This window comes from Triturus cristatus, chromosome 7 (assembly GCF_964204655.1).
Source record: "Triturus cristatus chromosome 7, aTriCri1.1, whole genome shotgun sequence".
Taxonomy (NCBI): Eukaryota; Metazoa; Chordata; class Amphibia; order Caudata; family Salamandridae; genus Triturus; species Triturus cristatus.
This window is the reverse complement of record NC_140590.1, coordinates 1275147293-1275724008: the sequence shown is the minus strand read 5'-3', so window position 1 is coordinate 1275724008 and position 576716 is coordinate 1275147293. Positions and strand designations below refer to the sequence as shown.

Here is a 576716-nt window from a genome sequence, read left to right as displayed (position 1 = left end):
AAGCGCACGTTCACTCAGAAATCTTGGCACTGAATAACAGATGTTTATTGTTACCAAACCCGATGGTACTCATTTTATCGATTACAGTTGGATGAAAGACTGAGTGGACCTGCCAGGATTTTAACCTGTGACCATGAGGTCGAACAAGGGCCCCTATAGAGGATGCATTAGTCCACTAAGACTCCAGACCCAGCTAAGGGTATTGGCACCCACAGAGCATGATGACCTTGATCTCTCCCAGTGATTGTGGTAACAGATCTAAAACCCTTTTGCTCAGTCACTCGTGCTCTCTTTCTCTCAGAGAAGTATACAAATAATACACAGTGGGGCATTTTCAATATTTGCTGAACCAAAGTGATTCTTGTATAAAATATATGTGCTGCAATGATCAATAGACGGATTCAGATGAAAGTGATTAGCAATATCAGGACAGTAAACAGAATGAAAAGATCCACCATCTTGCCAAACAATGTTTATATGCGAGCCTATAAAACAATCTCTAGATAGCATACTCCTACTATGTGCTGCTCCCTAACCTAAGTGTCTAGGGTGTGTGTCTTCTGCCAAGAATCCCCCATCGGATTATCCTACCCCGTTACCTGAAGGGAACGTATGTAGGTCTCCGCCGTGGTCACAAAGTGGGCATCCCTCTTTGCAAAGAGATAAGCAAGCAGCTGAGCTGAGGTTTCAACATGTAGTGACCTCCCAAATGAGGGAAAGTACTCCTCTCCTGAATTCCTTAAATGCTTGTTTATTTATAACAAAAGACATTCTTGTCCTGAGCCGAGATTCTAGTCAGACTGTCATTGTTTATATTCTATAGATAGCATTGTCGCCACATGGACGAACAACAAACAACCACATTTGTACAGTGTATATTCAGACCTTGTACAGAATGTTCAAGGTGTCATTATATTGTTATTGCGAAGATGAATCTGTAAGTAAGTAAAGTTTCATGGGGATTAATCCTCACTGTCACGCAAGCAAATGTGTTTCAAGAGTCATTGCGTGGAAGAGAAGGCAACTTAGGAAAACGCGGGCATGTAAAATGGCAGTGTTTCCCACTAGGTCTAACCTGGACACATGACAGCATGTATTGGGAACAGTTAAATATTTGAACTTTTAATATTTACCTTTTCTTTCTTGTCTATTTAGTTTCTTTATAGCTTTAGCTTATCTTTTCAGACATCACCAAGAAACTGCATACATATGGTAAACAAATACAATTTACATGTTGTGACATTACATGGGTTTTCTTCTTCCAGGTTTGGAAATCGCTTTTCATGGTATCTTTTTCTAGATCTCTGTCCCATCAGCACCTTCCTCAATATCCCTTCTTTTCACTTGGCCAGGCCGCACCTCTGTGCTTATTCTCAAGACAAAGTCAGTGCTGTCCCTGAGGAATTCAACCCCTCACACTATGATATGTGACTATGACCCAGCTTCCCCTTGCTGCCACCTGCTCTGCTTTAGTAGTGCCATTTCTCCTCTCTCTTGCCTGACTCTGCTCTCCTTTGCCTTTTTCAGCTTTTATTGTACAGTTTCTGCCTCATTTTTCTGTTCCCCCTTCTCTTTCCTGCACGCTCTGCCAGTGTCTCTGCTTCTGCTTCCCGCCTCCCTCCAGGCCCACTCACTGCCACCCAGGGTCCCTCATGTCTTCCAGGTACCTACTTAATGGAGGCCGTAGCACAGCCACTCTGCTGGCGTGCTAAATGCAAGCCTGTCTGCGCCCGTCGATGCTTTGCACCAGGAACCCTTGTTCTTTCACTCCCCCCAGATACCCTGCAGCCAAACTCCAATCCCTGAACACTGGACACCCCTACACCAACTGCTGTCACACATCTTCCCGATCCATGTTAGGACCTTTTTCCTGCCTGCACTTCCAATTCTCCTGCAACACCGGGGCACCCACCCTCACGACAACCTCCACCACGTCAAACATACAACGCGCCTGCTTTGGAGCAACTCAACTGCCTCCTCCTCAACAGACGCTCACTCAGCAAGCATGCCACTGAAATCTGGGACATCATCCCCACCCTCACCCCGATGTCATCTTTCCTACAGAGACTTGGCTCACCCATGCATCCGCTCCCAACATCGCTTCAGATACACCCACTGGTTACAAGATAGCACACCGGGGCGGCATCAACAAACCCCAAGGCAGGATCGCCATCATCCACAAAGAAAACATCCACTGCATCACCACCACCACTACAGATGACGCCACTCCAGTCATGGAACACCTCAAATTCAAACTCCAAACTGATGGCAAATCCACCATCAGTGAAACACTTGTTTACAGATCACCAGGACCGCGCCCCAGCTTCTGCAACATCATCCCCGAACTCCTCGCCCCACTCGCCATAGACTCCAAGGACTACATCTCTCTTAGAGACCTTAACATCCACCTTAAAGACACCAACACTGCCATCTTCCTCAAAAGCATGAACAACAACAGCCTCACCCAACTTGTCACCAGCCCTACACACAATGCAGGGCACACATTTGACCCTATCTTCACTTCTAGCACAGAGTCAAGTACAGCCACATTACCGAGTTCACCAGGACACACAGACCAAACCATAGTTCACTTCATCATCCCGCTACCCCCCGAAGCCACCCAGCGCTAAGCCACCACAGCTGGAGCTCAGTGTCAGAGAGCCAGTGGACCGACGCCCTCAGCACTTCCTACCCTGATGCTGCAACCATCATAAACTAGGCTGTCAAAAACTTCAACACCTGGATCACCAACTGCACTGACACCATCGCTCCATCAAGTCCAGGAGACAAAAGAGGTCCAGATGGCATACCAAGGACATAAGAACCAAGAAACGCATCTGCAACCAACGGTAAAAGAAGCGGTCACCAGCAAGGAAACCACAGACAGGACCACTTTCAAGACAGTCCTCAACCACTACCACCAGCTGCTGAAGGAAACGAAAATGAATGCCATTGCGGACCGTGTCGAAGCCAGCTCCATCCACACCAAAAAACTCTTCAACATAGTCAGAGAGGAGGAGCCTAGCGCGCAACCAAGATGGCCGCGTAGACTTACGGCTCTCGAGGGCCTCCGCAACCTCCCACGTCTATCCTGACTAAATCCTGGTAAATTTGACGGGCTTTTGCTGATGCATTCGCGCTGAGGTGCCACCCGTTTTCCAAATTCAGATCGGACGCCGGGAACCCGAATGGTTGCCCTCCGAAATTTGCGGCCTGCTACTGCCTTGGTCCCGATCTCGAGTTGGTGAGGTGCCCGGGTACGAAGTGAACAACAGCGGCACGCTGGGCTTGGCTTGCCACGTACCCCGCACTTTCACTTTCGCTTTCAAGTCTGTTTTTTTTAAATCGGCTGCGGGACCTTGGGGTTTCAGAGGTGCGCGGATGGCGGAGTGTCTGGCCTGGTCTTCGGACGATACACGGGCTTCCTGTCTGCGACTGCTGTGTTCGATTGAAGTAGCCACCTGATCCCTGTCCCTTTCGCCGGCGGGTGCCAACCTTGGTGGCCTCCGGACGATGGCGGCGAGACTAGACGGGGACAAATCGAAACCCAAGTTTACCCGGAGAGGATCCTATACTCAGGCCAACAACATGGATCGTTATGCGCAGCCAAAGGGATCCCCCAGTGGCTTGCATAAATCGCCTGAGAGGTCTAAAGAGGTATCGGGCCCATCGTCAGAACTGACCCTGCAGGACGTCATGGGCGCCATTGAGGAGATGAAGGCTGCTGTGGGTCAGCGGTTTGATACCCTGGCTCATAAATTGGACGCGGTCCTGATCGATGTGAATTTGGTCAGGGCAGACCTGTCCAAAACCAACGAGCGGGTCGACTCTTTGGCTCAAGCGGCGTCGAGCCTAACTGTGGACGTGGCCGCCCTGCAGACGGAGGTCCGTAGGTTGCGGCTTGCCAGTGACCAGACGGATCGTCGACTTGAGGACTCCGAAAGCAGGGCTAGACGGAACAATGTTCACATCCTCGGAGTGCCGGAAAGATCGGAGGAATCTGCGGCTGATCTTTTTGTGGAAGATCTGGTGATGAATCGTCTCGCGCCCAAGGGATTGAGCAAGTTCTTTGCGGTGGAGCGGGCCCACAGGATCCCGGGTGGTGCGCCCAAGGTGGGTGCTCCCCCGCGGCCTATAATTGCCCGTCTTTTTAACTTTCGGGATAGAGATGCTATCCTTCAGGCGTCGAGGGTGGCCGGGCCGCTGAAGTTTGAGAACTCCAATGTCAGCTTTTATCCGGACTTCACGCAAGCGGTCCAGAAACAACGGCTGGGATTTTTGAGTGTCAAACGGCGCTTGAGGGACATGGAGCTGAAATATGCGATGTTATTCCCGGCGAGGTTGCGGGTTGAGTTCCAGGGTCGGTCCCACTTTTTTGACCGGCCGGAGGCAGTTGGAGACTGGTTGGACGCCCTGCCTCGGGGACAGGATCGAGACAGTCGGACGGCGGAGAGCGGACGGGATGTGGTGGAGCAGGACTAGAACTTGGTTCCTGGCGATGGACTGGACTAGCGATGTTTTGTACCTTGGCTCAATTGCACTCTAATTTTGCACAATATGCCCTTCAAATGCTTGGGGGTTGCGGGGAGCTTATTGGGGCCTTTTCCTCCTTCTGGGGTTCTTTTTGTGGTATATGTTAGGGCGACAGGCACACTGCAAGTTGGGGGGGCTGTATGGGCTCAAGCAGGGGTGCAGGGAGGGGGGAGTTGTGGTTTCGGGACTGTGGGGGAGGGGGGTTGTTGGGGATTTTTTTTTGTTTTGCAAGGCAATGTGAAGTTTTCTGCTGACGTATCCGGGTTGTGCTCTCCGGGATGTGGGTATCATGTGCGGAAGTGGGATGGGGGGTAGGGAATTGAGAATCCTTTTGTGGAATGTGAATGGACTGAGGGACAGGATCAAGCGCGGGGTGGTGTTGCAGTTCTTGAAGCGGATTTCGCCTGACATTGTTTTCCTGCAGGAGACACATTTGATTGGGAACTCCTTCCAGGCCCTAAATAGGAGGGGCTATCGCCTTGCCGCTCACTCTGGTTTCACTTCTGGCTCTAGGGGAGTGGGCATTCTGGTTAGGGCCTCTCTCCCATTGGAAGTGGACGAGGTGCTTCACGATGATAGGGGGCGATATGTGGCACTGGTGGGGAGATGGGAGGGCAGGACTATTTCGCTCGTGGCTGTGTACGTGCCTCCGGGCTTACAAACGGCCACATTTGCTGATTTGGGGCGTTTGGTCCTGGGACTCCCTGGGGGGGTTCTGGTGTTGGGTGGTGACTTTAATGCAGTTGTCTCCGGGTTGGAGGACCGTCACCCCCCCAGGGATCTCCCTAGGGCTCAGGACTGGTTGGGGTTTTTTTTGGACACTTTGGGACTTGTAGACTGCTGGAGATTGACGCACCCGGGACAGGCGCAGTATACCTTTCACTCGGGGGCCCATGGGAGTCTCTCGAGACTTGATTACATGCTTATGCCGGCGATCCAAGCTGGGATGATTGGGGAGGTGCGTCATTTAGCCCGAGGTATCTCTGACCATTGCCCTATATGGTTGCAACTGAGGGTTGTCCCTGGGGCAGAGGGGAGAGTGGCACCCATTAGCCCCTGGTATCTTCGTAACCCCAAGATCCGCGCGGAGCTGGTCAAGTCCACTGATCACTACTTCACTGATAATGTGGGGTCGGTGTCGTTGGCTATCTCCCTATGGGAGGCTTATTAAGTGGTGATCAGGGGGCAGGCCTTGTCCCTTATCTCCCATGCTAAGAGGTGCGAGAGGGCAGAGGTGGTTCACCTGGAAGCTGAGATAGCTGAAATGGAGGAGGACTTGGAGCGTGGAGTTACTGATGAGAAATTGCATGTTCTCAGCCTCAAACAATCAGATTATAGAGCGCTAGTCACGGAATCTGCTAAAGAGATGAGTAGAGAGCAGCAAGGGCGACTGTATGATGTGGGGGATAAGGCCGGAAAGCTGATTGCTTGGTTGGATAAGAAGGAGAGAGCGAGCAGGGTGGTGCCCGTTGTGGAGAGGACGGATGGAGTGAGTGTGACTGACCCGGTTGAGATCGTTGACTGCTTCGCGGCTCATTTCCGCGGAGTATATTCTCCGGTCTCTGTGCGTTCGGAGGAGGACTCTCATCTGTTGCTTAGAGACATTGCATTGCCGACCCTATCGGAGGCTGATGCAGTATTGATGGAGGCGAAGTTGTCGTCAGATGAGATCGCTCTGGCCACTCGCTCGATCGCATCGGGTAAAGCCGTGGGTCCTAACGGTCTTCCCATTGAACTATACAAGTTGCGTCCCGATAAGATAGCGCCGTATCTTCGGGACATGTTTCTTGCGGCACGTGCGGCGGGCTTCCTCCCCCCTGACCAACGCCTCGCCACCATAGTTGTGATACACAAAGAGGGGAAGCCGCGAGATCGCTGCGCCTCCTACAGGCCCATTTCGCTGTTGAATGCAGAACCCAAAATTCTGGCTAAGGTGTTGGCTAACCGACTGGTTCGGGTCGTGGGCGACTTGATTCATCAGGATCAGTCTGGTTTTATACCCCATCGGAATACCGCGCTAAATTTGAGGCGGTTGCACGGCGTGCTTGCTAGAGCGGAATTCATACGTGAGCCGGCCATCTTGGCATCCTTAGATGCTACTATGGCGTTCGACACTTTGGAGTGGCCATATATTTGGGCCGTGTTGGTAAAATTTGGGTTCGGCCCGGAGTTTATTGGTTGGGTAAAATTACTATATGCTGACCCACTGGCTCAGGTGGTGGTGAATGGTAGGGTGTCGGCTCCCTTCGCACTGGGGAGAGGTACGCGGCAGGGATGTCCGTTATCACCCCTTCTCTTTGCACTTTCTTTGGAGCCTCTCGCCGCCTGGTTGCGTTGGGAGCCGTCGTTGCGTGGCATTAGATGGACGCCGGAGTTTGAAGACCGTGTCTCCCTTTACGCGAATGACATCCTTCTGTATCTCACTTCCCCCCGACAGTCGCTAATTGTATTGGTGGATGTACTGAATTCCTTTGGTTGCAACTCCGGCCTGGTCATCAACTGGGCCAAGTCGTGCGTCTACGTCCTCTCAGGGGATGCCCCCCTCCTGCCACGGGATTGCCCTATTCAGATTGCTACCCGGGGGTTCAAATATTTGGGAATCTTCATCTCACTGGATCCCGCGGTCCGCTATGAGCGAAATCTTCTCCCTCCCCTCCAGCGATTGAAGGCCGACGTCGCGAGGTGGCGACGACTTCCGCTCTCGCCGCTCGGACGGGCGGCATTGTTTAAAATGATGTCACTACCTCGCTTTTTGTACGCTTTGCAGAATACTCTAGATGTCGTGCCAGCCCGCTATTTCCGGGAGGTGGAGGGACTTCAGCGCCAACTGTTTTGGGACGGGCGGCCGCGGATTGCTCTCGCCAAGTTGACGCTCCCTTGGTACGATGGGGGGGTCGCCCTCCCTGATATTAAACGATACTACTGGGCGTCTCAGTTGGCGGCGGTGAACCACGGAATATACGGTCCTGCCCTGAACCCGGCTTTCGAGATGGATACATTTCTGCTCCCGGGTGGGGACTATAATCGGGCGCTGTACTCGGTAACCCCGGACACGCGGTTGACGGGACCCACGCAGGTGGCGGTACGTGTGTGGCACGCGGCGAATGCTGCGATGGGGTGGAGGGATCGCTTGACTCGGGCGACGCCGTTGTATGCCTCTGGGCGGTTGGGCTGTTTGTGGAGATCGAAAGGCTTTGAGAAATGGGATATGATTGGTATATGTAAGGTGGGTGATCTTTGGGTGAAGGGAGCTTTCAAAACGTTTGAAATGCTTAAAATGGAATATAAATTAAATGATAGGGAGTACTTCCGGTATGCTCAAGTCCACCATGCGCTGTGTTCGGTCTTTCCGGACGCTGCTGCTATCCCCGAGTATTCCCCACTGGAGGATAGAGTATTGGATGGCTACGTGCCCGACAGCACTATTTCTCTGATTTATAAGAAGCTCATTAATGATCGCGCGGACTTGCTTCTCCATCTGCGGGAGGCATAGACGGGCGATGGCTTGGAATTGGACGATGAGGACTGGGTATCGGCGGTGGCCTCCCCGAAAGAGGTGGCGATCCCGGCCCGCTTACGGTTTGTACAGCTGAAGATCCTTCATAGAGTGTATATCACGGGGCCCGGTTTGCTGCGTATGGGTTATTCGATGGATGGACTGTGTAAGCGTGGATGTGGCCTGCCAGGCACCTTTCTTCATATCTTGTGGGAATGTTCGGAGATTGTGCGATTCTGGAACGGTATCCACACTGTAATGGAGGAGGTCACGCACATTGCCCTGTTGCCAGAGGCTAGAAGGTGTTTGTTGAATGTCTGGGAACCGAATGATTGTAATGCGGCACAGACACAGTGGGTGACCTTGGGGTGCATGGTGGCTAAGCGTAACATTGCACAGTTGTGGGGCTCCTCGAGGCCGCCCACGATCGAGGTATGGAAGGAGAATATGGATTGGTGTATGTTTAGGGAAAAGACAGTGTATGTGGCGATAGGCAAGCCAGGGAAATGGACTAGGGTATGGGGTCCTTGGAATTTATATCGTGGAAGTATCTGCACCCCGCCTCTGCCATTAGAGGTCGATATCGCTTTGACCCCCTAGCCGCTCATTCTGCGGAAGGGTATGCGGTGTGTTCCATGCTCTGTTTTCCCGTTGCCCCCCTCTGCCGCTTCCGGACAGGAACTGCTTTGGACACTGTATGTTGTTTCCTATCCTTGGAAGAGCACGCTGCTATTTCGGACTCTCATTGCCTTGAGTGTGTTTTATATGTAATAGAAAACAAAACTGTTGTTTCTGATTGCTCTTGGCCTATGGCCACGGCCTGTCATATGTGTTCACGAACTGCCGGGCGCTTTGCCTCTGGTTCATTTGAATGTGTGGCGTTGCACTGCGGGCCTTCGGGCTCTATAGCGGCCGGCCCTGGTGGTTGTAGGCCCTTGTCTGTATTTTACTGTGTGCTAACGGTTTCTAATAAAAAAATGTTTTAAAAAAAAAACATAGTCAGAGAGTTCTTCAACTCTGCAGCTGCTGAAAACAACATCACCCCTTCCCAGGAAATTTGCGACACACTAACAGATTTCTTCCATGACAATATCTCCACCATCTAGGCACCTGGACACCTAACTTGCCACTTGCCTGGGGCCTCCAGTTTCTGCTTGTTCCAGACTGATCCACTGACACCGCAGCTGCCAGGGTTTTCCTAACTGGGTTCTCCCACTCACCATTATTCCAGACATCAGAAGCTCCACCCACCCCAGAACGTACTTACTGCAGGCCGCAGCATGTCCGCGCAATGGGTGCGCCGATGATGCGCTGAAGGCATGCCAAAGGCAAGCCCATCTGCGCTTGTCCATGCCTGGACCATGCCCAGTGCCACACCCCCTGGCCCTCCCGTGCCCCCGAAGGTACACCATTGCCGAGCCCTACATCCTCGACACCGGATGCCGCAACAAACACTGCCACTGCACCGATCCACACTCTACAGTAGGACCTTTCACCTGCACCCACTGCCACTTCACCTGCCACTGCACATACACCAGCCCACCGACCAGCCCCACCCCAAACACAGTCTCAGACACCACCTGAACAAAAAACACCAATTTGCATGCGCCCTTCTGAACACATGCTCACTATGCAAGCATTCCACTGAATTATGGGATCTCATTGCCACCCTTGCACCCAACATCATCTTCCTCACTGACACCTGGTTCAACCCCACATCTGCCTCAGACATTGCCACAGCGATCCCTAACAGTTGCAAAATCACTTACCAGGACCACACCAACAAGCTAGGAGGAGTAACAGCCATCATCCACAAAGAGACCATACAGCGTAGCACCGACAAAACCACCATCACCCCATGGAACATCTCAACTTCAAGCTCCACACGGACAAGACAACCATCAGAGACTCCCTCACATAATGATCTCCAGGCCAGGGCTCCAGGTTCTGCAACACCATCGAAGGCTTCATTGTACCCCTAGCCTTAGACTCCAAGGACTACCTCTTCCTTTGCGACCTGAAATTTCCACATCGACTACCCCAAAAACACCGCACAACTCCTTGACAGTATGAGCAGCCTCGGATTGACCCAGTTCATCCACGACCTTACACGCACCGCGGGACACACTCTGGACCCAATTTTCACCTCCAGCAATCTGCTCAAATACAGCCATGTCACAGAACTCACATGGAGGGATCACTCCATTGTCTACATCAGCATCTCCCGCCACCACACCACCACCCCCAAGATGATCAACTCTCACCCACCGGAGGTGGAACAAAATCTCAGAGACCAACTGGGCAAAAGCCCTCAACGATTCCAACTCTGCTACAGCCACCAACTTCAAACAGGGAGTGAAAAATGTCAAGGCCTGGATCACCAATTGTGCAGACCGTATCGCCCCCATCATGAGCAACATCTAGAGAAAATCCTCCTAAAGGGCTATCTGGTACACCCAAGAACTCAGAACAGCTAAATGGGACAGTAGACCATTGGGAGAGGAGATGGCGCATCAGTAAGGAAACCTCCAACAGGGCAGCCTTCAAGACCTCCCTCAACTTCTACCAGCACCTGTTGAGGGTAACAAAGAAGACAGCCCTTGCTGTATGGATCGAAACCAGCGCCAGCAACACCAAGGAACTTTTCAACATCGTAAGGAATTCTCCAACCGTGCGGCTGTTCAAAACAACATCATACACTGACAGGAGCTGTGCAACAAACTCACCCACTTCTTCCACAACAAGGTCCTGACCATATACAGAAACCTCGAACCTCAACCCACACCTTCGGAATTCCTCGACTGATACACCACCACGGTAACTAACACGAACCGCACACTGACCACCCCGAACATCCTCTTCACCCAGGACGCCACCTCCACCATGAAATCCATCTACTCTGGAGCTCCCATAGACCCATGCCTGCACCACACCTTAAACTTCATCAACCAAAGGATCGGCCAGGAACTCACCACCCTATTCAACACCTCTATCACCACCCTAACATTTCCCGATGCCTGGAGACACGTCGAAGTTAGACCACTTCCCAAAAAAACCTCTGCAGACCCCCGCAAACTCAAAAACTGCTGGCCAATTTCCCTGGTGCCAATCCCAGGGAAGGTGCTGGAAAAGATCATCAACAATCTACTCGTATCACACTTGGAGCAGAACCAGCTACTCGACGCCTCCAAATCCGTCTTCCGCAGCAATCACAGCACCAAAACCACCCTGGTCTCAACCACAGACGACATCCAAACCCTCCACGACTGAGGAGAAACAGCATCTTTGATCCTCCTTGACCTCTTTGCAGCCATCCACACTGTATCCCACCACAGGTTGATCAAAATACTCTACCATATCGCATCCAGATGGATCCCCTGCTTCCTCACTGGAAGAACCCAGAGGATCCACCTCCCACCTTTCACCTCTGAACGCAAGGAGATCTCCTGCATTATCCCCCAGGGCTCATCCCTCATCCCCATGCTCTTCAACACATATATGACTCCGCTGGCCAATGTCATCAGATACCACTGTCTCAACATAATTTTCTACGCAGGCGACACTTAACTTATCCTTTCACTCACCGGGAACCCAACCACCACCAGAACCAACTTCCACAGATGCTTGACAAACATCGCCAACTGGATGGAGAACAACTGCCTGCAGCTTAACACAGACAAGACGGAAATACTAATCTTTGTCAACAGCAGCAACACATGGAACGACTCCTGGTGGCCATCAGACCTAGGACCTGCACCCACTCCCTCCGACCATGCCAGAAGCATTGGAATCCTCATTGACAACAAGCTCACCATGAAATCACAGATGAACGCTGTCTCCTCCGCCTGCTTCCTTACTTTGTTCATCCTATGTAAGATCTTTATGTGGCTACTCCTACACATGAGACGCACCGTAACACAGGCCATTATCACCAGCTGACTGGACTATGGCAGCGCCCTCTACGTAGGAATCACTGCACACCTCCTACAGAGACTTCAGACCATACAGAAACCCACAGCCAGACTCATCCTAAGCCTTCCCTGACGAGCCCACATCACACCTCACCTCGGGCATGTCTAATGGCTATCCATACAGAAGTGATGCCAATTCAAGCTACTGACCCACGAACACAAGGCACTACACAACTAAGGACCCACATACATTAACCGCCATCTGAACTTCCACTAACCGTCAAGATCACTCTCTGGCTCCCTTTTACTTCTCCATACTCCCTGCATCTACTGAAGTAGGAATGGAGGATGCTCCTTCTCCCACATTGCAGCAAAGAACTGGAAAAGCCTCCCCACACACCTCTCGACCATCATCTCACAGAATTCCAAATGTCTCTCAAGACCTGGCTGTTCGAATAAGACTCCAGGACCTGCAAGTCCTGGATACCCTATTGGGTGATTATCTGCACTTCATAAATCCTGATTGATTGATTGACCTCCAAGAACTCTGAACACCAGCCCACTCTTCTGACTTCGCTGGGCACCACGCTCTCACAGATACCTGCCATGATCACCAACTCACCACCTGGAACCAGCTCACACTCATCCTGGACACCAAAGCCATCATGAGCTCTATCGACTCAGTAGCCCCTATGTACCACCACCATCACCACATTTTCAATCTCGGAAAATTAGCAGTGAACTCGCCACCCTCTTCAGGGCCTCTATCACCACGGCACCTTCCCCGAGGAATGAAAACATGTAGAAGTCAAACCTCTATGCAAGAAACCATTGGCAGACCCAAGCAAACTCTAAAACTACTGTCTCATCTCCCTGCTCCCCTTCCCAGCCAAAGTCTTCGAGAAAGCCATAAACTGCCAACTCACGGAACACATGGAGAATAACCTTCTTCTCGACACCTACCAATCTGCATTCTGCACCAACCACAGCACCGAAACCGCCTTGATTGTTGCTGCAGACAACGTCGGAACCCTCCTCGACCGGGGTGAAACTGCATTGCTGATCCTCCTTGACCTCTCGGGAGCATTCCTCATCACATCCTAACAGACCTTGATCAAAAGGCAACCTCTCATCGTAAACCAAGGAATCGCCCTCAAGTGGATTGCCCCTTTCTTCATCGGAAGAACTCAGAGTCCGCCTACCACCATTCACCTCATCTGTAGCATCCCTCCAGGTTCATCCCTCAGCCCCACTCTGTTAAACACCTACATGACCACCTTGGCCAGTATCGTTAGAGGCCACAAATTGGATATCAGATAAAACGCAGACAACACCCAGATCATCTTCTCGCTCTCAGAAGACCCTACCACCACGAGAGCCATCTTCCGCAAATGTATGATGAGCGTTGCCGACTGGATGAAGAACAACTGCCTTAAACTCAACACAAGAAGTGGTGATTTTTGGCAGCAACACTTCCCCATGAAACAGCTCCTGGTGGCCCTCGGAATTAGGACCCACACTAACCGACCAAGCTAAATACCTTGGCATAATCCTAGACCGCAAACTAGCCATGAAAACGCAGATCAACACAGTCTCCTCCACCAGTTTTCTCACAGTTTGCATGCTTTGGAAAATGTTCAAGCAGCTCCCCTTCAAAACCAGACACACCATCACTCAAGCCCTAGTCACCAGCTGCCTGGACTACGGCAACGCACTCTATGCAGGAATCACCGCCCACTTCCTGAAGAGACTGCAAACCATACAGAACTCTGATGCCAGACTTATCCTCGACTTCCCCAGAAGGACCCACATCTCCTCTCACCTCAGGTCACTCCACTGGCTCCCCATGTAGAAGAGATGCCAATTCAAGTTGCTGATCCACACCTAGAAGGCCCTGCACAACCAAGGACCAGCCTACATCTACCACCGTCTGAACTTTCACCAACCCTTCAGACACCTTCCCTCTGCTTCCCACTCCCTTGCTCACACCCCCGGATTCACAGAAGCAACAGTGGCGGATGCTTCCTCTACTGCCTTGTGGCAAAATCCTGGAACAACCTCCTGCCGCACCTCCGGATCTCCACATCTCTTCTATAATTCCGGAAGGCACCCACCTGAAGCAGCAAGACCGTCTGCGCCTGGATACCCTCCTGGTTGATTAGCCGCGCTTTATAAATCTTCGTTGATTGATTGATTGATAAGCTTGTACTTAATAGAATTGAGGAATGGGGATCATCTAACTGTGAGAAGTTGGCCTGATATGTAGTGCTCACTATTCTAGTGATCACTGTGTATCATTCCAAACGACCCTTATTGATGATTGGTTGTAAGTCAACCTTATAGACCAGCTATCCTAGTAGCGTGGACAAGAGCAGTCTTCAGGCTAAACTCTAGAGGACGTGTTAAGCCAGCTGTTTACCATCACATATACCCCTTGAACGCCAAGTGAAAGGACACCACACAAGTTGTTATGAAAATAAAGGATATTTATTTATAACAAGACTACCCTGGCTCTTTATGAGTCAGGGAGCTAAGCACAATACAAAACTCTTAGGAGAATACTTCTAGTCGCACAATTTACACAAATGCCCGGAGGGCACGAAACCATTTACACTGCAAGTGGAATGGGAGAGGTTAAAGAGTCTAAAGTTACTGATTCCGGAGGGATCCGATCAGTTGGACTAAACGGGAAAGGAGCTGGACACTTGTAGAGTGAACCTACGATGGAGCACCGAGATGCTCGAGTTACCTAGCCAGAGGCTGCGACTGCGTGGGGTTCAGCAAGATGTCGGGAGTCCTTGTTGTAGTCTCGGGAGCCTGAAAGAAGAAGTTGCTGGCAGGCGACCAGTGTCGATGTTCAGCGAGATCCAAGCCTGGATCGGTGATGAAGGAAACCTGAAAGCAGAGGGGACTCAGTTCTCAACCGCTAGCCAGCGATCAGGGGGGTACCAGGAAGGTACCGGCTGAAGTCACCTCGACCAGGCGAGTGGATGACGTCGGACTCGGCTGTCCCTCGGACCGGGAGGCGCGGCGGCGACCAGGATGGAGGGCGAGCTGTCCCACGAAGGTGTCTGCTGTCGATGATGCTGGGCCCAGGAATGGGGCAGCGGATCTTGGCAGTGGCAAGCCCACATGTTGGAGTCAAGATGGCGTCTGGAGTGGACCAGGAGGGTCCGAGGTACTCCTCTGTTGAAGGGGAGCAAGAGCCAGTCTGGAGCAACCAGACCAGTGATGAAAACTGTCGTGGTGCGTCGTGAAGAGGGCCACAAGCCGGTCGGCGAGTGGTCAGACAACGCGGTGAGCAGCAAGGAGCAGAAGGGCCCCCCACGTAGATCTCGTGGATGCTGGGGAGGCAGACTTCGGTGCTGGAGCCGCTCAGGGTTAGGGCTTCTCAAACCCTAGGTGCACTCACTCGAGGGTCCCTCGGTGGGCGCGCTAGATAAGCGTCGTGCAGGTTCTGAAGATGGCCGGTCCCGCAGGTCTCGTCACACCTACGAATCTCAGCTGGGCTGACGATGTAGGTAGAGGTCAGAGATGGCAGGGAACCCGGGTCTCGTCGAGCTGGGCAGTCTTGTTCCGTAGGAGAGACGTACAGCAAACCGCAAGCGCTTAGGTGGTGCCTGCTGGTGCAGGGTGGCTACTCCTTAGCCACAAGGGAGAGTCTTCAGAAAAAGTCAAGAGTTCCTTTCGTGGAAAGTAGTTCAAGATTCAGAATTATCCAATTTGGGAAGGGGACCCGCTCCCACCTTTATTCTAGGAAAAGGGGCTGGCCCGTGACTAGGTCCTACCTATGGGTGGGGCCAGGAGGGGGGTGGTTACACCCCTATCCTTTGTCCGGCTTCGCCCCAGCTCAGGGGCTGGTGTGCCCCCGAAACTGGTTTGAGCCGGGCTATGCACAGTGAGCACCGGGGTGCCACTTGCAATCACCTTCCTTTCAGCCCTGCCTACCTGGGATACACAAACCCTGTCTGGGATGGTGCTAACACCGCCCTCGACAGGAAACCCTTTGTCCAAGCTCCCCTCGCTGGAAGGTCTCCCAGCAGCAGGAGGTCAGACTTGTGTCTGGTGGCAGCATCCATTTTGTGATGCTGAGGCTTGAGTCAACTTTAACCGGGGTTCAAGGTTACTTCCATGTCGTGTCCCGCTAGAAGGGTGGAATGCTAACCCCGTCGCCAGAATTGGCGAGGGGTTCGTATTCCAATTCGTATGACACCTTACTCGACATGTGTGGGTGATGCGATGCCAAAGTTAGCAAATAACCGCGAGGATTATAATGCATTTTAAGGTAGTTGGCCCGCGTCACCATGGAACGGCTATTAGGACTTGGTTCCGCAAGCCGTCGACGGGTTCAGCTCGCGCCAGAGCACCATCCCACATGATTCCCCGCACTCTGCCTTCAGGATTGATAAGGCCTGCCATAGGAGTGACTGATAGGAATCCATGTGTCCATTTTAGGGTTAGGTATAGGAATACTACACCTACAGCAACGGGTGATTACACCACCTTGCCCCAGCTGTCGTGCAGCCAGTTGTGTCAGATTTGGGTGGCCATCCAGGGGTGGCATAATACATGCTGCAGCCCCTGGTAGGCCCTGGGTACACCGACGCCCTGGATACCTGTGGTATGCTGATACAGGGACTGATAAGGCGGCCCAGTTCCAATTGGTGGATGCACCTAATGTACATGTGTGTTAATTTTGAGAGAGAACAGCTAGGCTGTGGGTCTGATTGGCAGGCCCACAGCCGGGGAAAGTCGTAAACCAATGAAGCAAAAGCAAAAAATCTGGGTGATCATAGGATTGCAGACCCTACTCTCCTACATGACCCCCCCCCCCCAAACTTTGGGACAATAAGCTAACCTTGACCAGGTGAGTCTTCTTGCTCTAAGTGGAAATACCTGGAGAGCCCATCTGCATTGCCATGATCAGTGCCAGGTCTATGCTCCACTGTGAAGTCCATCCCCTGTAGGGAAATGGACCACCTAAGTAGTTTGGGGTTTTCACCCTTCATTTGATTTAGCCACAAGAGGGGCTTATGGTCGGTCTGAATCTTGAAGTGAGTGCCAAACAAGTATGGCCTCAACTTCTTCAGGGCCCAAACCACAGCAAAGGCCTCCCTCTCAATAGCTGACCAATTCTTCTCTCTGGGGGTCAGCCTCCTGCTAATAAAAGCTATGGGCTGGTCATGACCATCAAAATTCAGCTGAGATAGAACAGCTCCCACACCCAACTGCGAAGCGTCTGTTTGGACAATGAATGTTTTGGAGTAGTCTGGACTCTTTAGGATAGGTGCTGTGCACATGGCCTGCTTTAGGTCATCGAATGCCTTTTGACAGCTCGCTGTCCACTGAACTTTTTTTGGCATCTTTTTACTTGTCAGATCGTTTAGCGGGGTCACAATGGATCCATAATTTCTGACAAATTTCCGGTAATAACCAGTCAGGCCCAAGAAAGCTCGAACCTGAGTCTGGGTGGTTGGAGGAGCCCAGTCCTGGATGGCCTGTATTTTGCTCTCCAATGGCTGAACCTGGCCTCCACCTACAAGGTGGCCCAGGTATACAACCTGTGTCTGCCCTATCTGGCACTTGGTGGCCTTGATAGTGAGGCCTGCCTTCTGCAGAGCCTCTAACACTTTCCTCAGGTGGACCAGGTGATCCTCCCAGGTGGAGCTAAAGACAGCGATATCGTCCAGATACGCCGCACAGAAGTCGTCCAACCCAGTGAGAACTCGATTCACCAGCCTTTGGAAGGTGGCAGGTGCATTTTTCAAACCAAAGGGCATTACCACGAACTGATAATGCCCACCCGGGGTAGAAAATGCTGTTTTGGGTTTGGCCTCCTCAGCTAACCTGATTTGCCAATACCCAGCTGTCAGGTCAAATGTACTTAAGTAGTTGGCCGAAGCCAACCGGTCTATAAGTTCATCTGCTCTTGGTATCGGGTGGGCGTCAGTCTTAGTGACTGCATTGAGGCCTCTGTAGTCCACGCAAAACCTCATCTCTTTCTTAATGCCCTGGGTGTGAGGTTTCGGCACGAGAACTACTGGACTAGCCCAGGGGCTGTCCGAGGGCTCAATGACTCCCAGCTCCAACATTTTCTGCACCTCTGTCTTGATGCAGTCTCTGACATGATCAGGCTGTCGATAGATTTTACTCTTTACGGGCAGACTGTCCCCAGTGTCGACCTCATGGGTACACCAATTGGTCTGACTGGGTGTCAGAGAGAACATATGTCGGAAGGATTGAAGAACCTGTTTACAATCCTGTTGTTGATGTCCAGAGAGGCTGCCACAAAAGACAACACCATCTACTGACCCATCGTCAGGGTTCTGAGAGAGCAGGTCCGGGAGAGGGTCACTCTCCTCCTCCTGTCCCTCATCTGTGGCCATGAGCAAGCCCATGCCCTCCCTGTCGACATATGCCTTGAGCCTGTTTACATGGAGCACCCGGTGGGGGCTCCGGGGAGTTCCCAGGTCTACCAAGTAGGTGACCTCTCCCTTTTGCTCAATGATTGTGTGGGGCCCAGACCATTTGTCTTTGAGTGCTGCTGGGGCCACTGGCTCCAGCACCCACACCTTCTGTCCAGGCTGATACACAGTCAGGACAGCCTTTTGGTCGTGCCAAGCTTTCTGTAATTCTTGGCTCGCCTCAAGGTTTTTAGATGCCTTTTCCATGTACTCAGCCATCCGCGAGCGGAGACCGAGCACATAGTCCACAATGTTTGATGCCGGCTTTTGGAGAGGTCTCTCCCATACTTCCTTTACCAAACAAAGGGGTCCCCTTACAGGATGTCCGAACAGAAGTTCAAAAGGGCTGTAGCCAACCCCCTTCTGCAGGACCTCTCTGTAGGCGAACAAGAGGCAGGGTATCAGGACATCCCATCTCCGCCGAAGCTTTTCAGGTAGTCCACGAATCATCCCTTTTAGGGTCCTGTTGAATCTCTCAACAAGCCCATTGCATTGTGGGTGATAGGGTGTGGTGAATTTGTAGTTGACACCACACTCCTTCCACATAGCAGTCAGATATCCCGACATGAAGTTTGCACCTCTGTCAGAGACAACCTCCTTAGGGAAGCCCACTCTGGAGAACACTCCAACTAGGGCTCGTGCCACAACAGGTGCTGTAGTGGTCCTAAGGGGAATAGCTTCAGGATACCTGGTGGCATGGTCCACCACCACCAGTATAAACTTGTGCCCTGATGCTGTCTGGGGTTCCATTGGTCCGACAATGTCGATCCCCACTCGTTCAAAGGGTACCCCCACCACCGGCAGTGGTATGAGGGGGCCTTTGTCGTGCCACCTGACTTACCGCTGGCTTGGCAAGTGACACAGGAGCGGCAAAACTCCTTCGTACCTTCGGACATGTGGGGCCAGTGAAAGTGTGGAACAATTCTGTCCCAAGTCTTATTCTGGCCTAAGTGACCTGCAAGGGGAATCTCGTGGGCCAAGGTAAGAAGGAAACCTCTCAGAGACAAGGGGACGACCAGCCTCCTGGTCGCGCCAGGCTTGGGGTCTCTTGCCTCGGAGTACAGGAGTCCATCGTCCCAGTACACTTTGTGGGTACCTGTGGCATTCCCTGCAGCCTCAGCAGCAGCCTGCTGTCTGAGGGGTTCAAGTGAGGGGCAGTCTAACTGTGCCTTCCCCAGGTCTTCCCTAGAGGGTCCCCCTGAGCCCAGAAACTCAACCTGACCAGGTTCAAGCTCTTTTGGCTCAGTTTCCCTCAGTTTCTTAAGGTCAGCCTCCTCAGAGACTTGATCCACGACCTGGGGCAAGGGGGAAGGCGAGGCCTTACCCTTACTGCTCCTTTTCTTGGATGGTGTCTGGTCCGTTCTTCCAGGATCCAGCACCTGTTCAGTGGGGCATCTTTTGGCCTGTGACCTGGTCACAGCAAGGACATGTGCTGGCAAGCCTAACATTTCCATGTGAGTCCTCTGCTCCACTTCTGACCATTGTGACGTTTCCAAATCATTGCCCAACAGACATTCTACGGGGAGGTCTGAACTAACCACAACTTTCTTTGGGCCACTTACCCCTCCCCAGGAGAAATCAACAACCGCCATACTGTGATTGGTAGTGACATTGCTGGCATTGGTCACTAGGTAATCGGTACCTAGCATGATCTGTCCAGGGTCCACAAAGTTAGGCGTCACCATGGTGACACTGGCACAAGTGTCCCTGTAGGCCTGAGCCACTTTTCCATTGATCAAAGGCGTCTGCCTGTATTTGCCCAAAGTATTGGGACTGGCATCAGGGGACATATCCATATCCCCTGTACAGACAAGGACGGCCTGAGTGAGTGTGCCAACTAATTCGTCACACCCCTCAGTTCCCAAGGTTAACCCAACTAATGCCTTGGGAGGCGCACTACCACTGCTGACTGTACTAGGGGGTGCAGGTGCCTTAGGGGCTGCAGTGGCAGGAGTTTGCCCTCCTTTCTTGGTGCACTCACTAAACCAGTGAGTCTTACTTTTACAGTATTGGCACCACCTTTTTGACTGGCCTTCTGGAGTCTTCTTTTTCTGCTGTGAAGCCTGACCCCCACCCTCTTTGGTTTGTTGGGGGCCTGTCGAAGACTTCTGGTCATTTTGTTCGTTCTTGTTACTACCCTTTTGGTCTGCTTTCTTCTGACCACCCTGGTTCTGAGTCTGGTTCTGCTTGACCCTTGTTCGGACCCATCTGTCTGCCTTCTTTCCCAATTCTTGGGGAGAGGTCAGCTCCGAGTCGACAAGGTGCTGATGCAACAATTGGTTCTGACAGTTGTTTAAAATCTGTTCTCTCATGATAAGATTGTACAATCCTGTGTAATCAGTAACCTTGCTACCCAGTAACCAGCCTTCTAAAGCCTTAGTGGCACAATCGACAAAGTCAGTCCAATCCTGAGACTGAATTTTCTGGGTGTCTCGGAACAGCACCCGGTACTGCTCCGTGGTTAAGCCGAACCCATCAATCAGTGTATTCTTCAGGACTTGGTAGTTGTTAGCATCCTCAGCTCTCGTAGTGAGGAGCTTGTCTCGTCCTTTACCTTCAAAGGAGAGCCACAGTATAGCTGCCCACTGACTTGGGGGGACGCACTGGACAGTGCAGGCCCTCTCCAAAGCAGTGATCCACTTGTGGATGTCGTCCCCTTGTTTAAAGGGGGGCACTATTTTACTCAGGTGTCTAGTGTCTATACCCCTGTCTTTCTCTCTAATGAGAATGCTGCCACCAGTGGGATCATCATCTAACCCACTCAATTTCTGTTCTCGGGCCAAGGCAAGTCTTTCTTTGGCGAGGGCAAGTTCTTCCCGCTCGATCCTCAGATTGACTTCCCTCATCTTCGATTCATGCTCCCTTCTCTGAGGGGACGTCATTCCTCTCTGAGAAGATGCCTGAGAAACATGTGTTCGAACAGATCTGTTAGAGCCTCTCGAGAGAGACCTAACTCGTCCGTTCCCAAGGTTAAGCCTGCTTAAGCGTGGGACCGGGGCTCCCCCAGTTCCATTCTCATGCCTGCTTAAGTTGGTCCTTGTGAGGCTGCTGACTACTACTGGACCTCCGTCTGCCTCGTCCCCTGCTAACTCTTCTTCTTCCTCTTCCTCCTCACCATGGAGGTCAAGGTCAGGGTCACCAAGGGTTCCCTCTAAGGGAGGCATGTCCCCATCAGGATAAGGGGGGCCTGTGTTAGAAGCCCTCCTAGCATCATAAGTCCCTAAGAGACCTATCAAAAACGTGATGGTAGGGTTAGAACCCTGGTTTAGCTTCCTGGAGGCACACAATTGTCTCATCTCCGTGAAGCTAAGAGCTGCATATCGTGACACGACCTGTGGAGGGTCGATGACCACTAAGGGAGTCTCTGCAGACTCTCCGTGGCCCGACATGCTTTCTAGTGAGGTGTAAGAGATGCACCTACCTACACTATGTGTTTCCCTACTGATCCCTTGCTAAGAGTTATAGTCAGGGTGTGCTAGTCCCTGTTTCACTATAACAGCTGGTTCAGTAGAACTCAGAGTATTCTAAGTTAAGTTATATGTACCTGGGTACTTATGTGATCTTTCAACTTGATATTCTTAGGATACGTGTGTGGTAAAACAACAGCAAGCTCAAATCCCACCGCTGCCACCAATGTGAGAAGTTGGCCTGATATGTATTGCTCACTATTCTAGTGATCACTGTGTATCATTCCAAACGACCCTTATTGATGATTGGTTGTAAGTCAACCTTATAGACCAGCTATCCTAGTAGCGTGGACAAGAGCAGTCTTCAGGCTAAACTCTAGAGGGCGTGTTAAGCCAGCTGTTTACCATCACATATACCCCTTGAACGCCAAGTGAAAGGACACCACACAAGTTGTTATGAAAATAAAGGATATTTATTTATAACAAGACTACCCTGGCTCTTTATGAGTCAGGGAGCTAAGCACAATACAAAACTCTTAGGAGAATACTTCTAGTCGCACAATTTACACAAATGCCCGGAGGGCACGAAACCATTTACACTGCAAGTGGAATGGGAGAGGTTAAAGAGTCTAAAGTTACTGATTCCGGAGGGATCCGATCAGTTGGACTAAACGGGAAAGGAGCTGGACACTTGTAGAGTGAACCTACGATGGAGCACCGAGATGCTCGAGTTACCTAGCCAGAGGCTGCGGCTGCGTGGGGTTCAGCAAGATGTCGGGAGTCCTTGTTGTAGTCTCGGGAGCCTGAAAGAAGAAGTTGCTGGCAGGCGACCAGTGTCGATGTTCAGCGAGATCCAAGCCTGGATCGGTGATGAAGGAAACCTGAAAGCAGAGGGGACTCAGTTCTCAACCGCTAGCCAGCGATCGGGGGGGGTACCAGGAAGGTACCGGCTGAAGTCACCTCGACCAGGCGAGTGGATGACTTCGGACTCGGCTGTCCCTCGGACCGGGAGGCGCGGCAGCGACCAGGATGGAGGGCGAGCTGTCCCACGAAGGTGTCTGCTGTCGATGATGCTGGGCCCAGGAATGGGGCAGCGGATCTTGGCAGTGGCAAGCCCACGCGGTGGAGTCAAGATGGCGTCTGGAGTGGACCAGGAGGGTCCGAGGTACTCCTCTGTTGAAGGGGAGCAAGAGCCAGTCTGGAGCAACCAGACCAGTGATGAAAACTGTCGTGGTGCGTCGTGAAGAGGGCCACAAGCCGGTCGGCGAGTGGTCGGACAACGCGGTGAGCAGCAAGGAGCAGAAGGGCCCCCCACGTAGATCTCGTGGATGCTGGGGAGGCAGACTTCGGTGCTGGAGCCGCTCAGGGTTAGGGCTTCTCAAACCCTAGGTGCACTCACTCGAGGGTCCCTCGGTGGGCGCGCTAGATAAGCGTCGTGCAGGTTCTGAAGATGGCCGGTCCCGCAGGTCTCGTCACACCTACGAATCTCAGCTGGGCTGACGATGTAGGTAGAGGTCAGAGATGGCAGGGAACCCGGGTCTCGTCGAGCTGGGCAGTCTTGTTCCGTAGGAGAGACGTACAGCAAACCGCAAGCGCTTAGGTGGTGCCTGCTGGTGCAGGGTGGCTACTCCTTAGCCACAAGGGAGAGTCTTCAGAAAAAGTCAAGAGTTCCTTTCGTGGAAAGTAGTTCAAGATTCAGAATTATTCAATTTGGGAAGGGGACCCGCTCCCACCTTTATTCTAGGAAAAGGGGCTGGCCCGTGACTAGGTCCTACCTATGGGTGGGGCCAGGAGGGGGGTGGTTACACCCCTATCCTTTGTCCGGCTTCGCCCCAGCTCAGGGGCTGGTGTGCCCCCGAAACTGGTTTGAGCCGGGCTATGCACAGTGAGCACCGGGGTGCCACTTGCAATCACCTTCCTTTCAGCCCTGCCTACCTGGGATACACAAACCCTGTCTGGGATGGTGCTAACACCGCCCTCGACAGGAAACCCTTTGTCCAAGCTCCCCTCGCTGGAAGGTCTCCCAGCAGCAGGAGGTCAGACTTGTGTCTGGTGGCAGCATCCATTTTGTGATGCTGAGGCTTGAGTCAACTTTAACCGGGGTTCAAGGTTACTTCCATGTCGTGTCCCTCTAGAAGGGTGGAATGCTAACCCCGTCGCCAGAATTGGCGAGGGGTTCGTATTCCAATTCGTATGACACCTTACTCGACATGTGTGGGTGATGCGATGCCAAAGTTAGCAAATAACCGCGAGGATTATAATGCATTTTAAGGTAGTTGGCCCGCGTCACCATGGAACGGCTATTAGGACTTGGTTCCGCAAGCCGTCGACGGGCTCAGCTCGTGCCAGAGCACCATCCCACATGATTCCCCGCACTCTGCCTTCAGGATTGATAAGGCCTGCCATAGGAGTGACTGATAGGAATCCATGTGTCCATTTTAGGGTTAGGTATAGGAATACTACACCTACAGCAACGGGTGATTACACCACCTTGCCCCAGCTGTCTTGCAGCCAGTTGTGTCAGATTTGGGTGGCCATCCAGGGGTGGCATAATACATGCTGCAGCCCCTGGTAGGCCCTGGGTACACCAACGCCCTGGATACCTGTGGTATGCTAATACAGGGACTGATAAGGCGGCCCAGTTCCAATTGGTGGATGCACCTAATGTACATGTGTGTTAATTTCGAGAGAGAACAGCTAGGCTGTGGGTCTGATTGGCAGGCCCACAGCCGGGGAAAGTCGTAAACCAATGAAGCAAAAGCAAAAAATCTGGGTGATCATAGGATTGCAGACCCTACTCTCCTACACTAACCTCACCTAACCTTTTCAAGGAAAGATCCATTGATTCACCAAGTGCTCCGAATTGTCATTGACAAAGCATTTAGTGTGTGTTTGAATCCTTTATTGTGAAACCATGCATGGTACACGCACCAGTTGTTTTTATTTAAGATAGTTAGATACAGTGACACTGATAAAAATTATAATTTTTAAAGATGCTGTTTTAGAATGTTAAATTACATTGTGCATCTAAATGCATTAACTGTAAGAATTTAGTTGGAAAAATATGAGCGATTATAAAACATTATGTAATGGTTTTAATCCTGAGAAATTTGCTTGAAAATCTATTTCCACCCGTGACTAGAAGATATTTAGGAGCTGTTAATTTAAACTGTGTGGCATATGTTTACTATTGGTTCATTCTACATTTGTCACTTAACATTGTAACATAGATTTCAAACCTGATAGAGCAGAGATGCGAAGATTGGAGTCAGGCTTCTTCACTCTGCACTTAAGGGTGAACAAAAGCAAATTAGCTGCTGTTACCCACCTGTGAACCTATGCTGCAGTGTTGTTACAGGTGACAGGTATGACTTACAAACACTTGGAGGAGCTGAAAGCAAGGAATCCATTAGCATGTGTAGTTGAGAAAGCTGTGCTGAAACGACAGGCCAGATGTATATCCGGGGTCGGATGGCCTATAGGGCAATCATGCAGTCCTCGAAGGGCTGGTCTGACAGGTCAGTGTGTGGGCAGTTTTTATGGCTGTTTGTGGGCGTGTTTTAAGGTCTGCTGGGCTGGTTTTTACTGTTCATTTCCCTGACAACTCATTGCCTGCAGCAAGCTCAAATTCATGTAGTCTCTCATAACTTGCACAACACCTATATAGCATGTCTTTACAAGTTCAAACTTACCCCACCTTTTTAGCTATCCAATTCACTAATGGAGGTGAATTCCATTTTGGTGCCCAGCCTAATTCTCTCCCACTCCGATCCTGTGTATATCATCTGAGTCCTCAGTGGAGGGTCTGGAAAACAAATACTTATCTAAAATTATTCAAAGCTCACTTAAATTGTGAAACTTGGGTGGGCCTGGCCAAGACGGCGGAGTGAGCAGACGTGCTTTCCCTGAGCTCCGCTCCCGCCGGGTCTACATCATTAACAACGGCACTCCCAGCTTCCAGATCCCCCGTCAGAGGCTCCGTTTCTGGGGAGCGGATGAAGCGGAGGGCAGTGGGTCGTCTTGATCGCCTGTGGCTGCCCGTTTGAATGACTCCTGATCGCCCCGCAGCTCCGGCGCTGAGGGAAGGGAGAGGCCGGACTTGTTGCACAGTTCGCTGGGGAGCCTCTACTCTACGGAGACACTGCATCGCTCCTGTTGTCGGGCCCCCGGGGGGCTCCTCGCAGCAAGCGCTACCTGAGATCCCTGGACAATTCCTTACATCTGCATCATGCCCCCCTACGCCATCGGTGGGCGGGCGCTGGGGCTCAGCTCCGGACCTGCAGCACGGCCGCGATGGCCTGGCATTCACGGGAGCCCGCGGGCCTGCTGGGGATGATCGATTTGACCTTCAGTGGCGAGAGGGGCCCAGCTCGGACCACCATGGTGCAAGGCAAGTGCCCGGAGAGAGCCGACGACCCCCGATTCTGCATGCGCCCGGGAGCTGTCAGAGCCTCCTGTCACCGATTGGTCCCCTTTGCACGGTTTGCTGGCCGGCCCGGGGTGGGCCCTTGTTGCATGTTGGACATTATTGGGAGCAGGGGCCACCCTAGTGGAATTATTCACTTGCAGTACTGTTGAGTGGCAGGGTGACTGATGGAGCCGTAGCGCCGGTGCCCCACAGAGCTTATTCTCCGCCATCACTAGTGGGTGGGCCACCCCGGAGAATCCGTGCAGAGTCTACTAGTTTCCACCGCCATCTGCAGTGAGAGCTGTGGAGCGGATCCTCCCGGCAGCGAGGGCGAGGCGTGGCCAGCGCAGCACTAAGGCACAAAAGCAACCTTTCTGGGGGCCAGTGCGCTCACCCACTTCACCAACGACCACCTAGCGCTGGCGTCTCCCCTCTCTGAAGACCCTACACGTCGCCTGGTTGCACCTGCCTGCTCGCCCCATGATGGCTACGGCCAAAAGCAAAAAGGACCGATCCGTGCGGGACCTCCTGCTGAAGGCGATGGGCGACGCCTCTGGTTCTGGCGCGGCATCCGCAGAGGAGGGCCCGGAAAGCGCAGTCACTCAGGAGTTCTTGGAGTCCCTGTTTGCCTCACAAAGGGAGGATATTTTGGCCATCAAGACAGGCTTGCCGGCGGATCTCCGAGAGGTCGGAGAGATGTGGATGTGGTGGGAGAGCGAGTTGCCGCCCTGGAGGACTCTGCGACTACGAGGGATGAAGAGATCGCAGTGCTCCAGCAAGAAGTCCTGCGGCTACGAGATCAGTAGGTGGATCTCCAAACTCACTATGAAGACCTAGAGAATAGGTCACGGAGGAACAATATTCGCATTCGGCAGAAGGGGAAGAACTTGTAGGTTATGTGCAGGACCTCTTCCGCACGGTCTTGGGCACCCCAGCGGAGTCCTCAGTTAAGATAGACCGCTGCCCCCGAGTTGGTGCGCCTCGTCAGCCAAACCGCCCTCCTGCCGACATCCTGATATGTGTCCACAACTATACAGTGAAGGAGGAGATCCTCAAGGTGGCCCCTCTTCACTTCAGGGACCATACCCGGCAGCTCTTCCAGGACCTGGTGGCTAGCACTCTCCAGAAGAGAAGGGACTTCCGCCCTATTACTAACCATCTTCGCTCGCTAAATGTCTCTTATGCTTGGGGCCACCCCTTTCGCCTTAACTTCCATCTCGACGGGAAGTTGCACCAGGTACCCTCCCTGTCCGAAGCCTGCAAGGTGTTGCAGTTGTCCCTCGACGACCTACCTTCTCACCCAGATGCTGCAGAGCAGGGCACACTGAGGCCTCCTGGGCGTGGGCCACGGGGTGACCGAAATCTAGATCGCGTGCGCCCTGACACGGCCACCATTATCAAAGAACGGTCTGCTGTTCTCCGGACTTTGACAGGCGCAGAAGGGGGATCTTTGGACGCTAATGATTGAGGGTAACGTGCCTTTGGGGTTATGGCGTCTTCTGTGGGTCCGGTGGGAGCGTTGGGGTTGCTTTGTTTCCTTCTGGAGATGTCCCTCAGTCCTCTGGCAGTCCCCTTTGATAACTGCCCAGCTTCCAAGTTGGACTTTGTGTTGTTTTGTTGTTATGGGGGTTTGTCTTTTTTGTTTTAGGGTGGTGTGGGTCCTCTCTCCGGTGAGCTTTTTATCCATGGTCCCTCTCTCACGGCTCGTCCGCCTGCATGTCCACACTCAGTCCTCTATGGGTTTCAGCCCCCATTGCTGGCCACACCGCCTTAGCCATAACGTCCGGTGGCCTTTCTTCCACTGATGGCAGTCCATGTAGTTAGTTTTAATTTCAGGGGCCTTAACAACCTCACTAAAAGGAAAGATGTGCTTTCCTTGCTTGAACATATACAAGGAGACCTGTGCCTACTCCAAGAAACTCACCTCCTCCACAGCGATACACATCGCATGCAGCATAGAGGGTTTCCCGTGCAGTTTTGGTCTTCGGGGAAAAATAAGAAAGGGGGGTGGCCATTCTGTTTTCCAAACTTTTCAGGGGCTCCGTGGTGGGTACAGTGGCGGAGATTAAGGGGCGCCTCCTTGCGCTGCGATTACGCATAGGATCTACCAATATTACAATAGCTTCACTCTACTCCCCCAATGAACACCAAGAAATTCCTGCTGAATGCCTTGGCCGAGGTGCTGCACATGCCGGACTCCCTGGTGGTGGTGGTGGTGGGGGTGGGGGAGAGTTTGAATTTGGTAATGGACGCAGGGGAAGATCGCTCTTGCTCAAAAACGGGCAGCGCAGGAGCCAAATCGGGGAATGGGAGAGCGTGGCTTGATGATTGTGGAATTCGCGATGCATGCCGCTGCTTACACCCTGCAGAAAGGGCTTACTCATTCTATTCTGCTGCCCATAAGACATACGCCCGCCTGGACCTCTTCCTTGCCTCCCAGGCAGCGTGGGCCTGTACCCAGACCTCTACCATGGAGGCCCGCTCCCTATTGGATCAGGCTCATATCACTCTAACACTGCTCCTCTTGCCTGCACAATTATCCCCACCACATTGGTGCTTAAGAGACTCACTCTTGCGGTTCCCGCAAGTGGTGGAGGATCTCTGACGCGCACTGACTGACTATTTAGCACTCAACGATGATAGCACCACGCCCTTGGCCTCCGTTTGGGAGGTGCTTAATTTAGTTGTGGGGGGGGGGGGCTCTCATCGCTAATGCGGCCTTTGATGATAAAATCAGGCGGGACAAACGTCAAGAACCCTAGGACCGGGTTAAGGAACTCAAGGCCATTCACAAATGCACTGGTGCTCCCCGCATATGGCGTCAGCAGAGAAGGAGCAGCTCCAGCTGAAACATTTGAACCTTGACAGAGCCGAATACGCGGTGCTACGGCTGAAACATAAATATTACGTAGGCTCCAACAGGGGCAGTCGCATGCTAGAGCATTGCCTCCGTAGTCAGCAGCAGGCCCAGGCGGTGAAAGCGGTTTGGGAGTCCCAAGGGTCGGAGGTAACCAGGGCTGGACTGGGAACCAAAAACAGCCCTGGAAAAGTGCTCGGCTGCCCCCACCCCCGGAGATTGGGGGGTGTGGCCGATCTGTTTAACAGGACCGCCTTCGGCCGATTTTGTTACAGGGGCCGATTTTGCAATTATGCTGCAAAAACGGCGTGTCACAAAAACGGCCTCCCAGGGGCCCAAAACCGGCCCCCACCCTTGCGGCCCACCGGGGGAATGCCCGGTGCCCGCTACAGCCAGTCCAGGCCTGGAGGTAACAGATGATTCTGATATTGCTGCAGCTTTTTGGGCCTTTTATGTGAACCCTTTGCTCAGCGGCTTCGAAACAATTCGCAGGCGCAGGATGTCCCATTTGGGGCTGATCGCCATTTAATTAGCCTCTACGCTGACAATGTCATTTTCTCTCTGGCACATCCCTTAACTTCTATGCGAGCCATCATGGTAGATCTGCAAGCCTTCAGTCTTTTCTCTGGGTTTAAAATAAATTTGCAGAAATTGCAAGTGCTGAATCTCACTGCGAAGCACACTACCGTGGATGCTTTGCAGGCCCAATTCGACTTTGACTGGGTGACAGGCAGCATTACATATTTGGGGTTGGTCCTGCACAATTATCTGGATAAGACTGCAGAAGTGAACTATTCTATTCTACTTTCATGCGTCCGGAAAGATCTCGCCCAGTGGCGGCATCTGCCCCTGTCATGGATGGGTAGACTGGCCGCAATAAAAATGAATGTCTTACCTCGGGCCCTGTATCTTTTCGAGACCCTTCCCCTACTGCCCCCGCCGAACGCACTCTCACACATCCAAATGGAGATTGAACGCTTCATTTGGGGCCCGATCTCGCCCATACTGCAGAAATCTTTACTAAAGTACCCTAAGAAAGAAGGCGGTTTGGCTTTGCCCAACCTCACTCGCTATTTCCATGCCTCGCTGCTGCGTTATCTTGTAGAATGGAATAGTCCCATGAGGGAGAAGCACTGGGTATTTAGGGATCAGACAGTGGCTGGTCGACATATCTGGAGGGAGGTCTGGCTGCCTAGGTAGGCGCGCTCCTGGGGTATCTATTCCTCGCCAGAGGCGTGGGAGGGGGAAATAGGTCCCAACCTTTCAGACAAAGAGTGGGAGAATATTTTTTATAGATCAAACCATTTTGCACACTCCATGGGTCACACAGAGACCCCATTTAAAATTGTTCCATCCTTGGAATCGTTCTATCTGGGTCAGGAGTAAAGATTATACGGTCATCTGCAAATAGGGCTATTTTACTGCAGTGACATAACGAGTGAATAGGGATTATCTTCTCATCCTTCTGCAGAAGCTGGGCTAGGGGTTCGATATAAAAATCAAAGAGGAGGGGAGACAGTGGACAGCCCTGCCTCGTACCTCTAGTGATCTTAAATAGCTCAGTCAAGACTCCATTTACCAGAATCTTAGCTGTAGGTCCTTGACATATTTTTTATAGCCTTAATATAGCCCACACTAATGCCCATTGATTCCAAAACTGCCCACAAAAACACCCAACACACGCTATCAAATGACTTGGCGGCATCTATAGTGATTACCGCCAAGGGAAACAATCGTGCGGCTGCTAAATCAATAATCCCAATCAAGGGTAGAGTCAGTTCCTGGATCTGTCTCTTGGGGATAAATCCCTTTTGGTCTGCCAATCTCCCTGCCAAAATGCCAGCATAGATTTTATAGTCTACATTTAGCAGGGAGATGGGCCGGTATGAGTCCGCACTCTTCGGGTCCTTTGTAGGCTTAAGAATCAACGTAATTATGGCTTTTTTCCATGAAGCTGGGATTTCTTCCTCCCCCTTATAAATCAAATTGAACAGTACTACCATATCTGGAGTTATTTCATATATAGCTCTCCTGGCAATGAGTTCGGGCCTGCTGCCTTTCTACTTTTTAAATGTTTAATTTGCGCTCTAATTTCGCCCTCGGTGATTTCAACTTTTATTATCTCCCTACCATCACTTGAAAGGACTGGGATGTCCAATTTATCCAGCCAATGTTTTAGCGTCCCCTCCTCTGGCCTAATTTCTTTGGTGTATAATTCAGAGAAAAGGGAGACCAAGCAAGCCTTTATCTCATCCTCCTTATTTGAAGTGTCCCCCTGGGCATTGACAATTAGTTCTCGAATGTGATTCCGGGACCTGTCAGCCCTAGACTTCCAGGCTAACATGCACTGGCCTTCTCCCCATAATCAAATAAATCCATATTACCAGCCGCCCACTTCTCTCGGCAATTGGTCTTGATGGTCATCCTGTAGTTTAGTCTTGCCTCTTCCAGTTATTTAATTAGAGACTCTGCATTTTGGGAGGGATCCATAGATTGCACCTTTAATTCCAACTCCCCAATGCTCCCTTCCCGACATTTCAATTCTGCTTTATCTAGTTTGTTTAAGTATGATTCTTGATTTTGCAGTAACCCTCGCATAAATGCCTTAAAGGCATCCCATATTATATTTAAAGGGGCGGACCGGGCGTTCTCCAAAAAGAACTCCTTTGCCCTTTCCCTCACCGTGGTGGACACCTCTGCCTTTAATAAAATAGATCTTTTTAAGGTCCATCTCGTACTACAGCCTACTCTCACCCTGATTAGTGTACCACTTACCAGGGCATGATCTGAGATATGGACTGATAAAATATTTATCTCTTTTAGTTTCCCTGCCCATAATCGGTCTACTAATAAATAGTCTAATCTAGAGAAGTGGGATTATTTTTTACTATGAAAGGTGTGCCCTCGTTCTTGCCCTTTTAGCTGCCTCCATGTGTCCACCAGGCCAATTTCATAAATCATATTCTTCAGGGCCTGCCTTGTCCTAGGTGCCTGAGCCTGTCCAATAGTCCTGTAGGTAGATCTATCAAGTAATGGATCTAATAGGGTATTGAAATCTCCTCTAATAACTATGGTAGTGGAGAGTCCAGCTAATAGCAGGTGTAGGTTGATTATGTATTGGGGATCATCTACATTGGGCCCATAATAGGCCACACATGTAAACATTATTCCAGCACATCTTAGAGTCATTAAGACCCACCTTCCTGAACTGTCGGTTTTAGAAGTGATTAAATCTATTTCGGAGCCCCCACTAATCAGTATCGCCACCCCCTTACAAAACTTTATTTGGTCTGAAACTGCATAGCTCTCTATCCACTTTGTTTTTGCATACACTTCCCTACTTTCCCTTATAGTTAAGTGGGCTTCTTGTAACATAATAACTTGTGCTTTTGAGTCCTCCAAATATTTCAGCACTAACCTCCGCTTTGCCTTGGATCTAAGACCATTTATATTCCAGGTTAACACCTGGAGAGTGCTCTCGTGCCCGCTCATCTCTACGTGGGTTTTAGGGTATGGCCTTGTTTAAAGTTAAAAAAAACTGACATGAGGATCTATTTTTTTTATTTTTTCCCTCTGCTCCCCCCACAGCCCTCCTCCCCCCTTCCCCTACCCTTGGGAACCCTCCCTTGCTCTTCAGGCATACAAATGCCTATTTGAACCCCCGGGTGAGGAATTTTTCCAATAGCAGAGTATGTCATAAAATAGAGGAAGAGAAAAAATAAAGAACCGAAGGAAAAATTTGACTCCCTCCTCCCTTGACCCAACCCTGTCCTTTTTGCCCACCCGAGCTGTTTAAAGTATTCCTCAACTTATACAATCCTATATTCAATTCATATAGTTAGTATAAAATGTAGTAGTTATGTGGGATATGTGGATATCCTGCCTTACTTCCATAGATTTTTACAAGGTACCCCGCTTCTTTATAGTAGCTATTAGGTCGTCCGCTTCTTCCACTGACCTAAAGTTCCGCATTTGGTTGTCCCACATTACTTGAAGCATTGTCGGAAACTTTAATTGAGCTTTAGCCCCGAGTTTATTTAATTAGTCCATTGTTTTACCAAGTTCCCATTGTTTCAAATCTGTGGCTCGACAAACATCAGACCTAATACTAAAAGAAAAATTCTGAAATTAGTATGTGCCGCTTCTGAGGGCTGCCGACAGTATTAGTTCTTTCACAGAGTACGAGAGAAAATTTATAAGAATTTTCCTTGGTTTCTGCCTCTGGGGATTCCGTCTAAAGGGGTCGCGATGTACTCGCTGCACTTCGCAATCCAGGTCAATATCTGGCCTATCTTTTAAGGCCGTTTCGCGGAGCATTTTAATTACAAAAGCCTTAATAGCCAACCCTTCTTCCGCCTCGGGGATGTCCTTGCCTGTACCCCCCCCCCCCCCCGATCTCCCCAGAATCTTGGCTGCCGGTGCCTCCTTACCCATCTCCATTGAGGCAGATTGCGAGGTAGAATGGGATATGACTTTGTAGAAGGTTCTAAGTGAAGGGGTTACTCTAACCTGAGGGGGCGAGATTCTTTTCCCTCTTCCCCGAGGGCCCTTTCCTTGCTGTTTTGACGGCCTGCCCGATTTTGAGATGCACCACCCTTTTCATAACTGACTCAGTCAGGACCTCTATAGTCGCTGGTGAAAACAAGTCAGAACTTGCCACGGGTTTTCCTACTGCACGGGTGCGCAGAGTGTACCTAGAGATTTTTTCTGGCAGGGCACCTGTTTTGTCCAAAGGCACTATAGATTTCTCCATGCGAACTCTCCTCTGCCCACTAAAGTACCCTGGTTCCCTTAAATCTCTGGCCTGCTGCTTCTGTCTCCCATACGCAGGGGTATAGCCACGTTCTCTCCCATCTAAAACTGCCTCCAATCTTTGTATCTCCAGTCTCCTTCCATCCGGGTGGTCTGGATCGAAACTTTCACTGCTTTCCGACCAGCATGTACTGCCTCTGCCTCTACGTGCAAGGACGCGAGTGGCCCATGCACGTCCCAGCTCTAACGCCGCTCTGCTCCACGTCGAGGCAGTGTCTCCGGGCAGCGACATGTTCCTTCTCCCCAAACTTCCAACAGGAAACTGATGTCTCAACAAGCAAAATCCTCTTACAATCACACACACAAAGACATGAAAACTTTGCTTGTGATCCCATACCACCTCCTGGCGCCAAAAATCATTCCAATGCCGTAGAATCTCTCTGCATGTAAATCATCAACTCCTCCTTAAACCAGGGTTCACTCCCACATGCCCTTAAGATGGGGAATGTTCGGCCCTTGGTTAAAAAGTTGAATGGTGATTCAGACATGTTTAAAAACTAAAGCCCCATCACAGGCTTCCCCTCCCTTCTAGTATCCTTGAAAGATGTATAGTTAGCCACAGAGAAGAATACACAACAATCATCTCGTAGACTGTTTCCAAATTGTGGTTCCTTGAGGGTCACAATACCAAGGCCTCCATCCTCAAAATTGTGAACGAATTTCTTCAATTCTTTGAAGAAGGAAATTGGTACCACCTTGTTCTGCTAGACCCGTCATCAGCCTTTGATACTATTGATCATGATGACTTATTCAAAATCCGAAAAAACAGATTAGGCATGACAGTGCTAAAATATGACAAATCTTATGTTTTTGACAGAATGCAACTTATGGAAATAGGAAGGCATTTCTCTTCCTCATCAATGTCGGAGTACTTCAGGACTCCATACTCACCCTCTGCTGCTCATTCTGTATGAGGAACCACAAGTAAATGTTCTAAAATCAAGGTATCTCTTCTTACAAGATGCATACTGTACGAAATTGGGTTACTGGTCGAGTGGGGTAAAAACCTGCTCAAACAGAAACCACAATCCTTTTCAGGATGAAGTCACAAGCAATCCCCAAATGAATCTGTTCTCAACCCTCTGATAGCTTGGCTCAGAGCAGTCAGTCTTAACGTAGAGGCAATGTGTTAAGCATTTGTTCAACTTTTCAAACAGTAATAAAATAAAAACACTACAGAAAAAGAATCCCATTCCAGATTAGAAAAACAGAATAGCTTTTAATAAATAAAACCAGACGAAAAGAACAAAATCTCATCAGTATAACTGGAGAAATGCAATTTTAAAGATTTCAGTAAAAATATTGTCAAGAAGCACAAAGTGCCAACTGTGGATATCTAGTCACGCTGGACCGGGACAGTCACAAGTTCAGGCCGACCATGATGGAGTGCGGGTCGAGTACAGGGACCTATTTAGGCTGCTGAACAAGAGTATCTTAAATCCTGTTTGCGGAGCATTGTGAGGTCCCGCTCAGAGAATGCGTCACGCAGGAGATGCATCTGTTCCAAGGAGCTGCAGAGTTGCATTGTGAGGTCCTGAGTCGTCATTGAGGATCCTGTTGATGAGAGTTTGCGATTCGAAGTCTGGCATTACGAATGCGTCACACAGTTGAGGCAATACATCAGTTCTGATGAGGTGTGAGGCTGTGATGCGAGAGTCTGCATGTTGGTCGAGGCTGCTGTCGATGAGAAACTCGTGATGCATGAGCCTGCATCAGGAAAGGTTCACACAGGTGGAGGTGTCAATGCAGTCTGCGAGGTGGATACCCAGTGCTTGTGTCGGGAGAACCCTCGCAGCAGAGGCAATGAGTCGTTTCTTCTTGGGATTGTGCAGCAGAGTAGATGCGTCGGTCCTGCTGGGTCCTTGATGGACTGGTAGAGCATTATTAGGCCTACTTCCAAGGGCCCAGGACTGGGGTGGCACCACTTGACATGGTAGGACTCACAGATGGCAGAGTCCTGTTACTTGGTTCAAAGTTGTTTGAGCCTTCTGTCCCTGAGGCACTAGTCAGGGGGACAGCCAACTAGTCACTTGGGGTTCCTGGGTTCAACAGAGGCAGGCCCAGTCCTTCACACCCAGGCAAAAGGGTAGCAGGCAGCAGGTCAGCACAATAGGGCAGCAGTCCTTCAGAGCAGCAGTTTAGTTTCAGTCCTTTCAGTAGCACAGCATTCCTTCTTCCTGGCAGAGTAGCCACAGGTCCAGAAGTGGGCTGAAGAGTTGGTGTCTGTGCTCCAATATTTATACCTGGGCCTTCCTTTAAAGTGGGAGAAGCTTCTAGATGTTTCACCTTGAAGTGTGCAGGCTTCCTGCCTCCCCTGCCCTGACACCAGCCTAACTACAGGGGGTATGCAGCCCTTTGTGTTGAGGCAGGACACAGCCTATGCAAGTGTAAGTGGGGCTGTGTGCAGCTCCGCCCTCCCCTCCCATCAGTGATGGCCTATCCAGGCACACCTAAGCACTGTATTGTGTGTGGCTGTCTAGGAGGAATACACAAAGCCCAACTCTCAGCTACACCCAGTCATGTGACCCAAAGTCAGGCTACAGGCTCTAAATAGCTAAGGCTGGAAAATACCAACTTTCTAAAAGTAAAAGACACGCAGATGATGATGGACAGATGCAGAGCAATTCAAACATTCACCCCCAGTCAAGACATCTGATTTAAATCCCTCATAGTTTTTCCCACCATGCCACGCCAGTTTAGACCCAGCCATATGCAAATCATCATCATCATCATCAATCTTTATTTCGACATGTAGTCATAAAAGTAACCATACAATTATCAATACAAATACAATACAATAGATAAAAATATACGGCACAGTGTCAGAATGTAGAATAAGTAAAAATCGATAATAAAATGCATATACCAGTTGATACAACAGGTAGTAGACATCGCCCATGGAACATGCCAATATTAATCGTTGATGCAAGGTGCCTCCATACAATCTAAAATATTAAAGACCATTCTCAAAGCATCTAGCGTACTAGTGTGGGGGTATGGTTACGGGCAGGATTTTCACAAGTCCTTCTTTTCCTCCACATAGCTGAGAGAAAGGATGAGACAGCAAAGACTATTATAATAGTTAAGTCCGTTTTAAAAACTCGATAGGCGTGCATACAATGCGTGAATCCCAGATTTTTACAAACGGGCACAATCCAACACTTTCTAATCTTATTATATGCAGGACAAAAAAATAATATATGCAACTCAGTTTCCTGGTCTGCATCGCAACCAGGACAATTTTTTGGAGCGAACGGAGACCATTTACTCGTAAAGGCTCTTATAGGTAAGGAGCCGTATCTCCACTGCAAATACAATTTCCTTGCAAAGTGAGGTCTGATATCATTCAGAACACCCTCAAAATGGTAAAAGTCTTTAAACATTAAAAAAGTTTGTGTTAAAATGGAAGATTGAGATTTTTGAATTAAAACAGTGAATTTAGATTCATAATACAGATTAGCCAGATGCTTTCGTGAGACAGTGGTACATGCTGTCACCGGGTCGGTCCACAACTGTGGAAGGCCTATTGTCACCAATTCCTCCTTAACATACCTCAGCCAGGGATGTTTCCCTGCATTGGGTAAACACAGGACTTCCGTAACTTCTTTCCTATAGTCCTGGAGCTCTGGAGTAATCCAGATCCTCCGCCAGAATGTTAAAGGTTTGAGACCCAGTTCTTCATCTATGGATCTGAGACCCAAATCGAGTCTCAAAGGCAATAGAGGAGTACTGGGAGGGAGGGCCAAGAGATGCCTTAGAAATTTACTTTCTGTAACTGTAATCTCTGAGCGGCAATTACAACCCCAAAGTTCTCCTCTATAGACAGCTCTGCCCCTTGCCTGTGATTTGTATATTTCAAGGGGTGGGCCAGTTGGTTTGACACATGATTTATTTAGGAGTTTTATGATCCCCCCTGCTGCTTGAGCTAATTTCAGTTGGGCTTTAATTTCATGAGGCGCCCATGTCATTGTTTCATTTAAAATGAGCCCCAGATACTCAAAGGTCTGGACCCTTTCCAGGCTAATTCTCCCTATACTTGGGTTAGAACGTGTCATTGTTGGTGAATTAAAAATCATATATTTAGTTTTGAGGGTGTTTATTTCTAAACCCCGATCAAGACAAAACGTCTCAAAACCATCCAACACTCGTTGTAGACCCATAGGGGACTTCGAAAGTAATAAAGTGTCGTCTGCGAACATAATCGCAGGGACCCGGGAGCCAGCAAGTTTAGGGGCATCGCTGTTAATAACCTTGTTCAGATGTGTAAAGACTCCGTTGACGTAGAGGCAGAATAGGGTGGGAGCCAAGACACACCCCTGTCTGACTCCCCTGTCAACGGGGAATCTAGATGTTAATACTCTGTTTTTCCCACACCTGGCTTGTGCGAAGTTTCCCTTATGCAATCGAATTATCATATTCAATAAGGGTTCAGGAATGCCTAGTTGTTGTAAGACAGACCACAATTTGGCCCTGGGAACCAGGTCGAACGCCGCACGTAAATCCACAAAAACAGTATACAACAAGCCACCCTCGACTTTAACAGTTTTCCAAAATAGCATAGTCAAGCGGAAAATCTGGTCGATAGTAGACACGTTCTTCCTAAACCCTGCCTGATAAGGGCTCAGGATGGAGAATTCTTCTGCCCAGTCCCTAAGGCGATCTAAAATTAGCCTTGCAAAAATGTTTTGGGGTACGTCAATAAGGCTGATAGGCCTGTTGTTGGTCGGGAGTAGAGGCGAGCCTTTCTTGAAAATTGGGACTATCTCGGCTCCCAGCCACGTACTAGGTATTGCCATACCCTTCTGGAGTGCATTAAATAAAGCCGTTAGATAGGGAGCCCAAATCTTAGGTTCATGTTTAAAGAGGTCACCAGGGAGTTTGTCCAGCTCAGGTGCTTTACCGGCTGGAAGTTTAGATAATATAACAAGGACCTCTTGCTCCCTAAACTCATCCCCATATTGATCAATGGCAGATTTAAACAGTGGTACCCCCTGGTCCTTCTCATTGGTAGAATGATCGGCACCATAAAGGGAGGAAAAGTGGTCTTCCCAGACAATGGCAGCAATATTAGGTGCAATCGCCAATGAAGGATCAGACGACCCCGTGTTAACAATTTGCCAGAACTTCCGTGAGTCTTTTGTTTTTAGTGCTAGAATCAAATTATCCCAGTTGTCGTTATCCCACTCCATCTTGGCATGATGAATTAATTGCTTATATTCTGATCGTTTTTGTCTTATTAGCGCCTTATTGTTGTTAGACTTCACAGCCTTGAGGAGTTCTGTTTTTGACTTCCTACAGGCAGTATTATACCAAGTAGGTCTTATGCCACTCCTTCTCACTTCAGGCGCTATAGGATTAAAAACATCAGCCAAAATGGTAGTTAATTCCTGATTTAGGACCTCGAATTTTTGAAATATTTCAGGGGTGGGGCAATGGAGTTGTAAAGAACCGACATCTTTCAATACCGGGATTACCTGCTCATAAAGTTCTGCCAATGACGCTGGATGGATAGCCAATTTTTCCCACCTAACCCTACGCCCATTGGTAGATAGGTGGTACCTATCATCTGGGTCTTCGTTTAAGTTGGATGAGGCATCGGAATTGCCTGGGGCTAGAAATTCTAGGATTAATGGGTTATGGTCACTATCACCCCTAGTCTCTATCCTAAAATCAATGACCTTATCCCATGCACAACTCTCTACAAGTATATAGTCAAGACGAGACTCTTGGGCAGGCTTGTTGAAAGTGCACTTAACAGGGACATCTGTTTTAAAACGGCCATTACATGCCCTGATTGAATGCTTCAATGTTAGGGCCATAATTTGAACAGCCAGAGGCGTCCATGACCTAGGTGAAGGGCCCACTGCTTGAGGGATTGACCAATAGTGGTCCTCCTCTGCAATATCAGTATCCGTCAAACCCACAAGCGGCTCAAAATGACAATTAAAATCACCCCCTATCAAAAGGGTAGTACCCTGGGCAATCGTATTTAAAAATATAGAGAGCTCTTCAATAGTACCGGATTCAGATGTAATACTCACAGGTCTTGAGTACACATTGATCAAGGCAAGTCTAAAGTCATTTGGCCATTCTAGGATCACACACTGTAGATCCTCTGAAGTCGTATTCAAGACCCTTGCTCGACAACCCAAATGGGTGCGAACCCAGATTATTAAGCCCCCAGACAGTCTGCCCTTGCCCCCCCACCTGGCCGGAACTGAAACTGAAGCAAATCCGCTCCGATGATATTCCTCCCTGGCCCAAGTTTCCTGGAAAAGGCAAATGTCGTTCTTATCTATGAACAAACCCCACTCGGGACACATTATTTTATTTCCTATTCCAGCTAGATTCCATGAAAGAATTGTCAGTGGGGCCGAAGTAGGTCCAGATTCGACAATTAGTTCCCCATTAGCCTCTATTATCGTTTTATTCTCCACCACCCGTCCAACTTCTGTAACCCCACTTCGATCATCAGGAAGGTTAGTATCAAACGAGACTTCTGACTGAATACTCTGAGCGGTAGGTATTCCACCTAATCCACCCTTGGTCATGCTTGTGAGTGGTCGGTCAATCTGAGTGATTTTGTTAGTACTAATAAGACTCGCCCTCTGGTGACTCGATGAGTTAGGGTTACTGGGTAGTCAATCCACCTCATTTAGGCAACTGAATCGATTGTAATCCAAATAATTCAATGTCCTAGTGGGATAGTATAAATTATTCCTATTCCCTCTAGTATGACTTCTGCAACCCACCCTTGTCCAACCTTCTTCCCATCCCTTATCAGAAAGACTAGCTTGGGGTGGATAGAAAAAAGGTACTGGAAGAGTCCGGATTAAAGACTCCTCATGGGAAGGGGCGCTAAGAATATAGGAAACTATCCCTGGGTCCCTGAAATTAACCAAAATACAGTCGCCACTAATATTTTTCTTAGTTGGTCCCAACCATGAGACCCTTCTAACCATCAAAATTTCACTATGTGTGTAAGGGGAGGGGTCTATGCTTGTTTAGCCAACTAGCAACTTTATTTTTTAGAGAAGCAAGTGACTCAGCTCTTGAATTGGTGAGTTCAGGGACTCCAGCTAGGACAACTACCAGAGGGGCGGCTTCCGGAGGTAGATTTACTATCTGATCCTTCCTCAATCTATTCACCTCCGGGTTTTCTCTCTCAGTATTGGGAGTAGGCTTTTTCGCCTTTAGCCGGGGACGGGAGAAGGGGGAAAGGTTAATATTCCTTTCTGGGATGGCCTGAGCTTGGGAGGAGGCGTTATCCAAGACTGAAGAAGATGTTAAAGAAGGAGAGTTAGGCAAATGTGTGCCTCTTGAATTAACGTCTCTCCTCCTATCTATACCACCCTCAATTTGTAGAGGATCTGTCCTGTGCTCAGAGGCCCTTTCTATATTTGACAGTCTAAGATCTATTTGATCAAGTCTGTCAATCAAGGGCTTCAAAAGAGATTTCAAGATACTTTCAAGGTGTAGGGTTTGAGGATCAGTCCTTGCCTGCGTGTTATCACTATTTAAGGTGATGGAGGGCTGTACTGCAGAGGGACTCTGGGCAAGAGAGTTAATAGGATCGTTAGATACAGAAGAAATCAGCTTAACTTTTGGCCGCCCTTTAGTATTGGTATCAGTTACAGAATTAGATAGCCTTGCCTTCTTTGCACCCCCAGCCTGTAAGCCCCGCTTTCTTTTTGGAAGAGCCCCCTCCCTATCGCCTCGTAATTGAAGAGAATTAGCCAATACTCCATTAACGGGCGCTGCAATAACAGTAGGGGGAGGGACAATAATGGTGTCAATAGAGGGCAGTGGGGGATCTATGATTTGGCCGGAACGGCGGCCAAAATCAGGTAGCGTATTTAGTTGTAAAGAATCACGATTAGGTACAGAGTTAGGTACAGTAGTGGACCTATCAGGTGTTCTTACATTTGCTATATGTCCAAGAGACGATCTTTTGGCATTATCAATGCCCTGCGACAGACGGCGTTCCAAGATAGTAATCTCGTTCGATATTAGAGAATTAGCTCTAAGCAAAAAACAGTCCAGAGTGCCCGCCATCATTGTGCTGGACGAGTGAGCTTTGCTTCTAGTCTCCCTGGCCGTCATTTTCGACATGTATAGCAATAGAGAAGGACTTTAATTGGCCGACAAAATAACAATACAGACAAGTAACTCACAAGGAATAAATCCAAGAGGAATGGCCCGGTCCGGTCTTGCACGGTCTGTAACGGGCTAGAACGGGCCCGCCCTTGGCCCGGGCTTAGCCCACACGCGTACCGCGCTGCGTCAATGCGGAAAGAATATATACGTCCAGGCAGGGGGCGGGGTCTCGGAGGAAGAGGCTGCAGCTGCGATGTAGTGGGCTGCTGGTCCTCGCAGTCCTTCGTGTTCAGATGGCCCCAAAAACAACACCAGCAACAAGGCTCCCACGAGCGGCACCTGCGAGCCGTAAATAGTGTCCAGGCAGGGGGCGGGGTCTCGGAGGAAGAGGCTGCAGCTGCGATGTAGTGGGCTGCTGGTCCTCGCAGTCCTTCGTGTTCAGATGGCCCCAAAAGCAACACCAGCAACAAGGCTCCCACGAGCAAATCAGTCTTGACCCTGTTCCTCATGGGAACAGTTCAGCCTGAATTGCCAAGCCAGGTCCTCCCTGGAATGGAAACAAGCATTCTGGGACCAGTTTCAGGGCAACACCCCTCATCAGCAAGGCTAGCTTGAATCCAGTGACACAGTGAGCCCAAGACCCACATCTGGACCAGAAACAAGCATTCTGGGACTGGTTTCGGGCCATCACCCCTCTTCAGCAAGGATAGCTTGAATCCAGTGACACAGTGAGCCCGGGACCCTCGTCTGGACATACCCGGCACACTTAGGACGAGAAAGCAAAAGACACACAGATGAATGTATGACATTGTTCTGCATTCTGTCCATCAATTGTTCTTTTTGAACTTTCTAAAATTGGCATTTTCAAAATTGTAATTTAAAATCCGACTTTACCATAAGAGAGGACTTTCATTACAGTTTCAAAGCCACCGAACATTAACTGGTTACCTGTTCCCATTTGGAAATTACAGCTTATTAAAATAATAAGGTAACTCCAATGGTATCATATGGGAAAGGTAGGTCTTGTAGTATTGAAAAACGAATTTTAAAGTTTTTCACTACCAGGACATGTATAACTTAATAGTACATATCCTACTTTTTGAATACACTGCACCTTCCCTCTAGGCTGTCTAGGGCCCACCCTAGGAGTGACTAATATGTATTAAAAAGGAAGGTTTTAATCTGACAAAAAGCTTATTTAGCCAGGTCCAAATGGCAGGTTAAAACTGCACACACACAGGCTGCAATTGCTGGCGTAAGACATGTTTAATTGGGTGCACAATAAGTGCTGCAGGCCCACCTGTAGCAATTAATTTACATGCTATGGGTACATGTCATACCACTTTGCTAGGGACTTATAAGTAAATATGCCAATTGGGGCTAGGCCAATGTTCTCAGGAGTGAGCACATGCACATTAGCACTGGTAATACACAAAGTCCTAAGGCCAGTGAAAACAAGGTCAGCAAAAATGGAGGAGGATGAAGGTAAAAGGTTTGGGGGAAGGCTGCCCTAAGGCCCCCCCAGCTGAAAGCGGAATAACTACCCTCTCCCCTTGGGTGTTCTCATCACTAAGGTGGAAGAACCTGGATAGACCATCAGCATTGGTGTGGTCTGACCCAGGGCGGTGTTCCATTGTAAAGTCCTTTCCCTGTAGGGAGATGGAACTTCTCTAAAGTTGGGATTTTCACCCTTCATTTGCATGAGCCATCCGAGTAGCATGTGGTCGGTCTGAACTCGGCAGTGAGCCCCAAACATGTATAGTCTCCGCTTGTTCAATGCACAGATCACAGCAAAGGCCTCCCTTTTAGTCGCCCTCCACCTCTGTTCCCGGGGACGTAACCTCCTGCTAATGAAGGCTACTGGTTGGTCAAGCACTCCTCATTTAGCTGTGCCAAGACATCCCCTAATCCATGCTCTGAAGCGTCTGTCTGCACAGTCACAAGCCTTGAGTACAGGTGCTGTTCACATGGCCTTCTTGAGGGTGTCAAAGGCTTTCTGGCAGACCTCAGTCCACATCACCTTTCTGAGCTGCTTCTTTGAAGTCAACTCTGTTGAGGGCAACAATGGGACCAAATTCATTAATAAACCTCCTATAGTATGCTGGGAGGCCCATGGAAGGCCCTCACCTCAGTCTGTGTTTTATAAGGTTGCTAGCCAGGATAGTCATTGTGGCCTGGAGGGGCTGCCCCTTACCCCCCCCCCCCCGCACAACTTACAGTAGCCCAAGTGGCCAACAGGAGAGATCCGCACCTTGGAGTAGTAAGTCTGGTACAGGGGAATGCGGTGATGAGCGAGGATGAGCATGTGACAATGATACAAGATCCAAGGTGAGGTGGTCGAATGCGACTTTGAATGTGATGGATAATGCGAGGGCGGCTGAGTGTTAAATACGGAACAGACGTTTCAAAAACCCGTGATTAACCTTCTCTGACTTACCGAAAGGCCAGGCTGTCTGCCAATGTTCCGAATACCCAGGCTCCTCCTCCTCTGAACCACAAAAGGCCAGGCTGTCTGTTAATAATCAGAGTGTCCATCAGATAGCATTGTAACTACAGTCCGACACTAGGACTTATGTGAACATATAACTTCTAAAAAATTATGCTTCTGTGTTTGAGTTTGTATTTTCTAAGTACTGTATTTTGTATTACAAGAGTGGTTAGGGAGTACCACAGAATGGGTCTCCCTCACATACACGTTTCACAAACTATTCACTATTAACTAGTATAATAAAACGTTTGGTACTTTCATTAAGAGCAGGAGGTTATAACAGCAGTACCTACTCTGTGAGACAAAAGACTGTGACCACAAACATTTTATGGCCACACAGAATTTCTTACCCTTTAAGTGTCGGTCATTGGCTTTCAATCTTTTAATTTTAGAGTGTGACTATAGGACAGTGTCCTCACTCTGTCCCCGAGTTAGGATCGTCATTGATAAAACTTGGGTAAGTAGGTTATCATAGAAGTTACTGGGCACGTTTAAAAATATTAGATCACTTGTAAGGTGTCTTCCTTTCTTTGACTGGGTATATTCTTTTAATTTTGTAATGAGTAAGTGGATCACACATTTGGTGTAATTAGTATCCTAATCCACTAAAAGGATTGCCTAACCCTAGGTGGGGGCTAGAGAAGATGTAGCTATACGAGTTAACACAACCACACCTAGCATTGGTGTTTATTCCCGTAGGTACCCTGATGGTGAGTGTCTACAGAAAGGGCAAGTATAGCCATTTATGAGTCCCCTACCAGATAGTGACAAGACTAGGAGGGAACATTACTAGTATATTCTTTAGGGATCTGTATCCTGATAAATGCCATCGACCCTACTGGGCGGCAATCTAGGGCAGAAAAATGTTGATACAACAGACAGGGTAATGGTGTTCTCACTTTCCCATACACTCGTTCTAATATTTTCTTTTAATCCTGTCAAGTGGGATTCACAATAAAGGTTTTGGATACCCACTTAGACAGTTTTAGAATGTTTCTCTGCATTAGGGATCCCTTTCTGTCGAATTCTTTCTTTTCTATATTCTATTTCTCCTGCTTGGATTTTGGTCTGTGTCAGGGAGTCGCAGCGGCCCTATGATAAAGCTTGCCACTCATTGAGTGGGTGAGGGCAGTATGTAAAACCCTTTGGGATTCCCAAATTGGTTCTTCACCTCTGAAGGTCACTCCACCTCTATAATTGTTTGTCTCCTTCTTAGGGTATGGTGATGTCTTGTGCTTTCCTCTTACCTGTTACTTTTTAACCAGTATGGGACCATGTGGCCCACTTCCTAGTGGGTAATATAATCTTGAATTCATTACCCCTGAGTACATGTCCTTCTCGTAGATTGAGCAGTAGAAGGCTTATTTTACCAGGTCAAAATCACAGTTTAAAGCTGCACACACAGGCTGCAGTGGCAGGCCTGATGCATGTTTAAGGGGCTACTTAAGTGTGTGGCACAAAAAGTGCTGGAGGCCCATCTGTAGCATTCAATTTACAGACCCTGGGTACATGTAATACCACTTTACAAGGGACATATATGTAAATTACGATGCACTTTAGGACTGGTTAGCAGTGGTATAGTGTGCAGAGTCCTAAGCTCAGCGAAAACAAGATCTGCAAAAATGGAGGAGGAAGGCAAATTTTTGGGGGGAAGACCACTCTAAGGCTGACAGGTCTAACGCTGACCATGCCTAGCTATACATTAGAATTGAAAGCTGCGGCTGGGAACGGGAACTGGGACGAGAACTTTCCCTTCAGGAATGGCGGCATATTTATTATTGGATTAAACACACGGTGACCAACGCATCCAGCATAGAAACGGCGATATAAATTGCTGTGTATTTGTATTTCACACCGGAACACCTTAATAAAGGGACCCCGGCACAAAGTGAAAAGTGTTGGAGATGTGGTGAGGCCACCGGGACACTCCCACATATTTTATGGGAGTGCTTTAAGTTAACTCACTTCTGGAACGAACCCCTGAAGGACATTGATCTTCACTTTAACACTCAAATCCCCCGATTCCCAGCATATGTAGGGCTAGGCCTAGCCAATCCATTGACATACCCACTCAAATCGAGGAGAGGCAGATATATCGCACTGGCACTAGGGGCAGCCCACCAAACAATATTGGCTCTATGGGGCACAGTTAGAACCATGACTAGACTATGGTGGCTTCATCGAATTTGGCACTTGCTTCGACACTGGAAGGACAGGGGGACTCCTTTAGGGAGGTCTGGCCCCATTTATTACCCTTCTGTCCCAGGAACTTACAGAGCTTACCTGCCTGAACTGCGACACAACAGTATTCTTAACTGTAGGGCTTTGTAAAATGAAATGTTCCCCATGTTTTTTCACTATTTTCATTGCATGGGTGAACACTTAAATGCTTTAAACAGCCAGAGTTTTTTTATCTTGTGCCCATACAGAATTATTTTCTTAAAGGGTAAGTTAACGTAACTTAGAGGCTTGGCAGTTACCCGTCACTGTGTCACTGAAGGACAGATCGCCATCCCTCATGACAAGTACTGCTTCTATCTGGCTTGGACATACATGCTCCAGCTAATACTGCAAGATTACCCAGTTTCGAGTTACCTCCTGTTTAGCTTTGATTTACGGGTACCAGGACTAAACAGTCATGGCATACTCTTGGAATGTGATGTGGGGACCATGTATGACTCAGAACAGCAACTGATGCGATTGCACGTTTAAACCGTTACCAAATGTCTTCTTTTGGTGGGTCTTAATTTCAGCATTTTATTTACTTATTTGAATCATTTTATATAGCGCAAACAAGACCCACAGGGGTATCAGAGCGCTGTACAAAGTTGGCGCGATCAAGGGTACAAATATAATGAAAGTAGGTGAAGTTATAACATGTGGGTAAACATTCAAGTTAAAGAGTATGGGGTATCAACGGTGCCTTAGAACATGCAGAGTAAAACATCATAAAATAGAACGCACCATAGAAATGCAATACGAATCAAGGAATTTTAACAAAAACAAGAGCGAGATCATCAGTTAATGCAGTTAAGGAGCCATTGAGGACTAGATCAAAATAAGGTAAAACATAAAATAAGGCATCACTGTAATACCACAAGAATTAGGTTATTTCACAAACATAAGAGCATGATCACAAGAAGAGGGAGTTAATGTTCGTTCAGTAGTAGTCGTTTGACCAGTTTTTTAAAGGAAGTAGTGGAAGGATTAGATCTGATCTCGGATCGCAAGGAGTTCCATATTCTCGGAGCAAGACCGGTGAAGGCACGATTGTAAGATCTCTTCTTTTTGAATCTTGTAGGTTTCAGTAGAAGGGTGGACGTACTTCTTAGGTTCCGGCTGGAGCCTGATAGCTCAAGCGCTGGGTAGTACGGGGTGCTGTAGTGTATGGCTTTATGAGTCAGGAAAGCTATCTTGAGTCGGATTCTGGCTTCAATAGATAACCAATTTAGTTGCAGAAGGTCGGGGGAAATGTGATCATATTTTCTTGAGCCCGTTGTAAGTCTAGCCGATGCGTTCAGGGTAGCTCTGAATGGGGCCAAACTAACTTTGGGAAGTCCAGCAAGAGTCACCAGCCCATATTCCAATCTAGGGATAATCAAGGATTGAACCGCCGGTCTGAGATCTTCGGGGGGAGGAAAGGTTTGATTTTCTTCATTGTGTTAAGTTGGAAATTGGCTCCCATAGTAGTAACACTGATATGCGCTTGCATGTTTAAGTGTTTATCCAAGGTGCTACCTAAAGATTTGGCACAGTCTACAACATGAGGTGTGCAGTTCAGAGCAATTAGGTGTTTAATCCAGTCAAGGGTAGGAGCCGAGTGATTGGGTGGGGCGATCAAAAGAAATTCCATTTTGAGAGTGTTTAGTAGGAGATGGTTCAGAGCTAACCATTGCTGAGTTGGTGCAAGTGAAGTATTTAATGTTTTTATGTCCTCTTGAGAGGAGATCTTCAGCTAGAGTTGCGTGTCATCCGCATACATGTGGTATTGAATGTTCGCTCGGTCAGAATGACAGCAAGTGGTTCCATAAATAGGCTAAAGAGAGTGGGCGAGAGCGCAGAACCTTGGGGGACTCCAGTCATGACAGGGGTACTGAAAGCGAGGGCATGAATAACTTTTATCCTTAGCGTGCGGTTGTGCAGGAAGGAGGCAAACCAATTTAGGACCGGGCCCGAGAAACCCATCCTGTGTTGAAGAAAGTCAATCAGGTTTACATGTTTGATGGTATTGAAGGCTGAACACAGGTCCAGAAGGATCAGGAGACAAGGAACATTTTGGTCAAGGGCTCTCACAGAGTCATCAACAATGTGCGTTAGTGCCGTTTCAGTACTGTGCCCAGATCTGAATCCTGACTTATGAGGGTCGAGGAGTTGATATTTCTCAATGTGGTTGCAGAGCTGCGAATGGACGCATTTTTCAAGCAATTTAGCTAGAGTCATACTGTTGGTAATAGGTCAAAAGTTGTTTGGAACTGATAGGTCCGCGTTGGGCTTCTTAGGAATGGGAGTAACTTGCCCAACTTTTAGAGAGTCCAGAATCTTTCCCTGTAAGAGGGGTTCATGAATGATCCTGGCCCAAAGAGGGAGAATGGCTGAGTTTAAATCTTTTATAAAGCTTGGCGGGTAAAGGATCACCAAAATGGTTGGAGGGTTTGAGGGATGTTATGATGTGAAGGAGCTCAGTGCAATCTGTTAGGAGAAAACAGCTCCAAGAGGCGTTGTTTTTGAGAGAGCAGCCCAAAGGCGAGTATATTGTTGAGGACTCTGCCAGCTCCTCTGATCCTGCTGGAGGTTTCTTGGGTAACAAAGTTAGGGTGGCAGGTAATAGCGCCAACTCTATTTTACTTGTTTTTTCAGAGAAGTGAGCTGTAAAGTCCTCACTATTAGGGAGCAGGGATAAATGTAAATTTGATTAATGTAAATTTGATACTTGTATAGCGCACTACTCGCCTGCAAGGCGCTTGTATGAATACCGCTGTGGAACCCATCCTGGCTTTCCCTGTGAGGCGTCCACTCCTGGGCACCCCCAAGGTGGAGGCCAGGCATCCTTGGTGTTGTGGGGGCCGTTGTGGAGATTAAGCAAGCTATTGCCCAGAGTTGCAGAGTGGGACTCCATGATTGGAATAGGCACCGAGGCGAGAAATATCAGGTCCGTGGAATTTTTTGAGCCCAAGACCCACCGAGGCGGGGAATTGAACCCTGGTCCCGGGCTAGATCTCTGCATCAGGGTCTGCCGCTCTAATCATTGAGCCACACTTCTCCAGGGATATGGGAGTAGCATTCTGGTTAGACTGGTTAGATTGTTCCTTAATGATGTCAATGAGTTTTTGGGGTCTATTTTTGAATCCGTCCAATTGATTTCTGAAATGGTCAGTTTTCGCTAAGTGGATGTGTTTGTTGTAGGTGCTTCTCATTTTTCTCAGTTGAGTGAGAGTTGTGGTGGAAGGTGTATTTCTCCAGAGTCTCTCAGAGAGTCTAAGATTGTGCCGTTCATCATTTAAGGAACCATTAAACCATGGTTTAGAAAGTTTGACTGGTATCCTTTTGAGGTGTTTCGGAGCAATAGAGTCCAGAATGTTGGACAACGTGTTAATGTAATGCTCAGAAAGATCATCAAGTTTGGTCATATTAGGGGGGGGGGCTGTAGTCTATTTTTGTTGATTGAGCTTAGCATGTTGATGTTAATGTCTCTCATATTGCGAGTCAGATGTTTCGCTTTCAGGGGTTGATCCTGCCTACCCAAGCCCTTATCTAAGATGAGGAAGGGAATTTGAAAATGACATTCTTGTGTCCGTCATGCACAACACTTCTTCGTAAAGCGGATGTGCTGCAGTGTTGTTGCCTCAGTCAGGTAGCAGTCATTCAGTCTGTTATCCATTGACTGATTGAGGGGAAGAAGTAGAAATCACAGGTTTGTGAACTTGAAATTCAGAGGCAGTGAGCAAGGCACCCGAGCTGCCACCCAAATACCCAAGATGTAGACACAGCACTTCTTGAGTGTAGGCCTAGTGTTGACATCAGTGTCGCCGAAGATAGGGGGTTACACATGGCAATGCTGCAGTGCAGACGCAATGGCTTGACGCAGGAATCCACACTGCTGCAGAAAGGGTGGTTTACAGTGATGCAGGAGTGCATGATCATGGGCCCTACAAAGTCACTGGAGTTGCACCTGACGATAGAGGACTGAAAGCACACAGGGCCTTACAGTGAAGATGAGCTGTGCAAGAGAAGCAGTATGATCTTTCGTGGACCCTGGGTCGGTCACAATGGATGTGAACAGGTCTGGCTGGGCAGTGATTTCCGGCTTCTAATCTTGGCAGGTGAGTCCTCACTGCAGTGCGGTGGGATGCTGAATGTGGGTGCCGGCTGAATAAGGGAGGTTCTGTACTCACAGGGATGTCTACCACCTCTTTCAGTCGCAGCAGCAGCCTAACCTTTTCCTAAGTCTTTGGGGTATAGTCCTTGCCTCTCAGACGGAGACAGCCAAAGACTGTTCTTCTTTGCCCCGTCGTCTTCTACACAGGTATGCAAAGCACACTGAGGTAAAAGGGGAACAGTGGTTGAGTGGAAGTGGCTAGCTAACGTCCAGCACAGAGGGGCTGCACCTTACTGTCCACTCACATTCAAACTTAGCATTTTCCATGGCAAATACCCAGGTGGGATTTGTCACTCCTAGAACTGTATTGATGTCAGACAACTTATCGCTGTACAGCCTCCTTGGAGTCTTTTCCCCTATAAAACAAGAGACTGGGTGTGGAGGACGGGCAGGCAACTTCTCTTTTTGTACAAAGTGTGCAGTCTTTCTCATGCATTTGGCCATGTCTCTACATCTTGTTGCTCTGGTTAGGCCACGGGCGTGCCTACTGGATCTGTCTTGGTTGAGGCCTGTTGAGGCGGGAATGTTCCTTGCGTGGTGTACTGTCATGGTCCACTGCCCTGAATGATCAACTGCGGATATCTACTAGCCTGGTTTTTGATATTGATGCCAGACTCACGCTAATCTAGTGTGTGCTCGAATGGTAAGGCCCATTCCTTGATATGGGTGAGGTCTTCAGTGTGTCCTTGACCTGGAGGGGTGCACAAAGCATGCCTTCATTTGTTTGACAGTGGACTACTGTCCCTGCCATGTGTATGGCATGCAGATCGTTGGTGGCAACATCCCATATTTTGGAAATCAGTCACTCCAATAAAAATCCATGGCTGCAGCGCCAACCTAGGTCCTAGTGCTAACATCCAGTGCATGTTTGTGTGTATGTATGTGTGTTTTCAGCGTAATGAATACATTGAGGGTATGAATGAACCCGAGTAATCGAGGCCTGTGGGTTCTATTTTGGAAGCCCCTGGCTTTCTCAGGTGCCCAAAATGAAGGTACTGATGATTTCCTAGTATGTTGCTGAAATTCCTGAAGCTGAAGGAAGGAGATCTCAGACACTGAAGTGGGGTAAGAGGAGATAGTGCTCCCTTTAGAAACTCGATCAGGCCCCTTTGCTGTTAGGAGCTGCTGATTAGTCTGTCTGAGCACTGCTATTTGCTAGATGATGGAGGGGGAAGGATGGGGCTGCAGGCTCTGTTGTTCAGAGTGTGACAGGTCCTTTAGGGGAAGCCAGCCTTTTCTCTCTTTTCCTTATCACTGTTCAGAGAGGCTGTTGATGGCCTGTTTCAGAAAGCTCACACCTATTTGTGTCTCCGTTGAGGGTGCGCCAACCTGGAGATGCCCTGCTGTGAGGATCACTCTAAACCAAGGCTGCATTTGGAAGACAGCCAGGGCTGGACTGGGAGCCCGTAGCAGCCCTGGCAAATATAGTCAGACCAGCCCCTGTACAGTGCATAGCGAGCTAGACTGACCACTACGAGGGGAATTTGGAGATTTTCCCCATTAAGAAAATTTGGTTAAAAATAGTGAATTCTACAACACATTTTTCATTATATATTCAATTGTATTAGCTCTGCAGCCGGTGCGTCTTCCCTCAAAAGGTGAAGGAGGAACCAGTCACATGCTAGAGGCCTTGACCACAGTTTTCGGTAGAAAAGAACCCACATTTGTGAGATTTGTTAAGACTGTAAGCCTGAGAACGTGAACTTAGAACGAAAGGGGTTGGACTGCACCTGTGCCTGAAACCTATCCACCATATCTTACACCTGGTTAGAGGAAGGTGGGAGGAAAGGGACCTTGAACTTGGGAAAAGTAGCCCCTTCGTAGTGGATATTCGTGCATGCATATCATAGTGTGTAGCATTTCGTTTCTGAGTGTATTTGTTGCTTTCTTTTTTATAAAAGACAAACACTGGATTGGACAATCCGATTAATGTGCCAAGGGGTGATTGTTGAATTCTGAGCTTGATGCAACCCCACACAACCTCCCTCAGAAGCCTGTGATGGCTCGCCATAGCTACCACTGAAAAATTGTACATTAGTATTTAAAAATATATATATTTTTCATACTTTTCCCAAGTTGAAAAACTTTTCCTTATACTTTATTTCTCTGCCACTGGAGTGGAGATCTTCCTATTGTATAGTATGGGGAACTTTTCACTAATACTTTGCCATGTGGAAATCTCAGGCCAGACTGTGGACTTTGCCTATGGTAATGTACAAGAAAATTTAAAACGTTTATTAAACTTGAAAATAAATATAACAAATATTTATATACATTTTAATGTAAATTAAATATTTTAATGTCAATTATTTTCATATATTTGTTTTAAGTACAGAAATAAAGCCACAAATTCAACAGCACACATAAATAAAGTTTCAATTAAAAATTTAATATTTAAAATATATGGCATTAAAATGATTTTTCTCAAGATTATGTTTTGTTCTTCGCAGCCAGAATGCTCTTGTCCTCTAAGAAGTTTGACCACATCTCTCCGATTGTCATTGACATTCATTGGCTTCCTACTGAGGCTAGAATAAAATTTACACTGCAATACCTAGCCTACAAAGCAGTCCATTTAAACGCATTACAATTTGTATAATATAGTAGATTGTTAAACTAGGCAGATACATTAGAAAGCTCTTATGATGCAATGTTGACGCCATTCTGTAACTAAATTTATAAAATAGTGTCCAGTAGCCAGTGTATACTGATCCAGTGATGACGGTTGTGTGCAACTTTCTATGTAGGTTTCTAAAACTTTTTGTAGAGTTAGCTGAGCAAATATGTTTTACTAACAGAATCATCTATTCCCAATGCAGGCATCTTCTTAAAAGTATGTAAAACGTGTATTATAATTTGTAGTAATAAGAGTATATAAAATTTGTAAGAGACTGCGGTATGGATTATTGTGCAATAAAAAGAAAGTAAAAGTCAAACACAGTAAAGATGGTGGCAGGTGGCCACAGAGGCTGATGGATGTGCTGGGACAGTGGTCCCATGGGAGACCTGGCGGTTCCCAAACAAAGGGAGCGAAATGCAGCGATACTGGGACCAAAGCAGTAGAAGGCCTAAGGACAGAGAAAGCATGCAATTACAAAACTATGGTGTAACCAGACCCACAAGCATTTGCAATGCAATAGGTCTCGCATTTACGAGAGTTTAAGCTATTGGCATTGTAAATGACAATGCCTTTTATTTATACGTTTTGATAATTTTTGTAAAATTCTTTTTATTGGTAGTAAGCAAATCAGGATCAATGTACAGACATTATTGCAGCAACATCGATAAATATACTTGAACTCTGCCAAGGGACCCCTTGGTACAATTCGCATAACACAGAGCGGTGTCTTGAAGGCATCTTACAGGAGCTGATCTCTCAATTTAAACCCAGCCCGCATGTCAGGTGCAACATTTCAGGGCCACTTCTCTACTACCCCAGGGGTAATCCATCTGTATTTGCTATCCTCCTGTCACATTAGTACTTTTTATTTTACTTATATATTTTTTTAAACAAACACAACATTTAAACTTATTGTTGCTATTGACAGCATCTGGCGGTAAAAGCATCCACCCACACATTGTGCTTATGTGACTATATTTGATGTTCAAGAGTGGTTTTCGCGTGGTGCGGTATCCCTCATCTCCTGTCCCTGACCCCACTGGGGTGCAGCTGGGTGGGGTGAGAATGATGTGAAGGGGCATACGTGTGGGGTAGACTAGCAGGAAGGGCACAGTTCATCTGCAAGGTCTCCGTGGCATTAGAATGTAAGCCAGCCGGCAGTCGACTCCTTGGTGCATGTTGTGGGCCTGGGAGTACTGCCTCAATGAGGGGGGAACCTGGTATTGTAGTCATTGAGTAGCTATGGGGGGGGAGCCCACCAGGGAACCAAGCTGTGTGGGTGTCCTGGTCTCGTCCCTAGGGCTCTCAGAGTTACTCCCTCCGGAGTGAGCTCTCCCCTGAGCGCTATCCAGCATAATGCCCCAGGTCTTGGGCCGCATTCTCATCTGTGTGACCGCGCGTAGCTGTGAGCATGGTGAATTTATGCTGCATGCGGGTTGTGGCCCTGGGGATTGGCAGCAGCGCCAACAGACCGTGTTTGACTGAGGACTCAATTGGGAGTTTCGTTGCCCTCCGCAAAGTGTCCAGCACTGTGCTCCAGTAGGAGCAAATCATGGGACAATCCCAGGTCACATGAGCAAAATGGGCCGGGGTTGCGCTGCATCTCGGGCACTAGGGTGAGTGCGATGGGTCGAACTTAGACCAGCACTGGGGAGTCAGGTCGGTGCAGTGAAGGTAGTTGAACTGCATGAGCTTGAATCGGGCATTACTCAAGACGTCTTGGACCTTCGTGAATGTGCGTTTTCCGTTTCCCCTCCGATTGCCATGATTCTGCCACTCTGCCTTCCTATGATGTGTCTTTTAAAATTTCCTATTTGTTTATGCCAGGGCTGGTTTATTGTTTTTACCAGTGCTTGTTGTTTGCACTATCCCTTTGTTTGTGCCCATGCTTGTTGCCAAGGATGCTGCCCAGAGTTTATTGTCCCTTCTCAGTTCCAGTAGTTTATCTGAGAACTGACTTGTAGAAACTTCTGGAGAAGCCCTTTAAATAGGGGCCACACCCTGTTCTCTTTGCTGGTTATTGAGAACTCTGATCGTGAGCAGCAGCAGATCTCTGGTTGCAGTGAAGAGTTTCTTGACGACGTAAGGCAGGTTGCTGATGTAGGTTGCTGATCTTCCTGATCCTTTGCTAACTACAATCAGGTAGGATCTTTCTATTTTACACGACAGCAACTTGAAAGGAGCAACATGCGGCTTTTGGCTATTTAAGTGACTTTCACGCGCAAGTTAATTTGAGCGCTCGTTTTTGGGAGCATTTGAATATTTGAACATGGGCACATCGCGCCGAAGCGCTTTTTGAGTATTTGAATATTGGAACATTGGCACATAACACTGAAGCGCTTTTTTGAGCATTTGAATATTTGAACAGTGGCACATAGCGCTAAAGCGATTTCTTGAGCATTTGAATATTTGAGCATTGACACATCGTGCTGAAGCGCTTTCTTGAGCATTTGAATATTTGAGCATTGACACATCGTGCTGAAGCGCTTTCTTAAGCTTTTGAATATTTGAACATTGAGTTATCGCGCTGAAGCACATTCTTGAGATTTTGAATATCGAACATTGGCACATAGCGCTGTAGCGCTTTTTTGAGTATGTGCATAGTTGACTTTCGCATTATAGGTTGGAATGCTCTTTTGTGGTATTTGCATAAGAAACGTATTGTGCTTTATAAAACGTGTGTTGGAATTAACACTGTGATTCTTTTTTTTTTATAATCAATTTTTATTAGCATTTGTAGAAACAAAACATATAAGGACAGCAGAGGAATGCACGATACATCAATGTCCATCATCAGCAGACAGCAGGAGGACTGAGTTAAATATAAGGTCTTTGAATCAGCCGTTCCATATGAACAAAAGGAGCAGTAATACAAGCAAAAAATTGAAAACAGCATGTTTAACCATTTGAAATTGGAAGGATGGTGCACCAGGAGGAAGTCAGATCATTCCAGATGTATTCCAAAATATATTCTTTATTTTTGACTTTAAAATTTGGACATCAGCCAACGAGTTTTGTTCCGAAAGGAACTTCGTCAGGGCTGAAAAAGTATACAAATAAAAACACACTGAGTATGAAATGCATAAAACAACGCATAAACAAATATAGACAATATACATACAAATATAACCACATGTACAACATATACATTAATAACATTAGAAGAACGGCTAACTGAAATAGCAAAAAGATTTTATAACAGAAGGCCTCATTAAGAAACATTTTGTGATCAATATCAATATCCATTTCAGAAAGTGCTGCAAGCAACTAGAAAAGGGAAGAAAGTAGGAGCAGAATGAAAAAATAGGTCCGTCATCCTGAGCCAGAAATAGAGACCGTGGAGAGGTAGAAAAAGCCACAGTACAAATAATTATATAAAGGAGATAATCAGGAAATAGTCCAGAAGTATCAAATCAAAGAACAGTCTTCAATGATACATCCAGTATACAAGCAAAGTGAGAATTCCATAATATACCCATAAAATCAGAGAAAGTACGAAGGAAGAATGAGCAAAGAGGAGTAGATTATTCCTCCTTTTGGTACGAAAGGTGTGTACACAACATAATATACATCGAAAGACCAACTAATAATCTCACCAGAAGTCTCTATGTCTGGTATCACTCAAATGGTATCCAACAATAAGTGGGTTCCAAGTAAGGCAAATGAGGACAAAAATTAAAAAAAAACAAAAAAAATAAGTGGGTTCCACAAGGATTATTATGTAATATATATCGAATTTCTTTGAAGGACTGGGTTCTAGATAAAAGAAATACACAAGGGTCTAATGGACAAGCAACCAGTACACTGTCAGAGGTTAACATAATTGTCAAACCCACCAGCTTGAAGCAAAACCCCAAGTGGTAAATCAACCACTATGCCAAAATTTTCCCCGAACCTAGTATAAGTCACACATTAATGTGAAACTTACCACAAATCATATTCAACATTCCACTAACTTCCAATTACATCAAATTCATATGGAGGATAAAAAGCCAGGTCCTAACCGCAAAGAAAAAGTCCAATATTATACCATGCCATCAATATCTTATACATATCAACTAGCGCCATTATTAGAAATGCATATAATACATCAAAAATTACCTCTATTGCCGGTAGCTTTGGTCCTAACCAAAAAGCCAAATTTAATTTCAGGGATGGGCAAAAGCATATAAAACCGTCGTCTTACCTTCATGTACCTCAACAAAAATCTCACCAGGATTTAAGAAAATACGAGTGTCACTATGGTTACCAAGGGTCCTGGGAAGAAAAAGTACATGTTTGTATAAGCCCCCCATTGCTTCCAAATTGGCGGCAATTATGTATATGATTTTTATAAAATGGCCAAGTCTGAACTGTAATACGACACATGTGTTCTATATTTTGGGGTGTAGGTGTGGTACCATTTATGTTGGTAGCACCACCCGCTGCCTCAAGTTGAGGATACAGGAGCACCGACGGGCCATTAAATCTAAGGACGATAGGTGCCCAATCAAAAATCATTACTCTAGAGAACATCCGGATGATTTGTCCTTTTGGTTCCATGCAATAGACCATGTACCGGTACAAATGAGAGGAGGTAACAAGGATCTGTTACTAAGACAGATGGAATCAAGATGGATTTGCCGGCTAAGGGCGACCCATCTGGGGCATAACACCGATGGGGAAATGCACTATTTTTTATAGATATGTCTGAAATACACCTCTTGTTCTGAGATGTTTGGCAACATCTTGTATCTATGTATTGGGTGCAATCATGAAAATGTTCAAATTATTGTACTATGTGTTGCGCAAACGTAGTCCCATTGAGAGTAATATTGTGAAATATGTGTCAAATGGGAAAGATGTTCCTTTTGTATTGCTGGATTTTATGAATCCATATTCACTTCTTTTAACTCATGGGGTGTTGCTTTAACCTTTGTTCTTGTCTATCTTTTGTTATTTTCTTTTGTAAATAGTATTTCAGAGGATTGATTATATTTCATTTATTTTTCGGTTGGGGACCTTGCCTATCTGATTGGAAATGTTGTATTGTTCTAACATTGTTGTGTAATTGTGGACTTTTGAGTGGAAGAAATTAGGTCCATTTCTCTACTACTTTGCAGGTCTTGGATTCCATTAGGAATTACCATGTAAATATGGCGCTTGTCCGGTGGAATTCTTGGTTCACCATGTTTGGGGTGATGAATGCTAGATTGCCGTCTTAAAGGGTGGTCGCTATGTTATTAATTTTGACGATTTGCTGATGGTTGAGCAGGATTTCCTTATTGAGAAATTCTGGTTGGATATGGTGCCCATGGGTTCGAGCGGCCACTTGTGACCGATGTGGCTTGAGTGGTTTTAACAGCGGGGCGGGGCTGTTTTATTCGGAACAGCCTGATTGTGTCGTTTACAGAACTGACAAACGAGTATAAATAATCTTTTGAGGGAAATAACTGATATTATTAAGTACGATGGTTTCTTTCTTCTTCTTTAATATGGCAATCGACATGATTCGGTTGTGGTTTTTCGGAGGACTCACTAGTCCAGTATGGGGCCTGTGCACGCCAGTAAACAAACGTGACGAAGGTGGCGGTCACGTGAGGCATCACATGGTCGGATGTTGTTACTTAACCTTGTTGCAACATGGCGTGTCTTACCGATAGTTGGATTACGGGACGAATGGTACGAACGTCGACATTGACGAGGTAAGGAGTCGTGATGAGTGGGGGGTTGTCAAGCTTTCCTCCGCATACAGCCCCAAATACACGATTTAATAACGGGTCCCCGCGTTGCGTGCAGCACCTAATACGAGGTTTTGATAAAGGGCCCTCGTGTTGCTTTTCGAAGCTACCGACTAGAGTGAGCGTGAGTGTTGATAGTGACACGGTAACTGCGGTAACTGTCCGGGATGGGTGAGGGTTTACAAAAACTTTTCCGTGGTGTGCAGCCCCAAATATATGATTTTAATAATGGGTCCCTGTGCTTCTGATTAAGGGTATTCATTGGTGCGAACGTGTATGTGGATACTGACGCGGTGACATGTTCGGGATGTTTGTGAGTTTATTAAACCTACCCGTGACGTGCAATTTTTGACATATGATCCTATATTATGGCCCTGTGTTGTGTGTGGTGATGTATATACACACTTATCGATGAATCCTTCTTTTTCTATGGATATGTCTTGAGATGTGATTTGGTATTTTTCATACTTATTGGGAGTGATATGTGGCCCATAGGAAATACGATTATATGGTCTTTGAGGATTTGCTTTCACCTTTACTGTCTCCAAGCTGTGGATTATATACTGATGTGAACCATTATATACTATCTGGGTCTTTTGACTTGTTTACTATTCTGCTGGCCTGAGAGGGGGTTTGCATTTTTAACCCTGTGAGACTTGGCCATTTTATAAAAATCATATACATAATTGCCGCCAATTTGGAAGCAATGGGGGGCTTATACAAACATGTACTTTTTCTTCCCAGGACCCTTGGTAACCATATTGACACTCGGATTTTCTTATATCCTGATGAGATTTTTGTTGATGTACATGAAGGTAAGACAACGGTTTTATATGCTTTTGCCCATCCCTGAAATGAAATTTGGCTTTTTGGTTAGGACCAAAGTTACCGGCAATAGAGGTTGTTTTTGATGTATTATATGCATTTCTAATAATGGAGCTAGTTAATATGTATAAGATATTGTTGGCATGGTATAGTATTGGACTTTTTCTTTGCGGTCAGGACCTGGTTTTTTATCCTCCATATGAATTTGATGTCATTGGAAGTTAGTGGGATGTTGAAACTGGCATACGATTTGTGGTAAGTTTCACATTAATGTGTGACATACTAGGTTCGGGGGAAATTTTGGCATAGTGGTTGATTTACCACTTGAGGTTTTGCTTCAAGCCGGTGGGTTTGATGATTATGTTAACCTCTGACAGTGTGCTGGTTGCTTGTCCATTAGACCCTTGTGTATTTCTTTTATCTAGAACTCAGTCCTTCAAAGAAATTCGATATATATTAAATAATAATCCTTGTAGAACCCATTTACTGTTGGATACCGTTTGAGTGATACCAGACATAGACACTTCTGGTGAGATTATTAGTTGGTCTTTCGATGTATATTATGTTGTGTACACACCTTTCGTACCAAACGGAGGAATTATTTACTCCTCTTTGCTCATTCTTCCTTCGTACTTTCTCTGATTTTATGGGTATATTATGGAATTCTCACTTTCTTGTATACTGGATGTATCATTGAAGACGGTTCTTTGATTTGATACTTCTGGACTATTTCCTGATTATCTCCTTTATATAATTATTTTTACTGTGGCTTTTTCCGCTTTTTCTACCTCTCCACGGTCTCTATTTCTGGTTCACGATGACGTACCGATTTTTTCATTCTGCTCCTACTTTCTTCCCTTTTCTAGTTGCTTGCAGCACTTTCTGAAATGGATATTGATCACAAAATGTTTCTTAATTAGACCTTCTGTTATAAAATCTTTTTGCTATTTCAGTTAGCCGTTCTTCTAATGTTATTAATTTATATGTTGTACATGTGGTTATATTTGTATGTATATTGTCTATATTTGTTTATGCATTGTTTTATGCATTTCGTACTCAGTGTGTTTTTATTTGTATACTTTTTCAGCCCTGACGAAGTTCCTTTCGGAACGAAACGCGTTGGCTGATGTCCAAATTTTAAAGTAAAAAATAAAGAATATATTTTGGAATACATCTGGAATTATCTGACTTCATTCTGGTGCACCATCCTTCCAATTTTGAATCTTCTTATCTGGTTTCCAGTGGAGAATAAGTGTGGCATACTCCGGATGAGATTGCACAGACAATATATTTAATCGTTTACTTGAGAAGCTGAGGTGCAGATCTTTGTTCAGCCGCATATTGGTTTTTCCATTATGTTTAACCATTTGCCCCACACTTTCTCAAACTTTTCAGGACACCCTTGGGCCTCGAAGAGGGGTTCCTCTTGAGCTGCTCACCAGTCCACCCCTCAATGCCATTTACGTACAGTGGGAGGCTTGGTCTGTTACCAGGCCTCTGCGATATCTCGCTTGGCCACTGCCGGCGCCGTGCTCAAGAAACGCTTGGCTCGAGAGCTGTCCAGGCCATCTAATACCCCTAGGAGGAGGCGTAAGGGATCGTGAGGGACCTGCCACCCCAGAGTTTGTGCGAGTTCAGATTCTGCCCCCGCACAGAAGGAGGCGAGACCAGGGCATTGCCAGACCATGTGGTAGAAATCAGCCGGGGCTTGGCCACAACACATGCAGTTTGGTGAGGGGCGCAGACCCGCCCTGTGCAGGCGTGCGGGGTGAGGTATGCCATGTGGAGGTAGTAAACTTGAATGAGGCATAGTTTAGAGGAGGACGTCCGGGTTTTGGGAGCCATTAAGGCGTCCCGCCAGCCAGCCCTCCCAATGGGTTCGCAGCGCATATAAGGTGACAGGGCCATTATTCACTAGGGAGTGGTATATCCGTGACACTCCCCCTCTACCCAGGTTGCCCATCATGACCTGGGCTTCCAATGAACTAAATTCAGGTAGTGAGGTGCCTGGCGAAACATGTGCAGTAAGGGCGTGGCGGAGTTGCAGATATTTATAAAATGAGTAGTGAGGAGGGAGTAGCGCTATAGCAGATCTGAGAAGGCTGCATGTGATCCCCCACCCAAACATCCCCAAGGAGAGTAATCCCGATCTGATCCCAATGTTGAAACCCTCCGAGAGTCGATGTTTCGCGTAGCCACGTGCCGTGCCACAGAGGCGTGTGTTGAGTGAGTTTTTTTATCCCAGTGCGTGTAGGGCAGGGCAGAGCGCCATGCCGCTAGGACCGCTCTGGTGATAGTCGGGATGGTCTGCGGAATGGGGGTCCCGTACAGGTAGGCTAGAACCTGTGGGAAATCCATTTTTCTGAGCTTGGTCCGATAGGCCGGATCAGACCAGCCTCCAGCGAACCATTCGTGGACCACAATGAGTCAGGTGGCCAGATTGTAGAGGTGAAGGCTGGTCACTCCCATACCCCCATCAAAGGGGGGTATCTGACAGTGGGCCAAGGCCATACGTGGTCTCCCATTTCCCCACAGAAACTTAGTAATTATCCCGTCAAACTCGCGAAACCAGCTACCCGGGAGGTGAAAGGTGATGTTTTGAAGCATATATAAAAAGCGGGGAAGAATCATCATTTTAAAAAGTGCCCCTCTCCCAAGGGGGTTAAGTGGAAGGGACTGCCAGCGTTTAAGATCGGATTTGGCTTTCGTGACCAGGGGTGTGAGGTTGAGGGCCCACTCCAGTTCAGGAAGCAAAGTTATCCAGATCCCCAGATATTTAAACGATTGCCTCCGCAAGGGGATGGTAGACTGCCAATCAAAGCAGGCTCTTGAGGGGTGAAGGGGGACCAAGGTGGACTTCGCCGGGTTGAGCCGTAGACCTGAGACACTCTCAAAGGTCCGAAGCACCTCCAGACAGCATGGGCCGGAGTTCTCTGGGTCAGCCAGGAAAAGCAGAACGTCATCCGCAGAGAGGGCAATTTTGTTAATCTGATGGGGGTCCCAGGACCACCCTTGGATTCGGGGATCACTGCGTATGAGACACGCCAGCGGCTCCATCACCTGCACGAATAAGAGCAGCGAAAGGGGGCATCCCTGATGGATGCCTCTTCGGATGGGGAACGCTGCTGAGAAGGCGCCGTTGGACAGGACCCTTCCTTAGGGCTCGAGTACAAGACTCGGATGAAACGCCGAAAGTGGGGGCCAAAGCCCATCATGGCCAGAACATAGGACCAGTCCATCGTATCGAAGGCCTTTTCGAAGTCGATTAGCAACTGGGCCAAATATGAGGTGAGCAGGTGGCGGTGGGCCAGGGCAAGATGGAGGAGTCGTATACAATGGCGGGTGCCGCGAGCAGGCATGAAGCCGCACTGATCCGGATGGATCAGTTTATGCAGCAAGGGGCGAAGACGTTGCGCCAAAGCTGTGGCAAAATTTTTAATTTCGGTGTTAATAAGAGAAATCAGGCGGTAGTCCGTGCAGGAAAAGGAAGGCGGTTCGGTTTTCGGAATGGCCACAATAGTGGCTACGTCAGTCTCCGGAGGGAAAGAGCCCGTCGCTACCACGTGGTGGAAGAGGTCGACCAGGTGAGGGACTAACAGGTCTCGTGACGTCGCGTAGTATTCCTGTGGAAACCCATTGGGCCCTGGCGTCTTCCCAGGGTTCAATAGGGGGATAGTGCCTTGGATCTCCTCTGGGGTAAAGGGGAGATCAAGGTCCGCTGAGTCGGTCTGGGCAGAACAAGGGAGATGAACCCCCACTCGATCCAAGAGGTCGGTCAGAGAGGCATCAGGGGGCCGGGCTGAATAAAGCTGAGCATAGTAACCCGCGAAAGCCTGGGCGATAGCTGACGAAGTACAATGATGGGTACCAGCGGCATCTTGGATTTCAGGAATAATTCTATTGGCCCTGGGATAGGAGACCAAATTATGAAGCAGTTTACCGTTTTTGTCACCCCAACCGTAGACACGGGCCACAGAGGAGCAGCAGAGCATCTTGGCGGACTCGAGGGAGATCTGGCGGATCTCTTTGCGAAGCATCGCGAGTTGTGTAGCCGAGTGAGCGTCCACCGTGTCACACGAGGTCACCTCCAGCCGCACGGCCTGTGCCTCGAGCTGAGTCAAGTGGGCAGTTTGTTCCGCCCATTTCGAGTGGACCAGACCTCTGGCCACCCCACGGAGAGTGGCCTTACCGGCATCCCACAGTGTGCCTGCAGAGGGAACCGAGCCTTTATTGGACCGAAAATAGTTTTTCAGCTCCTCCGCAACCGCGTCCTTAAGCTCCACGTCTTGCAAAAACCACACGATGAACCGCCAGACCGAACGTTTTCCCCCGGTGGTGTTTCCCAGGTAGAGAGAGATAGCGGAATGGTCGGAGATACCCCGCGGAAGAATAGACACCCTGGAGACCAACTGGAAGTCGGTGGCAGGGAGGAGGTGCAGGTCAATACGGGCGTGGGTATGGTGGGCCGCTGAGGTGTGAGTGTATTGTTGCAAGCAGGGGTGCCAAATCCTCCAGGCGTCACACAGACCGAGGGCAGTTGACCAATCTGATAGTCGTTTCGAACAGGTGAGGCGTGATGAGGAGGGATCCCCGTGGCGTCAAGGGTCGGCTGCATTACCGCGTTGAAATCCCCTCTGATTATGGTGTGGCCTTGAGGCAGGGCGGAGATTACCTCCGTAAGGTGTCGGAGAGTGGAGGGGAGCGTGGCTGGAGGAACATATACTGAGAGGAGGTTGAAGACCTGCCCATTGAGCCTACCAGAGAGGGCCACGTAACGGCCCTGTGTGTCGACTGTCGCATGTAGGGAGGTGAAGGGGAGTCTTCGCCGAATCAGTATGGCCACCCCCCGGGAGCCCTGTATGAATCCTGAGTGCCAGACCCTGTCAAATCCATATCGGGCAATCAAAGAGCATTGGGTTCTCAGGAGGTGTGTCTCTTGGAGGAAGAGCACGTCAGGAGACTGGCATTGTGCGCTCCTGAGGACGGCAGTGCGTTTGATGCGGTCTAGCAACCCATATACATTCCACGACAAGATGTGGAGGGACCTACCGTGCATGGGCATCTGGAAAGCAGTTGGCGTGGGGAAAGAGGAGCTGGAGGAGGCCTAGGCTCCGGGCGAGATGATATATCACAGTCATGATAGAAAGATGGGGCTGGTGTATGGTGGTGAGTACCATATCAGTGAAGATGGCATGTATGTGCAGTGGGCTGTCAGAAAGAACAGAAAACTTCAGTGCAAACAAAGCTGTGAACAGTGACTCAAACAGAGTCCAACCGAACAGAAGACAGAGGGCAGCAACCCCCTATCCCCAAACCCCCCCAAACTCCCCACCCTATACTTTTAAACCCGAAGCATCTGTCGCCCAGCCCAGGAACAAGAAGCTAAACTAAAACGGTTAGCCGGGAAAGTCATGGCGATGGACCCCTCCATATAGACGGATAACTCAGTATCAACAGGTGAATCTTACTGCCACGATCCCCCAGAGTTTTGGCTTATGTCTAAGTCCATGGGGTCCCACGGTCAGAGTCCGTCATCTTCCCCAGACTCCCGGAACGCGGGACTACGAGATAGGTCCGAGTCAGAGAGGGCCGGGTGCAGTGTCGAAGCAGGGTCCTGGTCACGATTCAAGTTTATCATGGAACTGGCTCGGCTGTGATCATCCAAAAGCGGAGGGACCTCGGAAGAGATCAGCAATTGAGAATCTGCCCCGGGTGATCCCGAGCTGTCTCCCCGCCACTCCCCCTTCTTACGTGACCGGTTGCGCCTCCGTTGTTGGTGGGGAGGAGATGGACGCAACTGGGAAGGGCCGGACAAGGGAAAGGGGACGTGGGTTGGGGCCGCAGAGGCCGTTCCTCCGTGAGCCAGGTCCATGCCACCTGTGGCATGTCAAAGAAGAGTGCCTTGTCCTGGAAGATAACTCTGAGGTGGGCCGGGAAGAGGAGTCCGTAGCGCAAGCCCAGATTACGGAGTTTTTGTTTGACCTCAGTGTACATGCGTCACTGGGCCTGAACCTCCCTTGTGTAGTCCAGGAAAACCATTATAGTATTGTTCTGATACTTTAGGGGACCATGGATTCGGGCTTCTCTCAGGATGGCGTCTCTGTCCTGGAAGTTGAGGATCCGGATGATAAAAGGACGTGGTGAGGCCCCGGGGGGAGACTTTCCTGCCACAGAGCGGTGTGCGTGTTCGACGACGAACCATGGTGAGAGAGTATCTTTGGGTATCCATGACTTGACCCAGGTCTCCACGAAGGTGTCTGTGTGTCTCCGTTTGGCATTTTCAGGAAAACCTATGAGGCGCAGGTTATTCCACCGCGAGCGGTTCTCAGCATCTTCAGCTCAGCGGTGCAATTCTGATGTTTGAGTCAGTAGGCGGGCCACCTGAGTCTTCAATTGGCCCAGATCGTCTTCAGCGATGGAGAGGCGTGACTCTGCCTCCGACAGCCTCGCCATGGCCACGTCGACCCGTACCTCGCCGATCTTACTTTCCACCGAGGTCTGAGAGGTGCCAATTGCCTGCAGGATAGTCCAAAGGTCTCCCCCAGCAAGGGAGGGGCCGCCAGATGCCCCCCTCGGTGGGCTCCGGTCAGCAGTGGTGAACTGGTCCATTTTGGTTTGGGTCTCTGGTGCAGGTGTTTTCGGGACTCGATCCCTGCCCACCTTGGCTGCCAGCGCAGGACCCGGATGTCCCTCCAGACGTAGATGGTAGGCTGACAGGCAGTCGGCTCGACCGCGGGGGTGGGGTGCGAGAGCCCAAGCCGTCAATACTCAGGCCCAGGCGCTGGACCCACCCCGGCAGGAGCGTCTGTGTCACAGAGGGCGAAGACACACCAGGGACGTGGAGCTCGCCCTTCGCTGCCCGAAGCGACGGCCGAACCAGTGGGGAGTCCCTCGCTGGGCGGAGCACCTCCAGATCGAAGGGAGGCGGTGGATGGAGGGCCCAGTCTGCGGACCCCTCACTGCTCGATGAGTGCGGCCGAACCCGCCCCACCCCCGCGGGGTGCTGGAAAGATGAAGACAGCCATGGCACCACAGGCAGAAGCAAGGACGGAGGCTATGGTGCCGAGGAGTGGACCAGGGCGCCCCCGGCCTAAGCACCAGGCGGCAAGGGGGCGGAAGGGTCACCAAAGGGAGCGTCCTGCCCCCTGATACATGCGGCCGAAGGAGGATGGCGACAGCAGCCCCCCCGGGCCACCCCACGCCGCTCGATGTGTGCGGCCGAATGCAGGTGACGGGTGGCAGCTCCGGGTGCCGTCCCAGGCCGAGGTGCAGAACAGGGGGTCCTTGACGCTCAGGGTCAATTCTGGTGGGTAGGAGGCAGCATCCCAACAGGCCCCAGACTGCAGGGGAGCCGGTGTTACAATCCCAGGTGCAGAAACGGCGCAGGCAAGTAGCGGCCAGGCCAGGGCCAAGCGTTGATGTGCCAGCCGGAGGAAGGCAGGACAGACCAGGCCCGGACAGGAGGCCAATTTATTTATTTATTTGCAGGTTTTTATAGCGCTAGAATCGACTCCAACTGGAGTATCTCTGCGCTTCTGGCGGGAGAGTCCTTTATCAAGAGTGGAACATGCGGAAGGCATTAGATCGCATTTGTGAACAACAGAGTTTTTAGTTGTTTCCTAAACACCCAGTGTTCGGAGCAGGAACGAATAGCTACAGGAAGACAGTTCCACAATTTAGGTCCCAACACTGAAAGTGCCTTACTTCCGTGCCTGGCCTTCTTGGCACGCGGTACTACCAGTAAGTGCCCATTGCTGGATCTGAGCGTTCTAGATGGAATGTATGGGATAAATTTCTTTTCCAAATAAAGTGGACCTTGTCTGTTTAGGCTCTTGTATATTAAGCAGCAAGTTTTAAATTTTATCCTTTGACGGATAGGAAGCCAATGGAGTTCTTCTAACAGAGGCTTTGATGCTGTTCTTAGGGGGGCATTGAGAACAAGGCGAGCCGCAGTGTTTTGTATTACCTGAAGTCTATTCAGTACTCCCTCATTTGCAGAGAGCAGGAGACCATTACAGTAGTCAATCCGACTCATGACGAGGGCCTGCACCAGCGTCTTCCTGAATTGGTCAGGCAATGGGGACACTCAGGGGCAAGACGGGGTGGCACCACTCGGGAGTAGCTTGTGGGGGAGGGCACCCGGGCCAGGGAACCCCCACCAATCCTGGCGCCGATGACCGGCACTCACCCACCGCTTCACTGCCGACAGCGGCCGCCGGGCCTGGAGCAGGAAGTCAGTAGATAGTGTAGGCTGCCGCCACAGCCTCACCTCGGGCCTGGGAGTCCCAGGAGCGCCAGGGTCCAAAGCACGGGACACGGGACAGGCAATGCAGCAGCCGCTAAATGAACCACGCACTCCCCAGGTCGCAGACCCCCCGCCGCTCGACTCAGCAGCCGACACAGCTGCGGCAGGAGGCGGGACCCAGGACAGGCACCGCAGCAGCAATCGGGTGGATCCTGCACACCCCAGGAACAGCAGGCGACAAGGCGGGGAGGACCCGCTCTGCAAAGCCCAGGCGCGAATGGCAGCCGTAGCCCCACAAGGGTCACCAGGCCTCTCCCTCGCAGCGAACAGGGGACTGGGGCAGGATCAGGCCCAAGCCCGGGCAGAGCAGCAGATAGCAGGCTCCACAGCCCTCCGCCACCCGATTCAGCGGCCGACACTGTAGCGGCAGGAGGCGGGACCCAGCGCCATTCACCTCACCTCGCGGGTCAGATCGTAGATGGCGGAGCACGACCAGGTGGGGGGAGGTGTGGGCACTTACCCAGCTAGCATGGCATGCAGTGGGGCGAAGGGCACAGTTTTGGCGTTCAGATTTGTGCTGGTGGCGTGACGCTCTGGAAGGCCACCAGTCCCACTACAGGGAGGCCGATGCAGGGTTCCGGGGTCCGGGACGTTAGGGCCAGGAGCCGGATGCCGCCATCTTAGGGTCTCTGAGGCCAGCGTCCCTGCAGATTCACCCCACAGCTGGCAGCTCCGCTAAGAGATCAGCATGCAGGGAACTCCTGTCCCCTGTAGAGGTAATTATAAAGCAACGGAGGGTTACGGGGGCACGGATGCCAGTGGATTGCAGCGCGGATGACGGAGGGGTCCGGAGCACTATCAAAGTGCGTCCGCCATCTTGACGTGTTGGCCATGCCCCCCCAACACTGTGAATCTTAACAGTGTCAAATGCAAATCATACTCATATACTTGGTATTATTATATTTTTTTAGGTTTATTACGAACAGCAATTCCATTCCTTTGTGGAGATGTTTATGATAGTGACTACTGTTCCATATGTAACCTGCTTTCCTTTACAGGTATGCTTTTGTTATGTAACCCATGTTGGTAGAGTTCCAGAGTTCACATGGTATATCGGGAAAAGACTAATTGAAGACAACGTCTCGTGTCAGGTCTCCTTCCCCGCAGTACCTTTCCCAAATCCCTTCCCCCCCGTCTAGCCACTTTGATACTCAGTGCAATTAAGCTTGAGTCAAGGCTGCTGGAAGGTGGGCTTCTTGAAGGTACTGCTCCTGAGGAACCCGATATTTTACCAGTTTTGACACCGTTAATGACACCGGTAGGTCTTCCTCCCACCTGTTACGAGTCTCAGTTAAGTCCATTCTACATTCTTTTTTAAGGGCCTTGTATAGCCAACATATTAATCCTCAAAAAGAGCCTGGGTCTAGGATTATGCACAGCGTGCTTGATTCCTCTGGCTCATTTGGAAACGTGGTCCACATTTCACGGAACGTGCGAGTTATCTTTGCATACTGGAGGAAGTGGCCTTCTGGGACCCCGTAATGTTCCTTTGCAGCCTCAAAGGACAGGAAGGAATTGTTAAGGTATAAATCCCCTGCTGAGGTGCAGCTGCCCTCACACCAACGAGCCACATCCATGACTGATTCCATCTGGCAGAAACCTGAGACCCACTCCAGAGGGAGTGCGAATGCATAAGAGGCTCTCCCCAGCATGAGAGTGACCGCTCACTCCCATGCCCAGGTGACCTGTTTAATCACGAATGGGCAGTCCGGAGGGGTTCTAGCCCCCATCATCAGGTATCTAGGGAGGTCTGCTTCAGGGCACCATCCAGCGATTTTTCTATGTTCTAACCGTCTAGGCACCATTGCGCCGCAAATTGAAGAAGACCTGCGATGTAATAAAGGCGTAGATGCGGGAGCCCCAGGCTGCCCTGTTCCATGCCCAGCTTTAGGAGATCAAGTTTGACTTTGCTGCGTTTGCCTGCTCAGACCAGCAAGACCAGGAGGCTATTCAGAGTGGTGAAGGTGTTGTTCGAAATACGGCAGAATTAATTTTGCTGTGTATATAGGCAGCGGGGGAGTAGGACCATCTTTGCCAGCACCACCTGCCCCATGACTGACAGCAGTAACCGGTTCCAGAAAAGTATTGATTCTTTCAGGCCTTCAAGAGCTTTCCCCATATTCAGGGCATATTGGACTTCAGGTGAGTGTGCGATCCACATCCCCAGATAGCGGAATTGATCACTCTTCTAGGTGAGCGCTAGCGGTGGGAGTTCAGTCACAACCCGTCCCACCAGGAGAAACGCAACTGTTTTTTGGGGGTTAATTATCAGCCCAGACACCTTTCCCAAGTCGTCCAACACAACCAGGAGGTCCGAGGCGGCCTCTGCAGGATGACGCACATATATTAGCGCATCATCCGCATAAAGGTACACAACATGCATTCGCCCCCCTATACCAGGCCCCAGCGCTCTATGTCTCTCTGGAGACGGATTGCGAGTGGCTCCATCGCGAGAGCAAATAGGAGCGGGTACATCGGGCAGCCCTGCCTAGTGCCCCATTCAATGGTGATCAAGGCAGAGACCACCCCGCCAGTGCGCACTCTAGCCGTGGGATTCTGGTACATGAGGCGCTCCTATGCCACAAAATCCGGGCCCAGTCCCATTCTAAGCAGTACTTGCCATAAGTAGTCCCACTGTAAGGTTTTGAAGGCTTTTTCAATATCTGATCACCGCAGCTGGTTCCTCCAATCCTGCAACAGAGTGCATTACAGATTCATGTGCATGCCCCGGCCCAGCATAAATCGGAACCGGTCCTCATGTACCAGTTGGGTCACCACCCTGTTCAGCCTTGATGCCAGAACCTTAGCTAGGACTTCGGTGTCCACTCCCAGCATGGAGAGGGGGGGGGATAAGTGCTCGGCAACGTATGGTCCCTACCCGGTTTGAGTAGCATTACTATTTGAGCTTCTCATGGTATTCGGAAGTATCCCGGTCTGCCTAGCCTCTCGCAGGGTTTACAGCAACTGGTCCGCGAATGCCCTGTAATATTCTACTGGGAGGCCATCTGGCCCAGGGACTTTACCACCTGCCATGTCTCGCTCTGCCTACTGGAGGTCATCTAGACAGATGTCATACGTTTTGATAATTAACACATAAATAAAAGGCATTGTCATGTACAATGCCAATAGCTCAAACTCTTGTAAATGCGAGACCTATGCAAAGAAGCGGCTGCTATGTTCCGGGGCTGCTTAGAATGTGAAAATACGCATGGCGCGATGAATGTTGCAGGAAATGATGTTGTGCCTGCAGTAGGAGAAACTACTTAAAGAAAATAGTGCTTACAGACTAAACAAGCATTTGCAATGCAATAGGTCTCGCAGTTACGCAAGTTTAAGCTATTGGCATTGTAAATGAAAATACTTTTTATTTATGTTTTTAAAACGAAAACAAAAATAAATGGCATTGTTATTTGCAATATCAATTGCTCAAACTCGCGTAACTGCGAGACCTATTGCATTGCAAATGCTTGTTTCTCCTGTGGTTATCCCCGATACTTCTTGCTCCCTTCACATGCTCAGTGGCATCTGAAGACACAGACACCGTTTTACTTGGACCCGCTCCACGTGCAACAATAAATAATTTATTTTGCAAGTGCGTTACTTTCTTCTGAGGCCTGGGGTTTCAAGCACAGTGCTAGGGGCAAGCCAGTGGTCGCATCACATGTAAGGTGAACTGACACAATCTACCAGCATCTATAGCCCTAAACAAGTTGTACTGAAACAGTGTTTCAGCACTGGCGCTAGCTGTGCAAGATGTACTGCAACACTGTTACAACATTTTCAAGGTGTACTGAAACGGTGTAACTGCCTATAAAAGTTACTTTGAAATAGTTTGAAACCGTGTAACAGCATCTCTACCCACGTTATAAACGACACACCAACAACTGCAAACACCTGGGCAAGGTAATTATGTAACAAGCTCTGCACCACCTGAATAAAGTAACAACGTCGAACAAGTGCGACCATCGACAGCTTCACAAAACACAAGCCCTGAATGTCAGCACAGCCTGCACTTGGAGTACAGAAACTGAAAACACCAGTACTACTTCTCGCAAGTGTACAGAAAAAAAAAGTCAGACTGGAAATGCAAGCATAGTGACAGTACTACCCACACAGGTGCACAGAATGTGTGGCTGCATTTGCCCCACCCGTACAGATGAACGTAAACAGTGTGGGTACTGAAACCTCTCCTAACCTATTTGTACAGACAGTAGAAGAAATGCGTGCACAGGGGGTACCAAGGTGAGATAGGAGCAGTGCGGCCTGCGGGAGCTCGTGACAGCAATGTTGCGACATGCATCTGCCATACAGAAGCAGTGCCACAGCGGAAGTTCTGGGTAGGGAGGTCAATGGTAAAAAAAAACAAAAACAAAAAAAAAAAAAACAGAGCAACAGCGGCAATACTTTCTCGAAATACGGTGACAGTAGTATTCTACACAAGATATTAGGACAATGTATGACAAGAATAATCCCTGTCAAATGGTCCCTTAAAGTAGTAAAAGTAGCTCCTGCACCTGACGCGCATTAACATGATGTTGGTGTAGCAAGGGTGCCAGAGACTCTAATGCAATTAACCAAATGGGGTTCCCTACCCCTTGCTTGGTTTTAAAATACAGTCATACTTGGGGTATAATGCCCCTAGGCCCTGGTGGCACTGCACCTGCTGCACAATTGATCGCTATACCTTGCATTGTGATAGCATTACTCCTTCCTGTTTCAGGTGTACAGGAGTATTGTTTGTGATCACATCCTCTATTAGACGACGGAGCTGCTTAGCAGTTTATTACAGCACAGACAGCTTCATTCAGGGCGCGCTCCATAGAAAGTAGTTAGGCGGACTAGTCTATGTGAGAGAAATTTAATGGGTATGCTATTCCTTTAAGTGCCTTTGATGTATGAGTTACGCATACGCTACTGATCTGGGTGTGATTTTCAAGTCACTGTCAGGTCCTGGTAGTGTCAACTCGACCTCTCATCCTTCAGAGGTCGAAGGAGCACTTTTTATACAGTGGTAGGAACGGCAAAAACAAGCAGTATATAAATAGAGGTTGGTGTTTGTAAACAGAATAAAGTGACTGAAGGTGAGGATGTGCTTTCTACTGAGTTCCACGATAGCCCATCTGTGGTTTTTGCGTCTTGTTTACCGCTCTCATTTACGGGATACAGTCAATGTTGAACGAAGTAGAAACAAAAAGTGAAAGCGCGCGATGCGCGCGCTGTGTAATGCCAGCCTCCGGGGACAGGAGATGTGCATGCGTACGGAGTGCACATCTCCTGTCTGTATGCGTGCACATCTCCTGTCCGCGCGTGCCATCTCCTGTCTCCCTTCGGGACAGAAAGCGGCAACAATAGATCTCGCCAAGGCGAGCTGTGCGCATGCGCTGCGTCGCTAGGGGAGACCTAAAAATACTAACCGTGTAACAACCAAAGTAAAAGGGCCAGTCCTCATTGGAGGTTACAAATGGACACACGGCGGTACTAAGGAAGGACTAACAATCCTATTAACGAATCAGAAGCCAGAATTTACGAAGGACAATGACACAAGCCAATGACAAATGTGAGCATGGGCGGGACTTCTATTCCATACTCCAATACAGTATGGCTCGCAGAACCACACATGCGCTGCTCAGGCTCGACCTAAAAAAAGGTGTCAGGAACGAAAGTGAAGAACAGTTTATTGCAATAGAAGGTTCTGTTTAAATGCCACTGGGCCATCAGTTTCTCTCACTTTGTTTGAATAGCATTACATTCAAGAGTCTAACTGCATTCCGAAAGAGACTAACTACCCAGTTTCACATATTTGAACTTCGAAATGGTGAATGCGAGATGACCTGAATATATGGTATATATTGAGACTGTGTTTTAAAAACTCTGCGCTTTCTTACTGCATGAGGTTTTGAGCCATACACAGAGATTTTTCCTTTATATGTTTTCTGACAAGAACCTTGTGGCATGTTTATGAGCCGGTTTGGGTCGCTCTTGCACCTTGCAACTTGGTGCAAGAGTGACGCAAACCTCACATGTGATTTATGAAGCCAATTAAGGCCACTTTGCATGGCTCGGAGTGGCTCCATAAATCTGGAGTAAGGCAGCGCAGCGCAATTCGTTGCATTGCCTTACTCGGCTCTGGGATGACGCTGGGTGGGTGTTTTTTCACGCAACTCCCATGGATTTTTACGCATTCCCAGATTTACCATTACTGGTAGACCTGAGAATACGCCAGAAAGATACACCTTCTCAGGTGAGGCGTAACGAGGAGAAATATCTTTATTTATCCTGGTTACTTTCACTTTCTATGTGGGCTGCATTCTGCAGCTCACGTAGAAAGAGGAAAATGACTCACTCTCAGGATTGTTTTTGTGCAGGAAGGTGTTCCTTCCTGCACAAAAATAGTCCTGAATGCAATGCAGGGACCCTTTCACCATAGAGCAAGGGTGCCTGCGTTAGCGCTAGACTGCCAAAAGGGCACCAGCGCAGGGGAAAAGGCAGCGATGCGCCGCATTGCCTTAAATACAGCACATTCCGGCACATACCCGCCCTTTCCCTGTCACACAGTACAGAGCAACAAGGGGACTTACTGCACTGTACTGCACGCCAAGTTCGTAAATAGGCCCGCTAGTGTAGCGAATGTTGTGCTGGTATATTACCTGTAGTCAGTCTCTCAAGTCAAGGTGCCGCAAGGTGCATGCCACATTCTGCAAGCACTATAGGTTAATAGATTTTGGCACCCGCACAGGCAGTGTATGTGAAATCTAAATCAAACATGACTATTGCCAGGAAGTCTTTAACTCTTTGTCTGAGGTTGAGATAGTGTAGGCTTTTTGACTTCAGGAAATGCAATTAATGGAAATCTGCATTCGATGATTTTTTATAATTTGTTAAGCCACTGTGAGCTCGGAGTCTATACAGATTACTTTATTTTTTACTTATTGCGCAGGAATCGGGCACAAATCCAGAATCTCTGACTAAAGATTACCTTCGACCATTAGGAGGGAGCAACCTCCCTAGCCGAACTTTGGTCTTGTTGGGGCTGAGCTTCAGTGCATAAGTACACATCAAGTGTTAGATTTTCAGCTGGCCACAAAACACAAGCCGATCCTTATCAGTAGCAGACATACTTTAAAAAATCAGTTGTGAATCAAGAAAATGATTCTAATTCTGGACAGTTTCATCAGAGGGACACGTATATATTTATACAGAAGGCACAACGCTGCTCCCTAAAGGACCCCACAGTTCACTGGAGTCAAACTCTGGTAGTTACAAAAGTGTTTATTTCAAAGTAAGATTGAAATGAAATTGTCTATTTACTGCCTATTTGCTTATGTAGTGAAGGTTTAAAATGGGGCTTTAATGTAATAAATATTCTGGCTGTGCTAGAGGAATCTTTAATAAAGGTTTAAATATTCCCTCTTAGGGCAATCACTGGAAGCCATATGAATGTAAAGACTGTTACTGGATAGAGGTCCAGTGGGAGCCTCTCGAATTAGATTATTCCTTTAGGCTCAAATTGCCTTTAGTAGCTGGCACAAAAAGATGGAATCTCAGTGATATTTTAAAACGCTCGTCAAGTGCCAGGGTATGTTTACTTTTCATTCTTTCTAATCAAGCCACGAGATACTATTCACATTGTTGTTCCCTCTTGGATGTCCTGGCACTCTCCTGCTTCATGTTCCAAAGAGAAAACAAGAAACAAGAACCATATTATTATTGATAACCAGAATATATACCTCCGTGAATTATCTCAGGCTCTCTTGATTTTTTGATTATGGCTTCTTTTTGTTTTGTTGTTTTTTTACCCCGATGATTTGGCTGATATATAGACCGCATGATATAAGCATATGGAGTAATCTGTTGTTCTTTGATATGCCATTAATCTGTTGTTCTTTTATATGCTCTTCAGCCATGCCATAGTGCCTGCATTTGAGGACATTATTATACGCTTGAGGTATGTTGTGCAGCCATACATAGGGTAGGTCTGAATACGCCAAATTTCATTTCTTAAACATATAAAGATGTCTCTCCATTTCTTTCTGATTATTCAGATAGGTGATGTTGCCTGTTGGCCTCAGTGTCTGCTACGCTTCAGGGAAGAGGCGATGCACCCAGGTATAAGGACAGTACTTCATATAAGGATCCGATGGGTGTAAACTGTGATAACCTGAGCAGGGGGTCCCTCTGATACACCTTTTGTTTATTCACACAGGGTGAGCCTAGACGGGTCCGATAGACACGACACCTCAGGAAAGTCGTAAGAGGAAGTCTTCTGTTTTTCTCTTCCCTTCCCCTCTTACCCTTCGGTTGGGATTGACTTTGACCGCTGTTGGATCGTCTCAAATGGATAGGGAGGTTGGGATCCAGCATCACGACCTCCTCTCGCGCCTGCGGAAAAAATCCAAGTGAGATTTCTGACAGCAAGGTACTGTGTCCATTGAGTTGTGTATAACTCAACTTCAAGTGTGAAATGTTTGTATTCACTCAGGGAGGTCCAGTGTTGGTGTGAGCCTGATATTTCATAGACTGTATTAGCTCCTCCCATGTTTGTGCTACAGGACATTTTCTAAGGACTCTGCCCTATCATGTGTATAGTGCAGCACTGTCTTCTTCAGAGCAACAAAGATTTGAGACCATCGAGGACTATTTGATATAGCTGGAGGGACAGTAGCCTTTCCATTTCATGGTGATAGTTTGCTTTGCTAGACCCAGAACCAGCTCTAAGATCTTGGTGTCAGTCCTGCATACGCAGCTCTCCGTGACAACCATAGTCCAGTCCAGGGCATGGCTTCAAACTGTCATTTCGCGCGTGTGCCTTACACTGACGAAAGGAAATACATATATATTGAGCCGATTCGACTTTCTCTAGAAAATACCACCCCTCGAGTACTTTTCCTGCTTGGTTACCTGTTCATTAGCCTTCTCTCTCAGAACTATAAAGCCACAGTTCTATCAACATTTTAATTATGTCCTAAGTAAACTTCGCCTCTGATACCTTCTTATTGACAGTTCTGTTTCTCCATGGCTGCTTCAGAGTTTCTAATTCGCCTTGTAATTATCCTATTAACTATCTTTTCACACCTGGGACAGGGCACCCGGGGGGTACCCTATGCTATGAATATACTGGAGGAGTTCACTAACCTGACGGGGCCCCGAGTCAACATACTCAAGTCACCTATTTTCCCGGTGACTCCCTCATTGCCTAGACCTATGACCCTCCAGATTGGTATTACCTGGGCTCCTAGCGCCTTCAAATACCTGGGCATACAGGTGTTCCACGAGCAGGCGGACCTCCTGGTGGGTAACCTGAGTTGAGCGCTCCACTCCCTGAAAACATACATATCCTTTTGGCTCTCCCTCAATTAAAGGTTATCGCCAGAGTGGCGCTCTATAAAATGGTCATCCTCACGGGACTATTGTACTATTTTGTCAACCTCCCAGTGGTAATCCTGCATAGATGGTTATGAGACCTGGATTCGATGTTGAGAGATCTGATTTGGGACGGGGGGCGAAATAGAGTCTCATTGGCAGTGCTGAGGAGGTCTCCGGAGATGATGGTTGAGGTGCACCAGATTTTGAAGCGTATTATTTGACAGCACAGCTTCAGTGGCATGCCCAGTGGCTAGACAGGAAGGGATTAGATACACTGGGTACTCCGATGTTGCCAAACCCCTGTAGGTGGTTACTTGCAAAAATCCTAAATCCCAAGATTCAGGTACAGGCCCCTGGGGTTCTGCAGCAGGTGGTGTTGAAATGCTGAAATAGATGCACCCGACGCACGGCTCGGATTTCCCTTTATGCGCCGACCTTCGCCTGGTGGATTTACCATGGGTTGATGTCTCCTCCCTTTTCATGGAGGGTCAACTGAGAGATTGGACAGCAGCGGGCATATCGATGGTCTGCGACTGTTATCGGGAATGAGAGTTGATCCCCTTAGACGAATTCCTTACGCAATACGATTTACCCCCGGGTCAGTTCTTAAACTATCATGCTATGATGGGGGAGCGGTAGACATGAACCCGACACACATACATACTATAGGCGGTGGTGACACTTGGATCGGCGAGGCATTTAGTAAAATGGCTCTATAGAGCGATCATGGAGATGATGGTGCAGCCCTTGAACCATTTACAGGAGAAATGGGGAGTCCTGGTGGGAAGGGACCGGACAGATGCAGAGTGGAGTAGAGTCCTAAGTAGCCCAAAAAAAATATCTAAGAATTCTAATTTTAAGTTCACACAATTCAATATTCTGCACATGACCTATCTCACCCCCCCAGACTCAACATCATGTACAGGGACACGGACAGCAGTGCCCGAGGTGCGTGGCCCGAACTTACAACTTGCACACATGGTGTGGGCTTGCCCAGGTTTACAAGATTATTGGTGCCGGATTGTAGAAGTACTAAATGTGTTGGCCAGCTCATTGGCCGGCGGGGCAGAGGTCTGCCTACTGAGTCTGTTTCCGTGACCTAAAGTGAAGAAGGTGGGTACTAAATTTGTTGACGTTGCACTGGTTCTAGCAAGAAGGCGTATAGCCTTTCGATGGCGGGCAGTAATAGGGCCTAAAGTGATAGACTGGGAAAAAGATGTATCTTCCTGGGCCAGGACGGAAGAGAGAGCTCTAATAAAAGAAGATAACCAAAGCATGAGGCGTCAACCAATTGCAGAACCATGGTTCGAAGTGGTGAGGGCATGGGACAGTAGGGGGGAAGCAGTAGGGAGAGCTCTCCAGGGAATACCCTGAAGGTGGACTGAGATGGGGAACTTCAGCCTTCTTCTCACAAACCCAGAGTGAGGATGCATAAAAGCTTTGTCGAACTCTAAATGCCCCCCTCCCCCAACATGGCATTGATGCTAGAGATCCCAAAATGTCAGAGAGCAATGCTGGACGTATAATTACGGTTCTTACACTACCTACTTAAACACTGAAACCAGGATCCATTATTTGTTGATTAGTTTACTATGTTATACATTATAATAGGTCTTATTGTGATGCAATAAGATATTTATTATGTGGCAATTGTCCTTGGCTCCCTCCGAGGAATAATGACCGGAAAAGACAATATGAAACACTCCGAAGGTATAACCAGTAGGAGCTGTTTAACCGACACCAGGTTCCTATTCTTGAACTGTGTAATTTTCTCCTGTACTATGTACTCAAATGTTAACACTTTTTTCCTCCTTATTGATTTCTACTACACATTGCCTTGCTATATATAAACTGGTTCCAAAATGAAAATGCCAATAAAAAGATATTTCAAATAAAAAAAATATCCTTTCACGCACACACAGCAACTGTAGAAAGTTTCTTCTTCTTGACTAATAAAGGGCTTTCTGTATAAAGGAAGGCAATGCCTTTCTTTCTCTGCTCAACTGCCTTATCGTTTTACTGCTAAAAAGAGCAGCCTTTAATATCTATCTTATTTAATTCTCTGCAGAATGGTAAAATCTGGTGGAATGCTTCTACAATAAGCAAACGCCAAAAGCGTGTAATATTTACTCTAAGTGCCGGCACCTTACCCGGCAGTTTTGTTATATTCCTTCTGTATCCTACAAATCCTGTCTTCATCTCCTTTTTCCTTTGTAGGTTGGGAGACTTCACTTAGATCTGCTGGGAGCTGTGAGGAGAGAAACAGGTAAGCTGAAGCAAATTAAGATGTCTGATGCACAAGGAGCTCCCTCTCCTCCAAGCGTCTGGTTTGCATGCAAGGAGCTGTAGCATTGGCTCAGGAACTCCACCAACGCTCAAGATGGCCCCCGGGACCGTGAGGTCTTGAACTGCTTGCTGCCTTTGAATATTAAAATGCACTGTGTGCCCAAAAACCTCTTGACTCTGACTGCACTCCTAAATGGCCCCTAGTCACACAACTGAACAATGCCCCAGTGCGGCTTTGCTTGACACTGGTTTCCACTGACTGGTCAATCAGCAATTGTTAAGTGCAGCACTGTCACCCCTACGGGTATCTGACCACTGAAGGAGCCATGTCCCTGTCGAAAAGCCAGGTCTTGAGTTTCTTTCTGAAGTCCACCAGGGAGGGGGCTGTTTGGAGGTGAAGGGGCAGGACGTTCCTGGTCTTGCCAGCGATGTGGGAGAAGGAGGGCCCCCTGCTGCAGCTGCAACAGATGTGGGGGTGAGGACGATGGCAAGTGAGGCAGAGCGCAGGTGTCTTGCTAGTAGGAGGAAGTTCAGTCGATGGTTGATGTAGGAGGTTCCTTGATCGTGTAGAGCTTTGTATGCATGCATGAGGATATAAACTGGCATCTCTTCTGGATGGGGCCCCGAGGATGTTTCTGAGGTGGGAGGTGATGTGTGTCCACTTGGGGAGGTCCAGGGCGAGTCTGGCTGCTGTATTCTGTATGAAGGGGGATCCAACAGTACACCCCTCCCAGCATATGCCCCATAGTTTGGGTTTGTCACAATGACACAGATGCAATTGCTGTAATAAACGAGCAATATGTATGTTACCAACTGATTCCCAAATTCTATATCCAGCTTATGTCCTTTCCAATCCATTAAATAGTGCAATTTGCCTCTCACCCTTTTTGAATACAGAATGACTCAGACCTCAAATTCAGTGTCATTTTCTACTTGAACTGGGATTGGAGATACAAAACTTCTTCTACTTTTTTTTACTGGGTTTAGTAGTGAGACGTGAATCACAGGATGTACTGGAAGTGTAGTCGGTACATTTAATTTCACTGCTACTGGATTTACTACTTATTGATTTTGAAAGGACCAATTATTTTAGGCTCATATGTATTTCTCCGCTTAAGATAAAAATGTTTAATGGACACTGAATCGCTAGAGTGGTAATCTGAGACTTTACAACATTGTTTGTCTGTATGAATCTGAGACTTCACAACCTTGCTTGTCTGTATGAATCTGAGACTTCACAACCTTGTATGTCTGTATGAATCTGAGACTTCATAACCTTGTTTGTCTGTATGAATCTGAGACTTCACAACATTGTTTGTCTGTATGAATCTGAGACTTCACAACCTTGTTTGCCTGTATGAATCTGAGACTTCACAACATTGTTTGTCTGTATGAATCTGAGACTTCACAACCTTGTTTGCCTGTATGAATCTGAGACTTCACAACATTGTTTGTCTGTATGAATCTGAGACTTCACAACATTGTTTGTCTGTATGAATCTGAGACTTCACAACCTTGTTTGCCTGTATGAATCTGAGACTTCACAACATTGTCTGTATGAATCTGAGACTTCACAACCTTGTTTGCCTGTATGAATCTGAGACTTCACAACATTGTTTGCCTGTATGAATCTGAGACTTCACAGCATTGTTTGCCTGTATGAATCTGAGACTTCACAGCATTGTTTGCCTGTGTGAATCTGAGACTTCACAACCTTGTTTGCCTGTATGAATCTGAGACTTCACAACCTTGTTTGCCTGTATGAATCTGAAACTTCACAACCTTGTTTGCCGGTATGAATCTGAGACTTCACAACATTGTTTGCCTGTATGAATCTGAGACTTTACAACCTTGTTTGTATGAATCTGAGTCTTCACAACATTGTTTGCCTGTATGAGCTTTATATGATTATTTGGACTGTTCTAGATATGACTGAGCTAACTTGTGTATTTGGTTTAAGTGTTCAAACAAATGTTCTGCTGCTGGAAATTTCAGTGTAAGGAAGGAATTTCTTGGGCAATACTTTAAAGGTGAAAGCCATAAGTACTAAAGAAGAGTGAAAACCCTGAGGAAGTATGTGTTGCATTATTATACATGGGATCAGCTAAACATAATGATTCCAACTAATTTGGAGCAGCTGACCTTGTAAATACTTCTCTTAAGTTTGGTTCACCTTTTCAGTATAACTGTTCGTTTGCCGGTGATAACTGGATGGCACCCGAGCATCTATTTTCATTGTCACCTAAGCTTTGCCAAAAGCGTGATATAAATTGTGAGCCCCAGATTAGCATGCATCTTACTACACATTGTAGAACTTTTGTGGCTAATTTCTGGGATGATATATTAATGGAATAAGATGTGCCACCTTTGAAAGGTGGACCCCAACCACTAAGATGGTATTGACTCCCGAATTATTCTTGGATCGTTCTGTGATATTTTTGTTCACATTTGTTTTATTACATTTTGTATTTTTTCCACAACACTTCATACATCCGCAACACAGTGCAATTTATACATTAAAGCTGTTGGAGTACCGTTGTTGCGTAATTCATCTCAGCTGCTTGTGTCAGATTCAAGTCCAGTGCGCTAACAGCAGGTGTGATGTCTTGGTGGTCAAATCTTAAATATTTTACAGCAAAACTTTGATGTAACAGGGGAGAGAAAAAACCGAAAACATAACAATTACCCTTCCCTCAGATCTAGAGCATTATGTTAGTGTGCCACCTCGTCCATCATGCCTATTGTCGCTGTGTATCGTCGTACTGCCCCGACCACCCACTTCACTTTGTTGTGTGTGAACTTAAATGCGTATGTCTGCCAGTGCCCATATTTGGGTCGTTCTGGGATAACATCTTGTTACACCGTGTGTCAGGATTTGGGTGGTACTGGAATGGGCTGTAATAACGTTAATGGTGCTAGGTTTTCAATTGAGCACTTATCTCACAAGTGGCTGCAAATTCCTTTGAATTTTTGGCCATACATGGCTACGAAAATAGCACTGCAAAAGTTGTATTATTTTCCTCCTAGAAGTCCGGCTAAAGGTGAAGAGTGACACTAGTTAGAAGGCCCCCCTTTTATAGATATACAATGGACAGGAATATAGCATTATATAGTGAATATAAATCTTTGTGAATCTACCCAACTTGTTTTAGTGTTTTCTTGACATACAATTAGATCAGCATGTTTCTCAACCATTTTTGACAAACTGCTAATGAAAGTGCTCCCACTATGTTTTCATGTTTTTTTATGCAGGGTGGTTCTAAAAGGAATTCTGTTAATGTTAATCCATGCCTGGACAGCATGTCAGCCTTTCTGTTTTTATGGCTGGATGAAATTGTATGACAAAACCGAATTCGCTAAAATATTGAGACCAATCTGGTTGTCATCTCTCTCACAGATTTCAAAAGCTGCAAATTACGATGATCCCTTAAAATGAGCACCCAACAAATAATACTTCCATTCTTTAAAGGCCATTTTGATTGCAAGTAATTCTTGATCGGCCGCTGAATAATTTATTTCAGACGGTTGTAGTTTGTATGAGAAATATGCTACCCTGTACAAGTAATCAGTAGAAGTGTTACACTGAGGTAAAGCCCCACGCACAGCTGCTTGTGAAGCATCAGCCTCAACCTAAGATAGTTACTAAGGGTCTAGTTAAGGAAGTTTAGGTGCTGGAAAAAAATGTTTTGTAAGCTTTAGAAGGGTTGTTCAGCCTCTGGTGTCCAGACAAACTGAGTTCCTTTCCTTAACAAATGCATGATTGGGGTCATAACTTCTGAAAAATGTTCAATGAATCTTCTGTAAAAGTTTGTGAAGAAACTTTGAACATCCTTAACTGCCTAAGGAGATTCCCATCAATCAATTGATTCTATCTTTCTAGGGTCCATCTCAATTCCAGACGGGGAAATAATAAACCCCCAAAATTCCACAGATTGGGTAGGGAACATCGTTTTTCAAGTTTAGCGTAAATACGTTATGCATTGCAAAATACAACACACATGCTGGGCATGTTCTCTTAGGTTCTTTGAAAACTTCAAAATGGAGTGTATGCATATGACTACACAGACATCCTCAGGAATTCATTAATGAAACTCCAAAAAGCAGCAGGGATGTTGCAAATGCCAAAAAGTCTGATGCTGTACTCTTAGGTGCCATACTTAGTTTGGAGTGCTAATTTTCACTCATCACCCTTTTGTACCATTTCCAAGCTCCATACAGATCCAATTAAAAAAAATTGTCTGGTTTTTCATTCAGTCTAGTAATGTTGAAATAAGTGGTAAAGGGTGACTTTATTTAGTGTATTATAATCAATGCTTGCCCTCCATTGCCCTCCTTCCTTTGGTACAAAGAATAGAGGTGAGGAGGCTGGAGAGTTAGGTGTACATGTAGTCTTTCAGCAAAGGCTAGATCCCCCAAAAATGTGAAAGCTCCAGAATTTAACAACATCAATACTGGAAGGGTTGTTCCCATAGGCAAGGTTAAAATGGTAGGTATACAACAATGAATTTTCTTACTAGGCTGGGTCATTGGCTAAATTATGATAAACTTCTTGCGATCACCTACTTAATGTGAGGTCATTAGATGTTGTAACATATTCAACATGTAATTGTGTATACAAGAACAGCACAGTTAACACCCAAATGATAATTCTTCACATTTAGCCTTACCACCATCCACTGTTCCAGTCCTTGAGTGAGGGTGAGGTCTCTGAAGACATCCCATCAATTCCTGAATGCTGCAGAGTATTTAGACAGCCTGTATCTAACCTCAATTTTCATGTAGGTTACAAAAGGGTTCCATATTTTCTCAAATCCAGACAGGTAATCTTGAATCAGTACAGTTAACTTTTCATTTGCATAGATCGTCCAGATTTTGGACCCCCAAACATAGATAGGAGGTGCCGTTTCTTGTTTCCCATATTGTGTTAATGATAACTTAGCTGCTAACAATAAATGTGTGAGGAAGTGATGGGGTATACAGAGTTTTCTTCAGGAGCAGCTAATCAGTATTATTGGGTCTGAAGGAAGGCCAATCAAAGTCATTTCATCAATGTGTATGGTGATCATTTGTCAATATTCTTGGATTATTTGGTATGTCTGCCACATGTGGATCATGTCTACACGCTCCTCACAAGCCCTCCAGCATAACTCTGAGCCTCTTTGTATAGTCTTTAGGCTAGCTGGGGTAAAGTACCAGTGTGGTAAAATTTGATATGCATTTTTTAACGTTTGAACACAAATAGAAGCCTTTGATGCTCGTGCCAAATTTTCTCCCAGGTCTCTTTTGGAATGGAAATCCCAAGATCCTCATTCTATTTAACTAGGTAGGATGGGAGCTTATCTGTGTATAAGGTGGTTTACAGTTGTGTACAGTATTGAGGTCTCCTCTTTCATGTATGGGGTGAGTTTTCTATTGGCTATAGGTTGTGTTTGGCCTTGTCCTGTCCAATGCAGTAGCTAAGTCAACCTAAAACCATAATTTTCTTGGAGATTAAATTGTTCAATACATGCTTGTCTATCTAGTGCAGTACCTTTGTTGGATCGATCTCCTAAGCGCAATGGGTCCCCATTGTTCTAGTGTTAGAATCCTGGAGCCCAAATTCCCAGAGGGAAATCTGGCTTATATGTAATTGGGTTAATTGGAAATGGGAATGTGGTAGTATGTTTTTTCTGGGGAAAAAATATCCCAATATTCTAAAAGAATATTGCCTGAATTAAGTAGGTTGAGTCCTGAGGTCTGTGGTCAGTGGATAACCATAATAGGTGTGATAATGGAACCTGTGAGTAAGATTGAACTTCTACCCATAGTGGTTTAGGGGTGTTACATTGCCGGTCCAGTGCTGGATGCAGTTGTGATGCCATGATGTAGCCATCCATGTTTGGAAGACTGACCCCCTCATTAGTCGGTTTCCTATATAGAGTTAGCCTAAGCACTATGGGGGATTTATGCTTCCAAATAAAATGTAGGAGTTTGTTCTGAATCTGGAAGATGGTGCTGTTAGAGATTTTGAGTGGTAAGGCTTGTGGAATATAGAGAATCCAGGGAAGGAAATTTATGTTGACACTTGCTCCTCAGCCTAACCATGAGATCTCCAGTTTCCTCTATCTATAGAGGTCATTGTACAATATGTCGAGCAGCAGGGGAAGATTGTAAGAGTATGTATATTTTACCAACCAATTCAATCGGTTTCCTAAATATACGATGGATGATTTATCCCATTGAAAACCCAGCCTATCTATTACAGCTTTAGTTGCCCCTTGCGGTCCGACTCTCAAGCCTCGATGGACTAGAGACGCTTGCTTGGCCACAGGCCAATCTGCTTTAGCCACAAGTCGAGTAACATACATTAAGTATGTGATTGAGGCCCATCTTTTGAGTTTGACGTACAAGATACTCTTTCACAAACATGGCAGATATCCCATTCACCACATTACAAGTGGTTTATAGCCTATGGTAGTTGTAACAGTGTGCAGGATATCCATCACATTTTGACTGAGTACCCAGTTTGGAATGCAAATGCAATGGAGTACCTTGTTCACAAAACCTTTGGTCTGCCTGCCTCATTTAGAGAAAGGCAGACCCTAAGTTTTCCATCGACAGAGTCCCTGTTGACTCCAACGATGGAAGGCTTACTCCAACGGAGTAAGAGCCGTTGGATGATGACATAGCACCACCTTCCCGCTCTACTTAAAGGGGACAGTGTAATATATTTTTTATGTCTCTTACTAGCAAGTAAAATCTGGTGTTGAGAGGCAGGGAAAAAATAATGAATCCCACACCTTGGAAAAATACTCCCAGGGTGTGAGGGGGTCATTAGATTTTTGTTTTTCAGAAAAAAGCTCCTGCTTCAGGAGTTAGTTTCTGATGAACAAAAACTCTGGAAAGGTTTAGTGAACAGCTGTCAAAACTGACACCACCTGTCTACCAAACTTTCTGTACCTTGAAAGGAACCACTGAGAGTGTGTCTCCTTCGAATGTACAGAGATGACTGCTGGGTCGGCTTTCATCTCTAAATTTGGCAGATGTAGTCCATCAGAGTGGTGGAGGTAATGTCCTCTGCCATGCTGACGGTTATACTCTGTCTGCCAAACCCTAAATCAGACCCTAAGTCTTTACTTCCTTGCAACAGGTTTCACTTTCCCTAGGAAATAAACCCCCTCAAGTCAGCAGTAGCTGGTGTACTGGGGCTTTTTGGGCAGTGGCTCACCACCTTCTGTGAGCCCCACTGACACACATGCTTCGTATATACTCACTGCACTGAATGCTGCTCTGTTTGCCTGAGCCAGTTTGTATGAAAACACGATCTTCTCTGATCGTGCTTTCATGCAAGCAGAATGGGAGTTTTAGGGGGTGAGCATAATGGTCTACCCTCCTGGAATTTTCGGACGGGTGGTAGGGCCCAGGAGGCAGGGGTGGCCCGATTGGTCTGGGGCCAGAAGGGTCTCTTAGGTTCATGTCAGTTAGGTTCGGTGCTATTTTATATTTTGGGTACATCCCGGCGGGTAAGGATAGATTGAAGTTTTTCACGGCCTAGTGGCTTACTTTCCTTACTTTATTGAGTTTGTGAAGAAAGCAAAATGTCCTTAATTGAGAGCGTACGCTAGGCTTTGAGGATGCTGAAGTAGGAAGGCAGGTCAGATCTATTGTCCTGGGAGGCCTGCAACAAGCATGGGCCCCCGTGAAGCTGCTGAAGCGGAGATCGGCGGGGGCGCGGCGGCATCTGTTATGGCCTGTTTGTCCCCATCCCATAAGCATAAACGGGGAGGGGTGATTGTCATGAGGGGAACGAGCATCGCAGTGGGCTGGCCGTCTTGGGCTACGATGTCCCACCACAACAGGCGGGAGGGGGCAAAAACCTGATTACGCCGATTCTGGCGCATATTGCGTCTCAGGGGGCGTCGTGCGGGCTGCTGGGAGCATGAGCCGTCAGATTGGCTGGAGGCCCCACCACATGGAGGTGTGTGCCTGAGCCAGTTTAACATGCCTGTTCTGGCCCAGGCCCTGCCTGTGTTGGGGTTGGTGGTGTCCAGGACTGTGGCTCCGCAGGCGCCGATGCGTGTGTTGCAGGCATCAGGGAGAGTGCAGTCTGAGAGTGTAGTGATGCCACGTGATGGAGACGGGGGGGCGGACGGGGCTTGTGAATTTCAGGGCCTGCTGCTGGATTTATTGAGTTTTTGCAGGCAGGCCTTGTCTACGAATGTGGAGAGATGTTGAGAGGGGTGGAAGCGCTGCATGTGGGAGAGCCCACTGTGCCGTCTGCAGTTTGCTGACAAAGAGGGATGAGGAAGAGGTGCAGGGTCAGGGATGTCTGTAGTGGGGGTGACAGGACAGGGTTTTCAACAGGGAGGAATAAGAGGTTTTGTAAGGAGTGGATTGAGTGACATAGCAGACCACCACAATGCTCAAGGAGACGGTAGCATGCAGGGGTTTCTTGTGCAAATGGGAGTGATGTATTCACAGGCCATTAGTGGGATATTTTGGTCAATGGTTTGGATAGTGAGGAAGGTGTTTCAGAAGTGGGGGCCTGGGAGGTTGCTGGGGTGCTATGACAGTCCCTTTAGCATTACAGGGCAGACAGGCCAGGGTCATTTTAGTGCCAGCCAAGGAGTTGAGGTTGGTTTGAAGCCAGCAGCAATATCCGGCCAGCCGGAAGGGTCTGGTGTGACCCGGCAACCCTGGTGTGAAGACAGAGTTCGCGCCTGTGCTGCCGGCTCTGGGATGCCATTGGACAATTCTGTGGAGAGGAAAGGATTGGACCTGCGTCCACTTTGCAGGTCTTCAACCCTACACAAGATCTTTATGATGAGCAATCTGTGATGGTGGTGTGGTGGATGGCGAGGTGCTGAGTACGAATGTGGATTGTGGTGGTGTTTTTGGGGAGGCAGAGTTGGTGCTGGATTATGATGATGAAGAGTTGGAGGAAGGAGAGATTGTAGAAGATGAGGTGCGTGAGAGTGCATTGCGGGAAATGCCTCTAGATGGGCATGGGGACATGGTGAGAATAACCGTAGAAGAAGTGTTGGTGTTTTACAGCCTGTCACCCTTTCAGCATCGGCGAGGACAGTGTCCAGTCAAACAGAGGCATGATCGGCATCAAGATGGACGGCTATGGTGCGAGCCCCAACCTTGAGACCAGGTAAGTAATCTTGCAGGGTAGGCACGGCTTCTGGGGGAGTGGAAGTGAGGTGCAGGTTGTGGGTATAAATACACAGGTGCAGGGGGAGTCTACCTTCCTTTGCTGTCGGGTAATTATGTGCAGGATCAGGGGACAGGTACGGAAGGAGAGGGGAGGTGTGTAAAAGTGAAAGAGGGTGTGAGTGGAAAACCACATGAGTCAGGGGAGATTCTGGGACAACAGGTGAGAACAAGAGCACAGTGGAGAAGGAGAGCGAAGAAGTGAACCTCAAAAAACTGCCATACATGGGGATCAAAAAGTCATTGGGGGCCCATTTAATGATGACCACTAAGGAACACATCGGGAAAGGGGAGTATGTGGAAATGTTTAAAACTCCTATAAATGGAGGTGCGGGCGAAGGAGGGCTCCAAGGAGCAGGAGTACGATCTGTCCCGCAGGCCCAAGATGCCAGTTAACAATGAGAACTGGACAATGGCTTTTTCTTATTTCTGCCAGCATGTACTGCAAGAAATATCCAGAGAGGTATTTAGCACTGTTCAAGTACCTTGATGTAGTATGGAAATCGCAAGTTACGTTCGGGGGGTGGGCCTAGTTGCTGTATGATGAGGAATTTTGCACCTGCCTCATGGACGAGGAGAATGGTATTTGGTGCAGCTGGACAATGAGCTGTTATTTCAAACGATGATGCCAGAACGGCCATCCCCATCGACTTTCAGAGCGAGTGGTTGGATGGTTATCTACAAGGCCTTTCAAGGGTGTCCCACCCAGGTGGGGGTGGGTGGGGCAGGGAGGAGACAGGCAAGGGACTAGGGAGCATGCTTGTCCTACAACAGGGGACAAAGCTTGCAGGAGTACTGTAAGTATAGACAAATGCTCCATGTGTGGCGGGAAGCTTATGCTTACTCAGTGTGGACTGCATGGGGGCAGTTTTGGACAGGAGGGTAGCACTGGGTGTCAGTGGACAGGTTCCAACAAGCACGTTAGGGGCAGGGGGAGGCAGAACCCAATGGGAAAGAGCCAGTTAGGTTGGAGCATTTTCCGGCATTGTGTAGGTTTGTTTGGGACGGAAGGGGAAAAGGATTGTTGTTGCCAGGTTTTCAGTTTGGGTTTTATTTGTGCTGAGGGTCCCCGGGTGCGGCAATGGGTGGATTAAAGGGCAGGAGGAATTGGTTTGGGCAGATTGTTGAAGGAGGTGTGAGAAGAGAGGATGGAAGGGCCATTCCAGGACTGACATCTGGGGAACTTAAGGATTTCCTGGATTGGGGTGGACCATAGGAAGGAGCCTGGGGAGTTCTGTCTGATTTATCACCCGTCATGGCCAGAGGGCCTGTCAGTCAACGATTTAATTCCTGAGGTGTTTAGCAGGGTGTGTTATCCATCTGTGAACACGGCTGTTCAGCTAGGAAATAAACTCGGCCGGGGTGCGTTGATGGCGAAATGTGATGTGAAGTCGGTGTTTTGCTTGCTGCCTGTTCACACTGGTGACTATGAGTTGTTGGGCATGCAATTTTTGGGACTGTTTTTTATGGACAAGGCGTTGTCATTGGGTTGTTCATTGTTTGAGACGTTCACTACCTTTTTGAAGGAACTTTTAACACATGTGGCAATAAAGGAGGTCATAACACACTATTTGGAGGATTTTTTTGTGGTCGGTGTATTGCAGTCTTGGGAAGGTAAAGAACGTTTATTGTTGTTTTAGGATTTGATGCAGGATGTGGGTGTTCCCTTGGCGCCGGAACAGACAGTGGGACCACTGCAGTTTCTTATTTCTTTGAGCATTGCGTTGGATTCTCACAAGATGGAGATCAGATTGCCACAAGATAAGAAGCAACATTGTCTGAAACAGCTGGACAGGATGTTGTTCAGGACCACGGTACAGGTGAAGAACATACAGGCCCTGCTCGGTCATTTGAATTTTGTGTGCAGTGCTGCAGGGGCAGGCTGGACATTCAGTAGGAGGTTGGGCTGGGCTCTGGCAGGCACGTCACTCCCACATCAAAGGGTGCACCTCAAGGGGGGAGTGAAGGAGGAATTACAGTCTGACAAGTGTTTCTGAGTTAATGCATTGGTATTCCCATGGTAGGAGTGGGAGAGCAAGTTGAGTGGTCAGTTGAGATGTTTCCAGACACAGCGGGTGGCCACAGGTTCGGACTCTTTTGGTAGGCGTGGTGGTGTGCAGAAGAGTGGCCGGAGGCATGGAAGCATTGTGGCAGAGCATTGCCTTCCTGGAGTTATTTCCATTGGTGGTTGCAGTCTGCCTGTGGGCACGGCAATTTTCCAACAGAACGGTCATGTTCAACATCGACAACATGTCAGTGGTGAGCATTGTCAATCGGCATGGGACCTGAAGGTTTGTCAATTGCTATGGATTTTTATTTTGGAATGTTTGCAGGCGAATGTAACTTACAAAGCAGGAGGAAACAATGAAATTACCAATGCTCTGTCTCGTTTTCAGTGGGCAAGTTTCTGTGGGCTTGCACCATGGGCCAACGAGACAAAGACTGCGATGCCAGCTTAGTTGTGGCCCGTATGCCAGAGCACGTGATGCAGCTTGTCCTCAGTTCATTGTCAGAGTCTACCCGCCAGGCATATATGGACTTGCGTGGGCGAGTTTGTGCAGTCGGGGGCAGTACAATGTAGCAGCACGTATAGAGGTCAAGCTTGGTGGAATGATTTGGTACATTTCATTATGTCTCTGATTGACAAGGGTTTGTCAGCCATCACTATTGCTGGTTAATTTGGCAGGAGTGGCTTTCTACAGGTAAACTGTTGTGGGAGTATGAGCCATCAGCGGGTGAAATGGGGAAGCGTATTTTGGAGGGCTGGTCAAGAGAGAGGGGCACTGGGGTGAGAGTGCGGTGCCCGGTCACACTGGACATATTCGAAATAGATGATTGGTATGTTGCAGCGTGTTTGTAGGGATGATTGGAAGGACTTTGGTTCTCTGTGATTATGGTTTGGTTGTTCTTTGGCGCCTTTCGGGTAACAGAGGTGGCCGACTCTAAGATCCATGTGGGGCTTCATTGGCAGGATGTCAGGACACTTCTTGGAGCAGTTCAAGTTTGGATTCCAAAATCAAAAACCGACCAGTCAGGCAGAGGCAGCTATGGGAAGAGAACATACACGGATGCGCAAGTTTGACCTCGAGAATGGTGGGTGGCATTGTGCCAGCAAGAGGGAGGTTTCGTTGAGGTGTTTCACCATGTAAATGGGACGTGTTTCTCGGCGTCGCAAGTTTTGGGGATTTTGCGGAAGGTGCTGGATGTGCTGGAGTATGGCGCCCAGGATTTTGGAACACACTCATGCCGGATAGGGATGCGACAGAGCACAGGGGCTGGGGTGTTGGCGTCCATATTTATATCAGCGCTATTTGCGATTGGGCTGGATTTTTCACGAATTGCATGAACATGATTCTTTTTCTCCTAGGTTGCATCGTGGGCCCAGGGAGAGGGCATATTGAGATTTGGATGTGTGGGCACTCCTTCATGAATGGGGCAGCAAGGCATTCTGACACTAGGAGAGGAGGGCGACAATTGGGGCTGCCTGATACAGTGATGCTGCTTAAGTGGTTTGGGAAGGGTGGCATGCAGTGGCACGAACTGTTACCCAATTAAATTAGCTGGTGAGGGGCAGTCCTTGCCCGAACGTAATGCTTTTGCACCTATGTGAAAATGATTTAGTGCAGTTAAAAGGACTGGCGCTGGTAAAGAGCACAAGACACGATTTGTTAGAAATCGAAGCATCATGATCTGATACCACTATTGTTTTGAGTGAGTTAATGCCGAGAAGAGTCTGGCGGGAGCAATGAAGCCTGGGGCTATCGACAGAGCACATAGGAAGGAGAACAGAGAGCTTCTGAAGCTTTGCAAGGTGGGGGGGGGGTTGGTTTTTCTTGATCCTAGTGATATCAAATATGAGATGGTGGAGGTTTTTTAAAGATGGGATACATCTGTCCATTTATGGAGTGGAACTGTATTTGATGCAAGCGAGGAACGTGCTGGCGAAAATGTTGCTTTTGCGAATGTAAAATTTTTATGCGGGGGGGCAGAAAACCCCAGGGGGGAGGGGATTGTTGGTGGCAGTTGGTACACAAGTTTCTTTTATTTATTTGAAGAGTTTTATATAGCGCTGGCTAGACCTGGAGGTATCAGAGTGCTTTACAAGAGGATCAATGGGATTGCAAGTTACAAAAAAAATTAAAATAAGTTACACAGTGTTACAAAGTAAAAACACGAGTTACTAGAGAATGGCAAAATAAAGACACATAATGAAACAACGTTACACAGTAGTATGACATTATTAGCGCATGGCGAACAGAGACAAAACATCCTAAGGGGCAAAGAAGGTAAGGGGGAATAGTAAGAAGAGGAAAGGAAAGCAGATCAGGGCAGGAAAGTGAGAGATAAACAAACCTGTGTTGGGACCTGAACCTTCAGCAACAATAATAGGAATTGGAGACAGTAGTAGGTGAGAGGAGTGTAAGAGACCTGAGGGGGGGGGGGGGGGGGTTAGAGGTAAAGGTCAGTCAGACGAAAACGTGGAGTTAACAAGTTTAAAAGTTATTGCAAGAAACATTGGTAATGTTGAGACATAGTCGAAGTTTCGAGGGGTAGAGGTGGGGGGTTTATGAATGGAATGAAATGGCAACAGTGGTGTGCGCACGACAGTTGGATGTGGGGAGTTTGAGTGAGGAGAGCTGTGATTGGATTTTGGTTGGTTTGGTTTGTGAAGGGTTGTTTAGGGGAGGAGGATTTGGATAGTTATTAGGAGGTATAGTGAGGCCTGATTGATGTTTAGTATGTAAGGAGTAGTGCCACAGTTGGTATAAAGCTTGTGCAGCTGTTTCATTAAAGAGACCTTTTGCACCCTCTCACATAGTCAGTCATTCTTGGATACGCCATGCCGCCCGATAGGAGGTATACACAAGCCATGCTTTGCCAAGTGATCTGACAGGAGGAAGGGGGTCTAAATGCTCCACTTGGCGTGATGTATGGATTGCGCATGTGTGAGAGGCAAAATTCAGCTATGTCCCTTCATGCAGGCACAATCCACGTAATTTAGGAGAGGTACTATGCATGCCTTTAGCAACGTAGGACTTGCTAAAGCGATTCTGCCAGGGCCCTCATCAGTGAGTCCCTGTGACTATCTAAAATCCAACGATGATCATAGGGGCGTGATCCTAAATCCTTCCTGTCCCTGCTTGTGATAGGATTACGCATCCAGCCCTATCAGAATCTAGGAGAGGCCTTGAGGTGGGCCTTCCTTTTCGCAATCCCACCCCTGCTTTTCTATCTGGCTACCCTAAAGGTGCTGCCGGCACAGGTAACAGCGGTGGGGCAGGGCAGGGGGGAGAAGGCGAGAGATGACAGGATAGACAAAGTAACATTTTAAAAAACAGAATCACTTACCCGTGCTCGCCAGATCGCCATGGTAAGTGATTTGATTTGTTTTTATATTTTACTTTCTCTATCTCTTCGTCCGTTGCCTTCTCCCCCTGCCCGCCCCACTGCTGTTACCAGGGCCACCCGCGCCTGCTACCCTGTACTCTACATTCACTGTGCACAATGTTCCTGGAATTGCACATTATGGAGAGTGAGTGGTAGATGGCGCTTCCGCGGGCCTTTAGAGTAATAGAACCAATGTAAGATAAAACGTGTTTCTGATGTTACTTTGTGTGTGCAGGTGTGAGAGCAGGAGTTTGTGTGTCTGCATGTGTGCACCTGCATGCAAGAGAGTGTGTGTATACCCAGTGCTTTAAATGGATATATAGAAGTGCAGATACTCATTAATTAGAGCACCTGCTTGCTCCTGAGAAGTGCTGGTACTCTCTGGTGGAATGTATTGCAGCAATACTGAGAAGGGCCGGTATTCTCCCTTTCAAAATAAATAAATGCAGGTACACAGCACCGGACAGTACCTGCACATTTAAAGCACTGTTACCTGCGTGATAATGAGAGAGGGAAAACCACAAAATTATTGCGCAATGCACACTGCAGAATGAATTTCTTCTGTCCACTTGCATGTATTTATTACACTTGGAAGGTGTTATATCTGTATCATGATCTGCGCTGTCCTGCATTTATCATTGGCCCAGGTGGCTTCCTAATGGACCGTAAAGTCTGCTACAACGCTGTGAGGTTTCGTAGGCTGCCCATCAGCTGCGGCCAAGGTGGGCCATCTGTGTCTTCTAAGAGGGCCAACAAGTTTACTTGTGTACTACCCATGCCCTGTCCCCCAGCTCATTGGGAGCTAGGCAGAGCAACTCGTTAACATAACACATTGAAAAAAACGCACAACTATACTAGAATTTACTATCTATATATTTTGGATGAGGGGGAAACGTGTTGCAGTTATTAATACCACTATAACTGTATTTTTGAGGTTTTATCTCTTGCTTCTTGTGACATATCTGCTCAAACTGGGCCTAAAGAAGAGACAGTCGGACCAATGAGAGATAAAACGTGTGCTTTAGTGTGATGACTACGGCATATTGGTGATAGCTCATGGGACTGCGCTTGTCAATGTAGCTCCGCTCTCTAAAATTTTAGGAAATGTCTGGGAATGTGTTATACAGTAAGAGGCTCCCTCCAGCTCAGAGAAGTTTGCTCTGTGTGACAATAACTTCCTTCTTGATTTACAGCTAAAGACCTAGGGCAAGAAGAAATTGATTGGGTCCAAACACAATTTTATGTTGACAATTAATGACCCAGCTGAACTACAAAAGCCCTGCCTGTGCATGTGCAGATATATTGATATTGATTCATATTGAAAGGAGGGCTGTCTGCATTAATGCTGCTCTGTGTAAGAATTTCTACATGAGGGTATTAACCACATGAGTAAGTGATTGTCTGTCTGGGTTAATGAATGTATATTCTAACATTTTGCAGCAAATAGAATAAACACATTATTCATAGGTCTAGGGATTTCCCTGTTGAGCACTTTTATTCATTGCTAATCATGATGTTTATAGTCATAAATATTAATGTTGTATTTTTTAGACTTGTTAATGAACATGTGCTGAAAAACGCACAATTTTGTCATTTTCACAAACATTTCTTAATGAAAGTTACCCTGCCTCACTTCTGGCAATGGTCAGATTTAGCTAGCAGATTTTGGAACTACAGAAATATTTTCTTAGTCTTTTTTCACATTTATGGTTTGAAAAATGTGTTGTAACTGCAGTATTTTACCTTTTTGTTTACATTTCTTGGCAGAGGGTTGGGGGACCCCTGAAGTCAATTGAGATCGCTTTGCATGTTCACTTATTGCTATTTTTAGCAGCTTTTATGCCTCACCATTTTCAAAGATCACCAGCCGCCACTGCCCCAAGTACTTTTCCTCCTTGGTTACCAGCTTATTAGCCTTCTCTTGTAGAACTACAAATTCACAGTTCTATGAAGAGTTGAATTAGGAATTTTACCTTCTATACCTGCTTGACAGCTCTGTTAGTCCAAGGTTGCTTAGACGTTTGTATTTTGCCTTCTAATTACACTATTAATTATCCTTACCATGCACACATAATAACATTTCTTGTCCTTGACCAACAAAAACAGAAAGTATTATGATTCTCATTAGTTAGAGAAAGGCTTATTATTTTTATTAGGCTGCTGATAGAGAGCCCTGGAGGGAAAACGCGGCAGTGGATGAAGAGAATTATTGGTTGAAGGAGTCCTTCAGTTTATCATGTATCAGGGTGGCAAGATGTTCAAGGTTGAGAACTGCTTCCCCAGTTCGATTCGTTGGGAAACTGTAGCGATGTTGCCAATGCACTTGAGTATTGATTGGTTCCTGGTGGTGTGAAAGGAGATAAGGACGTTTCTGAATCTCCTGTTACTTTTAAATTGGTGTTCACCCAGTTAGTCAGCATAGATTTCCTTTAGACTTTGAGAGGTACAGACCTCTCTGCTTGGCCTATTCTTGCAAGTGTGAAGCTTTATTCTAACACGTATTTCCTTTTTCCAAGACTTCTACTGAACCCTGATCATGCTAACACTTTCTAAGATCTCAAACTAGAGACCCTGGGTAGATGTCCTATATATGACTCATGTTTAAAAGAGAGGAGGCAAGTTTCTTTATGGATCACATGTTTGCTTTAATCTGCACTTTTATTGTTGTAGTTATCACAGTTTTGTATCTCATTCTATTGAGCCTCAACCTATATAGGCATTTGTCAGGGCTGTGGATTCCTAGACTAGCAAATAGTCACTAGTAAAAAGTAAAAAAACATGCACTGGAAGAACTGTACTGAATCCTGCTGGATAATCTTCTCTAAGGAGATACCCGCCATCTAGTCTGGGGAGGTTCCTGCGGCTGGGTGAAGACGGATGATAGGTATCTAGGCACTATGTACCTCTCGATGACTGTGTGACTACAGAGGACATCGTCCCTTGCGAGACTGGATGGCGGGTATCACTTTAGTTAGGGTTATCTATCACTGAGACCAGGTAGGATTCACTTCCAGTGCATCTGATCCGAGCCATTGTGCTCTATTTCTATTGCATTGTTTGTTTTAGATGCACCAGCGATTACCACTAATAAGTATGTTTAACTTTATCTGGATCCCCCTGTTTTATCCAGGAAAATATCTTATCTTAGAACTCCCTCCATTGGATCCACTAGGAGGCTGAGTCCATCCTGTTGGTATTGTCCTATCAAGGTGGGGAGAGGTTGCCTATGATGAAGCATGTCAGTTTATGTGAGTGAGGCTACCCCTTCCAATAAGATTGGTCTTTTTCTCTCTCTCCTGTGAGCACCCCCATCCACGCTGGAATTTTGGTAATTTACGTACTAGTGATTTGTACTTATAAGATTGATGTAACAAAAGCACCATATAGCCACCACACCTTTTTGTGTTTTGGGCCTTATTGCGGAGTCACATTGGTTTCAAAAGTTAGAAATATAATGTTAATGTCCTCTCCCCTTCAATGCTTTATGTCAACCAACAAAGGTCCATACGATCAATGGGGAAAAATGTTTAACGACTTGACTAAGAGATTACATTGTAAGGCCCAGCTCTCTTTCAATGACAGAGTGTGAGGATTGTTGTGAATTTTATGGTGTGCTTGTGAGTCCTCACTGTGGAATACACGTACAAAACCATCTTGGGTCCAGTCAGGCTCGTTTGTAAAATCTCTTGCTCAACCCTGGGTAGCTGTGGCTTCGAGTAGCAAAGCTTAAACAAAGGAACTAGTGTAAAGCATTTTAGAGCACCAAACAATGGCATAAGAAAGCCACATAAAAAAAACATCCATCACCAATTTATAAAAATAGATTATATTTCTGTGTATTTTTAGGAGGCCGTTCAGATCGACATTGAGTTGGGGGGGGGGGGGGGGGGGGTGGGTTGGGAAACCCTCCCTCCATGCTGGAAGCAACCAACATGGATTTATCTTGTACTGGGCATATCGGGAGAACTAACTGGGCTAACTTTGAATCTGAGGTGAGATGTAGAGCTGTTGATATTGGAGGTCAGCCAAGAGGACTGTCTATATGACGGCCTAGGGGTGCACATGCCCGAGGAGCAGTGATTAGGGTTGCAACGGTGTGTCGCTGCCACAGAAAGAGATTACAGCCCCTTCAGAGGCAGCCCTGAGAACATCCGGACTGGAGCACTGTGGAAGGGCCTGACCAAAAGATCCTCTAGAGCTACTCCCAGATGCACCTCTAGATCTGATGGAGGCAGATAATTCACATCCAGTGCTTAAGATACAGGAGGAAAGCATGGTGCAAAACCAGCCCAAGCAACCACCGAAGGGAGAGGAACTGCTGGGAGCAACGGGGGTACGTAGCCAGCAACTTCCACTAGCAATAGATAGATGGCTGGAACCCACCCGGCGACTATACTGGCAGCCATTAAGGTCAATTAAGAGGCGATAGAAGGGAAAACTGAAACAATTACCCCATGACACAAATTTATTTATAGAGGACCACAGGAAATTGTTCAACAGATTGATGGAAACTTAATCGATTGTGGCAAAAACTCACCAGACGGTGTTGGAACATGGCACCTGCATTGCACAGTTGGAAAAGGAACTGTCATTGTTCCTGGGGAAAGTCAAGTGGTGCAGAAGGTTGCCTAGGAAGGAACAATGTGAGGGTGGTGGAACTCCCAGAGAGAGCGGAAGGCCCATTGATGGAACTGTTTATAGAGGATTGGCTAGCTACGGTAGTACTGGCGGGGAATCCCTCTAAATGGTTCACAGTGGATTGGGCTCACAGGGTGCTGGGCAAACTGCCAGTTCCTTGGGCCCCACCCAGGGCCATGGTGGCAAAACTATAGAGACAGGGAAGGGATATTGCAAAGAGCCCTAGGCGCATGGGCCCTGGAAGGTGGAGGGGGCCACAGTTAATATTTATTCAGACTACACCACATTGGTGCACAAAGGGAGATGGCCATGTCTTTCAAGAGGCAACTCAAAAACTTGGACATACAATATGCATTATTCTTTCCCGCCAGGCTTCGCATTACCTTTGATGGTGCAATGTACTTTTTCTCCATGCCAGCCAAGACGTGAGAGTGGCTGGAATAGTAGGGGTATTCAGCCCTCAAGGGGGAGCAGGGAGACCCATCAATGTTGGAATGGCGGAAGGTTAAGTGACACCGCATATCAAGCCGGAGATCATTCTTGGGGCTGACCAGGGATCAGGGGGAATCTGAGCATGCAAAAGTGGTGGAGGAATTTCACTGGCAACAGATCAGAACCATGGACACCAGGTGGGACGCTTTGTGGGGCAGCAAGGAGGACTGTGGTAAGGAGACGACAGGGGTGGGGGCTTCGGAGGGGGGACACCACCTCCACCGGTGGTAACACCAATGACTTCGGAGCAAATCATCTGAGAGAAGCCAGGGATCTTGGTGGCTTTGGATACTGGAGTGGAGGTTGACTCTTTCCCCTGCCTAGGCAGTATGCAGGTGAAGAATTGAGCTGTTGAAGCCGGGAAGTATTATTACCATACCTCACAGACCCCACCTCGTTGGCACAGAGTCCAGGATATTGGTAGTTGATGAGGATTAAAATGGGTTTTGTGTTACTGGGGCGAATGACGTACTGTGATTTGGGGGGGCAGCCAGTTATACGACTGCCGCATGGTAAGGTAGGGTGGGGTGGAAGTTGGGACAATGTTCAACAGTTCATGTTGTTTTGTGTTATTGGGGTACAAATGGTGCGGTCACCAAGCTTGATATGGGGCAGCACAGGGGGCTGTATGGTCAATGTCAGCGGGAATGGATGATAGAATAAAGTGTGGCTTGGTGGCAAAGACGCTCACATGGTACTCAACTGATAAGGTATTCTTGCAGGAGACAAACTGAGAGGGGATCATGCACCAGCTTTAGGGCAAGGGAAATATAAGGTGATGGGACATGCTGAATTTACTACGGGTTCTAGAGGGGTGGTAACTTTTGTAAAGGAATGCCTACCGCTTGCGGTGATGAAAGTGTGTATGGAAGTCATTGGCCAGTATGTAGTGGTCCTAGGGGATTCAGAGGGTGAGATGTTGGTGTTTATTAATGTGTACGTCCCCCCTGGGCTCCAGATGGAAATGTTTCGGCTACTGGGCTGTGTTAGAGCGGAGTACCCGCAGGCGACAACTTCTCGAGGGGAGACTTTAATATGATCATGGACCCCCAATTGGACCGGACATTTGTTCGACATATACAGCAAATCCATGGGGGGAAATTGGAGGGATTTATCAGGGTGCCGGGTTTAAAGGATGTCTAGAGATCATTAAATGGGCAGAGCAGGTGGTATTCCAATTCATCTGGAGCTTACTCATTCCTGAATCGATTACTTTTTCACTTCTACATCGATTCTTTCCAGACTGACGGGGGTGGCCTTTAAGGCGAGAGGAATTTCGGATCATTCCACACTTGAAATTGCCTTGACTACCCCATGCTCAAGAGGGATGAGCGAGTAGAAGATGGTGGCATGGCGGCTGACTTTCCCTACGGAGGTGCCAAGGCTGACCAGAGTCACAGACGTGTATTTTGTAGAAAACACAGTCAGCAAACCACACAGCCTCCCTGTGGGAGGCCTATACGGTTGCAGTAAGGGGAGAGATAATTTCAGGAGAAGTAGGGGACAAGCAAAAGAGGGAGCAAGACTGCTTAGAGGCGGAGAGATCTCTGACTCCTGAGAGAGCTCAGACCCCAACACAAGAGCTCAGTCAGAAGCTGGTGCAGAAACTGGAGGAGTATCGAGTTTGGCGACCAAGGAGGTGAAACAGGTGCTCTAGGCGTGGTAGGGAAGGATATATGAAGTAGGTGACAAGACAAGTAAACTCTTGGCATGGCTGGCAGCGAGGGAAGTGGAGAGGCCTGACTGTGGTCAGGGTGAGGCGTAGTGACTGCATAGTGGGGGTCAAGGCAGACTACCTATGGAAATTGTTCTCGGTGAGTCCGCCTATTCAGAGTTCGGAACGGAGGGAATTCGCCTGGGACAGCCCCTGTAGGAAACTGGAGTGAGGGAGAGTGCTGGCCCTCGAAGAGGACTTGTCAGAGGGTGAGATTTGAACAGCACTCTCACAGTTGCAGACTGAGAGAGCCCCAAGCACTAACGGACTTCCGGTGGAGTTCCTGAGGAGGTTTTCCACTAAAATCGCAGCGCTAGGACTGTGGACATTGCAGATTGCTTGCAGCTGAAACTACCGGGCCCAGAAACACCGCGGGCAGCATCATCACCTGTTGGCCCTCCTATTTCCCGGCGGCGAGCTAAAAGCGCCTCGCGCCTCCCGCTTTGCGGGACGCGCAGCGCTAGGACTGTGGACATTGCAGATTGCTTGCAGCTGAAACTACCGGGCCCAGAAACACCGCGGGCAGCATCATCACCTGTTGGCCCTCCTATTTCCCGGCGGCGGAGCTAAAAGCGCCTCGCGCCTCCCGCTTCGCGGGACGCGCAGCGCTAGGACTGTGGACATTGCAGATTGCTTGCAGCTGAAACTACCGGGCCCAGAAACACCGCGGGCAGCATCATCACCTGTTGGCCCTCCCATTTCCCGGCGGCGGAGCTAAAAGCGCCTCGCGCCTCCCGCTTCGCGGGACGCGCAGCGGGACTCGCCGGGCTAAGCCCGGGCAAAGGGCGGGCCGTCTACGGCCGTCCAAGGCCGACCAAGGCAGGGCTGGGCCACCCCTCTTTCGTTGGCTACCCAAACTTAACAACTCGTTTAAGAACCAGGTGACTGTCTTTTGTTCAATTCCACGCTTGGGCATAAGACACCTGTTCCCTGTAGCCGTTGACTGTTTTCTGTTTCTTGTGTTTTACCATTTCTTCTGCAAGTTAACTTTGGGTCTAATTGTTCATTAGTGTTTTAAGTTTGTGAAATAGAACAAATAGTAACTCACTATGGCTACACAATTCACAAAAACAAGGCCTTCCCTGTTAGGTGGCTCAGTGAGGGGGACTCTAGACCATTTTATTACTAGGGCGGCATCCGTGTTAGAAAAAGAGATTGCTATAACGGAACGCCGTCTTTCATTAGACCCTGTGTTCCAGAAGCGTTCTTCCTTGGGTCAAATTCAACAGGTTTCTTCTCCGCCAATCAGGATTCTGGATCCTGAACGACCTGCCGACTGTGGTCTTCCCGCGCAATTGTGTGATACATTGAATGTAATACCTATTTCGAATGAAATTGGGATATCATCTTCTATTTTGCAACCTTTAACGGGTACTTCTCCTGTGGACTCTTCCCCTACTTATATCACCTCGACTTCTAAAGGGAAACCCGTTAAAAGTAGGCTTTCTAGTTCAAAGCCTGTGGCAAAAAAAACATATACCGCCCCAACAAAAAAAAGGAGAAAAGTTCGCCACTTGGATGTGCCTAAAGCCATGCCCCAACCTATATTAACTCCCCCACGAACTAAGCAAGCAACTCCACCGACACAGCTTCCCATGTTTCCTTTTTCTAATTCAATGTCAGATGTAGAGCACATGGTGAGAGCTCTACTTTTACCTCTAGTAGAGAGAGTTAAGAACATTGAAACACAATTAACATCTTTGGAAGCATCTCATGCCTCCCTTATCTCACTAAATACTGATCTGAATTCCTACCTGCGTAAAAATTCTACTGAGGTTATTACACACTCTCCCCTAACTCAAATAACTACTCAGTCTAACACATTGAACCATGTACAGAACACACAAGTCCCCCAGCCCATACGAGAGAATCAACCCACCGCCAAGAGGGATTTGAGAGAAGACCAAATTATTAACCCCGTAGCTCCCCCGGGCAATAATAGAAACAGGCAGCCCCCCCCCCAGATTATAAACTGGATAAAAGTTCCCATATTGACTTGCCCCCCGAAGCGGCTCCATATGTAGTGACCTTAATGGGGGTTCCTGTTCTCGCCCAGGGTAAAACTGAGAGCCACCAGCAACTTAAAAACAAAGTAGTGCACTGGTTGACTCAAAATAGACCACTCCCCCCTGAAATTAACGGTGAAATATTACATGTTAGGAGACTGAATTGGTTGGGCCTTAGACCTAAGGACAAACAGGGCGATGTCATTATAGTCAATTTTCGAGACCGTAGGGTGTCACCATACATAGCGGACTGGTATACTCCGGGTAGGAGTCTGGGAATTACAACGGCCGATCTCAGCTACTTCTACCCCCGCTCCCTCTTGTCAAATTTTTCACTTTCATATCCACCACCGAGGGTTACCACTGAGATATCTTATTCTACCATTCCAACTTCAAATAGATATGCTATCCTATCAGGACTGGACGAACAGGATTGACTCCCCAACCATGAAATCATGACTGATAATTCCCCTATTATGACTGATACTTCTAACTTACTTCCTGTAGAATTAAATTCTTCCGTTACGGAAAACCCAGGAGTTATACATATTGACCGACCAGATTACTCACCTGAATCTTCTTCTATTGATGTTTACCCTGGTTATGAGTTATACGATGCTTATAATGTGTCCTTAGTTTCCTGGAACGTAGCAGGACTGGCCGATAAAATAAGTGATCCTGCTTGGTTGGCATATGTTAAAAAATGCACCATCATCTGTCTTCAAGAGACATGGATGGAAGACAATAGCGCTTGTATTGAAGGATATCAAAGCTTTATTAGCCCAGCAGTTCCCTCAGTTAGAGGTAGGGCAAAGGGGGGTCTGGCTATTTTTGTTAATTTGGCTCTTTCCTGTGTTATACGTAACCAATATCACGCAAACAGAAATGTCCAAATACTTGATTTAAAGAGAGGCAAACGTGATTTGACTTTGATTAACTTTTATAATGCTACATCCAGTGAAGGGGATTGTAATATAATGTCTTTGAAAGATATGTTGGCAGAAGGCGCAGGTGTGATGTCATGCAATTTATTAGTAGTAGGAGATTTTAATGTGCACCCCTGCGGTAACCCTCGAGATACTCCTATGGGGTCTCTAGGATGTAACAACGTGAACGGCTTTCATTTCAACCACGCTAGATGTGGAATCCTCTTAAATGATTTGCTAAATGAAAATAACTTGTATGTAGCTATGTCTTTGGTACCGGAGGACAAGGTATATGACGTGCCAACTTTTAAAGGCTGTGCTCACGGGTCTTTTATAGACCATATGATTTTATCCGCAGACCTTACCACCCAGGCCTTTAGTTTCACTATTCAATCGAATATTTTTAGTGATCATAACCCCATAACTATTAAATTGGGTGGTGGAATTTTTGAACTGCGTAGGTACCGTGAAGATCGGGGAACCTTAAAATGTATTAATGGAAAACGTCGTTTGAAGTGGAATTTAGTTAACCATGATAACTTTTATAATGAAATCAATAAGTTATGTGGCCAGGAACTTGTGGCTTGTGTATCAACATCTATCTCTCCTGAACAAACCATAGCCTCATTTGAGGTTGTGGTGTCTACTGTAGGTTCCATGCTGCTAGTTCCAGTGAAGGGACAAACCAGAAATTACCCTAAATGGTTTGACCACACCTGCTCCAAGGCAAGCAAAGACCTAAGAAAAGCATTGAAAATCATACCTAGGGACTCAGGCCTAATTAAAAATCTACGTGCGATATATAAAAAAGCACTTGCCGGTCGTAAAAAGGAAATCAAGGCCCTTACCTGGGATTCTTTGCTTGACCCCTCAACTCTGGGCAACAGCAGTAAATTCTGGGAAATTATTAACAAACCCCTATTTGACAACCCCAGTGATTCAGATCTAGGAACTAATATCCCAGAGGAGGACTGGGTTAATCACTTTAGTGTAATCTTTAAGAGTAATAAGCAACAAGCAGAATATGATTTTTTAACTATAAGGGCGAATCCTCTGTGTTTTCTGGATAACGAGGTAGAAAAGGCCATTCAAGGGCTAACTGGAAATAAGGCACCTGGCCCGGATGGCTTACCTCCGGATCTTTTTAAATCTTGTACTTCACTTTGGGCCCCCGTACTTACTAAAGTAATAAATGCTGCCACGGTTTCGGGATGCCCGAAGACATGGGGGCACTCGACAATTGTCCCCGTGTTTAAAAAGGGTGACCGCAGCAACCCATCATGCTACAGACCAATCTCATTGATAAATTCAGTAGCAAAGGTAGTGGGGGGTGTAATCCTGACTAGATTAACAACATGGGCCCAAGAGAATAAAATTCTGTCTCCAATACAATATGGATTCAGACCTGGTCACTCAACTGTGACCCAATGCCTGAATCTATACTTGATTACAGGTAAATATACTTTGGCCCGGAAGGGAACTATTCATATGGCTTTCATGGACCTATCGTCCGCTTTTGATTGCGTGGATAGGGGTAAACTATGGGATATCATGTTAAAGATGGGTGTCGAGCAAAACCTAATCCATCTATTGGCTGATTTGCATTCTGACACAAGAGCGAACGTTCGTTACACCCAAGATTTGAAAGTGACTAGGGACATAAGAATTAATCGGGGTGTTAGACAAGGGTGTATCTTGGCCCCATTCCTCTTTAACCTGTATATCAACGAGTTAGAGGACTACTTGTTGAGATCAGGTGCGGATTATCCTCATGTAGGTCTAAGAGGAGTTCCGGTTCTGCTTTATGCAGATGACGCCGTCCTGATTTCAAGGACAGCGAATGGTCTCCAGACACTTCTAAATTCATTTTATCTTTTTATGGAGTCTCGAGGCCTCAGTATTAATAACTCTAAGTCGTTTGTCATGAAAATTGGCCATGGTTCGCGAAAACCAAATTCCTTTACTATAAATGGGGAAAAAATTCCAACATCTAAAACTTTCTCATATCTTGGAATTCTTCTCGATGACCAATTATCTTGGGGCCCAGCAGTCCATAAAAAAAAGGACGAAATGACTCGGGTCAACGCAGCCATATTAGGATTTGCGAGAAAAATGGGCAATAGCCCGGTGGCGGCCTTGCTTAAATTATACCAAGCAAAGAGCATCGCAGTTGCCTGTTATGGCAGTGAACTCTGGGGCTATAGCCAGACGCGAGACCTAGAGGTCACAGAAAATAATTTTTTAAAGAAGATCCTAAGGCTGCCTAGGGGCACCGGAAACTTCTCGGTTCATGAGGAGCTAGGTGTGCCCTTTCTAAGCGATAGACTAGCCGCAAATCCCATACTTTGTTGGTTGAATTCTTGGTTGAATAATGACATACCCCTTACCAACGATATATTAAGAGAAGCCTTAACCTGGGATGGTAGATTCAAGGTCCCATGGCTGAAATATATAAAAGATTGCCTTACTGAACTTGGACGGCCAGCCCTGTTTTTAACTCCATCCACTATAACAAAAGCTGATGTCACATTTGTGAAAAAAGCATTTTTTACAACCAGGTACTTTGCCCGGGAGGAGGCCGAGTTTGTGAAATGCAGTGTCAGGAAACACGCTCTACTTAAAACATGCTTACATTTGGAACCATATCTCTCATGGCCTATATCTGGCTATGACCGATTTTTGCTGACCAGGTTCCGATTTTCCCTGTTCCACCTCCTACTGGCAGTACCAAGAGGGTCCCATCGTGGACAAGTGCTACCTGCTTGCGGCTGCGACGGAAAGTCTCCGCAAGATTTGGAGCACTTTTTATTCTTTTGTCCTTATTATTCAGTACCTCGAAGGCTATATCTAAAGCCTTGTTTAAAGAAACTAAAATTCACACAGATTAAACCAGCACTTTATTTCCTTCAACTTTTGAACTGCGATTGTACTTTATATGTAAGCAGTTTTTTAAAACTAGCTATTACTTTCAGGAAAAGTATGGAGGGATAATTATGTTGTCTTTATTGTCCTATTCCCTAATGATTTTTAACTTTGTACAAATTATTTATATTCTTAACCTGATTATCCTGCTTGATGCCTTTACTCATATTGTTTACATAGTTCGCCCATCACACATAAGTATTGGACAGTTTTTTTAAACAATTTATTTGTGAAATGTTTATTCATGTATTGTGCTTTTATGATTGTTAAATTTTACAATCGAATAAAGTTATTTGAACTGAACACTAAAATCGCAGCCCACTAAATAGGATGTACGTAGAGGCCCATGAGAAAGGCAAGCTCCCATAAGATCTGAGGATGGCAACAGTGAACCCTATCCTTAAAACCCGGGAAGCATTGGATAGAGGGGATTCCTATAGACCCACTTCCCTCTTCATTGTTGATACAAAGATTTTAGCCAACGCTTAGCTAGTAGACTGAATGGTGTGATTCTGGATTTGCTCCAATCGGACCAGAATGTGTTTATGCCTCAGAGATCCCAGACTCAAACCTTGTAGGATCCAGAACAACCATGCGGCTGCAAAAGGCGTGGGGGTGCCACGGGTCTCCATTGATACCCGTAAGGCCTTCGACTCGGTGGATTGGCCCACTTGTTTGCAGTCCTGGAGAAGATGAGATTCGGGTCAAAATTTCTAGCCTGGGTCCGATTCCTCTACACGAATCTGAGAGCACGGCTTAAGGTGAATGGAGTCCTCTCCCCGGATGTTTTGGGTGGGTGAGAGCTGATGCTCAGATTGAGGGGTGGAGGTGGGAACCCCTTGGGAGGATCTCATCTCGCTCTGTTTCAATGATGTGCTACAATAACTGGACGACCCTGATCAGACTCTGGGAAGGATGGGCAAAATATTTGTGATCTATGAGAAGTAATCCAAGCTGCAAATTAATTGGGCAAAACCTTGATCTTTCCAGTGGGTGCATGGGGGGCGCAGCCTCCCCATGTCGCTCAGGATTTAACAGGGGCATTTAAATATTTGGGACTATGGATCTCCAGAGGCAATGATTTCCACTATGTGGATAATCTCGTGCCACGACTTCAGAGATTGGAGTCAGACGGGGGGCTCGGGGGGCACTTCCATTCTCCTTGATGGCTAGAGCTACGCTGTTTAAAATGGTGGCACTGCCTCGCTTTATATATATGCTACAAAACAGCCCCTTTGGCTTGATTGTGGCTGGGAATGCATTTGAGAGTGGCGTCGGGTCTTTGCGGCTTCCGGAAGTGGGACGAGATAGGGATCAGTACACTGGCTGATGTGTGGGATGCGAATGGGGTGGTTCCTTTTGACCATCTTAGGGTGGAATATGAGATGGCACCCTCCAAAGTGTTTAAATTCCTCCAATTGTGGCATGCATTACGGCATGTATTACAGGTGACAGACCCACTGGAGGAAGATATTATGGAGACCACACCCCTGGAGTATAGATTGTTGGATGCCAGTGCTCACCAAAGCGATCCCTGTGACCTACCAAACTCTGCTGAGTAACCCGCAGGGGGACTTCGAGCCCCTGAGAATCAGATGGCAGGGGGATGTGGGAGAGTTGGAGGATGGAGATTGAGGGGATGCACTGCAATTCCTCAGAGTATTAGCGATTAAGGCCTACTATAGTTAGATACAGCTTAAGATTTTACTTGATGCATACTATACCAGGGTCCTCTTGCATAAAATAGGTCGAGCTATAGATGATAAGTGTCTGTGAGGCTGTAAGTGGAGAGTTACATCCTTTCATACACTGTGGGATTGTTCAAGTCTCCGCAAGTATTGGGAAGTGGTGACCCGCAGGTTAGAGGGCCATACTAACATTCAGGTAGATCCAGGAGAGCAACTAGTATTGTTGGGAATATGGAGTGAGTCAGATGCCTCTTCCTACCAGCGGCTTTTATTTAAGCTGGGATTCCTTCCAGCGAAGAGAGAAGTGGCGTGACAATGGGGCTCCTCGTTGGTTAGAGATTGGGAAAGTGAAATGGATATTTGATTAGTGCAGGAAAGGGTGATAAACAAAGAGCGAGGATGCCCCAAAAAATTCAACAAAATCTGGAAGGGCTGAGCAAGAGAGGATTAGTGTAGTCAGATGTGACCCACAATATAGGGAGAACTGGGTGGACAGACACATGGTTGCTCCAGAATGAGAAGATGGTAATGCGCACCGTGGCTGACATTGAGAGAGGGGTGGATTCGGGAACGCAGATTATAAGACATGAACTCAATGAGGTGGGGGGGTAGAGGGGTATTGTTAAGGGAGAAGTGTAATCTTATCCCATCTGAGATACCGTAGGAGTGCATCATTATCATGAGTAGTCTGCACTCTAATACATTCTGTGTGATTAATGTTACCTTTTTTTTTTTCTGAGGCTGTGCTCTGATTCCTGAAGTCTGTGCCACACTCTCTTTTAGAGTCCTTCTCTCACCTCTCTCTCTAGCCTTTCACTTTCACCTAGTTTCATAGAGGCTGTGCTCTGATTCCTGAAGTCTGCGCCACACTCTCTTTTAGAGTCCTTCCCTCACCTCTCTCTTGATTAATGTTACTAAGGAGAATGGAGTATTGCATATTTAAAGTACTCCACCTGAAGAATTTGTGTATAGAACGTGATATACGCCGGGACACCTCTGTTTGCGGTAGCTGTTGCGCTTTACAAATGTCTGCATTATTATTATTAATAAAGGTCTGTAAGAAAGTGGCTCTGTATATACTGCACCAAAGTAAGGTTCAGTGTGCACAGAGTCCACAGTCCCCAGAGGTTTGGCAGAGGCTAAAGTTAGATATAACCTTACTCTCTAAAGTGGTAGCTTGGTCGAGCAGTAAGGCAGTATCAGAGGATAGTGTAAAGCATTTGTTGTACACACCCAGTCAGCAAATGGTCTCACACACTCAAGAACTGAACTCTAGGCCAATGGTTTGTATAACAAATATATAGTTGTTTTATTTTAGAACCACAAGTAGGTATCAAAATATACTTTCTCAGAATGAGATGCTTTAGTTAAATACTTTTCAATGGGCAATAGACTTTTGAATGCAATAGTTACAGTTGTTGCAATGGGCAACACAATTCCAACACAATTATAACATTGAGCTCAATGGGAATTTCTAAGTAAATGCAATTGATTACTTTTAGGATTACTTTTCTAACCTCAGGACTGGATCCTAGATTCAGTCCTGGGACAGTTCCTGGGAACAGGTAAGTAAATACGTTTTGGTTACAGGTATGATTTTTAAGCAATATTATTGTATTTTAAAAGTTGACACTTAAGAAACTTTTTCACATAGAATCACCAATGTTATCCTATGGGAGGAAATTCACTTAGCAGGTAAGTAGGGTTATTGTTACTTTTTCTTACTCCGTGTTGGATCCTGGATCCAGCACTGGCGCATCTCCTGTAAACAGTTGAAAGAAATCGTTTTTGTTATACAGGAGATTTTTAAGGAATATTTGTACGTTTCAAAAATCGACACAAAAGAATTTCTGGCAAAAACCAGGCAAAGTTATCCTATGGAGGAAAATCAAGATAGCGGTAAGTACAGTTGTAATTGCTTTTCAGGGTCAGTGCTGGGCACCAAGATCCAGCACTGGCATCTCTCCTGATAGCAGGTGAGTAATTTTGTTTTCGCTGATCGGCTGATTTTTAGTGAATATTTTAAAGTTTCAAAACTCGACACTTAAAAGAATTTCCAAGTGAAACTAGTCAATGTTACCCTATGGAGGAAAAGTGAGTTATCGGCTTTTGGGTAAGTACTCGACTGGCAGAGTTAAGGTTCTGGGTATAGACTCAGGGGTCTTCCAGGGTCAGGTAGGTACAGTTGTTACACCCTCAGCGGCACAGGGGCAGCCGGGTGCAGAGTGAGTTAGGCCCAATATTATCCTGTGGCAGGCAGGGGGCCTTTGGTTGGTGGCTGCTTGCAGGACACGCAGCTGTGGGAGCTGGGCTCCTGGTCACTTACTCAGGGCAAGTGGGGAAGTAGATTAGGATAGATGTTGCACTTCCAGGGGCACTCGGGCGGCTGGGTGCTTTCGAGCCATCGGGCGCTCAATGGTTTTCTATGGAGAAGCTACAAAACGAACAAAGGCTGCAAGCTCGGGGACGGAGATTCTTCAGGTGCGACCACCACTTCGAGAGGTAAGTTGGGAAGCTGTAGGTTAGGTAGGCACCCAGGAGCTGGGCACAGGGGGCCGCAGGGCGCCGGGTGCAGGGGTGTCTTTTCGCGTCGGGAAATCTTACCCTCTGCTGGTCGCAGTTGGAGGGGTCCCTGGTTCTGAGGCTGCAGGCGTCCTCAGGAGCGTCGAAGAGGGTCCTTGGGTGCTGGATTCTGGGTCACAGTCACCGGGGGGGAAGTCCTCGTGGAATTTGTCCACTCAGGCACAGGCCGGGCTCGGCGGGTGCAGAGTGTGCAGGGTTCGCGGTTCCTGGCTGGTGCCAGGGGTTGTTGCTTGTTGTTGAGCAGGACCACTGCTCGTGGGAGTCCCAGTCTTTAAGAGTCACAAGGCAGTCAGGTCCTCTGGGGTTTTTGAGGTTGCTGACCAATGGAGACGCCGGGTTTTAGCAGGAGCAGGTTCGAGGGTCGACAGGCCTATAGGGCTGGGGTCAAGTCAGTTGGTGTCGTCCTCTTGTTAGCAGCTGCATGGCAGGTCGTCTTTCTTCTTGTTCTTCTTGCTTGTTTTAGAATCGGGATCTGAGGAAGGAAGGTTCAGGGTGCCCCTAAATACTAAATTTAGGGGCGTTACAGATATGTAGAGGTCAGGGACCAATGGGTCCCTTTCCTGGGGTGGGTACACCCCCTACCTGCCACTCTCCTGTGGGAGGGGGCAGGAGCCTAGTCCTGATTGGGCAGGGCTCCCCATCTTCAAGATAGGGAGAGCCTGGGGTTGTGCTTCACCTCGCCTCCCCCACCTGAGGGGTGGGGTTGGCAGAGGCTGGCACACCCCCTTTCCTCACTTAGCTTTTCACGCCGATCTTCCCGCCAGAGAGGGGGTCAGAACCGGTGGGGGCCAGTTGCCGAGTACAGCAAGTGGCCTGGAGAAGCTCACAAAGGCGGGAGGAAACCTAGCACCTCACCCAGGATGTGCATTGTTGCAGGCCCAGGAGAGCAGATGGCTCTCTACCAAGGGGTCCTGCAACATGTCTGCTGGGTGGCAGACTAGGCAGCCTCTGAGACAGGAAGTGGATTGTGGGTTAGGTTCAGGGGGCATCTCTAATATGCACTCTGTCGTGCATCTTACAGTAAATCCCACACTGGCATCAGTGTGGATTTACTGTGCTGAGAGGTTTGGGGTAGAGGGTTCATGCACCTGTACCCACACCACTGGCATAGGGCACCCAGCTAGAGAGGTGACTGAGGTATGCCAGGGCAGTGTGTGTTGTGGGCATGGCACACAGGGATGTGCGCCATGTCGACTCTCTGTTTTGTTCTGCACCAAGACACTCAACCTGCAAAGGCAGTGTGTGTGTGTCAGGGTACAGGGCCTCTAAGAGTGGCACATTAAGTGCTGCTGCCCTTAGGGGCCTTCTCTGGTCACAAGGCCTAGGGTACCTAGGGTACCATTTACCAGGGGCTGACATGTGGCCAGAGATGCCAATTGGGTTTAGGCTTCATGCAGTGGTCTGAATACTTCTGATAGACACCTGTAAAAAGTTCCAGATGCCAAAGCCTTAAAAGAGCGGCCCCTGGCTCTTGCTCTTAAAACTCGAGGTGGGGGGGGTACAAGCTAAATACTGATCGGTTGAGCGCAACGTACGTTGCGGTCAATATGGCACCAGCAGATCAGATAAGACAGGGGGCGCTTGTCGGGTCAGAATTTTGTGAGCAAAGCACAATGTCTTAAACTAGATTCTTTTCTCAACAGGCAGCCAATGCAGCCTAGGCATAAGCTTAGACGCTGAGCAGAATTTTGGGAGAGCAAAAAGAGTGCATGCTGCCGCATTTTGTACCCTCCATAGGCGCTGAATCCCAGATTTATTAGCGCCCAAGTAAAGAGAGTTGCACTAATCCAGCCTAGATAAAATCATAGCTTGGATAATGGTCTGGTGGGTTTGCGGGTCAAAGAATCCTAAGAGAGGCTTGAGCCAGGCAGAAGCCCAAAACAAACCCCGCGACCGCTTTTGTTTGGGCTTCGAAGGACAGCTCACTGTCTACCCATACTCCCAGATTTTTCACTGCCGCCTTAGGCAGGGGTGTAGACCTCAATGCATCTGGCCACCATTGCTCTGACCACAAATTACTGTCTCTCCCCAGCAGCAGAATTTCAGATTTACTGGCTTTTAGCTGCAGACAGTTTGCTGTCATCCAGTCTGCAATAGCCAGCATGTCTTCCTGAAATTTAAAGAGGTTATTTTTGCATTTTTTGGAGAAGGAAATAACCAATTGGGTGTGTTAGAAATGGGGGTCTCTAGTTGGCAATGGTTTGCACCTTTGTCCAAGTAGGCACCCTTCTTTCTGGTCAGGATAAGGGAGTTACACTCCTAAAATAACCCCTGCTCACCCCCTTGGTAGCTTGGCACGAGCAGTCAGGCTTATCTTAGAGGCAGTGTGTAAAGCATTTGCACATAACCAACAGTAAGACAGTGAAAGCACTACAAAAGGACACCACACCAGTTTAGAAAAATATCCAATATTTTTATATACTTAAGACAAGACCAAAAACGATAAAAATCCACAATACAGTACTTAGAAATCTTCAGTTATCAAAATAACCTTGAAATACAGTTCTTGAAGTCGATAGCTCCGTCTGGGGCTATCAGGGCTTTGTGAACAAACAAATCCAAACAGTTCTGGCTCCCTGCGGTGTTGCGGGCAAGCTACGGTGTCGGGAAGACCCGCAAAACAGAACCTTTAGAAATGCAGGGTGTCGGCGACTTCTCGTTGAGCTTCCGAAAGCACGGCATCTGCAGGCATCAGTTCCGGAGGTCGTGCAGGAGTCGTCTGGCCCTTGAAGTCACACGCATTGCAGATCGAACTCCTCGCGGTTGGAGTCAAGAGCGCTGGCGTCAGCAGGCGTCGGGTGCTGGGAGCAAAGTGCAGCTGTGCGGCATACGATGCCCTCAGGTCACGGTGCGAGCAGCGGCTCGGTGGCGGCGTCAGATGCCGTTGTCAGTGAGACCAGGGTCGCGGTGCGAAGTGATGCGGTGCTTGTCACGCTGCTGGCAGGTCACGGTGCAAGCAGTGGTGTTGTCATTGCTGAAGCGCTGTCGTTGGCTGACGAACTGGGGTCCATGGCGCCGGCCTCAGTAGGCCAAGGCTGCGGTGCGGGATGAGGGCGGTGCGTCGTGTATCTTTATGAGCGGGCCCTCGAACCACGGTGCAGGCAGCAGTGTCGATTTCGGCGTGGAGCGGCGGCGGCGGAGATACCAAGGTGGTGTCGTGAAGCGAGGCGGGGCGGAGTGCGTTGCCCACAGGTCGCGGTGCAAGCAGTGGCTCGTTGGCGGCGTTAGCAGGCGTCGTCAGTGATACCATGGTTACGTTGCGGCGGTGCCCTCTGCGATGCAGGACATGGAGTCGGCAGCAGCATCGTAGACGGCGTTGGGTTGCTTTTTCTTCTGTTGCAGCACAAAACACACAGTCCCCAGTGCTGAGGGCAGAAGAACTTGAAGTATTTGCTGTTCCTGAGCCTTCTTGAACAGGGGGCAAGCTCTACCTCAAGCCTTTGGAGAAATTCACAAAAATAGCTTGCAGAAAGTGCAGTCCAGTCCATTCACTTCCCAAGACAGAAGCAGCCACTGCAGGCCAACACAGCAAAGCACACAGCAAAGTGGTAGTTCCTCCTCACAGCTTCTCCAGCTCTTCCTCTTGGCAGTCTTCTTGGTCCAAAAGAGTTCTAAAGTTCAGGGGTTTGGGCCCCACTTTTTAAAGCCCAAAATCCTTTGTCCTCTCAGGCAGAGAGTGTCTGTGCCCAGCCAATACCAGTTCTGCCTTCTCTGGTGTGGCTTCCTGGCAGGAGGTGGAGACGGCATTGTCAGAGGCAGACCAGGCCCATTCAGGTGAAAGGAAATCTCCTCCCCCTACTCTAAATGCAGCCCAGGTCTATTCAGCCCTTTCCTGACCCACCTAGACTATCTGGACCCACCGCTCCTCCCCATCCCCTGTCATCCAAAACCCAGACAGTCAATCCACAACCCCAGCAAAGGCCTACTGGATGGCTGAGCAAGAAAATACCTACTTTCTAAAAGTGGTATTTTCAAGCACAGAATGTAAAAATCACCTTCACTAAAAGATGCATCTTTAGATTCTGAGTTCGGGCGTACTAAACTTAATTTTTCTACCTAGTTACCAGTGCCAGTTATGTATATAAGATATTATAAACAAACTTTTCAACAAAGTGGAAATATGCTGTTCCTCTAGAGTCAGGAAATACAGAGTCAGGAAAGATAGGAACCAACAGTGCGCCCTTCACGGGTCAGCGTTGGAAATTCATATGTTGGATTTTAATGCCCTCACACACCCTTTCAGGTGTCATGCTTCATCATTTGGGCTGCTCCTCGTTGGGTCGGCGGTGCAATACCAACGGGCACCCTGAAATAGGGGCACTTTATCGGATATCTTCTATCCAACAGCCGTACGGTGAAGTGCGGGTGTGGGGCCAGAACTGTGTAGACGTGGTGAGGTGATTTAAAATAGGGTTGGGAGTACCTTTAGGAAAAAGCTTTATTCTGGGGGTCTCCTACCCTACATAAAAGCAATAAACAAGGCACTCGCCTGAGTATAATATCTCGCGCAGTGGTGTCCTTGTTAGAAAGTGTGGGTCAACATGTTTCTCGCTTTTAGTTATCTGCACTAGCGATTCTTCAGGACCGAAACAATTAAACTAACTACAACTATCATCTGTGGTATTCAATGATACTCACGATAAAAGTGTCAGTTGCTTAATGTACCTGTTAAATCCCGGATCTACCTGTTGAGGGAAACAAAGACAGGCATCATTCAGGCTGAGGTAGTACATAATAAACATTGATATGATCTTAGCAGTGACTCTGACTCCTGTTTGTTAACACATGTGAAGTGAACGCTCTTGCGTTATGAGGACGTCTAAAAACAAACAAGTTAAAAACACGTGGTGATTCTCCGCAGTGAACTATTGTGACCTAAAGTCCCCTGTGGAAAAACACTGATGTAGCAGAAATACATTGGACTGGACTCACCCAATTAGTAAAATCCCCAGGCTTCAACAGTGACCGGTGAAACACGCATAAGGCTTTGCTCCTATGTATGTTGGACTGGATGGGAGACAACATAGAAACATATAATAAACATATTCATCTTTAAAGCAGATCTACATGTCTCCATCATGGTTGAGTTATTCACTAAGAGGTTTCCCTTGACTATGGTAGTGGTTGTTAGCCTGGTTGCAGTCAGTAGTCAAGGGTCTCTTACACACATATACTAGCTATTGCTGTCCTTGAAGTAAATACTAGGCAACTCTCATTCATGTTGGTTATCTAGAAATCCTTGCATATTTATTCGTTCTCACCCAATCAGTTGTAAAAAGTGATCACAAAATTGTGATAATGGTTCCAAAACAGAGTCAATACCGGATGCGATCGGTCTTCCCGGTACTTGAGTGACCCCCTTATGAATCTTGGGTAGTATGTAGAAATAGGGGGTCTTTGGATCTTTCTTGATGAGGAAGGAAGCCTCCTTCTTACTCAACCATCCTTGACTCTCTGCTGAGTCAACCAGTCCCGTGATGGTCCTGGTTAATCTTTCAGTTGGGTTCCTGGCAATGGGAGTGTAATATTGACTGTTGCTCAATGTCTCAGAAACTCTGTGTCGTAGTCAATTGTTGACATAACAGCTAAATTTACTATATTCCTTAATTGACTCTGTCCCACTCTGCTACGGAGTAACCGCACTTACGCCTTCGACCAAACATTGCAGATGCGTGCAAACTTTAGAAAGGCGCAACAACAAATATGGAACTGGCATTGATATAAGGGTGATAAGACATCCACCAGGAATTAGCGAGTATAAACAACCAGGCATCATTATTTGCATGCTGCACTAATACCAGCGCTGCACCCACAGAAATGTACCTTGTTAATTACACGCGGCATTAGTATAGGAGAGATAACGCCTCCACAGTGTAATGGGTGTACATACACAATCAGGTACATTTTGAATAAGCATTCATAACCGCCAACGCTACACCCAGAGAGGGCTATGTCACACACCGCTCCAGTACGAACACAACAGCAACTTCCTTTCTGAGGCATGTAACTTAGATCCCACGATTGGGTGAGAACGATTAAATATGCAAGGATTTCTAGATAACCAACATGAATGAGAGTTGCCTAGTATTTACTTCAAGGACAGCAATAGCTAGTATATGTGTGTAAGAGACCACTGACTGCAACCAGGCTAACAACCACTACCATAGTCAAGGGAAACCTCTTAGTAAATAACTCAACCATGATGGAGACATGTAGATCTGCTTTAAAGATGAATATGTTTATTATATGTTTCTATATTGTATCCCATCCAGTCCAACATACATAGGAGCAAAGCCTTATGCGTGTTTCACCGGGCACTGTTGAAGCCTGGGGATTTTACTAATTGGGTGAGTCCAGTCCAATGTATTTCTGCTACATCAGTGTTTTTCCACAGGGACTTTAAGTCACAATAGTTCACTGCGGAGAATCACCACGTGTTTTTAACTTGTTGTTTTTAGACGTCCTCATAACGCAAGAGCGTTCACTTCACATGTGTTAACAAACAGGAGTCAGAGTCACTGCTAAGATCGTATCAATGTTTGTTTTGTACTACCTCAGCCTGAATGATGCCTGTCTTTGTTTCCCTCAACAGGTAGATCCAGGTTTTAACAGGTACATTAAGCAATTGACACTTTTATCGTGAGTATCATTGAATACCACAGATGCTAGTTGTAGATAGTTTAATTGTTTTGGTCCTGAAGAATCGCTAGTGCAGATAACTAAAAGCGAGAAACATGTTGACCCACACTTTCTAACAAGGACACCACTGCGCGAGATATTATACTCAGGCGAGTGCCTTGTTTATTGCTTTTATGTAGGGTAGGAGACCCCCAGAATAAAGTTTTTTCCTAAAGGTACTCCCAACCCTATTTTAAATCACCTCACCACGTCTACACAGTTCTGGCCCCACACCCGCACTTCACCCTACGGCTGTTGGATAGAAGCTCTCCGATAAAGTTCACCTTTTTCAGGGGGATGTATGACATTACAACGCGTGTCATTACAACGCGTGCAGTTACATCGCATGCGTTACAACGCATGCGATGTTACAACGCTATGCCATTACAACGCAAGTCCTTACATCGACTTGCACTAGATGGCGTGCTAACATTAGAAAAGTGTAATTTACTATTCCAACTCCAGTCCACGTAACAGTAGGGAAGGTGTTGGGATAGTAAACTACACTATTTGTAATGTTAGCATGCCATCTAGCGCAAGTCGATGTAAAGACTTGCGTTGTAATGGCCTTGCGTTGTAACATCGCATGCGTTGTAACGCATGCGATGTAAAAGCTGCGCGTGGTAAAACCCGCGTTGTAATGGCTGTTCCCCTTTTCAGGGTGCCCGTTGGTATTGCACCGCCGACCCAACGAGGAGCAGCCCAAATGATAAAGCATGACACCTGAAAGGGTGTGTGAGGGCATTAAAATCCAACATATGAATTACCAACGCTGACCCGTGAAGGGCGCACTATTGGTTCCTATCTTTCCTGACTCTGTATATCCTGACTCTAGAGGAACAGCATATTTCCACTTTGTTGAATACTTCAATTGGGGCCACCCTTATATGCTGGACCTCCCACTCTTGCTTGAGTGGAAAAAGCACCCCCCCACATCCCTCTTATTTGTATACAACATTATAAACAAACTCCCAATTCTGTCCTATGTGAACAGGTAGCCTTGCAATAGTGAAAAACGAAATTGGCAGTAATTCACTATCAGGACATGCCAAACACTTGCCAAGTCGACATAGCAGTCCCAGACTGCACACAGGCTCTGCAATGGCAGGCCAGAGTTACATTTACAGGCCGCTTGCGTGGGTGGCACAATCCAGTGCTGCAGCCCACTAACAGCATTTGATTTACAAGCCCTGGCATGCTCAGTGCACTTTACTAGAGACTGACAGGTAAATCAAATATGTCAATCATGGAAACACCAATCCATAACACAATGTACAACAGGAGCACTTCCACTTTAACACTGAACAGCAGTGAGAAAGTGCGCAAAGACACTAAGTCAGCAAAAACAGAGTCAAAACCAAGAGGTCCGAAAGAAAAAAACTCAAGGGAAACATGCCAAAAGATGCCAAGTCTAACAGGGTGTCATCAGCGTAGGACACTAATGACAGTCCTTTGTTTTTGCTACCACTACAAGGGGTTGCTGATAGCTATCTAAGAGCGTAGGGATCATATCGATCCCTGCGGGACTCCGTGGTGAACGGCATACTCCTGTGAACAATGGGTTGGTACAGTGACCTGGAAAGTTGTACCATCCAGGAAGGATCTAAACCAGGCCAAGGCTGCACCCCCGATACCTATCTCCTGTCAGCAGTGTAGTAGGATCTTATGAGATACCGTATCAAAGGTGGCGCTGCGATCAAGGAGAATTAGAGACTCGGAGTTACCTTCATCCAAAGTACTTCGAAGTTGCTCCGTCACTGCCAACAGGACAGATTCGGTGCTGTGTCGAGCTCTGAAATAGTTTTGTGAGGAGTCCAGTATCTCATTGGACTCTACAAACTTTGTAGGACAGAGTTCACATGGGATTCAGTGGCTTTGGCCAAGAATGGGAGTCGGGATATGGGGCGATAGTTTTCAGGCTTAGATGAGTCCAAAGAAAGTTTTTTTAATAGCGGTGTTATTTTGGCGTGCTTCCATGCAAGTGGTACTGACGCCGAGGTCAGGGATAGGTTAATCAGCTCACTGCAAACTGGTAGTAGATGTTTTTGAAATTTACGGAGTTGGTCCGGTTTCATAGGGTCTGCTGGGGAGCCTGATTTGATTTTATTGCAGAGGGACTCAACTTCTAGAAGGGATAGGGAAGGGAAGGAGAGCAATGTTCTTCCATCCCTGTTCACATTGTCCCTTATCCCTCGCATACCATCCATGTAGTCTTGCACAATTGGAAAATTATTATAGATCTTCTCCACCTTGCTCATGAAGAAGCTAGCCAACTCATCACCTTGATTAGCAGAGGTGATGGGGGATTCGGTTACCGAGTTCGAACTCTTCATAACCTTAAGCAGGGAAAAGATTGTTTTTGAGGGATTATTGCTCTCTTTAATTTTAAAGGCAATGTACTCGGTCCTGGCCTTCCGAATCAGCTTGTGGTAAGACTTGATGGATGAGCGATACTAATTTTTAGCTTCTAGGTCATATGAGCGTCTCCAAGCATGCTCGAGTAGCTTGCAGTATTTTTTCGCAAGAGTCAAAGACTTGGTTAAACCACATATTAGACTGAGCTCTTTTCCTATAACTCAGTTTGGCCGGAATACAGCTATCCAGGGCATGAATAAGCAAGGCCTGAAAAAAGGACATTTGTTGCATCTATGTTGGGGGGCAGCTGTTTTTTTTTAATTTGCAGTAGATCACAGAAAAGATTGTCATCTAATTTGTGCCAAGGTTTCTTTAATGCTGGCTGCGGACAGTTCTGTAGCGGTTGTCCTTGCCATCCCAGGGAGATAGAGACAAGGAAATGGTCAGCCCAAGCCATGGGAAGAGGAGGAAGAACCTTTATGGAGGGCAGATTAGAGAATACAGGAGCCAGCAGGTGCCCTGCTAAGTGCGTAGAGCTGGAAACGCATTGCAGCAGCTGGCAAGCCTCTAGATCTGCTAAAAAACTAACAATCTCCTTCTTGTGGTCATCTTCCAGATGGAGATTGAGGTCTCCAAGTATAATCAAATTTGCTGATTTACTGGCCAATATGGCGACCTTGTTAACCAACTCTTCTCTAAAAGCTTTAGATGGCCCTGGCGGTCGATAGATAAGCAGGCCGGAAAATGTAAGATTGTGGTTGAGGGTAATTTTAAACAGGGAACTTTCACAATCTGAGGTATCCTCCCGAATGAAACTGCAGAGATAGGACTCTTTAAAAATGATCGCGATGTCCCCCGTCTGTTACTGACTATATTTAATTGCTTCATAGTGTAACCCTGAGGTATTGCTAACCAAGGGTAGGCAACAGAGGCCTGTGTCAGCCAGATTTCTGTTAAGAACAACGCGTCCGGGGATTCCCCTAGTAATAGGTCAAACACCTCTGCATGATGTTTGGCCAAGGACCGACAATTCAAGCTGAGAAACCTAAACTCAGAGACACTTTATAAGTGTAACAAGAATTATTTCCACGTAGCTGCATTTAGAATGATATCTTCGTAATTGTTTACAATTTTTACGTGTCTTAAGAAGCTTTATTTATTGTGTATGTAGAAATGTGCACGTATTCTGTAACCCTGTGCTCTCTTAAAGTTGACTAGAGTGGGCCTCAAGAAAATAGTTCAGTTAATGCTCACATTCAAAATCTAACATGTAATTCATATTTAACCTTCAAGGCAGAATGCACTTTCTTGTATTTTTTTTCCACTGTAGGTATGGACAAAACCTCATTAGTTAGCATAGAAGGGTTTTGTTTTCATTAGATAGCAAGGTATGAGAAGATAAAGTTGGCGAGGAACAGCGCGGTAATGAGCAAGGAGGCGAGTACTCATGGGAGAGGAGAGGAATGACCAAGGACAAACAAAGTTGCAACTTCTGGATGTGGGAAAGGTGATGCAAATATCCAGTCGTGCCAGAGCCATGGAAATTCACTAGCAAGGATCCTGTGGGATTATCTGCCCTGAATGCAATTGATGTTTTATGCTGAAACAAGGGACTTTTTAGGATTTCACGGTGAGCAGATCTATGCTTCTGCGACTTTATGCTACCAGACCCACGGTTGGAGTGTCTTCTACTGAAGACTCTGACAGCTGACACCTTTCTGATTTCACATTTACTAAATACTTCTTAGTTTAAGGTTGCCTTTTTTAAGGTAGTGTAAGGAGAGATAGCTTGCTCATGCTTACTTTGGAAAATCATCTGATGCAATTTAATGTACAATTCTTTTTCCTGATCATCTGTATCGTCGTCATCGAAGTTAGTCGTTTGCTTTGTGTTGTATATGGTAAATATCTTCAGGAGAATTGAACTTTTCTTGTTTTTTCTGTATTTCAATATGATCATGTTGTAATCCAGCTATATGGATTTGTTTCTAAATTTATAATTAAACCAGTGCTTAATTTGTAAAATATTAAGTGCCAGGGCTCTGACCAGGAGGCCACTGCATCTTGCACCACCAGGGCCGGACAGGGAACAGAAACCGGCCCTGGCAAACTGCTTAGACGGCCCCCCTGGAGTGAGGGGGAGTGCAGCTGAGGAGTTTGCGAGGGACGGTTTCGGCTGATTTTGTTACAGGGGGCCAATATTGCCAATCCCCGGTAACAAAACCGGCCCCCACCCTAGCGGCCGACCGGGGAAATGCCCGGTGTCCGCTATGGCCAGTCCGGCCCTGTGCACCACCCATCGCCCTTGTCATTGCTGCCAAAACAACTATAAACCATCTCTCTTGCATGTAAATGCGACAGTTTAGATTATTGCTGGTCCTCAAAGCTAAAGGAATGGCTGGGGAGGCAGATATTAGCAATTTTGTAATGTATATTGTTTTCCTAAACAACGGTTTTACTGCTCATCTCTAAATTACATGAGCAGCGCCACCTTCTGTCAGACTGCCCTATGTGTGGTGTTGACAATTAGGTGGCGGTGCCGAGCACCGGAAACCAATTAAGTGCCGGAGCTCAGCACTGGAAAGCACCGGCTAAAATTAAGCACTGAATTAAACCCTACTAAACTCAGATTAAGTTGTTGAGTGGGTTACTGAGTTACCATTAGATGTTAACAAGTGATAGTTTTCTCCCTTTACCTCTTATGCAGCTACAATGATCATCGATCTAGAGATAAATGTTTGAGTGGGCCCTAGCTGCAACAGCATTTATTGCATAAGAATTTTGTAAGTTAGAAAAGCAATAAATTACTTTATTAAAAAAATAACACTCTCACTTAAGGCAAACATATCACATATGAGGCTAATTCAAAAGCCTCTGCGTCCTCGGTTTGGATGAATAGTATACTGCTGAAGACTTAACTATGTCCCTTATTCTCAATGTTCAGGACCCAGGACCCTGGGGCTTTAATAAAAATATACAGGATGACCTCAAATCGTCCCCCCCCCCCCCCCCCCCCCCCATCCACCTGGGTGTCATGCTTCATCAGTGGTCATCCCGTCCTCGCCAAAGAATCTCGCTCACCTACTCTAGGGATTTTTCCTCTTTGATAGTTGGGTGGTAATGAGAGAGTTAAAAGCATATGGAATATGCAGGATAGTTTATTGCTCCTCTCCAGTGTCTCTGCTTGATGATGCTGGAGCGTAAGCACCAAAAGCTAAAATTAAAATGTCAGGAGATGGAAAATGGATTGAGAAGAGACGAAGTATGTGTAAGAAAGTTGAGGAAGGATGCAAAATGTGAGGCCTTCATGCCATTTCTAAACCTTGTTTGTTGTAGTAAGTACTTCTTTTTTTTTTAATGATCTTTATTAGTTTTATAAAGGTAACATCATTGATATTTGCATGACGATTCAATCTAACATTGACAGTATAAAATAGCAATAAATCGAAATAGCGTAGGCAGGATACAGGGAAACACCCATTTGGGAAGTATTATAGTCCATTCTAGTGGCTAGTGTGCCAGCTTCACTCTGCGGCGCAGCATAACTTTACACAGTCAAATGAAATGAGGACAATCACAGTGGAATCAGCCATTGTTCATCAATACCATTTCTTCATTGAGTCACATACATTTTGCAAATACATTTTGAACTTGAACAAGAAAAAACAACGAAGAAGAAAAAACAAAAGAGAGAAGGAACAAACGATCTCTTAATGGAGACACCAGCACGAGTGCGTCTGGTAGTCTGGTGTATCAATGGGCAACAGGTGTGCGGCTGTAAGGGTGCGGTAGGCCATGTCAGGAGTTGTGGCAGAGCGGGGGAAAGGGAAAAAGGAGGAGACACTGAGTGATGGGACAGCAAAGGGGTGAAAAGCGAGGCGGGCAGGATTTGGAGGAAGAAGGGCGCATGTTAGAGAACTATGTCACCCAGTACCCGCGGGCTGTTGTGCTCGTCTTTCAGTGTAAATCTCAGGGGCTCCAGGATGTTAAGTGTTCTGGGCCTGTGAGCGGAACTAAGAGGGAAGGGGTGCTGTGGCCAGTTTAATCTCAATCACGGATAAATATTCTTGCCAGTGTGTGAGGGTCTGCCGCATGGGTGCTGCGGCCGCCAACTGATTTGTGTGTTCCGACACCAGTGCCCTGTGGAAATCAAGCATCCATGCATGTAGATTGGGGCCTAATGGTGCCTTCCACGCCATGGCAATCTTACGCTTGGCCAGGCCAAGGTCCAGGTACTTGTTTAATCCCTTATGAGATGCACTGCGTTTCGTAACCCCCAGTAGAAAATGAAGGGGTTCCGCCTCTACCCACGTGTCTGTCGCCTCCGCGAGTGTGATGCCCACTGCACTCCAGAATATTTGTATCTCGGCGCAGTTCCACACCATATGTGTAAATGTGGCTCCCTGGTCTCGGCATCTAGGGCATATGTCCGCAGTGGCGACGTACATGTGGGCCAACCTGTGGGGGGTGAGGTACGTGTGAAGGAAATAGTAAAACTGAGTATACTTCATCCTAGCGTTTGTCGAGATGATCTTGGGGTGATTAAGGCATTGCAGCCACTGCTTATCAGTAAGAGTGACGGACAGTTCGGTGTCCCAATATCCTCGTAGTGCTGTCAGTGCAGGTGGGTCGTCCAGTCTAAATGAGGTGTAGATAGCAGTTTGGTATGTACTTCTGTTAAGCTCAAAGCTTGCCACCAAGATGCCTCTTTGCCTCAAGGGTGAAGAGATGCACCACTTTATAAGGTAAAGAGCATTCAAGTCTCTGAGAAAAGATGTTTTTATTGTGTGTCTAACACAAAAGTAGTGAATGTGCTTTTTAAGAGCTGCAGGTGTACAGCTTGCAGATTGGGTGCCTGCACAGATCGTGCAAATCTTTTCAAATTTAATGATCTCACTTTGTTCATGGCGCGCTTACTTGTAGAGCTCCTGTTGGTTCTCACGATCTGACGCTTTATATATGATGAGTGGCCTCCATGGTCGATGCATTGATGTGCCTCTCAAGGAGACTTAAATCTGATGCTGTCCTAGACAGACAGAGATGAAAGATCTGATGGCCTCAGATATACTGGAGAGCAGGATCTAGATATCCACCAAGGCTACCCTTCCTTTGGCAGGCACGGAGCGACGTCTCTGACAACAATAGGACCAGGAAGCTGACTGACCACTGGGGAGGCCTTTCATCACCCGGCGCCCTCTGCCATCTACCAGAGGCTTGCCTGGGTCCGGCGTAGACCGTGGTGTCTTGTGCCGTCGTCCCGCCTGGGTCCATCTTACTGAGGTCATTTTGCAGGGCTCCGCTGGCTGGGGCTGCCGCAGTTTCCTGGAGGCGACAAGCCTCAAGAGCCCCCTCGCGCTTAGGGGGCCCATAGTTTCTATAGCTTGGGATTACGGCCTCCCTAGACTGCAAGCCCAAAGAGAATGGATCAGGCCACGGATCGATGCCTTACACGACTGTAATCCGTGGGGAGTGGATCGGGCCCAGGCATGTCCTCCCCCATCAGAAGGCCCAAAGAAAGTGATTCGGGCCCCGGAGATGCCTTCTTTCCTGTTTGGGGGCAGTCGCAGTCTCTTGGTGGCGACACGCCTCGAGGAGTCCTCCTAGCTGCGGGGGCCCATTGTTTCTTTGCGTGCCGGATTGCTGCCTCCCACAACTACAGGCCGCTGGGATTAAATCGGGCCCCGGAATGACCCTCCTTGATGGGCGCACTTCGGAAGCGGTCTGTGGCTCTTTCTGCTGCTTCACTGAGGTGGCAAACCATGCTCGTGACGGGCCCGGAACCTCTTTTCCTCTTCCCTCAGAGGGGGAAGGCCTCTTCACCACGCCAGCAGCATCCTGAGGCGGCAAACCATCACATGAATTTGTCACGGAACCTCTTCCCTCTACCCCTCCCGATCGGTCTCTGACTCCGGCTCTGAGGGGGGAGGCCTCCAGCAGCAACCGGACCGGCCCGCTCCTAGCTCCTGAAGTCCCAGGTCCAACGGAGCTCCCTCTACACTTCTCGGAGGGGCCTGACTGCAGGCTACAGACTGGCCTTGGAAAATAAATAGGTAAGGGTTGTGCCCTCGCCCCTACTGACCCATCCTGACTATAATAGACTCCCCGTGGGCCCAACTCCTCAAATCTGCCACGCCACCCCAAAGACAAAATCTGACTTCACTCCCCCACAGACTATTGATCTTGGCTGTAATCATTTTTGCTATCTGAGGGTTAACAGCACTGAAACCCCATTTTGGGCTCCATAGGGGTCCATTCTCTGACCCCCTCTTCAAAATGGCAGGTCAAAACCACATACACGGAAATAGATGAAGGACCAACACACCTGACACAGATACATGGAAAGAGACAGAGGACTACGCATTTACTTCAGGAATGATTAGGTCCTAGCACCCCACTCTTCTGCAGGAAAGGGACATAGGACTACCTCCCAAAGAGTAAAAATATAGGGAAAGAGTTATAGGATCAACCTCTGACCTGAGTCTTCATCTCTGAATAATCATCATATTTATCGTGTTTGTTTACCTATTTAATTTGCTCCATATTAGCGATGTAATCTGTTTTCCTATCTAATCTGCTCCTGATTTTAATTCCTCGCTTGTTTACCCTACTTCCTTATCTTGCCCCTATTTTAATCATCATATTTATCGTGTTTGTTTACCTATTTAATTTGCTCCATATTAGCGATGTAGTCTGTTTTGCTATCTAATCTGCTCCTGACTTTAATTACTCACTTGTTTACCCTACTTCCTTATCTTGACCCTCTGCCTATGGAAAGGGACATAGGACTACCTCCCAAAGAGTAAAAATACAGGGAAAGAGTTATAAGATCAACCTCTGACCTGTATCTTCATCTCTGAGTAATCAACATATTTATCGTGTTTGTTACCTATTTAATTTGCTCCATATTAGCGATGTAATCTGTTTTCCTATCTAATCTGCTCCTGATTTTAATTCCTCGCTTGTTTACCCTACTTCCTTATCTTGCCCCTATTTTAATCATCATGTTTATCGTGTTTGTTTACCTATTTAATTTGCTCCATATTAGCGATGTAATCTGTTTTGCTTTCTAATCTGCTCCTGATTTTAATTCCTTGATTGTTTACCCTACTTCCTTATCTTGCCCCTATTTTTCTACCCCCCACTCTCCCAGCCCCCCCCCCTTTTTGGTTCCCTATCCTCCTCTCCTACTCTACCCCCCATCTCCTTAACTTCCCTCTCTTCACTCTGTCTTCCTCCCTCATCCACCCAACATGCCTCCTCACAGCACTGACCATCACCCCCCCAGGACCCTACTCTCTCCAAACACGGCCCCAACTCATGGACCATTCTCTACCCCCCAAACCTCTCCAAACATGCAAGGAAAAACTTCAAACATAAACTCCTTATCCGTAACCGTGAAACACTCATTGTTGATAACTACCTCAGCCTCACCTTCCCCATTATTACCAACTACATCTTTTACTCCAAACGCCCTTCCAAATGGAAGAGCATCTTCCTTCAACACCTCCCTATTTCTAAATCAACCAAAATACCATATGGATTCAAAATATCCGCCGCCCCCTCCCCAGACTTCCATGGTGATATTGATATCTCCATCTTCGAACACCACTTCAGCACTATGTCTCTCCTCCTTGACCACTTGGCGCCTAACACTTCACCTCTCAAAACGAATAGAGCCCCTTTAACCGCCTCCTCCCCCTTCCCCCGCTCCACCTCCACTCTCAACCAACCAGCTAACACCATCCTCCAACAATGGAACTCACCATCTCCCTCCCTGGACCTCTCTACTGCTAACGACATCCCCCGATCCCCAATTACCTACTTCTCATCCCCCTCTAATCTCCCGCTCTCCCCCTGACCCCCTGAACTCTCACTCCTCGGACCCCTCCTTGAATAACAATAGCCCCCAATCCCTGTCACCCACTTATCATTCCCCTCCCATGACCCCCCTCCCTTTGACCCCCCAACCTCCCTCCCCCCGACCCAACCACTCACGTACTCCACTGTCTTTCCCTTCAATCACCTAACACAACCCCTCACCCCTCTACTTCTACCCATCCCGTATACCATCTTATCCTCCCCATTCTTTCTATCCTCCCCCCTCAGGCCATACCTAGTCCACCTCACAATCCCTCACCCCAACCCCCGTTAAACACACATCCCCCTCACACCAATATATCTGTTGCTCACTCACTTTATGCCCTTTTATCCTCTCAGGCCACATCACCTGAAGGTCTGTGCCCCCTGTATAACCTAACCCCACCACTCACACTTAACAGCTCCGTCACCCCTCACTCCACACCAACCACCCTATCTTCCCCCTCACACAGCAGGCCACCATCCGCAACTAATCAAGACCACTCCCTATCCCCAGATCATACTCCTCCCTCCTCCTCCGCCCCTTCAGTCACCTCTATGTACCCGGATTGCCCCGAGCCTACACAACATCGAACTCGACCTATCTAATTTGACTACCGAACCCCTCACTCCTCCTAGCCCCGTCACCCATCATCCCACACCATCTACTCCATCTCCCCCCTCAGACATTAGTCCACCCTCCGCTAATAACACAGACCGCCCCCTCTCGGTACCTCCCCTCACCTTAATTGCCCAGATCCTACACAACATTGAACGTGACCTATCCAATTTAACTACTGAATTTGCCCAACTCAGGAAAGATTTTTTCTTCTTCAGCTCCAGAACCCTCCCTCACATAAAATCCCCACCCACCCTCCCTCAAAAATCCCTAACCCCAAACACAACCTTTGGAGATCACTCCATCTCCGCTGCCGTACTCATAGACCTCGCCGCACCTCGAACCATCTCTCCCCGTCCGACCTCGCCGACCTTTGCAACTCCTACCTTCCTAATGTACCAACCACCAACCCTCCACTCCCCTACGCCCTCATCCCTGTTATCATAGGGACAAATAGACCCCTCCTCCCCCACTTCACCCAGACCACCGCCCCAACTCACGTCGTTCCACTCTTACCCACCCTCCATATACAACCCCACACCACTGAAATGCATGCTCGTCAACTTTCGCTCCACTGTCCTACACGCCACTGTAATTTCGGAAACTATCCTGAGTGAATCCAGTGACATTGCATTCCCCACAGAAACCTTGCTCAATGACCACTCAACGAGCATACTTGACCTACTCTCCCCCCCCCCCCCCCGGGATACTCTATTCTTAGAAAAGATAGACCTGACAGAGTTGGGGGTGGGCTAGCCAATATCTTTAGAAATGAACTTCAGATATCCCTTGTCCCTAACCCAGGCTACTCCTCCTGCGAATACCTGGAAGCTGAACTGTTAACTCAAAACTCCCTCCCACTTCGTCTACACAACACTCACCCCCCCCCCCCCCCCCACCCCCGGGACCACCACAGCCCTTCATTGAGGACTTATCTGAGCTCCTGACGAAATCCGCATTATCCAACTCAAAAAATCTCTTTTTTGGGGATCTCAACCTCTATTGGAACGATACCAATGACCCCACTATCTCCCTCCTCACTACTCTTCTTGAGATCAATGAACTCCAACAACTATGCCTATCCCCAACACACACTAAAGGAGCCATACTTGACGTCATTCTGTCCAACGAAGATCTGACCTCCGTGACCAATATCATCCCCATTGACTGGTCTGACCCTCACCTTATACTGTTCACCATTGCTACGTCAGCAAACCTCCCCGCCTCTAAAATTAACAGACCTAAGAAATTGACCAGAAACCTAAAATGTATCCCCCAGGTGTTCTCAATCTAAACTCCAAGCTCAACTTCTTCTCATTCCCCCCTCACAAAATGCGAATGAGCTCACTGAACTCTTTAACAATACTGTCACCGGTATTCTTGACCAACTGGCCCCGCCTAAACTCAAAAACCAAAGAAACACCCCCTTAAACTCTTGGTTTAATACCGATATAAATAATGAAAGACGGGCACTCAGACTGTCGGAAAGAACCTGGAGACACCATCCCTCACCCTCCCATCTTGCACTTCTCAGACGTGCTAGATCCACGTAAAAAAAAAACACATCCTCAAGGAAAAGGCACCCTTCTTCCGCACTCAACTTGATCGTGCCAAAAACAGACCCAGGGAACTCTTCAAAATCATTTGAAACCAAACTTCCCCCACACCCCCAAATATGACAGCCTCCTCAGCCAGATGTGAAGAAATTGGCCACTTCTTCTCGGAAAAAATTGCCAAAATTGATCAATCCTTCCTCCCCACACAACTACCCACCAACTCCCAATGCAAACTTGTCCTCCCCTCTAACGCCTACTCCACATCCCCCCTTCCAGCTGACCCTTTCTCTCCTCTGCCCACTATCCTACCGCTCCCTAGCGACCCTCCTCACCCACCCATTTCCCTACCCCCCACCACTTCACTGGCCTCTCACCTACCACATCTCCGGTAACCAACTCCCCTAACTCACAACTAAAGAACAATGCCTCCTTGCACAACTTCCTCCCTGTCACTGAGCTAGAAGTCCTTAAAATAATTGGCAATCTCAAACCGTACTCCCACACAAAAGACCCCGTACCCTCTAACCTTGTCCCTGCCCTTAAGCACATCACCACCCCATTCTGGAACACAATCATCAACACCTCTCTCTCCACGGACTGTGTCCCCACCTCCCTTCAACTTGGACAAATCTCACCCATAATCAAAAACCCCAGTGCTGACCCCAATGACCTAAATATTCTCCGCCCCATCACTAACCTCCCCCTTCTCTCAAAGGTCCTTGAAAAATGTGTCCTACTACAACTAGACAAAGACATCGAAAACTTCAACCTACTCGACCCCTTCCAATCTGGCTTCAGGAAAGGCTGCAGCACTGAAACGGCAATGCTCAATGTCATAGATGACATCCATCAATCACTTGATAATGGCGAGACCTGCCTTCTTATCCTTCTTGATCTCTCCACAGCGTTCGATACAGTCAACCATTCAGCCCTACTTAATGTGCTTAGGACCCGCTTCGGCCTTAATGGTACCGCCTACAAATGTTTCATCTCTTACCTACAACACCAAACTCAGCAAATCAAAATTCAAAAATGTCTCTCTAACCCCACTCCTGTCTCCCTTGGAGTCCCCCAAGGATCTATTCTCTCTCCCTCCCTCTTTAACCTCTTTATGGAACCTCTCACCCTCATTCTTAAACAAGCAGGCATCAATTACCACCTCTACCCTGATGACACACAAATCTATTACAAGATTAAAACTCATGCTGACATCTTACACCTGAACAACACCCTTACCAAGATACAAACCTGGTTCCATTCCAATCATCTCAAACTTAACCCTAATAAAACCGAAATCATTCTCTTCTCCCCTAAAAATAACCCTACCCCCGCTCAATTATGGACTTCTGACCTTAATGCACTCAACGGCTCACTCACCCTGTCCAACTCCGTCAAATATCTTGGCATCTCTATCGACAACACCCTAACCCTTAACGCTCACATCAAAAACTCTGCCAAAGGAGCCCTCTTCACTCTCCGTCACCTCAAGAAAATCAAACCATTCATACCCACCGATGATTTTAAACTTGTAGTTCAGTCACTTGTTCTTTGACGTATTGATTATGGTAATGCCATCCTCAACGGAATCCCCAAGGTCCCCCTTGCTCCAATCAAAGCTGTGCTCATCCTTGCTGCCAGGCTCATCACGGACTGCAAACGCTTTGATCATATATCCCCGGTTCTCAAATCTCTTAAATGGCCCCCTATCGAAGGCAGATCTGCCTACAAAACCACCTGCATTACTCATAAAGTCCTCCACCAAAACACTCCGCAGTACCTCTCAAAGAAACTCCTCATTGCGGGCACCACTCGAGCTCTGAGAAGCACCAACACCCCCCTCCTGATCCCACCTCTGCATAAAAAGAAAGCCACACAATCTCGCTCCTTCTCTGGCAATGCCCCTACTACCTGGAGTGCCCTCCCAAAAAACCTGCACTGTAATCCCTCCTAATCCAGTTTCAAAAAAGACCTCAAAACCCACCTCCTCAATTATTATTGGGGATCCTAACCTGTGTTCTACACCTGATCTCTTATCACCATGCTATATTTGCTCAGTAATATATGTTCTTTTTCCTGTACACCATCTACCTAATTGCTTGAAATGTATAGCTCCAGCCCCTGTTTATCTATCTTGATTTGTATAATGTTCTTTTTGTTTTTACTTTGTATATTACACATTTTTGTTTCATCACCTTTTATATGCTTTTATACCATGTTTGCCTTATACTATCCTAATCATGTAAAGCGCTCTGATACCTCTGGGTCCAGCCAGCGCTATATACAACTTTTAAAATAAAAAAAATTACAAAAAATATTGCTGGAGTATCTATATATAATTTATATAGCATCTATATTTAAGAGGAGCACCACAAGATCATAGAAAGGGCATATATGATGGAAGGCAGCACCAAGATATAAGGAAAGGGGCCCATTCACATTTGACTATGCAGCCACCAAGATGTTAAGAAGATTTTACATATGATGGAGACATACCAAGATTGAAGAGAGGTGCCCATATAATCAAGGGGACACCATGATATCACGAAAAGGGCACATGCAATCAAGATGGTGTCAGGTTATCATGCAAGGAGAATACTTGTTCGAGGGGCACCAAGATATCATGAAGGGGCGCAGATCATTGAGAGGGTTGCACCATATAATGAAAGGGGTACAAAGGAATGAAAGGGTAACGAAATATCATGAGATGTGGAATGTACGATTGTGGAGGATGCCAAGGTATCATTTAACCGGTTATATTATATATACATTTATTATATAGCACGGATTATATATACTAGAGGGGTACCAAAACATAATGATATGGATATATCTGAGGGTGTGAGGTAGCAAGATATCATAAAAGGGTCACATGCTATGGAAAGGGCTTCTAAAAGATCATGAAAATTGTATATATAATTGAGGGGGTAGCAGGATATCATTAAAAAAACTCATCTATTGCTAAGGGGCAACCAAGAGATCAAGAAAGGGGTATATTTGATTGACGGTGATAGCACAGACTGACTCCGAAAAGGGTCACCTATGATTGAGGGGTGCCAAGGGGTCATGAAAGGGGTCTGTGTGATGGAGGGAGATAGCACAGACTCCTAAAAGGGTCACCTATAATTGAGGGGGTGACAAGGGGTCATGAAAGGGGTCTGTATGATTAAGGGAGATAGCACAGACTCCTAAAAGGGTCACCTATGATTGAGGGGTGCCAAGGCGTCATGAAAGGGGTTGGTATGGTGGAGGGAGATATTGCAGACTCCTAAAAGGGTCACCTATGATTGAGGGGTGCCAAGGGGTCATGAAGGGGGTTGGTATGATGGAGGGAGATAGCGCAGACTCCTAAAAGGGTCACCTATGATTGAGGGGTGCCAAGGCGTCATGAAAGGGATCTGTATGATTTAGGGAGATCGCGCAGACTCCTAAAAAAGGGTCACCTATGATTGAGGGGTGCCAAGGGGTCATGAAGGGGGTTGGTATGATGGAGGGAGATAGCGCAGACTCCTAAAAGGGTCACCTATAATTGAGGGGGTGACAAGGGGTCATGAAAGGGGTCTGTATGATTAAGGGAGATAGCACAGACTCCTAAAAGGGTCACCTATGATTGAGGGGTGCCAAGGCGTCATGAAAGGGATCTGTATGATTTAGGGAGATCGCGCAGACTCCTAAAAAAGGGTCACCTATAATTGAGGGGGTGACAAGGGGTCATGAAAGGGGTCTGTATGATTAAGGGAGATAGAACAGACTCCTAAAAGGGTCACCTATAATTGAGGGGGTGCCAAGGGGTCATGAAAGGGGTCTGTGTGATGGAGGGAGATAGCACAGACTCCTAAAAGGGTCACCTATGATTGAGGGGTGCCAAGGCGTCATGAAAGGGGTTGGTATGAAGGAGGGAGATATTGCAGATTCCTAAAAGGGTCACCTATGATTGAGGGGTGCCAAGGGGTCATGAAAGGGGTTGGTATGTTGGAGGGAGATATTGCAGACTCCTAAAAGGGTCACCTATGATTGAGGGGTGCCAAGGCGTCATGAAAGGGGTTGGTATGGTGGAGGGAGATATTGCAGACTCCTAAAAGGGTCACCTATGATTGAGGGGTGCCAAGGGGTCATGAAGGGGGTTGGTATGATGGAGGGAGATAGCGCAGACTCCTAAAAGGGTCACCTATAATTGAGGGGGTGACAAGGGGTCATGAAAGGGGTCTGTATGATTAAGGGAGATAGCACAGACTCCTAAAAGGGTCACCTATGATTGAGGGGTGCCAAGGCGTCATGAAAGGGATCTGTATGATTTAGGGAGATCGCGCAGACTCCTAAAAAAGGGTCACCTATGATTGAGGGGTGCCAAGGGGTCATGAAGGGGGTTGGTATGATGGAGGGAGATAGCGCAGACTCCTAAAAGGGTCACCTATAATTGAGGAGGTGACAAGGGGTCATGAAAGGGGTCTGTATGATTGAGGGAGATAGCGCAGACTCCTAAAAGGGTCACCTATGATTGAGGGGTGCCAAGGCGTCATGAAAGGGGTTGGTATGTTGGAGGGAGATATTGCAGACTCCTAAAAGGGTCACCTATGATTGAGGGGTGCCAAGGGGTCATGAAAGGGGTTGGTATGTTGGAGGGAGATATTGCAGACTCCTAAAAGGGTCACCTATGATTGAGGGGTGCCAAGGCGTCATGAAAGGGGTTGGTATGATGGAGGGAGATATTGCAGATTCCTAAAAGGGTCACCTATGATTGAGGGGTGCCAAGGGGTCATGAAAGGGGTTGGTATGTTGGAGGGAGATATTGCAGACTCCTAAAAGGGTCACCTATGATTGAGGGGTGCCAAGGCGTCATGAAAGGGGTTGGTATGGTGGAGGGAGATATTGCAGACTCCTAAAAGGGTCACCTATGATTGAGGGGTGCCAAGGGGTCATGAAGGGGGTTGGTATGATGGAGGGAGATAGCGCAGACTCCTAAAAGGGTCACCTATAATTGAGGGGGTGACAAGGGGTCATGAAAGGGGTCTGTATGATTAAGGGAGATAGCACATACTCCTAAAAGGGTCACCTATAATTGAGGGGGTGACAAGGGGTCATGAAAGGGGTCTGTATGATTGAGGGAGATAGCGCAGACTCCTAAAAGGGTCACCTATAATTGAGGGGTGCCAAGGGGTCATGAAGGGGGTTGGTATGATGGAGGGAGATATTGCAGACTCCTAAAAGGGTCACCTATGATTGAGGGGTGCCAAGGCGTCATGAAAGGGGTTGGTATGTTGGAGGGAGATATTGCAGACTCCTAAAAGGGTCACCTATGCTTGAGGCGTGCCAAGGGGTCATGAAGGGGGTTGGTATGATGGAGGGAGATAGCGCAGACTCCTAAAAGGGTCACCTATGATTGAGGGGTGCCAAGGGGTCATGAAGGGGGTTGGTATGATGGAGGGAGATAGCACAGACTCCTAAAAGGGTCACCTATAATTGAGGGGGTGACAAGGGGTCATGAAAGGGGTCTGTGTGATGGAGGGAGATAGCACAGACTCCTAAAAGGGTCACCTATAATTGAGGGGGTGACAAGGGGTCATGAAAGGGGTCTGTATGATTGAGGGAGATAGCGCAGACTCCTAAAAGGGTCACCTATAATTGAGGGGTGCCAAGGGGTCATGAAGGGGGTTGGTATGATGGAGGGAGATATTGCAGACTCCTAAAAGGGTCACCTATGATTGAGGGGTGCCAAGGCGTCATGAAAGGGGTTGGTATGTTGGAGGGAGATATTGCAGACTCCTAAAAGGGTCACCTATAATTGAGGGGGTGACAAGGGGTCATGAAAGGGGTCTGTATGATTGAGGGAGATAGCGCAGACTCCTAAAAGGGTCACCTATAATTGAGGGGTGCCAAGGGGTCATGAAGGGGGTTGGTATGATGGAGGGAGATATTGCAGACTCCTAAAAGGGTCACCTATGATTGAGGGGTGCCAAGGGGTCATGAAGGGGGTTGGTATGATGGAGGGAGATAGCGCAGACTCCTAAAAGGGTCACCTATAATTGAGGGGGTGACAAGGGGTCATGAAAGGGGTCTGTATGATTAAGGGAGATAGCACAGACTCCTAAAAGGGTCACCTATGATTGAGGGGTGCCAAGGCGTCATGAAAGGGATCTGTATGATTTAGGGAGATCGCGCAGACTCCTAAAAAAGGGTCACCTATGATTGAGGGGTGCCAAGGGGTCATGAAGGGGGTTGGTATGATGGAGGGAGATAGCGCAGACTCCTAAAAGGGTCACCTATAATTGAGGAGGTGACAAGGGGTCATGAAAGGGGTCTGTATGATTGAGGGAGATAGCGCAGACTCCTAAAAGGGTCACCTATGATTGAGGGGTGCCAAGGCGTCATGAAAGGGGTTGGTATGTTGGAGGGAGATATTGCAGACTCCTAAAAGGGTCACCTATGATTGAGGGGTGCCAAGGGGTCATGAAAGGGGTTGGTATGTTGGAGGGAGATATTGCAGACTCCTAAAAGGGTCACCTATGATTGAGGGGTGCCAAGGCGTCATGAAAGGGGTTGGTATGATGGAGGGAGATATTGCAGATTCCTAAAAGGGTCACCTATGATTGAGGGGTGCCAAGGGGTCATGAAAGGGGTTGGTATGTTGGAGGGAGATATTGCAGACTCCTAAAAGGGTCACCTATGATTGAGGGGTGCCAAGGCGTCATGAAAGGGGTTGGTATGGTGGAGGGAGATATTGCAGACTCCTAAAAGGGTCACCTATGATTGAGGGGTGCCAAGGGGTCATGAAGGGGGTTGGTATGATGGAGGGAGATAGCGCAGACTCCTAAAAGGGTCACCTATAATTGAGGGGGTGACAAGGGGTCATGAAAGGGGTCTGTATGATTAAGGGAGATAGCACATACTCCTAAAAGGGTCACCTATAATTGAGGGGGTGACAAGGGGTCATGAAAGGGGTCTGTATGATTGAGGGAGATAGCGCAGACTCCTAAAAGGGTCACCTATAATTGAGGGGTGCCAAGGGGTCATGAAGGGGGTTGGTATGATGGAGGGAGATATTGCAGACTCCTAAAAGGGTCACCTATGATTGAGGGGTGCCAAGGCGTCATGAAAGGGGTTGGTATGTTGGAGGGAGATATTGCAGACTCCTAAAAGGGTCACCTATGCTTGAGGCGTGCCAAGGGGTCATGAAGGGGGTTGGTATGATGGAGGGAGATAGCGCAGACTCCTAAAAGGGTCACCTATGATTGAGGGGTGCCAAGGGGTCATGAAGGGGGTTGGTATGATGGAGGGAGATAGCACAGACTCCTAAAAGGGTCACCTATAATTGAGGGGGTGACAAGCGGTCATGAAAGGGGTCTGTGTGATGGAGGGAGATAGCACAGACTCCTAAAAGGGTCACCTATAATTGAGGGGGTGACAAGGGGTCATGAAAGGGGTCTGTATGATTGAGGGAGATAGCGCAGACTCCTAAAAGGGTCACCTATAATTGAGGGGTGCCAAGGGGTCATGAAGGGGGTTGGTATGATGGAGGGAGATATTGCAGACTCCTAAAAGGGTCACCTATGATTGAGGGGTGCCAAGGCGTCATGAAAGGGGTTGGTATGTTGGAGGGAGATATTGCAGACTCCTAAAAGGGTCACCTATGCTTGAGGGGGTGGCAAGGCGTCATGAAAGAGATCTGTATGATTGAGGGGTGTAGAAAGATATCGTCAAAGGGTCAAAAAAATGTCATTGGGGGTGTCCTAAAACACCACGGGAGGGGTCTGTATGACTGAGTTGGGGAACGTGAGATCATAGAAAATGTATAAATGTGACTCGGGGAACGATATTACCAGAGGAGAATACATGGTTGCAGGGGTAGTATGCTATCATAAATAAGTCATATCTGATTAAGACGGTGTGAAAATATTATGAAAGGAGCTTATACTATTGAGTGGGTAATAGCAGCATCCAAAAGTGTCATGCGATTGAGGCGTGCCAGTACATCCTGAAAAGGCCATATGTGATGGGGGCGTAAAAAACAGGTATCATAAAAAGATGATCGATAATTATAGGAATAGCAGGATGAAAGGAAATATTCATATATAACCGAAGTGGCATTAAGATGTTCTGGAGCAATCTTGTGGGGAAATCGCATATATTAAGGCTGAATATTAATAAATATATTATATATATTAATACATGTCTCATTTAACTGATGGGCTATTGGGCGGGTCCAATTAACGGTGAATGGATGGAGAGGGCCGCAAGATATTCTGGGGGCTCGAGAACATTGAAAACGGGGTCCCGTGTTTTAGAGAAGGGTCCCGACTCCCAGATATTTCGGAGCGCCTGCAGCTGAAGACGACTTTCCAGCCCTCTCCCTCTCTTTCACATGCAGCGCAAATGAACGCAGCCTCGCATGCCCCGCCCTCCTCGTCTGTGGAGGGGACGGAATTCCATTCGGCGTAGGTGTCCGGGGGCTCAGGGGTTAATGGTGCAGACCCAACCCCTCCACACTGGTGCCGGATAAATAATGCATGATTGGGAGCTCTGCAGAGATGGAATCTGCTGAGAGCGAGGGGAGGGGCGTCTCCCTGCACCCTCTTTTATAGGGAAGGGGGGGGGGGAATGTGCTGCAGACCAGGTCTGAGGTGCACTGGCGGAACGAAGTGCGATGAGGTGGAATGTGGCCTGTCGGTGATGCCTTGCTCTGGTACACTGGAGCAGTGTTCCAGTTCCAGTTAAGGAAGAGATGCGAGTGGGTCCCAGTAACGACGAGGCAAGGGTTGCTGCGGGTCAGGGCTGAGCATCCAGCAGCAGAGCAATGTGCGGGTCGTTTGCTTGGAAAGCAGTGTGAGCCCAGGCGCGCAACACCCATTGGGCTCACCGGGCTTCAGCCCCCCCCCGTCGTGTGTGTCAGCCCGGCTGAGACAGCCTCGCGGGCTGGCGTCCGTCTAATTGCAGCCGCACCAGAGTACTTCACGGGTCTTTAAAAGACCATTTACTCGTTAATGAGGCTTTTGTTGCGTTTTCGCCCCTTCTTACAGCCATTCTGCCTATGGCTGGAAGACTTAGCCCCCCCCCGAAATCTTTTTCAGCCCCCCCCGAAATTTGGCTCTAGTTGCCTGCCTGTGTGAGCCTCACGTGTTCTTGCAAACTCTGGCCCATGTTTATCAAGTTTTCACGCAACGCAGCAAGCCACCTTGCTGCGCGAAAGAGAAAGGGCAGAAATGCGCTGTATGTGCCGTTATAGGGCCTCATCTATAAGAAAATGACGCAGCGCCGCAAGCCACCTTGCTGCGCTGCGCGAAAGAGAAAGGGCAGAAATGCGCTGTATGTGCCGTTATAGGGCCTCATCTGCAAGAAAATGACGCAGCGCCGCAAGCCACCTTGCTGCGCTGCGCGAAAGAGAAAGGGCAGAAATGCGCTGTATGTGCCGTTATAGGGCCTCATCTACAAGAAAATGACGCAGCGCCGCAAGCCACCTTGCTGCGCTGCGCGAAAGAGAAAGGGCAGAAATGCGCTGTATGTGCCGTTATAGGGCCTCATCTGCAAGAAAATGACGCAGCGCCGCAAGCCACCTTGCTGCGCTGCGCAAAAGAGAAAGGGCAGAAATGCGCTGTATGTGCCGTTATAGGGCCTCATCTACAAGAAAATGACGCAGCGCCGCAAGCCACCTTGCTGCGCTGCGCGAAAGAGAAAGGGCAGAAATGCGCTGTATGTACCGTTATAGGGCCTCATCTACAAGAAAATGACGCAATGTGGCGCCTCACGCCATTTAGCTGTGTTGTGCTGCATCATTTTCAAAGCACAGGAATGCGTTGTATTAATAACAATTCTGCGCCTCTGTGCGCTTTCCCCTGCACTGGCACAGAGTTGGCAGCCATGTGCCAGCGCAGGCACCCTTGCGTCATTTTACAGGAGTGGCTGCACTGCAGGGATGATTGTTTTTGTGCAGGAAGGGACACCTTCCTGCAAAAAACAATCAACAATGGCATTTTCTTTTTTCTATGCGTGCTGGACAATGCAGCACGCATAGAAAGAGGAAAAAATGAGGAGAAATAAAAGTCTTTTCTCCTCGTTGCGCCATTAGGCTCAGGATTCTGACACGTTACCTGTTTTACAAAATGTTGTAAATCTGGGAAAGCGTCAAGTTCCAAGGTTGTTGTATGGGAACACCCACAGCGACACCCATGGAACTCCCCTTTCACGCAGACTAATGCATGAAAGGTGCCCATTTTACAAGGCCATGAAAAGTCACATAGTGTGACTTTATGTTCGAATAGTGTGACTTTATGTGGCGTTGTAAATATCGGCAAGCCCATTGTGCAGCGGGTGCATCTAAAAAAGTGATGCACCAGCAGTCCAATGGGCTTGTAAATAAGCCCCATAGGGTCTGTCCTTTCCTAGCGAAGGCACTTTTGGCTGCCTAGCGCCAACACAAGCACTCTTGCACCATGGTGCAAAGGTGCTGCGTTTTAAACTGCATTGTTTTTGTGCAGGAAGGGACATCTTCCTGCACAAAAACAATCCTGAGAGTCATTTTCCTTTTTAGGTCGAGGAACCATCCGGTCTGCCGAAGGCAGAACCGGAAGTCCGGAGATCTTATGTTTCTGAGAGTGGCTCTTTAGCCCGCCTCTCTTTTTGGCTCTCCTGCATTGGCTGGCTTCCTAAACGGAGGCCAGCCATTGGAGGAGAGAGCCGTCCCTCCAAATAGGCTCTGTCTTTTTCAGATCCGGGGGCATGTTCCGTGCTCTTCTTTACACTTTTTAGCCACGCCCTTTTTTAGGTGTGTTTTTCTCTCCTCCAGCCAATGGCAAGAGGAGAGAAAAAGAAACACGCCCCCAAATCTGAAACCGCCGCTGCGTTTCTCCGAGGCATTCCTGCTTTGCCTCGTAGAAAGGTGGCGGTGTTCATGGCGTCCTCTCCCCCTGCTCTTGGCTCCCGTGTTGGCTGCTGCTCTGGTGCGTGCAAGGCCTTATTACTATGAAAATGAGTGCGCGACAAGGCCTGCCCTCGTGCCAGATAAGAGCATACAAAAAGTAGGTTTCATTGCCCGATCGTGTCACACATGAAAAATGCCCACTGTGAAGCCATGCACATAGTCTTCCTTTACACATTTGCCGACGTCACAACACATGTGTAACCGACATCACCCCACCACCTTGCTTATTCATGGTCATCATCAGTCATTTTAAACTCGCTGCCACACAGTCACTCCCTCAAAAGACGAAACTGCCCTATGGCAAACTATCCGTCCTGCTGTCACGTGTATAACGCCCAACTTTATTTAGAGAAACAAATTCAAATTTTCAAGCCAAAAGCTTTAATGTTGTTTTTCATTTCTTGCCACCTTTTCTTCTTAAAACAGAGGTACGGTAATAGTGAAAGGGCATATTAAGTTTTCATGTATCTATCTCAAATTGTCTTTTAGGCTTATAGTGACCGCAAAGTCAGGTGTCAATTAGCCTCATCAGTCAGAACCCTTGCCATCAATCCTCGTCTCCCTACTCCAGCTTCCCCCTTCATTTTCTCCTCACCCCGTACTTCACTCCCTGCCGTTTTCCGCACCTCATACCGCGGCGCCCCCTGGGGGGACCCACAGGCATGTCCTGGCAGTTGTCCCTTCCTTATCCGGGGCATTCTTTCATTCCACAGCGTCCCGCCGCACCGACTCACCGCCTGACACGCGTGGTTCGGCTGCACTCTGATGTCGGTTCTCCACACAGCTAACATGCCAGTCCCTAGAACCTGTGCCCGGCCTGTACTGCCTGCACAAGCCTCCCTCCTCGGCTGGGTCACTCCTTTGTTCCCTAGTAACGGGTCGGCAGTGACAACAGGCGGCCAACAAGGCTAGAACCAGCGGCCAGAGCGCTTCCCAGAGGTGACAGTAAAGAGCAGCGCCCCCGGCGGAGGGGGAGAAACACTGCCACTGTTCCGTACGTGAAACACTTTTACGCTTCACTTGCGCTTCCGGGAAACATGGAAAACCGGGGAGACTCCGAAGGCTACAACAATCCGTCCGCACTACCTCACTCTTTCACTACCTCACTCTCTCTATCTCACTACCTCACTCTCTATCTACCTCACTCTCTATCTACCTCACTCTCTATCTCACTACCTCACTCTCTATCTACCTCACTCTCTCTCACTACCTCACTCTCTATTTCAATACCTCACTCTCTCTCTCTATCTCACTATCTCACTCTCTCTCTGCTAATGCAATAGGTATCACATATGCAAAACAAAAGCTAATGCCAATAGAAATGACAATGCCATTTATTTAGGGATACAAAAATGATAAAAAAATAATGAGCAATACCAATAGCTCTACCTATAATATTGCCGAGACCATTGCATTGTAAATGCTTGTTCTATGTGTGCTGCAGAATACAGAACACATAAAAAGAGGAAAAAACTAGGTAAAATAAAAATATTTCTCCTAGTTACGCCTCATATGGTGATGCATAGCATTTTGCACATTCTGAAGTCTACCACTAATGGTAAATCTGGGAATGCTCCACAATCCAAGGGTGAATGCATGGAAACATCCATGTTCTACCCATGGAACGCCTCCCTGCCGCAGAGTAACGCTAGGCAGTGGTTTGCACTCCTTTCCGTTACTCTAGATTAATTGAGCCATGCAGGGCCACGCGAGGTGGCCTTGTTTGGCTTGATACATCTCACTTAGAAGTTATGTCGCCCTTGCGGCACCAGGCATGGTGCAAGGCGACACAAAGCCTTAATAAATGTGGGCCTCAGTGTGGGTCTGTGTGCTCTTATGGCTCAGGGTGCTGTGTCTGCTTTAATTACTGGTGGATAGAAGTAGAGCATGGAGTCATGTTGATAGACCTTTATGTCTGTTTCAGGAATGGAAAGGCAAGGGGTTCTACCCGTCTGTAGTGTGCTGGGCAGTAAGACCCAGGGGAGATTTCAGTGCTATTACAGTAGGGAGTATCCAGCATTGAGGTGCTTTGACAGAGCTGTATGTTGTCTCAGTAGTAGAATGGCTGTTGTTGGTGAAGGTCAGGATTGAGGTTCACAGTTAGGCATGTATCCGTGTGGGGGGTAAGGGGAGTGTCTCCTTACTGTAATAGCCAGAGTGCTGCTAGTATCCATAATGGAGGAAAGTTGACAGAGCTGTATAGTATAGGACAGAGGTGCAATGTAAGAGATGCTATGGGGGTCTTAGTGCTGTACTAGAAGCAGGTGACTGACCCTGATGGAGGGGCACTGACAGCTGCACGGAATAGCAGGGGACACTGCAGGTTACAGTTGTGGTGCACAGTAAGACGTGATTGGTCTCAGGGCTGTAATACCAGGGGTGCTATTCTGTGGGTACCCGAAATAGAGGTGCATTGACAGACATTTGTGTCGCAGGGATGGATGGTCAGAGTGTGCTGCGGGTCAGGAGTGGGGTGCATTGCTAGAACTGTGTGCACCTCTCAGTGCTGTATCAGCAGGAGTGCTGCAGGTGTACACGACGGAGGTGCAAGCTTCAGGAGAGGGCTTAGGGTCTCAGTGATGTACTAGAAGAGGTTGTTGCAAGCTTCAGGGGAAGGCTTAGTGCATCAGTGATCTACTAGAAGAGGTTGGTGCAAGCTTCGGAGAGGGCTTAGTGCATCAGTGATGTACTAGAAGAGGTTGCTACAAGCTCCAGGAAAGGGCATAGGGTCTCAGTGATGTACTAGAAGAGGTTGCTACAAGCTTCAGGGGAGGGCTTAGTGCATCGGTGATGTACTAGAAGAAGTTGGTGCAAGCTTCAGGGGGGGCTTAGTGCATCAGTGATGTACTAGAAGAGGTTGGTGCAAGCTTCAGGGGAGGGCTTGGGGTATCAGTGATGTACTAGAAGAGGTTGGTGCAAGCTTCAGGGGAGGGTTCAGGGTCTCAGTGATGTACTAGAAGAGGTTGGTGCAAGCTTCAGCAGAGGGCTTAGGGTATCAGTGATGTACTAGAAGAGGTTAGTGCAAGCTTCAGGGGAGGGCTTAAGGTATCAGTGATGTACTAGAAGAGGTTGCTGCAAGCTTCTGCAGAGGGCTTAGGGCAGTGATTCCCAAACTTTTGACTTCTGAGGACCACCATTGAGTCACCACTGGAAGCCAGGGACCCCCAATCAATTTGTATGATTTAAATTTAAAACATTAAAATGGTAATTCCCCCAAAAATAAACACACGTGCACACTTTTTGCGACGTTACCGTGTTGATAGAGGCTTTGCCTTATTTACAAGGCAGCGTTAAGCCACATAACATGGCTTAATGCTGCCTTTTAAATAAGCCCCCCTGGCACGCAATGCTTAGCGTGAAAGGGGTTGGCAGTGGATGTTGCAGTGGACGGCTCACCGCACCCTGTGATTTTGACACTACCCCCTATTTATGGAGGCAGCGCCAAAATTAAGACCAGGGAAAACCAGGTCTTAACTTGGCAAAACGAGGAGAAATCCTTTATTTCTCCTCGTTTTTGCTTTTTCCATGTGGCTTGCCTCGTACAGAACACATGGCAAAAGCAGAAGTGACAAAACGGCATTTGAAGATTGTTTATGTGCAGGAAGGGGGACCTTCCTGTACATAAAGAATCTTCCCCTGCATGCACACACCCTTGCACTATGGTGCAAGGGTGCCTGTGTTGGCGCTACTCTGCTAAGTGTAGTGCCCGCACTGGGGGAAACGCAGGGCTGCACCGCATTCTTGTAAATATGGTGCAGCCCTGCGTTTCTGAAGTGGCGGAGCCTATCGTTAAGCCAAGGAGGCTAACGACAAGCTACGCCACTTCTGTTGTAAATATCCCCCTTAGTATTTAATATTCAAAGAATTTGCAAAAAACAAAACAATTTATTGGGAAGGTTGGTGCTGCAACTCCGTGACTAACTTTAAATTGGTTGCTTTTATTTCGCAGTACGAGACTCCTGCTCCTGCCAGGGCCAGACTGGGAACCCAAAGCAGCCCTGGCAAATGCTTTCAAACCAGTCGCCATACGGTGCACACCAAGTGCAGTGAGTTTGCCTGACCACTACAAAAGGGGCTTTGGGAGGCTCTCCCCCAAAGAAATTTAGGAAACAGTGGTGCATTCAAAAACACATTTATCATTATATATTAAATTGTATTAGCTTTTAACGAATAGTAAATGAAGACCTTACTATGCACTAGGATACGACAATCTTTGTTGGGGTTCTTCAATGATTCCCTTATTATCACCCTTCAACAGTGCCTCTCATCTCTCCAGTGTCTCTCCGTCACTTGTATTTCATTTGTTTTATAGCATCTCTCATACCATTGTGGGATGTCAGAGCACTTTACATCACAGACATATAGAGACAATGAATCATACGTGTAAATCAGTGTATAGAAAATGGTACATAAGGCAAAGGGTACTACAAGGTATAGGATTTACATGTTATTCATACTGGTAGGCATTTGAAAAGAGTGCTTGGTCTGCAGAAGCACAAACTTGGGATTCAGAACATCACCCAGTGGTTTGCATTGACTTTAACAATAAAAATGTATTTCCGGCCAAATAAACCTTTTTAGCAGCATCAGGATAATGAAAGACTGGGAAAAAACATAAGTTACTAGGTTAAGAGGTTGCTGCAAGCTTCAGCCAAAACAGGCTCTACGTTTGGGAAACCTTACGGTGCTGCACCACATTGAGGCTCTCCATTGGAGGAATATCACTCTCTAAAATTGTTAGCCTATATTGGACTACACTAAAGACTTTTCTTGGCACATACAGTGGGCGGTTCGTCCCCCTTCACTTCTTGTGCTGAAACTGAATTTGTATTTCCAGAGGAGCTTCTCTCCTTCTTGGATGCCCTGAAGAAGCCCGCCACGGGTGAAACGTGTTGGCTGAATTGGCTTTTTATCTCAAACATCTGAAAAAAAGGATCAAAAATCGAAAGATTTCCTCTCGTCTCATGTGCATCTGTATAGCATTTTTGCCTCTAATATTTGAAAGTTTGTTTATGTTGCCTCTCAGAGCTTTTGTTTGATTTATTAAATATTTGTGGTTGATTGGTGGCAAACCATATTTTGAGGTGGGCAATTACAAACTAGTTCTTGTGATCTTCTGAATATTTATGGCTACACGAGTCTGTGCGATAGTTTGTTCCCCTGGCCATCATTGTTTGTTTGATGTATCAGTGATGTACTAGAAGAGATCGGTGCAAGCTCAAGGGGATGGCTTAGGGTATCAGTGATGTGCTACAAGAGGGTGGGGCAAGCTTCGGGGGAGGGCTTAGGGTCTCAGTGAGATACTAGAGGAGGTTGGTGCAAGCTTCGGGGGAGGGTTTAAGGTATCAGTGATGTACTAGAAGAGGTTGGTGCAAGCTCTGAGAGGGCTTAGGGTATCAGTGATGTGCTACAAGAGGTTGGTGTAAGTTTCAGGGGAGGGCTTAGGGCATCAGTGATGTACTAGAAGAGGTTGGTGCAAGTTTCAGGGGAGGGCTTAGGGTATCAGTGATGTACTAGAAGAGGTTGGTGCAAGCTTTGAGAGGGCTTAGGGTATCAGTGATGTGCTACAAGAGGTTGGTGCAAGTTTCAGGGGAGGGCTTAGGGCATCAATGCTGTACTAGAAGAGGTTGGTACAAGTTTCAGGGGAGGGCTTAGGGTATCAGTGATGTACTAGAAAAGGTTGGTGCAAGCTTCGGGGGAGGGTTTAAGGTATCAGTGATGTACTAGAAGAGGTTGGTGCAAGCTCTGAGTGGGCTTAGGGTATCAGTGATGTACTAGAAGAGGTTGGTGCAAGTTTCAGGGGAGGGCTTTGGGTATCAGTGATGTACTAGAAGATGATGGTGCAAGCTTCAGGGGAGGGTTTAAGGTATCAGTGATGTACTAGAAGAGGTTGGTGCAAGTTTCAGGGGAGGGCTTAGGGTATCAGTGATGAACTAGAAGAGGTTGGTGCAAGCTCTGAGAGGGCTTAGGGTATCTGTGATGTGCTTGAAGAGGTTGGTGCAAGCTTCATGGGAGGGCTTTGGGTATCAGTGATGTACTAGAAGAGGTTGGTGCAAGCTCTGAGAGGGCTTAGGGTATCAGTGATGTGCTACAAGAGGTTGGTGCAAGTTTCAGGGGAGGGCTTAGGGCATCAGTGATGTACTAGAAGAGGTTGGTACAAGTTTCAGGGGAGGGCTTAGGGCATCAGTGATGCACTAGAAGAGGTTGGTGCAAGCTTTGAGAGGGCTTAGGGCATCAGTGATGTACTAGAAGAGGTTGGTACAAGTTTCAGGGGAGGGCTTAGGGTATCAGTGATTTACTAGAAGAGGTTGGTACAAGTTTCAGGGGAGGGCTTAGGGTATCAGTGATGAACTAGAAGAGGTTGGTGCAAGCTCTGAGAGGGCTTATGGGTATCTGTGATGTGCTTGAAGAGGTGGGTGCAAGCTTCAGGGGAGGGCTTTGGGTATCAGTGATGTACTAGAAGAGGTTGGTGCAAGTTTCAGGGGAGGGCTTGGGGTATCAGTGATGAACTAGAAGAGGTTGGTGCAAGCTCTGAGAGGGCTTAGGGTATCAGTGATGTGCTTGAAGAGGTTGGTGCAAGCTTCAGGGGAGGGCTTTGGGTATCAGTGATGTACTAGAAGAGGTTGGTGCAAGTTTCAGGGGAGGGCTTAGGGTATCAGTGATGAACTAGAAGAGGTTGGTGCAAGCTCTGAGAGGGCTTAGGGTATCTGTGATGTGCTTGAAGAGGTTGGTGCAAGCTTCAGGGGAGGGCTTTGGGTATCAGTGATGTACTAGAAGAGGTTGGTGCAAGCTTCAGGGGAGGGCTTAGGGTATCAGTGATGAACTAGAAGAGGTTGGTGCAAGCTCTGAGAGGGCTTAGGGTATCTGTGATGTGCTTGAAGAGGTTGGTGCAAGTTTCAGGGAAGGGCTTAGGGTATCGGTGATGTACTAGAGGAGGTTGGTGCAAGCTCTGAGAGGGTTTAGGCCTAGGGTATCAGTGATGTGCTAGAAGATGTTGATGCAAGCTTCAGGGGAGGAGGTGCACTGATAGAGCTGTGTATTTTCCTGTACTGTATTAGCCACTGGTTCTTCAGGTCAGGATTGGGGTTCACCTAAGAGTACGGACTGGTCTCACCACTCACTACAGGGGTGCTCTTCGGTAGGTGTCCAGGCTGGAAATTGACAGTTAGTGTGTCACGGTAATGGAATGTTGGGGTGCTGCAGGCAAGGACTGGGGTGCACAGTTCAGCCTGTGTGGGCTCCCAGTGCTGGAACAGTACGGCCCCTGCAGCATCCCAGGATGGAGGTCCGGGGCTGCTGATCCACGGCGAGCTGCCTCACTCCATCCTCAGCCGCTCGGAGCAGGTTCCTCCCCCTCTCAGCCTCGAGATGTCTTTCTCTGAATCTTACTGTATATTGATCGCCTTCTCTCCTTAGCCGAGGTGGGGACGGAGTGGAGGGGGTCGTGGGGGGTTGGAGTCCACATTCCGCTGCGCCTCTGTTGCCATGTGACACCCAGGGCATCTTTCAGATGGCAGGGATAGGGGGTGGGCTACGAATGGGTGGGGAGGCCAGAGACGGAGTGAGTGAACAGGGAGGGAGGGAGGGAGGGAAGGAGCGAGGGAGATCCACAGTGACTCCCAGCCAGCCTTTCAGAGATAAGGAAAGGGTCTCCCCGTGTAATCATCTTGCACTTTTGTCGTGATTGCTGACATCGTTCTTTTCAGTGTCCTGGTCCTGTACATCCCTCGCCCCTGCAGTCTTCTCGCTACAGTCGAGCCACGGGTAGAGGAAGGGGGACACCTGTGCTGTTTTAGGGGGGTGGGAGGGGTCCAGACATACCCTGCGTTCGAAGGGTCTGGCGCCTTGCAGAAGACGTGGCATATAGACATTTGGCGACGAGGAAACGAGGTAAGCGGTCCGAACGGAAAAATAAGTCAGTGGTTATACCTTCGCTGATCCAATAAGTACCCCGTGCCCTGCCCCCCCTGCCCCAAAAATATAATCCAACGTCCCTAATATGTGTTGATTTACTTGGGTGCTACCAAGTGAGGTTAACCAACTAGTGTCGCTGCGTGCAACGTGGGTAAAGCTACTTCTGCCGTCGTATCAGTGGGTGCATATGGGGACGTAATGGGTAGGACGGGGTCTGTGGCGCTGGTATATTGAGGTGCAGCGAGCCGTGGCGGCACATGGGGGCGGCATGCAGAGGTTTCCACCTCATCTGAGTATTGGGTACCGGGGATACCGCCGCCAAAGGTGCGTTCAAAACATGACACTTTGTAACTAATAAACACACGGCAGTGCAGTGGGACCTCAGACGCGCCGTTGCCGCCTTTTCCATCGACACACGCAAACACACGATAGTTCTGTAATTTTCGCCGCCACCGACGCGTGAGTAATTCGTCCTCCCCGCTTCCTTCGCGTCTGGGCGTCTCCGGAGAGGAGGATTGGAGTAGGGGCCGCGGGAGGTCTACCTTTCTGGCGGAGTAAGGGATTTACTCTGGCACGGGGTGGACGTGAAGACGTGATTGTGTTTAGAAGCGGATCGCGCGTCACTGGGGGAATTCTCTGCTTCGAGTGGAATAGTGATATGTGTTGTTTTTTATTTCCAACTGCGACTGAAATGAGGATTACAGTTTCACTCACTGTGCACCTGTCGTATTGCACACCTGAATGTGCGCACTTCCTGCGGTGGCTCGCTGTGTGGTTATTACTATGTCTGCGTGTGGCGATGTGTGGTTGCAGTTTGAGTGCAATACAAGGGGCGCGTGTGTGCGCAGCCTCATACACACGTGTGCCTTCCAGTGCCTGCCTCCTTCCCTGCCTGCTTATCCACTCAAGCGTGTCAGCACGTGTAGTCATGTTTTCTTCTGCCATGACATGTTTTATTGTGAGTTTATGTTACGGCGGACGTAGGTTGCTGCCCGTGTGTGTCTCTATTTGAGGTGCTTGGGTGTTAGTGTGTTTGTGTTACTGTCAATGATGCTGTGTAGGTGTTGGTATGTACATATGCATGTAAGTGTGGCTAGTAACGTTAATGGTTCTGTACTGATTCGTGTTAACTGCCATTGCTACTGTATGTGGGTTTTTGAATTGTGCCCGGGTTCCTAGCGCCCCGACAGTGAAGTATTTGGCTTGTTGCTGTCTATGTGTGAGTCTGTGTCTTCGCAGCAATCTGCGCACGCTAGTATGTCTGCTACTGTGCGTGCGTGTTAATGATAGGGAATGCTGTGTGTGTTTTGTTACTGTTGCAGTCTGTGATACTTTGGTGTGTCTGTTGCTGTCAGTGAATACGTATGAATGGTGACTGCGTTACCGTAATAAGTGACGCTGCTGGTGTTTTGTGCCTTGTGTCACTTGAGGTTTGTGACATGTTTTCCTCGGTTCTGCTCCGTGTGCTGTTTGTGTCAGTGTCAGTGATATAGTGAGTGTGCAGGTGTGTTTGTATCAAAGAGGCTGTTCTGTTGTGTCCTGTTCTGTAACTGTTTGGTTGTTTGTAATGTACTGTGTTGCGTGTCTTTGTCGGTGATGCTGTGCCTGTGTTATTGCTCGGTGTAATGCCATGCGAGTTCTGTTACTGTGTGTTACGATCAGTTATGCTGTAAGCATATTGTTGTATCGGTTTCAGTAGCACTGTGTTGTGTAGCTGTGTGTCAATGACGTGTGTTGGTGAATGAGATGCTGTGTGTAGGTGTGTCTGTGACACTTGTGTATTGCAGGGTCTATGTACTAGTGATGAGAACGTGTACGCGTTTCTTTGTCAGAGCTGTATCTGGGTGTGTCTGTGTCAGTGAAGGTTTTTGTGTTCTCTCTCTCTCTCATTGGATATGCAAATGAAGCAGTGTGTGTGGCTCTGTCTGAGCGATGTTGCGAGTATATCGGCGTTCTGTAACAGTGGCGTATGTCTTTGTCAGTGGCACTTTTAGTGTTGTGTATCTCTCCGTCTTCTCTGTCAGTGAATCTGTGTGTTGGTTGTTCTATGTGTGTGTGCGTGACGCCACAGGTATATTTCTTTGCGTTTTGTGTATGTCTATGTAGGGCACACGTTTAGGAATGTTGTACAGCTCTGTGCGCACGTGTCAGCGACGCTGTGTTTGTAATGTGACTGTGTGTGTGTGTACCAGTGTCTCTGTGAGTGTGTTGGCGTAACAGTGACGCTGTGTGTGCTCAGTAGCGTGAGTCAATAGTGCTGTGTAGCTACACGTGTGTGTACCGTTGGCACTGTGATTGTATTGTTGTGTCTGAGACACTGAGCACTAGGGTGTGACTCTGCATGTCAGTGATGTGCTGAGTGCATTGCGGCTTTAGTATCAGCCATATCGTGCTCTGGGGGCTCTGTGTCAGGGCTACTTTTGGCCGTGTGCAGCCGTGTGTGCCTGCATGTGTACGTGATGCATTTTATGCGGAGTGTGTGTGTCTGTACGTGGTGAGACTATGATGCTTTGCACGTTGTGTAGTTCAGTCGGGCAGTACAGCTGTTTGTGGGTCAGTGTTCATCAATAACGCTGTAAACGTATACACAGTGCCTTTGGAGGTAATCTTGTAATATGTTGTCAAGCCAAGCGATGTTATAGTCATTATTGCATTCTATTGTTTTTTGCCTGTATGTTGTTATGCTTTTTATTAACTAAACAATAAACGAAACTAAACTCAATAATGCGGTGCATGCTTTGTGCAACTGTCAATTATGTTTGTGTACGAGTGTCAGTGTCTTTAAAGTTGTTTGAGTGACTCTCTGTACTAGTGATGGCGTGGGTGTGCTGGAGCGTGTGTGACGCTGTGTGTGTTGTAGCTGTGTGTGCATGTATCAGAGGGCTGTGTTTGTTGTAATGCTCTCAATGTGCACCCATGAGGTTATGAAGCTCCGTATGGCAGTACTGATGTGTTAGTGTGTTCGTGTTGCTCAGTAACGCTGTCTGTGTGTGTGTGTATTGTGTCAGTCAGTTATGTTGTGTGCTGATGCACCTGTGTCAGTGTTGTGTGAATGTCTCTTTGTACTAATGATGATTTCTAAGTTTTGTTTTGAGAGACACGGTGTCGATCATGTGTAGCTCTGGAGCACGTGTTTCAGTCATGGCGTGTTTGTTGCGTGTCTCTATGTGCACCAAAGAGTTTGTTGGTGTGTTGGCGTGTCTGTCATCCTTTGTGTGTTGTGTAGCGTCGCATGGCAGTTCTGCTGTGTGTTAGGGTGTCTACATTGCTGAGTAATGCTGTGTGTGGATGCGTTTTGCCACTTACAGTTATGTTGTGTGTTGGTGCGCCTGTCACAGTGTTGTGTCTCTCTCTTTGTACCAGTGAGGCTGCTGGTGTGTTGCTGTGTGCTGCGTAGTTCTTTACGCACGTGAAGCTGTTTTTTTGTGGCGTGTCTCTCTTGTGGACGTGCGAGGCTTTGGGTGTGATACCGTGTCTGGGACGCGTTGCGCGTGTAGCATGGCTGTGTGTCGGTATTACTGCGCGTGGGTGTGTTGCTGTGTCTGGGACGCGTTGCGCGTGTCACATGGCTGTGTGGCGGTATTGCTGTGCGTGGGTGTGTTAGTGCCTCTCTGTCAGTCGGCGGTGCCGTCTCCCTGCCAGCGGCGCTCTGTTGTTATTTATTGTTCATTTATGAGGCGCTTCTGCAGCTGGGGCAACCGCCCGAGCCCGCCTTGTGCGTCGGCATCTGCTGCTGCTGCACGCGGCCTCATTCCTCTTGCCTTTTATCCTTCTCACATTTCCGTTTTCTTCGGCGGATGCCGTTTATCTTTGATGCATCTTTTCCCCTCGGGAGTCTCTGTGTGCTGCAGAGCTTCGCCCCACCCCACCTTCCTCTCATTTTCCATTTCCACTCAGTCCTTATCTTTCAGCCTCTGGGTCCACAACAGAATCCTTCCATCCACCCACCATTTCACTCATCCATCCATCCAGCCACCCACCCATCCACCACCCATCCACCACCCATCCATCCATCCACCCATCCATCCATCCATCCATCCATACCCCAGTTTCTCTCTCTCCCTTTCCACCATCCCTCTCTCATCCTTCATTTCTCTCTCTATCCCACATCTTTCTGCTCCACTCTCTCTCTTCCTGACTCCCTCTCCACACCTTCTTTTGTCTTATTTTTTCCCTCTCCCCGCCGTCTTTTGCACCATCCTCAGCCTGTCGCTCCTGGGCCCGCCTCTTTATCTCGCCCACACCTCCATCACCATTTCTCTATCCTTGGCCATGCTGTTCTCGCTACTGTCTCTGCCTTGGAGCTGCCGCCTTCTCCCGCCTCTTTCTCTCTCCCCAACAATCACACTCTCTTTAACAGCATCCCCACTCTCCCTCTCTTTCTACCAATCTTGTTAAATCATTTCCCCCCTACTTCTCTCCCCTACCCCGCGTCTGTATCTCATTTTCCCTTTTTACCACTTCCTCTCTCTTAATCCCTCTTTTTCTTCCCCTTTTTGCGCTTTTCTCTCTACCTCTCTCTTTTTTTCTCTGTTTCCAGTCTCTTCACCCTCTTTTGTTTCTTTCTTTCTGTTATTTTCTTCCTCTCTTTGTCTCTCCCTTTCTTTCTCTCAGTGTCTCCCCCTCCTCCCACCAACTTCTCCTTAGCTCCCTTCTTTCTTTCTCGTGTCCCTTCTGATCAAATCCATTCAGTCCACTGCACTGCACTTCATTGCAATGCACTCCACTCTACTCCACTCCACTTCACTCCACTCTTGCTCTTTCTTCTCCTCAAATTGTTTTGTGCCATCGCAGATTAACAGGGAAAGTATTCAACCCAGCCCCTACTCCAGCTAGTGAAGGATGTAACTAAGCCTTTACCCTGTACTGGTTGTGGAAACCATTGCCAAACTACTAAAACATTTTAAACCCACCAATTGTCAGACCAATGGCCAACTGGGCACTAACATTCCATCCTGATAGCTTTGCGTCAAATATCCAGATCTGTGTCCACAATGGTGGGTTAGGGTATATCACCGACCGTGTCTGTACGAAGCCCCAGCGACACAACCTCTTAAGCCCACCTTGGACCTTCTCACTCTTGCCAACTTGCACCCATCGCAAGGTTTCAGGGATATCTAACAGATGGAGAAGATTGTTGCTAGTCAGTTGTCGGCCATCTTGTTTCTGACTAATACCCGAATCGAATTCAATCCGAAACTGAGTGAACAGTGCACTCGGTTACACCCTACGTGGGTTGAGGGTTTCCGTTTTGTAGCCTGAAGCTTGGATCCAGCTCCTCTTTTACTGTGGGACTTGTCTGTGTAGGTCCACCAAGGTCTTTGTTGTCTCAAGGAATTTGTGTCAACTTTCAGCATTTTATAGTAAAGGTGCCACCATTTGCCAATAGCACTCAGCTCTCTGTTGAGCTGCTGCCTGGCCCAGGCTGGTTCAAGGGAAAGTCACCTGACACTGGAAGACCACTAGTTGACTCAAGCACAACACCGGCAAGAACAGGAGTAACCCCGTCTGGTCAGAAAACCAGGAAAGGGTTACTAAAACTTCTTTGCTAACCATTACTGCTCAAGCCACCGAAACTCCATAAAAAGAAAACTTATAATGGAGCATTTTCGGGTATTGCACTAAGAATTTGGAACGCCTGGCCACCTGAAATAACACTTAATAATTCCACGGCTTCCTTCAAGAATGAAGTCAAAGAGTTACTGATGAAGACATTTTTGGGCTAGCTCCCAGTCACCTTAAGATGCGTTTGCTTTCATTTGTTCCTTTTAGATCTGTTATGTTTATCATGATCTGTTATGTTTGTTTTCTTGTTCTGGTTGTGTTATAATTAGCACGGGGTGTTCCCGCTGAACTGCCAAGATGTAAAGCGCTCTGTTACCCATATGAAGTCCTGTTTGCGCTATACAAAACTCTTCAAATAAATAAATAAATAAATAAATAAATCCCAAGTTGGAAAAATAAGGAGTTTGTCCTAGATTCAGGATGGAATTCAGAAGTACATCCCAGAATCATGAGTGTGGCCTTGTATTCAAGTCTGGGCCACTGAAATGTTGTTAGACTCTCTGCTAAAAGCATTCTCAAGTTACAGAGGGCTCAAAACGCAGGGAATCAGGCTGAGCTGTGAACTGGAGACATGGGACCAGGTCTCCCCAGGGAGACCAGCAGGTCTTTGGTTACTGTCAAAGGGAAGGATCCTTAAAGTGCGTGATCTTTTTATCAAATGGGGACAGATGGTGGTTTAAAATCCTTTACGAATGAAACCCTCCTGTCTCCCTCACTCTCTCAGTTATTTTTAAATTCCTGAGTTTCTTTTGGTTCCCTAGGAAGGCAGGGTCCAAGACACTTATTATGAGATCCGTGCAAATATGAAGGGGCTTATTTACAAGCTCCTTGCGCCACCGGTGCAGCACTTTTTCCCATATTAAAAGTGATGCACCGACAGCACAAGGGGCTTGTAAATAAGCTCTTAAGTCTGCAAATCTCAATTCAGGCCCTACTCCTGTTTGCACAGGAATCAAGATTCTTGCTCTGTGTTAAGTGTGCACCGCGCTGGTGTTCACACTGGTAGTATGCGCCGGTGCAAAGTGTGTAGGCAAACTGTTAGAAACCCTGCTTTGTGCAAACTGGGGAAAATGGTCAATTAGCTTAATGTCCTCTTTCAAGGGCCAAGATTCGGGGTGATGCACAGTTTGTGCACCCGGTAGATACACCACCTATTGCAGTGTCAGTATTTACAGGGTGCACAATTTGTGCATAAAATCACAGGAAACTCAGACTGATGGCCCTAGATTCCGGTCTCTGGAATCCTCCTTTAGTGACCAGGGTGTTTGCCATTTTGTTCTCAGGCGTGTGCTGTGCTTGAAACTAGAAAGAGTTGTTGCTTTTCCAAAGATTCTGCCAGAATGTTGTGACTGGTTTCTCTAACTCCTGTCCTGCAAGGATAGGTGTCACCTTAGCCATGCTGTGTTGGAGCTATTTCGGCGGACTTGCGCACTGCACTGTACTGGCATAGATTAATATTTCACGAGAAGAAAATCCAAACTCTTTCACGAAATCCCCAAATCATGGAAAAGTAAAAATGGCAACCAAGCCTTTTACAGCTTGGTGCCCAGATCTTTAAGCTCCACACCTGATGTCCTCAGTTTTAAGTTACCAAAGTAGAGACGGAGATAGAGGTAGAAGCTAGGTTTATCCTCCTGACAGTTACATAGTTAGACAAAAATCGAGTATATAGAAGCAAACCTGCCCTTAGGGAATTAGATAGGATACAGCAAGAATTCGTTGTAAACCCTTGTCTAGAAAAAAAACCTTTTTTTTCTAGAGGCCACTCACCCACCAGGGTTGCCCCTAGGTGGCATGCTTCATCATTGGGGCTCCTCTCAATCCTCTACGGATCGAGGCATGCTGCAACTTGCAAATTATGTAGGAGCACTTTTTTTTATTGTAGACTATCTGTGGTGCAGTGATGTGGAGTGGAAAGGGAAAGAACATTTAAAAATGTAAAAATACCTAACTAGTTGGCCTCTCTTTTATTCCCACCCCTAGTTGGTATGGTTAAAAATCAGGGGTCGTTTACTGAGAAGAAACCTGACCTTAATGAGTCTGGTTGTCTCAGTAATGTGTTTTTGTCAATATGTTTCGAGCTGTTCCCCTAATAGCTCTTCATCAGGACTCCAAGGGGTCCAGCCCAGTGTGTACCACTCCTAGTGAATCCTGTAATAAGGACACAAACCATGCACACCTAATGCACACTGTATACATACGGTTCTAGTAATTAATCCGTGTTTCTGTAGATGCTATATTATTACATCATGGTCAAAGCCAGTGGTATAGGTGCTTGTAGTCACACTTTCGTCAAAGCTGCCTCTGGTACAGTAACCTACGTCTCTCCAGGGAATATGAAAAAAAAAATATATATATATATCCATGCCTTGCTGTTTCATCTTCATAGCAAATATTGCTCTCATGTCGTTTTTGTGAAGGCATGTCGGGCCAGATTTACAAAGAGACGGAATAGCGATTTCCAAATAGCGATTCTATCTGAAAGCTATTCCTTATGCATGAAACTTTCTGTTTCATACTTGCGGATCTTGGTGGGTCGCAAATCGACCTACCTCATGAATATTAATGAGGTAGCTCGAAGTTTGCGACCCATTAGAAATACCTGCAATCACAGTGACAGTGGCCTACTGAGGTCAGAAGACCACCATGTCTGTGATTGCCATTTAATAAAGGTTAAAATAAAATGTTTGGGTGTTTGTAATTTAGAAAAAGCATTTTTGCCATTGCAAATGGCCTGATTTTGCGATTTGGGCTCTTTGCGATGGCAAAAATGCTTCGTACATATGGCCCATAAAAGCCTGGATGTTTTTTTGCCTGGACCCTTGAATATAATTCCCAAATTCCTAATAATAGGCGAGTGTTTACTAATTTTTGTATGCATCTTGACCTGGTATTGATTGCTTCTTCCTTTCTGGTAGGCCATAATTTGGTCTCAGTTTAGGTCACCTATGCCAGCATGATTCACAATCATTCTCCTGTTTCTGTGGTCCTTGCTTGACTGGGGACAAGAGGGACATGTATTTTGCAAAGAGCAGGGGATACATAACGTTGGTCTTAGTTCACGGAATACCTAGCGGTTTAATTTACAGACGTTTTCAGTTTCTGAAGGCATTGACGAGAGGATTAGGTTGTATGCACAGAGCAGGCATCTGACCTTTCTACCTCAAAGCATCATTCCAGGGGGCTGTCCCTCCTGTAAGAGGGATACATGTCTACATGTGTTCTGGGAACTCAACAGGTTGCTGAGCTGGTGTTATATGAGATCTCTGATAAAATCAAAATCATAGAATACCACGTGAGAGACACCCTTTCACCTAAATTGTTTAAGCAACGTTTTCAAGCTAAATATAATTCATCATTTGTTAAATCTACTCCATAGAATGTTTTTTTATTACCTTTCAAGTGTGTTTTTTAACTGTTCACAGAATTCCTGAGAATCTCCTTTGTTTCTGTCCCTCTCTTTGGCCACTGCACCATGGTTCGCGGTTTCCTCTCCTTTCCCTCCTCAGGATGGGGGATGGGGGTTGAAGATAGCCCTAACCCTCTCACCTAAGTGTTTCTCCCATTTCTTCTTACTGCTTCTCTCTTCTTTCCTTGCCCTTCTACTCCCACTGCCTTATTTTCTTTCTAGAACATGTTTTTGGGGGGCAGGTGGATCACCTCAAGCCTCTTCTTATGCTAACAAACTCTTCTTAATCTTTTCCCCCTCTGATGTCTTCTGTCTCTTCCTCCCAATATTATTCTCCAGTTGAAAGTGTTTTTTTTCTGTCCTTGCTGATTTTTCTCTGTTTCACCCTCTCCCTCTTCTTCACTGTTTGTCTCTCCTTCCTGCTCCATTGCCGTATATTTTTAGGGCGAGCCTACCAGACTGCTCAAGCTGTTTGTTTGCAAAAGACCTACTTAGGGCTTATCAAGAGCCTACAAGGGCTCACAGCCCACACACTGCTTACAGTGGTTTGCTTTTTTGTCACTCTCATTTGCTTGCTTCTTATTCAATAACTTTCCTTGTCCTAGCGTGTCCATTTTGTATTTGTCCCTCACCTGGAGCAAAGCCTCTTAAACATCTCTCTGATTGGCTGGGTTCCATCTTTTCATTGTTCACTTTTAAGGAACTTTTTTTTCTTTTTTATTAAGCACCCAATGAGAGTGCATGTGTTTTTCGGCTCTTCCCTTCTCTTCTCCGAGAACTCGTTCAGAAGGCTACCCCGGTGCTCTGTTTCTCTCTCGTGCAATTCTACCCGTTGCAATGTGTTGTTCTCAATCTAATGTGCTTCTCCCACACTCAGCATGTTGTTATCAATTTTGTCTGCTTCTCGTTCTCTTTTGTGCTAATCCCCCTACCCTGCTTTACGTTTTTTCACCTGCACCTTTGCTCTTCTCTCCGTGTGTGCTTCTCCCCCCCCACCCCATGTGTTGCTCTCTATATTGTTTGGTGCCTTTCCTGTCCTCGCCCCCTCCCTCCCCTCCATTTGCCTCTTGGTCCCCCTCCCCCATTTTCTTTTATTTACGCTTTCACACAAAAAACTGTATTTTTTTAATTTACTGAACCAAGTGGCATCTTCTGTCTTGGATCTGTAAATAAAACATTAAAGCAAATAGCAACCGCAGCATTCTGCTGATGCGCACATATGCCATCTTGCATGTGCACGCTAGTGGAATGATGCAACCACCAGGAACAACAGCTAATTGCATCTTTTATTATTTATTTATTTATTTATTTTGACAGTGCTGAGCAGCGTCAGGAAAAAGCACGACGCTGTAGAGCACCTCCAACGCTCTCTCTTTTTAGGTTGAACTTATAAGACAACACAAGTTGTCTGATTGCTGGTGCCTTTATTAGGGGGCTTACCACCAGTTTATAGCCTGGCCACTGCTTACCGTCAGTTGGCTTTGCCGTCATTCTCATTTGTTTGCTTCTTATTCAATGGCTTTCCTTGTTCCAGCTCGTCCATCTCGTGTTTGTCTCTCTGGCTTAGCACTGCATGGGTGTGCAAGTGATTTTTAGCTCTTTGCAGGAGTGGTCCGTGTAAGGAAGAGCGGTGGAGCGGGGTCGACAGACAACAACAAGGGAAAATAAAATAAATAAAAACCACTCACGTTGCGCTCGCAAAGCGGCGAGCACAAGATAAGTGATTATCTTTTTAAAGAAAAATTATTTTCCCCTGTCGTCGTCTGTCGACTCCCCCACCACTCTCTTACCTGCATGGGCCCCTCCTGGGTCTCTCCCTCCTATGTTTCGGCCCCCCCAATACCCACCCCTCGATGCTGTTTGTGTGTTGAAAACATTGTGTGCTTTTTAGGTCTCTCCTGACCCAGCGCATGCGCTGGTCTGATGAGGCTTTTTGTGAGGGCTCAAAAAAGTGCTACCATGGCCAGCATAGAGCTACACTGCATGTGCGTGGGCGCGCGCCACGCTTGATCGCGATCACTTTCGCGGCCGATTTGATGTTTGATCGCGATCACTTTCGTGGCCGCACGGCCACTTTGATGTTCTCCGTGAGCCAATTCTTTTTTTTTCTTCTGTTTATTACTTCTATGTAGTAATGGTGGCACCCGTGCTTTAGCTTAAACATCTTAGGCTAAAGTCAGGTGCTGAGATTGCTTCAAAAGTAAAGAAATAGATAATTCTTTACTTTTGAAGCAATCTCGGCACCCGACTTTAGCTTAAGATGTTTAAGCTAAAGCACGGGTGCGCCATAAGTACAGAGCAGTAATAAAGAGAAACAAGCATTGGCATAGCCAATAGGTCTCGCTTTTGGGACCTTATATGTATTTAGTTATGCAACTGTTGCATGAATAAACACTTATAAGGTCCCAAAAGCGAGACCTATCGGCTATGCCAATGCTTGTTCTCCTTGCCATACTTTCACGTGCTCTATCTTTCTTTCTCCTCATGTGCTTCTCACCCTACCCTCCATGTTGCTACTCCTCATCTGCTGTTTTCCCCCTCACCCACTCCACATTTCTTCCCACCCAGCCAGATCCCAGTTGCTTCCCCCTTACGCCCACTCAGTCCTTTTTTTAAAAAAGTATCTAATATTTTTTACAGGCCCTGGCAACAAACTGCTGCAGGCCTTTCCAACTTAAAAAGTGCATTTGTGCTGCTTCAATTTCATACGTTATTTTTATTTATAGATCCATCTTGGATTGGTAAATAGAAAAGAACGGTGCCTGTGTAATTTCTAAGGAGAGTATGTAGTGTGACGCATGCATGCGCTTACAAAATGAAACAACATGGCAGGCCACATCCCCACTCCTTTTTAATTTTAATTAATTTATTTTTTACTTTTGGTCATGCTGTACAGCATCTTGCTGATACTGTACAGATTTGCCAAAGGCATTGGCAAAGTCAATAGGTACCAAAGGTGTTTTAGGTCTGGCATTAGCCAAGACCTTTTGTTTTTTGGATTGTGGTTGAACTTGGATTAAGTGCTACCGCATCTCTAAAATTAGTATCACCTTCTGAAATGGATATGTGTTTCTAATTTTTCCAATATATCTGGGTTTCGTCATAAATATTTTTTCTCATAAAAGTTTTTTGATAATTTGGATTCTCGGCTTTAGTTTATATTTTTTGAATTCTCATAACTAGTTTCTCTATTAAATTACCTGCTACAGCTGATCCAGACCTCACTCACAGAATTCAAAAGTGAAGTAGGATAAGTAGACACAGCAATCAAGGGTTTCGAGAGCGCCTCTGAACTTCCAACAGAATTTCAATTTTTATCAAGCATTTGCTCCATGTGTATGCGCGAGGAAAAATTTGAGTTTTCCAGAAATATATACATACATAAATCAGATAATCTTTGCACTGAGTTTAGTGGATGGCACTCTATGCAGGGAGGTGGGGAATATAAAATCGACAGTGCTACATGACTCTTCTGCCTTGGCTCTTTGATCAAATCTGTGGCTGGCGCTGACTGTGGTAGTTTGTCAATGTGGATGAATGCTGTTGTAAGCGGTAGGCAGCCACCCAGTGAGTATGTGTAGTTTGTTAATGTAGATGAATGCTGTTGTAAGGAGTAGGCATCCACCCAGTGAGTATGTGCTGGAAAGTTAGAGTCACTATCGCTCAGAAGGGGCTTGCTGTGAATGACATCTCTTTGACTGTTTGGGGCAGGTGAGTGCATTACCCGAGGGTAACTATTGTGACTGAAGAGATGACTACGAGGAGGTTGGGGAGCCATCAGCATTCACAATAATCTTTACAAACATTGAGGAGCGGTGAAAAAGACACAAATGGGGGTAGTGCAGTTTGATGTGGTTCAATTTATTGGAAGTAGCATTACTTTGAGAAACTGCCATTTTACCTTTGTTTCTGCAGATTTTCAGGATTTACATGTGAATTTGACCTTCTTTTCTACAAAATTTAGAAAAATATATTTTCCAATTTTCTCATTTTTCTGCCTGCAAATACTTTGCAATCAATTTGCTAAAGATGCCATACAGTTAATTCAAAACTAATTCATAGGGACTTTTGTTTTGATCTAAGGTCCTCATTGGGCAACTAATAATAGCTAATTCGCTGGTCACAGGTTCTAATCACAGAATAATTGATACATTTTTAACCAATTAACTGCTGAGGATTGAAGAATTTCATTGTCCAGGACTTTGAGGGCATATCCTCTGCAGGGAGATGTATTTAACATGCAGGGTTTCAATTACAATTCAAGTAAAATAGCTCATTCAGATGTGCAACTTGCAGGTGGTACCAGGTACAGTGACCAAGATGAGCCTCGATGATGAAGTATGCTTCCAATAGAGTGGGCAAAGATTTGAAAAAAAAAGCCATAAGGGTTTCACGTGGGTCAAACGTTTGTTTTTTGAACTTGACATGCATGGCGTGTCTAGGAAATATACGTTGTAGGATAGCATGTGTGTATAAGGTCCCAGGTTCTAGTCAGATAGTTCAGGTGGGAACTGTGGCTGCCTCAGAGATGTGCGTAACTTCTAGGGCGCTGGTTCTAATCCATGAAGATAGTTTAAGGAGTTAATGTGCCTGCTTCAGAGAGCGAAGGGGATGTGCCAGTGGCGTAACATATATATAAAGGGAAACAACGGTTCCTGTGGACTCATAAAAAATTAGTCAAGCAATATAATTTGCACAATCGCAATAAAAAGAGGGTAGAATAATGTCAGAGGGCAAGGAACCACCAACACATTTGTACAATTATGACTTGTTTTATAAACACAACAGACTTATTATATACATTGTTTAAATTTTACAATAGAACAGATATTTGTGCACTGTGTCCCAAAGTGAAAAATGGAACCTAATCGTGACAGGGTGTATATTTATATACAAGGTTTCCATAAATCTTAAAAGGCGACCATTCTTGTATAATTTCTTTGTAAACAGCAACTGTATATAATAATACGCGCTGGGCAATGGTTCGCTCTTTCAGCTTGTCAACGGCGTTTCGACCCTCTATCAGTACGGGGTCTCCTCAGGACTAGTGATGCAGGGACATCTGGATTGCTTAATGCGCAGCCTTGTGAACTAGTGATGTGCCACAAGTGAGAAGTGAAAGGGTATTACGCACAAGAGGACCAGTCCGGGTACTTGGTGTGACAAAAGGCTGGCAGTCAGGGATACGGTTTGGCCGACCGGCTCTTTACATCAACTCGCTATAGCCATAGCAGTATGGTTAATCCCTGGTAAATTCTGGAAAGAGTGACAATGCACTGTGTCAGTCTGGATGATATTCTGTGCGCAATGAATCACAGCATCTGTATTCCCAAGCTGCGTGAGTCAGCTTCAAGAACGGTACAATGACGCTGGTTACAGGTTCTAATCACAGAATAATTGATACATTGTTAACCAATTAACTGCTGAGGATTGAAGAATTTCATTGTCCAGGACTTTGAGGGCACATCCTCTGCAGAGAGATGTATTTAACATGCAGGTTTTCAATTACAATTCAAGTAAAATAGCTCATTCAGATGTGCAACTTGCAGGTGGTCCCAGGTACAGTGACCAAGATGAGCCTCGATGATGAAGTATGCTTCTAATAGAGTGGGCAAAGATTTGAAAACAAAGCCATAAGGGTTTCACGTGTGTCAATCGTTTGTTTTTGAACTTGACATGCATGGCGTGTCTAGGAAATATACGTTGTAGGCTAGCATGTGTGTATAAGGTCCCAGGTTCTAGTCAGATAGTTCAGGTGGGAACTGTGGCTGCCTCAGAGATGTGCGTAACTTCTAGGGTGCTGGTTCTAATCCATGAAGATAGTTTAAGGAGTTAATGTGCCTGTTTCAGAGAGTGAAGGGGATGTGCCAGTGGCGTAACAAAGGCCCCCGCAGCGCGGGGTGGGGGCCCGAGCTTCAGCGTGTCCCACCAGCACAGTACTCTGGCCTGAGAGCTCCTAAGAGAGTAAAGAGGGGGACCCCTCCATGTACTTTGCAGGCAGGCCTCCTCAAAGTTCGTTACGCCAGTGGGATGTAGTGGCGGTGGCAGTGGTAGTAGTAGTGGTCTTCTATTTTATCTCAGGGCACATAGTTCAGTACATACAAGGCTGACTCAGACCATCACACTCCTGAAGTCTTGTGTTTTTTCACAGTCATACTCTTGACATACACTGGTCGGTCATTGTGAACAGCCTACATGGTCGCCTTTTGTCCCCAAAAAACCCTGACATTTCCAGGAAAGAGGGGCGAGTAAAGTGCAGCTCTCTTTGGAAAGGTCACACCCTTCGGTGATGTTAACAGACATTCGTATCAGTGTGTACCATTCTAGTAAGCTCCTGCAGCACTCTTGGGATCCAGTCTCCAAATGGGTCATGCAAATGTATTTTCCCTGCGGTATGTGGAACCGAATTGAGATGAAATTCTCTCTATCATATAAGAACAAGCATTGGCATAGCCAATAGGTCTTGCCTTTTGGACCTTATAACTGTGTAGCCATGCAGAACATTTTCCTGAGTGCTGTGCAAAAACAACTTCTGCCTTACTTGAGAAAAGCGTACACAGGATACATTAATTCAGACTTGGTTGGTGTTAGGCTGCAGAAATAGTACTGCAAAATTGGTCATCCGGTCTCCGGTTTAAATAGATAAACTAAAAAAAAACAACAATAAACTACAGAATGCCTAAACTACTGGTGCAAACTTCAGTGGTTAGTAGCCAAGCACTCAAACAACTGTTAATAAATGAGGCAAATAAAACATTACTCTCAACAGTGGTCATCTGCCATCTCAAAACTGGTATGCTTGAAAGGAGTTAGCCAATACTTTGCAACACGTTTAGCAAGAAATTGTAGAGGGAAAGTTGACGAGCTTTTTCCAGTCGGCCGAGAGGGCCACATATGTAATAAACATAGATCATACTCATCCTATAAGCACATTTAATGCATAGTACTGCAAAATACATTGTTGGCGGCTAAGACTTCAATATACAGTCTCTCTGCCAAGGGTGTAAAGGCTAAGAGCGTCATTTTATGGTTTGAGAAACACTTTCAAATAGTCAGCTGGTCATAATACATCAGTCCTCTGCTGAACAGACATGAGATAAAAAAAAAATACTCAGCAGTATAGCCCCAGTTGCTTATTAAAGTAAAAAAGAAAAATGCCTTTTCAGCATTAAACCTGTCAGCTATACATGAAGGAAGGATAAAAACAAGCCTATGACAAACATTTCAAAAAGAGGTGCCACATGAATGTGAAACAAATCTCAAACAATCTGTACATCACCTAGGACTGCCAGTGAAGCATTTTGTTTGTAAAAATACAAAACAAACACAGACATGGGCACTCACAAAACATTGCAAGAATGCCGCAAAGTGAAATAAGAACACTTCTGTGAGCCACATGTTTTTCCGTGTAACACATGCCCCTCACTGACATCGCTGATTCAGCGCTATTGTCTGGCTACAACTGAATGGCTCAGACCGAGGGTGAAAGAAAAAGGAAAATCATCAACATTATGGGATTTACCACCAGTACAGGGCCACTACCCATGTGGCTCGTGTTCAGCTTGCCCACAGACACAGCCAACCAAATCTGTTGATTTAGGTCTAGCAAAACCTTGGATCTTACGGCGACATACCAATTGCAATTCAGAAAAGGTAATTTACCAGATCACATGCCCCTGTTCACTTAGATGTATAGGGATGACTACACGTAAGATCAAGGTCCGTATCAGTGAACATAAAAGCACCATCAGGTGTAAAAAACAAGCCACAAGACTAACCAGTCATTTTCTTTCTCTTAACCATAGACCTGAAGATCTGAGTTGGGTCGTTTTAGAACAACCCTTTATTCCATCCCATATCACAGACATCCATAAATTCCTTTTTATAAAGGAACAAAAATGGGTTTTCAAATTGCACAGTGACTGTGTAGGTCTGAATGACCAGATACCATGGACTTCGCTCTAAATGACCAGTCGTACATGGCATCCTGCTTCAGCACCTTGCATGTGAACTTTTGATTTTCCTTCGACTCTCCATAACTATTACATACACTTGGAGCGTCGTTACTGAAATTACACGGTATAATCAACTTTCGACAATGCCACAAACCCTATGCAACAAGACTGATTTGGGTTACTGCCCGCGATCATTCTACACCGTAGGCATCAAGTTCAGGAGTTTAAGATTATAAAAACTACAACTCCCGATGCAAAATGCATGCCACACTAATACGCCGTGGCGTCATCAGCCAGTGCCGAGTTGTAGCGTAGATCACGCACATGACGGCCGTGACGCGCTGCGAATCCTCAAATAGCATTCACTATCACCGATGCACACCTCCCCTTCTCGCTCAGATACCGCGAGAGGTACCGACGGAGAGGTAAGGTGTACACGCTGATATTATTATTTTTCAGATTATTTTTCTAATTACCCTTAATGCTACACTATCGCATTTGCTCAAGGGGTCACGACGTCTCTAGGCTTACATGGGTTATTTGTTCCGACTAGAGGGATTCTTTGTGTGATAACGAACAACGAACCGGCAACCTTTTATCAATAGGATGCCGGATTACTATAACACAACCCTCTTCATGCGGCATTTTAACCACGGCAAACAAAATTACACTAGTCACTTGCACTTAACCACATAATTCAGAAGTAGTAAATGTGCATTTCATAGACTTGGGTGACTAGTACAAAATACTGCCATAGCAATCTGTACATGCTGTTATGGTATTCCTTCGTAAAAGAATGAGACACGATTGTAAACAATCTTTTTCGATGTTCAGTCGACGGTGACTTTTCCGCCATGTTTTTAAGGTTGCGCTTATGCTTAAGTGTTTAACATTTCGAAAACTATGGTGTAGTAATGTTTTACGCTTACATTTTTCCCCAGAGCGGTGCCTCCAATACCTGAGCAGTTGCCAGGTGGGGTGAGGCACATACCCAGAATTATTCGGGTGAGTCACAATTCAAACATTTCTCCACTTGAGATGATGGATCTAGAGTTGTTTAGTACACTAAATGGTAACTTCGAGAAAAACCGACATACCCAATGTTGTTGCGGTTTTTGTTTATACTGTAACACCTTACCACTCTGTTTAATCGTTTATATTGATTATTGCTGTTGTTTCCACAGGTATTCACCTGTACCGAGAACAAGGTCCAGGTTGTATGTTTTTTGAGTTTTTGTATTCACGACACCGTTATTTTGCAGTAGCTTTCTGGTCCTGACGAAAGCTGGGATATAATTTATCCAAGAGCTGAAACATGTAGACCAGTCCTTTCCAACACAGTTATTTGTTTAAACTGTTATAGCACTGTTTTGTTTTAATTTGGTATCAAGGTAGCACCATAATAAACACATATTTGTACCTTGGCAACCAATTTTAATCACCACTTATCTACCACGTGCACTGCATACATCACTCCTTATCATTACCATTGTGGCTCCCTCGATTCAGAAATATACCAACTGATACATTTGGGACACCCACTGAACCAATATCTACATCCATCTGGTAGAAGATGGTTCTTTGGTCAAGTTCCCAGGTTCCCAAATGATGAAGCGAGCCACTTGTTGTGGGTGATGGGAATCTTGCTCACGCATACACACATTTATGGACACATTGTGTACCTTGTTCACAGCAGTAACATCTTGATCAATATTTGCTGAGTGGTTTTGTTACAGTTACTAAACTTTTCTTTTGACTCACAGTTCTCTTTTTGTATACATGTGTTGAATTGGGGATTGTGAACTGTTTGAGTCCTTAAACTACATCCCTTGGACCCCCACTCTTTCTGAGATAATTTACTATAGTTGTTTGAGCAGCTTTGGCTGCGGGTCTCTTTTCTCTCCTTAGGGTTTTGTCCAAGCAGACGCTTGTACCCTTCAACACTCTTAAGGGAAAATGCGCACCTTTCTTAAGCCATGGCGGAATTCACGGGGCTGTCTTTCGATGAAGACATGCTGCAATCGATCCTGAGCACTAACCCTAGCATTTTAGAGAGTTTGCCAACAGTCACCAGTAACACACAAGATGACTGGCAAGTTCTACTCAACTTGAAAAAGACTCATTCCCGTACTTTTATACACGGAGCTATAATGACAGAATATCTGAGAAACAACAGTGCTCCAATGGGCTTGATAGTAACTAACGCCCCTCGCCTTTTTCTCACAGACAAAACGTTCCTTAAAGATTGGTCAATGATTGCGTGGCGGTGCACCCGCGATTGGCTAATCCTAATCATTAGCACTGCCAAAAAAGCAGCGGATGTGATACTTGTAGAGATACAGACTTTAGAAGGCCAAATCAAGGCATCCATCACGAGTGCCTTATACAAGAGGAATTTGGAAGAAACTAACAAGTCCAATAAGGAACATAAAGATACTATCCTCTTGACCAAAATTGAGAAATTCAAGAAAGACCTTGCACGTTTCTCGTTTGAAAAAGTATATCCCTACACAAGCGAGAGGTATATACCTCCAGAATTCAATAAGAAAGGAAAAAGGTATGGCTCTAATTATTCTACGTCAGGATCAGACAGTAACTCCACTGACTCAGACGGTTCCAACACATCAATACCATCCAACAGAACTTATAATCCTCGCTCTCGCCCTTATCGCAGACGAGGAACACAAAATTACTATGCACAACAGGGCTCTTGGTGGCCTCCATCTCCATGGGGTTATCAGCCTTCACCCTTTGCACAACCTATGCCTCCTTTCCCGTATCAACCATCTTTACCCTTTACCCAGCAACCTTTTTTAGGACAGGGCCGGGGACGCAACAGAGGCAGAAGAAGAGGAATGACAACACCACAGGTACACTGGCAGTCAGACCAAACCGCACAGAACAACCGCAACAAGAGGGGGGTCCCACCGGTAGTACAGAACACGACACGACGACTTAGTAGTTAATCTGAGTCAGAGAACATTAACCACAATAGAACTGAAGGTCCTGAACAAAGGATTAGGGTTTGTACCAACAAATAGTGGTGACCATTTTCCGTTGAGACACGAACTTGAAAAGTTCTTTAGGAAAATACGTTTACACTTTTTCTTTAAAGACAAGGATCTTGTGGCCACCAATGCATCTGATGACATGCATTGTTCCAATACTGGCTTGAAGCCTCCCTCGACCTTCAACCCGCCTGCTCACCTTACACCAGACCAGGTGAAAGTGTTTGAAAAAGCTGTCATACATGACATTGATTCGCTTGACTCAGAGCGACAGAGCATACCAAAACCTTTCGGGTATCGAAAAACGGGCTCTGAAAGAACTCCAGAATGACGACCAGATTACCATTAAGCCCGCCGATAAAGGCGGAGCCATAGTCATTATGGATACCTCCACTTACCGGCAAGAATGCCTCAGACAACTGAGTGACACTAAGTCATATCGACCTCTCTCTGCAGATCCCACTCCAAGATTATCCATTGAAATTCACGATCTTGTCAATGAAGCAAGGGAATCAGGATGGATCAGTACGCAGGAATCAGAATTCCTTATTACCAAATTCCCAGTCATGCCGTATTTTTACATTTTTCCAAAAATACATAAACCAAAAAGACCTCCTCCTGGCCGCCCTATTATATCAGGGATCGGGTCTCTTTTAGAACCATTGTCTACTTTTGTTGACTTTTTCCTACGGCCAATGGTCAGAGAAATGCCTACTTTTCTCCAAGACACCAAGGATGTCTTGCGTCTTTTGCCAGAGATTGCTTTCAACACTGAGACTGACCTCCTGGTCAGCTTTGATGTGGAATCCCTTTATACTTGCATTCCACAAGAGGAGACACTTGAAGCGATTAGGGTCCTTTTAGACAATAGAGACCGGGACACTACAACACCAACACACTTCATTATGGAATGTGCCAGACTGGCGATGATGGAGAACTTTTTTCAATTTGAAGAGACTCTGTTCCTTCAAATCTCCGGAACATCTATGGGGAGTATTTTCGCTCCCAGTCTGGCTAATCTTTACGTCCATCTGTTCGAACAGAATTGAGTGTTAACCAATCAGAACCCCTTTCGTGCACAGATTGCGTGCTGGAAGAGATATATAGATGATATCCTAGTGGTATGGCACGGCTCAGTAGCCACCTTGCTGGATTTTCATTCTTGGCTTAATGTTCAAAATAACTTCTTGAAATTTACAGTGACACACGACAAAGCCAGACTCCCCTTTTTGGATATTATGATTTATCCGACAGTAGGAGTGTTGGGAAGTGAACTGTATAAAAAACCACAGACAAAGAAGTCTCTTCTTAGCTTTCAAAGTCATCACCCTAAGTCTCTTCGACACAATCTTCCAGTAGGTCAGTTCCTACGTATCCGTAGGAACTGTTCGAACTTGGATAACTTTCAACTCCATGCTGAGGCACTCTCAAAGCAACTGCAAGTCAGGAAATATCCTACATATTTAGTGAGACAGGCCTGGAAACGGGCGTCTAACAACAACAGGGACGCTCTCTTAGAACCCCCGGTGGTCAAGGCACCACTAACAAGAATGACTTTTGTTACCACCTTTAGTACACTATCTAACAGTGTCCAGAAGTCAGTGCGGAAACACTGGCGCATTCTCAATGTGGGGAATGAAAACATCCCACTACCTTTGTTCTCCTTCAAGAGAGGAACAAGCTTGCGCGACAATCTTGTGCATACCAGACCGAGGGTGAAAGAAAAAGGAAAATCATCAACATTATGGGATTTACCACCAGTACAGGGCCACTACCCATGTGGCTCGTGTTCAGCTTGCCCACAGACACAGCCAACCAAATCTGTTGATTTAGGTCTAGCAAAACCTTGGATCTTACGGCGACATACCAATTGCAATTCAGAAAAGGTAATTTACCAGATCACATGCCCCTGTTCACTTAGATATATAGGGATGACTACACGTAAGATCAAGGTCCGTATCAGTGAACATAAAAGCACCATCAGGTGTAAAAAACAAGCCACAAGACTAACCAGTCATTTTCTTTCTCTTAACCATAGACCTGAAGATCTGAGTTGGGTCGTTTTAGAACAACCCTTTATTCCATCCCATATCACAGACATCCATAAATTCCTTTTTATAAAGGAACAAAAATGGGTTTTCAAATTGCACAGTGACTGTGTAGGTCTGAATGACCAGATACCATGGACTTCGCTCTAAATGACCAGTCGTAAATGGCATCCTGCTTCAGCACCTTGCATGTGAACTTTTGATTTTCCTTCGACTCTCCATAACTATTACATACACTTGGAGCGTCGTTACTGAAATTACACGGTATAATCAACTTTCGACAATGCCACAAACCCTATGCAACAAGACTGATTTGGGTTACTGCCCGCGATCATTCTACACCGTAGGCATCAAGTTCAGGAGTTTAAGATTATAAAAACTACAACTCCCGATGCAAAATGCACGCCACGCTAATACGCCGTGGCGTCATCAGCCAGTGCCGAGTTGTAGCGTAGATCACGCACATGACGGCCGTGACGCGCTGCGAATCCTCAAATAGCATTCACTATCACCGATGCACACCTCCCCTTCTCGCTCAGATACCGCGAGAGGTACCGACGGAGAGGTAAGGTGTACACGCTGATATTATTATTTTTCAGATTATTTTTCTAATTACCCTTAATGCTACACTATCGCATTTGCTCAAGGGGTCACGACGTCTCTAGGCTTACATGGGTTATTTGTTCCGACTAGAGGGATTCTTTGTGTGATAACGAACAACGAACCGGCAACCTTTTATCAATAGGATGCCGGATTACTATAACACAACCCTCTTCATGCGGCATTTTAACCACGGCAAACAAAATTACACTAGTCACTTGCACTTAACCACATAATTCAGAAGTAGTAAATGTGCATTTCATAGACTTGGGTGACTAGTACAAAATACTGCCATAGCAATCTGTACATGCTGTTATGGTATTCCTTCGTAAAAGAATGAGACACGATTGTAAACAATCTTTTTCGATGTTCAGTCGACGGTGACTTTTCCGCCATGTTTTTAAGGTTGCGCTTATGCTTAAGTGTTTAACATTTCGAAAACTATGGTGTAGTAATGTTTTACGCTTACATTTTTCCCCAGAGCGGTGCCTCCAATACCTGAGCAGTTGCCAGGTGGGGTGAGGCACATACCCAGAATTATTCGGGTGAGTCACAATTCAAACATTTCTCCACTTGAGATGATGGATCTAGAGTTGTTTAGTACACTAAATGGTAACTTCGAGAAAAACCGACATACCCAATGTTGTTGCGGTTTTTGTTTATACTGTAACACCTTACCACTCTGTTTAATCGTTTATATTGATTATTGCTGTTGTTTCCACAGGTATTCACCTGTACCGAGAACAAGGTCCAGGTTGTATGTTTTTTGAGTTTTTGTATTCACGACACCGTTATTTTGCAGTAGCTTTCTGGTCCTGACGAAAGCTGGGATATAATTTATCCAAGAGCTGAAACATGTAGACCAGTCCTTTCCAACACAGTTATTTGTTTAAACTGTTATAGCACTGTTTTGTTTTAATTTGGTATCAAGGTAGCACCATAATAAACACATATTTGTACCTTGGCAACCAATTTTAATCACCACTTATCTACCACGTGCACTGCATACATCACTCCTTATCATTACCATTGTGGCTCCCTCGATTCAGAAATATACCAACTGATACATTTGGGACACCCACTGAACCAATATCTACATCCATCTGGTAGAAGATGGTTCTTTGGTCAAGTTCCCAGGTTCCCAAATGATGAAGCGAGCCACTTGTTGTGGGTGATGGGAATCTTGCTCACGCATACACACATTTATGGACACATTGTGTACCTTGTTCACAGCAGTAACATCTTGATCAATATTTGCTGAGTGGTTTTGTTACAGTTACTAAACTTTTCTTTTGACTCACAGTTCTCTTTTTGTATACATGTGTTGAATTGGGGATTGTGAACTGTTTGAGTCCTTAAACTACATCCCTTGGACCCCCACTCTTTCTGAGATAATTTACTATAGTCAGTGGAAACATCACCATGTTGTATTTCCACTTCCGTTGAACTCCACACATAAGATGGCCTCTGCCTATAACAAGAAGAACGCGAGAAAGACAAGATTATGTGTCCAGTTGGCTAAATTGAAGTATTGACTACAAGTCCCAGAATACAGAGAGGTTTCAAATGAAAGCACACAACTGGATACATTGTGTTTCTTCTGCATATGGCACTTTTGCTGGTTTAGTACTAAACAAAACAAAAGAACCTTATTACCCAACTGAAAGGCACTTTGTCGACCATAGATGGAAAGGTGGCAGCGTGGACCCACCTGGTTTAGAAAATGTAACCATGTGATCAGACACGGCTCTTGCAGAGGCTGTATTAGTCTACGGAGCTGTCAGGCCCATGTGGGCACTATATAAATCTTCAAAGCACTCAACCTCCATCTTCCACTGCTGTCTAGTGAATATCAAGCTCGGTACTTTAGGTTTCTTTGTGGCCAGTTATTGTTAATCTTGCATACGGGTTGACAAAGAAAAGGCAACAATTACTAATACTATAGAACAAAGAAAAATAAATCGGACTGGAAGAGCTGTTCGTCTGACGCGGAATCGCACTAGATTCTGCCACTAAACTAAAATTCAAAGCGACTTACCATCTGCCCCCGCCCCAAGTCGGATATATTGCAATCCCTACGCGCTCCACCTCACCACAAACTCTTACATCCTTTGTGCGTCTCCTACACCCCTCTCAGAGGGATACGCACTACAAAATCTACCGAAAAAATCTGGCACATTTTAAAAGAATATCTCCCAAAAGCCCTCAAGCTCGCTGTGGGCTCAGTGCGTCTGGGGAGGCGGCTGGCAGGGCGCGCGTATAGCTATGTATTTCTGTACTGCGCTCTTAACTGCTGGCAGCGGATAGGAACAATTAACAAGCAGCTCAAGAGGAGTGGTGGGGGCGGGCACAGGAATGCATCTGCCGCCCTGCGCGCCCCTGCTTCCGCAGGAAAGACAAGAAGTCCGCGAGTGGTGCGCGCACACTGCAAGGAATGTAAGGAATGCAGATACCACCCTGCGCGCCGCTGCTCGCTCCCGCAAGCAAAACGCTGTGGGAGTGACCAGTAAATAAAGAGGTGGGACTTGCGCCCGCCTTTGGCCATTTGCGTGCTTTCATTATTGAAAACCACAAGCAAAGGCCAATCAAATGTGTGGGAGTTGCCAGACCCACACGGGAAGTTTTGGAGTGCTCACAAGACGTCTCCAATAGGGCAGCGGGCTCGACCTAAAAAGGCAAATGCTGTATCCTGACCATGAACCACAAACTGTCCGGTCTGTGCAGCTCGTGTGGTTCTTCCTAGTGAAACATGGTCAAGGGACAGTCAGGCGGCTGTCCTGGGCAGTCTTCGCGGACAGTTCTAATAGTTTGTTTTAATCTCCATGGACCACGCTTGGCCAGGACTGCAACTCAAAGTGCGCGGACTGCAAGAGACTCCAAAAATCCAAAGTCATCTGTCGAGAGTATTTGGGCAGATTTTTAGGACAGTTTAACTCAGCTGGCAAACTAAAAAACAGTGGATTACACCTATTTCGCAGTTTGTGAAATAGTTCTTCACACCCCTAGCCTGAAGATGAAGTCTAGAACGGAGCGAGTGTTCTGTTACAGTAGGATCATCAGTAGTGAGTGTGAGGTTAGCATTTCGTGTATGTTACCAGCTTTTTATAGTGTACCTCAGCCATTTGTGTGGCCTTGTAGCACTGGGCTCTCTTTTCTAATGGATCTGGGATTTTTTATGCCCTATAGTCATGGTGGACCCTTGTAATTAAATTTGGTAAATGAAGATTGGTCTTCGGAAATTAGTGTTCGGTGGTGTTCTGTACTGGGACAGAGGGATGAATATGTTGTGTATTATTCTATGATAGGTCCTTGAGGTGTAATTTGTGTATCAATGCTGCTTGTGTCGATGGACTTTCCTCGTGGGCCGTTTGCGACTGCAAAAAAGCATTTTGAAAGGAACAAAGCCAAATTGCAATTCGATAACTTGTTACCGAATCACAGTTTGGTTTTACGATTCGGTATTTGGAAGGGGCGTGTTCAGGGCATCCCTTCCAAATACTGAATCGTAGTGGTATGGTTGAATTTTTGGCGGCCAAATTATGGTCGTAAAACATAATTTTTTTTCTACCACCTCGAAAAAGCTGGTAACCATTGGCAACTCGTTTTTTGGTTTAGGATGTGAAACCTTTTTTTTAGAGCGTGAGGTAGGTTGATTTGCGACACACTAGAAATTGCTAATTAAAAGTAGGGAATATTTTATACATCAGGAATTGCGATTTCCTAAGTATGAGTTGCAGAAAATCGCAATTTGGAAATCACTATCAACCAGCCGCGGTCGGTAGTAGGAGTACCTGCAGGGCGGTGACGTGGAGTGGGGGAGGGGCAGGGTGGGGGGTAGTAAACTATGGATTACGGAGGTTTACAGGTAAGTAAACATATAAATTAATAAAACGAATTTCGTTGCGTGCACTGCATCGCATTTGGGGATGCAGTGCACGCAACGAAATTCGTTTTATTAATTTATATGTTTACTTACCTGTAAACCTCCGTAATCCATAGTTTACTACCCCCCACCCTACCCCTCCCCCTCCCCACGTCACCGCCCTGCAGGTACTCCTACTACCGACCGCGGCTGCTATCAACACAGTTTGTATATTTGGCCTTTGGTTCCCTGAGAGTCCGGTGTTAGCGTGTCCGAAAACACTGACATGTGAACTAAGTATTTTATACCATCTAGGCTTTACATGTGCTTGCATGCACGTATAAGTGTGCATATTAATTTGTCTCTCACCACCCAAACAAATAGGGCCTCCCCTGTTAAAGAATCCTAGGTGCTCCACCAGAGTCCTGGTGACTCAAGTGTTAAATCACTGCTGTCCATTGGAGGCCACAGTTCACAAAATACAAACTCAAAGGAGCCCAAAAACCAGTTCATGGACCAACGAGTCGTATTGGGTTTTAAAAAGAGCAGACAGACTGTTGAGCCAGTGTTTACTAGGATGGGTCTTTTTTTGCTGTAATGGTTTGTATCTTGAAAACCACACGTTGCGGAAAGCTATTCCAGTGGAGAGGATTCCACAGGATTCACTGGTCCAACCAGAACTAACCATGACCCGGTGTTTTATGGTTAGGTCTTGACTTGGAATATTAAATTAGGCTTATGCGAAATTCACATAATTTACTTTTGTGTGATTAAGCAAAATTCCACAAAAGTTACGCAAAATGCAAAACCAGCATTTAAGCACAGTATTTATGTGACAAAAATGCACCCTTCCATCCAGTTTGTATGTTAGAGCAGATTTTACATAAAAAATATAATGTAAATACCACAAGTGTCGCAAACAATAGCTGCTCACGGTCTGAACTTTCGCGTTGTCCCCATGCTCTCGCACTAAAATGTTGCTGCTCTACGTGTCATAATGGCGTGATTTCAGGAATTTCAATGTAATAAACGTAAAGAGAAATTCGAGAATTAACGCAAGATTATGCTGGCATAACAGAATTCCCCCCCCCCCCCCCTCCCCGCCTAACATAAATGTTGATACTTTTGTAGCTGTAAGAGCTTTGATGATAGATCCAAGAGTTCTGAAATCAGGCCGCCCTCCTACAGTCTGCTGAACCTGACCCAATTCCAGGGGTGTTGGTCGAGATCATAGTTACGGGGATGGGACAGGCCACAGGGGTACAGGTAAAAAGTCATGTGCACTGCACTAAAACCCTGCTGCCACCACCACTAGTCACGCTATAGTCTAACTAGAGAGGACAGTAGGTACAATCACTCAAAAATGCTGGACATTTTGGTGGTCATGACATTACACTGCCTAAAACAAAGAATGACAACAGTGGTCCTCAAAAGAGGGCGCGCATGACTGTCGAGGTCACTGGAGGAAACACCCTGGGTACCACAGAAAACATGTAACCGGAAGGACGGTCCCGCTTAACCAAGATAGGCCCAACACATGAACACATGAAATCACAAGGCGGCCATTTTTACAGGTGGTTGTGGCAGGGACTCTATGATCCCACCACACACGGGTGCCCTTTAAATAAAATGCTCTGATTTGTGAATAACACAAGCGCACATGATTACTGGACAATATAAGGCACCTCTAGCAGTAGCTCATCAGATGGTGCCAGTTACTGTGGATTGCGTCACAGCACACAGACTCCTCCTCCTCGACGTTAGGCTCCTCCAGCTGTCTTGGTACCCTGAGATTGTACAGTCATAGTTAGTTTCTCCTACATCTATTATTTACACCGGAGGATACAATTCAATTATCCGCCGTATAAATGGTTAATGTTATTGATGTAGCTGCCAAGAGCTCTTCCAAAGAGGGAGATCGCGTCTGAGACTTGCTTTAATTCTCCTAAAATTGCAGTTCTGACGGGGGAGCAGTCATACTGGAGGCGGAGGGAACTGAAGTGTGTGATGTTTGTGGATCAAGGGGAGCTGGCAGGAGTATGTGGGGGGGGCAGTTCCGTTTGAGGAGGAGCTACTGGGGCGCCCTCTTCTTCCACTACAGGGCACATCAGCAAGGCTTCTCCTACACCCTCGGCCTGCCCCAGGCCTTGAAGTAAACTTGTGGGCTTGTTATTGGAAAACAAATCTCTGTGCTGGAGCACAGTCTCTTTGAGGTACAAAGAAGTGCAAGTATTGGCTGGAAAGGGCCTGCATTGAGCCAACCAGACCACAAGCTTGGTTCAAACTTTGAACCTTCGCCAAATCAGGCCAGGGTGTGCAACTGGACAGACTTCCCAGGGGACGGGGGAGATTGGTATAATCCGGCCATGCCGATGTGTGGGTCCTTTGGCTGAGATATTGTGGTTCCTAGACGATGTAGAGCGCGACACACCAGGGGACAGGGGGCTAAATCACGCTGATTGGCCGAACATATCTAGCAGGGAAGATGATGTATATTTCCCAGTCTACTGGGCACCTACAGGCAGGGCTTTAAGTGGGATGAAAAGACTGGGGGGGGGGGGTGAGCGGTGGGGGGGGCTCGTTGGGGTCTCAAAGGGGCGTGTCCGATGTAATTAAGGGCGTGGCTTGAAAACACACAATACAAATCTGTGCTTAGCATAGTACACTGCCTGACTGGTGTTTTGCTGCTTTTGTCATTGCAACCAGATATATAACACAACAAGTAGCACTGCATCTACAAAAACCCAGGACTGTTGTCTTTGTCAATGGTTGTTAGTTGCATATGATAAATAAACTTCGTTGTATATAACATTGAAAATGCTTCAGTTCTGAAGTGATGAGACGGAGAAAGAACTATACAGAGTCTCTTTGAAGTCACATTGAAGGCAGCGAAGGGTGGCACTGCTGCAGAGTTCAGATTTTGTTTCACCCTGAGGGTGAGGGCACAAATGGAGAGCCAGATAGGGACCCGTCTCAGCGCCTGCTTTTTAGAACTGCTGGTGCAGGACCCGGCCCACTTAAAGCCCTACCTACAGGGTTTCATGGCCCACGCACAGTGTACGTGCAGGAGGCCATGCCCACAGGCAAGGATTACAGCAGCCTGGTGGGTAATCACCGTTTCTTGCAGGCGCTCAGTGAGTCCTCATTGGAACACCATTCACCCTCTGCGCTGCTTCCCTGTCAGCCATCAGTCGCCACATAGGCTCGCAGGAAGGACAGTAGCCGCCCTTTGACTGTGGGCAGGGTGCATAGCGCTAGCAGGAGGCAACACTCCCCACCCCCCCACAGTAGCATGCATGTTCTACGCATAAATAAAACACACCACACAAATTTTGTTTGGGTAAGAAACTGCTGCAGGTTTATTACATACACCGTTATGTAATATGGTGGGTTATCTTACGGGCGATCTAAGGGCAGGCAACCATCTGGGCCGCCTGCCCGCCTGATGAGCCAAGCAGCACTGGGGCGAACCCCATCTGTGCTGCCCCTTCGGTGATCCCCTTCCGGGATCACGGTCCCTTATTACTCATGCCCTTTCAGGGCGGAGCGTAGCAAGGCAAGCCCCCGGTTGTTCAGGCCCACAACCGCCCGAAGGACTAATGGGACGCCGACACTGTTTTCCAGGAACCTCCCATGAGGCTCCTGGGCTCTGGCACCCCCTATGGTGCCACGCAGAGGTACCCTTCAGTACCCATTTGCTTCCAGATCGCCCTGTAACTCCGTCCACAGCTCTGGAGGCGGCCACCGTCGCCGCCAGAGCCCCCCACCAAAATAGCTATAGTCTTGCCCGCTAACTCTCCTGTCTAGAGCCTCCTGCAAATCTAGATGAAAGGGAACATCCCTACTGGTTATCGATGCCCCATCTATATCCCAATAGCCCTAGATGTTAGCTTGGATCAGCTAGGTCTGAAGAAACAAAAACGCCCTTTATGCCTGTGAAGTTGTGCCAAGCACTATACACCTCATGCCGCAAAGTTCCACCGCGTCACAAGACTCAGCCCCGTCCCACTCAGGGCGGGACAGTTTCAGACACCCTGGCTCACAATGCCCCACCTATTTGCTGATCACACTGGATGCCGCCCTTCTGGAACCGTGTGTGACTGGACACATGTGTCTCCGATCTCTGGGGCAGCAGCTCACTTGTTAGGAGACCGTTACTACCCCCGCTACCCAACTAGGCTATTAGGGCGGGAAGGATTATACTTAACCTTGGCACCGTCCCTTTCCTTGCTAAACCAATGCGCACATGAATGTCCATAACGGCGTATGAACATTGAGCACGTCTGCACCCCAGCACTTGCCCTGCATCCCATATTCTTTATAGGAATTTCGACCGCTCAGCTCCCTCTGGGAAGCACCCTAGGCATGCCCGCTTAGAGAATCTGCTGATTTGATACAGCGCGAACTGTCTGTAATCTAGTGCCTAACCTTTGATGTGGGAGATGCCACACACCGCCTAGGTCAAGGGGATGTAAAGGAGCACACCATTATCCCCCGGGCATACCTCTAAGTGGGACTGGCTCCACCCATCTTTAACGCCAGAGACACACCTCTTAAACATCTTTACTGGTTAAGCCCCTTGGCACCCTTCTGGTTGCAGCTTTGTGTATTTATAAAGCGCGCATGCCCCCAGGGTACGATGTCACTGACTAGCCAGTGTATGGTACCCACTCGCTGATAGTTATCTAACTGCCCTTACTTGGCTTGAAGGGTTTCTGGATGCTACCCCAGGACTGAAGACTTAATGCTCCCACCCAGTTTGACCCCAGAACTTGGGGACAACCCCAGTTGTGACCATGCCTTACATGGTACATCTACCCCAGCACTTGACTATCAATGTGTTAGGGACCCCAGTCTCCAAAGGTGCCCCTTCTAGTGTCTGGATCTAGCCCGCATAAGGATAACCCGGGGGGGGGCAGACAAGTCTGGGAACCAGAGGGGAAAGTTGTGTGCAAATACCTGCCCTTTCCTGAATTTTGGGAAGCCAAAAGGTCAAATATACCCTGTCGCCATTGGCACTAACGCTGTGTTTACCAAACGTTTCCGCGCCATAGCACACTTGTCAGCTGACAACTACCACCACCTGCCTGCTGCCCTGTTTAAAGCGCGGATGAATATGTCTTAACTGAAGCTACATGATACCGGCCCTTGGCTGCAGGGGAATGCCCACCCAGTCTACATGGTACCTGATTCTATACGGTGCCCGCAGGTGTTCCCCATGCAGGCCCTCGTAGCTAATTGCACAATGCAGTCCCAGTATTTCTCAGTGCCTCTCTTTGCGTTGAGATTTCCTGAGCAAGTGTAAAATTATACTTTCCCACCACTGGGCTGTTAACCGGTGGCAAAGGCAGACTGTTATTTTGCGGATTCTGACATTGCCTCCGGATATGTAGTACAAAACCCAGTACCTACTACACGCCAGTACCCTTGGCTTTAGCAATGCTTGTTAGGTGTATAAGATAAGTGAAGCCACAATTCTGGCTTCCCTGTGTAGCATATTGACAATGCTTCCATTCTGAACTGGTGGGACTGTCACCTTAACGTGTCGAACATTAATTAAATGTCTCCCATCGATGAATAGCAAGCTCTACCGCAAATGGGACCATTCCACTAATCAACTTCCGCAACAGCTAGAAAGGTCCTGCACGTAAGCCAGGTACCGAAAGAGGACCCCTTTGGAAACGGAATAGCGGCGCACAATCCCCGCGTGAAGTATACTTGGGTTCTAGGCTGATAATGCACAAGTGTTAGGTGAGGAAGATGAAACCATACTTGCCGAGCCCCGACCAGAACCGACAACCATTTTATCATTTGTCATCCGGCACATTCATCAATAGGACATTTGAGAAGGGCCACATGCATAACTTCTGGTGGCAAAAGGACCTTGCTGGCCAAGCGGCGAAATCGTCGCTCAATGCAATAATACGACACAGACTTCTCACGGTGCACGCCACCCAGGCGCCAAACAGGACACCGAGGTTTACACCTAACATCCCAACTCCAAAGAAAAGGCACCACAAACCCAAACCCCTGCGCAAGTCACTCACCGAGGCACCGCTTGTTAGTTGCCTAAGATAACTGAAGCCACAATTCTGGCTTTGCTGCGTAGCATCATGAAAACGCATACATTCTGAACTGGTGGGACTGTCACCTTAACGTGTTGAAGTAACCCAAGGTGTCTCCCTTCATTGTATAGCAAGCTCAACCGCAATTGGGACCATTACACTAATCAACACCACCAATCAGCTGATATCAACCCTACCCCCAGTGAAACAGGTAAAATGTGTGTAAGTCCTAGTGAACTCGCAACGCGTGACTGTGCTGGGACATGCTTTCCACTTAATACAAATGTGTCCAAAATTAATACTTATAGTGCTGGTGCCAAGCCAGAGAGATAGCTTTGCAGCAAATTGCCTTCAGTAAGGATGCAGAAATCTCGTACTTGGCGAGTGATGCATAGGGTGAGCAATTACGAACTTCAGCTGGCATCAACCTACCCCCCCAGTGAAACAGGTAAAATGTGTGTAAATCCCAGCCAGTCCAGACGAAACCATAGGAGCAGTTTATCTGGGGCCATAAGGGATGTATCCGATATTAGACAACCTGTCCCTACTATCTGAAACCCGAGGACTATTGACTTTAGGCACGCGGTGTCGCCAAACCGGGGACAAAATGCACTCGCCATATCAAGTATGGGCTCCTGGGATTTTAAAGCCACGCAAATGAGAACCTACATTCAAATTGCACACACAGCTGAAAGACCGGGCCTCGTGGATAGCGCCTCTCCCCCAAGTTTACCAACTGTAATGGCGGAGCCTAAGAACGGATGTAGGGGCCCCGTCTAACTGAATACCCCCACGGGACAACATTCGCCAGGAAATGCGCTACCCCGCGGGCTGGCAATTTGCCCGCCTCCAAGCCCCGTGGAATGGCGCAACGTAACACAACCCGGGCCGCATCAGCCGGCAGAAGTTTCGGCCCGACAAGGCTACACAACTCAATGCACTGGTCACCCTCTGCCTGAACACCACTCTGCCGCGTAGGAGGCACCCTCCAAGCGCCACACTACGAGCCGGGCCGCGTCTCCAGCACCACACCTTCACGACCATGGGCCGGAACATCAGCCCATGCGTCCTCACCACCATAAGTCGCTGCTCAAAGTATCAGGCAAGCCCTGCTGCGCCGCCCACGGGCCAAGCTACCAAACTGATCTGTGCTCTGAAGTGGTCAAAGCCCCTCCCTTCTAGTCAGTGAAAGCCAATAACCCTTTCCTAAATGACATCCTTACTTGCCTGAGGTTTACAGTTAGGCAGCATTATCTCACAATATTCCAGCATTTAACTCTGGGGTGGAAGAGTCAAAGTCTATCAAAGCTGCGCAACCTGCAACCTATTGGTATTAAAGGGGTGCCAGGGGATGCATAGGATATCTAAAGGAGCAAAACCCATACTAACTACACCTTTCCTTCCATTTCTTAACTGCAAAAGCTTTGTTTGACATACACTAAATGGAAATTGGGAAGGATTGAAACAAGACCCTTTATGCCGTTATTTAAGATTCCTCTGTGCACGGAACGTGGAAACACCAAGGAAGAGCCACTAAAAGCCAAGTAGAGCAAGGCGCTGCTCTCCCACCGGAGCCCCAAACCACCCACAGGTCCCACAGCTTGCACGTGGGGGCCCAGCCCTCAACAGGGAGGGGCAGCAGCAAAAAAGGCGAGAGCAATACCCAGCAATCGGTATTAGCGAATAAAATTAGCAATCAATCGACCATGCTCAGCCATGTGAGTGACACTGCCACCGAGAGGCCTTAACACCTAAGGGCACCACAATTTGGTTTCACATGCTAAAATATTCGTCCCCATACTGTTACGCCCCACCCCGACCGATACCCCACAAGCTGAAAGGCAACGTGCAACCTTGACCACATATGAGATGCGGCTCCATTCCCTTTCCTGGACACTCCTCCACATTGGTATGCTGCATTACTTTCAGTTCCAGAACTCCTGAATGGGGTCACTGCCGGCTCGAGTACATGTGGGGCGATGCAAGTACCGAGGATTAGCAACGTGCCCATGCCTCCCGCATGACCAAATGATGCTGTTGTCCACTGCCTGTGTGTTGCACAGTTGTTTCATAGTTGTGCTGCGACGTGGAAGGCCCGCGTTTAGGCCAAGCACGGAGCACATCACAGACTGTCTGTCGCGTAGGAACCAAACACACTATTTGCCTACCTTGCTGTTTTGGCATATGCACTTTAATACAAGTTTCCAGGCGGCTTACGTGTTGTACATTTTTTATTTTATTTATTTATTTATTTGCCTTATTTTCAACGATGTCAACTATCGCTGACGGGCACCATGAAAATGTCACTTGCAATAATCAATGCCGTCTCAAGGCGCTTCCCTTGTGTAATTAGGTGTATTGTTCATTCAAGCGGTCCTTGCAGATGAAGGTTTCCAGCTGAAGTTTCACTGGATACCTAAGGAACAGCACTGCTTGCAGGTGTTGACCTTGTCTACTATGCATCAAGGGAGGCTGGAGGGGCATCTAGTAGGACCCCTGCAATGGGATTGCTCCCTTCTGCCCACACACTTCACCTAGGTGAAGTCTAGAATTGACGCCTGAGCTGTGTGCACCACAACCCGCGTCGTCCTGTCCTCTGAGAATGGCACGCGTTTATCTACAAAACTTGCATACGTTTAAAAGCTCATGTTGTAGACTCGCGCTTCCCTCCATTGGTAATCCTGGTGCAATCCAGCCACATCTACATCACGATGCCCAGTGACTGCCACCGCTCGCGCACCACGGGGACCACCGTTCTGCATGGGGTGCAGGCAGGAACATTATCTACAGAGGTATAAATATCATCATTGGTGGCAGGCTCCCTGTAGCTCCCGTTCAGTTCGTAGGAGTGAAGGATGCACAATCATGCCCAGGAGGGAGCCGCGAGCCCCCGGCTCCCCTGTGGAGGGGGAGGGACACGCTGTATGACCTCGGGTGAGACTCGGAGGTATATGACGATGCCCGGTCGGGATCGAACCCACAGCCTTATCCTTGATAACGCTTCACTCGCCTTCTGGTGCAATCGCACTTCAGGAAGAAAACAGCAGAAAATAATAAATGGGTGGCCAGAAAGTAATGACTGACTGGCTTCGGTCAAGACACCATTCTAGAGGTACGAAAGAACACACACCCCTGGCCGCGCCTCCGAAGAGACTAGGGACTTAATCCAGCACCTTGGACCGCTCGGCGACGGTGGTACCCTGGCGACTTTAGAATCTAAACGATTACAAATGTATACGAATGCTCTGCCAGGCAGCGAGGACCTCCTCTCCCAGGGCATAGCGCCAATATCGGCAACAGTTGTCACAAAACACATAAGTACATAAATAAACCACACGACACTGTATTGTAAGTGGAGAAATATTGCTGCAGGTTTATTAGCATAACCAATATGCAAACATGGTGGGTTATCTTACGGGCGATCCCAGGGCAGGCCAGCCCCTATGCCGCCTGCCCGTCTGATAAGCCTAAAGTCACCATGGCAACGCCAAATGGTGTATACCAAATATTGGGAGGGGCCACCCCTCCCATCCGTGGACCCCCAGTCCACTTGCTTCACATGCCCCCCCCCCGTGAGGGGTGGGCGGAGCATACATGGCAGCCCCCGGTTGCTCAGACCCACAACCGCCTGTCGGCTAACGGGGCGCCGTCGTTTTTCCAGGGGACAACGTTAAAACATCCCTGGGTATCCTGGCTTAGCACCCCGCGGTGCTGCTGCATGATGTACCCCATGGTATGTGCAGACCCTGGATCGCCCTGTAACTCCTCCTGCAACACAAAGTAACATGTTAGAAAACCTAAACCCCCCCCCTTTGTACCTCCGGACGTTGGGTAAGCGGAGGGGCGGGCAAGGCGAACGAGAGGGACAAGAGGGCTGCATGATGTACCCCTTGGTATGTGCAGACCCTGGATCGCCCTGTAACTCCTCCACAGCCTAGGGAGTGGCCACCGTCACTACCAGGGCCCCCCACCAAGGTAGGCCTTTTTACTTACAACCTGCTGATTGCCGGGCTTCTCCCAGGTCCAGCCAAAACAGGTCTTAACCATTACAGGGCCGGAGGCCAGCATGCCCCATTAGGACAGGGGCCCCCATCCTTTCTAAATTCCCCGTGGATTTTTGACTGAATTGACCTGAAACCTAAAAGTTAGGCGATGGTCCAATGTTCCCTTTGCCTGGCTGAAGAACAATACCTATGACAGGCCACTCCTGCCAGGAAGTGCCAGTACGGGTGGAGTTAAGAGTTGACAAGCCCACTCTACTTCCTCTTTCCTCAGTTATCTGAGTCCCGCACTAGTCGGAGTATGACCATCACCTTCCGACAGTCACCACCCTATGTGAAGCCTTGCCCTCCCAAACCTCTGCCAGCATACCAGGGAGCAGACAGGACAGCGTGACCCAGGGGGGGAGACCAAGGCATAAATACCTCTCTATGTTGAATACTGGGAAAGCCAATAGTTCTCCTGCTACTTTGTAGCCCAGATCTGTTTCCCAGGAGTTTCCCCCCCAATTATATGGACCAAATCGCCCCCGTTGGAAGGCCACTTCCACAACCTGCGTAGCTGCCAGCCAGTGCTGGAGGGCTGGAGACATTACCCGGTACAGGTACTCACACCAATGGTACCTGTTTCGTCGAACTCACCACCCCCCCCATGCAACAACTGGCCGGCGAGGGCCGGGACCCCAGGGTCGGATGGAAGGCTTGGTAAACAAAGCCTACGACCACACTTAGCCCCTCCGGAGTGGGGAGGTCGCAGTGTGCATTGACCCTGTACCAACCCCCCCCTGCGCACTCATGTATGCCGGGGCCTGGTTTGTGCCTGCGGTCCCGCACTAACAGCTAACTGGGGGGGAGGGAGAAAGGTCACGCGAAACCCAACGCGGCGCGACTGGGTAAATGTACCTTCTACATCTTGAAGGGTGGTGCACATCCTGCCGGCGGCTAAGTCGGAACCCAGGTGCGGCTTCCGATGAAGCTCTCCGCCCTCAAGAACTACCACACCCCCGTCAACTGAAGGGGGGGGGGGCGCAGCTCTGGGTATCACGAGGGCACGGGACGCGACAAGGGGTACCAAAGACGACCTGCTTGACGAAATGGGGGGGGGGGGGGTTAGGGGGGCATGCATGAGCCCTTTGTGGGCCTGTTCCTTCCCCCAGTGCCGTACACACAAGTGCAGCTTCGCGAGCGGACCTCGCACCCATCAACCTATGCCCGGGAAGGAGGTGTGCCGCTGTGGCCTGGGGACAGTCAGCGATAAGGATCGCCGAGGCATACCCCGGTTCCAATCACCGGCACATGGAGCCCCCCCAAGGATGGAGCTGCTCGGCCATGATGACTTCCCCCCACCCCCACGGATGGAGCCGCTTGATGATGGCTTCCCCCGCCACGGCCCCTGAGCGACCGGGCCGCTCCGGCCGGGGACCCCATTCACTGCGTGGGCAGTGGGCCACTAAAACGGTTGGGATGCTCTACTCTGCAGCCACCTGCTGGTTGTTCCCCGTGCTGGAGGTAAGGGGAGAGGACCGCCCAATCAAGGGAGGCCAGGAAATGTTCTGCCCCTCAGTTCTGCCGCCCTGGACTGCAAGCCCGGGGCAGGGGTCTCCAGCGGCCATAACCCTGCTGGGGGGGGGACGGGGCACTCACCACGAGCGCTTCAACGGAAATCCAGGGGGACAAACACAAAACGGCGGCAAGGGTAGACGGCGTATCTGACCCAGTCCCAGTTTGTGCATGAGGGGGGGCGCACACCCCCCTCCCCCGGCACTAAAACCTGCATCGCCCACAAACCAGCGGTCAAAACCGAGTGCTACCACCACCTCGCATTGTGCGGGGGGGCATCGCAGTCCCCGGATTACCCCCCACCAGGCCATCAAACACCAGGGGCAGTCCCGGAGGACACCTCACCTGGCCCAGCACCACACTCGCCTAGCACAGAGAAAGTGCCCGCATCCCCGACACACATGCCTGCAATGAGCTCGCACCCCTCCCCTCCATGGCAGCCCATGCCATGGCCCCTGTACAACCTGGGACAGGCCCAGGGACGGGGCAGGGGGGAGGAGGGGGGGTGGCGCTGCACATACCGTGGTCGATGTCGTGCAAGAGCACGCGAGGCACTACCAGGCTTGAGGGCGAGGTCGATGACAGACGGGACAACACAAGACGGCGTGTCCAGGGTGCAAAAGAGGAAGGACAGAGGGTGGGGGAGGCCTATATACCCCCCCGTTCCTCGCACCCCAGAAATTACGCGCCCTGTGTGCCGCAGCCCCTGGCTGCCTGAGTAGGCGGACTCCTCCTCGAGGGGTCCCCATAATCAGAGGAAGGGGGGTGGGCTGGTGCCTTGCTGGCACTAGAGGCCCGCCCTTCTAGGGCACCCTGCGGGCGCCAGGGCAGCCGCACTTTTAGTACCAGGGAGACTAATAGTGAATGTCACAGAAGCATAGAACACCTTCTGTGAATTTACAGATTGTTGAGTCGACAGGGCAAACACTGCTAGGGAGATAAATAAATGCAGCAGTCAGGGTGGCACAGCCTTCACGGGCACGCAAAGATGGCTGCCACCTGATCAGTGCAGTGAGACGGCTGTGTTCATCTGGGCACAGGTGGTGATCCAGGACGATGCTGCCATACTCCCAACAGGTTAGGTCGACCCCCTTTACTGCCATCAATGTCTGGGTCAGGATGGCACGCTCCAGGTGTTTTGGGATACACACGTGTCCTGGGGCTCTTTTGATTCATTGGTGATGGCTGCTTCACGGTTAGGACTGCCAATCTTTGGGCCTCCTTGCCTAGGCTCCTGCGCTTGTTGGAAACGCAACATGAGTCCAGAAAGGTCCTAAAAAACTGCGTCGTTGGGCAGGGGGAGTAGTATCATGAGCTGCTCAGTCTCTTTAGTCTGTTTTGCTAGCGCCGGTACACCTCGGTCGAGGTAGCTGTGCGCTTTATAAATGGCCATTGATTGATTGATTGATTGATTGATTGATTGGAGAATCTTATCCGGACAGGAGTCCTGCAGCAGACAGCTTCTCCATGGCTTCTGGCAGTCTGAAACGGCTGCATGTTGTCCTTATGTTCCTGTCTAGACACCCCAGGTGCTGCGACGGAATTTCTATTCTTAAACTGCTCACTTAAATCTGTGATTGTCACGTCTGCCTACAGGGCTCTGGTAGTCGGTAATTGCGCTTTCTGATGTGTGCAGCCATGCTGACAGAGAACACGTGGTCTGGTGGGAACCTCCATAGCTTTGTTGGCACGCGGGGGATGGGGACGCTCAGCTCCCCAACCCTCCACTACTAATTCATGTGTTTTGGGAATGCTTGGAAAAGAGCACTTTGTCTAATTTCTATTGATGTTTTTTAATGTGAATATTCCTTTATGCCAGCTCTTTGAATCTTTTTAATGTTTCTTGGCATGTTCGACGTGTTTTTGCCCTGGTACGTGGGGTTTCACTATTAAAATATAGAATACAGAACCCGAAATGTTGGTTTAAAAGAGATTGTACATGACCAAGGAGTTCGGTTGTAGAGAAGACATGAGGCTTCCGGCCAAGTACATACAAGCACAGGATTTTGGAAGTTTGTGTGTCACAATTTCAAGTTCAACATCATTGACTCCTATATACATACTTATTCCACAACTTGGACCACCAGCATAGTCCAAGGTGAGCATAAATATGGAATTATAGATGCACTGTTCTTAACTTCCCATCTACTTACCTTGACAATACACTGGTAGTGGATATTTTTGAGTCAACATAAGTGCGCGTTGATATTGTGGGAGAACATTATTCTGATGTAACTTATGTTAGCCTTAACATTTAATTGATGCGGGACACATTATTTTATATAATACAAAAATGTGGTCAGTTGTTTCCTTTTGAAGAAATCTGAAGTTGCTTTTACATCATTTTTTATTTTGCTTTTGATACAAAAAAAAATCTCACAATAGCAAGGCCATGAGCATCATACAATTTCCAAGTGCAACATATCAAGATACATTTGCATGACTCTTTGAGGGTCAGTCAGACTCAGATTAAGCGCACTGTTCATGTTCATAAAGGGCTACACATCTGTTGTCAAGCCACAACATATATATTAGTTCCGGCTCTCACATATTTCAACAATGATCTGGTGAATTATACACAGTATCTACTCAAGCAATCATCATGATCTTACAACGGGTGCCAAGTTTACACTGCACATAGTACAATATTCTCAGAATGGTTTCCAAAGGTCTTTGGGTCTACTTTTGTCTGGTAGTAGTGTGGTGTAGATTTCAACGTTGGAACCACAGGGCATCTTGTATCCACCTCCATCACCCAAGTGCCACCTGTCTTCTTGTCATCTACAGTAACAGAGCAGAAAGGCGTCTAATCGGTTTAGGGGCATCAGCCTCATACTCAAACAGCATGACAAAGGGAGTGACTAGTTTTACATATGTTAGCAACTTACCACCCCCCACCTCTATAATTGACCAGAAATCCTAGATTCCTAGGCACAACCCTGCCAGATGCATTAATCCAGTGTGTGGTGTCCCACCCCTCTGACATGTATGATCATTTTCTAGGTAAATTCTACACCATCTCTCTGGAGTCATGTATATCCTATGGAGGAACTTGAAATGTATCAGTTTGTCTATAGTTAGTTGGCACAAGTGCAGTTTGAGATCAGCAATTTGCCCATTTATCTTCTGATCACTGCTATGTGACATTTCTCCGCCACCAGTAGCACCACATCTGTTCTATGGTCAGCAAACACTCATATAGCTTAGTAACTCTTCTCCTTGTACCCTGCAGCGTGATTATGCTAGTGAGCAGGTCCAGCACTTTGGGTTCCTCAGGGAAGGAACAATAATGAGCTTTCACTGCGTTTGTCAGCCTGAAATAAACAAATATGTCCAGTGGGCTGCTATTGGCGGGACCCTTGTAATGCTTCAACATTATAAGCAGTTTAGGCCAGATTTACTAATTTCTCACGCAGTGCAGTGCAGCGCAGCAACCGCAAATGCTGCGCTGTGCTGCCTGTGAAGGAGAGAGCAGGAGCACGCCAAATTTAGTGAGATATGGCACTCTCCTCCCCTCTCCCTAGCGCCGGCACTGATATTAGCTGCTGTGTGCCACGGAGACACCATTGCACCATAGCGCAAGGGTTTCTGCGTGAGTTTAGCTTAGGTTTTGTACTGGAAGGATACACTTCCAATACAAAATACTATGCTTAGACTAACTTTAAACATTTTACCACTTTGTAGGTGCGCTGTTCAGTGCAGCACACATGCGAAGTCAGAAAATAAAGGTGAAAAATAGCATTTCTCCTTCATAGCGCCTGGTTGAAGGGTGCACTATTTTCTGATGCTAAACCCTGTCTTCTTTATTCAGTAAATTTAGCATCAGAAACCTTGGGTGGTTACATGGGAACGCCCATGCACCACCCATGGTACACCCCCTTGGCACTAAGTAATGCAAAGCAGCACTGTGCGAGCTCGGCGTTACTTTTATGTTATTTCCAGCACTAAACAAGTTGTGGGCATCACCTTGAAGCCCTCTCTTAGAGTGGTCCATGTAGAAACAAGTCCTGTATTGTTATCAAAATATTCAGTTACACAGTGGCTATCTCGTGTTTTAATACTGCATTACTGAGTGCATCGGACTGGAACTGTCTCGGCACGGTAGATGTAGCTGGGATAGCCACTTGTGCATTCAGGAGAGTGATCAGATAATGTGTGCGACAGATGCTTTTTTTCCTGAATCCAGTCCGATAGATGTATTCAATATATCCAGAAATCAATTTGTGAGAATGAGTGATGGACTGCTGAGTAGCGTGTGTAAGCATTGTCCCTCATGTGCCTAACACTACACACGTCTACCAATCTAAGCTCATTGATTCAGAATTTCAGATATCTGCAAATGTACGGGCGTGATTAGTAATTGAATGGGATCTTCCTTTTGCAGTATCCAACGCTAAATATAAAACACCACCAATATGTTTCATGCCACTAGGCATAATCATGCGTTGTATATTCCATCAAGAGTTGGAGGCGTGTCCGTGTTCAGACCATACCCATTGATTAGAGTGACTAGATGGTCCATCAAGTGACGTTGTACTATAATATAACGCCCACTGGGGTCTGAGACAAAATAAAATTAGCAGTGCGTTGTACCAGGATGGTTACTACGCATTAATAAATGCTTTAGGATGCTAAATACCTATTAGTGCCCCATCTACAGGCAAACATGGATGGCCTGTCAAGTGAAAGTGCGTCTCTTGGAGCATGGCAATATCAATGTGATACATGTCCAAAAAGGCCATTACTCTCATTCAGCCCTCTGACATTCCATATAATGATGTTACAATTAAGATGATGCTGTCTTTCTGCCATTCCACCCACAAGTATGTGTCCACTCTATGTCAGTCCTCAGGTCAGTGTGTATCATAGAGATGGCACGTGTGAGGGAATACATCATAGCAATCCAGGCCAGTATAACCATCCCCATAGCCCATCCACACACCCACCAGCACCAAACACAGCTAGTGCATATCCGCACCCCTGCATATTAACAATCATAACAGTTACAATGGCTATATATACGACTTGAGGCAGTAGATGGCAGCCATCCACCCTGCAGCGGCCAGGAACTCAACTCTTGTTTCCACCAGTAAGTTCCTGGCTGTTCATGCATTAATTTGTCATACTATGTAGTATCTGCTTGTATTTGTAAGGATCACCCTCACTCTGTAGTGTTAAACGGTGGAAAGAATAGGGGGAACCTCACAGACAGACCTCTGCATCACACTCTACTAAATACCATTCCAGCCATGTCAACTTAAGCTTGGTGTCTAGTTAAACATTCAGGAGCTTATTTATAAGCCCTTTGCACCGCCGGTGCGTCACTTTTTGTGATGGTCCGATGGCGCAGGAGCCTGCTCCATATTTATCAGGGCGCACTAAGCCTCTTCTTTTGGCTTAATATTGCCTTAATATTGTAAAAGAAATCCTCAGCACACGTCTACAGTGTAACAACACTTATAATTGCAAAATGTATGCATAAATATCAACACAGTGTTATTAGTGCTTTGTTTCTTTTCTTTATTCTTTAGTCTTGCGTCACTTCACAATGTCCTTTGTAAGCCTCTTGTCTCAGTGTTTGACCACCCTGCGCTAACGAAGTAGTAGTATTATTATCAGACAAATTATTGAAAAGATCCTCTGCGTCTCTCTCCCTGTTCATCCTCTCAGTAATAAACGTCATTGTGCCTCCTGGGCTGCCACTTATCAGACTATGAAAACTTTAAAGATCAGTGGTATAATACTAGGGGAACTGTCGCCACTCAGGAAAGGTAACACATATATTGGTTCAAGAAACAATAATATCGGAGGACGGTGCTGTAAGGTGAGGAGAACCACCAACCTCCCCCATAATGCGGTCAAGGCCAACGCAAAAAGCAAAAGAAATCTTCAGCACACGTCTATGGTGTAACAAAACTAATAACTGCAAAATGTATGCACAAATATCAACACAGTGTTATTAGTGCTTTGTTTCCTTTCTTTATCCTTCAGTCTTGCGTCACTTCACAATGTCCTTTGTCAGCCTCTTGTCTAAGTGGTTGACCACCCTGTGCTAAAGAAGTTGTAGTATTATTACCAGACAAATTATTAAAAAGATCCTCTGCCTCTCTGTCCCTGTTCATCCTCTCCTTACAGCACCGTCCTCCGATATGTTTGTTTCTTGAACCAATATATGTGTTACCTCTCCTGTGTGGCGCCAGTTCCCCTAGTATTATACCACTGATCTTTAATGTTCTAATATTGCCTGGTAAATATTGTTCCCTTTAACGCAGTTTTCTGTGTTAAGGGGACGTGCATTGAGTGTTGCTGGGGGCATTCTTAGCAATATGTTAATGATAATGTTATTGGCACTTGTAGCGCGCGACTGCTACCCGAAGGTGTCCTGGCGCTATTGTATGATGTTCATCATTAGTCTGAGCTGGGTAGATACAACTGGTCTTTAAAGCGTAAATAGCCATGTTTTCAGAGCCTTCCTAAAATCCAGGTGTTTAGTTGTGCTTCTAAGGTGTAGTGGGAGAGTGTTCCAAGCCTTAGCTGCTCCCACTAAAAAGCTTCGTCCCCCTCAATTAACTTTTTTAGCGATAGGGGCTGAAACTAGTTTTGCCTCTAATGACCGCAACATTCTTCTGGGTATTTACCATCGAATGTGCTTTATCGAATGAGAGGGTCCAATTCCATGAAGGGACCTATGCACCATGCACATGGCCTTAAACAGAATTTGTTTTTTTACTGGTAACCAATGTAGCCTTTTAATCTCAGCCGAGATTGCGGCGTATTTTGGAATGCCAGAGATCAGTCTGGCAGCTGCATTCTGCAGTAGTTGGAGTTTTTTCAGTAGCCATCCTGGATGTTTAGGTATAGGCTATTACAATAGTCCAATCTCGATATGGCCAGGGCAGAAACGACTATTTTTTGGCTTTCTTTAGCTTGTAGAGGCAGAATCTTTTTACATGACTTCAGTGTATACGATTTAGCAGAGACTACAGCTTTAACTTGATCTTTAAAGGACAGCTTATTGTCGATAATGATTCCTAAATTTTTTACTTTCCCACTAGGAGTTGGGAGGGGTCCCAGGGTGTCTGGCCACCATGCTGGGGTCCAGAAGTTTAAATCATTTCCAAAAAGAACCACCTCCATTTTGCTGGAATTTAATTTGAGGCAGTTTTGGGCCATCCAGCTGCCCACCGCAGTCATGCAGTCCTTGAACCCAGATGCTGTATTCTGAAGTCCCCCTGGGAGTAGGGAGACCACAATCTGGGTATCATCAGCATATGAGGTGAGGTAGAACCCAAAGGATTCTACCAAAGGGGCCAGTTGTTTTACAAAAAAATTAAAAAGTGTTGGGCTAATGGATGACCCCTGAGGGACACCACAAGGAAGGGAGAAAGATTTGGCAGTAAAATCTCCCAGAGTAACGGTTTGTACTCTATCAGCTAGGAATTACTTAATACGTTTCCAAGCTGTCCTGTTAACTCCAATCTCTTGCAGCCGGTCCATCAATAACACATGATGGACCGTATCAAAAGCCGCGGAGAGGTCCAACATGATCATTGCCGCTTTTCCTCCTTGGTCCAATATAGATCTAATTTCTTCGGTAGACTTGAGAAGCGCAGACTCGGTACTATGTCCCCACCCCGGAAGCCATACTGTGTAGGGTCCAGCACGTAACCTTCTTCCAGAAATCGACTAAGTTGAGTATTCATTATTTTTTCAGCAATTTTAGCAGGTAGGGGGAGCCTAGATATGGGTCTAAAATTATTTGAATCGTTGGTATCCAAATTTGGTTTTTTCAAAAGAGGAAGGACTGATGCTGATTTCCATGCTTTGGGAAAATAACCTTTTCTGGACATGGTGTTTATGATAGTTGTTAGAATTGCTGATTCAGGAGCTAGTTTCAATACTGATGGAGGACATGGATCCATTGGTGAACCTGATCTGGCTTTCTACAAAAGTTTTTCAACCTCAAAGACTGCAATTGGTGTGAAATTGTGAAACTGAACCACTGTGCTATTTAAACTTTTCAGGTCTGCCAACTCAGCTGAGGATGTCAGGTTTAGGGGGTGTGAAAATTTGGAAAAGATAGCTAAATCCCTTTTTAATAAGGTTGAAGCTATCTTGTCACAAAGATCTTGACATGCTTTTATGGGGGAGGGGGCTGGGTGAGCTAAGGCTGTAACTGTTTAAACAGTTCTTTGGTGGAGTTTTTTGCAGCGTTAATTTTAATTGCAAAAAACTCTTGTTTTGTTTTATGGAGCAATTGTTTATATTGCTTCAGACTGTCTTTATGTAGTTTTTTATCAGTTTCATCATACTTCCTTCGCCAAGTTCTTTCAAGATGTTTACAGAGAAGTTTTTTCTCTCTAAGTTCTTGAGAGTACCAGGGTTAGGTCGGTCGATCTCTAGTATTGCGGAGGATTTTTCTTGGAGCCAACTTCTTGCTTGCTGCTTCTAACCAATTAGAATATTTCAGAGAGGCTTCATCTAAATCAAGTGGAAGATTAGGGGAAGTGGCCAATAACAAGTTGTTTAATTCGTCAGCCTTCGCCTTTTTCCAGGGTCGACTAACCATCTGTTTCATCCCGTTTTTTTTGTTACCCTGAGTGGGAGGTGTCACCATGAATATCACTGCCTTATGATCCGACCAGACCACCGAGAAAATGTCAATAAAAGTAACCTGTTCATTATTTGAAAATATTCCATCAAGGGTATGGTCTACCTTATGTGTGGCACCAATGACCAGTTGCTTTAAATCAATGGTGTTCATTAGGTCTACTAGCTTTCGGGTATCTGGATCATTTTCAGCTTGTAGGTGGAAGTTGAAATCCCCTAGTATTGTGTAGGAACTTGCACTTAATTCATTTTCCACCCAGCTGACGGCTTGTGTTATGAACCGGCTTTTAGGACCAGAAGGCCTATACACAAGAGTGCCTTCAAACTTATATTGGTGCGAAAGATAAAACAAAAGTCTAATGCTTCACACTCCAGATTGGATGAACTATTAAAGGTCACGCTTAAGGAATCGTGATACATTATTGCTAATCCACCTCCTTTCTTGATTTTTCTAATTAACGTATGGCAAAGATAACCCGGAGGTGTAGCTTTCACCAGATCTGGACCGGAGGCTTCGTCTGTCCATGTCTCCGTAATAAAAGCGATCTTAATCGCTTCATTCTCAATTAGGGATGCACATTCAACACTATGTTTGACTAATGACCTTGCATTCATTAATAGGCATTTGAAATCATTCTTTTCTCCACACCCTCTATTTCCTTTGGACAGTATCTGTGTAGTTTTAGCCTACTGTGGGATATGCATCGGTATTTTTGTTCTACAGCCAGGACAGATCATCGTATCATTAGCAAGCTTTTTGTCAGGTAAAATACATATACACCGGGAATTGTACTCGATAGTATTTAGGCTATACAGTGTGGTGCTGGAATAAATCCAACGTCTGGATTCTCTTATAGTTACAGGGGCAGGGGGGCTGGGGCTGGCATCCGGTTAAGTAGGCAGGAAGTAAAAACCACTAGCCCATCAACCTGCCTTTCCTCTCAAAATGGCGATCTCGCACTAATGCAAGCGGACCCCAGAGGGAAGCTACAGTAAGTATGTGCAAAATGAAGCAAGTAAAAGCGGCGATTTTAGATTAAAGCACCAACCATACAGTGCACAGTTACAGCGTTTCTTAAAAAGATAAAAGATTCTTAAAAATACTCCTGTTTAAAGTTCCTTGTAAGTCCACCCGGCTCAAGCCTCAGGGGACATCTAATATCCATGGCTTTTTTACACTGCCCCAGATTTATGAGAAATCCTAACTATGAGGCAGCGACAAAAACTTACGCCTGCCCTGGGGAGGCATATGGAAGCGACAACGAGGAGAAATATCTTTATTTCTCAGCGTTTTTCCTTTTTCTTTGTGTGCTGCAAAAGCCTCTTGTGATTCCTTCCTGCACAAAGACAATCATCCCTTCAATGCAGGCACCCTTGCACCATGGTGTAAAGATGCCGGCATTGGCGCACGGCAGCCCGTTGTGCGCCAGCACAGGGGAAAAGGACAGGAATGCGCCGTATCTGATAGACACGGCACATTCCTCCCCATTTCTGTTGCCGTAGGGCAGCGCAGCAGGAAGGCCTGCGGTGCTGCCCTATGGCAAAATCTCATAAATGAGGCCCTCAACTATTACCGCTGTTGTCTGATGGTCTCCTGTCACCAACCTATTCTCAGATGTTTCTTTTTTCTGCGCAGTGTGTTTGAACAGGCTTTTCGCAATATGGAGCTTGCACAAATTTTCCAGCAACCTCTGGTGTACCAAATATGTGTCTTTTCCTTTCACCTGACTCTCAGTTTCGCCTGGAGGCATTATGGAATATTAAAAATTATGACCTCTCAGTTTACTCTTAATGTTCGCCTAGGCATTCTTGGCCAACTGGACAGCCTGCGTAGTCTGGATAGAAAAAAACAGAAGCCCCTCAATACTGTATCTCATCTTTTTTCTCTGGCCAGATGCAATATGGTATTGCGATCCCTGTAATTTAGAAGTTTCATGATGATTGTATGGGGAGGTGCCCTGGAAAGGGGGGGAGGTTCAGGGGCCTAGAGACCTACATACCATTTGAATCGTAAAGATAAGAGAAAAGTCGGTGCATCCAAATATTTTAAGGATTAATTTCCCAATAAACTTTTCCATATTAGTTTCCACCTGGCCCACCAACCTAATGTTGGATCAATGAGATCAGGCCTCTAAATCTTCATTTCTATTTTATACCAACAGTAGTGTTTTTTCTAGCGCTTTCACTTATCCTTCCACGGATGAGCATCCTTCCTTGGCATCGTTAAGTTCTGCGCTTTCCATGTCAGTGTTCTGTCTATCCAGTCTACTTTGCATTTGATCTAGAAAGGAAATGAAGTGTTCCAATATCTCAAACAGTATGTTTTTCATCTCAGCCTAATCCACCCTCTTGATTCCTACAATGGGTCTCCTGAGTCCCCAACTTGGGCTTTTTTTTCTGGGCATATTGTTTTGGGTCTAAGGGCTCTTTGTCCTGCCTTGGTTCACTCTTTCTCATACTGGCTACTTCTGTTAATCTCTCCATGTGTATGTGACTTCTGACCTCTGCATGTCATTTCCTGCAACTGCCACGTTGTAGATCAACTCCATCTTCCTGCACAACTCCTTTACCCAGAATGCCCCCAACTTTGCACAAGACCCTCCATTTCCTTACATATAGCTTATTCCTTTCAGATAGCGTCTCATTGTGATATAGATGTGGGCTTCCACAAAGAGAAGGAGGGTGGTTAGATGCCAGCCAGATGGGCAGTTCTTTGTAACGGCCAAATAGTATAGTATTTTCTTGGGCCTCATCTTCTCCTATCTGCATTTTCCGCCCTCTCCAACCTTCCGTCGAGGAGAGGGCCCGCGCGCTCTCTTATTTCCCCCGGCCTCTGACCAAAGCATGCAGCTGATATTTGGGCTCTGTTTCCACCAGGTACTTCTTGGTCGCTCAGTCTTTGACAATGCTCAGCAGCATTAGGGTCACCCCCATCAGTGCAGGATGGTCTGGGCGCCGCTGGTGAGACCGGGCTACCTGGCATTCCAGGCATGTGCACGGGCCCCGGCTCACCAACAGCTCCTGTTGCTTCTGGTTCTCCTGGGCCATGCAGCATCCTGTGTTAATGGTGTCCCTTAGCAGCACCACTCTCGGTACCTTCCATCCCTGGGTGCATGATCATGTTATGCAGAACTGTTAGACCGCCTCCTGGTGTCTAAAATGTTGCTGTGCGGCCATCTTGGATCGGCTCATTGCTCCGCTCACTGTTCCCTCCACGTTTAAAAAAATTTCAAGACTTGGGAAAGGCATTTTTTTGTAACAGTTCTGTTCAAGCTAAAAGCTAACGTCAATCCTTGTTATTTTTCATTAGAATAGAATATGGTTTGTGGTTTATTGGATTTTTTTATTACTATCGCCTTAAAAGGTTATAAAAGTCCTGTGGATTCTGGTGGATGGGAAACTCTTAGGCCAATTTTAAAATGCACTGGTGGAGAATAGTGTTGAAAAAGGGAATGTTTGTTGAGTATATTTTTAGGTCTCGCCTGGCGAATGCAGCGCATGCGCTGCTTCGCCTTGGCGAGACTCTATTGTCGTCGGTTTGTTGCCGAAGGGAGACAATCCATGTGCGCGCACGGACAGGAGATGTGCACGCGTACAGACAGGAGATGTGCACTCTGTATGCGTGCACATCTCCTGTCCGTGCGCGCACAGGGATTGTCTCCAGCTGTCCTTTCTCACTTGTTTAACTCCGGCTGCTCTCACTCAGTGAACACTGCAGTGCTTCCAAGACGATTCCGCGAGGCACCCTGGGCCAGCCCTCGTACCTTACCCAGCCGCACTGGTCGTTGTTCTATTTATCGTTTTAAAAATGGTTCTGGGCTCCCAGCGAACAAAATGCTCTTGGCTAAAAGAGGTGAGCGTGTGGTTCCTTTTGTACCCGCTTCCATTAGGGCAGTGGCACCAAGGTCTAGTGGCTTGAGGGGCCCACCAAATCCTGATTACTGCAGCATTTAAACGCACGCACACATAACTAATTTCAGCCTTGCAGTCTCATTGGTGGAGGATAACTCTAGACAGATGAATAGTATAGGCGTGGTTAGTAGGGTAACACGCATTGGGGGGAACGCTATCGGTTGCTATTGATTTTGATGCCCGGTGTCCAGGATATCACATTTATTGTTGGGTTGCTCGTGACAGTACTTGTTAATTGTGGGAGTCTGTCAGTGACAGCAGCCTCTCTGTCAGCCTCACTTTGTTTAGGTATTGGGGTTCAGGATCATTTTAAGCATTTAATTGAAAGTGAGGTCGTTTTACTGCCTCCTTGTGTCTCATGGCAAACATTTCAGTCTGTAGCCCTTCGAGCATGTTTCATAGACACCTTTCTCCAGCCCTTGGGCTTTACACTTGCATAATAGAGCTATTGGGTGTTATTTTAATTACTGCAATTGAAGCAAACCAAGGCTACAACACCCAGAACTCATTAGGCTGTCACAAGAAATCCCACACCTAGAAACTTAGGCTCGCGGTGACGGAGTGCGGCGATGGGCACACACAATCCTACCGTTCTATGATTTATGTTTCAGCCTTTTGAACTTAAGCTGGCACGTCCACTGCATTGGCTGATTAAAGGTCCCAGAGCTCTAATGTTTCCTAGCTCCATGTTTGAATAGTTCTTCCAGTCCAGGTTCTTTCTCTCCATTCTGGAGTTTTAGTCTTGAATTCAAAATTCGACCAGAAGGACTACAAATCACAAAATGCAAAGGGAAAAACCTGGACTGGATGAGCTACTCACACATGAGACTGGGAAACTTTAGAGTTCTTTTACTTTTTGGGTCAACTAAATAAAAGCAAATAATAGCTGAACTGATGACTTCAACTCTATATTATTAGGGACACAATATTCCGGTCAGCTTTTACTCCTAGCAACCTAGACATTTAGATCAGTTGAGATGAAATAAAACACAATTCTCAGAATGCACTGAGTTGGTAAATCAAGGTCCCAGACTGACACATTTGGTCCCTGATGCTAGTGAGTCATTTGGTAACTTTTACAATCGATCAATCTAAGTGACTTAAATTAACTAGACAACAGTGTTTAAATTAAAACACCACTATCCAGTGCCGACCCAGGAGGGCCAGAGCGATGAAAGATATTTTGGATAACCACAAACCATGTAAGTAATTTCTATTTAGATTAATTTTATGTAACTATATCGTATGTGAGTATCTTGTAAATTTGAAATGCGCCTACTCTGCGCAGAAAACAGCTCTGTGTAGCAGGCTCACCAGAGTAGTACTCAGTAAGCTCACACCTGCCTCGAAGCTTGGGCATTCAGCTTGCAATTTCTTCCAGGAATAAAAGCATCTGTTTGTTGCTCGTAGAGGGGGCAAAGAACAAAGACAAAGCTTTGAGTGCACTAGAGCCCCCCCATCCCATCTCACTGTGCATACTCTGGCTATAAGCTGCATCCCCTACTGAGCAGCGCCAGACTGTCCAAAGCCTGGAGTCTACCTCACAGTATCAGTTCAGTACTACAAGTAGCAAAGTGGAAAGATAAAGCCTGCACTGGCTTTGTGAATCGTGAGAGCTCCAGTAACCTCATCTGCCGGGGCCTTCCAGAAGGCAGTGCTGCCAAAGTACCCCTACTTCATGTGTAACTCCTTCATCCAGTCCTGGCTTTTGTAGCCATCGTACTTCGCGTACTTGGACATCGTGGACTTGTACTTTTCTTATTCTAAGCGCAGCCACCATGCAAAGTGATGGTCACAAAGCAACGCGCACTTACCTTACATCGAAAAACCACCTGGAGTTATAAGCAGCAAGAATTCTGCCTTTGCACCTTTCTAGTTCTAAGGAGAGTGTAGGAGGTGGTGTTGTGGCATGGATCTGAGTAAGGTGTAACAGAGAGTTACTTCAGTAAGAAAGTGTGCCATAGGTGTTGCCAGCCCTTAAGAGAGAGGAAGAAAGGTGTGCCTGAGGAGTCAGACCATCCTTATTCCACAAACTACACCCCACACTATGCCAGCTGATACATATACAGAGAATATGCCCAGCCACCCTTTCAGACTTTCTTCAAATTTAAAACCCTTCAGCTCTTTAAATCAGCGTCTTTGCCTTCAGTCAATTTCACAATTTAAGGCCATTCCAATGTCAGTGATTGTTTTCCTTTATATTATGGTAACTACATGGAGCATCGTATTTCTATTCTGGTTGCACTAAAATATGTAGTTATTTATGTCCCAACTCCTTACTGCCAGTTTTGCTTCTCATAAGCAAGGACTATAGGTACAAAGTGCGTGTTTATGCACCGCTTGCAGGTTTTCAAAACACAAATAAAAGGCATTGTCATTTACAACGCCAAGAGCTCAAGCTCTGGTAAATGCGAGACCTATTGCGTTGCAAATGCTTGTTATTTCTAGGAACGGTGCCTTGAAGTGAAATAGTAACTGCAGGAGCTGCAGTGGTACATGCGGCTCCACAAGAGGAAGACTGGATTATACTTTAAGAGTTGTGAGGTCCTAGAGTATTTGTTTATTCACCAAATTTACCTCCTTCAATTATATTAATGAAAACATGATTTTTATTGCACATAAGCTTTGGGCAGCGGAATAATTTTCACAGCTCATTTTACAACTCATTTAATTGACTTCAGAAGGTTGAAAGGGTGAATCAACTAAACTGAGATTCAACTATGTGACCTACAGATTACACACGGATCTCTCCATTAATTCCTTGAACAACTACTGGACTTCTGCTAGGCCAGTATCAAGTGATTTGCAGCTACATTAGGGGTTTCTTGTGCATGCTATGTGCTTTACTCTGTAAACCTGCTCTCCATCACCGGGCCCGCAGCAACCCTGAGCTGGTTCATAAACGGTGTGACTCTTTCAGAAAGGTCTGCTAAGTGGCCCCTTTTGTTTTCAAACTTGGAAAGTTTTTTTTTTAATCACCTCCCCCTCATCCACTGTCACTAACATTGCAGCCTCCCAGCAACTCTGCGACTACCTATCCAACTTCTTCCACAGCAAAATCCCAAATATCTACAGCAACTTTGCACACCTACACAACCCCAGAGAACTCATAGCTAACCTACCTACCATCAACCATGATGGCCACATGACAGAATGGACAACCTCACTAGAAACGACACAGCAGCAATCATGCAGACCATCCACTCAGGGGCCCCAATGGACCACGCCCCCACCACATCTACAACCTGGGAACATCACCAATCAGCACCACCCTGACCCAGTTCATCACGTCCCCCACTTTCCCAGATGAATGGAAACTTGCAGAAATCAATGCCCGCCTCAAGAAGCCCACAGCTGACTCGAATCAACTGAGCAACTTCCGACCCACCTTCATGTTTCCCTATCCATCCAAAGTGATTGAGAAGGCTGCCAACAAACAACTCACAACCCACCTCGAACTTCACCATCTTCTAGACAACACTCAATCAGGATTCAGAAAGAAACACAGCACCGAAACAGCACTCATCGCTGACATCGATGACATTCAAATCATCCTGGACCGAGGAGAAACAGCAGTCCTCATCCTGCTCGACCTTTCTGCGGCCTTTGACACTGTCTCCCATAACACCCTCTTCAGAAGACTCAACGAGATTGGCATACAAGGCTCCGCTTTCAAATGGATCTGTTCCTTCCTCACGGGAACAACCCAAAGGGTCTTGCTGCCACCATTCACATCAAAGACAAAGAAAATGATATGCGGAGTCCCATAGGGATCGTCCCTCAGCCACACTCTTTTCAGCATATACATGACACCGCTCGCCAACATCATCCGATCACAAGACATCCCCGTCATCTTCTATGCTGATGAAACCCAACTCATCCTCTCCCTGACAAAACAACCACCGTCAGAACCAGCTTCACCAACTGCATGATCATGGTGGCAGACTGGATGTGAACCAACCGCCTGCAGCTAAACTCCGACAAGACTGATATACTAGTCTTCGACAACAAGACCTCCCCATGGGACTCCACCTGGTGTTTGTCAGAACTAGGACTAACACCCACACCCTCAGACCACACAAGAAATCTAGGGATCATCCTCTACGACAAGCTCAATATGACTCAAGTCAACACAGTGTGCACTACCTGCTTCCACATCCTACGCATGCTGCAAAAAATCTTCAGATGGTTGCCTCAGAACACCTAACGGACTTTCATGCAATCACTCATCACCAGCAGGCTGGACTACAGTAACGCTCTCTATGCCAGGACTTCCAAACAACTCCTATACAGACTCCAGACCATCCAGAACACGGCTGCAAGACTCATACTCGGCCTCCCACAACGTACCCACAACACACCACCCCACAGGAAGCTTCACTGGCTCCCCATCCACAAGCTTAGCCAATTCAAACTTCTCGCACATACATACAAAGCCCTACACAACACAGGACCAGAATTCCTGAACAGCCTCATACACTTTCACCAACCCACCAGACACCTACGCTCTACCTCACTCACATACATTCCCCACATCAGCAAAGGTAAAACTGGAGGCCACTCATTATCCTACCCCGCAGCCAAGACATGGAACGACCTCCCTCAACACATCAGAGTCTCCTCCTCACTTCTTGAGTTTTGCAAGAAGCTGGAGACCTAGGACCACTAACCTACAGACCTGCCCAAGTACCTGGATACCCTCTTTGGTGATTAGTGTGCCATAGAAGTCAACATAACATAGGAGCCATTTTACAATCCACAATAAGGTATATCTGTGCTACCTTGGCAATATGTGAAATTCTGTATAATGTGTTCCTCAGCGTTACTTTAGAGAGAATGTGAGTATACTCTTCTGCATTTCTAAGCAAGTCATTTTGGTTGCCAGTACTGTTGTGAGTGCCACAAGTATGTGCTAGTTGAGTATGAGATGTTCTGTCTAAAGTGTTCTTTAAGATGTCGGTGTGTGGTATATCCCTGTAGCAATTGCGACTAGAAGCAGTGTAATAGTTGACTATGGAGCTGATTACAAGTCTCACTGTACGCAGAACATAATAAAATCACATGCAATTTTACTGTTACAGTGCGGTAAATCTGCCCCAGTGCCATAGGATTAAAAGTTAAAAACCCTGGAATTGGGAATTTCCTTGTGGAACTGATTTTCCAGTTGTAAATCCACATGGAAGTCTCAATTCCAGGTTTAATGCATACATTTACCACCTGCTCTGAGCTGGTAAATGTATGCAAGTATTTCTGGGTGGGGTGGAGTGGGGTGGTGTGGGGTGAAATGGGGTAGGTTGGGGAACAGGAAGGTGCTGCTGCAGCCAAAGTCTCATGTGATTTTTCTGTCTGGAATCACCATTTGGAATAATTGAGTCTGATTCTCCCACACCTGGAAAAACTGATCCACTTGTAATCAAGCAGAGTAAAATTTCATGAGCAAATTCTGTACCTTCCCCTGACTCGTAATCAGCCCCCTTGTACCCTATCTGTGCTGCATTAGATGTATCTGTTTAAAGGTGCAAATTCCACAAATATGGGAAATGGTTTACCTCTTTTGGGTTTTCTACAAGGTTTGTATAAATACTTTCACTACGCTTAACTTTGTGCATATTCTCACGAGGTGACGTTTTACTTTTTAGTAAACCACTGTCCAAGAGGACCCCTTACCAGTCGCGGCTGCTACCTAGAAGCCGCAGTGGGGCGGGTGGGGGTGAAAGGGTGGGGGAGTAATTTTTTTTTAAAATCACTTACCTCCCAGCAGGCCGGCTGGATGGCAGGGCTGCCACCCTCCCCGCAGCCAATCACAATGCTGCAATGCAGCATTGTGATTGGTCTCAGCGCTGGGACACTGCGCTCAGCCACGGGCTGGAGGGGTGGGCATGTTTCCATGCAGGTCGCATGGAGAACAGGGAAAGTGCGCATGACTGTTTTGGGTGGCCCGCGAAGGCAGACCAAACCGTCATTGCGTACATAGGAAGGTTATACCAATCCTCCACTGCTCTGCAGCCCCGCCCCCTCACGCTAGATGCCGCAGCAGGAGGACAAAATAAAATGATAACACTAGTAATTATGATTTTATTTTTTCCTTTTGCTGCTTGAAGGCAGTGGGGCAATGCTCCTCCTCCTTAGTGGAGGAGCTGTCACTGCCCTTACCCTCTTTCCACAGCGTTTCCCCTTCCACATTAGTTTTCTCTCCCTCTTCCTGTTTTCTGAGTGCCATTTTTAGGTCTCGGCTGCGAAGGCTGCGCTTGCGCAGTCTCGCTCCGAGATTTAATGACTTTGAGAAGAGGGGCTTGCACCCGCCCCTCTTCTCTCCTGTTCTCCATTGGCTGGCCTCTTAAATGCTGGCCAGCCACTGGAGAAGAGGTCCAGTCACTCCGTTGAAGCCCCGTCCTTTTCGGATCGGGGGGCGTGTTTTTTGCGAGAAGTCTCAGGGAGGAGACAACAGCAAAACACGCCCCCAAATCCGAAAAGGACGTGGCGTTTCTCCGAGGCATTTTCTGCTGTGCCTCGGAGAAAGGCGGTGGTGTGCATTTTGCTCTGCCTTGTTCCTCATATCGATTTACTGTAAAGCGCTCCAGTAATGACAGGTTTTCTCCTACTTACGCTAACAAAGTAGGGATTTCCAACTTTACAGGCGAGAGACTCCCCTTCCCACAACCCCACCGCTGACAGGGAATTCAAACAGCATAGAGCAGGTATTCGTGGTTTAGAGCTGTAAAATGTGAATTATCCTAAAACAAGGCAGTCAGCCTGCGCTCACCCCAGGTGGAATATTGAGAATTAAGTGCATCAAAAGTCCACTCGGAGGAGTAAACTTCTATGGGCCGGAATATTTATGTTTATACATCTGCATACATTACAACATCACAAATGATTAGGCTCTTAGGCCGGACTCACCTCCTCCCAGCTCCGAGGTAGGCCTCAGGCCTCGGCCTTTCCTTGATGTTCTTGCCGCCCCAAGCGAGGGGGTTCCCGGGTAACGCTCTAAGCGTGGCCCGGGGAAAGATGAGTTTTTGGAACAAATGGGGGGGTTAAAGAGAAGACCGACCGAGAAGTATGTGGGGTCACACACTCGCCCCCACCGGGAAAGGGTGGCGGGGGGTGAAACCAAACTTAGCGCTCCGATCCCGGCTTCCCGGTTGCTAGGTAGATTCTCTGGCCATTGACACCCCGCTTCCGGGTCCGAGCGGCCCTAACAGACAGCTCTGTGTAACCAATGGGCGTAATGGAGGCAGAGATGGGCGGGACAAACACGTTTGTGCACTTCTGGGGGATGTGGGGGGGCATGCGTGCTGTACCTCTGTACTGCTGGCGGTGTGCCTGCTTGCCTTCTGTACCCCTGTGCACTGCTGCGGGTGCCTGCCTTCTGTACCCCTGTGCACTGCTGGGAGCGTGCGCCTGCGTGCTTTACCTCTGTGCACTACTGCTGGGGTATGCCTGCCTGTTCTACCTCTGTGCACTATTGCTGTGGGGGAGGGGTACCTGCGTGCTGTACCCCTGTGTACTGCTGGGAGTGTGCGCCTGCGTGCTGTACCCCTGTGCACTGCTGGGAGTGTGCCTGCCTCTTCTACCTCTGTGCACTGCTAGAAGTGTGCGCCTCACTGTTTAAGTTCTGTGCACTGCTGGGGGCGTGCCTTCCTGCATTCTCTACCTCTGTGCACTGCTGGGGGTGTGCATCTGCGCGCTGTGCCCCTGTGCACTGATGGAGGTGTGCGCCTGACTGCACTACCTCTGTGAACTGTTTAAGTACTTATGTGCGCTGCTGGGGTGTGTGCTTGCCTGTCTGCCCTGCCGCTGTGAACTGCTGGGGTGTGTGTCTGCCTGAACTGCTGGGAATCTGTGCCTAGCTGTCTTGGTTCTGTGACCTGCTGGGAGCGTGCCTGTCTGTTCTATCTCTGTGAAATGATGGGTGCGAACCTGCCTGCTCCACCTGCCTGCTGTATCTCCGTGGTAAATAACGGAAATGAGTGACTATCTGTTCTACCTGGGCGACCCGCTGGGAGGTGTGTTTGCCTGTTCTATCTCTGAACTGCTAAGAGGTCTGCCTAACTGCTTTATCGCTGAAATGCTGGGAAATGTGCCTGCCTGCTCTGAGAAGTACTTACCTGCTTCCCTGTCTGTTCATTTCTGCTACCTACTGGGATGCGTGTCTGCCTGTTCTGTCTCTGAAATGCTTGGTTATCTGTCTGCCTGTTCTGTCTCTGAACTGCTGGGTTACGTGTCTGCCTGCTCTGTTTCTTAACTGCTAGACTCGGTGACTGGCTGCTTTGTCACTACAAACTGCTATGATGCGTGCCACTCTGCCCTGTCTCTGTGAACTGTTAGGACGTGTGCCTGCCTGCGCTATCACTACAAATGTCTGGGATGTGTGCCACCCTCCACTCTCTCTGTGAACTGCTGGGCTGTTTGGCTGCCTGCTCTCATGGCATGTGCCCCTCTGGTTACCTTCTCAGGTACCGGCAGCTTTTTTGTGCACGCATTAATCACTTTTAACTTGATATTTTGTGTAGCGCTTTATTCTGCATGTGAAGCACGTCAGAGCATACAGCGCTCTAGTTTTAGGAAACAGACTTCGCTCTTTTTTGTTCTAATAGTGTTCTTAAACTGCGTCTTGTTTGCTATTTGAATTTTTTCTTAGCCATTATAAATCTGGGACTGTAAGCACTCGAATGAGATTATTTAAAAAAAAAAAAAAATCTGGGACTGTAAACACTCGAACGAGATTATTTAAAAAAAAAAAACTGGGACTGTAAACACTCGAATGAGATTATTAAAAAAAAAAAACAGCGTTCGTTGATCTGCAGACATTTGTCAAAAATGTTTATGTTTCTAGACTTTGCAAGTATATGGAGTAAGTGGACCCCCGCTCACCCCGCCCCCTTAGCCTCGCCTTGAGCGCTTCCAAATGTTGGCATGTGTCGCTTGCATGGCTCTCAGTTAATTCTGTTCTAAACGTTTGCGTCCAGTGTACAACTAGTGTTTGTAAAGCTTATTAATCAATGGGTTAATGAACAGGCTCGCACAGAGCAGCTGTGTGAACCAGACCGACCCACTGTGCACATGCAAATGAGGCTGGATTGTAATGTTAGAGCTATTGCCATTGCTCATGACAATGCCGTTTCTTTAAATGTTTTAAAAACAAAAACATAAACAAAAATAATGTCATGAGCAATGCCAATAGCTCTAACTTTACCAATGCCGAGACCATTGCATTGTAAATGCTTGTTATTTTCTTGGGGTGACCTTCACCCCTATAGCATCTTTTTTTTAATGCGCTTATTGCCCCCTCCCACATGCACATTCTTCGTAGCACATATATGTTTGAGAGGGGAGATTACTTTTGTATGCTTGCTATTCCTCTAAACTCTTTTCACACCCTGCCTCCCGGGACCTTTGTCTCCTCCTCTCTTTTTGTACTTTAATATTAATACTGTGGGCCTGATGTACTGTTCCCATTTACAAACGCGGATGTGCTGTTTGCACACTGACTAGTTTGTGAATGGGAATTCAATTTCGATGAGACCTATGGACTAATAGGTCACAACGCAAATTGTTATATTCTGAGGGGATCAGAAACGACCTGCCTTATGAATATTAATGAGGCAGGTCTCAGTTTCCGACTCCTGTGATTGGCTGCTAATCAGTGGCGTAGCAAAGTCAGGTGGTACCCGGTGCGGAAAATTTCTTGTCACCCCTGGCTTGACAAAATGGCAAAAATATGTGTTTAAAAACACATATTTTTGCCATTTTGTCGCCCCCCTCAGTGATGACACTTGCCACCCCGGCTTGACAAAATGGCAAAACATATTTTTGCCATTTTGTCACCCCCCCTTCCTACGCCAATGCTACTAATGCAGGGATGGAGGCCTGCAAGGGACAACAGGCCTTTTGATTCCTAACTGGGAAACCCCTTTCTTGATGAGCAGCCATTGTCCATTGAATGGACTAGCAGTGTTTTAAAATAAATCCTGTATGGGAAGACATCGTTGGCCACTCCCTGCGAAACCTGAGGATGTCCTCACGATTTCCGAAGGGAAGGATGTCCCACAGAGATGCGGTGTTGGTGTCTGATCGATGGCGTGTCTGCAACTGCAATTTCAGTCACAAGCCATCGATTCAGTCCTCTCGGAAAAGCAGCCGGGAGGAGATGCCCCTTTGCTGCACCCTCCTATTTGTGATTTGCACAGTCAGAAAACCCCTTATACGAGTCGCAAACGCTTTTAAACTCATAAAAGCGCTTTTGTAAATAGTGAAAAGATATTTTGGGTTCGTGAACCCTGTGATTTTGTGAATTACAGGTTTTGTGACCGTAAAATACTTTTGCACATCAGGCCCTATGTTTCCTAATTGCAAATCTCTTATGGGTTTCACATTGTTTTGTTTCTTTTATGGACATCTTTTTTTTGTGAGTAAATAAATATTTTTTTAACTTTTATGTTTTTTCTTTCATCACCCACAAAACGGTATTAACAATGAATTTGTTGTTACATTATTGTGTTTACAATTATTTGGGTTCTTCAAAACATGTTTTATTATTTAGTTATTTTTTCTACGAATTTACATACCTAGAACCCCATCGCTTCAGGGACAGCCAGGAGTAGCTGCAGATCCTATATCCATTCTCTCTGTTGAATACTGAGGGACATTTACAGGAGGGACAGGAAGTGACATCGAGGGAGTACTCCTGCAACAGACCAATGTGACGGAAAGCACGAGGGCGTGCGGGGATTTGAGTTATTAATGATGTTGCAGGTGACGAATGTAGCACACAGACAACCCTCACGCGATAACCCAGCATCAGGGGCTATACAGATGCCGACATTTGCTTTGCAAGAGCACTTACTACAAATGTGAAGTAGATAGCACTGCGTAACATTCTAGCAGCAATAAACACGGCCAGATCTCACGGATTACCCCAAGCCGGCAAAACGGCGCGAGACTCAGGACCAAACATAGGCACAGTTTATAACAAGCATTGGCATAGCCAATAGGTCTCGCCTTTGGGACCTTATAAGTGTTTAGCTATGCAACAGTTGCATAACTAAATACTTATAAGGTCCCAAAAGCGAGACCTATTGGCTATGCCAATGCTTGTTTCTGTTTATTACTGTTCTGTAGTAATGGTGGCACCCGTGCTTTAGCTTAAACATCTTAAGCTAAAGTCGGGTGCCGAGATTGCTTCAAAAGTAAAGAATTGTCTATTTCTTTACTTTTGAAGCAATTTAAGCACCCGACTTTAGCCTAAGATGTTTAAGCTAAAGCACGGGTGCCGCCATTACTACATAGAAGTAATAAACAGAAGGAAAAAAAAGCAAGGGCCCGCTTCGAAAAATGACTGCTGTGGCGGGGGGAAAATGCTACCGCCGGCCACAGCTTGCAGTGCATGTACGCGAGTGGTGCGCTCGCAGCAGTAATCACGCCATATGGCGCCTCTGCTCAAGCGCGCGCCCGCGCATATGCACTGCAAGCTGTGGCCGGCGATAGCATTTTTTGAAGCCCTTACTTTAAGTCTCGCCAGACCAGCGTAAGCGCTGGGTCAGGCGAGACCTAAAAAATAAGATGCACCAACCCACATCCTCACAAAACCAACACTGCACCAAGGGCCTCACCAGTGGCGATGCATTGCTCTTAAACTGTAACAAATACAAACCTAACACCTTAATTTCTACAACACACATTGAAAGCATAAGAACAAGGATGAACCTCAGTGCAATGGGAATATACAGATGTGGGACCCATGCACAATGTACCATAGAATTCAAGCTACACCCACTGATGAGCCCCAAGTAGGAGGAAACCAGTCTGGGTTTGCTTGTGCTCTCTTCTGGAGGGGGCCTTAGTAGGCAGTTTGGGATAGACTGTTCCCATGAAGGGCAGGGTGGGTACACATTTGCATAAGGCGAGTCTTTGTCTACAGTGGCATGGTAGGCAAAGATTGATGTCCATCAATCCCCTTGTTTTGTTGCAGCTGACATGCCAAGAGCAGTGGTTAATTTGTAAAAAAAAAATAAGTGCCAGGAGGAAGCTTGCACCAGCCCATTTCTCCTGTTAGCGCCGCCTAAAACAGAACCAACTACAAACCATGAACATTGAGAGAGGATATGGCGTAATGGCCAGAGCTGCTGATTTTGGAGCTAGGGAACCAGGTTCGAGTCTCGGTGTCGACTCAACATCCTGTGATCCTTGACAAATTCCTTTATCTTCCCGTAAATTAATGTGTCCTTAACTGGTGCTCATGAAAACACTGGTGTTGATTAAGTGCCGGTGCTGAGCACCGGAAACCACCCGCTCAAATTAAGGACGCCCCAAGGAAACAAAGCTACTTTTAGCCCAATATTGGGGTACATTTAATAATGTTTGTATGGGGGCTTACGCAAAGTGATGCAACTGGACGCTGCACCTGCGGACTTTCTAATTTATAGTAAATAGACAGCAGTATGTTTTGAGTTGTGTTCAGCCATGCAAGCACCCTCACAAAACTTTACTAAACCGACTTCTATGTGTCGCCCTGCAAAACACTCTCCAGTACTTCACCGCACCTGGAGCCAGTAGGCATGGATCTCCCCCCCCCCCCCCCCCCCCCCCCCCAAGGGAATGAAACACTCCAGGCTAGCCAAGACAGAACACAGCCACCTGTTAGTAGTGGATCGTCTGTAAGGCAGGGGACTTTTCCCTACCACAGAAGCACCGCAGTGAACGGATGCAACACGCACCCTCAGGCTTTACCGTCCTGCACACCCGCCAGCACTAGAATCACACCAGTCCCAAACCTCCCCTGGGACCCTGACACTGGTCGGCGTGAAACTGAAGAACTGAGCTGACATCTAGACAGCCCACAGTGCTAGTGCATCAACCCTGTACACTGCAGAAATGCCAGCTCTAGAACACGCCGTAACATACCTTGCTCAGTCCACACAAAAACATGACATATCATACTATAGTATAACACAGCACATGCTTATGGAAGCAAACATGCAAACTCTTAAGCGCTTGTTTACAGGCCCCTTCCGCCGCTGGTACGTTAACTTGTAATATGGGAAAGAGTGACGCGCCGTGGCGCAAGGGGCTTGTAAATAAGCCCCATCGTGTCACTATGCGTGGCACCGTCACAATATCCGCTCTCTTCACTCGATTTCCCAGTGGGGCAACAAAAGCTGAGCTGGAAACCTTTGCACAGAGTGGCTTTCGAGGTGGTTCGAGGAGGCCCTGTTCAGCCGATGTCCATCGGGGGGTTTCACACTCCTGGGACCTCAGAAGCTTTTGTCTGTGCTCTGGGGAAAGTTTGAAGAGGGTCTCAGTCAATGATCGTCAAAAGCCCCGCCCTCCCTCGGCCCATCCCATCCTCCTCTTTCAAACACTGCAAGCTGCTAGATCTGTGATTATGACGAGTTGTTGAATGTTCAAACACTCTGACAAGAACTCTTGAATTTCGACTTCAGACACATGCCACACTCTTGCACTGACGTAGAGAAGAGCAAAGGAAGATGGGGGCAAACACAATGGGCAATGACTCTGTGTGATCTCCTCCTATCAGACCAGGCGCCCATTCAAGATATCGCAGCTACATATGAGCTCTGGCGCCAGGCCCTTCAAAGGACTCGGGGTTAGAGAAATGAAAGGCGCGAAAATAGATTGCAATTTATTAAAGGCGCGATGCCGACTCCTCCGCGAGCAACCAATGGGGCTCACCCTCCAGTCCCGGATAAGGATCTTTAGAAATTAGCACTATACGAAGGTCTGGCACGTCAGTGGCAAAGAACCTCTTTTCTTCAGACAGGCTGTAAATTACATTTAAATTAAAGTTCGATTAATAGCCGTAACTTCAAAGGTGTCTTAAATGGGCTTCTGCGGAAGCCAGAGTCTTTTGTCTGAGAAGGTAATGGCAGCTCCAGCAGCTGAGGCTGGCGGCCATGATGTCAATTATTAAAGCCAGGATCGCCCTCTGGAAGCATTTCACAAAGTTCTCGAAACATCGAAAATGGCGGCGTGGCAACTCCAACCGACCTGGACCACCCTTTGGTTTGCCTTCATCATGTGGAGGTTCAGCATGCTGGTCTCTCGGTTGCCCTTGAATTTTGACTGCCGTTGTCAAGCAGCTTGTTACTCCAGAGCCCCTCGTATCGTGCCACATTGCTCCCCGCGTCTCTCTTCCTCGCTCACACCACAAACTGTCCTTCTCAGAGCCTCCCTCATCCGTTGAGCACTAATAGTGACCACACCGTCATCCGCTTCAATCAACACGCATGCACAGACGTCACCCAATGATTACACTGACACTTTCTTTGTGGGTGAAGAACTGCTGCAGGTTTATTTCATACAACATAAGTATGACAATAAATGGGTTATCTTACGGGCGATCCAGGGCAAGCAGCCCCTAGCTGCTCCGCCCGCCTGGTGAGCCAGCACACACGGTGGGTCGATGCCCGGCAGTGTGGCACGTATTTATTTTCAGATCATCCACTGGGTCACGTGATCTGTCTCCTACTCCCGCCCCTTCTGACAGGGGCGGAGCGTGTTGTGGCACACCCCCGGTTGGTTAGGCCCCCCAACCGCCCGAAGGACTAACGGGGCGCCGTCGCGGTCTTCCCAGAACCCCCTTCGGCTCTGCGACGGGCGGCCACTAGAGAGCTGCCCTGCTGATGTCCCACTGCGTGGGACGCGGGCAGCGGCATTCTTTCAGGAAGTACTTTTCTCGATCAACGAACATTGCTATGTTGTTCCTCCTTCCCTCTTGTGCACTACTGAGGCTTTGTTTATAAAGGTGTTGGTTTCAGCCCTGCACCATTTTGGATGTATTTTTCTGGGTTATCTCCATCCTTTCTAAATCCTGAATTCAGACAACCTTTTCTTTAAGAAGAGGGGCTCCTTTACTCAAGTCCAATTTTACAGTATCTTACTACAGCCAGCCATACACCGTAGTTTCATTCTGTTGGCTGTCTAAAGTAACTCTAAGCAACCGCATTGATGCACACTCAAGTTTTTCTTGAAAAAGTTTCTGTCAAATTAGTTGAAATTGCCGTTGCTTGTTCGTTGTGGAGTAAAAAGTGTTGATTTACTATACCTTGTAAATTCTCTATCGTCAGAACACTCTAGGGGATCTTTTTCATTTTGGTGTGTAAAATTACATAAAAATATAATCTATTTCTATAAATTGGTGTTTGCTTTCTTTAGTGTCTGGTGCATTTCTTCCTCAATTGTTTTGGTGCTGTTTAAATGCTTTACACTTGTTTCTTTGTTTAAGCCTAACTGCTCAGTGCCACAGCTACCCACGGTTGATCTAAGGTTTAACAAACTAAACCTACTGGTCCTAAAGGGGTTGGTAAGTCTATCACACGATGAGGTGGCACAACCACACTATATAATACACCCTATTTCCTCACGGGGGATAACTCTCACCCTGATGGTCTCATTTAAAACTTCTGAAGTCTACATACTTTTAAGACTCCTGCAGTCCAGGCACAGAACCAGTAGGCCAAGTTTACTTAGCTACTGAGGGGGCACAGGAACCATTCTTCTATCTCTGCGGTTTGAGCGCCGCAGCGCACTGGGCAGAGCCGCTCTCTAGCTCTCATGCTGCCTTGCGGCTGTGTTGTGGCCACTCCTTAGAGCTGCCCCGTCGCTACCAGGCATCTCTACTACATGAATCTCAGCATCTTCCTGATGTTTGCATTCAGTGAGTGTCGTGCCACATGGAGAGATTACTCATGCACATTGTACGCACAGAACCGACTGCCTTGCTGAGTAGCTTAAAAGAGCGGCAGAGTTATTTCTTACCTTGCGTCTCCACCTTGAAGGGCCAATATTGAAAACCTATTCAGGTTTTCAACTTCCTTTACAGGAGATTCATAATTTGAGATGGAGGAACTCTGTCTGCTTGTTCCTGGGGACTATAAAAGTCATGCACTACCTGGTCTAGGTGCATTGCAAACGCATTCGGGTGCTTTTCTCATTCGTTGGGTTCTTGGATTTAATGTGCTTTTTTCCTTCCCATTGGGCATTCTAGGCTCCTCCTTCTGAGCTGTTTTGGTGTTCCTGTAACTTTGTGAGCTGTCACTTGTTCAAGCCTGAAGACTGCCACCAACCTCACCACAGAGTTTTCTTATGCCTAGCGCTTTTTCCTGCTTGACGGCGATTTATTTTTGGCGGACACACTTATTGCTGGTGTCAGTATTATCACCTGGGGTTGTGACTACTGAAAGAGATCACACTTACCTCATAGTCAAGACTTCCCGAATCAAGGAACAGGCTCGGTGTTTCACATCTGACAAACCTGACATACACAGGCATTACTCCCCTGACTTTTTTTTAACCATTTTATTTTTCATCCCAGGGGCATTTTGGGCGATGCTCCACCGCCCTAATGGAGGAGCCACTTCTGGATGCGTCATATCGCTGTAAATACGACGCATCCCTGCACTTTCCTAATGACGCAGCTCGGCGCAGCAAGATGGCTTGGTGCGCCGCACCATTTTCTAGTAAATATGCTCCAAAGTGTCTTGCCGACGCCAGAGCAAGCGCTGTCTCAGGGCCTAAACCCCCAAGCAAGCTACTGAAAAATCAAATTTTAGTACAGAATTAAAACTCTGGCAAGTTTGATAAATAGTCAAGTTTTCAACATTTTCACAATTTGTAGTGATTCACCTCTCTTCTAATTTCAAGAGGGAATGGTTGCCACTGTTGGCTGTCTGATGGGAAAGTGTGGACCTCTTGCTCCTAAATTTCTCAGCGTTCTCGATAGAGGCCCTGAAGTTGGTCGCATCTGGATAGGGTGTACATTTGAAAAGTGCACGTAGCAGGGCCCATCAGATGGGTCACAAATTCAATCCATCTTTGTTAATAGAATGTTTATCCAACAAAGTAGATACTTCAGTTAAAAAAACATTATTTCAAAGACTTAGCCAATAACACATACAACCATTTTCCTAAATGCATGCCTCACAAGTCCAAATATAATTTCAGTACAAGTTTGCATAAAGTCTATTCTTATAAAATGACTTCTGAAATAAGCGGAAAAAATGTACAGGTAAAAAAGTGCAATAAACTACAAAAAATGCCTATCTGATGTTGCAGTCATTACTCATGCAGTCTGCAATGTATGTGGCATTCTTACACAAAAAGGGCCTCATTTATGAAAAGTGGCGCATCGCTGGTTGAAAACAGCGATGCAACAGTTTTCATTGCGACCTCCTAGCGACACCATTGCTGCGATGTATTAAACTATGGCACTCCATGTTGCAAGGATTGAACAGATTTGTCTGGAATCCTGATGTGTCTATTGGCGCAGCAATGACGCATTGCTGCAGCGTGTCGGCAAACAAATGCCACTCCAGCAATGTGTCATTACAAATGGGCGAGTCCCATGTCAAAGGCCCAGTGTCAGTCCTTACGCCTGCTTGAAGCAGGCGTAAGGATTTGACGCAGTGAAGCCGTAGAAGTGGTGCAGTGAAATCTCATAGATTTCACTGCGCCACTTCTACGAGCCTTTTTTACGTGAGAACGCCCACCCTGCATACATTTTATCTGATGCAGGTATAATGTAGAGCAGGCATTTACAAAGTTACGCATTTGCCTAGATGCATCAACGGCATAAATAAAGGCCATAGTATGCCAATAGTTTGGCATTGTAGCATTCTTGTCTGTGGGTACCTCAGCAATTGGTTCTGAGTTGTTTTTATCACATACCTTGGTATGTCATCCTGTGATGACGTGCCGTGGGTACTGTATTCTGGACTGATTCCACTTGGGTGGCAGTGTCATGTTCAGTAAGCTAGGAGTGTGTGATTTTGATGTCAGCGACATACCACAGGGCATTTACCAGTTGGTTATACATCATTCAGGCAGATGACGTACTTTGCCCAGCAACAGGGATGGCCTACGCCTACGGAGCCAGCTGTGTGGATGTTTGTGTGATGTGTTTTGGCAAGTGGTGTTGGTATAAACAACATGATAGCCAACTAGGACATGCTGGTGCTGTATTGTGTGTGCGTGTGTGTCTGTGTGTGTTTATTTCTCTCGCGAGGGTTTGGATTTATCCTATTGTGTTTACCTACATAGGGCAAATCAAGGCAGAAATGCAACGAAGGCCAGGCCCCCGAATCCACATGGTGACATGAACTGAAAACTATGGAAACTATTAGAGGTGCAGAATGTGTCCACTGCTCCTGCACTAACAGTGCCCTGATTGGAGCAGCGGCTCTTGCCCACAAACCTTCTTGCTTCTGAAGTGAACCAAAGGGGTACAGTCTCAAGCCGGACAACTCATAAAGGGTCATGACTAAAATCCTAGCGGGTTCGCACCCTTTAACATCCCTGAGTGACACAAAAAACAACAGTTTGCAGGCTACAGCCTTGGCAGAACAATACTTATATATGAGTACAAATATTAAGTATGAGTGAAAATTTGTTTTTCATGAATACAAGGCCGGCTTTAGCGCTGATGGCGCCCTTTTCGACAATGTTTGTTGGCGCCCCCCACTGGTGCTCCCCTCAGACTCCCACACTACTACCCTTTAACAGTACCCCCTGAAGTCTCCATAACCACTCTCTCTCAGATGTATTTAATAGCGCCACCTGTACCAGCGTGGGCTGTCAGAGCACTTTACATCACAAACACTACACAGAGGCAATCAATCATAGGTGTTTAAATCAGTGTATAGGAAATGTTACATAATACAGAGGACTACAAGGTATAGGTGTTGCATGTCAGCAATACTGGTAGACAGTATAGTTTAAGAGTGCTAGGTCTGGGGAATCACAGACTCAGAAATTAAATCATAACCCTATGGTTGAGGGGTTACATTTAATAATAATGATTTTTTTTAACCGAAAGGAACCCTTTTTGAAACATTAGAATTATGAAAGACGGAGGAAAACACCATAATGCCCTAATCTATACCTAGCAGTTTGCATTCAGCTCTTTGATGGCAGTTATAAGTTCACTGTTCCATGTTAGGATTTTCACATCTACAACGCTATTAACAAAAGGATCTCTCTGACAAAAGCACTGACCTATTTAAACTATATGCATTTTGTGAACTGCATGGTACACATTCGTTGCAGCAGGCACATTAACCCTCTGTGCTACCATAAAATGAGTTAAAACTTCCACTTGTCAAAACTTCTTTTCTCTCCAGGAGGAACATTAATCACCGAGTTTTTTTTTTGTTGAAAATATCTTTATTGAGCATCAGACAAAAGCAATCACATTTACATCCGGTATCCATGTGTCATCTGTGCATTTTACGGTAAACAAAAACCAAAAGGTCTACAATCTGATATCCAAGTGACAAAGATCCACCACCTCAGCAATACGCCACTGCATTTCCAACATTGTCAATGAGTGTAAGCAAACGAGACAAGTAGCCTGCACCCTGAGTGGTTTGTCCTGCACCTACAGAGAGCAGAACAGTACAATACTCAATATAGCCCTACCCCCCAACCACCCCCCTCCCCCCAACCCAAAACTAACTAAAAACATTGGTGCCGTTTCACGGGTGAAGCACCCCCTCCGATGTAGTAGCGGCAGGACATTAATCACCGAGTTATCTTGACATTTTTATTTTTGATTGAAAATTGCGAGGCCAGCAATGCAGCAGCAGGTGCTTTTAAAACCATAAAATACTTCCAAACAGGCGCCCTCTCGAAGAGTCAGCGCCACCCGGTGCGGTGGTACCAGTCGCACCGCCCTAGAGCCGGCCCTGCATGAATATGTGAGATTTTAATTGATCACATGACAAACTGTTGTTGCATCAGGAGCTGCTAAAGAAGAGAATTTATGTTTTAATCTAATTTTAAAGGCTTAAAATATGCAAATGTATTTAGCCTCCCTGGGTTTTACAGCCTTAAAAGCATTCATTTCGATTCTGCTCACGTCTTTACCCTACCAGCACAGCAGACGGCTATATATATTGCATCTTCAATCTTATTCTAACCACTCGGGCATACTAGCTTGGATTTTACACCATATGTTTGAGCTTCCTTGTTCCATTGGTTTGGACGCCTACAATAATCAGAACTTTACCGAAAGAATTGCTCATCCATTCAAGGTATTACTTCCCTGTGTCTGTGACATAAATATATCTTTGTGTATGGACTGCCAGTAATCTTCTTTGTGAACTGCCTGCACCATTCCAGGCAGATTAAAACAGTCCACAAACCATAATAACAGTCCAATTTTTTTATTAACGCGTATTTCAGGCAGTTACGCATAGACGTTTTCTTCTAATGTTCTCAGATTGAAAATATACCCTGCACATTTCTCAGCCAGAAGCTAGTCATTTCTTACCAACATTCAAATCTTTTAGACTGGAGGTCTAATTTCCATTATCCCCCTCAGTGGGGCCATCCCTACTAGCTGTTGCACCTTCCTCCTGTCAGCCTCTGGTATTACACCTAGAAGTGTCTTTGTGCTGGCACAGTAGTTGATACCACATCTTGTATTCATTAAGTGACTTCAATTTCTGTCATTTCCTTCGAATTGACTATTTGATGGTTGGGCTGGGGGTGAAGTGGCAGAAACTGTGGCAGAGTCTGGTTTATTTGAAATTTGGTGAAGGTAATTTCCAAAATGTACAGATTCCTGCCACCAGCCTCTTCAATGGCTATACAATTGTCGTATATATATATATTCATGGTGTAAAGTGTGCTGCAAGGAGAGGATGTGGCAACAGCCAACCTCGGTCCCTCTGGCATTTTGCACCACTATCCAGTCATTGGTTTCCTAAGTGCTCCTCAAAGGTCCCAGGCCCTGGTGTCAGATGTTAAAGGGCAGGTTCATCACAACAATGCCTAACTTGGGTCTTTGGTATGAGTTAACTTTTCACGCCGCATCTTTACACCACGTTTACTTGTTTGGACAGATAGTTTTCTGATAGCTGACCAGGCTTCTTCTGAGATCTGCTGCTGGTGCTGGACTCCCCTACGGAGGGTCATTCCAACTCCAATATGGATCATGTTTGGGACAGCTCAGGTGATGCTTCTAGCCACATAGGTTTTAGGATGGGTCTTGTTGCCTCTCCTCTTTCACTTGCATGTCCTGGCTGTTGTATGCATCCCATCTAGGAGCTGCAGTAGTTCATATGGCTGGATGGCCATTGACGCACAGAGCGGTGGGCACAGTTCGTTGCCTTGACATTTCACTGTTCAACCAACTACATTGGCGGCTGTGTTTGTTTCTGAGTGGATAGTCCAGGTTCAACCAGAAAAAGCTTTCCTGGGTCAGGCAGCCTCTCATTGAACTGTTCCCCCGTCAATCATCGTCCCTTCTTCGTGTTACTTTGAGTGCTAGTCTAGGCTTTTTCCAATATCACGTACGCAAGAGTGGAGAAAGTGATTGCTGCAGTTACACTATTATTGCCTGTCTCTTGGCATTAGGGGGTCCAGGTTGAAGCCCAACATTCTATGTTTTGTCGGGAAGGAAGGAGGGATGAGGTAATCAGGTTAACCATGGGGAGCGTCTAGTAAGTAGAAGTGCCGCAGTTAGATGATTGATACGTTTCGGCATGGGAATTATAGACCTCACATTCATGACGCTTAGGTGTGAGGTTAACGGGGGCCTGTAATCTCTGATTCTAGCGTCCGCCACCCAAGTCCAGTCCGTTGTCCTATGAATGCAGAATAACAATTCAGACAGGCATTACTGGGTCCTTTCCACATGATTTCTCCTACAGCAAGGACAAATTCACTGGCATTTAACAGCCACTCTGAGAAGGTACAAATCAAGACAAGAAACAACTTACAGTAATTGCCAATATTGAACAGTAGTACAATAGATCAAAATATTTGTCCACAGTTAAAAATCAAGATAAAAGCACAAGGTTGGTAATTCTTAAGATGTTATTTGGTGTCCGAAAACAAGACATTTTAAAAAGATAAGTTGTCGCAGGGAATGTGCTTCTCCTTGGAACAGTCCTCTTGTTATTCATGTGTGAGCCTAAAGTGGGGTTTCACATCTGTAGTTCTTTCCATCAGTTATGATTAGATGAGTGGAATTGTCGAGTCAAATTGTGAAACGTTCCATGAGATGACAATTTAGAAAACTGAATCTTCAAACGATAACTTTACAGCCACCCATCACGTGTTTGTTGGAATATTTTCCCACTTACCAGGGTGAGTAGAAGTATTGATACATCCTGAAGCGGTAATAAAGATAACTTTATTCAAAAAGGTGCATCCAAATGTTAACTGTTATCTTAAATAATACTAAAGAGGTTTAAAGACGAAAGGAGACAATGTTTTAAATGGTCCAGTTGAGAGTGCATCAGATCATGATTGAACACACTCCACTTCACCTGACAGTGATCTGATAAATACATTTGTATCGAATATTGTCATAATTCTGAGAGTAACTTTTAATTTTGCTTACCTCCGAATCCTGCACATCTCATACATTGTGTATGGTTAGTAATGTACTGACAACAAAGGTTATTGTCAGTAGGGTATGAGCTATGAAGGGTCTTTGACAGGCTCTTCTCCAGTCCTGCCCATATATACTTGCTCATTAGGATTACTCTGAGAAGGTGGTAAATACCAGTGACGGCACAGGTGTAGGTGGTGGCATCTGGCTTGGGGGTGGAAGGTTTCTGAGGCGAGGGGAGGCACTGGTCTATCTGGGTAAGTGTTTTCTGCTCTTCTCCTGGTGCAGATGGGGGCGGGAAGAAGTGAGGAGGTGCTTTAATGCATAGGTCTTGACACTATTCAGTAGGCCTGGGCGGAGATCACGGAGTTCTGCTACTCTGTGAAGTGACCCAAAAACGCTGCTGCGCTACATGGAGTTCCCCAAGCGGCAGAGTGCATTAGGTCACGTCGTTCAAACTGATTTTTAGCGCTGGGTGTTTGTCCCACGCTGGAAAATCAGCACGAACTGCACCATTCACAGTGCAAGAGGGCGCTGCTTCTTTCTGTTGCTCGAGTAGATGTTCTACTCAAGCAGCAGCTTCCTCAACGAGAACGGAAGGTTTCTCAGCGCGAGCGATCACGGCCATCCACGACCGCCGTGGTGACAAATCTCACCAGGAGGTGGTCTGGAGTAAGATTTTTCTCACTTGCACTCACCAACTTGACGTTGTCGAGCGAGGTAAAAACTCCGCTTCGCTATGTGGAGTGGAGTTTTTCAGAACTCCGCACTTTAGACGGAGTAGGAAAAATTCCACAAACTCCGTGGGCGGAGTGGAATTTCATGCCCAGGCCTACTATTCAGCCGTGGTTCAGTGCCGTACAGATCTGAGAAAACTGGATCTGCTCGTCCTTCACCAATCCCTGGTTCTGGAACACTGGGCCACTCGAAATTGGCGAGAGCAGTATCCCCCTCAGAAATACTGCACCGGCTAACTCACATCGAAGGACTAGTGTCATAATCATAAGGACTATGATTAGGATCAGCTTAGGTTTACGTTAAGGGTCCCTTCATTATTTCAATTTACTTAAACTTAATTTAATCACTGAAATATTTTTATTGTTAAGAGATTATCTTGCAAACAAGAAAATGAATCGGAAATGTAATAAATTAAAATGGAATTACATTCAGTTCTTCAAGTTTAATAGGCAACAGGTTAGATTTAGATGTAGGGTTCGCTATAGATAAGGGCAAAGTACATTATATTTTTTTGTATTTAAATTAAGTAAAGAATGTAATTATGTTGAGATTAATAAAAACTGAATATCTTATTGCTAAGGCGGGTGTTGTAATAATGGTAATATTAATGGTAAATATCTGCTTAGACAAGACAAATATTACAAAGATAGTGATAGTTGAGGTAATGGCAGTGGAGATAATAGTCTGTATCCGGGATCAGGGTAATGGGGATCCTGAACTAAGGAATGGGGAATTACCAGGGGGGTCAGTAATGCCCAGTCGTTTCTTTAGTAATTCCTCATTTTCTCCCGGATTTTCACCTAGAGATTTGGCTGCTTTCAGCAATCGAAATCTTTATGTAGAAATAAACAGATCCCTGGAAAAACCGCATGTCTCATTACGCGGAGGGGGACGTTAACAGCTGCCAGAAATATGATCTACGACGAATGGTGGACAACTCGAAATTAGGTTCTCAGCCTCGTTCTGAGGCTTTGAACGAAGGGTAGATTCCAAGACATCTTATGGAGGAGAACTCTGCCACAGCTTCCACCACAGAAGCAAATGAGCAGTGACAAAGCCAGTGTGTCTGGATAGTTTACAGTGAAGAGTTTTGTGCATTGCTTTAGAAGATGAGTTCTTTTTAATGTTTTGTACATTGTGTGTATGTGAGAGATTAATCTTGACACTGGTTGGTAGTCTCAGGAGACAAGCAGGAACAGCATGGGCCGGAAGGGTAAATTCTGAATACATACCCATGAGTGGGTATAGTACACCTCAGAGGTACACCCATGAGCGGGTATAGTACACCTCAGGGGTACACCCACGAGCAGGTATAGTACACCTCAGAGGTACACCCGTGAGCGGGTATAGTACACCTCAGGGGTACACCCAGGAGCAGGTATAGTACACCTCAGAGGTACACCCAGGAGCAGGTATAGTACACCTCAGAGGTACACCCACGAGCAGGTATAGCACACCTCAGGTACACCCACGAGCAGGTATAGTACATCTCAGAGGTACACCCACGAGCAGGTATGGTACACCTCAGAGGTACACCCATGAGCAGGTATAGTACACCTCAGAGCGTGGCCCACGAGCAGGTATAGTGCACCTCAGAGGTACACCCACGAGCAGGTATAGTGCACCTCAGAGGTACACCCACGAGCAGGTATAGTACACCTCAGAGGTACACCCACGAACAGGTACAGTACACCTCAGGTACACCCATGAGCAGGTATAGTGCACCTCAGAGGTACACCCACGAGCAGGTATAGCACACCTCAGAGGTACACCCATGAGCAGGTATAGTACGCGTCAGAGGTACACCCACGAGCAGGTAGAGTACACCTCAGAGGTACACCCATGAGCAGGTACAGTGCACCTCAGGGGTGCACCCACGAGCAGGTATAGTACACCTCAGGGGTACACCCACGAGCTGGTATAGTACACCTCAGGTACACCCACGAGCAGGTATAGTGCACCTCAGAGGTACACCCACGAGCAGGTATAGTACACCTCAGAGGTATACCCATGAGCAGGTACAGTGCACCTCAGGGGTACACCCACGAGCAGGTATATTACACCTCAGAGCGTGGCCCACGAGCAGGTATAGTGCACCTCAGAGGTACACCCACGAGCAGGTATAGTGCACCTCAGAGGTACACCCACGAGCAGGTATAGTACACCTCAGAGGTACACCCACGAACAGGTACAGTACACCTCAGGTACACCCATGAGCAGGTATAGTGCACCTCAGAGGTACACCCACGAGCAGGTATAGCACACCTCAGAGGTACACCCATGAGCAGGTATAGTACGCGTCAGAGGTACACCCACGAGCAGGTAGAGTACACCTCAGAGGTACACCCATGAGCAGGTACAGTGCACCTCAGGGGTGCACCCACGAGCAGGTATAGTACACCTCAGGGGTACACCCACGAGCTGGTATAGTACACCTCAGGTACACCCACGAGCAGGTATAGTGCACCTCAGAGGTACACCCACGAGCAGGTATAGTACACCTCAGAGGTATACCCATGAGCAGGTACAGTGCACCTCAGGGGTACACCCACGAGCAGGTATATTACACCTCAGAGGCACAGCCATGAGCAGGTATAGTGCACCTCAGATGGATACCCATGAGCGGGTATAGTACACCTCAGAGGTACACCCACGAGCAGGAATAGTGCACCTCAGAGGCAAACCCATGAGTGGGTATAGTACACCTCAGAGGGACACCTATGAACAAGTACAGTGCACCTCAGGGTTGCACCCACGAGCAGGAATAGTGCACCTCGGGGGTACACCCATGAGCAGGAATAGTGCACCACAGAGGCACACCCATAAGAAGGTATATTACACCTCAGAGGCACACCCATGAGTGGGTATAGTACACCTCAGAGGTACACCCACGAGCAGGAATAGTGCACCTCAGAGGTACACCCATGAACAGGTATAGTACATCTCAGAGGTACACCCAGGAGCAGGTATAGTGCACCTCAGGGGTACACCCACGAGCAGGTATAGTGCACCTCAGAGGTACACCCATGAGCAAGTATAGCGCACCTCAGGTACACCCACGAGCAGGTATAGCACACCTCAGGTACACCCACGAGCAGGTATAGTGCACCTCAGGTACACCCACGAGCAGGTATAGTACACCTCAGAGGTACACCCATCAGCAGGTATAGTACACCTCAGAGGTACACCCATCAGCAGGTATAGTACACCTCAGAGGCACACCCATGAGCAGGTATAGTACGCGTAAAAGGTACACCCACGAGCAGGTATAGTACGCGTCAGAGGTACACCCACGAGCAGGTATAGTACACCTCAGAGGTACACCCATGATCAGGTATAGTGCACCTCAGGTACACCCATGAGCAGGTAAAGTACCCTCTGAAGCACACCCATGAGCAGGTACAGGGAACCTCAGAGGTACACCCACGAGCAGGTATAGTACACCTCAGGTACACCCATATGCAGGTATAGTGCACCTCAGAGGTAAGTCTGTTAACCTACCAGAACTTTGGAGCAGGAAACGCACTTATCATCACAGTACAAACACCTGAAGAGTAAGCGTCATTTACTTCACAAATAACAAGACAGCATGGCGAGCAGGACCCAAGCTTACTTCACTCAAGCAACATATCTGACTAAAAAAAAAGTTGCAGCCAATGCAACAGCAGTGCAAGCTTCACTCAAGGTGGCAGCAGAATAGCTAGCTTCACACAAACACACTTGTAGCCACACACACAATGAAAATAAAGCACAAACATTATTAAGCCACACACACAGCCAACCCTCTAGCTGGGATATGGGCGGAGAGAGCTAGATGAGGTAGTCGAGGAGCTATAGCAGTGATACTCAAAGTATGGCCTGGGGCCGCTTGCGGCCCCCCCTGGTGAACAGCAGCACAAGCTGCTGTTTAGTTGCTGAGCACTAATATTCAGAATTTTTAAAAAATAATCAAGCACGCATGTATTAACCTGCAAATAATTGCTTGCCCATTCATTATCATTTGTGTAGACGGTAGACCTCTTACACATTCCCTGACCCACCCAGACCCCCTACCACCCCCATGCTGGCATCAGTGCGTCCCTCGGTCACATCACAGACTGTACTTTGCGGCCCCTGGGTAAATGTTTGTGAGTACCCTGAGCTATGGCAGGAAACCTGGGTCTGAGCGCTGAGTCAGTTGCTTGGGTGGGCTTTTGGTCGGAAGCTCGTTGCATGCACTGGGGCCACAAGCTTTCCAGCTCCCACTGCTGGGCTCTTGTACTTTTGAACCTCGGCCATACAAGGCAGGCGCAGAGTGACGCGTGTTCCAGGATGAGAGAGCTTATTGTGAGGTAGCATGAGGGGCTAAGAAAGGGCTGGGAGGGTGGTAAGGGAGATGGGGATGGCTCTTTCAATTCTCCTATCGATCTCTTGCTAAGGAGTGCTGAGCCTTGGTGACCAGGGGGCATGTGAAGGGGGCACGTGTCGTGGGATAGAAATGGGTATGGCTATGTGGGAGTTGGAATTTGGGGATATTGTAGGTAGAAATAAATAGCGTCACAGGCCACGGCGTTACCCTGCTTGGGTACCAGTTGGCAGCGGGGCTGCCATAGATGGAAGGAATCTGAACGCCGCACAGGATCATGTCGTGGGGTGTGGAGGGGAGAACTTTGGGCACATTGTTGATGATTTGGGTTTGATTCCAGGGGTCCAGATGAAGTTGAAGGCTTCCGGTTCTGTGCTCTCTGAGCATTAGGCTGGGCATTACAGAGGTCGGCTGATGCCTGATTTAGGCTGGAATGTGATAGGAAGGCGCTGAAAGGACTCTGGAGTGCTGAGCTGTGACGTCATCTGTGTCTGGGTCCTAGTACAGCACAAGACAAAACGGCTCCTTCTGCTCTCGCGACCTGAGGTTGACTCCCGGCTGTACATGCTTTACAGGGCGCCCCCACTCAAGGCCCCCGCCCAGAGGGTGGGCAGCTCTATCTGTGGGTCCGTCTGTGAGTGATGTCCAGACTGGCGGGATCTGACAGCGCTGGCGGGCGCAAGAGAGATGCAATCTTCTGTGTGCACTCAGCTAAACGAACTGATAGCACTGTGTTAGGAAAGGCTTTTCTGTTTTGATGCATTACCCTGCACGAACCTCATAAAATGAATTCGTTGGCGGTCTAACTGGTCATTTGTTATTTGTCTCTACTCTCTAGACAAATACGCAAAACACAAAGCGCTTTGCTCCTCCTTTCAGGCGCTTCCGAGTACTGATATGTAGAACGGGTTTTTATTTCTAAAACTCATTTGTGCAATGTGGTGACAGTAAAATGAAAAAAAATCTGCTGGTTTTCATGAACTAAAGATTGTCATACGATTGTATATGAACCAGTTTGTAGTTTCCTTTAATTTCGAAATGCATTTCTTAGAGAAATATCAGATGTCTGAGGCCATCCAGGCCGAAGGTCTGTACACTTCACTTCTATCAATAGTTCCAGTGGCAGACACACTCCCTGCGTCTACGGCCTCTAATTTTGTGTACGAGGGTAACGGATCCTTCTTATTTCTAGATAAATCCATAATATGGATGTCGTGTTCCTGAGTTTTTTAAAATCTTTCTTTTTAATCAATGCGACTACCAACACATCTCAGGTCAATCAAACCAGTGCTTAATTTGAGCCGGTGGTTTCCGGTGCTCTGCACCGGCACTTAATTGATGAAATCAATGAGGGAGGTGAAGCGATATGTATCTAGTGAGCGCATGGCATGACTGAAGGCATGCCTTGCATAACCAATTAAGCCATATATATTCAGATATGCCCTGTGATTAGTGTGCAGAATGAACAATGTATGTAGCATGCGTCAGCTATGGCCAAAGACAGCCAAACACAGGAGGTTGGATGTCCCTATGTGTTGTGGGCACAAGGCATGTTTGAAAGCCATTTACTTATTTATTATATGGATTTCTGTTTCATTGACACTAGTCATCAGCGTTTGTGCATTGCAGGAAGGATAAATATAGGGGCAGATTTACAAGAAACTGACGCAGCTGTAGAGATGCGCCAGTTTTCCTGCGCCAACCTGCGAAACCCTTGCGCCACCATGGAAGCGCCGTATTTACAATACAGCGCCCCATAGCACAAGGATTGACAGATGCTTCAGAAATTCTGATGCATCTGTTGGCCCAAAAGTCATGCATTGCTGGAGTCGTGTCGCAAGCATAACGCAACTCCAGCAATGCATGTTGAGGCCAATACTTGTTGTACTGCATCACTCCTTATGCCAGCTTCAAGCTGACGTAGGGTTTTGATGCAATGGTGTCCTAGAAGTGGCGCAGTGAAATCTTGTAGATTTCACTGCGTTACTTTTACGATGCTTTTCTACGTGACTTTTAATGTGGGAACGCCAACTCTGCATACATTATACCTCACACAGGTATAATGTGACACAGGGCTTTACAACATGACGCATCTGCCTAGATGCGTCACGTTGTAAATTGGCCGCATTGTTTACACCGCCGCTGCATCACAAAAGTGACGCAATGGCGGCGCAAAAGTGTTGCAAGGGGCTTGCAAATGTGCTCGATAGTTTAACAAAAAGAAAGTTTACGGAAAAACAACTTTCAGAGATTCTAAAGGGATGCTTCTTTAAGGCATCACTAATATGGACATTAATTTAGGACTAGATCCTGCCACCACAGACTTGCCCTTTGGTGCCCCAGGTGCTTCCATTGCTACCGCTGGTCTTAGTGGTCAGAAGGCAGCAACATAAACAAAAAACAAGCAGTGTTCTAGACAACCCGTTAATTTTCTGCAGTTTTCACGGGGCATATTATCAAGGAGAGGATGTGGTCCGTCGGCTTAAACTGCCGACTTTGGTGCTGGAAACCAGAGTTCGAGCCTCGAGGTCGCGTCCACATCCTGTGATTCTGGGCAAATCACTTAATCTCCCCGTGCCTGAATGTGTAATGTAAATACGATGCTCATGTAAAGCGCTCCAATACCTTCAGGTCGAGTTCGCGCTATATAAATATGCAAAAAAAAAAAAAAAAAAAGGACTGCGTTAAAATTATCGCCGGTTTAGCGGCAGAAAACTGCCGCTAAAGTGGCGATAATGGGCTTGATAATATGCCCAGGAGAATTCCAATAGAAGCCCATGTCCACACCAGAACATGGACTTCTATTGGAATTCTCAAGGGCATATTACCAAGCCCATTATCTCCACTTTAGCGGGAGTTTTCTGCCGCTAAACCGGCGATAATTTTTAACGCCATCCTTGATAATATGCCCCCACAACTTGCCCTTCCCCATGGATGTCAGCCAAATAGGAAGCTGATGTCGGGCTAAAGGTCAGACAAGGTGTTAACACAGTGTTGTACTTGCAGGGTAAAAGACTGTGGGGCATATTTACTAGGAAACTGTAGGAGTGTGGTGTTAAGCCAAGAAGGCTAACCTTGCCCTCGGACAGTTTCCAAATGCAGGGATGCGCCGTATTCACAAGAATACGGTGCACCCCTGCCTTTCCCTTACTGCTGGTGCCAAATCTAGCTGCCTAGCACCAACGCAGGCACTCTTGTACCATTGTTCAAGGGTGCCTGTGTTGCAGGGAAATATGGTTTATGTACAGGAAGTGGCTTAACGCTGCCCTGTGAATAAGGCAAAGCCCCTATCGCCGCCAGATCGCTTGAAAAAGTGACATTACTGTGGCTATAGCGGCTTGTAAATATGCCCCTCTGTATGGTGTCACTACTGCTACCCCAGACCTTTTGGTGTACTGACATTTATCCTCACTGAGTTGTCTCTGTTCTCACTTCCTTTTTAGGTCTCGCCTGACCCAGCGCATGCGCTGGTCTGGCGAGACTTATTGAGAGGGCTCCAAAAAGTGCCACCAGGCCAGCCTAGAGCTACAGTGCATGTGCGCGGGCGCGCGCGCCGCGCTTTACCACGATTACTTTCACTTTCGCGGCCGCAGGGCCGCTTTGATGTTTGATCGTGATCGCGATCTCGATCACTTGAACGTTCACGGCCGCTTGGCATAGCCAATATGTCTCGCTTTTGGGACCTTATAAGTATTTAGTTATGCAACTGTTGCATGGCTAAACACTTATAAGGTCCCAAAGGCGAGACCTATTGGCTATGCCAATGCTTGTTTCTTTTATTTGAGTGCAACAGTACCGAGTGAAGAAGTTTGGGGTGTCCTTCTTAAAGCTGACAATGTTGTGGTTCAGTCTTACAATCTGTGTTAGTGCATTCCCTATTAGAGGATGTATGGCCACCTGCATAAGAATTTCTGCACTTCCATTTCCAAAATATCCATAAGGGAGCAAGATTTACTTCTTGTGTGTGTTGCACTAGACAGGTCATTTGCTGCAGTGCGGTGCTGGAGATGCAGGGCTTTGTTGTTTCTGCTGCAGGTCTTTAAAGGGATTTTTGTTTTGGCCGGGCACTTGTGGAGCTCTTTCAATATGAGTGTGATGCCACTGCCCTTCTTGCTCCTATAATCTTGCTGCTGCCTTTAAGATTGCCATTCATCAGGCAGTGGGTCATTTAGCGTGGGCTGTGAAAATGGTATTTCCAGTGCCATTTTAGAAAAAACACACGTCCATTTCTTGTAAAAGATGTTTGAAGCCTCTGGGGAGTCATTATTTAATTTATTTTTACATTTAATTATTTATGTACTACAGTACTTATGCAGAGAAGACCTACCCATGTGGGAAGTGACATACTTCACATGTAACAACATAATACATGCAACTACTGTAACATAAAGACGAGAAGAGGTGCATAATTTTCTTTGTTTCAGGTGGAGTGTGAAGTGGCGTGTGTGTGGAGTCTCAGGTCGTTGAGAAAACCGCGGTGAAGCACATTGTGTGTGAAAGGTAACACAAGCAAAGCACTGTGGCTGGTAAGAACCTGGGTTCAAGCTTCCACTCGGCAGTGTACTGTGATGCTCACACTACCGCTCATTCACGGCTCTGATTGTTCAATAGAGTAACTGGCTTTAGGTCGATGTGACTGGTGCGACCGCACTGGGCGCTGACCTGGAGAGGGGGGCGCTGACCTCAGGGGGGGTGCTGTGTTTAGCAATAACTTACGGTAAACAAGTATTTGCAATTCAATGGGTCTCGCATTTACGCAAGTTTAAGCTATTGACATTGCAATTTTATTTTGTTTTGGTTTTTAAAACATAACTAAAAGGCATTGTCATTTACAATGCCAATAGCTTAAACTTGCATAAATGCGAGACCTATTGCATTGCAAATGCTTGTTTAGTACAAAAAGTGCTATGTGTCACTCTGCGTCAATGTGTAGCTACTGAGCTTTTACAGTGTAAACACGTATACTCTTGACACAAAGCCATATCTATTAAGGAGGCAAACAGGGCTTTGGATTTAAAAAAACTCCTTGAAACGGATGCTAACAAGGAGAAATGGTTTTGTTTTTCAAAAACACCCATGCTTTCCATGTGTTCCAAAGTGCCCAGCACATAAAATATTCTGCGCTGTATTTCTCTTTGCGCTACACACATAACAAATTTGGTTGCTGAGCCGTTAGTACATCTGCCCTGTGGTGTGGTACAATGAGAGAGCGTGTTATTTTCTGTCTAAGGGACACACTGCACATGGTTTAGGAAAGAGCGGAGACCAGCCGTGGCTTCTAGGTGCTTAGGCGCAGCGTACGCTGGTGATTTGAATTCACAGACGCACCTTCATGCCCCGCCGGAGGTCCATGTGAGCCGCCACTGTCAGGATACAGCCCAGGGCGAGCAGCAGCCCCAGGCTCCTGGCCGGCTCCAGACTGCTGCCACAGTCCCTGGTGCGGTGGTCCATCCTGGCTCAGCTGGTGCAAGACCTCCAGCCCAGCGAGTGATGAAAGGTACCCAGGGAAGGTGGGCAGTGACGGACCCGTGCACTAGGGGTACTCTTGAACTGTGTGCCCCCGGACCCGTGAAGTGGGGGTACTCCTGGACTGTGTGTCCCTGTGTAGTGGGGGCACGCTCTTCATGCGTGCTCGCAGCCTGTGATCCGGGGTTTCCTCCAAGTCAGAGATCTGGTGCCAGGCGCATGCGTTCACAAGTGCATGTACACGAGACGCTGCCAGCCCAGCTTCGCTCACATTTCCTCCAGGAGTCTGGTAAAAACTCCACAAACAAGCATTTGAAATGCAATAGGTCTTATTGCATTGCAAATGGTTACGTTTAAAACTGAGCGCGGCGCCGCTTCAAGGACATGGTGCTCGTTCTTTTTTTTTTTATCTTTAACACTGAGCGCGGTGTCCTTTAGGCTGGTGCTGCGCTCAGTGTTAAAGTTAAAACATATAAACAAACAAAGTGCGGTGTCCCTGAAGTGGACGTCGTGCTCAACATAAATGTAAAATATAAATAAAGTGAGCGCGGTGTCTCTAGCGGACGCCGCGCTTGTTAAAGTAATAAAAAACGTACAATTTAGAGCGCATAGCGCTGCAGCCGGCATTGTCCCCATCAGTGTCCATTTTCAAAATAGTGTGTGCTTACCAACTAATTAAAGAAGACATGTTGTACAAGGATGTATGACGTTACAACGCATGCTTTTACACCGCATGCCGTTACAACGCATTTTTTACACCGCAAGATCTGTTACAACGCCAGCCTTTACAACGCATGCTTTTACAACGACGTACACTAGATGGAGTGCTGACATTAGAAATGTATAATTTACTATTCTAACTCCAGTCCACGTTGCAGTAGGGAAGGTGTTTGGATAGTAAAACTACACTATTTCTAATGTTAGCACGCCATCTAGTGCATTTCGTTGTAATGGCATGCGTTGTAATGGCATGCGTTGTAACAGATTTCACGTTGTAATAGTTTCGTTGTAATGGTAGTGCGGTGTAAAAGTTGCGTTGTAAAGGTTGTTCACCGTTGTATAAGACAGTATAACGCCGCAAGTAAACAATCCAGTCCTGATGGGCCGTCCCAAAAGGAGACATGGCGGTAAAAAGGAGGGACTAAGAAACCTAATTTTCAATCGGAAGCCAGCATTTACCATAAACAATTACGCCAGCCAATGAAAAAGATGGGCGGGGATTCCACTCCACTTCTAAAACATACCCTACTACAATATACCTCGCAGAGTGAGCAACGCATGCGCGCAGCAATGCTAGACAAGACCTAAAAACCACTGGCAGCAGAGTTCTTTGTGCGTCCAGTTTTCAGGCAGCGTTAAAAATGTCAAGATAACTCTTGTGATTAATGTTTCTTCTAGAGAGAGGGAGAGAGAGGGAGTTTTGTCTAGTTCTGGTTTTGACTCGCCATAAAGTAGCGCAGAGGGTTAATATGCCTGCTGCAGAGAACGCGTGCCGTGCAGATCACTGATCTGTATTTTATGTGGATAGTCAAGTGGGTTACTGCTTTTGTCACAGAGAACCTTTGTTTGTCGCAGTTCATAAGCTATAACCCTAATACAGAACAGTGACTGTTCGAACTGCTTTCAAAGAGCTGCATGCAAACTGCGTAAAATAGGTTAGAGCGGTCTGTTGCCCACCCCCTCCCCCCAGTCTTTCATTATCAATTCCTACTGAAGGGTTTGTTTTGTTAAATATACCTTCTTATTAGCAAAGCCAGCCTTTACTAGTGCTTTAAAACAAATGAAATGTGTGTGATAGAGGGCATATGGAGAGATAAGTTGCACATTTGCCCGGTGGTCTTGAGGGAATCCGAGGAGGTGGTCATGGGGTGGGCGCCAAAAATGATTGTTGCACCGGGTGCCAGCAGCTCTAAAGCCAGTCCCGACTGGTTCTGTGGGTGACTTTTTCACCCTATAGAGTCCTAACTCAACTCTGATTATTGATGTCAGCACTCATCGTTATAGTGTCTAGGTGCCCTAAATTATACTTCACCCCGATGATGACCTCCTAAATCATCTAGGAGGGTGAAACTTGACATTGCATCAATCAGGCTGAGTTTTGTACTGCATTGCCAAAAGATGAATCTCTGTAGATCTATTAAGGAGCTCAGATATGTTGCTGTGATCCTAGTGGATTGCTTTTGTATATAGTTCTTATGGGGTAGTTAAATCAGGAGTGTTTGAATCTGAGGAAGGAACTGAGTGCAATGCATCACTCATTAAATAAAAGCAAGAACATTGCTGACTAAGGCAATCTGACTGCTCTGGAAAATAAATACAATTGATTCCTTTTACAAAAGAAACAACATTTTGCAATTATAATTAATCCAAAATGTAAGAGTCAAAAGTGCAAGGTAATGCAAAAATATCTGTTTCTTGTAAATAGTAAGCCAAAGCTATTTTCTGATAGTACACAAGCATAAGTACCTGAGAATGAGTTGATTCAATATATATCCGGACTATATAAATCTTCTTTAGATAAAAAAGAAAATATCCTTGGAACATCTTATAATTTCCGAACCCTGCCTTAATGAGACTTCAGGAAGCAGATATTATGCTTAGATAGTTAAAACTGTCAAACTCTCACAGACAGGTGGCCTGGATAGTTTCCAGCTATAATATTTAATGCTGGCCCTCTTTGGGAGGTTGCTAGATTAAGCGTTGTTTCCCAATGGATTACATCTAATTGGGTGATCCTTGATTCATAGCAAGATACTATTATCAAGCCAACCAACAGAAAAGGTACTACAAGAAGTCAGCAATTATACACTTATTTCTGTGCTGAATACTTCCTCGAAGGTATATTTATTTTTCAGAGTTTTATTTAGCGCGAACTAGACCCGAGACATCAGGTATCAGAGCACTTTACAGTTTCGTTAGAGATGTACACATTCATTTTTGTTAAGTGATTTGCCCAGAATCACAGGATGTTGAGTTTCGTTGCCGAGACTCGAACCCGTTTCCTAGCTTCGAGGTTGACCACTCTAGCCGTAAGGTTATATCCTCTCCCCTGGAAAAACCATGCCTTAGCGATTACCACCAAGCTAATAGATTAATTATCAATGTTGAGAAGACCAAGACGTTGATCTTCGCAAAGTGGAAAATGAAGTTTGCTTGTTTTTTAAAGATATTTTGCTAGAGTTGGTTAGTGTTCACAAATATCTAGGACACTTCACTGAAAGCCGGCAATGGGACAAACACCTAGCCAAAAACATTCTTTCTTTCAACTTAGAACGAGCTCAAATGGTTTGTTGTTTGATATGGTGTTTTTTTTTTGGTAGAACCATTAAAAAATGTCTCATCTTGGGAAATTAATTCCCCAAGCTTTTTTTCTGGTGCTGTACTATCGACCCTCGATGCGAGAGTAAATTGGGAAAACTTAGCAACCTTTGTCCTTACTTACAAGAAACTGATGCATCTGTAGAGATGCGTCCGTTTCTCTGCGCCTGCATGTGAAACCCTTGCGCCACCATGAAGCGCTGTAATTACAATATAGTCCAACATGGTGCAAGGACTGATAGATGCATCAGAAATGTTGATGCAGCTGTCGGAGCTAAAGTCACTCATTGCTGGAGTCGTGTTGCCAGCACAACGCAACTCCAGCAATGCATGGGAAGGCCTATTCCTAATGCACTGTTTCACTCCTTACACCTGCTCCAAGTAGGCATAGGGTTTTGATGCAGTGGCATCTTAGAAGTGGTGCAGTGAATTCTTGTAGATTTCACTGCGTCACTTCTACGAGACTTTCTCACGTGGGAACGCCCACCCTGCATGCATTTTATCTGACGCAGGTATAATGTGGTGCAGGGCTTTACAAGGTGACACATCTCCCTAGATGTGTCACGTTGTAAATTTGCCGCTACATGGCACATTGTTTACACCATTGCTGCGTCACAAAAAGTGACGCAGAGGTGGCGCAAAACAGTCGCAAGGGGCTTGTAAATCTGCCCCTTTGTGTTTAAAAAGACTCTTGGTGACTCTGGCTAGTTCTATGATTCAGGCTATAAAGGTAGAGGTGGGCCTTCTCTCATGGTACCTACTGGTTCAAAGACAGAAAAAAACTTCCAGTTGTACCCTGGGGGCATGTACTAAACTGACCAGATATCTCATTGTGAGAAATACTAAATATTGCTTCAAATTTGGCCCTAGGGGATCAATATTTTACAAACAGAAAGCTCACTTTCTTTGGTTAAAGTTACATGATTGCTCAAAAAAGGGTCATAGAAAGTAGCAAAAATAAAGATGCAAACTAGGAAGTAAGTGACTCATTCCTTACTAGGGATTGGAGACAAAGGCATTCCTAACTTTACCGAAATTCTTCATAAATATATTCGGTACTAAATATGAAGAACCAGAATTGAGAATGACCTAATATGGAAATAGGAGTCCTCAAGAAAAATATGTTTTAAACAAGGGCCAATGTATTTGTTATCTGAGGACCAAAAATAATATTACACATCTCCTTTTATATTGTTTCTTATTTTTAAAAGTGAGGAAAACATTTTACTTCCTATTTTATGAAAGTATGGATCCATAAATCAGTTAGTAGCAGTAGTCACTTTTTTTAAATTGAAATATTTAGATATTTGATTTGCATTAGCTAATTATATTAAGTCAGTTCAGACAAGATTGTTTATTGATGTTTGCGGTTGTAACATAAATGATTGATTTTTCTTGTAACTATGTATTTTATAATAAAGAAACAATGTACAAATGGATTCTTTAATGAATATATGAAGTTAGTGGCGAGAAGTGCGGGGTCCAGCGTAATGGTTTTTGCTTTGAAGTCTCAATGTTTCTCAAATATTGAAAAAATGTTTTATCTTTTGTATAATATTTTATTCTTTTATACTTCTATAAAATAATGTCTTTGAAATAAAATAAAGAAATACATAGTATTGTACCTTGTATATAAACTAACCTGCACAAGCCATCACTTCTCACTACGTGTACACCTCTAGGCATTGAAAAGTCTTCTTAATTTACCCTACTTTAAGACTTACAATAAATGTGTTTTGGCAAAGGACCTGATGTAGAGGTTAGTGGACAGGTTACTCCTTCACAAATGTGACACAGACATCCATCCCATCCACCCTATTACAAGTGCCATAGGATATAATGCACTTGTAATGAGGCTTACGTGATAGCCGTCATGTTTGTGACTGAGTAACCTGCGCCCCAAACTGTAAATCGGGCCCAGCGCTTTGTTGTAAGTTACATTGAATGGTCTGGTAATTGTACTACCAAAGACTTTATAGAACAGATTCAGCCCATGAGTCCCTGGTGAACCACTGTTCATTATTAGGTCTCGCCTAGCGAACGCAGCGCATGCGCTGCTTCGCCTTGGCAAGCCTCTATTGTTGTGGGTTTGGTGCGCGAAGGGAGACAAAACATGTGCGCGCCCGGACAGGCAATGTCCACGTGCATGGCGTCTCCTCTCTGGGTCCCACGTTCCCACCGCGCGCTTGACATGTGCACGCCTGGACAGGCGACCAATGTGCATGCTCGCAGGATCACGGCGTCTCTTTTAGCTTGTTTCTTTTGTACGGAATCCTTGGCACATTTAAATGAATGTATTACGGGCACAAAGCAGTAATTTTATGTTTGAATAAAATGCATAACAGCGTAATTCATTTATGTAGAGAGTTTTGCAGGGTTGTGCGCAGCTCGTAGCAGGCTTCAAAGGCAAGTGATTTTAGTTGATTCCACACTTGGACGGTCTTTGTATTGTGATTTTATCTGTCTACATGGGTTTCGCTCCTCGTATTCTGGTTGTGCGTGTATGTTGGCCTACTTTAATGGTCCTCCGAGCTGTGGGAGGTGGTAATGGTGCTTGTTGGATTTGAGTTCTGCTGCAGTGCATGGTTCAGCAGATCACGCATGTTGGGAACCAGTGCTGCAGCCGTGCATCTTACGACTAACTTTGGGATGTGTACTTTTATCTTAAATGCAGTAACACTTGGGTTCATGTGAATGCCCAGGACACACAAGTTCTTCTCAGCAGTGTACAGATTGACACAACTGCTGCAAATGTAAGCCGTTGTACAGCCCTAACAATGTGTTTACATTCCACATATATCCCTAGTCCTTTCTTTAACATCATATTCTGAAATTTTGCAGTAATAGCTTGAGGGGCGGCCTTTGCACAAAGCTCGTTCTGTTTGCCATTCAGACCAGTAGCTCCGCACTGCATGGATTCTGCAACTTCTAGTGAGCCTGCACTCTCGGGAATAAATGAAGATGTAACATTTGCACGTCTAACTCCGTATGTAGCAAATCCCATTAAACACGTTGAGGATGTAGTATTTTATCCATCTATATAGTCGCTCCAGAGGATGAACCATTGATAATTGTGAATATTTGCACACAACGCAGTCCATTCCTATGAGACGTTAATTTTTTAGGTAACGAATGCCACTCTGCATTCGCTTTTAGCCAATCAGTAAGAATTGCTGATGTGGAATTGTGCATCGTATTGTACTTGCCAGTAGGGTGGCTCATTGAGCTAAAAGCTTGCCATTAACATCCGCTGCGATCTGTATTCACACGATCGATTTCTAGCAGGGTCAATTGAACCTTCCATTTTTCTGTTGTCCTTAAACTGTGTAATAGGAACAACTGTAATTTTAAAGCGCCTAGAAGTTGTATTATTGCAGTATAAAGTACAATTAATAAGCACATTAGTGTTGTAAACTGTTAGGCATAATTGCCACACAATCTATGGGTTTCTGCTGTGCTGTCTTATTCCTGCAGAAACAGTTTTAAATTAGTTCCTGTATATGGTGGTCTCTTCAGGCAGACATCTCAGCTGATAGTGATTTTCATATAAAACATGGGCACTCGGGAGATGGAGTCAGAGTACGTTTCCATGCACTTCAGCACTGGAGAGCAAGAGTGGGGGGCAATGGGTGGACGTGAAAATGTAGACTGTGGGAGAATACAGCGGGAGGGCACGGAAAAGATGGAAAGGGTACTGTTTTAGTGCATTGATGGAGAAAGGAGAACAGGGAAATGTTGTAAATAAAGATGGAGAGCATCCTAGGGATAGGACTGGTAATCATTGTAATCTACTCACTTATTTTACTGTCCATGTTATCCAATCAGAGGTTTTCACCCCGGAGTTGACACAAACAGGAGGTGAAAATACGCACATTCACTGGGGCAAGTCCATGTTTTTCATCCAACAAGTTGTAGGCGAAAACTCCGAAGATCATTGTATTCTAGCAAAGTGGCCACTTTAATCCTGGCATTGTACAGCCCGTGCCTTGACTCTGATGAGTCTGCACAGCTAGGATGGACAGTTATAGAAAGGGTTCTGTTTAGGTCAAGCCTAACAGACAGCGCAAGCAGTCTAGTTATGAAAGAATTATTGTGCACTTGCGAAGAACATTGAGGCTTGCAGTCCAATCATTCCTTACCATTGACTGGCATTACTGTCGCTATCATTTGCCCGATTCTTATTCAGTGGCTTGCCTTCTCTATTTTGGGTCTGTCTTTCGCCTGGAGTGTTCCCAATTTACTTGTGTTAGTTCCCAAGAAATGAGCATTGAACAACTTTTTTCTTCTGTCGTAAGCACTCTATGAGAGGGCATGTGTTTTTCAGTGTTCTCCATAGTGTGCTCCCTTTCCACGCTCTGAACTGCTGTCTGAACTTTATAGTTCTTCCACACCCACCTACGTGTTTCGTTCGCTCGCTACTTCTCCCCACAATCTCCACGTTGCTCTCGCTCTCTTTCTCTCTCTAGCTTGTTGACTTTCCACCACCCGTGCTGCATGTTGCACTCTCACCGGTTCGCATTTCTTCACTCCCTCCATGTTGTTTCTCCCCGCCCCAACCCCTGTGTTGTTACCCCCACCCGGTCCCAAAGTGTTGATTTCGCTCCCTTGTGTTGCTTCCTTCAGACATACTTAAAAAAAACCCAAAAAAACTTGCTTTAAAAAAATATCTTTTTACTTACCGAACCAAAGAGCCCACAAAATGTTGTTGCCACACAGGTGCATGGTGTGCAAACCTACAAAATGTCAGGGCAACCGTGTCATAGCGTTTAAAAATATATTATTCTTTAGCCATGCTGCACAGTATCAGAAATACTGTATTACATCTCTTAAAAGCATTAAAAATGCAATAGGTCTCGCCTTTCATTAACTTGAAATCATTTACTTTGCTATACAATACCATTAGCAAAGCAAATGGCTTTAATTTAATCAAAGGCGAGACCTATTGCATTTTCAATGCTTGTATACCACTTTATGTGGGAAGTCGGCAGGGATGCCTGGAGATTGCCCAAGCCGTGTGTGTGCCGGAGGAACAACTTAGAGTAGAGGACAGCACATCAAGATGATTCATGTCAGTGTCTACTTGCACCTTAGGGACTACAACAAGCATTTGTTCTGATAGAATTCCCAATTGTTCCTTCACTTCTGGCAAACATTGAATTCATGGAGGGGGGGTTTGTCTCTGGGAAAGACTGCTGAAAAGCAGTAGGACCTCAGTGTATCTGTCCACATATATGTGGGGACTGTCTCTGTATGTAGTGTACACTAGGCATAGTTAAATGCTGTGGTCTGGGTGTGGTACATATTGGTATTGGATGCACGGCACTGTATACCCCACGCACCTTTATGGGGCAGGTGCAGGGCACCACCAAACACCATGTCACAAACTGACTACTTACAGCGCCTGATCACAGGCCATGCCCTGTATATCCTATGCCCAGCATATAGATTTGTGTTTTTGGAACTGTGTTTCTAATATGTAAAAATGAAAAGAAGTGCATATTTGTGCTGTATTCACTAGTAATTGTTACAAAGTCAGAGATTGAAATTCTGCAGTTATGTTAATTCTCATTTCCACTGCAGTGTTATTTATTAGCTTGGAATTTAGGCCCCTTTTTAACCAATGCAATGTACAAAAATAGCTTCTACAAAAATATTTGGCCACACTAGTTTGGTCGTTGCGGGGTGTTTTCCATTTAAACTCATGCACGGCTATTTGTTGATTCCCCAACAATATATATATACATTGTTGGTTCTTTGAAGACCTGTGCAATCTTTTGATCTTCTGATTAATTAATTCATTTAATCTTTATTTCGACATTATTTCAGCCATAAAAGATTACAAATAAAAACAGGCATTTCAGCACATAGTATAAAATTGTCAATTCATATTATACAATTTTTTTTTCATTCATTTAATCTGATTAATTGAAGCCAGCTGAAAATTAGAATTTCTGCTGCTATGTTGGCCTGTAGGCATAAACGCGGATTAGCAAACATCTTTTTGAAATTTGGGAAGGACTGCGCATGTTGCACGGCAGGCAGGCATATACTGGAAGCAGAAGGCACAAGGCATGTGCTAGAAGCAATTTCAAAAATACAATTCTGGTGCTGACTTTCACTGACGTTGAGGACTGGGAGGGGCAGGGTTATGAAAATGCCTCTTTTCATCCCACACAGGTTTGACACACATGACAGGATCGGACACAAACATGCTTGCCCCACTTCCTTGTATTCCCAATTGTGTGAAATGACAGCACATCTGATTTTTCCCCAATACACAGTCTCCCAAGTAATAATACCTCTTACATTTGTATGGGGGAACGGAGGATGCGAAGAGGGAACATGTGCAGTAATCCAGCGGCTCCCAAACTCCACCCATGGCAATCCCTCATTCAGGCCAGTGGAATCCTGATATGTTTGCCCTGGGTGGGAAAGCATGTTGTGTTATCAATTTACCCCGGGAAAACCTGCTGTCTGGTAATGCCTCAGAGATCATAATGAATGAATAAATACCATCTCCAAAACAGCCCTTTCAAGTGTGGAACACAGCTTTGGGTCCTCAAGCCATGCACATGTGGGTAATGGAGTAGGATATGCTGGCTAAGCATGGTGTACATATAGCACTGTGCCTAGCATACAATGCATGGGAGGCCATGCTATGTGAGCAGTGCATCTCGTGCAAGGCCTCAGGCCGTGCTCTATGCACACACAACATTTCAAAAGGCCATGTCCTACAGAAGATACAGCTCAGGCTCTAAGGGCATGTTATCTGTAGACTACAAATCCATAAGGCCTATTGCCTTTCCCTGCACAAACTAACAAGCATTGAAAATGCAATAATAGCTCTCGCTCTCGTTTAAGTTAAAGCAATCCTGTTTGTAATTAGGCGGCTTTTTAGCTTCGCTTTTATTAGTGTTTTTCAAACTTTCATGTACATAACATGCATATGTATGCATATATGTATATGTATGCATGCATATATTTATGAGAGGTAGAGAGTAGTGTAGAGAGGTAGAGAGTAGAGAGTGAGTAGTATAGAGTGAGCAGTAGAGTGTGAGTAGTAGAGAGGGAGTAGTAGAGTGAGTAGTAAGGAGTAGTAGAGTGGTTAGTAGAGAGTAAGTAGTAGAGAGTGAGTAGCAGAGAGTGAGTAGTAGAGAGTGAGTGGTAGATTGTAGTAGAGTGAGTAGTAGAGAGTAGTAGAGAGTGAGTAGTAGATTGTAGTAGAGAGTGAGTAGTAGAGAGTGAGTAGTAGAGAGTTAGTAATAGAGAGTAGTAGAGAGTGAGTAGGAGAAAGTAGTGGAGAGAGAGTAGAAGAGAGTGAGTAGCAGAGAGTGAGTAGTAGAGAGTGAATAGTATAGAGTAATAGAGAGTGAGTAGTAAAGAGTAGTAGAGTGAGTAGTAGAGAGTGAGTAGTAGAGGAGAGTAGTAAAAAGTGAGTAGTAGAGAGTGAGTAGAGAGTGAGTAGTAGAGTGACTACTAGAAAGTAGTAGATAGTAAGTAGTAGAGAGTGAGTAGAGAGTAGTAGAGAGTGAGTAGAGAGTAGCAGAGAGTGAGTAGCAGAGAGTGAGTAGTAGAGAGTGAGTAGTAGAGTGAGTAGTAGATTGTAGTAGAGCGAGTAGTAGAGAGTAGTAGAGAGTGAGTAGTAGAGAGTAAGTCATAGAGAGTAGTAGAGAGTAGTATAAAGTGAGTAGGAGAGAGTGAGTAGAGAGTATAGAGTAGTAGAGAGTGAGTAGCAGAGAGTGAGTAGCAAAGAGTGAGTAATAGAGAGTGAGTAGTATAGCGTAATAGAGAGTGAGTAGTAGAGAGTAGTAGAAAGTGAGTGGTAGAGTAGTAGAGAGTGAGTAGCAGAGAGTGAGTAGCAGAGAGTGAGTAGTAGAGAGTGGGTAGTATAGAGTAATAGAGAGTGAGTAGTAGAGTGAGTAGTAGAGTGAGTAGTAGAGAGTAGTAGAGAGTGAGTAGTAGAGGAGAGTTGTAGAGAGTGAGTTGTAGAGAGTGATTAGAGAGTGAGGAGTAGAGAGTGAGTAGTTGAGAGTAGGAGAGAGTGAGTAGAGAGTAGCAGATAGTGAGTAGCAGAGAGAGAGTAGTAGAGAGTGAGTAGTAGATAGTGAGTAGTAGAGTAGAGAGTAGTATAAAGTGAGTAGTAGAGAGTAGTAGAGAGTGAGTAGAGAGTAGCAGAGAGTGAGTAGTAGAGTGAGTAGTAGAGAGTGAGTAGTATAGAGTAATAGAGAGTGAGTAGTAGAGTGAGTAGTAGAGAGTGAGTAGTAGAGGAAAGTTGTAAAGAGTGAGTAGTAGAGAGTGAGTAGTAGAGAGTGAATAGAGAGTGAGTAGTAGAGAGTGAGTAGTTGAGAGTATTAGAGAGTGAGTAGAGAGTAGCAGAGAGTGAGTAGCAGAGAGAGAGAGTAGTAGAGAGTGAGTAGTAGATTGCGAGTAGCAGATTGTAGTAGAGTGAGTAGTAGAGAGTAGTAGAGAGTGAGCAGTAGATCGTGAGTAGTAGAGTACAGAGTAGTAGAGAGTAGTATAAAGTGAGTAGTAGAGAGTAGTAGAGAGTGAGTAGAGAGTAGCAGAGAGTGAGTAGCAGAGAGTGAGTAGCAGAGAGTGAGTAGTAGAGAGTGAGTAGTATAGAGTAATAGAGAGTGAGTAGTAGCGAGTGAGTAGTAGAGGAGAGTAGTAAAGAGTGAGTGGTAGAGAGTGAGTAGTAGAGAGTGAGTAGTAGAGAGTGAGTAGAGAGTGAGTAGTAGAGAGTGAGTAGAGAGTGAATAGTAGAGAGTAGTAGAGAGTGAGTAGAGAGTAGTAGAGAGTGAGTAGCAGAGAGAGAGTAGTAGAGAGTGAGTAGCAGATTGTAGTAGAGTGAGTAGTAGATAGTAGTAGAGAGTGAGTAGTAGGTAGTAGAGAGTAGAGAGTAGTATAAAGTGAGTAGTAGAGAGTAGTGGTGAGTGAGTAGAGAGTAGCAGAGAGTGAGTAGCAGAAAGTGAGTAGTAGAGTGAGTAGTAGAGAGAGTAGTAGAGAGTAGTAGTGAGTGAGTAGTAGAGGGGAGTAGTAAAGAGTGAGTTGTAGAGAGTGAGTAGTAGAGAGTGAGTAGAGAGTGAGTAGTAGAGAGTGAGTAATAGAGAGTGAGTAGAGAGCAGCAGAGAGTGAGTAGCAGAGAGTGAGTAGTAGAGAGTAGTAGAGAGTGAGCAGTAGAGAGTATTAGAGTGAGTAGTAGAGAGTAGTAGAGTGAGTAGTAGAGAGTGAGTAGTAGAGAGTAGAGAGTGAGTAGTGAGTAGAGAGCAGTAGAGAGTAGTAGAGAGCTGCTACCGGGCAAAATGTCTTGTATGAGGCTAATATGTAGGGTCGCCTCAGCACCAGCATTGTTAATTTAGCATTATCTGATTCAAAATAAATATACAGGGTCTCCTCAGCGCTCTCTGCTGTCGAACAAATGACCTTGTATGACCCAAATATGCAAGGTCACCCCGGTGTCTTCTGCTACCGCAAAAAACGGCTTCTATGAGGCAAATATACAGGGTCACCTCAGCACTCTGTACTCCCGAGCAAACAGCACTGTGACTTCAACATTGTCTGATCTAAAATAAATGTACAGCGTCGCCTCGACGCTTTCTGCTACCAGAAAATACAATGTAAATCTTCTGAATATATCGCTCCAACTGCACCTCAGGCCAGCGCAATCACGGACGGGTGCTTCGTACGCGGAGGTGCATCCGCGTTAACAATGCTCGCTCACTCCTTTATCCTTGTTGGTATAAGGAAAGCACTCACATAAAAAGGGAATGAACGTGGGGGAAGAACTGGCAGTGCATTTGGGTGAATAATCTCTGTATTGATGAATTTTATGATTGATGGATATCTTCATAGCTGTATAGTTCGATTTATGTACTCTTGATGATTTGATTTACGGGATGGTATACAATGCAACATGGGAATGTAGTGTTTAAGCCGATACACGGCAGTATATGAGCGAACTGAACTCTGAATTTGGTCGATACACGGCGTGATTGATTTGTTTTGGACAAACAGGATTCAATTGTATGTTAGATATACTCTCCTACAATAATGTGATTTCACATTCTCTGTTTTACGCTGTAAATAATTCAGTAATGTTTGTCCTACACATTGGTTTTAATGGGGGATTATACTCTCCAACATGGCGCCTGCTTATGTGAGTTCAGTGGTCTCTTTTTGATTTCCATGTAAATACATCATGTGACCATTGCCGTAATCTTAAATGTGAGCCGTTTTCTGGCGCGAAACCTTAAAACATTAGACTAAGGCGGTAGCCGAAACGCGTCATGTTTCAGAGCGGATGAATTAAAAGGAATTTGAAAGAAAACCCCCTGTGAGTGCTTTCCTTATACCAACAAGGATAAAGGAGTGAGCGAGCATATATATATATATATATATATATATATATATATATACTACACTCTCTGCTATTGATCAAAATATAATGCAACATCAACAGTTTCTGATACCAAATAGATATACACGGCCACTTCGACATCCTCGGCTATCGAGTAAAATAGATTATAACATTATCTGAAATAGAGCAGAATGCATTCTAATGCCGGTCTCTCAATCAAGCAAAATACATTGTAACTTCAGAAGTATGTTTTCCAGATCTAAATAGTGTCACTTCAACGAGCTCTACTACCGAACTGAAAATATGGGCTGTCCTCAACACTCTCTGCCACGGTGCGTTATTTATTAAAAAAAATTATGTTAGCTTGCGTGCATTTGTAGGGTGCGCTTACTTTAACTAATAAGGTACACGTTGTAATTTCGACTTTGTACGATACAAAATAAAAATAGGGCTTTCCTTCAGCCACTACCACGCAAAAACACAGGTGACCTCAATGTTCTTTGAAGAAACTACACTGCCATTTCATCGTTGTGCCATAGAACAAAATGCACTGTCACTTGACCATTAACAACACGCACTTCACTGCTAGTTAACAACAGGCAGTGTGACGTCATCGCTGTGTCACACGGAGAGGACGCAGCGTCGCTTCACTGCTACTTAACAACACTCAGTGTGAGGTCACAGTTATCTCACCCCGAGAGAACGCGGTGTCGCTTCACTGCTACTGCTTACACATAGTGTGACGTCACATCGCTGGTGTGGCAGAACATAGTGCAGTTTACGTTCTGTGCTGTCCTAAGGAACAAAATGCAACGTCGATTCAGCACCCACTTCCAAAGAACAGAACAGAGGGTCCATTCAGCATTCAGCTGTAGTTCGAAGTACAAACTCACATCAGCACTTTTTGAATCAACATAATAGAGATAACCGTCCAGGCTATGGTACAGAACAACAGTGGTAAGCAGCTGTGTCTCAGAGACAGACGGAAGGGGAAACAAATAGTGCTTCCACAGTAAATAAAGGCCCTAGTGTAACGCCGCGGGTAAAAGATCCAATCCCGCAGTGCGTAGATAAAAGGAGACAGTGTGGCAACAATAAGGGAGTGACATGCCTTCAGTGCAATCATTGCACTGCCTTTGGCATTATTCGTGACGCAAAACAACGCGCACAAACCAAAAGTTAAGGCGGAGCTGGGACAAGGCTTCTGGAATCGTATCGATTCCAAGAAGCCTCGTATGACGAGGCAGCGCATGCGCTGACTACGTCAGGCCGAGACCTAAAAAGCAGGGCATGGATAAAGGCACAGTCAAAGTTTACCATCAAAGAATCCAATAATCTACTCAAACAACATTCATTTAGGGACCTTAATGTTCTCTTCTTCACATAGATATTAACTAGTGTAAGAAATATTAATTCACACTTTCCGTGAAAGTTCAACAGATGATAAGGATGCAGCACAACCCTACATATCTTATCACTTATTACTTCATTGTTCACATCACTGGTAAGCAAATATATTAGAGCCTCAGTATCGCTATCATATCACCGAGTCTCTCCTTCACACACAACCACTCACACATATGTGGTCACTTACTCTGTAATTTATTTTCACAATAATTTTCTCATCTTTTCACTCACTTACCATTCTTGTGCTAACCAGTTCACTAACCCACCCAGCCAATCACCTACTGCTTCCCTTGTTCCTTCCTTCAAATTTCACCCACTACATCCACCCATTGTTAACATCTTGCACTCCTGTTTCTCACTCAGATATATTTCCTTGGACACATGATTGCCTCCTGACTCTATGGGATTGGGAGTGCTGTGGGTCGCAACAGGGCCAGCAGGAGTATTTACAGCTGTTGTGTACAAAAGTGCTGCAGAAATTGAATAGAAAAGCAGGCTTTGTGGGAGAGTTGTATGTCACTAGGGATGTCACTGTTCGTGCTATTGGTGATTCTATATGCAGTATCATCATCAATTAGTAAATTATCAGTTCATGATCAATGTAATTTGTGATGTAATCTATGAGATAACGTGTAAAATCATGAGTAATGAATTTGATGGGAAATTAAATATAACTAACCTTAATAGACGAATATGGGATGTTTAAGGAACATGAGAGCCCCTTTAACTAAATGTTAATTGAATTTCAGACATATTTTTCTAATATTGGTATAGGTAATACTTGTTGCAATTTTTACAACATGAAAGTAGAGCAAACAGCAAGGGTCACACGACCAAATAATGCCAGCACAGCACTGCACTCTTTTACCACCACTGATTTTATTGACTCATCTTATTTACTCAGCAATCTCACTCAAACCCATGGAGCCAGTCAAAACATGGCTCCAGGCAATATACTTGATAGACCACTATTATCAATTTATAGTGGTGTAAAATTATGGTATGTGTAGATGCCCATTGATGTCCTCCAGATCTACGCTGGACCCAGGATTCACGCATAATGTATCTACATGTCAAGGACGTCGGTTAGGAGTAGGAAACAACATCAATTGCTATCACTGCCTTGTCCTTTGGTACCACTGGCACGTCCCTTTCTACCCATATTTACAGGGCTGAGAACTGCAGTTTGTAGGTGTGCTATACTCTAGTCCCTGAACAGCAAATATGTGAGGGGCAAAAGGAAGGCTGGGGAGTCTAAGAGGCATTATTTTATTGCCACTACCCCTAGGTATGTTGGTGAATTGCAGTCCATGACAGTCCCACCCAAAGTCCAGCAAATGCAGCACCAGCTGACTCAAGGCTTTGGATATAGATGATCCAATCCATGAGCTTTGAATGCTTCCAGGTGCTCCAGACACCTGTGTAACGAAACTTGAGGGGGCCCCCCTGCAGGGTACGTGGAGAGCCCCCCTCCGGACTCAATCAGGAGCTCTCCGGACAGAGTACTGTGCTGAGGTGGCCCCCTGGAACTTAGAGGTCCCCCGCACTGCAGGAACTGTGGGGGCCTGTGTTACGCCACTGGCTCCAAATATAATGATAAAACCACTAGTCTTTCAAAAATCATCCATCTTATTTAAATAAATAGGACGTGTCCTTGATACAGGACAATGAAGCAACTCCTCTGGAGAAGAAGACTCATGATTCAAGCTCAGCAGATCTGGAAATACACACAACCGTGCCACTGCATTTTGCGCAGGCTAGGTGCCGCACTGTGGGTGATTCAGACCACTCCGGTGATAGCTTACCTCAACTGCTGGGGATGCTTTAAAGGTTAATGTCAGGATTGTACAACACACTGATAACACATCTGTCCCCCCCAAACGCAAGTACAGAGGTTACACGCCAAACTAGAGGAACGACTCCAAGTGGAATATACGGAAGGGGACCAGGCTGAGATACTCGAAAACCTAGACTGTGGAGCGAGAAAGGGGAGAATGAAATTCTGCCTCTTCATAAAGCTCCTAGGCTGGCACTGGACACCTGCGAAACTAAGGAAGGCAGGCCTTCTACATCACTCTAACTGCTGTTGCTGCGGGCACACACAGTATGACATAGTGCATGTGCTAAATCAATGTCCTAAAGTGCGTAGCCTTTCGGACGAGGTGGGAGCCACATTAAGGAGATCAGTGGCCCCAATGCCATGCCATTCGATAACACTTCACGACACAACAGACTTCTCACCATTGTCCAACCTGAAAAACGTTGACTCATCTACACAGCCCTCACAGAGGCCAAACTCTGCATCCTACACCATTTTCGCTCCCCACATATGCCTACTCATGATGAATGGCTTCTAGAGATACATACATAGACACCATTCTTGCAAGACAACCACTAAGCGGGGCTCTTTTATTTCATTTCACATTACATGCTGGGTCAATGAAAATATAAAGAGGGAAACCGCAGGAAAGGATTAATGTGAGAAGTTGGCCTGGCATATGCTGTCTCCTAGTTATAGGGGACACCATGCACCAGTCCAATTCGACTCTGATTGATGATAGGTTTAAGACAACCTTTAAAGAAAGCTATCCTAGAGGTAGCTGTGGAGAGCAGCCTTCAGGCTAAGTCTTGAAGGAGTGTTAAGCTTATTGTTTTACCATAGATAACCTCTTGAATAACCAAATGAAAGAGTAGTCCACACAGGTATATATATAAAATATATGTATTTATTCTAAGAATAATCCCACTAGTCTCTTTATGGAACTGGAGGTAAAGATACAATTCAAACAAGCATTGATAGTTACAATAAATAGCACTGGAATCATAGGGCCCCAGGGGGGGACCAAACCATATATTGAAAAAGTGGTATAAGAACCACGACAACTCTACAGACAGTGCCTAGGGCACTTAGGGTCACTGGCCCCTTAAGAACCCACCCAAGTGAGGAAGGGGACCCACGGGAGACGCGTGCAGTGGTATAAACTACTGTCGGGATCTCTATTAAACCCTATGGAGAATGTCACGGTTGGAAATTGCAAGAATTAAAATACTTCTAGCAGGAGTTCAAGTTCAGCAGCTTAGAGTTAAGCTCTTGGAGGGCCCACACACACGACAGTACCGAGGTACCACTATTACCTGCCCCAGGGAAGCCGGGTGCATAGGTCGTTTTCGATGTCGGGTCGCGATCTTGTTTTCAACGGAAAAAGGTGAAGAACTGCTGCTGGCGTGAAGCGTCGTTGATGTCGTGCAGATTGAAGATGTAGATCTTGAAGGTAAGGACCTGAAAGCAGAGGGGACAGAGTCTGGGTCACGGCACAGTGACCAGGGGGCTCAGGAGAAAGAGCCCTTCAATGTTGGGTGCTTCCAGGTGGAAGATGGGTAGCTTGGATCGGCAGCCACGGGGTCCAGGAGGCTTCAAGGAAGGCCAGCTTCTGGAGGGCAACTGTCCCACAAAGGATGAAGGCTGCTGCGGTGTTAGTGTCTGGATTGGATCCACTAAGCCTTGGTAACTGCAACCCACGCAAGGATCACAAAACAGCTACGGTGCAGACCCACGAGGTCTGAGCAAGGTCTCCAGCAAGGAGACTGTAGAGCAGGCCTGGAGCAACCAGGGGAGCCCTTGAAAGTGAAGATTGACCTCCTCTAGGGCCCACCAGTTGAGAGACAAGGGACCGCGGGAGACACCAATTTGGTGTGCGTAAAGATGCACCTACGGGTCGCCGGAGCGGGCTAGGGTGTCAATCTTTGGCACAGATGATGCTGAGAGGTTGGCTCAATATTGGGCCAAAGCACAACTTCCCCACTGGTCGGGGTCGTGTGCTGTGCAAGAGGTGGCTGGTGTCCTGGGGTATTGGGGATCTCGGCACCCACGTGGTCCACGGTGCTGAGCTTTGCTGTGCACACTCACTGGCCTCTGGGAGGCTTGGAACCCCACCTCAAGGTAGGCAGAAGTCTTCGTTGTCCGTAGGAGCAGCGGAGTTCCAACTGGGTCACTTGCAGTGTTTCAGGTGCCTGCCAAGCAGGGCGGTAACTCCTTTACCCCAAGGGAGATTTCTTCATTCAGCTGTGCGGCAGCAAGTCGAAGGTTCAAGTCTGTGAAGTCCAAGATTAATCTGAGGCTCTGGGGACCCTGCACCCACCTTTATCCAAGGATTAGGGGAGTGTCTAAATCAGAGCCCACCAATGAGAGTTCAGGCGGGAAAGGGTGGCTACACCCTCTCCCCTTTGTGTGTTTTCCCGCCTGGGCAGGGGACAGGATGCCCCTGAACCGGTTTGAGGCAGTGTATGCAGAAGTAGGCACTGGAGAAGCCTACGTGCAAGTCTGAAAGACATCCTATGGTGCACCCACCCAGTTCCAATCCACATAGTCTGTCTGGGGAGTTGGGAGCACCTCCCTGCAACAAGATCCCTATTGTCCAGCTGCCGTGGCTGGAGTTCTGCCCAGCAACAGGCAGCCAGAGTCATGTGGGTGGCGGGTAGCATCCATTTTGTACTACATGTGCACTTTTAAATTGGTGTCTAAAATCTGCCGCTTTTACCATATCACCCTCTAGCAGGGGAGAATCATGGCCTCACTCCCATGGTTGGATTGGGGGTATGATTCCTACATGTTTGACACCAAACACGACATGGTTCTGTGCAGCCACTCTCAAGTTATAACGCTATCGCGATTACTTATAATGCGGTTAAGAGTATATGGTATGTCTGCACTACAAACAACCCAGCAATAGTTTTACGAAGGTTGCAGAGGGGCCCTACTCAGGTAGGGGTTCCCACTCACACATATCTCAGAACCCTGCCTTGTAGGATTAGCAAGGCCTGCCTTAGGGGTGACCTATGAGGATATATGTGTTGTATTAAGTGGGATACAGGATACCTATATCCCTGTAAGGGGTGCAAGCACCACCTTACCCAGACTACAGTAGTGGTCTGGTGGTGTCAGTTTGTATGGCTGTCCCAGGGGTGGCACAATAAGTGCTGCAGCCCCTGGTAGGGCTCTGAGGGACCCATGCCCTGGGTACCTAGGGTACCATCTACAAGGGGCTGATAGGGTGTCCTCAGTATCCAATTGGTATGTACCGAGGATACTCACATGAGTTTAGAGAGGAAACAGATAGGCTGGGGTCCTGGATAGCAGGGCCACAGCCTGGCTAGAGTCAGAAAACAGTCAAGACATCAGCAAAAAGTTGGGGGCAACTATGCAGTCGATGCCACTCTCCTACATAACCCCCCCCCCAAACGCAGGGACATTAAAGTAACCTTGACCAGTTGAGTCTTCATGTTCTAAGTGGAAATATCTGGAGAGGCCATCTGCATTGGCATGGTTGCTCCCAGGTCTATGTTCCACTGTATAGTCCATCCCCTGTAGGGAAATGGACCACCTGAGTAGTTTGGGGCTTTCACCCTTCATCTGTTTTAGCCATAGGAGGGGCTTATGGTCGGTTTGAACAATGAAGTGAGTGCCAAACAAGTATGGCCTCAGCTTCTTCAAGGCCCAGACCACAGCAAAGGCCTCCCTCTCTATGGCTGACCAACGTTTCTCTCTGGGGGTCAACCTTCTGCTAATAAAAGCTACTGGTTGATCCTGGCCCTCTTCATTCAGTTGTGATAATACAGCACCTACCCCTACCTCAGATGCATCAGTTTGAACTATGAATTCTTTGGAGTAGTTGGGGCTTTGGAGCACTGGAGCAGAGCACATTGCCTTTTTAGGTCATCAAAAGCTTTCTGACAGCTGACAGTCCACTGAACTTTCTTGGGCATCCTCTTAGAGGTTAAGTCATTTAAGGGGGTCACAATGGATCCATATCCCTTCACAAATCTTCTGTAATAACCAGTCAGGCCTAAGAAAGCTCGGACCTGAGTCTGGGTGGTTGGAGCAACCCAGTCCATGATGGTCTGGATTTTGCTCTGTAGTGGTTGAATCTGGCCTCCACCTACAAGGTGACCCAGGTACACAACCTGACTCTGCCCTATCTGGCACTTAGTAGCCTTGATAGTGAGTCCTTCCTTTTGCAGGGCTTCCAAAACTTTCCTCAGGTGGATCAGGTGATCTTCCCAGGTGGAGCTGAAGACAGCAATATCATCTAGATATGCTGCACTAAAGTCATCCAGGCCTGAGAGGACTTGGTTCACCAACCTTTGAAAAGTGGCAGGTGCATTTTTCAAACCAAAGGGCATTAAAATAAATTGATAGTGCCCACCAGGGGTAGAAAATGCAGTTTGGGCTTTTGCAGATTCAGCTAACCTTATCTGCCAGTAGCCAGCTGTCAGATCAAATGTGCTCAGATATTTGGCTGAGGCCAATTTATCTATGAGCTCATCTGCTCTGGGAATGGGATGTGCATCAGTCCTAGTGACTGCATTGAGTCCTCTGTAGTCTACACAGAACCTCATCTCTCTCTTGCCGTCTTGGGTGTGAGGTTTGGGTACCAGGACTACTGGGCTAGCCCAAGGGCTGTATGAGGGCTCAATAACTCCCAATTCCAACATCTTTTGGACTTCTGTCCTTATGCAGTCCCTGACATGGTCAGGTTGCCTGTAGATCTTATTCTTCACAGGCAGACTGTCCCCAGTGTCCACTTCATGAGTGCACCAGGTGGTCTGACTTGGAGTCAGTGAAAACATATGCCTGAATGACTGGAGAACTTGTCTGCAGTCAGACTGTTGCTGGGCAGTGAGGCTGCCTGCCAAGGCTACACCATCTACTGACCCATCATCAGGGTTGTGAGAGAGTAGGTCTGGGAGAGGGTCACTCTCCTCCTCCTGTCCCTCATCCGTTGCCATGAGCAAGCCCATGTCAGCCCTGTCCACATATGGTTTCAGTCTGTTTACATGAAGTGCCTTGTGGGGACTTCTGGAAGTGCCAAGGTCCACCAAGTAGGTGACCTCTCCCTTCTGTTCCAATATGGTATGGGGTCCACTCCATTTGTCTTGGAGGGCTGCTGGGGCCACTGGCTCCAACACCCATACCTTCTGTCCTGGCTGGTACACCACCAGTACAGCCTTTTGGTCATGCCAGGCTTTTTGCAATTCCTGACTTGCCTCAAGGTTTTTTGTCACCTTCTTCATGTACTCAGCCATCCGGGAGCGGAGACCAAGTACATAGTCCACAATATCCTGTTTAGGGGGTTTGAGAGGTAACTCCCATCCCTCCTTCACTAGACAGTGTGGCCCTCTGACAGGGTGACCAAACAAAAGTTCAAAAGGGCTGTAACCAACCCCCGTCTGTGGCACCTCCCTGTATGCAAAGAGAAGGCAGGGCAGAAGAACATCCCATTTTCGCCTAAGCTTTTCTGGGAGCCCTTTGATCATACCCTTTAGGGTCTTGTTAAATCTCTCAACAAGCCCATTGCATTGAGGATGATAAGGGGTGGTGAACTTGTAGTTAACACCACACTCCTTCCACATTGCCTTGAGGTAACTACTCATAACGTTTGTACCTTGGTCAGACAAAACCTCCTTAGGGAAACCCACCCTGGAAAAGATTCCCAGGAGGGCTCTTGCCACCACAGGTTCTGTGATGGTCCTAAGGGGAATAGCTTCTGGGTATCTGGTGGCATGATCCACTACCACCAGAATAAACCTGTGCCCAGATGCTGTTGGTGGGTCAAGGGGACCAACAATGTCAATCCCTACCCGTTCAAAGGGAACCCCCACCACAGGTAGTGGTATCAGGGGGGCCTTTGTGGACTTACCTGCCTTGCCACTGGCCTGGCAGGTAATGCAAGAGCTACAAAAGCTCTTACAGTCCTCACTCATCTGAGGCCAATGAAAATGAGGGACAAGTCTGTCCCAAGTCTTATTTTGGCCTAGGTGTCCTGCTAAGGGAATATCATGGGCTAGTGTGAGCAGGAAACCCCTAAACGTCTGAGGTATGACCAACCTCTTGGCTGCACCAGGCTTGGGGTCTCGACCCTCAGAGTAAAGGAGTCCATCATCCCATTATATTTTATGGGTTCCACCAGCATTCCCAGCAGCCTCAGCAGCAACCTGCTGTCTGAGGGGTTCAAGAGTGGGGCAGCTCTGCTGCTCCAGGCTCAAGTCTGCCCTAGAAGATCCCCCTGTCCCCAAGAACTCAACCTGATCAGTTTCAAGTTCATCTGAGACAGTTCCTTCTTCAGGGGTCAGATCCTCTTCTGCCACAAGAGTCTCTTCAGACTGATCCTGGGGGGAAGGCACTGCCTTACCCCTGCTACTCCTCCTCTTGGAAGGTCCTTGGTCCATTTTTTCCAGGATCCAAGGCCTGTTCAGTTTCTGTCAGCGTAGCTTTTGACCTTGTCAGGGCAAACACTTCTGCAGGGATACCCAGCATTGCTGCATGAGTAGTCAGCTCCACCTCAGCCCATGCTGAGGTCTCCAAATCATTCCCTAGCAAACATTCTACTGGTAGGTCTGCACTCACCACAACCTTCTTTAGGCCAGTTACCCCTCCCCAAGAGAACTTAACAACTGCCAGAGCATGGTTAGTACTGACATTGCTCGCATTGGTCACCTGGTAAGTTTCTCCAAGTATGATTTGACTAGGATCCACAAGGTCCTTAGTCACCATGGTGACACTAGCCCCTGTGTCCCTGTATGCTAGAGACTCCCTTCCATTTATCCTAGGCTGTTGTTTGTATTTGCCCAGACCACTGGGACTCACAAATAGGGACAGGTCCCCATCACAAACCAACACAGCCTGAGTAGGCATTCTGACTAGGCCAGAGTCCTCTCCAGATCCCAGGGTCAATCCTACTATACCCTTGTTCTGTGTACCACCACCTATAGCTGTACTAGGGGGAACAGGTGCCTTAGGGGCAGGTGTAGTGGTACTTGTGGAGTCTTTGGCCTTATTACAGTCTGAAGTCTAATGGGTTTTCTGCTTACAGTTTTTACACCATGGCTTCCTTGGCTGTTTAGTTTTGTTGGATTGGGAATTATCAGATGCTGCTTTTTGGAGGCCTGTTGAAGACTGCTGGTCTTTTCCCGTTTCCCCACCCTTCTCAGAGTTTTTGGCATCTTCCTTTTTAGTTGCACCCCCCAAGGGCTGGACCTTTTGCTTGATCCTGGTTCTGACCCATTTGTCTGCCTTCTTTCCCAATTCTCGGGGAGAGGTCAGATCTGAGTCCACCAGGTGCTGATGCAATAGTTGATTCTGACAGTTATTAAGAATCTGCTCCCTCATGATGAGATTGTACAATCCTTGATAATCATTTACTTTACTGCCATTTAGCCAACCTTCCAGAGCCTTGGTAGCACAATCTACAAAGTCTACCCAATCTTGATTTTGTGCTTTCTGGGTATCTCTGAACTTTAACCTGTATTGATCAGTGGTTAGACCAAACCCATCTATCAAAGCATATTTCAAGATATAATAATAATCTGCATCCTCTTCCCTAACAGAGAGGAGCTTGTCTCTTCCTTTGTCAGCAAAGGAGAGCCATAAGATTGCTGCCCACTGATCTACTGGGACCCTCTGAACTTTACAGGCCCTTTCAAGTGCAGTGATCCATTTATGGATGTCATCCCCTGACTGATAGGGGGGCACAATCTTATGCAGGTTACTATGGTCAGGAGCTTTCTCTCTAACTCTAGGGGTATTATTACTGCCACCAGGGGTCTCTAGACCCCACTTTCTTGAAGCTTTCTGAAGCTCCAGGGACTCCCTGTCTAAGGCTAACTGTTCTCTCCTGAGCTGAAGCTCAGCTTGCTCAAACTGGATCAGTCTGCTTTTCCTCTCTTGGGAGGACTCTCTTCTCTGAGAAGAGGCAGAGGTCCTTGTGGATCTTTTAGAATGGTTAGATTCCTCTGAGGGGGATCTGTCCCTTCTGTTTGGATCCACCACTCTCCCATTAAGGATGGAGGGAGTGCCCCTTGTGCCATCACCTACATGTTGTGAGTGGTCTGGTTCATCCAGGTCAAGTTCATTTTCCTCTGCCTGGTCCTCATCAGAGTCCACCACCTGGGTGTCCTCTTCTGTGGGATGCCCACCCAACCTGTCTACCCCATCAGACACTAAAGTCTGCCTGAAGTCTGCAATGAGCAGAATTTCTCTGAGACGTTGAGTGTTGGCACCTTTGGTTGTCTTCAGATGTCTAGCAGTGCACATCTCCCTAAGCTCAGCAAAAGTGAGATTGTCATACCTGTCGACTGGGACCTTTGAAGGTCCTTCCAGGACCGTATGGGCTCCTGATCCTGAAGACATTTCTAGTGTAGTGGATTGTTGCATCTACCTACACTAGGTGTGACCTACTGAACCCTTTCTTGAGTTATAGTCAAGGTGTGCTAAGCCCTCTACACACTACTTCAAGTTCAGTAGAACTTATTGTATTCTAAGCTAAATTTATATGTACCTTTAGTACCCAAGTGGCTTTCACTTTAGAAATTCAGTTTGTTATCTGGTAAAAAAAATGGCAAGCTTGAATCCAACCGCTGCACACCAATGTGAGAAGTTGGCCTGGCATATGCTGTCCACTAGTTATAGGGGACACCTTGCACCAGTCCAATTCGACTCTTAAGGTGATAGGTTAAAAGACAACCTTTAAAGAAAGCTATCCTAGTGGTAGCTGTGGAGAGCAGCCTTCAGGCTAAGTCTTGAAGAAGTGTTAAGCTTATTGTTTTACCATAGATAACCTCTTGAATAACCAAATGAAAGAGTAGTCCACACAGGTATATATATAAAATATATGTATTTATTCTAAGAATAATCCCACTAGTCTCTTTATGAAACTGGAGGTAAAGATACAATTCAAACAAGCATTGATAGTTATAATAAATAGCACTGGAATCATAGGGCCCCAGGGGGGGACCAATCCATATATTCAAAAAGTGGTACAAGAACCACGACAATTCTACAGACAGTGCCTAGGGCACTTAGGGTCTCTGGCCCCTTAAGAACCCACCCAAGGTAGTGAGGAAGGGGAGACGCGTGCAGTGGTATAAACTACTGTCGGGATCTCTATTAAACCCTATGGAGAATGTCGCGGTTGGAAATTGCAAGAATTAAAACACTTCTAGCAGGAGTTCAAGTTCAGCAGCTTCGAGTTAAGCTCTTGGAGGGCCCACACCCACGACAGTACCGAGGTACCACTGTTACCTGCCCCAGGGAAGCCGGGTGCATAGGTCGTTTTCGATGTCAGGTCGCGATCTTGTTTTCAATGGAAAAAGGTGAAGAACTGCTGCTGGCGTGAAGCGTCGTCGATGTCGTGCACATTGAAGATGTAGATCTTGAAGGTAAGGACCTAAAAGCAGAGGGGACAGAGTCTGGGTCACTAGCCAGTGACCAGGGGGCTCAGGAGAAAGAGCCCTTCAATGTCGGGTGCTTCCAGGTGGAAGATGGGTAGCTTGGATCGGCAGCCACGGGGTCCAGGAGGCTTCAAGGAAGGCCAGCTTCTGGAGGGCGACTGTCCCACGAAGGATGAAGGCCGCTGCGGTGTTAGTGTCCGGATTGGATCCACTAAGCCTTGGCAACCGCAACCCACGCAAGGATCACAAAACAGCTACGGTGCAGACCCACGAGCTCTGAGCAAGGTCTCCAGCGAGGAGACTGTAGAGCAGGCCTGGAGCAACCAGGGGAGCCCTCCCAGTTCCAATCCACATAGTCTGTCTGGGGAGGTGGGAGCACCTCCCTGCAACAAGATCCCTATTGTCTAGCTGCCGTGGCTGGAGTTCTGCCCAGCAACAGGCAGCCAGAGTCGTGTGGGTGGCGGGTAGCATCCATTTTGTACTACGTGTGCACTTTTAAATTGGTGTCTAAAATCTGCCGCTTTTACCATATCGCCCCTCTAGCAGGGGGAATCATGCCCTCACTCCCATGGTTGGATTAGGGGTATGATTCCTACATGTTTGACATCAAACACGACATGGTTCTGTGCAGCCACTCTCAAGTGATCACGCTATCGCGATTACTTATAATGCAGTTAAGAGTATATGGTATGGCTGCACTAAAAACAACCCAGCAATAGTTTTACGAAGGTTGCAGAGGGGCCCTACTCAGGTAGGGGTTCCCCCTCACACTTATCTCAGCACCCTGCCTTGTAAGATTAGCAAGGCCTGCCTTAGGGGTGACCTATGAGGATATATGTGTTGTATTAAGTGGGATACAGGATACCTATATCCCTGTAAGGGGTGCAAGCACCACCTTACCCAGACTACAGTAGTGGTCTGGTGGTTTCAGTTTGTATGGCTGTCCCAGGGGTGGCACAATAAGTGCTGCAGCCCCTGGTAGGCCTCTGAGGGACCCATGCCCTGGGTACCTAGGGTGCCATCTACAAGGGGCTGATAGGGTGTCCTCAGTATCCAATTGGTATGTACCTAGGGTACTCCCATCAGTTTAGAGAGGAAGCAGATAGGCTGGGGTCCTGGATAGCAGGGCCACAGCCTGGCTAGAGTCAGAAAACAGTCAAAACATCAGCAAAATGTTGGGGGCAACTATGCAGTCGATGCCACTCTCCTACAATTAAAATATTTGAACCATCAGTGACACAATCAATGATCACTGGGTATGCTTTATTTTAATCGCAACGAATCATTTGTACAAACATATCAACCAGTCGGGTGCAACTCAGCCGCTATGGCGGAGGCACGTCGCCCCACTGGTAAAATGCCAGCAGACAGTAGAAAGATAAATGCCAATCAAACTATTTTATTGTAATTTTATTTTTCACTTCCAGTCAGCGAGTCTGAGGCGGGTGGGGCCATGTCTTAGCGTCAGCAGCAGGGGAAAGAGGTGTGCTGGGCACAGAAAGTGGACATGTCGATTTTGCTGGCATTCCACAACCGGCCAAACCAACATGCGCACTTTGATATCTCCAGGTTGTTCCTCGGAGATATCAGCAATGCTCAGGGGCACAGGCTCCCAGTCCCTGCTGGAGCATGAAACTGTTCCACTCCACCCAATTCCAGCACTTCTCTCATTCGGGGAGTAATTGCATGAGAGAAGCACTGGGACTGTGCGGAGAGTCTGGGACACTGTGCTCCTGGGGATTATAGTGCCAGGAGCAGGGAGGCACAGTGCAAGGAGGCAGCAGAAGATCGAGGCGGCCGGCAGCGGAGAGAAGTGTTTAAGCTTTTTTTTTCCCCCCACTGCTGCTACAAGTCGGATTGGCAGCAGCCACTGCTGCAACCAGTGTATGTGCTACTGTAGTCATCACAAATTCAAAACCTGTAAAATTCTGGGATTAAAAACTAAGCATAGTCCATTTGTATTCTGTTCCATTAAATCCATGTTGCTTTATCTCTGTTTTTCGAAATACATGGTGGTGTCCAAACTATTCCAGAGTCAAATCCACCTGAAGGTAGTCTTTTGCTGAATGGGATGCAGGGCCTTTGGCCTACACATCCTCCTATTGCTAATCTAGCCTGCAAAACTTCTTCTTTGTGGGACTTCTTCAAAGAACAAGTCAACGCGTTTCAACCTACTGGTTCAAAGCCTCATCAGGACCCAGGAAGTCACAGAAATGTATAACTGTAGATTTGAATAGGAAAATCAACTTCTTTTCGTCTCTCTAACCACCAAATTACCTGAATTAGTGTCTGGTTATCCCACATCCTAAAAAGCAACCATCCGTCCTCTAAAATGTTGGTGTCATGTGTAATCACTTAAGGGACCATGAAAAAAAGGGGTGAGACAGATAAGCCCTTAATAAAGTGTTTCATACATGAATCAGTGCCTGTGAGACCATGCAAACACTGAAATGTCTCAGGAAGCATTATGGTGCTGGGACCCTACCACCCGGGTGCGGATTGGACTTAAAGATGTGCTAAAACATATTACAAAACATACTTATGAGCCCATCACCAAGTGGGACTAAAAAGTTGTCACACATAGGCCCTTCCATCAGAAATTGGGAAGGGGACGTCTGGGGTACAATGACGTTTTGCCGCATTAGTCATACCTGGGCCCTCCAACAGATATTGAAATGGGGACCTCTGAGGTACAATGAAGGTTCACCGTGGTCTTGGTAAAGAGAGGCGATGCATGCAACTGAAAGGCAACGACGGGTTCTCTGGTGTCTACAATAATTTACAAAGAGAAGCTCACAATCATGCGTACCAGATAAAACAATATCAGCCTCTGAAATAAAAAAAAGCAACAAGGATTTAATGGAATAGAATACAAATGAACTCTGTCTAGTTTTTAATCCCCATTTTGGTGGTCAGACTATTCCAGGTCTTCATTTCGCGATGACTACATACACTGGTTGATATATTTCACAAATGATTTGTTCCGATTAAAATAACGCATACCCAGGGATAATTCATTGTGTCATTGATTGTTCAAATATGTTAATCTTTTCCTGCAGTTTACCACTTTATATTTCCATTGTATTTAAAGCACAGGCCTGTGGGGTTCCTAGGGCAAACCCTTTATGTTCTCAGGCAAGTCTATAGCTCCTGGTAAGGTGTAAGGGATTTTATTTGACCTGCAATATGTATAGGCTAAAATATTGTCTATTACTCTGTGCTTGTCTCTTATGTAGCCACCCCTGTAATATAGGTTTAAATATACCTGAATCACATATAGTGAGCTACACTAAACAACAGATGAGCAAACTACTTGAGAATCCTTCTCTATTGAACGGTGATAAAGAAATACTCTTAAACACAAATTTGGACAGAATTGAAAAACGTAAGCAATTAAAAAAGAAGCTCATCAGAACACAACTTCACCCCAAGTGTTCTTAGTGCACTTGAAAAATAACACCATCCCTCTAGGACTGTAAGAGAAAAATCTTCCAGTTATTTTCATTATGGCAAAAAATTATTTTGGCACTAAATGTTCCACAGATTAGATGGCACTCTCGATCGAGAGAGCACTCAGCATGAGTGAACATAAACTGAAAGAGGTAAAGGCCCTAGAGAAAGACATTTCTGAGGACGTAAATACTCTGAATGCGAAAAAACAATTAGATGATGTGGAAAAAAACATTGCAGAATTCAAAACATTTGGAGTGAACCAGAAGTCCACAAAGGTAGCTAGGGACATAAGGTATTACAATAATGAAAATAATTACCCATACCTGAAAGAAGATTTCTATAAACTAGCACACCCAATAACTAGACCTTGCAATATTCAGGATGACTGAGAAGATGTTATATAACATTCTCAAAAACCTCTTCAGATTCCAGTCAGGACAACATTGAAGCATCAGGTCCAACTTTTTCCCATCCGGTGCCCTACCTTTTTTCCTCAGAGGTGGCAGGAAAGGGCAAGGAGGGGGCGGACACGGCATGCTACAAGATTCAGGAGAATTTTGAACCAGTGGAAGCTACCACCAACGCTAACTGACAACAATACTGGGAATAGGGCTCCGGTCCCTTCTATAATTTATCTTGACATCACCTCACTAATACTGAAGGATCAGTTCTTAATAAAGGACTGTCTTTTGTGCCATTGACAATACAAGACCCCATTTCCACCAAAAAAGAGGTACTCCAGTTCCTCCGCAAACTACGGTTACAAATCTTTTTCTCGGGTAGTGAATTTCCCCAAGAAGAGAACATTAGTGTTCTTAAAGTCAAGTCAAGTCAAGTCAAATGATCTTTATTCGGATATATTAAAAGACATCCATAAAAGTACATGTAAATCACAACAATCATCCCTATAGACAGTAAAAACAGCATTTGTTAACTATAACATATGCAACGGGGCAACCGTTGGTGCAAATATGCAATGTGCAAATAATACAGAGGTAGTACAGACTTATCAGACCGTGTTCATTGTTGCTCGAGATCAAACAACAAATTAAAAGAAACGACCGGCTCTAAAAGTTGCATCCATAAAAATACGTATAAATCACAACAATTATCCTGATAAAACAATAAAAACAGGCATTGTTAACTATAACATGTGCAAAGGAACAACCACTGTGCAAATATGCAATGTGCAAATGGTGCCAAAAAATAGTGCAAACTTATAAGGCCATATTCATTGTTGCTCGAGAACGGACAGCGGTTTGAAGAAAACGGCTAACTCTAAAAATTACATCGTCTTAGCTTAACAACAATAGATCTCTAAAGGCTAGGTTAAAATTCGTCAAAGCACTTTCTCTAAAATACGGAATTAGGTAATGTTTAGTGTATTTTGCGTAGAAACCACAGAAAAGTGTAAAATGTAACAGACTTTGTTTGCCACCTAGGTTGCAGGGACAGCTTAGATTTCCCAAATTTTTAATATAACCTAAGGGGAAACAAAGTAAATTTACCACACTTCCGTCCCTGAACCGAAACAGCAAACTCCTGTTCCATCTACCCAATTTCTTTCGCAGGTAACCCTGGGGCATATTGTGGGGCCTACCACATGGTTCCTGAATGGGGATGTACCTAAGGATTGCTGGCTTTACAAACTCGATCTTTTCTCTATTTTCTTGGTACAGGTCATATAAAGCCCTTTTTACTAAATTCTTATGCATGCAATCTATTGTTTGGGGTGCTGAGAATAAGTGCCCCATCTCCACACTTGCTAAACTCTGCTCTACTGCCCTGAGCCAAGGTATATGGTTGGCCCGCTCGCTTTTTAGGCAGTCTGAGATAATATCACGGGTCAAAGAGGCAGCAGGGTTCCGCCATATTTTCAACCAGAACAGAGCGGGTCTTGATTTTATGAAGTCCTCTATATAGGGGAGATTCAATTCTCTATGGCACACATAAGAAGAAGCCGAAATGACCCCCCCAAAGCCTTCCTACAGAATTTATTCTCTTCAGTCTGTATATTGGTACAATTCGAGTATCCCCACACCTCAGCGCCATAGGTTCCTGTTGGTAAGCACTGGGTTCTATAGATTTGTAAAAGTGGCAAAATAACCTCAGCGTGTTTAGGTTGACGGAGGGTGATTATGGAATTAATAGCTTTACCCAATTTGTTCCTCCCTCTGGCAACATGAGGTTGCCAGGATCCGAAGTCGGAAAACAACAGGCCTAAATAAGGAAAAGTGCAAGTGCTATTTAAAACGTTGTTCCCTGACATGATATGACGAATTTTGTGTTTCTTTGGGCCGCAGGACATTATATACGACTTTTTAAAATTAGTACATAAGCCGAGGTCGGCCATGTATGAGACAAAACCTGAGATTAAAGTGCGCAGTGCATTGGGAGTGCGGCCCATAAGGACCGCATCGTCCGTATAAAGAAGTGCGGGAAATGGATTACCATTGATGTGCGGAACATCGCTAGTTAATGTACACAGGGATTTGCTTAGTTCATTTATGTATAAAATAAAAAGCAGGGGGGCCAAGACACAACCTTGTCTTACCCCCCTGCCAATTAAAATCTCACCCGAGACCTCGCCGTCATTATTAATTCAAACACGGGCTTTTAAATCACTGTGTAGGTGGGCCAAAAAGTGGACCAAAGGTTCATCTAAGCCATAACTCAGCAAAACTGACCATAAACGAGAGCGGTTAACAAAATCAAAAGCAGAACTTAAATCCATAAAACCTAAATACAGTGGGGATTTTTTAGCTGTAGTGTATTTGGCTAATACTAAATTTTGATTTAAGCATTGCTCCACGGTCCCTACATTACTTCTAAAGCCTAGCTGGCATGGATGTAGGATCGTGTTTTCTTCAGCCCAGTTACTGATCTTATTAAAAATGACCCTGCCCAAAATCTTTAAAGTATTATCGATTAAAGATATTGGGCGATAACTGCCAGGGTCAAGTCTGTTACCTTTTTTAAAAATTGGTACGATAATGCTATTAGACCAAGAATCTGGCAGTAGGGTATTAGATAAATTATTAAAAACATTGCATAGTAAAGGTGACCAAAAGTCAGGCTCTGATTTAATTAAATCAATAGATAGTCCATCAGGGCCGGGAGCTTTGTTCCCTGCACTTTGTGAAATGGCATCTTCCACCTCCGTTATGGAAATGTTCAGTGACTTAAGGGGCAGAAAATTTTCCATGAGGGGGGGCGGTGCCGCATAAATATTTGAAAAATGCTCCACCCACACATCCCCTAATATGTTACAATTTATGAGGGTGATATTAGATCCAATCAATCTCAGGTTCTTAACCTCGCTCCAAAACCCAGCAACATCCTTCATTGCCGCTGTGCGTACAAGGGATTCCCAGTGGATTTTTAAAAGCTCTTCAGATCTTGTTTTTAGGATACGCTTGCATTTTGACCTCAGAATCTTCACCAATAACTGGTCTGGTGGATCAGCTGTGAGGGCAACCCTTAGTTCCCGATTTGCTTTGGAACATGAGTTGTGGAACCACCTTGGATTTTTGGTGATGTTAACTGGGGCTGGTTTGGAAATCTCCTTTTTTATAGCCTTACACAGCCCTGTGAATGCTTCAACGATAACATGTCCGGAGCTATCAATAGATAGGCAGGTGGATACTAGTAAAGGCTGCGATTTTATAATGCGGGCTAGAACCCCCTAGTTGTCAATCCCCTTCCAGACCACCCTAAGTTTATCTGTTGACACTGCTAAGTTTTTAGCCCCAATTTCTCTCCGGTTCACCACTTTTTTAATGGATTTAAAACAAGATAAAATCGGATGATGGTCACTGTATATGGTACTAACGACTGCGGCCTCTAATAAGAGATCCGCGAGCAGGGAGGTTGTAAATACATGATCTATTGTGGATGAGCTCCCACACCCGACATAGGTGGCCACGGGACCTTTATTTACCGCAGTATTTGCCTTTTCCATGACATTAACTAGGTCCCATGTTAAGATGGTTAGACAGTTCTTCACCTCTTTTGCAAGGAGGGGTTTTGGAATAAATGTGTGCATTAAAATCTCCTCCTAGGCATATACCATCAAATTTACCATACTTTTGACCATCTACGATTTCATCAATAAAATCAAACAATTTTATAAAATTCATATTGGGATGTGTTGTGAAATCGTTATTATAAAAATTGATTAAACATAGTTTTATCCTACTAATATAAAACAGGGCCTGAAAACTCATATCATTTGTTTCCAACGGTTCTATTTTAACTTCTGCCCTGATTTTGACCCAAATGGATAGTCCCCCGCTAGGTCTACCCATGGCCGGGGTCGGTACAGTTTGATTATAACAGCTGTAGCCCTCAAAAAGTAGGGAACTAGTGCACCAAGTTTCTTGGAACATTAAGATGTCGAAATTAAAAACCCAGTCTGCCCAGTCCCTAGTTTTCACTTTCGCACTAAGACCTGCAATGTTCCAACTCAAAATTGTCAAATTATGATTCGGTGTGGGCGTGGCAGTGACATGGCTAGTTACTTTAGGGTGGAATGACAATGCAGGCGCTTTCAGTGCCATGGGAGGCCATTGTAGTGGGGTAAGTTGACAATTCCCCCACAGGGCCAGGTGTGTTAATATAATTCCTGGTTGCTAAATCTGGGGTGGTAGCTAATGGTCAGTCCAGGGTACCCAGCTCAGACAGTGCACTAAACCTATTATGCAGTGGAAAAAGTGGTGGGACAGGGCTGGGTGGTCTGTAGTGGGGTCTATAAAAATAGCCCAATGGCAATGGGGTTATGACAGTAGGAGGGGAAAAATAAGTGTTGTTACTGCCAAGGATAAATTTAACTGTAGTGGGGTTTCTGAAGTTAATTACGATACAGTCTCCTGTTATATTCTTAAATGACGGACCAACCCATCTAACCCGTCGGACAGACAAAATTTCACTCGAAATATTAGGACCTACCCCTTTGTGTTTGGACAACCAGTCGAGACACTTGTTGTTTAGCTGAACCCATGACTCACTCTGTCCATCCCTTAGCTGTGGTACGCCTGCCAAAATTAAAACATAAGCGCAGGGATCAGGAGGCAAATGAAGGGTAGGCCCCAGATGTTTGATAGGCCTAGAAACAACGGTTTGGCCCTTGTCTGACCCGATGTTAGTGGGTGCCTCCGGCCTCGTAGAGGGCAGGATAGATACGTCCTTTGACGTATTGGAGGCCACGCTAGGGGGACAAAATGATTCAGTTGCTCCAACCGGGGTATACTGTGGAGTCATGGCAGTATAATTACTCCCTCCATTAACACCTTTTGATACAGTATTGGATGTGGCTGTACTACTAATAATATTGGTCCCTCCACCCAAGAGACCCTTAGTGTTCTTAAACAAGTGGAGTTTTTTTCCAGCTACCACTACGATGCCCAAACAACTGCTAGTATTTAGAAACACCATTCTAATGGAAACCGATGATTTAAATACCAAAAACCAAACGGCGACCATCAGAGTAGCAGCTCGATTCCTGGGGCCCCATAGACACTCACTAATAACAAACAGGCCCTAAAATGGGAGGATGTCTTAACTGTGGGGACCATGTGGTGGTCACTTTGGAGGCACTGTCAACATGTGGGACGCAAATCCCTGAGCCTGGTCATTTAGTTAAGTTCCATGAAAACCTTTTTATTACATTTGAAACCTCACTTAGCAAAGAGGTGCATAATGCCCCTAGCTTGCACACCCGCTGCGTTTGGTTTAATAGTAGCTGCAGGAAATTAAGACATGTTCTGATCCAGAGCTTAAAAGCTGGCATAAGGCAAGACATTGATAGAGCTAGAAGTATTACATAAGGGGTCTAGCACAGGCCAAATTAGATCGGGAACAGGAGGTGTGAGAGGACCTGATTGTAGCCAGGGGCGTCACAAGGGTTGGTGTCACCCAGTGCGGATAACTCATGGTGTCACCCCCTCACGACTTACCCCATGGACCTCCTCTGTGACAGAGCCAAGGCCGCCTCATCCGGCACACCATCCCGGTGGTCTTCCTGGCTCCTGCAAACCTCCCGTTCGTCCACGTCCTTGGTCAGGGTGTCCCTTCTGGATCAGCCGGCCTCTGGTCACGCTGGTTGTTCTCCCACCGCTTTCTCCTCCGTAGCATCCGCTACCACGTCCTCCTTCGTGTTGTCCTCCTTTGCTCTCCTGCTTTCACCTCCTTACATCTAAGTTCCCCTCCGCAGTTCCGCGCCATCGGAAAATAAAGTCCCTCCTCCCCCTTGCACCGGAAGTATTACACCGGCAACAGAGGAAGAGACCAGGAAGCAGGACTCCTTGGTGCCCCCGAGGCTCCCACCACAAGCCCCCAAGGCCTTTTCCTTACAGTACTCCCCTACCAGGCTTGGCCGATCAGACCAAGAGTCCACCGGAGCGCGAGAGAGGAAGTCCACATTGGAGAGACCCAGAAGGTGATACTGAAAGGACTGAAGGGCCCATTTAATGGCAGAGGCGAGGCTGCAAAGTTTGGCCAGCAGCCAACACAGCGTAACAAGATTGGTGTCACCCCATGTGCTGGTGTCACCCGGTGCGGTCCTCACCACCCTAGTGACGCCACTGATTGTAGCTGTCAGAGCAGGGGATGGTAAATCATTTTGGGGGATAGTGGCCCATGGCAAACACAATGCAGTCACGGGTGTCGATTAAAACCTTCAACTCCAGACTTGGATGGAGCATTTAAAAAAATGTATGCAGCCAAGCCTGACTATGAGGGAAGAGTGTCAGCATTCGACCCTCCTTCCCTTGCAGGTGAATCCACCCCCTTGAATCTTCAGCACAAATATGTACTGGCTCTTTTGGGGAACAAAGCTCCAGGCCCTTATTCCATCCTCTGGGACCTTTTAACATCAGAACCACTGATCTTGGCTACCTATTTCCACCTGCTTTTCTACTCAATTCTAGAAGGTGGTCTGCTCTCTTGTTCCTGGCAGAGGGCTGAGTTCGTCCCAATTGATAAAAAAGGCTGTAAAGACCACCGAGGGAATTCTGGGCCCATCAGCCTTATTGACACATCCCAGAAAATCTTCTTTTGCCTAACCCTAGGACTGCTGCTGGATTGGGTCGAGGCCAACTCTATTCTTTCAGTGACAAAGGCGGGATTTAGGAAATAGGGCATTACGGTGGATCACATCCTCCGTTCTTTTATTGGAAAACTGGAATGCTCGACAAGGGCCACTTATATGTGGTCTTTGTTGACTTGAGAATTGCATTTGATTCCATTTCAAGGCCCAAGTTGTGAAAGGTTTTGCAAAAGGTTTGTGTCCCCGCTAATATCCTGTGCATCCTTGTTAGATTTAATGTGCACAACACAGCCTGAGTCACATATGGTAACGATGGTGAGGTCACACACCCTTTTAATATTGAAACTGATGTTCAAAAGGGTTGTGTGTCTGCCCCAACTCTGTTTACCCTATATATTAATGACTTAGGTAAAGCACTTGACTTTCCTGGAAATAATGCACCCAAGTTAGGCCCTCACAAAATAGTGATGCTGCTCTTTACAGATGACGCGCTTTTAATCTCTAAAACTCAGCGTGGTCTGCAGGCAATACCTGATTGTTTTTTTATTTTCTGGCGCAATCAGGCCCTTGAGCGTCATATTAACAAAACAAAATTTATGGCATTTAATCCTTATAAATCTGGTAGAGCAAACATTATGGTGCAGGATGTTCCCCTTGAACAAGTGCAGGAGTGTGTGTATTTGGGGGTCTGCCTAACTAATAAAATGAGTTGGACCACGCACAATAAGAAGTGTTCACTGAAGCCCCAACAAGAATCTGGTGCTGTATCTAAATTGAGCAAGAAGGCCCATGCATGTTCCTTAGAGCCAGTAATGGAGATATATTATCTCAGAGCAAAGAGCACAGCCATGTACAGTGTACAAGTGTGGATACATGTCAGGATGAACAACCTTGGCAAAAACAAAAATAGGTTTGTGAGGAGCATTCTTAATCTACCACAGAGTGCCCCACCCCTCCCCAACTTCTGGATTTAGGTATCCTCTCGGTCAATCAATAAATCATGTTGTGCCCGATTATATACTGCCATAGACTCTAGTCAACATAGGAGCTGGAAACCTATAGAGTCTTGATTAAGGTATTTCTAGAACTCCCGGGTGTGTGAAGATAGCTTGGTTCACCTATATTAAATCTATGTTGTTCTGATATAGGCCTGCCTTCTTTGTGGGATACCACAGACACTGCGATGCAAGTTCCCGGCTCCTTGTTTAGAGACAGCTGAAAGGAGCACTTGTGGCTCAGAGACTTGAAAGGTGTAAAGCAGGGGGCCTAATGGGCCTTTTCTTAGACATTAAGCTCACAAATGCTTATGAATCATTCTTTGAAACTTTTCCCGGACCTACCCCATTGCAGCTCTTTTTAAAACTGAGGTATGGGGTCCTGCTGGTAACAAAGCTTCTGTATGAAGTGGGGCGCGAATTACTATCCCTCCGGCAAGTGCCCCTGTTTGGCGAAGGAAACTCTTCACCACTTTGCCTTCTTCGGTCCCTTATACGCTAGACCACGCAAACTATGGCTAAAGCCTGTGTCCAAGCTCCTGCGTTTTCACCATTATGTGAATGCACTACGCACTTTAAGCTCAGACACCAGAGGGGTGACTGTTGGTGGAATGATGACATGGGTGCATGCTGCTTGGCTTATTCGTTCTCGTAATGTCGAAGCTGCCAATCAGTGATGTTTTTACTTAATTTAATTCTTTATTTTATCTATATGCTGAATTGTTCTTAATTTGCTTGGGGTCTTTCTTCTATTATTTATCATGTGTTTTTGACTGTTGCACTGGTATTTAATATTTGACTCTTGGTAGTTACTGTTTTAAAGCAAATTGACAATTTTTAAAATATTCTTTAACATGTTGTACTTTTTAATGGATCACTGTGTCCGAAATAAACACTCTTGATTGATTGATTGAATGCCAAAAAGCTATATTTCAAACATAACTGTTTGAAAGCAGAGATAGAAGCCATACATCATCTCACTACTAATGACTTCATCATAATCAAACCAAAAGACAAAGGGGGGGAGGATAGCGCTTCATTATAGTGAAAAATATGATCAAAAGGTCCTACGACAGGCAGATAATCCAACACAGTATCAGGCCATTACAGAAGATCTCACAAAAGAGTTAGCTGGCAAGATTAAAGGAATCACACAGCATGCACTGGATGAAGGGTTGATACGTTCTAAAGAACATGAATTCTTAAATAAGACAGGTCCGTACATACCGGTATTTTATTCTCTTCCAAAAGTTCACAAAAACCCAGACAATCCTCCGGGGAGACGAATTATTTCAGCATGCGGCTCTCGGTTAGAGCTCTTAGCACAATACATAGACATTTATTTTTAATTTTTTGTATTTACCACAAGAGCATTCGTTAGAGATTCTATGGATCCCATCAAAAAGATGGAAGGATCTCCATATGACATTACAAGTGATTTGCTGGCAACATTTGATATATAATCAATTTACACCAATATTCCTCAGGATGAAGTAATCACTGTGTTGACTGAGGTCCTGGATACTAGACCACAGCCCCATAAAGTACCCCCAAAGTTTCTATTGGAACTACCTACTCTCTGTATCAAGAAGAATTCCTTTTCAGTTAAAGAGGATTTGTTCCTACAAGTTAAAGGTGTAACTATGGGAAGTAGCTTTGCCCCAGATTTAGTATTCTGTATTTCTCGTTTTTTGAAGCCAAATGGATCTTTGGGGCCGATAATCCACACCAGAAACACATCAGACAATGGTTGTCGGTACATTGCTGACATTTTTATTATATGGACTGGATCAGCGGCATCCCAGATTATGTTCTATGAATGACTTAACCAGAGATCAGCAAACCTGAAATTCACACTAACATATAACTCCACCAAAGTGAATTTTCTGGACTTGTTCATCGAAACATATTGTGACAAATTAATTGTCAGCTTATACACGAAACCCATAGGCCGCAGCACATTACTACACATCTCTAGTGCTCATCCCAGAACACTCAAAGAAAATCTTCTTTATGGCCATTTCATCCGCATTAGAGGAATTGTACCAATAAGGAAGATTTTTTCAAAAACAGAAATATCTTGGCCAATAAACTGATTGACAGGGGTTACCCGAGGAAATTGGCTAAAGCATCCCTTAATACAGCTTGGTTCACACTGTGGGAAACTCTTCCGATCCCACGAAGCAAAGTAGACACTAACCCCCTGATATGTGTATTAACATACAATCCCAAAGCCAACAAATTCAACGAATAATTTAAAAAAATCGGATAATTCTATCATGGCTAGATATCCCTAGGCCTATGTTTTCATTTAGAAAAGGGAAATATTTGCGGCAACGCGTTGTAAGAGCAACTAGGCCCATTTCTAGAGCTAAAGATCTATCTCAATGCTAGATTTACCACTGGGCCACTGGCCACATCAGATGTCTGAATTGTTCTACCTGCCAATTTACAAATGACATCGAAAATGTGTTACACTGAATGGGATTGTTCACAAACAAATGAAATCTTCCTACTGTAACACTAGAAATGTGATTTACATTGTGAAATGCCCTTGTGACGTGGGATACATAGGCCAGACTATGCAACCTGTGAAGGCTCGAATTCTCCAACATAGATCACGGATCCGATGCCTAACACTAGGTGCTCCGCTTGTGGACTGGTAAAAACAAATGAGTCATTCGGCTGATGATCTCTTCTGGTCAGCCCTTTATGAGGTAAAACACAATCTGAAGGGTGACTCAGTGTCTACTATTATGTCTAAAACTGAGGCAAGGTTGATTGAGCAATTTCAAACAGCATCTAAGGGCTTGAATGATTTGGATGAATTATGGTCTTTGCTATACAATTGGGTATATCACCGCCTATTATTTGTTCTGTTTCTTCCAAGCATTTTTAAAAAAAAATTATTGATCGTTTCTCAGTAAAGAAAAACAAACAACATTGCAATGAAATACACTACACAGTGCAAAGGCGGGCATCTATACAGTACACAATGAGAATAAAAAATCCATTGGGAGCAGATCAGGAGCACGCATACAATCATAGACGGACATAGCTGTCGGAACATAAGGGAGAGGAGCATGGATAAGGGGTACAGTGCAGCACAGTCATTTAACAGATCATCCATCACGTTATCCGAAAGAACAGGAGATTAAATGGTGGGCACTGATAGTAAGTAGGTCGTGAGGGGTGACCAAATGTCCCATGGCCGTGATGGGGCAGGCAGTTCCTCAGCTTAACATACCAATTGATCTCTACAGTATGTCAAGTCCTGCAACCATAGCCTGGTGGTGGGGGCCAACCTGCTCTCCCAACACATCGAAACCCTCCGTTTGGCCACCAGCAGCGCAATAGCCACAAATCGTCTACAGGAGACCTTGACATCAGCATTAAGACCGAGGAGACATAACTGAGGGGTACAGTCCAAAGGAAGCTCAACCATTAGGCGCATAATCTTTATAACATCTCCCCAATATGAAAATACCTTGGGACAGACCCATGCTAGGTGATAGAAATCAGCATCAGGAGCCCCGCAGCGTTTACAGGCAGCAGAGTCACGCAGACCATATTTGTGCAAATGGGCAGGTGTATAATACAGCTGATGGATATATTTAAAGTGAGCCATCTGCAGATTACCGTTCGACGTTAAACGCCCAGTGAGGCGACAACATCTCACCCACTCATCCTCAGTCAAAGCGCGCAGCAAAACCACATTCCATTTATTCAGTGCCACCACATCGGAGGTAGCAGCTTCCCTCTGCGATATCCGATAGAGCCTAGTGACCAGTTTCACCCTGGAGGGAGTAGTATATAACAATTGCAGTACCTCTAGCGTAGGTGGTTCAGCAGGAAATTGCGGGTACAGCCCACACATGGCCGACCTCAATCTGGTGTAAGTGAAGAGGTGCATAGCGGTGAGAGGACCATCACTAGCCAAGGATGCTGAAGTGATGAATTGGCCCCCGGGGTATACATATTTCATGGTCACCAAGTTCATGTCTTTGAGGATCTGCAGAGCGCCCACCTCAGTGGTAACCGAGAGACATGTATGATGAAGCAGGGGCATAGCGGGCGCATAAAGTGGCAGCTATGCCCCTGCTATTCTATTCAGACCTTAACCGTGGTCTGAATAGTATCAAACTCCCCCTTTTCAAACACTGTGTGAGTATTAACATTCATGGCCTTGAGTGGTATGGGGTGCACCGCCCCAGCTTCGACCGCCACATGGGGAATATAAGCAGGGTCATGTTGCCAATAATACGCAAAGTGGGCTTGTGCGTACAAATAGTACAATGGAAAATCTGGTGCTGCAAAACCCCCCAGCCCATAAGGGAGCGCAAGCTTTTTCCACTTGAGACGAGGTTTTTTGCCCCCCCCCCCACGCTAGTGTAATTAAAAGTGAGCGAAGGGAGTTAAAAAAATGACGCGACAGATGTATCGGCACGTTTAAAAATAGATACAAAAAACAGGGTAGGATTACCATTTTTATTAATGCTAGACGATCGGCGAAGGAAAGGGACAACTTAACCCAGCGGGCGACCTGCTCTTTAAGACGCGTGATAGCCACTCCATAGTTGGCTCACACCACCTCCTGGGGATCACGGTGCAGCCATACACCCAAATATTTCACTGCATCAGTGCACCACACCAGAGGGAAATCTAAATCAATGGGGGACGTACAATCCGTTAGGGGCAATATCATGGATTTAGACCAATTTATGCCTAGCCCTGAGAACCACTCAAAGAGGACATACTCCCGAAGGAGCGGAGGCAAATAGAGGGCGGGCTCCCGCACATACAGCACCATGTCATCTGCATACATGGAGACTGCCAGAGGGTGCTGCAGGAACCGCAACGCTGCCCGGGAATAACGCTGCCTCAAGATACAGGCCAAAGGTTCAAGTATGAGCGTAAACAGCAACGGGGAGAGCGGGCAGCCCTGTTGCGTACCACGCTGTATAGGGAATAGCTGAGATAGGTTACCATTAACCCTCACTCGCGCTGTTGGGCAAGTGTAAAGTAGTTTTATCTAGTTGGTAAAGACAAAGGGTACCCCCATCCGATGCAAAATCGCGAGCATGTAGGACCAGGAGATGGAATCAAATGCCTTAGCGGCGTCAAGGAGCACTGCCACCGCAGGCAACATAGGTTCCAGGACATGCATAACCGCGAAGAGCGTCCTAAGATTATGGGAGGTGGAGCGGGTCGGCACAAAGGCAGATTGATCCGGCAGAACCATGACTGGCAGAAGTAGCTGCAGTCTGGTCGCCAGGACTTTAGCTAATATTTTAACATCTGTGTTAATTAAGGACAGCGGATGGTAGGAGTCGCAGCTATCGGATGGCTTGCCCGGCTTGAGAGGAGTGACCACCAGCGCTTCACGCAATGTTGGAGGTAGGCATTGAGTCTCGTAAGCCTCCTCATAGACCTGGAGCAAGCACGGGGCAAGAATGTCAATATAGGTTTTATAAAACTCCGCTGGCAGGCCATCAGAGCTAGCAGATTTACCATTAGGGAGAGCAACAATAGCATCCCGTATTTCACCAAGGGTGAGAGGGTGGATTAAAAATTCCTGCTGCCCCCGAGAGAGCCACACTAACGCAATGTCATCCAAATATTGCTGCAGTTCAGCTTCAGTTGCAACCGGGCGATGAGCATACATATCCTTATTCTTCCAAGCATTAAGTATATATTTTATATATGATTTCACATTCAGATTGTGATGTTGTTTCAAGAGCTCCAAACAAATAGCTGAAAAAGGTCTTTTTGAGGAAGGGCAGATTGGTTTCCCATCATTCTATGTTTACTGTGCCCAATTCCTGCAAAGATATTCACAATTGTTTAATATTAGAAATATATCATTACTATATAGCCATTTGTTTAGCACATGTACTACACAATACATTTGAAATCAGGTACATTGCATTCCTAAACGGACCCTTCAAGGTGATAGGGAACCTTCCTATCAACATGACCTCCACCCATCACAAAATAATCAGGAGGTATTTTCCCCCATCCCATGGTGACTTCTATCGCTACCAGGCCACCCAGCACCAGGTGTACAGCAGATCAAATCGCTCTCTCTGGTGATCTCGTAATCGGTTGCCTCACGTACCATACTCGGAGCAGGGCCGCCAGGCCAGACAAGTTCATCCAGGAAAACATTGGTGGGTCAACTCTGAGTAAGGTAGCAATGTTTTGTTTTTGTTTTAGAGGCTGATGGTGTTTTTTCTGACATGCACGATTGTGAGCTTCTCTTTGTAAATTATGGTACGCACCGAAGAACCCATCAATGCCCTTCAGTTGAGTGCATCGCCTGTCTTAACTAAGACTGCAGTGAAGCTTCATTGTACCCCAGAAGTCCCCATTTCAATTTCTGATGGTAGGGCCCAGGTATGATGAATGCTGGAAACCTACATTGTACCCCATAAGTGAATGCGGCGAACATTACCTATAACACCTATGGTGGTTAGAGAGGCGAAAAGAAGTTGGTGTTCCTCTTCAAATCTACAGGTACATTTCTTTGACTACCTTGGTCCTGATGAGGCCTTGAACAAGTAGACCAAAACGCGTCGACTTGTTCTTGAAGGGGTCCCACAAAGAAAATGTTTTTAAGACTAGATTGGCAATAGGAGGATTTGTAGGCCAGAGGCCCTACATCCCCTTCAGTAAAGGACTACCTTCAGGTGGATATGATTCTGGAAGAGTTTGGACACCACCACGTATTTTCAAAAACAGAGATGAAGCATCAAGGATTTAATGGAACAGAATGCAAATGAACTATGTCAAAAGTTTAATCCCCTTTTGGTGGTCAGAATTTTCCAGGTTTTGATTTCATGGCTACATGAGTACATGCACTGGTTGATATGTTTGTATGAATGATTTGTTGCGATTGAAATAACACATACCCAGTGATAATTGATTGGGTCATTGATGGTTCAAATATTTTAATCCTTTCCTGCTGTTTCCCACTTTATATTTTCATTGTATTCGAAGATGAAGGCCTTCCAGATTCCTAGTGCAAACCCTTTATATTTTCATGCTGGGTCAAAATGGCAATGACGTTGATATAGGGTTTGCTGGGGGAATGTGGGGTATGACCCCCCTTAGCCTAATGCACCCTCCTCTACTATGGATTGCCAAGCAGGCTGTACGTGGCAGGGCGTCAATGGAGCACTCCCCGCCATGTGGCAGATCCCTCACCATGTTACTCCCCTCTGTACTGATGTATCCACATCCAACCCATATAGGTAGAATTTCAGATTTAAAATAGGTAGCATGGTCTAGGATGCACACTTTTAGAAGCTCACGCAGTTAAAAATGTGTCTAGTGACTTGGAAATACACAAAGACGAGCTAGATTACAAACAAGCAACTGACCAGGACTATTTCCTCCAGCGGTAAAGAAACATGCATGCCTTTCATAATGCAGATTCTGCAGTCCAAAGTATAAATTCCTTGCTTGTAGTTCAGTGTAGAAAGGGCAACTTGTAATCATGTCAAGAAACAGTTTTGAATGAAATGCTTGTAATACTCTTCAGATTTTGAAAACAGCCTTAATTATAATGTATTTACTTAGGCATACTGTAGAGTGTTAAAGTTACTTTAGGGCAATAAACAGGGGAGGAAACAATACATTATAAAGGTCAAAATCCAGGAGAACTGAATCCAGCCAAATTTGTAGGAGGAAGCTAGATTTGGCATTTTTTGAGTACCCTCATGGAGACACCAGACTTACTAGAAAGCCTGTATGAGATGTTCGCTTATAAGGAAAACAACACTTTACAGTGACTTAGCATTACCATCGGAACATGATCGGGAAATGATATCTATGGGGTAGTAAGTGAATGCATACATAGGAATAAAAATGGAGCTCTCCTCTGAGTGAATTGTTAACCACTGATAGTCTAGGGAAGTGATTCCCAATGACCATGTCCTCTGTGTTCCAAGCATGGGTTATTCCAAGTACCAGACTAGAAATTAGACCCTGTGCAGTTTACCACTTTTATTTCAATGCGCCCCACTAAGAGGGTCTGCAGTTCCCAGAGCAGCCAGACTGTTTTGTTTACCTTTGGCAGTTGGGTCTATAGCTATGGAGACTACTCTATGGGCCAGGACAGTGACAAAAGGGATCTCATTGAGGTAAACAGCAGAAGAGTTGAAAGGGTATTGATTGAATTCTATGAGCCTACTGTACTTAAAAAGGAATCATTTCACACTACATTTCCCAAATCCTCTGGAGAGTATCCAAAAACCCCTCATAAAGTAGTCATACAATCCTACCAACCTGTAATAAAGTTGACTTGCATGCTCATATCAGGTAGCACTCCCTGTCGACCCCCATGACTCCATATATCCTCACCAATTTGCTTGTTACGAGTATGCATTGGAACCTGTTTTCTTGTTCTCACCCATGATCCTGAATCATCTTTGGATATTTGATTCTGTTTTTTTTTGTTATTTTGCCTCCTTTTCTAATCTTCTTTTAACTTCAGTGGCTTATGCTACAGTTCTCAAGTTTTAAGCCATGCATATATTGACACTGTGTGTTTGCAGGAGCTGACCTGCATAACCTTTGTGTTTCTCATGTGAGAAACAGTTATCTGGTGCATGCCATGTTTTGCTACCCTTGATGTTAGTTCCCTGTGGATTTGATTGGTTTATACAAAGAGTAAGGGATCATCTGTCCACAGGAGAGGTTGTACTTGATCAGTAGAATAAAGGGTTGAGTAAACTACAGGACCAATGACTGCTATTCAGTGTATCCTTAGTGTCAGTGTGGTAGGGTGTAACTCTGCCCAGGTACCGTTCTGATCCCTCTTCAATATGGTGGCCAAACTTACTGGTCTTATACAAGTAATGTGAGTAACTCCTGGAAAGATGAAACTATTGGATTTTGTGACAGTCCTTCTGCTGGTAACAGGCAAACTATTTCAGCTGGATCCAGAGAAGGAGTGAAGAGGACTCAGTAGCCGATGGCTCTTCCAGGACTCCCTTGCACCAGTGAGTCTAGATCTGCTCCTAACCGGAGAGTTATGCTCCCAAGCCTCCAGTTCACCATGGGATGGAGCGAGTTGTTCCTTCTTTCAGTGGTGCTATATGCCATTTGCACCAAGGGGTCTATAAAGTCACAGTCACTAAGCACAGGTTAGCCAAGCAAATCTTTATTCACTTTATTGACTATTGACTCTAGATGCTTGCACTGGGGAATGATGCCTTACTCCTCCTGTGGGTGCCATCCATCACAGACCCTCAAAAGTAACACAACTACTCAGTTGAAGACTCTATGAATTTTGTTTCCTTTAACAGTGGAGCTGGGTGCAAATGGCTGTAGTTTGGTGTAGATGGTTGAGGCAAATCCTTGGGTGTTGATGGAGACTAACACTGTAGTTATAATAGTCTATGGTCAATATTGTTCACCTCCTTGCTGTGTTTAGCATTTGACCTGGTCTGAGTCTAATGTGAGGACTATGTTCCCACGTACTCTGCAGAGGGTGAGTGTGGGATGGTGCTAGTAGGTAGTAAAGGTGGAGTTTGTATGGGTCTGGGCCCAGTAGAGCTTGGCGTGATTTTGTTTAGACATTTAGAATTTTCTTACAGGACCTTAGAGCAAAAGACGTGGCAGAAGACACTGAATTTACTTGGTCACTAAAACTGAGCTTGTGATCCACCCACACTCCCAAGTTTTTTACCTTCTTGTTGTGTGCGGGAAGAGGACCCAAAGTGTCAGGCCACCAATCAGGGGTCCAAAACGTAGGGGCATTGCCAAAACATACCACCTCCGTCTTACTGGAGTTCAATTTAAGGCAGTTTCTGGCCGTCCAGTTCCCTACGGCGCTCATACAGTCCCTAAATCGAATCACCGTACTTTGCCACTCATCTGTTTGTAGTGAAACCACAATTTGAGTGTCGTCGGCATAAGAGGTCAAACTAAACCCTAAAGACTGAATGAGCGGCGCCAGGGAGGACACCTATATATTAAACAAAGTCGGGCTTAGAGAAGACCCCTGTGGGACCCCACAAGGTAGAGAAAAGGACTCGGATGAAAATTCCCCTAAAGACACTGACTGACTCCGGTTTGTGAGAAAGAAATTCAGGAGTCTCCATGCAGAACGCTGAACTCCGATCTCCCTCAGCCGGTCCATCAACAAATGGTGGTGGATCGTGTCAAATGCTGCTGAGAGTTCTAACATGATGAGAGCGGCCTTGCCTCCATTATCTAAAATGGTTCGGATCTCTTCAGTGGATTTCAGAAGAGCCGATTCCGTGCTATGGCCCCCTCTAAAGCCATGCTGGGTGGGATCCAATGCTAGTGCCTTCTCCAGGAAAAAACCAAGTTGCGTATTTAAGTTCCTCTCGACAATTTTGGCCAGTAACGGTAGTCTGGATATTGGCCTAAAGCTGTTGGGGTCTTTTGCACGTAATTTTTTTTTTTTTTTTAGAAGAGGCAGGATGGAGGTTTTTTCCATTCTGTTGGAAAGTATCCTTCTATATACATAGTGTTAAAAATGGGGGTCAGAGCTCGAGAAATCGGTTTTGCCGCTAATTTTATTATGGGTGTCGGGCAAGGGTCCAAAGGAGAGCCAGATTTAACCCACATCAGAAGATTATATATGTCAGTAGTTGTAAGCTGAACAAATTGATCCAGATGAACTTTATTTTCTGATGTTAAGTCATCCATATTGTTCTGCGTCATCTTGGGTTTAGCATGAGAGAAGGTGGAGAAGATGGCATTCACTTTCTCGTAAAAGAAGTTAGCCAGTTTGTCACAAAGTTCCTGACTTGGTATGGTGGTTATAATCCCAGGATTAGCCAGGTTGGTAACTGTATTAAATAGTTCCCTTGCTGAGTGTTTAGCTTTATTGATCTTAATGGAGAAGAATGTTGCCTTAGCATTGTGGATCAACTGTTTATACTTAGCAAGTCCGCATTTATATTCCTCCTTGTCACGATCTATATAATTCTTCCTCCATTTTCTCTCAAGATGTTTGCAAATCAACTTTTGATCCCTTAGATCCTGTGAATACTAAGGGGCGGACAGTACTTGTCTTGTAAAATGACACATTTTACTCAGGGCTAATTTTTGACCTGCATCTTCTAACCAACTGGAGTAAAGTTGTGTGGCCTCGTCAGTATTACGAGGAGGCATGATTAAGGTCTTGTTAAGGACCTCGGATAGGTCTCCGGCTGTTACCTTGTTCCAAGCTCTTATCATCAGTTTTTTTTCATTGGCTTCTGAGAGTGTCGCTCAGGAATAATAAGGTCAAAAAGAACCGCCTTGTGGTCAGACCAAAGTAACGGAAGAATGGACGTAACTTGCAATTGTGAGTTGTTAGAAAAGATACCATCAAGTGTGTGTCCTGCCTGATGGGTCGCACCAGTCACAAGTTGCTCTAGATTGTTGCCCTTCATCAGATCTAGCAATTTGGCTGTGTCTGTATCTGAAGAGGCTTCCAAATGAAAATTAAAATCGCCTAAAACAGTATAGGCGCTAGCGGTAATACTACTTTCCACTAATTTTCCTGCCTGAACACAGAAACCACCTCTAGGGCCAGGTGGTCTATAGATCAGAGAGCCTTGAAAGGTGTACTGAGGGGATAGGTGAAAGGAGAAGTCCAAAACCTCGCAGCCTTCCACCCCTCCCGGATTAAATGTAGCTACCAGCGAGGAATAGTAGATGACAGCTAAACCACCTCCTCTTCCAGTGGGCCTATTTAACGTATAACATATATAGTTAGGAGGCGCGGCCTTAACTAGGTCCGGACCTGAGGCACTATCTGTCCAGGATTCTGTGATGAAAGCAATCTTTATGCCTTCATCCTCTATAAATGACGCACACTCCAAACTATGTTTAGTTAGTGATCTTGCATTCATGAGGACCCATTTCCAAATAGAAGTATTCAACTCCCTATTTCACTTTGTTTGAGCTTTGGGAGGATCTATGGTTTGAAATAAAAGCTCTGAAATTTTGATTCCGCACCCTGGGCATCCCTTAAGATGGTTTGTAGGCTGACCATCAGGATTAATACGGGGGCAGGGATAAGCCCTATTATTAGGATTTATTTTAGAATTAATCTTTTTTTTAAACGTGCTATCATACTGCAATTTAAAAGAGATACCTGAGTTGCCTAGACCAGGGGGGCTGGCGCTGATCGCGGAACGATTAATCTGTCTTTTAGTTCCTCCTTTATTTGTTTGGGAATGCCTATGCAGCACCACCTAACTACTGTGAACCTGCCACTAGTGTGCTGGAGTATTTGTCTTGGAACTATTTTTCGTTTTTGGTTTCGTTCTTAATTTGTTCGTGCATGGTATTTTTTGGGGGGGTGAACGGTGAGTTTTAATGTTTGAATTTGTGTTACGATGATTTTAGCACTGATTAGCATTTTGCCCCACGTGCTCTCCACAATCAGTTTGAGGGAAGCAGGCCCCTGGTACCGCAAATCCCTTCAGTGCACGGGGCATTTTAATGTTTGCATTTGTGTTGCGATGATTTTAGCACTGATGAGCATTATGCCCCCACATGCTCTCAACAAACAGATTAAGGGAAACAAGCCCCCGGTATCGCAAATCGAGGCAGCTCCTTCGTGTTGGTGATTTATGAGCTTTTAGTGGTGAATTTGTAACAAATAATGTTCTGGGAATCTTATCAGGCGGCAGCTTTAGGCATTCGTGTTTGCTTTCGTGTCACTGGGCATACAGAAAAAAAACTTACAATTCACAGCACTCTACCCTTTGAAACAAAATGCAGCGTGCCAGCCAGAATGTTGTAATTAAAGTAAAGCAAACATGTGAACAGTTTCTGCGCTTCATGTTTACATTTTTCTCCGCCAATCAGCATGCAGTAATAACAGAACAATGCCTAGGCACACATGTCTGCAATGTACGTCTGTGATGTTGGTGTACTACTCGACCTGCAGTAACCAGGCAATGCTTGCCATTCTGCTCTTCACACGGCCACTTGTACCAGTCACTATGCAGTAATCTTGGTAGACTGCACACACGATATACCCATGTTTTGCATGCCACATATTTGTTTTATGTATCAGTCAGCATGCAGTCACTGTGAAAGGGATGTGGCCTAGTGGTAAGCGCTGCTGACTTTGAACCGGGACAACATCCTGGCTTCTGCTCAAAGTCGCGTGATTCTGTACCACCTTGGAACTCACCTTCCAGTTTTAAAGTTTGCTCTACCACGTGTGATTTTGGGCACACACTTAACATTTTTTAGATGCACTAAAAATACATGTGCTCTTGACTGGAGCAGAAGCTGTTATGTTGATTATAAGGTGCTAGTGCTAAGCACCCGAAAATATTGGCTTAAATTTACCAGTGCGCTCTTCTTATATGTAAAATACCACTATATTATATGAATGCCTGGAATCTGGATTCAATCCTGGTATTCTATAAACATACTGGAACACTTTTTTTTAAATAAATGTAGTGCCATGTACTTTAGGGCCTGTGTAGCATCCATAAAATCATTAAATTGTACATTTTTAAATCCTTTTACATGTGTGTCGCGTTTCTCTTTTTTTGTACCTTTTAGCTGTAACCTACAGTTGTTTTTAGGTCTCGGCTAGCGAAGGCTGCGCTTGCGCAGTCTCACTCGCGACATTTAATGACTTGGAGAAGAGGGGCTTGAACCCGCCCCTCTTCTCTCCTCTTCTCCATTGGCTGGCCTCTTAAATGCTGGCCAGCCATTGGAGAAGAGGTTTGTCTCGCAAAAGAGGCCCCGTCCTTTTCGGATTCGGGGGCGTTTTTTTCGCTACTTTCCGCTGGGCGTGTTTTTCTCTCCTCCAGCCAATGGCAAGAGGAGAGAAAAAGAAAAACACGCCCCCGAATCCGAAACCGCCGCTGCCTTTCTCCGAGGCATTTCTGCTTCACCTCGGAGAAAGGCGGCGGTGTTCATGGCTCTGTGTCTGGGGGGGTTAGTTAAACAGTCTTAACAGTTAGTTAAATCTAGAACGGAAAGTTTGCAAAGAAAACGTTTCTATCAAAAGGCATCTCCACCATTTCTTTCGATGTAAGCCCCCGGATCTTACATTCCACTGTCCCTCCTTTCACCGCCTTCAGGGAGGTGAAATCCTGCAGCTGCGAGCGTTCACGATCAGAGAGCTTTTAACCAATCCCTGCTCTCCTGAGAAGAGACTGTTCGGCTCGCGCTGTACTCCATAGTGGGTCCACTTCCTGCGCAGGGGCTGCGAGCGTTTCCTGTGTACTCTAAGGGGTGAATTATGTAACTCGCGCATTTTTTAGGACTATATTTTTTTCCACTTATTTTTTATAGATTTGTATTCTTTCCCACTTAAAGATTTAAGCCCCCGGATCTCACATTCCACTGTCCCTCTTTTCACCGCCTTCAGGGAGGTGAAATCCGGAGTCACTCGTGCAGCTGCGAGCGTTCACGATCAGAGCGCTTTTAACCAATCCCTGCTCTCCTGAGAAGAGACTTTTCGGCTCGCGCTGCACTCCATAGTGGGTCAACTTCCTGCGCAGGGGCTGTGAGCGTTTCCTGTGTACTCTAAGGGGTGAATTATGTAACTCGCGCATTTAGATACGTATTCTTTCCCACTTAAAGATTTAGTGAGATGTGTTTAAATTGGGATCAGTCAGCTCATTACAAAATGGTAGCCGTGGTTACATAAGGCTGATAGGAGCCGCCTCGTCATTAGCAGGCCTCTTTTATGACCATAGTCTCAGGGTACTAAAACAAGCTGAGCATGAACAAATGTGTATTTAATTATTTATTTATGGGCGTTCTGAGCAGGAGCAAAAGCCCTAAATATGTACAAAGAGATGTTTACGGCTTCAAGGCAGAGTGCCTAAGTGAAGGGGGAGACGAGTTAGCGCCTTACAAATGACCTCAAATGCAGAGATGTCTGAGAATGGCTCTAAACCTGAAGTGACGTCAGATTGGTTGGTTATGCGACAGAACGGGTGCGCGCTGAGGGCACTGGTTCAATGGAGAAACACTTGTGTTATAGCGAAGTTTACATTTATAAAGCGCTTTCCACTCCTGACGATGCGTCAGAGCGCTTTTATGGGCGATAGCGCGCCACCCCTTGGGAAGGCTTGGGGGGAGGAGTAGGTTATAGTTGTGATGTGCTCTGCCTGTGTGGGTAGTGGTTTGATGCCCTGCTTTGTCATGCGTTGGCGCTGGTCTCTGGCGTGCAGTGATGCGCATGGAGTGACAGACAACCTAGTGGGCGGCTGAGGCCTGGAGTAGAGGTGGGCGCAGTTAGCCCTACGTGTGAGGGGGTGTGCTTGTATGGCAATTGCTGTCGCTGCAGACGTGTGGCTGGGGCAGGGAAAGGACAGTGTGGGGCGTGTGGTGTGTTTACCACCCTTGAGGATGTCTGTTCCACATTCGGGGGGGGGGGGGTGTACAGGTTGTCTGTCCGGGCAGCACCGCTTCACCAACGGCGCAGCTGAGTACCGCACAAACAGCTCCAGAACAGCTCTAGACCCAGGCCAAGATACAACCGGAGTTTGCAAATTCCACCTAAGGGAGAGTTTTGTGAGCGAAGCACTTCACCAGGTGGGTATTAAAAAATTCAAAAAGTACACCTCCAGCTAAAAAAATTGCCTTCCTCTATGTCTGACGTAATCCGTAATTTAAATCACCGAGGTGTTTCATACTTCCAATGTCGATAAATCGACCAGAATCGCGATGTCATACTAACAGCGCCTGCTTTTCACTGCTTCGAAGCCACAAGCCTTTGGCAGTAAGCGCTACATAAATACTGCATTTTTTCTGACAGGCACCTGACCCTCCAGGGTGGGAGTCGAGCCTTTCTCAATGTTCGTTGTAATATCGGTTTCTATGACCCAGGCCCCCCCCCACACACACACGACGTGTGGCTGGGGCGGGGAAAGGACAGTGTGGGGCGTGTGGTGTGTTTACCACCCTTGAGGATGTCTGTTCCACATTCGGGGGGGGGGTGTAAAGGTTGGCTGTCCGGGCAGCACCGCTTCACCAACGGCGCAGCTGAATACCGCACAAACAGCTCCAGAACAGCTCTAGAACCAGGCCAAGATACAGCCGGAGTTTGCAAATTCCACCTAAGGGAGAGTTTTGTGAGCGAAGCACTTTACCAGGTGGGTATTAAAAAATTCAAAAAGTACACTTCGGCTAAAAAAATTGCCTTCCTCTATGTCTGACGGAATCCGTAATTTAAATCATCGAGGTGTTTCATACTTCCAATGTCGATAAATCGACCAGAATCGCGATGTCATACTAACAGCCCCTGCTTTTCACTGCTTCGAAGCCACAAGCCTTTGGCAGTAAGCGCTACATAAATACTTCACTTTTTACTGACAGGCACCAGACCCTCCAGGGTGGGAGTCGAGCCTTTCTCAATGTTCGTTGTAATATCGGTTTCTCTGACCCAGGCCCCCCACCCCTTCCCCCACACACAATCCCAATCCGCCATTTTAGGAGAGCCATGATACAGGCCGCTGGTGATCTCTCACAATCCTGGGCACCCCAGGCACCAGAATGCAGCTTTCAATGCCACTGCCCCTGTCAGAGTGTTGCAGCAGTTATTGACAATGCATGTAGGGCACGCCAGCACCCATGGGTGTGTGTGTGGGTTGGGTGTGTGTGTGTGTGTGTGTGTGGGTGGTTGGTTGTGTGGGTGGGTGGTTGTGTGGGTGGTTGTGTATGTGGGTGGCTGTGTGGGTGGCTCTGTGTGTGGGTGGCTGTGTGGGTGGCTCTGTGTGTGTGTGTATGTGGGTGGCTGTGTGGGTGGCTCTGTGTGTGTGTGGGGGTGGCTGTGTGGGTGGGTGGGGGTGGGTGGCTCTGTGTGTGTGGCTCTGTGTGTGGGGGGGTGGGTGGCTCTGTGTGTGGGGGGGTGGGTGGCTCTGTGTGTGGGGGTGGGTGGCTCTGTGTGTGTGGGGGTGTGTGGCTCTGTGGGTGGCTGTGTGTGTGTGTGGGTGGGTGGCTCTGTGGGTGGGTGGCTCTGTGTGGGTGCAAATGCAATAGGTCTCGCATTTGAGTGATTAAGCTATTGACATTGTAAATAACAATGCTGTTTCTTTAAATGTTTTAAAAACAAAAACAAACAAAAATAATGTCATGAGCAATGCCAATAGCTCTAACTTTAACAATGCCGAGACCATTGCATTGTAAATGCTTGTTGCATGTTGTTTTTAAGTTACTGATCTGCATCTCACAGATGCTGCAAACACAAAGATTAGGACCTTTACAACAAGGCTTATTTACACTCAATTAGCTCGTCTTGGTTTCCTTTCACAGCTGTAGGGAACATGCTAATGTTTCACACTACAGCAGACTTTCAGGCTTCTTTTTTCCTCCAAAACAAATGCTAATACATGGTATTTATTCACACAGCTACACGAACCAGCGTAAAAACGTTTTTGTTTTAAAAAACAAAGTTCGAATTGTAGTGCAACAAAAAAGTGTCTTTTTTCTTTGATAATGCTAATTTAGTTTTTGGGTAGACGCAAACATAATGGGATAACTCGCCCCTTGTACCGGTCACAATGCAGTAATCTTGGTAGACTGAACACGCGATATACACACGTTTTGCATGCCACTTGTTCGTTTTGTGTATCAGTCAGCATGCAGTCGCTGCGAAAGGGATGTAGCATAGTGGTAAGCGCTGCTGACTTTGAACCGGGACAACATCCTGGCTTCTGCTCAAAGTCGTGTGATTCTGTACCACTCAGCACCACCTAAATACCAGCACAACACCACAGTATCACACAGAACAACAACAGCATCACTCTCACACATCAGTATCAATAAACAGCACCACAGCATCACTCAGCAACACCTCAACATCACTAAACACCACCTCAGCATCACTCTGCAACACATCGGCACCAGCACAGCAGCAAATAAACACCACCACAGCACCACATTAGTACCAACACAGCACAACATCATCAATGCACCACTAACAGTGCAGCACCAAAACGGCAAAAGCACAGCACCACCTCAGCTCCAGTGCACCAACACCTCAACGTCAACACAGCACAGCACAACACAGCACCATCTCATTATCAGGGCAGCTCCACCCAGCATCAATGCACCAACACCAACGCAGCCCAAATTCAAAAGCAAATCAGGACCAAAACAACACCACTTCAGCAACAGTGCTGCACCACCTCAGCATCAGCGCTGCTCCACATCAGCATCACTACAACACCAGCAGTGCAGCCCCACATCAGCACAGCCATACCACAGCAGCAATTCAGTACCAACAAAGCACAACTTCAACATAAGTGATGCAATACATCAGCATAAACTAAAACAACATCAACACAAAGCCAGCTCAACATTACTATGTAACACAGCTGCACAGGAGCCACACTGCTCTACAACATAGCTTAAAACAAAGGCCAAACCAAAACATCTGGCTAGTCACTTATACGGTCTCAAAGGCGAGACCTATTGGCTATGCCAATGCTTGTTCCTTCTTGTACTCAGCATAGGTTGTGAGGTCCTGGAATGCTTGCACATCAGTGGGAGGATGGAGTGGAAGTCAGATGAAAGAGTTGGAGGCTGAGCAGGCTGATTTGCCCATTTGTATCTGCAATGTCTGCCTGACTCTTGAATTACCATCATCATCCCACGATGACATACTGATAATTTATCCTATGTATAACAACTTAGCAGCAATTGTATTATTGAGCTTAGAGTACCACTTACACTTCCTTTGATGGTGGTGAAATTTAGACCTTTCTTTCAGTTTACCAGACCCATGATGTGCGACAACTTTGGCAGCGACTGGGCAGGTTAAGACACACATTTTGATTCTAATCATTTTAAGTCTGAGTGTCTTTTAGCCGCTGGCTGCTGTTCGATCAGCTTGAGATGCTGCTGAGGCATGGAGGTTGCAGGAAGGCTTTAAGGGCTTTTCCCTAGACCAGGAGAGAAGACAGAGCAGTAAAACTTGTGGAGAGTGCATACCAGAATTTAGTTGCTGGTCAAAGAACCACCTTATATGGTGGGTGGGCGGCCGGCCGGGTGGATGGACAACATGCTGGTCCATGTGTTTATATTGTTCTGGGATTTTCTAAAAATAATGTCATATATGTTTGAGGACCATACTGGTTCCGCTTTGTGACAAAAACCCAATAAAGGACCACCTTATGCCTCATTCAGGGAAATTTGTTTGGGGGTCGTTTGATGGTGGAGTGAGGCGGAGTGCATTTGCTAGACGAGTGGAGGGATCTCTTGCGAGTGTGAAGCCTACTGAGTTGCTGTGGTAGCCTTGGGCAGTGGTGTTCACACACATGAAAGTCCGACAAAGATAGAGGATCGTGGATTTACTTTTCTGCTTCACTCGGCAGCGACAACGCTTCCCCCTTTTCTTAGGGCAGCTATAGGCAATCCTTACACCCGCCTTTTGAACGTTTTGGTGTTAGTCCAGAGCTATTTGTAAACATTATATACAATATTGGTGTTGTCTAACTTATCGAGGATGGTGAATTGTGCCTGGGAATCGCTGATTTTGAGGTGTATTTGAACGTGGTGGGTGCACCCAATAAAAATGGTTGCCCTAAAATGTTGACATAAGCGAACATACTCATTGGACAGCACAAGAAACATGAGTGACCTACTGAGTGCCTTTCTAGTTACATGGGCTGGCTCTAGGAAGGAGGAGTCCGAATCCATGCACTACTGTTAGACATTGAGGAAAGACTGCAGAGGTTCAACAATTGACAGTGCTTCCTACTGGTACACAGGGTATTTTTGCTGACCTGTCACGCGGAAGAGATTGCAGCACATTTACATAAATGTGTGTGCGCTGCAGAGTTTTATGTCACAACTGTTTAATATCAGCCTCAGTGGATTTAATGGCTGCAGTAACAGACCACGCATGCAACCAACAAATTAAAACCGGGCGTTTCAAATCGCGCCCTGAACCAGGCCTGCCAGAGTTCCAGAAATCCAGAGCCCTCAATGTACAGATGTTATTTTATTTTACTTTGTTCAAAAAGCATGCTCCTTATTCAAAGGTTTTTATAAAGGTTCAACGCCTGCTACCAGATGCAACACGATGACATTTAGCCGCTCTAAAATTTGATTGGTGGAAACTATTAAAACTGATCTAGCCCAATCTTATATACCTGACTGCCATCTGACCCTATTTTAAAGTGGGAGGGGGGTGTTGCAGAATAAATATGGACAGGTGGGCGGTCGAGCACACATTGGACATGATCCAGGACCTCTCGAATGGGGAGTGGGCTTGAATGGGAAGTGATATCTTTGGGGTCAGAAGTCTGCATTTGTCCTTCTTTCCTGTCCTGCGCATCTTTTTCTAATTGCTGCTGTACTTTTCTGTTTCCCTCCATTTCCAGGTGAACTCCGACCTTGTGGTTTCTCAGCTACATAAACACCTCTGTCATTCCCAGACCCTCCCACCCCAGCAGCACCATGGCTGTCAGCACGGATGAAGGTTTCAAGGAAGAGGTGCAGGACCAGCAGCCGTCATCGCCACGGCGTGCTCCTGAAGAGGAACCAACCTGCACCGTGGTGGTTGTGGAACCACCAGAGACAACCGTGAAGCAGGAGGAGCAGCAGGGGGAGCAGGAGGAGCAGCAGGGTGAGCAGGAGGAGCAGCAGGGTGAGCAGCAGGAGCAGCAGGAGGAGCAGCAGGAACCAGGAGACACCAAGCAGGAGAACGGCGAAACCGTGATCCTAAAGTCAGGCTCTGCCAACGACGTGAGCTCCTCTCCAAAGGCACGATCACCTCCTGCACATATCCTAAAGGCGGCCGGGGCCAACAGCACCAATGGTGGCCCACGCTCCAGCTTCTCAGGCTCACAAGCACACCTGCACCATGCCGTTTCATCTAACTCACCGCGGCCCAGCCTGTGCCGTCAGCCCTCGTCGGCCACCGCCAATGGCCAGGATGCAGAGAAGCCCAAGGACTACCTGGTGATTGCCATCCTGTCCTGCTTTTGCCCGATGTGGCCCGTCAACATTGTGGGCTTTGTCTACTCCATCATGGTAAGTACATAGTCCACATGGCACACTGATTTGCCTCTAATGTGTGAATTTGGCGCCAGTCTGCATCCTTCTGTACTGTATCAAACTGGTACCAAAGCAGCTCTGGCGGGGGGAGAGTCTTCGGACTCAAGTGCCTTTTCATTATTGGCCTTTGAGTTGAGATCGTCAACTCGGTGTGCAATGTTGGGCCAACTGTGATGGTCATTTGAGGAAATAAGCTTGGAGGAGGACCCGTGTCAGTATCAAAAGATTTGCCGTGGTGCTGCACTTGGAGAGTTAGTGCCTCACACCAATAACATACCATAGCATGCATGAACCTTGGGCTTCTTGGTGCTGAATAACAGATGTTTATAGTCACTAGTTCAATGGTACTGATATCATTGCCCTCTGATGGATGAACAGCTGAGTGGACTGACTGGATTAAAACATGTGACCAAGGGCTCAAACACAGATTTTTGAATGGGGTCCACTGAGCCACCAGACCAAAAACCCAATGCCACAACTGTACAATAAAAGTAATGGCATTCAAGGAATTGAATGTTGACTCAGAAGAACTATTCTTGTGTCAAGAAATTGGTATTTTATTTATATCTAGCAAAGTAGGGATGTCAACCTTTGCAAATACACAGAAAACAATGAGGTGTTGGTACCTTCTGAGTCCAATAAACAGTCTCAAACACAGTTTCTGCTCTAAAGTAGGTAAGGCTGTGTAGCACAAATACCCCGGGCCCTCTGCTATCCGCTGGGGAATATTCCATGGCCGCCTTCCAGACCTCGTGGCTCTTTATTTAGTATTTTATTTAGGGCTGAGTTGACAAGCTTTAGTTAGAGTGGTGGAGGGACCAGGCATGGGATTACAACCTGTGACCTGCAATGGTATACATGCTTTTAACCACAGTTTCTCCGCCCCCTCCCCTCGCTTGCAAAGACCGAAACCTTTTTATTTCGGAAACCCAGTGGCTGAGAATCCCCAAAACGAGTCCAAAAATGAAGTTGCTTAAAAACCCACCAATCAAATGAGACAGGGACCCGACTTGAGGCAAAGATGATCTTCCACAATGCCAATAGCTTGTTCACAACATCAGAAGGATTCTCACTGTCCGGTTAATGGGTCTAGTCATCTTGAAATGTGGATGCCTAGGAGTCTGGGAATCTGTTAACCCTTATCCAAAGCACTAGACACAATTCATGGAAAACCAATTACAAGTTCAACTCATTTCAGAATCATTGTTCAAGAGGGATTCAGTCAAGGAAACACTAAACGTAATACCTAGGGTGAAGCGTTAAGACCCCGTGTGTAGGAGAGTGGAATCTGACTAATGGTTGCCCCCAACTTTTTGCCTGGTATTTAAGTGGTTTTTGACTAGTCTGGCTGGGATCCTGCTATCCAGGACCCCAGCCTATCTGCTTTCTCCCTAAAACTGTTGTGAGTACTCTAGGTACAAACATAATTGGATGCTGGGCATGCCCTTCCAGTCCCTTGTAGATGGTACCCTAAGTACCCAGGGCATGGGTCCCCCAGTAGGCCTACCAGGGCTGCAGCACTTATTGTGCCACCCTGGGACAGCCACCCAAACTGACACCACCAGGCCACTACTGTAGCCTGGGTAAGGTGGTGCTAGCACCCCTTACAGGGATGTAGGTACCCTATGTCCCATACCATTACAACACATATACTCTCATAGGTCACCCCTATGGCAGGCCCTGGTAATCCTACAGGGCTGGGTGCTGAGGTATGTGTGAGGGGGGACCCCTACATGAGTAGGACCTCCCTGCAACCTTCGTAAAACCGTTACTGGGTTGTTTGTAGTGTAGCCATACCATATACTCTTACCGCATTATAAGTTATTGCGTCATCGCTGTAACTTGGGACTGGCTACACAGAACCATATCGTGTTTGGTGTCAAACATGAAGGAATCATACCCCCAGTCCAGCCATGGGCATGGGGGCACGATTCCCCCTTGCTAGGAGGGTGATATGGGAAAAGCGGTAGTTTTTAGACACCAATTTAAAAGTGCACGTGTACCACAAAATGGCTACTGTTCGCCACCTACACGACTCTGGCTGGCTGTTGCTGGGGAAAATCCCAGCCTCGCCAGCTGGACAATAGGGCTCCTGTGGCAGGGAGGTGCCAGCACCTCCCCAGACAGGATAATGTGGATTGGAACAGGGTGGGTGCACCAAATGTCCATTCAGAGTTGCACGTAGGCAGCTGCAGAGCCCCAATTCTGCATACACCGCCTGGAACCGGTTCAGGGGCATCCTGCCCCTCGCCCAGGCGGGAAACACACAAAGGGGAGTGGGTGTAGCCACCCTTTCCCGCCTCTACTCTGATTGGCAGGCTCTATTTTGGACCATCCCCTAATCTTGGGGATATATGGGAATAACTTTGCCCTAGAGCCTTAGATTCGTCCAGAACTTCACAGAACTGACCTTCGACAAGCTGCTGCCCAGCTGACTGAAGAAATCTCCCTTGGGATAAAGGAGTTATCCCCCTGCTTGGCAGGCACCTAAAAGACTACAAGATACCCGGTTGGAACTTCGTGGCTCTCCCGACCTTCGACGCCTTCCAGCAACCTCGAGGTGGGTCTCCAGTGCATCCCAGCGTCCTGTGAGTGTGCCCAGCAAGTCTGAGCACCCTGGACCACGTGGGTGTCGAGATCCCCGCATACCCCGAGACACCGGCCACCTCTTGTCCAGCACACGACCCCGACCAGTGGGGAAGTTGTGCTTTGGCCCATTTCTGAGCCAACCACCCAGCAGCATTTGTGCCGACCCTCAGCTCCCTGGCCCGCTCCGGTGGCCCGTGGGAGCCCTTTTACGCACTCCATTTTGCTGCCTTCCGCGGTCCCTTGTCCCTCGACTGGTGGGCCCTGACGGAGGACAATCTTTGCTTCTAAGAGCTCCCCTGGTTGCTCCAGGCCTGCTCTACGCTCCCTGAAAAAGAGAGCACCCTCAGACCTTGTGGGTCTGCACCAGCAGCTGCTTTGTCCATCTTGCGTGGGTTGCGGTTGCCAATGCTTAGTGGATCCAATCGGGACACTAACACCGCAGCGACCCTCAGCCGACGTGGGACAGTCGCCCTCCAGAAGCTGGCCTTCCTTGAAGCCTCCCGGAGCCCGTGACTGCAGAGCCCAGCTGTACCTCCTACACCTGAAGCACCCGACTTCCACGAGCTCCTTGCTGTGAGCTCCCTGGTCACTTGCTGTGACCCAGACTCTGTCCCCTCTGCTTTCAGGTTCATCTTTATCTTCTCTTCAACTTCAGTCTTCACGACTTCAACGACACTCGCAGCTAGCAGCAGTTTGGACTACTTTTCCATAGGAAATCAGCCCGCGACCCGACACCAGAATCGACCTATGCACCCGGCTTCCCTGGGGCAGGTAACAGTGGTACTTCGGTACTCCCGTGGTGGTGGGCTCCCCAAAGCCTTAAGTCTCAAGCCTTAACTTTGTACTGTTGCTAGAAGTGTCCTTTAACTTTAAATATTCAACCGCGACATTCTCCATAGGCTATCATTGCGATCCCGATAGCAGCTCTTTGCACTGCACGCGACTCCCGTGGGTCCCCTTCCTCTTAACTGTGGGTGGATTCTGAAGGGGCAAGCGATCCTGAATGCCCTAGGCATTGCCTGTAGAATTGTCGTGGTTCTTATACCACTATTTTAGTATATGGTTTGGTCCCCCCCTGGGGCCCATTGATTTCTGTGCTATTTATTGTGTTTAGAAATGCTTGTTTGACGTGTAACTTTGCCACTAGCCACATAAAGTGACTGTGGGATTCTGTCTAGAATAAATACATATATTTTATATATAGACCTGTGTGGGCTACTCTTTCATTTGGTTATTCAAGAGGTTATTATGGTGAAACAATAAGCTTAACACTCCTTCAAGACTTAGCCTGAAGGCTGCTCTCCACAGCTACCACTAGGATAGCTTTCTTTAAAGGTTGTCTTAAACCTATCATCAATAGGAGTCGAATTGGACTGGTGCAAGGTGTCCCTATAACTAGGAACAGCATATGCCAGGCCAACTTCTCACATTGGTGTGCAGCGGTTGGATTCAAGCTTGCCATTGTTTTACCAGATAACAAATTGAATTTCTAAAGTGAAAGCCACTTGGTACCAAAGGTACATATAAATTCAAGCTAGAATACAATAAGTTCTACTGAACTTAGAGTTGTGTGTAGAGGGTTTAGCACACCTTGACTACAACTCAAGAGAGGGTTCAGTAGGCCACACTTAGTGTAGGTAGATACATCACTACACTAAACATGTCTTCAAGTGGCACTAAGGCTATGGAAGGACCCCAGAGGGTCCCAATAGACAAGTATGATAATTTCACCTTTGCAGAGCTCAGGGAAATGTGCACCCTTAGAAGACTGAAGACAGAAAGAGGTGCCAACACAAAACGTCTCAAGGAGATCCTGCTCATAGCAGACTTTATGGAGTCCATAGGATCCAGAGGGACGGACAACGTGGGTGGGCACCCCTCAGAAGAGGACACTCCCAGAGTGGAATCTGAAGGGGAACAGGAAGAGGATGAAAATCCTGACCTGGAAGAAACAAACCACTCACAGCATGGAGGTGATGGCCCAAGAGGCACTCCCTCCACCCTTAAAAGGAGAGTGGTGGACCCCAGAAGGAACAGATCCCCCTCAGTGGGATCCAACCATTCTAGGGGATCCAAAGGGTCCTCTGCCTCGTCTCAGAGAAGAGAAACCTCTCATGAGAGGAAATGCAGACTGATCAAATTTGAGCAGGCTAAGCTTCAGCTTAAAAGAGAACAGTTAGCATTAGACAGGGAAACCCTGGAGCTTCAGAAAGCTTCAAAGAAATGGGGTCTAGAGATCCCTGGTGGCAGTGATGAAACCCCTAGAGTTAGAGAGAGAGTCCCTGACAATAGGAACCTCCACAAGATTGTGCCCCCCTATCAGAATGGGGATGATATCCACAAATGGATATCTGCTCTTGAAAGGGCCTGTAGAGTACAGAGGGTCCCTGTAGAACAGTGGGCAGCAATCCTGTGGCTCTCCTTTTCAGATAAAGGGAGAGACAAGCTCCTCTCTGTAAGAGAAGAGGATGCTGATGATTATTATATCCTGAAAGATGCTTTAATAGATGGGTTTGGCTTAACCACTGATCAGTACAGACTTAAGTTCAGAGACACCCAGAAAGCACAAAATCAGGATTGGGTAGACTTTGTGGATTGTGCAACCAAGGCACTGGAAGGTTGGTTAAACGGCAGTAAAGTTAATGATTATCAAGGATTGTATAATCTCATTATGAGGGAGCAGATTCTTAATAATTGTCAGAACCAACTTTTACACCAGCACCTGGTGGACTCTGATCTGACCTCTCCCCAAGAATTGGGAAAGAAGGCAGACAAGTGGGTCAGAACCAGGATCAGGCCTAAGAACCAAGTTGGTGACCAGAAGAAGGATTCCACTAAGCCCAAAGAGAAAGGTGGGGATGATAAACAAGAAAAGTCCCCTGAAGGGCCCCAACAAACCAGTGCTGGGGGTGGGTCCCAAAATCCTTCCTCTAATACCAAGAAGCCATATTGCCATGTATGTAAGAAACCTGGCCACTGGAAAACTGACTCCAGCTGTCCTAAAAATGGCAATAAAGAGAATGTTCCTCCAAAACCTGCTCCAACACCTCCTGTTACTACTAGTAGTAATCCCCCAGGTGGTGGGAGTGCACCCAAAAACTTAGTTGGGTTCTCTTTGGGGACACCAGTGGACTCTGGCCTAGCCAGGTCCCCTGCATTAGCAACTATGGTCTGTGATGGTGGCATGGGGTTTGCCAACTTTACCATGAGCCCCAGTATTCTGGGCAGGTACAGACAAGAACCAATGATCAATGGTCAGAAGGCTGTGGCCTATAAGGACACAGGGGCCAGTGTCACCATGGTGACCAAGAGGCTAGTGCCCCTAGATCAGCTTTTACCTGGGTTTAGCTATCAGGTGACCAACATTGATGGAATCAGGACAGATCATCCCATGGCAGTGATAAATCTCAGCTGGGGAGGGGTCACTGGCCCCAAGAGAGTGGCAGTGTCCCCAAACTTGCCTGTGGATTGTCTACTGGGGAATGATCTAGAAATCTCAGCCTGGGCTGAGGTTGACCACAAGGCCCATTTGAAAATGGTAGGAATCCCTGAGAGAGTGGATGAGACCCCGAGGGCCTCACCTCCACCCCAGGAGAAAATAGAAAGAGTGAAGCCTGAAACTATGGATCACTCTACACAAACAGAGAGCATAGGGGAGGAGGAGCAGTCTTCCCCCCACCAGACTACAGGTAAAGGTCCAGTTTCTCAGGGAACTGATCCTGCCCCTTGTGAAGTAACTGCCCCAGAAGTGGACAGGCTTGGCCTGCCCACCTCTCTGATGGCAGGGGACCCTTCCAAGGTGGTACCTAGTCTGGAGCAGGTATCCTGCCCCTCTCTACCCTGCCTCAGTCAGCCCAGGGCTGCAGAGGTCAGGGAGGTCAGTGGACCCTTATTGGGCCCCTGCACAGAGGAACCCCCTCATCAACAGATTAGGGACACCCAGCAGAGTAGTTTCAGCCAGGTGAATATTCCTCTACAAACTGAGGGATCCCCCTTACCCCTAGGTATGGGCACCCCTCAAATGGATGTTGTTGAGCACAGGGAAACCTGGGGCCTAGCTGCCCCAAACCTTCCAGTGCCCTCCACTATTCCAGCCAAAGGGATCCAACCCCCAGCTGTAGGCAGCCAGAGGTTGACCCTTAGGGCCAGATATGACACCGTCCTGGGCAGAAAGGCTTCCATAGTGGCCAGTGATCTGAGGAGGTTGAGACCAACCCAAGTAGGGTCCCACTTCCAGACTCAGACACCCCACCAGCCCACCTCTGACCCAAAAACCAATACAGGTAATTTCCCTAGACTTTGGAGAAACTCTAGAACCCCTTGGGGTAGGATTTCCCAAGTGGACCATGACACAGGGAGCAACCATGTTAATACAGGTTCTTCCTTATATGGCCACTCAGGAAATAAAGGCTTATCTGGACAAGGTTAGCCTTATCTCCTTTCGTTTGGGGGGGGGTTATGTAGGAGAGTGGAATCTGACTAATGGTTGCCCCCAACTTTTTGCCTGGTATTTAAGTGGTTTTTGACTAGTCTGGCTGGGATCCTGCTATCCAGGACCCCAGCCTATCTGCTTTCTCCCTAAAACTGTTGTGAGTACTCTAGGTACAAACATAATTGGATGCTGGGCATGCCCTTCCAGTCCCTTGTAGATGGTACCCTAAGTACCCAGGGCATGGGTCCCCCAGTAGGCCTACCAGGGCTGCAGCACTTATTGTGCCACCCTGGGACAGCCACCCAAACTGACACCACCAGGCCACTACTGTAGCCTGGGTAAGGTGGTGCTAGCACCCCTTACAGGGATGTAGGTACCCTATGTCCCATACCATTACAACACATATACTCTCATAGGTCACCCCTATGGCAGGCCCTGGTAATCCTACAGGGCTGGGTGCTGAGGTATGTGTGAGGGGGGACCCCTACATGAGTAGGACCTCCCTGCAACCTTCGTAAAACCGTTACTGGGTTGTTTGTAGTGTAGCCATACCATATACTCTTACCGCATTATAAGTTATTGCGTCATCGCTGTAACTTGGGACTGGCTACACAGAACCATATCGTGTTTGGTGTCAAACATGAAGGAATCATACCCCCAGTCCAGCCATGGGCATGGGGGCACGATTCCCCCTTGCTAGGAGGGTGATATGGGAAAAGCGGTAGTTTTTAGACACCAATTTAAAAGTGCACGTGTACCACAAAATGGCTACTGTTCGCCACCTACACGACTCTGGCTGGCTGTTGCTGGGGAAAATCCCAGCCTCGCCAGCTGGACAATAGGGCTCCTGTGGCAGGGAGGTGCCAGCACCTCCCCAGACAGGATAATGTGGATTGGAACAGGGTGGGTGCACCAAATGTCCATTCAGAGTTGCACGTAGGCAGCTGCAGAGCCCCAATTCTGCATACACCGCCTGGAACCGGTTCAGGGGCATCCTGCCCCTCGCCCAGGCGGGAAACACACAAAGGGGAGTGGGTGTAGCCACCCTTTCCCGCCTCTACTCTGATTGGCAGGCTCTATTTTGGACCATCCCCTAATCTTGGGGATATATGGGAATAACTTTGCCCTAGAGCCTTAGATTCGTCCAGAACTTCACAGAACTGACCTTCGACGAGCTGCTGCCCAGCTGACTGAAGAAATCTCCCTTGGGATAAAGGAGTTATCCCCCTGCTTGGCAGGCACCTAAAAGACTACAAGATACCCGGTTGGAACTTCGTGGCTCTCCCGACCTTCGACGCCTTCCAGCAACCTCGAGGTGGGTCTCCAGTGCATCCCAGCGTCCTGTGAGTGTGCCCAGCAAGTCTGAGCACCCTGGACCACGTGGGTGTCGAGATCCCCGCATACCCCGAGACACCGGCCACCTCTTGTCCAGCACACGACCCCGACCAGTGGGGAGGTTGTGCTTTGGCCCATTTCTGAGCCAACCACCCAGCAGCATTTGTGCCGACCCTCAGCTCCCTGGCCCGCTCCGGTGGCCCGTGGGAGCCCTTTTACGCACTCCATTTTGCTGCCTTCCGCGGTCCCTTGTCCCTCGACTGGTGGGCCCTGACGGAAGACAATCTTTGCTTCTAAGAGCTCTCCTGGTTGCTCCAGGCCTGCTCTACGCTCCCTGAAAAAGAGAGCACCCTCAGACCTCGTGGGTCTGCACCAGCAGCTGCTTTGTCCATCTTGCGTGGGTTGCGGTTGCCAATGCTTAGTGGATCCAATCGGGACACTAACACCGCAGCGACCCTCAGCCGACGTGGGACAGTCGCCCTCCAGAAGCTGGCCTTCCTTGAAGCCTCCCGGAGCCCGTGACTGCAGAGCCCAGCTGTACCTCCTACACCTGAAGCACCCGACTTCCACGAGCTCCTTGCTGTGAGCTCCCTGGTCACTTGCTGTGACCCAGACTCTGTCCCCTCTGCTTTCAGGTTCATCTTTATCTTCTCTTCAACTTCAGTCTTCACGACTTCAACGACACTCGCAGCTAGCAGCAGTTTGGACTACTTTTCCATAGGAAATCAGCCCGCGACCCGACACCAGAATCGACCTATGCACCCGGCTTCCCTGGGGCAGGTAACAGTGGTACTTCGGTACTCCCGTGGTGGTGGGCTCCCCAAAGCCTTAAGTCTCAAGCCTTAACTTTGTACTGTTGCTAGAAGTGTCCTTTAACTTTAAATATTCAACCGCGACATTCTCCATAGGCTATCATTGCGATCCCGATAGCAGCTCTTTGCACTGCACGCGACTCCCGTGGGTCCCCTTCCTCTTAACTGTGGGTGGATTCTGAAGGGGCAAGCGATCCTGAATGCCCTAGGCATTGCCTGTAGAATTGTCGTGGTTCTTATACCACTATTTTAGTATATGGTTTGGTCCCCCCCTGGGGCCCATTGATTTCTGTGCTATTTATTGTGTTTAGAAATGCTTGTTTGACGTGTAACTTTGCCACTAGCCACATAAAGTGACTGTGGGATTCTGTCTAGAATAAATACATATATTTTATATATAGACCTGTGTGGGCTACTCTTACATTTGGTTATTCAAGAGGTTATTATGGTGAAACAATAAGCTTAACACTCCTTCAAGACTTAGCCTGAAGGCTACTCTCCACAGCTACCACTAGGATAGCTTTCTTTAAAGGTTGTCTTAAACCTATCATCAATAGGAGTCGAATTGGACTGGTGCAAGGTGTCCCTATAACTAGGAACAGCATATGCCAGGCCAACTTCTCACACCGTGTCCATCTCGGGCATAAAGGCCAAACAGATGTTCCCACAAAGTAAGAGGTGGTATCTGGAGGGTGTGCTTGGGGCCAACGCAGGCTCGCTGCACGATCACTTCTGGAGAGCTTCTCTGCAGCTCCTTTCCCCTTTTGCTTTTGGTCATCGGGTGAAACTGACCGGCTCTACCACTTCCTCTCACAGCTTCTGGACAACTTTCTCAAGGTGACCTCCAAGCAGGCTTCTGTCTGCTCAGCCTTGCTGCTTGTGCTCTCCTGGACCAGATCCTGCTCCTTTCACTCTTCTTAGATTAACAAAATAACGACCATCAAGTTGAGCAGTTCTATCAACTAATATTTACAATATTTCCGAAGATCGAGTGCCTGTTAATGCCCCTAGAATCCTGAAAAATTGGGTTAAAAGACTTATATTAAGTGACCCGTTCTGTATTTCTTTTACATTAGATGTTTACATTAATTAAGTTGCCATGAAATATATTATTTCCAGACAACAAGATTGTTTATTAAAAACAGTTAAGTGTCAATATTATAAATAAACATTTGTAAGCACACACTATGCCATTTGTATGCCATTGCGGCACCAACGGAATAATGTGGCGTAAGGTGGTCTCTGTAGCATGAGAGAGAAACTAAGTGAGTCAATGGGGTGCTGTTGAAGAACCATATATTTGTTTCCAGTGAGCAATTTTGAAGCTGCTGTTTTCAGTGTCCATCTAATACCAATATGAAGATCGTAAAAGTAAATGATAAGGATTTATTCACTTTTCACTTGGAGAATGATGACCAAACAAAGACAATGATTAAATTAAACAGTGTGGGGCAGATTTACAAGCCCCTATCGCCACCTAACCGTCAATTTTTTTGACGCTCCGGTGGCGTAGCGCCATTTACCATATTTACAAGGTGGCGCTACGTCATTTAACGTGGTCTGCGGCAAAGGGGACTGCAATAAGTGTTGCATTGGGCATTCCACCGCAAGACCCATTGCTTTTTGACGCTGCCCCAGATTTGCAAAGCTGTGGCCGAACCAAAAAATAATACCAGGGAATACCTGGTCTTAGAATGGCGATATGAGGAGAGATTATTAATGTCTCTTCGTCTTTTGCTCTTTCCATCTGTGCTGCATTCTGCAGCACAAATAGAAAGAGTAAATCAGCATTTTTGATTGTTTATGTGCAGGAAGGTGTCCCTTACTGCACATAAACAATCGCCCCACAGCGCCACATGATGGCAGGGTGCCTGCGCTGGCACTAGGCAGCTTTTTTTGTGCCAGCGCTAGGGGAAAAACAGGGGTGCATTGTACTCTTGTGAATAAATTTGGCGTAGCACCGCGCTCCGACATTCTTTTGTAAATATGCCCATCTGTATTGATTATTCAACATCACTATAATGCTTAAAGTCAAATTAGTTGCTGAGGGGAAATCTGAGATAAACACATTTACTGCACATTTGTTGAAATAATGATATATTTCTTGTGAATTATAAAACCAATTCATGTATTTGTCTTTTCGGTTCACCACACAAGCCGTATGCAGGGTGGTCGCCACATGTTGTCACATTTGAAAAACACATTACAATGACAACAGACTTATCATTGTTTCCATTTAGTTTTTTCAAAACAAGGCAAGTTTTTTTCCCATGACTAATCAGATTTTTAGCCTGGATATGAAAAAGAATATAGAAATGTAGTTCAAATTGTATTTTAATTTTTTTATACGCTTGTAAAAAAGACATTTTGGTTTGAGACGATGTTATGAATACAAATTTGGATTAGTTATGGGAACCAAACTTGCCTGATTTGGAAGAAAGACTAGTGTAGACAATTTGTTTAGCACTCTAAGCCTGCAAGGACATTGTTTGGAGGTATACATTTATATAGAATACATCACGGGTAACTGTGCAATATGGTCCTAAATTGTCATTGATGGGTTTTGGTGACATTTCAAACCAGGAGGCCAAAGGCCAAGTGGTTTATAAATGTCACCTGATGTCATGTTGCACATGTTAGACATTTTATGGGTGGTCTGCTTTTTACATTACATGATTGATTTATTGATTTTAGTACTGCTTAGAAAGATTTGGAGCATTTAAACATCATCTAGCATTCATTGATTTCCTGAGACTGCAGTTACGGCTATCAATTTTTTGAGACTTGTTTTTGACAATGTGCTAATATTTAAAATGTGTTTTATGCAACAATGTGAATCTTTATAAATCATATTTTAAATGCAAAGCACATTGAAAGGAAATTAAACACATGCATTTTAAAATGTGTTTTGTTTTGCAGTACACTCACACTGAGGAGTATGTTGAATAAGGCCTATATAAAGACAGAAAATAAAGTATAATGTGGGTTAGGGTAACTTCTTGCTCAAAGGGTTCTGTGTTTAAGTGTTTACTCTCACACAGTGGGAAAGATTCATTGGTAGATGCTTGTAATAAGGACAGCTCTTCAAGGGTGAGCTTCTCATTGGTGAATAATCTGTCAATTAGTAGCACTGTTATTGAGAATTGTTTTATTTACTAGAACTGAAAAAAAGATGAAAGGATGTGTTGAACTGTTTTATTCATTTAGGTAAGCTAAATATCCTACCAATGAACTCAGCACTGTGAATTACGGGAAAAAATTCACAGTTTCACAGTTAGATCTCGTTTCTGTGAAATACAAGCTTTGAAATCACTGGCAAATATTTAAGAGGCAGGTTTTGCATCTATATATTTGTTTTCAGTGAAAAAACACGGTTACAAACTGAGTTATGCTTCTGGCTCAAATTCATAAAAACAATGAACTTGGCACCTATGACAGTTATTACCACAGATGTTGCCCGTTTGTAGTGTTGTGTTTCTGTTACACAGCGGAAGCGAGTATTGAAGAATATTCAACACACATTATACGCAAAAGGTACGGGTGCCTGGTAGTCACAGTTCACTGACACAGGAACTAGTTATTGGAAGTACATCTAGTAGAACGATGCAGAGTTTACAAGAAAATGCTTATCTTGGCTCCAACCATTAGCTGTAGCAGGAAATGTGTGGGAGAGTTCTGCAGCACTTCAAAGGACACCTTCAAAAAGTGTCACCTGCTCGAGGTGTTGAACCCTTGTCTTTATGGAGTTGAACCGGTGCACTTCCTAGTCTCCTCTATCTGCATGAGCGAGTAGGAGACACTTTGGGGCATATGTGCAAGGAAGTGGTGGAGTGAGGCGTTAGCTGTCATGGCTTAATGCCTCACTCCGCCACTTCTGGAACGCAGGGCTGCACCATATTTACAACGATATGGTGCAGCCTTGTGTTTTCCCCCCTGCGCTGGCGCTACACTTGGCAGTGTAGCGCCAACGCAGGCACCCTTGCACCATAGTGCAAGGGTGTCTGCGTGCAGGGGAGGATTGTTTATGTGTAGGAAGTTGTCCCTTCCTGCACATAAACAATCCTAAAATACCATTTTGTCACTTTGATGTGTGGCATTTTTTTACAGATCGTTTATGTACAGGAAGGGGGACCTTCCTGAACGCAATCCATAGCAGTTTGCACAAGGCAGCACACATGGAAAAAGAAAAAACGAGGAGAAGTAATGCATTTCTCCTCGTTTCGCCAAGTTAAGACCAGGTTCTCCCTGGTGTATATAAGGCTCATCCATGGTGTCACAAGGATGTCGCTATGAAAAGTGTTGCATCGCTGTTTTTGCCCAGCGATGCACCACTGTTCATAAATGAGGCCCCGAATTTAAACAAGGCCAGACTTTTAGCAGTAGGGGCACACTCTGTACTCTCTTCTGTTCATATGCTTTAGCTTAGAGATTTTGAAGGATCTGGTCATTTTATCACCTCCCCTACTGAGGCGCTTTACAATGTGAGGCTCTGTGGACAGTGGGGCAGGGCGGAGACATTTTGTTCTTTAGTTTCTCCTTGCAAGAGTTTCAGCCTCCACATTTCACCCTGCTGAGGCGGCTTGAGGCCTACCGACAGACAGTTTAGGAGAGCTTGCTTTACAGGGTATCTGGTGTAGCCCTATTTCAGCCTCCACATTTCACCCTGCTGAGGCGGCTTGAGGCCTACCGACAGACAGTTTAGGAGAGCTTGCTTTACAGGGTATCTAGTGTAGCCCTATTTCAGCCTCCACATTTCACCCTGCTGAGGCGGCTTGAGGCCTACCGACAGACAGTTTAGGAGAGCTTGCTTTTCAGGGTATCTGGTGTAACCCTATCTCATTTGCTGTTTCTTTCTGCAGTTCTGCATTTTAAAATTGTCGCATTCAGTCTCAAAAGGGCCTTCTCTGTATTTTCATGAAATTCGACTCTGACTCAAAACCTCAAATTGTTGCCTCTCCTTTACTTCCAAACAAATCTCTCCTTGCTGTACTTCCTCTGCACGCCTCCTCTCATTGAGCTCAGACGACTCCAAATCACACGCATGTCTGCCTTTAACCATATTACTGTATTTCTGAAAATTTGACCACACCTCATTTCTAAGACCACAACCTCTCCTTTAAGTAGTCATATCCCTGCAACTCAACAACGCCTAATGTACTGTAGATGATTTACTGAAGCAGCCAACCATTTATGTGACTTTACATACCCACTCGAGCTAAATATTGCACATAACTCCTATTAATTTAATCTAACACGTAGAAATTGGAGTAAATGCATGCAACAGCTACTTAAGGGCACAAGACCAATATCAATAACTAACATTAACTACTGAAGAAAACAAAATCACTAATCTTGGGTTCCGGAGCAGCATGCTTGCCATAAAGTGCTTCAGTGCCTCATCATGGGTAGTAACCGCTATATACATGCAATTATTGTACAACACAATAAATAAATAAATACCCTAGTCTACCCTAATTGTAATACCATAACACTCAGCAGTCAGGCAGTCAGGCAGTCACTTGTAGCTCAACGAGGCTGCATAATAATTCGCTTAAACCGCTCATCACTTGTGCATTCGCATAAGATAAAACGGCTATGGGTCTTGTCCACCCATCACCTACTGAACAGGCAAAGAATAATTAGAGAGATACGCCACATGCTGCTGGCCGATGTAGGACTTTAATCGAGTCCACCACTCATGTCCCTTCAACCTACATTATATGACCACTTCTTGACATCTCATAATGACAATCAGATGTGAGATGATATGAACGAGGTCCATCCCAGCAGATCGCTCCACAATTTCTCCTTCCAACCTATGCCTGCTCTGGATCATAAACTTAAAAATAATTATTACAGAATGGACACCCTTGGAACAGCTAAGTGGGCTGTGATCCTAATACATGCCATATAGGGACCTGCAGAGCTGCTCCAAGCTTACAACTTACTGAAAAACATCATCTTTGCACCTGTCTCTCATACCTCTTCATCCATTGCTATGCACTGCGTCCCAAAACACAACAACCGCACCTGAGTGGTTATCACGCATGACATCCAAGCACTTCTCACATGGGATTAAAAAATGAGAAAACATACTTCCAACCATACTCCCCACATGGTTCAGTGCGCTACTCATGTCGACAAGTGCTTGAGTGCCCCCACATAAGGGTCATTTGTGCTATATAAATGTTGAAATACAATACATTAATTCATGGCATCCTCCACATTGTTCTCCTCTTAATTGATTTTGTGTACCTGTGTCATTGTCAAACAGGTGTTTTGTGCATGGCAGGCCTGTGTTGTGTTCATTCATAACCATAACTGGCACTTTCAGTGGCTTCATGACTTTGAGAAAGAAATATAACTCATTTTTTATGTGCTTTTTTCAGTGATTTTCCATGTTTTTTAAGGATGTACGTAACAGCCAACTCCCACCACTGTGCATGGATTAAGTTTAGGCGCAAGGAGTTGGGCGCAGGGCCTGGCCTACGGCGAGGTCTAGTACTCATCCGACTGCCTCTGTGCATGGATTAAGTTTAGGCGCAAGGAGTTGGGCGCAGGGCCTGGCCTACGGCGAGGTCTAGTGCTCATCCGACTGCCTCTGTGCATGGATTAAGTTTAGGCGCAAGGAGTTGGGCGCAGGGCCTGGTCTACGGCGAGGTCTAGTACTCATCCGACTGCCTCTGTGCATGGATTAAGTTTAGGCGCAAGGAGTTGGGCGCAGGGCCTGGCCTACGGCAAGGTCTAGTACTCATCCGACTGCCTCTGTGCATGGATTAAGTTTAGGCGCAAGGAGTTGGGCGCAGGCCCTGGCCTACGGCGAGGTCTAGTGCTCATCCGACTGCCTCTGTGCATGGATTAAGTTTAGGCGCAAGGAGTTGGGCGCAGGCCCTGGCCTACGGCGAGGTCTAGTGCTCATCCTACTGCCTCTGTGCATGGATTAAGTTTAGGCGCAAGGAGTTGGGCGCAGGGCCTGGCCTACGGCGAGGTCTAGTGCTCATCCGACTGCCTCTGTGCATGGATTAAATTTAGGCGCAAGGAGTTGGGCGCAGGGCCTGGCCTACGGCGAGGTCTAGTGCTCATCCGACTGCCTCTGTGCATGGATTAAGTTTAGGCGCAAGGAGTTGGGCGCAGGGTCTGGCCTACGGCGAGGTCTAGTACTCATCCGACTGCCTCTGTGCATGGATTAAGTTTAGGCGCAAGGAGTTGGGCGCAGGGCCTGGCCTACGGCGAGGTTTAGTACTCATCTGACTGCCTCTGTGCATGGATTAAGTTTAGGCGCAAGGAGTTGGGCGCAGGCCCTGGCCTACGGCGAGGTCTAGTGCTCATCCTACTGCCTCTGTGCATGGATTAAGTTTAGGCGCAAGGAGTTGGGCGCAGGGCCTGGCCTACGGCAAGGTCTAGTGCTCAGCTGACTGCCTCTGTGCATGGATTAAGTTTAGGCGCAAGGAGTTGAGCGCAGGGCCTGGCCTACGGCGAGGTCTAGTACTCATCAGACTGCCTCTGTGCATGGATTAAGTTTAGGCGCAAGGAGTTGGGCGCAGGGCCTGGCCTACGGCGAGGTCTAGTACTCATCCGACTGCCTCTGTGCATGGATTAAGTTTAGGCGCAAGGAGTTGGGCGCAGGGCCTGGCCTACGGCGAGGTCTAGTGCTCATCCGACTGCCTCTGTGCATGGATTAAGTTTAGGCGCAAGGAGTTGGGCGCAGGGCCTGGCCTACGGCGAGGTCTAGTGCTCATCCTACTGCCTCTGTGCATGGATTAAGTTTAGGCGCAAGGAGTTGGGCGCAGGGCCTGGCCTACGGCGAGGTCTAGTACTCATCCGACTGCCTCTGTCCATGGATTACGTTTAGGCGCAAGGAGTTGGGCGCAGGGCCTGGCCTACGGCGAGGTTTAGTACTCATCTGACTGCCTCTGTGCATGGATTAAGTTTAGGCGCAAGGAGTTGGGCGCAGGCCCTGGCCTACGGCGAGGTCTAGTGCTCATCCGCCTGCCTCTGTGCATGGATTAAGTTTAGGCGCAAGGAGTTGGGCGCAGGGCCTGGCCTACGGCGAGGTCTAGTGCTCAGCTGACTGCCTCTGTGCATGGATTAAGTTTAGGCGCAAGGAGTTGGGCGCAGGGCCTGGCCTACGGCGAGGTCTAGTACTCATCCGACTGCCTCTGTGCATGGATTAAGTTTAGGCGCAAGGAGTTGGGCGCAGGGCCTGGCCTACGGCGAGGTCTAGTACTCATCCGACTGCCTCTGTGCATGGATAAAGTTTAGGCGCAAGGAGTTGGGCGCAGGGCTTTGCCTACGGCGAGGTCTAGTGCTCATCTGACTGCCTCTGTGCATGGATTAAGATTAGGCGCAAGGAGTTGGGCACAGGGCCTGGCCTACGGCGAGGTCTAGTGCTCAGCTGACTGCCTCTGTGCATGGATAAAGTTTAGGCGCAAGGAGTTGGGCGCAGGGCTTTGCCTACGGCGAGGTCTAGTGCTCATCCGACTGCCGCTGTGCATGGATTTAGGCCGTTTGCAGCAGATCTTGGGCAGAGAGTCTACCCCCCGCTGAGCAACCTCTGAGCGCTTGCTGCACCTAACCTAAGACTGTGCAGAGGGAGTGCTGTGCAGCTGAAGCCCATGTACAGTGGGGATTGTCGTTGATGGTGGATTGGGATGCGCCCTACCACTTGCGCCCCACCTCCTGCATTCCAAGCAAAGCCAGGCACTCATTTTAGAGTTCTGATTGGCCCGTGCTTTTTCCAATGCACTGGCTGAAACTTGCAATTCAGAAGCTACTTGCAAGTTGCGAGTTAGACACAGAATGGCAACCCCTAGACTGGTCGCCACTGAGCTTGCAAGTCGGTTCAGACTCAGGAGTCATGCACGATTTGCAATATTTTTTTCTCAGGAGTGCCTTGTATTGATCAGGGGGTTTGGTGGGAAACGTCCTTTACAATGAAGTCTGAATCCCGACGCAGGCATTACAACGCTGGATTTTACAACGTATAAAGCATTTCAACGAAAATCTTAAACACCAAAAAGACTTGGCCGCATATCACCGATTAGATACGGTTGTTGGCAGTGCACATTAGGACTCGGAGCTGGAGATGGGGCGGTTCCTTCACTCCTTCACTACAAGGTAGAAAAGAGAGATATTTAAAACTGGGTGGCATCCCTAGATCGCCGTCTTTCAAAAACGGTTTGTACAGCGTGTTGTCTGGGCGTGCTCTGGCCGTGCTGCACAGACAGCGTGTTGTCTGGGCGTGCTCTGGCCGTGCTGCACAGACAGTGTGTTGTCTGGGCGTGCTCTGGCAGTGCTGCACAGACAGCGTGTTGTCTGGGCGTGCTCTGGCCGTGCTGCACAGACAGCGTGTTGTCTGGGCGTGCTCTGGCCGTGCTGCACAGACAGCGTGTTGTCTGGGCGTGCTCTGGCCGTGCTGCACAGACAGCGTGTTGTCTGGGCGTGCTCTGGCTGTGCTGCACAGACAGCGTGTTGTCTGGGCGTGCTCTGGCTGTGCTGCACAGACAGCGTGTTGTCTGGGCATGCTCTGGCCGTGCTGCACAGATGCCTGTTCTCTTCAGATCAAAACCCAAGACGCTGCTACAGAATCGCGAAACTAAAAGTGGCTGATTCGTGTGTAAATTGATACCACCGAGCTCCATGTGGAGTGATGCCCAACTACAAAGTGAGTACGTTTTATCGCAAAGAACCAAGGAAATTGCTCAGTGGGATAATGCCTGCTGCTGAGATCTGTGCATGAATGGGTCAATACACTTAAAAACCCCTGTATCCAAGCGCTACTATTATGCAACAGACTTAGTGCCAGCTCGACTCCTGGCTACTTTTCAACTTTTCAACTTTTTGAGTTCGATTAAATGATTACCATTAGTCTTGGCAGATGACAATACCCACAATGCATGGCACTTCGAAGTGCCGTGAGCCACGTAGTGGAAGCAGTGGTTGGGAAATATCCTATATGCTGTTATTGCCTCCGCGCAGCCTGAATCCAAATACAATACTGTCTCAGAGGTGCCCAAAGCAGAGTTGAGTCAACGCTGCTTAAGGGTGTGGGGGGCAGGGGGTGGAGGTGCACCTCGTGTGGGTCCTAGGGCTCAGAGCTGTGTATGGGGTGGGGGTTGCATCCCGTAAAGTATTCAATTTTGCTTCACAGCAGGAAACGAAACACTGCAGCCTGTTCCTTAAAACTTTCAACATTCAGCAAAATACTGTCCTCTTTAAGAGCAATTAACTTTCCACTAGTCAAACGGCAATGGAACAGAAACAGAACAAAGATAGTCCTGATTCCTTAAACATAATTGCAATTAACACCCTTACAGTTCTGGAAGTGATGCTGCTGGTTACAGATAGAGAGATGCAGGCAGGGAAGCTTTCGACAATGCATTACACTGTGCATGAGATGAGATAATCAACAGAAAGGTAGGACTATGGCAGTAACAGGTACCTTTAGTACGCATATAAAAAACCATAGGTATTATTAATAAATGCCATTAGTCATTTTACTGTAAGCGTTGTATAAGTATGGGTAATTTTGCCAGTCATGGTAATGGCATATTCCATGATTACCTATGTGGCGGCGTAGAAAAGACTGGCGTTGTGAGGGCACTGCCGTTGCAATGCAGGCGTACTAAAAGCCTTCGTTGTGAAGGCTTCTGTTATTCTGTCATACATCCTTCTTGGTACTACTGACAACTTCCCTGGGGGTTGGTCAACGTTGGGGTTGGCACCCAGTGGCTGTGTGTTTTTTATTCACAGCACAATACTTGTGAGTTGTTTCAAGATGGAGGAAAAAATATTCCAGCCCTAATCCAGCCAATCACTTTTGCAAAAAAAAAAAAACAAAAACAGTGTGATTGATAGCCTTTGCGAGTCATGACAAGTGTTAATCTTTTGAAGCCTGTTCAGCAACTTTTGTAACGCTTATATCTCAAAAAGTACTGAACACTTTTACACCAACCGAAACAAGGATAGTGATCTGCATAAAGTTCTACTTTCAAGTCAAGTTTGGTGTAATCCATCCAGCAGTTCGGGCTGTAGACGTGAGCAAAATGTATATGGAAGCTAAAATGGGAAATGATTTGTTTGTTTTCACGTCTGACCTTTAAATTGTTTCCCATGGACAGATCTATGTATCTTCAGAAAACTTAACTGACTGAGAAACATAGGGAAATGGGGGCTGGGCTGCTCGCCCCCTTCTCCAAGCCTCGAGAGGCCGAGGGAGCTCACCCCCAATAATGCAGGGGCCCAAAATCAGCCCAGGGAGCATGGCAGCAAGCCCCTTTCCCCCTGCAAATATCACCAGGCCCGGGATGGAGTCCATGGGGGCTGAAATCGGTTAGAGGAGGGAGGCCACATGTCACCCTACTCCTCAAATTTAAGCTAGGCCCCGGGAATGGGGACCCTGGTACCGAAATCGGCCCAAAGAGGGGGCCGTGTGCAGGGCCGGACTGGGAACAGAAACCGGCCCCGGCAAACTGCTCAGCCGCCCCCCTGGGGTGAGGGGGAGTGCAGCCGAGCAGTTTGAGATACCGGGGCCGATATTGCCGACCCCCGGCAACAAAAACAGCCCCCAGGGGCCCAAAACTGTCTCTCACCCTAACGGCCTACCGGGGAAACGCCCGGTGCCCGTTATGGCCAGTCTGGCCCTTGCCGTGTGCCCTCCTACCCTTGCAGAATGTTGGCGGACACCAGGAATTGGGTCCCTGGGACCTAAATCAGCCCGGGGGGGGGGAGTGCCCCACTCCCACTGCAGAATGTCACAGTGCCCCAGGGGATGGGGTTCAAAGGGGCCTAAATATGCTTGGGGAGGGGGGCCTCATGCACCCCATCCCCTTTATTCAAAAGAGTCACCCTGGGGGGTGGAGTCCCCAGGGCCTAACAATGCTTGGGGAGGGGTGCCACACGGCCTCCCTCCGCTTTATTGAAATGAGGGGACCTGGGGATAGAGTCCCCAGGGCCGATAACAGCTCGGTCCACATGGCCCCCTCCCTTTAATAAACAAAAATGGTGCTGGGCCATGGGGTCCCCAGGATCAGACCCTATCACCCTACCCCCACTGCGCCTGGCCAAAGGCCATGCACGGCGGGGGGTTGTATTTATGTAGAGTGATGAAGTATTACTTTACATTTAAAAACCCTAGAAATTTACTGAAAAACGAAAGGTTAAAGTAACGTTATAGTTAGGTGTGATAAAAGGACCTTTTTTTTTTAAACCATAGAAATTCACTTAAAAACCCAAAAGTTAAAGTAACGTTATAGTTAGGTGAAAAGGTCAGTGATAACATTAATGTTTTGCATAAAAAAACACAAACAATTACCAGATATAGTTAGCAGCGCTAACTATGACTTGTGCCCCCACCATGCACTGCTTATCACCTTATATACAACATCACTCATTCCATGTTCTAAGACATCTTTTATGACATCAATGATGACATCTTAAATTACATCATTAATGACATCACTGATAACATCATCCAATGTTTGTGCTAGTTTGTTTTAGGGTTTACAGAGTGGTGGGTAAGTATCATATTACTTGCCTACATCATTTTGTGAAGCACGGGTCCAGCTAATGGGTGTACCCTGCCCCCCCATCTGTTTTTCTTAAAAACTTTTATCTAGGACAGGGGACTGAGTCACTGAGTCCTAAGGTGGCTGCCCACCACATCATTCTTGATGTAGTGGCAGAAAATCAGACATTAGCTGGAAATCTGTTGGCTCTACCAATCCACCGCAGCTTGAAATAAACAATGTTTTTGAACCTTCATTTTTCTAAAACTACTGAACGAATGTACACCAAACCACAAAAAGCACGCATTCTGGACCAAGATCAAACTTTCTGCCTAATTTGGTGTGATTCCGGTCAGCCGTAATCGTGTTTAATTTTCCTATGGAAAAAATTAATGGGGAAGACGTATTTTGGGATCCACCCTTTTTCTTGGCCCCTCTTGACGGATGACCTCAAAACTTTCCAGGAAGGAGCTGCGGTGCATGAGACTTTTTTTGTACATTTCATGAAGATTAGTCTAACAACCCTAAAGGTATGAGAAAGCCAAAAAATATTTACCTTATGGAAACGTGGTCCTAACTATAACTACCCAGTGCCAATTGTGTGTGTGTGTGTATATATATATATATAATATATATATATCTATACGCATATATATATCTATACACATATATACACATATACACACACACACATATATATATATGTATATATATATATATATATATATATATATATATATATATATATACACACACATATATGTATTCATATTCACTGAAGAAAAGAAGTGTTACAGGGAAGTAATAATTGGGCTCAGATTTCACTCATAAAAAACACTGAAATTCAGCAGTTATAGTTACCTGAGATAAATATAAATTACGTCCCTGCAATGCACTGCTTATAACCTCACATATTACATCACACACAATATGGTCAGTGACATCACTGATGACATCTCAAATGACATTACTGATGACATCATCCACTGATTGTGAGTGTTAAACATAAATACTAAGGTACTTCAAAAGTTAAACTACGAATACTTTGTGTACTACTAATGAGTGATAATATTTCCAACATATTTTATGTGAGTGGCTGTGTGACTGTTTGTATACATGTGTGAGTGGATATCTGAGAGGTTGTATAGGAGTGTGAGTGGCTATATGGGTGAGTGAATAGGTTGGTGTGTGAGTACCTGTATGGATGAATAAGTGGGTGTGTGAGTAACTGTATGGGTATGGGAGTGGTTGTGTGAGTGATTGTGTGAGTGAGTGGCTGTATGGGTGAGTGACTGTTTGTGTGTATAGGAAAGTAGGATCTGCTTTCATGGTTACCCCCACTTTTTTCATTTTGTATTTTTGATAATCATTTTAGAGGGCGGGAGGAAAGGACCTGGCAAGAGTAGGACGCTCACCATACAATGTTGTTTATGGGTTTCCCACTGCACTTTCTTTTGTATGCTGACATGCAAGCAACCTTACACTACTGTGTTTGTATCATTGTGTCAAATGTAATAAAAATGTGTTTAAAAAAATGGTTACCCCCACTTTTTGCTTGATGTATGCTGTTTCCGACTAGTCTGACTGGGATCCTGCTAATCAGGACCCCAGTCTCTGTGCTTTCTCCCCTAAATTGGTTTGGTAAGTACTTAGGTACATTCCAGATTGGACTCTGGTGTACACTGATCAGTCCCTAGTATATCGTACTAAGGTACCCAGGGCACAGGTACACCAGGGATCCCCCATGTGCTGAAGCATGCATTGTGCCACCCATCCCATGGAAGACCACTCAATTTGCAACTACAGGCCTGCCATTGAAGCCTGTTTAAGCTGGTGCTAGCACCACTTATGAAAGATCTAGGTTTCCCTATATCTAAGGTCACTGCACTTAAAAGCTATAAGTCACCCCTAGAGCAGGCCTTTCAATCCTGAAGGCAGGGTGCATGGTTCTAAGTGTGAGGGTGCTCCTGCATGAGCAGGACACACCTATGACCTACATAGTCCATTCTCCCGGGTTGTTAGTGAGACAGCCATATGACATATAGAGGAGCACCGCGTCATTACGCGGTGACCATCTCAAAACTGGCTGCAACAAATTCTATCATGTTTGGTATCAAACATGTTGGAATCATACCGTAAATGGTGTGGGAGGTATGATTCCATGCACTGTAAAGCTCCTTTGGAAGGCCCTAGGTGCTCCCGGTACCAGTCTTCCAGACCCAGTCAGCCAGCTAAGGCTGCTGCCGGCCAGAGACACGTTTCTGCACTCTGGCAGGGGAAGTCAGAACAATAGGTATCCTGTCACAGGGAGGTGTTCCCACCTCCCAGACAGGATTTAGTGTATGTGGGCAGGGTGGGAGCACTTGCCAGCGCCACCTAGTCTGTGTGCAGGGCACACTTGGTGCCCTCCATGCGAAGTACAGTTCAAACCAGTTCAGGGAGCCATTGGATCACGCTCTGGTACGAACCTGGACAGGGGAGTATCCCCCCCCCCCCTTGTCCAGCCTCTCCTTAGGAAGGGACCCCTGTATCATCCCAATCCTTTCCTTAGGGTATTTAAGGGCTTACCTGATGGTGGGTCCCTAGATTCGTTGTGGGACAAGATACAATTCTGACACCATTTCTTCTTCAAACATCTGGGCATTCTTGCCTTCGCTGGACTCCGCTCTGGGCATCAAGGCTGCAACTGGGAAGACTCCTGCTGCTCCTGATTTCATCACCCTGCTCTTCTGCTGCAGGCCTTTGGGCATCCAAGACACCTCAAGGAATCTCCCTTGATGTGAAGGAGTCACTTCCCTGCATCTGCAGACACTGCAACTAAGCTGAGCGGTCTGCTGATCCTGGGCTCCCAGAGACTCCGAAAGGCTCAGCAATACAGCTCATGGTTCTTCTCATCCCTTGAGACCTACCCTGTCCTCTCACCAAGTTTGAGGCCAGTATCCCTCGTTGGAGCCGCAGGAACCGAACCTCTGTGCATTGTGCCGACTTGCAGTTGCAAAGGCTTGTTGGCTTTCTTGCACCAAGATCTTCGGGCTCCAAGTAGCCCCAACTTCAATCATCTCCAGTGACCAAGATCTTCATCCTCACCGCATCTTCTTGCATCATGGCCTTGCATCTTTGGTGAGCTGCTCTAGGTCCTCTTGCGACTCCAGTGTCTCCGGCCTGTGGGTCCTCGTTGGTTGCAGTTGCCAAAGTTTGTTGGTGCCCCTGCCGGACATCGACTCCTCAGCTCTCGACATCTGATGTGGGACAGCTCGTATATGGCTCCTGGTCATCCTTAGTGTTGCCTAGTCCGCACAGCTGCAGTTTCAAGGTCACTGTCAGCTTCCCTGCAACACCCGACATCGGTGAGAATTCGTCTTCCATGCCTTCTGGTCACTCCTGAGTGGCATAGACTCTGTCCACTCTGCTTGCAGGTTCTTGACATCTTGAATCTACCTTTGGGTTCCACTGGACACTTTCACCTTCTCCAGCAGCGGCATCTTCCTGAAGTCCTCCATTGGGTTTGATGGCAGTTTTGGACGCCACTTCACACCTATGCACCCGGCTTCCCTGGTGTAGGTATCCTGGCTCCTAGGGTATCCACGGGTGGGATGGCTCTCCAACCTTTGGTCTTCCATGGGGTTTCTTCAGGGTCCACTGGGAAGGGTCCTTCTTCTTGAAATTGCAACATGACTTACCCATTGACTTTCATTGAGCCCTCGGTCATGTTCCCACTCTGTACACGGCCTCCGTGGGGTTCTTGGTTACTTACCTTGGGTGGTTCCTTGGGTCCCCAACACTTCTATGTATTCTGCGTATAGTCTTGATTCAAGTCGTGGTTCTCATACCACTATTTTAGTATATGGTTTGGTCTCCCCCTGGTGACCACTGTGTATTTCATGCTACTTACCCGTTTCTGTTGAAAAGTATTGTGTGCATTGTGTATATCTCCGGCTAGGAGATATTTCTATATGTTAGTGAGTGTCTTATAATAAATACATATTTTTATAAATACACTGTGTGGTTCTTTTTTACTTACTCTATACCTATGAATTATGTTTTGGTAAAGCAAGCTGCTTTACACTCCTCCTGGACTAAGCCTGAAGGCTGCTCTCCACAGGCACCACTTAGAGAGCTTTCTAAGGTTGTCTAAGACCACTAAAATCACCATAAGGGTTGTCTGAATTGGTGGAAGGTGCCCACTTACATAAGTGTACACCATATACCAAGCCAGCTTCTCACAGTGTGTAAGTGTCAGTATGGGTGGGTGACTGAGTGGGTATTTGATTAACTGATTGATTGTCTGAGTGTCTGTATTGGAGAGTGAAAGGCTTATTTACAAGCCCCTTGCACTGTGGGTGCATCACTTTTTGAGAAGCACCAAATTTACAAAGACATGTAAATCCACCCTGCATGGCTTTTCCTGACCTTGTAAACATGGCCCCATCACATGCAACACTTTGCGTGAAAGGGACATGCCATGGGTGTTGCTGCGGGTGTTCCCACGCAACACCCATAGCTTCTGCCACATTTCCAGATTTATGAGCATGCGTAAACCTGAAAATCTGTCAGAATGCTATGCCTCCCCGTGGGAGGCGCAGGGAGGCACAACGAGGAGAAATGTTTTGATTTCTCCTCATTTATTCCTCTTTCTATGTGTGCTTTATTCTGCAGCACATACAGAATGAAGAATTCCCTCTTGTGATTGTTTATGTGCAGGAAGGTGCGTCAGCGCAGGGGAGAGCAATGGGGTCCGTCATATCAATGTAGATTTGACACATTCCTGTGCTTCTGAATTAACGGAGTGCGGCGCAGCCAAAGGATTGCGGCACCACGCTGCATTAATTCCTTGTAAATGAGGCACTGAGTGTCTATGTGAGCGGCTGTATGGGTGAGTGAGTAGCTCTATTGAGATGCTGTATGCGTGAGTGACTGGGTGTGTGAGTGCTTGTATGAGTGAATAAGTGGATGTGTGAGTAGCTGTATTAGTGAGTGAGTGGCTGTGTGAGTGACTGAATGGGTGAGTAAGTGGCTGTGTGAGTAGGTGTATGGGAAGTGAATGGGTGTGTAAGTGGCTCTGTGGATCAGTGAGTGGGTGTGTGAGTGGTTGTATGGGTGTTTGAGTGGGTGTGGGAGTTGTGTGGGTATGTGAAATAGCTGTGTGAGTGGTTCTGTGGATGTCATCAGTGACCATGTCAAGAGTGATGTAATACATGAGGTCATAGGCAGTGCATTACGGGGGCATAAGTTATAGCTAGCTCAGGTAACTATCACTGCTGAATTTCAATGGTTTTGTGTGATTACAATCTGAGCCTAACTATAACGTCCCTGTAACCTTTGTTGTTTTCAGTGAATATCTAAGGTTTATTTAAATTTTATTTCCTAACTATAACGCCCTGTAACCTTTGTTTTTTAGTGAATTTCAAGGGTTTTTTACATTTTATTTGCTCACTGTAACCTCTAACCTTTCAGAGTGGGTGTCAAAAAATGTCTTGCCTTTGAATAGTATTCATCATTGTTCTGTATGGCCCTCTTGTGCTCCAGCATCCACTGTTTACAGCATGAATGCTGCGTCCAACATAATATTTGGCAGACAGGCATACCAGAACACTAATGACATAATCAGAAATGCAAGTCAAATATTTGTCAATACATTTTCTTCTCCTCCCACTTGTGATGTAGTTATTCCTTTCGACGCTGGACCTACACGCCTTACAATTCCTGCACCTAAAAAAGCCAATATGCATGTCTGTCAGGCTTTCTCTGCTTACTACATAGTTATTTCTCAGTCTATTCCGCAAAGACTCACACTTAACAAAAATCACCCAGGGATAGTCATTAATAAGATTAGATAGTATGGGGTCAATTTTCAAAATAGACCAATGTCTTTCTAATATCTTTCTAATCTCATATGCTCCCTAATTGTTAGTAGTGATAAATCTGGTCGTGTTGTTCACTTCATCATTCACCTTTGATTGAGTAAAGAGCGTGCTGACTTGCTCAACAGCCACTCTCAATGTGGTTTTCGAATACACTCTTGCCTCAAACCCAGAGAGCATGATTTCCTGTTTTGCATAGAAATCGTCCTCACTGTTACAGGTTTTTTTGACCCTGAAGAGCTTTCCAAATGGGATCCTCTGAATCAAATTAAGGGGGTGAACACTATTGGCATGCAATAGGCTATTACCAGCTGTAGGCGTTGTTTATAACCATGTAATAAACCAGTCCCCACAGACCACCACACGTGTCTAAAAATTCAACACTAATATTGCAGATTTTGCCTATAAAGGTCAGATTACAATCCTTATTTCTCAAGGTTTTAACAAACTTTTCTGTCTCCCGCTGATACCCCTTCCAAATGGCAAAAATGTATCTATGAATCTCATCCAAAGGGTGTCATGCTCCAGGTAGGCCCTGTCAACTCCGAGGACCTGCATGACCACCAGCCCATAAATAATTTACCATAGATGGGACAAAGCAGGCCCCCAACACTATTCCTGACTGAAATGAGTTAGGGGTTTTGACCAATAGACTCCACCTTAATGACAGCCCTTTGAGTGCATGTAATTTTTGCAGGCATGCAGTAATATCTACGGATGGATAATATGTGGTTTCCTCACGTCCTGCCATGCACCGATAACACAAGGGCCATATAGCGGCACCTTCGTGGAGACTGCTTACAACAGATTGTGGCCTCAGGGTTCCCTCTGGGTCACTTCACAGGGCCTAGGGGTGCAGGGTATCCATACCCTGTCCCCTTATATTACTTTGTTTTTGTTTTACTTCAGGATAAGGGACTAAGTCCCGGAGTTCCGTAATGGCTGCCAGCAACATTTTTCTTACGTTGCTGGCAGCCAATCAGAGGGCTCACTCCCCCGGGAGTCTGACTCCTGCATGAGCTAGATGGCCCAAGGGGAAAAAAGCTTCCTGGGCTAGTCAGGAAGCTTTATTTTTAAATTGGCACTCCCGTGAGACTCTTGAGAATCTCTCGCAGACCCAACCGTCCAAATATAAAAATATTCTTGCGCCTTAATTTATCAGAAACTGCTGAATGGATTTACATCAAATCACAAAAATCACAATCTGCGGCCCTAGATCTGACTAGCTGCCAAATTGGGTCTTATTCTATTCAGCAGTTTTTACAGTGGTTCTTCTTAAAGAAGCTTATTACAAATGCATGAGGATTTTGAGTTTTGAGACCCCACCTTTTTTCTCAGCCCCCACTTGATGAATCACCCCCAAACTTTCTACAAAACTAGGCAAAAAAAGGGCACTTATTTGGAAAGTTCTGTGAAGATTAATCAAAAGTGCCAAAGTTATTAGCAACACACACACACATATTATATATATATATATATATATATATATATATATATATATTACCTACTGGCGGTCGCCAGTAGGTAGTTATAGTTAGGAGCACGTTTCCATAGGAAATCCGCAACATTCTATTTTGAATAACTTTGGCGCCGGTCGACGAATCCTCGCATTTTTCCATAGGACCTTTAGACACAGCTACAGCCCGAACGGCTGAACAGAATTACTAGAAATTTGGCAGAGAGGTAGTCCTCAGGTCAAGGAAGTGCCTTTTGTAGGTTTGGTGTAAATCTGTTCAGTAGATTCTGAGTAAATAGCCTTTAAATCAATATATATATCTGAGCCAGCTTACGGTGCGCTTACGGTACGCTTACCGTACGCGTACGGTGGCGTGCGCGAGCGTGATTCTGATTGGCTCTTAGATCTTAGTAAACATTCGAATCGGCCGAAACCAGGAAGCGGCGGCCGCCATTTTCTCTCTCGCACTGAGAGTGTGGATTAAAATACAAAGCACAAAAACATGTAAGGGGGCTGTTTGGACAGCTCCAAAACACCTAGCCATGTTGAGCGAGTCCCCAAAGATCCCCCAAGGCCAAAAACGGAATTTTTATTTTTTCGCTAATTTCGCCGATTACGCTTACTGTACGCGTACGGTAAAAAAATATTTTAAAAAAAAAATTATCCCCACTCTCCCCACCCCGTGTGCAAATGGTGCCCTAAGGGCACCATTTGTGCATGGCTTATAATAGATGCGAAAAAGTAAAATATTACCTTTCAAAACGAAGTGCATCATATGTCCTCCATGAGCGCACGGTGCGCGAAGCGCATCGTGCGTACATGGCCCATCTAGCGTAACGTGGGCACGCTGTGGGCTCACTGTGCGCGCACGGTGCGCGAAGCGCACCGTGCGCGCACGGAACGAACTGCGTTAAGTGGGCGCGCACGCCACGAATGGCGTAAAGTAACTTAGCATTTAAAAAACCGTACAAATTCACTGAAAAAACCATAGGTTTCAGACACGTTATAGTTAGGAATTAGCATTTAAAAAACCTTGCAAATTCACTGAAAAAACCATAGGTTTCACACATGTTATAGTTAGCGGAAATTTTACTGATAAAAAATCAATGAAATTCCCCCGTTATAGTTAGTGCAGGCAACTATAACTCACGCGACCGCAATCTTCTGCTGATGCCATATGTGTCTTTATGAAAAAAAAATATTTGGAATATATGTATAGCTAAAAATTTATGGAAGAAGACATGGGCAAATAAGTGTCTAAATACAGTATTAGCATCAGCAGAAGATTGCGGTCGCGTGAGTTATAGTTGCCTGCACTAACTATAACGGGGGAATTTCATTGGTTTTTTATCAGTAAAATTTCCGCTAACTATAACATGTGTGAAACCTATGGTTTTTTCAGTGAATATATATATGTGTGTATATACTGTATATGTATATTGTACCCCAAGAGAGTGTGGAGTGGATATAAATATATATATATTCACTGAAAAAACCATAGGTTTCATGCACGTTATAGTTAGGAATTGGCATTTAAAAAACCTTTGAATTTCACTGAAAAAACTAAAGGTTTCAGGGGCGTTATAGTTAGGAACTGGCATTTAAAAACCTTAGAAATTCACTAAAAAACCATAGGTTTCAGGGGCGTTATAGTTGGCTGGACATGTCCCTCGTACAAAACCCTGGAAATTCCCCTGTTATAGTAAGTTCAGCTAACTATAACTCGCGCCCCCGCAATGCACTGCTGATGACGTCACATATTACATCACTCATGACATGGTCAGTGACATCACTGATGACATCACTGATGACATCCCAAATGACATCACAGATGACATCACTGATGACGTCATCCAGTGCCTGTGTGTTTCTGTAAAGTTTAAATATGTTTTATATATTTATAGTGAAAGGCCTATGGAAGAATGAGTGGGTGTATAAGTGTGTGAATGGGTGATTTTCTAGGTGCGTAACTGACTCTATAAGTGAGTCATTAAATGTATCTTACTGCAGACTAGTGACTAAACTGTGTGAATGTCTGTATGTGTCTGTGTGTTGGTGTATAAGTGGCTGCATGGTTTTGTGAATAGCTATATGAGTGTCTATATGGGTTATTGATTGGTTGCCTGAGTATCTGTATGGGTGCCTGAGTGTTTGTGTGGGTAGGGTGTGTGTGTCTCTGTGCATAGATGTGTGAGTGGGTGAATCAGTGGGTGCATGGTTTTAAGAGTGCATCTGTGATGGACTGTATGGTTGGGTGACTGTATGTAAGGGTGTGTTAGTGATTGAATGTATATCTCAGTTGTACATGTGTCAGTAACTACATATGTGAAACGCAGTGTATATGTGTGTAAGAGAATATAACTATCTTTATGTGAGAGTGTATGATTGTGGGAGTGGCTGTATGGATGAGGGTGTGCTTGTATCAGTAATTGTATAAGAGCGTCAGAATTTGTTAGTATTTTTATGAGTAAGTGAACTTGAGTGTGTTTAACTGTATAGGTGAGTAAATTGGACTGTGATTAATTATTTGCATGACTGACTAGATATGTCAGTACCTCAATGGATGATTGGCGGTGTGTGAGTATCTATATAGGTGTATAAATGCATATGATAGTCCTGTACAGAGTGACTGTAAGTATGAGTGACTGTACAGGTGAGTGAGTGGAGATGTATGTAGACCTAAGAGTCAATGAGTGGGTGTGTAGTTATTGGTATTGGAGTATCTATGGTTTTCAAAATGGCCATCTGAAATTCTGAGTCGGTGTATCAAAGGTTATATTAGGGTGTGAGAAGATGCACTAATTTATCACATGGATGACGTCACCAGTGATGTCATCAGTGATGTCATTTGAGATGTCATCAGTGATGTCATCAGTGATGTCACTGACCATGTCATGAGTGATGTAATATGTGACGTCATCAGCAGTGCATTGCGGGGGCGCGAGTTATAGTTAGCTGAACTAACTATAACAGGGGAATTTCTAGGGTTTTGTACGAGGGAAATGTCCAGCTAACTATAACGTCCCTGAAACCTATGGTTTTTTTAGTGAATTTCTAAGGTTTTTTAAATGTCAATTCCTAACTATAGCGCCCCTGAAACCTTTGGTTTTTTCAGTGAATTTCAAAGGTTTTTTAAATGCCAATTCCTAACTATAATGTGCATGAAACCTATGGTTTTTTCAGTGAATTTCAAAGTTTTTTAAATGCTAATTCCTATCTATAACTTTTCTCTAAAGATATCATGTTTAATGATTTTCATTGGATTTCTATATTTGTCAAATTCAGTGTCAATTATTTTAATTATGTTTTTTTGAAATTCTTTTTTATCACCATTTTTAAAATTTATTTTTTTAATTAATTCTTTTAAAAACGTAAAAAATAATATTTGTTTTTATTGGGTTTTTCAAACATTTTTTTAATATTTTTAAAAATATTTCTTTAACTATATGTTAAAAACTTTATTTTATATATTTTTTTCCATATTTTTAGATCCGCGCACCCTATGCTCACCGTTCTCGATCCCTACGCGTTAGCATACGCGCATGGTATGCGTTGGGTACGTGTTTAGTGCGCGATCGCAATGCGACTGGTACGCGACTCCCAGCTTATATGCGACACGTTCGATGTACGTAACGCAACGTTTACGTGCTTCTGCGATGCGTCATCTGCGTCTATGATGCGGTAGGTGCACGGATCCCGCAAAATATTTAGCATTTAAAAAAACATATATATATGTATTTCATGTGAATATTAATTGAAGAGAAACTCTAAACTAGTATTAAAACTAATATATTTTTACATCTAATCCTATAAAAAAATGTATTCGACTTCGCGGATGCGCGCTGGGTGCGTGCTGCCTATGCGCAGGGTGCGCGGATCCCATGTGACCTGCAAAAAAAGAGATTTGATTGGTTCATTACACTTCCTGTTCTAACTATTGAAAGACCCCACCCAATTCAATCATTCTTCTTTGACCTTCTTTGGAGGAGCATCTCTTTGCAGAGAAGAAGATTTATTAGACTAAGTTTACACTTAGCTCTAACTTTTTTCAACTAAAAATGGCTTCAGGGCAGCAGGCATCACCTGCATCTCCTCATACATCTGAGGATGAATTTTTGGAGGAGGCACCACGCAAAGAACGTTTTTCTTCAGTGGTGTGGACATTTTTTACTTTTCCCGAGGGGCAGAATAAGACCAATGCCACCTTGGTCACATGCAAGATTTGCAAAAGAGTGCTGTCGTGAGGGGATCCTAATAAGAAATACTCGTGCGGCATGGCTAGTATGATGAAGCACCTAAGGACCCTTCATCCAAACAATCTTGCACGAGAAGAGTGTAAACGGATGAGAAACACTCCTGCACCTTCCACCTCATCGCAGCCGAGCACTTCAAGAGTGCATCCATCAGCCCAAAACTTGGACATCCGTCCTCAATTTCAATTTTTAAAAGTGCTCTGCACTAAGTGCAATGCGACTTTGTACTACGGTGAGCAGTCGATCGATCTGATCTGCCGCCGGCAAGAAAGTCACATTTGCTAGTTTTTAAAAAAAAAATTATTGTTCCCTGAAGTTCATTGTTTGGTTCCTCCTGTTTTGTTTTTGGTTTTGTTTTTTTCAAAAAATCCCAAAAAATCACAAAATTGTTGGAAAAACCAAAAAATAAAAAAAAAAGAAGAAAAAAAAAAGTTCTTGTAAGAACTAACTTTCCTGGTTTAAAAAAAGAGCTAAATTTCTTTGCTAGTGTGTGAAAGTTTAGATGAATGTATGTGTAGTATGTAATTGACTGAATGAATGCATTAGTAGCGTATGGTGAATGTATAAGTGCAGAACTATGAGGAAGTGCTGCAGCATCATACAGTAACCTCTTTAACTGCAGTGTGCTGTAGTACTTCCAAAGCACAGGGATGCAACATATGTACATAAATATGTTGCAAATCTATGCTTCTCTCTGCACGGCTGCTTAAACTGCAGCCATGTGGTGACACAGGCACCCTTGCACCATAGTGCAAGGATATCTGTGTCATGTGCTGTTTGTTTTTGTGCAGGAAGACACACCTTCCTGCACACAAAGAATCAGTAAAGGCATTTTTCTCTTTCAATGTATGCTGAGCATTGTAGCATGCATTGAAGATATAAAAATGTGGAGAAATGAAAAAAATTATCCTTGTTGTGCTTTCCTACACCAATTTTAGAATGGTGCAGCATTCACACACATATCGAGATTTATGATTTCTGATAAATCTAGACATGTGTCTTGTTCTATGAGTATTCAGTGCAATCATGCACAACAACACTTATAGAACACCCTTTCAACGCAAAGTGGTGTGCATAATGAGGTTGTATTTACATGGAGTATAAAAAGTGCACAGAGTGCCTTTTCCTCTCTTTGTAAATATGAAAGAGTGTCTTGCACAATAACTATGTTACAAAAAGTGACATATTTCCTGTTTTAAAATTCCTTGCGAATGATAGAAGGTAAGCACAGAGTTTTTTCTGCAAAGATGTTCAAAGAAGAATGATTGAAATGATTGTGGTCCTTCAATAGGTACAATGGGAAATATTATGAACCCCTCAAATCTCTTTTTTTGCAGGTCACATGATATCTGATTATGGTCAGATTTCAAAACTACATAGGTATAAACAGAGTGTTTTTAGAAACGTGTTTCAACTTTGTAGCTTCTTGCAGACCTCCTCATTTTGCATATTGAGACTTAGTTAAACTTACCTTCACAGTAATAGGAATAAAAAATGGTATACATTTTTTTCCGATTTTCATTGCAATCTAAATTCATATAAATTGCTTATTTTAAAATTTGGATCTGTGAAAAAAAAGGAAAAACAATTATAACATGTAATAATACATTTTTTACAACACAGCATAATTTCCACAAAGTAATTTGCTTGCCTTTTTTGCTGTTCTCAGAATATATTGAATTTCACTAAAAATAGTGATTTCAATCGTACTCATCACTTAACAGCAGGCAAAAAAAAACAATCAGAAAGCTTGTTAAAAAAAAACCAACATGCTATTCTCAGCAAAATACCACAAGATACAAATCACAGATATATAAAATGCTTACGGCTAACAAAATTTTATAAGTTTAACTTACAAAAACTGTAAATGTTGCCGCTTTAAAATATTCACCGAATCTGAGGATACATTTTTGGAGAAGGCACCACGCCCACAACGTTTTTCTTCAGTGGTATGGACATTTTTTACTTTTCCCGAGGGGCAAACAAAGACCAATGCCACCTTGGTCACGTGCAAGATTTGCAAAAGAGTCTTGTCGCGAGGGGATCCTAACAAGAAATACTCGTACGGCACGGCAAGTATGATGAAACACCTAAGGACCCTTCATCCGAACAATCTTGCACGAGAAGAGTGCAAACGGATGAGAAACACTCCTGCTCCTGCGCCTTTCTGAGTTTCTTTTCTTTTTCTGGCATGATTTCTCTATTTTTACGTTGAAAAACAGTATCTGTTAAAAAGAATCACAAATAAATGTATATTAATAACTTTCAAATATATACTATTCCATTACTGTACAAACACATTTTATATAAAAACTGACTAAGAAACTATAGCCATGAACCACAAGTGTGACAATGGTTAAAACACTACATGCATAGTGCATACTACTTTGAAGCAGTTCATGCCCTAAATCCTACCTCACTAAAAGACTACATGCTAACTGACTGAATGATTACAGTACTATAAGGAGACACACTGGGTGAGTGACAGGGTGTTTGCTAGAAGTGTATGAATACTGATTGGGGAATTGAAGGTGTGAAAGACAATTGTGTAGGTGATTAGAGGACTGCATCCATAGTGAATAGGCATTTGAAGCAGTCTATGTGCTAAGGCCTGGCTCACTGCATGAGTACTTGGGTACTGACGGAATGATTAGAGTACAGCAAGGAGAGTGCCTGGGTGAATTTATAAGTGGTTGGCTTTTGACACAGTGAATAGATTAGTACTTAGTACTGAATGGGTCACTAGAGGAGTGCAAAGGGAGTGACAGGATGTTTGCTGGACTGTATGGATACTGACTAGGGAATTGAAGGTGTGAAAGACAAGTGTATAGTATGTTAGAAGACTGCATGCATACTGCATAGACATTTGAAGCAGTCTATGTGGTAATGTATGGTTCACAACATGAGTACTTGGAAACTGACTAAATCATCAGACTACTGCTAGGACAGTGCCTGGGTAAAACCTTTAAATTTTCAGCTCTGGCACAGTGAAGAGAATAGTAAATGGTACTGCACTTTAGTGTCAAACCCTGACTCATTTTATCAATGTATAAGCAAAGAATAGCTTCTAAAGCTACTAAAACTTGACAACATGACTGGTTTTAAAACAGTTATCTGTCAGCAAATACACGATGTTACCAAATGCATCTATCACAATCCTTACCCAAATGCACACAGACTCACAGTGTGATTTTAGACAAGCAACACTATCCTAGGAGTTTATCAAAACTCATTCACTAGTCTAGAAGAGGTAAGGGTACTGCACACAATCTACATATTTAAGTACAGCACATTAGTGTCAAAGCATGACTCATTTAATCAACGCATAAGCAAAGACTGGATTCTAATGCTACTAAAACTTGACAACATGACAGGTTTTAAAAGAGTTATCTGCCAGAAAATACACAATGTTACCAAATGCTTCTCTCACAGTGGTTCCCAAATGCATACAGACTCACAGTGTGATTCTAGACAACAACCACTATACCTAGGAGTTTACTAAAAATCATTCACTACTATGGAAGTGGTAAGGGAACTGCACACAATCTACATATTTCAGTACTGCACTTTTGTGTCAAAGCCTAACTCATTTAATCAACGCATAAGCAAAAACTGCCTTCTAATGCTACTAAAACTTGATAACAAGACAGGTTTTAAAACTGTTATCTGTCAGCTAATACACGATGTTACCAAATACTTCTCTCACAGTGGTTCACAAATGCACACAGACTCACAGTGTGATTCTAGACAAGCAACACTATCCCTAGCAGCTTACAAAAGTTCATTCACTACTGTGCAAGGGGTAAGGAGACTACACACAATCTACATATTAAAGTACAGCACATTAGTGTCAAAGCATGACTTATTTTATCAATGCATAAGCAAAGACTGGCTTCTAATGCTACTAAAACTTGACAACATGACAGGTTTTAAAACAGTTATCTGTCAGCAAATACACGATGTTACCAAATGCTTCTCTCACAGTGGTTCCCAAATGCTCAAATACTCACTGTGTGATTCTAGACAAACAACACTATCCCTTGCACTATACCAAAACACATTTCTTCATCTAGAAGGAGTACTACATTTTAGTATAGAAACATAACTCATTTCACAAATTCATAAACAATGACTGGTTTCTAATTCTACCAAAATATAAAAACAGCACAGTTATCTGTCTGCAAACACATGAAAAACACAAATGCTTATCACAGAATGGTTTCCACATGCACACACACTGCCAATAAGATTGTAGAGAAAAAAAGTACTCCCTACACTTTAGCAGGAGAAATACATTAGTCTGATTAAAATCGAAATAGTCTACATACATCCCCTCACAATTAAATAACTCACCTTTCAAGTAGTTTTGTAGATTAAGAAGTATATCAGTCACACACCAGATATCAGTCACACACCAGATTTTCTTATACAGAATCTCTGCACTGTGCACCTCTCAGCAAAAACAAAGAATGGCAAAGTTTCCCTTTCATTTTCCACACATATACATGTAAACATCAAATCACAATCCTTCACACATAAATTCAAAAGCAAACACACATTTCTATTGGTTAACCATTTCAACCCTTTCCAAATGAAATACAGTTCAACCCTTCCCCCAATCTGCCTTCTGCCTGTTACCATAGAAACAGGTCATGGAACACTGTACTGAGCACACAGGTCACAAGTTCAGCACACAATGTTGCGAAACAAGACAGCAAGTGTGCTTGACTTTTCAACATATCAGCTTATCATATATAATGTTCCTTACAATCAGTTTTTGTTAACCAATAAGAATCATGCGTTTAAAAAACAGAAATATACACCCTACCTTTCAGTGTAGAAAGTTGTCATACAACCAATGATTTCTTGTCTTTTTTTAAAAACAAATTCCTTGGATCCGCGCACCCAACGCGAGAGGATCCGTGCGCCAAACGCAATAGGATGCGCGCACCCTGCGCGCATTTCGCCGTTTTTTTTTTTAAAAGGGGGCCCCAGGGGGTCCTTCTGGAATCCCCTAAGCACGTCTAGAGGGTCAGAGTATTTCCACTCTGCCCCCTTTATATGTTTTACACACTTATTCCCCTTGCTTCTTCAGCCTCGCTTCTACCGAGGCAGAAAATGGCCACCAAGAGTTCCTGGTTTCGAATGTAGACAGACACTCGACAGCCAATTAGCATTCAGCGCGCGATCGGGAGGATGCGAGCTCGATTCGGGGAGGGTGCGCTTATGGTGCGGGTAGGGTCCGTGGATCCTCCCCGGCCATAGATATCACTAACTTTTTTACCCTAATTTTCTCAGGAACTAATGAACAGATTCACACCATTTATGCAAAAGGCACGGGTCTGAACTGAGGACTACCTCTTTGCCAAATTTGGTGTCATTCCGTTCAGCGGTTCTGGCTATAGCTGCGACAACAGATCCTATGGGAAATTGCATGGGGAAAACACGTTTGGGACCCCCCTTTTTTCTCGGCCCCCGCTTTACGAATCACCACGAAACCTTCAGGGTAGGAGCGGAGCTGGCCAAAAGTTTGGAAAATTTCGCAACGATTCATCAACCGGCGCCAGATTTATTGGGAATAGAATGTTGCGGATTTCCTATGGAAAATAGGTCCTAACTATAACTAACTGTAGTAGATAATACATATATATATGGTGACCCGTGTGTGCTCGAGCTTCTTTCAAGTAAGGGAGTCTGGTCTTGATGTTTTGGTGCGGCCACGAGCACCTATGAGCGCCCACCCCAGAAGCAGTTTGGCGGACCAGTGGCAATTTGTGGGAGTCTAAAAACAATTTGGAAACGCCGAACCGCCGCTTCATTCCGCAAACCAGCACTGTTTGGGACTGTTATTATACAGAGGGATTCTACTTACATAAGTGGGATTCATAAGCCAAAAGTGGGATAACAGCGGTGGGGTGAGGATCCCGGAGAACTGTTCGCCACCCACAAAGAGATCCAGGCAAGGCGTGGAGAAGGAGCAGAGACCGCCCACCAGGGAAGTACTGACGCTGATGTTTCTGCCCCTCACGGACTCGGAGCTCCGAGTTCGGGACACTCCCCTCGCTAGCCTGTCATCATTGTCTCAACCAATCGTAGCGGGACATGGTGCTTGAAATGTGGGTTTGGAAAGCACTGACTTGTTTGGCGGCATTTGAGAAAGTCAGTTTCATGACGAAACGCGTCATGCCGTATGCCAAAATAAATGAGCACTTTTCCTGGTGACCCGTGTGTGCTCGAGCTTCTTTCAAGTAAGGGAGTCTGATCTTGATGTTTTGGTGCGGCCACGAGCACCTATGAGCGCCCCCCCCAGAAGCAGTTCGGCGGACCAGTGGCAATTTGTGGGAGTCTAAAAACAATTTGGAAACGCCGAACCGCCGCTTCATTCCGCAAACCAGCACTGTTTGGGACTGTTATTATACAGAGGGATTCCACTTACATAAGTGGGATTCATAAGCCAAAAGTGGGATAACAGCGGTGGGGTGAGGATCCCGGAGAACTGTTCGCCACCCACAAAGAGATCCAGGCAAGGCGTGGAGAAGGAGCAGAGACCGCCTACCAGGGAAGTACTGACGCTGATGTTTCTGCCCCTCACGGACTCGGAGCTCCGAGTTCGGGACACTCCCCTCGCTAGCCTGTCATCATTGTCTCAACCAATCGTAGCGGGACATGGTGCTTGAAATGTGGGTTTGGAAAGCACTGACTTGTTTGGCGGCATTTGAGAAAGTCAGTTTCATGACGAAACGCGCCATGCCGTATGCCAAAATAAATGAGCACTTTTCCTGGTGACCCGTGTGTGCTCGAGCTTCTTTCAAGTAAGGGAGTCTGGTCTTGATATTGATATATATATACACATACTTATACACACGCAGACACACATATAACCTACTGCTCGGTAGTTATAATTAGGTATGCTTTTAGATAGACAAGTGGATGTTGTGAAACTTTTACAGTTTTCTGCACGTGAAACCGAATAAAGTTGATTTTGATTTGATTTGATAGACGGAGTGTTTTTTGGTTTGCTAATAAGTTTTACTCCGTTTGATGAATCTCCCCGAAACTTTTTAAAAACAAGTTCATCCACCTTTGCTCCTTTCTGTAAAGTTTTGGGGTGATCTGTCAAGCGGGGGCTGAGAAAAAAGGGGGGATCCCAAAACGCATAATCTCTATGCATTTTCCATAGACTTCTTTAGGACAGGTTTTAGCAAAAACTGCTGATCAGAATTTCACCAAATTCAACAGGAAACTAGCTCTTGGTTCGAAAATTGTGCTTTTTGTGATTCAGTCTAAATCCGTTAAGTATTATTTTTGATATTCAGTTTTTAAAAAATGGTATATTTTGACAGTAGGGCTAGCGAGTAGCCTGCGAGACTCCCGCGGGAGCGCGAAATCAGAACTAGAGCCCTGTCATTGGTCTTGCGGGAGCAAGTGATCTGATTAGCTGACTGTTGGAATGTTAGAAATGAAATGGCTGCCAATACTGTTTACTGTGAAAAATTGTAGTTGTTGTGGAAATGAAGTAAAAATGCTGCCCCCCTAGATTTATAGAGTAGGTGTCTATGGGATAACTGCTGTAAAGATCATAAATGTAGAATGCTTTTAACACATTTTTACAATCTTGCTGGACTCAAGCGGGATTGTGAATAGTAAAAAGGAGTAGATTAGTTCTCAGTACACTCTACTAGTAAGAATACATATAGTAGTCATTGTTTTCTAGAGGAAGTGTGCAAGAGATTAGTACTGTGATGAATAAAAGGCTAACTCTTTTTTAAAAAAATCTTGCGAGACTCTCATGTGATCATGAAAAGTAGGAAGGAGTAGGTGATGTTTGAATACACTCTGTTATGCACGCTTGTTACTGTATAAAGGAGTCTTACTGGAGATTGTGTTTATCAGACTCTACTGTTTATGCTCATTGGGTTTAGAAGAGTTGTGCGTAAAGCTAAGGCTCATCCAAACACCCTACTACTTACACCCTTCATCTAAGAGACAGGTCTGAAAGGAGAGTCCAGTCCCTCCCCACACACTACTATACACATCTATCATTAGAGAGGGAGGTCTCAGCAGAGAGGTCAGTCCTTCCACAGACCCCACTACGCACACTCATCATCTGAGCGAGAGGTCTAAAAGGAGAGGCCAGTCCCTCCACATACCCTGCTATGCACACCCATCATCTGAGAGGGAGGTCCAAAATGAGAGGGCAGTCTCTCCTCACACCCTACTACGGACACCCGTAAGCTGAGATAGAGGTCTAAAAGGAGAGGGCAGTCCCTCCCCACACCCTACTTTGCACACCCGTTATCTGAGGGAAAGGTCTAAAGGGAGAGGGCCGACCCATTAATTCAAAGAGAGGTCTCAGCAGAGAGACCAGTCCCTATACACACCCTACTACGCACACCTATCATTTCAAGAGTAATGACACCTCAAACAAAGATTGCTGGTGATATGTCTTGATATCAGAGTTACAATAGCTGAGCAAATAAATTATTTCTATTGAATATTTATCTGTTTAAAACTCACACACATTTTTCAAAGATTTTGCAAACTGTGAACCATATCCTGTTTTGTTACAATAAAAAAAAATTATTTTACTAAATTAATGTCAGAACACAACATATGTTATAAAGTCAATTTATCATACATACACTCATAAAAGTAATTAATTTACTTTAGAAAAACCCTAGAAATTCACTGAAAAAACACAAAGGTTAAAGTAACATTATAGTTAGGTGTAATAAAAATATATTTTTTTCACTTTAAAAAAGCCTTAGAAATTAACCGAAATAAGCAAATACCAAAGTAACGTTATAGTTCGATGAATTTCTCAGTGACTATATTAATTGTTCGAACTAAAAAAAACAAAGAAATTCAATACTACTTATGACCTCATACATGACATCATGCATGACATGCTCGATTGCCATCATTTATGACATCGCTGATGACATCTGAAATTACATAATTGATGACATCACTGACATCATCCAAACTTCTTTTTCCCGCATATAGCTGTATAAATTGCTATGGCTTTACACATAGCATAGTTCACATTAAGAATCAATCACAGAAATATGGGAAACACTAATTGAGTATGGTGTTAAAGCTGTATAAACTGTTCAGAAAAAACCCAAAAAAGTGAATGCCAATTCCCCAAAAAATGCCCTACTAGGACAACTTTTATCTGTATAAAACCCATGACTCACACCAAACATGTTTTAAGAAATTTAGGATTTTGACGCAGTCAAATCGTGGAGTGAAGCAGTGAAATGTTGTAAATTTTACTGTGCCACTTCTACATGTTTTTTGTTTTGCATAGGAACACCTACCCTGTATACATTATACCTGGCATAGGTATAATGTGACACAGGGCTCTACAAACTGACGCATTGGACCCAATGCATCAGTTTTTAGGTATGATGCACTGTGGCGCTGTGATTGCGCCACCGCGGCGTGAAAAAAAGTGACTCAGCTGCTGCACAAGGGACTTGTAAATAAGCCCCAGACTCATAGGGCCCAATGGGTCAGTATGTAGAGGCAAGCGTCAGATTATACCTGCAATTTACAACTTTTCATTGCATCACTCTACGACTTGACTGCGTCAAAATACCTATGCCTTCTCATACCAGGCATAAGGATTGATGCAGGATTTTTAACATGAGACTCGCTCTGTGTTCTGACACATTGCTGGAGTTGCGTCTGTCTTCCTCAAACTCCAGCAATGCGTCTTGTTAGCACCAAAAGATGCACCAGAATTTCTGACACATCTGTGAATCCTTGTACCATGGAGCACTGTATTGTAAATACAGTGCATCCATGGTGTCTTTAGGGTATTTGCGGCAGGTGCAAGAACTCTGATGCATTGATGCCAATGTGTCAGATCTTGTAACTATGCCCCTTAGTTCCTATATTATTCGTATGGTTTCGTAAAAATTAAAAATGTACTAATGCCACAAGTTGCTGTTGCGCAATGTAAAAATACCAAATAAATATAATCTGCTCCTCTTTATTCCTTCATGCTAACTTCATCTTTCCTTCCATCTTCAGTTCACTCTGTCCACGAACGTCCATAATTCCTTTTCTTTCAAACTCTTCTCCTTCTTCTGCCCCATCCCTTCAAATATTCTTCCTGTAATCTCTTCCTTCATTCTCTCCTTTATGTGTTTCAACTCTTTCTGCTTTTGCCTTTCCCTTCTTCTTTCCCTTCTTATTTTTTCCTTCTTTCCTTTTTCTCTCCTTACTCCTGTTTTGCTATTCTTCGGTTTCCTCTTCCCCACCATTCAAACCCCGTTTTAACCACCTTTCTTTTCTCTGATCTCCCTTGCCTAGATACTGTTCTGTATCCATTTTGCTATCCTTCACTAAAATTAACAGTTTCAATCTGAAGAGAAAAATACGTATAGTAACATTTTGTATTAAATACTAATTTAAATATATTTCCCCTCCTCCCTTTTGCTCGTCGAAAAGAACTCGTGCTTGCAGGATTAAAAACAATGTCTGATCCTCAATGAGATGCGGTAAAGAAATGCCGCAGAGTTGGGTAAAAACAATCTGAAATAATTTTTAATTATTCCTCTGGGACCTTTAAGGTCTTTCTCTTTTTCACCACTTCCCTTGTCATTCCGGGCTTTGCAAATCAATAGAGTTCAGTAAAACACCATCATTATTTATTAGCACGTGCACGTAATATTAGCAAAGGGGAAACATCCTTTACAGCTTTCACCACACATGCTTTTTTGGTGCTTTCGTAACGCATAGCTTTACCACACATGGTAGGTCTAGTTAAGGTAAGCATATGGATGTGTGTGTGTATATACATACATTTAAGGGTTGGGTAGGAGTATAGGGTGGTAAGGGTATTTTTAGGGTTTAGGGGTGGATAAGGATTTTGGGTTGTAAGGGTTCTTTAGGGTTTAGGGGTGGGTAACAATGTTGGTTTCTAAGGGTATTTTTAGTATTTAGGGGTGGGTAAGGGTATTGGGTTGTACGGGTGTTTAGAGGGTTTAGGGGTGGGTAAGGGTATTGGGTAGTATGGAGTTTTTTAGGATTTAGTAATGGGTAAGGGTATTGGTTGCAAGGTTATTTTTAGGGTTTAGGGGTGGGTAAGGGTATTGGGGTGTGAGGGTGTTTTTAGGTTTAAGGTATGGGTAGTGTATAGGGTGGCATGGGTATTTTTAGGGTTTAGGGCAAGGTCAGAGTATTGGATGGTTAGGGTATTTTTTGGGTTTAGGGGTGGATAAAGGTATTGGGTTGTAAGGGGATTTTTAGGTTTTAGGGATGGGCAAGGATATTGGGTTGTAAGGATACTTTTAAGGTTTAGGGGTGGGTAAGGGTATTTTTAGGGTTTAGTTGTGGGTTATATGTTGTAAAAAAAGTATGTTAAAGGCCTGAGTGGTAAAAGCGTGCATTGTAATGTTGTTCAACCATTAGCAAGGGAGGTGCAGAGCAAAATCTGCGTAATATTGGTTGTTCTCCTCGTTATTCTTGTGTGCCTGAGATGTAAGGTGCGGCCCCGCGGGCTGTAGAAAAGAGAGTCTTGGGAGAGCCGTTGCAGGTTCAGATCCCAAATGTGCCAGAGTCTTTTACCGGGCTTCATTAATTTCCTTTGGTTGCTATTCAGCTTGGTTATATATATCAGCCCACCATGTAACAACTACTAAGGGCGGAATGACTCCCGCATATGACTGCACCACTGCCCCGCTACCCCCCCACCAACCGACAGCTTCCGCTAACGAATGCTTCCTCAGCCTGGGAATCTCTGTGACACTTCATAGATAATAATTCCATGAGAGCCATATACCAGTCAGTCACCAGTAGTGAGCGCGCGCCGGCCATTCTGTCCCCAGGACTCACTGTCAAACACTGCAATGGAAAATGTGGTTAGCAAGGTTCTGCCACTTCCTCAAAGTGGCTAGCTCACAGATGGCACCAAAATGAGGTTAATACTCCTCAATTTCACAAGGGAGGAGGCAGGGTCGTTTCTACCATTAGGCAGGACTAGGCAGCTGCCTTGGGCGGCAAAAGGGGGAGGGCGGCAAAAAACATGAGTTTGGGAATATCTAATGTATTCATTCTTCTAGCCTGGATGACAGGGGGAGAGAGTGATGGTAGTAAAAGGGAGGGGCGGCATTTTTCAATTCTTGCCTAGGGCGGCAAAACACCTAGAAACGGCCCTGGGAGGAGGTGCAGCTGATATTTCTAAAGTTCCTAGACATGGGGAGGAGGACCACTTTGTGATTCGTGACAGGTGCACTCATACTTTCTTTAACTCTCATATAAAGTGGATTACAAGTGAATGCTACTGAAGCACGTTTACCTGCCAAGTGTCTGATCCAGAGAAGTGGTGAAAACTCAAATTATACAAGCCGGTAGCTGCGGATGTTGCCACTCAATAGTTAGAGCTTACACGTGCCACTCAAAAACATTTTAAAGCGCGTTATGTCTCTTAAACTCTCCAACACCTAGTCAACCTGCATGGGAGAAGAATTCCTAGTGGTAAATGGAGAACCATAGCACCAAGTGTACAGCGAGGGAGCAGCCAGGAGTAACAGACGATAAGGAGTACCTATGGGTATGAGTACTATGGGTCTTGAGGTGGAAATGTATCTCATGAGAAATGGCAGAAAGAAAACTCAACCACTTTGTAAAATGGGTGCTGCTTTATGGGCCCATGCTGCTAACATGAAGGACCGACTATGGACTGAGAAACTGTGTGAAACCTCAAGAATCCAGACGATAATCCAAAGCAATCCCTAACACAGGAATGGCAGATGAGGAAGTTCATGCTGCATTGAAGATATAGATACACACCGAAAAACAGACACACCACAATTTTCTTTTCAGTAATTTCGTCAAAAATGGGCATATGTCACTATCACTCAGCCAATCCTTTGTTATATTAAGGGGATTTTTATTTTTTATAAATGTTCACTATATGGTACCTTACTAACCTTAGATTTATGTGACGAGCAGGTTACTTATCTTCGGTAACACTCTTTCTGGTAGAAACTCTATCTAGCCTCAGATTCCTCACCTTTTGAATATTCCCCAGGCATCAGAATGGATCCAGAAACGTGTGCAGCAGTACCTCTGTGCTCTGTCTGGTGGAAATGACGTACAGAGCCTATATACATGCCACTACAGGGTTCTGATGTTTGTTGCTTTCGAGGTTGTCCTCTTCCCCAGACACAGAATCCCATGAGCAAATAAGTTGTGAGCAGTGTGCAGATTCCTAGACTTGGGATCTTATTATTGAATAGAATACAATCACAGAACAGGGAGGACGAGGGGCCGGTGAAGATTCTGCGGCTCTGCCAAACAGACCATTACTGAAAGTAAGCAACCTGTTCTTTTGATATAGACTTTTAGCTGCAGATTCCTTACCTTTTCAATAGATACCAAAGCAGTATCTATTTGGAAGCAGATCTCTGAAGGGACTCAAATCGGAAAGTCTTGCAGGACTGAGAGGGAAAAATGCCCCTCTTGGTGAACCCGACCGTCCTGACAATAGTGCTTGGTGAACGTATGGAGGGACGCCGATGTAGCTGCATGTCATATGCCTAGGACAGGGGCTTTGCGTGCTAATGCAGTGGTAGCAGCTTTGGCCATGGTAGAATGAGCACAGTCCATCCAGAGGCTCCTTTTTTGGCCATTGCATAGCAGATCTTAATGCATAGCACAATCCAGAGGGAGATAGTTCTCTTCTGCAATGCCTTGCCTTTATTCGCTCCATTGAACCCCAGAAAGAATTGATCATCCACTCAGTGTTCTTCGGTGCGATCAATATAAAAGCTAGTGCTCTTTTGAGAGCCAAGTGATGAAGCTTCTCCTGCTCCTTAGATGGGTGAAGTTGAGCATAGAAAGCCGTCAGGGTAACAGTTTGACCAACATGGAACAGTCACAACTTTTGGTAGAAATTATTCTCCCTTCTGCAAAGCCAATTCATCTGGGAAGAAGGTAGTGCACTGTGGATTGACACAAAGAGCCTTAAGCTCACTCACAAGCCATGCTGATGTGAGGACGATGAGGAACACCTTCTTAGCAGTAAGGAGTCGTAAGGGACAGGCATGAAGCATCTTGAATGGAGTGATATCACATTAATGAGGATCAGATTAAGATCCTATTGGCACATTAAGAAGGGCGAAGGGGGAAACAGATGGTGTAGCTCTCTCTAAAATTGCATCACAACTGGTGACTTAAACAGTGAGGGCTGATCTGCCAATTGTAAGGCCAAAAGATAACCCTTAACCGTGCCCAAAGCAAAGCCCTGCAGGGCAAGAGACAAAATGTACAACAGAACATCAGATACCTTAGCCTGAAGGGGGTCAATTAGGCATGTGCCGCTCCAAAACACAAATATGTCCCAACAACAGGAGTACACAGTTTTTGTCTAGGGACGCCTAGCTGCTAAGATGATCTCAACCACTACCGGAGGAAGGTTGAAGGTGTTCAGCTGTCACTGCTCAATCTTCAGCATGTAGGTGGAGATTGCAAAGGCCTGGGTGGCGAACCCTGCCCTGTTGCTGCAAAAGCAGGTCCTCTTGGAGGGTCAGCTTGATCATAGGACATATGTTCACGTGCAGGAGCTCTGGATACCATGCTCGGCATGCCCAGTCTGGAGCCTCTGCACTGACCTGGGCCCCGTTGGTCCTGATCCTTATGAGAAATTGGGGCAAGAGTGGCATTGGTGGACAGGCAAACAGGAGGCCCGAGTTCCACTTGAGGCGGAACGCGTCTCAGAGCAAGAGACGTCTTGGAAACTCTTGGCGATTGCAAATAGATCGTGCCATGGTTCTCCCCATTAGTGGAAGAGGCTTTGTGCCACCTCCTGGTGTAACTGCCACCTGTGATCTGCTAGGTGCAAACAGCTGAGTTCCTCATCCCAGGCCTTCATAGATCCCGTCAGGTGGTTCATCACCAGGAATAAATTCCCAGGCGGTCCAGTCATTTCCAGAGGTGCAGCGCCTCCTGGCACAGGGTCTGAGACCCCCACCTAGCCATGTTTGTTGCAATGCCATGGTGGTGGTGTTCGTTTGTGAGCACCTGAACTAGCCTCCTCATGATGGAGGGAAGGAGGGCTTTCAGGGCCAAGTGCATGGCCCTCAGTTGCATAAGGTTGATTTTGAGACCAGGGGCCTTTGATCTCCACCTCTCCCAGATGATAGCCCCAACCCAAAAGCAATGCATCAGTCACCACTGTCAGCTCTGGGCGAGGTAGAGAGAGGGGTCTGCCACTGACCCAATTACAGTCCAGCAACCACCACTGAAAGTCTTTTGTATTCTCCTACGTAATCTGAACGTGGTCAGAAAAGTCTCCTTGATGTTGGGCCCACTGGAACCCTGAATATGTCAACAGGTATGCTCGACCAGAAGGATGCAGAAGGCCATCAGCCCCATTAGCTGCAGTGTCCACATCACTAAAATCCAGGACGTAGGCAGGAATATCAGGATCATAGCTTGAATTTTCCAGACCCTCTTTCCCAGGAGCAAGGCACGAAACTGAACCGTGTCCAGACTGGGTCCAATAATAGGGAGCATCTGAGAAGTAGTCAGATGTGACTTTCGGCATGTTGATAGTGAACCCCAAGGATGACAGGAGGGTCACTGTAGTTTGGAGGTGGTTGATAACTGCCTGGGAGTAGTGCTCCTTCAATAGCCAATCATAGAGGCAGGGGAAGACTGCCACCTCTGACCTTCGAATGTGTGCTGCTAACACACCATCACTTTTGTGAACAACCAAGGCACACTGGTGAGACCAAAGGGGAGCACTGTATACTGAAAATTGTCCTATCCCATCACAAACTGCAGTGAGCCTCGGTACAGGTAGCCCGGGTGGGCCTGTAGGACATGAATATGGAAACAGGCATCCTGTGAGTCCAATCAATCAATCAATCAGGATTCGTAGAGTGCAAATGCATCACCCGTGAGAGTCTCGAGGCACTGGGAGAGCATGCTGCCTGTTCTATTGGTTGGAAATCCAGGTTTGAGGTCCTTCCTGAACTGCTGGAGCAATGGTGAGGCTCTGAGGTGCAGGGGGAGATTGTTCGAGGTCTTAGCCACCAGGTGGGAGAAGGATTGGCCTCCACTGTTCATCCTGCGGATGCATTGGGTGGCTGCTAGGGAGAGGGATTAAGAGCAAAGTTTCCTGGTAGGTTGGTGGAAGTTTATTCCATTGTTGAGGTACGCTGGTCTTTCATTGTGCAGTGCTCTGTAAGTGTGAATGAGCTGCTTGAACTGGCATCTCTTCGGGACTGATAGCCAGTGGAGATTCCTGAGTTGTGGGGTGATGTGGGTCTATCTGGAGAGGTCCAGGATGAGTCTGGCTGCTGTGTTCTGGATACTCTGGAGTTTCGTCATGAGTTGGGTTGGTATTCATATGTAGAGGGTGTTGCCATAGTCTAGTTTGCTGGGGACGAGAGCTTGCACGGCTGTTCACATGGTGTTAGGTGGGAGTCATCTGAATGCCTTCCTGAGCATTTGGAGGGTGAGAAAGCAAGCGGCGGAGATGACACTGACCTGCTTCTTCATGGATAGCTGACTGTCGAGTATGATGCCGAGGCTGCGGGTGAGTTCCGTGGGGTTGGGATTTGGGCCCAGCTCAGGTGGCCACCATGTGTTGTTCCAGAGGGTTTACTTTCCTTTCCTGACGATGAGTACCTCTGTCTTGTCGGTGTTGAGTTTGAGACAGTTGTTCATCCAGGCAGCAATATCTGTCATGCATCTTTGGAACTTGTCCACGTTGATCGCTGGGTTGTTGGTGGTTGGTCAGGGAAAGGATGAGTTGGGTGTCGTCGGAGTAGGAGATGACGTTGAGTCCATGGCTTTTGACGATGTTTGCCAGTGGTGTCATGTATACATTGAAGAGGGTTGGGCCAAGTGATGAGCCTTGAAGTACACCTCAGGTGATGTTCTTAGGGAGCGAAGAGCAGGGCAGGAGGATGACCTTCTGCATTCTTCCTGTGAGGTAGGATGCAATCCAATTGAGGGCTGATCCTTGGATTCCAATCTTGTGGCGTCTGTTTAACAGTGTGTGGTGGATACGGTGTCGAAGGCTGCTGAGAGGTCAAGGAGGATGAGGACTGCTGTTTCTCCGTGGTCTTACAGCATTCTGATGTTGTCTGTGGCTGCGACTAGGGCTGTCTCTATGCTGTGGTTAGCTCTGAAGCCTGATTAGGAGGGGTCCATAAGGTTGTGGTTCACCAGATGTCTAGTGAGCTGAAAGCTGATGGCTTTCTCAATGATCTTGACTAGGAAAGGGAAAAGGGAGATAGGTCGTAGTTCTTAGGTTCCCTGGATCCACGGATGGCTTCTCTGCAGCAGCTTTATGTTGTCATGTTTCCATTTCTGGGGGAAGTGGGAAAGGTGAAAGAGGAGTTGAGTACCTTGGTGAGTTCTTTGCTGATGGGTTGATTGCTGAGGTTGAATTTATGATGTGGGCAGGGGTCTGCTGGGGCTCCGGAGTGGATGGATCTAATAGTGGATGCTGTTTCCTTCTTGGAAAGGATGTCCCATGAGATGAGCTGGTCTGGGTGTACGTCGGTCGGCGTAATATGGGTGATGCTGTCCTCGGTGGGGGGTTGGGGTGCAAAGCCTTTGTGGATAGTGTTGAGTTTGTTGTGAAAAACAGTCTGTAAGGGTGTCCCAGAGAGCTTGTGAGGTTGTGATGTTGTTTTCAGATGCCGAGGGGTTGGTGAATTTCTGGGCTCTGTTAAAGAGTTCCTTGCTGTTGCTGGAGCTATCCTTCATGCGGGTGGCTAGGGCGATCTTTTTGGTGTTCTTCAGCAGGTGGTAGTATCGGTTAAGGGGCGTCTTTAAAACATTTTCGGTCCTCGAGGGTCTTACTGATGCAACCTCTTCTTTCCTTCTGTACGCAGTCACGTGTCTGGGTTTTCAGTTCTTCTGTGAACTAGTTGGGGTGTCGTGTTCGTTTGTTGGGCTTGGTGGGTTTCCTCGGTGCAACTTCATCAGCACTTGCTGTGAGGCAGTTCGTAAAGTTTTCCACTGCTTGTTCTGTGTCTCCTGTGGTGGTGGGTAGGCAAAGGTTTAGGGAGTTGGTCCATCATTGTTATGATACTTTTGCCCAGCTGGCTATGTCTCTTTGGCAGTGGAGGCGGGGTGTTGGGTGGTTCCGAGAGGACAAAGTGGACGCAGTGGTGGTCGGTCCAGGTAAGCCCCTCAGTGTGGGGTATTGTACTCTGTTGATGGCCAATACCGACTCCAATCTCCAGGGTCTAGGGCAGATAAGACCTGGGCAGGGTGAGCATTTTGAATTCCTCATTCGGGAGGAAGGGTGCAGGTCTAAAAGAGGCCACAGGCATCCATCTTTCTTGGACACCAGAAAGTAGCGGCAATAACAACCACGTCCTACTTCTGGCACTGGCATCCTCTCACAGACCCTTTTGATCAAAAGGACTTGCACTTGTTGCAGCAAATGGAGAGATGGTACCTCCGTCTGTCACTGCGGGGGACGGTGTAAGGTGTAGCAAGGAAGGGAAGGTGTATCCCTTTTGAACGATCTATAAAACTCTCTTTAAAACACTCTGGAGCAGAATCTGCCTTATATTTAAACATGCAAGTTCCATCGAAGGGCAAGCCCATCACCTGGAAACCCAGTAGATCGTAGCCATGCATAGTGGCAAATGGTAAGACTGGTGGGAATGAAATTGGCGATGTCCAATCCACAACCACTCGTGAACTTGGCCGCATACAACTGTCTTGAATCACCTGAACAAAAACAGGTTGGAGATCATCACGCACCCAGGTAGGACTTGTGCACCGAGTCCCAAAGGGCATGAGAATAGTGTCCCAACAAGCCGCTGGTGTTAAATGATCGGAGTTCCAGACTGGTAGAGGAAATCACTTGTTTCCCGATCATTTCCACCTGATTAGGTCCCCTGTCAGGGGTGTGGTAGGAAAGCTGTTAGGGTTAGACCTACTCGTTGATGCTTGCGCCACTAGACTCTAGACTTTCGGCACAAGGGTACAGCAATACAAAAGCAGGGTCACTTGGAGCACAGCAATGGCGCCTGGCAATTTGTTGACTAACTGGGGCCAGAACACGGTTCAGCCCAAGCCCTCAATTAGGTATCCATCAGTGCCTCATTAAATTGAAGGAGGGGCGCAGAATATGTTCACTTTGGTTATAATAAATCGGTCTAAACCTCCAAGGGGCTGAGCGGGAAGTCAAGTAATCCGGCTGCCCTGCACATCACAATGGCATATGAAGTGTATTCTTTTGTGGCTGATCCAGGTGACAAGAGTGGGCCCATTTTTGGTGAGATATCAAGACCACTAGCCTCCTGGCAGTCATACTGCCAATTGTCCCCCTGGTAGAGTTGAACAAACTCCTTACATGGGTCATATTTGTTGTCCGCGTCTGTACTAAAAAGGGAATGCAGTGTGTGTGTTCTCCCTTGTTGAGGTAGTAATTCAAGTAGGAGAATATGCACCTCAGGCAGTATAGGGCGTAAATCGGAGAGAAGTATTGGGACCTCCTACTCTGCATCTGTGTTAAAGTGCCCTGGGCAAGTGTAGGTTGTGGCACCGAAAGTGAGATCAGGACTGGAGCCAGAGGCAAAATGGGCTTGGAGGGTCCAACTGGCACCAAAGTGAACCTGCCTGCCGGAGTCCAGATGGATGGCTTCCCAGCTCCTCAAGGCCCAAAGGTGCGGCAGAGGGAGTCATGATGGATCCAAAGAGCTGGAGCGTAGCTGCGCTGACCTCTTCGATCTGCTGTGCCATGGCTATTGGTACTGGAAACTCTGGTTGTGCCGGAACCACCTGTGGGATCGGCTCTGAAGTTAGCTGACTTCAGGAGTGAGAGCAAGAGATGTGGGAATATGGGTGAAGAATCTTGCTTTGATTTCTTGTACTTCTTTTTTCACTTACCTGACTATTTGGACTGCAATCAATACCAGTTTCTAGAGCGGCTTCGTTGACTCGGGGAACCGGACGGGTATCAAACTTTTGATGCAGACCATGAATTGGAGCGGTCCCAGAGAGGAATCTTTTTATGCTCTGGAAGTGATCCCTTGCACACTGAAGGGGATTTCAAGGTAAACCTCTCAGAGTTCCAACGGGAGCTCCAGATCTGCTTCTGGTGGTGCAGAACGAAAGGAACCGATGTCAGCATGCAAAGTTGGCGTCTAAATAGACTCAGCATCTCATTTCCAGAGCGGAACGGCATCAGTGTTGAACCTCATGGCCCCACCTGACAGCACACTGAGTGTGAGAAGTTGGCCTAGTATATGATGTTCACTAGTTACAGTGACCACCTTGTACCATGCCAAGCAACCCTTATGGTGTGGTTGTAAGTCAACCTTTTCGGACTAGCTGCCCTAGTGGTAGCGTAGGCTAAGCAGTCTTTGAGGCTAAACTCGTTAAAGCGTGTTAAGCAGGCTGTTTTACCAAATGTAACCCCCCTTTATACCAATGAAAGGACACCACACAGATATATATTGAAAATATATATGTATTTATTTCTCAAAGTATCCCCTAGACTCTTTATGAGCACGGGAGCACAAATCGTTAAACAAGACAACGTTATAATATACAGAAGTTGCACTTTATATGGATGGGCCCTGGTGGCCACTCAAACCATATACTAAAATAGTGGTATAAGTACCACGAACAGGGAAAGGAAAAGGCCTAGGGCCTCTAGAATCGCTGGGCCTACAAGGAGCTAACTTCAGCTAGTGACCAGGAGGTCCACGGGTCGCGTGTGCAGCGAGGAAAGTTACACGCGGGTTCCCATAGGTTTTCAATGGGTGCGTAAAAGTTACAAAGTTACTGCAGAAAGGGTCTTCTGAATGGACTACGATCTTAAGATTTGAAACACAGACACTAGAGATGATTCTCTACACTTGGGCACCGGAGTGCCAGCTTTACCTCACCCACAGGAAGCGGGTGCATAGGTCTCGAAGTGCGTCGTGTTTCTTCTATCGATACAATGGAGCCTGATGACAAAGATGCTGCAGGCGGTCAGTCCAGAAGAGATGCGGTGGATCCAAGGGTGGATCGGAGTTGTAGAAGACCTGAAAGCAGAGGGGACAGTGTTCATAATCACTAGCCAGTGACCGGTGTGGCACCAGGTAGGTACCAGGCGATGTCGGGTGCAAACAGGTGGTGAAGGGTAGCTTGTCACGTGGTCCCTGAAGGTCGACGACGTCCAGGAGTCGGTTCACGAGCTTTCCCACGCAGGCTCTCGCTGTCGGCGGTGTCGGCGACTCAAAAGAAGCAAACAAGCCTTGGCAAAGGCAGGAGTCGTGGAAAGAGATAAAAGCTGATTTTCTGACCAGCAAGGTCAGAGGGGCTGCTCTTTTGGAGAGCAGCTAGGGCCAGTCTGGAGCAACCAGACCAGCGTTGTTGATTTTAGGTTTCGTGCCAAAATGGCCACTAGCCAACGGGCCAGGGACCGGGCAGGCGCGTCGAGATGCAAAGTGTAGAGGGGCCCCACGCAGATCGTGGAGATGCTGGAGGGCTCACCTTTGGTGCAGATGCTGCTCGATGGTTGGGCTTCTCAGGACCCAAAGCACAACTTGGAGGGAGCCTCTGTCGCTGCGCTTGCAGCTTGTCGTCGGTCTTTCAAGATGGCTGGCTCCACGTGTCTCGGTGCCTCCACGGGTTCCTTCTTCTCAGGGACTGTGGATCGGGCGGTGAGAGGTCTGGAGGTCCAGGTCTTGTCGGGCTCTGGGCTCGGACTCCGGCTGGAGGCGGCGGCAAAGCAGACGTTCAATAGCTGGTTGGTGCTTGCGTTAGCAAGATGGTCACTCCCTGACCATAGGGGAGATTTCCTTCAGTCCTCTATGCAGCAGAGCGTCGAAGTTCCCGTCTTCTTCTTGTGGTTAAGTTGATTCCAGGATGTCTGAAGTCTTAGGACACAGCTCCTACCTTTAAGCGGATTCTAGGGGCCGGACTACCTGCTAGGTCCCTCCCTAAGGGTGGGACCAGGAAGGGGGGTGGTTACACCCCCAATCCTTTGTCCAGCTCGCCCCAGGTCCGGGGCTGGTGTGCCCCAGGACCGGTTTGAACTGGCATATGCACCGAGGCTCCTTGTGAGCCTCAGGCATGTCTGGTTTCTTTCAAGCCCTACCTGACCAATACACAAAATCCTGTCTGGGGTGGTGCACGCACCTCTCCTGGCAGGAAACCCTTTGTCCACACCTCCCAAGCTGGAAGGACTCCCAGCAGCAGGAGGGCAGACTTGTGTCTGTGGTGGCAGCATCCATTTTGTGGAGCTGAGGCTATGTCTGATTTTACTCGGGTTTCAGGTACTGTACATGTCGTGTCCCTCTAGAAGGGTGGAACGCTAACCCCGTCGCCAGAATTGGCGAGGGGTTAGTATTCCAATTCGTATGACACCTTACTCGACATGTTTTGATAAAGCCAAACCAAAGATAGCATTTAACCGCGAGGTTCATAATGCACTTAAGAGTATATGGTATGACGATATCTGGAAACAGTAGAAGGAAGTTGTTCCGACCACTGCAGACAGGCTCAGCTCATGCCAGAGCACTATCTCACATGGAACCAAGCACACACTTAGCCTAGGATTTCTTGTGAGTGAACAAATATAAAGTTTCCTTTAGGAACGTTACAAGCAAGTAACTAGTCTTCAATGGTCTTGTCAAACTCTCTGAGAAAATCTTCAAATTCAAGTCCCCATCAACAATTACAAACTCTTGGAGAAAACTGGAGCACAAGGCTGACTATCTTCTTAAATGAGTTGTAGCTGGTCATGCTCCCCCTTCTTAAGTGTGTTAGCATGTAAACAAAAGAAAAATCAATAGGTAAACTGCACTCAAGCTATTCCATGAATATATTTCCATTAAACAGGCTAGGTCACTTTCACAATTGATCTTCAGTCATAGTGCGGTTTTTGCAGATTTTATTGAAATTAATGTGAGTAAACCCGCCCTCCCAATGTTGACTATCATAGTGATATGCTACAAGACCTTGGATAATGAGTGGAGGATGGGTAACCTTTTGACAGGTCCCAAATACCAAAATCTTCAACACAACATTAAAATCCTTCTCCAGTCATTATCTTCCCAAACCCATGAATGTACCGAAAGACCATCAGTGTCGGTGTGCTCTATTTTTTGTTCAAGTCCCTAAAACCGAGTTTGTCTCAAAAGAGCTGTTGCACTTTGATGTGTATGGGTGTGAGTAGATGTAATCATAAATATCCCTGTAATAAGATCCATCAGCCCAATTTCCTTTATGTATAACAATGCACAGATTGTCCTATTACTTATTCTGCAAAGCCCTAGGTCTGCTCTTGGAGACTCTATACTTTCTTTGTAAGACTTTTTTAATTCTTCTCTTCCTAAAGTTGAGCTGTTAACTAACACAGCCTACAAGACAAAGTAGAGCGATGTCCTAACCAGCAAGAGCTTTGTCTATTGTAAACTCTGGGATTATCTGTAAGCCTCCTTTCTGCAGCTCAGGCGAAGCAGCAAGAACAGCTTCTTCACTAAAGGTGAATGTAAATTTAACAGAGTCACATCTCTGTTTTATGAGACAACAACGTCTATCAATTTAGACACATCTCTATCTTATGAGACAACAAAGTCTATCAATTTAGACACTTCTCTATCTTATGAGACAACAAAGTCTATCAATTTAGACACATCTCTATCTTATGAGACAACCAAGTCTATCAATTTAGACACATCTCTATCTTATGAGACAACCAAGTCTATCAATTTAGACACATCTCTATCTTATGAGACAACCAAGTCTATCAATTTAGACACATCTCTATCTTATGAGACAACAAAGTCTATCAATTTAGACATATCTCTATCTTTTGAGACAACAAAGTCTATCAATTTAGACACATCTCTATCTTATGAGACGTGGGAAGAGGTGTGGCACAGCGGGGAAGAGGTGTGGCGCAGCGGCCAGGGCGACTGACTCCGGAATCTGGGGATCATGGTTCGATCCCCGGCACCGGCGGCAGATTAGCCCAGCACCTTGTGACTCTGGGTAATAGCTTGCTTAATCTTCCCGACGGCCTCTAGCGCCTAGAGACCCTTACGGGTGATTGTTCGCGCTTTACAAATGTGGATTATATTACAAATGTGGATTATATTACATATGAGTCAACAAAGTCTATCAATTTCAGATCATTCGGCACCGGGCCCTATAAAGAGGCTACCAGCCAAAGACTTGTAATAATATTTTGTACACCTCCTCGAATAGTTAGTTAGTACCTATGACAAGAACCACGATTCAACTCCGTTTAACAAAAAGGAATAGCGGGGTCTGATTTGATCTTGATAGTTGGGTCTCTTTTCCCCATAGTTTCTCTTCCTAATTGATTCAATTTCTTGCTCACCCCCTGATGGATTCTTTGTATTTTTCTCTGACTCTTTACTCTGATGGCTAGCTTTATTGCTAATCCGTAGATTTTTATTGCGATGGCTGCCTTCAGCACTCAACCAGTACAATGTGTTTCGCTTTATCTCCTAAAAATACTCTAAGATCTTCGGATTCAGAAGACTGGCTTTGGGTCAGGTTCGCACAGCTTTGTTTGCTGTTCTTTGTGATAACACTCAAATAAGAAGTAATCCCATACCTATGGCCCTGATGCTTAAATCTCCTTACTAGAAGCATCACTGTGCATGAACAAGTAATTTAGGTTCAAAACCCTTCCCCCAAAGACTTCAACATCACATCATTATTTGAGGATTGGTTCCTAATACTTGACAATAACGCTTTCAAAACCCCGAGCACCACATTTTGCATTTTCATTGACATATGTAGCATCGAGCTTTGTGAGGTGAATAGTAAACAAAATGAAGATTTATATACAATTGAATATGACAAATTGGTACCATCAGTAAAATGTGAAATCAATGGGGTGTTTTTGCAAACGATTTGATTTACTAGCTCTGGCTCAGATCCCAAAGTCTTATCAATCAAACCTGTGGTATGAGAAAGGCGAGGGCCTGTATCAGGTTACTGGAATGATAAAGAGAAGTATCTGTACTGTATAATCTTACACTTAATGAGCCAAAGTTGTCAGGCCTGCAGATCTATCTTGTAATAGGCCCACTTGGGAAACATTCGGATGCAAAGTAGTAGATTGATAATGCTGGGCAGGGTTTTGTTGTACGCTGCTTCATATCCGCCTTCTTGGTTAATGCGGTTGTCTTGGCTTCAGAATGAAGCCTCAAAACCATGTCTTAGTCATTTGCACCAGATATTGAAGGTGAGAAGCTGAGAGGGATGTGGGTGACATTTTCAAATGGAAAGAAGTCCACAAAAAGCCTAGAATTATAGGGCTGGGAGTGGGCTCTGACTGCTGACGTGTCAGCCTGTCGAACATGCACTTAGCGAACACAGACTGGACTGAAAGCAGGCGCTAAATCTGGGAATGAGTCTGGGAGGACACCCCCACAAAGGCACTATCTTCTCCACAACGCTGTCCCTAAAATGAAAGTTTTAAAGTCCATGATCCCAAAAGAATAGGATTATCAGGCAGTTCCCAAATAAACTGCTCTGTGTTTGAGCAAAGATACAGTTCCGTGTGTCATCTTACACTGGAGGGGTTGAGGGTGGGCCTTAGGGCACTGTGCTGGGAGGACTATCCCATACAGGCACCACATTCACACAGCGCACACAAAAAGCTTTTCCCAGGACCAACACAATACGAAAAGCAGACAGTTCCCAAACAAAGTGTACTGCGCACTTTAGCAAAGAGACCTGCAATGTACAAGATGTAGGTTTCAGTTTCATCTCCACATGGTTGCCATGGAGACTTCGCTACCTGAAAAAGAGATCCACTCTATTAGGATTGGTTTCCCTAACAGTTTGGCATTAAACTTCGATTCTGACAGGACACTTGCCTAGACCCCATAGGAGGGCAACTTTCGCCTGTCCAGAGTTTACCTATTGACCTGAAAAAGCTCCTTAAGCACAAGACAATGAAGAGCACAGAGGCAGAATCAATGGCTGTGTTCCTTTAAGGAATTAGGAGTAAACCCCGAAGACTACGCTGCTAAACCCTGCTGAGAAAAGGGAAGACTGCCATGAGTGCTGAGAATCTGCCTTCCATCACGTGTGCTTCTGGTGCTGAGATGCACGTAGGCTGTGAAAGGCACCCCCTGAGGTAGGCTGTCACAGTAGTGAACCCGTGCATCACACGGCAATAGGCTGACGAGAGACCCAGCAAGTGGCACTCTGTGAGGTGGTCCATCACTATTGTGAGCCCCGTGCAACTTGTAGATGTGGGGTTCATGCGTCACCCTTCATGTGACACCCTGTGAGGTGCCCCTTAAGACGTTCGAGCGCCCTGCAACACAAAAACCCCAAATGATGGTCACAAAAACACAATATTATCCCGTACGCCTGCACTATCAGTGAGGCCAATGTGGCTGCACCAGCTGCTCTCTAAAACCGCGGTTCCTGGAACCTCTGCACATCACATGCCCCTGGGTGCTTGCACATACCGCCCTGACATCACCTGTCTGCACGCACCACAGTGGGACCGTGCACCCTCCAAGCATGGCTACCCAGCCTGCACTCCTGTCTGTACACTGACTAGCAGGCTTGCTATCTAAGGAAGCCTCTACTCCTTACTGAGCTCCCAAACACCCAGAAGTGACCCCGAACAGTAAGAGACATAAGCACCAGTGCCCCAGAGATAAGTAAGCTGTGTCCTAGGGTAAATGCTTGCTTTAATGGTAACCCTGGTTTTTCAGCATGTACAAGTCCCATTGCTGTGCACAGAAGGTGGTAGAAAGATATTTATTGAGATACTACTAAGTGTCAGCGGGATTTGGGAGGGATGCATGGGTCCACTAGACCAGTGGCGTAACGAAACTTGAAGGGGCCCCCCTGCAAAGTACATGCAGGGCCCCCCCTCCGGAGTCAGTCATGAACCCTCTGGCCAGGGTACTATGCTAAGGGGGCCTCCTGGAGCTCTAGGACCCCCCCGCACCGTGGGGACTGCAGGGGCCTATGTTACACCACTGCACTAGATGACACTGACAGTCAACGTGCCAGAGTGGCCTGCAAACAATAGCCATGCTACCCTTGATAGAACTAAAATACCTTCACTGCACATGCTGTACCTCACTTCAACTTTGCAATGCAGGCCGCGTTGCCCCAAGCCTTTCCGTTGTAACAATGAAGGTCATTTCTATCAGGTAATATGGGAATGCCAAGTGATATCAAAATACTGGAACAGGGTTTTCTCCACCTAGACAGAAGTGCTTGGGAGACCAGTGAACCTGTCCCCACATTGGCTCACCCGGCCTACTAGAGGAAATAGGGACAATCAAGGAGATCGCCTTTTAGTTGGGGGAGGGGGGCTTCATACAATGAGGTGAGAAATTGCAAGATTTTGGATTGCCCAAACCACCCCACCCAGTTCCGGATCACCAAAAAGGCAAAGTAGGCACTGGCATATGGGCCCGCGCCTTTTAGGTGCTCCGCGACAACGGATCAAAACAATATTGATTTGATTTTGAAAGAAAATTACAATCAAGCTTTCTTAAATTGTTTCCCATTCACTTTTGTTTAATAATATTAAAAATTGTTAATATTTAGTTTTGTGCAATAAAATTGGTTTATTAAAATTGATGGTTGGTAAAATTAAAAACATATTAGGAGATAATTTGCGAGGGGAGTCCCGACATTTCGACTGCCGAGGGGCCTTCACAGGGCTTAATACGGCACTGACTCCACCTTTAGGGAGTGGCAAATATATATATCCATAACGTAAAATTGAAACAAGTATTTATAAGGCGAGCGAATGCCCCCCACAAACACAAAAAGATCTGGAGCAAGAGGTGGTCTTATTTTGGCATGATCCGAGATCTTTGTTTGTGCCTTGTCAACGGCCATGTAAGTTGTGTACTAAGATTGTATGCTGTCAAATAAATCAATACAATTTGGTTATAAAAAAAAAATTGCACAAAGTGATCGGTGTACCATATAACCTCTTAAAATACTGAGAATGTTTGCTTAATTCCAATACAAGTTGTGAAACTTTTTATAATAAGAATAACACCGCTTTCACAATTTGTTTACTCGCTGTGAGATCTGTGCTGCTTACATGTTCTATCCCCAACTCCAATCTCCATGAGTGAGCTCTGACCTTTTGACCCACTACCTGCTGAAAGGCAAAGCGTAAAAGAGTATTCAGTTACCTCAGAGTAGTATGTGGTTCCTGCTTTTCTAGAGACAGCAACAAAGCCTGTTGAAAAGAGTGCCTTCCTGCCCTTGAGCTGTGCAAGCTCTGGAGAACTAGCCCAGAACACTGCATGAATCAGCCGCCCACTGATGTGGGAAGCAAGAACAAACCTTCCTGGACACCAACTATGGCTTCCTTATTGAAATCACCATGATGGTCTTTAATCCCTGAAAGCTGATTCTGTTGGTTGTATTGGCTAGCACCAGTGGATTGAGAGTAGTCCTGCTCTAGAACGATGAGAAAGCACAGGTGGCTGATGCTAGTCAGACCCTCATACACACCCAGAAGCCGTTGTCGTCACTTCCAGGTTTATCTGTGTGGGCCCAGCTTCGCAGTCACTACGCATCACAAACTGAAGAAACCTATGGTTCATGGGTCCACCACCATCCCACCACCAGATATAGGGAGTTGGATCCACAGCTACAAAAATATCTGTTCACTGTCTGTCTGCTCCTATAATCCTGCAGACACCCATGCACCACACCCTACCTCAAACAGGAAAAAGCTGAATACATGGAAGAGTTGAAGGGGCCATTATGGAGGTTGCCATCTCACACTCAAAAACATTGTACAAATCATTGCTCACTATGGCTGCCTCCCAGGTACTTTTTAAGTGCATTTGTGCAGTAGGTGTAATAATAACCATCTTGTAGAACAATATAATCAGTTTTGGAGGATGTGGTAGGCTCTGGAGGTGCTCAAGTGTGGTTGATGGGAACTGGTGATGTTCAAGAAAGCCTCCTACCATGATTCGTGTGAATAGTGATATGGTACTCCATCATTCCGAGGGTCAAGCAATTTACACAGGTAGTGGAGTCAAGATAAAAGCCTGTTGTGGGGGGAATGTCTGGTTTCCATGCTCGGATAGACCCGGAGTGATGGATGTTGTTTGCTGCCTATTGTACCGGCATCAGGGCCGGTGAAGCAACAAGTACTGGTGCTATTGGAGAAACTCAGCATCCCAACCTTGGAAAGACTTAGCTTGGACATCTACAGCACACCTGATGGGCATCACACGCTAGTTTTAGTTAAGCTAAGGGGGATATTGACAACACCCAGTGAAATCAAAATCTACAGTGGATATCTGTTTAGGGTTGTCCACTTCTGAAATACTTCAAATCCCCAGGCGTTCAACATTGGATAAATACCCAAAGGTGGCCTTGGGACACACAAGTGGAATACAGATTGAAAGTGAGCAGAGAATAGACTTGGAACATTCAGTTTTCCTGTTCTTCCAGGCATACAATCCACTACTCACTCCACAAACAAGGAAAACCTGGCAATCTCCCTCATGATACACCCTCTGAATGGGATTATCCCAGCTCATCCTTCATGGCCCACTGGATTACAACAAAATAGAAGTCAGCAGAAGTAGAAATGATTGGATGAAATGTCAATGGCATCTAAAAAAAGCTACCTCCATATAGTCAAAAAGCTGTTCACAAATCAAGAACTGGGGCCTGGATAGAAAAATAAAGAAAGATGCCTTGTAAACATCTGAGTGACTATCAATGAAGTGAAGGTTGACATGATAAAAACCATCAATTTTGATATCCGTTTCACCAGCAAAGCCTCCGACCTAAAGAAGTACCTAGGAGAGAAGATTCTGATGTAGAACTAGTGACAACCACCTCAGAATATCTTTGACCTCGATCTGCTAGTGGAAGTTGTCAGCTGAAGGATCCCAGCAATGGCTCAGGATTGAAACTGTGCTCTCCAACCCCCTTCCATTGCTAGTCTCACTGAACCATTTGTGGCTTTGAAGGAGACTCTTCTCCAGTTCTGGCACCAGGAACAAAGATCCAGGACCTCATTTACTATATTTTGATGCACAGCAGTGCAGTAAGCCTTCTTGCTGCGCTGCCGTGCGTCAAACTACATGGGCAGGAATGGGCTGTATCTACAAGATACGGCGCATTTCTGTCCTTCTCCCCTGCGCACAAGCAGAAGCTGTGCACCAAAGCAGACACCCTTGCACCATGGTGCATGGAGGCATTCCCGGGTGTAGGACACTTTGTAAATCTGGGAATGTGTCAGGTTCCATGGGTGTTGAGTGGGAACACCCACTCCTTTCACGCAGAGTAATGAGTGAAAAAGGGCCCATATTTACGCCCCAATGAAAAGTTACGGAGGGTGACTTTACGTGACCTTGCAAATATGGGTAGGCACACTGCGTCTCCCGTCTGTCAACAAAAGTGATGCACCAGTAGCACAATTGGCTTGTAAATAAGCCCCACAGTGTATCACCTTAGAGCTGCTCCTTCAGTCAAGAGCTGAACAGGACAATCTTTGTTGCTTCTTGGCTTTAGGAAGACTAAGAAAAGTGCAAGCCCTACCTTTAGCTACAGTATGAAAACTATTCACAAGAAATAGGTAAGTAAGAAGGTGGTATATGCCTTTATAGAATGTCAGAAAATTGGAGGAAAAAGCCAAATATTTATAAATCCCCCTAGGGCTCAAATGTGAAAGACTTGACAATGAGAAGTAGCTGATAGAACCTGACACTATACAGCACTAGGGAACGGGCTGAGTAGGACTAGGAGATCTGTAGGGTAGAAGTCTAAGCTAGAGAAAAAAGACTGGGACAAAAATGCAGAAACATGGAGTTACAGTTTCACCGAAAAATATTGCGAAGGGGGTTAATTCCAAAAGGCTGCTTATTTAAGGCAGGGCCAAGAACGGAAACCTAACAGTCTGTAAATAAAAAATTCATATTAAATTGAGAGGTTCCAGTAATAAATATTGACGCAGCAGCCTCAAAATAGGCCATTGGTCATTTTGTTCTAATAACATCTTCAAGAAAATACGATGTCTCTGCTCATCACGAGATCATGGATTCTTCCCCCATCCCATGAAGCTGAAGATCCATCATGAGCTTCAGGAGTGAGGGGACACTCAGAAGAAGGAGACCGCCTCCACCACTTCCACTCAAAATCCTGACATGGACCACGGCAAGACACTGGTCTCAGAAACTGGGACGAGCATGGACAGTTCAGTGCAGTGGCTTCTGCGGCTCTGAGTCCTGACTAAGCACCAGTGCCCTCTTCATTTGCCAGGCTCAGGACCAAGGTACGACCCCTACTGTCTGTTGTTGACTCCCCAATCATATCGTTAAATGCAATTACCCTACTGTTAGAATTCGGCATTAGCTTTTGCTTTGTTCTTTATATCTCGTTTGTAAGCAATGGCATGTATAGCAAAGGAGATGTGCCGAGCCTTTAACACAGGTTGCACTGCTCACACCATTCTTGTACACACCCTCCATGGTGCCAGACAGAGCACTGTGGGTTGAACAACAATTGACTCCTGTGCCCGGCCTGCTGGCTCCAAATCCTGTGAGATCAATGGTAGTGTTGTGTGTGAATCAATACTGGAACAGCAGGGGGTTGTTACATGGTCAGTGTAGTGTCCTCCCAAGCCCGGTAGCATGTAAATGAATCACGCTACACATGGAGATCTTTATTACACGTCTTTATTCTCTAGAGTGTAACAGTTAACTGAAATGTACTACATCATGAATTTTATTAACCACACCCAATCACGTCACTAGACTATGGAGTCCGTTAGGGCCCACAGGGGTCCCACACTCTATAATACAGAAGACGCTACAGCTGGGATTAGTTGTAGGATCTGAGCAGTGGATAGAGGGGTTCAGTTGGGAATATGCTGCAGCAAATATACTGCAGGAATAGCCAATAGCTCCTCTAGAGCAGCCACAGTCACAATTATCCAGTCAGAAATGAAGGTATTCGTGTTCATGTTACTCAGTTGATGCCACTGCTAAAAGGGTCACATACAGTACTTCAGAGAGTACCAATGGGACCTTGATTCTCCAAGGAAAGTAATGAATTATTTCCCCTGGGTAGGAAGTATTCTAAAGCACTGAACTGGCAGTTGTTTGTTTTGTTACAAAGCTGGAGCTGGCAGAGGCAATGAAAGCCCTTCAAAAGCTGTTCAGGAGCTAATTACAGCTTGTGTGACACTTACAATGTCATTTCCTGATCTCTCTAGTTAATTACAGTCAACATAAACAGTTGCCGGCTTACAAATTAAAAAAGCATGCTTGAGGGCACACCGGTAGGTGTCACAGTGGCCCTAAATGGGAGAGAATACAATACTAACTGTCCAGCAAAAAAGAGCTGGTTAAACATTTTCTCATGAAGAGAAAGGACCTTTTGCCAGTTATGTATATCATGTATTTTAGCCATTGGTTAATCTGCTACCTCACCATCACCGAAAGAGAAATAATACACAAAAGCGACCAAAAAGAGGAATGTAGTGTTTACGAAACAACTACTCGTTGGACAAGTAGATAAGACAAACATATTGAGACTGAAGAGTTCTATAAAGAAATGACTTTCATTGGAGCTGTTATTCGGTGGAAAGCACTGGAGTGTTGTTCAGCCATTCAAAGTTATTGACCCCAGAGTCAAGACAGTGGTGAACTGTTCCCTAAAGATGACCACTGTTGATTAAGTTTCAATAGAATGATACTTACTACTCACAAAACAAACAGGTAAGGAGTTTTAGAATTTCACTCACTATTGAACAGTGGTTTAATGGTAGCAAATGTATGCCAATGATGGGTTTACTGAATTGAGATCAAAATGTATTCCCAACAGCCAGCACAGGATGCTCTAAAAGAGAAAAGGCATCAACAATTTAGAGAGTAACCCCTTTTACAAAGGCACAGGGGGTCGGGATCAGCCAAATCAATACACAAGTTATTCCCCTGGACTTGTTAAAACCCAATCTTTCGCTATGTGGATGCTTATTATCAAGGGAAAACAAATAGCAGAAGACCCTACATTCATTTGTTCCCAAACAATTCTCTTTAAGTCCTTGGGTATCCACTTGTAATTTATAAATCCATTTCTATTCTTTTTTCCTTGCTTATATGTTCTCCTCACCAGTTTATCTGAATGGGATCTACAAAACAGCCATCTCCTATTTTTTTCATTGTGTTTTTTCATTGTGTCCCTAGTCTAATGGTTCACTAGCTTCCTTAGTATTTCTTCTTCCTTATAGTGCTTCTGGGCCCAGTCATGTTCTAGGTTCCCTTTTTGTACAGCCAGTATATGCTATGTCACAAGGACACAGAATGGAATAGATGCTGTTCTTCCTAGAGTAGTTTGTATGCTGCTTAAGGATCATCTCTGGTCCAGAAGTCAATGGTTTCTCAAAGTTTATACGCAAACCACACCAAAAGTGACCTCTATTGATGAGAGACACCACATTTCAAAACACATACTTGTTTGCTGAATGTTTAAACTGATAATGCTTACACTGACTTTAAACATGTTAATTTCCATTTATTTAGTCGTGTATTGCACACAGCTTAACTCAATTGCTTCTAGGTGCTATGGTAAGAGGAAAGCGGAGTACCAACTGATAGGAGCTAATACAGAAATGTTTTCAGTTGTTTTCTGACTGCCAGGAGGTTGTTGGAGTGATGTGTGTGGGACAAGTTGTTCCAGCTATTGAAAATCACCTGCCACCTAGAGAGGACTTGTAGTTAGTTTTGGGGACTGTGGGGAGTTTAAGATTATGAGAGTGGAATGGCATTGCATTGCTAGGAGTATTTTTTGGTTCTGTTCTGCGCATTTTGGAGCTGAGCCATAAGGCATTGCAAGGTGACCCTTTCTTAGTACATTCAGCCGGTGGAGCTTTTTATGATGTAGGGTGATGTTTTACGTTTTTATACCAAGAATTAAACAAGGTATACATTTTTCCCGTGTTGGAAACAAAGTAATACCAATCAAAAGTACTCTTTCCAGATGAAATCAACCCTGAGGAAATAATTAATAACTTTCTTAGGTGACAATTTACAGGCTGGTGGCGCCCATTGCGACAATGTTTGTTGGTGCTCCCCAATGACCATCTCCGCCATGGATTACCTCACTACCATCCTTTAAAAGTGCAACTCAAGTCTCCATAACCACTCTCTTTCAGATGCATTTAATTCGTTTTATAGTGTCACTCATACCAGTGCAGGGTGTCAGAAGAGCACTATACATCACATACACTGCAAGAAGAGACAATCATAGGTGTATAAATCACTGTATAGGAAATGTTACATAAGACAGAGGACTACAAGGTGTAGGAATCACATGTCATCCATACTGGTAGACAGTATAGTTTAATAGTTCTTGGTCTGGAGAAGCATAAACTCAGAATTTAAAAGGTAATACCATGGTTGAGGGTTCTCTTCAATAAGCAGAATTGATTTCTATCCAAATAAACTCTTTTTCCAACATTAGGATAATGAAAGACTGGGGAAAAAAATCATAATTTATACTTAGTAGTTTGCATGCCACTCTTTGAAGAAGGTTAATAGCTCGCTGTTCTACGTTAGGATTTTAATGTAAAAACTGTGAGTAACAAAAAGATCTCTCAGACAAAAGCAGTAACCCACTGACCTATTTACATGATATGCATTTTGTGATCTGCATGGTACACCTCCTTTGCAGCAGGCACATTAACCCTCTGAGCTACCTTAACATGACTCAAAACTTCCACTAGACAATCTCCCGATCTCTCTCTAGGAGAAACATTAATCACTGGAGTTATCATGACATATTTTTTGTTGCCTGAAAATTGCTGGGGGCAAGGATTGCAGCAGCAGTTGCTTTTCAGACCATAATATACTTGCAAACACGATGCCCCCACCCAAAGCCAGCGCTCAGTGCAGTTGCACTGCCCTAGAGCCGGCAGCAGGAAGTAAGTCAGAGATGGGGTTCACCTGCCTCATTCTCTGGATACACCCAGTGCTTAACTGTATTGCATATCTGTTTGTACATCTATTTCAATCTCTCCCCAGTCCTTAAACCTACTGCTCTTTGTATCTTTCTAACCCCTACCCCATGTCCAATTCAGTATTTGGACCCTTTTGATTCAGAATATGCACTGCAGTGTCAGCCAGTGAACCTTTCGTCGATATAGGAAGGGTGATGATTTATATTTTTATACTGACCCAAGATTAAACAAGGTATGACTTTTTTCAACCTCTAGAAAATAATTAATTACTTTGTTGCCAAAGAGTACCCAATAGTTATTTCTGAACTAGGGAGAAATGTAAGATTCTGCAACCTGGTGGAAAGAAGAGTTCCTTGGACCTCCTCTTCTATTAGAGGTGAGCAGATCAACTGCGGGGGCCTACGAACTCCTCATGCAAAAGGAAGCAATGTCATGCTTTGCCTTCTGGTGGTCAAAGACTGAATTGCAACGATAAAAGTTTAACATGTACTCATTCACATGAATTGTGCTTATATTTGGCTTGAGAAGTAGAAGTGAAGTTAGAGGAGATCTCAATAGTCCTTATGTAGTGAAGATGGATACCACGATCTCTCGTGGTGAAATGTGGAACTGCAGCTATGTGAGATCTAATGACTCCAGCAGAATAGAAATGCTATACTCTGCCCTACAGTGGTAAGACTTCAAATTGTAACCACAAATGGTCTTGCAGTTTCTTCTCCAGGATAGGATGCAGATGGTATTATGCCTTATGGTAAGATATGAAGATTCATTTTCTGTGGACATCACAGGTTCTCTCATACCAGGAAGAGAATTAACGGCTGACCTTCTAGTGGTGCGAAGAGGAACTGCATTCATATAAAATCAGAATCTAAAGTTTTGTTTTGCTTGGGCAGGATATGATGTGAGGCATTCCATAAAGAACACAAGAGGACAGCTGACCATGATGGTGACACTTTTAATTTTAATCATCCATTTCAAGAGTCTTAATTTGTTTCTATTTTTTATCTCTTTCTCTAGTCTCGAAACAGCTTTCAGCAAGGGGACGTTGATGGTGCTCGACGACTGGGGCGTGTGGCCAAGCTTCTCAGTATCGTTGCATTGGTTGGTGGCATACTGATCATCGGGGCATCCTGCGTCATCAACTTTGGCAGTAAGTATCTCCAGTTTTAGTGAATGTCACACAGCTCCCTCTCCTCCAGTTCCAAGTACAATCTAGGCCAGGTAACTGCCCGGAGTATCACTTTGCATATATAACTGCCATTGAGGTACCATTTGACTCCGTCCTGCCCCCTCACCCGCCAGGAACCATCCAGCCTTAGTTGACGACCCCCAGTACTATGTAACGCAAGTGACTATTCTGCGAAGTACCAGCCAACCCTACTGATATGTGATGGCATCATGAATATAATTTGATTCAAACAGGTGTTCACAAACTATCCAGAGAGTAACCCAACACCACACCTAGTCCCAACTTAGCCCAGTGACTGTCACCCAAGACCCTTACATTGTTAGCTACTTCCCCTGAAATATCATGGCTCCAATGGCTTCCCCACATATGCATCATTCCACATCAACAATGGCATCCACCTGCCATTAGATACCAACTATTCCTACCTTCATCCCTAAAGTATTATCTTCCCTCTCGGACTGCCATTGGTGTACCATTTACTACCTGCGACTACTCCCTTCCACATATTATTTGGCCTGGGGGATTGTCAACTAGAAAACACCCGTCTACAGCGACTGTGCCACACATGCTATTAGCTCCTGTGACTGCTTTCCCCCAATTCCATACACTATCAGGCTCCAGCGCTCCCTCAGAAATACAATAAAGTCCCAATGACTGACAGCCCCAATGTGAATACCATTTTCGTAAGTACAGTTAGGCCCCAGGTGGTAACCCTCAACCCCTATGTTTTGTCTTCCCAAACATCACCTAAGCCCAGTTACTGCATCCTCACTACCAATCAAACCCATAATTTACCTTCCCAACTATCAAACAACCCCAATGACTATTCCCATAGGACCTACCTTAAACCCAGAAAATGATGCAGCGCATCTGCTCCACCTGCCCCCCAAAGACCACAATATATATTCAGAGCCCTTAAGTAACATTCAGCCCCACTAAATAACCATCACCCATCACACATTTTATCCATCCTACGAAACGTCCATGCCTATGACTACAAACCACCCCTCGCCCACAGTACCATCTAAACATTGTGAGTCGCTGACAAGTATTATCCTTCCCAGAAACACCAACCATATCCTCTAAGTACTAATTGACCCAGAGACTGCACCCCACATGCCACTGGAACCCAGTAGCTATTCACCACAAATGGAATCCTGCTCAAACAAATAATTCAGCATTCAAGATGTGGCACCCTAGACCCACCCCTCGAAATACTATCAGAATATTGCAATTGTCATCACACCAGAGGAACTGCATTTGCATGACTAGTGACATAAACATTGGAGACTGGCTTGTCTGATGTATCACCGAAGGTTGTGATTCAAGCATCCTTAAGAACCTTAGCCCTTTCCAACAGGTTGCTGGGTCAGTTCTGGTCTTCATCAATAGAACAGGAAGTTTACATGAGAAAGTGGAGGTTATTCAACCCAATTTCCCAGTCCTCCGATTTGATGTCCCTATAGCGAAAGATCTAGAAAAACTCCATCCTAAACCTTCGACCCCAAGAAATTGCACAGTTCTGTATCCTTACATCATTCCCACCCTGGGGCTTTGTAAGAGATGCCAACGCGGTATTATCCAACAAGGTCACATTATCAGGTGTTCTCAAACCATCCAACTGAAACTCATGAAAGAGTTTAAGGAGGGTTTTTGTTCAGCCGAGGGTTATGTTTCAACACCATGGAGACAGAACAGAAGCACTAAGGCCCCCGGGGGGGCCGGCCGAGCACTTTGCCAGGGCCGGATTTGGTTCCCAGTCCGGCCCTGCTTATGCTTATGGAATAGTAGATTTTCACGCCTTCTATTTGTACCATAAAGTACGTTTGCACCTATTGAAGAAGTCAGCTAATGTCATCTCATCATCAGCCAACTTTCTAAAATATGTACTGCATTGCACCACCTCTGTTTTTATTGACTGATGTATAAAGTGTTCCAACACAGATCTAGACTTAAGGCCTGATTTAGATCTGTGTGGATCAGGTCCCGTCTTTGCTTTTTCAATGGTCTTTCCCACCCGCCAACTTGGCGGTCTGCCCTTCTTATTTAGATGTTGGCTGGTTCATAGACGAAATACCACCAGACAGTGGAATAGGCAGAAGCGGCTGTCCGTGGTGCTCCATTCCAGATTCCTGCCGTCCTGATTAGGATCTGCCTTTCCACCGTGGTAACTGTGGTAGGAATCCCTCCTACTTCGAGTTGGCAGAATCGAAGGAAATGAAATAAAACTATACCTTTTTTCCACCTGCTTCTGTTTCCATCTTGTACATCATCGTCCAGGTCCCTCTTTTGCTGCACCAACTCCACCACAATACCAAACGACTTAGTTGTCGCTGAGATCAATGGTACTTCTGCATTGCTCTTACATGCCACATTTTTCTGAGGTGTAATACATTAGCCTTCATTTTCGTATTCATCAAGATAATATGAACACACCTGTAATGACACTTAAAAAATATTGTTGTTGTGGTGCTTGTGGGTGTTGTGCATGTGGTGCCTGTGGGTGTGCATTCAATAGTGTGTGCATGTTGTGTGTGTGTGGCATGCAATATGTACCGAAAGGGGGCATAATACATAACCTACATATACATTATGTCACTTTCACAACATATATGTATAGTAAGATAATGATGAGTAGCATTTACCTGTCTCCACACCACCATGGCCTCACTCCATCAGGACACTGCCACCGAACACCACCAGCACAACGGGAACATCTACATATGGTTGACACAATCCCATTGGCATGATGGCGATGGAGTACTGTTATCCAACAGAGAAGACCGCTGCCGCAGCGGTCTCCTGTCTATTGTTGCAACATCTAAATACGGCGGGCGGACCGCTGTCAGCTTGACAGAGTACTTGGGACTGCCGCCGCTGGACGCGGTAGTACAGCCAAGTTCTAACTCAGGACTTTAGTTTGTGCTGCAGAGAACAACAAAAATAATAAATAAATAAATGAATAAATATGATGTACGTTTCTGGAAGACTGACAGTAAATGCTAGCAAGATAGTTAAAGCACGTGGCCAATCAAGTGGCAGGCTCCAGCAGGTAACGTGGCCCAATCCGGGTTAGAGTGCTCAGAAACAGAAGACTCCAGCACAAGCAAGTCTGGCAGTGATATCTGGCTTGTCTGCAAAGACACATACCTATTAGTCTCCTCGCTTTTTCTGGGTGTCAGGGCAACGGGTGAAATCATTGAACCTTGTCAACAAGGAAGAGAGTGTTTCTAGAATTTGGGGCCCAACCTCCCTTAGTGTGACAGCTCCATGGAATTCAGCTACCCACAAGCATGAGTGTGCACCCATGGGTCACCGGGATTCTTGGACTGCTGGGTGCAGCTCTCCCTAGGGTCTTCATCACCACCATGCTTCCCTTCCCCGAGTTTCTGTTGCCTGGCATCTCATGCTAATGGATCAGACCCTCCCCAGGGTTTCTTTAGCATCAGCCACCCAGTCCTTCTTCAGGAGCGATGGCAATCCGGCGTCTACTGCAATACATGCATGCATAGTAAAGGGACTGTGCTGGTCTCCGGTCAGAAGCCAGGATCTATGGCGGAACTGAGGGCAGAGGTGAAGCTATCGATAGCAGTTACACTGGGGTTCGAGGTTCTGAGGGGCCCTCTGCACCCCAATTATGTCTTTTTCAGCACCTAACCAGTTACTGAACATGTGTTGGGGCCCATTTGCTTGCTAGCCTTAGGGTCCTTGGTATGGCACTGACTGAGGGCATTGTTTGGGTGACCAAACATAGGACACCACTGGCAGGGGTCTGGAGACCCTAGCAATTCCTGGGTGGTGTAAGCACATTATTGGAGTCCTCAGACCTCAGAAACTTGCCAGGCAAGCTCTAGCAAGAGCTTGACTTAGGACCCATGACCTATCCATGACTATTAATCTTCTGGATTAAGCACCCTGTACAAGAAGCCATTAGCATTCAAGTACAAATAAATAATAGATAACTTTCAACATTTGCAAAATAAAGAGACAGGAGTCGGACATCTTCTACGGCCGCTAGTAAACTGCCCTTTTATTTTTAACCACAACCAGTTGCCATATATGTGGTACACATATCACCGCTAAAATGAATGCCCAATGTGCAAATTCACGTTTTTCCACCAAAGTTTTTTATTGCCTTCTCTACGGCTGTTTATTTGCATTAAATTAATAGAGTGCAAGAAGGAATTAATTACACGAAAAGGGATACAAGTGCATTAAATGTAACACAACAGTACCGCTCATGGGAAGAAAAAGATACAAAATGCAAAATAACCATTTGTCTGTTTGGAGAATACATGAGGGGGGAAGCAAAGAAGAGGGCTTGCACATGGAGCCACTGGCATCGTGATGCACTCTGCTGCCAGTCTTTTCCAAACTGTGCGGTAGGCCAAGCACGACTACTTGTTATTTATATATCTTTCTAACTCAGGACCATCAAATTTTCTGTCTGCTACTGGGTGACAAGGCTATGCATGTGTTGTGGTTCTATGTGACATTTGCTAGTACCATGTGCAGTACTTAATTTGTGTTTGCAAGTGGCGGGCATTGGCACTAGTTTTTGAGGACATGGTCAGACTGGACCCAGAGCAAAATTGAGAAAGCCAGAAAAGGAAGATGAACAGAAATATAGGGAAAAAAAGAACAAAGAGAGAAATCAGTGATGAAAAAAACCTGCAAGAGTAAGTGAGCTAAAGAGAAAGGAGGTGTAGGGTGGTGGAAAAAAGTATAAGGTGAAAGCAAGACTAGGCAGCCTTGACATTCGGCACGCCTAGAGTACACAGCGTTTGTCATTTGCATTGAGCAGTATGAGGATATGGAAAATTATCAACTACACCTATCTTCCCTAGCTCTGGTGATGCAACAGAAACAGATTAGAACCGTTGTTTTCTACACGTCTAAATCTTCTATCAGATGGTGGGTTGTTCAGCTGTTCATTGAAATGCGTCCTTAAAAGGGCAAGCGAGTCTGTTGTTGCCTGTAGCAGTGCTGCTTCATGCCTGTGCCTCCAGCATAATGAAGCCAGTGCTTAATTTGAGCCGGTGGTTGTCGGTGAGGGCAATCAGCACTCATTTCTGGGGGACTGGCACTTATTTTCCTGCATCAGATATTTTAAAGACAAAGACGGGAAAACGTCAAGGGAGGAGAAAGCAGGAACCTGCATTAAAGAGAAAATGGGGCTGGGACTGCCTGGTAGTCTATTAAAGAGATATGAGGAGGAATAAAGACTACGCCGCCTTGGTAGTCTGCTTGCCAACATTTAATTGCACTGGCAGCGGGCTCTGAGTGGAGCTTTTGGCACAGGGGCTCATTCTTTTACAAATTTAGGGGCATATTATCAAGGACAGCGTTAGAATTATCGCCGCTTTAGCGGCAGGAAACTGCCGCTATAAGCGGCGATATTGGGCTTGATAATATGCCACAGAGAATTACAATAGAAGCCCATGTTCTGGTGTGAACATGGGCTTCTATTGGAATTCTCTGCTGCATATTATCAAGCCCATTATCGCCACTTTATCGGCAATTTCCTGCCGCTAAAGCGGCGATAATTCTAACGCCGTCCTTCATAATATGCCCCAAAGTACTGCTTACTCAGGGTTGGCTCCTCCGTTGGAGTGGAGGACCATAGCCTCACTGAAACTACCCCAAAGCCACAGAGATGAAAAATAAAATAGTAATTCATTACCATTTTATTTTTTATCCCCCGTCACGGACCTTGCGTCAGGACAGGGCAGGGCCTGCTGAGTTACATCAGTAGGGAGGAGGGTGGGCTGTCTTTGCACTGTTTAAAGTGCGCATGTCTTTTTGGCCGCCCGGCTTGTGACAGCCAGACACACATGCACACTTTAAACATCTCTGACCCAGCTGTCTTAAGAAAGCTGGGTTAAAACAAGTGCAGGCGCCCAGAGCCATGTGAGCCGAGAGAGGCTGCTCCCTCCAATCAGGGTGCTGCTCTCATGCTGCATCAGAGTAGGGCAGGGATTGGTCAAGGGAGTTGCAGCATCCAGTTCCTGGAAGAAGAGGTCCAAAGCTGAGGACACCTTGTTCATCTTCAGTTAGGTGTTAGTGTTTTGTTTAACCCCTTCAGTGCCCCGCCCTTTCCCCGCCCTGTGCCGGGCGTTGCATTAGTGGGCGGGGTTCATGACGAGATAGTCTCGTCATGGGCACAGCGCAACCGTGCTCCATGACGAGACTATCTCGTCATGGGCACTGAAGAGGTTAATATTATTTTCGCGTGCCTGAAAAACCCCCCGCCCTATAGATGCCAGCCGCCACTGTGCCTACTGCAGGACAGTCTCTTAGCTTTTGTACAATGTTGCTCACGGGGGGGCACCACACATTTTAAAACTGCTCTTTAAAACAACCCTTGACATTCTTGAACCCAGAACTAATCCTTCTAGAAATCTTTTTGAAAAGTGACCAAGAGTAATTGACACGATTGCTGTCCGTGATTCTTTCCAGAAGAGCTTAAAACCCCAATGTCTGCTATCAGGCTTAAGCACGGTATAAACTGCTGAGTAGAGCGGCTGATCGACTAATCCGATTTATATGTCGGATTACAGAGATGACTCTCTTAAAGACATTGTAATAGAAGCATAACTCAAAGTCAATGACTCTAGAATAGGAGAGCCCTACATAAGGTCTTTGTCCCTTTCTTGATTATAAAATGGTCAATGGCTTCTTTTCAGTTGTTTAGAGATGCATCATTCCTTTAATCTCATGTATGGAATTTCAAATGCCAGTGCTCTCGACTGCATTATTGCTTGCATGCCTGGTTACATCAGCTACGTTGCTGGTTTTTGGATTATTTGAAGCAGTTGCATTGTTTTTTTTTTTTATTTCAAAGTATTTTATTAATTTTATAGATAGGTACATTAGCGTTTCTGTTGCGAGGTACCAGCCAACTGTGGTTGGTGTTGCAGTAGTTACAGGTACTGGGTATACGTGTTTAGCTGCACCCCTTTACATTGACTTGCTGGAAGATTAAGGATAGGATGATAGAGAAAGAGAGGATTGAAAAGAAAGGGTGGAGATAGGTTAACAATGCCCTTCGCCTGCTTGTGTGGTTCTGGATTATGGGCTTTGTGATATTCAATTTAAAATGTTTTTTTGTGACAATTATCTCAACTGAGCACACGTAGAAGAAAGTAAAGAGAAGTTTTTAGGAAGCTGAAATAAAGGAATTGGAATTTGTCAAGAACAATGGAGCTGCCTTCCAGGATTCCCTGGAAATGATTACACATTTAATGGGTGATGATATAATCCACACCTGCTTCATGTTTACTCCTAATGGTGCATAATTACTTTTTGGACATCAATTATTTGGGGTGCGGTACCACAAAATAGAAAGGTATCTTTTCACATTGAAATATTATAGTATATTGGGGATTTACAGTTACAAAATTCAGCATGCAAATTAAAAAGGTACTCCTAAACGACAATAGACAACAGTATTATAGTGTTTCATGCAGGCCGTCTTCATTGAAGGTACTTTATTCACTACTAGTCCACTGTACAACCAATCTGATGCCTGGAGCTAAGCAACTACCAACACCAGAACCACCCCACACATCAATTTGCATCATCCTTATGTCAAGGTCCCACAGACAGTCCTGCTACAGCATGCTATATAAATCTCCTTCCTTCACACATCACCACACAAACGTACAACTCCAGATAAGAAATAAAAAGTAAAACCAAACAGCCAGTGGAGTTCAAATAATGCAAGAAGATGCAGGAACCCGCATCCTAACAAATCACTGAATTATCTCAGTTTCATAATAAAAGCCTCAAATCAATCCTAGATTCCAAACAGAGTACCTGCAGTGGTTTCAGAAGAACCCGTGGGCCTTTATGTACAAAGGAATTTTGCTGTTGCATAGCATGCAATTCATACAATCGCAGGGTTTGTCGTTGCAACACCACTGCGTGCTTCCCCAGATGTTTCCCAAACGGAAACTCCAAAAAAAGAGCAACATTTATTCCATTAATGAACACGACTGCTTTTAGATTTCCCATTGGACAATGCAAACATAGGGTTGGGGATTTACTGTTTCTTGCAGCCATCTTTGTGTTTGTAGCCAATCTCTGGAGATTGAAAAAAGCGACCTGCTTAATCAATATTCATTAGGCAGGTCATTTTGCCTGCCCTTGCAACTGGTGATTTTGCAATGTGGCCAATTACTACATAGGTCGCAGCGTAAAACTAAAGACTGGCTGCAAAAAGTCAGTTCGCCATTTTCGACTAATTTTTGTGACCAGTCTTTTAGTACATCTGGTCTCTTGTTCTTTTTTCATTTATAAAAATCCTTTAAGATAACTAAATGTACAAACTTATTAAACATCAAGTTATATAGTTTTTTTTTTTTTTTTTTTTTTTTTTAAACCGTTTATTACAATCTCAAGAATATACAAATATGGGCCTACAACCTTCCGGCCGGCCGCTAGAATGACAGGAGCATATGACATACGTTCAAAAACACTTGGCGTTGCAGAGAAGCAAAATCAGGAGGTATCAACTTCGTGGGCCATATCACTCTGACCCCACAATACGGTTTCATTTTGTACAAACAACACGAAAAACCACACCCACAAGGCAACCCGCAATCGGAAGTAACAACCCGTGCTCCCCAAATGGGGGACCCCAGCCATCCACAGGAGTCTAAAGAGGGGAAGGGGAACAGATCGAGGACTGGGGGAACCCTGTGCCCGGGGCTGGGGAAAGGAGTCGGCTAAGGGGATGGGGCTGGTGAGGCAGCAGGCAGCAATGGTGGCGCGCAGATACCCCCGCGGTAGGCGTTCCAGGGGCCCCATACTTTCACCCATGTCCCAGGCTTACCCCTCGCCACATACACCACCTTTTCTCGGAACATGCACCAATCCATGTGTTCTTTCCAGGCTGACACAGCCGGGGGCCTCTGGGATCCCCACAGTTGAGCAATGTCACGCTTAGCTATCATATATCCCAGAGTAACCCATCGCGTCTGCGGAACCGAGTAGTCAGTTGGCTCCCACACATTCAGCAGGCATCTCCTCGCTTCAGGCAGCAGCGCGACATGCGTAACCACTCGCAGGACCTCATGCACACCACGCCAGAATCGCTCCACCATCGGGCATTCCCACAAAATATGCAAAAAGGTCGCCAAGGCACCACACCCACGCTTACACAACCCATCCTCAGCATAGCCCATACGCAGAAGCCTTGGCCCCGTCATGTAAACCCGGTGGAGTATCTTAAGCTGGACGAAGCGAAGGCGAGCCGGTATGGCCACCTCCTTCGGAGAGGCCACCGCGGAAATCCAGTCCTCGTCGTCCAACTCCAGCCCATCGGCAACCCAAGCCTCGCGGAGGCCAGTCAGCAAGCCCGAGCGGTCATTAATCAATTTTTTGTAAATAAGGGAGATCGTGCTGTCCGGAACGTGGCCATCCAGCACTCTATCCTCCAGGGGGGAAGACTCCGGGATGGAGGCGACGTCTGGGAAGACGGAGCCCAGTGCGTGACGGACCTGCAAGTACCGAAAGTATTCACTGCCCTGCAGCTGAAACTCCGTCTGCAGCGTCTCGAATGTTTTAAATCCCCCCCTCGTCCAGAGATCCCCCACTTTACTGATGCCTATCGTGTCCCACTTCTCGAAGCCCTTCGAGGTCCACAGGGAGCCCAACCTCTCAGACGCGTACAACGGTGATGCCCGGGTCAAACGGTCCTTCCACCCCATAGCTGCGTTAGCCGCGTGCCATACTCGCACCATGACACGCGTAGGTCCCGTCAGGCGGGGGTCGGGCGCGCCAGAGTAGAGCGCTCGGTTGTAGTCGCCACCGGGCAAGAGCATCTTGTCCATTTCAAATGCCGGGTTTAAGGCGGGCCCGTAGAGGCCATGATTAATTGCAGCTAGCTGGGAGGCCCAGTAATACCGTTTAATATCCGGGAGGGCAATCCCCCCGTCGTACCACGGGAGCGTCAACTTCGCCAGGGCAATACGCGGCCTCCCGTCCCAGAACAGGCGGCGCTGTAGACTCTCCACCTCACGGAAGTAGCGCGCCGGGACTAAGTCCATAGTGTTCTGGAGAGCGTACAGGAAGCGTGGCAACGACATCATCTTAAACAACGCCGCCCGGCCGAGCGGCGAAAGCGGCAGGCGCCGCCAGCGCGCGACGTCCTCCTTCAAGCGCTGGAGGGGGGGAAGCAAATTCCGCTTGTAGCGGGCCTCCGGGTCCAGAGTAATATAGACACCCAGGTACCGAAACCCCTGAGAGGCAATCTGGATCGGACAGCCCCGCGGGAGGACGGGAGCCTCCCCGGAAAGCACATACACACATGATTTAGCCCAGTTGATGACAAGGCCTGAGTTGCGACCGAATGAGCGCAAAACATCAACCAGGACAATCAGTGATTTACGCGGGGAGGCTAGGTACAAAAGGATATCGTCAGCGTATAGGGACACGCGGTCCTCATACTCGGGGGTCCAACGGAGACCACGGATGGAAGGGTGCCACCGCAGCCACTCCGCCAGAGGTTCCAAGGCCAGCGCAAACAGGAGCGGCGACAAGGGGCAGCCCTGTCGCGTGCCCCGTCCCAGCTCGAATGGGACCGATACTCTTCCATTCACCACCACCTGCGCCAATGGGCCCGAGTATAACAATTTGACCCAGCTGATGAACCCCGGGCCAAATCCAAACTTCGCCAGCATCGCCCAAATGTATGGCCACTCGAGCGTGTCAAACGCCATGGTGGCGTCTAAGGACGCCAATATGGCCGGCTCCCGCACAAACGGGACACGCGCGAGCACCCCATGCAAGCGCCGCAGATTAAGGGCAGTGTTGCGATGGGGAATAAAGCCGGACTGGTCTTGGTGGACCAGATCGCCCACCACGCCGACCAGCCGGTTGGCGAGCACCTTGGCGAGGATTTTGGGCTCCGCATTCAAGAGCGAGATAGGCCGATAGGATGTAACCCGGTCCCGGGGTCTCCCTTCCTTGTGGATCACCACGATTGTAGCCAGACGCTGGCCCGGCGGGAGGGAGCCCAGCGAGTGGGCCGCCAGGAACATCGCGCGGAGGTGGGGTGCCAATACATCCGGTCGCAGCTTATACAACTCGATAGGGATGCCGTTCGGGCCCATGGCCTTGCCGGATGCGACCGAGCGTATGGCGAGGGCGATTTCGTCGGAGGTGGGAGCGGCGTCTAACGACACCCTGTCCTCCACCGAAAGGGAAGGCAGCGCGATATCCCTAAGCAGGGCATGGGAATCCTCCTCCGAGCAGGGAGAAACCGGGGAATACACCTCGCGGAAATAATCCGCGAAACAAGAGACAATGTCTTCTGGCTCGGTGACACGCACACCATCCATCCTCTCAATCAGTGGGACCACACGACTCGCTCTCTCCTTTTTATCCAACCACGCAAGCAGTTTACCAGCCTTATCACCCACATCATACAGTCGCCCCTGTTGCTCTCTACTGAGGCCCCTGGCCGCCTCCGTGACGAGGGCCCTATAAGCCGCCTGCTTCAGTTGTAGGACATGTAGTGCGGCATCCGTCACCCCACTCTCTAGATCACCCTCCAATTCTGCAATTTCGGCCTCCACCCGGGTCACCTCCTCCTGCTCGCGCCTCCGGGCATGGGAGATGAAGGAGAGGGCCTCCCCTCTAAGAACTGTCTTGAAGGCCTCCCACAGGGAGATAGCCGAAGGGACGGACCCCACATTCTCCTCAAAATACCGCTGCAAGGATTTAATCAAATCAGCGCGAATAGTGGGGTCGCGCAGGTACCAGGCATTGATTGGAGCTACCCTGCCCTCCCCCCTCGGGAAGACATCAAAGTGTAACAGGAGCGGGGAGTGGTCTGAAATACCCCGCGCCAAATGGCGCACCTCTCCTACCCTCCCAACATAGGCCGCAGGGACAAGGACATAATCAAGCCGTGAGAGGCTACCATGGGCACCCGAGTGGAAAGTGTACTGCAGCTGCGTGGGATGTTTTAAGCGCCAGCAGTCCACCAATCCCAGTGTATCTAAGAAGCCGGACAGCCACGCCTGTGCCCGGGGGAGGTTCCTAGGGGGGTGACGATCCACGGTCCCAGAAACCACCGCATTGAAGTCCCCCCCAACCACCAGAAGCCCCCCCGAAAGGCCAAGGAGGAGGCGCCCCAGGTCCGCAAAAGTGGTAGACTGTAACCCCGGTGGGACATACACTGATACAAAGACAACTACTTTGCCCTCCATTCTCCCCACCAAGACAGTGTAGCGTCCCCTCTCATCATGGCGCACCTCATCTATTTCCAACGGGAGCGAGTTCTTCACCATGATGCCCACCCCCCGTGAGCCCGACGTGAAGCCCGAGTGGGCCACCAGACGATAGCCACGCCGATTCATGGCACAAAAAGAATTCCCAATAAGGTGTGTCTCCTGCAGAAAGACCACATCGGGCGAAATTCGTTTCAGATACTGCAGGACCACACCTCGCTTGATCCTATCCCCCAGTCCATTAACGTTCCAGGACAACAAAGTCAGGTCCCTACCCCCCATCACATATGGAAGCCATCATTCGTCCCCCGGAGAGCACCTTAAAAACACCAATACAATAAAGGGTTTGCCTTGTGGTGAAAACGAACAACACCCCACCCCAACCCACCCGTCCCAACAGAACTCCCCCCTCCCTGCACCCCTGCATGAGCCCAAACAGCCCCCCCAAAGTGCAGTGTGCCTGTCGCCCCATAGATGATTAAACTAACTAGTCCCCCAGAGGAGGAGGGAGAGCCCCCAAGAGACCCCGTACGACCTCCACAGGAGGGGAATTACACGAACAGTCAAAAGTGACAATAATGTTGTCCAGAGCGAGGCCTATTATTAGTCCCTCAGTCCTGATCCGGCGGGCCCTCCCCTCCAACCGCGCCCCCCCCCACCCCCCCGGCCCCGATCCCCAGGCAAAGTGTCCAACCAGTCCCCGGCCGCTTCGGGACGATCAAAAAAGTGCGTGCGGCCATCCACCTCCACCCGCAACTTAGCTGGAAAAAGCATCGCATACTTGAGGTTCAGGTCCCGTAGACGACGTTTGACTCCAAGAAAGCTCATTCTCTGCTTTTGGACCGCTGGGGTGAAATCAGGATAGAAGTTTACGTCCATATTGTCGAGTCTGACCGGTCCTTGTAGTCTAGAAGTCTGCAGGATAGCGTCCCTGTCCCGAAAGTTGAAAATCCGGGCAATGAGAGGCCTCGGCGGGGCTCCGGCCTTAGGTCTTCCTCCGGGAACCCTGTGGGCACGTTCCACCGCGAAGAATTTACTCAGCCCCCGGGGCTGGAGATGGTTGAGGATCAGGTCCTCCACAAACAGATCCGCCGCCGCCTCCTCACGTCCCTCCGGCACCCCGACGATGCGGACATTGTTCCTCCGGGCCCGACCCTCGGAATCCTCCAGTCGACGATCCATCAGGGCGCTCGCCTGGCCAAGCCGGCGCACCTCCTTTTGGAGGGCCGCCACATCCGTTGTGAGGCCCGAGGTGGTGTGAGCCAAAGAATCGACCCGATCATTGGTCTTGGATAGATCGGCCCTCACCAGGCCAACATCCACGAGGACCGAGTCAATCTTCTGCGCCAGTGTGTCAAAGCGCTGGTCCACCGAGGCCTTCATCTCGGCGATAGCGCCCATGACATCTCGCAGGGTCAGATCCGCGGGCAGAGCAGGAGCATCAGTCGGGCCCTCAGGGGACCTACGCGGCACCTCGGGAGATCCCTTCTGGAGGGTGTAGCGGTCCATGTTGTTGGACTGATGGGCTGCGCCACGGCGGGTCGATTTCACCTTCGCCCGGTCGCCATCTTGCTTTGTGGACATGGTTTCAGTCCCCAAATCGTGCCAATCACTTCGGAAAGGGCCGACAAACCAGTCCACGGGCTCCGGGGGGGGGCAACCACAGGTCCGCAGGACGGATCACAGCCGGCGGGCCGGCAGGGCACCCCAACGAGGCCACACCACCGCACACCGCCCCGCAACCCAACCTCGCCTAGGCAGCAAGGAGGGTGCAAAAGCGAAAGTGAAAGTGCGGGGTACGCGAGTCGCCCAGCCCTGCCCGCCGCTGTTGTTCACTTTGTCTCCGGATCGCCCCACAACTCCAATCCGGGGGGCCGGCGTGGAGAAGGCCGCAAACCTCAATCGGTGCTCCCGCCGGTGTCCGAGGTCCAATTTGGAAGCGGAAAACGGGTAACACCTCAGCTCGGGCTCACCAACACAGTCCCCTCAGCTAGGTCAGGATATTGTCAGGATTTATGTAGGAGGTCACGGAGGTCCTCGGGAGCCTCGCACCTACGCGGCCATCTTGGATGCGCGCTAGGCTCCTCCCTCAAGTTATATAGTTTTGAAGCATGAATCCTTTCCTGGATTCACATGCTGTGCATGTAGTGGTTGGGTCTGGAATTGTCTCTATTTCCCTTTTTCTCTTATTTTTGTTGTGGGTGTCGTCGACCACCATTTCGTGCTAGGTCCATCCCTTGTGTGACGTCAGACCGCGCACAGGAAGGTCCTGTGCGGGGTAGCCATCTTCAAATTCTTTTTTCCGCCGTTGGGTCTGGAAGCAAGGGAAGAGACTCCAAATGTTTGGATGAAATCCCCCCAAATTTTGGAGATTTTTGTAGAAACATTCTAGATCGATCAGGAAGGCACAAGAAAAGGAGAGAGACCTCCAGCCACCTTTCCCCATCGGGGGACCCTGTCGGAGAAACAACAACGCAGATGGACCGAAATGAGGCAAGGTAGGGGCCATGGAAAATACCCCTTTCAAATGTTGCCGTAATTGCCACCACAAATGTGCGCAATGCGATCCACACAACGTCTGTATTGTATCACAAAGATCCACGTCAGCTCACTCCAAGACAATTGTGCAGAAAATGAGGTTGCTGCAGGACTCACGTACTACCTCAACAATGCATACAATGAGGTTACCTCTAGACTCACGTACTACCTCAAGAATGCACTGCACTCTTGGACTTCCGAACCTTTATGCATAAGACTGCTCTACTATATAACACTTACGAAATACTGTTGTACAGCGCTCTGATACCCCCAGGTCCGGCCAGCGCTATATAAAACTCCGTAAATAAAATAAATAAATAAGTCTGTAACCTCTCACCAAAAATTCCAAAAATTCCCAACGCTATTGCGCATTCCCTGTTTAAAATCCCATGATGAAGTAGGAGGGTCTGGGAATTTTCTCAAGCATATACTGGTTTCTTTAGAAGCTTCTTTTTCTCTCTGCTGGCTAGTGAGCGAGACAACTATAAGTATGCTGCCCTCTTTTTTGCGAGCTATTTGTAATAGTGAAACTGAATAGGCCAACAAAGAATCTTCACAGACCTGTTCAAAAAGGCTTCTTACCCTGAACTCTTCTTAAAATGGCAGAGGAGAAGCGCCAACTTAAGGTGATCTTTGAAGCTGATTCAGTATTTCACGATCGTGTGTACAAAGGGAGGACAATTATTTGTTTTAATCTTTGTTAAGCTTCTATTATAAGTTTTAATACAAGTAAGAAAGAAAGTACATAGAAATCAGAACTAAAGCTTACCTCAGTATACACCGAACTTCACTAGTTTAACCCAAGAAGAAATCAATTTAGCAGATGCCATGCACAATTCACCGTACCTGGATGAAAGAGAGAATTACATATACTTATGTTGCATCCAGAACGTATCTAAAAAAATTGTCTTTTTATGTTGCTTTTGAATACACTAAATAATTAATTTGATGTTGGATATATTTGTAGAAAAATATGGTTGTCTTACATAAATTATTTTTATAAATACGTGATCTAGTCGGATCCTCGATATTCAGGGTTCAAACATTTGCTTACATGTATTGCTAAATCTGGTGTCACCATCTGACAATGTTGGCCTTGGGAATATAACAGCCACAAACCTACCAATCTTAGCTCATCTTAACAGCAAACTATGGATTGTGCGATGAATCCACCAATATTGGGATATCTGGGGCCGTATTGCAGTAAGGGTGCACTGTCCCTGCTTGCGTGTATTGATAATGCGCTGCCCACCACAGCAGCCATAAACTCGAGTGACTGAAACAGCCGGTAGCACCCGACCTGCCCTTGGTAGGGGGCAAAGATCCCCCTGCAGGGAGATGCAGTGATTGATTATGCTTACCTTCAGGGGGATGTCCTTGGGGGTCCTGAGACCCTCTGCACCCACGTTCAGAGGGCGAGGGTGCCCTCGGGGAGCGCACTAACTGTAGGGCATTGCCAGTTCTCCTCCTGAAGGCTTCTTTGCCACTGTGATTGTGTCTATAGTATGGCACAAAGCAAAACCAAAGGGGATGATGGACGGAGTGTTGTACTTTGCAAACACTCACCCCCAGTCAACTGATCTGGGTTTAATCCATCATCATTCTTTAACTCACTCTGTCACCCCAGTTCAGACATGGCCATATGCAAATCACTCTGACCCTGTGCCTCATGGGAACAGTCCAGCCCAAACTGCCAAGCCATGTCTTCCCTGGACCGTAAACAAGCGTCCTGGGACCGGTTTCTGGCTAATCAGCCGTCATCAGCCAGGCTATCTTGAATCCAGTGGCAAAGTGAGCAAGGGACCCACGTCTGGGCATACCCTGCCAACTTAGGGCGAACAAAGCAAAACCAAAGGGGATGATGGACGGAGTGTTGAACATTGCAAGCACTCACCCCCAGTCAACTGATCTGGGTTTAATCCATCATCATTCTTTAGCTCACTCCACCACCCCAGTTCAGACATGGCCATATGCAAATCAGTCTGACCCTGTGCCTCATGGGAACAGTCCTGCCCGAACTACCAAGCCATGCCTTCCCTGGACTGGAGACAAGCATCCTGGGACCGGTTTCAGGTTCATAACCCTCATCAGCCAGGCTATCTTGAATCCAGTGGCAAAGTGACCAAGGGACCGATGTCTGGGCATTCCCTGCCAACTTAGGGCGAACAAATCAAAACCAAAGGGGATGATGGATGGAGTGTTGAACATTGCAAGCACTTACCCCCAGTCAACTGATCTGGGTTTAATCCATCATCATTCTTTAGCTCACTCCGCCACCCCGGTTCAGACGTGGCCATATGCAAATCAGTCTGACCCTGTGCCTCATGGGAACAGTCCAGCCCGAACATAGTAAGGCACAGGCAAAGTGTTCCACCAGCCCCCCATGCTAATGAGGCAACGCTCCTTTATGATACAACTGGTGCCATGTGTATTACAGAAGGGGTTGGAAGGGGGCAGCACAAGCATCTGCGATCCCTTCTCTAATACTACAGTGCCTCAGGCGCTGACAATGAGCCCCCTATTGCACCCCGAGGGTCTGTATGTAACAAGGCATCTGGACCTTCATTGACATATGGTTAATGAATTTCACAAGGACCAGTAATGCATCAGGACCAACAATGCTCACTTAGAAACAGGTCTTTAACCCTAGACCCCACAGATTGTTAGGGTGAGCCACGCGCTAGCTGGTTCCACTGCACCCAGGCCTGCTTCTTTTGATAGCATGCAGCATATTTTTTGTCTTGTCTGCAGTGTCTAATTCATTTAATGCACTCGTACATGTTTCACATGTTGCACCATAATTTTCACCCCTTGCAGATGCCACCCGCCAGAGGCAATCCCAACAGCAACAAAATATATACAGCAATTGATGAATGTTTCCCTATACAAAGAAATGCATCTAGACATTAACATATGTTCAAAGCGTGACACCGGATATTTCCAGATACTCTTAGAAAAACATTGTGGATGACAGGCTTACAGGTAACGGCATTGAGCATTATAAGCATACTCTGCCCTCACCATTAGATCTGTGCAGTTACAGAGATCTGATAAGGTTTTATTCCAAGGTCATATCGATTATCTCCGTCCATCCATATGACTGCAGATGTAACTGGAGGCTGTCAGGTGCATGGAGGGTTCAACACCTGATGGAGATTAATAGACATGCTACACTCCAATGTATGACCTGTATTCAAGGCTGGAATTGGTCCTATATTAGGATCTTGTGACAGGGTGAATAACATGCGCAGTGCCTTTGGGCTGCATCATATTTGGCCATAATCCAGTTCTGGTACATTTTCAATCGGGGTATTTAAGACCCACGATAGAGACTGCAGCCTGCGGCTTTGAGACACGAGCACTTACACTCCTATGATAATGAATGAAAAGAGAGAAGATTGTTTGGCCTCTGTTGGCAGGGCTTGCATGTTGTTAAAGTTGTTAGTAAGCCAATGCACACTTGGCTATCTGAATGTATGCGTAATATTTCGGACAACACTACGAGTGCGCGGTAAATTGTTGGATACTTGTTAAAAAAACTTTTTTTTTTAATTATTGCAGATGGAAGGGAGAAAAACATGTATAAGTCCCTCATTAACAAATACCTCTGTGCTTTCCAAAAGCTGCAGGGGAGCTGTTAATCTAATCTCAGTCAATAGTACATTTGTGAGTTTAGCACCTGGGGGAACCGCATCCAATGCAATGAAAACAAGCATTTGAATGCAATAGGTCTTGCATTTACCAAGTTTAAGGTATTGGCATTGTAAATGATAATGCCTTTTATTTATGTTTTGGTTTTTGAAATATAAATAAAAACGCATTGGGCCTCGTGTAGGTAAATAAATTTTACCGGTTCTTAAATACCGAGCCGTACCGAATCGGTAAATTAGAATCGGTAAGTTATATGTAGGTAAAAATTCGGTAACAGTTACCGATTCGGTAACATTCGGTAATCACGAATCGGAATTCACCGAATCGGTAAATACCGAGGTGGTATTTACCGATTCGGAAAATACCGAGGTGGTATTTACCGAATCGGAAAATACCGAGGTGGTATGTACCGAATCGGAAAATACCGAATCGGTATGTACGGATTCGGTAAATCAAATCACATGACTTGACGAAACAGCTAATCCTGTGCAACGACAGCCCACCCAACCAGGAAGTGCCCACACCCAGGCAGGTGTACATAATTAGCCGAAGTGGCCACACCCAGGCAGGTGTACATAATTAGCCGACCCTGGAGAGGCTTGGAGTGCAGAGGAGAGGCAGGGAGCCGTTGCATGTGCGAGCGGGTAAACGAACAGCATGTCCAGCCAGAGAACACAGAAAGACGGAGGGGAAAGGAGGAGGAAGCTGAAATTTAGCCCCAAGGAACTCCAGGTGCTGGTGGAGGAGGTGGTGAAGCAGCACCAGAAGCTGTTTGGAAGGCAATCCCTGCAAGTGCCTGAGGCTGAAAAGCGCAACATATGGCTGGCCATCCAGGCGCAGGTCAATGCTGTGGGAGTGACCCACAGGGACATTGAGGTCCTCAAAAAGCGCTGGTATGACCTGAGGATTGTAACCAAGAGGAAGATGGGCGACATCCAGAAGGAGGCCAGCCAGACCGGAGGTGGAACCAACAGGGCACCTGCCCTCACCGAACTGGAGGAGCTGGTGGCGGCCACAATCGAGCAAGAGAGCGTCGTGGGTCTTGGGGACGCCGACAGCTCTGCCAGAGCCGCAACACACCAAGGTAAGACGAAAGCACAGCAATGTAGCCCCCCCTACCCCTATCCCACATCCCCCATTGTGAAACGAGAATCACACTGCAGTCCACACGTGTCAGTGCAGACAGGCAATGCATTCCGGGAGATGTAGTCAGGGCAACACTAACCATGACGTAAATGTTACAGGGCAACAAGGCATGTCACGCACTCGAGGCACAAGGAGACAGAGGACATATTGGAATGTGAAATGATTTATTGTGACGCTTGCAATGCAGCCCTTCGGGGACACTGAGCCAATGTTGTATTTCTGTCCACAGATGTGACATCATGCAGGACAGGGCATGCTGCAGGAGAGACGGCACACCGGCCACAAATATCACCTCTAGCCAGCACAAGTTCAGACCAGGGAGCAGGCCCACTGGCAGCCGCACCACCAACACAGCCAGCCTCGCCGCACCCAGAGCCAGCATCACCTCACCGAGAGCCAGCATCACCACAACCAGAGCCAGCATCGCCACTCATGTTCGAATCACCGGCCACATCTCCGCTTGCAGGTGTGAGAATGAGGAGGCGTCCAGCAGCCAGGCTACGAGCCTTAGACACCTCGTCAGACGACAGCATGGGCCCAGAAGACCGCACCGGGCCCCAGGAAGGGAGCCATGCCACTGTGCCCCACACCTCACAGGCAGCACAGACGGGAGCAAGAGGGCGCCGCAGGTCGCGTGTCCAGAGTCCACCAGCACCCACTGACGGCCATGGTGTCTTCTTGGGGCTCGAGGGCCAAATGTTGAAACAACAGCGCCTGCAATCAAAGGCAGTCATGTCAGTCCAGAGGCACATGCGGGTGATGAAGACAACATTAGTCAACATGGACAATAACATTAGCGGCATGGCTGCGGGCATTCGGGACATGTCCCAGTCAATCCAGCAGTTGTGCAGCAAATTAGATGCTGACATCGAAGCACGGCGCCGGGAACGCCAGAGAAGGGACACTACCAGCAGGGCACTCAACCGTCTGGCAACTGCGACTTCTCTACTGTGCCGGCGCTCTATGACGATGCAGGAGGGCCAAACACAGTGCTGCAGCGACCTGTCTCGGGGGATGGTGCAGGTGACAAGTGCACTAGGGGTGCTATTGACTAGTCAGGCGTCGACAACTGCTGCAGGGGATGCTGCGGAGAGCATCGACACCAGCAGCAGCATCACACCCCCCGTCCCAGAAGCACGCAGGAGCAGCAGGCGGCTTGGGGTTGGCTCTAGTGAGGATGCACAGGCCGTGCAATCCACCACTGCAGCGCGTATGCGCAAACATTGATGTAGCCCTGCTTAGCCACTTCCCATTGGGTGACGTAACCCTGGACATACTCCTTGTATAGATGGTATATTGCCAGATTGGCCTGTTCATGTGTTCATGGCGTGGTGCCACATTAAAACTACGTCAGGACTTCTCACAACTCGCTGTGTCCCCTCACTTACTCAGAAATAGTTGCATGTGATCTCTGCCCGTCTCTCTCTCCCATCGATTGCAGTTGGCACTCTAGCTGCGTTGCCCTCTGGCTGGCCTGACTCATCCTCGTTGTCCTCAAAATATGTTAGTTCCACATCTGTACCTTTTTTCGTGGCAAGGTTGTGCAGCATTGCACAAGTGGCAATAATCTTGCAGCAGGTGATGGGTTTGTACTGGCGTGCGCCTCCGCTCTTGTGCAGGCAGCGGAACCTGCTCTTCAGTAGTCCAAACGTGCGCTCCACCACATTGCGTGTTGTTTTATGTGCCACGTTGTATCGTCTCTCACTCTGGGTTGCTGGGTGTAGGTAGGGAGTGAGGATGAATGACCGGCATGCATATGCACTGTCGCCTGGATGAGTAAAAGGGAACCATCAGTAACATGCCTCTATACACTATGATTTGCAGGTTTCAAGGGGCGTCACTGTTACTTACCTAGCAGGTATCCCTCTCCGAATTCTCCGGCACTCAGTCGTGTGTAGATCCCACTATTCTGGAAGATGTAAGAGTCGTGGGTGCTCCCAGGAAACTTTGCAACAATATCTGTGATGATGTTCCCTGCATCACAGATCACCTGCACATTGATGGAGTGGGTGGACTTCCTGTTCCTGTAGATGTGCTCTGTATCAGCTGGTGGACAGATTGGGATGTGTGTACCATCAATACAGCCGATGACATGGGGGAACTGTGCCATGTGATAAAAGTCAGTTTTTGTTTTCTGCAGTGCAGCCTGTGTGTTTGGGAAGCTTATGTAGTGGTGCATTCTCTGCATCATGGCATCCAGGAACTTCCTGAAGAAACGTGACAGGCAACTCTGGGATACCCCACCCACCGCAGCTATCACCACCTGATAACTGCCGGATGCCAACAGATGTAGGCTGCAGAGCACCTGCACATGTGGGGGTATGGCGTGCGCCCTTCTTATTGGATGGTCCAGGAGTGGGTGTAGGTCCCTGATTAAGTCCATGATGGTTTCGGGGTGTAGCCTGTACCTCTCATGTATCTCTGCATCAGTCAGCTGGAATAGTGTGATGCGCTGTCTGTAGATTTGTTCCTCCCGTCGCCACACCCTCAGTCCTGCTGCCTGTAGACGTAGGCGCCTTGCAATGACGTACATAGCGGCCATGTTGTCCACGCTGTTGCATTTTGGGATTGCTTATATGCATTGTTGATGGTTACCACCTGCTTTCAATCCGTGTTAATTACCGACTCTTATTTACCGATTTTCCAGGATTTCTTAATTACCGAGTGCTCCTACATGTCATTTTAATTTTTACCACTTCATATTTACCACTTCATGTTTACCGAATCGTTAATTATGTATTCGGTAAATCTGATTCGGTATTTTGGAATTCGGTAAATATGAATCGGTATTTACCGCCTCATATTTACCGAAAAGTGGTTTTTGGACTCCTACATCTCACTTGTCTGAATACCGGTCGGTAACGGCATATTTACCGAAAATCGGCCGTTACCGACCGGTATTTGGCTACCTACATGAGGCCCATTGTCATTTACAATGCCAATACCTTAAACTCGCGTAAATGTGAGACCTATTGCATTGCAAATGCTTGTTTTTCATTGGATTGAGCAAGGAGCTGTTTGTTTTGACACACCACGTTAAATGATTTGTGATGTTTACCCAGAGGCCGAAGTGCAGAGATGCGAGCAGAGCATCAAAGGGCTGGGTGAGAGGGGGGGGGGGGATGCAAGGAGCAGAGGAGCAGCTGTGCACGTGCCCGCCATTGTGCACGCAAGCTCTAGGCCAGCAAAACCATGTGGGTAGCACTTTTGAAAACCCACTTTCAAAATGTCTCAAAGAGACAGCTTGTGCTGTCTCAGCGAGACCTAAAAACAGATATAGAAACCAGATCTGCACTACTAGGATAGCAAGTTTTTTTTTTAACAAAGTGGTGGACCAGCCATCTTCTCCAAAGATACATTATTGCAAGTATGGGGATATTTTATCAGTCAGTCCTGCTGTCCCCATTACACTAGTTCAGTTTTTTCTCAATACATAACACATTCCAAATCACATGAGAAAGAACTGATCTTTACTATAACGCGGTATTTAATGCTCCGAAATGTACATATGCTGTGACATTCACAACGGACATTCTGCACCTGTCGCGTTAATTGGTTTATTATAAGGAAAGGCAGGGGCCACTGTCTTCTAACTATTCATTCGTGAAGTTGATGCTGGAAATCTAAATTCTGAATACATCCACGAGGGTGGGGCATAACACATTAGTCTGTGCCCAGCCGAAGAAGCTAACCGTGAAGTGTCCCAAGGAAGTAGGAGCTAGCAGTGAAGAGCTGCAAGGAAGTAGAATCTGGCAGTGAAGTGTCCCAAGGAAGTAGAAGCTAGCAGTGAAGTGTCCCAAGGAAGTAGAAGCTAGCAGTGACGTGCCTCAAGGAAGTAAAAGCTAGCAAGAAAGTGTCCCAAGGAAGTGAAAGTACATGAGGACAGGTTAAACCTCTCTAATTTAACATTGTGTTCTGTTCTTTTACCCCACATTCGCTTTCTGAGATTGAATCTCTCTGTTTTAAAATTAAATCAGGCTCTCTGGTTGACCCTCTGAGACCAGATCAGCTTCGGCACGTTCTCGATTCAATCTCTCCAGCGATTAGGGAATTGGTTAGTTTATCACTGGCCTCTGCATTATTGCTGGCAACTTGTAAGCATGCAAAAGTTATACCTCTTTTAAAGAAGCCGTCCTTGGAGCCGTCGGACCCGAGCAATTTCAGTCTAGGCTGAATTTGTTGAGCACAACAAAACTCTTGACCCCTCACAAAATGGTTTTCATCCCCGTCACAGCACCGAATCGGCGCTGTTAGCAGTAACGGAGGACATCCGGTGTAGCCTAGATGTTGGGAACTCCACTGCCTTAATTCTTTTAAATTTAAGTGCTGCGTTCGACACTGTTTCCCATGATATTCTTCTAGGCAGACTTCATGATATCGGGGTGCGGGGGCTGGCCTTGGCTTGGTTCCAATCCTTCTTGGAAGGTAGAACCTTTCAAGTGGTTGTGCCACCGTACCACTCTCAGATGCATGCGATCAAACGTGGGGTCCCTCAGGGCTCTATATTGAGCCCTGCGCTTTTTAACATCTATGTCCAACCCCTAGCTCTGTTAGCAAAAAGTAGAGGGTTGGCATTGGTTTCCTAAGCCGATGACACCCAGCTAGTCATCGCCTTCTCAAAAAAATGTCAATATAATCTTTTCAAATTTAAAGAGGACTTGTTAGCCATCTCTGACTGGATGACAGCAAATTGCTTACAGCTTAATGCTGTCAAGTCAGAATTTCTCTTGATGGGGAGAGACAGTGCTCTTTGGTCTGAACAGTGGTGGCCTGACAAATTAAAACCTGCACCCCTGCCAAAAAAGGCAGTAAAAAACTTAGGCTTTTGGATAGACAGTGAGCTTTCATTCGATGCACAATCCAAGGCCTTAGCGGGATCTTGTTTTGGTCTCCCAAGAGGGTTGAAACCTTTACTTGGCTATTTTGCACCAAAGGTCCACCAAACTATTCTTCAGGCCACAATTTTGTTGAGGTTGGACTATGGTAACTCCCTCTACTTAGGCGCCAATAAATCTTGTATTGCTCGCCTCCAAAGAATTCAGAATGTTGCAGCTCGCGCCCTGCTAGCACATCCCAAATCGTGTTCGGTTGCGAACCTTTTGCCTAAGCTTCATTGGTTGCCGATAGCGAAAAGAATCCATTTTAAGTCTCTGTACGTGGCCCATAAAATTTTGACACGACTAGGACCGCCGGTTTTAGCGGATCTGCTGGTCCAATATGTGCCAAATCGCCCTCTGCGATCGGCTAGCTCTGGTTCGGTCTGCACCCGTTTTCATAGAGCCAGAGCAGGTGGTCGCTCTTTCAGGGTTCAGGCAGCGCACCTCTGAAACTCCCTTCCGACCTCAATTAGAGGACTTCAGAACCATCTGGCATTTCGAAAGGCTATAAAGACCTGGCTTTTCCCAGCGTAGGTTACTCTCCATGTTCTAGAGTGGTCTATTGGCTCTTGTTTAGGTAGCTCTGGGACGCCCCGTCACTGGGGCAGCTATGCGCTCTACAAGCTTTAAAAATAAATAAAATAAATGCTAGAAGTAAAGTGCCCCAAGGAAGTAGCAGCAAGCAGTGAAGTGTCCCAAGGAAGTAGAAGCTAGCAGTGAAGTGTCCCAAGGAAGTACAAGCTAGCAGTGAAGTGTCCCAAGGAAGTAGAAGCTAGCAGTGACATGCCTCAAGGAAGTAGAAGCTAGCAATAAAGTGTCTCAAGGAAGTGGAAGCTAGCAGTAAAGTGTCCCAAGGAAGTAGATGCTAGAAGTAAAGTGCCCCAAGGAAGTAGCAGCAGGCAGTGAAGTGTCCCAAGGAAGTAGAAGCTAACAGTGAAGTGTCCCAAGGAAGTACAAGCTAGCAGTGAAGTGTCCCAAGGAAGTACAAGCTAGCAGTGACATGCCTCAAGGAAGTAGAAGCTAGCAATAAAGTGTCACAAGGAAGTGGAAGCTAGCAGTAAAGTGTCCCAAGGAAGTAGATGCTAGAAGTAAAGTGCGCCAAGGAAGTAGCAGCAGGCAGTGAAGTGTCCCAAGGAAGTAGAAGCTAACAGTGAAGTGTCCCAAGGAAGTAGAAGCTAGCACTGAAGTGTCCCAAGGAAGTAGAAGCTAGCACTGAAGTGTCTCAAGGAAGTAGAAGTTAGCAGTGAAGTGTCCCAAGGAAGTAGAAGCTAGCAACAAAATCACAAATAGCTTTATTCAACAACATGTCATAAAAGCACAAACAATACATACATCACAAGACAATTAAATAATACAAAGATGTACACATATTAACAAATTATTAAATGCTGTTCATAATTTAGAATAATTCATAATAAAATTCATATATGACCACTAAAAAATATTTTCCTAAAAGCCATCAATATTAAAACCATCATACAATAGTTTAACTAGCAGCTGGGAATTGTGCGAAACGTGTACGTATAAACCAGGCCCCTCTTAAAAATTTAGCTACAGCAATAGCTATACAAGGGGTACAATCTGATTCTAATATCCTCATGGCTTCAATATGCCGTCGTGTACCCATGTTTGAACAAACGGGTTTTAACCACTTGCGTTTTGGGCCAATATAAAGGGGGCATACACAAAATAAATAAACAATTGTCTCAGCCATATCCAGACACTTAATACATTTGTCATCTGGAGGTAGCATCCATTTACATGTGAAAGCTTTGACTGGCAGTGATCCTACCCTAAACGGAAAAAACAGTTTACGATCTAAGGGACTTTCAATAATATCCCAGTAGGATTCACACCATGGTCTAGATTTGAATTTTAAAAAATGGCCTGTGAGGTTAGTATTCATATTGGCAAGATAAAATTTTGAAAAGACCATTTCCCAGTATGTGGCTTTTAATTGCCTTTTAGATGGGAAAGATGATGAATCCGGTGCTTCCCATAGAGAAATAAGGTCTAATTTTTTTATAAGCGACCTGATCTCTCTAAGCCAATGAATTTTGTGGAATCGGTCAGCCAAAATGACATCCTTCAAAGCATGAGCATAATGTAAAAGTTCAGGTGTAGTCCAAATTCCCCTCAAATATAAAAGAGGACGCAACCTCACTATATCAACCATGTTTTTCCTACCTAAATCGAATAAAAGAGGAACGGTAGGGGTACTTTGGGGAACGCCAGCTAAACTACGTAAGATTTTATTCTCTGCTTTAGATAGTTGGCTCAGATTGTTAAACCCCCATAATTCAGACCCATACAGGGTGGCACTCAGCACTTTCATGTTATATACCTCCAATGTGGGGGTGATTGGTTTAGTGAAAGAAGATTTGTATTTGGACAATAAAATGCCCGCATGCTGGTGGAATTTTAAAATTGCCATATCCAGATGTCGCTTCCAACACATGTTACTCTGGAGTAAGATACCCAAGTATGTAAAAGCCTCTACTTGCTCTAGGGGACTGTTATTTAAGATAATATTACCTTTAAAAGATTTGTGTGGATTAATGGACATGAACTTTGTTTTCGATGTATTAATTTCAAGTCCACGCTCCTGACAAAAATCCCCAAAGGCATTAATTGCCTTCTGTAGCCCGCTCGGAGTCCTTGAAATGATCATCGTATCGTCCGCAAACATGAGGACGGGAACATGTTCCCCAGCTATTACAGGGGCATCAGTGGGGAACTACAAAGATGGTTAACTATTCCATTTATATATAGTGAAAATAGGGTGGGGGCCAGGACACAACCCTGCCGAACACCACGCTCGACGGGGAATGTGTCCGTGACCTCCCCCTGTGCCCCCCATCTGATTCTAGCAAAGTTGTCCTCATGCAAGCGGATGAGAATAGTCAATAACTCTGGGGCCATCCCCAGTTCATCAAGGACTCTCCAGAGTTTACAACGGGGAACCAAGTCAAAGGCTGATTTTAGGTCTACAAAAACTGCATAAAGCGACCCTTCGGTTAAAACCACGTTCCTCCAATAGAGCATAATAAAGTAAAAGACCTGGTCTACGGAACTGGTACAAGGACGAAAGCCGGCTTGATATGGGGATAAAATAGTATTTTCCTCAATCCAAGACTTCACTTTATTTTGAACTAATCGACCCAGTAGAAGCTAGCAGTAAAGTACCACAAGGAAGTAGAAGCTAGCAGTGAAGTATCTGAAGGAAGCTGAACCTAGCAGTAAAGTGTCCCAAGGAAGTAGAAGCTAGCAGTGAAGAGTCCCAAGGAAGTAGAAGCTAGCAGTGACGTGCCCCGAGGAAGTAGAACCTAGCAGTGACGTACCCCAAGGAAGTAGAAGCTGGCAGTGAAGTACAGCAAGGATATAGAAGCTAGCAGTGAAGCGTCCCAAGGAAGTAGAACCTAGCAGTGACGTGCCACAAGGAAGTAGAACCTAGCAGTAAAGTGTCCCAAGGAAGTAGAAGCTAGCAGTGAAGTGTCCAAAGGAAGTTGAACCTAGCAGTAAAGTGTCCCAAGGAAGTAGAAGCTAGCAGTGAAGTGCCCCAAGGATGTAGAACCTAGCAGTGACGTGCCCCAAGGAAGTAGAAGCTAGCAGTGAAGTGTCCGAAGGAAATAGAAGTTAGCAAGAAAGTGTCTCAAGGAAGTGGAAGCTAGCAGTAAAGTGTCCCAAGGAAGTAGATGCTAGAAGTGAAGTGCCCCAAGGAAGTAGCAGCAAGCAGTGAAGTGTCCCAAGGAAGTAGAAGCTAGCAGTGAAGTGTCCAAAGGAAGTTGAACCTAGCAGTAAAGTGTCCCAAGGAAGTAGAAGCTAGCAGTGAAGTGCCCCAAGGATGTAGAACCTAGCAGTGACGTGCCCCAAGGAAGTAGAAGCTAGCAGTGAAGTGTCCGAAGGAAATAGAAGTTAGCAAGAAAGTGTCTCAAGGAAGTGGAAGCTAGCAGTAAAGTGTCCCAAGGAAGTAGATGCTAGAAGTGAAGTGCCCCAAGGAAGTAGCAGCAAGCAGTGAAGTGTCCCAAGGAAGTAGAAGCTAGCAGTGAAGTGTCCCAAGGAAGTAGAAGCTAGCAGTGAAGTGTCCCAAGGAAGTAGAAGCTAGCAGTGAAGTGCCGCAAGAAAGTAGAAGCTAGCAGTGAAGTGTCCCAAGGAAGTAGAAGCTAGCAGTGACGTACCACGAGGAAGTAGAACCTAGCTGTGACGTGCCCCAAGGAAGTAGAAGCTGGCAGTGAAGTACAGCAAGGATAAAGAAGCTAGCAGTGAAGTGTTCCAAGGAAGTAGAACCTAGCAGTGACGTGCGCCAAGGAAGTAGAACCTAGCAGTGACGTGCCCCAAGGAAGTAGAACCTAGCAGTGACGTGCCCCAAGGAAGTAGAACCTAACAGTAAATTGTCCCAAGGAAGTAGAAGCTAGCAGTGAAGTGTCCGAAGGAAGTGGAACCTAGCAGTAAAGTGTCCCTAGGAAGTAGAACCTATCAGTGACGTGCCCCAAGGAAGTAGAAGCTAGCAGTGAAGTGTCCGAAGGAAGTTGAACCTAGCGGTAAAGTGTCCCAAGGAAGTTGAAGCTAGCAATGAAGTGTCCCAAGGAAGTAGAACCTAGCCGTGACATGCCGCAGGGAGGTAGAACCTAGCAGTGACGTGCCCCAAGGAAGTAGAAGTACAGCAAGGATATAAAAGTTAGCATTGAAGTGTCCCAGGGAAAAAGAAGCTAGCAGCGAAGTGTGCCGGGGAAGTAGAAGTTGGCAGTGAAGTGTCCCAAGGAAGTAGGTACATTTGCATCTACACTTGTGGTCGAGGACTGGGCAGCTATTTTTCTTCAGAGATCATTCATTCCTGGTTCTCGCCTGAGACAGACTGGTTCCAACATTCTGGGCACGTCCTTTACTAACACAAGTATTGTGTGTTGCACAGTTACAAAGCAGTTCAACACTGGGGCCATTCTTTTCAAGGTGAAATGCAAGTGACGCATAAGTTTAATAGCAGAAGATGCGCTCATTCCTACATATCATTGCTGTTATATTTTCAGAAAAGTTGTCCACGTTCAGTCTGGCAAATTCCTTCACTTCTACAACGTGCTCAAATAAATGACATCTGACATCCTTTCTCCCGAAGCCTCTTCACTGCAAATGTCAATCTGGTATCCATTCATCCGTCTAGTGGAGGTATATGCCTCTGCATTCATTCATACAAAAGTAGTTCTGAGCCTACAAGATTTGAACAAGCAGAATGTTTGGGAATACATTAAAACAAGTACGGAATGGGAAAGAGGTATGTGGGGGAGGGGGTGGGACAAACATCAGTTTTAGGAAGAAAAGTGTGCCATACTGTTCAGAAACACACTTTAATTTTTACGTCCTGCATTCTTTACGGCCAGTTTATGACAAGATTTCTTTTTGTCTATACATTCGTACAAGCTTCTCCAACGAGTAGCTTGTGAGCAACTAGTAGCTCTCCAGCTACAATATATGTACACAAACATTGAAGAGTGTGTATTTAAGACACAAATGTGTGCATTTTCAGACCTTATAAGCTGACGTCGGGAGAAAAAAGTTTGAATTTCCAAATTATATATATATATATATATATATATATTTTTGTAAGTACTATTTTTGTTTATTTTATTTATTCTAAATGTTAGTGTATTTGTTTTATTGTTTTATTTTGGGCTTTTGGAGGAAGCGGTTGTTTTTTAAAACTATTATTTTTTTTTTTTATTGACTTTATTTTTCAAAAGTTTACAGCTCAAACAAGAAGCAAATTGCGGATTCCTGTCCGTGGTGCAGCACACACATTTAACACAGTTTGGCATAATCCGGTATCAAATCAAGCAGTTCGATCATATTACAGCACAACATAGTGAATTGGTCTCATTAAGCCCCATAATGTACGTAACGCAGTTGTACTCTACCCCACTAGAGCGGGATGTACAGATTTCCCTGTATATGGGAAATCCCTGGTCTACTATTTGCGTGTCCGTCAAACAAAGTTGTTGGTGGAATCAGTCCGTTTTTGATGTGTGGTCTTATGGTGGAATGTCGCCTTCAGTCTCCGCTTGTTCCTGTCCCCTGTTGGTGATGTATGTCGTGTATAGTCCCCAAATGTTTTTAGGGCGGCTCCTAGGGGGTAATAGCTCACTAAAGTTTTCTGTCTGTGTGCTACAGTAAAGCATATCTCGTGACCACTGTGTCATAGTGGGGGTAGGGCCTCGCAGCCAATGGATTGCAACTCAGCATTTCGCGAGCAGCAAACCCATGTCTACCAGTCTGCGCTTCCCCCGCGAAGCGTTTTTGGAATAGCCCAACAGGGCCAGGGCTGGTTCCGGGGCAAGCTCTATTTCTAATATTTTCGCTAGCTCTTTGAACATCATTTCCCAAAATTTGAATATTCTTGGACAGGACCAGGCCAGGTGCATGAAATCTGCCATGGGCTCTGGACATTTCCAAATTATATTTAAAGCTCATATTTGAGTGATAAATCATGTCCTGTTGGGGAGACTTATTACTCGTATTGTTACCTTGGTGCCATGGCTGTTATGTGTTACGCATATATAGGCTACACGTACAGAACTGATCTTGTCTCTTTTTACATTACTGCTGCCAACCCTGCCTGATAAGCTGGGGTGATCACTTCTGGTATCCTGCATGGGTGGCCCACAAATGTGATCTGGTTTGTAGTGGCCACTATGACACCAGTAGCTCTGGATGACTTTCAGTGAACATAAGTATCTATTAATTTTTTTAATGGAGTTTTTATATAGCGCGAACTTGAGCCGGTATCGGGTATCAGAGCGCTTTACATAGCACCAGTTGCGTTACATGAGGACACATTCATTTTTGTTAGGCACAGAGAGATTAAGTGATTTGCCCAGAATCACAGGATGTTCAGCGTCATTGCCGAGACTCGAACCTGGTTCCCATAATTTCTTAATAAAGAAAAGGTTGAAGACCCCTGCATTAGTTGCTTGAGTTCTTTACATTAAATTGTTCTACTGTTAAAGCTGTGGAGTGTTTTAAGATTACATTCCTAGGAAGCCTTCAAGCACAGGGCTGCACAACACAAATGACATAACACAGCATAACCTAAGATTTACTTAACGTGGCATAACAAATTAAAATGACATAGCATAGCAGCATTGGTAGGTTTGTAGGAGAATACAAAGAGGCTAGTCACGTGAACTTAATAATAATAATAACTTAATTGTAAGGGGCTGTAGTATGTGTGCTTCTTGGCACCTTGCACTAGAATTCTCAAATTACTGCAGAAGTCTTCCAGTGTAGGTTTGTTTTACCCATGCTCTGTATAATTCTTGCGTCCAGTCTGAATGTTACCTTCACTGAGGGACTCATCACATCCAGCCATGCCCGCCGTTTAGTCAGAAGGAACACTGCAAAAGTCACTGACTCATAAAAAGCAGGAGTATACCACCAGTAAGAGAATGGTCGTTGTACAGTACAAACAGAATGTTTTCTAGGACCAGTGACCATTTTTTGAATGAAGGTAAGAAATGAACAAGACTAGATATTCCTCACTTTAATGGATATTGCACTTTAGAACCATTTGCAACCATGTGGGTTGCTGCACTTTAGGCTACTTAGTTTGCATATTGCTAATTAGAAGCTTTAGTATCTGATTTACTAAAATGTTTGTTTTTATTGATCTGAAGTAGATTATGTATTTTGATGTACCTAATGCCTTGCTCAATAAAAAATTAAAAAAAAAAAAAGACTAGATATTCCAAAGTAGTGCATGAATCTGTGAATAATTAAAATCCAGTGTGCACTTTTGTTCACAAGAGAACTAAAACTTCTGCCCATTCATTTATTGGCCTCCCATCTGAGACTACTGAAAGAGTATGGTGGTACTGGTAAGATGTTTTACCCCATGTCATGAGCAACCCTCCTGAACTGCTTCCCGTGCTATGCTCAGGACTGTTTTTTTATAGAATGAATCCCAAACATTTTGATACCTCTAGAAAGATTCCCAAAATGGGATTTATGATAGCTTTGTCAATATGCTATTTTTCTAGTTCTTTTCTGTACTCGGTATCCTTTATTGGTTTTGGCATTTTATTTCATTCTAACTGCAAAAGAAAACACGTCTGTTTGTGGGTTTCAAAAAGTCCTTCCGTATAATGCAGGCCTATTTAAAAATAACTTAACAAGGTGACATCTGCTCCCTATATACTGTATAACGTGACTTGGTTTGTTTTCAAATTAGCTATGTTTTAAAAATATTACCTATAATATTACATGTGTAGAGTGTAATATGCTGAATGTGGGGAGTGTCTATGACTCATGAAAGGTGAAGTCTCGAGTAGGCCATGATGCCCATTCTCTCAGCAATGGTAGTTAACAACAATTGCATGTAGCACCTATGGAATGCCCTGAGCACTAATTCAGTCATCGGGGAGTTGTAGTACTGTCAAAAGAAAGGGTCCCCAACCTTCAGGAGCCCATACCATGAATGAGAGAGCTTGGAGCCCTCTGCCTTCAGTCCATGCATTATCCCCCAACCTGACCACTGTGTATCTAATGAAAGGCCCAGCATGCACTTTCTGCTACATCTTGGTATCTTGGTATTTGCATCTGTATTGTACACCATTTCCATTGGGATGTGGTTCCTGGTACAGGCAGGAGGCCCATACATTTATTTTCGCCCGTTTCATCTTTAGCACCTCTCTTCACAAAGCTGTGAACATCTGGAGGGTGTTTGCATCTCCTCTGCAAGAGAGCTCTCATTTTCTGCAGGGCGCTAGCATTTGTACATTGCTAATAGCAACAGCTTAGAAAGTGTGTGTATGTGTGCGCGCATGTGAGAGAGCGATTACTGTCCACCACCATTCGGACATTGTTCCGCGTCCTCGGGCAGTCAGTATCAAAGGTGGCTACTATCAATCACCAGCAGTGCTGTAGAAACATCTTTGACCCTAATGTGCTCCATTTCAATAACCAAGGCACTTCCTTAGTACATATACATCTCCAAAGATAGTGAGCAGTGACTGCTGACTGCAGGAGGTGTGGCTGAGGGTTTCAAACTCAGGCAGTACTTAATAGGCGTCAATCGTTGGGTTTGGCAATGCCCGGTCGTGGCGAAGTTCTGGATGAATGTATCACAGTGCATGGGTGAGGTGGTAGAGAGGCCTCTCCCTCTTGCCCTACTCAGTGACTACCCATTGTTCGACCTACCACTAGGAAAACACAGCCTATCAATTGCTTCCTGAGCTTGGCCATGGCATACGCAAAACGCCATGGCATGGAAGTCCCCTAATGCACCGTTGCTGAAGGCCTGGCATGGGTATCTGTTAACGCGGGCTAAAGTGGAAATAAGTGTCAGGTCAGTTACAGAGTGATGGGCAAGGATCTGAGATTTGTAAAAATAATGATGGCTATTTAGAGAAATTAGAGGCTAAATCAGACGACAGACTCCTGAGAGTGTGTAGAATATTAGCAGAGAAGGGCACTGTGATTATACATAAAGTCTGTGTGTGGTACTATGGGTATTCATAGAAGAGGTGCCTAAGGATTAGTAGATTGCAAAGACATAAAGGCAGGAAAGTACTCCTCAAATAAATCCGTCCGTGGGAGAAAATGGTGTAAAAGGAAATGAGGTCCACGCCTTCCTGAGTGGCACGTGTCATCATACTGTGTCTGTCAATGCCTGAGGTTGATACTGTGGAAGGATTTATTGCTGTATAAAATGCATTTGTTGTCCATATAGGAGATCATTACAGGTGCCTGGACTTTTAGCTATGCTGTGGGTAGTATCTGAACATAGTCCTTTCGTGAAGATTTCCCGGTTTGAGGAGTTACATGAATTACATTGGGATAGTAATTACATTATTTGTCAAAAAACTGTTAACAAAAACAAAATTGGTGTCAGTGGTTGGAGGACTTGTCCCCTTTGTCTTCCTTATTTGCTTGCTATTGCTTTCACCCTTATTGCTTCATATAGCATTATTCACTCTTCTGACCTTTTTTTCTGTTCAGGAAAAGACCTTGCTTCCAGAACAACTACTACTCTCCCCTTCCTCTTACTTCTTTACTATGCAAACTCTCTTCCTCTTTTACACTGTTCTATTGCCCTGTTCCCCTCTCTTTAGCATCTGACCACTATTCGTTGTCCTTCCAGTCTGGTCCCTGGAGGTCATATCTTTCTATCATACTCTGTGCCAACCCAAGACTGTCTCCATATCTTTCCGATCACCTCCAGAAGACCATGTACCCTACTGAAAACCTTCTCTGCGCCCCACGGTCCCCTTCCCCTTAGTGAATGGTTGCAAAAATATTTTTTAAGAGGAGGCAGTGGTCCCACGGAGCACTGTCTGCCCTTAAAAATGAAAAGAAAACTTTTCATTTTTTTCTTTTAAACGCATCCCGTTTTCCTTTAAGGAAAACGAGCTACATGTGGAAAAAAACGTTGCTTTATTTAAAAAGCAAACACAGACATGGTGGTCTGCTGTCCCCAGCAGGCCACCATCCCTGTGATATGTGAGATTCCTATGGGGACGCAAATTGATTTATCTCATTAAAATTAGGAATCGCAAACAGTGTCTGAGACACTATTGTATATTCCATTTTGCGAGTGGCAAATTGCGAGTCGTAAAACGTCACAATTAATGAGTCACAAAATGGAATGGTCAAACGTCTGGCCCCAGGTCCTTTGTACTACCTAGACACCCTTCTCTTAAACCTATATTCCTAACCATGATTGTCTAGTGAGTATTACCAACATTTTACGTTCGTATATACTTGTTGATCCAGTGGCCAGCATTGGAGATTTCCCCCTCTTAGTTATATGCCTGTTCTCTAAAGTTAGTGAGATCCCTGATAGGTTTTTCTTTTTTAATTCTTTTTATTGAATTTCAAACAAGTTAGATAGCACAGTGTACAACAATAGTGAGTAAAAATTAGTACGATGTTACATGTCCACAAATAGCAGCAGTGGAGATTGTTTCATTGTGTACCATGTATCAACAGAAAAAAGGACGGTGGAAGGGAAGGGAGTTGGGGGAAGACTCAGCAGGCCGATAAATGTGGCAGAAGTGGCTGCACATCAGTATAAACCTGGTCTAGGTCAGACATCCATTCACCTGGGTCCAGCAGTCACCCTCCCAGGGTCTACTCTGCAGCTGGGGTGGGGGGCCCTCCGGTTCTTCTGCAGTGTCAATAATCATAGCCTCCTCACGTTCAGCTGGGGCAAGTAAGTACACCTCCAAAGTGGACCATATGTCTTTGGGGCGAGTGCGCACTGGTATCAATTCCCAATATACATTGAATAGTTCCTGGCAGAACGTAGCATCCTTGACCAATCTGTCACGCGTGATGCTGCATGTCGATCCCATCGCATCTCCGGCGACATGTCCTTCATGTAGCCCAACAGCGCACTGCTCGGGAAATACTCCAATGCACTTACCAACATCGTTTCCAGAATCTCAAACACTGAGTTCCAGAATCATTGCAAGTCTGGAAAATCACATGCAAGGTTTAAAAGGTTAGCGCAGGGTGTCGCACAGCAAATGCTACGCGCATTGTCAATCAGTCCCGCTCTACGCAGTCTCTCTGGCCTGTGATATAACCTATGCAGGTATTCAAAGTGTATCAGACACAGGTGGTAGGTACGAGAGAGCGCATAAGCCTGTGTACAGCAATACCACCATTGATCGTCAGTAAGAGGAGACTTCAGGTCCACGTCCCACGCTCCATGTACGGAAAGGATATGCACCAGTGTACACTCCTGCATTCCGGCATAGAGCCATGAGATACATTATATGGGTAATGGGGAGATGAGAGTCATTTCAATGACCTGGAATACGGTCGGGGGTCTCTGGGAATGAATTGTGGGTTCCTCGAATTACTGCCCTCAACTGGTAAAATGTGAAGGTGTCCAGAAGAGTGGTATCGGGTCTGTGAAGTACTGTTTGTGGGGACAAGAATTCGGCAACTGGGTAAATGGACCCCGTAGAGGTTAGCTGCATGTTGCGTAATCTAGTTCGTGTGCCAGCATCATGAGTAATAGGGAACAGGGGGTATCCAATAAGCGGGACTGATGGGGTGAACAAATGCTCCAGTTTAGCCCTCCGCATGAGCTCCCGCCATTCCCACATAATGCATGCCACTGTATCGATTTGCGCCCTCAGGCCCCTGGGGGCTGGAATAGTGCCATCTGTAGAGGGCACAGCACAGCAAGAGCATGTTCCAGAGCTGTATGGGCTTGAAACTGTGTGGGAAAGAGCCAGTAGTGTGCGAATTGTGCCTGGGCACTATAATAGTAAAGGTCTATATCTGGGGTGCCCAGTCCCCCCTGTTAGAAAGGGAGAGGCTATCCGGGAGTTGACCCATGCAAGGGACACTAAATGCAATCAAAGCTGATGCCTGAAATAGAGCGGCAAGGACAACAGCAGATTAATAAACAAATATAGAATTTTGTGAAGAATCACCATCTTAGCTATGGCAAGGCTTTCTGTCAATGAGAGCGGGAGCCCACACCAGCTCTCCACATCTTCATCGAGCCACTTCATCGGGAGCCCATAATTGGCCCTCCAGTGATCCCCAACGCCCCTACTGAGTCATATCCCAAGATATTTCACAGGGCTGTCTGCCCATGACCTGACTCCTGACAGGACCTCCAATTCTTGTAAATTCTCGGATCAATGGGTCTAGGTTGGTTTGTGGATCTCTTACGTAAAGTGTTACGTCGTCAGCATACAAGGAGACAACGATTCTATGGGAAGTGAAAGCTAGGCTGTACTGCCCGTGATGCTGCCTCAGCCACACTGCAAGCGGCTCCATGGCTATTTCGAACATAATTGGGGATAGGAGCACCCCTGTCGAGTCCCCCTCGTCACCAAAAAGGAAGGCGTAATCATGCCACTAACCCGATTCCGGGATGCCGGCAGTCCAAATAATAGCCCAATGAACCATTTAAATCTAGAGCGCACTCCAATGCGTGACAGTAGGACAAAAAGATAGGACCACTCGAGAGAGTCAAACGCTTTAGTGGCGTCCAAGAACATCACCGCTGCGCTCAAGGTCGGCTCAGTAGTGTGAAGGAGGGCCAAGAATGTGCACAAATTATGTGACGTTGACCTACCTGGGAAGAACCCTGACTGGTTGGGGCACACTATATTCGGGAGCAACTGGAGCAGTCTTGAATCGATCAGTTTAGCCAAGATTTTACCGTCCATATTAATCATTGACAGGGGGCGGTATGAGTCACAGCATCGGGGTCCTTACCCAGTTTGAGAATCGTCACGATCAGCGCCTCTCTCAAGGATGGTGAAAGGAAGCTGGCAGCCGAGGATTCCTCATACATTGCAAGGAGGCGTGGTGCCGGGAGGTGGGCATATTGCTTATAAAATGCCAGTGTTAAGCCATCCAGCCCTGGCACCTTGTCTGCCGGCATGTTGCTAATCACTCAGACTACCTCCTCAGCTGAGAAGGATTCACGGTATTACCTGTGGGTGTATTCAAGCCACAGCAGCTGTATAGAGTCAAAGTATGTCTTGAGGTCTGATGTGGTCTGTCGTGTCTGATACAGCGAGAAAATAAAATCAACTATTACCCCCTGTACCACCCCAGTGCCTATGTATTCATGGAGATGCTCATCTTTCAATTCTACTATGTAGTCGCTAGCCCAAAGGTTTGCGTAGCATTTGGGCCAACGTCTTGCCTGCTCTGTCACCCTCCCCATATCGTTGCGCACGGGCCTCTATACCCAGGTAGTGGGTTTCCCTTTGTGCAGCCTCCTCATACTTCACCAGTTTCCAATAAATAGAGGCCAGCACCACTGTGCTACATTCCGAGAAGTACTGGAGCTCTAATTCTCTAATCTCTCTGCAGACCCGCCAACTCACCTCACAGGGAGGACCGCGCCATTTTAGTTTTACCACTGTGCTCAAAGTATTCTGTTTTCCTGGTTCTAATTTCCTCTAGGAACACTTGGTCCCGCAGGGCTCCAGGCTGAAGTCTTCAGGTGAATGCATGCAAGGGACCCTTCGGAAGGACAAGTTCAAGCAGGACTGGGGCATGATTGGACAGAGTCCGCGGCAGATGAGAAACCTGTGTGGTCGACGTGTCAATGTCCCGTAATGCCAACCAATAGTCAATGCGGGATAACGCTATGCATGTGCATTCAGTTGCGTTTAGGTGCCGCCATCACCATAAGTCAGTAAGTTAAGAATCACCTATGATCATAAGCAGCTGGGCTGCTGCTTGTGGCTGCAGCGCCAGGAATCACTCAATCTATCTATCTCAGAATCTAAAACAACATTAAAATCCCCACCTCACAGTATTGGCCGGGGCCCAAGGAGTTGGCTACTCGCCAGACCTCTGCAAAGAACAGAGGATCAACATTGGGTCCATACACTGTTATTAACCTGACTGGGTGGCTTTGCAATATACCAGCTATCATCACATATCTCCCTTGAGAGTTACATACTACATTTTGTGTGTGGCATGGTAGGCCTTTGCGGACAAGTATAGCCACTCCTCGTGCATAGCTAGAATAGGAGGCCACATGTTTTTCTCCTACCCATCCTGCCCGCAGCCTCCCTAGAGTTTTCTTACTAAGATGGAGCTCCTGCAAAAGGCAGCTATCTATTGAGTGTCACTGCAAAAAGGCAAGAACGTGTTGAGCCTTTCACCGATCATTGAGGCCATGGACACTCCAGGTTATGACCTTACCGCAGTGCATGTGTGGAAGGGGTTGTTGTAATGGATGCATGCCACCTAGCTTCTACTCGCCTTTTATGCATGCACACCTGTGTCTGTCACCATGTAGTGTAAGTTATATCGATATGCTGAATGAACTTTAGAGAAGGGGCAGGGGAAACAAAGAGCAGCCAGCTGACTGCAGGAAATAGAAACCAACAGACTATCCCCCCCATTCCCACTTTGGCCCCCAATTAAGCAAAATGCTGTGCAGCATCCCTCTGTGTAGTACCCAGCAGTGGATTGGCAAAGGTTTGCAAGGATAAATCATGTGGGGGAGATCTAGGGGTCCGGTTTGCTCCCCGTTCCAGCGAGCCGGTTGGCCGGAGACACCAAAGTCAAGTGGGGCTCGAGCACACCATGAAGGTAAATCAGTATTGGATTTGGACAGTTAGCACCTTGCGCTCAATCTCCACAGGAACTGGTGCACCTAAACGTGGCATCACATTCACCAATTTCTCTCTCTCTTACTGGAATCAGCATGGTGAGAAGTGCGGGTCTGGAAGAAGTCTTCCAAGTTCGTCCCTGCAGGTGAACAGCAGTTTGCACAGTGTCAGAAGAAGGGGGGGAATGGCCCGGACAGGGCTAGGTTTCATGTCACCAACAGGTTACAGCAAAGAATAACAGGGTGGAGCTAATCATTGTTGCTAAGTTGCTCCGCACCTGCTCCACGGGCAGTTGAGGAGGAGCCCTCCCTCCTAACTGGGACAGACTTGGAGAACTTGGCCGCAGATTTGGGGTCGGTGAAGTAGTGTTTTTTCTCCCGGTGTAATATCCATCTGAAGCTTGGCAGGTTACAGAAGTGAGTATTTGGCATTGGTTCGCGGGAGGGTGCGTTTGATCAGCAGAAAGACTCTTCTGGCAGCCTGCACTGCCATCATAAAGTCTGGATAGATGGATATTTCATTTCTCTAATATCAGCGCGGTCGCCTCTCACTCACCAAGTGCAGAGCCTCATCAGGGTACCTATAATTCAATAAGCAAGCTATTATTGGACAGGCAGGAGTCCCTGGCGGGGGCTGCTGACCAAGGGATCTTCGGGCTGGCTCCCCAGAGAACATGGCAGCGAGCACCTCACCAAAGAGGTCCGCGATCATGCCCTCAACATAGTTCTCTATCATGTCCATGGCAGTCGATTCAGATACCCCCCGATTCCGAAGGTTGTTCCTTCTCATGTGCACCTCTAGGTCTTCATTTTTGTTGCGTATTACTTCCAGGATTTTCTCCATACCCAATAACGTTTCTTGCTCAACCGACTAGGCATCATCTATCCCTGAGGTGTGACGCTCTAATTGATCAACATGAGATTGGCGTGTTTGTCGACTTTTTCATGGAGGCTGTCAAGCCTATTTGCTAATAAGTCAATTTTAGTATCTATGTCTGTGAGGTTCTGTTTCGAGTCCAAAAACATGGCTCTGATATCGGGTTCTGGGGTCGAAACAGTCTCTCCGCTCCAGCCCGTCATGGAGTTGTCAACACGGGGGCCCATCGTGTTGGTCTGTCGTCTGTTTTTGATGGATAGTTTGGCTTGCTTCGCATCTGCTTTACCCATCTTCCATGTAGTTAGGCACCACTGGCTGCGTACACTTCAATGAGGCCACTATCTGGTCTAATATGCTTCTGGGTGTCGGTGTCTGCCAAGGTTCCGTCACTCCCCAGCTAACAATCAGCAACGGTGCACGAGTGGATCTGTATTCATTCCCGCTGGTTCCAGGCACTATCTGACAGCGCCCATGGGCATGTGTTAAGCACCTATGCTTATAGTTGTCCAGCAGTGGCTGGCTCTTGAGCCATGTAGCCCCATCTCATCCTGAGTTCCCAGGGCACAAGAAGGCCAAGGCTCCTCACTGCAATGCTTAAACAGACCAGCACGCCATCCAGGCTTCACTGTCAGAGCCGGGGACCCGAGCAAGAGTCAATATGCATTTGAACAGTGTAAAGTATCAACAATAGCTCAGAGCAGGAAGGCTTTATACGTCTGTGGCTTCTGTGGAGCTGCAAGGAGGAGCAGCAGTCATAGAAAGTAACAGTTCCAACTCTCCATGTAGCGCCTCAATAGCAGGCCACCCCCAGTAAGAGCAGACCGTCAGTGAGGCCTGGCTGCTCCACTCTACTGTTAAGGCTCTACAGGGCTTGTAACCTTGGCAGCTCCCGCGAGCAGGCCAGAGGCATCACTCATCTTCCTACTGTGGCCTCTTCTTGTCTGCCAATCTCGGAGCACCATGTGGGCCTACGCTGCAGAACGGGATGCCTCTGTCACTAGCAGCCCCCCACAGTGTCAGGCCCCCAGTGCCGACACCCCAGGAACCGAAGTCTGGCATGATCCTCTGGCCCTACAGCAACACTCCCAGTCCACCGTATTCTGGCTACGGCCTCAACTCCCGGACGGCCTCCACACAGGTCAGAGCCCCACAACGCTACGCAGTAGCAGAGAAAGGGAAGAAGGCAAGCGGGCCATCCACTTACCAGCTGCCGCTTCAGACTCAGGGCTATCCTGGCCGGCCCGGGAGGTCCCAGCGGCTCCGCAGTCCCAACAGGCCTAGCTTGGTGATTTCTCCCCCTTAAAGGGCTAGCTTCTTACCCCACTGACGTGGCCGCATGCAAAGGCCGCCGAGAACAATCGCAAACTTCATACAGCGATGCTTCGCAGCCAAAGTGGCCAGGTCCCGCATGCTGACCTAAGGTCGTCAACTCAGCCACTCATCCTGGCAGTCATGGGCTGTGATAACGTCTTCCTCCAGACAAAAACGGGAGGCAAACGGGAATTTCGGTGCAGCAGGGTATCAGGAGTGCATTCTTGGGGTTGATGTACCTTGATGTCACCAGAAACAGAGGTAAAAGTCAGATTAATGGCCCCAGCCAGTAGAGCCTCACATGTGGTCAGCTATCTTGTGGCCGGATTCTCCAGCACCCCCAAGATCCCTGATAGTTTAATAGTAGATGCTTGCTGAACTTAACTGGGGCCTGCTGCCATATGCAGCATGCTGGCCTGATACTTGATGGAAAAATAAAATGCTTCATTCCCTGGAAGTTTTTTGAATTGAGGTCTATGTTGTCTGGTGGTTATTTCTTTTAGTGTATTTTTATATATATATATATACACACACACACACACACACACATGCACGCACACACACACACACACACACACACGCACACACACACACACACACACACACACACACACACACACCCGCCCCCCGGAGGTCTTCGGGTTGCAGTTACACTGTAAGTTCATGTTTACTTCTCACTTTACTCGTGAGGATGTTGACCAGACTATTTACTCCCTCTTGGGTATTCTGCTCCGCTCAGTAGGTTGTCATCGGGTTTTTTATTGCATAACCTGCAACCCTGAGCTCTTACCTTTGTAGGAACCCTTGAGGGTTTTCCATGGTGTAGGGCAGTCTACTGGGTAGAATTGGGGTGCTTCTAGTCCATGTAGGTCAGCCTTAACATCTTTAGTCGCTTCAAAAGTGTCCCGTTCTACAGAGATCACAATCACTGAAAAAAGCAGGCCACTGCCCCTTCACGAAAATATGCTAAGTGGGGGGTGTCAGCTGGCATATTGGCATAAAGTACAACTATATATTTTACGACACATCAGCACACTGATGGCTAACCATAATGAGCTGACGCCAGCCACAGTTGCCATTTTAGATTGGGCATCTGAGCCCTGGGGATGGCCAACAGTCTCACACCTCCAGACCTAGCCCACAACAATGTCCCTCCTGGGCTATATATAGCTTGTTTGCTCACGGTGTCACTCTATCTGAGTGATCACCGCATGGTGTAAGGCTTGACTGCTGAACCTAAGATATGCAATGGTAGTAATCAATAACTGCTCAATAACCTTCGCAATTCACATCTCCCTCCTCTCTGTCAAAGTCCTATTCTCAGCACCTATTCTATCCTGCAACACCTTGGTTACCCATCTCTTCTGTCTTGAGCCCCATCATCATGTTCCTAACCTGCTCCATTTCCGCGTCATCTCCTATTCATCCACTCTGCCCGTCGCTTTTCTCTCTCACCTCACCTCACCCTCGTTTCTCGGTGTATTCACTTTTCATCTTCCCCTTCCACCAGATGCTTTATTTTCTCTCTCGTCCTCGCTTCTCTGCCATCACTCTTCCCCTGTCCTCACCCACTCTTTCATCTAATCCTCAGTTCTCTACTTTTATCTCCACTCTCTTCCCGCCATCTGTCCTCCCAATAATCCACCCTCCCCACCATCTTCCCGCTACTTCCGCCTCGTCGTTCTCTCTCACACCTAGCCCTTGCTTCCCCCACGCACGCGCCTTTTCCTTCTCACTGTCACATCTCTCCCTGATCACACGCCTTGAATATAGAATCACCTCCTGGGATTTGGATGCTTACTAAAGCTTTTTTTTCTGACGCTCTTCCTTGGCTGATTTTAATCAAGGGGATTTGCTGTCAGTCGGAGACGAGAGTACCTCGGAGGACGGAGCCGGCGGCTTCGCAGGAGGAAAAGAGAACACCCGGGGCTGTGAGGGACAGAGGGGACACGCACGTTTCTGTCAGTGACAGAAAAACAGAAAAGAGCGGTGCGGGGGAGACATGCGCTGTGAGGAACCAAGACGCGCAGGCCTTTGACGCAGAGGCAATAGCGTGGCCAGTGAGTGGGTCGTGGTGAGCCACAGGGCAAGGAAGGAAATGCCCCCGAGCTGCTCTTTGAAATATAAAGTGCGCAATAAATCAGGCCCCAGGTGTCATTGCGCCTTCTGCACCAATGAACGCCTCCCCTGGGCAGAGGCATACCGCAAAGGGGTCACTCCACAACATGTGTCTAGGGAGGTCCTCGACATTTTAGCCGGGCTTTCTGCTTTAGGGATATATACGAAGGCATAAGGCAAACCACCAAGCTTGTAAGGGCTGACAGGACACCTCTGCTCGAAGTATACAGCTAACGGGCTTCATTTAGCGGTGGTAGTACTAGTAATAAGTAATGTGCTAAAAACTGCCAGGTTTTCCAATCGCCCTTCTCTTGGTTCCCTCGCCTGACCTCGCTGAGTAGTTTCCCAGAGCGGAGCCTGCGGGCTTTTCCACTGGGCTCACCCTAGCCATCCACCAGAGAGCCACATCTGCAAGGTTCTTGGAAGGCCAGACCCAGGCCGGACAACTGCGGCCCCGGGAGAAGAGCACGAGACATTGTTGGTGAAAGTGCTCGCCACCCCTCCCCTCAGGTGGGATCTTTAATGGCGGCAGGCTGGTGCCCGCGGGGTGGTTGGACCGATGGAGGCGGTGGGGCCTCGAGCGGCTTTGCCTTTACCACACGTGGCAATTAGCAATCCTCTTGCAGTTTTCCCTCAGACAGCAGGTCAAACCTGCAACAAGTTATTGTGGGGGAAAAGCTCTGACAAATGGTCCACACAGCATGTGGCAATGGATGTGGAAAATATTGATTATGCATGGTATGCCTCATTGCCAACTAGCCACAATTCATAAACGGAGGTATTTTTCACACCTCTATTTCACAATATGTGTAATCAGCCCATAGACATATGACTGCTTCCAGAGTGGCTGGTCGGTCGGTCGGTCAGCGTCTCTTCTGTAATGATGCCTGGTCGTGGATACAGGTATTTCATGCAGGCTGGTGAGCACACCGCGGCCCAGATTCAGTGCCTTGGGGCAGGTTTACATCATTAGCGAGAGTAAGAGAGGGGCGCTTGTCTGATGTGGTGTTCTGATACCCACCAGCAGCCTATTAAAAGAGGGCCATTGAAGGAGCGCCAGGATTGCAGGCAGGCTGCTTGTTATGCCGCAGTTATAAATGTTGCAGGCTTCTGAAGATGGCCAATTAAAGGCTGAAAATCCCACCGTCTGTTTCAGTGCCCGGGAGGGCCTGCTAAAGAGAAGTCTCAAGGCAATTCAAGATGGCCCTCTAATATGGTCGGGGTGGTCTGGGGTTTTCTTCCTTTATCAGCAGGCGTTGGTTGATTTCGCCTTTGTGTTTCGGCATAACTAGTATAAAGTCTAAGACAAGCCCTTCTGCCAACAAGAACCTCTAACTTTACTACTCCTAAACTGAGAAAAATCCTAACTTTAAGACTTTCGGTATTCACAGAAGGCATTTAGGAATCCTAAAGTTAGGACTCCTAACTTCTGTGAATATCAAAATGAGTAAGTGCCTTCTGTGAATACCAAAATGAGTAAGTGCCTTCTGTGAATACCAAAATGGTAGTAAATTTAGGATTTTGTCTTAAGTTAGTTCTGTGAATCGGGCCCTAGGATTCCGTATGTTTCATTCACTAGAAGTGCACCTCTCAGTTCTACCTACAGCCCTCAAGTACATTGTAAACACACAAAACACAGCATGTGAGACAGAGCACCACCCTTGTAGCATGTGGTATTGAGAATCTATTGAACGTCCAAAGGTTTATAGGAAGACTTCAAATAAACAACAGTGCAGCTGGCACAGTGCTCATATCATGCAAAACATTATATACAATTGCAACAGATGGAATACGACAAGCCAAGTGTTGTGTAACAGCTCAATATGTGAGTCCATTTAATGTCCCGAGATCCAACAAATTTAATTCAAATCGTCCCATGGCGTTTAGTGACTTTTCGACCCCTTGAGAATCAATCCGTTGAACTGCACCTATTATTTGGTGACTGACTACAAGAATACACAATAATACTGCTACTCAGTCTATGTTAAGGTAAGGACAAATATCTTGTCATTAATGCGAAACACCCTTGTCTACACCATTTGCACATTTTTAGACAAATGGCATCATTGTCCTGATGAGACCCATTGATTGATGCTCAAAGGTGCAAAACGTCGACTAAACACATTGGGTTGGTTTGAATTGAATTAGTTGGAGCCCACGACTTTCAATGGATTCCCACATTGAACTATTGCCCAAACCTTGGCTTATCTCATAGGATCTGTTGCGACTGTATACATTGTAGGAGCACTGTGCTCTCTGCTCTATTGTTTATGTCTTCCTATGAACATTTGGTTAGTCAATACATTCTCAATTACACCTACTACCAAGGTGGTTCCTGTACTTATATGTTATGTTTGTTTTTACAAATGTTTTTTGCTAATTAGTTCGGGCTGTTTTTGGGTAATTGACAGGTGCGCTTCCAGTGAATGAAATGTAGGGAACCTTTGTGTTTTGCATTAACTTTTTGTTTGGGGAACCTTTTTTGGTTCCTGAGGTCTGAGGCTGGTATGGTGGGTTGGAGTGAGGTCTGATCTACCTCTTTTCATCCTTCTTGTTGATTCTGCCTTCATGGTTGAAGTACTGGTTTCCATCTTGTTTCAGGCTCATGGTGTTGCATGCAAGGAGTTATTTGAGTAGTGCTTTCTTTGAGGGGTCTGAGTAATAGATGTGTGCTTTGGTGGATCTTGTGTTCTGTTTGTTTCCTAGGTTTGGGTTTGTTGGGGCCATATTTTCCTCTGCTGGTCTTTGGTATTTGTTTGGTCACCGTTTAGTGCTGTATAATTAAGCTGTTTAATAAACATTCTCAGCCATGCGTTAATGTAGGTGATTCCTGACTCTGATGAGCTGCCATAAAGTAGGGCGCAAGACAGCAGGATATGTCAATTGTTTCTTGCTTTGTATCTTGTCGGGTAGGAAGTGTGGAGAGGATTACTTGAATAGTCAGGAGGTGAATGCTTGTTTCCTTCAACAGTTTTAATATAACCTTGGTGATTTTGCTTCCTTGTATGTACAGGTCATTCATTCCCCCATCACTGATAAACTGTTTTGGGTTGCTCAGTCTGAGTTGTGCAGTTTCAGCATTCTTGCTTGAAATTTGTAATATGATTTTATTCTGGATTGGGAATTTTCAGCAACAACTACCTCTCATTTCATTGGTGGTGCCTGGTTGTGCTGGTGGTGTTTGTTCTCTATTGCCATGCTCCCCACGTTGTGCTGATTTTCTCTGCGGAGGTATGCCATAGTCAGATGATCATTCGCCAGTAGTGGGTCATTTTCGCTGCAGCTTGTCTCCAGTGTTAATGCCTTTCTGTGCGGTTGTGTTTTCTAGTGTGCTTGTCTTTGTATCTATATTTTTAGTATTCTTTTTTAAACTTGAGTGATTTCTGTATTGGGTCTGTTCTGCATTATGTGTTTTGCTGTGCTGGCCACTACCTGCCCATGTATTTTCTTGTCTTGTCTGTGCCTGTTGGTTTTGCTGCTCCTCCACTGATTTCAGTTGAGCCTTTTCCTACTTTTCTAGTCTTGGTTTTGTTTTCTGCATCTCTAGGTTTTTTGCTCTGTTTGTAATGTTGCGGTCTCTTAATCCGGGGTTTCAATTCCTGTTTCAATTTATGGATTTCTACTTTGTTCCCATTCCTATTTCTGAAATTTAGTGTTTCGTTGCTGTGTTGTTGTGGCATCCTTGAAGTGTAAAAATCTAGATTTGTTTGTGCTGTGAGCGATAGGCAAAAATTGTGTTTTGGTTTTCTGTAGGCCGTCTGAGCTGGTAGTGTTATCTAAATTATCCTGCCTCACTTCTGTCTCGTTCTGATTTTTCTCCATTTCGGGAATTCATACATAACCTTGTTAAGGTGTCTTCAGTCCCCTGCGTGAAGAATGTTCATGCTTGGCACAAGTTCATTGAAACACTTTATTTTCTACCTCTTGTTCTTTATCCTCAGACCCATATTCCGCAGCGCAGATGGATTCCACTTTCTGCTTCTCACTTATAAATATTGAACAGATGGCCATTAGCAAAACAATCCTGTTCTCAGTGTAGAAGATCATGTTTTTGCTATGTGGAGCAGGTAGTTGTCATTAGTGTACAGTTTCCAAGGTTATTTTTTATATGTTTTTTAGCTACATGCTTTTCTTGCTTTTTTATTTCGGTGTAGTTAATTCCTCTCCTTTCTTAAGGCCCTGGTGTAGTTGTGGTGGCTGCTTGTAGTTGTGGGGTTCACATGTCACACCACGCCTTTCACTTGTGTGGAATTCTTATATTGTTCCATGTTACATTAAACCCTGAAGCGCACCTTCTGGGCTTCAGGTGGCTCCTTTTTTCATTTTCGCTCTATTTTGGTGGATTCCTTGGCTCTCTTTATTTGCTGTTTCACAGCCAATTTCTTTAGGTTCTGTCCTCCTTCACTTTTGATCACTATATTTCTAAGCTTCTTATCTTCTAGTGGCAATGGACATGTACTGTTCGCGGAAACAAAATCTTCTGTGTTTTGGCTGATCTTTCTTGTTTAAATGCTCTTAGGTAACATTTAATTTATTTATTAATTATTCTGATTCCATATTTTTGCTACAGGCACATCATTAGCTTCTTCATTTTCATGTATTTCCTATTTCCCCTTTGTCAATGAATCTATGTCCGCTTCCTAAACAATTTCCCCGTAAAGGATATTCTTCTGTCATTACCTGGAACATTCGTGGATTCAACAATCCTAGGAAGGGGAAGCAGGTCCTGTCGTACTTGAACAGATACGGCGTTAAAATCGCCTTTTTGCAGGAGACACATTTGCCTTCCAAGGCCGACTGTTCATGTGCTAGACCTTGAGGTGTGCATCAATACTTTTCTTGCTATAGTTCATATTTCCTGAGCACCTGTTTTCTCATTCATAAAAGTGTCCCTTTCACCCTCCACTCTAGACATTTAGATCCTGATGGTCAGTTCGTACTTCTTCAGGGTATCCTGTCGATAAACGGGTGTTGTTGTTGAATGTCTATGTCAACAATATGGACGACCCTGACTTTTTTCACGATCTCTTGTCGCATATGGACCGCTCGGATGCAGACTACGTGATATTGGGTGGGGACCTAAACATGCCGATATGTGCCCAAACTGACTCTACTAGCACACATTCTAGTGGTAGGCCCCGGGTGCGAGATGCACTGCGGCACATTGTGGATGTCTATGTGCTTCGCGACGCCTGGCGCTCCCACTACCCCTCTGCTTCAGGATTTACTCTTTATTCCGCCCTCCACTCTGTCTGGACCAGACTGGACTATTGGCTATATTCGGTTAATGTGGATCCTTGCCTGCGGGAAGACACACTCTTACCATGCACATTATCGGACCATAGCCCAGTTCTTTTTAGCCTTCAGGTCCCATATGGCTGTGGTGCGGAACGTACTTGGGAATATTCTAGCGAGTCCCTTCAAGACCTGGTGTTCCGTGGGGATGTGCTCGCTGCTATCTCTGAATATTTTGAGTTATATGTGGGACCTGTGAGGATGCAGGCCACACTTTGGGAAGCCTTTAAGGCCTTTATTTGCGGAGTGTGTATCTCCAAACACATGGGAATTTTATGAGACATCCGCACAGGATTGCATAGTATTGAATCCGCTATACGTGACATTGATGAAAAAGCAGCCGCTGGTGGGGATCTCTGCTTACATCGACGCTCTTCCTTGTTAACAGAGTTCTGTGACCTTGCTGATAGGGAGGCGGGCCATATCGGGGAATACCAGGGCTCCACAGTATGGGGAGGGAAAGTGCCCAGGTCTCACTCTTGATCGCTTTCAAAGACCCAACCACTCACTGAATTACATCACGGAGCTGCGCATAGGATCTGGACCACGGGTGACTAGTTTCGAGGGTGTGGTGGCACAACTCCATCATTGCTATCAGAGACTATATTCATCATGTTTCTCTGATCTTTCCTCTGAAATATACTCCTATCTTGAGGAGGTGGCAATGGTCTGGCTGAGAGATGGCCAACGCCAATTCCTTACGGAGCCTATCAATACTGAGGAAATTGTACAGGGCATTGACACCTTTGGCGGCTCTAAGGCTCCTGGATCGGATGGCTTGACAGGGTGCCTCTACTAGTCTTTTAAGCATGTATTGGCTCCCCATCTACTGGCGTTGTATAGTAAATCCTTGGTCACCGGCGCCCTGCTCCCATCCTTACGGAAGGCTATTCTTGTGATCCTGCAGAAGCCAGGAAAAGACTCCCTATTGTGCTCCACAATGGACAATAATGTCCTTGCCAAGGTCCTCGCCACTAGGCTCTCCCTTTTAATGGCACACATCACTTCACCGGTGTAATCAGGCTTTGTTCCACACCGTTCCACCTCCCTCAATCTTTGTACCATCTTTGCCATCCTTAACAAAATCTCACGATCCACCACTGCCGTTGTGACCATGTTGGATACGGAGAAAGTCGTGGACTCTCTTGAGTGGCCCTTCCCCAGAGCGGTCCTTGTTAAACTGGGCATTCCTCCAACTTTAATTTCCCTGATTATGCTTTTGTACGCCAACCCTGTAGCTCACCTCCGCGTCAATGGCTCTCTCTCTGAGATGCTCCCTATCTTGAGGGGGACCAGGCAGCGAAGCCCCCTTCCCCCATTCTTTTAATTATGACTATGGATCCCCTGGTCCGCTACATGCAAGACCGTCATTTGCACCACGGTCTTTAACTTACCCATGGTCCTCTCTTACTTTCCCTGTTCATGGATGATATTTTGCTTTTCATTGGACACCCGTCTAAGTACTTATCCCCCTTGGTACTGTAGGTATTCTGATTTGGTGACCTGTCTGGGCTCTGAATCAACTGGGCCAAATCTGAACTGTCCCAGCTGACTGACATGGTACAGCCACCACCGGCTGATTACTCATTTACTTGTGCAGCGGAAGGTATTAAATACCTGGGCATGTGGCTTTATAGGGAAAGGGACCAAGTTTTACACCTAAATTATGGACCAGCAATGGCCAAACTTGCCTCCCAGGTTGACCGCTGGATCAAGCTGCCCCTGTACTTTGCTGGTCATGTATCCATTATAAAAATGGTCATACTCCCTCGTTTTTTATTTTTATTTTTATGTTTGAATATCCCTATCCCACTACCCCAGACTTTTTTTTCGCTCTCTGCGTTGTTTCCTCCTTCGCCTTATGTGGGCTGGTGGTCGCCTGCGCGTCTGTTGGGACACTCTCTTACTCCCTTACGAGCACGGCGGGCTCAGGTTCCCCGACCTCTACCTGTACTATTTGGTTGCTCAATGCCAGTTTTCCTATCAGTGGCATCACCCGGATGCTTGCACTCCCTACCCGAGATCGGCCGGTCCAAGCTTGGCGATCTCCCACACGCCATAATCCTGCCAAAGGGCATCCCACTAGATGCTACGGATATACAGACAGTTTCCACGACTTGTTGGGTGTGGCGTAGACTGCAGCAGCTACTGGGTGGGGCCCTCTTTATTTCCCTGCTCTCCCCCTTGCTGATAATACCTGGCTCCCACTAGCCAGAGAAAAGCTTGTACAACGAGTGTTCTGCCTTCATAACCTCTCCACCCTGGGGGACCTATTTACAGACGTTCATGTTGTACAGCGGACTGCGGAACCTCCCCTACATGATTTACCCTTCCTGGACCGCTTCATTATTCGGAAACTCCATTGTGAGAAGTTGGCCTGTTATATGCTGTTCACTAGTTAAAGTGGACACCTTGCACCAGTACAATTCAACTCTTATGGTAGATAGGTTTAAGACAACCTTTTAAAGAAAGCTATCCTAGTGGTAGCTGTGCAGAGCAGCCTTCAGGCTAAGTCTTTAGAGGAATGTAAAGCAGCTTGTTTTACCTTATAATCCCTTGAATTACTAAATGAAAGGACACCACAAAGGTATATATATCAAATATATATGTATTTATTACTAGACACACTCTACTAATCTCTTTATGAGATTAGAATTCAGGAACATATGCACAAATCAACGTTTCACAATAAATTAAGCACAAATATGGCTGGGGCCCTAGGGGCGTACCAGACCATATACTAAAAAAGAGATTTAAGAATATCGACTTGAGAGGGGACAAGACCTAGGGCCTTCAGAAGCACTGGGGCCTCACTAATCCACCCAAGGCAGGCAAGTAAAGGACCCACGGGAGACGCATGCAGTGTGAGAACACAGCCGTGGATCCCAACAGACTTCAGAGCAAGTCGCGGTTGGAATTTTAAAGTTTTAGGATACTTCGGGAGAGTCTACAAGCAAGTCACTTACAGGGTGAGTAGTTCTAGAGCCAATACACACAGGAGCACCGTAGCGCTGGAGTTACCTCACCCAGGGAAGCCGGGTGCATAGGTGTCTTTTGGTGTCGGGTCGCGGCGTCGTTTTCAATGGGAGCCAAAGAAGACTTGCTGCTTGTGAAGACAGAAGAAGTGTCCGGTGGAATCCAAGGCTGGATTCAGAAGAAAGAAGACCTGAAAGCAGAAGGGACAGTGTTCAAAGTCACTTGGCAGTGACCCGGGGCAAGGAAGCTGGATGCCCACAGTCGTCGGATGATTTTAGGTGATCACGGGTGTCTTGACTCTTCAGCCACGAGGTCCAGGAGTCATCAACAACAACCAGGAGCTGGATTCGGCGTGTACCACAAAGTTTGCAGCTTACAGCGGTGTCGGCGACCAGATTGAAGCCAACAAGCCTTGGTAACATCAAGTCTCATGGAAAGTGTAAAAAGTCAGCGGTGCAGACCAGCAAGGTCTGAGGGACTCACCCAGCAACGGTAAGTCAGGGCAGGCCTGGAGCAATCAGGGGAGCCCTTTGGATTTGTAGAAAAGTCTTCAGGGGACCCACAAGCCAACCAGCAAGGGATCGCAAAGACGCCTCAGGAGGATTCACTCAACAGGGGCTCACGGTCACTTGGGATGGGGTAGGCCTCGGATCTTCAGTGGAAATCCTGCTGGAGGCTTGGACCACACGTGGTCCAATGCACAAGTTCGTAGAACGTCGTGAAAGGGTTGCACTTGAAAATAGTGCCCGGTACACAGGTATTGCGGTTCCTCGTCACTCGTGGGGTCCACTTGCCTCTGCTTCTCTGGGGACTCACGATGGCCTTGGAGAAGTCAGGAAATCTACTTCTGGGGCTGCAGGGACTTCGAACTCTGGCGGGAGTGGGAAAGTTTGCAACTGTTGATGCCAAGTTTTGGTGCCTGCCAAGCAGGGGAGTTACTCCTTGACTCCAAGGGAGATTCTTCCGTCTTCCAGAGGTAGTGGAACGTCGAAGGTCCAGGATTCTTCTTCAGAAAATCATCCAGGGTAATCTAGTTTGCAATGGCAAGGGTTCCCTAACTTATACTGAAAGGAAGGGAGGGACTAGCTCTATGACCCCTCCTATGGGAGGTCAGGGGAGTGGGTGGTTACACCCACTTCCCTTTGTCCAGTTTCGCGCCAGAGCAGGGGCAGGTAGCCCCTGAACCGGTTTGAGCTGGCATATGCACAGAGGAGCCTACTGCTCCCCCAGTGCAGGACTTCAAAGCACTCTAGGAGTGCACCCACCCAGTCCCAATACACTAAACCCTGTCTGGGAGGTGGTCACACCTCCCTGTGACGGGATACCTATTGTTGGGCCTCCTCCACTGCGAGTTTTGGTCATCAGCAGGAGGGCAGCCCAGTGTCTGTGACTGGTGGCATCCATTTTGTGATGCCAGGGCTCTTCAGGATTCTACCACGTTTCCACAGTAGGTACATATCTATCCCTCTAGAAGGGTGGGATCATACTCCCACACCAGTTACTGGTGTGGGGGTATGATTCCAAAGTGTTTGACACGAAACACAACATGTTTTGACGCAGCCATCCCAAAGTTAGCATTAACCGCGAGGTTATAATGAACTTAAGAGTATATGGTTTAACCGCATCCACAAACAGCCCCAGAGAATAGACTCTGAGAGCTGCAGAGGGGCCCTGCTCAGGCAGAGGCACCCCCTCACATGGAAACCAAGCACCCTGCGCTCAGGATTGATAGGGCCTGCCTTAGGGGTGACTGAATAGGTCTTAGGGGTGACTGATAGGTTTATATGTGTGTGCAGGTAGAGATATAGTGAACCTGTATCTCAGTGAGGAGTGCTAGCACCACCTCACCCAGGCTGCAGTAACAGGCCTGTGGTGTCAGATTTAGCCTGCTTCCCAGGGGTGGCATAATACATGCTTTAGCCCCTGGTAGGCCTGTGAAGTACCTATGCCCTTGGTACCTAAGGTACCATATACTAGGGGCTCATAAGGTACCACAGTATCCAATCACTAGTGCATCTAATATGCACTCCAAGTTGTTTAGAGAGAACAGAGAGGCTGGGGCCCTGATTAGCAGGGTCCCAGCCAGACTATAGCCAGAAACCAGTGCAAACATCAGAAAAAAGGTGGGGGCAACATAAGGTGCAGATCCTACTCTCCTACATCCATAATACATTACGTTCTGTGCTTCCCACTTTCCCACTGCCCCTGAAGATTTTCTTCCCTTGACGCTTGTTGCAGCCAAGGGGTATGTTGATCGCCTAGTCTCATTTCACTCAAACCTGATATCACTGTCAATATTCGAGGGGTGTGGGTGGAGGAGCTAGGTGTCCCCCTCACGCTAAAATATGGGCATTTAGCCATTCACAAATCAAGAGTATTTCCTGCAACCACAGACAAAAGGTATTGCATTTTAAATGTATCCATTGCATTTACCTTTTGCCCTCGAATATGGCTACATCTGACCCTGCCAGATCTGATATATGTGTCAAATTCCATGCCCAGGCGCTGACTTTGAGCATCTAGCTTGGACCTGCCTTGTGATACACATGTACTGGACTCCTGTGCTTGCACATGTCTCTGCAATGGCTGCCATTGAGCTATCCCCAGAATCTCTTCTTGCACTTTTGGGATACACCAAAGAAATATTGTGTTCTCTGCGCTGCCTTGTTTCCATGGGCTTCCTCCTGGCAAAACGGGGTGGCATTGGGACACCCTCTACTCACACCCTGCTCAAAAGTATGTAATTCTGCCAGACTGTTAGTGAAGACTACGCTGACGTGCAACCTCCCTCCTCCCTTCCTAAAGATATCTGGGGGCCACTGCATGACCACCTCCACACATTAGACCCAGACTCCCCACCCAAATCCCTTCTGCCGTCTCTCGTTGAAACATAGCCCTCCCCTTGTTTTCCACACCTCTGTTTCTCCACATTTCTGCTTGCTGATTTGGTTGCTCCACGCTTGTCTCTACTTATATTTTTGAAGCCTTTGGTTATCTTAATTATATTCTTTTGTGTATTAACATGATTGATGTCACCCTGTAGCTGTGTCTGCAAGCAGTGTATCTCTGTCGCCTTCTTTTGGTCATCCTTCAAGCAGACATCAGTTCTGCTGTGCCTTGCTCGTGTCCTCAAGGTCCGGGCTGCTCTTCTCTTCTTCATAGCGATACCAAACGGGATGATGGACGGAGCGTTTGAGCAAATCAAGCACTCATCCCCAGTCAACTGATCTGGGTTTAATCCATCATCATTCTTTAGCTCACTCCGCCCCCCCAGTTCAGACACGGCCATATGCAAATCAGTCTGACCCTGTGCCTCATGGGAACAGTCCAGCCCGAACTGCCAAGCCATATCTTCCCCGGACCGGAAACAAGCATCCTGGGACCGGTTTCGGGTTCATAACCCTCATCAGCCAGGCTATCTTGAATCCAGTGGCAAAGTGAGAAAGGGACCCACGTCTGGTCATACCCTGCCAACGTAGGGTGAACAAAGCAAAACCAAAGGGGATGATGGATACAGTGTTGAACATTGCAAGCACTCACCCCCAGTCAACTGATCTGGGTTTAATCCAGATCAGTTGACTGGGGGGTGAGTGTTTGGTTTGCTCAAACGCTCCGTCCATCATCCCCTTTGGTATCGCTTTGTTCGCCCTAAGTTGGCAGGGTATGCCCAGACGTGGGTCCCTTGCTCACTTTGACACTGGATTCAAGATAGCCTTGCTGATGAAGGTTATGAACCCGAAACCGATCACAGGATGCTTGTTTCCGGTCCAGGGAAGACATGGCTTGGCAGTTCGGGCTGGACTGTTCCCATGAGGCACAGGGTCAGACTAATTTGCATATGGCCATGTCTGAACTGGGGTGGCGGAGTGAGCTAAAGAATGATGATGGATTAAACCCAGATCAGTTGACTGGGGGTGAGTGCTTGCAATGTTCAACACTCCGTCCATCAACCCCTTTGGTTTTGCTTTGTTCGCCCTAAGTTGGCAGGGTATGCCCAGACGTGGGTCCCTTGCTCACTTTGCCACTGGATTCAAGATAGCCTGGCTGATGAGGGTTATAAACCCGAAACTGGTCTCAGGATTCTTGTTTCTGGCCCAGGGAAGACATGGCTTGGCTCCTCGGGCTGTACTGTTCCCATGAGGCACAGGGTCAGACTAATTTGCATATGGCCATGTCTGAACTGGGGTGGCAGAGTGAGCTAAAAATGATGATGGATTAAACCCAGATCAGTTGACTGGGGGTGAGTGCTTGCAATGTTTGACACTCCGTCCATCATCCCCTTTGGTTTTTCTTCTCTTCTTCATGGCAGTTAAACTCCTAATATTCTAAGCAAGACTCCTCCAAATCCTACGCCTAGTGGGTGAAGCAACACAAAGTTCTGTTCAGATAGCCTGTCCGACCCAGGATGCCTTGTAGCTTCCAAGTCCAAACTGATTTCACCAAACAGTTTTTAGGGGGTGGCGGGTATTCATAATTAATATTGCAGTGTACTCCAAATTGTGGTGGCTCACTGTAGGCGAAGGCTGTCTCTAGCTTTAGTCCTTAGAGTTTTTAATGAACATTGACCTCTAATGTTTAAGGAAGCCACTAGTGGTTTATTACATTGTAAAATCTATTTAAATTCACCTACAAAAGCCATACCACAGGTACAAGGAAAATTGTAATTCGTTTAAAATGTCACATTCACTCGTAAAACATGCACAAACTAGCAAATATCATTTTCTTGAATAGAAATATCTTCCATCTTCTGGAAATTCCAACCCATTCTACGAAGAACCTCTCTGCTTCACAAAGTGCCACTCACCCAGCCACCCACAACAGTGACCAAAACATTTCTTATGGACAAAAAGCAACTTACCCAGGATTCCTCTGCCATACATACGGCTTCAGGCCGTTTGAACCCCATAATAAATAAGGCTCCCTGTTTTCTGTTTTTATTGATTTTCACAGATAAGTACAGACAGAAAACCATTTATTTTCTTGTCTGTATTTATTTTTAAATGTGGACAAAAATGGAAACTGGGTGCTTTTTGAGTATTCTAAATACACTTTGCCATTACTGCCAGGCCAATAACTGTGTGGATTGATAGGTAAGGGGTTTAAAAAAATGGCATTTTAGTAAAGAGGCCTAAACAGCAGTAGATATGCACAAGGCTGACACTGAAATGCTCATGTTTCATATAAGTGCATTGATTTATCTTCTATGGATGTTCATATCACTGAAACCTGTTAGGCATTTAAACATGACTGCATATTTACTGGTTAAATAAACGTGGAAACATGCCCGTTTCATCTTTATTTTTCTCACAAAACCCATAATAAATATGGATAAATACAGATAAAGTTGACAAGAAATAAATATGGCTAAATACAGACGGAAATGTAATAAAAATAAATACCATGAAACTGGGAGCCCTAATCATAAACCAGACCCTCATCTTGCCTCTCTTCATTACAAAAGCGCCTCATGGAGGTGCACTTAGAAATGTCATTCCTACAAAGACTCTCTATTGCAAGGTACAGGACTATGAGCACTTCAGCACAGGCATACATCTGCATAAAGACATTCTCTGGGAGATGGACACTTCTCATCTCCTTCTTGGTGTCATTCAGCTTTCTGCACAGAGATGAACATGAATTGAATAGGTCACTTGACAGAGGGCTACACTCTCTTATTGGTGGTCTCTGACTCCAAGAGTGTAATTCAGGCAGTCACTGTGTCCATGGTACTCCCTCAAGAGCAAAGTCTGTCTCTATGCCTCCAAGTCTGTTTCTCCCACAGCTCTGGACCACTCTGCACTGCTGACAGCTAACAGTGCCAGTGTTAGTAACTGCTTCGTCAGTACCTGCCTGCTAGAGGTTGGTGGAGGCAGGACGCCGTCCCCGAGCAGTCTCACTACCTCAGTTGCAGTTCATTGACTGCTTGCAGCACAGCCAGACATGCTAGGTCTATGGGGTGGCAGGCTACTGCCTGTGGCCATGGGGTAGGGGAAGGCAGTACAACACCTAAGCAGAAGTGTCAGGCTGAGAAATGGCACAGGGGTACCTTTCGGTGACTGCTGAGCCCTTCTGCAAAAAGCTGAAACCAGATGCTGGTCTGCCCACCCAAGCAGAGACACAGAGCCAGCCTATATGTTTGTGACCAATGAAAATGAATCATGGAATCATACATGGCTCGTGACTAATACAGTGATACATCTTCTTTGGTTAAAAAAATCAAACTTTGTGATCACAAGAATGGACATTCAGTTTTACAAGCTTTATTGTGATGACATGACGTCACATTAAGGCTCCAGGTATTCCATTTTTGCAGTGGCACGCTGATGCTATAAGATCCATGTCTGTGCCTGGGCAAAGTGCAGATAAGAGATAAGACAAGCAACCAGGGTGATTAGGGAGCAGTAACAGCAATGACAGCCTCAAGGATCCGGTGGAATAAAATAAGTGTTGGTGTCAACCACCAGCTCAAATTAAGTATTGGTCTCAGAGCATTCGAAAGCAAAAATGAGATGGGTGTGCATCATACAACTAGTCAACAGCACTCTTCACAACATGATCTGCGAGTCATGCCATTACAGGGTGCTTCCCAAAAGATACATGTGAGTCACACCACTGGAAAGTGCTTTCAAAAATAGAGCTGCACATGATACAGCTCCAGTGAACACTCACAACAGATCTTTACGTCCAATCATTGCAAAGTGTTCCCAAAAACAGAGCTGTGCAACACACCCCTGTTGAGTGTAGGAAAAAAACCGAGGATGTGTAGAAAATCAAGCAAGAGAACTCATAAAACACAGCTGTGGATCACAACACTTTCGAGACTGCCATAAAACAAAGCTGTCTAGCACACTACGGAAGAGAGTTCACAAACTACACACAACTGTTGAATGTGCCACATAACACAGCTGCACATTTGTAGCACTCTGGGACTCTACCTATAATACAGATGTGAATTATAACACTATAAAGTGGTCTCCAAATATTGCAACACCACAGACAGAATCTTCACCAAAACAAAACTGTGCATTACAAGCCTTCAGTGATACTGAAAACACAGCTGTGCTGGGCAATATAGCTATGCAATGCTTACCGAGACATAAATGTGCATTACAACATGCGATTCCCAAATCAGACCTGTGCATAATGCCAACTAAAGTGAACTGAAACACAACAGGGCATTATAATGGCACCAAATGTTGCTCCAAAAGGTGATGGGTATCTTACCTTGACCCCTTAATATGCTATGACAGTCTGTCATTAGTTACAGTGAGGAAAATAGATGCAATAACACTGGGTGGTTGAATATTTAATTAACCAACCGGACACCTTGCCTTTGGTTGGGGGTATTCATATATGTATGTGCGTGAATGGATGGATGTAACGGGATTTATAAAGCACAACCGTGGTTTTGAAGAAACACAATGTAAGTTCCGAGGCTGGAATCTGAACCAGTGTTATCAGTTTAACTAAACCATATCTTCCTTCAGTGGCGGATGCCGCCAATCTAAAGTGGTGGGTGGAGAGGGAATTAGGGGAATAATAACAGATACAAAAAATAGACACCTACCGCTGATGCTGATCCTGATGCTGCCGGCCGCCTCGGTGCTCCTCTCCTCCCAGCAGTCCATTGGCCATGGGCCACATAGCACAGGCTCATCACCCAATCCAGCCGCTGCCCTCATGCTAGACATAGCACGAGAGAAACGCTGGGCTTGACCTGAGCGGGCTGGTCTGACGATCGCTCAGGCACAGGGAGCCTATACCTTTTTTCCACCCGGCTGTGCAAAGCAGGGACTGCCACGGGCGGAAAAGTGGCTAGCTACACCGCTGTCTCTGGCACAATGTTTGTAATGGGACAATAGCCTTGGTGTAGTTCCATGGAGAACTGCTCTGCTCTGAGCTCACCCCAGAACCTGAAGCAGGCTGCAAAGAAACAATTTATATCACATATACCATTCACTTTAACCTTCTGATTGATTATGCCAGTTAGGAAGTAAAGCATGGGAACTCACTTCCATATTCATGTTAAAGATTTTATGCCTTTTTCTAATTGTAAAGCATACAAACACATATACGAATGTATGTACTAGAACCCTACTAACAGAATACATGCATTCAACACATATTGTTAAAGCATAATAAAGAGAACCACATATGAGCTAGTCCAACTGCAAACAAATACTGACTTCTATGGCCTGGGGCCTTGATGCACAAATAGCTATACTTATACTACAAATAACGAAATGGGGATTGCTAAGAGACCTATAGGGCAATACATATGACAGTGGGCTTTGAGGTCAGTTTTCGAATCAGTTACAGTAAATGCCTTTTAACCAGGGACACTGTAAGTATGCAGAAGGGTAGACTATTATGGAAGACAAAAGGTGAATGATGTGGCATATTCTGTGCAACTATTATTTCGCTACTTTGTCATTTTAACACACACTAATACTGTCTGAGCAAAGGTTTCGCCTCATCAGTGCCGTTTAAAACACCTGAATACATCATTCAGCAACTAAAATGTGAATAGTTAACTTTGCAAAGGGACTGTCACTCTACACCGCACGTTTTAGTATTTTTTCCTTTTGAGTTAGAATTTTATTTTGGTAACATCTAAGTTATGTTATTCATGGTGGAATATGTGGCAAATGTGGTAAATCCATAAATATGCAGCTAATACCATAGAATCACATATTTCTAGAGGTTCCGCCTCTAAACAGCCATTGCTTATAAACGCCAAAGCAGGCTAAGGTTGCCCTAAAATGCAGAGCAGGATTGTGTCTAAGACTCCATAGAAGCATATCTACGAATCAGTAGCAACATGCATTGTTTAAAAGTGGAAAGTAGAATTAAAATTCTTTGTTTCTGCATCATTCACTAGCCACAACCATCTACTCACTGAGAAAAATCTCCAGAACCAAGGACCTGCAGTAGTCTGTTGAGCTAATATTGAGCTGCAGATCCAGGACCGCAAATCAAGCTCAAACTTTGGTGACAGGCACGTTGCCACACGAGGCCCCAAAATGTGAAATGTCCTTTCCTCCACATCCACGTTTCGAAAACCCGATACCTGAAATTCAGGGCCCTCTTGGAAATATACACTGTGCACATGAACTTATACTGCACCTAAAGATTTATGGCAGCTTATGGCAGTTCAGCGAATCTAGGTTTAAATTTGGGATTAAAAGTGGAGAAAAGCCAGATTTAAAATATAATAGCGAGAAACCAATATTCTGAATTGTAGTGCGGTCTGTATATTAAGCATTTAGTTTGAAATCAAAAGTTTGAAATGCCAATGTTTAGGTCTCGGCTACAATTAAAAAGACCTTTTGTGGGCTTACCAGAACCTCACAGTGAGCTTAAAGCTGGTCCATTGCTTAACACTGGTTGGCTGTTTGTCTCACTCATTTGATTGCTTCTTAGTCATTGGCTTGCCTTCTTCTTATTGCAATTGTCCCTTCCCTGGAGTATAGCCTCTTTACCGTCCTTTTAATTAGCTGACTTGTGTCCTTCCAATTCTCACTTGTTGGAAACTACTTATTTTATTTTTGGTTAAGCACTTGATGACTGCTCTACCTCATATGCTTCTCCCCTCATCCATGTTCTGTGTTGCTCTCTCCCTCATGTGCTGCACGCTCCTCATGCTACTTCAGCAACTTACTACGCCACTCATGTGTTGCTGCCTCCCTGGCAACTCCCCTTTGCTCCACCTTACTTTTTCCTCCGTTGTCGGCTTACCCCCCACTGCTTTTATTAAAATACATTTCCATTTTTTTGGGGAAAGACAGACAGCAAACTGCTGACATCTGCTCAACCTTAAGAAAAGCACTTTCGCACAAGTGAAATTTCGATTCTTTTAATTAACCATTCCATCTGTAAATAAAAACAAGCATTTGCAATGCAATAGGTCTCTCATTACTGAAAGTTTGAGCTATTGGTGTTGCATTAATATTTGCAACACCAATAGGTCAAACTTTCAGTAATGCGAGACATATTGCATTGCAAGTGCTTGTTTAATCTTGATCTTAGCACCAGGATCCCATGAGGTTCTTCAACAGCAGGCCAGTGGCCTGTAGCAAAGGGCCTAAATGTTCCCCCTCCAGGTAATGATATGGATGGACGCTGCATTTGCGTGTGAAGGGAGGGGGGAGGGTGTCTGAGCGAAGAGTCAAGAGATAGCCAGGTGTGTCCAAAGTCTCCGATAACCCATATACTGAATACAGTAGGTATCGCAGAGCAGCACATACGCTGCACAGACTCAATGTAAAAGGTGGCTCCCGTGTCATTTCATCAGCAAGATGCGTGTCTACGAAATGACGCTTGCAGGCAAATTGCATTGGAAAAACCAATAGGTCCAAAAGGTGAGATTTTTTGGCTTTGTCAATGCTTATTCTCGTATATTTTTAGATGATCGTACTCTTGTTTTAAAATACCTAATCAGACATTGCCACAGCCATCCCCGCCGGATGTAAGATCGTCAGGCAAAAGAGCCTGACGATGATATAGGAGCCCCAAACCCAGAGACTGATAAGGTCATAAATCCCCTCTGTGACCATAGCTGACCGAAGTCATGAACAACACCAAAGCCAGACTGCCTATCAGAGAATATCGTCACTTTCAGCTGTTCATAAACACAGCACGTCATAGTAAGAGTGATCAATTCGGCCACTGGTTCGGATGACACTCCTTGAAGCTAGGAGGCTTCAACTACTCCTGTGACTGTACAGACTGCATATGCAGCTCTTACGGTTCCTCTTGCATCTCACAGGCAGGACCAATCAACAAACAATATAAGATCAGACTCAGTCAGTAACTCATCTTGTTCTTTAAGCCCAATAACAGCTTCAAATGCTCAACATTAGGCGCATTCATATCTGTACTACAACTAAAACATCATCTCATCACACCACGCAATCTCAGCAAAATAATGCAAGCTTGATATTAACAGAAACAACGCACGACCATATTAATACTCACTTCTTCGCTGTTACAACTCTTATCCAAACCGCTGGAACGCTGCTGATCCTCCGAATCGGGACATAGGCTTTTAAGGGTTAGAGCTGGGCTTGGCCACGTCTAGAATTTCTCCAAGAGATACACTAACTCCCTTTGCTTCCGTAGCTAGCCATTCGACATGCTAACATCTTGCTGGAGTGTCCTGGCCTTACAACGTAATCTCTTAGTCAAGTTATCAAAGATTTTTCTGCATTGGTCGTATGAACCTTCTATAGGTGACGTGAAGCATTGAAAGGGAGAAAACATCAACAATGCAATTTGACTTGTGAAGCCCATGTGACTTAGTTCACAATTAGGACCAGGAATCACTGAATGTGATTAAAAGGTTTTATTTGGATAACCAATCAATCCAGTAAATATGCAAACCATATGCAAATTCAGAAAATACATTAGTAGAATAGACAAAGTGAAATGTCGCAGTTGGTTGAAATGCAATAGGATGTGATAACCACAATTATACAATAACAAATCAAAGTGAGCAGATGTTCCATAAAGACACTTCCCTTCTCTACTTTGACATGGGTCAAATATAGGACCATCTATCAAGGGTCTATAATTCAGGAGCAAAGAAAAAGAAGAAGATGTCAGCATGATCAGACTTCAGTAGAAGTCTAAAGAAAAAGGAAATAAGTGTTTAGCATAAAGCTTCACACATAAGAATAAGACAAGAGGTCTGTACCGCACCGCTCTAAGTCTAAAGGGAATCTCTTTTTAACCCAAACTATGGCAAGTCCCAAGTAAAAATAACGGGATATTGAAAAATTTCTTATCTCCATTCACATCACCTGGAATCAGTTAGAGTGCCACTTAAATGCATCTGCAACATAGCTCTGAATTCTCAACACGATTGTAAGGCTGTGAGTCTTAGCCTTGAACATCTTGCCATCTTGGAACATGATGAACAGAAAGCTTCTTTCGACCATTGTTTCTCCACGTTCAATATCAAATATCTCTTAGGCCTCTATATCAATCATCTAATACAGACAATAAGCCTTTCGCTAACTAATGAGATAATAAACCTAAAAGAAGGGAAATCATGCGAACAAGCAGAATACATTTCAAATGAGGCCTGTAGCCAGGCTAGCTTAAATGAGCATTTGATGTGCACTTTGATTTCATGATTATAAATGCACATGAATAACTTTGAAAGAACTGCAAAAATGTGAACAAAAGAATACATGTTTACATATGGAAATATGACTTGAAGTGGGAAGTGTAAAACATGAATAAAGAATACAGAAATCATGTTGAAACTGAACATTAGTGTACACGTATATAAATCTCTAGGTTCTACAGTGAATGCATATCAGTAATGCAATTAAATGTTTCAGACATATTAATAAATTTAAGACACACAATGAATATTGTGTCAGGTGCACATATAGAACCGCATTTCGGAGACATGTAAGGGTAGAGCCTAAATTGCGCTACTCCATAACCAAACGTGAGCCAAGGTATTTTACATATTTTCTTCATGTGCATGCGCTGCCCGCGTGATTTACCTACGCCACTGTAGCTTCCGCATCAGCTTTTCAGAACGAGCCACGGTTTTGGGGGGGGGGGACACAGATTCAACTAGCGCGTGGCAGAGAGAGTTTGCATGTAGTGGAGTGTTCTAAGAGGCAGGAGGATGGTCTTCAGAAACCAGCACAGTAAAAACTGATTAAAATATAGAAAACAATTTTAATGGACAGCAAAAAACATGGCCACCTTTCAAACACTGAGCTACTTTGCAAGGATTTGAGTGACAATGCATATAATAAGCTTGGGTGAGAAAGATACATGCAGGCCAATGAAGAACAGATACAACAGAGCTGTGTGAGAGACCCACTTTATGAGATGTGAGGGAAAAGATATATTCAAGGCTGTCTCTGTGAGAGGCAGCAACCCATATGAGGCTGTGGGGGACAGTCACGTGCTGGGTTGTCAGGAACATAGACACAACATGGCTTTGATGGTCAGAGCCATTTGAAGTGCAGCGTGGGACTGAGGGCCAGAGGAAACCCCAGTGGGGTTTAGGGACAGAGACAGAGAAGATACATACAAGATATAGTGGTAAGTTTGCATGAGATTCTGCAATTAGTTCTATCTGCATCGATGGATACAAACCTAGGAGCTGTGTTTTCTATATACATTCTGGTATCAAAATACTGAAAATGAATTGCCTGGTGGGTCGAAGTAGTCAAAGGTTTCAAAATGTATTGACAGATAGAAAATGCTTTTTCAGCATCAAAAATTGGCAAAACAGCAGAATAAATATCTCATAAAACAACAATTAATTAATTAATTACATTATGGTGATACGGAGTCAAATCTATTACATAAATAATGAAAACAGGTATATTACACCACAAAATCTTCCTCTATACCTCAATTAACTGTAGTTGGGCTAATAATAATTGCCTGACAGACCATGCCACATAGAGAAATTTAGAGACTGGCACCACAACCACAGATGAGGAATCACTCTTGCACTAGAAGTAGTGGGTTCAGCCACAAATTAATAATTTTTGCAAGAAGCATATGAATGTCATATTATTAATTCTGATATGACAGTCAAGCTGTCTGCAAGACCTATTGTCACCAACTGTTTAAAATATACCTTACGTGTGTTTTGGCTCTGCCCAGAAGAATGTTTCTTTAACACCATGTGTTATTGACTGTTTGGGGTATCAATCCACCGCCTACAGAATGCTTGCAATGCAGTGCAGAGGGACTATTTGAATATATTTGAATGTAACATTAAGTGTATTTGTAAAGTACTCATGCACCCTTTGGGGCATTTTGGAACTGAATAACAGATGTTTATTGTGAGCCAACTCACTGGCACCTATTTTAATCGGCCTTCCAAGGATAATAGACTGAGACCCCATGCGAGTGGCAATAATCCACTGAGCCACCAGACCCAGCACACTATACATGTCAAAAGCAAATGTCATTATTTAGCTCATAGATCTACTGTACAGAGAAAGCAATAGCTGTAGTTTTATTTTCTCAGAACTGTGCCCTTTGAGCCAGAAGGCAAAATGCAAGCTAGACCTACTGGATTTGTTAACAATGTGGTCCATTCTGCTTCACAGAGTAAAATAGATCCAGTAAAATATATACAATGTTGCACTTTGCAGAAACCAAGCTCACATGCTCACACTTCTTGTAATTGAAGGTGTATCTCATTCATTATGTACAAAAACGCCTTCAATAGTGGATTTGCCCTGTGCAGAAACAGCAGTGGCTCTGCAAGCATCTTCTTCCACTGAGAAGCAGCCCTGCCGAACACTGAGGTACATTCATGTTAATGTGTCTCTGTAGGAGGCACTTCCGGGTTTTAAGAGAGTGGGCCTTTCAAAGACGTGCAACATGTTTGGGATTATTCCAACATCCGAGTGGCCTCTCAAATCAGCTGCTGCTTTGAGAGTAGGGCCTGTGTTGCTAACATGAATTTGTGTGACTTCCACTTTACTATTTAAGATTTTTGCCACTTGGTACAGATAAAAGCCCTACCTCACTACCTGCCCCTTGCCACGTCCACGGTTCTGTGGACTGAAAGCTCTACTTCACTGTGCAGTAATCAGGTAACAACAGGCATTAGTGGCATTCAGTCTATGAAAGACAAAAATATTTCAATTTGAGAAAAATGTAAAGAGGCGGGGAGGGGTTGCCTGGAAGCATGAAGACCAGGAGAGTTTCCTGACATAACTACATAGTGTCCGGCTGGATGGAGGAGCGGGCAAGTCATAGATGCCGTCAACCAAAATTATATCCAAAGTAGCTCTCTACATTTTATCTCTGAAAAGTTGTAAATTAAACGCTATATTTTTAAAGTGGAATAGATTTAGTTTGTTAACAGGGCAGAACTAATGCACCATTACTATATAAGGCGTAACTGTCTCGACCTATCAGAATGCAGCCCCTTTATGTCAATATAGGTTCTTCCATCTATACCCTGCAGGCCCAGATGGGTCTGGAATTTAATCTGCAGCGACAATTGTAGGCAGTTGATGTTCAGTTCCTGAAATTCCGCCCTAGGGTCTTCGGAGCAGTGGCGGCTTCCTTCAACAGACTGACAGGGACTGACATCCTGCAGGGGTTGGGAAGCAGTGAATCCCTGGTACTCCTGCCTGACCGACAGTTCGACAAACTTGCAATTACATTCTGTGTGAGAAAGTGTCCAAGCGTATTACGCCTTTAAAGAGGTAATGAGGAAGCACCTTTGTGATATTTCCCACCAGGCAGATGTATGTCATTTCGAAAAAGTAAATGTTCAGACAATTTACAGGCGAACGCCTGAGTGGTTTATCACTTTATCTAATCCCTTATCGACAGTTAAAAGAGTCATCTTTTTTCTAGCACTTCCACTAAGTCCTATTACAGAATTTATGTAATCATGGAAGTGTTTTACTAATTAAGTGGACTTGCAGGCTCTGCCAGTAAAAAATGAAATTCTTTTTCATGCACCACTCTCCCAGCCCTGGCTTGAAGGTTGGCCTTTTGGACTCGTGGGTCATTGATGATACAACCAGTGTGTTGTCTAAGTCACAGAACACAAGCGAACAAGAGTCTGGTGACAAACAAGACCACACCACTCCCATCATATTCGTAATCAGAGCGTAGCTGGTTATCACTCACCGATCACAGACTACGCAATAAGCCCTGAGGGGGGAGAGTTGATACTGTGCATAGATAAAGGTATAAATGCTCGAAGTGTAGTCCTACACAGTTGTCCCAAAATATCCACCCAATAACATTTCGTAAATAATGCCGTACCATGTGTCCATACACTCAATACTTCAATCCATGTGCATTCTAAAAATGATCATCATCAGAAAAAGCTGGCTTCATCCATTATGATTCTATGATGGCCCAGTTCAGTGGCACAAAGTTTCAGATGTGCTTCCCTGCTCTAGAGTCAGCACCCAGGATGGTCCCACTGCCGGGGACCGAGGCACCTCCAGTTGGCCATTGGCTTCGCCGATGGCGGGCTCTGCCCAGATTCCAGACACTTTAAAGGCAAATAATTTGCATTTGCGTAATTATGCAAAATTTGGGAGACATTATGCGAAATTATACCTAATTAGATGAACTGCTAATCCGGTATTTAGCAATATATTTTGGGGTGAAATGCGTCCTTGCGTCTATCTTGGATGAAACAACACATTTCAACCTAAACAAATAGGGCCTTAACCCCTTGAGTGCGCCGCCCTTTCCACGCCCTGTGCCGGGCGTTTCATTAGCGGGCGGGGCTCATGACGAGATAGTCTCGTCATGGGCACAGCGCAACCGCGGCCCATGACGAGACCATCTCGTCATGGGCACTCAAGGGGTTAAACACAAGTGGCAAAAACAATAGTGGCTAGCGTTCTTGTTGCTTGCCTTGTTTACGCGCTATAATTTTGACATAATGGCTTAATTTGTGGAATTCTGTGTAAAAAGCATAATGTTGCATAAATTGGAATCTCAGCTGGGCGTAGACAGAACATAGATTGGGGATGCTGGCCATACATGCACACTTCATGAGTGCTTAGAATGTGTCTCGCTCTTACAGTCTTCTGGTATCCAAATGCAGCATTACAAAGGAGTCTGTGTCTCTACTGGGGACTCCTCCTAGCTTGTTTATTAATGTTTCATGCCAGTCAGGTGTCCTGACTTTGCGTCCGGTATATCTGGCTGTCACCCAGGGCTGCACTTTAATAAAGAAAAATGGCAGCTTAGACAAGGCATTCAGCGGCTGAGGCCTGGTTAGAAGCAGAGATCAACATCTAGTGCTCAAAGAATGGAATATCAGGGGATACACCAGAGAAGGGAGAATTTCCACAGTAAACCCAACAACTCTGTGGTGTTTCAACAGAGAACCTATCTAAATAGTTTAAGAGAACTTGCCCTAAGCAAGAAGAAAACTTGCAGCAAGATTCAGGTTACCACAAAAGACATCACTTTCAATGTAAAAACAGAACCTATTATCCAAACCTCATGTCCAGCCTATATGGGCACTCACGGAAGGAGCTTGTGATGAGTGTCGTCAAGGGGCCTGCTTCTTGGCACTAATATGCTCAATCTGGGAGGCGTGATAGAATCGAGTGCAAAAAGCACATAGAGATGTACCATCACCTGACAGAATCGGGTCGGAGTTTAATGCATGGAAATGGAGAAAACCTGATGAGTGCCTATAAGAGACCGCGTCGAACAGCAAACATTTCCAGATACTCTCTTCCTACCATTTCTAGTGACCAAAGAAGCTAAACTGGTCTATTCCCCCATCATCCATTCCACTCTTGACCTAGAAGACAGGCATGTTCTATATCTAAATGGAGTACTCCACAGGTACAGTTCTGTTACATGTATGGACAATCTAAAGAGAAGCATGTCCTGAACCAACAAGGACATGCTAGTTAGTTTAGGTCCAGAAAAGCTTTACTTAGGAGTCAGGGGTTAGGCTTTAAATTGCTCTAGAATGATAAAACGGCCCAGTGCTTAGTTTGTGCCGGTGGGAGCACTGGCAATCATGTTTGTTGACCGGGTAAGGTTTGTCATCATCAGACTTTGACCCAGAAGGAAACAGTGAAAGGCAACTAATGGACAAAGAAGGAGTAAGAGAAAAAAAATAGAAAAACAGCATCAGGGAGAAATTGTGTATGAACAGTAACTTACACGATCGAGATAAAAAGTAAGAAAGTGCAGGGTTGTGGAAGAAAAAGGCATGAGCTGAAATTAGAACCAGTCTTGATATCCAGCAGCACCGGCATTTGGCAGTATTTGAGGCAGCCAAGTAAAACTTTGGTGCCCTTCACTTACTTTTTTGTTTTTAAACACGTTTAACACTGATAAGGCCAGGGTAAGGTACAAATGAACATGTATTTCTAAAGCACACGGCATACTTTGCACCTTGGCAAAAAACAACAAATTTATTGTTACCCAAATAAATAGTACCAATTTTCAGGAGCGGCTGGTAACATGTGACATATGACAACCCCCCTACCTCTGATCATTTTCCGTCCAAAATTAGGCATCATATCCTAGTTGTCAAGCATCTGACCTCTGGACGATAAAGTTTTTTCAAAGGTTTTTTCAAAGCTTTCTCATAGTTAATACTTCGCCTTTACAACTATCCGTCTGGGCCACCGAGTAGTGCAGATATTATCCATCTAGAGCCATTGCGCAGTGTAAACATTAGACTCCACTATGTTACCACCACTACACACGAAACATTACCTCCTTTATTATTTCCCCGCAATTCCGTCCCAACCCAAAATGGCCGCTCCGAATAGGTACCCCATCAGGAGCCCTCCTTGCTTTCCATGCGAGTTCACTCATTGATAACCAGCTCCACACCGGGGACACGCCAGAATGCGGTCCGTGAGGTTTGGCTCCATTAGGTGTCCAGGAGTGTGGTTCTCCACGTACAAGTAAGTGACTTTTGAACGGCAGGATCTTCATATCTACACGCTACGAGGAGATCATTCTTCCCGTTTTTCTCACCCTAAGGGCGAACCTTCACTACGGAGCACGCCACTGTCTTAAAGATCTCATTTACATTTACAATTTTCTCCTAGATGTACGAGATCATCGCACCCCCTCCGTTGACCATGAGGCACATTGTTGCTTTTTATTAAGTATGTAATGTCTTTTTCTTCGTTATTTGTATGTGTGTTTTATGTTGTGTCAGACATGTTAGTATTGTGAATTTCGATCCACTTTTTCAGCACAACGCCGGCATGGAGAAAGTAATTTATCGTTTCTCTTCTGTATTTTTAAATCACAAAGAGGCACATCAGAAAGGAAAGTGTACGAACACTTGGGTGTAGTGTGCTCACGACTAACATTGACAACAGTACTTATAATCATATTTTTTCCTCTAACATTTGTTGTATTATATCCTACAGATATTTCCTGACGTACATTACGTATGTATTTGTAAACGCATGCCTTATAGTTGCAGCGTCTCACTTTTTGCACCTGATTCAGGTTAACTAGGAGTGGCATTTTTCACACTGGGCTGGTCCCAGTGGAGTCCTGAAGAAGAGCTGGGGAAGCTCGAAACTAGCTGACCAGACCATATGCTAGGCACACCTTTCCATTATAGTGAGGGCTTTCTAGCATATCACCCCGTTTTAACTTATCAGCTAAGAGCATTAATAAAGTCTATTTGGCCCACTAGCTGATTATTTTAATTTTCCTTATCCCACTCCACCATTTTTTCACTTGCACTACACATATTCTGATTTCTAGTGCTCCTACGAAACTCGCAAGTTGTAGCACGCCTCAGTCCGTAGAGGACTGTGAGGACCCCAATGATGAAGCATGTCACCGTGGGGAAACCCTGGTGAGTGAGGGGACTCAAGAAAGAGATAATCTTTCCCTTTCTTTCAAATTGGTGTTCTTCAGGATCAAGTTGATTTCTGACACCTCCTATTCACCCAGGTTAGGTTCTTTTGACTTGACTTGCTCAGGTTGTTGTTTTGATACATGTACTAGTGGACGGTGAACCTAACCATTAACCTCTAATTTCCCCCCTTTTTTAAGAACCAATATGTGAAAGTGGTAAGGCGAGCAAAGTGCATTACAGAATCCCAAAACACATACATTAAACAAGCATAGAAAATAAAAACACTTGCATGCATCACAATAACAGTAAAATAAAATAAATGTACTTACCCGGGCTGCGTCCTCTGTGTCCTTCGCAGTCTGTGGCTCCGACGGACACGAGTGGAAAAGGTAACTTCCCTAAGCAATCCAGACGCTGCTCTCATGCAACCAGCATGAGAGCAGGAATGGATGGAGTGGGCTGGCTCGACACTCCTTCAGGCCCTGGAGGCCTGTGCTTGCTCTCCATTCAGCTGTCTAAGACTGCTGGGTGGAGAGCTTCAAAGGGCGCATGTCAGCCTGGCCAGCGCAAGACAGCCGGCCAAACTGACTTGTGCACTTTGCAGTGTCTGGCCAGACACTGCTCTAGTCCTCCATGCAGCAGAGGACATGCCCATCATTTCTTCTGGCTTGGGCACACCTTGTGAAAAAATAAAATGGCAATAAAATCTTTTAATTGCCATTTTATTGTTCACATTGATTTAGCACGGCTCGCAGCGGGGCGACGCTAACCTGCCCTCATGAAGAAACAGCTGCTGCTCATTTTATCAACCTTAAAAGTATGAAAGGCCTGGTGGACACGCCACAATTTGAACCTAAGTTCAAGTGATCTAGCACAGATTCCTGGAGCGGAAGCACTACTCCAGTGAGCAACCAGCCCCAGCTAGGAACAACACAGATTCTGCAGGCTAAAGACAGACACCGTATGTACTTCCAGACATTTTCACAGAGAACATGTCAGGTTTTCAATGCCTAGCTATGTCCGTTCATAGCTGCCCCAATCTCCAAAAGCAGCAATTCTAAGTCAATGCGTATGGTGGCGGGAGGAGGGCTTGTCCAATGCTTAATTTGTTAAAAAAAAGAAATGAGTGCAGAGGTCTGCAGATGGTGCTCCTAATGCTGGAGTTGCTGAATACCAAGACTGACTAGTTTTGATTCCCCCTTGATCTCTTTCTTCCACTGCCCTAAATTGCATATCTCTTAATCTCACTCTTGCAGGTTCTTTTCCATCCCTGCTTTTTGCCATTGACACCATTTCCCTTTTTAGGTTGATCCTGGGCAGTGCATGCACTGCTCTGCGAGGAATGCTGTATTCAGTTAGGGACTTGAAGCTCCGCCCACTCTCAGCCCATATTTTTCATTGGCTTGTGTCGTTGTCCTTTGTAAATGCTGGCTTCTGATTCCTTAATCGCCTTGTTAGTCCCTCCTTAGGACCGCCTTGGAAACCGGAGTGAAGCTGGTCTGATGATCGTCAAGCAGGGTGTATTCAATCCTGGAAGGTGTTTCATAATATTGAAGACCCCTGACAGCTGGCAAACAGGGAGAAAGAAGGTCAGATTACCAGGGCCACTGGAATTATGTTATTCTGCAGCTGCTATGTTTCCCACATAATTATGGATTTATCACATTTGCCACGATCTACTGTATAATTTGCAGATCTCTCCAAAGTAATAGTTTCTAGCTCAAACAGAACCGTGGCAGACCAATTTACAAAGGTTATCTGGTTACCGTTTAGTTGCTACGAAGACAAAACAATGAAATAATACTGCCACAAAATGTCCACTTTACACTCTATAATTTACGTATACGTGCCGCATAAATTAGTCAAGCCTGCTCCCTAATTTGGTGCTCCATTGCGGCACAATTCCAGACGCCTCGCTAATAGCAGTCTAACAGGAATGAAAACTAATGGCTATTAACACAAATAATGGCCTCATCGCATGGCAGAGGGAGGGGAAATGATGATAATACATTAAAAGAAATGATTGTTCCGTTTGAAGGAGGAAACCATCTGGGTTGTTTATTTTTCTTTGCTTTCCCGCAAACGAATTGAATTATAAAGAGAGAAAGACAAAGTTGATGAAAGAAAATTGCTCTTGAACACTTAGCTAATTGTTATTAATTTATGAGCTGGGACGACAGTAAACTAAACATTTGAAAAGAAACTCTGGAGCAGTATAATTAATTGGTAATGCGCCTCCAATCATTGCAATTTTAAAGAATGAAACCTGTCGAACATCTGCCAAACACTGAAACTGCATGCCCAGCAACTGGCAGGCAAGGGGCAGCTCGTCTGGAAGCTGTCAAACAAAAAATAGAATTCTTTTTTACAGCCACAATGCATGACTCGTATCTTTTAAATCCAAAAAGATGTTTATCATCTGTCTGATATAAAAAGGCATGCCTATCAGCTCGCTAACAGGAGTCCGCGTGCCTAACAGCAGTCCACCACTGGGTGGCTGTCAAGCAGATATGAGCATATCTGACAGGGGGCAAAGAGCAGAAAAGTAGTCTGTTAGCGCCACACGTGGAAGAAGGCTGTATGACAGCCGCTAGTCCAGAATAAAGCACGGCTAACAGCTTTTAAGAAGGACCAGCAGTGGCGTAACGGAGCTGGAGGGGGGCAGAGGCCCCTCTTCAAGTTACATATGAGGCGCTCCGGATTAATAAGCAACTCTCGGGTCAGAGTACTGTGCTGAGTGGGCCACCTACAGCTCGGGGCCCTTCTAACCGCGGGGGTTGCACGGGCCTGTGCGACACCACGGAGGACCAGGTTCCCTAGCAGCTGTCTCCGAAGCGATTCCAAAGTGATAGCAGTTTGCTGCTTAAGACTCGTCTCTTTCCTGTGTCCCAGTGTGTGGCGTAACGATAATTGAAGGGGCCCCCCTGCAAGGTACGTGGAGGGGCCCCCTCCGGACTCTATCAGGAGCTCCCCGGTCGAAGTGCAGTGCTGAGGGGGCCCCCTGGAGCTTGCGGGCCTCCGCACTGCGGGGTATGCGGGGGCCTGTGTTACGCCCCTGCCAGTGTCCTGTAGATGGGAGTCACTGACCTGCTGTTCTAGGCTCAGGGGGCTAGCAGCCACTGTCGGCACCTTGGTGAGAGGCTGAGATCAGTCTGACTGGTGGCAGGCCAGCCACTGGCAACTGAAATAAACTGTGCTAGATATGCAAATAGCGTCACATGCAATTCCAATGTGGTTAGCAGGAAGACTGTAAGAAAACCTGCTGGTCTTTAGGTCCGAATTTGCAATTAAAGTGCCTTTGCTGACATGCCAGTTTCGACTCATTTTCACACTCTTTGGGAGCTACAAGGTGCTGTTTGCGCTCAGCAATTATTTATAGAATCAAAAAGGTTTGTTAAAATATTTTATAACAAAACATTTTTTTCAGTTTTAGATTTCTTTTAACATTACATTATATGGGGGAGTGGTGGTGGGCATTTGCAGACGTTCCGGAGGTGACCAGCAACGCATGTTTTAAACTCACACAATTTTACTAATGACATCGCACATATCTGATCCCTCAGCGATAGTACAGGGTCTGAGCCCAAGTGTCTCGATAATTCTCACTTCGGTGCCTACTCGAATCATGGGTTCACACTCTGCAACTCTGGGCAATAGCTTGCTTAATCTCCACTACGCCCCCCCCCCCCCCGCGGCGGGATGCCTGGCTTTCACCTTGGGGATGCCCAGTACGGGTTATCTCACAGGGAAAAAGCCAGGACGGGTTCCCAATGCAAGCGCCGAGATGCCCAAGGGTAAGTCGAGCGCTATATAAGAACACACATACATACATACATACATACATACTGGTCAGGGGTCCTGGGATTTCTGCAGGAGACTACGGCTATCCCTGTTGACACATCAACCAAACACTGTCTCCTGGGGGTTCTGTTGAGGCCCAAATCCGAGACCCATATGCGACACAGTATTACCCTTTTAAGACCTGTGTTGGCCAAACACTGTATTGCCATACATTGGACTCATCCAGCGCCCCCTTGCCTGGTTCGATGGAGAACTGATTTATGTGGATGAGGTGTGGCTGAGGAACGCCGCCTGCACTCAGTACATACAGATGAGAATATAAAACATGATTTGGAAGCTGGGGGGGGGGAATGTTAGAGAGGCTACAGTCAGTGGGCGGATGGGAGAGGTCACCAGAGGTTCGACCCAAATATCCTCCGCATCACCTGGGGGACACAGGAGTCCACAGGAGACCATGAATGTTGCTGCGTGAGGGGAGTAATTACGGACTGAGTGTCAAATATGGCGATCCATACATTAGGGACTGTGCTGAGAGGAGACATTTCCCTAGTGGGTGTACATGAATTGGAGTCGCAGTCCCCTAAGAGACCGTCATTTGATACTAGATATACTCTATGCCCAAGATAGCGGATAGTTACTAATTCTACCTGATGCCCCACATTGCATTCCCGAAATCCTATACCCAAGTGAGCTGAGAGTCCACTCCGGGAGGTGGGGGGTCTGGACTCTAATACATATCCAAGCCCGTCTTTATGAGTCAAGAAATTAGAAGATAGATTACCCGACTGGTGCTGGAAATACTGCCAAAAGTCTTCTCAGGTCTCAGTACCACTCACTGGGCGCAGATGCATCCACACAAGTTCATCAGCTCTGTAGCTCAAGGGAGTCTTCTCTAACAGGAGGGTGGGAGCACACTGCCTCATAACCCAGAACTCAATCTGCCCAATGCGTCAAGCTAAACGCTCCCACTCTCTTCTTGTTTATATAGGTAAATATAATGTTGACAGTTCAGTTGCATCTATTTCCATGGATGTTATAAGACCAGCAACAAGTTGACAGAAGCAAAGCATCAGGTTATTGGGGGTCCTTAAAACACAAAGTTTGCCTGAACCAGTCTCCTTTCCTGTCAAGGAAGGGCAGCTCGATTTTAATAAAGATGGGAATAGAAAAAAAATGTGGGGGAGTAGGAAAAAGGAAAAATCCTGTAACAAGAGTTGTGACTCTTGTAAAGGACCTTTATTTGATATTTGTATGATTACAGTCACCTTGTAAATGAAGAAGTATGTTTCAGGGCATATGATTTGAGATCTTATAGAAATGTGAACATTATGCAGGTAACAAGGACAGCACCCAAGGTTGCAGACAAGACAAAGAGAACAGCCAGAGTAGTAGGGAAAATAACTGTTATAGGAAAAAAGATAATAAAACCAAAAACAGGCCTTAAAAACGGGATAAGGAAGGAATGCAGCCCCTACAAGTAGAGAAAATTAAATTACTGGTGTTACAGGGTTATGAATTTGCTGCTCAGCACACAGGTGCTAATTTAGTGGAGAAGGTCAAGATGTGTTCAGGTAACAGTATATGCAGGGGCTTCGATGCTGACCTTCTAAGTATTTAGAATCAAGAACAAATATGAGCAAGGGTTAAGGAGACTGGCTTTCAGATGGCGAAGGAATGCGAACATATGCAATTCTTTAAACGTTGAAAATTAAAAAGTTGTAGGTGATTTTTATTTCAACCTGGGAGTGTTATTGAGCTCACGGGAATGCAATGATGATCCTCGTGGGTTCAAATTGAAAGATATTGAGCTGGAGGGTTTTGCAGATTGCCCATTTGTATATTTGTTAAAAGGGCTGGCCTCAGGGAAGGACAGAATATGTACCTGACCACCCTGCGACCCACCTTTTCCGGGAGAAGTAGCCGAGCACTGGCAGGAGACCCCCTCAGGGCTGGGTCCCGTACCTAAGATCGTACACGCCGACTTAGCACCATGCAACACAGAGACACCACACCGTAGATTCTGAAGTACGTATTCTTTATCGAGAAAAATCAGGACCTTTATGATCTGCAGAGGGGTCTGTACAAGTAGAGCAAGGGCTCACAAAGTCTCGGTTGGGGTAGGGGTAGCGGGACAGTCTTAGGATCTGGGTCAATGCGGGAGCGTATCCGGCGCATGGCTCTCAATCCTCGAGCCGGGGGATACGAGACGATCTTTGGGGCCCAGCCGGACCAGAATGTCTCTTGAGTGCGACCAAATCTGCAGGGCTCGAGTAAGGGTGTCGGAGGTCGGACAATCTTCCAGGAGCCTCGAGTCGCTCAGCAGGGCTCAGAGTTCTCCACGGTGCCAGGGGAGCCGCGACCACGTCAGCAGGGCTCGGGTGTTTCTAGGCAGAAGTCCGTCTCTGCCAGGTGGAGCCGCGACGCTGTCTGCAGGGCTCACCGAGGTTCCAAGAGTTCCGTCGGATTTTGGGAGGATGTTCTTTCAGCCACGACCACGTCAGCAGGGCTCGTTTTGTTCCAGGATTCAACTGCCGAGGGTCCCAGACCACGCCCCTTCTTATAGGGTGACTTATAGGGTGTCCGGAGTCCTCACGGGCAGGGGTCTTTGCGCCTGGGGGTCGTCTGTTGGGGGTTCCTGCCACGCGGCCCTTTGATCCTTTCAAAGCGGGGTCGGGAGGGATCCCAGACATGCAGCAGGCATGGAGCCAGCCCTCAGGGTGGCCGGAGGGGCGATCGAAACTATCTCTTGAGAGGAGGCCAGGTGTGAATGAAACTACTCCTCCCTCTCCTGCTCACCAGGAGCTCTCTCTCCCCCCAGCCGGCATGGCGCGACTAGGCCGGGCAGGCGCTTGGGTAGAGGGCGGCCATCTGGGGTGCTGGGCCGGGTCACTGAGGCTGCGAGGCCGATGGAAGGGGAAGGGTGCCCGGTGTCGGGAAGATGGATGGGAGGACGTGGGTAGCCCCGGGTTCTGGGTCGGGTAGGCTACGTTAGTCAGGGTCGTGTGGGGTGTAGAGGTTAGTCTGGTGTCGCTACGGGTCTGGATGGGCCACGCCACGAGGCCGGGTCCAACAATATTAAGCTGTGATTCCAATTGTGACCTTTGCCTTTCTGTTTGTTAGTGATGAAGTTATGGGCAATGCAGATAATCTGAGACTCAGAGAAACGGAGGGATTGAGAATACCTGATACATGAGCGCCTTAAATGATGCATGAGCCTTTTTGTAAAAAATTAACAAAAGTAATAAACCCAAAATAGACGGCCATTAGGTAATGGCTCTATCCTCAAATTAATTGGATTATGGGAAATTCTATGAAAGTAATATGGCATTAGAGGTTGATTAGTTAGAGTAATCCCAGGTGCACAAATTAGTCTTTGTCACGGTATATATAGCAGGATATTGTAAGACATGGTGGGGACATAGATTTCAGAAAGTTTATATTAAGAGAGAAAATCTAGTAAATTTCAGGTTGTCAATGGACGACTACACTGATACAATCATTGTGAATCTCTGGTTCAGGTTGCTATGACATGGAATCACATTGTATATTGGGTCTTTGAGTACAAGCTGATCCTTACTTCTGGATCAAAGGCAGTGATTTTGTACAAACACGGGCTATCTAGAGAAGGTTATTATCAGAAAGAGCTTGTAAGACTTCGAAAATCACGCAGACACATGAGTTTCACAGTATTCCATCCTTAGTAATTGGTAATTTTATCACAGAAATTCGAGGTGATCTACCCAAATTCTTTATTCATAAGAATTCATTTTCAATTAGATGTGAAGTTCTGCATTCTTCTATGTACCATAGTTCACAATGTGGCCTTCATGATATTTTAATGATTTTTTTTGTTTTACATTAAATGACCATTGTATCAGGATGTTCCACCAAAACCCACCTTTCACAGAAATGTATGTCATACTAATATAGATTGCATCTGCTTGTACTTTTGCAAGACGTGGAGTTTTCTGGAGTACAAAGACAGTGACCATAGTGCACGTAAATTCCCATTGAGTTTAAAGGTGAAATTAATATTGTGTCTGCTTGTGACGCTGATTTATATCTAGTCAGTGCAAATAAGAAACTATAATGGATGTCAAAATCGGAGAAATGCTTGGCAAATATTCTTGAAAGTGGTGCCTTGGATACATTTACTGAAGGAATGAATCTAGTCAGGAAACAGCATAGTAATCATTCCCGTTTGCTGACTTGATGTGCAAAATTAATGAAGATATAGGATAGTTATGTAAAGATAACATATAAGGTCAGGGTTTTATAGAGAATGTGTATAGGTGAAAAGTAATTTGAGAACGCACTTGAAAACAGAGCAAAGAAAGACCATTTGGTCCATCTGCACTGTTTAAGGGAAAGTTGATAGAAAATAATTGGAGGTGGGTAAAAGTTTAAGTGATATCCTTCGAGTTGGGTGAAGTAGGCAAACTTCCCCATTCTTGCAAACGTGCAGTAGACGATCTCTGCACAAAATATAGTATTTACATTATGTTATTATTCTCTCAAAAACTTTCTATTGAGAATTCCCTGGCAGAAGTAGTGTGTATGTGTAGTTTCTGTAAGTCAACTGAGGTTTACCAGATACTTTTTCAAGTTGTTTGTTTGCCCACGCTTGAAACCCTTTGTAAAGTGCCCAATAGTTGCACATTTTAAACTCACAAATTTGTGACTTTGTTGAACTCTAAAATAATCATCTCGCAGAAAGAGAAATGAGAATGCCACAACAAGGGGAAATGGTAAAAAGGCAGAAAATACCAAATTATGCAAAACGTTCTGACAACTGGTAGCTGTGGAACCGCATAATTCAAACATATCAGGATTCCTAAATAAAGAAAGCAAGTGGGAGAATTTTTGAACCAGGATTTTGAGCAAGAACCTGAATTAATGATACAATCACATATTACTCTTTCATCTATACTTTCCTTATTAAAGACAGAACTGTAAATGAACCCCACAAGAACACTATGGCGACTGTCAGTCATGTCTTTATTTCAAATGCCATTTGGAGTTTCACAGGAAGGTAATACAACTATTCCTTAATTTAAGAAAAAAGGGTTGTGATAGCTCATAAACCTATCGATTAAATGATAATTTATTTGCCTATGTTATTCTGGGGTATCCTACAGCTGTGGTAAAAAATCTCCTACCAAAAGAACAGGTGGGATGCCAATTGTAGGAATTGGGTTTTTGTTGCAGTAGTCCCCACACTTTTTGCCTGGTATTTGATGCAACTTTGTCTGGAGTAAACTGGGTTCCTGCTAGCCAGGTCCCCAGTGTCAGCGTTCTTTCCCCAAAACAAGGTAACTGGTCAATTGATCCCCAAGTGACCAGGTCTTTCGCAACTCTGTAAGTCCCTATTAAATGGTACCCCTGGTACCTAGAGCATAGGTACTAAAGAGGGTCCCTAAGAGCTGCAGCATATCTTGTGCTACTCTAAGGGACCCAGCACCAAACTCCAGAAGACTGCCACTACAGGCTGCATGACAGGGTGCTGTAAAAAGTGAAAACACGACATGGCACATATCCTGCGTGCCACACCCCTAACACTGCTTGTAATATTTGTAAGACACCCTTACAGCAGGCCTTACAGTCCTAAGGCAGGGTGCATTATACTATAGGTGAGGACCAGTTCCGTTACTGACAGGACAAGTGAACAGGGAAGCCATCTTAAGGTATGTACTGGGCACTGGTCAAAACGAGTTTCCCAGCTACATAATGGCATCACTGAAACCCATGGTGTTTGGTATCAAACACTTCATACTGATAAACCCATACTGATTCCAATGAAGAATTTATTAATACATGCAACCAGAGGATACCTTAGAGGTACTCCTGGAAACCTACTGACCTATAGTGTATTGGCTCACTGGTCCTTTCCAGCCTGCCACCACAGATATGCTTCTGAATCCCTGGAGGTGAGAGCCCACACTCTCTGAGGTCAGAACCAATGCCTGCTTTGGCAGGAAGGGTTATCACCTAATCCAAGCAGGATGGCTAGTAAATCAGCATATCACGGCAGGAGGCTTCACAGGTATCCACCGCCTTTGTTATGCAACCCTGGTTTTTCCGAGAAAGGAGAAATGCCACCCCCTGCCAGGGCCCATTTGGCACCAGGACAGGTGGGAAAATTAGCTGGTCAAGAGGCTTGTCCACCCTCAGGCCAGTACCACCCCTAAGGTGGGCTACCTGAAGTGAATACAACTAGGAAAATTACAATATCTTGGTGTAATTGGGCCCTTTGGGTCAGGGTTATGCCCACTTCTCAAAGGATGTGGCCAATAGAGGGTGAAGTCACCCTAAAGGTAGGTAGCCCATTGGCTACTACCTCACACTCCCTGTAACACCCCTAAATACAGAATTTAGGTGGCACCCCTGCTGTCAGGAGTTCAGATTCAACAGACACAAATAAGGAGTGTACAATGAAGATTGATGACCCGAGAACAGAGGAGAAATGACTGACTTGTCGACATCCCTGCCATCTGGCCTCTTGCAGCTGACCCTTGTAGAGAAACTGACTCATCCTGCCACTGTGCAGACTACAAGAACCCAGAGGGCTGTCAGTGCTTCACAAATCACCAGAGACCTCTGCAAGCACCAAAGAAGCAAAGGTTCTGTTCATCGCCCTGACGCTTATTGGGACTACCGATGCTGCAGCTGCCCAGGAAGAGATCACCATGCTCCCACAGGTCACATCCATCCTCCTTCCAAATGTGGGAATGCTAGAGCTGACCGGAGCCTCACAGTACCAAATCCTGAAGTACCGGCCCCCTTGCAATAACCAAGGCTTGTTGTGTCCAGACTGGGAATGCTAGAGACTGACCTGAACGGCGAGGGACTACAGGGACAATGAGGCCCACATAAAGAGTGGCCCAGCTGTCCTGTTTGTCCCTTTTCTTGCTGAACCAAGATAAAGAGTGAGCCTCCGACCATCGCCACCTGACACATCAAAGACCCTCGGCAACCGCGTCCCACAGCCCAAGTCCGAGGAGAGTGATGGTGATAACAGGGTCCTGAGACCCTCAAAGGCTGAGACCACCCTTGGGTTTGGTTAAATTGGCATCTCAGTCACTGCCTGCAGCCTCTTTGTGCAGGCCTCCTCAACCACGAGTGTCTCCTGCAGCATGGACCCGACACCTAAAGACACCACTGCACCCGAGCCCTTGAGCCCAAGAAGAAGTGAAACAACGGTGTCCCTATGCGACCGAGCATCTAAAGGACTGAGCCCCTCTGTGGGTTCACCCAGACTGGACCCCCAGTCCGATCTTGCAGCCTCTTTTCGACCGGACCATTCCCCATTGAAATGAACAGGGCACCCAATGCCGAAACACACCTCTGCAACCGGCCATCCCACTGCCACCTGAGGTGATCAGTTGATGTTGCCTTGGACCATGACCCATACTCACCTTACGTCCAGGAGAAGAGCCCGTAAGTCGTTGACAAGTGCCCAAACCGAATGTAATATATGTTTTTCCCCCCATAGGATAGCATTAGCGCTTCAGAAATTGGACTCTGAACTTTTGAAATCTGTAAAATTATTATCTTGAAAAGTACTGATCTGATTCCGATGATCTTGACATCTAAATTCTTATAAAAATCTGCGTTATTTTTTATAAATTGGTGTTGGATTTCTTTATTGAGTGTGTGTCTCACTTACTGCCTTTGTGAGTCCAATAAATGCTTAGTACTACCCTCTGATAAGCCTAACTGCTCGTCCGCAGTACAACAGAAGAAAGCATTTGGGTTATCATTTGTGCCTCTGTAAACCAATTGGGGTTGGCAATGGTCTCTTTACACTGTGTACCTCATTTTGGTCCTCAAGGTAAAGAGTCAGCCTCCTACACTAATACATTATTCTATTTCATCTAGCATAGAATGGTTTGTTATGTGGTGGGTTGCTGTTCAGCAGGTCTTTAATCACTTTTGTCCGTGTTCACTAAAGAAAAGAAAATGTATTACTAAATGTAATAGTTTGCAGTCTCACAAGTGTGGTTACGCCAAGAACTGTGCACAACGATTATAAATCAATTATTTAATTATTAATTGTTCTAATATAAATATTACATCTTTAGGTTGTAAGTTGATAATGTTGTTTGGATGGTGTACCATAAGAACATGTGAATTCATATTTGTATTTTGTCATCAGTTCTCAGAAAAAACTTGCCCATTGATCCTCGTTACAATTTAGAGTTGTATAAAACAAAAGATGGCATCTGCTTTAAAGTTAAATTGAAGTTATGAAGAATAACTCTGGATCTACTGGACAGAGCCTATGAGGCTAAGGTGATTCCTCTCCTGTGCCTGGGTACCGCCCTGCAGAATCAGAGAAATATAAGAAAATTGGGGAATTTAAGTGATTTTTGTTTTATATAAAGTCATGTGTTTTTGGTAACTACTGTTAAGCAACCAGTCCCACATTTTATACCACTAGATATTAAACGGATTTAACTTTGACGAAAAGGAGAAATTAATGTAGAAATAATTTAGATGACGATGGAGGGATTTAGAGGCTCAGTGTCAGTACACTGAGCCTTTCATTTCTTCTGTTGTGCATGAATATGAATTCAATTGAGTGAGTACTCCTTTCACAAAGAAATGAATGTGTCCTTCAGAAATCTATCTAAAATAGTATAAATACTATTTTACTGATTGATTATGAAAGTATAACCATTTTTGTTTATTAACTTTATTAAATCACAAAATTGCGCACCATTAGGAAAGTGTTCTTTAATGAACCCTGTAAAATGTGACCAGTGACAACTTATATATCGTATGTTAAAATCGAAGAGCATGTTTGCCCAGGGTGGGAGAAATTATGTAGGACTTTATGTATTGATTTTATTGTTGTTTAATGAACTTTCTTGACTAAAAAAGTGGTGCTACACTGTTAGATGCATTGTTATGAATTTGGTCCCGGGTCAGTTTTCTCAGCTATGGGGCAGTAAAGGAAAAAACATTTTTTGGGAGGGGTTTTGAACAATGGGCTCTTTTCAATGATATTCAAGTTACAAACACAAATGGCTATATTTTAGAACACTGAACCAATATGTAACAGAAACATTTTTTAGAATATATACACTTCTTCTTGTTTCCCCAAATTCTTTTTTTGAGTTTACTATGGAAGCTCAATAAACGTGATGACCTGAATACTAGGCAGCCATTAAACAGGTGTGTTTCATGAAAGACATATACCTGACAACTGTCAAACTGAATAGGCATCTCTCATAACCAACAAACAGAATTAAAAGGAACTAACATTGGAGGAACTATGGACCAGGTATTTTGTTTTCTCCTGACTAAATGGAAGACGGTCGATATAAACGAAGGTGGCCTTTTTGTCGCCTTCATTGACCTTCGAGCCGTTTTTGATCTGGTGCCTAGAGCTAGATTAAAGGAGGTGCTGGCTAGTAAAGGCTTTCAAAGTGATCTCTTGAAGATCATAGTACGAGTGCTTGAAGATAATTATGCACAAATACAGTAGCGGCCAATCATCTTGCAAAATGGTGGGGGAGGGGGAACACAAACCCCCAAAAAACAGAATAATAAAGAAAATTGCACCTACCTGCTCCAACGGAGAAGTGTGGCTCAATGGTTAGAGTGGCAGACCTCATGCAGAGCACTGGTCCGGGACCAGGGTTCGATTCCCGTCGCGGCAGGGTCTCGGGCTATAAATTCCGCGGACCGGATATTCTCGCCTCAGTGCCTATTCTAATCATGGGTCCCACGCTGCAACTCTGGGCAATAGCTTGCTTAATCTCCACAACGGCCCCAACAGCGCTGGGATGCCTGGCCTCACCATGGGGGTGCCCAGGAGTGGACACCTCACTTGGAAAGCCAGGAAGGGTTCCTTCAGCGGTATGAGTACAGCGCTGAGATACCCGTAGTGGTGATTGGCGCTATATAAATACCTATACATACATACATACATACAGTCGCAGCCTGCAGGACGAAAAATAATATGATAATACAAATATTTTATTATCATTTTATTTTAAATTGTAACCTGCCATGGCGACTGCCCTTTTACTTGGCTTGTTACACTGTGTGCGTTATAAGTAGGTGAGCTCTATTTTGTTTATTGCTAACTAATGGGGACAATGACAGCTCCTTTTTCTTGTATTTGCAGCGTGCCAACACAGGATAATGGTGGCCGCTTTCGTATGGAGCGCTATGCCGCTGTAACTTTAAAAGTGGCTGCCCCCTACCTCCAGAGTACAATGGCAACAGTTTAAAAAACATAAGTACTTTTAATAAGAACGTGGCGTCCGCTTCAGGGACACCGTGCTGTCTTTTACCTTTATTTATTTTTTAATATGAACTTGCATGCTGAGCACGGCACCTGCTTTAGGGACACCGCGCTAAGTTTCATTGTTTTTTTTTACTTTACTGGTGAGTGCGGCGCCCGCTTCAGGGACACTGCACTTTGCAATACAATAGGTCTTGCAATAGGTCTTTGACGAAGTTTGACCTATTGGTATTGTAAATGACAATGTCTTTTAATATTATAAAAGTCATTGCCATTTACAATGCCAATAGCTCAAAATCTCGCACTGTGAGACCTATTGCATTGTAAATGCTTGTCTATCTAACTGCCCTAATGATTCTCGTATCCTTGCCAGCCAGAAGGTACCGTCGCTCCTTTTTGCTGATGATACCCGTCTCAATTCGAAAACGTTTACCATAAACCGAGAGCCATGTGGATTGCACCTATGTGTCATTCTCAAGGACTATGGGATAGAGTAAATACAGTAAGAATTTGCAAAAGTGATGCCAGACAGCTGGTGGTTGTTGTGATTTCATGTTTCTATACGCTGCCTGGCTGATACGATCACAAACATTGTCTTAAGATATCTTTTTGTTCGTATAGTGATTTTTTGATATTGTGACACTGTATATATAGATTTTTATCTCTGTTTTGAATACTGTTTACTTATTGCAGTGGTATTGTATTGTTTTAAGACCTGTGTGTATTATGTTGATCACCTTTCACTATTTGATCTGGAAATAAACTTGAACTCAGTTTTAAATTAGTCAAACTGTGGCAACACATATGTGGAGCTGGTAATGAGGAATCAGGCATGTCTAAAAGCTGCCAAACAGGGATCAAGCATATTTGACAGCTGCCAGTATTATCTGACTATCAGCCAGGAATAAAGTAACAGTCAGAAACTAGTGATCATCCACCAAGCCAATGGAGTACACACAACTCAACAATATTCACTTTCAAAAGACATTTTTCGAATTCACCACAAAGTACACTCAGCAAAAATTAACACAGATCATACTAAATAAACCATCTACAGGGGCGTAACACAGGCCCCCACATCCCCTGCGGTGCGGGGGGTCCCCGAGCTGCAGGGGGCTCCCTCAGCACAGTACTTAAACCTGAGTGCTCCGTTTTAAATCCGGAGAGGGGGCCCCTTCGTATACATTGCAGGGGGGCCCCTTTAACTTTTGTTACGCCACTGACCATCTACTATGATCGTCACTCTGGGTTTGATTCACAGAGGGCCTCTGCACTCGTAGCAGAGTCCCCGCAGTCATGGGGGAGTCTCCGCACTCAGCATGAAATCTCTGCACTGAGACTTCTCATAGGAGAGATTTCACCCCAAGTGCTGAGACTCCCCCATGACTACGGGGCTTCCGCCATGAGTGCAGAGACTTCCCCACGACTGTGGGGCTTCCGCCATGAGTACGGAGGCCATTTGTGAATCAGGCACTACGCTCTTAAAGAAATCCTGCAGCTAGGCAGACATGCACACTCTAGAATGCTGACACTTATGAGATCATTCCAATGTCAGATGTGTACGTTATAAATTTTGGTAACATAACATAACAAAGTAAAATAACATCACATAACAAAGTAAAATAAATGTAAGGTAGCTCTCAATCAATCACCTTATTAAGTTTCTATCCCAAGAAATAGTCTCAGGTTTCCCTAAAACAGACATGGTCTCAACCTTTCTACAAAACTCATGGCAAACACTATAGATCGAAGGGGCGCAATTAATGAGTGCAAAAACTGGTAGCAGATTTGTGGCTAATGTTTCTGCAACCAGTAAAGAATTTTACAAACCAACCTATTAACTAATAGGTAAGTTTGTAAAATTCTGATTAGGTGAGGGTCATAAGCCGACCTACCTCATGAATATTAATAAGTTAGGCTGCACATTGCCACTCTCTCCTGCTTGTGGCCATTAAAGGAGAAGGTGCTACATTAAAAAAAACAGTTTACTGTTTTAAGGTTTCTTGGACAGATGGCAGTTGTCTCCTGGACCACTGCCTATTCTCCAAAAACCTTTATGTTTATATTCACAAAGTTATTTATAGAAGCTGAGTGGGATCCCAGATAAACATTTCATTGAAGATGACAATCTTCTTGATCATCTTCTATCAGGCTTCCGATCAAGTTGCAGCACTGAGTTTTGCAATACCTCATGCTATATGTTGGCCAAGGCCTAACCCTACGAAACACACCAGCATGCCGCTTTAATTTTCTCTGTGCAATGGGGTGGCGAATGTGTAGCGCTATCTCCACCCTGGTCAAAAGGAATTTACTTTCTACTCCCACAAATTCTGTATTATTTTCTGAGGCTGACATCGATCTTGCTGTTTGTTGCCTCTTGGACCATTCGCCTAGAGAGATGGAACTTAATTGGGGGGGGAAAGCCTGGCTCGCCTCACACAGTTGTATCTGCCCCATGGGTAATAAGGCCAGCAAATCTTCAAAATGGTATAACTTCCACATATCCTAAATCAACTAAAGAACTCTTCACATGAGGTTTCAGGTGACTTCTCTCTCTTGCCTGCTCTGGTGATGGAATTATTTTTGTGGGAGGAAAGGAATCCACACATTGCCATGGCCAAACACTACAAATCGCTGCATGATGGCGGAATAGAGGCCACAGACATAAAATCATACTATTGAGCATTCCACATAATCATAATCAACAAATGGTTAAATTATACTACTTGTGACCCTGCATACGCTACAGAGAGGTGAAGTATTGGGAGGACGTACCCTCTGCATTACCTTTAACATGGGACTGGAGGTTAAATACGACTTGCCCCTGGACATGGTTACGGTGCTGAGGGTATGGTGAGAAACCATGCAAGATACTGGGTTGTACAGGAGATTAACCAAGTAAACTCTGTTGTATTTGGGAATGTGTTAGAGGACTTTGGTGCCTGAGACACCATAGGTATATATAAGCTGGAAGATGAGATGGAAGGTACAAACCTACTCGCAAACAAACACGTTTGTAGGCAGTTGCAAACAAACTTTGACATGTGCAAGAGACATTTCTTCAGGTACCTACAGCTTAGGCATGTCCTATGTCCTACACGGACATGTTTAGTGATCACCGGGAAGTGTGGAAGAGAGATTTTGGTCAGAAAGCCTCGATAGCCCCGCAGGAGGCTGTGATCGCCACCCAATTCCGAATCATTCAAATTAAATACCTACATAGAGTATACATTACCCTTCATAGGCTATTGCTCTTTGTTGCTTAAGGTGGGATGCAGACTTGTTCTATTCTGCCTCGGCTTGTCCACAAACAGTTTCATATTGGATTGAAATTCATTCAACTCTAAGAAAGGTCACCAACCGGGCAGTAGATAACAGTCCTACATTTACATTTCTCCAAATAGGAACTGATAAGGGCACATCGAATACAAACTGGAACTGATATACTTAGGACTGGTCCTTGGCAAACCAGATATAGCTAGACATTGGTAAGACAGAAGGTTCAGAGTATCAAGAAATGGACACAAGGGGTGGAATATTGCATAGATCTTTAACATCTTTAACATCCCATATATAAGATCAAAGGATATTGCCAGAAGAGTGCCAAGATTTAGGGGGACTGTATGGATTTCTGAGGACTCATTGAAATGGTTCAGTGGCAAAACGGACATTTCAGGTGAAAGTGAACAATGAACATGACTGGGGCTCAATTATGAATGTTCATGATAAGTAGCCAACAGGATTGGTTCTTGGATATGTTAACTTTCCTCAAAGTATTGGTCTGAAGTACATCTTGTAGTCGAAACTAAACACTTCAATACAATATTTTTTTTTATTATGATGCTCTCACATCCTAGATAAACCTGACTCCTGTCTCCGTATACTCCTGGAATTTTTAGTTACCTTTGACATGGTGAACCAGGGCACTTTCTAGAAAATCCTCAAAGAAAAAGCGCAGTTGTGGCAGAGTCCACATCTGGTTCTCATCATACTTGAAAAACTGGAATCAATGCATAAAAATAGCCAGCTTCCTCTTTGATACAATGATAATCCAACAATTGGTTACCCAATGATCTATTCTCTATCCTAGCCTCTTCAACCTTTACACAGGACCTCTAATCTCTACTCTTTCTTATATAATATCTCATATCACTTCTATGCAGTTGACATCCATCTCAATCAGAAAGTGTTTCTTCTCCCCAGCTGTTCTTGAATTAATAGCTAATGCAAATTAAGATATCTAAGGTTTCTCTGACCCCTACTGTAACAGATACTACCATTAAGGATATATGGGATATATAAATTATATTAAGCTTAGGAGATGCAACATTCCTGATATTGAGGATATAGTCAGTGACATGGAGATTGAAGAAGGATCTATGAAGAACACTTGTCTGACTAACAAATCCCGTTTTGTCCCTGTTCTGCCAAAAGACAATGTCATTGATATATTCTTTGAGATGGTGAGTATAGATATTGATGAAATGAAAAGAGTTATGGGTACGAACAGTTTGACAATTAACCACCAAAATGCTTTGACTTCCTTTAGAAATTTCTTGAACATTATTATCTGAAAAGCAGACAAAGGTGTCAATATCGTATTTGCGGACATTTATGCGAGTAAGGCGTTGTTATAACCTTAACATTTTATTGTATGCTCTCCTGATCTCGGGTCAATACCTTTCAGTTGACGACTGAAATCGGTTGCTTTTAACCATTCCTCTCTGTGCTTATGTTTTTAGTCTAATCCTCTTTGTTTAATGGTGGGAATCTTACCTCCTTTCTGCCTCCCGACTCTCTGGTCCGCCGCGGGTGCTTCCCGATTGAGCGAAGACAGTTTCCTCTGTGCCTCTAATTCCACCCTTTTGCCGGCCGCCATTTTTTGTTGTTGGCGGTCCAGCTTTTTCTAACTTCCGGGGGATTAGCTTTCAATCAGATGGAAACTCAGGCGCGCAGCAGGTGCACCGCTGGCGCGTCAAAGGCACGCCTAAGGCAAGCCTGTCTGCTCCCGTTCAAGCCTGGATCGGGCACAGGGCCCAACACCATGGTCTTTTTTAATCAGATCAGGAAACTTTACAATTAAACCGAGAAGCCCTATTAGCGCTTAATAAAGGTAAGAAGGAAAGTTGTATTAATATCGAGTGTTCCCTACTAACATTTAATTCATTGATCGACTGCCCCTCATGCCACCTAAAAGTTATGGCTGAACCCAGTAAGCACTATTCTGAGATCAATCCCCACTCATACAAAATAGTTCCTTTTGCAATTAGCAAAACAACTATGAACAATGATCAAAAAAATAATATATTAAAGGTACCCAGTAAAAAAGCTAACAAACAGCCAAATCTGTTATCTGGTGTATTGCTAAATACCAGATCTTTAATAAAAACACAGTTGTGAGTTCCACTTATTCATGGAAACACATAGACCTGCGCTAGCTTTTTTTTCTATCGAAACCTGGGCTGAGTCTACCTGTAATGTAGATTTGCAGGCAGCACTACCACAGGGTTTTAATATCTATAGATGCATTCGGAAATTTAAACATTGAGGAGGGGTAGCAGAAATTGTTAGAGAAGACCTAGCATCCAGCTTCCAGCCCTCTCTCCTCTCCTTTGGAGAAACTATCTCCTTTGTTATAGAAGTCAACAAGCAACAATCATTTAAGGGTATGGTCCTATCTAGACCACCTAGTTCCAGAAAACATTTTCCTCAGGAAATAGCTAGCATTCAGGAGCAATCTATCCTTGAAACCAACTATACAGTTCAGGGCAATTTCAATTACCATCTAGAGGCGAATTCAGACCCTGATACCGCAGCACTTCTGCAAACTTTCTCGGAGTTAGGCTTAGATCAAATAGTACAAGAATCAACACATCAGGCGGGTCACACCTTGGATGGGATTTTTACTAATAACTCTGACCTAATCAATGTAAAGACATCTCAAGTAGCATGGTCCGACCATAGAGCAGTCTTCTTTAAACTGTCTCTTCTACAATTTAAGTCTAATATAAAGAAATCACCATCTACTTTCCCGTCACAAGCTTGGCAGAATGTACAGCCAGAACATCTTAATGAAATACTGGAGAATACACCCCTAGTTCTTGTAAATGATGTTGAGGCAGCAGCCAAACAATACAATAAGTGTCTGGAAACTGCTTCAAATCAAGTAGCTCCCGTTAGAACGGTTAAAATAAAACGGCATAGTCCCTCAGCCGCATGGTTCTCATTGGAACTTAGGAAGTGTAAGCAAAATTGTAGAAAACAGGAAAGAAGATGGAGAATGGCCAATAAAGAGGAAGAGAAGGCAAAATATAAACAATATATAGACATATATAAAGATCTTATAATGAAGCCCAAGGCATCATACTTTACAAAGAAGATTAAGGAAGCTAAAGACTTGACTAAAGAACTTTTTCGGACAATCACAGAATTAACTAATAATTGCAGCAAAAAGAGCAAAAACGTTTTTACATGACCTGTTGGTAACCTTTATCGAGTCCAACAAACTCCTAGACACCACCCAATTTGGTTTTCGGAAAGGCCACAGCACGGAGACAGCTTTGCTTAAGGCAATCAATGAGATCAGAAAGTTTTTGGATCAAGGAAAAGGGGCAGCCCTTATCCTGCTTGATCTCTCGGCTGCTTTTGACACTGTCAGTCACAAATTATTACTAGGTCGGTTAGCAACTTGTGGGGTCAAAGGCCTGGCATGGGATCTGTTGAAATCCTACTTAACGGATCGAGAGCAGGTAGTAAATTTGGAGAACTTTGCCTCTCATTCTTTTTCCCTTCAATGTGGAGTCCCGCAGGGATCCCCATTGAGCCCTTCCCTTTTTAATATTTATGTTTCCCCGTTAGCTAATTTGATAAGAAGCTTTGGTTTTTCCCTTATATCCTATGCTGACAACACTCAAATTGTCGTTTCCATAGGAAAATATCATGCTGGCGTAGGCCTTAGATTTCATGACTACATGTTAGCTTTCCACGATTGGAAAGAGAGTAACTGCCTTAAATTGAATGCAGGAAAAACAGAAGTCCTACTTTTTGGACCCCAATCGTCCTTTTGGGGCCCATCAGCCTGGCCAGCTATCATGGGCCCTATCCCACCTCCAGTGGAAAAGCATCGCAATTTGGGAGTGATTATTGATAAAAAACTTAACTTCACAGATCAGGTCAATGAGCTTACTTCATCCACTTTTAATACCCTTAGAATAATTAAAAAGATTCTGCCTTTTATACCTGCCAAATTGCAAAAGGCATTATTCACCTCTCTAATCTTATATAAAATAGACTATTGCAACAGTCTGCTTCTGACCACTCAGAAGTACAATATTAACAAAATTCAGGTCCTGCAAAATGCGGCACCTAGACTTTTGCTAATAATTCCCCAAATTATAAAAAATTTGCATTGGCTTCCCATTAAACAAAGAATCACCTTTAAGGTGTTATGTCTAGTTTATAAAGCATTTCATGATCTCAGTTCTGACTCTCTGAATCATAGCTTCAAACTGTATCTCCCTGTTAGAAATCTTCATTCAGTAAATGCTAAATTAGCAGTATTTCCTAGATTCAAACAGGTACGGTGGGGTGGAAGGAGCATTGGGCTGGAAGCATCTAAAGCATGGAACATACTGCCTCTCTGCATAAAAACAGTGCCCAGTCTCCTTGCTTTCAGGAAAGCTGTGAAGACCTGATTGTTCAAGTCTTGGTAGCTTTACGGTCCTGCAACACTCTGAACTAAAACTGAATATCGCTTAGACGCCTCCGGGCAGTAATGTGCTCTACAAATCCCGCTAACATAACAACATATACTCCATTTTGATGTGAAGCAATGAAACATCTTTTTATACCTACCGATTATGAGATTTTTAAAGGTACCAATTATAGCATGATACACGCAAAAGCTTCTCTAATACTTAAAGAATGGTATAATGATGGAATGTTAGAGCTTGAGGAATATTAAGACATGGATATAAAATACTTTGTTATACCAATCATCTCGTTTTGCCCACATTACACAAGGGTGAGAGAATACCACCATGCAGACCCATAATATCTCAGATAGGTTCTAGCAAAGAAAGACCATCTGAATATGTTTATATATTTTTGGCACCTTTAGTGACTAGTCTTGCATCTTATGTAAGGACACAAAGGATTTATTGAAGAAACTGCAGGATATTGTGTTGAATGATAATGTTGGCTTGTAACTATGGATGTCAAAAGCTTATATACCATCATTAAGCATACAGATGGATTAGCACCTTTGAGATATTTTTTAATACTAGATATGGAAACTTTTTTAGAGATGTAAAAATGATTCTTGAATAAAGTGGAATTTCTGTTAAATCACCTCATTTTTTTGTACCATGGAGAATTATATCATCAGATGTGTGGTACAGCGATAAATGCCAGGTTTTCTTCCTCTTATGCCAACCTGTTTATGGATTGGTATGAGAGAGAGCATGCCTGGAACAACTCATTACATGAGTGCTTTAATCATGTGTCTCTATCTGTTAGGTATATAGATGATATTTTGATTATTTGGAATGGTTTGGAACAAGAACGTAAGAATTATTATAGGTTTCTAGATACTAATGACATAAATGTACAAATAACTCTTGAGTTTCATCAAACTTCATTAACATTTCTGGATCTAGAATCGTATGTAAGTGAACCAAAACGTATGACTAGGTTATATAGGAAGAAGACGACCAGCAACAGTATTCTTCATTTTAGCTCAGGACATCCTTCTAATCAGAAAAAGAACATTCCATATGGTGAACTGATTTGGCATAAGAGGAATTGTACCAACCAGGTGGATTATCTGAAGGTGGAAGGTGAAACTTTAGGGAGGTTAAAAGAACGCTAAATTGGCATACATTTGGTATGTTTTTTGTAGGTATTTACTTTGTACCTAATAAGAACCAAATGGGAACTCTAACTAAGAAAACCAAGTATTCATAGATTAGTTAAAATGTCGAGATATAGAGTCATGTTGTAGTGATTGTTAGTAAGAGACTAGTACGCATTATATGCTGAGAGAGTCAATTCATTTTGAAGGTTTTCTTCCCTATATGTTGGGTCAGTTCAAGGCAATTGGGGAATTTATAAACATTGTAGAGACATGATGGGATGATTTGATTGTATGTAGTAGGTTACTTAATTTTTGAGGAGGTTAATGTAATAGCTCAAGGATTCAAGTGAGAGTACACCAATAGTGGCATCATAAAAATGAGGGGTTTGATCAGAGTTGCCGACTACTCTAGGGAGCGCTGGCCACAGTCGGGGTGCTTAGTGTTGGACCTTGAAAAAGCGTTTGATACACTCGAATGGGACTTTCTCACGCTAGCCAAATATAACCTGGGAGATAGCTTTGTTGGCCTGGATAAATTGCTTTACACTGTTCCTACGGCAAGGATCAAGACAGGTCCATATATCTCTGAGCCCATATTGTTCGCGCTGGCTATTGAACCACTGGTGGTAGCCTTACGTAGCATGATGGCGGACTGGGGAATACCATTGGGTGACGGGATTCACGCGGTGTCCTTATATGCCGATGACCTTCTGATGTACCTGCGCGATCTACTCCAACCATGTGACACAATAGCACGGGCTCTTTCAGACTTCGCCGCTCTGTCCGGGTTACACGTCAACTGGGGTAAGTCATGCCTTTACCCTTTTAACGACACCACTTCCGACCCAGCATTAGTGGTCAATGGCACGCTGGTACGATGGCAGCAAACCGCATTTCGGTACCTAGGGCTCCAGATCTATATGGAACCACAAGATCTCTTTGAGGGCAACTACACCAGAACAGTGACGGCACTCAGGTCACAGATGGTGTTTTGGCGCACACTGCCTATTGCCACTATGGGCGGAGTTGCGCTATTGACAATGGTGGCACTTCCACGGCTGTTGTACCACTTTGCAAAGCAGCCAGTGTATATCAAGCCTGCGGTGTTCCGCTCGTTTGAGGCAAACATGCGACAATTCATTTGGCATGGCGGCCGCAACAGAGTGGCGTTAGCCAAAATGTACTTACCCATGGATGGTGGTGGATTGGCAGTCCCAAACATGGAGCACTATTACCTGGCAGCTCAACTGCAATGGGTAACTCACTGGTTTAGTGGGAGACAACTCACTGACAGCGCTACACAACAACCGGGGAATACTCAAGAGCAAATAACGTCCCTGCTTCATCTGGGTAGAAGAGGACAGGGTCCTGCTCAGCAGCTGGTGAAAGTGTCGCATGCCTGCTTCTGGCGAGTCCTCCGACTTACTAAAAAGATAGTCACGTACGCACCCTCTCTCCCGCTGATGGGTATGCCAAGACAGCAACACGTAACCACGGCAGAGGAGTTGCGCTCCTGGGAGAATACGGGACTTCAGACAGTGGGGGACGTATATCATGACAGGCAACTACTCTCATTTGACACGCTTGTGCATGAATATGACCTGCCGCAGGGTTCGTTTTTATTTCACGCAGCGCTCATTAGATTGTTGCGGTCAATCTGGGGGGATGTGTCAGAGGAACCACCGACACACCTAACACTTCAATATTGATATATTATGGGGACAGGCTGTCATCTAATTAGATGGTTATCAGAGTCACTGCGGACACATTCAGCAGTCCCGCTAGAAAAATTGAAAGGTCACTGGGACACAGATCTGCAGAGACAAAGCACGAATCGGGAGTGGCAATAATATTAGCAAGCCCTACCTTACATACCAAGAAACACCAGGTTTAGGCTCATACAATACTATGTAACGTAAAGAGCTTATCTAACACCAGCCTCAATTAACAGAATATTCAATCGAGCAGATGCGCGATGCCCGCGCTGTGAACTGGTGGGAGGGGACTTGTTGCACATGCTGTGGGCGTTCAGCAAGCTGACCGTCTACTGGGAGATTATCACCACACACTTAGCACGCTGCACAGATCGCACATTGGAATGGAGCTGGGAGGTGTGACTACTGGGGATATACCAAAGAAGGAAGAAACATAAGGTGACGACTCATTTTATAGACCTGGGACTAATAGTGGCAAAGCACCTCATAACCAAGCGCTGGAAGTCCCCTGACTCCTCATCAGTGAAGGCATGGTATCACTCCATGATATGCTGGGTGCAAGTGGAAAGGATGCTATTAGCATACGAAAGACTCCCCTAGCAGTGGCTTGAGACGCAATACTTCTAGACCTCCGAAATGCATGGCAGGAACACTCAGAGACATATTGTTCTTCCCAGGCAACAAGCGGGACACAAAATTACACTGAGGGATCCCAACATGGTGCCCTTTTTACCCTCCCCTCCTCCCTCTCTCTAATGGGCAATGAGTCAAGTGCGGAATAGCTGGCGTGTACGCAGTAACCCCTGACATATGTCCAAGTAGACAGGCGATGCCTATGGGGCATAAGTACATGAAATGTCGGCAACATACAAGGTGACGGGCCTATGCCATACACAATGACACCATCTAAGCTTAATATACCAATTCAGTGAGATGCGAATCCCCCTTTTCCCTTTACCCTAACCCTACTGTTATCCCCCCTTTTAAGGTGAAATGTCATTACAAGCAATACTCTTTACGCCCTAGTGGAATGTTTGTAGATGCAATATCATGTCGATATAATAAATACTGTACCCTGTTCACATTCGGTTTTAGGTAAAAAGACTAGCAGCATAAGGGACTAACATCCGTGATAAGAAATGATTGTGGGCGACTCATCTACATAATTTTCAGTTATTTGTAACTGCTGTAATGCATGAAAGTTTGTAAAATCAATAAAGAAATTGAAACAAAAAAAAAAATGAGGGGTTCGAGACTGACAGCGGAGTTCCAACTAATAAATGGAGTTTGCATTAAAAAAAAGACTTTTGCAGTCATCGTTAGATTTGGATGAGCACACATCTGATACTAAGAGAGAGTCCGTTGATTTTAAAGGTGTTCTCCACTTAAATCTGGGTTAGCGTAATAGAACTAGGTAACTTCTTAACTTTGAAGTTGTATGATGGTATGATTTGATTCATGTTGCTGGACCCCAGTTAGTATTTTATTTTCTTCCCTTTGTTTTCACACTTACTCAAAGCGATTGGTGAAGCTAAGCCACGCACTGAGTGGGAGATTTCATCAGCATGGGAACGCGTCTGCACAGCGGACTCGTGCAGCAGGTGGGACGTTGGTGCGCGGACGGCACACCAAAGGCAAGCCCGTCTGTGCCCGTCTACGCTCGAATCGCACTCAGTGCCAGCCTCCCTGCCAGTTTTATGCTGCAACCGAGGAAAGGATTCAGCTAGTCTAGCAGCTACCTCCTTGAGCTAAATACTTTGAGTAGACATTTTTTGGGCCCAGAGTTAATCTTTTATAACAGCAAGACCCTACGGATGTGCCCGGAATGCAATCTCACATTAACAAACATCAACGTGAGAACAACTAAGACCGTCAGCCCCCTTTTTGTTAAGGAACAAAAGGTAACACAACCCTGGCATTGTACATTAATAAATGCTCAGTCACTGATAAAACATAAGCATGAATTTGCTGATTTTGTAGAGGCACATGCACATGCACTTGACATAGCTTTTGTGCTGGAAACCTGGGCCGAAACTGCATCTGGACCCGACATGGTTAGCGCCTTCCTGGTAGGTTTATCTATTGTTAAGAAAGACGGGAGGGAAAAAGGGAGGAGGCTTAGCCATGGTTTAACGAGATCATCTGAGGACAATCTTCACTGATATTCTGTCTAAACCCAACTGTGAGGTGCTCTCCTTTAAAATCGAACTTAGTCGCACTTACTTCTTCAATAGGCTTCTCATCTATCGCCTGCCTGGCCCTAGAGCCAACTTTATAAAAACTTTTGGCCAGTTACTAGAGAACAAGGTTAACTCTCAGGACTGCACTATATTAGGCGATTTTAAATTCCATTTGGATAATTTGTATGATAAAGATTCTAGTGACCTTACTGATTTAATGACTAGTGTAGGGTTAGAACAGATCATTAGGAGCCCTAGTCATAGGTCAGGGCATCTGCCTGATGCCGTCTTTACAGACAGTCCGTTCTTAGACTCCAGGAGTGTACTTCAACTACCCTGCTCGGATCACTCTGCTTTTCTGTTCACTCTATCCGTACCCATTGCCTCTGGCAATATGACAATTTTAGCCACAAAGTACGAGCGGCGACTGTGGCATCGTTTCGATGCCACTGAATTAAATGCTCTCTTGGAAAATAGTAGACCTGCTATTTCCTGCGATCCAGAGACGGCACCCTTGGACTGTCACTCCTGGATTGGATCGACAGTACATACCCTAGTTCCCTTAAAAACTGGTATGGCAAACTGAATTACCTCTTCTGAGCCCAGGTTCTCAGAGAAACGTAGACTTTTATAAAGGCAATGCCGCCGGCGAGAACGGCAGTGGAGGCAAAATTATGCCACCACCAAGAAAGAAATTTATATAGGGAGATGATCGCAGAATACATAGAATTGATTCACAATTCGAAAACCATCTATTTCTCAGATAAAATGAAATCCACACATAATAGTACTAAATAATGAGTTGCCTTGGTTCAGAAATTAAGTAGAACCCCAGAGAACCGAAACTGGGCCTTTGACCAGACCTTTTGTAACAATCTAGCTTCTTTTTTCTGGGAAAAAGTACTTAGCATCTAAGACACATTTTTCTTGAGTGACTCTCTGCAAATTTGCAGTTTATCTGCTGAGAGCATAGGGGACTCTGTTAATCAAACAGGCCAAAATGGCCCATTAGTAGCTAATTCACCTCGTCTACCTTAGTACTCGTTCGTCTCCTAAGATCAGGTCCTCAAATTTCTTCGCACAGCAAAAGCTTCCCCCACGGCGGATCAGGGTCCCCCTAGAATAGCTCACTTACCTCTGGATCTTATTGCACAGCAATTCTGCCATTCTGCCTCTGTTACAAAACACCCACCCTGAGTTCTCTGAACCCCAGTAATTACTTTCCTATCTTCCGGTTGCCCTTTACGGCAAAAATCCTTGAAAAATTCATAAATCAATAGTTGACTACTTTTGTCAACAATAACCATATTTTGGATTATACCCAGTTCAGGAGTGAGCACAGTATGGAGCTCGCCCCGATTACCACTACTGAGGAGGTTAGATGTGCAGTCGACAACGGAGGAAATGCTGCTCTGTTTTTGTTAGACCTCTCGGCGGCTTTTGAGAGGGTGGACCACTGCTTATTGACAAGCCGTCTCCAAAAGATTGGCATAGGCAGTGTAGCTCTTACTCTTTCTAAATCTTTTTTAACTGTGCATCAGCCATTTGTGGAAATTGACAGCTATGCATCACATATCTCCCTTGGCGGGGTTCCATAGGGCTCTTCGCTAAGCCCCTCTCTTTTTAATCTAAATGTCACCCCTCTGGCAAGGCTTATTACATTATTTGGCTCAACCATGGAGTCATTTGCCGATGAGACAAAGATTATTGTTTCTGTCACAAACAATATTCAGGACACAGCCTCTAAATTTCAAAGCTGTATGGAACAGGTTAGTAAGTGGATGATGGAGAATTGCCTGAAGTTAAATTCAAGCAAAACTGAAGTCTTGCTCTCCGGAAGTAACACCTCCTTTTGGTTCCCTGACTGGTGGCCTCAAGAACTCGGCTTGCTCCCTATTCCAGTGACAAAGGCAAAAAACCTGGGAGTTAACTGTGACGCAGCTTTGTCTTTTAAATATCAGGTAAATGCATTACCTCGTCTACTTTCTTTACATTAAAAATTCGGAGGAAATTCTTTCCTTTTATACCTTTTGATCTTCAAAAAACGGTTGTCTCTGCACTCATCTTATCTAAGTTACACTTCTGTAATGTTCTCTTTTTTAGTCTACAGAAGGGTCTTATTAACAAACTTCAGGTTCTTCAGAACGCGGCGGCATGACTACTACTAGGGACCCCCAGACATCATTCAGCAAACCATGCTCTTAAATCTGGCTCCCTGTGGAGAAAAGGATTGATTTTAAAGCACTTTGTATTACTTTTAAAGCCCTCCACAATCACGGGCCAGAATACCTAAAGCAGGAGTCCCAGTGGCGTCACTAGGGGGGTGCGGGTGGTGCGGACCGCACCGGGTGACACCCTCACGGGGGGTGACACCAAAGGTCCGGTCGGTGTGTCACTGTCTGTGGTGCGTGCACTGCAACCGTCCGTGCACAATGTTATTGATTTGAAACCACACCAGCAGTCCAAACGCAACGACGACGCGCGCAACCTAACCTTGTTCTATTGGTGCCTGTGTGCAGCGCGCACTGTCTCCTCCTCCGCCGCGTCTGCGCGGCTCGGCAGTGACGTCATGTCGTCACTAGAGGGGTTCCCGCATGCGCATTGCCCCCCCCCCCCAAGTGCGCGTCACTTGGCATCATCATCACGACGAGGAGGTCTCAGGTCGCCGTCGGCCCGTCGTCAGCCCACACTGCCACTATAATTTAATTTTCAAGCAACGCCGACCGAGGTAGTCCCCCGGGACTCCCCCCCCCCCCCCCCCCCCCGTCTGCAACTCAGCAGGTGAGTGGCCAGGCCTACTGTTGCCTATTCGCGAATCGCGATTCCATTATCGGTAAGGTGTCAGCTGACAACAGACTAGTGAACTGAGACGAGGGTGAAACTGAGAGCAGGTGCCTCTGGCGAGCAGCAGGGCACAGTGGCCGCCATTCACCAGTCCAGCACCCTGCACTCAGCCTCACTGGATCCGGAGCAGAGGGGAAAAGTTATTGTTTCAGATGCGTCACGAGCAGGCCCGGTTCTAGCGGGTGGGCCAGGCTCACCCAAACATGAGCCTGGCGCTCTGGCCCACCCAAATATGAGCCTTGGACCTCGCAGTGACTACACGAAGGCCAATAAGACCAAATGGTAACACATTCTCTTACCTACTCAGATAGTCAAAGTTTGTGTCCTTATCTGATTAGCAGCTTCAGGGGTCAGTAAAGGTGAAACAGAATAAACAAACTTCTGTTCTCCAGTGTTGAAATAGAAAAGGAAATATCCTCACAGCAGCAGGACGGTAGGCAAACGTTACTCTGTGCCAAATAAAGAATTGTTCCCCTTGCCATGCCCGTATTGTACCTGCAGTACAAAGCCCACCTTTCTCAAAGGAGTTACGTGATTGCGTCTGGGCTTTTTCTCACAGCCATCCCCAATCTCGAAACTCCCAGAACAGAAAGAAAAACACCGTTTTTTGAGGAACGTTTTAAAGTATACTACCCGTTTTCTATTTTTAAAATCTGCACAGGCCCAGCACGGCACATACTTTGGTATGCTTCATTTAAATCGTTTTTATCAGGGATGCAAGAAAACAATAAAAATGGCAAGATAACTGGTGATTAATGATCCTGCTAGATATCAATCTTATTCTTGGTAGTTTTGAAATGCCTTGTAATCCTCATTGGCTTATTGACATTCCCTATAGACTGATTTACATACTTGTACGATTCCTTGTCTCAGTACAATATGTGCGTGATGTAAAGTACTGTGGCACCCTACACTGATTTGAGTAGCGCTAGACAACAAATGAAATGCATATGAGAGTGGCTACGGAGAGATGAGGGGTGCTGGTGGAGGGTGGCAATGAGGGAATCCAAGGAGGAGGTCATGGGTTGGGGTTGCTATGGATGGATGAGAGTGGTAGTGAGGGAGTCTGAGGGGGAGAGGCTACGGAGTGATGAGGGGCACTGTTGGCGGGTGGTAGTAATGGTATCTGCGGAGAAAGAGGTCAGTGGTAGGGCACCAAAAGAGACTTTCGCACTAGTGCTAAAGCTGGCCCTGTCATGGCCTTTCTGTTTTTATTTAATTAGCAGTCAGGTAATTAGGGAAATTGTGGCACATATTTTAAAGTGCGCGCTAATTATATTTACTGCGACAGTCAATGTTTTAAGTTTGAAGGTGATACTACTAATGTTTTTTACGGGAATAATGAAAGTGGAGCTGGATGGTGGCCGATATGGGGCTGGGGCCCAAAGTCAGCTGTGAGATAAGGTGCACATGAGAGGGATGGTAGAAAAGTGGATAATCGGGCCTGGAAGTACTTGTGTTGAAGCCTGGCCTGTTGGAATTTGAGGGTTTGCACTGCGGTCCAGACATTGCTCTTACTTTCAAATAACTCTCCACATGCTCTGTATGAACACAGAATCTATCGGCTGTATCATGGGGACTGTTTGCAGGTATGATGTAATCTTGGCTTTGTAGGCTACCACAAAAAGTGACAAATTGGTCCCCCAGTGGCCCACCCCAATGCACCCTTGGCCCACCCAAATAAAAATTCCTGAAGCCGGGCCTGGTCACGAGCCCGTGCAGAGAGAATGCTTGCAACGCAAGTTAAATGCTAGACTTTTCAGGGTAATAATTTAATTATTACCCTGAAAAGTCTAGCATTATGATTTAACTTGCGTTGCAAGCATTCTCTCTGCACGGGCTCGTGACGCATCTCCAACTGTGTCCACTGGCGGACTCGAAGCGGAGGAGGTCCATGCGGTAAGTCGTGAGGGGTTGACACCACGAGTTACCCGCACCGGGTGACACCAACCCTAGTGACGCCACTGAGGAGTCCCATTGGTATGTTCTGCCAAGAAACCTCCGGTCGTTGTCTCTGAAGCTGGTGGAGGTTTCCAGAATCCGGCTTGCAAGAATGGAGTGCAAACATTTTGTACTAGCACTGCTAGATTATGGAACCATCTTCCCACCAATTTAAAAAAAACTCCTCTGATTTGCTTTCTTTTATGAACGTCCTTAAGACCTGGCTTTTCTCCCATCAGTCCATCTTCCATGACGCGAAGATTGAGCGTTGCTAGGTTTTAGTTTTCACCCCAGGTTTTCCAGTGCCTGGACGCCTTCAGTTATTAGCTTGCGCTTTATTAATAAATACATTCTATCTAATAGGTTAGTCACTTTCCGCAGGGTTAATAATGAATAGTGCAAGGGTGTGAGTGTGAAGTCCACCAACAGCGGCAACATAGAAACCAGGGATTCGAGACTGGAAGTGGTTGTCAAATAAGTGACTCGAGTTTGTACCAAAAAATGATCATTTGCATTCGGAGGCATGCCAATAGTAAATGAGATGATATCACAAGGGTTCTCCTGATGGTTTAGGATTTTTGTAATAATATGAATCATTGTAACACAGATAAGAGGTTCAGGATCATTGTAATAATATGTATCATAGCAACACTAATAATAGATGATGGCACGGCTTGTAGGAGACCTGAAAGAACAGCAAAAAGGTGTAGGTGTAGATGATGCTTGCAGGGTAATTGTAAACGTCAGGGTTTCAAAACAGGTTTTGGTCTGTGAAGTAGTTTATTTTAGTTTGTACTTTAATGCAGTACAATGTTCTTCTTTCAGATTAGTAAAGATTAATTTTTTAGAAAGCAAGTGTATAAATAGAGGTGAGGTCGGATATTCTTTGGTTATAACTGTAGGAATTAGGAAAGGAAGATGGATTGAGATGTGAGGATTCTCTTTACGATTAGGATAACGCATTTGTTAAATCCATTTTGGTTTTTGGAGAGCCTTGTTTTTTTTTTATTTGCATAGCCTTCTTTTGGCACAAAACAAAGCAGGAAATAAAGGCATATCATTAGTCTATTTAAGAGTCATTCGATTGCAGTAGAGTCCTTTGTTCGGATGATGGGAGGTAGTGAGGAACAATGTGGGCAGGTAAGAATCTGCTTGCGGGGCAGCCTAATAGTATTAATCTGGTATGTTGGCTTGATGTCAGTGTTCTTAAAAAAATGTGGTATGAAATGGTTATTATGAGTTAAAAAATTATTACCATTAGACTATTTAAGAGTTATTGGGTCGTGGGGGGATTTTACTTTCTTATGAGGGAAGGTCATGAGAAACAGTGTGCACGGGTAAGATCTTGTATATGTGGAGGTGTAGTGAAAAAGTTGGAGAATTATTTTCAATGTGACCTGTTGGCTTCCTATAAAATGTTTTGAATATGATACTGTAGGAGAAGGCTTGATTTGCTATAAATAATCTTATGAGTGCAGACTTTTCTTGAAACGTTTGGCAAAGTGCAGAACTAGGTATGCTTTGAAGTCAGTGATAAAAGGTGCCTTGTTATTTGAATTAAGATTTGGCACTTATTACCATGTCCTTTGAGGTTTATGTGGATATTCAATATTGAGTTATTTGTGCTTTTTGGTTGATGTGAATATGTGTAACTCTAGTCCTATGCAGGATCATATGGTGGGTTTTTGATTTTGCAGATTCAAGGCATAATTGAATGTCAGAATAGTATTTGAAGAACATTTTAATAATGTCACTTTAAATTATTGGGATTGGTGGTGATTTGAGTTGGGAGGTGAAAATGTTAAGGACACTTAAATATAATAAGGATTAGAGGCATCAATATATAACAGTCTTTGATTCCTATGATATGTTGGAGGTCTTACGAGGTGTCCCTGAATCATACTCCTACTTTACATGAGCCCTGGAGAAGTGGTTGTTTTGTGGCGAAACACGTGTTGGCTGTGGCTGTACTTGTTCTTCGGCTGTGACCTTATCTGTTCCTCAAGAATCCACTCATGCAATGTTCATGAACTTTGATATTTCTATGTTGTAGTTTTGTTTTCAGAGTAACAAACCATTTGAATATTTTCGAGAAAAAATGTTTGAAAATTTCCAATATGTTGGTTTGTGAAATAGAACCACGTTTTTACAAAAAATTGTTTTTAAATGAAGTCATTTGAAATTTGTACATTTGCCTATCTGGGGCCGTATTATGAAAGTGCCCGGGGGGCGCAACAGACGTTTGCGCCTTCTTTGCGCGCCCCCGGGCACTTTGGTATTACAGAAAGGGCTGCAGATGCTTGTGCTGCCCCTTCTGTTATACCGAGAGTGCATACATAAAGCGCCAGCACTATCTTCAGAGGGTGTTTCCTCATTTGCAAGGGGGCGTGCCCTATGCAAATGAGGGAATCCCTTTGGTTCTAAGCCTGCGCCGTATTACAGATGTGGGCGCAGAGTCAAAAAAGCTCTCAGGAGGCGCATTGACAGTGCGCCACCTAAAAGATGGTGCACTGTTAGTGCACCCCATGATGGCTGCCCTCTGGAGGGAGTGAAGGGGGTCCCATGGACCCCCCCAGACATCCCCCTGCAGGTGGGTGCAGTCACTGACTGCACCCACCTGCAAGGGGATCTCTAATCCCCTTTAGAAGGGCAGGCAGGTTACAGCCTGCACTGTGAAAACAGGGAGCAGGAAATCGAACCTTTCATGCCAGAACACGTCACATAGAAACTAATCCAATCTCCCCGACTGTTGAGATTAAACTAAGGAAGCTTCTTACTCAAGAATTCCCAAACTGCATCTAGCCCCCTCAGACATGCCCACATGCAGCTGCGAGGCTAGCCACGGGTGCAAGAAAGTTCAATCACATATCATCCATTCTCCAGCATAGGTGAGGACCATCTTTAAATCAACCTGAATCATACATAAAGGCATAATTTTGGGACAGCCCGAACTACCTTGCCCAGAAGACCAGTTTTTAAGGCGGCAAAAATTCTAAATCACTCCTTCTCTGAAAGTGCACTCAGGGAGCAGGAGTCCATTCTGCCGGACATTGGGAAGTTCCATCGTACAAGACATTTTAAGAAATTCTAAGAAGCCTACATTTCATTGCCACTTTGATCTTAGAAAGACATTTTGCTCCCTGTAGTCGATTTAAGAACCTGTACTGTATTCGGAAATGCTCTCATTGTATGGTATTCTTAGTCATATTTGAGTCACTCTGTGTAATTGCTTTATATTATTATTGTGTATATTTCACTATATTACATTATTATATATTTTATAAACCTGTATCATGTCATGGGTCTTGCTTTTGAAATATAGAACTTTTAATAAATAAACAAATAAATAGCTTTACTGACCACAGTCAAAAAAGAAAAGTATGTTTGTCAGCTCTAAACAAAAAAAATAGCAGCTTTCAATGATCACAGACACATGCTAGCAACCTATCAAACAGAAAAAGACATGGTCTATCCCAGCTGCCAAACTGAATAAAACCTAACAGCTGCCAAAGTGCTTTAGAGCATGTCTGTAAGCTCTCAGCGTTGTGAAAAGCTATCCAATGCCTAATATGTAAAAGCAAAAAAAACAGAAGTGAAATAAGTGGAGGGACTCAGAGTTTCTCTTATGAGCCCACCACTGGTGTTGCTGAATGTCAAAGTTGCTGAAAACTAAGGCTGTCTAACCTTATCTCATGTCTCTTGAGTCTACCACTCTATGTTTCCTAATATCTTTTGATCAGTCTTGCAGATTCTTTTTAATCCATGCTTTCTCCCTTTGTCACTGTTTTCATATCTTCTTTCTGCCTTCGTTTTCCTTTTTCCTTTTTCTGTCTCTTACTCAGGCTCTAAGGGGCACATGCATCAAGGTAGGCTTTTGCGAGTCCTTAATTGCGATTATTAAGGAATCGCAATTAAGGACTCGCAAAAGCCTATGCATGGAGGAATCGCTATTAAAATAGCGATTCCTAAACATTCCTTAATTGCGACTGGCAAATTGCGAGTCACAATTAAGGAATGGCTTTCCATTCATTCCTATGGGCCTACAGGCCCATAGGAATGAATGGGAAATTGCATGCGTAATTTGCAAGTACCAATAAATACTCGTAAATTGCGCATGCAATTTCAAGAGTGCCAAAATTACACACCGTTGCACCCCTGAAATTGTGATGTGCACCCATATTGCGCACACACATGCCCCAAGGGCATGTGTGTGTATAACCTGAAACTTTCTAAAATGCGCTTTAGTGCACTTTTCAAAGTTTTCGCTAGATACCATCAGGTTGAATAATCGGTATTTAGTGGTCCATAATAGCGAAATCGCTATTTTAAATGCAATCTTGCATTGCATTTAAGGCATCGCAATTTGGGATTCCTTAAATGCAATCGCAAATTGCGATTTTTGCATTTGGGATGATGCATCCAAATGCAAAAATAGCCGTAGCTAAGGGGCAGATTCGCAGAAAGACTGACGATGAACATCTCAGAACTTCAAAAAATAGTGCCAGTGCCCACCACCAGCACAAATTAAGTACTGCAGCTGTCAAAGAAGTTGACACTGAAGCACTGCATGCACTCCCTTCTGCTTTTTGAATGTATCTAACTACTGAATATTTAACTATTTCCTGGGAAGAGGTTCATTTTGCTATTTAAAGCTCCCTCTGTATAAGGCCCCTGAACCTGATGGGGTTCATTTGAACGTTTTTAAACCCAATATAGCACTTACTCTATATGTTAATGCAGCTGCCAAGCGGCCTATATCCAAGACATGGTCTACCTCTGTGATAGTGCTTGTTTTCAAAAAGGGGAACTGTGCCTACCCCAGATGCTATCTCTTTGATAAGCTCTGTGGTTAAGATTCTCGGGCGGTTGGTCTTAAATAGGTTACTGTCCTGGGCCTAGGATTGTAAAGTGCTATGCGATCTACAGTATGGCTTTCGGCCTTCCCTTGTGATGGTTGATCAATGCCTTAATCTGTATGTTATTATTAACAAGTACACAGTTGCCAAACAAGGTACCGTACATGTGGCTTTTGTGATTAAAGTTTAACTTTTGACCGGGTAAACAGGGAGCAACTTTGGGATATTATGTTGCATTTTGGTGTTGAGGTCAATATCGTTACTCTACTGCACGATCTCCATTCTAACTTGTCTGCTTCAGTCAGGTACGGGCCTAATGGGGAATGCACTGAGCACTTTACTCGGAACCAGGAGGTGCACTATAGCTGTATCTTTGTACTGCTGCTTTTTACCATACAGGTAAATCATTTGGAGAAGGTGTTTGTAATGGTGGTAGAGACATGCCCCGAAATTGATCATAGCTGGATCCCATCGTTACTTTATGCTGTCCGTTTTTGCAGGACAGCGTTTGGGCTGCAGTGCCTGTTAAACTCCTTTGTGCACTTTATGGACCTCACAAAACCCAGAATCCTCTGGGCCAAGGTCCATAACATCAGCCATGTGGCCACTTTTCTCTTCTTAGAAGTATTGTTTGACTCGTCTTTGATCTGGTTCCACTTACTGCCAGATGTAATATGCTCGCCATGCGCACTGCCTGTGTTTTTGATTTTTCTTCTAGGCTGGGGCATAACTCTATTAATACCATGCTGGATATTTACGAAGCCAAATGTGTTCCTTTTGCTGCTTTGGCAGAAATATTTGGGGCTTTGCCAATCTTTCTCATTTATATGTGATTGAGAACAAACTCTTAAGACTCTTATATCCCTCCCAAAGTTCCTCTTCTGATACTGTTCATGAGAAACTTGGGCTAGGGTATTTGTCTGATATTCTGCTAATGCGACCTTTGCTACTTTGGCTATCTGTTCGGTTGAGACCTGAAAAGAGCCTTAATCGACTTAAACTGAAGGATTGTCTGTCCCTTGACCGTGTGTCCAGCATTGGCTGGTTAAACTATGCTAAGGTGTGCTTTAGCAAACTGGATTGGCCTGAAATGTGTAACTGACCTGATTCTATTGTTGCTGTTGATGTTGCCTGGGCCAAAGTGGTATTTATGGGCTGGAAAACAAAAGAGAGAGCCCTAACTGTAATGTAAGTCCTCTGTCAAAGCCTATGTACCATTACAAACTACTTTGGCACCGAAGCCCTACTTAACTTTCAATATGCCTGATCACCATTGATTTCTTGTGAGTCGTTTTATACTTAATTTGTTCCATTACCAGATGGGAGCTCGCTTGATTCTACTTTTGCCCCGCGTAGATGTGACTGTCTTTCTATACAGGACACCCTGCACTTTATAATGCTTTGTTCTTTTTACAAAAAACTTTGCAAGTCCTTTATTGTTCATTTGCTGGCTAGTAAACATTTAAAGCAAGTATACCCTGTTTATTTTATTTACAGCTATTATCCTATGTGCATACCTCTTTTTATCTGGCTTATTTTTTATCTGGTTCATTCCTTGCAATGTGATTGATGTTTTTTTACTCAATGTGGATGTTTTTTATGGGTTTTGATTTGTTAAAACCGAATAAAGATTATATGATGATGATGAACTATTAGAGTCAATATATCCGTCACTTGATCTCACTGGAATTATTCTCTGATTCTAACTATTTTTTTCTTACTTTCTTTGTCATAGTTTTGGGTTGAGAGGAACCACTTTCCAGCAACCCCATGCCTGGAATGCAACATCTGCACAAGAATACAAGAAGGATCTTTACACCTTTCTGCAGCATGCATCACCATCACGCAACTCACATCTGCCCTACCTATGGAAAGAGCAGGAGGCTGGATAAAGGGAGCATGGACGAGAGAGGACATGGAATCCACCCATACTTACTTTTTAACGCAGATCATTTCACAGCTTTTTTCCTCCTTGACGTAAAAAAAAAAACATTAAACAACAGGGCGGCTGTGGACCTATTCCAACAGTTTCCATGAGTGGAGTTCTGTTCTTTCCTACAATCTCTCATTCAGGAGTAATTGGGGAAGAAAGACAGACAAACGGATCCGGGGGCACCCTTCAAATGCATCCTTTGTCCACATTTATTCTATTTAAATATTTTTGACCACTTTTCTTTTTCTCGAAAGGATGTAAATAACTACCACAAACTCGAAACAACAAATAACTCGGTCGTTTGAAGAAAGCAAAAAAAACAAAAAAAAACTGTGGAAAATATATATACAGGGAGGTGGAAAACAAATAAAAAAAGCTATGAAAAAAACACAAGCAAGAAAAAACTAAAACACGCATCGACCTGAAAGTGGCATGTTTACATATTTTAATGACTGTTCTGAGCCTCAAAAAATACACATCGAAAAAGATAAAAACGAAGTGCACCCCACTTCACAAGAATAATTCCCTCCCAAAAACATTGAAGTAAGAGAGAATGTGGCTAAAGGCGGAAACGGACTATTCCTTTTCAACAGTTTTTGTATTTAATTTTTGGGCTCATTCGTTTTTTACACAGAGCTTATGTTGAACAAGGGGAGAGATGTTCGGGGACCAAAAATGGAAAAAATATAGCCCTGTAACTACCGGGCATTTGACAATTTTCTCTGTGAACCAAATTCTAACCTTTTTTAACCTTTTGTGTTTTTATTTTCATGCAACTTTATAAATTGGCTTATTTTTCCCCAAGGGTGAGAGTCCTGGATCTAAGGCCAAATGCAGGTTGCTTGGGAAATTTGGTGAACAAAAACTAGTTGACTACATCTTTTCATCTCTTGATGTTGTCATCCGTCCCGCCGAATACGGGATTCTGTTTACGACTGAGAAAAAGGTGGGAGTTGGAGGTGGGGTTCTCAAAATTTATCATCACCCTCTTTGAAAAGTTCTACAATGGAGGAGCAAGGCGGGTAGGATTACGAGGGAAGAGGGAAGTGGTAGACAAAAATAAATTGGGAGGGTTATGCAAATAAAAAAGAGTGGGAAAATAACTTTTTTTACAGAAAAAGGAACTGTTAGCGAAAAAAAGACTTACCAGAGGAAGAGGAGGGGCATGGTGCCATGGAAGGAGGCACCCAAGGTGCTGTTGACTCACTTGTACTTATCTTTGCATGCCTTATGAGTTTACCACCGACCGGAGATGCAGGGAACAACACGGTGTGGGGGTGGGTAGGGGCTGTTTACGGGACAGGTGGGGGGTGAGGCCCATTTAAAAATACAAGCTGACGTTGATGGGAGTTCCAAACAGTGTATTAACACCCCTAGCCTTTATTAGGGTGCTTTGGCTGGTATCACACGCCCCGGCATTCTAGTTCTATGAGTTTACCGTGAAAAAAGCACTTCGCACCGGGACAGCGTTGTCCTAGCCTATAACATTTACTTAATAACAATGACCGTTTATATAGCACACACCAGAAACTGCATTGTCTTTTGGCGCTAGTATGTGTTATAGTTTCCGAACTCAACTGTGCTCGTCTCTTCAATCTAGAAAGATTTGAGTCATTATATAGCAGTCTAGGGCCATGTACTCCTTTACATGAGCCAAAAACTGGGTAAAATCAATCCACCCGCTCCTAGGTATCCATCCTAGTGTAGTCCTTGCACAGCACGCACCACCATCTTCAGGTATCAAAGCATAGTCTAAGGATGTGATTGTGAAATCTATAGCTGTGACTGTATAGTATGCTTCACCCCTGTGACATTGATGTTCTTCACCTAGAGGGCAAAGCAGTCCCTGCTATCGATCAATCAATCAATCATATCATTTGTAAAGCACGTTACTTACCCGTTAAGGTCTCAAGGCGCTGGGGGGTGGGGAATGCAGCCCCTGCTCTGTCGTTCCCGGACCCTTGAAGGTAGATATGAGCGCCTTGACAGTCTTATCCCTTTTCAGCTGCTAGCAAATGTGTGTTTAGAAACTCTCTGTAGTCCCCACAGTAGTTCATACTTACAAAATATTGCAAGAATATTATGAGAATGTGTCCGCCACCTGTGGATTATGGTGGAGTCAGTGCCTTCACCAATTCTCAGGTGATGCTAAAGCTCTTCTATAGGGTCTGCACATCTCCCCCCTTCACATATAGGCCACCCCTCCTCCACTCCATACATACCCTGGTGACGTCCAATACACCAAATTCAGTTCTGAGGAAGCCACTGTGGCCTTATATAAGTCAGGCGAAGGTCTGCCTGCCCTGTAGAGAAGCACAATGTTTGCCTCCAACACTCTGATACTGGGTAAAGTTCTCCATGATGAAGAGAGTGGGGATTCGGCGGCCATTTCCCAACTGACAACCCCACCAGGTCTTTACATTCCCTATGTCAGTGCTCAAATGAGTACCATATCTGGTATACCATGGCTAAAATACCCATATAGCCACCTCATGTCTCTCTCTTTCACTACCCTACAGTTCCTTTCTCTTTATCTCACTCTGGCAGGTTAGTTAGCCTCCAATATTTCTCCCTATGGCACTGTTAATCTATTTATTTTATTCCACCTTCTTTCCACCTTTTCTGTGCTTCTCTCTTGCTTTGAGTCAAAGTCTAGTGATGATTAGCAGGTCTTGGCCCCCTCGCAAAAAAAAGTACTGCTGCCCTCCACCTGCAACCACCAGCAGAAGTTAAGCACTGCCCTATACACAGCACAGGGAAAGAATACGCCACTCTTATTTTAATCCAGCCTACCCTTCACCCCATGCCCGGTCCAAAGATTCCTTCTAGCAATTCCTTCTCAACCAAAGTCTTGTTGCCTACTTCAAGCCAAATCAACCCCCCCAAATCACACCCTTTTGTACCACTACTCTTTTTGAAGAGGATGAGATGTGGGTTGGGTTGTTATCTTTGTAAATCCAACGTCAGATCTGATCTCAAGCCAAGAAGCCTCAGGGTAACCAATTATTTTGTCAAAATGAAAACCTTTCCTGATTCAACCTGGAGTCATGCAGCTCAACAAATCCAAACTCCTAGTCAAAGAGCCTGGACTGGGGCTACTTCATGGAAAGAAGTGGTCCCTTTTCAACCAAAAACAAGGAGAGGTAAGAGAATAGACCTCCAGTGTTGGGGTTCTGCCAAGTCCACCCCTAGGCCCAAGTCACTCCTGCATCTCCGTTTTTGAACTGTGCCGAGCGTTCTCCGTGTGGGCTTTTATGATGTAACGAAGCCCTATTATTTCCTATACCGATGCATGAATATATGGGAGCGGTGGGAGGGGCGATGGGTTTAAAGCACTTTGCACAATTTCCCTGAGGAAAAATGTGCTTTCACCTTTTTAACAGAGAATGCCTTGTGACAAAACACTTAACAGGACGTGTGAGTGTGAACAAGAAAGAGGAAGGGGATGGCCACAGAATACAGACCCAGAATCCAACGTCTGCTTTTACTACATTGTCGGTGAAATAGCAACATAAACCTAGAAATCAGAATCACTTGCCCATTCCTGACCATTAGCTGTCCGCAGATCTTCTGGCCAAACATGTTCTACACCTTTCCCTAGTGAATAACCTAACAACAAAACTCCCTCTGAAACAGAAGATTCCAACAGCACTTCCATTGGAGAATATGAGTTACACAGGGACGCGACATCACTTCCTGCAGTACATATAGTAGTAACATCACTTACTGCATTGGTCACAATCATGGCATCATACTTATAAAGACCGATTTCAAAAGAAGATGAAATCACTTGGTATTGCAAATAATCCTGTAACACCACTCAAGATGACTAACAAGGTTATGGCACAGCCTATAAACGCTGACATCAAAAGCATCACACACAAAGGCAAGATTAGCAATAAGATTACAAGACATCATTTCCTACAAAGAGTGAGATCACATCAAAAGACTAGCACATCGCTTCTTGCTACAGATGATACCTTCTACAATACCTTATGACATCCGTAAGCTTAAAATGGCACTTCCGGTTAAGAATAGGATCGAAATTACATCATATTACAATTAGAATTTACAGAGATATCTTGGAAACATACATTTGATGTTCCTCACTGCAATAAAAATGTCTTGGTATCAAATATCCTTGCGTTATCAAGGAATAACGCTCCAATAAAAGTGCCAGGATAAATTGATAAGCCACGGCTTCTTCCTCTCTACCAAACATATCAGACAAACAAAAAATGAAAAGATCCAGTCAGGAGTATTATCATTATAGCTTTACTTCCTGTTTTGAATTTTTTAAATGGTGTCTCTTATGATGAATAAGATCATGACGTCACTTCCTGTGACTAAGATACATTTTGTCTATTCCTATGACCATTGGAAAATACAACACCATTTTTTGTCAGAAGTAGAAATGATTGCTTTATTTTTGACCACACAGATTACAATGGAAGTTCGCAATCTAGATTTTGCGTTTTGTAATGAAGACACTAAGGGCATTTTCTGTTTGAAACAATAATCACATCAATATTTGTGACTAACGCATATGGCAATGACCGAGACAAGTTTATAAAATAATAACTCATACCATTAGTACAAATTAGGACCATTTAATTTTTAACACACTTATCATGTTACTATAGATAATAAGTAACCATTGTGATGTTACTTCCTGTGTCATGTACATGATAAATCCATTAGTAGGTCAGCTGCAGTACTGGCACCTGCAACCGGAACTACTATAAGTCACTTTGCTTTTTCTGATAGGCGCAAATTATGATGCCGCGTCCTGCGACAAATACAAAATGCTCTTTCTTGAATCAAGCTTGCTGGAGTCAAGACCAGTTTATGGCATCACTTTATAATCTCTATAAAAATGCCAATTCGCATGATAAGCATTTGTTGTCATATGGGAAATACAAATTCTATCTCTTCCTTAGTAAAGAATACAAAACATCCCTTTTTGTAAAAGATATAAAAATATCACATGAGTGATTTTGTGACATCACTTCCTGTGGCAAACTTAAAATACCTCAACTTCTGCAGCAAATGCGTTTGACAACATTGCTTCATGCGACCACTGCAAATGACATCACTCACTCTCCGAGGGAACTACCACTGATGTTACTTCCTGTGATGCGCACACCCATTTCCGGTCAGTCCTAAACAGCCCAGCATCTGGGTCTCCATGCACCTCATTTTTTTCTTCTGTGGTAATATCCCGACACGGCCCCCCTTCCTCCCTCGTAACTTTCACCACACTTCTGTTTCGTGGATTTTGGGGGGGATTTCCTTTTTGTATTGTACTCTGGTTTAGGGGAGGGTGCTGTTTTCAATGTCTGAAGCATGTTGTGGGTTGGGGAGGGAGGGAATACTTGACAAGGGAGACTGTTTTAAATTCTGCACATCCTTTTGTATTGAAGAAGCATGAAAAAGAAATAAATCTAATGTTTACGCATGACTACTTTTGCACGAGCCTCTGTTAATAATACTTGGTTAATAATATTGGCCATGTATGGAGTCACGGCTGCATCTTAACTGTGCTCTGGATCGTAATGAACAGGTGCTGTTATTTCCAAACTCAGTGAATCTCAGGGCTGCAAGTGGGAAGAAAAAACTCGGGGTTCTCTCAAAGGGGCGTGGCCAATGTAAGTAAGGGCGTGGCTTAAAAAACACGTAAGCTAAAAGTCTGTGCTTAGCATAGTGTGCCGCCCGACTTGTATTTTTCTTTTGCTTTTATTGCATCCAGATATATAATGCAACAAGTAACATCATACCTACAAGTCAGGACTATTGGCCTTGTCAATGGTTGTTAGTTGCATAAGATAAATAAGCAGCAACTGTGGCTTGTATATAATATTGAAAAAGGTTCCACTTACAGCCTTGGTAACACCAGGACAATGTTGCTGCTCCTGAGTCTCAAAAAGAGAAGGGAAATCCAGAGAGAAAATTACTCTCTTTAAAGGATTTCCCTTCCCCTACAGCGCTCACCTGGCATGACGTCATGCCATCACTTCTCCACTAGTGGGAAGTGAGCAGTGTGAGCACGCGCACATCGATGTGCCTGCTGTCACTGCCGTCTGGATAAAACGGACCGCCTGTGCCAGGGCACAAAACAGAGCCCGATAGAGACCCGTTTCGAGACCTCCTTAAAACAAGCATTTGCAATGCAATAGGTCTCGCAGTTACGAGAGTTTAAGCTATTGGTATTGTAAATAACAATTCCTTTTATTTATGTTTTTAAAAAGAAATCAAAAATAAAAGACATTGTTATGTGCAATGCCAATAGCTCAAACTCGCGTCAATGCGAGACCTATTGCATTGCAAATGCTTGTTTTAGCTTGGGTGTTTTAAGCCACGTCCGTGACTGCATTGGTCACGCCCCATTGAAATCCCACACCCCCCTGAAGTTTATATCCCACATAAAGCCTGGTGAAGACTGATTTGCATATGGCTTGGTCCAAACCGGGGTGGCGTGCTGAGCAAAAAACAATGGATTGAACCCAGTTTTGTGACCCGGTGTGACTTTGTATTCTGTCCATCTGTGCTTCATAAATGAACAAGCTCAGCCACGCTTTTAAATTGAGCACGTTTTGTATACAAATTTCCGCTAGGGCCTTGATTGTGGTTGCAGCTTGTCACGGCTGTGGTTTGATTTCCAAATAAAGTTTTTGTCCCAAGAAGGCTAGCCTAATCCCAACACGAAGTTGTCCGACAAGGTGAGTGACGGCCCCGGATATGTTTATGGGGGGAAGGGGGTAAACTACGGTTACGGCACGGAGCAGGATATTTCGTGTGGCGCAGGGTAACGAATTTTGTTGATTTTGGAGTTTAGGAGAGCTTTATTACTTTATTTGGTTGGGCAGTGAGCTTGTGTTGGGAAGCCCTGCTGGCTCATTTGCCAGCACCTTAATACGGTTGCCTTGGGTGGTGGGTGTTGCCTGGTAGGAGTTTTGATGCATTGGTATGATTTCTAATAGCCACGATGTTTAATACGGAGGAACCAGTATTAGCCAGGAATGCTTGGCACATGGTTAATTTTGTGAAACAAGTTAATGGGATGTATCTTTGTAGCTGTTGGGAACAAAACCGTCTCGGGGCCAAGCGGGTTGACATGGCTCTGTTCGTGGGAGAGCCGGAGGTTACTTCCGTCCAGCACCGGATGCTGCTGTCACGTTTTGGCAGTTCTGTCCAAGAGAAAGGCGAATAACTTTGCTCATTTACCCGAGGTTGGAGCATTGAAGTGAGTCTCTCTCACTTACCACCATAGAGCCATAGCGATCTGTTGGATTTCAGTGGGTTTCTGATCGGCTTTAGTGCAAAGCAGTAAGTGCTTGACAGATGTCAAACAACGAAGCACCTTCACTAGAAAGAAAACCTGACAACTTTTTGTGACTACAAAGCTAGGCCAGTTCTTAAAATGGATGGTGAGCTTTGGAAGGTTAAACTAATGTGGAACAAGCGGCCGTGCGGCCGCGAAAGTGAAAGTGATCGCGATCAAACATCAAAGCGGCCGTGCGGCCGTGAAAGTGAAAGCAAATGGTGTGCAGGCTGCCAAATGGTGCCCGCGCCCGGCGCACATGCATTGTATTTGGAGGCCTGAAAGCACTCGTTTGCACTTCTAGATCCCCCATTTACAAAAGCTCTTGCGAGAGCAGCGCTAAATCGCTGGCTCAGGCGAGACCTAAAAACTGGTGAGACCCGGACCACTTAAAGCCCTGGTGATACTCATTTGATCAACTTGTGGTAGAGAGTATTTCCTGTCCGCTATTCGAACCTGTAAGGTAAGTAATGCACAGATTTTTGCAGCAGGTGCTTGAACCGATTGAGCGGTGTCGGTGAGAACATAGCATTAGCCGTCACTTAAAAGCACACATCTCTGCAGCAGGCACATTGCCCCACCTGGTTATCTTAATGGTATAATAATCTGTTACGTTTTTCACAATTTTCTGCAGCAGATGTATTAGCCCACTAACAGCCAGATGCACAATAGGTTTTAGTGTTCGCAAACCTTCGGAACCAGTAAATCAGGGGATTTACAAATGCCAAAACCCTTTTTCCCATCTCCTAACTGCACTTAGTGATTTGGAATAGTGCTTTGGAGTCACTAAACATGTTTAGAAAAGATGACGATTCGGTATTAGGAAGAAGCGTGTAGCAGGCGTCCCTTCACAATACTCAATCGGTATGCTATGTATCAATGTTTTGACGCCGAAATCAGGTTGCAAACAGGCTGCAAAACAGTGATATTCCACCAACACCTTAAAGGAGGTTGAAAAGGGAAGGTGTCCCCTTGGGACCACTTCCTCTTTATGGATGTTAAACAAAAAAAAAAAACTTTCATTTTACACGCAGTCCTGTTCCTTTTAAGGAAAACAGCATTTAAACAAGAAAAAAAATGATTGCTTTGCTTGAAATCAATCACAGACATGGTGGTCTGCTGACACCAGCAGGCCACCATCCCTGTGATGGCAGCAAATGGTAGTGGGTCGCAATTTGCGAACTACCTCATTAATATTCATGTGGTAGGTTGATTTGCGTCCCACGACGGTTCTGTATTTTGTGAACAAACTGTTTAGTGCATAGGTCGGTTCGCAAAATATCACACTAGTCACATTAATATTGATCGTAGCATTTAGTATGTTAGACCCTTAGCTCGATTTTGGAAGACATTTTGAATTGGGCAGTAAAGTCCAATCAGTTGCGATTAACCTGCTAGAGAGCTCAAAGAGAGTATTGTAACAACTAGGGCTGGGTTTCTGGGTTAATTGGGGTTTTCCAAACCCCGAGTAAATCATTGTTTGTGCAGGCGTTGGAACAGTGATTTGGGTAGGATTTAGTGCAGCCGTATTTATCTGATGTGTTAAATACCTCAACCTTCATTACATTTCATTAAGTCAGCCATGCCAGAATCTAACAGGAGAAAAACATACAGTATTTACACTGGCATGCAGATTTTGGTGAAATAAGCACCACAATCCTGTAACGCCCTGAACGTCTCAGGATCGTTTAACAGACACGACAATGAGAACGCAACCACTTGTGAAGGTTTAGTTATTTTAATGAAGGCAAAAATAATACAAGGAATAAACAAAGGTTATAGTCACTGGAATCCTCCAGGCTAAGTACGTTACCAGCCCACAGCACGGATGGTCCTAACCGTCCTCTGCATATACGCCGATCCCGGCGTATGCCAACAGAGGGCAGAAATGAAATGGCCGACAATGCCAATCGGTAGGCTGTGAGGGGCACGAAGAGTGTTGGGGAGAATCGAGGAGTCAGGGAAACACCCAGCCGGGGTCTCTACCTGAAGGGAGCAGCCGCTCAACCTCTTCCTCAGACTGCACCGGGACGCGGAGTCACCTCCTGGTGATGCGTCACCGATACCCCAATCACAAGCAAAGAAGACTGAACCGAGAGCAGCCGCTCGATCGATCCTGTGGACTTCCGAGTCTGTAACGCGGCAAACACCTCCTGGTGTGCGTTACAGCTGGCAGTCCCTGTATCTCTGGTCGGGCTGGGAGTTACGACTCCAACCAGCAAAAGCACCACTGCGCTTTGACTCAGCCGAGTCAAAAAGCGAAGCTCAATGGTTATCCGGTAGAGCTTCCGGGTCCTTCACAGGTGACGATGGGGCAAGACACGGCCCAGGGAGTAACGACTCGACCTACCTCCGTTCTTGCCTTACTGGAGCACCACTCCGGAACACTGCTCTTCACTAAGCAGGTACGTCGGTGTAAACACAATATCCGACAGCGTTGTACCTCCTGGTTCCTCCCTTTATAGGGCGTGTTTTCCTTGAGTTATGTAACAGCTCTCCTGTTTACATAAGGGCGTGTTTTCCTTGAGTTATGTAACAGCTCTCCTGTTTACATAAGGGCGTGTTTTCCTTGAGTTATGTAACAGCTCTCCTGTTTACATAACCTCTCAACCGCTAAGCATCCTGGGAGATGTAGTCCGATTTCGCTGGTTACCGTTTTCCTCCCCTCGCATGACAGGAATTCTTGACAGTACATCCTCCCTCTCAGCGGCTCCCCACGGGTCCAGCGCTGGCAGGAAAACGCCGATGGAACAAGGAGACCAAGCGCGGAGCATGAACCCCTTCAGCCGGTTCCCATGACTGCTCCTCCGGGCCATAGCCTATCCACGCAACCAGGTACCACAGCTTCCCCCTGCGCCATTTGGACGCACGTATGCCCGACACTTCATACTCCACCTCCGACTCCACGCATACCGGCCTAGGTGTCCCAGACGGCTTGGAGGGTGCTGGTTTGAGCAATGATACATGAAAGACAGGGTGTAACCGCAATGACTGGGGAAGCACACCTTCACGTTCACGGGACCCATACACTTGGTAATTCGATAGGGGCCCATGTACTTGGGATGGAACACACTGTTCTTTCGAAACCTCATGTTTCTTGTGGATATCCAGACGTAGTCTCCAGTGCGGTACAGTGGCCCGGGCCTTCTCTTCCTGTCTGCCGCAGCCTTGTATCTTCCCTTGGCCTCTATTAGGACAGCCCTTGAGCGCATCAACGTGTCCTTTATGTGTGCCACCCTGTCCGCTGTGGCGGGAATCCTGTCCTCTCTGAACGGATGTAGAAATGGCAAGAACCTGGGATGTTGGCCATAGTTGCTATAGAACGGAGATGACTGTGTGGAGCTGTGAGTGGCGTTGTTATAGGCTATCTCTGCAACCCATAGCAAGTCGACCCATTCTTTCCTGCCCTGGTCCACAAAACATCGCAGATACTGTTTGAGCGTTTGGTTCAGGCGCTCGGTTTGGCCGTCCGTTTGAGGGTGGTAGCTGGTGGACAGGGCGGTCTTAACATGCAGCGCAGTGCACCAAGTCTTCCAGAATTGCGCAGTAAACTGCGACCCCCGGTCCGACACGATCCCCCCAGGTAATCCATGCAGTCGTACCACATTCTTTAGGAGTAGTGACGCCAATTCCCCGGCCGTAGGGACTCTCTTGCAGGGGATGAAGTGCCCCATTTTCGTCAAGTAATCCACCACCACCAGTATTGCCGTCATCCCCTGGTCTACCGGTAGGCCCACCACGAAGTCCAGTGATATGCTATCCCATGGTCTATCCGGGGTCGGAAGTGGATGTAAGAGCCCTTGGGTTCGGCCATGGTCGGCCTTCATGGTAGCACACGTAGGACACTCCTGTCCCCACCTCCTGACATCCACTCTCATGGTTGGCCACCAGAAATGCCGTCCTATGCTAGCCACCATTTTTTCAAAGCCCAAATGACCTGCGCATGGAGAGTCATGGCACCAGATGAATGCTTGTTTCCTTAGCCTAGGCGTGGGTATCAATAGGCACCTGCCCTTCAGGGGTATCCCGTCCTTCAGCTGCCATTCTCTGTGACTGAGGAGCCACCTCCGCCATGCGAATGACCTGATCCCTCTCTTTATTCCCCTCAGGAAAGTATCCGGTTGGATAACCCCCAATACCATCCTCGGGGAAATGATGGAATGCTCGGTCGCAGGCAATGGTTCCTTAACTGCAGATTGACGGGACAGGGCGTCCGCCTTCCGGTTTTCCGTCCCCGGCCGATATGTGATGCGGAAGTTGAACCCCGCAAAGAAGATCATCCACCGCAGCTGTCTGGGAGAAAGGTGTCTTGTGGCCGTCATGAACTGTAGGTTCCGATGGTCCGTGTACACCGATACCACATGTCTTGCCCCCATCAACCAATGCCTCCATTCGGTGAAGGCGTCCTTGATTGCGAGAAGCTCCTTCTCTGCAATATGGTAGTTGCGTTCGGCGTCGTTGAGTTTGCGGGACATGTACGCAACGGGATGAAGCACCCCTGTGTCGTGGTTGCGTTGGGACAAGATAGCCCCCAGCGCCACATCCGATGCGTCCGCTTCCACCACGTAGGGGAGATCCGGATCGGGGTGAGCCAACACCGGCGCCTTACCAAAGGCGCTTTTCAGGGCCTCAAAGGCTTTGTTCGCTTCAGGGGACCAGACAAACTCCTTGGACTTCCTCAGTAGCTGTGTGATTGGGGCCACCAATCCTGAAAATCCATCTATAAACCGCCTGTAAAAGTTGGCGAAGCCAATGAAACTTTGGACGTCCTTCACGCTTTGGGGCACCGGCCATTCTTTCACCGCCTTGATCTTTCGTTCTGCCATCTCCTGTCCCTCTGGACTCAGCATCACTCCGAGGAATTCCACGGATGTGACGTGGAAGTCACACTTGCTGAGTTTACAAAACAGCATGTTTTCCCTCAGCTTTTGGAGCACAGCTTTGACGTGGTGTACGTGCTCCTCCACACTGGACGAATAGATGAGGATGTCGTCGATATATACGACCACGTAGATATCCAACTCCTCTCTGAATACCTCATTCAAAAAGTACTGAAAGGCTGCCGGGGCGTTGCACAGACCGAACGGCATGACGAGGTACTCAAAAAGGCCGAACCTGGTCTTAAAGGCGGTCTTCCACTCGTCTCCGTCCCTCATGCGCACCAGATGGTATGCCCCTTTCAAATCCAACTTGGTGTAGATACGAGCTTTCTTGACCTGTTCCAGAAGTACACTGATGAGAGGCAAGGGGTACCGATTCTTTACGGTTATCGCATTCAATGCCCTAAAGTCCACACAGGCTCTCAGCTCCCCATTAGCCTTCGGGATGAAGAAGAGTGGCGAGGCGGCCGGAGACTTGGACGGGCGGATGAATCCTAGCTTGAGGAGTTTATCCAGGTACCCCCGGAGATGCACGTTTTCAGGCTCCGTCAGGGCATACAGCCTGCCGCTGGGAACGCTGGCCCCTGGCACCAGGTCGATCTGGCAGTCAAACTGTCTATGTGGTGGTAGCACTTCCGCCTTCACCTCATCAAATACATCCTCAAAACTGTGATAAGCCTGGGGGAGAGCCACATCTTTTTCTGCCGCTGTAGCCACTGTCTGACTCCCGCTCTCATCTGCGTCAAGGGATTCCGTTCTTATTCCACAATGCAGGATGCAATACGGTGACGTCAGTTCGATGCGATGTGTTGGCCAATCCACAGAGGGGTTGTGTTTCTGTAGCCTCGGCAATCCCAATATGACGCCATATTGGGGCGCTCGGATGATGTTAAAATCGATTTGTTTCAAATGGTTCCTCCCACATCTCATCGGAAGGACCCCCGTGTGCTGCCCGATGGGCCCCGTCACCAATCGCCTTCCGTCTACAGCATAGACGTCTTCGGGTACAGCTTTGGGAAGAAGCACTAGCCCTAGCCTGCATGCCTCATTGTGGTCCATAAACATGCCAGTGGCCCCTGAATCCACCATGGCCACAACGGGTATCCACTGGTCATGCACTCCCACGTGCACCGTGAGAAACAGGTGTCGTTGTCCCTTAGTGACCGCATTGGAAAGTGAAGGGATGGATGAGTGACTCCGAGATGCCCCTTCTTTGGTCTGGGAGTCCTCTAGTTTTCCGCCGGTACGTCCACCAAGGCTGTTACCGACCGGTTGGCCCGATAACGTGACGTCTTCGGTTTGCCAGGGCATTCACGTACGTAGTGGCCTTTTTTGCCACAATATAGGCACGATCCTTGTTTACGGCGTGACTCTTTCTCCGTGGCTGTGAGGCTCGCTCGTATTGCGCCGATGTCCATGGGTTCTCCCTTGGATGCGGTGGAAGTTTCAGGACTTCCCACTGTCACATAGGATGGAAGGGAGTTTCCTTTTCTCCCATGATCCCCCTTTCTTTCACTTAGCCTATGTTCCAGCCGTAATACCAGGTTGATAAGGCCCTCACATGTCTTGGGTTGTGGGTCAATATGAGCCACGGCGTCCTTGAGCTCATCGCACAGCCCGTGATGGAAGAGCGCCGTCTGTTTAGCAACAGGCCACTTGGTTTCCGCAACCAGCCTTCGGAACGCGTTGAGATACTGCACCAGGTCGTTGGATCCCTGTCTCAACTCAAGCATTTCACGGTCCGCCGTGTACGAGTCAGCCCTTCTGTCGAAGACTTTCAGGAATTCCTCGCGAAAAGCACCCCAATCACATAAGATGGGGTCGTCCCTGCTCACCAGAGGTACGGCCCATTGTGCCGCGTTTCCAGCCAAATAGGATATAAGGAAAGCCACACGAGCCTGACTCGTGGGGAACGCCCTTGGTTTGCACGATAAATGTAGCGCCACTTGTGTGAGGAATACCTGCACTGTGTTAGGATCCCCACTGTACCTCTCTGGTGTTGCCAAGGGGACGGCTACCGGCATTTCCACTACTACCGCAGGGGTCTGGTTCGTGAGGGAGGTGCTGGGCGTGAGCGGGTCCAATTGGATAGCATCCAGTCTGGCTTTTACATCGGCTGTTTCTTGCCTGGAGGCAGCCAATTCAATTTGCACGGTCGCTAAAGCAGCCAGCACATCATCAAGTGTTGCCATGTCTGTTATCGACCGGGAGACAGTTAGTGTAATTAAGGTCGGATATTTTGTAACGCCCTGAACGTCTCAGGATCGTTTAACAGACACGACAATGAGAACGCAACCACTTGTGAAGGTTTAGTTATTTTAATGAAGGCAAAAATAATACAAGGAATAAACAAAGGTTATAGTCACTGGAATCCTCCAGGCTAAGTACGTTACCAGCCCACAGCACGGATGGTCCTAACCGTCCTCTGCATATACGCCGATCCCGGCGTATGCCAACAGAGGGCAGAAATGAAATGGCCGACAATGCCAATCGGTAGGCTGTGAGGGGCACGAAGAGTGTTGGGGAGAATCGAGGAGTCAGGGAAACACCCAGCCGGGGTCTCTACCTGAAGGGAGCAGCCGCTCAACCTCTTCCTCAGACTGCACCGGGACGCGGAGTCACCTCCTGGTGATGCGTCACCGATACCCCAATCACAAGCAAAGAAGACTGAACCGAGAGCAGCCGCTCGATCGATCCTGTGGACTTCCGAGTCTGTAACGCGGCAAACACCTCCTGGTGTGCGTTACAGCTGGCAGTCCCTGTATCTCTGGTCGGGCTGGGAGTTACGACTCCAACCAGCAAAAGCGCCACTGCGCTTTGACTCAGCCGAGTCAAAAAGCGAAGCTCAATGGTTATCCGGTAGAGCTTCCGGGTCCTTCACAGGTGACGATGGGGCAAGACACGGCCCAGGGAGTAACAAATCGACCTACCTCCGTTCTTGCCTTACTGGAGCACCACTCCGGAACACTGCTCTTCACTAAGCAGGTACGTCGGTGTAAACACAATATCCGACAGCGTTGTACCTCCCGGTTCCTCCCTTTATAGGGCGTGTTTTCCTTGAGTTATGTAACAGCTCTCCTGTTTACATAAGGGCGTGTTTTCCTTGAGTTATGTAACAGCTCTCCTGTTTACATAAGGGCGTGTTTTCCTTGAGTTATGTAACAGCTCTCCTGTTTACATAACCTCTCAACCGCTAAGCATCCTGGGAGATGTAGTCCATTTTCGCTGGTTACCGTTTTCCTCCCCTCGCATGACAGGAATTCTTGACAAATCCATGTCATTCCTGGAAAACTCGATATAGCTTCTATTTATCACACTTGATACATTCAGAACCTGAAGAATCTGATTTTATTGGGCCCATAAATAGCACCCTTTCCTCCGACCAATTCAGAATCACGAAAATTATGGAAAAACATACATTTTTAGGAAATATTGTCCAATAGTTTTAAAAGCTGTGGGGAATTTTTAGTTTGATCTAATAATTTATAAACACACACAAAAGCCTGTAGTTGAGGATAACACAGCCTATAGAGGATAACACTATCTTTGTGGTGACTGTTAATCTTAGTCAGAAAACTCTTTCTCATTATCAATTTGTGAGTACCCTGCCACCTAGTGCTTGTTCCAGAAACTGCTTTCATAGCTTTTAATACAGAGCTTTGAGTGCCAGACCAGTACCATGTAAGCATACAAACATACATGCCAGGCTTCCATCCATGCACGGACAACGGATCGCTTACCTTCAATTTTTAAACATGCATTGGCAAAGCCAATAGGTTTGTTCTTGGCAATCTTGTGTGATGGTTCATTAAAAAAAATATATTAATTTAGCACATATATACGTCAAAAGTAAAACCAAAATAAAACAAGAAAATATGCTGTTGGACAAATGTGGTTTCCATACACTTGCAATAAAAATGTTTAATTTATAAAAAAATATCCATCACAACACATCGGACAGACAGTAAGGGAGCTTCCTAGATGGCTGGTGTACTTGGAACAGGTATAGAAACCCTGTTTAGTTTGAATGCTCATCACGGGGAAATATGATTCTTATTGGCTCAAAGGAAAGGTACGATTGGCGTATATTACTGTGAAAGAAAATCAATGGTTTCATGTCTACCGGAAGTCTAATGCATGATTATTAGTGAAAGAATACCAAAAAATAAGCACTCAGGGAGACTGCCTCGACTCCTGAGATGCTGGGCATGTAATGCTGCCCCCTGTCACAAATCACTACTTTTTCTGTTTCCCCTAAGACAGCGCATGCGCTGTCATTTGTGAGAACTTTGGCTTTCTATAAAGTGGGCTTAGACTAGAGCCCACCCATTACTTGCAATTCATTGGCTGCTTTGTCACTCTCATTTCCATACTGATTGGTCAGCTGCTCAAGGCTTCCTTCCTCTTTGTGTGTTCAACACTCTCATGGAGCATGGACCCGTTAGTTATGTCCTTCCACTGCTCACTTTTTTAGGCACTACTTTTTAGGTCTCGCTGAGGCAGCAAGGATGCCCTGCTCGGAGAGCATTTAGTATACGGGTTTTCAAAGTGCTACCCACATGATTTTGCAGGCCTGAAGCTTGAGTGCACGATGGCGTGCACATGCACAGCTGCTGCTCGCCCTCCCTCCTCCATTCTCCCCCTCCCTTTTCGTCAGCTTTAATCAGGCTCCTCTGCTGCTGGCATTCCCCCCTCCCTTCTCGCCCAGCCCTTCTTGTCACCTGGGCTTGCACTCACCCCTCCTTTCTCCCCTTTCGGCCGCTTTGATGTTCACAGTGAGCCGCGCAGCCAATGCTTGTTTCTTTGTGATTAGGCACTCTACCAGATGGGTCATTTTCAGCTGGTTGCCCCATGTACTACTCTCCCCTCTGTGAGCCTCTGCAGGAGACAGAGCCAGGGAAAGTGCCATTTGTCCGTTAACCTTGTGCCCTCTGTTGCCTCTGAACATGGTAGATATGCAGGGGAAAAGTGAATAAATGTATTCATATGGTCTTGTCTTTCTTTCAGCACCCTCTCCGTTACAGGCTTTTTGGCAATGTTGTGCTCTTTTTGCAGGAAACTGACCTGAATGTAAATATGTAGGTAGGCGCATAGGTAGGGTGCTCATATTAACATCGCTACATGAAATAGAGTTAAGGCATTTTAAACAAACAAAAATAATATTTTTTAACTAGGCACTTGTTTTTTTATATAGTTGGGGGACCTGGGACTTGTGTTCATTTTGCCTTTTGTTGTAGCTTGCTGAAGCGAAGAGCTCATGTTGAAGTGCCGATTCTATGCCATTGGGGGCCATTTTGGTGGTGCCGTCAGACTGTGCTGATCAGCAGTCTAGCTCAACAAGTACAACCTTATTTAGAATGGCCAGGGAGTGGGCACACAACAGATAGATGTAACGGGCGTGCTGCTGGAGTGGCAAATGCATGCCAAGGCGTCTGAGCCTGCCTGGGGCAAGGGGTCAGGAACCCTGGTCCTTTTCAGTCACAAAGGCTGATGTATTCCTCCGATCAACTCAGAGAACTTCAACCTGCTGGCTCATCCAGCCAGGAAGAAACTAGCAGAATGATTCACTAAGGCACGCAAGGAAAGAATAGTTCTCGAATGCCATTGATCCCGGCACACGTCCCCGGGTTGAGGTTTAAACTGACACAAGAACATTGCAACATCACAACTCGATTAGCCTGTGTACATGAATGCTTTAGAAAAGCTTGCAAAATAATACGAATCGTCCCGGTTCAATGTTCCATTGCTCAGTTAGAAACCAAGAAAAATAGCGGCACCACCACGGCTGGCCTGACTGGTCAGACACGTTAAAATTAGTTACAAATCGGCATACAAACTGGCAGATAATTCGTTTTTAATCAAGAACTCAATATCACAAAGTTTTGCCATTAACAGGACTTTACAGAGTTTATCCAGTCTAAAGGCCCTGAGGAGAACCCCATAACTGAGATGGGGCTCGAAATGCGTCGGCGTTAACTTCTACTGGGATAGAATGAGAATTGCACATTGTGTACCCAGTAGGCAACAGCCTTTACGGTTGAGATGAATAAGTTGTTAGGAATAATCACCCACATGGCTGTCGCTTTGAATATTGATTGGAATTAACTTGAATGCAATTTTGTTTACGTTAGTTTTTGGTAAATATTATTTTGTGTGAACTGTATGTTTTGTACATTTTGTATATGTGTGTAAAGAATTGGTGAAGGTGGTGTGTCTTATGGAATGACATGCTCCAGTAATGAAATGAACTTGCAAAAAAAGTCTTAAAAACAAAAGTCAATAAATACTTAAGACTATTCAAATCAGCGATAGTCCTTAGTCTGTTGAAACCAATACAGCATCCTAAATGTGACGGCTAGGTACTTTTTTGGTACATAATTAGTCTAGGCCCTACCCAGGCACCCTTGGACCAAACCCCTCCGTCAGTTGCTGGTGTGGCAAGGGCAAGCCCGTCTGAGTCTGAAAGGGGCAAGGGGTCAGGAACCCTGGTCCTTTTCAGTCAAAAAGGCTGATGTATTCCTCGATCAACCAAGGGCCCTTCAACCTGCTTGCCCTGAAAGCTGCCCGACGGCCCCAGCCAGATCTATGGGTGAGGCTGCTAAACTGTAACTCTTGCAATTTTTTATTCAAACCATTTGTCCTTATACAGCAGTAGGAAATGTTAACCATTGTGATACAGCGGTGCCTTTAGGTAGTAGTTGTATAAATGAATTCCACTTCTTTAGTATTAATTGCCGCTCCCTTCTTAGGCATCAGCAATATCTATTTAACTTTTTGTGAGAAAACTACCCGGATTACCTATTTTTAACAGAGATATGGCTCTATGATGCATCTCTATCGGTCGTGATTGCTACACTTCCACCTAACTACTCCATTGTTAGGTGAGATAGATAGGATAAGATATGTGGGCGATTGCTATTATCTTTAAGAATGAATTTAAATGTAAAATAGAAGAGCTCCCCTTCCCCGCTTGTGATACTTTGCTCTTCTCACTCTCCCTCACACACAAATGTATGATATCTGGGTCCTTGATTTATCGGCCTCCGGGGTATGTTGATCCCTGATCTATTAGCTTCCTATATCTTTACATTTTCTAATTGTACACTGCTCAGAGATTTTAACATCCATTTGGAAGCCCCAAAGTGCAGTCAGGGAGCTCCTCTCATAGAGGATTTAGGTGTCTTGAATCTGGCCCTGGGTAACTCGGCTTCTACTAATGAGGCTGGCCAACTTATAGATCCAATTTCTTTTTAACATGACGGATCTGTCCGCAGAATCTCCTACGACATTACTTCGGCCATTTGTTGTCAGGATCCCAGCTATTCCATTGATAGGGATGAACAAACCAGCATCCAAGTCTAGGAATTGGTCCAAATCGGATGTTTTGGCCGTGAACTTGCAACTTCAGATCACCAAACCTGTTTTAAAGCAAATAGTTGACTCTGATCAGGGTATGATAGGTGTTGGATTACGAATACCCTGGAGGCAATTCTACCAACCACATTTAGTCCTTTGGCGATATCCCACCTGCCTGGCCCTTGGTTCAATGTAATGCTTCAGCTGGAGAAAAAGTGATGCAAGAGCCTGGAAAGGCTTTGCAGAAAGTCTTATCATAATGAGTCAAAAGCTAAATATAAAACAGCAATAAAAAAACATCATGGGCTCTGTAGAACAGTGCAAGCACTATTTTATTCTAATAAAATCATTAGTGCTAAAACTACCCTAATGTGGTTAAAGAGCTCTCCAGCCCTACCAAGACATCTCCAGTGCCCTCGCTCTCTCAGATTCAATGCAAGGACCTGGCCCACTTTTTCATCAAAAAGGAGGCAGACATCCAACTTCATCTGACCAAGGACCATAAGAGTGGAGTGCAATCTGATGACTTTGCTGTCTATAGCTGCACTTTGAACTTTGCCCAAAAAGGGAAAAATGACACCATGAATACGCCTGGCTTAATTTTTAAAATAGAGTCCTGGTCCCTTCTGGATATTTATAGTTTTTAGACTAAATTAAAGTCAATCAAATCAGGTTTCTCATTGGATCTTCTGTCTCCCACTAAGCTCGGCCTTTTGGAGCCCAGGTTACTGCAGGTGGTGGTGAATCTTCTTTACCTTTCACTCTGAAGAGTTATGTTCCACACAGCTGGAAGCATGTCATGGTCTTACCGCTCCTGAAAAAACCTAATCTTGATCCGACCAATTGATCGGATTTTTGACCAATCTCTCTGTTGCCCATTTTCTTCAAAATCCTGGAGAAATGTGAATGCTTTGCTTACTACTTTTGTGGAGGCTCAAAACTCTAACAAACCCTCACAGTCGGGCTTCAGGACAGGACACAGTACTGACTACGCCCTCCTCACATTCACTGATCAGCTAAGATTACTCCTGGATGAGGGTGGAAGAGCTTGCTTATTTTATTAGATCTTAGTGTGGCCTATGATACTGTGTTCCATTCCATTTTGGTCGAAAGACTGGTGAAACTGGGTCATGAACGTACAGCTCTGGCCTGGATAACATAATTCCTGAAGGATTGAATGTTTCAGGTTTTCACGACCAATGCCAGGTCAGAAATGTGGACTTTACCTTCTGGAGTCCCCCAGGGTTTAGGATTAAGTCCAATGTTATTCAATAATTACGTCCGCCCACTGGTAGATCTAGTGAAAGTTGTGGTTAGACTCTATTTTCTTATGCAGATGCTGCACAAATTATTTTTTCTTTGTCATCTGCAGAGGGTCAGCTGCACTTAATCTGGGCTTGAGTTGGATCTCATCATGGATGAATAATAACTCGCTCAATGGTGATAAGGCTGAGGTCATGATCCTGGGTGGGAATCCTCCACTATGGGGACTACAACATTGGTTGGAATCCCTAGGGACTCTTCCCGACTTGTCCCCTAAGGTTAAACATTTGGGCTTTTGTTGGAGTAGAATCTTCCCAAGAAGCCTCAGTTGGTCAAGGTTACCTCCATCTGTTTTGCTGTGCTCAAGTGAGTGAAAAAGATCGTCTAAATGATTCTCCAGTCAGCTCATAGAATAGTGATCCAAGCTCTAATCTTGTCCAGATTAGATTATGGTAGCATTCTGTATTTAGGAGTAGATAAGGTTTCCATCTGACGACCAAAGATAGTCGGGAATTCTGCTGCTAGACTTCTGTGTCAGCTCCAGAAAACCACTTCAGTCTCAAACCTTCTTCATGAGCTTTATTGGCTCATGTTTACAAAGTGAATACAATTCAAAGCTTTTTCACTTTATGTACAAAGATAGAGCTGGAGTAGGACCACAATATATTCATGATTTGGTGATGCCTTATCAGCCCACACATATGTTGTAATCTCTAACCAGGCTTTGTGCAGTGTACCTAGAAGTCGAATGTCCCGTATGGAAGGGCGTTCCTTTACATTCTTGGGTCCACAATTGTGGAATTCCCTCCTGGAGCCCCTGCGAAACTGCACTTCACTTCTTGTGTTTTGTAAAGGCCTGAAGACCTGGCTATGTTAAGTTGATTATCTGGACATCCTTTCCTTGGCTCAGCGCCGGGAAACCCTTTTTGGGTAGCTGTGTGCTTTATAAGATGGTATAATAATACTACTAATAATAATATGGAAATAATACTGTTTCTATGTAAAAAGTGCCTTTATTTAATCTCCCTTTTAAACTGACACTGTTTATTGGAAGGGTGCTCAAGGGAGTCGGTATAGGCGTTTGCTTGCTTGTAAACTTGTGTCTGAAACCTAGAAACAAAAGCCACTAGCTGATGATATCGCTTTTATGCTAGCCACATGGCAAACGCCGTTTGAACCTCTTTCTGAAACGTTTCTTCTTTTTACCAAGTTGAAGGCCTTTATTCCCATAAAAGATTACACCCCGCCAAAATGAAACAACTTGTGCTGTTTTTGATAACTGCTAGGAGTTAGAAGGATAATGACATAGCAGTGTGAGAACTTGGGAAGATGACCATTTCATGTTAACATATTTTGTGCTCGTCATTCACTGCATGGAACCTTGTTGATATATTTTTGCCATGTTTTCAGCATTTGTATAGCACTTTCCTGCCATGTGTACGGTCTCCTAGGAAGTGCGCAGCACATGTCCTTACTTAAAAGGCCTGTGTTAAATTGTTTTTTAGGTCTCACCAAGGCAGCGCATGCGCTGTCTTCGAGACATATGGTATTCAGTCTATGGGCTTTGGACACGCCCAGCACTTACCACTGGTTCTTTTATCTGCATGTGCAAATTCCTTTGTTTTTGTTGGTGAATAGCATACATTTGTCCCGCCTTTGGGCTGTTTTGTTCCACCCTGGAGACTGCCCATGCTATATGGATTCATTCCCCATAGGCCATATGTTTTGCTTCAGTGCACTACTTTGTCTTTTTCTCTCTCCTCCCTGCTCACACTTCGCTTAATTTCCTTGTACCTTCCCACAGGACCAAACCCCCGCTCCTCGGCAGCTTATTTGCAGTGTGTGTCATTGTTCTCTGATCGTCCCACATCCCGCCCTTCGCTGCTTGATTTAAATTACTGCTTCATTTGCAGTGCCATCACTTTATTTGGCTTCTGTTGTGTTTTCAAAATGTCGGCTTCTTACTTCTATGGCATTTTACGTGCTTCAATTTGTTTCCCTTTCGTACGATCAAGCATTTAAAGTTTTTTTTTTAACTAGGCACTGGGAGAACTGACGACTCTGAGACACGAACCCGGTTCCCTAGTGCCAAAGTCAGCAGCTCTGGATATTACGCCACATCCCTTCTCCGTATTTTGCGGGGCATAGGCTCAGTGTGTTTGACTTGGCTAAGAACAGCTGTTATAAGTGAACAAAACTAGCATTATTTATTAAAATTGTTGGCAAAGTTTGCCTGCATTACAGAATTTCAGAAAAAAATATAATGGTCCTGTTATAATAAAATATAAAACATATTCCTATCAAATGTAGAATGCAATTAGTATACTGTAACAAACTACATCCTTAAATTATTTTGCTTAATAAAAATAGAAGCTTTAGCTTGAGTTTAACTATATAAAATTGTTCGTTTTTTCCAAAAATGTTTTCTCGTGACAATTGGAAATACCATCATTCAAATATGGCCGTCTCGTTCACATAGACTGAATACATTGTAGCCTTCCTGCAGGGCTCTGTGATGTCTCTTTGTGATGCATCCGCCTAGTGAGCTCTGTACGTCAGTAGAGATGAGAGCATTGGACAAGAGATTGGAAACATGCAAAGATAACTCCACTCTGTCATCTGCTGCTTCTCCGTCCAGCCGTCAGTAGGAGGGACCGTCTTCCAGGACAAAATAAAGCACCATTGTTCCTGGCATCTCAGGAAAGAAGGTAGAAGTCTTTATGGGCTTCAAACCTGCATGAACTTGCTCAAAGAAATCCTTCATACACTTTCTCAGCCAGCTGTCACTTGATTGTGATGCTGGTTGTGAAGTGCACTGTGGCCCTATCTTTCACTGTCAATTTCTTTGCTTGGGCACTCGCCCCTGCTAGTTTATGCCTTCCTTTGTGCACTGTGTAACAGGCTCCACGTTTGATAACCTGGGCAGTCCTGGGTCTGAAGCATTAGCCATGTTGCAGTGCTGGGTGGCCATCCATGCTGGGCGACTGGAGACAGATGGGTGGAGTACTGGTCGAATGCTTTCTTTGGAGTAGGCATATCCTGAAAGGGTTAACCACTGCCACTGTGATGGCCATGCCATTTTTAACACACACATCTAAAGTTATGTACAATACAAATTAGAGAGGCATTCCAATGCATCGAACCAGCACATTGAGATTATATTAGTTTATCTTGCTTGTAAAAAGCAGTTAGGAATCAGGCACTGGTCAGACACTGCTATTTATGCAGTTGAAATGCTACTGACTCAAGTGAACTCGGAAATGCTCAAAAAAGGCAGTCGATGAACAGAAACCGCTCACTGGTTATTTAGTGCCTAATTGAACATCAAGTACATTATGGAGGCGTTAAAATGTCATTGTTTTAGAATGTATAGCAGTTATGCTACGTACGAGCTTAACACGTGTGAGCCCTGTTTACTGCTACACTCCATCCCCATATCCACCTGCACCTCTTCCATGTTTTCCACAATTGTGGGTTTGTGTGCCAAATCCTAACTCACCTACATTAAAATTGCCGCAACCATTTTTACACGCATGCACGCCCGCCCAGCTGTTTCTTGTGAGGGAAGACTTAAGGTTTATGGTGCATTTGTGTGTTTGTTTCTTCAGAGACGTGCACACCTCCCGAAAGAGTGATGGGGAATGTGCTCAGTTTGGAGAGTAGTCTTTCACAGTAATGCCACATAACTCAGAACGTACTATATGTGAATCAGTTTGGTATTGCTCACACTTCAGCGCTAGCACAACATGCATTTGCTTTCTTCAGGCACCAGCCAGTGACACCACCTGATCCAGTGCAACCACACTGTTTCATTGTAAAGACCAATAGACGCACTTGTCGAGACCCAACACAAGGGCACTGGAATCTAGAATGTTTTCTCTCAGTCATAACTCTTCTGCTCACTGGGTATATAGCACAGGTGCCATGAACTCCTGCACTATGTGTAAATGACATTTCATGTAATGTAAAATTCAGCATTCGATTCTTGGCTGCTCGTGGGTGTAACTTATGTTTTTTCTTGTAGACTTAAGACTGTGATGTCAGATATAAGCGTACTAGTTCCAGAAAACTCTCAAGCTGCCCCGTTTTATATAAGCTAAACACTGTGACGCTATTATTCTTTCTGTTGAGTAAGCATCTCGAGGTGAATTAAATTGCTGTGTACCGCATATGCACACTCGTGCCTGCTGTCATATATTCAAACCTTTCAAAAACCTTTATTTCTGTCATTACGACCATAAATGTATGCAATAAAAGCAGTAAATGCAATACAAGAAAATAGACAAAAAAGGTAATCTAATAAAATGAAATCCCGATCTATAATTAGGCACTGACATAGTTCCATATCCGGCGGCTCAATAAAGTGCATGTGCAAGATAAATACTGTGCAAAGAACAATGAGTATGAAAAACACAACTGTGCGAATAGTTTCATACCAAGGAATTACTTGAAGCAGCAATCAGAATCACAACTTTGAAATACAAACTGTATACACACATATAAAAAGTAAAACCAAGTGCATTTTAAGGTTAAAACAGTAAAAAAAAAAAAAATAGGAGGTTAAAACCCTAGAGAACTACAACGATGTGCTGCTGCAACTAAGGTAACAATTTTACAAAAGTCATGCGCCTACGCCACATTGAAGTCAGAAATCTTGACACGGCACATAAAATGGGCTTACGGGTGTCAGACTTCAAAACTCTAAATGCCTCAGCACAGTGAATAAACACCAGATTCCTGCACAGTTGGACAAGCCAGCGCTTCCTTATTAATGTATAACCCGGACAAAAGAAAAAGATATGAAGCTTCGTCTCTTCCTCCCAATTGCAAACTGGACATTCTCTAGGAGAAGAGTGTGTCCATTTGCGTGTGAATACACGGAGCGGCAGAGTGCACATTCTAAACTGGACATGCAGTTTTCTCGCCAGAAATGGCTGGATGTCATTTAAAAAAGATTCCATTCTGTAGTCATTTTTTAGCAATAAAAATTGGGCCATCAGTTGACGTACAGAGGAACGTCCCTGTACAGCAGCAAGCCTTCTCGAACGGTAAGCTATTACCACTTCAGAATGTGGGGTGGCAGCACATGCTTCCTCAGGGTTGCTCCACAATGTTGGTTTTCCCATCTTAGTACATTCATCCTTTATGTATTCAAACCAGGGGATTTTTACTACTCCGGGAAGGCTCAATATCTCTTTTAATTCTGTTCTGTAAGCTGCCAGTTCCGGAGTCACCCACGTTCTATGCCAAAAAGTTAGGGGTCTGAGGCCCAATTCCTCCTCAATCGGTCTAATTCCTAGATCCAACCACAGGGGAACAAGGGGGGTACTAGCGGGGAGACCCAGGATCTGCCTCATAAAGTTATTTTCCACCTTGCTCACAGGTCGACAGCAGCAATGCCCCCAGAGTTCAGCCCCATACATTGCCGCGCCTCTTGCTTGGGCCTTGTAAATCTCAACTATGGGCCCAGCAGGTTTAGCGGTGGAATGTCTCAATAATTTGGCAGTCCCCCCAGAGGTCTGGGCTAGCCTAAGCTTTGCTTTAGCAATTTGTGGGCCCCACTCCATATTTTCTGTTAGTGTAACCCCTAGGTAATCAAACACTGACACCCTGTCCAAGATGGTACCCTCCAAACTAGGGTTAGGGCGGCTTGTCTTGGAGGGATTGGAGACTATAAACTTTGTCTTCAGGGTATTAATCTCCAACCCCCTTTTGCCACAAAAAGTGGCAAAGCTGTCCAGGACCCTCTGAATGCCCATCGGAGACTTTGACAGTAGCAAAGTGTCATCCGCAAACATCATTGCGGGGACTTTGGTACCTGCCAATTTGGGGAATTTGGGGGCATCGTTGTCCCTGACCTCTGCAAGGTGGGATACCAGAGAGTTGACAAAGAGGCAAAACAGGGTAGGTGCGAGCACACACCCCTGCCTTACACCCCTGTCAACTGGAAATCGGGGGGTCAGTTCACCTCCTTTTTCAAACCTTACTTGGGCAAAATTACCTTCATGCAATCTATTAAGTATATTCAGAAGGTATTGGGGGATCCCCATATCTCCAAGTACCCCCCATAGCTTGGCCCTGGGCACCAAATCGAAAGTCGACTTCAGATCCACGAAGATCAAATAGAGGCTGTCACCCTCCATTCTCACCGTTTTCCAAAATATAAGTTGGAGTCTATAGATTTGGTCCATGGTGGAAATGTTCTTCTTGAATCCAGCTGGAAAAGAGCTTAGGATATCATGATCTCCCATCCACCCCTGCAAACGGTCAAGAACTACCCGTGCAAAGAGTTTTGGCATGACGTCGATCAAACTGATCGGTCTGTAGTTTGCAGGGAGAAGCGGCGACCCTTTTTAATAACTGGGACTATTTCTGCCCCTGCCCAGGTTTCGGGAATTGGCATGCCCTTCAAGATGGCATTAAATAGGTCCCCAGATTCCTGGTTCTGCCCGGAAGAGATCCCCCGGGATCTTGTCCAATCCCAGCGCTTTGCCCATATTCAAACACTTAAGGGCAGGAGTCGCAAAGATGATGCTGGGTCTGACTCTTGTTTTTGGTGTTCCTCGGCTTGTATTCTCATGTGTTGGACAAGATAGGGTGATGTGCACCTAAGAAGCTACAAAAGGCCTGCTTTGGGTTGACGCAACCCCACTTGTGTAGTGTTGCCCCCTCTTTGCTGTCCTCCTCACTGTGTGTAATTAAGAACACATTGATTCATGTTGCTGCTGGCTGCCACTCTGTATGGCCTTTTGGTGTTGTGCCCCCCTCTTCCAGCCCTCTTGGTACAGCGGCATTTGCAGGAGAGAAACGTGGGCCCTACCATTATCTGGGGCTCGAAGTGGCTCATGTGGAGTTGATTATTTCATTGCTCCTCTGGCCTTTTCGGTGTCATAACTCAAGCTCACTTCCATATTATCACCCTGATTCTGGCTGCCACAATGAAAGGAAATGCTTTTGCTTCGGTCAACATCAGTTTACACGCTGGGCTGGCTAGATTGAGACTCTACAGAGAGTGGGAAGAGTGAATCTTGTAGGCAACAAGTTTCCATCATTACATGTTTGTAAAGTAAAAAGTTGTTTTTTTTCACATAGTTTGCTTTTTTAGATTTTTTTGGGGGCGAAGTTTGTCTGAACTCTTCCAGGGCTGGAGTTCTAACAATATAGTTCTGTTATGTATATGGATTAGAAACCAAATGCTTTCTACTTTTCTATCCTTTCCTCCTGCACCTACTTCTCTATCAAAATTCTAGCCAGCAAGGTGGTAAGTGCATAAACAATGAAGTACTAATGTTCTGTGCCAGTCGGGGTTATCCATGCAACAGCATTTGTGATTGTATACATTTTATAAAAATCAATAAAACATTTTTTTAAAAAGAAACCAAATGCTCAAACCACTCTTAAGAATGTCTCTGAAAACAGCAACAATTAATTGTGAAAATTTGAAGAGAGCATTGTTTTGAAAGACAGTTATTCGAACTTTTGAAACATTACTGCAAAGCCATCCCACAGTAACAAAATCATCCCACACCACTCCAAATACGCCCCCACACTTCCAGCCTCTCGGGCGAACGCCTGATGCCCGCTACGGCCAGTCCGGCCCTGCCCATAGTTCGCGGGCCCTTCTGCTTTAGCTTCATTTGCACCCTAGCACAGTTTTCCCAGCACACTGGTAATACTCCCCATGGGTGTTAGTGCTGAAAACGTGTGCTGTTTTCTTACATCTTTGAAACTGTTTAGACAGTAGTTTCCAACCGTATCTGTAATAAGAGCTACTTATGGTAAATGAAAATCATTGTGAGCAGCCTCAATCGAAACCATACAAAATCATGATCATGTTCCGCCTCTTCGCAGTTCAAAGGTTGACTTTTTGAACAACGGCACCCGCGTTCTCTATGGGAGCGCTGTGCCCGGTGCCAGCTAAATACTTGAGCAGATGTTTGAGAAAACATGCAAAATTTTATTAGTATATGTTCTTTTCCGAACGCCCGAAATGTATGCAAACACGATGTCTACAAATTGAGTGATATATTATTAAACATTTTTAACCATCACACATTTTCTCAGCTGTAGACAGCCAAAGGACCTCTGGCTATTGTTGTGTGTAGAAGGGTTTCGACAATGTAACACTATCACAACAAGGTAGATCTAAAAACTGTCGTTATAAAGAGGTTCATATAATCCACATTGTTTCACAGAACATCAACACATTAACACAAAATGTTAGGCCCCCTGCAAAATGTGATGACGGCCCCAAAGACTCATATCTGACAGAAATCCATAGGTTTTATTCAGAATGGGGGCGCCTGGAGGGTATTCCCTGCGGTGAAGGTCTGGTTTACCGCCCCCTCGCAGCAATATTATGCTGCATGGATCTGGAAAAATTGTTCAACGTGGCAGGGGCTGAGGGCAGACCTGTACAAAGAATCAACAGATGGTGACTAACAGGTCAACAGGTTATTAACAGACGACCATGTTAGCGCCTAGCGACCAGCGACAGACAGAACACTCCTAGCACCCCTAGCATGAAGTGGCCCTACCCTTGGAATAGCAACGAAGCAACGAAGTACCGGCCCCCGGCTCCCTGGATGGGGGGGTGGGGGCATTTACGAGCTCACATGAGAGCAAGAGCAACCTCCAAAACATCACCAAAACACCACCGCAGTCCAGGTTGCTGAGGAGCTGAGGCAACCACAGACCGCAGAGCACTGGAGCCAGCATTGGAGACCGGCATACCTCGAGGTGGAAAGCTGGAGGCCGAGGTTGAGGTAAAAAAAAGGAAGGGGAGCGCGGTAGCTTAAGCCAACCGAGTACGCTGCAACAGCTGCCCTCCTGGTAGCGTGCCTTGTTTCTCGCCCTTGCTTTCTTATACCACCCCAGCTCACGCACCGCTCACTGTTGCCTGCCTCCCAGTGCCTCCCAGCGCTTCCCAGTGCCTCCCAGAGCCTCCTGTGCCTCCCAGTGCCTCCCAGCGCTTCCCAGCACCTCCCAGCGCCCCTGGACTGAGACTGAGATTGTGTTTCTGCTACACCAGACTGGGGTGGCCAGTCATAACTGTCATATCTTCAGTCTGTTTAACTTCTACTATCTTCGTCCTTCGTCTCAGTGACCTCTCCAAGAGGGTTGATCAGGATGAGATTAAGAACTCAAGACCTCAATGAACTCTAAACGAAGCACTGAGTGAGGCACTGAGCCTCCAAACAGCAATTACACTGCCAATATCAATATCAATTACACTGCTAATATTTAAGGACCAAAGACCCGGGCTCCAAGTCAGAAGCCCCGAGCTGGACCCTGTCAAGGGGGGTCTTGCAGAGGGAGGTACCCCATGCCCCAAATCAAACACTCTTAACTTAATTACACATAACTAAAAAAAAAAAAAAAAAAAACATTCACTAAACAATACACAGGAGCAATGAGATCCGGTAGAGTTAGGCAATCCTTACTCAAACCAAAATCTAACTCTAAGTCGAGGAAAAGGAAACCCGAGCCAATAATGTCGTCACACTTAGCCAATCCTCAGGAAGAAAACCCCAACGTCCACAGTACACACAAAGAAGGACCCATCACGGCAACCTCAACTTCAACTTCAATTTCAATCGTAACTTCAAATGAAAATATAAAGGACAACGTACCACCAATGGCAAACGCCTCCCCCTTAAGTCCAACTACAGCTCATCAGCTGCCATCGAGACCACTGACTTCATTTAAGATACCACAGTCATTGCTACAGCTATTATCACCTTCTACACCAATGCCATCATCAAAGGACCTAAACGGCCTCATAACCGTTGAAGTAATGCCTGTGAGGAAAAAGATATGCACCCACCAACCAAAGATATATACAAAGTTTTCCTTCCTAAAAGACCCTGGAAAAAGCTATTTATTCCAAGACTGGGAACATAAAAGGACTGCAAACTCCACTTCTATCAAGCATAACCGATTGCAGCCTTACCCACAGCAATCTAGCAGACCCATCATGGTTCGCTGTGGTTCATAACCATTCCACCGCAGAGGCAACAACTGTAATGCCAACATCATCCAGAACCAGAGGAGTGGCTGAATCCACCTACTCAGCAGGTAAAGAAGATAACAGCCGCAGCAGCCAAAGCAGGGACAACTTGGATCTGCCACGCTCCCGAAAATGGATCACTAATGACAACTTGCGGAGCCCACCAATGACGGTTAAACCCTCCGAGATAGCGATCCACTCAAATTCAGCCAGTCGGGTCGAGACATAACCAAACCAAGCTAGCATACTGCACACAGAAAACCTAGACTCACCAGCCAAAACCAAGGTTCAGGTTCACAACGACGGAAAAGGACACGATTCATTTCTTCTTCAACTGTACAGTAGTTCCCCAATTCCAACGAAGACAGTCCAAGTAACACAGACAGAACAATTAATAACGACTAAGGAACAGGAACGCAGGGAAGAAAAAACGCAAAATGTATTCTTCCAACCAACCAACAGCTCTCCAACTCAAACTAAGACATCTCAAACAACCCAAGCAGACACCTGGGAGCAAATAGCAATAAACAGCAGACCAGCAGCATATGCGCCCTCAGTGCGTTGCACTTTACTACCATACAATGATTCGCATTCAATGAACAATGATATGACCTTTATAGCCACACAGGAATGGGAAGAATTAGTTGCTTCTTACAATTTGAAACCAGCTCATGTCAATTCACCCAACGAAGTAAATAATCTCCCAAGTTTGGAGATAAGTAACAATGCCGGAAACCCGTACCCGGAATCTGTATGGACAACAATCCTAAATACCTTGCAAGACTCAGCCGCAGTCCTAGAATTTCAATCACATAAAATGGACTTGCAGCTCTCTGTCCTACAGACAATGGCCGACTCTATTTCAGGAATTGACTGGAAGATATCAGAACTAAACGGTCTCATAAAGAGGGGCCAAGAAGCGGCATACGCGGTCCAAACGATACCACCACCATGCCCCTGCGTATCGATCATAGACAAGTTCTCAACCTTACCATCCATGTTAGGGGACCTGATATCCGACCTAAAATCAGCAGTTCCACAAACCTCAGACTTTAGCCCAGAACTGCCTGCAACGTTAGCAACATTAGCGACTCAGCCAGCAGCTGAACAGACTGCAACTAGCAATCTATCCCCAGAGGGCAGAGAAGCTCTACCATCACCGTCAGAGGAAATGGAAGCGGAACTCACGAACCACACTGCAACCACAGCTGACCCGGTATTAGTTAACGCCCAGACCTCCTGCAAAACTCATAGAAAGAAAAAAAGGAAAGGAAGAAACAGGATTCTAACTGATGCAAGATCTCGTACAGAATTGCAACTATCTCCATCTCCAGCAGTAATCACCTGTTGCCGAAAAGCCACAGACATGGAACAAATTCTACTCTTACCCTTGCATGAGGATCTAGAGAGTCCTTCAGCATCGCCTATTGTCGTCCCCCCCGCAGCTCCAGTAAAACTATCTGGAGATGTCACCCGGAAACCTCGAGCTAGCTACATCAAGCGGAGGTTTTCCCAAACAAAAACTATCCGACCTGCACATAACATCGACCTACCAACGCCTGAACACATTCTAACAATAGAAACCCGGGACAATGCCAAGACCAGTAACACTGAACTACCTCAGCAACCTACACAAGGAGCAATTAACAACACAAGAGAACCCGGGAGAGATAGTCAACAAAGTGCGCAACTAACCTGCCCAGTCATTGGCAGCCCAAGCCGCCCCTCTAAGTCCGATCATCCTGGCCGTGAGGGACCGCTAACAAAGCCAACAATAATGCATCACCACGACAGTCCGACCATCATTCTCTTCAATCCAGAATACACGTCCCGAGGTAGAGACGATATACTGAACAGGGGAAACATATTAAGACTTCTACATTCGATTACAAGCCTAGGAAACATCAGCTCCTCTGACCTCCTCCAAATAGAGTTTCTGTCAAGCAATGATCCACAACGCTTAGAAACAACTAAAGCAACCTGGAACTCCACCGACATAGTTACGAACATTTTGGAGGAAGAAGCAACGTTTAAGCAATGGGGGATTAAACTGAGATTTGAAAAGCAACTTCCCTATCCGACACCTTTTTTACCCCTACCAGATCACCGGCGCGAACAAATATCAACTCAGTATTAAAAGGAGCAAGAAACACTTCTCCAAGAGTGCACCCTCAAGACACAAAAACATTCTTCTCCGGACAAGAACCAAGGCACCCTGGTCATGCTTCGCTGATCGCTCTACTGAACTGGAGGTCGATTCAAAGTACCATCAACACAGTTGACCACACAAATTGACAAAGGGGAAGGAACTTTGATCATCCCTTGGAAAAGACCAGGCAAATCAGCGTATGCACTTGGAATATCAATGGTTTAGCTAGCAAAAGCAACGATCCAGAGTTTCTACAATATTTAAACTCATTCGACCTGCTACTGCTTCAATAAACCTGGGAGGTAAAGGCATTTGAGCTGCAAGGGTAATCATCTTGTTGTATTCCAGCAAACAAAAGCTCCACCTTTGGTCGTAGATCAGGGGATCTAATGATTTTTGCCTCAATAGCAACAATAGGCAAGATTATGACAATAGAATCTCAAATAGCACCTCCAAGTGTAATACATGTGGCAAAGATCTCACTTCGGTTAAATAACCAACTTCAATATGTTATAATAATCAATACTTACATCCACCCCAAACAGAAACGACAAGCTGCCAACGAACTGATAAAAGCCTTGGGAAAAATAATGAACAATGAGGATTCTGATTTACTCATCTTGGCAGGTGACTTTAACATGTTTCTCATCAGTTCGGATCCAGATGATGACCTTAATCAAGAACTTAGCGCTGCAAGGGGAGTGCCAAGACAGGGCTCAGCAAAAACTAATAAACCTACAAATTGCTCAAAAAATCTACTTCGACACTTAGAACACCTTAATTGAAGAGCCTTGAATGGGCGTCACGCCGAAGATGACCTTTTCAATCTGACAAGCAATCTTCCCATCTGGACTACACATTTACATCTCTAAATATGCTTGGCAGGGTAACGGCGTTCAAGATAGGGTCGAACGACCTCAGCGACCACCTGCCCCAAGAAGCCACAATAAAAGTCAACTCACTTCTTGAGACTGAACCATACACAGGTATTGACATTGAAGTGACTTCGAATCTTAGGCGGCTTCGGTGCAATCCCTGCAACATCGACTCCATAAGCCTTGCAGCGAAAACTCTTTTCACTCAAACGGCAAGCTCCACAACAAAGCTGTCAGAAGTATGGCAAAACTTCATCCTAGACATCAGCGTGAAATTGTTAAAAGGACCGCCAAACAGGACATGCCAAGGAAAGGGAGCATCAACCAAATTACACCTCACTCCAGAAATGAAAACACAAAAACGGTTAATAAACCGAACACTGAGACAGATGCGAAAAGATCCAACAAACTACGACTTGCAAACAATCCTACGGAAAGCGAAAAAATTGTTACAACGGAAGAAATGGGAAAAACAGAAACAAAAAACGACGAGCTATGGGCGAAACTCCTCTATGAAGCAAAACGGCAAAATAGCTCAAGGTTCTGGCAAATGATCAAAAGAATAAAGAACCCAGACCATCTCGGCCTAAACTCAAACATAACGGAGTAAGCATGGACAAAATACCTCTTCAAACACTTTAACACCATAAACGCTGCCAATGAGGACAGCCTTGAAGAGGTGGGGACAAAGAAGTACAGCAAAGAAGCTCAGAGGGAAAAAATAGACAATTACTATACAACGGCCATGACCCAAGAAACAGTCACTAATGGAGCCACACTACCACCTCGAATGGAGAAATTAATGCCTGACCCAAGTTCTTCTTTCCACACCGAGTCTGGACATCTGGCTACCACACCAGCGATGTCAAACGGCAAATAGCCAGGGGCAGACCGACAGGTGCCCCCGGACCAAACGGCATTCCACACATGCTGTACAAATCAGACGCAGAATTTTGGAGCGTAGCACTAACACCGATATTCAACAACATAAAGAACACCCAGACTCTTCCGGAGTCCTGGCATGGGTCAGTAATCAGCCCAATCTACAAATATGGCAATAGGAAACATCCAAATAATTATCGGCTTATTGCCCTCATAGATGTGGAGGATAAGTATTTTGCAGGAACCATACTGGAGGAGCTAACGACATGGGCATTTGAAAACTCAATAATCCCGACCAATCAAATTGGTTTCTGCAGGGGTCAAGGGACCACAACTAACATCATTGACCCTGCTGATGGACGCAGCAAAAGAGACCAAAACTCCCCTTTTCCTCTCCTTCATTGATTACACTGCTACATTCGACCACGTGGATCGCAATAAACTCTGGCAGAAACTGGACAACTGGGGAATACCCACACATCTTCTAGACCTGTTGGTATTACTCCACTCAAACACCTGGATTAAAGTTAAACTAGGAGCGGGTACACACTTCTCTAAACCCATTCCGACAACAAAAGGATTAAAACAGGGTTGTGTGTTAGCACCGATCTTATTTAACCGTTTTCTTGCTGACTTACCAGGGGAACTCGATAAATGCCTCTGTCATGCACCGAAACTAGGGAAAATTCCACTGTCCAATTTGCTTTACACGGACAACTTGGTGCTGATAAGCCGGACACCAATAGGCCTCCAGCACCTTCTAAACGTAGCCCACTCCTTTTCAGAAAGGAACGCTCTGCAAATAAACTTCAACAAATCTAAGGTTATGGCAGTGAACTACAAAAAAAAGAGGAAAAAATTAATTGGCACGTAAACGGACGAGGGCCGGTCTTGGTAACCACCTAAAAATATTTGGGAGTAATTCTGGACTTCAAGAACTAGTTCAAACCTCAACTGGACTCCTTATGAGGAAAGGGAAACGTGACTTACCTGTCGATAAGATCTTTAAAAGCCAAACTCCCCGACCTAACGCTCAACCCTCTTCTTCAGTTTTTGCGCGCAAAGTTACAGCCGACTCCAGGGCCGGACTGGGAACTGAAAGCAGCCCTGGCAAATTTTGCCAGACCAGCCCCCGTCTGGTGAATTTCATAGTAATTCAAATTTCATAGTATGAATTTGACATTTTATGAACAATTTCATTACCATTATTCTGATTACCATTATTCTGATTGCATGCGTTAGAAAGTATACATCTTATTTCCTGTTTGCATTTGAATAAATACACTGGGGGTGGCATCTAGTGTCTCAGTGAGTAGCACCAGTTACAACAAGACCACTAACTCCCTAAACTGCAACTGTAAGTTTAGCTCAGATATAATAGGATGTTCTGACTCCACTACTCTGGCTATTAAACACATTTCCTATCTATGAGATGCCCCTGGCTTCTTCACATTCACTCTTGTTCAAGTACTTTCAGCCAGATTCAATAATCTTCATCTAGCTGTTTATTATGCTTTTTTTAAAACGTGTTCTTTCCCAGAAAGGGCATTCTTCCAGTTACCTTTCTTTCCCTTGCTACTCTTTTTCCTAATCCTGCCTTCTACGCTTTTTACTCAGATGTCAAATTCTCCATTCTTAAACCTTTTTGGCCATTTGATTTTCCTCTCTTTTTCCTCTGCTCTCTTGTCCTTTCAGTTCTTATCCTCCTTGTCTCTCCTTTTTTCTAACCCATGTTCTAAATATAATCTCCCCTCTCATTCCATTGTGTTCCTTTCTTTTCCCTTTCTCTCTTCCCTACCAAGTCTCCATGATCACCTACGATTCTTTACTCAATTCCTATCCTGGTTAATGCTCTCTCATTCCTCCCTCCCTTACCCTTGTTCCTCCTGCCTTTCACCCCATTACTTGATTCCATTCCTTCTCTCACTTATTCCTCTTGTTTCCTCTTCCTTCGACTCTCTTTCCCATCCTCAATGACCCACTGTTGTAGGGTAGACTGCGGCACAACTGAATTCAGGCAGAACGAGAAAATGTTCGCGGCCGTCAGCGCAAACTTAGCCATCACCCCCTCTGAGGTCCAAGACCGGACCGGGTCCCGTCCGATTCCCGGGCCGGGCCTAGGCCCTTGCCCCTTAGGCCCCTTTTGCTTTTCCAGGTTCAGTAATTCAGGAGGACAGGTCATAAAACGAGGAGTGCCACATCTGTGTGAAACTTGTTTCTAGTAAAGGGATGGAGGCAAAATGGAGGCGTTGACTAAAACCTTTGCTTAGATCGAGTTTGTGGGCTGGGCCTGACAAACGTGTCCATTCTCTCACAGTGGAAGTGCTCAGTGGAAGAACTGAAGGCAGAATGCTGAACCAAACGAATCATGTTTTTGCATTTAATCTGTCAGCTTTAATTCATCTATTTTGGAGATTTTTTTAAATAGCAATTTAGGTTTCCCAGAACTGTCTAACACAAAGTCCACACTCCACAGATGTTTAACCACAGTGCACTGTAATTTCAGAGGCTGGTCTCTCCGGCCACCAACGCAATTTTTCTGCTGTTGCAGGCGGAATCAAGAAGGAACACCCCCCGCACATTAAAATACCTATCACCTGTTCGCCGATTAGTATGTAAGTCATGTGCAAATGAGCGTCATTACACTACAGCAAGGTTAAGAGGAACAGCAATTTTCAATGTTAGCGTGCCTATGTCAAGTGCAAGTGCTGCTGGAAGACGGGATAATTCTATGTGATGACGAGGCGGTCCTGCCAACATAATCCGCTCCTTCTGCCGAAGCTCCAATCCTTACCTCTAAACAAAGGCAATACCAGCTGGACAAAAAGGTGACCTCCCCCTCATCAATAAAGAATCAGTAGTATGATGCAGTTTTATCTGAGAATAGAGAAAACGCTCCTTTTGTTGAGGTCACAGACTAGCTCCAGCACCAGCCTGCTGTATATAAGGACTGAAGTCCCAGATCACACCGGCATCCGTTTCTATAGAGCAGCCAACATCGGGAAGTTAAGAGCACATTTTCATTAACAATATTTGACGACAAAACCAGCCTGCCTTTAATGTATATGTTATCAACACGGTGGGTGGAAGCATCCATAAAAGTTGTTTTCAGTATTTGCAGAATGCTACATTAGGTTCTGAAACCGAGTTACTAGCGCAGAGGAGCCTAGTATTTCCATGAGCATTTATCACGAGTAGCAAACAAGTTATGAAGCTATCACCTGATGTGGCTTCTGCAAATCCACGGATCATTTATATGTTTAGACTACATTTTAAATGTTGAATATGGAGGAGTTAAAATTGTTGGGCAGGAGACCACAAATGTACAGCCCTGCTTATTGTATGCATTCAATACTGAGGAGTTAATTATCAGTTAATAGAGCTCGACAACTGGTACACAATTCACTCTCTTTAAACCCCTCCAATCTCCCACGTCACAATGCCCTGGGCCTGCACAAAACCGAGCCAGCGCGCGGTGTTTCAATAATATGAGCACGCAGCCATGATAATTCAACTTCTGGCCGGCCCGCCCTGGTCCCGACAGACAGTGCCACCGTGGCATTGGGAACCACGGTCGCCTGGTTGTGACTCTCAAGTTCAACAGACAGCGCCACGTGACGGAACTTGCGACCGGGCAAGAAAGAATTAAAAACAAAAGGGGCCTAAGGGGCAAGGGCCTAGGCTCCGGCCACCACCGCGGATGAATCAGATCAGGCCAGGAGCAGGAGGATTTAAGAATTGCATGCAATTTACACGACTGAACGGTGTCCAGTCCTTTCGTAAATAGACTCACCTGCTGGCGGCAGTCCAGATAGGGGGAATACAATTATGGGGTGCCTCGCTCTTTCCCAGTCCCGCCCTGGCCTCTGAGATGCCTGCCTCGCCTCCTCGACCTCGTCCTTGCCTCAGAGTCACGCGCACTATTAAATGCGCGAGCCAAATGCGCATGAGCATCACCAGGCAGCAGACCCCAAAACTAACTAAAACCACGGCGCGCAGACGCGGAGGGGGTGACATCTGCGCGCTGCGCACGTCTACGTCACTCATAATGATTAATGATCACATGGTCAGGTGTTTTTTTATATAAATTATAATGAGTCCGGTATCGTTTTCTGCCTGCTGCTGCCTAAATGAAATTAAAATCGGCTGGCAGGTCACTGCTCACGTCACGGAGAGTTGTGCGTAATGCAATGTTATGTTTGATTTTACTTTGCACGGTCGGTCCGACATGGCCAAATCGGCCCCCAGCAACAGAACCGGCCCCCTGTCATAAAACCGGCCCCCACTCCACCCAGCCTACCAGGGGATTGCCCGGTGCCCGGAACGGCCAGTCCGGGCCTGGCCGACTCTCACATACGGGAGTCAATCCCTTCAAGGGAAGGACGCCGCATTACTGGACATAGTAATAGCTAACTCATATAGAGCTATCTTTAACCTGCCAAGATACGTCTCGCCTGCACAAATCCGGTTAGAATTCGGTATTCTGAAACAAACGCTAGAAAGGCGGAGTGCGTACGTTACCAGCTGGCACAAGATTCGCAGCGCTGAGGTTGGTTCTCTAAACTCCAACGTATGGGAAGAGCTTCTCCGATATCGTAAATCTTCAGCTAGAGATTATCTATTTGATTCACTTCAAGTCCTGGGTCTATCAGACCTTTGGGGCACTCCAACAGATCTCTTGTCTTTCAAAAAAGTCGCCAAAAAATCAGCATGAATCATCTCTTCTATTGAGGACAAGGAAGCATTAACAAAAAGAACGCACGGTTGGATCACGCTCAGTGACTACGGAAGAATGCAGCCACAAGCATATCTCAACATTGGAATGAATTGAAAAACGAAAGAAAAGTTCTTAAAATTACGCCTCGGCGTAATCCCGGTAACTCCGCATTTACCACCCTGGGTGAGAAAAAAGTTCTCGCAGCAGTGCCGCCTGTGTAAAGCTGACAAGGAAGACATCGTCCATATCATGTGCATTTGTCCTAAACTAAAGGATTGAGGTATAATTTATTACGTCCCTCCTTCAAATTATATGGCGTCCGGACATGCAGACAGGCTGTTAAACTGTGTTTTTACCCCACTAAAACAAAATTAAATTGTCGGGTCGTAAAGTTTTTTGACTTAGTAGAAAAAAGACACAAGAGGTTTTGATGACCGCCGAAACATTTTATTGACAATTATGAACTGATATAAACCAAACTTGTAAAATTGAGGAAATCGCGCATAATGAACTTTTAACAATTTTTAGCAATGTTTTTATTGTTTTGTAAAGATTTTAATTAATCATGTACACATAAATAAATTACTTACTTACTGATCCACATAAGGTTCCTGGCAAAGGTGCTGCGTTGAGGATGCTCAGTACCCTGACTTTGACATCAATTAATGCTCGTTTCCTAAACACATGAAATTGTGTGTGTTCTGCTCTCAAGAACAAGCCAAAGCCATCTATTTTTTAGTAAACATTAGTGACTGACACGTTATCTGAGAACATAAATAGGACCGTATACTTTACAATGCTATCATTAAAAAATATATATATTTATATTTTCATGTTTTAGCATCAGAAGAGGAAGAGGACAAGAGGTTTTCAGTTTACATTACCAAGATATCTGTTTTATAACAATGCTTCAAAGAACATACCAAATGTTATAAGTAGATGAATTCTCATTTCAGCCTTGATGAGCCTCCCTTAAGTGCTCCAGACGCCTTCTCTCCACACCCTTTTCTTCACTTCTTTCTTTTCTTATCCCGCTTTCTCACTATTCCCTTTCTTAGGCTCATACACTTGATGTTTCCTTACCCCCTCACAGCCTCTCGCCATTCTTAAATCCTGCCCCCCTGTTCCCCCCTTCTCAACGACAATCCTCTCTCCTCTTGTCTTGCTGTTGAATATCGCAATTTGTTATTACCAGATCGTATTAATTGAACTGTTATCTATTGTTCTAATTTGACATGTATGCTAACTCATTGTATTTTTTTGCTATTTTTATATCTACCCATGTGACCCTTGTAAAGCGCTCTAATACCCTTGGGTCCAGCCAGCGCTATATAAAACCTTTAAAATAAAAATAAAATAAAAATAAAAATTCATAGAATTAATTTTTTTGAAAGACTATAGCCCCTAGGTTTTCACATTCAACAACTTTCACTAGAAAGAAGCATGTTATAACTCCACAGACGTAATTGTGTCACTAACTAATCACCTAAATCATGTTTTGCTTATTGTACTTACTAGACAAAACAAAAATAATTACATAAAATACCATTGAATTGAAATTTATCATATATATATTTTTCTACTTTAAAGTGCTTTATTTCGGTAATGCACCATAAAAGCATACATAGTACCATTAAAAAAATTAACACATAAAAAAAGGGTAAAAATTATTGCTCAATAAGTTTTCAGTCAAGTTAAGAAATGTAAAACATAATTAAAAACTAACATTTGATCAATATTCTGGTATATAAAACAAGCAAAAGAATGCTTTAGGAAAACATCTACAAAGTTTAACTACACAATGCTGAAAAAATCCCATACTATGTTGGCAAGCTCGATTTTCATGGAATTTAAGTCTAATTTGAAGTTGCTGCACCATGTTTCTCCATAGCAACAACTCGGCTGTAGCTGCATCTATATGTGATCATAAGAAAGAAAGCGTGCAAGACGCGTATTCAAATCTTAGGAAAATCTAGCATAACCCTTCATCAGTTCCATGGTGTACAATTCCAATTTGGTGTATTTACACCCGCCCATGCATGATCTTAGTCTGCGAGTATGCATAAGTATTGCCAGATGATTGCATCAATTTATAGCTAGGAAATTGTCTCTTCGCACAGCTTTTGGGTATATCCCTACAATAGGCTTTTAGTCATTAGACCTAGTTGGGGGGGCTTGGGGTTTGCTCGTATATCCCAACTCCTATGTAAATTCTTGGCCACTGCCCACCCAATGGCCTCTTTTGAACGGTGGAGCACTGTCTCACGCCAATTTGTCTGCAAATTGGTATGATCCTCCTCTTCCTGGGAAAGACATAACCCGGGCAAAAAAAAGATAATGCAGAAGAGTCTCATCTGCACTTAGGAAAATCGGGCATACAGTTTCCAGGCTCGCTACACACTTCCATTTTTGGCAGAACATCAGCAGTGGGGGGTGTACCAAATCAAAATTGATTGTACAATTTCCTAGATAATGGTGGAGAGATAAAATCCAGAAATACTTAAATCCTGCAGTTCAACTTAAGGTCCATGAAGTCAGTAGTGAGGGGACCTATGCCTTTATTGCTCACCTCTACGCCCCATACGTATGTCCAGTACTATTCTTTTAGCTGAGCCTTTGAGAGCGGAGTCCTAAGGGCCTCCGTGCCACAAAAACTTTCCAGACCGAGCCTAATGAGGGTTAGCTTAGGGCAGTGGTCTTCAAGCTTTTTAATGCCATGCCCCCTCAGTGGGAAAAAAACAAGCATTGGCATAGCCAATGGGTCTCGCCTTTGGGGCGTTATAAGTGTTTTGACAGCGCTATGGGCTTTGTTAACGTTTTTAATATGTGTTGTATAGTATTGTGAATGTTGTGCAGCATGTTTAAAAGTTATAAGTTATAATAAAAAAAAGTGTTATAACCATTTCTGGCACCTTATATATAACCTAAAAAAACATTATATACAACTGAAGTATAGTAGGTTAGGTTTGCTCTATAAGCGTCAGTATTAATAATTAAGTGCCTTGGTGAGTCCCGGAAACCACCAGCTCAAATTAAGCACTGTTTAAGGTTACAAAATGCAAAAAGCATATTAACAGCATCGCAGTCTATAAAAAAGCTATATCAGAAATGCGTTTTACTTGTGCGTGTTATAAAAACCAAAGAGCATGTAAAACATTGCGCACAATAACAACATTGCAGTTTATAAATAAAAAATATATCAGAAATGAGTTTTACTTGTGCGTGTTATAATGCGTTTTAATATATCTTTAAATGGTGCTTATAAAAAGCACTCCAAAACCTTTAGGTCTAGTTTGCACTGTAAGCGCCGGTGTTGACAATTAAATGAGTGGGGAGTGCAGAAAAACACCGGCTCAAATTAGCACTACTATAAAGAAAAAGGAACAGATTAGGAGAAGCAAATGTCATTGGGGAAAACTATTGTGTAACAGGCAAAGAAGCCGACTTTAGAGCTGGGGAACAAAGTTTGAGTCTTGGCGTCGGATCAACATCCAGTGATCCTGGGCCAATCACTTAATTTCCATGTTTGTACCAAAGATTTTTATGCCCTTAAGTCGTATTTATAAAAATAACAGTGTTTGTTCCATAAATTAATATGTTCTTAAGTAATGCTTATAAAAAGCACTCCAAAAATTCTGGCTCCACTTTATGCTATAAGTGCCAGTGTTTATAATTAAGTGCTGTGGTGAGTTACGGAAAGCACCAGCTCAAATTAAGCACTACTATAAAAAAAGTAACAGATTAGGAGAGGCAAATGGCATTTGGGAAAAGCTATAACATAGCACTGAAAGGTGCCGACTTCAGAGCTAGGGAACAAAGTCTGAGTTTTGGCATTGGCCCAACATCCTGTGATCCTGGGCAAATCACTTAGTCTCCACTTTTGTACCAGAAAATAATAATGTCCTTAAGTTATGCTCATAAAAAGAATTCCAATATTTGTAGGTCCAGTTGGCTGTATAAGTGCCAGTGTTGTTATTTAAATGCTGTGGTGAGTCCTGGAATCCACCGGCTCAAGAAAAACGCACTGGCGGTTACAAAATCAAAGCACCATATTAAGCACCGTAAAAAATAAGAATATCAAGATCTAAAAATAATAAGTATCTCAAAACCCCCGAACTCTGACTTGCTCTGCCTCAGCCCCGTCGGCCTTGCAGAAGCAATGTCCTGTCCTGATTTGCCTAGACCCCCTGTATCCATCGACAACTTTCACTGTGGTTTCAAGATCCAGCAGGGAACCGTTGGGGTTATTAAGAAATAGAAAATATGAGTGACAGGGAGAGCGAAGGAGGAGGAAAGGTGATTTCAGTAGATGAAGACTCAAGATTTTATGTGGAAGGGAAAGGAGTAACATAAGCTGAGTGGTAATATAGGCAAGGATAGGAGAAGCTAGAGCATCATTACCGAGCATGGACAGAGGAGAGCGCAACTGACCTATCATGGCCGCAGACCAGATGAAGAACATGGAACACTGGATGGTTATTACTGCGGAGTGATTAAGGACGGAGTAAGATTGACCACGAATGGAAGGGAGTGAGACTGACCGCTTATTACTGCATACTGAACAAAAGAAACTGAGCACAAGTGACTGGTGAGCACTACAGATTGCATGAAGGAGGAGTAAAAGAGTGTCACGTCATTCATGCACGTGGCACAAGCAGCGGGAGTGACTGATCACTATCCAGAGTGCACAAAAAACAGACTGAGCACCAGACTGAAGACTGCGAAAAACACTGATGGGGGAAAGTGACCGATAATTACCAAGTAAAAACTGCCAAAGTAATTTCAATGGCATGCAGATCAGGGTAGCGCACACTGTACAAACACCAAACACACTGCAGCACGGTGGGAACAAAAGCATTTGAGACAAGCGCGGCCGTGAAAGTGAAAGCAACCGTAATTTGATCTAAAACAGATGGCACCCTGCGCGCCCCTGCTTGCTCCCGCAAGCTGGATGCCGTGGGAGGAAACATTTACTGGAAAAGGTGGGACATGAACCTGCCTTTGGCCAATTTGTGCACAAGTTTTCAGAAATGCTGGAGTGATTCCAAGAGGCCCTCTCCTAGCGCAGCGCTTGCGCGCTGCGCTAGGCTCGACCTAAAAAGTAGCGGGCCCCCCTCAAATTTCTTCACAATTATTCTATTAAACTGCCAATGTTTTAATATTTCTAGGCTTATTTAAACATTGCAGTTAAGTCCTGTTACCGTTTTAAATATGCAATCAAATACATGATTGCCAAAAATACTAATTTTTGACACCTTCTCTCAGCCAGGATATAAATAACAAAAGATGTTAGTGATGACCCATTACAGAGCGGCTTACTGATGCTCATTTTTTCTTCTGAAAACAAAGCACTGTTATCAGCATAATGCTTCTTTTGGCGCAAGCCTGGCACCCCTGGCCCGTCCCCACCAGGATCACTTGAGGGCCCCTAGGGGGGCCCACCCCCCAGTTTGAAGACCCCTGGCTTAGGGAAAGAAAGCCACTTTATCTTCTCACACTTATTCAGGGCCACTATCTTCCTAAAGAACTTGATAGTAGCTGTCCAGGGCTGGGGTTGAGCTCAATCTACACCAGTAGGCTTGTGATTAATTTTACTTCAGTAGCCTTAGGCATTGGTAAGATGGCGTGCTCACAGGGAGGCTTAGGAGTGATCGTAAAAACTGTTTTCAGCAGAGGTGCAATCCCCACATGATTCCATAATTCTGTCCAGTACAGGGCTCTCCCTACTACTTTTGTCTGGTAGATATTGACAGCTGGTGAAACCTGTCTTGTTTTGGAGGAGTTGGATAATCTTAGTACCCCTGAAGCATAGTGAGATAGGCTGAGAGTACTCTTCCTGACTTTAGGGACCCAAGACATATTGGAGGAGAGCACAATACCCAAGTAATCAAATTTGGACACCCTTTCCAGATTAGCGCCTTCTAGTGTAATCTGCTCTTTAAAGGATCTATGGGGATTGATAAGGATAAATCTGGTTTTGCTCAGATTAACTACTAAACCTCTGGCCCCACAGAAATCCACAAACTGGTTCATCAAAGACTTTATGCCGAGTGGGGACCTGGATACCAACAAGGTATCATCTGCAAATAGCAGAATTGGGATTCTACAACCAGCTAGCAGTGGTGCCTCTCCCCAACACTGCCCCATGGCAGCCACAAAATAATTCAAATATAGTGCGTAAAGGGTCGGTGCTAACACACAGCCCTTTGCCCTCCACACCTGACCTTAATGTGGTTTGTGGGCTCTCCTTGATGCCCCCGCCACACCTGTGCAAAAGTATCTGAATGCAGGCACATGTGAATATCAAGAAGTGGTGAAGGGATCCCCTTATCCCTTAGCGTTTTCCACAACCTATCTCGGGGGACTAAATCAAAGGCTGTTTTTAAGTTCACAAATAACATAAATGCGTTCCTTCCGGATAACCACTGTTCTCCAATACATACACATAAAATTCATAATCTGCTCTATAGTGCTCACTTCCTTCCTAAACCCTGCCTTGATATTGGATAGGGCGCATGTCTGTTCAATCCAAGCTTCAAGGCAGGAAAGGATCTGCCTTGCAAATATTTTCTGAGAAGCATCTATCAGACTAATTGGCCTGTAATTAAGTGGAGTATCCTTCGGGCCCTTCTTCTGAATGGGCAATATTTCTGTAGCCTTCCAAGAATGTGGTATCTCTGCGCCCCCCAAGATTGCCTGGGTGAGTTTATTCAGATACTCTGCCCATTTGTTGCTACATGAGGTCCCCAGGGGTTCCCGGGGAAAGTACTGCTGACTGCACTCATGGTTGTCTTGAGGTTTATACTAAGGGCGAGTTTTGGGGCTGGCCTCCTTGAGTTCGATGTTTCCGGAGTACAACACACCACCTCCCCTGATGTATCACAGTGTGTTGTCAAATGTTCCCACCTCATCTGGGGCTGGATGTGATTAGACAAAGTGGTTTGGGATGGACGTCTACCATTAGCCACTCATTTCCAAAAAATTCTAGAATCCTTTGACTTAGCTGCATCATAGATAACATCCCATAGAAGGGGTTAACATATTATAATCATAAACCAATATAATTACCTTAATACAACATTTACATTAGGAATCTGAACAATGAATAAAGACGTTAAGAGGTTAAGTAATCCATAAAGTTTTTGGGGCAGTCAAGGTTGGCATTATTAAAATACACGTTTTTTGGGTCATTACAATATAGTTGAGTCAATGATCTGTTTTTTAAAAGCTAGTGGCCTCTATGTTATCCTCCCTCTGTTTCCACTGCATGGGTGTCATCCATCGATGCCACATAAATGTATTTGTTTCTCCCCACGTGCCAGATCAGATGCTTTAAAATATACATAAAATGGGTTTTAGCTCCACCCACTAGAAAATTTCTCTCTCACCAAAAACTATTTGTGTTTGGTGTATTATTTCACCTCCCATTGAGTGCTTGAATTGCAAAGCATGATGAACTGTTTTACATCTCCTAGACACAATCTATAGAGAATGCAATTGGGTTACATTTTGGTTTGTCTTTTCAGTACAGCAATCTTTTTTAGGTCTTACCTAGACAGCACACGTGTTGTCTCTGTGAGACCTTTTGTTTACTACCACCCATTGCTTATCATTCGTTGGCTTCATTGTTACCCTCATTTGCTTGCCTCTTGCCCACTAGCTATTAAAAAAGTGCAATCTTGCTGGCAGGGTCATAGCACTTTAAAAACTTTTCGCCATGGCACACAGCAGCCATGCTGCTGTACAATATGCTTAAAAAACATTGACAAAGCTAATAGCTCTCCCTTAGGCGAGACCTATTGTCTTTGCCAATGGCTGTTGTTTTATACATGTTCCTCCCATAAGCAGGAATGGAAAATATGCCAGTGACAGAAACGGAAACTCAGACAATTGAAGGCTTCTGCAAGTGCCGGGCTTGCTCACGAAAAGATGGAGAAGTAGATTCAGATAATATGCATTTTTCAGACGTTGGGCTAATCATTTTATGAATCCTGGATCAATACGTAAGGAAGGGTGAATGTCAGAAGCATCAGTACAGTACAGTCCAAAGTATAACAAGGGCATAAAAAATGTCTGTGAATAACAAGATGGCTTTTCCATTAAATACAATATAAATCTCCATAAACCTTTAAAAGCAAAACAAGTTTACATTACTGCAACTTGAAGACAGAGTTTAAACACATAAAGATGACTAGAAAGTACAAAGTATTGGTGAAGAAAAGTATTGACCCACCAGTCCTGTAACTGAAACACACTTCATTTTTGGTGGAGGTGCACATGTGATGATCAGACAAAATGGCATCACTCACAATGCAATAAGATCCAGCGACTGTAGTGAGCTGACCCACTAGCCCATGATTATTTATATATATATATATATATATATATATATATATATATATTGCACACAATTGGATCCCAGCCTGAGCGCTCAACATCGGGTGCATGCGCAAGGCCGAATCCGTGGCCTAAATTAATTTTTGTAAACAAAGTTTGCGCCGCACTCAGGATTCACAGCTCATAGTTTTTATTTTCAATCCACCTTTAAGCCTCCATCTGTGAAGCAAGCCAACGCGTTTCAGCCACAGGGGCCTTGCTCACGTGAATTCTACACGTGAACAAGGCTGTTGCTGAAACGCGTTGTGTGGATTAAATTTGGATCACTATACTGCGTGCTGCCTGGTTCTTCCTGGATATATATATTACCTACTGGCGGTCGCCAGTAGGTAGTTATAGTTAGGACCCTGTTTCCATAGGAAATCCGCAACATTCTATTTGGAATAACTTTGGCGCCGGTTGACGAATCCTCGCGAAATTTTCAAAATAGGTGGGGCGCTACGCTCCGCTCCTACCCTGAAAGTCTCGGGGGGATTCGTCAAGCAGGGGCTGAGAAAAAAGGGGGGTCCCAAAACGCGTTTTTCCCATGCATTTTTCCATAGGACCTTTAGACACAGCTACAGCCCGAACGGCTGAACAGAGTTACTTGAAATTTGGCAGAGAGGTAGTCCTCAGGTCAAGGAAGTGCCTTTTGTAGGCCTGGTGTAAATCTGTTCAGTAGTTCCTGAGAAAATAGCATTTAAATCAATATATATATCTGTGGCAGCTTACGGTGCGCTTACCGTGCGCTTACGGTAAGCTTACCGTACGCGTACGGTGACGTGCGCGAGCGCGATTCTGATTGGCTGTTAGATCTTAGTAAACATTCGAATCGGTCGAAACCAGGAAGCGGCGGCCGCCATGTTCTCTCTCGCACTCTGAGGGGGGAGGAAAAACAAAGGGAAAAAACATATAAAGGAGCTGTTTAGACTGCTCCTAACCACCTAGCCTTGATGAAGGTGTCCCCAAAGAACCCCCAAGGCCAAAAAGTCAATATATATTTTTTTCGAAAAATCGGCGATTACGCTTACCGTACGCGTACGGTAAAAAATATATTAAAAAATAATAATTAAAAATACTCTCCCCACCCCGTGTGCCAATGGAGCCCGAAGGGCACCATTTGCGCATGGCATATGTACGCAATGAAAATGTAAAAGTTTACCTTGCACAACGAAGCGCGTAATATGCCGTCCATGTGCGCATGGTGCGCGAAGCGCATCGTGCGTACATGGCCCATCCAGCGTAACGTGGGCACGCGGTGCCCGTAGCGCACCGCGTGCCCACCGTGCGTGCACGGCACTAACTGCGTAAAGTGGGCGCGCGGTGCGCGAAGCGCACCGCGTGCTCACTGTGCGCGCACGGTGCGCGAAGCGCACCGTGCGCGCACGGAACGAACTGCGTAAAGTAACTTAGCATTTATAAAACCGTACAAATTCACTGAAAAAACCATAGGTTTCACACACGTTATAGTTAGGAATTAGCATTTAAAAAACCTTGCAAACTCACTGAAAAAACCATAGGTTTCACACATGTTATAGTTAGCTGGACATTTTACTGATAAAAAACCTATGAAATTCCCCCGTTATAGTTAGTGCAGGCAACTATAACTCACGCGACCGCAATCCTCTGCTGATGACATATGTATCTTTATGAAAAAAAAATATTTGTAATATATGTATAGCTAAAATTTAATGGAAGAAGACATGGGCAAATAAGTGTCTAAATACAGTATTAGCATCAGCAGAGGATTGCGGTCGCGTGAGTTATAGTTGCCTGCACTAACTATAACGGGGGAATTTCATAGGTTTTTTATCAGTAAAATGTCCAGCTAACTATAACATGTGTGAAACCTATGGTTTTTTCAGTGAATATATATATATATATATATATATATATATATTTTCAGCCACAATTTCAAAGATTTGAAACACCTTGACAATGGGAAGGAATGGCATCTGACCACTCAGATAACTATGATTTAACAATGGAAAAAAGCCCATTCAGGGCGTGATTTTTGTTAAAAACTCGAGTAAAAAATAAACAGTAACAAACAAACAGTGAGATATAGTTACCCCAATTGGGTTATAATTAGCAGGGGACACAAATGAACACCTATATGATTAGTTTACATTGTGTTGTTATAAATTTAAAAGCAATATGCTTAGAATTCTGTTTACTCAATGGTGAATTGAAATGGATGAATTCGTTTATGATTTACAAATTATATGTTGTTATAATGAGAGAGTAAAACGTAAAGAATTCTGTTTATTTATTTATGAATTATAACGTGGAACCCCCAGACTTGATGTCTTACACGAGTACTGAGAATTGTGGCATGACATAGTGTTAAAATGGCCGACAATCTTCCCACGTTGAATATCTGTATGCATGAAGTCCGCTTTTCATTTCCATTTTGCTATGATCATGACAACCAATCAAATGCTTAAATAGAAAATGGAAATTGAGCACTATTGACATTGACGAAGGCCAGGAGGCTGAAACGCGTTTGTCAGCAGATCGTGTACAGATCGTGTTTGCAACGAATTACAATAAATTACTGAATTGCTTATTGACCAGAGTGCGCAGCAATCTTTGAAATTGTGGCTGAAATTAATTCGCGAGTTCCGCCCTCGCGGCTGGAGCACCCGCTGTGCTGAGAGCAGGATAATTGACGGAGTACGTGGACCATATATATATATATATATATATATATATATATATACATATATATATATATATATATATATCAGCGCGCTTGCCTTTGTTCCTCTGTTCTACGTGAAGAAAGCAAGAGTAGACCCAAATTCGTCTTGAGTGATTTTTATTTTGCAATCACCATGTCGCCATGACACGTTTCGGCCGGAGGAGACGGCCTTGATCACATCATATATATATATTTAGTTACACAAAAAACAAAGGTTACATGGACATTATAGTTAGGAAATAAATGTGAAAAAATCCTTAGAAATTTACAGAGGTTTGTGGGAGGGTGTCCAGCCAAGCCCCTGCAGAGCTAAAACAAAAACAAGACTAAGCCTCCATGTTGGACTCTGGGATTCGCTGGAAAAAGTAGGCTGTACTTCAAGCTCATGTCTCTCATTCGCGTTTTTGACAGCAATAAAAGTCTTTCTCTGTTCTTGCACTCTTTGGGTGTAATCAGGGACTACAGATATGGATTTCCCTTGAAACAATGTAGGCTCTGCACTCTGATACATTAAGGATGGAATCGCGGTCGCAAAAATTAAATAAGGGGGCAATTATGGCTCTCGGACAAGCCACTGGTTTTGGCAGAGGGGCCTGTGCTCTGTGAGCTCGTTCAACTGTAAAGAACTTGGAAAGTGTCTTGGGTTGAAGGGCTGTAGTAATCCACTCCTCCAGAAACAGTTCAGTGTATGGTCCCTCCTCCTTCTCCAGAAAACCCACAAACTTGAGGATGTTTATTAGGGAGCGCCCTCTTGGAATCTTTAATGCGTTCATCCAGGCACGTCGTCGACTTCTGGAGGTTAGGGACTGCGGTGCGCAAGCATCGGATCTTTTGCTGCAGAGTAACAAAATTTTGTTCCGCTATGGCCCACGGTCCGATACCTTACGCAGATCTATTTACAGTAGCAATTTACTTTGCCAGCGACCGCTTCAATATTGTTGACCACTTCCGCTTTGTATCCCTGAAGTCCGCAATGGACAGGGCAGAGTCTCCCGCTACATCCACATGGTCTTCAGGGCCCCAGTCCCCTCGATCGTCAACCTGAGCAGGAGGCTGTAACAAAAGGGTCTAATTGATGATTTTATTTACCTGCGTAGGTTTGGTGCCTTTATCCATAACCATGGTGGCAAAAACAGCCAGCAGTAGACCAACAGCAACGAGGATCTTCAATAGTTGAGGGCGTGTTTATTCAGACTAGGACACCAAGAAATGGGTATGCAAGGGGGACATTAGGCCCGGACACAGTATCTTAGGTACTCCAAGGGGTTGGCACTGTCCAGGAGGGTGAGCAGACAGGCCATGCCGCAGCCCCTTGTGTCAGAGTCCCACTAAACGCCCCTCGTTCCTGGAGTAGGCCTGCCTGGCGGAAACCACCATGTCACTGGGTCATGGAAACCATTCCTTCTCTCAAGGTCCCAGAACCCTCAGGTGAGTTTGGTCCCAGGGAGCTAGATACACCACAGCATGTCCCCACCCGGGGCGTGTGCGCATTCCCTTTAAAGGCTGCACTATCCTTCTCACTGGACGGCATACAGGCAGATCCTAGCTCAGTACCTTGAAGTGAGAACGACAGTCAGCAGCACAATATGTTGCAGGGGTTACCTGTCCAGCGACACCTGCAGGGGGCCTCCAATGACGATGATATTGATCAAGGGAACAGGGTCTAGGGATAGGTACCTGTATGCTGTCGGCTCCACCGCCTCAGAATGTCGGTGGCCGCCACCCTCATCACTGTCCCACACTCCTGTAGTGAGTGACCAAATGCAGGGATTGGTGTCCCCAGCCGTGTCCCCCCAGCCAAGGGCCAACCCTCATCAGCACTCTCCTGTCCTGCAGTGCAACGCCAGAAGGGGCATGTGGCCCACAGGCTCAGTTGTGGTATACAATTTCAGGGGCTGGGTGGAGCTTGCCACAAGTCCTACTGTCCCAGTCCGGCTCTGAGACACGCCGTGAGCCAGAGGGAGAATACAGCTGGTGGGGCCTTAAAAAGTCCCACCTCGGTGTGTCAAAGGGACTCCGTGTCACAGTAGCAATACAGGCCCAACATATAGGCTATGCCCTGGGGGCTTACAGGATATAGCAGAGTGTATCTACTGGGGCCCCATCCCAGTCTCAGGATTGCAGCTGAGACTTGTGGCCTACAGGATATAGCAGAGCGTATCTACTGAGGCCCCATCCTAGTCTCAGGATTCCAGCTGAGACTGGTGGCTTACAGGATATAGCAGAGTGTATCTACTGGGGCCCCACCCCAGTCTCGGAGTCCAAGGCGACCTCTAAACTTAGCCAAGCAGCCTCCATTGGCCTCCTTTGGTGTCGGGTGCTCCAGGCCCCCAGAGAGGCGGACCAGTCTGGGAGAACCCCCAGTGGAGGGAACGACAGCCACCGGATCCTCGTACTTCCCCCGTGCCTCTGCCGCAGCCACTGCCGCTCTCTCCCTTTGACCCAGATCAGCCCCACATGGGTGGCCCTGGCCACAAGATGTCCATACTCCACAGGTGAAAGCCACAGGAAACTCCCCAGTTCCTCCCAATATGAAAGGCATCAGAGGAGGGCATAGGGGAGAATGGCCACAAATCAGGTAGGATTATATCAAGGATTTATATGGGGTAGAATGGAGTTCGGGAAGGAATGTCTATTCGGCCATCTTGCTTGGCCATGCCCCCTCATTTCAGAGAAATGTGATGGAAATTACACAGTGCAAATAAAAGCAAAGTTAGAAACATTGTATGAGTCAGGAAACTAACTGCCAATTGTGTAACGTTAGTCAGTCGTGATGCAAATTGAAAGCCAAGTTAGTTTTTCAAACTATTAAAAATGATACTGAAAGCCATGGCAAAGAAAGGGACCACAAAACGTGTCCCCGAAGTATAACATGTCATTGATGTGCCAGTCCAAACCGGCTGGTGCATCATTTCGCTCCAGTTGCAAGCTGCACAGCTATACTGTTGTGACTTACTCAAGTGAAAACCAAACTCAAATTTTCTTCCAACTAAACCCTATTTATTCCATGTTCATCAGTAATTCTTAATTCACAATGGAGGCAACCTCATTCCAAACTTCAAATGCTACAGACATGCCCATCTATGCTTTATCTTGCAACACGATGGAATCAATAATACATCCTCGTTAATCATGAAGATATTGACCCAATGCATTTCTGGCTAAAAGCCCTTCTTCAGGGGTTGTGTGCCATGGATGTAAAAGTAGAATTTTCCATTTGTCAGCGCCAAAAATCGGCTGTTGAACTCATTTCATTCACATGTGTGCACCAACAGAAAATGTTCTAATGTGCCAGTGCCATACCCTATATAAATTAACAATGTGTTGCTACTCAGGGAATAAGTGTCTGGCCCAGGGCTGGTGGGTACTGTTAGAAAATGAAGCGGGACACCAGCTCGACCATGAAATTAAATTGCAGTATATCAAAAATGGAAAAGGAGGAGGACCACAGGGTGTGTCTAAAAGTCATAGGTATATCCTGAATAAGTAAAGAATCTATATATTTTCATTAATGTAAGAGCAAGTGGCACAGCATGCATAAATAAACAATAACAACAAGAAGAATTGCTGCACAAATGGAAGTAAATCACCAATGGGTCCTAGAAGTAGAATCAAATCAATTTAGTATGTACAATACAATCAAAAGAATGCAATGTAAATTGAAATGAAGGACCATTGGGTCCTGTAAGAAGAATTAAATCAGTTTAGTGTATATAATCCAATGAAATCAGTCAAGTATATGTAATCCAATTAAATGAATGCAGCTAGTCTCCAATCCTCCACTATACTAAGGCCAGGCCATCTACAATGGAGCCACGTGTTTTGATCTACTGAAGTTCCTTTTGTGATGGTAAGTTCGACTTGTCTTGTCCATGTGGGCCAAGTGTTATGTGTTCAATCACCTACCAGCGTATATCTTCACTTGTATGCTGGAGGAGTTGAAAATATTCCACCAAAGGAGCTCCAGAAACTCCACACTTGATTCCACTACGATGTTGTAGAATCCGGCAATTGCTTTTTGTGTGGTCTGACCTATATATATATCAGGTCACAAGGGCACCATGTTGCTTATATTACATTGTGAGTATTGCATTTGGTAAAGAAATCGAGTACGAATTTGACATTTCTGTATGAAAAAACCTTAACACAATATTTATACGCCACACATTGGCCACATCTTGAGTGGCATGCTACAGCAGGTAGGCCCCATTGTGAATTTAGGGTGATCTTAGGTTGCAGTGGTAAAGCTGCTCTCACTAGGGTGTAGTTAAGATTGCTATCTCTCTTAATGCAAAAAGGGGGTCTTTTAGGCGATTCAGCAAATGGTAATTGGGCACTGGGTCTAAGGCCATAGAGATATTCAGAAGGGCCAAGGCAGAAGTGCCTTGGTTTTCCAGAAGTCATTGGTCATCAAAACCAACATCAATGCAGTCTCAATACCATGGAAAGGTTGGAACCTGGACTGGACCTCATTGAAAATCCTATTAGTTTCAATGAAAGAAGACAGTTGCTTATTAATGGTCTTTTAAAAATGTTGATTGGCAAAGGAAGTGAGAATCTAGGCTGATAATTTCTCAGAACTGTAGGTTGTGCTTAGGTATGTTTTTTTAACAGGGGTAAAATCAGCAACTGTTAGTAGGTTTTAGGAACCACCTTGTAGGTAAGAGATTTGATGCATAAGCAGCACTGACAGGGGTCTCTGTAGTACAAGCAGAGAGCAAGGATTAAGAAGAGACCCGAGGAGAACGCAGATGACAAATGTGATATGTCCTCAGAAGAAAGCAAAGTTAAAATTACAGAGAGAATAGGTAGCATAAAAGCTAGAAGATTCAGAAAATTGAAATGCTACCGCAGATCCTGCAGGATGAGATGGAAGGACATCACCAACAGATTGGATTTTATTCTCAAATTGAACGGAAAGACTGTCACACTGCGACTGTGAAGGCTCTAAAGAACAGGCAGTGCACTTTGGCAACGCTAGCACGCCTACTATCTTAAAAAATTCCTTAGTGGTGGTATGCACACCAAGAATTTTAAGAGCATAGAAGTTTGATTGTGTTGCTAAACATAGTTTTTTTGTAGCCTTTAAGGGCAATCTTCAATTTTGCCTTGATTCTGGATCATAATCCAACCAGCAATGGCTCTTCGGCCTTTTGCACTTCAGTTTAGCTACTTTCAGATAGGAATTATACCAGGAAGCCAAAGAACAAATTCTGGAAGAGCAACTAGCTGAGACTGGCAGTACAGAGCCTAAGTTGGTTATTATAAAGTTATTAAACTTGGCAGGGTCATAGTATAAAGTGGAGCTGAAGGAAAGAAACCATGTTACAGGACAGCACTTGAGAACTCACTCCCAGAAGTCCAGGTCAAACTCATTTGACCATCCTCCTCATGCTAGAACCATAATAGTAGATATTGCTTAGAGGCAGCTGTATTACAAAAGGAACAAGAAAACTGCAAGTCCAGGCCTGCGAACAGGCGTTCCGCAGGTCACAAGACTAGAAAGAGCAATACGCGTTGGTAAAGCCAATAGGTCACGTCTATGTGAAGCTAACTGCTTTGCCAATTTTTGTAGCCATGCTGTACAGTAGAGCGGATGCTTTTCAGCCTAGCTAAAAGTTAGTTGTGTGGCATAGAGTAAAGTGGCATAGAGGAGAGTGGCATAGAGGAGAGCGGAGTAGAGTGATGTGCTGTAGAGCGGCATGAAGCAGCATAGAGTATCGTAGAATGAAGTGGCATAAAGCAGCGTAGACTGGAGTAGCGTAGAGCAGAGTGGACTGGCATAGGGTAGAGTGGCGTAGAGTGGAGTGCCATACAGTAGAGTACAGTGGCATAGAGTTGAGTGGTGTAGAGTGGTGTACAGCAGAATGGCATAGAGTAGAGGGGGATAGAGTGACGTAGAGTGGACTGGAGTGGTGCAGAGTAGAGTGGAGGTGTGTTAAGTGGAGTAGTGTATAACAGAGTGGTGTGGTGTAGAGTGGAGTGACATAGAGTAGAGTGACATAGAGTAGAGTGACGTAGAGAAGAGTGGCGTAGAGTGGCATTGTGTGGAGTGGCATGGAGTGGTGTACAGTGGAGTACAGTGGAATAGAGTGGAGGGGCGTGGAGTAGAGTTGAGTGGTGTAGAGTTGAGTGGAGTGGAGGTGAGTGGAGTGGAGGTGAGTGGCATAGAGCAGAGTGATGTAGAGTAGAGTGGCATAGAATAGAATGCCGTTGCATACAGTAGAATTGCATTGAGTGCGGCAGATTAGCGTGGAGTGGCGTAGAGTCAAGTGGCATAGAGTGGAGTGGAGTAGAGTGAAGTGGCATTGAGTGGCAAAGAGTGGGGTGAAGTGTATTAAAGTGACGCGGAGTAGAGTGGCATGGAGTAGCGCAGAGTGACAGAGTACTGTGGAGTGGCCTAAAGTAGTGTGGTCTAAAGTAGACTGGCATGGAGTAGTGTGTTGTGGAGTAGAGTGACACAGAGTGGTGCAGAGTAGAGAGGTTTAGAGTGGCTTAGAGTGCAGTTGAGTGGAGCAGATTGGAGTAGAGTGGAATGCAGTGGCATAGAGTACAGTGGATTAAAGTAGAGTGGAGTGGCATGGAGTAGCATAGAGTGAAGTAGCATAGAGCGGAGTGGCATAGAATAGAGTGGCATAGGGTGCGGTGGAGTGGAGTAAATTGGCATGGAGTTGAGAGACGTGGAATAGCGCAAAGTGGCGTAGATTGGTGTGGCGTGGAGTGTTGTAGAATAGAACAGAGTAGTGGGGCATTGAGTGCTGTAGAGTGGCATAGTGAGCAGTGGAGATGCGTAGAGTGACGTATAGGGAAGTGGCAAAGAGTAAAGTCGAGTGGCGTAGAGTTGCTTGGCAAGGAGTGGAGTGGAGTATAGCAATGTAGGGTAGAGTATCTTAAAGGAGAGGAGAGTGGCATAGAGTGGAGTAGTGTGGAGTGGCATAGAGTGGAGTAGTGTGGAGTGGCGTAGAGTGGAGTGGCATAGATTGGCACAGAGTAGTACAGTTGTGAGTGTAAGTAACTAAAGCGTCAATAGAGATGATAGGGTGAAAGCAACATAAATAAGAAGCCAAATACCTATGTTAAAAGTAGGCAAGCACATTGCACGTCTGGCATAACACCTAAATGCTTATAAAATAAAAAAAAAATAGTGCATTATAAAAAGGCAAAGAAGAACACATGTACTTGGTCCATGCTTCAAGGAGGAGCCAAGACAAGAAAGGAAAGGAAGCCTACAGGAGCTAAGCAATCGAACAACTGTAAATGAGACTGACGTCGGAAAAAACTAATGGTATGCTGTGACGGGTCGGAAGCCCACTGAATGTAAACAATACGTCTCACACCACAGTGCATGCGCTCCGTAGACGAGGCCTAAAAACGAGGTCCAAACAAAATCCTACTATGTATGTGGGTCCAATGTGAACTGATGCAGTTAAGGCCAGAGGGAGGAGCCCTGAAGATGCCGCCAAGTAATCAGATAACACTGCTCAAACATTAAAATCTCCTAATGAGAGAAAAAGCAACATGGCTGAGAGATGCCAAAACCAGCTAGGACATTTCCAAAATTGGGGCAAGAGGTCGGAGAGCAATAGCAAAGTAAGTACCCCCACAAGCGTAATGGTCAGAGATCAGGAGATGGTAAAACTGCTTAACTAAAAAAACGGATTCAATTCCAGCAGAGTCATTGTAATAAAATACTTGAATGCAACACAGAGTGTGCCTATTGAGACATGGTACATGGAAAATTTTAAAACCAAGAGGACAAGCGAAAGCAGCACCCACAGAAATGAAATATGACAAACTGTCCAAGGGTATTCGATTTAGGAATCTTAACTCATCAATTGGTAGCATAGCTCAATGGATTCAGACACCCAATGCCGAGGTCGCTATTTATCAAAATATCTCAGAATGGTACAGTAACCAGCTGAGTGGTCTATGAACATAAGAGGTATCAAAAACAGACCTGTAGAGCTGCTTTAAGCTGCCAGCTTACTGTAAACCATAAACTGTGCGCCTTTCACACTTCTTCATCCATCACACTGCTAAGCACAGCGCCCCACAACAGGATTACTGCACCTCAATGGTCATCACGCACAACATGGAAAAAGTTCCCCACATAGGATCAAAACAAAGACAACAACACACTTCCAACCAAACACGTTGCAATACAATACAATAGAATCTGTCTACAAGGGCTCACATTCGAATACCGGTACAAATGGTCAGGTGGTCTAGGTGTGTGCTACAGAACACTGAATACTGTGTCAGTCGATCAGAACTTTCTCACCCAAGAAAGGATATCAGCTAACATAGAACTATATAGATCGGATAAGCTCCTGTCCAGGCCAAGATACCTCATGTTGGGACAGAAAGCAAAAATGCACCCTTGTTTAAGGGCCTTTTCGTCCAATTAAATGCCCTGCTGTGAGCCCTCTGTATATTAAGGCCACACCAGGCTCTGTCAAGGTTGGCTTGACGTTCTGCTTTAAATGACAGTGAGCAGCCCAGCCCCATGCCCCGCCCCTTCCCCCCCATCCGACAGTGAAAGGATAGTGGTGTACTTTTCTGCAGTTCATGCGATGGTAACAGCGGCACCAGGAGAGGCCATGGACTTTCAAAACCGTCCTCCAAGCGCTCCAGCCCACCGGGGTAATGCCCGGTGGAATAAAAGGCCCGCCCGTGCTACTGGCAGAGGTCAATGAATAGGCCTACCATCATAGTCTCTCTCCTCCTCCTATGTTGAGATAACCCCTCCCCTCTCCTGAAGCTGTTTATATTAAGCCCCACAGAGGTCTGACGCATCTCGAGCCTTTCACCTCTTGAACCGTATTGACCCTAGGAAGGAGCAGGTGCCTCACATGGCATTAATCAAGAGCTGTCCGAAGTGAGGGCCCACGAGGGCCCTGAAATCAATGTGTCTGTGTTGGGGGAGGGGAGAAAACTGAGCGATGGTGAGAAGTGTCAGAAAGGAACACAGAAGAGGCGAAAATGGAAGAGAAAGGGCAAAAGGAGAAGAAGGGACATAATGTGGAGGAGATAGGAAAGGAATATAGAGAGAGTGGAAGGAAAGGAGAGATGTGGCGGAAAGTAGTGCTGGTCAAATGGAGAGATGGGAGCAGATGAAAAAGGGAGGGAGGGAAAGATCGGGAGAGAGTAAGCAACTGGAGAGGAAAGAGCGGCGAAGAGGGCGACGTGGTGAAAGAGAAGAAAGTATTGATGAAGAGAAGAGGTAAGAGAGGAGGGGAATTGAGCAGGATGAGGGAGAGACAAGGAGTGTAGAAAAAGAAGAATGGATGAGGGGAGGTAGTACGCAAAGGGGAAGGAAAGAGGAGTAAGACAAGGTATATGAATAAGGAAGGGGAGAGCAGAGCAAAGGAAGAGAATGGAAAGCAGAGGGTGTATTGGAAAGGAGGGGTTGGCGGCTGGGCAGGTTTAGAAGCCAAGCCTCCTATTTAAGAGCGATGCACGAAGAGGGTATAATATTTATGACTTATTTATGTTGTGTTCCCCCCCCCCCTCCTCCCCCCTCCCCTATTATGGAAAAATATACCGACTCAAATTCAAGTAAATTGCCACAGAAAATGACTCGTCTTGGGCGTTCCCTGGTGGAGAGAAAGTGAGATGAGAAGACGATGGAGTAAACGTGTCTGGGGTAAGATGACAGTGGTTGCTAGGCAACCGGGAGAGCAGAGTGGCCATAACGAAGCTTGCCGCAGTGAAGGGGGGAGGCGACGACAAGATGAAAGGGTAGGGACTGATGTGAAAGGGAGGTGGCGGTGGGTTAGAGTTACTACACAAATGGAAGCATTTTATTGGTTCCCGGGGTCTCCGACCCCCCTCCCTCTCCAGTAATTCTGTCGGAAGATACAGGACACAAAACATGCTATAAACAGATTATTGGTTATTCTGTGTCTCGTTCAGGGACATGTCCCTAAGAGCCTAGACATGAGGCGTAAAGAAGTACCTACTAATGCAGACCAATCTAGTAAAGACAAAGCACAAGCATTGGCAAAGCCAATAGGCCTCACCTCTGCGAGTGCTACTTGCTTTGTCTGTGTCTGTTAGCCATGTTGCTGTTTACTTTCTTTTCTGGTGGTAGGGGGACTTGGCAAGCAACACAAAGCTAGGGACATGAGAAGCATCACAACACGGGAAGAGGTGGAAGGGAATGGGGGAAAGAATACAACTCAAGAGGGGTGTGGAAGGGATGGGATAAGCAACACAATTCGGGAGGGGGTGGGAAGGACAGGGCAAGAGCAATAACATAGGAGGGGCGCTGCAAACAACGACAAAGAGGCAAGCAACAACAAACGGGCAAGCACCTAAAATAAAAAGTACCTTCAAAAGTGCGAGCAGTGGAAGGACACACATTGCAACCAATGGTAAGCAATTGGTGAGCTCTGAACCTACTCTGTGAGCTAACAATGTGTCCTGCAAGTAAAAGCATGTCAGAAATGTGGTTAGTAGTTGAGGAGGGTAAATCTCCACCTCAAGTAATAATCACAATCCTTGTCAATGTAAACCCTTAAAGCCACTACATTAACCTGAGCTGGTAGCTATGGCACAGAGCATAAAGGCTTAACTTACAGGCATCATGTAAAGTATTTATACAGTACTAAAACAGTAATAAAGTCAAAATGCAAAACAGTAAGCATCCCAAAATGAATTAAAAAGATAGAGTAAATTGTATTAAACACAATGACACCAAATGACCAAAATCCAATAAGGGGCTCCGAATATGAGTTTTTAAAGTTTTAAGTAGAAATAGTGCCAAGAAGCACAAAGTGCCAATGATAGGTACAGAAAGCAGGAGAGCAGGACCTAGGCAGAATTTTACACTGACAACGACGGAGTGTGGTCACTAACCAGGTTTGCTCTGGTCAAAGATTTTATCTTCTTATTTTTTAGTCCTTCAAGTCCTAATCCACCACAGGAGAACACATTTAAGTCCCCCCAAGACCTCAGGGGAGGAACTTAAAGACTCACTGGGTATCTTGTCCAGGTCCAGTTGTCACTGTGACCCTAGCAGCTGCAGGAAAGTCCTCTTGAAGCTTGTTGTATCCCTGTATCTTGAACAGGAAGTGAGCCTTATGAACCTTGGAGTCCACTTTTTTCCTAGAGTTTTATATAGCGCGTACTTGACCCGAAGGTATCGGGTATCAGAGCGCTTTACATGAGCACCAGTTACGTTACACAAGGAAACATTCATTCTCTTTTTTTTTTTTTAGACATTAGGAAATTAAGTGATTTGCCCAGAATCACAGGATGTTGAGCGTCATTGCCGAGACTCAAACCTGGTTCCCCAGATCTGAGATCACCGCCCTAGCCCGTTTGGCCACATCCTCTCCCCTAAGAGATAGGCTCTTTTCAGGTTTCAGCAGCAGATTGAGGCCTCTTTTGCTCTTCCACAGGCCCAGGAGTGTTCTGAAATGGATGCTTGAAGATGCCTAATATATTCCTGTGTCAGACATTCTGTGGCTGGGGTTAAAACCAATGTTCAAAACTTAAGGTGGCATCGAAGCAAATTGTACCCCCAATGGAGACGTTGAAAGGCTGTTACTATGGACACAGAGGTGCTGTCTACCAGCATACCTCAAGAGAGGGCCCTGGAGGTGGTAGAGAGAATTTTGCATAACATCACACAAGGCACCATTACCCCAATGCAGTGTGTTATGGAGTGTGCTCGGAAAGCTCTCACAGAGAACGTCCCTGAATGTGAGATGCCCTCAGCGGGGCCATCTTGAATTTGGGAAGTGCGCATAGAGTTGTGCTTCCGTGGTCCAATCTTGGCAACACTAGGGCTTGTACCGCCATTTTTAAGTCGACCTGTGGGAGCAAGGGTTTAAGTTTTGTTAGGATACTCATCTGATGATTAGCTCCTTTGGCGGCATCACTGATATGCGCCTGCATATTCAAGTGTTTGTCTAAGGTGATTCCCAAGGATTTAGCGGAGTCAATGGTGTGGGGAGAGCAGTCACAAGTTGTAAGATGCTTCAGCCAGAGGTCTATCTTGGGTGTGTGGTGGGGGGGAGATGAGGAGCAATTCTAGGAGTTGAGCATGAGGTGGTTGCCAGTGAGCCAGCTTTGAGTATTATGCAGAATAGCGTTAAGGGAGATGTCTTCTGGGGACATCCATCTATCAGAATTAGCTGTGTTAGTTGCCTCTTCATTAATACACACAACAGGTTTGATTTTAAAATCTATAAATAAATATGTTGCAGGAAGGACAATTGAGGTGGGTCTATGTTGCCTTTAGAGCAGCACCTTTGCTCCAAGCCTAGTCTATTTATATGCCTATTAATTTGAATGTACCAACATCTGCAATTATATAAATCCCTACAAGGATCAGATTACATTATGGTAAAGGTACATTGATGATGTGCTGATAATCTGGCACGGAGTTATGACTAATGCCCTTAAATTCATAGAGTGGGTCAGCAGCTATGATCCTCTTTTGAAATTCACCCATACCATCAGCTAAAAAATAATTATCTCCTTGGACCTGGAAATAGAAATTATAGAGGGTCAAATTGAACACAAAATGTTCGAGAAAGCTACAGACAGAAAATGGTCTCCTATGTTTTGACATTTTCCGTCTGAGGCTCTTACGCATATACCTTCCTTTTGAGCAATACTTACAGACTCGCCGGAGTTGCTCTGGTATTCAAATATTCAATGAACAGACTGATGCCCTCACTGTGAAACTCACAGCCAAACCATATCCCCAAAAGATAACTAAGAGAGCAAGGACACAGGCCTGTGACCAAAATAGAGATTTTTTTCTTAGAAACCCAGCGCTGAGAGCAGCTATACGAGTCAACATGCATGGCCACCTTCTTTACGATATCAAATCAAATCAAGAAAATCGTTACTAAACATTGGAGTATTCTGTGCAATACTGGGGATTATTGTGACCCCCCCCCCCACCACCACTATTCACTTCTAAGCACTGCAAAAGCATCAGGAACAGGCTGTTCCATACCAGGAGTACTATACTGACAACTACAGTTTCCAGCACACTATGGAACTTACCACCAGTGACAGGTCACTTTACGTGTGGTAGATGCTCTGCATGCCAATTTATAAAGACTACCAAAGATATTGATACAGGCACACATGGACCATGGGTCCTGAAAAGACGATACAAATTGCAACAGTGAGAATGTAGTGAACATGATCATGTGTCCTTGTGAACCCAGGTATGTGGGAATGACATCACGCAAAGTATGCATCAGAATTAACAAACATGGTAGTAACATAACAGAAGCCCCACCAAGATCACAAACCACTTCCTGATAAAGAACCACTCAGAAAAATATATCAGATAGGTGGTTCCTAAACAGGTTATCATAAACGAACAAACCAACGCACTACAGACCCTTCCAAACAAAAAACAGAGGTGGGTGTACCGCTTGAAGACACACATCAAAGGTCTTAATGATTACATACCTTGGCTACGGGTTCAACCCAGATGCTTTATTATAACCAATAGTAGTCGATGGACACCAAGCATTAATGATGAACATATGAAATTCCCATTTTCCTCTATGAACTCCATTTTCCACCTATCGTGTTTTGAATATTTTCAGAATTGGTGAGTGACCCACATGGATACCACTTCAGATTCCTGAGAGGTCTTCCCCACTTAAGGATGTATCAGAATAATCAGCGAGGGGATTCCAGGCCACCCCACCAAAACCCGCAATTATTTAAACCCAACAATATATATTGTGACCCCCCCCCGCGACTCTGACACTACAGAAGGGCACTTCTTAAGAAAACTCAATTTTCCAGATGCCCAGTGCGTCACTCAACGCCAGGACTTTCACCATTTATGGCTGCACATGCCTGTTATTGAAGCACACTGCCACTAAACTGCATTTCTTTACAGCACATGGGTCATGCAACATGACATGACGCACCCAGACGAATGATCCCTGTGTGATTTTAAAATGAAGCCTTCAAAGGGAAAAAAATTCAGGCGGCCAGCTGTGATTTTTAGGTAAACTGAAGGAAAACACCTATGATGAAGAAAAAAGTACAGAGGTGAGCTGACCCTGGTCACATGTCCATTTGGAGCCCATGCGCGATATCGATCCCACTTAATACGGTGCTTATGTTTTCGTTGTCTGACCTACATACAGTGTGTGACTACAACGGTTTCAGGACAAACTTCTCCATGGGTCCCCTCATTTTTAGGTTAGCGTAAGAGAAAATGCCTGATTGCATGGATTGAATCTGGGCGCATTCACTGATTTGCAGTGGTGTGCAGAGAGTACCTCATGTGTGAAAAAGGCATTGACACAATAGTCTACACAGCGTGTACTAAAAGCTATCACTTGCTGTTTTGATTTTACTTTGCTCACGTTTCATTTTGCGTGTCGATTATTTAGTATTATTTCATTGTTCTTTTTAATTTTTGTGTTTCATGTTTATATGAATACAAGACCTCCCAGAAAATCCCAGACTCAGCGAACATTGCCCAGCAGGACTATACTGATAGGTACCAAGTGAATGCATGCTGATGGATGTATGAGAGTGGAGCTAGGAGCGTAAGGATCTTGGTTCTGTTGGGCCATCACGCAGGCTGAAACATGTCAACCCACCAAATGTAGGGATAATAGTTCATTTTAAACCATCTCTTCGGCCCACCTTGAATAATTAGGAATACCTTGGGTTACGGGCGTAGGTATTTTTTATGAGGACATGCTACAATCTGTTCTACCAATAGCCCAAGCCAAAACTACTCCTCGTCACCATGGAGACCCCAAGCCTTACCATTTTTTGTAATTTCTTGAGCCCTGTCTATCTTTGAGGCTCAATAGAGACAAGAGGTTTCTCCCTTGTGAGAGACCCTCTGTCTAGTAGTTCTTGGGCTGGTCACATTTGCTTTTAGTGCTATATGGTATTTGTAGAGAGGACCCAATCGTTGACAGCCCTTTTGTTCCTCTCCTTCTACCGAACCCATAATTCCCTTTTGGGGAAAGGACCAGTGTTCTAGGAGTGGTCGTATGCTTTCATGGTAAACCATTCAATGTAAGACACTTTAAAATGCATACTTCATTTAGAAGTGGTGCAAAAGCACCAAGAGACAAACAACATTTGCGAAAAATGATTGTGGAGTTTTATGCCCCTAATTTTGAAATATAGATTAAACATTTAACACAAGGGCCATGACCTACTTACAAACAGCACTGGCTGTATAACAATTAAACACACATACTAACTTTTATCAAGTACGTAACACTAAAGAGCCTCCGGGTCAAAAGCCTTTTTACCCTTGGGCAAAATGAAATTGTATTATTTGGATCAAAATCCTAATACTGCAAGCAGGAAATTGGGTGCAACTGGATGGCAACAACTCAAAAGTGCCATTATCACTAACCCTAAAAGAAACTTATAAACCACGGGCTACGTAGCACAATGTAGTAAGTGCCAAATCTTTGCTGCAACCATAAACGGGTGCAAACAATGGATAATGAGCCACTTTCAAAAGAACTGGCACAAATTTCGGAGTGGGGTGCTGCTATCAATGTTACGAATAGGGGTGGGCGGAATTTGTGTAGTCGCACAACGCAAAGCTCCGCGAAACGATAAAAAATCTCCGCGAACATGCAGAAATTCCGCAAACGCGCGGAATTACTTGTTCGCGATGCTTTTTTCCTGTTCGTGATCGCTGTTTGCATACTTGGGTGAAAGATCATGCGAACGTGCATTTTGGGAATGCGAACAAGCAAAAAATTCAGCGAAGCCACAGAACGCAGAATTTTGGGCAATTCCGCATTCTCAGCGGAACGCGAAATAACCCAAATTCCGCGAGCGGAACGGAATTTAGCGACCAGGCCTAGTTACAAACCTTCAGTCATATGGAATGCAAAAAATCTAAGCGTCATAAAAAGAACAAGTTTTTTTTTTAGTCATAAAAAGAACAAGTGTAGCAAATGAGCCACGCCCATTCAGCAGGAAAGTGGTATGGGTGTGACATTTAGCTGGTTGTGCACTTTGGAGCACACTGTCACACATATATTACTAAGGAAGGGTGTGGTAGCACACTCATTTACAAGCAGCACATTTTTAATTGAAATGATCACTAAATTTGCGGAGACATGCAGTTGCCCTGATAAACAAGCATTGGCATAGCCAAAAGGTCTCGCCTTTGGGACCTTATATTCTTGGTGCAACAACATCAAGTGTTGCATGGCTAAACACTTATAAGGTCCCAAAGGCGAGACCAATTGGCTATGCCACTTAAGAAGGAAAAAGATAAAAATAAAAATGTTGCACGTTGCTGCATAAATATGTTTGTATAACAAGTCTCAGAAAAGCTACAAGTCTCAGAAAAGCTTGCGGGATTGGGCAGAGTGCTTAGTAGAGCAGAATCAACAGATGCCAGATTTCGAGGGCAGATTGCATTTATGGCAATGGGATAAATCAGAAACTGCATGGACAGAGTCTTAAATCAGTATGGTATAATAAATATTGAAGTATTGAGGCCAGAGATAGAGAATGAAACACTGAGGTAATAGGGTGTGTGTGGGGGAAGAAATAAACGTGAGAAAGGCAGTCTGAGTTAGTATGAGAGGTGAGCAACAGAATAGAAAGAATGATACCCACAGGAAGGACAAATGGTGACAGAGAAAGAGAAAGAGTAAGAAATTATGTGTGTGTATATGCTTGAGAGAGATAGAGGAAGTGAGAGAGAGAATGAGTGAAATTGAGAGAGGGAAAAAGATAAACCATGTCGGATTGAGAGTGATCACAGGCAGATTAACGCAAATAAAGGATGAGTGCCTAGGTGATGGTCAGACAGAGAAAGAGACAAGGCAGAAGACTAGCGACGGAGAGAAAAAAGAGCAACAAAGAGGAAATTAAAACAAGCATTGGCATAGCCAATAGGTCTCGCCTTTGGGACCTTATAAGTGTTTAGCCATGAGGAGAACATCAAAGCGGCCGTGCGGCCGCGAAAGTGAAAGTAATAGTGGTAAAGCGCGACGCGCACGCCCGCGCACATGCACTGTAGGTCTAGGCTGGCCTGGTAGCACTTTTTGGAGCCCTCACAAAATGTCTCTCCAGACCAGCGCATGCGCTGGGTCAGGCGAGACCTAAAAAGGAGAGGGGAAATAATGAGAGGAAGAGTGGAAAGAGATAAACAGAGGAGAGGAAGATGAATAAGAGTAAGGGCGACAGAAGTATTGCAAATGAAGAGAAATGAATATACAGGAAAGGGGGAATGAGAGGAAAATACACGGAAAGCAGGGAGAAAAAGCAAATGAGTGAAGGGGAGAAAGTGAAACTGACTGAGACACAAATGTGAACTGATGTTTGTCAAAGAAAAAAGACAAGAGAAGAAGGTTGAAAGATATGAAAGAGGGAAAGTTAAGAGGGGGGGACACATAGATATTAGCAAAATGAGAGCAATCTATAGAAAGAGTGAGAAGGGATGCTGTGCCACCAGGGTTTGAAGCTTTACAATTACTACACACTGGGTCATGCAGTCTGATTCAGGAACACATGCTTGCTTCAGGAATCAGGAATGCATGCTTGCCTCAGGAAACATTAAACACCTCAAAAGTACTCATTTTCCCAGTGAGAATAGGTGTTTCTAGGTCAGAAAAGTTTGGACTTCTGATCTCATGATTATACTGATTATGTTGTTAGGAAATCAAGTAAAATCTTAAAAGCTGTGAGGTACTTAACATACAGAGGGACCCAAGTTAATTCCCATGGTAATTTTCCTTTGTTCTCGGTAAACAGAAAACACGCATAGAAAGAGTAAAGTTTGTAAAAAATATGATCTCAGCGGTTCTGTATGAACACCTCACCAGAGTTTACGTGCTCTGAAATGGTGAGACACCGATTTATGGGGGTGGTTTAGCTGTACGGCAACCCCAATAAAAAACATATGTTGAGAACTTGCTTTGATGCACTTGTTAAGCAGCTAAGTGCAACTTATTGTCCATGAGAGCACTTCCAAGAAAACAAGAGCCCAGACTGTCACTTGCCTTTGCAGATAAATGGCTTGCACTACAGTAGGGCAAGAACCCTAAAGTTGGCATTGTTAAAACTCTCTTTTCTCCAAGAGATTTTCCTTGCAGATTTTTCACCTCTGACCTTTAAAAATGATGAACCGTTTTAGGAAGTGATATGCTGACTCCCAACTTAGATTCCTCTTGGAAAAACCACTCCCCAAGTAGCATTCCTTCGGTAAGGAAAGGGAGAGGCGCCCTCAACACTATTTACTCCACACTCATGTTTATAAAGCAGAAGACTGTACCTTGGAGTAATGTGGAAATATGGATTTTCATGATCAGTTATGTCCCCTATCTTGGACCCCAACGGTTCTATGTGCATGTTACAAGTACATGTATGTTCCCTCCAGTTCCAGTTTCTAAGACGCAAACACATGTGCGTCCACCGTCAACATGTCCTCTGTCAGATCCGCCATGAATGGGCTGGATATTCGATTCCTAAGTATGAAAGGCCACCGACTTTATATGGCTCAGTTACTCCATTTTGCAGTTCAGGCGAGTAGCCCCTGATTCTGCCATCAAACCTTTCCTTGTTCTCTGCCTCTGACAGCTTCAGCTTGAGCTCGCATCTGTATCCATGAACTTTGTCCTACTCCCTGTGCGGCTAACGGTGCCTGCCTCGGCCGGTTTCGCCTGCCTGCCAAGAAACCGTATTTCACCTTCGAATTATCTACTTCGCTCCTCAGCAAATGCATTCCTGTCTAGTAGTTTAGGTAAACATTTCCTTCAGCTACCGAGCAAAGGGGACGGCCTCTCTGTCCTCATGCAAGTAATTCATAGCCCCGTTACCATGGAAAGTTTCTGCCTCTTGCATCTCATATAGACACTTAGACGCTTGTACACGCACACACAGTCAGTATAGAATAGATTCTGTCCGAGAGTCCTTCCTTTGTGGATAACATAGTTCTTTAAACATAGGATGTTAGATATGATTTGGGATTAGGTTGACGTGACCCCCCAGACTTCTTGTCTCCACATGTAGAGCTAAATGTCAAGTCCCCGTCACCCCCTAGCTGTACGTCAATCACACGTCATGCAGCTGCGCGCGCATCTATGCCAAGTATTATCTTATAGATCCACCTATATATGACATCATATAAACTCATAACCAATTATGTTTCTTTTTATTCCTCATTACGCCCATTTTTGGTTACGCATGCAAATTGTCACTTTTCTTATCAATTGTTACGCCTTCTGCATTTGTTTCATTGTAATGTACATTCTATAAAAACGATTGACTGTCAATAAAATATCGTACTTCACTTCCTGAACCCCCGTGGTGACGGAACATGAAGGCCGCGACTCGAGTCGGCCATTTTGAATAAAGCCCGTTCAGAAAACCTCTTATACCACGGATTCTGCCTCTTATTTCACTGAGCTGTTTTATTTAGATTCCGTATTAAATTCAGTCCCGGTAATAAAATATTTACCACATGATTGGCGCCCGAACAGGGACACTTTCTCATCTCACGCGCCGGTGGTGCGTTGCAGGCCCGGTCTCCTGCCACAGCTGGACGGACCATAACGCGTACCAGCAGGATTTCCTGTAGCTCCCTCCGGTCAAGCGGGGGCGACTGAGGCTGCGATCAACCCAGACGAGGCGGTGAGAAGTGCGAAGTATCCCGACCAGAGCCTAGCAGAGAGAGCAAGATCCGAGGTATACAGAGGCCCACCAGATTTCGAAGTCCCGACGTCCAGAGGTTTCGATGTCCGCAGTGTCGAGTCCAGTCCAGTCCCATTTCGAGGCCTTCCGTTCCGAGCTACCCGGTGAGTACCATTGCTGGGGAGGCGTTCTGACGTGCACTTAGGTTGTGCCGGTCAAGACGGATTTGGGTACACAAATCCGGTCTGCACTGTTTTAGCAGTGTATCTGTACTGTTTAGCAGTATATCAAGTATTCCGAAGTATCTAGTTATTGTCAAGAATTCTGCTTGGTGATTAGTTATGCAGACGATCATCATTGTTGGTCATTTTAAAGGTTAAAAAATGTTTAATGTTTAAAGTGTTAAACATCTTGCATATTGTGGTATGAATGATTGTTCATTGTTGTATTTTTTTTGTACTAAGTGTGTTCAAGTTCAAGTATCAGATCAATTGTCAATATGCCGCTCTTTTCGAAGTTAAGACAGATCACTACGAGAAAAGGGGTACTTGAAGAAGCAGTTCCTATTCCTCCTAGGGACACTCCAGGGCACTTCATGTATCACAAACATGGCTTAGATGCCATATTATTTCTTGATTTATGGGTGGACTACACCAAAGAATTACCAGAAAGTCAGAGATGGCCCGTAGCTGGGACCTGGGATGCAGAATGTATTATGAAAGTAGAAGAAGAGTTGTGGAAGAGGAAAGCTAGACAGTCACAGAAAGACGCTGTTGAGTTATGGCGTAAAGAATCACATAGACGTACCGAAAAGGCGCTAAGACAGGAAGAGAGAAGTAAAGAAAGTGCAAATAAAATCCGAGAAAGTTTATTGATTGAAGAGGGTACACGAGTAAAAGCAGAGCAAGCCGATAGGCAAAGAAATGCCCTTATGAGAGGTATGTATCCCCTTCTGGCCGAAGGATTACCTAAGGCTACTACGGAGATACCAAAAGACTTGCCACCCCCATTGTTTTCAATAAAAGTACATCCTAAAGGACATCCCAGAACCGCAGAAGACGTTTTTCTTTCCTCGTATTTAGATGACGCAGCCCCCGAGTATGCTAACCCCGCACCACATAGACTGTCTGCTGGGGGGGCTCAACGTCAAGATCAGGTATCTGTCACTGTGCAACAACAAACTCCGACACAAGCTTCGGCAAGCACATCTGTTTCCGCATCTGTCTCCGCAGCCGATTCTACAGTTGTGTCCACACCTGTAGTTGCTGTAGCACGTTCAACGAATCCTTTCGCGCCCAGTACCCCAGATGGGGCTACCGGAGGTGCTACCAGCATTTATTCTACGCCACCCCGAATAAGTAAACTTACTTTTCAAGAACCAGTACATACACGTACGCCCAAACTTATAAATACCCGCATGCTTAAGGACCTTTTAGTAGATTGTAGATATGACCCGGTGCCCGGCAAAGAGGATGAAATGGTCATGGCATCATTACGTATCAGAAGAGCTGCAGGGTTTTTAGGGAGGCTACCAGGAATGGCTATGCACCTGGATAACATATATCATTTTGTCCAAACAGGGAGAGATCCTGAATGCATTAACAGAGCTATGGAATATCAGAAAGTGGAGATACAGGGGGAATTGCTACGTTTTCTCGTAAATTGTGTGATCAGAAATCAAGACCGACCGGGGGTGGACCCGGAAATAATGCAAACTCTTACGAGATGGAGTCAGAATATATCAGACGGAAGACATGATAAACAAGGAAGTATAGTAGCCATGTGTCGAAAAATAAGGAAAGAAATAGAACGTATACATGAAGAGAGATTGGAGACAGACGAGTTTGAACAAAATGAGGTGCCCGAATCAGGGGATCCCATAAGACAGTCAGATACCATAGCCTATGTAGGTAGAGGAAGGTCCTGTAATAATACTAGATGTTTTACTGATCCGATTCATTCGATATGTCCAGATAATAACAGAACTTATCCGACACCTATCATAAATCTGAAGTCTCCCGAACATTCGTTTCAAGCTGCTGACAAAATACTCCGAGAACGAAGGGGTTACCACCTCCTCGATTCTATGGATGAGCAAGAATTAGCTAGGTCCGCCGTTCATTGGATTGATAGTCCCGGAAAATATGGTGATGACACAGTAGCACACACGTTTTTGAACCTCAGTCCAGATGAACAGCGTTTAGCTGGAATTTACATGATTCAGCAACTTCTTATATTATATAAGAACCAACATTCCGATCCTGGTCCTTTACCTGACATATTAACTGAATTACTCACGAATAGATGGAAAGGTTCAGGTAATAAGTTAATTAAAGAAATACTCGTATCCAGAAAGCAGTACATTCTTTTTGTAAGCCCAGATCCTTTCTCGCTGCCTCACAAGGAAAGAACGCCGTATTACATGGATAGACAGAATACTTTACGAGAAGTGCACCCAATAAAAGGCGAGGATAATCAGTTTCACCGTGTATTTGTATATACCCCCATATCTAAAATGGAATTGTTGGAAATGAAAAAGGTGGTACCCAGTCACGACAAGGACCCAGCGGGTTTCCACCGAGAAATTAAAGACATGTTACTGATGGGAGAGTATACCTATCCTGACATTATGACGATATTAAAGGTGCTAATGCCTGCTGGCATTTATGAAAAACTTAAGGAAAAAGAGTGGGAAGTGGGGGACCAAAAGATAGACTGGACAGCATTAGAAACCGAAGAAAGAGGTCGAACTGCAGGTTCAGGGCTTGGGGATAAAGTCAAAGCACTACCAGGTTTGCTAGTACAGGTACTGCCACGTCTATTAGCTACGAAAAAGGAAGATTGGGGTGCAATCTCAGCCTGTAAACAGAAACAAGATGAAGACACTAGTGATTTCTATGCCCGATTTGAAAAATGTTTTGGTATAAATAGTGGGATAAAAGCAAATAGTGAGTTATATCCACATTTATTCGTGACAAAATTAGTGGAAAATTCCTTGCCTCAAGTGAAGAATAGAGTATTGAAATTCGAGAGTACATGGCAGGGTAACACTCCGTCACAAATGTTGCAAATGTTACAGTATCATCACAATAGAATTAGAGATGAACAAGAACACGAACAAAGACGTATGAAGGACACTAAAATGAAAATGCTAGTTTCCCAGACAGTACCAGCGGATGGTCACAAAAAGGGTGTGACACATTCCGGAGATTCAGCAGTTCCTGTAAAAGGGACATGCAATTATTGTAAACAACTAGGTCATTATGTACACGATTGTCCAGTCCTGAAGCGTAATATCGCTGTAGGTATTGCAAAAGAAAGACCACGACCACTCAGACAAGATCAGAATGAACAAGGAGCTCCGCAGCATGCACAGGCCATGCCAGCCGCACAACAGCCAATACAGTTTGTGCCAGCTGCACCACCGTTGCCTGTTGCTGCCACACAAACAACAACACGACAAATGTATCAGACCGCACAGTATGAATATCCTGAGTATCAGCGTTACGCATGAAAAAGCCTAGAGAGGGAAGTTGACTTACCCCTTATTGAAATCCCAGTAGATCAAGAAGGACCTTATGTGCACAGTGAATTATTAGGTCAAGACAGAAAATTCTTACTTGATACAGGGGCAAGTCGAACAACAATAAAACGTAGTGAAGTTCCAGGGGCACCCCTCTCAGGCTCTCAAAATGTTTCCCTTGGTTTTTCAGGAAAACCTATTGTTAATGAAGTATCACAGCCGCTTCCACTTACGATTGGTCCCTTGACACGAACTACAGATTTATTGCTTACCAAATCATGCCCAGAAAACTTGTTAGGTATAAAGACATTGAAAGCCCTAGGGGCTATTATATGTTGTTCTCCGGAAGGAGTAAGATTGTTTTTACGAGATTTCAAAGGTCACTATGTATCCAGAGACATGGATCACCGATTACAGACTTTACCCGCACATTTATGGGCACAAGGCCCTACTGATGTTGGTTGCATGAACATTACACCATATCGAGTCACACTGAAGGCAGGAGTGGTACTGCCACGAATGCGACAATACAAGTTACCACCAGATGCTGTAGTGGCTTTACTGAAAATTATTGATGAGCTCATTGCCCAAGGAGTGGTTGTGGAAACCGACTCCAATGTATGTAATTCCCCGATAATTCCGATTCTTAAACGAACTGATCCGAAGGCCCCGCCAGTATATCGACTGGTTATTGATCTGCGCGAACTAAACAAATGCATTGTGCCACAGTTTCCTGTGGTCCCCGATATCTCATCATTACTGACAGCCATTGATTCACAAGCTACATTCTTTACAGTAATTGATCTCAAGAATGCCTTTTTCAGCGTCCCAATAGATCCGGAAAGCCAATATTTGTTCGGATTTAGTTTAAATGGACGAAGCTTTAAATTCACCCGCGCTCCTCAAGGATTCACAGAAAGCCCCAGCATCTATAGCCAAGCACTGAAACGAGAACTTGACAGTATACACATGCCAGTTAACACCGTCTTGCTACAATATGTCGATGATCTGCTGATCACCGCCCGAAGCGAACCAGAATGTGAAAAAAGCATCACTGACGGTTTTACAATTTCTAGCCGAAAAGGGGCACAAGGTATCCCCTTCTAAGCTGCAATTCTGTGTACAGCGAGTTGTTTATCTTGGTCACTCGCTGTCCAAGGAGGGAAGGCAGCTCACACCCGATCGCATTCAGTTAATTGCTAACATGCCAATACCCAAGACACAAAAGGAGGTGCGGGCTTTTATAGGCCTCACTTCATATTGTAGGCAGTGGATCCCTCAATATGCATTTCTAGCAAAACCACTCATTCAGTTGACAACACAGGAGGCGGCCACATCGGCTGTCCTCCCTTGGACTCAGGAACATACACTAGCTTTTGAAAGCTTGAAGAAAACTCTATGTCAAGCACCTGTTTTAGCGACACCATGTTACTATAAACATTTTACACTCTTTGTTACAGAACGTGAAGGTACTGCTTTGTCAGTGCTCACTCAGGAACAAGCAGGATCACGCAAGCCATGTGCTTATTTCTAAAGTACATTAGATCCCGTAGCTCAGGCTTTGCCTGCATGCCTGAAATCAGTGGCAGCAACAGCTTTAGCAATCAGACAAAGCGATGCCATAGTGTTAGGACATCCGTTGACAGTACAAGTACCACACGCAGTAGAGGTTCTTGTGAACCGAACGCAAACACAACACTTGACCATAGCAAGACTTACAGGGTACGAACTTACATTGTTTCAGCCACATATAGAAATCCGACGTTGTAATACATTGAATCCTGCCACACTTTTACCTGTAATAGGAACAGACCCACTAGCTCATGATTGTGTTGAAGTTATTACAATAACAACGAAACCCAGACAAGACTTGACAGACGTCCCATTGTTAGATCCAGACCTGACGTTGTATGTAGACGGATCATGTATGAGGACAGGTACAGGAGATTTAGTGGCCGCGTATGCAGTCACGACAGATACTGAAGTCATCGAAACAAACTGTATAGATACTTTGTCAGCTCAAGCAGCAGAGCTTATTGCTCTGGCACAAGCCTGTATTCAAGCCACAAGTAAGAAAGTTAACATATACACTGATTCACGTTATGCATTCGGAGTTGTACATGACTTCGGGGTGCTTTGGCGAGAGAGAGGTTATTTAACTTCTCATGGCACCCACATTCAGCACGGGTCCCTCATTCACGCTCTGTTAGACGCAATTCATCTGCCCACTGCTATATCGATTATGAAATGCAAAGCACATACGAAAGTCACTGATATCATTTCTCAAGGCAATGATTTAGCTGACAGAACAGCTAAACAGACTGCTCAGACTCGCACATCCGACATGACAAAGCCAATAGTTCCGACACCAACACATTGTATGACGATTAAGGATCCCGCACTTGACATAATTGACATACAGACACATGCTACCGCAGACGAAATAAAGAAATGGACGGAATTAGGAGGGATCCAAACGGACCAGGGATGGATGACGAAGGAGAAATCTGTATGGTTCCTTCCTGATTCTATGGTCCAGTCTATCATAACTACAATTCATAGTCCGGCACATTTAGGGGAGAAAGCTATGCTAGACAGCATTCAACACATTTGGTTCAACAAACATTTACGAGCAGCAGCTAAGCAAAAAGTCCGTACCTGTATGATATGTTGTCAGTTTAACCCAGGAAAAAGCATCCCCGTAGAGCAGGGTGGATTTCAGCCTCCTGATCACCCTTTTGAAGTCCTCCAGATGGATTATATCCAGATGGAACGATGTCGAGGATTCAAATATGTTCTCGTAGTTGTCTGTGCTCTTTCCCGTTGGACCGAAGCCTACCCAGTATCAGATTACACTGCCCCGACTACTGCCAAACAGCTAGTTCGAGAATTCTTCCCACGGTACGGGTTACCACGTGTTGTCTATTCAGATAACGGCCAGCCCTTCTCATCCGAACTGATGAAACATGTTTCACTCTTGCTAGGATATCAGTGGAAGTTTCATTGTGTCCGACACCCCGAGGCAGCAGGTCTCGTGGAACGACATAATCAAACTCTGAAAATCAGATTGTCCAAAATATGTAGGGAAAAAGGGGTTGATTGGGTAGTAGCCTTACCAGTTGCACTCTTTTACATGAGAATGGTAGCACACTCTCGAACAGGGCTATCCCCTTATGAGGTGATCTTTGGAAGACCGCCTAATATGTGGGGGACGCCTATACCACGTAAAATAACTGATGTTGACTGTAATATGCTGACAGATTACCTGGCTTCCTTGATGTCTGCACTACAATCTTGTCGTTCACAGGTAGCTGCAGCTTTTCCCGACAATACTGAGGTGAAACCCCATGACGTAGTTCCGGGGGACCTTGTGCTCGTAAGAAATTTCGACCGAAAGACTCAGCTGGAGCCCAGGTGGAAGACGCCCAAGTTGGTCTTGCTGACCACAAGGACAGCCGTGAAGATCGAGGGCAGGAAAGGATGGGTGCATTCAAGTCATATCAAGAAATTCCATGGACTTCCTTCAGATGTAAACAGCCCACCTCGTGTGTCCTCACCTATTGACTCAAAACTACCTTTGGCTGAGGCTACCAGTAAAGAACTTTATAAATTAAAACTTAGGCCCAAACCGTCGGACGATTTGATTGTTTAAGTCCTCTCCAAGGTGAAGCGGTTGAATCTGTCTCCGACATGTATCCCTTAGGCCTGAATAATGGACAATCGCGAAAAATGTTGATACGACATGCGTATTGTAAATTACTGCGTAGCCACTGTATAGTGACGTTATTAATTTTGTTTTTCTTGAGTTTTATAATAATGACTGCAAGTATATTGTTGCATATATATTATCCTATTTCTAAACATGTTTTTAATATAACTGATGAACATTCTTTTAGTGACCTACCCCCGCATGAATTGTCCTATAGACTTGCGCTGCGCAATAACACTTTCATTAGTATGTTGCATCATTCCCATCAGACTAGTAATGCCACTAATTGTTGGGTGTGTGGCCGACTCCCTCCCTATCAGAATTATAAAGGAGTTCTGCCTTTCTTTCCACACCCATTTACACATAATGGCTCCTGTGGAGCATGGTTTAGTTTAATCAATTCCATAGACTCAGACACAGCAGTTTACCAAGATCATTGGGTATGGGGAAACCTGAAGGATTAGTTACTTACCTGTAATCCTAGTTCTCATCCAGGGGTATACTCATCAAAGTCATAATCTATGAATAATCCCCGCCCATGTGCGGGATCCCGGAGCATATAGAAAATACATATATATAAATATATATATATATACATATGTGAAAACATATAAATGCAGCCTAATAATGTTCAAAACATGGCAATGCTGTAAATTACATATTTTTGCATAGTAGTGCCCCCGTAACCCGTAAGGAAAAAAGGAAGCATCAGGCAAATTATAACACAGCACTGCTTTATTGCCATAAAGCAACATGTAATTGTAGGCATTCGCCAGTAGGCTGCAGTAGAGTATCAAGAATCCAAGAAAACTGACACCTTGCCTTTAAGGCATTAGAGTAGGGGGACCGTGCCTTTAAGGCCTGCCCGTGACCCCCTGCTCCCATGATGCACTACAGGTGACAGTTGGGCCAGTTCTTTTTGGCGGTGCCTCCGCACCTGAGTAGATCTGCCTTCCATACATCACTTATTTAAAGAGAAAATATTGCTCGTCCGGGGAGGTGGGTGGGTCGCTTATGACTTTGATGAGTATACCCCTGGATGAGAACTAGGATTACAGGTAAGTAACTAATCCTTCTCATCCAGGGGATACTCATCAATAGTCATAATCTATGAATAGAGTAGCAAGCCCATACCCAAAGTCTCGCGGACGAGCAACAAAGCAGTTAAAACATACATTAAAAGACACATCTTGTATTACAGTTATGCAAATAGGTTCCTCAAAGAGGCCTGCCCCACCTGGGCGTCGGCCTGTGCGTCTGAATCTAGGCAATAATGGCGCGTGAAAGTATGGACTGAGCGCCATGTAGCCGCTTTACAGATCTCAGACATGGGAACGTTGCGAAGGAGTGCTACCGTAGAAGCCTTCCCCCGAGTAGAGTGTGCTCTAGGTTTACCCTGCAGAACTTTGTGGGACAGTTGGTAAGCCAAAGCTATACAAGAGACAATCCATCTAGAGATAGATCTCTTGGCCGCAGCCAGCCCGGTATTAGTGGGTCCATAGTTAACAAAGAGCCTGTCTGACTTTCTAAGAGTAAGGGTCTTAGCTAGATAGAATTTCAAAACCCTCCGGAGGTCAAGAGAGTGTAGAGCTCTCTCCGGGGGTGTGGTCGGCTGAGGAAAGAAGGTGGGCAACGTGATCACCTGATTAATATGGAAGTCCGAAACCACCTTGGGCAGGAAGCTCGGATGAGTACGGAGCACCACCCTATTAGCATGAAACACCGTGTAAGGTTCCTTGCAGCAGAGGGCCTGAATTTCACTAACCCTACGGGCCGAAGTGATAGCTACTAAGAAGGCAGCCTTCCAGGTCAGATGTTGCAAGGAGGCCTTATGAATCGGCTCAAAAGGACCTCCCATCAGTTTAGAGAGAACGATGTTCAGTTCCCAGGAAGGGGAAGGAGACCTCACAGGTGGGTAAACTTTCTTAAGCCCTTCTAAGAAATCCTTTACCACTGGCATCTGAAAGAATGAGGTCTGGGTAGGAGACTTCCTATAGGCTGTAATAGCAGCTAAGTGTACTCTGATGGAAGAGTACTTTAACCCAGACTTCGCCAAGTACAGTAAGTAGGGGAGAATAACCTGTTCTTGACCCCGGATCGGATCAAGGGTGTTATCTCTACACCAGAAGCAGAATCTTTTCCATTTAAAGCCATACGACTTCCTCGTGGAGGGCCTCTTTGCCTCCCGAAGAATGCTCATACAGTCCGGTGGAAGATCTAGATGTCCGTACTGGATGAATTCAGGAGCCATGCCGTCAAGCGGAGGGAGGGGAGATTGGGGTGGAACACTCTCCCCTTGTCCTTGGTCAGCAAGTTCGGCAGGCATGGCAACCTCCTCTGTGGTACCTCCGACAGCTGGAGTAGATCCGGGTACCACCACTGCCGGGGCCACTCTGGTGCTATTAGGATCATCCGAGTTCTGGCCCTGTAGAACTTCTGAATCACAGCCGGGATGAGAGGGAGAGGAGGAAAAGCGTAAAGCAATGTCCTCGACCAGCTGATCAAAAGCGCGTTCCCCTGCGACCCCCGTTGAGGGAACCTGGAGGCGAAGACGGGGCATTTTTTGTTGTCCGCGTCTGCGAACAGATCGATGTCTGGTATGCCCCACAAGCGGAAGATGTCTTGAGCGACGCCTTCGTTGAGCACCCAGTCGTGCGCTTCGACGAAGTCTCTGCTGAGGCCGTCCGCCTGCACGTTCAGGGTCCCTGGCAGGTGAACAGCGACGATCGTCAGGTTTCTCGCCAGAAGCCATTTCCAGATTGACTGGGCCTCCAGAGACAGGACCCGTGATCTGGTCCCTCCTTGCTTGTTCAGATAGAACATAGTTGTGGTGTTGTCCGTCTGAACCTGAACATAGTCGGTCTGCAGGGATGGGTACAGGGACTTGAGAGCGAGATGGACTGCTCGTAGCTCCAAGAAGTTGATGTGATAGCTCTGCTCGGTAGCGGACCAGAGACCTTGTACTTGAAGCCGGCCCATATGAGCCCCCCAGCCCTGCATGGAGGCGTCTGTGACCACCGTCTGTGTCGGAGGCGCCTGATGGAATGGGACGCCGTGAAGCAGATGGGAGCGCTTCATCCACCACCGGATGGAATCTTTGGCGGCTTGATGAAGGGTAATGTGATCTTCCCAGCGGCCGGTCCTCTGCGACCACTGATCCTCTAGGTCTTGTTGCAGAGGACGCATGTGCAGACGTGCGTTGGGCACGATGTAGATGCACGAGGCCATGGATCCCAGGAGAGATGACACTTGTCTGGCTGTGGGATATTCCGTGCTGAGAAGCGTGCAGCTTTTTTGCAGCATGGAGGATAACCTCTCCTCCGAAGGACACACGCTTGCGCTTGAGGAGTCTAGAGAGGCGCCCAGGTAGTGGATCCGCTGAGTTGGATTGAGGATCGACTTCCGGTAGTTGACCTGAAGGCCCAACGAGTGTAGAAGGTTTAGGCAGAACGAGAGATGACTCTGGAGTTGAACCGGGGTGGAACTTTTTAAGAGCCAGTCGTCTAGATATGGGTAGACGAATATCTTCCGTTTGCGGAGAAATGCAGCCACCACCGCCATGCACTTTGAGAACGTTCGTGGCGCGGACTTGAGGCCGAATGGCAGGACCTTGTATTGATAATGTTGGTGAAAGATGCGAAATCTGAGAAACTTCCGATGTTTCGCTGAGACAGGAATGTGGAAGTATGCATCCTGTAAATCGATGGCACACATCCAGTCCCCTTGGTGTAGATGTGGGAAGATCTGGTGCAGTGCTAGCATCCTGAATTTTTCCCTTCTGAGAAATCTGTTGAGTAGGCGGAGATCGAGGATGGGTCTGTAGTCTCCGATCGCTCCTCTTTTCTGAACAAGAAAATACCGGGAGTACACTCCCCGATTTCTCTGCCTGTTTGGAACCTCCTCTATGGCGTTTTTGGAGAGGAGAGTGGCAACTTCGTCCTTTAAAAGCTTGTTTTGGCTGAGAGGGAGTGGCTGTTTCCGTGGGGGTACCTGCGGAGGGGGAGATTTGAACCTCAGCAAGTAGCCACGCTCTACAATACTCAGCACCCATTTGTCGTTTGTAATTGTATTCCACTCTGCCAGGTGAGCGGTGACACTTCCTCCCACCGGAGTGGCGAACGAGTGCGGAGGAAGTAAGTTTTCACTGCTTGGGAGGTTGCTTGTTAGAGGACTGCTGCTGTTTAGCATTTCCTCTTCCTCTGCCCCGGCCCCTTTGCTGAAACTGGGACCTCTGTTGGTTTTGAGAGGACCATTGGGGCGTTTGAACGCGCTGGTGAAAGGCACGTTTGTCGCCCTGGCGAAAGCGCTTGCGGAACTCTTTGCGTTTTTCCAGTCCCACAGCCTTTACAGTGTCCAATTCCGTTTTCATCTTGCTCATTTGGTCGTCCGCATGAGCTCCAAATAGCGATGATCCATTAAACGGCAGGTTAAGAATCCTTTTCTGCGCATCTGGTTTGAGGGCTGTTAATCTGAGCCAGGCCGAACGGCGGGAGCAGATGCCATGGGAGTAGCCATGCGCGGCTAGGTCTGATGCATCCGCCGCTGCGCTTATTACTTGGTTTGCCACCAGTCCGCCTTCATGTAGGATCTCCGTGAAGTCCTGCCTGTCCTCCCTAGGCAATCTCTCCACGAATCTGGCCAGGGAATCCCATAGGGAACGATCATACCTCCCTAGCAGGGCTGAAGCGCTAGCGACCTTCATATGCGCGGCAGATGTGTTGCACATTCTCCTGCCGTAGGAGTCCATCAGCTTGCTGTCCTTCTCAGGGGGGACAGAAGCAGATATTGAGGCTGAGTGAGACTTCATGGCCGCCGCCACTATCACCGAATCCGCTGGCGGGTCCGCCCTCAAGAATAAAGGGTCCTCGGCCGGAGCCTTGTACTTCTTTGCTATTCTCGAGGGGACCGAGCCCACTGTAGCCGATGTAAGGAACGTGGCCATCGCTGGTTCTAACAATCCTGGCACCAACGGGAGCAGAGGTCTGGGAGCTGACCGATGGTGTAAAGTGTCAAAGATCACAGAAGTGGGTGCCTGAGGGGCGTGCAGTGCGATGTTCAACTTTTGCGCCCCTCTACCCAGGACGTCCGAGAAAGTTATAATGTCATCCACCGGGGACACTCGCGATGGAGGCGTGGATGAAAAAGTCGGAGAGTAGTCCCGGACTGAGGATCTTGTGGATGCAGTCCCAGTGGACGACCTGGTGCGTCGCCTCTTGTGGGAGCGTTCGCTTTGGTGAGCCCTTGATCCTGATCTGCGCTTGGACGGAGATCTTGGACGTTTTGGCGCGGTGCGACGGTCCCTGGAACGAGACCGGCGTGGTGAAATTGGCCGTGGATCCCTCGGAGGCGATTTACTCTTGCGCGGTGGGGAATACATGCGGGAGTAGTCCGATCCCGGACTCCGACATGCGGCAGCGCCCACATCTCGTAACCAGCGCGGTGACAGTCCAAACCGCTCTGGAGCCTCGGGTGATCTTTCTGGAGATATTTGCACGATGTGCAGTCCCGGAGATGATGACTGTTCTCCTGGGGACCTCTCCGCGGGCGGTCCAGTCTTCGCCCTCGACGTCGAATCCCTTGACGTCGACGACGTCTGCGTCACCATCGGCAAGTGTGAGGTATGCCGTTCTGGTCTCGACGCCGGTCGTGGAGACCTCGATGTCGATCTCCTCTTCTCTGGCACCTGACGTCGGCTAGATGATCTCGACGTCGGCCGTGTCTTCGACGTCGACCTCTCTCGCCGTCGACTGGGCGACTTCGACGTCGACCTCTCTCGACGTCGACTGGGCGACTTCGACGTCGACCTCTCTCGACGTCGACTCTTCGACGTCGACCTCTCTCGACGTCGACTGGGCGACTTCGACGTCGACCTCTCTCGACGTCGACGTGGTGATCTTGACGGCGACCTCTCTCGACGTCGACTTCTTGACGTCGATCTTCCTCTCGACGTCGACCTTCTATGTCGCCGAGTGGGGGTAACCATCGACGGCGACCGGCCCACTCGCGGCGGAATGTACGTCGCCGCATCTCTCGACGTCGACCCCCTCGAGGGTGGCGGAGAGTGTCTCGACGTCGACGGAAGCCTCGACGTCGACGGAGACAGTTCAGATGTCACCAGACTAGCAGCCTTCGAGCCCGAAGGGCCGCCTCTCGACGCCGACTTACTTTTGCGCGGCGGAGACTCTTGATGGTGGGATGAATCCCTTGACGCCGAAGTTCTCTGCCTCTTCGCCGGCATCCTCGACGTCGACGGCGAACCTCTTGGACTCCTGGTCTTCTTGGAGCCCGGGGAGCTGGTATGTCGCCGTTTCTGTACTTGCGTAGCTGAAGAAGGTGGTCTTGATGAGGAATGCTCGCCTTCACGACGGCTTCGTTCCTTCTCCAGTCTTGCATGCAGTTTAATGCGCTCTCTGTCCCTCAGAGTGCGCTTTGAAAACTTCTGGCAGTGGGGACACTGGTCAGGATCGTGTTTTGATGGTAAACACACAATACACACCGAGTGTGGATCCAACAGTGCCATTTTATTACCACAAGAAGGGCATTTCCTAAATAAAGGAGACATTCTGACTGGAAAAAAATTGGAAAATTCACTGGAACCAGCAGAATTAGCCCTTATAAGCCAGAAAACGTCGAAAAAAGCTAGAAAAAGCTGTAATTCAAAATTTCAGTCAAAAAACTGAAGAGCTCAAGCTCCAGGATCCTCACAGAAGGAGCCGGAAAAAAGAACTGGCCCAACTGTCACCTGTAGTGCATCATGGGAGCAGGGGGTCACGGGCAGGCCTTAAAGGCACGGTCCCCCTACTCTAATGCCTTAAAGGCAAGGTGTCAGTTTTCTTGGATTCTTGATACTCTACTGCAGCCTACTGGCGAATGCCTACAATTACATGTTGCTTTATGGCAATAAAGCAGTGCTGTGTTATAATTTGCCTGATGCTTCCTTTTTTCCTTACGGGTTACGGGGGCACTACTATGCAAAAATATGTAATTTACAGCATTGCCATGTTTTGAACATTATTAGGCTGCATTTATATGTTTTCACATATGTATATATATATATATTTATATATATGTATTTTCTATATGCTCCGGGATCCCGCACATGGGCGGGGATTATTCATAGATTATGACTATTGATGAGTATCCCCTGGATGAGAACCTAGTTTTACTCAAGGTCTGCTACCCTGACAAGGAGGGTCACCCCAAAAGAACAGGAACTGATCTAGAAAATGAAGTATATGGATTAGGTAATTTTACACCTAATCTCATGATTCTGAATGTCGAATCCGAAGTTGAACTAATTTTGCCCACCATGTCAGTATTTCCAGTAAAGGGTGAATTATGTGTAAGAAAAAGTGGTTCCATACATATGGGCCATAGTAAATGCACTACTATAGTAGAATTCAGTGATCAAGGCAAATCTTCATTTAGAGCTTCTCGCCATTCCTACTTTGTATGTGGTCAGACTGCATATATGCGTTTACCTCTAGATTGGGATGGTACCTGCTACATCGCATTCCTTCTGCCACCTGTTTTCCTAGCTCCTCCTGATTATTACAGAAATATTCATTTAGTACACAATAGAGAGCGGAGAGATCTCCCAATTGTCGATTACACTGAGACGGCATGGGACAAGTATGTAGATTTCAATAAAGGCATCTTTCCCTACATAGGTACAATTTCAAATAGTAAGCTGATACGTAGATTAACTAGAACCCTTGAAGCTGTAGTGAATGAAACTATTGCCGCCCTAGGCAACTTGACAGAGGAGCAATCTGCGATGAGGATTGTTGTTCTTCAAAATCGTCTTGTCCTTGACGTCATCCTGGCCGATAGGGGCGGAGCTTGTAGGGTCATCGGATCAAGCTGCTGCGTATTCATACCAGAAAATTCGCCATCTGTATATAAAGCTATAACGCGCCTTCATAAGATTGTGAGCCAGATACACGAGAGTCCAGGCACTTGGACTTGGTCCGGGTGGTTTTGGAGTGTGATATCAGCCTGGGGATGGAGAGTTCTATCCTTCATAGGTATTGGCCTTCTTATACTATTCAGTTGCTGCTTATGCCTGCAATGTGGACCAGCGATTTGTGGCCTGTGCGCCACATCGTGTATTCCACATCAAGGTTTTCACTCAAGATCCCGGAAGAAGAAAGAAGAAGAAATGATGCTCCATGAACTAATCGATGGATTAATGAAGATTGATGTCTCTTGATGGGCAAGTAGGGGACAAGGAGGGAATGTGGAAATATGGATTTTCATGATCAGTTATGTCCCCTATCTTGGACCCCAACGGTTCTATGTGCATGTTACAAGTACATGTATGTTCCCTCCAGTTCCAGTTTCTAAGACGCAAACACATGTGCGTCCACCGTCAACATGTCCTCTGTCAGATCCGCCATGAATGGGCTGGATATTCGATTCCTAAGTATGAAAGGCCACCGACTTTATATGGCTCAGTTACTCCATTTTGCAGTTCAGGCGAGTAGGCCCTGATTCTGCCATCAAACCTTTCCTTGTTCTCTGCCTCTGACAGCTTCAGCTTGAGCTCGCATCTGTATCCATGAACTTTGTCCTACTCCCTGTGCGGCTAACGGTGCCTGCCTCGGCCGGTTTCGCCTGCCTGCCAAGAAACCGTATTTCACCTTCGAATTATCTACTTCGCTCCTCAGCAAATGCATTCCTGTCTAGTAGTTTAGGTAAACATTTCCTTCAGCTACCGAGCAAAGGGGACGGCCTCTCTGTCCTCATGCAAGTAATTCATAGCCCCGTTACCATGGAAAGTTTCTGCCTCTTGCATCTCATATAGACACTTAGACGCTTGTACACGCACACACAGTCAGTATAGAATAGATTCTGTCCGAGAGTCCTTCCTTTGTGGATAACATAGTTCTTTAAACATAGGATGTTAGATATGATTTGGGATTAGGTTGACGTGACCCCCCAGACTTCTTGTCTCCACATGTAGAGCTAAATGTCAAGTCCCCGTCACCCCCTAGCTGTACGTCAATCACACGTCATGCAGCTGCGCGCGCATCTATGCCAAGTATTATCTTATAGATCCACCTATATATGACATCATATAAACTCATAACCAATTATGTTTCTTTTTATTCCTCATTACGCCCATTTTTGGTTACGCATGCAAATTGTCACTTTTCTTATCAATTGTTACGCCTTCTGCATTTGTTTCATTGTAATGTACATTCTATAAAAACGATTGACTGTCAATAAAATATCGTACTTCACTTCCTGAACCCCCGTGGTGACGGAACATGAAGGCCGCGACTCGAGTCGGCCATTTTGAATAAAGCCCGTTCAGAAAACCTCTTATACCACGGATTCTGCCTCTTATTTCACTGAGCTGTTTTATTTAGATTCCGTATTAAATTCAGTCCCGGTAATAAAATATTTACCACAGTAAGGTAGGAGATGTTTTTTGCCTGCTTTGAAAAAGGTTTATATGCTAACATTCTGGAAATTAAATATTCTGTGCAATATTAGCAAAAAGCGCATGAAGTCATATTAATTTGATTTCTAGGAGACAGACCATTCATTGTATTATGTGCACTTGTGTGCATTAGTGATTTGTCATGCAGGAAATGCCTTTTTCTAATTGGTAAAAAAGTTTGTTACATAGTTAGCTTTACAATAACTCATATGCCTCCAAGTTATGTATAATTTTCATACATTTCATTCATCACATCATTTAAAAGGTTTACAAATCCATAAAATAATTTCATAAGAGGTACCAGATAAAGTAAACTTAAATGTATCCAGTTCCACATATTAATTTAACTGAAAAAGCAGAACACATAGATACTTTTCTCTTCAATTCGCAACTAGGGTCCATTCAAAAGGGTAGAAACATTCAAAGAAAACACAAATTCCACACACAGCATATGTAAAAACAAAAAAAGTCAATCGATGTTATTCAGCACCACTATTTCTTATTTAAAACTTACTATTATTGACGGCAAGGAATGAAATGGAGTGCACTGTGCAGCGAGTGCTCGGAGGATGAATCAAATGCTGTGTATGTGCAGGAATGTTCTGGGTGTCAGCAACTGAAAGTGTAATAACAGCTACAGAAAAGAGCATGGAAAAGGCACATTTTCCAGCAGTGTGGAGGAATCTGCCCTGCATCTCCTGTGCTTAACCTGCGTTGTGCATAAATAGAGGGCATACATTTGTGGAGTTGCTTTCTTTGAGAGCTGCTGGTAACCAAACAATGAAAGAATACATTAAAATGTATATCAAATATTTGAACTAAACATATGCATAATTTATGTCTCATCTCCTGAGGCAGATAAAATGAAGGCATACGTTCCTGGCAAGATGTGGTGACAATGGATTGGAAAAAACAATACTTGGGTATCAAACACACAAGCAAAACTGTTTAAATAAGTAAAATGCGGTAAGGAGCCTGCCTACTCTTCAATCAAGCGGAGACGGTGGGGAGGGGTGTGGGGCAGGGCAGCAAGACAGAGAAGTGCTGGGTGAGATTGAGAAAGGAAGCGACTGGAGCAAAACATTTAAAATTAATGAAAGAAATCCTGAATCAAAGTGCGAGCAGCAGAGAAGTGACAGTGGGCAGCAACATGGAAAAGTAGTAGGTGGAATAAAGGCATACGTTACCGGCAAGATGTGAATAAATAAAATGCTGAAAGGAGCCTACTCTTTAAACAAGCTGAGAAGGTAGGGAGAGGTGTGGGGTGGGGCAGCAAGGCAAAGAAGTGCTGGGTGGGAGCAGGAAGGAAGCGACTCAAGCAAAACATGTAAAATAAATTAAAGAAATCCTAAATCTCAGCGCAAGCTGCAGAGAAGCGATGGCGGGCAGCAACACGGAGAAGTGGTAGGTGGGAGGGGAAAGAAGAAATGTGGGTACGTTTTTTTAGTAGACACTGAAAACATGAGCGCCACGAGCATAACAGTTAAAGTAAATAAAACAAGCGCACGCGCCTCGTGCTGAAAGTTTTTTTTTTTAAAAAGCGTGCAGGCTGCAGCCGTAGGCACGCGCCCTTGGAGAGCAGGTTTCACTTTTTCAAGTACTGCACTCGTGCTTGTGGCGTGCCACTGCGTTCTCCCGCAAGGTGGATGCCGCCACAAGCACGAGTGCAGTGCTTGAAAAAGTGAAGAGCGACGGCTAAAGGCCTTCCTATGCAGCGCATGTGCACTGCGTAGGCGAGACCTAAAAACTATATAGAGCACAAAAGATAATGTCTGGAAATTGCCATTTGCACATCCACGAGTAAAGTGTTTTTTTATACCTCTAAAACTCATGTTTCCATCCTACTTCAGAATTAAAAAAACGTGATTCATTTGTTCCCTGTTTGTTTTAAATATTTGTACAGTTCGTTGTTAGATTTTTAAACTTTTGTGTTAAAAAAATGACTATCACTTTACACTTCCTGTGCCCCAAAATTGTTGTATAGTTCAGTTTACAAAAACCTCTCAATTTTGCAGTCAGAGGAAGAAAAGTAAATGCGAATATCCATGCTAAAAGAATAAGGAGTCATTTGTCAGAGGAAGTGAGGCAAGATATAAACACATCTTTCTTGTTCATTTACCTTCAGCATGTTTATTTCAGGGGTGCTTTCGTCTCCCTACTTCCAGCGCCCATGTAAAGACACGTAGGAACCGCCACTCAGAGCGAGTTTTAATGGCGGTCATAACAATACGGTGACGCACACTGTGACAACTGGCAATGAATCAACACAGGACAAGCGTGCAAAGGGCAAATAAACATCAGGGTTACATGGCCTGGCCCGTCAGAGGACATCATAAAGCAAATGCAAAGATTAAGCATTACAAGTATATAAGACCTCCGTGGGAGGAAGTGGGGCCTACTGCATTGGGCCACTGAACCAGCAACATCGGTTTTAATCCCAGCCTCTCCTCAACATGCTGTGATTCTAGGTAAACCAATGAACACCCCCACCTCCCGCCCTATGCCTAAAAAGGAAACCAATGTGCAAAGCAGTCTGGTTCTGTTGTGAAGTGTTCTGATGCCCTTTGGATATGTTTGCACTATAAAAATTAATTACCCCACCTTTTAAGCCAACAACAAGTAGGTCAAATGCAATACGAGCAACGGGAAAAGTACTTGCTGTATTGTCTGTTGTCCTCTTGTTCGTTCCAGAACACATATGAAGCAGTTGGTTTCTGCTTTTTGTGTTTTGGAAACAGTCTTGATCATCAAACAACAGCTCCTGAGGTTCTTTAAACCAATGCCCAATATGCAACTAGCAATTATATAAATGTACTTAACAAAGCAAAGCCATTTTCCCTCCTGTCTTTGGTGATGTATGTATTGCACAAATATCACATTTGTACTGCCTGTTGAAATGACACACATTGACAAAATCAGGAAACACAGGATCCCCATCACTGTGAGGTTAATATGTGATTCAAAACACTTTTTTACAAACCTGGCAGCCCAGTCTCCACATACAATCATTCTTTATTTCATAACGTAGGTGACCAGAGGTTTGCATTGATGACACCACAGAACCTTTTTATCCCAACAACTGGAAAAACACACAACAGTGTACTCACAAACACACACAGTATGATATCAAAGTATTTTATTTTAAAACCAAGATTAAGATGCAAAGACCTATCCGGTGGTAGGCTGCTACAGAGACTAAAAATGTGATGTATTATAACTGTGGACTGAACTTCACACATGCCAGCAGGACGAGGTTGGGTTCCCCTTGATTATTATACAGTGCTCCATTGCATCAAAGATACGTTCATGTTACATATTTACCGTTATGTACACATTGTATACATGCACACAAAGCGGAGACCTTATAGATGATAACATGCACCCAAGCTTTAGTACTCACAGAATGGGAGAGTGAGAAAGTGTAAGATCACACATTTCTTTACTTGTAAGCATTTGTTCAAATGTTAAACATTAGCATACTAGAACACCCATATGCTAGTGAGCACAAAACTGTGCCCATTTATTTTGGCACCTCGCCTTAACCAAGGTCAAGACAGCCCCGCAAATATATAGGCTAGTTTTCCAATTGAAATTGCCGAAAGGTGACTTTTGCTGGGAGTGCGACGTCGAAGCTTTCGGGCCATTGCTTTAAATATTAAATACACGGCTGCCCTGCCGTGCGAGGTCGCACCATCTCTGGAAGGTGAGAGGCTGCGCAAAACAGAACTGTGTCAATATTGCGATCAGCTCAGCAAAAGCGGAGTTAATTAAAACCTGTCTGGCATCGTGGGGCCCACTGGAGGGTTTTTGAATACATTTATGAATTTTAATGATGGCACAGGACCCACTGACGGTGATTGATTGAATCTTCCGGACTACAAGTCCCTGCAAGCATCATAAAGTGAACACAATTCAGTGCGGCCCACTGGGGGCAGTATAAATGAGATGTATGCAACGAGTAACTCTGTACCACATTTTACAGCTGCCTATGAAGAAGAGGCTGCCTGCCTCGAAACACGTTGGCAATAAAGAAGTTTTCCCTAAACATGCAATAGGCTGGTTTTCCAATTGAAATTGCCGGAAGGTGACTTTTGCTGGGAGTGCGACGTCGAAGCTTTCGGGCCATTGCTTTAATATATATATATATATATATATATATATATATATATATATATATATATATATATATATATATTCACTGAAAAAACCATAGGTTTCAGGGACGTTATAGTTAGTTGGACATTTCACTCGTATAAAAGCAGAGAAATTTGGCTGTTATAGTTAGTAGAGATAACTATAACTCTCGCCCCCGCAATGCACTACTGATGAAGTCACATATTACATCACTCATGACATGCTCAGTGACATCACTGATGACATCTCATATGACATCACATTTATATGAGTGAAATGTCCAACTAACTATAACGCCACTGAAACCTATGTTTTTTCAGTGAATTTCTAAGGTTTTTTAAATGCTAATTTCTAACTATAACATCCCTAAAACCTAGGGTTATTTTCAGTGAATTTCTAAGTTTGTTTTTAAATGCTAATTTCTAACTATAACGTTCCTAAAACCTATGGTTTTTTCAGTGAATTTCAAAGGTTTTTTAAATGCTAATTTCTAACTATAACATAGCAGTCACGTTTGAAGAGTGGTGGAGAAAGGTGAACGAGGCCTCCGAACACCTCTTAGCAATCCACTGTGTGGGATTTACTGGAGGTAACAGGAGTGGTAGTTAGCCCCCAACGTTGGCAGCAAATTCTAAGGGGCTATGTACATGAGACCTGAGTGACGATCTTACTTCGCCAAGTAGAATTTTCTGCCAAAGGATGACAAATGCAGACCCGTTACTGGTGCAAAATCACTTTATTTCGTTGACGCCCTGCGCCACCGCCATGACGCGTTTCGGGCATCGCAGTGCCCTTGATCACATGAGGATATATATAAATATATATATATATATATTTCGAAAGACAGCATTCCAACTAAGGCCAAATGAACTCACAGCGGATGCAACCGGAGAGCAGGGGTGGAACCCGCTTGTTACACAACAACTAAATGAAAAGGTTTGGTGCACTCACAGGGTATAAACAGGCTTTATTTCATTTGCAGTCACATTTCTGGCTTGTTGCCTTCATCAGTGCGTAAAACCCGTAGATGAATAAGCACAGTCATTTAAACAGTCCTGCCATCTGATTGGTGAATCCATGGCCAATGGTAGGATTGCAACGTCCCAGAGGATGGCAGTGGGATGTCAACATTTCAGATTATATCAATGATATTACAAGCCTCCATGCTCCATTCCCCAATCATGTCCGATGTCCAGTTGAAATGTTATGAGACTCCCACCGCCTTGATAAATCAAATAACAGCCGAAGTCACTGGGCTTGAAATTGCCCCTTGCCTGCCGATGGATGTTGTCACGGACTTTCCTGCGGGTGTCCGTCATATGGCAAGGCAATCTAGCTTTGAGTAAACCACAACCTGAATAGGTTGACAGAGTCCAGCAGCGGTGATTCTGGCAGCCAAAAATGTGTTCCAAAGACAGCATTCCACCTAGGGCCAACCGAATTCACAGCGGGTGCTACCGGAGAGCGGGGGTGGAACCCGCTTGTTACACAGCAACTACAAGATACAGTTTGGTGCACTCACGGAGTATAAACAGGCTTTATTTAATCCACAGATGCGTTTCTGGCTTGTTGCCTTCATCAGTGTGGACAGCCGTAGATGAATAAGCACAGTCATTTAAACAGCCCTGCCATCTGATTGGTGAATCCATGCTAATGGGAGGACTGCAACTTCCCAGAGGCCGGCAGTGGGGCGTCAACATTTTCAACATTATCAATATTACGAGCCTCAATGCTCCATTTCTTAATCATATCCGATGTCCAGTTGAAATGTTATGACACTCCCACCACATTGATAAATTAAATAACAGCCGAAGTCACTGTGCTTGAAATTGCCCACGCCTGCTGCTGGATGTTGTCACAGACTTTCCTGCGAGTGTCCTTCATATGGCAAGGCACTCTAGCTTTGAATAAACCACAACCTGAATAGCTTGACAGAGTCTGTCAGCGGCGGTTCTGGCAGCCCAAAATTAGTTCCAAAGACAGCATTCCACCTAGGGCCAACTGAACTCACAGTGGGTACAAATGAGAGCGGGGGTGGAAACCGCTTGTTACACAGCAACTACAAAATACGGTTTGGTGCACTCACGGAGTATAAACAGGCTTTATTTAATCCACAGATGCGTTTCTGGCTTGTTGCCTTCTTCAGTGCGGAAAGCCGTAGATGAATAAGCAGAGTCATTTAAACAGTCCTGCCATCTGATTGCTGAATCCATGGCCAATGGGAGGACTGCAACTTCCCAGAGGCCGGCTGTTGGGTGTCAACATTTCCGATCTCATAAATGATATTATGAGCCTCCATACCCCTTTCCCAAACATGTTCGATGTCCAGTTGAAATGTTTTGACACTCCCAGCGCTCGATGAATCAAATAACAGCTGAAGTCATTGTGCTTAAAATTGCCCCTCGCCTACCGCTGGATGTTGTCACAGACTTTACAGTGAGTCTCCTTTATATGGCAAGGTACTCTAGCTTTGAATAAACCACAACCTGAATAGGTTGACAGAGTCCGTCAGCGGCGGTTCTGGCAGCCCAAAATTAGTTCCAAAGACAGCATTTCACCTTGGGCAAACTGAACTCACATGGCGTGCAACCGGAGAGCAGGGGTGGAACCCGCTTATTACACAACAACTACAAGAAAAGGTTCGGTGCACTCACGAGGTATAAACATGCTTTAATTCATCCACAGGCATGTTTCTGGCTTGTTGCCTTCATCAGTGCGGAAACGCCGTAGACGAATAAGCACAGTAATTTAAACATTCCTGCCATCTGATTGGTGAATCCATGGCATTGCGAAGAATGCAACTTCCCAGAGGCCGGCAGTGGGGCGTCAACATTTCTTATATTATCAATGATATGACAAGCCTCCATGCCCCATTCCCCAATCATGTCCGATGTCCAGTTGAAATGTTATGACTCTCCCACCGCCTTGATAAATCAAATAACACCCAAAGTCACTGTGCTTGAAATTGCCCCTCGCCTGCCGCTGGATGTTGTCACGGACTTTACTTCGAATATCCTTCATATGGCAAGGCACTCTAGCTTTGAATAAACCACAACCTGAATAGGTTGACAGAGTCCGTCAGCGGAGGTTCTGGCTGGCCAAAATTAGTTCCAAAGAGAGCATTCCAACTAGGGCCAACCGAACTCACAGGGTGTGCAACCAGAGAGCAGGGGTGAAACCCGTGAATTACACAACAACTACAAGAAAAGGTTTGGTGCACTCATGGGGTATAAACAGGCTTTATTTCATCCGCAGATGCGTTTCTGGCTTGTTGCCTTCATCAGAGCGGAAAAGCTATAGATGAATAAGCGCAATCATTTAAACAGTCTTGCCATCTGACTGGTGAATCCATGGCCAATGGGAGGACTGCAACTTCCCGGAGGCTGGCAGAGGGGCGTCAACATTTCAGATATTATCAATGATATTACGAGCCTCCACGCTCTATTTCCCAATCATGTCTGATGTCCAGTTGAAAAGTTATGACACTCCCACCGCCTTGATAAATCAAATAACAGCCGAAGTCACTGTGCTTGAAATTGCCCCACGCCTGCCGATGGATGTTGTCACAGACTTTACTGCGAGTGTCCTTCATATGGCACGGCACTCTAGCTTTGAATAAACCACAACCTGAATAGATTGACAGAGTCCATGAGCGGCGGTTCTGACAGCCCAAAATTTGTTTCAAAGACAGTATTCCACCTAGGGCCAACCAAAGTCACAGCGGGTGCAACCGGAAAGCGGGGGTTGGAACCCGCTTGTTACACAACAACTACAAGAAAAGGTTTGGGGCATTCACATGGAATGAAGAGGCTTTAATTCATCCACAGATGCGTTTCTGGCTTGTTGCCTTCATCAGTGCAGAAAAGCCGTAGATGAATAAGCACAGTCATTTAAACAGTCCTGCCATCTGATTGGTGAATCCATGGCCAATGGGAGGGCTGCAACTTCCCAGAGGCCGGCAGTGGGGCATCAACATTTCTTTTTTTTTTTTTAACATATGGTTTTATTGATTTTATCTTAAAAATAGTTGAAACATCTTACATCATTAATTGTTTGGTGCTGTAGATTTTGATACATGCTACACGTATGCCCAAAGCTTACAGTGTAAAAACCTTAGCATGAGACTCAGTTAAATACATCAATTAGTGTCGATGAGAGATGTGTATAATCAGAAACACATTGTTGAAAGAGTATTCTTGAGAAATCAGTACATTATCTCTTTATCTCCCCAAATTCCCACCCTAACTATCCCACTCACAACTATTCCCTCCTGACAAACAGTAAACTATGAAAATAGCCGCCTATGAACGTTCCGTTCTGCCAGGGTAAGTACCCCAGTGAATTAAACATTATGATGGTGCGACAGAGTCTCCGGGGGAACGGAGAAGGGAAAGAAAGGGGGGGAGAGGGGGGAATGTTCAGCGAGGGGGGTAGGGGGAGAGAAGAGACCGAGCAGGAGTCATGAGCTAGCCGGGGGGGGAAGGAAAGAAGGGGGAGGGGCAAGGGCGGAAGGGAGGGAACTGAAGATGGAGGGGAGGGAAAGCCCACCCTGCCGACACAAACACCCATCAGGTGTCAGACATAGTTAAGCTTCTTCAGCTATGGTGTAATGGGTTCCATTACGTCGTCTGCTGTTAGTCTCATAAACTGCTCTATCAATTGAGCCCATTCAAGGGAAATCAGCCTTTTCCGCAACCTGAGGTATTCTTCACATCGAAGCGCTTCCCCTTCTGCTACTGTCCATCTAACACCTTCATCCTTCCACTTACCCTCCCTTGGTGACATATGAGCAACATTTCCGAAATTATCACTGATATTACGAGCCTCCATGCTCCATTCCCCAATCATGTCCGATGTCCAGTTGAAATGTTATGACCCTCCCACCGCCTTGATAAATCAAATAACAGCCGACGGTACTGTGCCTGAAATTGCCCCTCGCCTGCCGCTGGATGTTGTCACGGACTTTACTGCGAGTGTCCTTCACATGGCAAGGCACTCTAGCTTTGAATAAACCACAACCTGAATAGGTTGACAGAGTCCGTCAGCGGCGGTTAATGCAGCCCAAAATTTGTTCCAAAGACAGCATTCCACCTAGGGCCAACCGAACTCACAGGGCATGCAATCGGAGAGCAGGGGTGGAACCCGCTTATTACACAACAAGTACAAGAAAAGGTTTGGTACACTCACGGGGTATAAACAGGCTTTATTTCATCCTCAGATGTGTTTCTGGCTTGTTGCCTTCATTAGTGCGGAAAAGCCGTAGATTAATAAGCACAGTCATTTAAACAGTCTTGCCATCTGACTGGTGAATCCGTGGACAATGGGAGGACTGCAAATTCCCAGAGGCCAGCAGTGGGGCGTCAACATTTCCGATATTATCAATGATATTACGAGCCTCCATGCTCCATTCCCCAATCATGTCGGATGTCCAGTTGAAATGTTATGACACTCCCACCGCCTTGATAAATCAAATAACAGCTTGAAATTGCCCCTCGCCTGCCGCTGGATGTTGTCACAGACTTTACTGCAAATGTCTTTCATATGGCACTGCACTCTAGCTTTGAATAAACCACAACCTGAATAGATTGACAGAGTCCGTCAGCGGCGGTTCTGGTAGCCCAAAATTAGTTTCAAAGACAGCATTCCACCTAGGGTCAACCAAACTCACAGCAGGTGCAACCGGAGAGCGGGGGTGGAACCCGCTTGCTACACAACAACAACAGGAAAACGTTCGGTGCAATCACGGGGTATAAACAGGCTTTATTTCATCCGCAGACACATTTCTGGCTTGTTGCCTTCATCAGTGCGGAAAAGCTGTAGATGAATAAGCACAGTCATTTAAACAGTCCTGCCATCTGATTGGTGAATCCAAGGCCAATGGGAGGACTGCAACTTCCCAGAGGCCGGCAGTGGGGCATCAACATCTCAGTTTTTTCTTTTTTAACATATGGTTTTATTGATTTTATCTTAAAAATAGTTGAAACATCTTACATCGTTAATCGTTTGGTGTTGTAGATTTTGATACATGTTACACGTATGTCCAACGCTTACAGTGTAAAAACCTTAGCATGAGACTCAGTTAAATACATCAATTCGAGTCGATGAGAGATGCGTATAATCAGAAACACATTGTTGAAATAGTATTCTTGAGAAATCAGTACATTATCTCTTTATCTCCCCAAATTCCCACCCTAACTATCCCACTCACAACTATTCCCTCCCGACTAACAGTAAACTATGAAAATAGCCGCCTATGAACGTTCCGTTCTGTCAGGGTAAGTACCCCAGTGAATTAAACATAATGATGGTGCGATAGAGTCTCCGGGGGAGCGGAGAAGGGAAAGAAAGGGGGCAAAAGGGGGGAATGTTCAGCGAGGGGGGAAGGGGGAGAGAAGAGACTGAGCAGGAGTTATGAGCTAGCCGGGGGGAAGGGGACGGAAAGAAGTGGGAGGGGCAAGGGCGGAAGGGAGGGAACTGAAGATGGAGGGGAGGGAAAGCCCACCCTGCCGACACAAACACCTGTCAGGTGGCAGACATAGTTAAGCTTCTTCAGCTATGGTGCAATGGGTTCCATTACGTCGTCGGCTGTTAGACTCTTAAACTGCTCTATCAATTGAGCCCATTCAAAGGAAATCTGCCTTTTCCGCAACCTGAGGTATTCTTCACATCGAAGCGCTTCCCCTTCTGCTACTGTCTATCTAACAACTTCATCCTTCCACTTACCCTCCCTTGGTGACATATGAGCAACATTTCCGATATTATCAATGATATTACGAGCCTCCATGCTCCATTCCCCAATCATGTCCGATGTCCAGTTGAAATGTTATGACCCTCCCACCGCCTTGATAAATCAAATAACAGCCGAAGGTACTGTGCCTGAAATTGCCCCTCACCTGCCGCTGGATGTTGTCACAGACTTTACTGCGAGTGTCCTTCAAATGGCAAGGCACTCTAGCTTTGAATAAACCACAACCTGAATAGGTTGACAGAGTCCGTTAGCGGCAGTTCTGGCAGCCCAAAATTAGTTCCAAAGACAGCATTCAACCTAGGGACAACCAAACTCACAGCGGGTGCAACCGGAGAGCGGGGGTGGAACCCGCTTGTTACACAACAAGTACAAGAAAATATTCGGTGCTCTCACGGGGTATAAACAGGCTTTATTTCATCCACAGACGCGCTTCTGGCTTGTTGCCTTCATCAGTGCGGAAAAGGGGGGTCCCAAAACGTGTTTTCTCCATGTTAATTATCATAGGAAACTTTACACACGGCTACAGCCTGAACTGCTGAACGGAATTACACCAAATTTGGCAGAGAGATAACTCTTGGTCCAGAATGAACGCCTTTTTTAAAATGGTGTAATTCCATTCAGTAGTTTTTGAGATATTAAAACATTTACAGATATCGATATCTGAGAATTGTGAGATCTGACTGGCTGAGCCCTCCCGAGCACGAGCTTGCCTCTGATTGGCTGCCAACACTTCAAACCAGGAAGTGTTGGCAGCCATCTTGTGCCTCAGTACAGGGAGATGGAAAAATGTGATTAAAGCATTAAAACAAGCATTGGCATAGCCAATAGGTCTCGCCTTTGGTACCTTATAAGTGTTTAGTTATCCAGCACAATATCCTTGGTGCAACAACATCAACTGTTGCATGGCTAAGATCCCAAAGGCGAGACCTATTGGCTATGCCATTGCTTGTTTTTTGTTATCATGGTTCCCAGCAAGAACTTAAGATGCTGTCATGGCTTAAGAAGGCATTGTCAATGTAAAAATGGTAGGGCTGGTCAGAGAAATACGTCCATCAAAAATGACCACGCGCGTGCCCCTCGGGTTCATTTCTGCTTTTCGGTTGGTAGAGGGGTCCGACTGCATGACGTAGAAAACATGTTTCGAGATTAATGGAGCTCAAGAGGTAACGGGTTTAATCATTTCAGTGTTATATGAAACAACAGGGAGGCAAAGTGGGCAATGCGAGGCAGGGAGTCGCTTCTATCATGTCCCGCAGAATCAGATAAACATCTTACGCACAACCAAGCGCTTTTCTTATGGAATTTCACCACAGAGTTTAGGCACACATGCGCAGGCGGAGATTGCAGGTGGGCGCCTATCCAGTAAGAAACTAACAGAAAATGATAGGGCCTGAATTTAAAGTTGGGAGGAGAAGTCATATAATTCAAAATCCCGAGAAGCACTAAGGGGCTTATTTACAAGCCCCTTGCAGCACGTTACTTTTTCCCATGTTAAAAGTGATACACGGGTGGCGCAAGGGGCTTGTAAATAAGTCCCGGAATCAAGAATGGAATTCGTCAGTGGAATTTCCACCACCATTGCTTCTGTCTGGCGAAGGAAATTCCACGCAAGTGAATTCCCCCCGAAGTTTGCATTTGCTTTTGAAAGCAGGAATTCCTCATTACTACGAGCCATTAAGTAAGGAAGGCCCTTTGAATCGCCTGTGTGAAATAATGATAGGTCTATTCGATCCTACTTGGAAATATGCACATAGAAATTTCCCCAAATCAGTTTTGTGAACAATTCAGAGGACAGAGTTCTACAAAAAAATCATCCCCTAAAGATAAACTGTCACCCGTGATGGTCTGTAGTGCGGATACTTTGGTGCCCCAGACTACAGACTCCCTTAATAGACCTGTATAATTCACATTATCCGTTCTCATCTCCTAGATAAGCAGGTGTGGGGGAGGGGGACTGGGTGGGGAAGGGGTGGGGAGGGAGTAGGATTCTGCTGTGCATCCAAACCAGGTGGGAGGAGCAGGCCCTGAGAAGAGCACACAAGGAGGCCAGGCAGGGCCTCAGACTTGTTCGCCTTGACCTCCTCCCCTGCCTCCTCTCAGCCGCCCCAGTGGTTTGTGGGAGTTTCCTGAGCTTTGATATTTCAGCAGACTTTCAATCCTAGTGACCTGGCGGGCAAACCGTGTCGCCCCATTGTCTCTGGAAGTTGATAATAGCCGCTTGATAATAGACGTTGATAATAACCGCCATTGTTCAGAGATGAGCCTTCGACGCCCCCGAAGTGTTTAATTTTGAATTACAGGCAATTACTAAATGACACATTTCGTGCATCAGACCTGTCTCAGTAAATGAAGGAAAATCCAGATTGGTTGGCGCAACGGGATCTCGCATGGAATCTTGATTTTTGTGCACGGTTGGCGCGTGTGCGACTTTGATGTAGACAATCTGTGCCGGCGTCCAATTGGCAACCTTGTATTGACCTCGTCATCATTTCGGCGTCCAGAAGCAACCGGAAATGATTAACAAGTCACCAAAATGCGAGCTGAGGGGTGCGCCCGTGTGCAATCTGACACATAACAGATGGCACACTGCGCGCCGCGGCTCGTAACCGCAAGCCGTAGGCCATGGGCGGATACATATCCTGGGAAAGGTGGGACATGCACCTGCCTTTGCCCAATTGCGTGCTGTCTTCGCACGCAAAGCCCAAAAGAAAAAATGCTAAAAAAAGAGTCCAGAGTGATTCCAAGAGGTCATTTTCCTAGAGCAGCACATGCGCGCTGCGCTAGGCTCGACCTAAAGAAGGAAAGGGGGCAGAGTAAAAATACCCAGACCCCATAGGCCTGCTCAGGGGGTCCCTAATTAAAGCATATTTTTTTCATTTTCGGCCATAGTCACGCTAGTTGCGCAAACCCGGTCGAAAATGAAAAAAGACGAAGCGCAGGCTCCCGTGCTTCGTTTTTGAAAGCCCTTGGATGGACCAGCTCTCGGGGGCAATGCTTATTTATGTAGCGGGGTCCACGGGGCCCCCACAGCCCCGGGAAATGCCACCTCCTTGAGGCTTAATTGTTTATGCGCAGGGGAGGCATGCGGCCCCCCTGCAGCCCCAGGGACCACCACCTCCCTGGGGCTTATATTTAAAATGTGGGGGGGCTCCTGCCCCCCCATGCTGCCCCGCGGGCTGATAACTCCACCTTAATGGGACCGCCACCTTCCCGTGCCTAAAATAAAAAAAATGAAGTGTGGGGGGGCTACTGCCCCCCACACTGCCCCGGGACCACGACCTCCCCGGGGCACTCTTTCATTAAATGCAGGGGTCCGTTGCGGACTCCCGAGCCCCGGGGACCACCACCTACCCAGGGCTTTAAACAGTAAGGGAGGGGGGCCGCGCGGCCCCCGTCCTCGAGCCGTTGATGGCCCTGGGGACCACCACCCCCCAGGGCCGGCTACTGCAATGTCCTGGGGTGCCCACCCCCGGGACATCACTGATGACATCATCCACGTGATCATCTGATGCACATCCTCACACCCTAATAAACCCTTTTATACACCCACTCTAAAATACAGACTACCAATATCGAAACCATAGACACACCAATAGCAGTTAGTACATACCCGCTCAATAATTCATACGTCTACACACACATCCGCCCACTAACCCATACAGTCACTCATACACATAGTCATTCATCAATACAGCCACTGATATATCCACTCATACATCCATATAGACATTCACACACTGCCACTCACCCAAAGAGTTACTCAAAAACCTAGTCAGTCACCCAAAGAATTACACTACCATTCACTCATCTATACAGTTATACACACACCACTTCACTTATTCATACAGACACGTACTGTCTTCAACAATTACTGACATAAACACAAACTTATCCATGCAGCCACTGTCACAATCACTCACTGTTACATATACTCACTTATATACTCCAACACTCACAAATACTGATTCACATATGTAGTTACTTACACATATACCACTAACACATCCATTCACTCACCAACACAGCTATATGTATACTCACTCACTGATACACTACCTAACACACACACTCATAAACGCATATACCCAGTGAATCACCCACTCACACATTCATGCAGGGAGTCACACCCCCCCCCACCCACACAGACACTCAGGCACCCATACAGGTTCTCAGACGCCCAATCATTCTTCAATATGCCTAGGCATATATAGATATAACGGTCTTGAAACACTCAGTCACTGGATGATGTCATCAGTGATGTCATTTGAGATGTCATCAGTGATCTCATGAGTGATGTAATATGTGACATCATCAGCAGTGCATTGCGGGGGCGTGAGCTATAGATAGCTCTTATAACTATAACAGTCAAATTTCTCTGCTTTCATACAAGTGAAATGTTCAACTAACTATAGCGTCCTTGAAACCTATGTTTTCTTCAGTGAATATATATATATATATATATATATATATATATATATATATATATATATAATCAAAACAAAACCCTTCCAAGCATAGAGTGATACATAAATTATGCAAAAAAAGAAGCAGAGAACTATGGGTAGTTCTCAAGTTTAGGTGGAAAGCAGCTCCAGTATAAAGCTCTATCAACACCAGCGACACTAAATTTGCTCACCTCAAATGTCTGCTTTTGTATCCAAGTCTTTAAGCATTGAATTAGCACAGTGACATCCACGCCGAGGTAGAAAGGGACAATAGTATTTTGCCATTTCTACTGCAAAGTCTTTAAGCATAGGATTAGCACAGTGATATATATATATATATATATATATATATATATATATATATATTAGCATAAACTCTGTCAGCTGATGCAACCTTCTCGGAACAACGAAGCACGGACCACAGAATAATGCAGCAAAATTAACTCTTTATTCCCCTGAGACCTCTACAGCCATGACGCGTTTCAGCCCGGAAGGGCCTTGATCACATGACGGTATATATATATTACTTCCGTATGTGGCCCACTGTCCCGGCTTACAGGCGCTCTTTGGCGGTGCAATGAGGTACGGCAGAGCCTCGCCGTTACTTCTTCTTAACCCTTGACGCCCGACTGGGATTCCTCATGCAATCGCAGTTATCCGTAAATTAGTTTACTCCACTCCGTTGTGCTTTTTCATAGATGTTTATTTAAAGCATGCCAGCAACCCCTACGCGTTTCGGTCTCCACCGAGACGTTGCTCACGGGGAAAAACAAACAAAGCGCACCATTACTAAAAATTGGGAGAAAAACACACAGGAACACAATCCATTGGAAATCGAGGAAGAGGCAGAGGACGCGGCCGTACCCGATCAAACCCAACGAGAAGAGGCAGGCGCCTCAACCGAAAGCGACAGAGTCGGAGCGAGAACAAGGAGCATGAAACAGAAATGGAACTAAACTCCACCATGGATGTACCCTTAGAAGATCTACAAGTAATCAATCTCTCAAACAAAACGTTGTCTGACATAGAAAACAATCTACTGAAAAGAGGCTTACATTTCTGTCCGTCAAATAACATGGACCTAGCCCAAGTAAGGGTAGACCTCTATAAATATACTCGAAAAATCAAGTTGGCTAAAATCTTCTCTGAAAACTCGAATATGGCGAACTATAAGAAAAAGATCATTCTACCTGAAATTAAATTGGCAGCTAAAGACTCTGAGTGTTTTATAGCACTAATGGAATTAGATCAGGATCCAGGTTCATATGATTCTGATCTGGAAACGCACTGTACACAATTGGGAACGAGTTGCCAAAAGCCCAAATCAAAATTCTATCCCCAACTGCCCCACGGTAACAAGATTGACCTCTTCCATGAAGCGGTAATTAAAGATCTATATCAAATTAAACACACTAAACACACGGATAATCTATCCAAAGAGGAACAAATGGCCCTTACTACGCTTAAAGCAGATGACAGCATTGAAATCAAAATGGCAGATAAGGGTGGTAACATCATCATAATGGACAAAGAACAATATGTATCAGAAGTGCACTCACAAAACTTAAGGACAATCCAACAAAAAAATACAAACAGGATTTATATAAAAAAATAACTTTGTGGAAAAGCAACAATTTATTGGACGAGGATGAGGCGAAATATGTTACCACAGAACATCCTAAAACAGCAACTATATATTTTCTCCCGAAAATCCATAAACACCCCACCAAACTGCCGGGCAGACCAATCATCGCGGCAAATGGGGCCCTATTGGAACCCATAGCAAATTATTTGGATATCTACTTGTTACAACATGTAAAAAAATTAACATTGTATTTACAAGATACTGGCGATCTGTTACGCCACGTACAGGTAATCCCATTGGCAGCATCATACAAACTGATATCGATGGCTGTAGTATCACTCTACACGAATATTACCAATGATATTGGTCTGTTTGTGAATTCTTCTTAAAAGAACGTAGTATCCAATTTCACAATCATAATCAAATGTTAATAGAGATGATACGAACATGCCTGACAGAAAACATATTTATGTTTGGAGAAGAGATCTACAGGCAGGTGAATGGTACCGCGATGGGCTTTGCATTCAGTCCCAGTTACGCATGCCTCACCATGGGATGGTGGGAGCGCAATCAAGCTTGGAGTGCTAAAAATGATCAGTTTAATAAAATCGTTATGTGGCTACGCTACATTGACGATTTATTTATCATATGGGATGGAAGCAGGGAGGATTTTGCAGAATACTTTGAAATTTTAAATAATATGGATTCAAATTTGAGATTTACCTACAATATAAGTGAGGAGCGAACCATCTTTCTAGATACAGAGACCTATGTCTATAAAAATCAAGTCCATACAACATTGCATCGTAAAAGTACAGCCACAAATGCCATTTTGTATGCTGAAAGCTTTCATCAATCTGTCACTATTAATAGTATTCCATTCAGAGAATTCCTGAGGATTCGGAGAATTTGCTCCCAAGAGACAGAATGGCAGAAAAACAGCAAAGCGGCAAGTGTAAGATTTAAGGAACGCAAATATAACATCAAAGTGATAGATGCCTGCCGTCAAAAACAGAAAAATGAACACAAACTGAACTGATCAAAGCCAAAAGTGAACAACAAAAACAAGAGGAAAGCAACTAAGAGATTTGTCTTATAACAACATTTTCCACAGAAAATAAACAGATCAATATGATACTACGCAGAAATTGGAATATATTACAACTAGACCCCACAGTGGCAAGGATAGTGGGAGACTCGCCCAAGGTGACATATCGAAGGGCAAATAGTCTAAAGGATCAACTGATGCATAGCCACTTTGTAAATACACGACCAAAAAATTGGCTGAAAACGATCGGCTTTTTCAAATGTACCAATTGCAAAGTCTGTACAATAGCTAGGAATATGAAAGAAATTGAAAAGTCCAACAGAAAAATGTGGAAAATAAACCAATTGATAACATGTAAGAGTCAATTCGTGATCTACACAGTGGAATGCCCATGCCCATTAAAATACATTGGTAGTACCATTTGCGAGTTAAAAAAACGTATACTTGAACACGTAAGAGCGACGATTAATATTGATAGAAGTAACGCCATTGCTAAGCATATGGAAAAGGCACATGGTAGCAATTGGAAGGAGCAAAAATGTTATGCAATTGAGCAAGTGGAAATGAATGTAAGGGGCGGTGATCGAGAAAAGATCTTGCGACAAAAGGAGTCCAAGCATAGCATCAATTTTCGCACACTGACCCCGATGGGATTAAATCAAGACGAAGAATTAAATTCACATTTATAATGACTTAATGACCCAGACTCTCAGATGACTAGAAAATTCTGGAAACCAGTTGGAATAACCCTTTAGAACTGTACTTAAGGACAATGTAAGAATTACTGCTCATATTGGTTTCCCTGTTATGATTTTAATTTTCTTATTCTTAAAATTCATACTTTTATATAATCATATCTCTATGAACATTGAATTGAGGTGGGAATTTGGAGACAGGAATTGGATATTATTGTTGAACTGATAGAGTGGAAATTTGAGAGCATATGTAAAAACGTAAAAAACAGTCCCTTATTGA

At 45.9% G+C, this 576716-nt stretch overlaps 1 protein-coding gene across 1 annotated transcript; it reads left to right on the top strand.

Moving 5' to 3' along the window:
• Positions 1-149113: 149113 nt before the first annotated feature.
• On the top strand, positions 149114-476301 carry PRRT2 (proline rich transmembrane protein 2). Its single transcript, XM_085618804.1, has 4 exons — positions 149114-149384; positions 291044-291695; positions 360935-361067; positions 470746-476301. Exons 2-4 carry the CDS (start codon positions 291120-291122, stop codon positions 470754-470756), a joined length of 720 nt encoding a protein of 239 aa, XP_085474930.1. The 5' UTR covers positions 149114-149384; positions 291044-291119; the 3' UTR covers positions 470757-476301.
• Positions 476302-576716: the final 100415 nt, after the last annotated feature.

What these genes read in the sequence shown, in the direction of transcription:
- PRRT2 (XM_085618804.1), top strand. Translation starts at nt 291,120, where the DNA reads ATGGCTGTCAGCACGGATGAAGGTTTCAAGGAAGAGGTGCAGGACCAG. An exon ending in GCTTTGTCTACTCCATCATG is followed by an intron (nt 291,696 to 360,934) that starts GTAAGTACATAG and finishes CTCTTTCTCTAG; the next exon opens with TCTCGAAACAGCTTTCAGCA.